This window comes from Amblyomma americanum, chromosome 11 (genome assembly GCF_052857255.1).
Source record: "Amblyomma americanum isolate KBUSLIRL-KWMA chromosome 11, ASM5285725v1, whole genome shotgun sequence".
NCBI classification, from domain to species: Eukaryota; Metazoa; Arthropoda; class Arachnida; order Ixodida; family Ixodidae; genus Amblyomma; species Amblyomma americanum.
This window is the reverse complement of record NC_135507.1, coordinates 54570841-55147556: the sequence shown is the minus strand read 5'-3', so window position 1 is coordinate 55147556 and position 576716 is coordinate 54570841. Positions and strand designations below refer to the sequence as shown.

Below are 576716 nucleotides of genomic sequence, written 5' to 3'. Positions count from 1 at the left end.
TGCATAACTGACTTGTCTCCAGTCGCACTCATGTGATCTTCACCTGTATTTATGTGTCTTTCTGTGAAGTAAGAACATAGTTGATGTTTAGCGCTTGTCCTAGGTACTTCTCTGTGTCCTCGTCTATAGCGCTAGTCTTTTCTAATTAATAACGTACAGCCAACTAGCCCAGCTTTTGGCCTTGATTCCATGCTATCATAGCTTGTGCCATACCACCAAGCAGTTATGTTCGGGTTGACATAGTGAGGCATTGAAGTTGATTGTCGATGTGGTGCCTACTGTCTCGAATCAAATATCAAAGCTCAATGGAGAAGGTCAAACGTCAAGGTCAGATACGTAATGATCATAGCCATGTGATCGCGTGGTCGTACTATCATAGCTTAGGCTATCATACCACCATACTATCATACCACCACGTACTATCATACCACCAAGCTGTTAAGTTTGGTTAGACCTTGTGAGGTAGTGAAGGTCACTGTCTCATCCACATCAAAATTTTAAGTTGTACCCCGAGGAGTCGAGCTCTTGCTCTAATATATTCGGTTATTAATGATTGTTTGTTCATTCGGTGTTTTTCCTGTTAGCATACATGAACAGCCACGTGCGTGAACACAATGATGCCAGAGAAATTTAAAGGCCTCGCTCTTCACCGAAAAATATTTACAGCCCTCAAGCCGCACATATTTCACTGTTAGCATTAGATACGTTTAGCATACCGTGTACGATGACATGTACCGTGTTAACGGTGCAGTTACTGGAGTACCAGGAGCCCGCGCGTCGTCAAAGCGCATGTGCAGATTTGCTTCAAGGGCACCGGATGGCACCAGTTAACCCAGCAGTTGCTCGTGGCATGCAGCATCGGGACCATACAGCGCGGAGCGCTACATGAAAATTGAAAATTGACATATGGTGAAAGGAAATGGTGCAGTGTCTGCCTCACATATTAGCTGTCACCTGATCTGCGCCGCAAAGGAAGGGATAAAGGAGAGAGTGAAAGAAGAAAGGAAGGAAGAGGTGCCGTAGTGGACGGCTACGGAATAATTTAGACCACCTGGGGATCTTTAACATGCACTGACATCGCACAGTACACGGGTGCTTTTTGCGTTACGCCTCCATCTGAAATGCGGCCGCCGAAGTTGGGTTCGGAACCGGGTAGTCCGATGGATGCATGAATACGGCTGAACCCTTTAAATCGGCGGTGGCTCAAGCCGCCTAGCCTTGTCTTGTGAAATTTTACTCCTGTCTTGCTTTTAGCCACCAATCATATAACCTTCGCTTTGTTATTTCTACCCTCTTGAAATCTACTTTCACTTCACTATCCTTAAACCCCAAAGCCTTGGGTAATCAGCCCCGCTGCTTTTCACTGTAGGGTGAAGCCCTTTACAGAAAAGTATCAAGTGTTCAGCCGTTTTCTCCTCCTCTCCGCACGCAATGCACAACGTGTCTATCTCGTGGTACCTGACTCTATATGTCTTAGTCCGCGAAACTTCAGTCCTGGCCTCAAACAACAAAGAGCTTCCCCTACAATTATCATAGATATTTTCTTTGGCAATTTCCTGTTTAAAGGTCCGGTATGTTCCCAGTGCCGATTTCGTCAGCATCCCTGTTTTCAACAGAGCTCTCTCTGTTTCTGTAACCTTTTTCTTAACCGATAATTGCTGATTTGCAACCTTAGTGCTGTACAGATATTTGCTTGACAATTTTCTAGTTCGCTTTCTCCATTTCGTGTCAACATTCTTTATATACAGGTATCTGAAATCTTTCCTAGCCCACTGCTTTTTCCCCCAGTTTTCTCAATCGTTCCTCAAATGCTATCTCACTGCTAGCCTCTCTGCTCTCGAAAGATGCCCATCCCATATCACCCTGTACCCCCTGATTTGGTGTATTGCCTTGTGCTCCCAAAGCTAACCACCCTACTCCCCGTTGTTTAATTTCTAACCTTGCTTGAACATCTGGCCTCATACACAGGACCGCATTACCGAAAGTCAGGCTAGGAACCATCACCCTTTTCCAGATCCCTCATACCACTTCATATCTATTGTAATTTCCACAGTGCCCTATTTTCCATGACAGCTGCATTCCTACTAGCTTTATCCATTACATATTTTTCATGCTCAGTCAGATACTCAGCACTGTTATTTATCCACACCCCAAGATACTTGCACCCATCCACTACCTCTAGCATGAACTCCTGCATTCTATGCTCGCCGCCCTCTTCATTAAATATCATGACTGCAGATTTTTCCTTACTATACTTGAAATCTAATCTATCTCCCTCTGTACCGCATATGTCTATCAACTTCTGCAAGTCTTCCTTGTTGTCAGCCATTAGCACTGTATCATGCGCGCATATTAGTCCCAGTAATAACTGTTTAATCCATTCCCCTTGCTTGAAAAAAGAAAGGTTGATGCCTAGTCCGCTCCCCACTAGCTTGGTCTCCAACCCTTGCAGGTACAACATGAACAACAGAGGGGGCAGAGGACATCCTTGCCTAAGCCCCCGCTGTATCTCTACAGGCCCTGATACATTTTTTTATATTTTATGAGCACTCTGTTACCTTTATATATATATATATCTTTTAAAAGAATAATTACTCCATCTTCCACATCCAATGTGCCCAGTATGTCCCACAAATACTCCTGAATAACGTTGCCATAGGCTCCCCTAATATCCACAAATGCTAGCCATAGGGGCCTGTGTTCCTTTTCAGCAATCTCTATACACTGCGTCAATGAAAATAGAATGTCCTCCAACCTCCTTTGTTTTCGGAACCCATTTTGTAGTTCCCCTAGTACCCCCTCGTTCTCCACCCAAGCCTGAAGTCTATCCTTGATAATCTGCATCACCACCCTGTAAGCCACAGATGTCACTGTTATGGGACGATAGTTACTTACGTCTGCTTTGTCCCCCTTTCCCTTATATATCATGGTTATTCTACTTAATCGCCATTCATCGGGGACTTTCTCACCCACTATCATTTTGTTCACTCCCTGTATTAATGTTTGCTTGGATTTTGGTCCTAGCTTCTTAAACAACATAATTGGGATACCATCTGGTCCTGTTGATGTGTCACTAGGCACCTTCTTCTCAGCCCTTTCCCAGTCTCCTTGCTCAAGTGAAGCTATTGCTGTAACCTGTCTATCCTTCTTCGATAAATTATGTACCACATTCCATTCTGCAAATTTTTCTGTCATCTTCGTTCCTATATGTTTTATTGATTCATCCCCTTCTAGTTGAATACCCTCATCTGTAACAATAAACCTTTGTTCTAGCCTAGTCTTATTACTCATTGCATTTAGATGTTTCCAGAATTTTCGGGCTGCTTTTCTATCCTTTTTATTTACTTTTGACATCCCTTGAGCACCCTTTATTCTAATTTTCTCATTAATCAAATAGGATGCGTCCCTTCTACACTTTATGAAGATATCCCATTTTCGTTCTACTTCGGGTTTTGGTTTCCCCCTCTTCTTGGAATATCTGTGTCCCCTGGACGCTTCCTGACGTTTCTCTATTGCCCTCTTTACCTCCTCATCCGACCAACTCTTGGGTTTGCGTCTTTTCCTTTTTAGCTTTTCTCGCACCTTATCAAGCTCTAGCTCCAGTAATCGAGTTAATTTGGTATAAGTCCATTGTGTTTCACTATCCTCAAAAATTACTTTCTCGATTTGTTTGGCTGCTGCTCCCAATTGCTTTTCTGAGTAAAAATTCCCCTCTGATTGTTCATCTCGCTTCAGTCCTACATTGCTTTTTCTTCTGAAGCTCAACTTGATACGCTTGTGGTCAGTACCTAGACTTCTAAAACCATGTTCATCTATGCTCATTACCCCTAATCTATTATACATCCTCTGTGACATTAGTGCATAATCTATAGTCGAGTGCAGACTCCCTGCCTCCCATGTTATGAGCCCTTCACACTTCTCTGTAATGTTGCATACAACTAAATCATGCCTGTCACACATGTCCTGCCGCATGCTTCCTGTCAAATCTGTGTAGCCATCCAGGTCTTCTATATGTGCATTCATGTCTCCTAATATAATTATCTCGCCCTGTCCTCCTAGCTCATCAATGTCGCTTGCAATATATCCTAACATTTTCCTGTTTTCCTCTTTGGCATTAGCTCCTGTCCACAGGTATACAAAGCGAAGGAGTGTTTGCTCTCCTGCCACTGTTCCTTTTAGCCATTAATGTTCTTTGCATATCAGTTTAACCCTTTGAAAATTCATACTTTTATTAATGAATGCCCCAATTCCACCCCCCCCCCTTCTGCTGCCCTCTGTTCAATTGCAATATTCCTATGCGTAGTTTGGATTACAGGGTGGTTGCTTCATATCTCTAAGATGCATTTCCACTAAACCATATACCATTGATTCCTCCTGCCTTAACTTTTCTTATATTTCCTCCCATTTCAGTCTATTCATGCCAGCTTGCATGTTAATGTGACCTATATCTGAATTGACTTGGCCCTGGCGCTTGCGTCTCTTTCTTCCCCTATGGTTCCATCGTCCCTTTGATCTTAATTCTTCCTTTGCTACACTGGTTCCCTCAGAGCTGTGGGTCCCCCCAAAAAAGCTGTTGCCTGGCGACCTATCCTACTACCCACCCTCTTGCCAGTGGCACCAGCGTAGTGAATGCCATCCTGTGCAAACTGGTGGGGCTAACCTCGTACACTTCCCTGTTGACTTCCATCACCCCGTATCTTTGCCGTCGACTCAATAACCTAATCTCACGGTTTGCCTCAACTACACTCCATTCCGTTTCGCCAGCCTGCCTCTGGACCTCTGGAATTGTGCATATGGTCACATACACACTCTCAGAGGCCTCTATAAGCTTACGCATCCCCACTTCCAACTTCTTCTCGAGATTCTGCCTCCTCCCTTGCAGCACATCATTGAGGCCAGCATGGATAACGACAAGGTGTTCGCCATCCATGCTGCCCCCCACCACCTCCCGGGCTTTGGCCATTGCATCTACCATGCACTTCCCCGACTGAGCCTCCACCTGCACTCGCCTGTCCGCCTTCACTGCCGTCAGGACGCCTCCCTCAACCCTCGCTACGTTCGAGTCCCCGACCACCAGAACCCTCCTGCACCCTAACCGCTCGCTTCCTAATTGCGTTTGTTGGCCTCCAGATCGCTCTAGCTGTCTCTCCTGCCGCCGTACGCTATGGTCGCGAGTCTCCATGCCCGTTGTTTCCTCTTTCACCTCTTTCTCGCTCAAATCTTGCTGCGCTACAGCACTGTAGGACCGACGAGCCTCGTCCCCCACCTGACACTGCTCCGAACCGGGCTGCCCTGCCGGCCGCAACCTGAGCGCTTCTACCTGCTTTTCTAGCTGGGCCCGCTTTTCCCGCTCCTCTTGAAGGTGGCCCAGAATTCGCTCCAACAGGGCGGCATTATCCTCCTCCTTTTTAAGCGACTCGGCGACCTGAGTTTCCAGCTTAATCCGCGCCTCTCGTTCTAACTTCAGGTCTCCACTTAGTTCCTTAAACCTAGCTTCACATTCCCCTTTTAACGTCTGAACGGCGTCCTCAAACCGCTTAGATATCTTGCACGCGAAGCTAGCCTCATCTGCCTCGGCTAAGCTCCTGAACTCAGTCTCATCTAAATAGCACCAACGATCGCACTCCTGGCACTTTCCTAGCTTGCCGACCCATCGTCCGGCCGACAACGCCTTGTAAAAGCCCCCCAAAATTCCTATGCAGAAAGCCCTCGGCACTACGCAACGTAAAAGCCCGCCAAAAATTATTCTCACACACCTCCGCTGGCCTTCCTACCCTTAACTCGGTCAAAAATTACCGCCCGACAGAATGTATACAAGCGCAAATACCAAAAGCTCTTAGCTTCGGACACGAGGTTAGGCCCCACACTTTTACACAGGATGGCATTCACTATGCTGGTGCCACTGGCAAGAGGGTGGGTAGTAGGATAGGTCGCCAGGCAACAGCTTTTTTGGGGGGACCCAGAGCTCTGTAGGAACCAGTGTAGAGAAGGAAGAATTAAGATCAAAGGGACAATGGAACCATAGGGGAAGAAATAGACGCAAGCGTCACGGCCAAATTAATTCAGATATATGTTTCATTAACATGCAAGGTGGCAGGAATAGACTGAAATGGGAGGAAATAGCAGAACAGTTAAGGAAGGAGGAATTAAAGGTATATGGTTTAGTGGAAACGCATCTTAGAGACATGGAGCAACCACCCTGGAACCCAGACTACGCATGGGAATATTGCAATAGAACAGAGGGCAGCAGAAAGGGGGTGGAATTGGGGCATTCATTCATTAAAGCATAAATTTTCAAAGGGTTAAACTGATATGCAAGGAACATTAATGGCTAAAAGGAACAGTGGCAGGAAAGCAAATACTCCTTGGCTTTGTATACCTGTGGACAGGAGGTAATGCCAAAGAGGAAAAAAATAAAATGTTACAATGTATTGAAAGCGATATTGATGAGCTAGGTGGACAGGGCGAGATAATTATATTAAGCGACATGAACGCACATATAGAAGACCTGGATGTGTACACAGATTCGACAGGAAGCATGCTGCAGGACATGTGTGAAAGGCATGATTTGTGGTTAGGGCGCTCGACTACTGATCCGGAGTTCCCGGGTTCGAACCCGACCGCGGCGGCTGCGTTTTTATGGAAGAAAAACGCTAAGGCACCCGTGTGCTGTGCGATGTCAGTGCACGTTAAAGGTCTCCAGGTGGTCGAAATTATTCCGGAGGCCTCCACTACGACCCCTCTTCTTCCTTTCATCTTTCTCTCCCTCCTTTACCCCTCCCTTACGGCGCGGTTCAGGTGTACAACGATATATGAGACAGATACTGCGCCATTTCCTTTCCCCAAAAACCAATTATTAATATTATTATGAGGGACACCGCAGTGGAGGGCTGCGGAATAATTTCTACCACCCAGGGCTCTTTAACGTGCGCTGACATAGCACAGTACACGAGCCTCTAAAATTTCGCCGTTATTGAAATTCGACCACTGCGGCCGTGATTGAATCCACGTCTTTAGGGTCAGCAGCCGAGCGCCATAACCACTACGCCAGAGCTGCGGCTCTTGAATTTCATTTCAGCTAGCTGAATTGCAGTAGCATTTGCGTTTGGACATCACTTCAGTGGCAACTTACTTTTACGAAATACATTCATGAGCAGACTTCTTTAGAGCGCTGGAGCAGTGTCCCGTGGAAGAAATCACAGGGCGCAACTGCTGTGTTAAGCTCAGTGTGCCCTTTCCTTGGTTTTATTTCTGTGCAGCTTTGGTTTAGCACAAAAACTTGCCGTAAAAAGCACTAGCTGCTGTAAAATTTTGATTCATTTGCTGTGCAGAGTGCCACGTACTCGAGCGTCCAGATACATGATTGGTCTCGTTTGTGCGTGAACTCGTAACCATCGAGTCGGATCTCGCCCTCAAAGGCGTGACAGGGCTGCTAGAATAATTTCGACCACCCGGGGTTCTTTAACGTGCACTGACATTGCACAGTACACGGGCCTCGATAATTTCGCTTCCATCGAAATTCGACCGCCGCGGCCGGGACTGAACCCGCGTCTCTCGGATCAGCACCCCAACGGAATAACCACTACGCCGGAGCGGCGGCAGCTTGAATTTTAGTTCAGCTAGCTGAATTGCAGTAGCATTTGCATTTGGAGATCACTTCACTGGCATCGTTCTCGTACGAAGTACATTCATGAGCAGACTTCTTTAGAGCGCTGGAGCGGCGGCCGCGGAAGAAATCACAGGGCGTAAGTGCTGTGTTCAGCGCAATGTGCCCGTTCCATGGTTTTATTTCTGTGCAGCTTTGGTTCAGCAGAAACACTTCCCGTAAAAAGCACTAGCTGCTGTAAAATTTTGAATCATTTGCTTTACAGAGTGCCACGTACTCAAGCGCTCTGATACAAGATTGATCTCGTTTGTGCGTGAACTCGTAACCATCGAGTCTGATCGCGCCCTCGAATACGCGACGAGGCTCATAGACGCGGGCTCTTGTTCCTGCATTCACTTCCCGGTAATCCAATTCTCAGGTGTGAAACGAATGTAGTGCAATTTACAGATCTGGTCTATCTTGCAAACATAACCCTAGCCAGCAAGTGAAATCCACACGCTTCGGCACTTTATTCTTTCTTGCCCGATGGCTCATACTCTCTCAAATGCGCTCGTCTATCGCCGCTCCGGTTTCTTCACCTTGGGGTTTCATTTCACGGAACGAGAAACACGACTGCTCAGAATAAACAGACAAAATGTGAAAAATTTAAATCGAAATATAAACCGCAAAACAACACTGCCAACGGATGAAGCACCGCGTTAGCTGAGTGTAAAAAACAGTCCTCGACTAAACCTGTTTACCCGTGTTCGAGTCCGACCGGGGCGGCTGTATTTCGACGGAGACGAAACGCCAAGGCACCTGTGTTCTGTGCGAAGTCAGTGCACGTTAAAGATCTCCAAGTGGTCGAAATTATTCCGGAGCCCTCCACTACGGCACCTCTTTCTTCCTTTCTTCTTTCACGCCCTCCTTTATCCCTTCGCTTACGGCGTGGTTCAGGCGTCCGCGGAGATGAGACAGATACTCCGCCATTTCCTTTGACCAACGACCAGTTTACAATTTATAATTATTTTGCTTTGCTGTGTCAGTGCATGTTCAAGATCACCAAGTGGTCGAAATTATTTCGGGCCCTCCTCTACGGCACCTCTTTCTTCCTTACTTCTTTCACTCCCACCTTCCTCCCTTCTCTTAATGACACCATTCGGGTGTGCACCGAGATATGTGATATAGATACTGCGTCTCTTCCTTTTCTCAGAAGCAATTTTCAATTACCGCCTTTCCAACGACGGCTACTGTCGTTGGGGTGAAAGGCAATCACGTGAAGTAGAAAAAGCAGGCACGTTTTTCTAACCGCTCCACGCGGGGAATAATGCCCCAGAAGGCTCTGAGGCGTCAGCGACTTTCCCAAAGCGGGCATTTCCGCTCTATTCCCAATGCTAGAGCTCGGCGACTTCAGTTTCCCGTCGCTGGCATTGTCTTCCCTGCATAGCCTTTGTTGGCTAGCGGCACCGGAGTGCAGGGCAGCCACTCCGACTTCAGGTTTAAGTGTGTTCGATTTGTCTCCGGTCGGTCTGTAATTCTGGAAGTGAAAGAAAACGAAACAAAACATAGGAAAACGTCATCAGTCAAGCAGCAGCACCAGTCAATAGCTACGAAAGTTTACCTTAGTGTGCGGAAAACTAGTGTATGCTCGACGGACCTGAGCTTAAAAGCGCTAGGCATAGCAGCTCTGACATTAGTGAGGTAGCTAACAGTGAATAAGATAGGAGCCGTAAATTTAAGCGTGTGGTACGTAACTGACTACTACATAAAATTTTAAGGACGATTGAGATACTTCGTAATGAGATATTTCAGTGTTGTTCTGTCTGCTTCAGCGCCGCGAATGGCAGTGTCCTCTCGGCGGCGGCCGCGAGCCTGCGGTGCAAGGTGCCGCCTTGCCTCTACTTTGCCATCGCGAAATCCTATGTATACCTGAGCGGCAGCGATTAGGTTGTGCTTTGGCGGTGCGAACTGCAGAGTCCTCTCTGTGGCGGCGCGCACTTCTGTATTCAGGCGTAGGCGGCGCTTAGCCTCTGCTCGCGCAGCTCGTTGAGCAGCAGTGGCAGACAAAGCATGTCCACCGGTTGCGTCGCTATTCTACAGAAAGACCTGGCTGAGACTATTTCGTATTGTATTGCACAAGCAGACGGTTTGTGCTATGAAGACAGCGCTGCGAGTGGCAGGGCAGACGCGGAGAATCTATCAGATGCGGAACTTTTCACACCATCGCCCGCCAACGGAGAGAAGCGTGGCGCGACTTTGAGGACGCAGCGCTTGGGTGCGCGTGGGCGCGGGACGCCGCACAAAGGCCTCCCCTGTACCCTAGCCTCCTTACCTCCCCTCATGCAATGGGGATGGACGACGGAGCGCACCTCTCTGACGCCATCCATGCGCGAGCGACGGTACTCTCGTTTGCTCGGTTACACCGGCGACGGCGATGCGGCTCAACCGCCGAACGGGAGCTTAAAATTTGGGCTCTAGTAATAATAATAATTTGGCCAAAATGTGACGGCAAGGGCAGAGGCCAAGTGCGCGCTTTTCCCATGACTGGAGGCCATCTGACTCCAGGCATTCTCGTACACCAGGGACAAGTAACAGGGAAAGGAGGGCTAGTCGGTTTTTCGAACTAGAATACATTTTCTTCCTACGTCCCTCTTTTCGTTTTTGCACTTTTATTATCCACACCATATATGTTCGCGGAGGGCGCCGACCTTCCGAGAGCAGGTATCCTAGAGGTGCAGGAATCTGGCCTCCCCACCTCCGAAGCCCGGGGCCTTCACCGCGATCATTGTCGAACACACGGAACTAGTGTTGTTACACGGCGTCGGGTTGGTTCAGCTAAACTGTGGCATACACTGCGGAAATGCCTAGGTGCATAGGATGACACGGTCCTCTGCTAGCAGTCACTTCAATGTCCTTACTTCGCTCCCTCAGCTTCGTAAGCGCGAGTGCCCTTTTACAAATGAGTCACTAAAGACACGGAAAGGGCAGCCACAAATGGCAGGCGCGGGATAAACTAAGTGCCACAGCAGCCTAGCGTACGGAAACAGACGGCAACGTCAGCGACTGCCCCAAATTTTGCTTTTGCATCTAAATTGAAAGCGCTTTCCTGTTGCTCCAGAAAAGTTACGCAGAACTAAGCGGGCTACTTACCGGCTGCATGGCGTTGCTTTCATCAGGACTGGTCTTGCATTTGTTGTCGGTTGCCCCTTTGAGTTGATCCTGAGCTTCTTCATGCGCTCCGTGATGGCGTCCTTCGTCTAACAACTCTCGTATTTCCGCTTTATTCCTGTCCAGCTTTTCATGTTCACCTAATTGGCGCTCTTGGTCTGCGGAACTTGATGCCGCGTCAGTCTGCGTCGGTGCGGTCACGACGCACTTGAGGAGCAGATCCCGGCGGCAACAGTGCACTCTCGTGCTGAGCGTAGTTCAGGGAGCCTGCGGTCGGAGGTCGCGGCTCTTGGGCTGATTTGGATCCTCCCCCTGTCATCACCGAACTCGTGGCTGCCGCGGTTGATGTCCCACTTTTCGGTTTTGGGTTACCAGGTAGAGCTTTATGTAGCCAAGGAGAGCCAGTCCGTTTTGGTGTGTTCGTCGACTTCTCAGATTGCTTCGACTGGACGTCATTACCTTCGATGGCCTGCTCTGGCTTTTCCCTGCGGGCTTGCTTGTTCGATCTCGGGGACTTATGCGGCCTGGCAGACTTCGCTTTCCGCGAAGGCTTTGTAGACTTCGGGGACGCATTGTTGCTTTCCATGACGCTTCGGCGACTGACCACCTTCTTCTTCCTCCTCATATGTGTTTGCTTGTGGCTCCTCCTTTCCGCCACGTGTTTTATCCTTCTTCGTGTATTTTGATACGCGATTTGCTTATTTGCGCATTATATAATAATTCGATGCTGGAGGCACAGAAAAACAGTCAGCCGTTGGCCACACCTAGTGTTCCTCTTCCACTGCTGACTTCAAGGGCAAGGATCAGCGCCTGGTGCTTATCGGGAGGTGCTGTTCGGCAACGGCATTGCTATTTCATCCGACAGGGCAGTCAAAAGCCACGGCGTCGTTGATGCAGCAGTCTCCGTCCTGCAGCTTGGAATCCGTAGCCGCTGTGTGGAGTGCATGCTGACTCTTCTCGTTCAAGTAATCACGTCCGGAAAGAGAAGCTGGTAGAGAGGGCAGGTCTTAAATTATTATTGTGTACATTGCGTCACCATCATCAGTCTGACGACGCCCACAGCAGAGCAAAAGCCTCGAACATATCTCGAATTAACCCTTTCCTTTCCCAGCTGCGGCCACCATATCCCTGAAAGCTTCTTAATCTCATCCGTCCACCTAACTTCCTGCTACCCCCTGCTACACTTGCCTCTTCTTGGAATCCACTCAGATTCCCTTAAGGATCAGCCGTTATCTTGCCTTTGCATTACATTCACTGCCCAAGCCCATTTCTTACTCTTGATTTCGAATAAGATATCATTACAGTGCGTTTGTTCCTTCACCCACTCAGCACTCTTGCTGTCTCTTAACGTTACATCTATCATTTTCCTTTCCAAAGCTCGCTGCCTCGTCCTCAATTTCAATTTGTCTGAATTTGATAGCTTGTTCTGCGATAGCCACGAGTAGCCATTACTGTTATAGAAAACCAATCGAGTACGTTCTCGACAATGAATAGTAGAAAACTGCAGGCATTCTGGTGAGAGATGTACAGCTATATTGATAGGCATACTATATGCTAAAACACTGCGTTCGTAAACAACTCTTCTTTCAAAAAAGTGCTTGTACATAATTTCTGGGTATGCAAAATTCATTGTTATAGCAACAACCGTAACAACGCAACAAAGAAACAGGACCGGATGCAGCTCCTCGGTACGTCGCCATTCTGTTTGCTGTCGGAATTCTGGCCAGGCTAGGAAGTCGTCTCTTCCTGTCTTTTGCTTGCAGTCTCATTATTGATCAATTTGGTGCCGACCCTTTCAGTCCATTTTCTCTCTTGTCAACACGTAACGAATGAACTATAGTCGCAAACGGCTATTTAACATCACATGAGGAATAAGGCGTTGCAGCATGACATACTATCAGGGATCATGCAAATTTTCGTGCACCAAATGAACTAGCCTCATAGAGATCCGTCACTTGTGATTACCGATAGAGGCACGTCGTTTATGGCACAGCTTTCGAACGACGGACGCTTTCGATTTCTGTCACACGAGGCCACTCCATAACAAACTCAGACAAACCCGCCCACACAAAGACTGAAACAGCCATCGCCGACATGACGGAAATGTACTTGGACTCGCATCACAAAAGCTGGTACGAGATTCTGCCATGGGTCACAATATAAAAACTAATTTTTTTGTTGTTAAATATCCCACGTTACTGCACCAAATGATCGATAATCAAAAGTTTATGCCCTTTTCCTCTGCTTCTCTAAAGCTCCCACTCGTTGTTTGTAGCCATATTTCTTACTGTGACAGTCTACTTCGTTTAGTAGCGCGCCAACTACAATGTCCGGACGTGCCAGAGAGCATTGTGATGACCCCCATAATGCGCAGGTCCACACGGGACGGAGAGGCAAAGAGACACCGTATGGCTCAGTTTAAACAAACAGATATATTCAATAATTATACATGATTAAGATTCAGAGGCTGGGGCGTCCGAGCTTACGTGCCGACGACTTCATGGGGGCGATGGAGTGGCTTCGGAGTTGGGCTCGAGCGGTTGCTGGCAGAAGCTGCACGCCATCGGGCTTCGGCGCTGAAGGCCCTCTTGGCGAACGATGTCGTCCTGAGCGTGCTTCTTCCGTACTGCTTGTCGATTTTTATATCCTCTTCTCCCCCCCACTCCCTAGGGTGAGGACGCCCACGCCGGAGGGGAAGGAGGGGGGCTAGGGCTTTCACTTGGGCGCACAAACATACCACCGCACTTATGGTCTCGCCCCCCTCACGTGTTGAGTCCGAGGGAAAGAAGGTTGTCTTCGAGGTAGCGCATAGCGTCGGCTGTGGTAAGGCGCGCTCTGGCCCGCTGACAGCAGTTCCCGCGGGTCACCGGCCTCCGTTCTCCATCCATCAACTGACACTCGCTCCTCAAGGTAGGGCGCGCTCTGGCCCGCTGACAGTTCCCGCGGGTCATCGGCCGGGAAAGTGGTCCGTTGTCCTGGGATGTGCTCGGGAGGCCTCCCCTGGAACCGCCACGGCAATTGGGGAGGATAAAGCCCGTTTCCCCGCGGCGGCGGCGGCGGGTCCGGTTGGGTCCGGTTGGGCTTAAACCCCTTCGTTCTGGTCGTCACTCTCAAAGAGCATGGCTGGGTAATTGGTGATGCCGCTGTCATCTGGGTCTCCGTCTACGCCGCGCCGTCGAACGCGGAACCTCGTAGCATACACAAGGAACGTCACAGCATTCTCGAATTTTTTTTAGCTTTCAAACTTGACATCGGTATTACTGGCTATCTGAGAAGCTTGAAAAGATGTGAGAAAGGGCGGAAAGGAGGTATTTAAAAGTTACCATTTCTTCCTACTGCCATTATTTGAAGACTACGGGAGGGAAGTTCCGGTGGAAAAAATTCTTCTGTCCCGTTTTAGCATTAGCTCTTCGTGGTTTTTGGACGACCGAAATTTGTCCCCCGACTGATTTTGCTTTCCATTCGAGAAAATTTTGAATGCATTCCATTTAATAATTTTGCTCTTGGTGGCCGTAGCTGGTACGACGGTGCACTTTGTAATTGTGCGCTCTTTTTAAATAAGATTTAAAGTATCCTGTTCGCTTTTCTTCGAACTCCACCACTGACCCCAAGTACGGTTTTATTACCACAGACAATTAGTGCAGTATAATGTTATATTGTAAAGCACCATCTGCTACGGATGCAAAATTCATCCGTAGTAGATGACAAAAAGATAAATTGCTGCTGCACAGACGTTCTCTACTCCTCACAACACAAAATATTGTAGCGAGAGCTACACTTGGCTTCCAGTCGAGCGTTTTGCTGCGGTCCGGAGATTCCAGTTATGCGCATGCGCGGCGGCCGGAAGGGAGCAGCAGGTGCGCATCGCGTGACGTTAGAGCTTCGCCGGCGCCGTGTCCGCGCGCGGACTGCGCCGCCAGCGTTGCGCGTCATGTTACGACGAAGAGCGGTTGTGCGCATGCGCGGCAACCAGAGGGGAGCAGCTGGCCGGACTTCCTCGCTGGGGCCGCGCATGACACACATGAATGCAACGTGCTAGCTGTGCGCATAATTGCGCATGCACAGCTGCCTGTATAAAATACGGAGGTGACACGACGGCCGTATCACAGTAGGTTCTCATGGGTGACGCGAAGGAGAGCCCGGCCGCGGTATCGTTAGGAGATCAATTTCTCGCTACGTATACTAGTTGCGCAAGATAGCTGCGTTACATACCTTATTGCGTGTAAACGGCACTGTGTAATAGCAGGAACGAGCAAGAAATTGGCAGAGGTTAAACTCTTCTAAACCTAGCCAGACAGAACGAAAGCTCCACTACACTTGGCTACGCTTAATAAGACGCTTGAGACGCCTTGCAGTCGTTGCAGACGCACAGTCTGCCGAGCTACCATCCATGGCGAAACTGCATGCGAGAGCGGCGCCGCCTCCTAAATCGAACTCCCAGCAGTCACATGCATAATCACATGACCACATCTGGCGAAGCAGATGTCGGTGCACCGTGAGCGGAGCAGCGGCGCGGCGGCTGCGGCGAGTTACGATGTCTGACGTCACAGCCACACCTCCGCCGCTCCTCCTGCTGAAGGAGGAGCGCCGGACAGGCACTACAACACCCGATGACCTTGGCGAAACATTGCGTAGCGGAGCTCTCGCTCCAAAAGGCGGCAAGGAATCAGTCCCCAAGGGGACCACCTCTTCGACAGAACCATCTGTCTTTCCTGATAATAAATGCAAACTAATTAAGGTTAGCCTCATAGCAAATAATCGCGTATTGGGCAGCGGTTAGCCCGACCCGTGCAACTTACGGGAGTAACTCTTCGTCCAAGAAGAACAAGGGCTACAAAAAATTGCTTGCGGAGATTTGAATATTTCGTAGGGAGCCCAGGGCAATCAACTATACCATCACCAGTTTTTTCAGCATTCTATTTATTACAGTGAAATATTGTTCCGTTTACATTTGCTATTTACACAGATTTTAATAAGCGCCATTAAAGACAGCTCAAATAATTAAACCAAAATAGCACTAGAAGCGAGCCATGGCTGAATACAATGCCTAGAAGCAGTGCCACTCTAGTTTAAAGTCTGCGTGCTCGAAGTCTTCTTTGATATGAATAATTATTTGGCAGAAATAGGATTTCGGCAAAACATTAGATTCAGAATTCGGGCCCATGATTCCATTTTCGCATAACATGTGCAACCAAATCACAGAAAGAAAAAAAACACATGAATTCGCTCCTCAAAATATTTCAAAGCAGGCAGGGTCGCTTATTATGGGAAATCAAATTAATTCCCTTCTTCGAGGTCCACTGCTGGACATCACAGAACAGAATTTCACCTTTACAATTAATGAAGCATTGGTACATCACATACGCAACGGTTCAAAAAGAGCAATTACACAAGGTACAAAAATGGATAATTAACATTATTCCTCCCGCTTTTCTCAAGCAATGCGACTCAGCCATCATCGTCATCATCAGCATGACTACACCCACTGCCGGGCAAAGGCCTCTCCCATGTCTTTCCAATTAACCCTGTCCTTTGCCAGCTGCGCCGATCGTATGCCCGCAAACTTATTAATCTCATTCCCAAACCTAACTTCCCGCCACCCCCTGCTACACCTACCTTCTGTTGGAATCCATACCGTTACCTATAAGAACCATCGGTTACCTTCCGTTTGCATTACATGCACTGCCCAAGCCCAGTTCTTCCTCTTGATCTCGATTTTGATGACATTAATCAACCTTTGTTCCCAAAGCCACTGTGCCCGCTCCCAAGCTGCTAGCGCACCGTCGCCATAGACAGCAGCAACGCATAAAGAAGGAAGGAAGGAAGGAAGGCCTCAGACGTTGCTGGCACATACCCACTACGGGGGAGTGGCCAAGACACAGGCGGTTAATTGCTGGATCCAGGAAAGTTCTGACGGCAAAAAGAGTGGTAATAGGATGCAGTCTGATAGATTGGAAGACGGAAGGACGGGGGTCCTGTTAACTTGGACATCGAAGACGGGACAATGGCTTAATGTCCATTATAGTATACAATGCCTGTTATGTTTCAATGTCGTACTGACTGAGAGCGGGAAGAAGAAATTAGAATTGGCGGCGCTGCGTTTTTTGAAGAAAATTTTGCACAGCAGAGCGCACACTCCTGTCGCTTCGTACAAGCAAAGAAGCGCCAGTGGAAAGAACAACAGCGGAGGACACAGGCAAGCCCAGTTGATGAAATGGAATTTGAAAAAGACGCTTCCTCAAATGAGAGAAGCGGCGGCAGAACAGCAGGAAGTGATCTATTGTCTCAGGTTCGGCACAAAAAGGGCACAGTGGGGAAGCCGCCAGGCCAGATCTGTGTAGGTAGAAATTTAGAAGGGGAACCCGGCAACGCAAGCGCGTAAGAGAGACCTCTTGTCTGCGTGAGTGCCAGTCTTTGCTACTCCAAGGATGCAGAAGATGCTGATATTCGGGAGATGATGTAAGAGCCGAAGCAGCAAATTCCTGAAATATAGTGTAGCTGCGAAACATCAGCGCAGCTGTATATGCACACGTTGGCAGGACAGCCACAATTGGGTCGCAGAGAGAGGCTCTTGCTAAGGAATCTGCAACCTCATTTAAGTGAAAACCCATGTGACCTGGTACCCAAAGCAACCTTACCGAATTTAGATGGAGCGGAATCAGGAACTTAAAGAGGCGTAATGCCCGAGACTCAGTGGGTGAGGATAAGGAAGAGCAAATGGACAAAGAGTCTGTCATAACCACGACCAGGGAAACGGTAGTTTCTAATTTTCGTAAGGCCAAGATTACTGCTAATAATTCAGCCAGAAAAATGGGAATGAAGTCAGGAAGACGGAGAGAAAAAGACCAATCCTGTGAAGGCGAAAAAATTCCCACACCTGCCTTCTCGCGATCCTGCGAGGCATCGGTAGCAATAAGAACTTGAGAGGGAATGGACCTTAGGTGGTCCTGCAACAGACGCTGAAGAAGCGGGAACGGCTGAAGGTTTGCATTCGATGGTAAAATGTCATCGAATTCAATCTGGACAGATCATGAGTTGTTATACAATTGGCGGACATCTGTGAAATGAATATTTATGGGATCAAGGAAGGACTGCACGTAACATACTTGCGGGGTATGAAAACGAGACCAGGCAGCACTAAAAAAGGCGGAAAGTTGACTAACAAATATTATACTGGACGCGTGAAGAGGTGAGTGGCATAATTTTAAAATTTTTTGTACTGTTAAAAGGCGAAACCTAGCTAATAACGATGACATTCGCGCCATACGATAAACTAACGTATGTTAGTCGACCATGTGCAAGCTTTTCATCATCCACTGCTAGCTTGCGCCCCCTACGTTGGGTTGTGGGAATGAGGTGCTCGAGGCACGGCTTATGAAGAGTGCGGGTGACGGCGCGTTCGGCGTCGGTGATGCGTCGATGTGTGCGAGCGCGATGAAATGGTCAGTCAACGTGCGTGTTTGACAACTGGCGTGACTGTGAGTGCGACCCTGAGTCCGATTCATCACCATTTAAGTGCAACTTCATTAAATCATTTTCTTCTCATCAACCTGCGTCTCATCCAGTGGCACTGAGTCACTGTGCGTGCATTTTACAGGTGGTAACCTCGTGTCAGCCAGTTTTGCGTTTCTCGAGGCTTAAAAAATAAACGAAATAAAAGGAAGATATCGCTATATGGAGTTTTGTCTTCAAATTAACTCGAAGAGGAAATCGAGTCAAGTTTCAGGGCGATCCTTCTAGGAATGAGCACTTAACATGAGAATAAATGCCACTTAGCAGGCACACTCCGGTCATGAAAAAGACATTTCCAAAACGCAGCAAGACAAAAGCATTAAACACCTTTATGTTGCCCGTACTTACCTGTTAAGCGGAAAACTTGCTTATAATTACGGAATGCCTTGTAATTAGGCGGCGGAAAGCACAGCGGACTATCGAAATAACGTGATAGATGCAACGTTAAGACGCAGGAAGAGAGGATAATTGGCTAGAGAACAAACTTGACTAAATTACAGCGTATTTTAAATCATGCACGAACGTAATTGCAAGCAGATGTGATGTGAAGGCAGACAACCGATGGTCATAAGTGGTATCAATGGATCGTGGGAGGAAGCATGCGCACAAGTGGCAGAAAATCTGATGGGCAGATGAGATTAAGTAGGTTCCGGAGATAAGGTGGCCAAACCTTCAAAGGACACGATTAGTTTGAGAGATATGGGAAAAGCCGATGTCCTTAACTGGGATTAGTCAGGCTTATTTACAAGAATGTGATGAAAAGAGATAATATAGAGAACGTGGCCTCAAATGGGACTCTAAGAGAAGCCTGTGCCATTCAAAATAACTGCAGAGGTTAGAAGGCCTGTTGTAATGCATTCCGTGTCACTGCACGAAATAATTGTGACGCTTTAAAAATGCAACAGCTTAAAAATGACGTCAGCAACACTTCCACACACTTCTAAAAAAATCCGTCTTCGTCGTATGAAGAGTGGCCATCTGCATATGTGAACTGTGAAGTGACGAAGTAGTTTTGGAATATCTTGCAGATTGGTTGGACATAACCATGAATTACTCCATAGTGACTTTAGCGTAAGTCTGCGATAACTGCACGAAACAACGTTCACTGTTGCCATGCATCGAAAAAATGACGAATCATAAATTGGCATGTTTCGGCAATATCGAATATAGAACACAACATCCCAGCGGAGACGGAAACACGAGACAAAAGCTGATTAAATCTCCAGATCTATATTTTTGATTTGTGCAGTATATAAGTATCTTTATAATGTAAAGACGCAAAGACCAGCGACAAAACAACAGAAAATGGTCTATGGTTTTGTGCTCACCACAGAATACGCAGACGGGATTAAGCGCCAATCCAGACCTGCGCAAATAAAAATTTAAGGGTGGGTTCCGGTGGCGGTGTCTTGATAGAGATTCCTCAAGCTGTTGTGAATGGCAGGATTGCCTGCTCCACGAATACTTCAGGTGCAGGCAATCATCTGATCTTAAAAGGGATCCAGTTGTCATTCTTAACAAATTCTGTCCTTGAAACCTCGCTGCTGTGATGTATGCTGTAGCCGGAACGATAGGTAGCACGGGCCATTCAGGGACGCCTTTTGAGGCACTCCGCAACATCATTAGCAATCACACCGCTATGGCCTGGTACCCGTATCATGTGAACAAGGCTCAAATGCGGAGGCAGTAATGACAGGGATGTGCTGAGTGTTGGCGAATCTACAGCCGAAGCAAGGGACGAACACAAAGAAAGAGAGTCTCTAATGACAGCCACTGAAAAAAAAAAAGCTGGCTCTAGTTTTCGAACAGCAAGCACCACCGCCAGAAACACCGCTTGGAAAATTGGGGTGTAGTCAGGAAGCCGCACAGAAAAAAAAACAATCTAGAAACGGGCAATATATTACCTCTCCTGCTTTTTCGTCACATTGTGAGGCGTCAATAGCTATCGCTAATCTAATCGGTACCCTTTCTAAAAGGTCTAATAAAAGTTTTAAAATGGGGGTGGTAAATGCTTAGCGCTTTTCGGGAAAATGTCATCAAAATAATTTCTACAGAGGACCCAGTGTTTTTTGTCGGACGGATGTTATACAACAGAACGTTTTTAAAGGATCAAGCAAATTTTGTACCATAACTACCTGCGGGATATGAAATATAGGCCAGTGGACTCCAAAAAAGGAATTCGGCTGGCAACAAAAAACAGACAAGGAGTGGTGTAAATCTGATTCATATATCCTTAGGTACGTCTGAGAAGTTACGAATTTAAATCTAGATAAGAAAGAACGAATACTGGCTTCAAGATAAAGCACGTCATTGGCCACAAATTTGGGGAGGCCAAGGCACAACCGAAGCGCCTACCCCTCCAAAAGAACGATCGGGCGAATTTTGTCAGCAGCCGTACCAGAAAACAGCACATATCCAAATTCTAAAATTGGTCGGACATACAAAACATATATAAGCAAAAGTGCATCTCTCTGCATTCCAGACCCGGGATTACTTAATCCACGCAACATGCCCACAGCACGAGCCCCGTTCGCTGCAACGTGGTCAATGTGAGAGCGCCATGTGAGGCTGCATCATATATAACACCAAGATATTTTAATGGCTTAACTTGAGGAATATTTTCTCGCTGGAAAATGAGAGACAGATTAACAGGATCTTTCATTTGAAAAAAAGTACAGCGCACTTGTTTAGATTTAAGGTGAGACGTAAGTCACACAACCAACTTTCAAGCAAATTCCGGTACGATTGCAGGCGCACATAGAGAGATTGAATGTCAGCGCCAGGAGTGGAAAATGCAATGCCGTTCGCATACACGTACGTGCGATTGTGTTGATGGCTGGGAATAGTGCTCATTAGAATATTAAAGAGTACAGGCGTCAGGACTGCCCCTTGTGAAATTCCTCCAGATTGTTTATATCTTCTAGAATTGACACCATTTAGTATCCAAAAATGTCTGTTTTCAAGGAACGCTGATATCCAAGCAAGTAATTCGGAAACTGCAGAGTATGTTATCTTTGCAATAATATATAGTGTTCTACGCCGTCATAAACTTTGGCTACCGCTAATGTCAAAAACGCAGCATGCATTTGTTGGTGCCGCGCAAGAAGAATACAACTCTCAAGATCTGTGTGTGCATTCCATATGGAACATTTTTGACAGAAAACAATTTGCCAGGGAATAAGGGTATTATTGCGGTCCACAAACTCCGAGACATGTAAGCGTATGACCCTTTCAAATAACTTAACACACAATTGGTGTCAATGAAATGGGTCTAATATCATCTAGAATATAGCCACCACCACTGTTTTTAGGTAAAGGGATCACTTTGGCGATTTTCCACTCTGGAGGAATCCATGCATGTTTGGTGAAAATCTAACCAGCTGAAATGAGGAGGTAGGGGACTCCTCAAAAGAGGACCCTTAACATTTGTGATGTTACCGTATCAGGGCCTGGAGAAGCACATGGTAGCCTCAACACTGTCGGGGATAGCTGGGGAAGGGTGATAGAGGGGACATGAGTATCTGGTCCACTGATGCCACAAACGCGGAGCGCAAAGAAAGTACAGACGACAAACGCTGCTATATTTCTTTGACAATTGTCTCAACTATTTCTATTTCTTCTTGCGGGGTAAAAACAGATGAAGGTAGGGTTTCTGAAACCGGAATGTTTTTCCGCGATCTTAAGAATCCAAAAACTGCGCGACGATTTCCTGATTTTGTTAGGAAATAAAAATGCTCGGATTCGTAATTTTCTGTTGCTTGTGAAATTTTGCGTTTAAAAGTAGCCGCAATTAACTTATAAATATGCCATTTTTTTTAGCAGTGATTGTGTAGGAACTTCTTCCTTGCAGCCTTTCTGCGTCTGTAATCCCGGGAGCAATCTGCATTCCACCATCTAGCTGAAGTGCTCCCTCTTCACGTACGTACCAAAACATCGGACCTCTTTCTGCATTCCTCAATGGCCAAGCATATGCCTTTTGCTGTATGCCCTTTAGTTGAATGAACCGCTGAAGCAAGAGTGGAGCGCAAAGTTGACTGAAACTCGGCATTGTTTATATATATATATATATATATATATATATATATATATATATATATATATATATATATATATATATATATATATATATATATATATATATATATATATATATATATATATATATATTCAAAGTTGAATATTGAAGTTGAAGTTTTGAGTCGACGTTTCGGACGCAGCCTGTCCTTTCTCAAGACTGTGTGTGTGTGTGTGTGTGTGTGTGTGTGTGTGTGTGTGTGTGTGTGTGTGTGTGTGTGTGTGTGTGTGTGTGTGTGTGTGTGTGTGTGTGTGTGTGTGTGTGTGTGTGTGTGTGTGTGTGTGTGTGTGTGTGTGTGTGTGTGTGTGTGTGTGTGTGTGTGTGTGTGTGTGTGTGTGTGTGTGTGTGTGTGTGTGTGTGTGTGTGTGTGTGTGTGTGTGTGTGTGTGTGTGTGTGTGTGTGTGTGTGTGTGTGTGTGTGTGTGTGTGTGTGTGTGTGTGTGTGTGTGTGTGTGTGTGTGTGTGTGTGTGTGTGTGTGTGTGTGTGTGTGTGTGTGTGTGTGTGTGTGTGTGTGTGTGTGTGTGTGTGTGTGTGTGTGTGTGTGTGTGTGTGTGTGTGTGTGTGTGTGTGTGTGTGTGTGTGTGTGTGTGTGTGTGTGTGTGTGTGTGTGTGTGTGTGTGTGTGTGTGTGTGTGTGTGTGTGTGTGTGTGTGTGTGTGTGTGTGTGTGTGTGTGTGTGTGCGTGCGTGCGTGCGTGCGTGCGTGCGTGCGTGCGTGCGTGCGTGTGTGTGTGTGTGTGTGTGTGTGTGTGTGTGTGTGTGTGTGTGTGTGTGTGTGTGTGTGTGTGTGTGTGTGTGTGCGTGTGTGCGTGCGTGCGTGCGTGCGTGCGTGCGTGTGTGTGTGTGTGTGTGTGTGTGTGTGTGTGTGTGTGTGTGTGTGTGTGTTATATTGATCAAGACTAAGTGAGCGCCAAACTGAACTTCGCCAGCTTCGTCTTCCGCCTGATTTGTCTCCTTCGTCGGTACTTGCCGCTGGGACATCAAAACCCAATTTTCTTTCTTACAATATATGTGTGCGTGTGTTTTTCTGTGTGTATGTGAGTTTTATAATTATATACAGTTATAAGTATAAAATATATTTAATATTTATGTCGGAATATCTCCGTTCCCACTTTTTACAAAAAGAGAGTGACGTTGTCGGCGTCCCAGAAAATATGTCTGGTGATCATTCGAATACAAGTGTAGAGTGAACTATGAGCGACCTGATGTACAGTTCCCGATACGTCTCAGCTAAGCTTTTGCGCTTGGTATCCATGATATGATAAGCGACGATTGAATACTTGCTTAATATTTAACCAGTCCTCGCCCTTGATGTCCCTTTGGTTGTCATTGCACTTGACAGCGAGAGATCTGCTGGTGGTGCTGGTGGAAAATATTTATGGGCAGATACATTTACAGAAGGTTGTGCATGTGCTGAACTAGAGTTGGCCAGCCCTTTTAAGTACTAGGTGGAGACCCCTAGTTCGGTACCCCAGGGGCGTCAGGCGCTGCCCGGGCTCGCCCGACCAAGGCCCGTTGGGCCTGCTGGTCAGAGCAGCCGAGCAGGGTCCCCTACCAGTCCTCCCTTGTTGCGTTGGGGCGAGGGGGGATAGCAGGATAGGAGCGGCAGGCCCACACCATGCGGTGGATGCCCAAAGACTTCTTCGCACAGTGCGGGCAGCTAACCGAGAAAGAAGGGTACAAGTATCTGAAAGCTACCGGGCAAAGAAAAGTATTATTATACAGGTGGAGGAGGAGCTGCTCCTCCGCCTTTGAGAGATCTTTATACGGGCGGAGACAAAGACCGTGACCAGATTGATAAAGTAAAACAACGTATTTGAACGAGTAAACTGGAGTGAATTCGAGTACCTGATCGTGGAGGTCGGAGGGGACAGCCCAGTAAGAGAGCCCGCGGACGGCGGCGTCAGCTGCCTCATTTACCTGAAGGCCCATGTGAGCAGGAGCCCAAACGATATTCCAGTGATCGGGGTCCCCCGTGTAGACGCTGTTTTGGAGTAGGCGGTAGGCTAGGTACGACACCCAGACCTGCTTGACGTGCCTACAGGCTCTTCGCGAGTAGGAAATAATTGTTTTGGAAGAGGGATGAGATGCGGCCAACGCAATGGCGACCTCCCCCGCTTGTGTTATGTTACGAGCTGAGAAAGTAAGGCCGCTCATTGTTTTGGATTGGCGGACGACTGCGGCCGTGTACCATCACTCATGGGGTGAGGGGGTAAGAGGCATCCACATCGAATACGCCGCGTTTCTATCCATATTGGCAGGCCAGGGCTTCCGTCCGCGCCAGGCTCAGGTCAATATGGTCCTTACAGTTCATGTTCGCGGGAAGAGGGCGCCCATAGAGGGCACATCTCCACAAGGATGGAATACGTACGCGCTCTTCCATGAGAGCGGTGTGTTGGATATGAATTCGGGCAGGGAGGCGGCGACCCAACGATGTCTTCGAGAGACGTATATTGGTTGGACAAGTGAGCATACCGGAACTCCCGAAATATGTTCATGCCCTGCAAAAGGTGAGCTGGTTGTAGGTGTTCGTGGGGTGGTCCAGAGCCCTCTTAATATTTTTCGGAGGATGACATCGAGTGTTAGTACGGAGTCCAATATAGAATTCGGCTGGTTACAAATGCATGCGCTAGCCGCAAGGGGTCCTTGCATCGTAACCCCACCCGCTTGTTAGAAACGCTGTGGACCATGCGGACCGCATGGTCTGCATGGTCCACACAGCTGGTAACTTTATGTAGTTTGGCTAATGTTGTTTCTGATCGTCTGTGTCGATGTATAAATAACACAGTGCCCTGATTTCGATATGTTTAGGGATTAGACCTGTTTCAAGAGACATTTCAGTTTTGGTTGGGCACTTAAGGGAGTGGCGTATGTGCACAAGTTCTGATTTTTGGGGAGAGCATTCGAGGCCGCAGCGGCATACATAATGGTCCGATATGGCCGCCGCCTCCTGCACGTTGGCTTCAATGTCTCCGAGGGAGCCCTGCTTGGCACACAGGTTGATGTCATCGGCATACAGGGCATGCTGCACACTGGCGACTGCGCTCAGCTAGGGCGGTAGGTATATCATAGCCACATAGAATAACAGGGAAGAGAGCACTGCGCCCCGCGGCCTGTGGTGAATCCGACGGCTCCTAAATGAAAAAGACCATGTTCTTTATCCTGGATTCCAATGTAAGGCTGTCTATCGGTCAGAAATTGTAGCATGTATTGAAATTGGTTTTTTTGGGGAAGGAAATTGGCACAGGATCGGTCTAACATATCGGCGGAGACCTGAACCGCGCCGTGAGCGAAGAGATAAAGGAGATACTGAAATAAGAACAGAAGAAAGAGGTGCCGTAGTGGAGGGCTCCAGACAAATTTCAGGCCAGATATATTTCAGGCCAACCTCTCTGCCTTAAAATCAATAAATTCTCTCTTTCTCGACCACCTAGGGATCCTTAACATCCACTGACATCGCACAGCACTCAGGCGCCTATGCGTTTAGCCTCCACCTGAATGCTGCCGCCGTGGTCGGGTTCGAACCCGGGGAACTGCGGATCAGAAGCGTACCTTGAAGCAAGAAGTGGTTTCAGGTTACATTGTTCACAAATACCTATTTCGAGGCGCTTTCTGCCCACTAGTGTGAAATCTCAGCGAGTAGATAATTTTGTCTGCTAGTTTGGTGCATGTAGAAAAAAATTCTTACGTTTTTGTAATTTAGCATCCTGTATGTCCCAAACAGGATGCTTTTTTAAAACTAACGAACAGACTAAGTGTACCCAAATATGGGTGCAGATTATGAGATCCATGGGCAATGACGCATATCCGTAAATTAGAAAGGGCACATGCAAGATCATGCTTTGTTCTCAGTAACTGAGCGAAGTATTTATTCTGTAACTGCAAAAGACAGTCTCAGCTGTGAAAAACGAAGAAAATTCATTCTTTTGAAATCATTCTACAATCTGTTTTATTTTAAAACAGGTTCACAACACCGTCGACGAATGCTGATTCCCGAATTCATTTCGTCAGGTCTGGATCACATAAACAAGCTCAAAGATACATAGCTTAAAACAGATCTATTTTTTAAAGCAAGATTTATTGCCCCAGTGCATCATTGATGGGCGAAGGTTTATGAAAGATGTAGTAATGATTAAATTAAAGGAAAAAAGGCTAGCTGATTTGATGAAGTCCAGTAGAGAGCGATGATATGGTCCCTGCGCCCAGGCAATATAAGAAGTAGGGTTGCTTGGTGAAAGACCCGCTACCTACAGGTGCCGGATCTTTGTAGGCTTGTGAGCTGGGTTGTGTCACAGTAAGTGATGAATGTCGACTTCAGTCGCCTCGTGTTTATATATCGAACACCCAGGCATGGAAAGATATCTCGGTACTGAGACCACTTCCGAATGACGCCAGGTGTGAGGGCAAACCCGACCTGGATCCTCCTAACGACAACAGATCCATTGGAAATGATATTTTCACCCAACTATCAGGGAATGGAATTGCCTTGATTGTGGTGTTGCATTTGTATCGAATGATTCATTTGACAGCTAAGGCGAAATGATATTCTTGCCATTTTCCGATTGTTCTGTAAACCACCTGCGCTTTGTTTTTGTTTTGGATTACCTCTATCCCCCCCCCTCCTTCTAGATTAAAGCGGTACTGGCGTCTTAGGCAACGCTGAATGGTGGGCCCGTGGGTTTGACGTGTATTATTTTGTATGACGTATATTACTTTCGGTATGACTCTTGTGAAGTTTAACAAACGTTTTTATATCGAAGAGAATGGGATTTGTATAGGAGCTAGTATAGCGCCGGTGCTTTGTAATAATTTCCTCGCTAAGTTTCACCGTTCGCTTTTAAGAGTTTTAAACAACGCTTGTGTTGTGCGAAATGTAAGATATAGGAATGATTTTCAGTGCTTTTCAATGGCTGACCTAACGACTCCTACCGACTGGTAGTAGAACACATCATGAGTGCCTTTAGGCAGTGTTCACTCCATTTAAAATTCACTCGCGAACTAGCCACCCGAAACTCCATTCGTTTTTTGACTTGCTACTAACCTTCTCAGGAGAAAGCCATGTGTACGCACGTAGAACTGAAACAGGACTCTTGCCGTACGACTCTCACCTCTCTAAGTTACTCAAGCGAGGTATTGGTAACGCTTTTTACAAACGCTGTAAAAATACGTTGCTGCCACACTGTCTCAGCTAGTGTCATGACGCAGGCCAATTGCCTTTCTGGTGCGGGCTTCCCAACAGAAATCGTGAGAGGAGTGGCCGAGTCTGTGTTGAAGGGATTGAAGGGCAGGGCCAATAAAGATAAGAATGCTACTGCGGAAGGAAGGAAGAGTGTTCAGGTGGTGCTGTATCTGCTCAAAGTGGCGCACAATGTAACAAAAAGTCGCTGAGCTCCAAGGCGTTAACGCGGTTTTTGTAGCGAAGGCTACACTGGCCACGAACTCGCAGGTTCGCCGTCCCACCTTGGTCGCACTGCACCACGTGACCAACCACGTGACTGGTCACGCAGCCAACCGCGTGAAGAACCGCGTGACCAGCAACGGCGCTCGCAACTGCTTCGCAGTAAGTGACTGATCAGGTGACCGACCCCGTGGTCTGTGGCGGGAGGCACTGAAATCCACGCACACTTACTGAGAAAAAAAAGCCCTGTGTCGGGGCTGATAATCGAACCAGGGCCTTTGGCGTTTGAGGAAAGACGCTTACATTCTGCCACGACGGCTCTTTTTTTCTTAAATGCATGGAAATAGTGCCGAAAAGAAAAGTCTAAGAATGCTTACGCTACAAAACACCAGGCGACGGGTGTGAATGCCAGGGTTTCATATATATAGTAACTCTTCCGATCCAGGTGTCGCCACGCTTTCGCTACGTTTGTCCTGGCCTAACACAGCTAGGTCATAATCAGTTTTTTCTGCCCCTGTCCAGCTTTCAGGTCTCTGCGCACGAATATAGCCTAATGATAATAAGAATCACTGCAACTACAAGCATAGAAAAAATGTTTGCTAGGTACAAAAAAAAGTCATATACAAGATCCCGCTGACGTGTGGAAAGTCTTATACAGGACAAACTGGTGATTGTAGCAATGAAAGGCTGCGCAAGTACCGAACAAAAATTGGTAGCGGTGAAGATGGCAATCTTGATATGCATTATAGCAGATGTCCAGTGAAGTGTTCTACTCGTTTAAATCATGTAACCACTTTGGACCAAGCAGAAACAAGAAAGGCACGTGAACTTTTCCAGGCCTATTTGATAGATTAACATGGTGATGCTTGCGTTAGTTTCCCGTCGATTTGGCTGAAAACGAAAGAGATTGACTTCTTGAGTAATTAAACGAAACGTAGGATGTGTGTTTTCGCTTGGCGGATGCGTGACGGTTACTCTACGTAATGTGCACAATAAAGATGTAAGTCGTTAGTCCAGCCTTGTCTTGTGTAGGTTCTCCTATAGTCCCTCTGCTTTTTTCGGGAGGTAAAAAATATTCCATTCGCCGTTGCCGCTTCCCCACAAAGACCTCGACCGAGTGCAAGCCACCCTGCTGCGCAGATAGCAGATGCACTCAATTCCTAGCCACTCCAGGCTGTCACTAATCACCAACGGGGAGTACGACCCCACATGCCAAAATTGAAACCACGGAGAACTCGCAACTGAGCTAGGCGCACATCCTCTGGAGATGCGAAAATAACCGGGCACTGAGGGCCGTCCTGCCAGCTCCATCTGCAGAAACCTGAGGCCAGCTCCTCACCCAGCCAGACGAGATCAGTCAACCTGCACACATTCCGTGGGCCCAGGACACTTCCCCCCCCTCCCACCGCCTGGGGGCCACACAGGATCCGCCTGCCCTAATTCCTGGTACCTGTGGCAATTAAACTTTACTCTTTCCACTTCTCGCCATCTCCATGGCTCTCCAATTTTTTCTGCCGCGATGCCAACGACAAGGTGTGAAGTAATGGGTCGTATAAAGTTTTCGCCTTGAAATAAAGTGCATGAATACAAGCACATGGCTATATTAGTGATCATAAACTTGCTTTCTAGCCACGACATGCACCACTTCTGTTCGAGGTGATGGTGATGGTATTGGGTTTTTTTATTTAAAAAATAGTAAAAAGGAAGGAAAAGATTTTTGGTAGCCCCGGCATCTGCCATCGATACTGAAGCAGTTGAGCTGGTCGCTCGTTTCTTGTCCCTCCATCATGGAAACTTCAGAGTCCTGTCGACATAGTAGGGGAAATTATCTTGTACGACCCGAAGTTGCGGCGAAAACGTTTTCACTCACTCCACGGTGGCGAATGGGTGTCCAAACATAGACTCGGTGTAGCTGGCTTGTATTCTGCGTGGCATCGACGTCGATTGTGGTGTCAATCGTCGGTGCGCTACTCGTCTTGAATGCCTAACTGGGCATGACGCCGAGATTCTTCTGCGCATTGCGCACTTCAAACAGGACGGTGTAAAAATGAAATAAAGTGTCATCTAGCGCATGAAAAGGAGTGAACTAGAGGCCAGCTTACTTACTTTCTACTCTTATGAAGTAGTATTTGCTGTTTCGACTGCAGATATATGACGTCAACGTTGTCCTCATCGGTCACGTCCTGCAACACTGCGTTGAGCGTTGTCATGGCCTCCCTGCCTAGTACGAGGTGAATGGGTTTCAGGGGCTTGCTTCCTTAACGGCTATTTATAGGCGAAGTCAACATACAGCAAGACTACTTCCGATGGTCTGTGTTCGGTGTCAGCGTAGATCGAGTATATATACTTACATGCAGTTCATATCCACTTTACCACATTCACGGTGCCATTTCGATGCGTACGGCAAGTGAGAGGTACAGTGCGATGTCAGTGCGCGTTAAAGATCCCCAGGTGGTCGAAATTAGTCCGGAGCCCTCCACTAATTCTCCTCTTTCTTCCCTTTTTCTTTCACTCCCTCCCTTAACCCTTCCCATACGGCGCTGTTCACGCCACCACCGATGTGTGAGACAGATACTGTGCCAGTTAATTTCCCCAAAACCAAGTTTCATTTTGAAATACATTCGGCAACTTTCGACCGACAGACAATGTTACATTCGAATCCAGAGTAACGAACATGGTCCTTTTCATTTAGGAGCCAGGGGTACGGCACAGGGCAAGGTGCTCTGATCCGTGTTATTCAATCTGGCTATTGTGCACCTAACGGCCCAGCTGAGCGCAGTCGCCAGTGTGCAGCATGCTCTGTATGCCGATGATATCTCCCTGTGGGCCACGCAGGGCTCCCTCGGAGACAATGAAGCCAACCTGCAGGAGGCGGCGGCCATAGAGGACCGTTGTGCTGGCCGCCGCGGCCTCCAATGCTCTCCCTAAATGTCTGAATTTTTGCACTTATGCCCCTCACCAAAGTTCCCAGCCAAAACTGCATTGTCTCTTGGGACTGGTCCCATCCCTGGAAATATCGAACACGGGGTACTGGGCTCATTATACATAAACACAGACAATCAGAAACGACATTGGCCAAACTTCATAACCCGTCGCGGTGGCTCAGTGGTTAGTGCGCTCGACTACTGATCCGGCGTTCCCGGGTTCGAACCCGACCGCGGCGGCTGCGTTTTTATGGAGGAAAAACGCTAAGGCGCCCGTGTGCTGTGCGATGTCAGCGCACGTTAAAGATCGCCAGGTGGTCGAAATTATTCCGGAGCCCTCCACTACGGCACCTCTTTCTTCCTTTCTTCTTTCACTCCCCCCTTTATCCCTTCCCTTACGGAATCCTCAACCGACCGCACGGGCACTTCAACACTATAGAGCCATATTTGCAAGGTGAGCATAAGTGATTCCAAGTTTCGAAAGACTTCACAAAAATAAACAACTTTATGGAAACAGTCTTGTTAGCCATAGCTACATACGCTTAATAAATACAAAAAGAAATAAATGTGGATTAGCTCACCTAATCCCGGATACACAAAGCGGAAGATGACGGCGTTCACTGTATTCATTGGCGTTGACGTTAATGCACATAACCCACGTTAATGCACATAACGTGGGTGTGTCAGAAAAAACAAGGATATAGCTGCAATAAACAAAAACCCGAGTGCGGAACAGTGGGAGGGGATGCTCTCCAGCGAGGACCCGGCCGTCCAGCGCGGATTGGTGCGGAGAGCCTACCTGGCGGCATACCTCAGTGGAGCCCTGGACCAGGGGCCCCAAACCTGTTAAGACGGGCTGCAATAACTCATCGGAAGATGAAGAAGACAGCCCACGACCGCTAATAACATATTTATTATCAAATATAAATAAAGTTTTTCCTCCTCCTCCTCTAGATGACGATGGCTTTGAGCAAAGGAAGGGCGCATAACTGGCTCCCTGGATATGCGGACGCCTCTTTCGTGCTTTGTTACATGTGGCCGTGGTGAGAGCGAGATGTGGTGTGAATGCATTAGTGCCGACAGCGCTGTGGCTGATATGCGGCACTGCAGCAATAGCTTGGCCGCAGCGTTCATTTGGTGATCAATCCCTCACGATCAATCATTAACTGCATGCCACTTCATAGGGTGGCAGGGAGGGCGCTCTACCTACCCAGCGTGCGGAACGCACTCAAAGAACGCTTTTGCAGTTGGACACCAACTCCACGCCATGTACATGAAAGCGAGATAGAGGTTTCCACTAACCAACGGAGCTGGTTGTGCGCCTTTCCTTTCCTGAAAATGAAGGGCCGCCGGCCCACTTGATTTGTTTTGGTTCTTGAGGAAGGAAAATTGGCACAGTAACCGTCTCACATATCTAGGTGGACACACGAACCGCGCCGTAAAGAAAGGGATAAAGAGGGAGGGAGGGAAAGAAGAAAGAGAGAACTGAAAATTGAAAGTTGGATTTTGAGGAAAGGCGCGGCGCTGCGCTGCGGCGGAACACCTGTGGCTCGGTGCTACTAGTGGCGCATGCGCACTAGTGACTAGGGATCGAGAGAGAGAGACAGAGAGAAATATGCGTGATCGCAAGTTCGCGGCTAGTAAGGCTCTTGCTTTAAAAGGGAAGTCTATTGAACTGCCAGACCAGCAATCAATGTGTACAAAAAAGGGTACATGGGAGCACATAACACACCTGTCCGCGACATCTACTTAGAAAACCAACTGATGGCGGACATCAGTACGAGATGATAAGCACGGGTTTAGGCACAAACAATAGCTGAATCATAAGTTCGGACGAGGAAACCGCAAATAGAGCCGGTGTTTACTTGATTACCACTGCTAGCTAATGCATTCAGCGCACAAAAAAATTGGTAGTCCAGAAAGAGGCTTCTCCTCAACAAATTCAACGTATAAGTGGAACCCTTGCTTGCTTTCAACGCTGACTGTGTACTGGCGGCGTTGCATCGAAGTTTTAATCAATGTCAAATTAGAATCTCAGATTCAGGCGAAACAGCCATGTGCTGTACAATGAAAATTGGCTTTTGAAAAATAGGCTGTTTGAAGAAAGGACACGATGCAGTAATTTCCTCACCTCGGTGGACACCCCAATCGCACCGTATGGGAAAGGAGGCTAATGGTTGTAAACAGTTGCCGTAGTGGGGTGCTCCGGAATAATTTAGACCACCTGTGGGTTTTTAACGTGAACTGACAACGCACAGCACACGACCGCCTTTCGAGATTCGGCTCCATCGAAACGCTGCGTCAGCCGACTGGATTGATCCCGCGTACTCTGACGCTGCACTAGAGTGCCCTTATCAATGAGGGACCGAAGCTTCGTGGACTTGACTGCAAAATTCATCGTCACCCTAGCCTCATTATCAGTGTAAACCATTGTGTCTCCCTCTGACATCCTCACATTAACTTTTAGTTGTTTAGATATGTCGATTGATGTTTGATATCATTTGAATTAAGGAGTAATACATTTATAGCGAAAATCCCCAACCGATACGTGAGTGAAATAATCCTAAGCTTATCATGCGAAGGTTGCATTCATTAATTGAAACCTGCATTCTTAGAAATCGGTGAAACTGAACGCTTACAATGCTTGTAGTGAAGCTAGGTGGTTCACCACGACCGAAAAGAAACTTTATTTATTGGCAAATTTTGCTGCCGAGCACAAGACGCGTGTTTCATGGCAAATTCACTGGTTGAGTGACTGTATTCAGCTGTTAGGAGTGTTACTCCGCTGAGGCTGACAGTTAGGCGAATCTAGAAATTACAGTGAAGACAATGCACCTCTTTCACTCAGAAATCAGTCTGATCTTGCCACGATATTAATGGGATAAGAATAATATGGATTTTTGTTGCCGCAATTTTAGCCGAGTGAAAGCACTGAACAAAAGGCAGACAAAGGAAATAAAGATGCACACGGCGCAATGAAATCTTCGTGAACACTCCGAGCGGTAACTTCTCACGGACGTCAGGCGTTAGTTGCGCGGGCAGCTTTCGAGCAGCTGCCGAAAGTGTCCGATCTTTAGCACAGCGTTTAATGTGGGCAAACGTTCAATTATTCCAGACGAGAATCATTTTATTTTTAACCAGGTTGTGGTTCTACTCAACTGAAGGATTAAACATGCCGAATCGTAAAACAATACCGACTACCACGAGGGTACGAACACCAATCAGTCCGTTATAATGCTCTGGGTTTTGGCGCTGACAGTAATCATCATCAGTGTTTCTTTTTGTCCAAAAATTCATTGCAACGCCTCCTGTGCATTAAGTAGCGCGAAATTAGCGCTGAGCGCTGAAAATAACATACAGGGAATAAAAGACTTCATGATGATTTATTGTACCACAGATAATGCCATAAGCTGAACAAAAGAATTTCTCGATACCAGAGTAGCACAGCTTGCATCAGAAAACTTTCCACGATCATGCAAGGTGTTCATTAAGGTAATCGTTGAAAAGTTTGAGGAATCACACACTTTCGTTGACCAAAGAAGGTGGCTGGCCTTACATACGGCGAAGCTTGTGCTATTCAGGAAAACTCCAGAAGTTAGAACGCCGTCGGCAGCTCTTCCACGCTCTTCTCAAGAAATTCATATCCAGCGAAGAAGTGGCTATCTGCATATGTGTACTGCGAACTGACGAAATAGTTTTGGAATGTCTAGCCGATTGGTTTAACACAACCATGAATTAAACCACAGGGACATTAGCGTAAGCCTGCGATAACTGTTTCGAAACAACGTTCACTCTTGCAATGGAACCGAAACAACGACGAATCGTAACTCGGCATGATTCGGCAATATCGAATATAGAACACAACATTCCAGCGGAGACGCAAACACGAGAGAAAAGTTGGTTAACGCTGCAGATGTACAGTTTTAATATATGCAGTATATAATATGAGTATCTATATAGCGTAAAGATACAAATGAAGCAAGAAATGTGGACGGGAACAATCTTTGTTAGCACAGTGCAGCTCAGTAGTCATGGTTCGTGAGCGTCAAACTGTACTTTGTCAGCTTCGTCTTCCGGCTGCTTTGTCTCCTTCGTCAGTACTGGCCACAGGGGCATCAAAGTCCAATTCTCTGTCTTAATTACAATACCACCGGGGTGAACAGGCGCCATCCTGCCGGCCTAAGGGCACGAGATGATAGCGGGGTCGTGGTATGGTTTCGGGCGGTCGAAGTGGACAATTTCACGGCCGCGGCGTCGATGATCAGGCGAAGGCGTAAGCTCTCGAGGAGATAATTAACTGGAGATGTCTGCTGAACTACGCGATGGGGGCCTTGGTATTTGCTCAGTAGTTTTGTAGACTGGACCGAGCTGGAGGAGGGCACAAATAGAGAAACCAAGGATTCAGGAAGGTAAGCCGGCGGCAGAGAGGTTGATGAGGCGCGTGTACTTTTCTGTCGGTGCTGGCGAAGTCTCTGACGCTGCTGACGGTGCTGGAGAGGCGGTGCTGGCGGTGTGGCGAAGTGTGGCGAAGCTGTCGAAGTTCAGTTTGGCACTCACGAACGCTTGACTGCTGAGCTGCGCTGTGCTAACAGAGACTGTGGCCTTCCACATTTCTTGTTTGATTTGTGCCTTTACCCTTGTATAGGGCCGGGGTGGAGGCTGGTGAGTCAGTGACACTGTAGGGGTGGCCGGCGGCTGAAGGAAGACGGTGCCAGAGGTTGCATAAGCAGCAACAACCGGTTGACGTTGTGGGCGCGCGGTTCATCGATGCGCCACTGCCCCGCGATACATTAGTGGTGCGGGAGAGTCCCAATCTAGGGCCTCAATCTACTCTGTCCCTGCGATGGCAGGTGCTTCCAACTGCGGGCCTTGCGCGTCCCTGGTTGCTCTTTCCGAGCGATCAATCATTAATTTTAACTGCCTCCTACCACGTTGGGCAGCTTGATCATTTGCCGGTGGGCAGGTTGCGATGACGCCGCAAGGTCACGTTACCTAGGTGGCCCACCTGCCTCCTAGGTTTCTCTCTGAATACCACCTGCCTTATCCATTCCCGTCATTCTTCGCTCATAACGCCGGTGCGGGCAACGCCAACACCGGATTTTCAGGGGAACGGGCCTTTAACCCTATCGCGTTATTAAGCGGCATAACGCGCCCACGTATAGCGCAAATGAGAAAAAAGCCAGCAAATGGAATTCTCCAATTAGCAGAGAACCAGCTTCCTACGGGTGCCAAGGAGACAGAGGAAGCTGACAAGCTGGAAAAACAGTAACTAAATACGACCACGATGCCGGTAAGACGTCTAGCCCTTATAAAAAAATTTTTAGACTTTCTATAGACTTCTGTTTGTAAAATCAATAAATTCTCTACAGACAAACCCAGAACATTTTCTACGCAATACAAATCCTATATACAATCTATAGATTTATGGCCATGCACATTTACCAAACTTTTCTATAGACAGTCTAAAGACTGAATAGACATAAAATATATATAGGCACGGCACGAGTTCGCTGCGGCACAAAGTTCGATGAGGAGATGATCTATTTCGTGGACGTCTAAGAGGTGGGAGATAGTAGTGAGCGCACGGCGTACAAGAAATGCAACCCTAGGGCGTGCAGGAGAAAAGGGGTCGATGGGCACGTAGCTGGGTAGGGTGAGAGGATTGGAGGGCTCTTGCAGCGCGAGCACGTCGGGGCCGTCTGCCCGAGCTAGGAACTGGTGAAGCAACCCCCGCTTGGAACCATAGCCTCGACATTTCCACTGCCAGATGGTTAGGCTAGTGCGTGGTCTCGCCATCACTGAAGCTTTCGTTTGCATTGTAGGAGTTGGAGACGGTGCGGAGCCGGGCTTTCTTTTTAGGCCACACGGCAGCACAGGCTGTCGCGTGGCGAGACTCTTGCTCCAAAATCACTCGTCAATTTGGCGAGCAAATTCGTCTAGACGGGTAGTGAGGTTGGCGAATTGATTTGCGAAGGCCTGAATGGCCGTCTCCACAGCGGCTGAATTCTCGCCTCCATGAGTTGTTCTAAATTGGGAGGCAGGGCTGGCGTTCCCTCGGTCGGGGTTGGTGTGGTCAGGGAGGTAGTCGGTGTTGCGGCCCGCTTCTTGGCCAGCTGTTCGCGAGTAGGGAGAGGTGGCAGTGCAAGAGTGGGGGTAGGAGCGTCCGGGGCCGCTGTTGCCGGGGTAGGGGTTTGGGCCTGCTGGTGGGCATGCAGCTGTGCCTGGGGGCGGAGGTTGGTGGTTTGGAGGGAGGCGAGTTGCTCGCGGACACGCAGCAGCTCTTTATAGAGGGGGTTGGCGAAACCTTGGGAAACTACGCCTACCCAGCTCACCTCATTGGTGCAGCGACCGGGTGCCTGGGTAGGTGGTCTCGGTGGGACTGGAGGTGGTGGTGGCCCGGTTCCAGTCCAGGAGCGGGATCGGGCCTTGGGCTTGTGAGGGGTGGACGGCTGTTTTGGTGCGACAGGCTGCAGCACCGGAAAGGACTTCAATGTGAGCTGCGGGGCCTGGGGCTTGCGGGTCGTGGAGCGGCTGCGGTGTTGGGGTGGAGCCTGACTGATGGGAGGCTTGTTCGAAGAGGATGATGATGGACTCTGTCGAGCCCATGCGTCTAAAGTCGTGGATGGGAGGGTTCCGCTCGTGACTGAGAAGATCCTTGATGTCTTCGTATGAGTGGTCAAGAGGGACCCCGTGGACCACGCCGCGGGCGCATTCCTCCGGTACCACTTGGTAGGAGTATATGTCGTAGGCGGTGCCTTTGATCATTATGGACTTGATGTCGAGGTAGCGTAATCTGCGCTGCGGGTCGGGAGTGTTGACGAGGACGAGATGTTGGAGGGTGTTGATGATGACTGTGTCGGGCTTGGCCTCTTGAGGTTCGAGGCGGGCTGCTTGCAGAATGGCATCGCGAAGCACAACGCCGTTCACGGTCGGAAGGTTGAGGCCGCCACGGGGACGGAGGATGATCTTGTGGTCGTCGATGGGGAGCTTGGGGTGGCGTAGGTAAGACAGTTGGGGCGGCCGGGGCCGGCGCCGGAGCCCGGCCGTGGCTTGAGGCAGATTTCGAGTAACGGTGGGAGGGGATTTGCGATTAGAGCTTCGCTTGTCGTGCGCTGATTGCCAGCCGTTAGTAGAGGTAAGTTCCGAGGGTGATATGTCTTCTCCCTCTACTACAATGGGCTCCATGCCGCTGTCGAGACGCCGACGCGCCGGTGGTCCGAGCTGTTTCTCTAGCGGCGTTCGGTATCGGCGGCTGCTGCGCCGCCAGGCTTAGCCTCAGCGCAGCGGGGTGATGAAAAGATATGGACTTGCCTCTTAGTATGTTGGTCCAAATCGGGAAAGGTTGGTATCGGCAAGTTCCTGACGAAAAGTGGAGGCTGATGACACTACTTTAAGACGGCTGGGATGAGTAAATCCGGTCGTAAAAGACAAAGTTTGCGGAGCGCATGTGAGGCGCGTCTGCTCCCCTGGCCTCAAAACGCCGTTCGAGCGCGTTAAGGAGTTTATATCATTTTCTCCGAAGAAATATATTATTTCTTAATCTTAACCTAGTACGCCGCAACGTCCCTTTTTCATTAATCACCTGGTTTCCTAAAATACCTACTTTTAGCAGCATCCAACAAGCGACGGCCACAGCTTCACCAATGAAAACATCGACTAGCTGTTTGTGCACGCGTGCTTTTAAGGTTTGGCTGGCTTACTGGGGTTTAACGTCCCAAAGTGACTCGGGCTATGAGGGACGCTGCAGTGGACTCCGGAAATTTAGACCACCTGGGGCCCTTTTTTTACCAGCCGCGTGCCTCAGTAGTTAGCGCGCTGGCTACTGATCTGGAGTTCCCGGGTTCGAACTCGACCGCGGCGGCTGCGTTTCCATGGAGTCGAAACACTGAGGCGCCCCTTTGCTGTGAGATATCAGCGAACGTTAAAGATACCCAGGTGGGCGAAATTATTATACCGGAGCCTTCCACTACGGCATGCCTTTCTTCCTTTCTTCTTTCACTACCTCCTTTATCACTTCTCTTACAGCACGGTTCAGGTTTCAGACGATATGTGAGGCAGATACTGCGCCATTTTCTTTCCCCAAACACCAAGTTTTCATTTTCAGGGGTTCTTTTACGCGAAATGACATCCCATAGTACACGGGCCTCTAGAATTTTGCCTCCAGCAAGAAGCGGTTTTAGAGAAAATTTTTCGACATGTTCATATTTCGAGGCGCTTTCTGCAATATAGTGTAAAACCTCAACTGGTAGTAGTTGTAAGTGGTTTTGTTAAAATAAAATAAAAGGAAAGAAAAGATCTCTGCTAGCCCCGGCATCTGCCATCGACACTGAAGCACCTGAGCTGGGGCAGTGGAAGTAAAGGATAGCAGGCAGAATGGAGAAATGAAATGAAAAAGGTAAGTGGTCAGGAAGAGAGGATAAGGGGAGAGGTAATATCAACCTCAACGGGAAGATTTATTGTGTCAGCCTTTTTGGTGCATGTAGAAAAAATTCTTACTTTATGGTAATTTCGCATCATGGATATCCCAAACACTATGCCTTTTTAAAACTAGCAAACAGAGTAAGTGTACCCGAATATGGGTGTAGATTATGAGATCCAGGGACAATGACTTATATCTGTATATTAGAAAGGGCGCAGAACAAGGCAGCATGCTTTGTTTCCAATACCTAAACGAAGTATATTATCTGGTGTAATTCGGACAATTGAGCGAGTTGGAACATCGTTTTAAAACTTTCGAAAGCGCTGCTACGGGGGACACCAAGAGAAAGAAAACGAAGGACAAGCGCTACTATCAATTGAAGTTTATTGGAAAAAACACACAGGGTTAAATAGCTCACACAAGGCAGCCAGCAGCGCATGCGCCTACCCCCAAAATGACAAAAGGAATCACTGTTTTGAATTAAGATACCGAATTTCACAATCATGGCAGACAACAGATGGTGTGCTGACGCACATGTCGGAGTTGTTGTGATTATGAAATGCCTCAGATAATTCCCTTCATAGCTGATTGGTATGCCTATAAAGAATTTTGTACTATTGAACAGAGGTACCATGCATTTTTTCCAACGGGTTAGAATTGTTAAGTTCGCAGTCTCTGTAATGCAGGGCCAAATTAGAGGAAGGAGCCACCTTTAAAGACGAATTATGTTGGCGTAGTCGTGTGTTTATACATTTCCCAGTTTGGCCTATATAACTCTTTCCGCATGTGAACGGTAATTCATTTACCACTCCCTCGGCACAAGGTGCAAACAGCAACTCATGTTTTATATAGCACTGTTTTTCTTACTTTTTTTACTTTGTTTTTCTAATCTGGCTCTCCTGTCGACCATAGCACAAATTTTTTTTAAAGTTTTTAGGGAGCTGACAACACTACCCTTACCCCATATCTAGTGCCTACATGTTTTAATCGGTGGGATAATCTGTGAATATACGGAATTGCAGCACACTTTCTTTTCCCGTTACTGGGAGGCTCTGGTGATTCGGGTTTACCGAATGACCTAGAGAGTTTATTGAAGGCTAGTGTAATCACGTCATTAGGTAAACCTGCTGACTTCAGCCTCTGGACCTATTGCTTGAAGCTGTTATCCATAGCGTGAACACACTTCTTAGCAATAGCTGATCCTAAGCACGACACTGCTATGCCACGATTTGCCAGCTTGGAATGCCCTGAGTGGAAACTAAGCAAAGGCTTCTCCGAACGCTACCGAAAGGGCTAACAAACGTGATCCAGTTTTAGTTCCAGTGTGATATCCAAGAACTGTAGTTGATTGTGGTCCGGGGTTTCAAAGGTAAATTTTAAACCATAACTATTGCCGACAAAAAGTTTTTAAGATTTCTTCTACTTGTCTCTTAAAGTCACCGCTTTAAACAAAAATCAAATAATCATCGACATACCGGAAGGCGTGTTTAACAGTGTCACCTAAATTAACCTTTATCGCTCTGTCAACATAGGATAAAAAGATACTTGTTAGCACAGGAGCCACAATGTACACCCCAGTTCTTTGGATGAACAGTTTTCCTTCCCAAGCAATAAAGGTGGATTTTAAATAAAAAGACAGAAGCTCCAAAAAAGACCCAACAGATACCCCACACTTCGAAATGAATGCTTGTTCATCATTACCTTCTAATATACATCTATTAACACACCGGAGGAGCTTGTCATGAGGTAATGAGTAAAATAGGTCCTGTACATCAATGCTAAACATACCGCCCAAGCTTTTGTTATTGTGCTTCAAATATTCCACAACAGCCAAAGAATTGGACACAAGAAATGGGTCTTCAATTGAAAGTGAACATAAGCTACTCTAAAAAAGTTTGAAACAGCATATTGCCAAGTGGCACGTTCAGTAACAATACATCGAAAAGGAATACCGTAACGAGAAGCGTTACAGTTGTTGGGTGAAATGAATTTGGAAAGCTTGCGTCAGTCTGTTTTGAAAGCGGAGGGAAATTTTTTGGAAGCATTTTTTTCAGCAAAAACCCATAAAACCGGTAATCCTTTTCGAAGAGGTCGCCACCGACTGGTAGCCACCCTGGACTCCCCCAGCCCCAACTAATCCCTTCCATTTTGTGGCAGTAAAGTTGTAACCACCACCACCCCCAACCCCCGTCGCGGTGTCTGTCTGTTGTTGTTGCCAGGGAGAAAGGAAAGGAAAGTGCACAGGCCTGCTTACTGGCTCAAGGCGAGCCACAATCGCTACCACGTGAAGATATAGTAGGAGAGTTGAAAGATGGGATAGAAAGACAAGATAGTAAAGACGCGCTAAAGGCAAGGCCGATCCCGTAGGCAGCGCAATACCGGGCCAACCGGTGGCGGAAGTTAAGCAACCCTCAAACTTTCCGCAACATTTCCAAAAATAAGTCCAATTGGACCCGTAACAGATACTCTACGGGGTCCAACACCAACTCTAGGCGGCAAGCGCTGGCCTTTATTCAGCAAGAGCGAGTCACGTGGTTAGTCAAGTAACGCAACTTGCGAGAGCGAGCGGTCAGCGCAGCTGCGGAACGAGCGGTAGCAGTGCGACAAGTCACGTGTTGTTTCCTCTCACCCACACGTGCGGCGAGCCAGAGGTCAAATTCATACGTAATTTGACTTTCATGTTTGCATTCGAGAAGTGGAGCTTCTCGCTCCAAAAAGTTAGGTGTGATTCAAGCCGGCCGAACCTAGTAAGACGAGCGAAAGCTCTCTGAGTCCAAGTGAGGCGAAACTTTATTATTTAGAAAAAATTAAAATATTTCCGATATGAGATGATTAGTTTACTCCAGAATTCCGAATCACGCTTTTATTGATGAAGATATATTTTTCAACACAGACACTGGAACTGTACTACAATGATGGATACTTGGTAAATTTGCTAACTCTTACGTGCGGTAAACCAAAAACCTTTTGATATCGAATTTAAAATGATAGTTCCCGTCACGCGCGGTGGTTTTCCAGCGACAATGCGCAAAATTATTTGTTTTTTTGCAGAGAGAGAGAAAGACAGAAAGGCAGGGAGGTTAACTAGGCAGCGCCCAGTATGCTACCCTACACCTGAGAAGGTGAATGGAGGGAGAGATAGAAAAGGGAGAGAACAAAGGGATATGAATCGCAATGGGGTCAGTGGGGTCGCATCTGAAAATAGCGTCCGGAGAAGAGTGCAGCCGGTCCATCTGAACGGCCACAACACAAAAAAGTGAACACATACACCTCAACCCTTGCAAGAGGAACCTTTGGAGCCTCTTGAACCTACGCCAACAGGCACAAGGTTTTACGCGATAAACATTTAGACTTACTGCGCAAAGCAGCGCTGCCCTACATGTGGGACGTTAGGCATATATGGGCTTCATTTCATTTCATTACCTAAATACCCATGAAGGGGTGAGTACATATATATTGGTGACCACGTATTAGCACGACGAATCATAACTGGTAACATTATTGACAAAGTTGGACAAGCACTTGATGGCTGCGATGCCGTTGGGTAGGTATTTCCAGTCTGCTGCAGTAGGGGAAAAAATGATGCGGCAAAGATAATCCTACCGGGTTAAGCACGCGCCAGAGGTTTTTATATAGCGAATGGCGCGTTACGCGATTTCCTGCAGTTGCGAGACTGCTGTCGGCTCCGCAACTCAGCGTCACGTGATTCGACAGTTGCCGTCGCCTCAACACGCGCAGCTGCGGCAAGGCGTGTATAGTCGCGTGGCATAACGTCCGAGAGAGCATTTTAAGGCGAAAGCCTTTCTTGGCTCATGAGTGGCGTGGACGGAAGTTGCAGACTGAGTGCCGTCGACTCTCAAGAACTCTCTGTCATAAGTTGTGTGGCAAATAAAACAGAAATGTGAAAGTTGATTAAGCAACAGTTCTTAAGCAACCTATATTGTGACGGGCTAGAAGACCGACAGTGCAGTGGCGCAGGCACCTAGGAGTACTCGCGCAAGGCCGTTCGCCATTAAAGTCATCCTGTAACCATCTGCCATCTCATCTCATTCACCCATCTGCATGCCGTCACGTAACTATATGTAATGAAATAAACTGGAAATTAAAAATAAAAGCAAAAGTAAAAATACATAAGAAAGTTAAAAATTTTAAAGTTAAAAAAAAAACAGAAAAACAAGCCAAAAATTACTAAAAATAACAGAAAATAAAAAAAATTAAGAAAGAATGACGACAGGGAAAAGTTTTTGCATTTGCGCTCTTAAGGAGACATTTTTCTTCTGGAGAGTCACGGACGCCCGAACCAACCAGCCACTGCGTCCTTGTTCCGCATCGCATGGGAAAATAGGTTTATGGGGGTTTAACGTCCCAAAGCGACTCAGGCTATGAGAGACGCCGTAGTGAAGGGCTCCGGGAATTTCGACCACCTGTTGTTCTTTAACGTGCACTGACATCGCACAGTATACGGGCCTCTAGAATTTCGCCTCCATCGAAATTCGACCGCCGCACACAGGATCGAACCCGCGTCTTTCAGGCCTGTAGCCAAACGTCATAACCACTCAGCCACCGCGGCGGCATCACGGGAAATAAGCATTGCTCCATTTTGTTTGGGGCAGCTTCCATGAGAGCAATGGCGTGCTATCTTGTGCATGTCAGGATAATACAAGCGGCTTATGTTATTTAGCCATCTGAGACACGACAACCATCCGCGCAGGTATTAGACACGTTTAGCGTACCGCGTACCGGGCTATACCTGTACCGAAACACCGCGAGTCCGCGCGCAGTCAGAGCGCTTGCAGAAATCGCCTTGACGGCGCCTGGTGACGCCAGGTAACGGGCTGCTGTGTGCGCGCCTACCGCCGCATCGGGACCAATCAGCGCGGCCGCACAGGCGAGGCGCGGGCTCCCGAAGATTAACACGGTATGCTAAAGGTGTCCAAAAGTTTGCGAGTTGGAATCTCGCTCGAGCTGCTGGGGAGGCGCCCACCACCCACATTACGCCGCTAGCGCGGACAGGACAAGCTGTCCAGGATTTGTCAGCATAGTTAGCGTTTACTGAAGTGGTTCTTGAAAGGACTGTTTATTGGGCTTACTTTCGCCAACAAATACCCGAACAACTAGGCGGCGAAGTTATATAATTAGTTTATTTTAAAATTGGCTTTTGCGGAAAGGAAATGGCGCAGTATCTGTCTCATATATCGTTGGACACCTGAACCGCGTCTTAAGGAAAGGGATAAAGGAGGAAGTGAAATAAGAAAGGAAGAAAGAGGTGCCGTAGTGGAGGGCCCCGGAATAATTTCGACCACCTGGGGATCTTTAACGTGCCCTGACATCGCACAGCACACGGGCGCTTTAGCGTTTTGCCTCCATAAAGACGCAGCCACCGCGGTCGGGGTCGAACCCGGGAACTCCGGATCAGTAGCCGAGCGCTCTAACCACTGAGCCACCGCGGCGGGGCGGTGAAGTTAGCAAGAAATGTTTTCGGTGGTCCACGGAAGACAGGATCCGCGCTTCTCTCGTCCGCGGTGAATTTAAAGCGGGCAAAGAACCTCCGATTGCGTCCCAAATGTAACTACGCAATCTCGAGCAATGTAGAAGTCTTTGAAAGTGGCTGCGGTCAATCTAGATAAAACTAGCCGCCTTTCGCATCAGAAAATGTTGAAGCCGCATACCACCGGCTTTGTGCAAGAACGAACAAACATTAAGAACCTTCGTGGAATTCCGTCCTTATCAAGAAGAATCGATCCCACGCTAATCAAAGGTGGGCAAAAAAAAATTGCCAGTGGCTTAGCTCGGCTATGTCAGGATATATGTAGCGAGCGGTACATTTCTCTGGATGAGCTTGTTATGGTCACTGTATGTTTGGGTATACACATCTTTTATTCATTTTGCTTGACAGTAGACGAAGACTGTCCGATTACCTGTGAAGTAGCATGCGGCGGTCTCAATTTTGAGTATACAGTATTTCGATTTGGTACAGTCTCTTTGGTATACAAGGTCTATAGTGGTTCCTCATTGCGTAGTCTGGACGTGTGGGTTCGAAGCTAAATTAAAGTTAAACTTTTCTTTCATACACTGAGTAAGAGAGGCATGTTTCGTGTTGAAATCGCTCAATATGACTCACAACTGTGAAACCGTGCCGTAGGCTGGTATACACGTGGCAACCACATCAATCGTCTGCTTCACAGACGTTCCCGGTACCACGCAGATTCCTAGGATGATAATGCCGCTTTCCAGAAGCAGAACACAGCAGGCTTGACCATTATTCGCCGCGTCCGAAGGGAGATTTCTGATGGCGGTTATAACTTGTTTCACGTAAACACAGACTCCAGCGTTCTTATTTGGTTCAAGCCAACTGACAGGAGATAACCTCAGGGTCAGAAGAGTTAATCTTCTCTTGTCAATACCACCGTTTAGCAGCGGCTGGACTTTCCTTCTTAAAACGCATGACAAACGTTACATCGCCGCCTTTTATATGCATGCAATGCTGCGCATGCAACGCGCGCTTCGGGTGAAGAGCGGCGTGCGGCCAGGCGGCGACGAAGAACACAGCGCCGCTGTGGAGTCTCTCTCGTTACCATGGTATCGGCGCATGCGCACAACTGCTCATCCGCGTAAAGTCAGGCTCGGCTACGACGGTGGAGTGGGCGCACGACCGCGGAGACGGTGAAGAGCACGCAGCACCCTGCTCCTCTCCGGTTGCCATGCTAGCGGCGCATGCGCACAACATTCCTCTCCCATGCACCGCGAAATGCTCGGCTGGTAGCCCAGTGTAGCGCTCGCTACAAAAATTCGCCGTGGTTTAGCTCTGGTTAAACCTCGAGTGACGCGATAGCTACAGTCGGCCGAGTGAAACTTGCTCAGTTCAGTTGCAAAGGCAGTCTTTCGCCCCTCCGTTTTGCTGGGCGTTCCTTCTTCATCTCCGTCCCACTTGACACGGCGACTGCGCACAACTGTGGGAGCTTGGTATCGCCGGCGCCGCAGCTCCTCCGCACCACGTGGCTGATCACGTGACGAGCCACATGATCAGCCACAGCGCCGCGTCCCGGCTGCTGCTCCGCACCACGTGATCAACCACGTGACAGCGTGGCGGCGCCGCCACGCTGACGTTTACGAGAATTCGAAAGCATTATATTCCCACGGGTGAAATGTTTTAGAAAGCTCCATCGCTCCCCCAAGCCTGAGTTTTAGAAAGCTCCCCCAAGCCTGAGCCTCCTGTTCGTGCCTCTGCACAACCGCTTCACGTTGTCGCTACTGAGGACCGTGCTCACGACGTTGACGAATTGCCCCCGCTTCATGACCGCTTCTCGCTTGCGACGTTCAAAGTCTCAACCGTTAGAGACTAGCGTTCCGCGCTCTTACCGTAGCGGTGACCGTCGATGTTGCAGCCTGCCTCTGCTGCCTTCGATTTATCGGCTGCCGTACCATGGAGCAGGTAACTTACATTCGTGGGCGCCCTCGTCTTCCTGTCGCCGTAGACGAGGTCGCCTTGTAGGTCGCAGACGTTGACTTTGTCGCCGTTTCATCACACTGCATCGCACACAAACCATCGACAAGGGGGTCTGAAGAGACAGTGACGCGCGCGCAGCCCCGAAATAATAATAATAATAATAATTGGTTTTGGGGGAAAGGAAAATGGCGCAGTATCTGTCTCATATATCGTTGGACACCTGAACCGCGCCGTAAGGGAAGGGATAAAGGAGGGAGTGAAAGAAGAAAGGAATAAGGAGGTGCCGTAGTGGAGGGCTCCGGAATAATTTCGACCACCTGGGGATCTTTAACGTGCACTGACATCGCACAGAACACGGCGCCTTGGCGTTTTTCCTCCATAAAAACGCAGCCGCCGCGGTCGGGTTCGAACCCGGGAACTCCGGATCAGTAGTCGAGCGCCCTAACCACTGAGCCACCGCGGCGGGTCGAAATAATAATAATAATTGGTTTTCGGGAACGGAAATGGCGCAGTATCTGTCTCATATACCCTCGGACACCTGAACCGCGCCGTACGGGAAGGGATAAAGGAGGGAGTGAAAGAAAGGACGAGGTGCCGTAGTGGAGGGCTCCGGAATAATTTCGACCACCTGGGGATCTTTAACGTGCACTGACATCGCACAGCACACGGGCGCCTTAGCGTTTTTCCTCCATAAAAAGCAGCCACGAAATCCTTCGAAAAGAATTATGACTCCTATCGCGTGAGCGCTGGCGCGACTAAGTCATGCAGCAGGTAGTCTGATGATCGCACCTGCTGCCTCCGACGCTCCGTCCCCATCCGCCGTCTGTAGTCCCTATTTCGACTGCGACGCCTTCTCCGGTAATGTTTCCTCGCTGCGAAGCTGCTCCAGTCGCTTCCCTCTCCACTTCTTGCCAGGTGCACTGCATAGCCGCCTCGTTGTGCAACCGCTACCCAAGAAACTGTTCTCTAGGCGACACGACACGCGCCTTCAGAACAATGCCCGAGAACTGGATGATTTATATCGTGCCGACGAACACTAAAAATTCGTGGACGCGGCAAGCTGCAACAACCAACGTGGTCCGAGCAACAACGCCGCGATCTACCCTTATCTGCGACGCCATGGTGCGCACCCTCACCCCCGCCGCAACAGAAGAGACAGCGATAGCGCTGGCCATCGCTTACCGCCGTACGCGCATAGCCCTCAGTGGCTCAATACGAGCAACCCTTGGATCTTGGTATGGAGAACTAGTAAGCAGCAATAAGAAAATAAATGAAATACCTTTACGCCTGTCAACTGCCATGAAATATGACCGGTGTCAGCCGCTCTTGATCTGCGATGACATCACGGCGCTGACTAACAACGCGTTACCCATTAAAGAAATACCCTTAATGGTGCCGTTCGGAGGAAAACCCGGCATCGGCGCGTCTGCGAAATTCCGATTTGCGAACCCGACCGCGGCGGCTGCGTTTTTATGGAGGAAAAACGCTAAGGCGCCCGTGTGCTGTGCGATGTCAGTGCACGTTAAAGATCCCCATGTGGTCGAAATTATTCCGGAGCCCTCCACTACGGCACCCCTTTCTTCCTTTCCTCTTTCACTCGCTCCCCTATCCCTTCCCTTACGGCGCGGTTCAGGTGTCCAACGATATATGAGACAGATACTGCGCCATTTCCTTTCCCCAAAAACCAAATATTATTATTATATATATGAGACAGATACTGCGCCATTTCCTTTCCCCAAAAAGCCAATTATTATTATTATAGGTGTAGTGACGTAGAAAAGCACGCTCGCTGCAAGGAAAAAAATTGCTGCGGCTTAGCTCAGCTATCCCTAGCTATGCAAGCGAAAGCAAGGATTACACGTGAGGTCCCTTCCTAAGGCTTTCGTTGCCGAAGCACAGTCTGACAGACAGACCACGTGGGTTGTTGTGCATCCCGCACTGCGAGAACCCTCTTCCAGCGGCTCGCCAGTCTCCGCCTCGGCTGCTAACTAGGCTCGTCGCTGTCTTCATTCGGCATCTTTCGCTCGCCGTCGAGCAAGGCGAAGCTCCCGCCCTCCTTTGCCTTCAGCTGGCCGTGTAGCGCGTTTACGCTCGCTGTCGATTGCTAAATCTCTCGCACGGTTGGCAATGTCGACCGGCTGATCAGACTCGGCCCGACGTCTGCGAGTACGCACTCTCGAGGACGTCGGCTCCGGGTGACTTGCTTCGTCCATAGGGAGACACTGGATAGGCAGCGCGAAGCCGCCGCGATGACGGCGGAGAGCGCCACTGAAGCTTCTGCGAGCCACGTCAGGCGTCACGAGGTTACTTACGCACCTCCGCTCCTCCTGTTCAAGGTCATTCGTGCAGACGCAGCGAAATCGGCGCCGCTAGGGTAGTAAAGCTTTTGCTCCAAAAGGTTCTCAAGCAGAAGTGAACTGGAGACCCTTCGGCCGGGAGCCAGGCGTCTACTTCACAAATTAGGATGTTCGTTCAGGAGGATAAACAGAGGATTTCTAAAAGCAGGTCGCACAGCAGTGTCCGCAAAAGACATTAAAGGAAAACTTAGTTTTAAGGGCGAAATCAGCGTCACGGATTATTATGTGCGATGACGTGTAATACAAAGGGATGTGATGTCACGTGAAAAGCGTGCCTATATCTGCGTAATGGTGCCCCAAGGAGTCGCCAACCGATTGCACGGACAGTTCATAAAAATAAAGAAGTTTATCAATAGAGGCTGGCTACTCATAGCTAGATACGCTTATTAAATACAAAAAGGGAAGTTTATTTGACTGCCAGATGAACAATCAATGTGTACAAAAAAGGGCACATGGAGGCACACAATATATCTGGCCGAGAGAATTAGTTACAAAACCAACATGGTGGCGAACATCAAGACGAGCTTTTAGGCTCGTGTTTATGCACAAACAAACAAACAAGAACCGCACCTCCTCGTGACAGCAAATGGAGCCGGTGCTTACTTGATTAGGTGCGGCTAGCTAATGCATTCAGCGCACAAAAAATGAGTGGTCCAGTAAGAGGCTTCTGCTCAACAAATTCAACCTGTAAGTGAAACCATTGCTTGCTTTCAATGCTGATTGTGCACAGGCAGCGTTGCATCGAAGTTTTAATCAATGTCGAATTAGGTTCTGATATTCAGGCGAAGCGGAGATGATATTCTTACTCATTTTCTTTTACCCTGTTGACGACGCAAAGCAAAAAAAAAAACAGCCGCGTGCTTTACAATGGAAATTGACCGTTGCAAAAACAGCATTTTCCCGGGTTCGAACCCGACCGCGGCGGCTGCGTTTTTATGGAGGAAAAACGCTAAGGCGCCCGTGTGCTGTGAGATTGTCAGTGCACGTTAAAGATCCCCAGGTGGTCGAAATTATGCCGGAGCCCTCCACTACGGCACCTATCCTTCCTTTCTTCTTTCACTCCCTCCTTTATCCCTTCCCTTACGGCGCGGTTCAGGTGTCGAAAGATATATGAGACAGATACTGCGCCATTTCATTTCCCCAAAAAACCAATTATTATTATTATCACCTCGATTGACCTCCGCCGCGGTGGCTCAGTGGTTAGGGCGCTCGACTACTGATCCGGAGTTCCCGGGTTCGAAGCCGACCGCGGCGGCTGCGTTTTTATGGAAGAAAAACGCTAAAGCGCCTGTGTGCTGTGCGACGTCAGTGCACGTTAAAGATCCCCAGGTGGTCGAAATTATTCCGGAGCCCTCCACTACGGCGCCTCTTCTTCCTTTCTTATTTCACTCCCTCCTTTATCCCTTCCTTTACGGCGCGGTTCAGGTGTCTAACAATATATGAGACAGATACTTGCGCCATTTCCTTTCCCCCAAAACCAATTATTATTATTACCTCGATTGACCGGCCGCGGTGGCTCAGTGGTTAGGCGCTCGGCTACTGATCCGGAGTTCCCGAAGGCGCCCGCGTGCTGTCCGATGTCGGTGCACGTTAAAGATCCCCAGATAGTCAAATTATTCCAGAGCCCTCCACTACGGCAAATCTTTGTTCCTTTCTACTTTCACTCCCTTCTTTATCCCTTCCCTTACGGCGCGGTTCAGGTGTCCAACGATATATGAGACAGATACTGTGCCATTTCCTTTCCCCCCAATAAAAACATTTATATATACACTTCGATTGAGGAGAAAAGCTAACTTCCTCTCTCCTTTATCCCTTCCCTTACGGCGCGGTTCAGGTATCCAACAATATATGAGACAGATAATGTGCCATTTCCTTTCCCCAAAAACAAACCAACTAACCAAAACGCTAAGGCGCCCGTGTGTTGTGTTTGTTGCTGCCAGGAAGAAAAGAAAGGAAAGGAAAGTGCACAGGCCTGCTCACTGGCTCAAGCCGAGCCACAATCGGTACCACGTGCAGATAGAAGGAGAGTTGAAAGATGAGATAGAAAGACAGGATAGTAAAGACGCGCTAAAGACAAGGCCGATCCCGGAGGTAGTGCAATACCGGGCCAACCGATGGCGGAAGTGAAGCATCCTTCAAACTCTCCGCCACATTTCCAAAAATATGTCCAACTTGGACCCGTAACAGATACTCCACGGGTCCGGACACTCTGTTACACAATCTGTGTTGTGCAATATCAGTGCGCGTTAAATATCCCAAGGTGCTCGAAATTATTCCGGAGCCCTCCACTACGGCACATCCTTCTTCCTTTCTTCTTTCACTCCTCCTTTATCCCTTCTCTTAGGGTGCGGTTCAGGTGTCCAACGATATATCAGACAGACAACGCGTCATTTCCTTTCCCCCAAACCAATTATTATTATTATTATTATGAAAAATAGGCTGTTTGATGAAAGGAAACGGTGCAGTAATGTTCTCATATCAGTGAACACCCCAACCGCACCGTAAAGGAAAGGAGAAAAGTGGTAGGGTAAGAAGAAATAACGAGTTTCCGTAGTGAGGACTCCGGAATAATTTAGACCACCAGTGGACCTTTAACGTGCACTGCCTTCGCACAGCAAACGAGCGCCTTTCGAGTTTCGGCTCCATCGAAACGCTGGCTGAGCCGACCGGATTGATCCCGGGTACTCTGGCGCAGCAGTCGAGTGCCCTTGTCACTGAGCAGCGTCGTGGACTTGATGGACTGCAAAATTCTTCGTCACCTTCGCCTCATATTCACAATGTAAAACATTGTCTCGCCTCTGACATCCTCATATTAACTTTTAGTGGTTTAGACATGTGCATTGCTGCTTAATACGATTAGAATTAAGGAGGAATAGACTTACAGGGAAAATCGTGAACCCATACATGAGTGAAATAATCCTGAGCTTATCAAGCGAAGGTGCCATTTATTCATTGAAACCTTCATTCTTGCAAATCAGTGAACCTCAACGTCAACAATGCACGTAGCGAAGCTAGATGGTTCTCCAGGAATGAAAAGAAGATTTTTTTTCATGGAAACATTTGCTGCCGAGCACAAGACGCGAGATGCCATCTGCCCCTGCCTGGCTTGTGTTCGTTCAACAAAAATAGTTCGAATCTTATTTCTTTGAGCATGTCAAATTCACTGGTTGTGTGGCTGTATTCAGCTGTTTGGACTGTTACTCAGGTGAGACTGGCAGTTCGGCGATTATGGAAATTACAGTGCAAGACAATGCACCTCTTTCACTTCGAAATTAGTCTGATATTTCCACGTCAGGAATGCGAAAAGAAAAAAAATGCGTTTTTGTTTCCGGACTTCAGCCTAGCAAAAGCACTCAGCAAAGGACAGACAAAAGAAACAAAGATGCACACGGCACACGAATTAAAATTTTCGTGAACATTCCGTACGATATCTTCTCATGGACATCCGGCGTGAGTGGCGCGGGCAGCTTTCGAGGAGCTGCCGAAAGTGTACCATCATTAGCCGAGCGTTTAAGTATGCGCTTATGTTCAATTATTCCACATATGAATAAAATTATTTTAACCGGGTTGTGGTTCTATTTAGCTGAAGGATTAAACGATGCCGAATTGTAAAAACAATTCCGACTACCACGAGGGTGTGAACACCATTCCGCACGCAATAATGCTCTGTGTTTTGGCGCTGGCAGTCATCATCATCAGTGTTTCTTTTTGTCCAAAAGTTCACTGCAACGCCTCCTGTGCATTAAGGAGCGCGAAATTAGCGCTGAGTGCTGAAAATACCCTACAGGTAATAAAATAGTTCAAGATAGGTTTCCTGTAGCACACTTAGCGGCATAAGCAGAGCAAACGAATTTCTCGATACCAGAGTAGCAGAGCTTGCATCAGCAAACATACCATGATTATCAAGGTAGTCACTAAAGTAATTGTTGAAAAGTTTGAGGAATCTCAGACTTTCGTTGACCAAAAAGGTGGCTGGCCTTCATAACGGCGACTGGCTGCGTCCCATGTTCACACCTTGAACCATGTGATAAAGATATACGAAAAATATAAGAAACCCCGATATTGTCCTGCGTATAGTAGGAGAAAACGTTTCACTTATTTGAATCCACAGCAATCCCGTTGGCATTGCCTTTTCAGTGTTTAGGAGGTAAATACGTAAAATTGCTGAAAAAAATTGGAGGGCACTTAAGCTTCGCCGTTAAGAGTGGAACGCGACAGCATGTTGCAGCACTGCCAGGGAGTCTACAGAACGCCATCGCTCGTTCCGCGCGACTCCTTGCCTGTTAGACAAATCGCTCTGCGACGTATACACTGAGACCGACGCGCGGAGCGGGAAACCACGTAGAAGCGCTGCCAGGCACCTTGCCGAAAGGAGCGGGACTCAGGTTGCAGTCGTAGTTGGTCGGCGCATCGTTCTCGACTAACCCGATGCCACGAACGCCAGCATAGCTTCCGCGCCAAACGAACGGGCAGCAAGCCGCAAGCTTCGTGGTGAACGCGCTTCGGATGTGCGCTGCGTTGTTCGCCGCTCACCGCGTGATTCCTGCGTACCCGCACGGCCCCACTGCGCCCGAACGAGACGAGCGGGAGGTGCTGCCGTCGCGCGCTATCTGTTGGGGCAGTGGCGTACATTGGGGGGAGGAGGATTTTTCGCTCACGGCCAACGCTGCCAACGCCGACACCGGCTTTTCTGCGACACGAGCTCCTTAACCATGTCGCGTTAAAATACAACTATAACGGCCTTATATGTACAGTACTCACGGATTGAAATAGGACATTCGGAGCGCGTGGCCGTCGCTTCATGGAGCGCCGCCCGTAGATGCTCATGGAACCAAGGTGGTGCATTGTGGTATGGCGCGAGGGGGAGAACATCTACAAAGCAGAATTGTTCCTTCCAGTCGCCAACGAGCCGGCTTGCGGTTTACCACATGCCTGCGTGGCACTGCAAGGCTTGCGCTTCGAATGTCCTATTTCAATCCGTGAGTACTGTACATTATACATCCCTAATTAAAGGGAAGTGGATCTAGACCTGCACTCCGTCCCTTTGCCTCTTCAGTATTTTCCCTGATTTATTACATTATAATGAAGCCACTCTTTCTTTTTTGGTGACGGTGATGGAAGTGGATGCTGTTGGACTTTAGTCCGGTGGGTCAGCCTGTGCCACTCAGAGGAAACGTCTTGACCTCCCGAATGACGCAAGCAGCCAGGCCACCGTGGTCTACTCGGCCACCAGTGATCACTGTTCGGCTGACGGCGGCTTTATCAGAGTCGTAATCAAGACGGCCAAACAGAGACTGCGCAAAGGTGCGAACTCCTCGTCGTCGATTACGTCCACCAGCACTACGGAGCGAGGAGCATCGGTACATGCTGTCCTATTTGTGCCAGAGACTCCCACCGACAATGTCAACCACATCAACAGGCAAACCACGTCTGCGTTCCTGGAGGCTGGCGTCCCGGGAGCAATTGAAGATGTGAGGGTGAACCGTGTTAGGAATGTTGTCTTTATTGATGTCATGGACCGGAACGCGCTTGAAAGTTTGAGACACATCAGAATGCTCGGCGGCATCGGCGTTCGTACCCGTGTCCTTCTGGACAGCGGCACTACTGCAGGCGCGACGTTGACGTAGACATTCCCGAACTTTGACCTGCCCATTTTGGCCCAACCTGCTACTGATGGTGTTGCCATAATTCAAGCTCAGCGTCTCGGGAGGACAAAGTGCATCATGTTGATCTTCCAAAGGGACTGCATTCCAACGTACATGAAGGTTGGACACTTTCGGCATGTAGTTAGGCCTTTCGTCCCGAAAACTCCAGTGCCGGAAATGCATGAAGATTGGACACGTGAGTAGTGTGTGCAATTTCCCCATCGTGTGTCCACGGTGTACTCAGCCACACAGCGGCGATGCTTGGCAGGCAACAGTCCTTAGGTGTGCCAATTGCCGCGGCCCTCATGACGCGCCTCTAAAGATTTTCCTCGCCTTAAAAGGAAACGGGCGATACTCAAACATATGACAAGAGGCAACTATACGCGCAGAAAAGCTGCCGCTAAGGTGCGACGACGTCTTCGCCCTCGTCACTGGCCTTTTAAAAAGTTTATTGAGCATTAGACAGGATCAGCCGAGAATTTCCGCAACTTGTCCTCCCCCTCCGCATAATATTTTAAGGGACGGGAGCCATATGACTGGCGAGGCAGAGACGGTTGTCGCCGGCGGACCTTGGCCATCCCTGCCTGAGCTACACACACCCGCCGTGACCAATCAGGCACTACGCACCCAGAGTACTGAGCCTATTGCTAATGAAGCACAAAGCCCAACTCCGGTGCAAAACCAGGACTGGGAAGTGATTTGTCCATCGCTCCCGAAGCACTGCACACCCTCAATGATAGAACAGTCACCGCGCACTCAGTGTGTTGAGTCTACTGCTGGTCGGGAAGTAGCTCAGAAAGCGACCAATGTCGCAGACGAGCAAGTAATTGCAATGCTGAAGCCGATCGTGAATGTCATGCGAGTGCTGCTTTTCAGATTGCACATGTTAGCTGCACAGAAGGCACTGCATATTGCTGGATTGGTTGAATCCAGTGCCTGCAGCTCTGCAATGGCTGGCACAGCGCATCCTTCAGCCTCATCGTTCCGAGAAGTACGATGCTTACGTTGTCATCAACATTATCAGCCGCAACAGCAAGCAGCCTCTCTGCACACTGGAACGTCTGCGCTGCCTGTTTGCGTCGTGTTAATGATGGAGGACTGAAGATGCGTTCTACTCAGGTCTCCGCGCTCGGCTGGCCTCAAGATGTGCAGGCTACAGCTGCAGAGACCTGTGACATTCAGTGCGTTGGTCACTGCCGTGCTAGATGTAGACAACATTGCTCTACTTCTTAATCTTTTACGCCCCCCTCCTCATCCCTCTCCACCACTGCAGGTTAGCCAGCCGGAACATTATCCTGGTTAACCGCCCTGGCTTTCCTCTCCCACTTTCTCTCTCTCGCAAGTAAAGAAAGTGATAAATGAAATCCAAGTCAGAAAAGACGTCTGTCCAAGACAACAGTGTTTATTCAGTATAATTTACCGCACGTTGAAGTTATGTATTCAGGACCGTGGACTCAGAACAGTTAGCGGTAAAAGCTGATCGGTAATACCCGCCGCGGTGGCTCAGTGGTCAGGGCGGTCGGCTACTGATCCGGAGTTCCCGGGTTCGAACCCGACCATGGCGGCTGCGTTTTTATGGAGGTAAAACGCTAATGCGCGCGTGTGCTGCGCGTTGTCACTGCACGTTAAAGATCCCCAAGTGGTCGAAATTATTCCGGAGCCCTCCACTACGGCACCTTTCTTCCTTTCTTCTTTCACTCCCTCCTTTATGCCTTTCCTTACGGCGCGATTGAAGCGTCCAACGATATATGAGACAGATACTGCGCCATTTCCTTTCAACAAAAACCAATTATTATTATTAAAATATTGAACGGCCAGCGTGAACTCCTCTGTGTTCCGTGTTTCAATGCGCATCTTTGAACGGGTCATTCCGACCCGCGTCAAAAGTTAAATTGAAGGTAATTGTTGTATCGTAGTAATGATAATTAACAATGAAACAGTACACGTAGCATACGGTCTAGCCGATCTGTATTCTCATCCTTCGTCGTCTTCTCTCCCCCCATGCGCGCGAGTGCGTGCAGCGCACTTGCCACACTACATCTTTATCACATTTCAGCCGCACTTAAGAAAAAACAAAATGTCTAGCGGATGTCATAGTCTTTGAACCATGCGGGCCGCTTCTTTTTGCGAGTTCTTCGGCGAAGCGGCGCAGGAGGTGAAGCCGCAGTTGCAGCTGTGGATTTACTACACGAGGGTTGAGGAGCGGCTGCCGATTCCGGAGCGGGCGGAACGGCTGGCATCATATGGATTGAAGGCGCGTCCGAAGAAGGACCCTGGACCACGGTTCCGGAATGTGGACTGGGCGGCGGCATTCGGTTGCCGTCGATAGGCGGCAAAATATCAGCGAAAAGGGCCGCTGGAGCTGAGGAGGACAGTTGCTGCTGAACTACTTCTGGGCGAACCGCAGAAAACTTGGACGAGTGCCACACTCGCCCATCATCCAGCAGATAAGATGCAGGTCCACGCTGCTCCACAACCTTCCGAGGCTCCGAAAACCGAGCTGACAGTTTGCCTCGCACATTTGGTTTGCGGACACGCACGTGCTGACCAATCTGAAAGTCACGACACTGGGCGCCACTCCGCTGGTCCGCATAAAGCTTGTATTGCGCTTGCTTCTCGTCAAGCCTCTGCCGCAAAAGCTTAAGCGCTTTTGTCGGATCCATTGAGAAGGACTGATCCGGCAGTCCTACGACGTTAAGTCTTGTGCGGGGCAACCGGCCATGAAGTAGGACAGCTGGTGCAATTCCTGTCGTGGCATGGGGCGTACAGCGGTAGACACCGAGGTAGTCCACAATCGCTGTACCTAGGTCGCGTCGCTCGCACAGAGCAAGCTGAATGTAGGACTTAAGCACTCGATTGAATCGTTCAACGAGTCCATTAGCTTGGGGATGGTACACTGAAGAGTAGCAATGGCGTATCCCCCGTTCGCGGAGGAAAGTTTGCATGGCCATCGATGAAAATTGAGGTCCGTGGTCAGAGACAATCTCTTGAGGGTAACCCTCATGAGCGAAGAGGCCAAGCAGGAATTCTTGAACGGTTTGAGTTGTGATGGCATCAGCGAAGACAACTTCTGGCCACTTACTGTAATAATCCATGAGAGTAATCGCGAAGCGGCAGCCACTGGGAGATTGGTCGAAAGGCCCCACGATATCAATGGCAACCTTATCCCAAGGTTTCTCTGGGAAGGCGACAGGTTGCAGAGGAGCTGCCACCGGACGAGCCGATTTGTCACAGGACTGGCACACGACGCATGTCCGTACCATTTCTTCGACGTGCTCGTCCATTCGCGGCCACCAGTAGAGCTCTCGCAGTCGACTTTTCGTGCGGCTGATCCCGGTGTGTGACTCCTGCGCGATGTCCATGAGGCGTCATCGCAAACTTTCGGGAACGACGAGCCTGTCCCCTCGGTACAAGACGCCTTGCACGACGGACAGCTCCGAGCGCAGGAGATAGTATGGCCTAAGGTTCTCCGGTAGGGATTTCTTGTCCGGCCATGTCGCTGATGTAAACTGAATGGCTTGAGCAACTGCCGCGTCGCTGATGGTTGCCTCTTGAAGCTCTTGTAGAGTCACTGCTGGCGATAGCAGGCAGACGAAGTCGTCGTCACTGGCGTCGAACTCACTGGGCTCACTGCACGATGTGGTCGGTAACGGAAGGCGAGACAGAGCATCCGCAACAGAGTTGTCATTGCCTTTGCGGTACTCTACAGTGTAGTTGTAGCACGACAGGCGAGCCGACCAACGTGAAATTAGCAACGGCCGATGGCCCGTTCCTTTCGTCGACAGCAAAATGACAAGTGCACTGTGGTCGGTGCGTAGAACAAAAGGCCGGCCCCACAAATATACCTGCCACCGTTCGCACGCCCAAACGCAAGCTAGGGCCTCACGTTCACCAACAGAGTACTTTCTTTCTTGGGGTGTCAAGGTACGGGAGGCAAACGCAACAGTTTGCAGGGAATGGCCGTTGTCTTGCTGAAGCACTGCCCCAAGGCCATATCCGGAAGCGTCAGTCGTTACCACCACGGGAAGGGCAGGATCAAAAAAATGCAACACGTCACATGACGTCAACATGGACTTCAGTAGTTTGAAGCTTGAATCCGCAGCAGCAGTCCAAGTGAAGGCGGAGTCGCTGCCTCGAAGTAGGGCGCGCATAGGCTCAACGACGTCGGAGTAATGCGAGATAAACTTGGAGTAGAAACCCGCAAGTCCAAGGAGGGAGCGAAGCTCGCTGATGTTAGATGGAGTCGGAGCCTTCGTAATCGCCTCGATGGCAGAAGAAAACGGAAACAGCCCTTCACCGCTGACAACATGCCCCAAGAAAGTGAGCTTCGGAACATCGAAGACACATTTGTGGTTGAGCTTGAGTCCGGCTTGGGACAGGCGCCCGAGAACAGCACGAAGGTTGGTCAGGTGCTCCTGTCGGGAGGTGCCATGGACTATGATGTCGTCGATGTAGAAGAGGACACCTTTGCACCCTTTTAAAATTAAGTGCATCATCTTCTGAAAAGCAGAAGGCGCCGAAGCAAGGCCGAAACACCCTCGTTTGAAGCGGAAGAGGCCATCATGGGTAATGAATGTGGTCAATTCCCGACTCTCAGGGCTAAGTGGTACTTGATGGTAAGCCGAGGCAAGGTCCAACTTCGAAAAACGCTGTGACCCGGCCAAGCTATGTAGAAGTTCTTCCGTTTGAGGCAAAAGAAAACTGTCGACCACAATAGCCTTGTTCGGCTCACGCAAATCGACGCACGTTCGGATGGAGCCATCTTTTTTCCGAGCCACGACTATGGGTGAAATCCACTTGGAAGCGTCGACCCGTTCAATGATGTCTTGAGCTTCAAGCTTCTGGAGTTCCTCGGACACCTGCTGACGAATGGCAAACGGCAGCCGTCGGAGCTTGCAAGCAACAGGAGAAACGGAATCCTGCACTCTGACTTTGTGCACGTAGCCACGAGCAACTCCGAGTTCCTTGGAGAAGAGATGTTCGAAGTGTGGACGTAGCTCAGGAGGTAACAGAGGTGTATCAGGTGTCATGGAAAGACATGCCAACGATGCACCTTTGATCTTCATTTGTAGAGCGGCAATGGAATCCAGGCCCAGCAGCGTTGTGCCTCCCGAGACAACGTACAACAGGATGCAGGCGGTACGGTCGTGGAACTTTGCTGTGGCAACAAAACACCCTTGGACTATAATCCGAGACTTAGAATAGTCCAATAGTTGAACTGCAGTTGATTTAAGTGGGAAACATTTAGCGAAGAATCGGTGGTATAGATCTTCAGAAATAATTGACACAGATGAGCCGGTGTCAATCAGGAAGCAGATGAACTTGCCTTCAATCAGGACTGAGGCGAAAATTCCGTTTTTTTGACTATCAACATTGAGAATAGACGCACTGCTGGAGCCATCCGGCATCGACGATGTGTCAGCAGTATCTGCAACTTGCTGAACTTGAACAGGACGGTCGGACGACTTGCAGAGAGAGTCGAAATGGCACACCTTGCCGCACCGACGACACTTGCGGTTGCGGGCTCGGCATGCAGGGTTGTTCGCTAGGTGAGTTGTAGAACCGCAGCGGTAGCACATGCGCTCTGGTATTGCAGCAGCAGGTTGTGATGGTTGACTATGGCACTTGCAGCAATGGGCCTGAGGTGGTGTTTGTCTCGATCCGCGCTCGCATCTCACACGATGTACTGGGGCGTCCTCCTCAGCCAATTCCCTGGCTTCCCGGGAAGCTTGCTCACACTGTCGAGCAAGGAGCATGGCGCGCGACAGAGTCAAGGAGGAGCCTTCCATGAGTAGGCACTCACGCAGATGGCAACTCGAGGTCTTCTCCACCAGCTGGTCCCTGATCATATCGTCCGCCATGGTCCCAAACCCGCAGTCGCCGACAAGGCTGCGAAGGACAGCGACGTACTCATCGGTTGTCTCTCCTGGAGCCTGAACTCGACGGCGAAAACGATGACGTGCGGCGATTACATTCACGGACGATTTGTAATGCTCCGACAGGATGGATATCGCCGCATCAAATTCGTCAAGGCGGGGCGCTTCGTCACCGGAGTGCGAAGCCACAGCTGTAGGCGCTGGAGTGGACGACGGCGGCGCCAATGTATAAAAAATGCGCTGACCTTCCAGTCCGAGGCAATTCAGCAGGATGGCCTTCCGTCTGTCCGCGCCCACAGTAGAGGCACCAGAGGCCAGCATGTAATTCCGGAACGCCAGCTCCCATTGCTCCCATGGAAGGGCAGGACGACCAGGAGTCGGCAGGAAGGGTGGTGGTGGCTGAAGCCCAGAAAAGCTCATGACGGATGGTGAGCAGGCCACGTGAAGGTCCCGAATCAAAACAGCATCCTCGTCGCCAAAATATGTTGTATCGTAGTAATGATAATTAGCAATGAAACAGTACACGTAGCATACGGTCGAGCCGATCTGTATTCTCCTCCTTCGTCGTCTTCTCTCCCCCCATGCGCGCGAGTGCGTGGAGCGCACTTGCCACACTTCATCTTTATCACAGTAATGACATCTTCCGTCCTAAGATAGTTTGCTTCAAGCCAGGCTTGTCGGCTCAAGACACCTCCTGCTCCATCGAGAAGTGCTCCCCAAGGTCAAGAGCAGACCTTGCGGACAGAGGTCAAGAACATCTCATCCTGTTCTTACATTCAAATGGCGCCCTCGACAGCTCGCACGACGCGATCCCTCAAGACATAGGTGACCTTAACAGCGGCGTGCGTTCCTAGCTACCCGCACTGTCATGATAGGCATTGGTCAAACCCGCACCGACATCAAAGATACGGCACCGAAAGGCGCACCGCAAATAGAAAATCGATGGAGGCGAAACGCAAAGGCGCCGTGCGGTGTGGGTTGTCAGGTGGTAGAAATTATTCCGGAGCCCTTCACTACAGCACCCCTTGCTTTCTTTATTCTCTCAGTCTCCTCTTTATGGCTTCCCTTAGGGCGCGGTTCAGGTTACCGCCGAGATGTGATACAGATACTGCGCCAATCCCTTTCCAACATACTGCGCTGTTATTTTTTCAGGACATGAAAGTGCGCAATATAACTTGCTTACTTCTACTGGATACTCCATTTCCCTTCCAGAAAACGAGTCTTCATAACGAACACGTTACCCGCCTTGGTGGCTCAGTGGTTAGTGCACTCGGCTACTGATGCAGAGTACCCGGGTTCGAACCCGACCGCGGAGGCAGCGTTTCGAGGGAGGCGAAACACAAAGGCGCCCGTGTGCTGTGCGATGTCATTGCACGTTAAAGATCCCCTGCTGGTCGCAATTATTCCGTAAACGTCCACTACGGCACCTCTTCCTTTCTTCAGTCCTTCCTTTACCCGTATCCTTAAAGGGACTATGCGATAAATTAATTCAGATTACGTAAAGCAGACGAGAGATAGGCATTTCAATCAATCAATCAATCATGTTTATTTAACATCATGACGATGTTGGGTGCGCCGACAAAAAGCCATTGGGAAGGCTTGACGAGGCCGACGCACCCCACAAGGGCATTGCAGTGGTACACAACATGTTAGCACTTCGAGGGATAAAAAAAAGGAAATGAACAAAAGTAACATATTTGGCATTAGCTGTACATCAATTCGGACTCCTTATTTAGTTGATGTGGGAGAGTGTAGCTCAACATTTGATAACCATAATTTGTTCGCATCCTAGGCACATACCATTTGGGTGTCGCACGTGTAGTGTACTTTCGCTCATTGCATTGTAATCTTGACAGATTTAGCATATTGCAATTATTGTGATTAATACCGGTTTTATACCGTTGTAGAAGTAAAACATCGTACAGCTGTGGCAAACGGATGATTCGAAGTTCATTGAAAAACGGTTCGGTGTGTTCTAGTCGAGGAGCATTCATAATATTTCGAACAGCTTTCTTTTGAAGAAGATACAAGCGGTTAATATTTGTAAAAGACGTGGTACCCCACACCAAAAAACAATATTTTATAACAGAGGAAAAAAGTGCACTATACAACATTTTCTTGATACTCTTCGGCATGAAATATCTCAGTCGACACAAAATACCGACAACCTTTGACAGCTTGTTCATCACCATGTCAACGTGATCATTCCAACTCAAATGCTCATTAAAAATAACACCTAAACTTTTGACCGCAGGGACCGTTTCGATGAGCGACTTACCGATCCTCAAACAGAGTGGTGGCATATTAGTCAACTTGTTACGAGGCCGGAAAAGCACGGCCTTCGTTTTTGCAGTGTTTATGTTTAATAAATTATTTTGAGACCATTCTTGGAGTGACTGTAAGCATTTTGTGGCTTGTTTCTCAAGATCTGGCAGCTGTGCAGCTCTAAAGAATAAAGTGGTGTCATCAGCATAAATCACAAAGGTTGGAAGATTACTAATACAGACAATGTCATTAACATAAAGAAGAAACAGCAATGGTCCCAAGATGCTACCTTGCGGGACACCAGAAACGATGTGTCTAATATCAGATAAATCATTGTTTATTTTTACTTAGTAAAAAAGACGTCGATTGCTGTCGCTGCTTGTAATCGTGTGGGGACATTTATAACGTTAATGAAGCCATTGCATTCCAATATCGACTCAACCTCTAACTCATTAACTGATTGTGATAGAAAATCTATGTTAATGTCACCCCCTAAAACAAGGTTAAGGTTGTTCTCTGTGACCCATTGGAGGTATTCATCAAGGAAGCAGGCAAAATTCGAGAAGTTGCTTTTTGGAGGTCGGTAATATACAGAAAAGACGTTTCTACCACTTTGTAAGGAGAGTATTTCATAGTCATCATGGGTTAACGTGAAATCGACAAGAAGGCGGCATATAAATTTGTTTTCTATCGCTATCATCACGCCCCCACCTCGTTTATCAATACGATTTTGCACCTATGTAGTGTAGTTCGGCAAATGTAAGGCTTCACCGCTATCTTGGTACCAAGTTTCAGTAACCATTATTATGTTGAAGTGGAATTAAAGTGCAGAAAGGAAAGATTCGAACTCGTCACCTTTGTTGCGCAGGAAATGTGCGTTGACGTGAAAAAAAGACATGCGGCTCTTTTTCTGAGCAGACGCAGTGTTTACAGCAGATGGCAGGAAGAACTGAGACTTTGGTTTAAAAGGGGGGGGGGGGGGCGGCAGGTCCATCAGGGGTGCGAAAAGTGCATTTCTGAGCAAGGGCCTAGCCCCTAAAGCAGTGTATCAAGTGTACTTTCCTTTGAAATGACTATCGCTGATGCGCCATCAGATTTCCTTACCAGTATTTTTCCATTTGTGTGCCAGACATATTTGAAGTCCTGTTGTTTTGCCCATTCCTTCGTTTTTATTCAGCAGTTCGCGGCTCCTTTTGGTCAGGTTCTCAAGCACATGCACTTTGCTACCTTGATTTGCTATCTTATTCCTGTTTGCCCACCACAGGTCCCGGGTTTTTTGTCTTGTGAACCGGCAAATAATAGTTGTAATCTTATCTGATTTCGAGGGCAGCCGATGTATAGTGTCCACGTCATCACAGGTTAGTTCTGGGAGCTCAGTCATAGCAGCGATGGCATTAATTTTTTCCATTAAGTCTTCTTTCTCAGATTGAGGTATTCCATGAAACTGTAGGTTTGCTCGTCTATTCCGCCATTCCAACTCGTCAAGCTGAGTTACCACGGATTCAGTAGGTTCTATTCCTTCTAGTTTCTCAACTCTCTTTCTGATTTCCGTGATATCTTGCTCGTTTTTTTGTACACGGTTAACTAAACCAGTCAGTTGATCAGACATAAATTGCACAGCTGTTTCCGTATCGTCAACGGTACGTTTCAGCGGCAATAACACTTCAAGTTTTTTGTCAATGGCTTGCAGCATATGCCACATGTTCTGTATGTTTGGCTCTTCTGCAGCTTTCACAGGCGCATGCGTGCTGGATTTTAGTCCTCTGCATTTAGGACACCTCCAGGTTTTCCGATAGCCTTTTTTAGATTTCAGTGTCGCTTCAGACACACCTGCACACCTGCACATCACTCGTCACCCCAACGCTAGAACGTTTTAACTGGCATCAATAACAACGAAGATATAGACGATTGAAAATTCCGCACCTCCTCTCCCCCCTCAACTCGTTCACGCGGGGCACCAGAAAAAAATAAAGAAAACAGTTTGGGACTGGGCCCCGCCCATGAATACGTCATCAGATGACGTTCGTTTTGCGACTTCCGGTTGTCACTCCTAGCACCCCAGCAGCAGCGTCGGCTGCGTGGCGGCATCTCTCCGCTCTCTCTTCGCCTTCCTGGATTGCGGCGCGGGTCGGGTTTCTTTGCTTGTCGTCTGTAGTTAGCAGCAATGGACCCGGACCTTTAGGCACGACTGCTAGCTCTTACGGCCGCGATGGGCACCGAGCCCTATGCGTGCACACGAAGAGCCGTGTGAGTGGCTTCAGAGCTCCCGACAGAAGGAGGCGGCAGAGGAAAATTGAAACCATTTGCGCGAAGGCAATGCCGTCGCTCGCGCTTGCCCGAGGGGGTCGCGCGGAGGCACGAGCAGATGATTTTCATGGCTACTGGAAGTGTGCCCTTGACGTCGTGGCTGACGTGGATCCAGCGAATGACAGTGAGTGGCCTGCTGACGTCATGGGTATAGTGATGTCTATTTTCAGAACTTTAGTTTCAAAATCGGTCACTACGAGCACAGCCATCGGCCCATGAACTTAAAAAAAAACACGGTTCTAAAGAATTCATAAATTTCCGGCTCAGTTCCGAAGACTCATACTCGGCGTGAATGCTTACTAGCATCATTTATAAGCATTTAAAGGAATTTTTTACAAGCGACTTTTTATTCATTGCATAGTCCCTTTAATGCGCGGTTCGGGTGTCTGTCGAGATGTGAGACAGATACTGCGCCACATTCATTCCCCAAAATCCAATCTTTAATTCCATGCGGAACACGAGGCCCACTACGGTGGCTCAATGGTTAAGCCTCTCGTCTACTGAGCCAGAGTCCCCGGGTTCGAACCCGACCGCGGCGGCCGCGCGTTTCGATGGAGGCGAAACGCTGGGGCGCCCGAGTGCTGTGCTATGTCAGTGCATGGTAGAGATCCCCGGGTGGTCGAAATTATTCCCGAGACCTCCACTACGGCACCTCTGTTTTTTAAAGGTGATAGCGTTAAGCGCCCCGTGTTGCAGAAAAGCCGATGTCGTCGTTGTCGGCGGCGTTGGCGGCGAACGAAAAATTCGAGAAGCATTATTAAATAAAACCGGGCAGGAAATAGGCCAAGTTGGGGAATCGAGCCACGACCTCCGCAGTGCGAGATGAGCACGCTAACCACTCCGCCACGGCAGCTCGATGGTGTATAATTAACAGAAGCGCTTCTAGTGAATGCGGTGTTTTTTCTTTCCCTTACGGCGTGGTCCGGGTGTCCAGTGAGAAATGTGACACAGGCGTCATTTTCTTTCCTTAAAACCAAATTTAATTTAATCTTCCTTCTCTTAACGCCTGGTTCGGGTGTCCACCGAGATATCTGAGACACGCGTCCTTTCCTAAATCATCTAACGGGCCACGCGTCGCGCCGAAAGGGCGATGGCGTTCCGTGGACCCCTTGGCAACTGTGCAACATGATGTCGCGTCTCACTCTTAAAGACGGCGCATAAGCAACCTCCATTTTTTGTTCTTGCACTCCTTCCTTTGCTCCTTCCCCTACGGCGTTATGCGAGTGTCCACCGAGATATGTCGACAGTTACTGCGTCACTTCGTTTCCGGAAAACCAAGGTTCATTCCTTTAAAATACGAGCGGAAATGATACTACATGAACTGACATCGCACAGAAAACCCTTTTGAAGTGAAAAGCTTGCCCGCCGCGGTGGCTCAGTGGTTAGGGCGCTTGACTACCGATCCGGAGTTCCCGGGTTCGAACCCGACCGCGGCGGCTGCGTTTTTATGGAGGAAAAACGCTAAGGCACCCGTGTGCTGTGCGATGTCAGTGCACGTTAAAGATCCCCAGGTGGTCGAAATGATTCCGGAGCTCTCCACTACGGCACCTATTTCTTCCTTTCTTCTTTCACTCCCTCTCTTATCCTTCGCATACGGCGCGGTTCAGGTGTCCAACGATATATGAGACAGATACTGCGCCATTTCCTTTCCCCCAAAACCAATTATTAATTACTAAGCGAAAAGCTTCACTACACTAGTCAACACCGCGCTTCGCGTGAGCCGGCGTATGTCGGAGCACGTGTGACGTCACGCACGGCGCAGGTGGCCGGCGCCGACTCCGTCGCCTGACCTTCGCCGCTGCCGCGCGTGACGTCACGCGCGGCGCAGGCGGCCACTGCCGCGCACTTTGCGTCATCGTTTGACGGTCGCCGCAAGCGCGTGTTTATTGCGGAGGCCGACTATACAACTGCTTGCCAGAGAATAGGCGTGCGCATTCAACATGGAAGGAGAAGAGAGTGATACTACCGATACAGAAGTGCTACCAAGGGAGTTGGCTGAAAATGAGTGAAGAAATAAAAGGCATAAAGTTCAACGAGCGTCCGAGACACTCGAACAACAAGAAGAACATCTCGCTAAACGACGCAGCAAAGCCGAGTCTGAGACGCCAAAAGTACGCCCGGCGCGTCTCGCTAAATGGCGTGAAAAGGAAGCTGAACAGCGACGTTCGGCCATGCCAGCTGAGAGTAGCCAAGATGGTGAAAGTTCGGGAATTTCGGAGCAGCTGGGAAGGAAGAATGAAAAGGCCAGAGCCAAACGAGCTTGTAAAGCACCCGAGCAACGAGAGGAGCGTCTCGCTAAACGACGACGACAAGATGCTCACCTTTTCGCTTCGAGATATCCAGATATTCAGCAACCATATTTCAAAGAAACAACGAAAGTAATCATTATTCTTTTCAATTCTTATTTACTTTCTACAGCTTGATGAACATTTCGCTGCAACGACTGTAGCGGAGCGTCATCGATGACTGCAGGCATGCTTTCCAAAAAACATCTTTAGGCGAACTTACTAAACGTTTCTGCTTAACGATTTCTTTTCTTGGCGACCGAATACAATAACATGGTGTGCCTTGGCAGTTGTGCATCGGCTTGGTTTGCGGTGTGTGTGTTTTACCAGAGTCTATCATTTTAAGCACTCTGTTCCTCGATGGCTGGGGAAGTATCGCATTGATGATGATGGCGGCGGCGTCCGTCAAGGTTGTTTGCTCTCCCCCTTTTGTTTGTCTCGGCATTAGAGCCTTTCCTCGTGGCAGTCAATCACCGCTCTTTCATTAGAGGTCTGGCGTTGCAAGGCAGTGAGGCAGTATGTGTCACTGCTTATGACGATGACATCACATTCTACTTAGCTGACGAACCCAGCCTGCTCGAAGCTTTAAACGTTTTTCTTGAGAACGCCTCCTTGTCGGTGGCTGCTCTTAATTATTCGAAGTGCCATTACTTTTTTTTGTGGGATCTCCTAAGAGACGCATAACACGTGCGATACTTTTGCAGTGGCGTGCGCAGATGCGCATCTTAGGCGTGACCTGACTGTGCTGGAATATGGGATGGTACGTGGTCTTCGGGCGTAGAGGGCATTACAGCTTGTGTGCGGACGGCGCTGACATTCCACCTGTCTCTTCTTGAGAGGCGCTACCTGGTTCAGTCGGTCGGGATGGATGCCTTCTGGTACATTTGCCACATTGCTAAACCACCCCTGCGCGTCATAAGATGGGCGCAGACTAGTTTTTTCCTATTTTTTTTGGCCAGGCGGAACCGAGCTTGCGGCTCATGCTGTTCTTGAACAACCATGGGAGAGGCGGTTTTGCCTTTCCAAATTTGTCCATCACGCCTTCGTTGTTAGCTTTGAATAATAATAATAATAATTGGTTTTGGGGGGAAAGGAAATGGCGCAGTATCTGTCTCATGTATCGTTGGACACCTAAACCGCGCCGTAAGGGAAGGGATAAAGGAGGGAGTGAAAGCAGAAAGGAAGGAAGAGGTGCCGTAGTGGAGGGCTCCGGAATATTTCGACCACCTGGGGATCTTTAACGTGCACTGACATCGCACAGCACACGGGCGCCTTAGCGTTTTTCCTCCATTGAAAAAAAAAAGCTTTGAAGTGCATTTTGCGTATTCTGCTGTATACCCGCCGCGGTGGCTCAGTGGTTAGGGCGCTCAACTACTTATCCGGAGCTCCCGGGTTCGAACCTTACCGCGGCGGCTGTGTTTTTATGGAGGAAAAACGCTAAGGCGCCCGTGTGCTGTGCGATGTCAGCTCACCTTAAAGATCCCCAGGTGGTCGAAATTATTCAGGAGCCCTCCACTACGGCACCTATCTCTTCCTTTCTTCTTTCACTCCCTCCTTTATCCCTTCCCTTACGGCGCCGTTCAGGTGTCCAACGATATATGAGACAGATACTGCGCCATTTCCTTTCCCCAAAAACCAATTATTATTTTATTATATCCTGCTGTGGGACGCGTCTCCATCGCGAATCCAAGCGCGGTACATACTGCGCCATTTCCTTTCCCCCAATACCAATTATTATTACTATTACATTTTGGGCCGCCCCCCTTAGCGCTTTTTGAATCCCTCGGCCACTGTTAGTCATGGACCTCAATCAGAGCAGCGTACCGCCTTCTATGCAACGCCAGTGGCCTTTTTTAGACATATAAGCGCAATAGCACCTGATGTCAAAATCGTTGCAAACCGTGTGGTACGGACATTATGGTCTCGCTCTTGTTGCCTGTTGTGCCGGCTGCTCGCCGCTCACCGATGCGCCGCGTTCAATGGGCGCCCATAGCGTCGACGCCTCTCCCAGACCATCTATGCGACTTTGCTTGGAAACTTGGTTGGGCAGTGCTGCCTACTTGTGATCGGCTGGGGCGGTGGGGTGTTTTAGGCTCCAGTACCTGCCCGAATATCCTGCTTCCGGAATCTAATCGCCAAGCTACAGTCACCTGCGTGGTAGCGCGTGTCTTTTGGCGCGCGGTTCATGCAGGATTCCGTGGGCAGGGCATTTCGAGCTTCGTGTCCTTCGGAAGCTTCCCCAGCGGCCGTTTTGCTCGCTTGTTTATTGTTGCGGTGGCTTTCGACACCGCCCTGTGTGGCCAACAATTGGCTGTCTTCGAAGGGAGCTGATCAGTTTATTGTCAGTTGTGTTCTTTTTCTTGAGAGAAAAAGAGTTCTTCTGGCAGTGGTCGTGTCCATTCACTTCGGTTAACAACGATTGTCTTGTTCCGGTCTTTAGACCAAACTGGCGCTAAGGTCTCCTTTTTTTCCGCATCAGGTTATTGCTGTTTCAGTCTTCTGTGAATAGGTGTGCTATCCCGTCTTAAATCGCTCACAAGCAGTTCCTATTACTTGCTCAAAGCTGCTTATGGTATCTCTTGAATTGGCTCGCGTTACATGCTTAGCGTCATGGCTACTTGTGAATATCAATGTATCCGGTAACCTTGGCATGCGTACATAAGAAAATAAAATATTTTCCAATCATGAAGTTTTATTCTTTAATTGCATCGCGTTGCGTAGTGTCATGTCTATTTGTGAATGTCAGTGTATCCGGTAACCTTGGCATATGTACATATGTACATAATTTTTTTGCAATCAGGGTTTTATTCTTAGTGCCATACAGTTGTCTCTGCAGTATTTTCTATTGTGAGTTGCCTGTGCTCTCGAATCCTTTTAAGAGGAAATAATTTGATGGGTCATGGTCACTTCCGTCCGTCCATTACGCTCTTCAACTAGATAAGATAAAAAACCCTTGTGCACGATGGTATTCTAACCATACTCCTTCCGTTCCGCAGCCGAGCGTGCTAACGACTACGCTACTTCTTGCCAACGCATATGTAGATCTTGCCTAGGACGTTTCCGGGAAGGCGTGTAATCAGAGGAATGCCTCCTAAACGCTCTCCAGTGTCTGCAGCATTTTAGATTAACAAACAATTGTGTACTTCATCAACATCTTCACCACACATCAGCGACAGGAGCAGGAACACCACGCTAAACGCTTTCGCCTCACCTACACTGTAGGTCAACAAAGTGACCTCCTGAATTTTCATTTTAATCCGCTGTCCTAGAGTGATGATGGTGGTGGTGGAAACATTTATTGCCAAATACCGAGGGGCGTAAACCCTCTAACATGGCACGAGGCAAACCTTCGGGGGCTGTCCTTACAGGACAAAGAGCAGCCCTTGGAGGGCTATGCGCTTCAGGGCGTCGGTAATTATCCGGCGCTGGTCAGCAGCAGCGGAGCTGGCCAGGAGAGTCTCCCAGTATGGCTCCGCCGTGGTGGGGGATGGAGGGTGTGGGAAGGCAGGACATGTGAGGAAGACATGAATGAAGTCTCCCGGTTTCCCGCATAGCTTACAAGAAGAAAGGAAGTGATCAGGGTAGCAGGCACGAAGGATAATAAGGTAGAGAGCAGTTCGCGTCTAGAGTCGGCGCCAGTGGGAGGCCTGGGTCAAGGTTAGGGAGGGAGCCGTCGGTGCGTAAACGCGCCAGGTATCTCGGTAGTAGGCAAGAATATCTTTGAACGTCAGCAGACGCTCTCGGGATGGCGGAAGAGGTCCAACTCCGGCACGGAAAGTGAGACCTCGGGCGAAGGAGTGGACCTCCTCTGCGGGGGCCTGGCTCTGCGGGGGTTCAGATAAGAGTTACGGGGTGGGTGGGGTGCCAGAAGCGTAGAAGCCGAGGCGCGGTGCGGGATATCAGGCCCTTGGCGAAATTGTATGGGGCGGATTTTGAGTCGGAGATAATTTTGGTGGCAGAGGTGGAGGCAAGAGCGAGTGCGATGGCCGCTTCCTCTGCAATTTCCGATGAGTCTGTGGTGACGGATCCTGATGTGATTAGTCGGGCCCGAGAATTAACGACGGCGAGAACCATGCGGGAGCCCGACGAGTACGTAGCAGGCTACCTCGGGACTGTTGCCGTAGAGCTTGTGCAGGGCTTTGGCGCGGGCTGTCCTGCGTTCTCCGTCGTGCTCGGGGTGAATGTTCTTAGGGACTGGAAGGATGATGAGATGGGAGCCCAGGTCTGGAGGGAGGGGAACCCCCTCGGTAGGATGGGTGATCGGGGTGATGCCTAGCTGAGAGAGTAGAGTGCGGCCTGCCGCGGTACTCGACAGGCGATTCAGCTGTGCTGTTAGGGTGGCTTCTGCCAGCTCCTCAAACGTGTTGTGGGTACCGACGTTGAGGAGCCGGGTAGTAGAGATGCTGGGGTGTAGGCGGAGGGCAACCTTCGTGCAGCTCCTGAAGAGCGCGTTGATGCGGTCCCGCTCCTTCCGCTTTAGGGGAAGGTAGGGGAATGAGTACGCCGTGCGGCTCGTGATGTAAGCTTGGGTGAGGCGGAGAGTGTTCCGCTCTCGCAGACCCCCGCTCCTGTTCGCCACGCGCCGAATGAGACGGGTGGCTTGTTGGGCTTGGGTCTGGAGACTTTGGATGGCGTTGCCATGTGCGCCGTGGGCGTGAAGGACGAGGCCCAGGATGCGAACCTTGGAGACCAGGGGAAAGGGGTGGTTTCCTAGAGTGAGTGAGATGGGAGGGTTGGCGGGGTCGTGCGGCCTGGGGCGGTAGAAGAAGAGTTCTGATTTAAACGAGGAGCAGGCTAGGCCGCGCGCGCGAGCTTATGAGTCGATGATGTTGAGGGCCGACTGTAGGTTGTGTTCCATGTCGGCATCACTGCCTCGATTAGCCCAGATAGTGATGTCGTTCGCATAGAGGCTGAAATGTATGTCGGGTATTTGGGCGAGTTGGTGGGGGAGTTGGAGAAGGGCTATATTAAAGAGGATAGGAGACAGTACAGCACCCTGAGGGGTTCCCCCTGCTCCCAGTGAGACACCGGACAGCCGGTGGTCACCCATGGTGAGTGTGGCTGTTCGTTCGGAGAGGCAATCGCGGACCTTATTGTACATCCGCGGGCCTACGCCTAGGGCGTGGAGGCCCTCTAGGATGCCTGCGTGGTTAACGTTATCGAAAGCTTTTGTTAGGTCGACGCCGAGGACAGCCTTGGTGTCGCCGGCGGGGGACACAAGGATGTGGTGCTTGAGCTGTAGAAAGACGTCCTGGGTGGACAAGCTCGGGCGGAAACCAAACATGCACGAAGGCATAAGGCTGTTGTTCTCCAAATCACGGCTGAGCCAGGTCTGGAGAACGCGCTCCATGAGCTTGTCCACACACGACGTAAGAGAGATGGGACGAAGGTTAGCGGGGAGAAGTGGTTTGCCGGATTTGGGAATAAGAACTACTTTGGCGTCTTTCCACTGAGGTGGGAGGGCGCCGAGCAGCCAGCATTCGTTGAAGTAGTCGGTTAGGGCTTTGACGGAGGGGGAATCGAGGTTGCGGAGTGCCTTGTTGTGCACTCCGTCGGGGCCAGGAGCTGAGGACGCGTTGAGACGCTGAAGTTGTGCCCTCACTTTCGTCTCGGTGATCGGTTGGTCGAGAAGGTCGTTGGGGAGCCTGTGTAGTCTGGATGGTCTGCGGAGGGATATGCCGAGAAGTAGAGATCACGAAGCTCCTCGAGCAGTTCCTGCGGGGAGCCCTCGGATGTGTGTGTGAGCTTTATGAGGTTGTGTTTCTGGTGTGTCTTGGACTGAGTCGAATCAATGAGATGGCGGAATAGGTTCTAGGTCTGGGGCAGGCTCATGTTGCCGTCCAGCTAGTTACAGAGAGATTCCCAATTTTGGCGAGACAGAGTTGAAGCACGCGTCTCAATCTCCTTGTTGAGCCGGGCCAGTCGGCGTCTGAGTGTTCAATTCCAGCGCTGACGCCGTCACCTCCGTTCGAGACCCGCCTTGGCCTCCCTTAGGTGCAGGAGATGGGTATCCATCGCGTCTGCAGGGCAGTCCTCTGGGAGTTGCAACTCACGGCGCGGACCTCACGCTGGAGTTGGTCGCACGAAGTGGCTATGTCTGAGATGGTGTGTAGAGTGCGGGCTGCTGGGGAGGTGGGGAACGAGTCCCACTTCTAATGGTAGCATCAGGAGAGGGTCTATGTGTTGGGCCTGCTTGTAGGAGAATCTCGATAACGTAGTGATCACTACCCAAATTCTCCTGGGTGTTACACCACGCAGCGTGAGGGAGGCGGTGGGTGAAGGTGAGGTCAGCAGTAGTGTCTGCGCAGACGCCGTTCCCGATGCGAGTTGGGGTGGTGGGGTTTGTGAGAAGAGAGAAGCCGGCCTGCTGAGCTGCGAGCCATACACTGCGCCCCTTGGGGGTGCCGGCAGTGTAGCCCCAGGCCGTATGCAGGGCGTTGAAGTCCCCTACAATCAGAAGGGGCATTTGTGTGCGACTCGCTTAGCAAGCATGAATAGTCGGTCGAAATCGTGCCGCAGTCGTGCCGCAATCATGCCTGTGAATAACAGCATCCAGTTTTAGACGTGTTGCTTCTTTTTAAGGACGACCATGTTTGCTGGTATTACAACGTAAGGTCTATAAAGAGTTTGCTACCATTTGACAGCGCGCACTCTAAGCTAGTAAAAAGAATGATAGTAACGTAACAAGCGCACATCAGGCGGCGTTCACCAAGAGCTGTGTGCATATGGCAAAATCAGGCTTTGAGAACCAGCTGCAGCAGCGCCTCTACTCTGCCGGGCACACGCCTTCATTAGTAGCTAATATATGTGAGGCGATGGTTAAGAAGTTCAAAGTGAGGAGGCAGGTTATGAAGGAGCGAGAGAAAAAACGCATTGCAATCGTACCGTACCTTCACAAGATGTCCCAGAACGTAAGAAAGATAGCAGGACGGTATAATGTCCTGGTCGTCTTTTCCGCACCGTGCAAGCTTTCGAAGATATGTGTCTAGAACATCAAGGAAAGACAGGCGACCTGCAGTACGAGACACGGGCAACGGTACACACACTGCCGGACTGGGGTAGTCTGTCAGATACACCTGACGTGCGGTAGTGTGTACCTAGGCCAGACGTGAAGATGCGTTAACGTCAGGGCCAGCGAGCACTTCCTCAACGTAGATAGCGGGTCTGGAACTAATTTAGCTGACCACAGCAACCAGCATCGCCACAAGTGTAAGCCTATATTAAAGAACACAAGGTTGTTAGCAACATCAAAAAACAAAACAGAAAGGGAGGTCATTGAGGCCTACTTTATTGCTAAGGCAGGGGACAGTTGCGTAAGCCCGCCCTCAATTTCACTACACGAGAAAGAAATGCGCTTCCTTGACCATGCCTAAAGTTTCCTGATTTTGCATGTTCGCCTGCCGCTTCCCGTTTGCTCATGAAGTTTTCTTATGTTAGCCTCTGCGCATTCTTCTCCTCAGGTTTTTGGTGCGGCTCATTAGTGGTAATTGTCCAAACTGTGTTTTACATGTAGCCTGTTTTTACCTCTTACCTTCTTGGCGTTGACAAGATTTTTTGCTCCATTTTAGGTTGTATTCGTTTGTTTTTAGTTGTTTGTGGCATCCGTAGGGTTGCATGACGTTTTACCTGATTTCAGATTTCTGACTCTGCTTTTGCTTCACTTGCTTGGGCCCTCTTAGGCTCGCTCCTTGTTGCTGTTAAAGTGTTCTTGACGCCGCCCTTTGGTCGCGATGTTGTTTGGCACGTGTATTTTTCTTGGGTTTTGCTGGTTAAACTGCTTTTCGATATGTTCACTTTAAAAAGTTTCACCCCTTTTTCATTTTTTGTGGCTTTTTTTCCTTCTGGTTCATGCATGTGTTAGCCGGACCTTGATGACTGTGGATTAGGCTGTAATCTTTGGCCCCCTGACTGTCACGTGTTGTTTTGGCATTGGTATTGTGCTGGGTGTTCCTCGACAATAAAGAGTTGTTAGTCAGCGCTCGCCCTGTCATCAGTGTTTTTTCTTCTCGTGTCCCCGTCTGTTTCCGCGCTGATCTTTTTCGAATCATGTCGCACCAACTCGCCCAAACGGCAAATTGGATTGTCCAATAGCGAAGTTGTCTAAAACTTGTCAATTAGCCTCACTCCTATTCGTCGGTCGTGGCCGGCGGCCATATTGCTTTTTTTGCGCCATGGCTGGCTGCAGATTACGTCACCGATGTTGCAGAAGTTATAACGTTGCACTCCTAATTATGCAGGCGCTAATTGACAGTATTCTGTGACAGCCTCGAGGCGGTCAGTTTGACCGTAGCATTTTTGACAGAAAATGGAGGTGGTGTACGCGGCGATGCGAGTCAGGCGGCTGCGCCGGCGCGAGCAACGGCGAAGGAGAGCGCATGAACACGCGTTTGACTACGTCTGACTTGCCGGACAAGCTGTTTCGACACCTTTTTCGACTGGAGAAGCAGACTGCGGATTGGCTGCGAGCGCGCGAGGTTTGCCTGCGAGCGCGCTGTCGGTGCAGCGGCAGGTGCTGCGTGCACAACGGTTCTTTGCTACTGGAGGCTGTCAAGCTGCCGTTGGTAACGAGGCGCATGTCGGCATCGCACAGCCGACGGTGAGCAAATGAGAGCGCCAGATGTTGGATCCAATGTGCGAAGTTAGTGCGCAGAAGGGGTGGGTTCCGGCGGTCACCTCTGTGCCACAGCTACAAATAAATAACACACGATTATGCTGGCAAAGCACTTTATTTTTCCTCAGCAATTCGCACTTCGTGCGCACCTTCTGTTTCGCAAGGGAAAGGAAACAGACAAGCACTCGTCACATACTGCAACGCCTCACCATTTGACATTTTTGTCATCGATCGATAGAGCCGAACAAAATAGACTTCAACATGTCTTCGCCGATTTCGTGCCAGGGGGTTCTTGCAAGTTCATTCGGTAGGCACGTAGCCTTCACTGCATTCGTTCAAATGTTTCTGTGCATTTAGGTCAACCGCACAGTAGCTTCGTTTCAGACGCCAGGTAAAAAACAATAACACGGCGTGGAATCGGCTGATTTCGTGCAAAGCGGCTTGACGTTTTACTGCCGTAAGCGCATCCCCGCGGCAGCAAATGTTGCCCACCAGCACATTTAATAGCGCAACACCGAACGCCGTTTGTTGTGCTTAATATTTTCGAACTTTAAACGCAATGTTCTGGAAAAATAAAATATTAATGGTCGTAATTTCCATAGCCCTTCACTACTGCGTCCCTCATAGCCTGAGTTGCTTTGGGACGTTAAATCCCCACAAATCAAATCAAAATATTACTTATTTTGATCGCTGCGCATGTCTTGTCTTTTTACAAGAATTTAGCAGACGGTTTATCGCTGTGCAAATAAATGCCTTACGGACGCCGCCCTGCTATAATTGGCTGATTCCTCGTTGCACCGAGCGGTGACGTCCAATCGGTTCGTCATTTTGACGTCCCTGTCAATAACTTTTGAGAAAATTCGTAACAGGGCCGTACTACGGCCCTAGGATAACGAACTTGGTCCTTATCATTCATACTGTGCGTCGTCAGTGCACGTTAAAGAACCCCAGGTGGTCGAAATTTCCGGAGTCCTTCACTACGGCGTCCACTCATAGCCTGAGTCGATTTGGGACGTTAAACCCCCATAAACCACACCAAACCAAACCTCTTCATTGCGGAGACAGGGGTACACCACAGGGCGCGGTGCTCCCTCCCCTGTTATTCAGTCTGGCTATGATGCACCTTCCAGCCCAGCTGGGTGCTGTCGTCAGTGTGCAGCATGCTCTGTATGCCGATGACATCGCCCTGTGGGCCACGCAGGGCTCCCGCGGAGACACTGAGGCCAACCTGCAGCAGGCGGCGACCATAGCGGACCGTTATGCTTGCCACTGCGGCCTCCAATGTTGTCCCCAAAAGCCTTAATTTGTGCACTTACGCCCATCACCAAAGTGTCCAGCCAAAATAACTTTGCCTTTTGACACACGTCCGGTCCTTGAAAATACCGAAGTCGGAGTACTGGCCTCTTTATACATCAACACAGACAGTCAGAAATGACATTGGCCAAACTCGGTAACGTGTGGGACCAGGTGGGCCGCATAGTCCGCCGGGTTTCTAACAAGCGCGGGGGTTGCGATGCAAGGACGCCTTGCGGCTGGCGCATGCCCTTGTAACCAGTCGGATTCCATATTCGGCTCCGTACCTGCAATCGAAGTCATCCTGCGCAAAATTATTATGTGCGCTCTCGACCTTCCCGCGAAAACCTCCATCCAGCGCTTCCTGGAGCTGGGCATGGTGAACACATTTCGGGAGCTCTGGGAAGCTCATTTGACCAACCAATTCACACGTGTCTCGAAGAAATCGTCGGGTCGCCGCCTCCTTCCCCGACTACACATTCAACGCACCACTCTCATGGAATAGCGCTTACGTATTCCATCCCAGTGCAGATGCGCCCTCCAAGCACGCCCTCTTCCCGCGAACATGAACTCTTAGGATTATAAAGGCCGGCGCTTGGGGCGGGCGGAAACCCCGGCCCGCCAATATGGATCGAAACCCAGCGTATTCTACGTGGAAGCCTTGAGAGTGGGTGGGGCCAGTGCGAAAAAGATTCGTCGTCTGAATGCAGCAATCGTAAACTTGCTTGAAAATAGCCGTTTTTTTTACCATTACACAGTATTGTCCTTGTGTGATTTATCCGCAGTTATTCGAAAGCGAACGTAAAGTTGTAGTATAATCGTTATATTCTACAACTACTACAAGATATTGTTGTTGTTGTTGTTGTTGTTGTTGTTGTTGTTGTTGTTGTTGTTGTTGTTGTTGTTGTTGTTGTTGTTGTTGTTGTTGTTGTTGTTGTTGTTGTTGTTGTTGTTGTTGTTGTTGTTGTTGTTGTTGTTGTTGTTGTTGTTGTTGTTGTTGTTGTTGTTGTTGTTGTTGTTGTTGTTGTTGACCTCACACAATGGCACATACCCACAAGGGGGATTGGCCATAACCAGGCGGTGACTATTTAAATGACCAGTTTCATGTGGCAAACATGGGATGACCTACCAAAATTTGGATCGCACAGTTTCCGTAGCCGATGTGGTTGCAGGAGGTTAGGAGGGTCATACAAACTAAAATTTAGGCAAAGAAGGGGTAGGGATTACTATAAGTGGTTGTAAAAACCGAAAAACAGAAGCTGATAATGGGATGGGCAGGACGAAAGCTCATGATGGTAGACGTTTTGATTCTAGGAGATAATTTTGAACGGCAGAGCCAACATTCCCATTGGTATCGCCAAGCATAGAAGCGCCAAGAGACAGAACAACCGCAGAAGACAGGCGCAAACTGAGATTCTGTATTGGAACTTCTAATAGTCGCCTCCTAATCGATGAGTAGCGACGGCAAAAAAAAAGAAATTGCTCTATTGTTTCCGGCTCCGCACAATACGGACACAATGGGGAGATCGCCAGACCAGGCCTGAAGAGGTAAAAATTTAGTTGCGGCACCCGGCAACGAAGCCTAGTGAAGGAAACTTCAAGATTGCGCGATCGCCAGACTGAGCTTCTCCAAGGGAACAGTAGGGGCTGGAAGTCGTCCAAGGAAGTAAGCGCTGATGCGCCCAATTCGTTCGTTACAGTGTACCGTCGAAAGCGTGCCGCCGTGATGTAAGCAGTTGTTGGAAGAGGGTCAACAATCGGTCCACTCAGGGCTGCCTTCGCTAAAGCATCAGCTGATTCATTTAATAGAAGACCCCTGTGCCCAGGAACCCAAAGAAATCGAATTGATGTGATGTGTGGAGGGATCAGGAATTTTAGTATCCGAAAGAGCTGCGATTCAGTGGACGCCGAGAGGGAAGTGCATAAAGATAACGAGTCCGTAATTATTATTACTGCTGATAAAGAAATTGGTACCTTGCGCAGAGCGAGAACCACTGCTAGAAACTCAGCCAGATAGATAGGAGTGAAATCTTGGAGACGGAGAGAAAAAGACCAGTCAAGGGACTGGGAGTAAATACCTACACCTACCTTTTCTGCACACACCGAGCCATCGGTCGCAATTGCAACATGTGAACTGAAGGTCGACAAATAACCCTGCAACATACCATTTAACCATGAGAAAGGCAGTAATTTTGCATTACATGTATAAATGTCATCGTAGATGATAGACATAGTTGCGGGGATGGACCGCACCGGAACAATTTCAGGTATTCGCACGTTGAGTGGGCCCAGCAAAGATTCAACGAAACAGATTTGGGGAGTTTGAAGGCGAGACCATCCGACACCCAAGAACTCCGCTCGCTGCCCTAGGAAGATCAACTCGGATGCATGCTGCTCCGAGTCGCAAAACTTTAAAAACGTTTGTACTGTCAAAAGACGAAACCTTGCAGTAAGAGACGGCACCCGCGCTTCCATATACAAAACATTGTTTGCCACGTATTTAGGGAGACCCAAACACAGGCGCAGAGCTTCTCGCTCTAAGAGCAGAAGTGGGCGCAGTTTGTATGCAGCTGCTCCAGAAAACAAAACGCAACCGAATTCCAAGATTGGCCGGATATACATTTTGTAAATCAGCAGAAGGGCATGTCTGCGTATACCGCAGCGAGGGCTACTCATCCTTCGCAGAAGGCCTACAGCCCGAATCCCTTTCGCAGCAACCTGATCTATATGTGACCGCCAAGAGAGAGAGGAGTCATAAGTTACCCCGAGACACTTTAGGGAACATACCTGAGGAATGACATGCTGACGATAAGACAATGAAATGTGTACCTGTTGAGTAACCGGAAAAGGTAACAAAGCGCACTTGTTTACATTAAGACTTAAGTGTAATTCAGATAACCATCGGTCAAGGGAATTTAAATATGACTGTAAAACCATATACACAGAATGTAAATCACTCGCAGCAGCAAAGAAAGCTATATCGTTAGGCGGCGACGTAGAAGACTGAATCAAGATAAAAGTTGGAAATTTGAAATAATTTAAATAAATATGAATTACCAGAAAGAGAATCAAGCATTTTTCGGCATGCGACAGAATGTTTTATACAGCTAACAACGTAACCGATCAGTTGCACTTATTTAATCATGAAGGTAGCAGCAAACACGGCTTAACGGGAATCCCTTTGCGCTCGCACCGAACGAGAGAAGAACTGGAAGAGACAGAGGGAGTCCTGACCTCGATAGAGGGACCTCCAAATGCTGTTTTCTCTGAACTGCGAACCGCCGGCAAGAGAGGAGAAAATGATGTATTGTTTCAACTTGCCCACATGATACACAAAGGTTTGTCACAGCGAACCCGCAACTCCATAAGTACAAATTTAAGTGAGGGATTCTGCATCGCAGGAGCGTCATTGACATCTCACAGTGCGTTGACTAACACCACTGGACATTCCATGGGTACTTTAAAAGGAGGAAATCCGCGGAATTGAGCAACGAATCACTCAAGCTAGCTGAAATATGTTGGAACCGCTGGAACCGTAAAGTTTCCAACGGAATGACGAGAGCGACGGGATTGATTGCAGGAGAGCCGAAAGCTGACCTTGCTAATAAATCAGCCACCTCGTTAAAATAGACACCTGAATGCCTGGTTAACCAGACAAGCCGATCTAACGCATTCTGCGCGGAACAAAAAAAAAAAACCAAACGAACGATTCAATACAGATTTTCCGGAAATTTGGAGAGAGACTACAACTGAAAGAAAGTCTGCAAGAAAAAGAACCCTTGCTACATGCCTGGGAATTTAGAGAGGAGCGAAACCAATAGCCAAAAACACTGCAGAGAATATAGGAGCATAATCAGGAATACGGAACGGAACAGCTCCAAGCGAGATCCTGCGAATACATCGCAATCGCCGCCTTCTCACAGCTGCCGTAGTCATCCGTGGAGAGAACAGTATGATGAGGAAACTCCTGTAGGTGTTCAGAAAGAAGACCATTTAGGATATTTGCGGTCATATGTTTCGCATGGGACGGGAAAATATGGTCGTAATAGAAGACGCGTTGTCAGCCTGCGTATCAGCAACTCGTTGCAGCTTTCATCGCCTTCCATCGTTCTCAAGTGCTTCGGCCTTCGCTTGTTTAATACAAAATCAAAATAGTGTTTTCTTTCTTTTTCGCAGCTTTGGACGCTTGGTCGCTTCTGCAAGGCTCCGCCAGGAGTATGTATTTGCGGCGTCATACGATAAGGGCTAATTGGTTTGAACATAGAAGGTTGTGGCCAAGTACTACACCAGGGTGGCTAAATCCTGCTCTGGTGAGAGAGTGCGTTGTCGGTTCGGGTCACCGAAATCAGGCCGCACTCCAGGCCTGGTTATGCAATTCCATCGACACGCGGATTTTTTTTTAAACCCGGTGGAGAATTGCACGGCACCAGGATTTCATCCCCGGTCCTCTTGCACGCCAGGCGGATGTTCTACCTCTACGCCATCGCTGCATGCCATCGCTGCATGCAGCGGGCAGAGTGGATGAGGGAACAAAAACGGATTAATGACATCCTAGTAGAAATCAAGAGAAAGAAATGGGCTTGGGCAGGGCATGTAATGCGAAGGCAAGATAACCGCTGGTCCTTAAGGGTAACGGAGTGGATTCCAAGGGAAAGTAAGCGTAGCAGGGGGCGGCAGAAGGTTAGGTGGGCGGATGAGATTAAGAAGTTTGCAGGCAAATGGTGGATGCAGCTTGCAAAGAATAGGGTTAATTGGAGAGACATGGGAGAGGCCTTTGCCCTGCAGTGGGTGTAGTAAGGCTGATGATGACGATAAGGGCCGCATGCCCAGATACCTACATCGGGCATAACGCCCTGTCGCGGGCCGCAGTCTCCCTGCAGCCGACCTTGTTCATCCATGGCACGCTTGAGAGCAGCACAGTAACTGAGTGCATGCTTCCTGTTTCGTGGTATTTTTCATATTTCGCAGGCTTAATTTATAACGCAAAAATTAGGACCACGTGAGACATATTGTATAGGAAACAATTTTTGAGAGGTTTCGGAAGGCGCTCTACAACTTTGCGTGTCACACTTCGGATCAGTAGCCATTACTAAAAAACGTTGATGAATTAAAGAAAGCTAATGAATAAATTCAGAGGAAAATAATAAATAGCCTGAGTAACTCTTGGCTAGTGCCAACGTTATTCATTCGGTTTCATTCGCGTCCGAAGTTTCTTTCATTTCTGAAACCTTGGCTCAAATTACGTTGGACAATCTGTATTTTCGATATTGCCAAAACATGCCGATTTATAGTTCATTTTTTCGGCACATGGCAACAATGAACGTTGTTCCGTACACTTATCACAGGCGTACGCTAATGTCCTTTTGGTTTAATTCATGGATATGTCAAACCAATGGGCAAGATATTCGAAAACTATTTAGTTACTTCGCAGTTCCGCTATGCAGATGGCCACTTGTCGTTCGCCGAAGACGGATTTACCGACGTCATTTCGACGCTGTTGTGTTTTTAAAACGTCGCAATTATTGCGTGTTGGCACACAGAATGCATTAGAACAGGCGCTCCAGCTTCTGCAGATTTCCTGAATTGTACAATCTCCTGACACGTCGCGGTGGCTCAGTGGTTAGGGCACTTGGCTACTTATCCGGAGTTCTCGGGTTCGAAACCGACCGCGGCGGCAGCGTTTCGATGGAGGCGAAACGCTAAGGCGCCCGTGTGCTGTGCGATGTGAGTGCACGTTAAGGATTCCCAGGTGGTCGAAATTATTCCGGAGCCCTCCACTACGCCACCTCTTTGTTCAATTCTTTTTTCACTTCTTCCTTTATCCTTTTTCTTACGGCGCGGTTCAGGTGTCTGCCAATATGCGAGACAGATACTGCGCCATTTTTTTTCCCCAGAAAACAAAAAAAGCTCCTCTTGGAGTCCCAGATCAGGCCGCGTGCGTTATATTAATCCCACTTAAGTGGAATGGGTTCTCCCTTATCCCTCAAACTAATCCTATAAATTGACAAGTTTGTCCATCTTATCCCCGGAAACTGATTGTCATCTGTCCATCTGCTCATCTGATTTTCTGCCGATCCCTGTTTCGGTTGCTTCCTCCTGCGATCCATTGCCTCCATTACTCTATTCATCGTTGTCCATTATGACCATCGGTTATCTGCCGCCACATCATATGTGCTTGGAAATACATATTTTCTTTATTTAAAAACGGTGCCATTTAGCCGAGTTCTCTGGCCAATTCTCCTACCTTCCTGGACCTTAAAGGTGCATCTATCATGTTGATTTACATGGCCCGCTTTGCTGTCTACAACTTGATTACAAGGCTTTTCGTAACTATAAGCAAGGTTTCCGCTTCATAGGTAAGTACGGGCAAGATAAAAGTGTTTGACGCTTTCGTCGTGACGAATACTGAAAATGAGCTCGGCTGCTGGCTCGAACGACGTGGGGTCGATCTCGGCTTTGGCGGTCGAATTTCAATGGAGGCGGAATTCTAGAGGCCCGTGTGCTCTGCGATGTCAGTGCATGTTAAAGAACCCCAGGTGGTCGAAATTTACGGATAAATTCATTACGGCGTCCCTCGTAGGCGGAGTCGCTTTGGGACGTTCAACCTTCGTTATCCATAAACATTAAACCGTAACTTGTATACTCTAGGCAAAACTGCGCTTGCGATTTTTGTTCACTTGGATGAAAAATGAATCCCCTACAGTTATCGCAGGCATACGCTAAAGTCCTTTTGGTTTATTTCATGCTTGCGTCAATCCTTATCTGTAATATATTCCAAAACTATTTCGGCACGTCGCAGTTCGCATTTGCTGATAGCCACTAGTTCGCTAGACAGGGATTTCTTGAGAAGAGCATGGAAGGATGACCGACGCAATTTTGTTGCCCACGGTATTCGAACTTCTGAAGTTTTCCTGAATTTCAAAAGCTACGGTATTAGGAAAGCCAGCCGCCTTCTTTGGTCGAAGAAAGTGTAAGATTCCTCAAACTTTTAAACGATTATCTTTGTAAATACCTTGCATGATCATGGTAAGTTTGCTGATGGAAGCTGTGCTACTCTGGTATCGAGAAATTCTTTTGTTCAGCTTATCCCTCTATCTGTGGTATAGGAAACCGATCTTGAGATCTCTTATTATCTGTAGTGTATTTTCAGCGTTCAGCGCTGATTTCGCGCTCCTTAATGCACAGGAGGCGTTGCAGTGAACTTTTCAGCAAAAAGAAACACGGATGATGATGACTGCCAGCATCAAAACCCAGAGCCTCATTACGGACGGAATGGTACTCGTACCCTCGTAGTGGTCGGAATTTTTTCCTATTCGGCATGGTTTAATCCTTCAATTGAGGAGAACCACAAGCCAGTTGCATATAATTTGATTCACATGAGGAATAATTTGAACAATTGCCCATACTGCAACGCTCGGCTACTGATCGGACACTTTCGGCAGCTCCACGAATGCTGCCCGCGCCACTCACGCTGGACGTCCATGAGAAGTTATCGCTCGGCATGTTCACAAAAATTTTATTTCCTGTCGCGTGTGCATGGTTATCTTCTTTCTCTGCCCTTTGTTCAGTGAATTTGCTCGTCTAAAAGTCGGCCAGCAAAAACGCAATTTTTTCTTATTACTTTTCTAATGTGGCAAGATCAGACATTTCTGAAGCCTCACCTGAGGAACTCTCCGAAAAGCTGAATACAGTCACTAAACAAGTGAATTTGACATGCTTAAAGAGTTTAAGATCCGAGCTATATTTGTTGGATTGAACACAAAACACGGAGGGGCAGATGACATCTCGTACTTTGTGCTCGGCAGTGAAATTTGCCAGTAAAGAAATTTTCTTTGCATTCCTGGTGAACCACCCAACCTCGCTACATGCCTCGAAAACATTTTACGTTCACCGATTTGCAAGAATGCAGGTTTCAATGATTCAATGCAACCTTCGCATGATAAGCTCAGGATTTTTTCACTCACGTATATAATTATAATTATAATTGGTTTTGGGGTTAAGGAAATGGCGCAGTACCTGTCTCATATATCGTTGGACACCTGAACCGCGCCGTAAGGGAAGGGTAAAGTAGGGAGTGAAAGAAATAAGGAAGAGAGAAGTGCCGTAGTGGAGGGCTCCGGATTAATTTCGACCACCTGGGGATCTTTAACGTGCACTGACATCGCACAGCACACGGGCGCCTTAGCGTTTTTCCTCCATAAAAACGCAGCCGCCGCGGTCGGGTTCGAACCCGGGAACTCCGGATCAGTAGTCGAGTGCCCTAACCACTGAGCCACCGCGGCGGGGCTCACTCACGTAGCGGTTGTGGAATTTCGCTATAAGCCTATTACTCCTTAAATCAAACGGTATTAAGCTGAAATACACATGTCTAAATTGATCCGGAGTTCCCGGGTTCCAACCCGACCGCGGCGGCTGCGTATTCATGGAGGAAAAACGCTAAGGCGCCCGTGTGCTGTGTGATGTCAGGGCATGTTAAAAATCCCCAGGTGGTCAAAACTTTTCCGGAAGCCTCACTACTGCAGCTCTTTCTTCCTTTCTTTCATTGCCTCCTTTACCCCTTGCCTTATGGCGCGGCTCAGGTGTCCAACGATATATGACACAGATACTGCGCCCTTTCCTTTCCCCAAAACCCAATGATTAATAAACAACTGGAAGTTAATGTGAGCATGTTACAGGCAGACCCTATGTTTTACATTGTGAACATGAGGCGAGGGTGACGAAGAATTTTGCAGTCCATCAAGTCCACGAAGCTTTGGCCCCTCAGTGATAGGGGCTCTCGACTGCTGCTCCAGTGTACCCGGGATCAATCCAGTGGGCTGAGGCAGCGTTTCGATGGAGCCGAAACTCGAAACGCGGTCGTGCGTTCTGCGATGTCAGTGCACGTTAAAGACCCACACGTTGTCTAAATTATTCCGGAGCCCTCTACTACGGCAACTATAAATTCTTCTTTCACTACCACTTTCCTTACCCTCCGCGGGGGCTCAGTGGCTAAAGCGCTCGGCTACTGGTCCGGAGTTCCCGGGTTCGAACCCGACCGCGGTGACCGCGTTTTTATAAAATAATAATAATAATAATTGGTCACTTAGAAGAGTTTCGGCTGTCACCTGCCAGTGAAAGGGAAGTGAACCCCGAGAGAAAGTGAGGTCGGGTGTCGTGGGGCGTTGTGAGGCAATGCCCGCTCGACTAGGAGAGCCAGGAGTATTAAGAAGGGTGAGGTGGCGTTCCTGGGCCAGACAATGTAGGAGGCGGCCGGGTTTGAGGGTTTGTGGGTAGCGGGGAAAACACGCTGCGGTTGCTGGGCATGAGGGACGCTTTGAAAGAAATCAATAGCACAGCGAGCGTTCCAAATGAAATCAGGAGTATCATTGAGATCAGTCCGATTCCAAAAAAACATGCATCCAGATATACATAAGGCGAGAAGAAAGGCAAGATCTGAATTCCATGAAAGAAGCTTCGCTGGGGCAAAAGACGTATTATATGTTGACGCAACAACATACAAACACCGATATGGCTCGGTAGCCAGCGTGGTGGATCACCAGCTCAGGGAAATCAACTGCGCTTCGATAAAAACCAACAACATACTCGAGGCTGAGGAAGCAGCAATTGCACTCGCCATCACCCAGCATAGTGACGAGCCCCATGCACACATCATTACAGACTCGCAAGAGGCGTGCAGAAGATACAGCAGTGGACGCATATCCACTGCAGCCATTCACATACTCAAGGCGGGACAATCACTTTTACGAGATGCTTCATCACGTGGACACCAGGCCATGAGGCTGTCAAAGGGAACCAATGTGCGCACGCCAATGCCCGAGCATACGCCAACCGGGAGGCGCGCACCGAAGGGGAACTGGACGCAGTCACTAGACGGTACGGAGCCATCTTAGAACACCAACGAGCCCTCCGCAGGACCTATCCGCCTCGCCACAAAGACCTTAGTAAACAGCAGTCGGTTGCCTGGAGACAACTACAGACTAATACACACCCCAATCTGAGTTTACTCATCAAAATCTATCCATCCACTTATGAAAACAAATGCCCGCTATGCGGTGAACACGCAACGCTTTACCACGTTACATGGGCCTGTCAGAAAATGCAGGCAGCGCCGATAAACAACACACCTACACCGGAGCAGTGGGAGGCTGCACTGTCCAGCTCGAAGCCTGTAGAGCAGCTCAAGCAGATCGACAGGGCTCGCAAGACTGCAAAGGCCGCTGGGGCCCTGGACTGAGGGCTCCACCTACGCTCCGAGAAATAACCCTTATACAATAAAGTTTTTCATTCATTCTGTAACTCACCTCCTGCGGCGCGTGGTCACTCGACGCTCAGGTCTCCACGAGGCTCACGCGTGCCGCGTTGCCCACGCGCTGGCCCTCAACAAGGTCTTGTACTTTGCACCCTACGCTTCCTTCACTCAGACTCAACTTAACGCTGTCGAGACTGCCCTTGTGGGCATCTACAAGGAAGCTCTCAACCTCCCTATCACTACCTCTACCACTAAGCTCTTTGCCACAGGCCTCTTCCATCCTCTTCGTTCTCTTCTCAGTCTCCATCGTGACTCGCAGCTTGCCCGGCTTTCCCTTACCCGTCAGGGTCAGTGGTTATTGACTCAAGCGGGTATCTCGCCCATTCCAATCTCCCCGTTTACCTCTCCTATTCCCACCCCCGCTCCCAATCTTCGTATCCTTCCCCTCCCGACCAACATGTCCCCCGTCCTGCACGCCGGACGTCGTCATGCGGCCGCACAGCACCATTCCCCTCTCTTTGATACCCAGGGTGTAGCTTACACGGATGCCTCCTTCGTGGCTCCTCGAGGTTCCTGCGGCTACGCCCTGTACCATCCACACCTCCCTGCTCCTGAAACCCACACCAGCGGGCCGTATCTACACCCTCCAGACGCACTGTCCCTCGAGGTCCTCGCCATTGCGCATGCCCTCCAGTTATTTGCCCTCCTTCCCTCTCTCCAAGAGTACACAGTCTATTCAGACTCACAAGCCGCTATACACCACATACAGAAACGCACCCTGACCCCTTCTCTCCAACAGGAGGTCGAACGAGCGGTCTCCGCACTGCAGCCTTCCATTGTTTTCCTCCGCTGGGTCCCTGGGCATTCAGGGATTGACGGCAATGAGCTGGCCCATCAGCTCGCCCGCGACACACTTTTCCGGGCACCGTTGATCCCCTGGCCCAAGCCCTCGGAGGACGGTGGGAGACTCACCCTTCGCCGCACGATAAAAGAGGTCTACCTTGAGCTCCGCCTCGACAAACGCCTTTACCATCCCTCTCATCCATCACTCACGGTGCCGGAGCCTCGCCTTCTTCGGCACATTCAGATGAATGCAGTTATCACCCCGTCCCGCCTCTTCCTCTATCGCTATCGTTCGGACCCTTCCTGTCCCAACTGCCCCTGTATCTATGCGGACCTGGCCCATTGCCTCTTCTATTGCCCGGCTGCTCAGCAGTCAGGTTCCTTCCCACCACCCTTTCTATCCATCACCACCTGGCTCGACTGGCTTGGCGCTGAAGGGGAAGAAGAACAGCGGCTTCTGGTCGCCCAAGCGGTCGACATGCTCGGCCTATAAATTATGGTCGAATAAAAGTCTTTTACTACTACTACTACTACTAATAATAATAATAATATTAATAATAGTCATTTTTGGGGGGAAAGGAAATGTCGCAGAATCTGTCTCCTATATCGTTGGGCACCTGAACCGCGCATTATGGGAAGGGACAAACGAGGGAGTGAAAGAAGAAATAAAGAAAGAGGTGCCCGTAGTGGAGAGCACAGGAATAATTTCGACCACCTGGGGATCTTTAACGTGCACTGACATCGCACAGCACACGGGCGCCTTAGCGTTTTGCCTCCATAAAAACGCAGCCGCCGCGGTCGGGTTCGAGCCCGGGAACTCCGGATCAGTAGTCGAGCGCCCTAACCAGTGAGCCACCGCGGCGGGGCCAAACGTGTTTTCTATGCGATGTCAGTGCATGCACATTTCCTCTCGTGTTTCAAGAAAACATGAAGCTTGGTTTTGAGGACCCCGCCGCGGTGGCTCAGTGGTTAGGGCGCTCGACTACTGATCCGGAGTTCCCGGGTTCGAACCCGACCGCGGCGGCTGCGTTTTTATGGAGGAAAAACGCTAAGGCGCCCGTGTGCTGTGCGATGTCAGTGCACGTTAAAGATCCCCAGGTGGTCGAAATTATTCCGGAGCCCTCCACTACGGCACCTATTCTTCCTTTCTTCTTTCACTCCATCCTATATCCCTTCCCTTACGGCGCGGTTCAGGTGTCCAAAGATATATGAGACAGATACTGCGCCATTTCCTTTCCCCCAAAAACCAATTATTATTATTATTATTGGTTTTGAGGAAAGGAGGTGGGGCAGTAACTGTCTCGCATATCTCGGTGTACACCCGAACAACGCCTTAAAGGAAGGAATAAAGGAATGGATTAAGGAAGAAAAAAAATGAGGTGCCGTAGTGGAGGTCTCCGCAAAAATTCGCGTTTCACCTCCTCCGAAATGCGGCCGCCACGGTCGGGTTCGAACACGCATACTTCGGATCAGTAGCCGAGCGCTCTAGCCACTGAGCCACCGCTTCGGATTTTTCCTCAAAAACCAATTTTCAATCTTACGTGCAGAGAAAAAAGTTGAAATATGCGTGAGGAAAGATTAAAAGAGTAGGCGCGCATCGCTTCTGCCGACGCTACAAGGTTGGCTGTAAATTCGTCGTCCGGGTACGGTCTCCCCTAAACCCTTCCCCTTCCCGAGATGCATGGGAGGCAGCCCTGCTCAACTGGTCGGGGCTGTAGTCTCAAAGAACTCCAGTCCGACGGGAGCGAATACCGGCCTCGTCCAAGTAGGGTTCCGGACTGAGGACTCCACCTATACAAAGAGCCATATTTTGCCTCTAAGCTTTCTTTCCATTCAATGAAATGTTTCCATCTCCACCACCTCCCCGACGTCCGTGTACATCTTGCTGTCTCGTGCTGACTGACGAATCTGTGGCCACGCTTTAGCGACTTTCCCGCAGGAATCCCCACGCGCGCAGCTTCGCTGCCCTTACCAAGCCATCACCGAGACAGCCACATGTGGCGAGCAACAGTTCGGTCATGCGCAGTTGCGCTGCCTGCACGCACACCTAGAGAACGCACTAAAAAATTGGCTGTGGTTTAGCTCTGGTGAACCCTAGTTCAATTGCGCAAGCTTCGTTTCCTCGGCACGTCGTCTACGCAGCGTCTTATTCCGACGCTCTTGAGATCTCAAACCGGTCTCTTCCGCAGTTGAAGAGTCACTCCGGGACGTGGCACGACTTCTAGCCGCATCTTTGTTACGACGCTTCTCGAGTCTTGCGGCGCGTTCTTCTAAAATCTCTTGAGCGCGTTGTCTCTTCCTCGCTTCGTTCTGTCGTTGTTGCGTCTCTTTCGCGCTCTTATTAACGACTACAATACACTGCTACTACTTCTGTTGCTAATAGAAAGAAAGGAAAGTGCACGGGCCTGCCTACTGGCTCAAGCCGAGTTGACTCTTCGCGGCCTCTGCCGCCAGATGGATGGCTTTCTTCTGGGTCGCGGGGTCCGCGCATTGCAGAAGGGTTTCCCAGGCTTCTCTACTATCTATTCCTTCCCTCACCCCTGGGGAGTGTACACACTGCCAAATTATATAGTCGAGGGTCCCCCTCTCTCCATATTTTTTTACATTTATCTTCTATGTCCTCGTTTTGTAGGACGTGTGACGCCCATACCGGGTTTATGAAATTTCCGGCCTGTGGCCTTCTCCAGGTTACTGCCTCTCTGTTCCCGAGCATCTTGTCCGGAGGAGGGACAGATATTCTCTGCAGTCTGTAATTCTCTATGACTCCCGTGTATGTTTGTAGTCTCTCGTCGAGTTCCTTGCAATCTGGCGGTTCCGCTTCTGCTCGGAGGTAGAGGTCTCGAGCTAGAAGGTGCGCCGCTTCATTGCCTGGTACTGACGTATGAGCTGGTGCCCATATTTAGGCTAATTTTTCTATGCATCTTTTTTACCGTTACAATCCGCACCGCTTCTGATGCGACTCTACCTCTTCCATAATTGTAGATGGCTGTTTTGCTGTCACTTATTATATAGTTTGCCTGTGTTCCCACGCAAGCAAGCGCTATTGCTACCTCTTCTGCTACTTCCGAATTGCGGCTGCGTATCGTTGCTGCTGATATTGCTGTACCCTTGCCATCTACCACTGAGGCTACAGCTGCTCCCAGTCTACCGCTCTTCGCATCCGTGTATGCTACCGTCTCCTTATTCATTTCGTTGAAGCGTCGCATGAGGGCTTCGGCTCTCTTTTCTCTCCTCTCACTGTTGAAGGTGGGGTGCATGTTTCTCGGAAGTGGGTCTATTCTGAGATGTTCCCTGACCTCCTTCGGGATGTCTTCTTTTTGCTGCATCCCTCTGTCTGCCTGCAATCCTACCAGCCTAAAATGGATCTGCCTGTATATGTCTGGCTGTCTTTCCTGCTGAGCTGTTCTGACCGCCTCGGCCGTTTCCTTCCACGTGTTGTGTATCCCCATAGCTAGGAGTCTTTCCGCTGAGGTGCTTATGGGTATTCCTAACGCTCGTTTGTAGCACCTCCTAATTACTGAGTCCAACTTATCTCTTTCTGGGGCCCGGATGTTAAGGTATGGTGTAGCGTAGCTGAGTCGACTGATTATGTATGCTTGCACCAATTTTATTAGACTCCTTTCTTTGAGTCCTCTCCCTTTGAGCGCTATTCTTCTGAATATTCCAGTTACTTGCGCTGCATATCCTTCCAATTTCTTTATTGTTTCATCATTGTATCCATTTTCCTGAATAAAAAGGCCTAAAATTCTTATCTTGTCAACCCTAGGCACCGGTTTGCCTCCTACCATAATGCTAAGATTGCTATCCCTTTTTAATCTTAATGATTTCGGGTTGTATATTAAGAGTGCTGACTTCTCTGGCGAGCAGGCTAGCCCACGTAATCTGCAGCCGCCCATGACGCAAAAAAGCAAAATGGCCGCCGGCCACGACCGACCAATAGGAGGGAGGCTTATTGACACCTTTTTCACAATTTTCCTAATTGATAGATGCGTAATCCGGCCCGTGGTGGTGCGAGCGGTGACGGCAGCGGCGTCGACAGCGGCGCCATCTGTTGGAGCGCGGCTGCAGCGTTGCTAGGCAACGGCAGCTCAAGGTCGTTGGGGGGCCACGGCATACGGCTGAAGTGCTACCACGCGACGAGCCGAGCTGACTGGCGTAGTGTTGCTTTCGCAACCAAAAAAATAGGGGGGGGGGGACTGGAGCACTACAGAAAACTGAAAATTGGAGTACCAATGCACCCGCCGCGGTGGCTCAGTGATTAGGGCGCTGGGCTACTGATCCGGAGTTCCCGGGTTCGAACCCGACCGCGGCGGCGGCGTTTTTGTTGAGGGAAAACGCTAAGGCGCCCGTGTGCTGTGCGATGTCAGTGAACGTTAAATATCCTCAGGTGGCTAAAATTATTCCGGAACCCACCACTACGGCACCTCTTTCTTCTTTCACTCCCTCCTTTATACATTCCCTTACGGCACGGTTCAGTTGTCCGTGCGTCGTCAGGGCGCATGCGAAGATCGCTTCGGGGGCGCCAGATGGCGCCACGCACCCGGCAGGCGCGTGCGCGCCTTCCGCCGCATCGGGACCAATCAGCGTGGTCACACTGGTGATGGGCGGGCTCGTGATCATCAACACGGTACGCTACAGGTTTCATATAGTCTGCGACTTTGACTGTCGCTTGGCCCGCTGCGGAGACGCCGAGTACGAAAGACGGGATTTGCCCGTCTCTCGGCCGCGGGGAATTTAAAGTTGGCAAAGAAACTCTGATTGAGCCTGGAAGGTAACTGCGCAATCTCGAGCAATGTAAAATTCTTTGAACGTGGCTGCGGTCATTCTAGATGAAACCAGCCGCGTCTCGCGTCAGAATTTACCAAAAACCACTTACCAGCGGCTTTGAGCCAGAAAGAGTAAACAGTAAGAACCGTTGCGGTATTGTGTCCTATTCAAGAATGCATCACATGCTTATGAACGAAAGAGGTGGAAAAAAATTCGCCAGAGCCACTTGATTCTTCTTACGTGTATGAATTAGAAAGCTATATAGTCCCACTGGTTAAATGTTTTTTTTTTCTGAACCTCCTGTTCGTGTCTCTGCAGCGTTGGTTCCGCCAACGCTATAACTGCGGATCGTTTTCACGACGTTGCCGGATTGCCTCCGCTTCGCTGTTCCCGCTACTTGACGTTGGCCGCACGCTTCTGTTGCTTCATGTCCGCTCCTGGGTTGCGCAGTTCAACTTTTGAACCGTTCGAAACTAGCTTTCCGCGCTTGTACCGTGGGGGGTATCGTCTGTGGTGCACCCGGCCTCTGCAGCAGCCGCGCAGCATTTCTCGGCTACCGGGCCTTGGAGCCGGTAACGTAGCTTCGTGGGCGTCCTAGCCTTCCTGTTTACGTAGACACGGTCGCCTCGCAGGGCACAGACGTTGACGTCGTCGCCGTACCATCACACTGCATCACACACACACACACACCATCAACGCGGGAGTCCGAAGAGACAGTGACGCGTGCTCAGCCACGAAACCCTTCGCAAAGACACTTATGACTCCTATCGCGTGAGCGCTGGCGGGACTAAGACATGCAGCAAGTGGTCTGATGCTGGCATCTGCTGCCTCCGACGCAACGCCCATTTCCGGTACTTTTCCACTCGACGCATGCTGTGCGCTAAGTATTCCTCTTCCGACGCGACCTGCAGTCCCATTTCCCTGTAGTGCTCAACCCTTTCGACTCCGACGCCCTCTCCTGTAATGTTTCCTCGCTACGAAGCTACTCGAGTCTCTTCCCCTCTCCACTTTTCGCCATGTGTACTACATAGCCGCCTCGTTGTCAAACTGCTACCAAGAACATGCTCCCTGGCCGACAAGACGCGCGCACTCAACACATTGCCCGAGCAATGGATGATTTCTGACGTGCCGTCGAACACGCAACACACGTGGACGCGGCAAGGCAAGATGCAACAACCTACGTGGTCCGTGCAAACACGCCGCAATCTACCCTTATCTCCTCCGCCAAGGTGCGCGCCCTCTCCCCCACCTCAACAGAACATACAGCGATAGCGCTGGCCATCGCTGACCGCCGTACGCGCACAGCCCTCAGTGACTCAATACGAGCAATCCTAAATTACTCGGCAGGCTGCATCTGCATTCCTGCCGAACGCATCCTGCGCGGCTGTAATGCCGAAAGCAAAATTAACCCAATCTATGTATCCGCCCACGCGGGCAACTCCGCAAATGAAGGGGCCGAGCGACTTGCCCGGGGATTAAAAATCCGTGCATTTAGCCACACGGATCCAGGCGCCCTCACTGAAGCCCTCAACTTTTGCGGCATCAACAATTTTCCTAAAGAGACGAGACGCCATTTCCCGCCTCGACCGAGCACAGACCATCCTGTGGCGCAGCTTGGAGACGCACTCAAATCTTAGACACTCAAGGCTATCGCTAGGCACCGATCTTGAATACGAGCCCGCATGCCCAAAGTGCAACCACGGATAGCCCGCCACCCAGTCGCACATCTTTTGGGGATGGAAAAATAGCCTGCCACCTTGGGCCCTCCTGCCAGCATCCTCTGCGAAAAGCTGTTACCAACTTTTCACCCAGCCAGACAATGCCACTTAACTGGCACTCATTTCTTAGGCCCAGGACGTCGCCTCCACTGGGGGTCACACAGGACCACCCTGCCCTAATTCCCGACACCTGTGGCAACTTAAGTTGTCTCTCACTCTCTCCTCTCTCCATTCCTTGCCATCTCCATGGCTTTCCGAATTTTATTGCCGCAATGCACACTACAGGATTTGAAGTAATGGGACATATAAAGTTTTCGCCTTGAAATAGAGTGCATGAATAGAAACACATGGCTATATTAGCAGTCATAAAATGGCTTTTTACCCAAGATATGAGCCACTTCTCTTCGGGGTCGACAAGCTCGTATCTTGTCACTCCACCATGGACAACTTCGGAGTTCTGTCGACATAGTAGGCGAAAATATCTTGCATGACCCGAAGTAGCGGCGAAATCTTTTTCCCTCAGTCCACAGTGGTGAATGGGTGTCCAAGCACAGACTCGGTGTTATAGCTCGCTTGTATTCTGTGTGGTGTCGACGTCGATTGTGGTGTCAATCGTCGGTGCGCTACTCGTCTTGAAGGTGCAGCCGGGCATGACGTCGAGATTCTTCTGCGCACTGCTCACTCTAAACAGAAAGGCGGAAAAATGTAGTAAGCTGTCCTCAATCACACTTCCTTTATAAATTAGAGTGCGCTAGATTACAGATGAGTACTTTTTTTGCCTCCATATGGGCGAATTTGTGTTTAGAGTGGAGTGCAGGGCCTGGATTCCGAGTTTGTGACACAAAAAAAATGCGTCGTATTCAACCGCAGCGGCTACACCTGATTGGTCGTAACGCCGGAATCGGATGTGGTAGTTCCGATGCAGCGAAAACAGTCGATAAAATCGGATGGTGACGTCAGACACATAGCGTACGCTCCTCTAGCAGCAGATTCCCAAGGAGAGCCAACATGGCGGCGCACTCTGAAGCGGAGCCTGTCGCTTCGAAGTGAACTCGTCGGTGTTACTGCGTTTTTCGGCACGTGAACTGGCTATATATATAAACTGGGTACTGGTCTTTCGCTTCACCTTATCTTGCCTATAATAAATTGGATGGGCGATAAATTTGGGCTGCTTTTTATTTCGCTGGGCAATTCGGTAGCTGCTAGGTCTAACGAGCACCGGTTTGTTGTAGAAATTGTTCTCTTCATTCAAATCGGATGGTGCCACAATCACCGGTGTTATCACGTCTGAGTTTGTTGAATGATGTAACATAAAGCGTGATGACCAGCAAATTACTGGCGTTTACTGCGCGCAGACCTGCATGTCCTATTCTAGAGCTCTCTATAAGCTGGTGAAGCGTCCTGCATCATGATCGTGTATAATGTCTGCCAGCGTGAAACAGTTCACGAGCACGGATGGTCAGCCCCCAGCGACGCGCTGCCACGCCGACGTGTTTGACGTGCCAGCGGCGATTTTTCGGCGTCCTTTGCGGTTCTCGATAGCCGCGGTGGTGTGGCTCTGCATTGAGCTCGCGAGTTAGCTTGCAGGTGAGATTGCAGGCGTCAGAGTGGGCATCCCTGCGCTCCGTACTATGGCTAACTTATGAAAACTTCGTAAGCGAAGTCTCCCAACTCATCTATAAAGAGAAACACGGCAAGACGATTATTAGCTCAAACATTTTATATATTGGCGGCAGATAAAATAAACACCAACCAGTGGAATCTCATTGTTCCTGCAGTGCGTGCATAAAAGGAATGACACAAATTAATTACCGTCTGCACAACCATCCGATAACAGCGCCAGCTTACGTTGAGCGATGTTGCAGACGGCAATTCATCACGGCGTCTTGCTTCAGCAGGGCACGGAGCGCGCATAGTGCAGCCAGTGAGTGGACACAAATTTTCCTCTCCGTTCGCTTTTACGCTCAAGATAAATATAAAACACAGTTTAATGCGAACAAGCTAGGTGCCTTTAAATTACCATCGGCAATCGACGGCTCTAGCCGGCGCCTTCTGCCACTGGAAAGCCATGCGTATTGCGTACACTAGTTCCTTTTTTATGTACACCTCCGGCCTTTACAGTACAGAAAGTAGTATCTGAACTATTGTTTTTATTTGTTGAAGTCCAATGGGCAAATATAGCACCTTCGATATTACCCCTTTACAGTGGAATCCGATGGGCAATAGCGGCGCGGGACGTTTCTCTGCGGACAATATAACACAGTGACATCCTGCCGCCGCTCAAGGTCTCAACCGAACCGGCATCCGCCTCCGGCGTTTCCACCAATCAGGTGCGGCCGCTTCGGCAGATTATGACGCTTTTTATTATGATACAAACTCTAAATACGGCCCCAGGTAGGCGACGACGTCGAGGTTGTCCCCGTCGGTGACGTCATGCAACATTACGTCAAGCGTTGTCATCATGGCCTCCCTGCTGTGTACGAGGTGATATATATGGTTCCACAGGGTTGCATCCTTAACTGTGGTTTGTAGCCGGAGGCAAAATAGGGAAACATCCCATCCGATGGTCTGCGTTCCGTGTCAACGTAGATGAAGTGTACTTACATGCAGTTCTTCCATTGCACCCCCGTCAGGGTGCCATTGCGATGTCTACGGCGAGTGAGAGGTAGAGCCGTCTAATTGTGTTTTATAGAGTCAGCGTAAGTCATCTCACAAGAGTGGACTGTAAACGGAGCAGCTCGATACTACTAGTAAGCAGCAAAACGGAAAGTAATTAAAGAAATTTACGCCTGTCAACCGCCCTGAAATATGACCGATGTCAATCGTTGATCTGAGGAGACATCAAGCCGCTGGCTAGCATCCCTTACCTATATTCCATGACATCATCCTTCATCACCGCAACTCCCACCTATCCCTCCCTCCCCCTCACAAGTCCCTATCTAATCTAAAACAGAGCAACTGGCGCCATTTACAAGCGGCCACACTTTCCTCTCTCCGGCCCGCCTTGCCCTTATTTAGCCCGGTGCTTTTCATCGGAGTGCACGCTCTGCAGCCACCCCCGAGCAGACTATGCTCACAGTCTTTATTCTTGTCCGACACTTTCGGCCCCCGCCTCCTGGCACCTAAACAGTCCGCAGCTGTGGGAGGCTGCTTTGGCCAACTCGGAGCCGTATATTCAACTACGGCTTACGACCTCGGCAGCGGAATCCGCCTTTTTCACGACGCGACTGCGCATGCGCCTATCCCTTGGCAGCGGTGTCGCGAAACATATTGGAAGGGTCGCGCGCTCCACTCGAGACCGGCCGTGGAAGTGGTAACAAACCGGCTTCCTACGCAGGGTGCGTTGCTGCAGCCGTCGGGCGTTCAGCGCGACGTATTTCGCGATACCTACGAAATGTGTTGCATACGGCTGCAATGCCCAATATGTAAAGAGATATAACTTGCGAGTATGTTTTTGCTGGCTAGTTGGTGCCTAAGCATTCTGGGTTTTTTGCGCAAAAGACACGACACAAAAGAAACGAGGTAGACAGGACAAGCACTTACTAACAACTGAGGTGTTTATTGATGGAACATTTGCTTAAATACAGCAGCTGCTCTTATCAAACAAGAAGAGGGAAAGAAGAGCCTTCGCATACATATATATCAGATCAGCACAGATCCCATCATCGCACGCGAGAAGGCATGTGTCGAGCTCTAATTCTGCGCAAGATAACTGATTTCTTTTTTTGAGAGCACAATTGAAGGATTGCTGACACACGAGTTACCCGATTTTCCTATCTCATTAGCCTCAATTATCTCTCTTCCAAGTTGTGTCTTGCACCGGCGCAGTACTGACGTTTTTTCGAGCGCGGGAGTGCAGTTGCGGCTATTCCGAATATGGTCAATCATTTTGCTACCTGACCTGTTCTTGACATCTCTTGCGTGCTCCCTCAGCCTTTCATTAAGGCACCTGCCAGTTTGGCCAATGTACTGCTTACCACAGGCAAGTGGTATCGAGTACACAACGCTCTTTTTACAGGCCACGAATCCCTGCTGGTGCCGCTTCGAACAAGCGACGGCCGCATCCTCCGCATTCACTCTCTTGCAAATCCTGGAGAGTTTTTCAGGAGCGTTAAAAACCACTCTAACACCAGCCCTAGCACCGATCTTCTTAATATTATGCGAAATTCCGTGAATGTACGGAATAACCGCCAATTTCGTCCGATCAATTTGATCGGGTATGCTGGCTGGTTTCTTCAGCAGGTTCTCGGCAGTTGATGCCAGCAAGGCCGGCTGGCAGCCTGCGCTCGAAAGGCGCTGCAACTGGATGTCAAAGCTGCGTCCTACCAAATGCAGGCAGGACTTGCTCAGTGCGTTGGAAAGGCACGATTTCACAATGCCTCGTTTTACGGCTTTGGAGTGTGCCGAGCTGAAGGGAAGCAGGGGCTTGTTGCCTCTGGGTTCAAAGGCCCAACATACGTGTTCACTTGAAAAATGAAGCCCTATATCTAAAAACCTGATGAAATTAGCTTCCGGTAACTCGTGCGTCAATTCTAATGGTGCTAGGCACTCTGAAAACGTCGTTAGATGCTTATGTACACTAGCAGAAAAAGATTCTTTGTCACAATCCACGAACACAATGAAATCATCAACAAATCTAAAAAGCTTTAAAGCGCTTAGTGTCGCGAAAGCAGTCATGCAGCACCTTGTCACGTGTCGCTAAAAAGATGTCACTAAGACATGGTGCTAGGCAGGATCCAATGCATATTCCTTGTTTCTGAATGAATGTCATATCTTTCCACTGCGCATACGTGGAAGTCAGGTACATTGTTAACAGTTCGATGAAGTTGTCAACCGATAAACCTGCATTAATCTGGAAGGCTGTTGCACCATGGCTGTCAATACAATCGCGGACATTTTTTTAAGAGACAATCGTGAGGTATGGAATAATACAAGTCCTTTATATCTACTGACAGGGCTGACATGCGTTTGCTGTTATTTGATTTTAAAAACTGAATTATTTCGTCCGAATTTTTTACCCTAAAGGGATCGTTAATTTCTAAAACACTCAACTTCTCCTGCAAGAACCTGGCTACGGCTTGCTGCCAGGACCCCTTTTCGGAAACAATCACTCGGAAAGGGAATCCATCTTTGTGTGTCTTGCCACTGAAGAACATGTTTAAGGATAACTTCTCAGCTTTCTCTACAGAGTGCAGTAGCCCATCCAGCTTTAACGTCTCGATAAACTTCATTGCCTTTGTCTTAACTTTCGCGAGTGAAAGCTTTGTACACTCTTTGAAATTTGTAGTGATCGCTTCTGAAGCCTTCTGAAGATACATCGTTTTTTCCAGGACACAGAAGCCTCCCTCCTTATCGGCCGGTACGATATTCAAGGCATTATCCTTCAGGTACCTAATGGTCTTTTCAACAGGTAGGGTCCTAGTCGACGACCTCTGACGTTGGAGGAAGTCAACGCCTTCGGAGACACACCTCTCGGCTTCAGCCCCTGAACGTCGCGAGACTTGCCTGACCATTTCCAGTAGTTCAGCTGGAGACTTCCGAGGTTCGGTGGCGAACTTTGGTCCGAGGCTAAGAGCAGCTGCTGTATTTAAGCAAATGTTCCATCAATAAACACCTGAGTTGTTAGTAAGCGCTTGTCCTGTCTACCTCGTTTCTTTTGTGTCGTGTCTTTTGCGTAAAAAAAACCCCAGAATGTAAAGAGAAGCAAACTCGGATTTTTTCGCTTTCCGAGCGCTTCCCGGGACAGCCTTCGACGCGAAGCGTGGATAAAAGCAGTTCGCCGGCTCGACGATCGTGGCCGCCCTTGGGCACCGTCAAGCACGTCAAGACTGTGCGGGAATCACTTTTTTGACAGGTACGGACGAGGTACTGCGGTTAAATGCGTGTGCAGTCTATCACAAAAGGTTTTTTCATGGCCAGGAAGGCCTAGAATGTCACCGTGGCATTTAGACTTCGTTCCGACGCTTTCTGCTTTCTCAAGCAAGAAGGCCGAATGGGCAAGTGCTGTGAGCCGCTTTCAACGCGCGATGGAGCGGGCAACGAAAAAGTAGCTACGAGAGCATTCACGCATGGTGCTAAAATTTTGTCATAATCTCCTGCGGAAATTTCCTTGTTTATGCCACTACACCCTGGCCAATCCCCCCGTGTGGGTATGTGCCATGTATTAAGAGGCAGAAGAAGAAGAAGGTGCGTTATGCGTGCGTTCGAATCATATCCATGATGAAGACCTCTGCGTGGTATCGCCGGAATGGATCAATGTGCGCCTCTCGCGCTCGTCTTTATGGACGCGCATGCTTGTTTAACCTATGCAGCGGTGTGCTGTGGGAAAATACAGTGAAATGCTAGCATAGTTGCTTTGTTGCGAGTACGCTTGTGCTTTTATAGCTCGTGTAGCTATTCTGCAGCGCTTGTACACAACGATTGCTTGTGAAAACTGTTGGCCCTAGTCGTTTTCAGTACTACGTCGTGCACGATGTAGTATCCACCTTTCATGAATGGCAGGCATATACAGCGGAAAACGCCTACCTTACTGATCGGGGATATTTCATTGAACATTATGTTCCGAATGTAGCCTTCATCTCTGAAGCGGCGGCCCTTGCTCAGCTGGTGTTCGCATCGCATGCCGGATGACCGCAGATACTGAAGAATTTGCTCTTCGGTGGGCACTGCAGCCTGCCTCGTACTTCGCACCCAGCCATCAGTCAATCCTAGAAGTCTTCCAGGTGCCAGGTGCTGCCCCGGACACGCCGTCGTCGACAGATTCCAACAAAACGGGCTCCGGAGCGGCACTCAGTCCGGCCGGGCTGGGCGCGCAGTACCCTACCTGTGAGCTTACATCGTTGTACGCGAGGTGGCAGCACAGGAAAATGAAAAAGGCGGATTCTCCGCCAAGCATGACATGGAGGCACGAGCGGCCGCCGTAGGGCCACCCAGGCAACGGCAGCATTATTTCTATTTTTTTTCGCCTTCGCTAACTAAAGTTGTTCACCTTCACCAACACCAAGTAAAGCAAAAGCGATAATGGTCCCGTTCCGAGGAAAACCCCGCATCGGCGCGTTCTGGGATATCCAGATTCATGTAGTGGGCGTAGTGACGTAGAAAAGCAGGTTTGCTGCAAAAGAAAAAATTGGCTGCGGCTTAGCTCAGCGAACCCTAGTTATGCAAGGGAAAGCAAGGATTACACGTGAAGTAGCTTCCTAAGGTTTTCGTGGCCGAAGCACAGTCTGACAGAACGACGGACCACGTGGGTCGTCGTGCATTCCGCACTGCGAGAACTCGCTTCCAGCGGCTCGCCAGTCTCCGCCTCGGCTGCTAACAAGGCTCGTCGCTGCTGTCTTCATTCGGCATCTTTCGCTCGCCGTCGAGCCAGGCGGAGGTCCAGCCCTCCTTTGCCTTCGGCTGGCCGTTTAGCGCGTTTACGCTCGCTATCGATTGCTAAATCCCTGGCACGGTTGGCTATGTCGACCGGCTGATCAGAACCGGCCCGACGCAAGGGAGTACGCACTCTCGAGGACGTCGGCTCCGGCTGACTCGCTTCGCCCATAGCGAAACACTGGACAGGCAGCGCACAGCCGCTGCGACTGCAGCTGCTGCGAGTCACGTGATGCGTCAACTGGTTACTTACGCAACTCCGCTCCTCCTGTTCAAGGTCATTCGCGCAGACGCAGCGAAACTGGTGCCGCTAGGCTAGTACAGCGTTTGCTTCAAAAGGTTGTCAAGCGGAAGTGAACCGAAGTTCCTTCGATCGGAGCCGGGCACTCACTTCACAAATGAGGATCTTCGCTCAGGGGGATAAACAGAGGATTTGTACAAGTAGGTCGCACAGCAGTGTGCGCAAAAGACATTAAAGGAAACCTTGGTTTTAAGGGCTACTAAACAGCGTCTCTGTTTATTATGTGCTATGACGTGTAATGCAGCAGGATGTGATGTCACGTGAAAAGCGTGCCGGCATCTGCGCAATTGTGCGGCAAGCAATGCCCAACCGACCGCACAGACACTTCAAAACTATCGTGCCATATTTGCAAGGTGACCATAAGTGATTCAAAGTTTCGAAAGACTTCATAAAAATAAATAATTTTATGGAAACAGGCTTAACGTTAGCCATAGCTACATGCGCTTAATAACCACAAAGGCTATTAAATGTGGATTAGCTCAGCTAATCCAGGATATACAAAGCGGAAGATGACGGCGTTCACAGTGTTTATTGGCGTTGACGTTAACAATGTTCTAGACGACGATGGCTTTGAGCAAAGGAAGGGCGCATAACTGGCTCCCTTGATACGCGGACGCCTCATTCGTGCTTTGATACATGTGGCGGTGGTGAGAGAGAGATGTGGCCTGAATGCATTAGCGCTGACAGCTTTGTGGCCGACATGCGGCACTGCAGCGTTCATTTGGTGTTCAATCCCTCGCGATCAATCATTAACTGTATGCCACCTCCCAGGGTGGCAGGGAGGGCGCGCTCCCTATCCACTGTGCGAAACGCAGTCAAAGCAGACTTTTGCAGTTGGACACCAACGCCACCTACATAAAAACGAGATTGAGTTCTCCACTGAATGCCCCGACGCGGTGGCTCAGTGGTTAGGGCGCTCGACTACTGATCCGGAGTTCCCGGGTTCGAACCCGACTGCGGCGGCTGCGTTTTTATGGAGGAAAAACGCTAAGGCGCCCGTGTGCTGTGCGATGTCAGTGCACGTTAAAGATCCCCAGGTGGTCGAAATTATTCCGGAGCCCTCCACTACGACACCTCCTTCTTCCTTTCCTCTTTCACTCCCTCCCTTATCCTTTCCCTTACGGCGCGGATCAGGTGTCCAACGATATATGAGACAGATACAGCGCCATTTCCTTTCCCCAAAAAACCAATTATTATTATTCTCCACTGACCCACGGGCCGGTTGTGCACCTTTTTTTTCGCGAAAATGAACGGCCTATGCAAAGTTGACAACGCCAATGAACTCTATGAACGCCGTCGGCTTAGTTGTTTTTTTTGTTTTTTTTTTGTTTAGGAAAGGAAATGGCACAGTAACCGTCTCACATATCTAGGTGAACACCCGAACCACGCCGTAAAGGAAGGGATAAAGAGGGAGGGAAAGAAGAAAGAAAGAACCGAAAATTGAAAGCTGGATTTTGAGGAAAGGCGCGGCGCTGCGCAGCGGCGGAACACCAGTGGCTCGGTGCTACTAGTGGCGCATGCGCAGTAGTGACTAGGGAGAGAGAGAGCGAGAGAGAAATATCCGCGGCGAAGCAGGCGTTGTGTAGTCACCTGCCTCCTCGGAGCACCACCGCGGCGAAATCGCAGGTTCGCGGCCAGTAAAGCTTTCGCTTTAAAAGGGAGGTTTAACCGCCAGACCAGAAATCAATGTGTACAAAAAAAGGTACATGGGAGCGCATAATACATCTGGCCGAGACATCAATACGAGGTATTAAGCTCGTGATTATGCACAAATAATTGCCAATACTGGAACGAGGAAACGCACCGCAAAACGAGCCGGTGCTTCCTCGATTACTACCGCTAGCTAATGCATGCAGCGCACAAAAAATTAGCGTTTAAGTTCGAGGCTTATCCTCACCAAATTCAACGCATAAGTGGAACCCTTGCTTGCTTTCAACGCTGATTGTGTACTGGCGCCGTTGCATCGAAGTTTTAATCAATGTCAATTAGAATCTCAGATTTAGGCGAAGCGGAGACAATATTTTTACTCCTCATTTTGCTTTACCCTCTCGGCGAACAGCAAAAAAAAAAACAGCCGTGTGCTGTACAATGAAAATTGTCTTATCAAAGTCGGACTCCAAACAGACAGGGGAGCTAGACAGAGGGAGGATATCGACATGGAAATTAGGAGCAATCTCAGGATTCCCCCCTTACCAAGAACATGCACTCAGCAATAACAAGGACAAAAGCGGGCAGAGGTGATAGAACGCATCTACGGCGACAAGCCTCAGGCGGAGGTCGCCTACGTAGACGCAGCGGGCGATAGACGTAGTCAGTACACGACCGTCGCAGTAGTGAACGGAGCGGGTAGCCCCATCACGGTCGTAACTATCCTAGGGACAAATACCGAGACGGCGGAGGAGGTCGCAATAGCACTAGCTTACGTCGGTTGTAAAGCTAAATACGTCATAAGCGACAGAAAAGCTGCAGTCCAAAATTTTAATAGAGGGAGAGTCTCTCCCTTCACCGCCAAAATTTTAAGACAAGCGACAATGAATAGAACAATCAATATAATCCGGTCCCCCGCGCACGAATCTGTCCGTGGCAACGAGGCGCCCCACGAGGTAGCTCGAGATCTCTACCACCGAGCTGCACAAGACGGGCCACCGTTCGCAGATCACGGGAGAGAAGCCAGACTAATCTCCTGTCAGGAAGTTACAGAATATTATAGACAACATCGCAAGTATTTTCCCCCACCTAGCAAAGCACTCAACAATCAACAGGCGGTGGCGTGGAGGCGTCTACAAACAGATGTCTACCTACACCCAATTCTAAGCAAACATATCATTCCAGAAATAGAGGACGATAAATGCAAGAAGTGCGGGGTGAGAAGGACCCTCGACCACCTAATATGGGAGTGTAGCCAATCCTCAGGCAGGGCAAGGAACATTAATGGTAGAGAAGCCTGGGAGACCTTTCTCCGGAGCACGGACCCTGAGCTCCAGCTCACCGCCGTCCGACTGGCTGAAGAGGCCGCCGGGATACAAGAGATCCTGGCCAGCATCTGACGCGACTACCCCATGCGGCCGGATCTCTCCTGATCCTTCTCCCTCAACTGAGAGTATGGGACAGGGGAGGTCTGGATGAGGTGGGCTCATTCTGTTGGACAATAAAGGTTTTTTCACTCACTCACCCTTTGAAAAATACGCTGTTTGAGGAAAGGAAACCATGCGGTAATTTCCTCCTCTTGGTGGACACCCCAACGCACCGTATGGGAAGGGAGGCTAATGGTTGTGAAACAAGAAATAAAGGGTTGTCATAGTGTAGGGCTCCGGAATAGTTTAGCCCACCCGTGGGTCTTTAACGTACATTGACATCGCACAGCACACGAGCGCCTGTCGTGATTCGGCTCCATCGAAACGCGCCTCAGCCGACTGGATTGATCCCGCGTACTCTGACGCATCACTCGAGTGCCCTTATCAATGAGAGGCCGAAGCTTCGTGGACTTGACTGCAAAATTCTTCGTCACCCTCGCCTCATATTCACAGTGTAAAAGATTGTGTCTGCCTTTGACATCCTCGCATTAACTTTCAGTTGTTTAGACATGTGGATTGCTGTTTAATACCATTTGAATTAAGGAGCAATATACTTATAGCAAAAATCCTCAACCGATAAGTGAGTGAAATAATCCTTAGCTTATCACGCGAAGGTTGCATTCATTCATTAAAACCTGCATTCTTGCAAATCGGTGAAACTGAACGCCTACAATGCATTTAGTGAAGCTAGGTGGTTCACCACGAATGAAAAGAAAGTTTCGTTAATCGAAAATTTTGCTGCCGAGCACAAGACGTGAGTTGCATGGCAAATTCACTGGTTGAGTGACTGTATTCAGCTGTTAGGAGTGTTACTCCGCTGAGGCTGGCAGTTAGGCGATTCTAGAAATTACAGTGAAGACAACGCACCTCTTTCACTCAGAAATCAGTCTGATCTTGCCACGATATTAATGCGATAAGAAAATATGCGTTTCGGTTGCTGCACTTTTAGCCTGCCAAAAGCACTGAACAAAAGGCAGACAAAGGAAATAAAGATGCACACGCCACAGGGAATGAAATCTTCGTGAACATACCGAGCGATAACTTCTCACGGACGTCAGGCGTGAGTGGCGCGGTCAGCTTTCGAGGAGCTGCCGAAAGTGTCCGATCATTAGCGGAGCGTTCAAGTGTGGGCAGATGTTCAAATTGTTCCACATGTTAATCAAATTATTTTTAACCGGGTTGTGGTTCTACTCAACTGAAGCATTAAACCATGCCGAACCGTAAAGCAGTTCCGCATGCCACGAGGGTACGAACCCCATTCCGTCCGTAACGATGCTCTGGGTTTTGGCGTTGGACTCGCCGCGGTGGCTCAGTGGTTAGGGCGCTCGACTACTGATCCGGAGTTCCCGGGTTCGAACCCGAACGCGGAGGCTGCGTTTTTATGGAGGAAAAACGCTAAGGCGCCCGTGTACTGTTCGATGTCAGTGCACGTTAAAGATCCCCAGGTGGTCGAAATTATTCCGGAGCCATCCACTACGGCACCTCTTTCTTTCTTCTTTCACTCCCTCCTTTATTCCTTCCCTTACGACGCGGTTCAGGTGTCCAACGATATATGAGACAGATACTGCGCCATTTCCTTTCTCAGAAAAAACAATTATTATTTATTATTGGCGCTGGCAGTCATCATCATTAGTGTTTCTTTTTGTTCAAAAATGCACTGCAACGCCTCCTGTGCATTAAGGAGCGCGAAATTAGCGCTGAGCGCTGAAGATACCCTACCGGGAATAAAAGACTTCATGATGATTTCTCATACCACACATAATGCGATAAGCTGAACAAAAGAATTTCTCGACACCAGAGTAGTACAGCTTGCATCAGCAAACATACCATGTTCATGCAAGGTGTTCATTAAGGTAATCGTCGTAAACTTTGACGAATCTCACACTTTCGTTAACCAAAGAAGGTGGCTGGCCTTCCAAACGGCGAAGCTTGGGCTGTTCAAGAAAATTCTAGAAGTTAGAAGTTCAACGCTCTTCTAAAGAAGTTGATATCCAGCGAAGAAGTGGCTACCTGCATAAGTGAACTGCGAAGTGACGAAATGGTTATGGAATATATTACCGATTGGTTTGACACAACCATCAATTACCCCAAAGGTACTTTAGCGTAAGCCTGCGTTAAATGTACGATACAACGTTCGCTGTTGCAATGCATCGAAAAAACAACGAATCGTAATTCGGCATGATTCGGCAATATCGAATATAGAACACTACATTCCAGCGGAGACGGAAACACGAGTCAAAAGTTGGTTAACGCTCCAGATGTACACTTTTAATATATGCAGTATATAATATTAGTATCTATATTGTGTAAAGATGCAAATCAAACAAGAAATGTGGACGGCAACAATATTTGTTAGGACATCGCAGCTCAGTAGTCTAGCGTCCTTGAGCGCCAAACTGTACTTCGTCACTTTCGTCTTCCGTCTGCTTTCTCTCTTTCGTGGCGCTGGCCACTGGGGAATCAAGGTACCATTTTCTGTCTTAGTTACAATAAAACCGGGGTTAAAAGGCGCCAACCTGGTGGCTTAAAGGCACGAGATGACAGCGGGGTCGTAGTAGGGCTTCAGGCGGCCGAAGTGGACAATTATCACGGCCGCGGCGGCGATGATCAGACGATGGCGTGAGGGGCTCGACGAGATAATTAACTGGAGATGTCTGTTGAACTTCGCGATGAGGGCCCTGGTATTTGCTCAGCAGTTTTGTAGACTGACCCGGGCTGGAGGAGGGCACCCAAAGCCAAACCAAGGATTCAGGAAGGTAAGCCGGCGGCAGACAGATATAGAAGTGGCACGGGCACTTCTCTGGCGGTGCTGGCGAAGTTTCTGGCGGTGCTCACGGTGCTGTCGAGGCAGTGCTGGCGGTGTGGAGAAGTGTGGCGAAGCTGTCGAAGTTTAGTTTGGAACTCACGAACGCTTGACTACTGAGCTGCGCAACGCTAACAAAGAATGTGGCCGTCCACATTTCTTGTTTTATTTGCGCCTCTGCACTTGTGGAGGGGCGGGGTAGAGGCTGGTGAGTCAGTGGCAGTGTAGGGGTAGCCGGCGGCTGAGGGGAGACGGTGCCAGGTGTTGCATAAGCAGGAGCAACCGGTTCAGGTTGTGGCCGCGCTGTTCAGCGATGCGCCACTGCCCTGCGATGACAGTTGCTTCCAACTGCGGGCCTTGCGCGACCATGGTTGCTCTTTCCGAACGATCAATCATTAATTTGAACTGCTACCTGCCTCCTAGGTTTCTCTCTGAAGACCACCTGCCTTAGCTATTCCCGTCGTTCTTCGCTCACAACGCCGGATTTTCAGTGGAACGGGCCTTTAACACTGTCGCGTTATTAAGCGGCAGAACGCGCCCACGTAATACGCAAATGGGATAAAGCCAGCAAATAGAATTCTCCAATTAGCAGGGAACCGGCTTCCTACTGGAGCCAAGGAGACCGAGGAAGCTGCCAAGCTGGAAAAACAGGATATAAATAGGATCAAGGTGCCGGCAGGACGTCCAGCCCTTATAAAAAAAATTTTAGACGGTATAAAGACTTCTGAATATAAAGTCTATAGATTCTCTACAGACAAACCCCGGAGAACATTGTCTAGGCAATACAAATCCTATATACAATCTATAGATTTATGGACATACACATTTAGTAGACTTTTTCTATAGACGTCTAAAGAATTCGAATAGACATAAAATATCTAAGGAAGACAATATGTATATATAGAGAGTCTACAAGAAGTCTATAGACTGTCTATAGACCATTTTTGTAACGAAGCAGCGAAATCCAGCAAGCAAATCTGCCTTGGCTGAAAGGCTCTGACAGCCCGCGACCAGCGTCAACTAAGCGCAGTCCTGGAATGTGCTATGGCCTTCATTATGTCGTTTCAAGCTCACCCCTATTCTGTGGGGCGCGTGCGCGCGTGCGCAGAGCACGTTAAAGATTCCCAGGTGGACGAAATTATTATACCGGAGCCCTCCAATACGACACCCCTTTCATCTTTCACTCCCTCCTTTATCCATTCTCTTACAGCACGGTTCAGATGTCCATCGATATATGAGACAGATACTGCACCATTTCCTTTCCCCAAAAATCAAAGCAGGGGTTCTTTAACGTGCAATGATATCCCACATTACGCGGGCCTCAAGAATTTTGCCTCCAGCAAGAAGCGGTATAGAGAAAATTTTTCAACATGTTCATATTTCGAGGCGCTTTCTGCAATATAGTGTAAAACCTCAAATGGTAGTAGTTGTAAGTGGTTTTGTTAAAATAAAATAAAAGGAAGGAAAAGACCTTTGCTAGCCCCAGCATCTGCCATCGACTCTGAACCACCTGAGCTGGGGCAGCGGAAGTAAAGGATAGCAGGCAGAATGGAGAAACGAAATGAAAGAGGTGAGTAGGCAGGAAGAGAGGATAAGTGGAGAGGTAATATCAACCTGAACGAGAAGATCTATTTTTTCAGCCTATTTGGTGCATGTTGAAAAAATTCTTACTTTCTGGTAATTTCGCATCATGGATGTCCCAAACACGATGAATTTTTAAAACTAGCAAACAGAGTAAGAACACACGAATATGGGTGCAGATTATGAGATACAGGGAGAATAATTTAGATATGGATATTAGAAATGGCGCAGAACAAGGCAGCATGCTTTGTTTCCAATATCTACGAAGTATATTATCTGGAGTAACACGGACAATTGAGCGAGTTGGTACATCATTTTAAAACTTTCGAAAGCGCTGCTACAGGGGACACCAAGAGAAAGAACACGAAGGACAAGCGCTACTATCAATTGAAGTTTATTGGAAAAAACACACAGGGTTAAATAGCTCACACAAGGCAGCCAGCAGCGCATGCGCCTACCCCCAGAATGACAAAACGAATCACTGTGTTGAATTAAGATACCGAATTTCACAATCATGGATGACAACAGATGGTGTGCTGACGCACATGTCGGAGTTGTGATTATGAAATGCCTCAGATAATTCCCTTCATAGCTGATTGGTATGCCTATAAATAATTTTTGTACTATTGAACAGAGGTACACATGCATTTTTTTCCAACGGGTTAGAATTGTTAAGTTCGCAGTCTCTGTAATGCAGGGCCAAATTAGAGGAAGGAGCCACCTTTAAAGAAGAATTATGTTGGCGTAGTCGTGTGTTTATACATTTACCAGTTTGGCCTATATAACTCTTTCCGCATGTGAACGGTAATTCATTTACCACCCCCTCGGCACAAGGTGCAAACAGCAACTCATTTTTTATATAGCACTGTTTTTCTTACTTTTTTTTACTTTGTTTTTCTAATCTGGCTCTCCTGTCGACCATAGCACAAATTTTTTTTAAAGTTTTTGGGGAGCTAACAACACAACCCTTACCCCATATCTAGTGCCTACATGTTTTAATCGGTGGGATAATCTGTGAATATACTAAATTGCAGCACACTTTCTTTTCCCGTTACTGGGAGGCTCTGGTGATTTGGGTTTACCGAATGACCTAGGGAGTTTATTGAAGGCTAGTGTAATCACGTCATTAGGTAAACCTGCTGACTTCAGCCTCTGGACCTGTTGCTTGAAGCTGTTATCCATAGCGTGAACACACTTCTTAGCAATAGCTGATCCTAAGCCCGACACTGCTATGCCACAATTTGCCAGCTTGGAATGCCCTGAGTGGAAACTAAGCAAAGGGTTCTCCGAACGCTACCGAAAGGGCTAACAAACGTGATCCAGTTTTAGTTCCAGTGTGATATCCAAGAACTGTAGTTGATTGTGGCCCGGGGTTTCAAAGGTAAATTTTAAACCATAACTATTGCCGACAAAAGTTTTTAAGATTTCTTCTACTTGTCTCTTAAAGTCACCGCTTTAAACAAAAATCAAATAATCATCGACATACCGGAAGGCGTGTTTAACAGTGTCACCTAAATTAACCTTTATCGCTCTGTCAACATAGGATAAAAAGATACTTGTTAGCACAGGAGCCACAATGTACACCCCAGTTCTTTGGATGAACAGTTTTCCTTCCCAAGCAATAAAGGTGGATTTTAAATAAAAAGACAGAAGCTCCAAAAAAGACCCAACAGATACCCCACACTTCGAAATGAATGCTTGTTCATCATTACCTTCTAATATAAATCTATTAACACACCGGAGGAGCTTGTCATGAGGTAATGAGTAAAATAGGTCCTGTACATCAATGCTAAACATACCGCCCAAGCTTTTGTTATTGTGCTTCAAATATTCCACAACAGCCAAAGAATTGGACACAAGAAATGGGTCTTCAATTGAAAGTGAACATAAGCTACTCTAAAAAAGTTTGAAACAGCATATTGCCAAGTGGCACGTTCAGTAACAATACATCGAAAAGGAATACCGTAACGAGAAGCGTTACAGTTGTTGGGTGAAATGAATTTGGAAAGCTTGCGTCAGTCTGTTTTGAAAGCGGAGGGAAATTTTTTGGAAGCATTTTTTTCAGCAAAAACCCATAAAACCGGTAATCCTTTTCGAAGAGGTCGCCACCGACTGGTAGCCACCCTGGACTCCCCCAGCCCCAACTAATCCCTTCCATTTTCTCGCAGTAAAGTTGTAACCACCACCACCCCCAACCCCCGTCGCGGTGTCTGTCTGTTGTTGTTGCCAGGGAGAAAGGAAAAGAAAGTGCACAGGCCTGCTTACTGGCTCAAGGCGAGCCACAATCGCTACCACGTGAAGATATAGTAGGAGAGTTGAAAGATGGGATAGAAAGACAAGATAGTAAAGACGCGCTAAAGGCAAGGCCGATCCCGTAGGCAGTGCAATACCGGGCCAACCGGTGGCGGAAGTTAAGCAACGCTCAAACTTTCCGCCACATTTCCAAAAATAAGTCCAATTGGACCCGTAACAGATACTCTACGGGGTCCAACACCAACTCTAGGCGGCAAGCGCTGGCCTTTATTCAGCAAGAGCGAGTCACGTGGTTAGTCAAGTAACGCAACTTGCGAGAGCGAGCGGTCAGCGCAGCTGCGGAACGAGCGGTAGCAGTGCGACAAGTCACGTGTTGTTTCCTCTCACCCACACGTGCGGCGAGCCAGAGGTCAAATTCATACGTAATTTGACTTTCATGTTTGCATTCGAGAAGTGGAGCTTCTCGCTCCAAAAAGTTAGGTGTGATTCAAGCCGGCCGAACCTAGTAAGACGAGCGAAAGCTCTCTGAGTCCAAGTGAGGCGAAACTTTAATATTTAGAAAAAATTAAAATATTTCCGATATGAGATGATTAGTTTACTCCAGAATTCCGAATCACGCTTTTATTGATGAAGATATATTTTTCAACACAGACACTGGAACTGTACTACAATGATGGATACTTGGTAAATTTGCTAACTGTTACGTGCGGTAAACCAAAAAACTTTTGATATCGAATTTAAAATGATAGTTCCCGTCACGCGCGGTGGTTTTCCAGCGACAATGCGCAAAATTATTTGTTTTTTTGCAGAGAGAGAGAAAGACAGAAAGGCAGGGAGGTTAACTAGGCAGCGCCCAGTATGCTACCCTACACCTGAGAAGGTGAACGGAGGGAGAGATAGAAAAGGGAGAGAACAAAGGGATATGAATCGCAATGGGGTCAGTGGGGTCGCATCTGAAAATAGCGTCCGGAGAAGAGTGCAGCCGGTCCATCTGAACAGCCACAACACAAAAAAGTGAACACATACACCTCAACCCTTGCAAGAGGAACCTTTGGAGCCTCTTGAACCTACGCCAACAGGCACAAGGTTTTACGCGATAAACATTTAGACTTACTGCGCAAAGCAGCGCTGCCCTACATGTGGGACGTTAGGCATATATGGGCTTCATTTCATTTCATTTTATTACCTAAATACCCATGAAGGGGTGAGTACATATATATTGGTGACCACGTATTAGCACGACGAATCATAACTGGTAACATTATTGACAAAGTTGGACGAGCACTTGATGGCTGCGATGCCGTTGGGAGGTATTTCCAGTCTGGTGCAGTAGGGGAAAAAATGATGCGGCAAAGATAATCCTACGAGGTTAAGCACGCGCCAGAGGTTTTTATTTAGCGAATGGCGCGTCACGCGATTTCCTGCAGTTGCGAGACTGCTGTCGGCTCCGCAACTCAGCGTCACGTGATTCGACAGTTGCCGTCGCCTCAACGCGCGCAGCTGCGGCAAGGCGTGTATAGTCGGGTGGCATGATGTCCGAGAGAGCATTTTAAGGCGTAAGCCTTTCTTGGCTCATGAGTGGCGTGGACGGAAGTTGCAGACTGAGTGCCGTCGACTCTCAAGAACTCTCTGTCATAAGTTGTGTGGCAAATAAAACAGAAATGTGAAAGTTGATTAAGCAACAGTTCTTAAGCAACCTATATTGTGACGGGCTAGAAGACCAACAGTGCAGTGGCGCGGGCACCTAGGAGTTCTCGCGCAAGGCCGTTCGCCATTAAAATCATCCTGTAACCATCTGCCATCTCATCCCATTCACCCATCTGCATGCCGTCACGTAACTATATGTAATGAAATAAACTGGAAATTAAAAATAAAAGCAAAAGTAAAAATACATAAGAAAGTTAAAAATTTAAAAGTAAAAAAAAAACAGAAAAACAAGCCGAAAATTACTAAAAATAACAGAAAATGAAAAATTAAGAAAGAATGACGACAGGGAAAAGTTTTTGCATTTGCGCTCTTAAGGAGACATTTTTCTTCTGGAGAGTCACGGACGCCTGAACCAACCAGCCACTGCGTCCTTGTTCCGCATCGCATGGGAAAATAGGTTTATGGGGGTTTAACGTCACAAAGCGACTCAGGCTATGAGAGACGCCGTAGTGAAGGGCTCCGGGAATTTCGACCACCTGTTGTTCTTTAACGTGCACTGACATCGCACAGTATACGGGCCTCTAGAATTTCGCCTCCATCGAAATTCGACCGCCGCGGCCAGGATCGAACCCGCGTCTTTCAGGCCAGCAGCCAAACGTCATAACCACTCAGCCACCGCGGCGGCATCACGGGAAATAAGCATTGCTCCATTTTGTTTGGGGCAGCTTCCATGAGAGCAATGGCGTGCTATCTTGTGCATGTCAGGATAATACAAGCGGCTTATGTTATTTAGCCATCTGAGACACGACAACCATCCGCGCAGGTATTAGACACCTTTAGCGTACCGCGTACCGGGCTATACCTGTACCGAAACACCGCGAGTCCGCGCGCAGTCAGAGCGCTTGCAGAAATCGCCTTGACGGCGCCTGGTGACGCCAGGTAACGGGCTGCTGTGTGCGCGCCTACCGCCGCATCGGGACCAATCAGCGCGGCCGCACAGGCGAGGCGCGGGCTCCCAAACATTAACACGGTATGCTAAAGGTGTCCAAAAGTTTGCGAGTTCGACTCTCGCTCGAGCTGCTGGGGAGGCGCCCACCACCCACATTACGCCGCTAGCGCGGACAGGACAAGCTGTCCAGGATTTGTCAGCATAGTTGGCGTTTACTGAAGTGGTTCTTGAAAGGACTGTTTATTGGGCTTACTTTCGCCAACAAATACCCGAACAACTAGGCGGCGAAGTTATATAATTAGTTTATTTTAAAATTGGCTTTTGCGGAAAGGAAATGGCGCAGTATCTGTCTCATATATCGTTGGACACCTGAACCGCGTCTTAAGGGAAGGGATAAAGGAGGAAGTGAAATAAGAAAGGAGGAAAGAGGTGCCGTAGTGGAGGGCTCCGGAATAATTTCGACCACCTGGGGATCTTTAACGTGCCCTGACATCGCACAGCACACGGGCGTTTTAGCGTTTTGCCTCCATAAAGACGCAGCCGCCGCGCTCGGGTTCGAACCCGGGAACTCCGGATCAGTAGCCGAGCGCTCTAACCACTGAGCCACCGCGGCGGGGCGGTGAAGTTAGCAAGAAATGTTTTCGGTGGTCCACGGAAGACAGGATCCGCGCTTCTCTCGTCCGCGGTGAATTTAAAGCGGGCAAAGAACCTCCGATTGAGTCCCAAAGGTAACTACGCAATCTCGAGCAATGTAGAAGTCTTTGAAAGTGGCTGCGGTCAATCTAGATAAAACTAGCCGCCTTTCGCATCAGAAAATGTTGAAGCCGCATACCACCGGCTTTGTGCAAGAACGAACAAACATTAAGAACCTTCGCGGAATTGCGTCCTTATCAAGAAGAATCGATCCCACGCTAATCAAAGGTGGGCAAAAAGAAAATTGCCAGTGGCTTAGCTCGGCTATGTCAGGATATATGTAGCGAGCGGTACATTTCTCTGGATGAGCTTGTTATGGTCACTGTATGTTTGGGTATACACATTTTTTATTCATTTTGCTTGACAGTAGACGAAGACTGTCCGATTACCTGTGAAGTAGCATGCAGCGGTCTCAATTTTGAGTATACAGTATTTCGATTTGGTACAGTCTCTTTGGTATACAAGGTCTATAGTGGTTCCTCATTGCGTAGTCTGGACGTGTGGGTTCGAAGCTAAATTAAAGTCAAACTTTTCTTTCATACACTGAGTAAGAGAGGCATGTTTCGTGTTGAAATCACTCAATATGACTCACAACAGTGAAACCGTGCCGTAGGCTGGTATACACGTGGCAACCACATCAATCGTCTGCTTCACAGTCGTTCCCGGTACCACGCAGATTCCTAGGATGATAATGCCGCTTTCCAGAAGCAGAACACAGCAGGCTGCACCATTATTCGCCGCGTCCGAAGGGAGATTTCTGACGGCGGTTATAAATTGTTTCACGTAAACACAGACTCCAGCGTTCTTATTTGGTTCAAGCCAACTGACAGGCGATAGCCTCAGGGTCAGAAGAGTTAATTTTCTCTTGTCAATACCGCCGTTTAGCAGCGGCTGGACTTTCCTTCTTAAAACGCATGACAAACGTTACATCGCCGCCTTTTATATGCATGCAATGCTGCGCATGCAACGCGCGCTTCGGGGGAAGAGCGGCGTGCGGCCAGGCGGCGACGAAGAACACAGCGCCGCTGTGGAGTCTCTCTCGTTACCATGGTATCGGCGCATGCGCACAACAGCTCATCCGCGTAAAGTCAGGCTCGGCTACGACGGTGGAGTGGGCGCACGACCGCGGAGACGGTGAAGAGCACGCAGCACCCTGCTCCTCTCCGGTTGCCATGCTAGCGGCGCATGCGCACAACATTCCTCTCCCATGCACCGCGAAATGCTCGGCTGGTAGCCCAATGTAGCGCTCGCTACAAAAATTCGCCGTGATTTAGCTCTGGTTAAACCTCGAGTGACGCGATAGCTACAGTCGGCCGAGTGAAACTTGCTCAGTTCAGTTGCAAAGGCAGTCTTTCGGCCATCCGTTTTGCTGGGCGTTCCTTCTTCATCTCCGTCCCACTTGACACGGCGACTGCGCACAACTGTGGGAGCTTGGTATCGCCGGCGCCGCAGCTCCTCCGCACCACGTGGCTGATCACGTGACGAGCCACATGATCAGCCACAGCGCCGCGTCCCGGCTGCTGCTCCGCACCCCGTGATCAACCACGTGACAGCGTGGCGGCGCCGCCACGCTGACGTTTACGAGAATTCGAAAGCATTATAGTCCCACGGGTGAAATGTTTTAGAAAGCTCCATCGCTCCCCCAAGCCTGAGTTTTAGAAAGCTCCCCCAAGCCTGAGCCTCCTGTTCGTGCCTCTGCACAACCGCTTCACGTTGTCGCTACTGAGGACCGTGCTCACGACGTTGACGAATTGCCCCCGCTTCATGACCGCTTCTCGCTTGCGACGTTCAAAGTCTCAACCGTTAGAGACTAGCGTTCCGCGCTCTTACCGTAGCGGTGACCGTCGATGTTGCAGCCTGCCTCTGCTGCCTTCGATTTATCGGCTGCCGTACCATGGAGCAGGTAACTTACATTCGTGGGCGCCCTCGTCTTCCTGTCGCCGTAGACGAGGTCGCCTTGTAGGTCGCAGACGTTGACTTTGTCGCCGTTCCATCACACTGCATCGCACACAAACCATCGACAAGGGGGTCTGAAGAGACAGTGACGCGCGCGCAGCCTCGAAATAATAATAATAATAATATTAATAATAATTGGTTTTGGGGGAAAGGAAAATGGCGCAGTATCTGTCTCATATATCGTTGGACACCTGAACCGCGCCGTAAGGGAAGGGATAAAGGAGGGAGTGAAAGAAGAAAGGAAGAAGGAGGTGCCGTAGTGGAGGGCTCCGGAATAATTTCGACCACCTGGGGATCTTTAACGTGCACTGACATCGCACAGAACACGGCGCCTTGGCGTTTTTCCTCCATAAAAACGCAGCCGCCGCGGTCGGGTTCGAACCCGGGAACTCCGGATCAGTAGTCGAGCGCCCTAACCACTGAGCCACCGCGGCGGGTCGAAATAATAATAATAATTGGTTTTCGGGGAAAGGAAATGGCGCAGTATCTGTCTCATATATCCTCGGACACCTGAACCGCGCCGTACGGGAAGGGATAAAGGAGGGAGTGAAAGAAAGGAAGAGGTGCCGTAGTGGAGGGCTCCGGAATAATTTCGACCACCTGGGGATCTTTAACGTGCACTGACATCGCACAGCACACCGGCGCCTTAGCGTTTTTCCTCCATAAAAACGCAGCCACGAAATCCTTCGAAAAGAATTATGACTCCTATCGCGTGAGCGCTGGCGCGACTAAGTCATGCAGCAGGTAGTCTGATGATCGCACCTGCTGCCTCCGACGCTCCGTCCCCATCCGCCGTCTGTAGTCCCTATTTCGACTGCGACGCCTTCTCCGGTAATGTTTCCTCGCTGCGAAGCTGCTCCAGTCGCTTCCCTCTCCACTTCTTGCCAGGTGCACTGCATAGCCGCCTCGTTGTGCAACCGCTACCCAAGAACCTGTTGTCTAGGCGACACGACACGCGCCTTCAGAACAATGCCCGAGAACTGGATGATTTATATCGTGCCGACGAACACTAAAAATTCGTGGACGCGGCAAGCTGTAACAACCAACGTGGTCCGAGCAACAACGCCGCGATCTACCCTTATCTGCGACGCCATGGTGCGCACCCTCACCCCCGCCGCAACAGAAGAGACAGCGATAGCGCTGGCCATCGCTTACCGCCGTACGCGCATAGCCCTCAGTGGCTCAATACGAGCAACCCTTGGATCTTGGTATGGAGAACTAGTAAGCAGCAATAAGGAAATAAATGAAATACCTTTACGCCTGTCAACTGCCACGAAATATGACCGGTGTCAGCCGCTCTTGATCTGCGAAGACATCACGGCGCTGACTAACAACGCGTTACCCATTAAAGAAATACCCTTAATGGTGCCGTTCGGAGGAAAACCCGGCATCGGCGCGTCTGCGAAATTCCGATTTGCGAACCCGACCGCGGCGGCTGCGTTTTTATGGAGGAAAAACGCTAAGGCGCCCGTGTGCTGTGCGATGTCAGTGCACGTTAAAGATCCCCATGTGGTCGAAATTATTCCTGAGCCCTCCACTACGGCACCCCCTTCTTCCTTTCCTCTTTCACTCGCTCCCCTATCCCTTCCCTTACGGCGCGGTTCAGGTCTCCGACGATATATGAGACAGATACTGCGCCATTTCCTTTCCCCAAAAACCAATTATTATTATTATATATATGAGACAGATACTGCGCCATTTCCTTTCCCCAAAAAACCAATTATTATTATTATAGGTGTAGTGACGTAGAAAAGCACTCTCGCTGCAAGGCTGGTTGGTTGGTTGTGAAACTTTATTTCCAGCGGATATAGAGGAGCGACACGAAGTCGCCCCCCGCTTAAACGGCGGCCGCTATCCCTTGGGCAGCGGCGGCGTCTTCAGCCAGCTGGAGGAGCTTGATCTGTATCCCCGGGTCGGGGCTGAGCAATAGAGCCTCCCAATGAGCAGAGTCGGTAATGAAGTCACTCGCGGGTAGGGACTGCGGGCAGTTCCAGATCATATGATTTAGATCGGCTTTCGCATCACAATTTTTGCATTTGTTTGAGTAGAGTCCTTCCGAATAGAAGCTACACAATTGGGGATTTGGATAGGTGTTAGTTTGAAGTTTACGCCAGGCTTTGGCCTGTGCTTGGAGAGCGTTTTATCTGCTGGGGGGAATCTGAGTCTTGCAAGCCTGTAGTGCTGCAGGATTTCTCTGTAAGAAAACAGCCTGTCCTTGCCAGAGTATAGGGCGGGTTGGCTGCACGACCCAGCTCGGCGGGACAGTTCTCGAGCTAGGTTATGAGCCGCCTCATTACCAGCAAGGGAAGCATGAGCAGGCGTCCAGATTAGGCGAATGCGCCGCGTGGGCTGATAATTTAGCAGAATCCGTGCTGCTTGTGGGGAGATTCTTCCAAACGTGTAGTTACGTATTGCCAATTTTGAGTCGCTGACAATGGTTTCTGCCGAGGATCCCACAATGGCTAGAGCAATGGCTGTTTCTTCTCCAACATGTGTGTGCTGAGTGCGTATAGTGCCCCCAGTTATGAGTGTACCACGTTCCGTGGTGACCACAGCTACCATCTTGTCAGCCGAAGAATCTGCCGCATCTACATATACCACAGAGGTATCATTAAGAAAGCGTTTGCCTAATGATTTGGCTCTCTCTGTACGACGTTCAGCGTGGAAATCTGGGTGCATGTTCCGAGGTAGTGGAGGAATGACCAGAAGCTGGCGTATATGCTTGGGAAGGTCAGTTGTGGGTCCGCCTTGTCGTTCGTATGTTATGCCTAGTGTGGACAGAATGTGTCTGCCAGTTGGTGTGGCCGATAGTCGTTCGTACTGCGAGACGGTTACCGCTTCAATAATCTCGCTTAGGGTGTTATGAAGACCGAGACCTAACACTTTCTCAGTCGCTGTGTGCATGGGTAGCCCAACTGCCTGTTTGACGCATTTTCTGATTATGGCCTCCACTTTTTCTTTTTCAGCTGACTTGAGATGTAGGTAAGGGCATACGTAAGCTGTGCGGCTTATCACAAAGGCTTGTACTAAACGGAGAGTATTGCTTTCCTTCAAGCCCGAGTGGCGGTTACTAATGCGGCGAAGGAGTCGCATAATTTGCTGCGAGGTTCCCTGTAGCTTCCGAATTACGTCACCATTGAAGCCGTGTTCTTGTAGAATTAGGCCCAAGATTTTAATTTTCGGCACTCGAGGAATGGGGACTCCGCGAATACTGATTTCGATGGCCGGTGGGGTTTGCGCAAGGGATCTGATGTTGCGGAATATGAGAAATTCAGATTTGGCTGGAGAGCACCGCAGCCCCCTAGGGTCTACATAGTTCCCCACGATATCTATTGCATGCTGTAGTCTCTCCTCGATTTCGGCATCATTGCCCTCGGCGGTCCACAAGGTGATATCGTCAGCATAGAGGCTGTGGTGGAGTTGCGGAACCTGCGCTAATAGGTGTGGAAGTTTCAACATTGCAACGTTGAAGAGAAATGGTGATAGGACCGATCCCTGCGGGGTGCCCTTGTTGCCGAGGGGAAAGTCATGCGAGTGGAGACCTCCTACTTGAAAATGCGCCTTTCTACCTGAAAGAAAGTCGCGGATATAGTTGAAGGTGCGGGCTCCCACCCCGAGTTCATGTAGGTTCTCCAAGATAGCATCATGTCTGACATTGTCAAAGGCCTTTTCCAGGTCAAGTCCAAGAATTATTCTGGTGTCCCGCGTTTTTGCCTCAATAATCTGATGCTTGAGTTGAAGCATTACATCCTGCGTAGAAAGTTTTGGTCGAAATCCAATCATGGTTGGAGGGTACAGCTCGTTCTCCTCCATAAACCGGTTGAGGCGGGTATGAACTACGTGCTCCATGAGCTTACCTACACAAGACGTGAGCGAAATCGGCCTGAGGTTCTCAAGGCTGAGTGCCTTCCCTGGCTTTGGGATGAGAATGATCTCTGCCGTTTTCCATATTTGTGGGATGGAGCCCTCCGACCAACATTTCTGCATATACTTAGTTAGTGATTGTAGCGACACTTCATCCAGGTTGCGGAGGATCTTGTTGGATACTGCATCGGGGCCAGTGGCGGATTTGCAGTTTAGCCTGGCAATCTCTGCCCTAACCTCATCGACAGTAATGGGGGAGTCGAGCTGCGTGTTTTCCGGACCGGCATAATCTGGGAAGGCTTGGATAGGAGCATTGCCAATATATCTATCTTTAAGTTCAAGGAAAAGGTCCTCAGGTGGGCCTGCATACTCATGCACAAGTTTCTGCAGGTTCTGCCTCTGGGTGGTTCTGCTACCTGTAGGGTCAAGTAGATGACGGAGCAAGTGCCAAGTCTTAGAGACTCCCATATTGCGATCCATTTGGTTGCATATGTCATCCCAGTTTTGTTGAGTAAGTTTAGCTGCATGATCCTCGATCTCCTTGTTTAGCCTAGCTATTCTTCTGCGCAGATTGCGGTTCCACCGCTGTCGTTTGAGTCGGTTCTCGAGCCCACTCTTTGCCTCCCATAGGTGAAGAAGCCGGCTGTCCGCAATCTCCAGGTGGTCAGCCTGGTCTAACGTACGGGTGACTGCTTTGGCATCTTGACAAAGATCCTGTGCCCAGATATCTATGTCTAGTATATCGGGGGTATCAGCTTCTCGGGCGGCTCTTTTAGCGCGGAACGCGTCCCAATCGACAAGGGTGGGGGCTCGAGCGCTACGACGTTTGGGGCCAGTTGAGGTCACTATTTCCAATATGTAGTGATCGCTGCCGAAATTTTGTTGAGTGTTTATCCATGTTGGAGTGCCCGAATTTTTAGCAAAAGTCAGATCGGGAGACGTATCCCTGGAAACACTGTTACCGCAGCGGGTGGGGACTAGTGGATCTGTAAGAAGAGTCAACCCACACTGTTGTGCGGTGAGCCACAGTTTTCTACCTTTAATGTCCTCCTGTGCGTAACCCCAAGCCGGGTGTTGGGCATTAAAGTCTCCCGTGAAAATGACGGGGTGATTGCCTGCGAGCTTCAGGGTCGCCTGAAAAAGCGGGCCGAAGCTTGCTTTCCGTAACTTTGGGCTGCTATAGACATTCAGCACAAACAGACTGTGGTCGGGTTTCCTAGGCGGAATTAATTCGACTAGCACGTGTGTGACATTTGTGACTGGGGTATCGTGCTGTACTACCGCAATATTTCGTTTGACAAGAGTCGTGACCCCAAGCGTTCCACCCCCCGATGAAAAGGATTGATGCCCAGCTAGCTTGCTATTATTTTGTGTCTCTTGTAGTGCGATTAAGTCCGGTCCGTCTCTATTGTTGAGGAATTGTTGGAGTACAGCTCGTTTGCGGCTAAATCCTCGGCAGTTCCACTGCCAGATGGTGTAATTGGGTTGTGGCGCCATGTTGTTGCTAGTCGGATACCGCTTCAGAAGAAGCGGGTTTGCGAATTTTGTGAGGAAGGAGCCTGCTCTCTGCCTCCTGCTGCCAGCTGCCTAAGTTAATTAATTCCTGCCGGTGTCTGCATAATTCTTCCATGATGGAAGTCATTGTAAGCTGCACTTGAATGAGGGTGCTGTTAGTCTGCGTTTGCGCTTCTTCAATTTTGTGAATGGTGTCGGCTAGTGTTTGGCCTTCAGACAGAGAATCGCCTGCTTTTCGCTTAGGCGGAGGTGCCCGCGTTGATTCAGCATGCATGTCCGCTCCGGCGGAGGTAGAGGGGGTAGGTTTATTGGCGCCATCGGTAGTAGGCGGTGACCCAGCCTGCATTTGTTGCTGTTTTAGAGCGGCATTTTCTTTCTTTAGGTCCTCGACCTCACGAAGTAATTTCCCTACCAGCACTTTCAGGTCTGCTAGCTCAGAGGGGTTGGAGTTAGATTTCTGGGAGGCTTTATCTGCCCAGCCTACCTTTTGCGTGCCGACGGCGTCCTGGTTCAAACCGGGGTTCCGCGGCTGGTGTGAAGGAATCCTGGATTTGGAGGCGGACCGGCCTCTCGGTTCCAGTCGTGGAAAGGAGCTGGATCGATGTCTATAATTTGTTCGTCCCCTGCTTTTGGAGCGGCTGCGTCGCTCTTTAGACTGCGGCGACTCTTGGCTATGCTGGGTCAGATGTTGGCGTTCCTGTTCCCAGCGGCGTTTGCTGACAATGTATGGAGTGCGGTAGATTTCGCGGCATTTGTTGCTGCCCAGTTCATGGCCCTTACCGCACAAGGCACACTCAGGCTCGCAGCTATGTGTCTCAGAAGGATTGGCCACGCCGCATCCGCGGCAGCGAGCGTTTTTCGGGTCCGGGCAAACGTCTCCGCGATGTCCGAGTTGTCCGCACAAAGAACACACTTCGTATTTTTTTTTGTAGAGGCAGCAGCGAATCATGCCACCACCGAAGCTGATCCAACGGGGAACTCGCTCACCGTTGAAGAGAATGAGGACCGTCTGCGACTGCGCACCCATGCGCCGGACTCCACATATTGGAGGATTCCTTGGATGCTGAAGGTTCGCAAGGATGTCAGCGTCCGATAGATGTTTCGGAACGCCTTGGATCACTCCTTTACCACTGCCATCCGGCGTGGCGACATACGAGGTGATGGCGATCTTGTTCGCGCCGTAGATGAGCTCCTTGATGTTTAAGTAGCGTTCCACTCGTACCGTGGAATGGGTGGCCACCAGTATGGTGTGTTGCTTGAAGTTGAGTAGCATGCAGTCTTCAGATGATTCTGCCAAGGTGAGGCCCGCGGCGTCCCGGATGAGTTGAAAGATGCCGAGTTGGCCACAGCTCTCGAGTATACGGAGGCCGCCCGATGGCCGGAATATCACCTTGGTTAGGCCCTTGGGTAGGCGAGGTAGGTTCGACGCCACCGATTGTCGAGCAAGTCGTCGGCCAAGCTTTTTCGCAGAGGAGTCGGCAGAGTGCCGCATGCTGCCCTGTCCCTGGGCGCGATCGGTTCCATTGTGTGCCGCGGGGTTATTCCTTTGGCGTTCGTGACCGGAGCGTTTAGATTCACCGACGGTGAACCAACCATATTGGTGCGAAACTTCTTCGGGGCTAATGTCAGCCCCCTCCACGGTGACTTCCATGTCCAGTGTTGGAGGAAGTTCCCACTCAGATAATGCGGCACAGCCCCTTCAGAGCGGGGTCGCTAGGCCTGGCGTGGGCCTAGCGGGCCGTGCGTACCGGCGAGAGCCGAAACGCAGAAAAGTCCGCAGAAACAGGCAAAAAGGGACTTGCCGATGCGTCCGACGGCGTTATCCGAGCTTCGAAGACGAAATCCAGGCAAGAGCGGTGTTGACCGTCGCTGAATTCAGCGGTGGGCATGGGTGAAGCGAGGAGCGTTCGCGCGAGCGTCCGATCCACGCCACGTCCGAGCCGGTTCTCCCGCTGCAAGGAAAAAAATTGCTGCGGCTTAGCTCAGCTATCCCTAGCTATGCAAGCGAAAGCAAGGATTACACGTGAGGTCCCTTCCTAAGGCTTTCGTTGCCGAAGCACAGTCTGACAGACAGACCACGTGGGTTGTTGTGCATCCCGCACTGCGAGAACTCTCTTCCAGCGGCTCGCCAGTCTCCGCCTCGGCTGCTAACTAGGCTCGTCGCTGTCTTCATTCGGCATCTTTCGCTCGCCGTCGAGCAAGGCGAAGCTCCCGCCCTCCTTTGCCTTCAGCTGGCCGTGTAGCGCGTTTACGCTCGCTGTCGATTGCTAAATCCCTCGCACGGTTGGCAATGTCGACCGGCTGATCAGACTCGGCCCGACGTCTGCGAGTACGCACTCTCGAGGACGTCGGCTCCGGGTGACTTGCTTCGTCCATAGGGAGACACTGGATAGGCAGCGCGAAGCCTCCGCGATGACGGCGGAGCGCGCCACTGAAGCTTCTGCGAGCCACGTCAGGCGTCACGGGGTTACTTACGCACCTCCGCTCCTCCTGTTCAAGGTCATTCGTGCAGACGCAGCGAAATCGGCGCCACTAGGGTAGTAAAGTTTTTGCTCCAAAAGGTTCTCAAGCAGAAGTGAACTGGAGACCCTTCGGCCAGGAGCCAGGCGTCTACTTCACAAATGAGGATGTTCGTTCAGGAGGATAAACAGAGGATTTGTAAAAGCAGGTCGCACAGCAGTGTCCGCAAAAGACATTAAAGGAAAACTTAGTTTTAAGGGCGAAATCAGCGTCACGGATTATTATGTGCGATGACGTGTAATACAAAGGGATGTGATGTCACGTGAAAAGCGTGCCTATATCTGCGTAATGGTGCCCCAAGGTGTCGCCAACCGATTGCACGGACAGTTCATAAAAATAAAGAAGTTTAGCAATAGAGGCTGGCTACTCATAGCTACATACGCTTATTAAATACAAAAAGGGAAGTTTATTTGACTGCCAGATGAACAATCAATGTGTACAAAAAAGGGCACATGGAGGCACACATATCTCTCCGAGAGAATTCATTACAAAACCAACATGGTGGCGAACATCAAGACGAGCTTTTAGACTCGTGATTATGCACAAAAAAAACAAGAACCGCATCTCCTCGTGACAGCAAATGGAGCCGGTGCTTACTTGATTAGGTGCGGCTAGCTAATGCATTCAGCGCACAAAAAATGAGTGGTCCAGTAAGAGGCTTCTGCTCAACAAATTCAACCTGTAAGTGAAACCATTGCTTGCTTTCAATGCTGATTGTGCACAGGCAGCGTTGCATCGAAGTTTTAATCAATGTCGAATTAGATTCTGATATTCAGGCGAAGCGGAGATGATATTCTTACTCATTTTCTTTTACCCTGTTGACGACGCAAAGCAAAAAAAAAAAACAGCCACGTGCTTTACAATGGAAATTGACCGTTGCAAAAACAGCATTTTCCCGGGTTCGAATCCGACCGCGGCGGCTGCGTTTTTATGGAGGAAAAACGCTAAGGCGCCCGTGTGCTGTGCGATGTCAGTGCACGTTAAAGATCCCCAGGTGGTCTAAATTATTCCGGAGCCCTCCACTACGGCACCTCTCTCTTCCTTTCTCCTTTCACTCCCTCCTTTATCCCTTCCCTTACGGCGCGGTTCAGGTGTCCAACGATATGAGACAGATATTGCGCCATTTCCTTTCCCTAAAAACCAATTATTATTAAAAACAGCATCTGCACCTCGATTGGCCCCGCCGCGGTGGCTCAGTGGTTAGGGCGCTCGACTACTGTGCCGGAGTTCCCGGGTTCGAACCCGACCGCGGCGGCTGCGTTTTTATGGAGGAAAAACGCTAAGGCGCCCGTGTGCTGTGAGATTGTCAGTGCACGTTAAAGATCCCCAGGTGGTCGAAATTATGCCGGAGCCCTCCACTACGGCAACTATTCTTCCTTTCTTCTTTCACTCCCTCCTTTATCCCTTCCCTTACGGCGCGGTTCAGGTGTCCAAAGATATATGAGACAGATACTGCGCCATTTCATTTCCCCAAAAAACCAATTATTATTATTATCACCTCGATTGACCTCCGCCGCGGTGGCTCAGTGGTTAGGGCGCTCGACTACTGATCCGGAGTTCCCGGGTTCGAAGCCGACCGCGGCGGCTGCGTTTTTATGGAAGAAAAACGCTAAGGCGCCCGTGTGCTGTGCGACGTCAGTGCACGTTAAAGATCCCCAGGTGGTCGAAATTATTCCGGAGCCCTCCACTACGGCGCCTCTTCTACCTTTCTTCTTTCACTCCCTCCTTTATCCCTTCCTTTACGGCGCGGTTCAGGTGTCTAACAATATATGAGACAGATACTTGCGCCATTTCCTTTCCCCCAAAACCAATTATTATTATTACCTCGATTGACCGGCCGCGGTGGCTCAGTGGTTAGGCGCTCGGCTACTGATCCGGAGTTCCCGAGTTCGAACTCGACAGCGGCGGCTGCGTTTTTGTAGAGGTAAAAGGCTAAGGCGCCCGTGTGCTGTCCGATGTCAGTGCACGTTAAAGATCCCCAGATGGTCAAATTATTCCAGAGCCCTCCACTACGGCAAATCTTTGTTCCTTTCTACTTTCACTCCCTTCTTTATCCCTTCCCTCACGGCGCGGTTCAGGTGTCCAACGATATATGAGACAGATACTGTGCCATTTCCTTTCCCCCCAATAAAAACATTTATATATACACTTCGATTGAGGATAAAAGCTAACTTCCTCTCTCCTTTATCCCTTCCCTTACGGCGCGGTTCAGGTGTCCAACAATATATGAGACAGATAATGTGCCATTTCCTTTCCCCAAAAACAAACTAACTAACCAAAACGCTAAGGCGCCCGTGTGTTGTGTTTGTTGCTGCCAGGAAGAAAAGAAAGGAAAGAGCACAGGCCTGCTCACTGGCTCAAGCCGAGCCACAATCGCTACCACGTGCAGATAGAAGGAGAGTTGAAAGATGGGATAGAAAGACAGGATAGTAAAGACGCGCTAAAGACAAGGCCGATCCCGGAGGTAGTGCAATACCGGGCCAACCGATGGCGGGAGTGAAACATCCTTCAAACTCTCCGCCACATTTCCAAACATAAGTCCAACTTGGACCCGTAACAGATACTCCACGGGTCCGGACACTCTGTTACACAATCTGTGTTGTGCAATATCAGTGCGCGTTAAATATCCCAAGGTGGTCGAAATTATTCCGGAGCCCTCCACTACGGCACATCCTTCTTCCTTTCTTCTTTCACTCCTCCTTTATCCCTTCTCTTAGGGTGCGGTTCAGGTGTCCAACGATATATCAGACAGACAACGCGTCATTTCCTTTCCCCCCAAACCAATTATTATTATTATTATTATTATATTATTATTATTATTATTATTAATATTATTATTATTATTATTATTATTATTATTATTATTATTATTATTATTATTATTATTATTATTATTATTATTATTATTATTATTATTATTATTATTATTATTATTATTATTATTATGAAAAATAGGCTGTTTGATGAAAGGAAACGGTGCAGTAATGTTCTCATATCAGTGAACACCCCAACCGCACCGTAAAGGAAAGGAGAAAAGTGGTAGGGTAAGAAGAAATAACGAGTTTCCGTAGTGAGGACTCCGGAATAATTTAGACCACCAGTGGATCTTTAACGTGCACTGCCTTCGCACAGCAAACGAGCGCCTTTCGAGTTTCGGCTCCATCGAAACGCTGGCTGAGCCGACCGGATTGATCCCGGGTACTCTGGCGCAGCAGTCGAGTGCCCTTGTCACTGAGCAGCGTCGTGGACTTGATGGACTGCAAAATTCTTCGTCACCTTCGCCTCATATTCACAATGTAAAACATTGTCTCGCCTCTGACATCCTCATATTAACTTTTAGTGGTTTAGACATTGCATTGCTGCTTAATACGATTAGAATTAAGGAGGATTAGACTTACAGGGAAAATCGTGAACCCATACATGAGTGAAATAATCCTGAGCTTATCAAGCGAAGGTGCCATTTATTCATTGAAACCTTCATTCTTGCAAATCAGTGAACCTCAACGTCAACAATGCACGTAGCGAAGCTAGATGGTTCTCCAGGAATGAAAAGAAGATTTTTTTTCATGGAAAAATTTGCTGCCGAGCACAAGACGCGAGATGCCATCTGCCCCTGCCTGGCTTGTGTTCGTTCAACAAAAATAGTTCGAATCTTATTTCTTTGAGCATGTCAAATTCACTGGTTGTGTGACTGTATTCAGCTGTTTGGACTGTTACTCAGGTGAGACTGGCAGTTCGGCGATTATGGAAATTACAGTGCAAGACAATGCACCTCTTTCACTTCGAAATTAGTCTGATCTTTCCACGTCAGGAATGCGAAAAGAAAAAAAAATGCGTTTTTGTTTCCGGACTTCAGCCTAGCAAAAGCACTGAGCAAAGGACAGACAAAAGAAACAAAGATGCACACGGCACACGAATTAAAATTTTCATGAACATTCCGTACGATATCTTCTCATGGACATCCGGCGTGAGTGGCGCGGGCAGCTTTCGAGGAGCTGCCGAAAGTGTACCATCATTAGCCGAGCGTTTAAGTATGCGCTTATGTTCAATTATTCTACATATGAATAAAATTATTTTAACCGGGTTGTGGTTCTATTTAGCTGAAGGATTAAACGATGCCGAATTGTAAAAACAATTCCGACTACCACGAGGGTGTGAACACCATTCCGCACGCAATAATGCTCTGTGTTTTGGCGCTGGCAGTCATCATCATCAGTGTTTCTTTTTGTCCAAAAGTTCACTGCAACGCCTCCTGTGCATTAAGGAGCGCGAAATTAGCGCTGAGTGCTGAAAATACCCTACAGGTAATAAAATAGTTCAAGATAGGTTTCCTCTACCACACTTAGCGGCATAAGCAGAGCAAACGAATTTCTCGATACCAGAGTAGCAGAACTTGCATCAGCAAACATACCATGATTATCAAGGTAGTCACTAAAGTAATTGTTGAAAAGTTTGAGGAATCTCAGACTTTCGTTGACCAAAAAGGTGGCTGGCCTTCATAACGGCGACTGGCTGCGTCCCATGTTCACACCTTGAACCATGTGATAAAGATATACGAAAAATATAAGAAACCCCGATATTGTCCTGCGTATAGTAGGAGAAAACGTTTCACTTATTTGAATCCACAGCAATCCCGTTGGCATTGCCTTTTCAGTGTTTAGGAGGTAAATACGTAAAATTGCTGAAAAAAATTGGAGGGCACTTAAGCTTCGCCGTTAAGAGTGGAACGCGACAGCATGTTGCAGCACTGCCAGGGAGTCTACAGAACGCCATCGCTCGTTCCGCGCGACTCCTTGCCTGTTAGACAAATCGCTCTGCGACATATACATTGAGACCGACGCGCGGAGCGGGAAACCACGTAGAAGCGCTGCCAGGCACCTTGCCGAAAGGAGCGGGACTCAAGTTGCAGTCGTAGTTGGTCGGCGCATCGTTCTCGACAAACCCGATGCCACGAACGCCAGCATACCTTCCGCGCCAAACGAACGGGCAGCAAGCCGCAAGCTTCGTGGTGAACGCGCTTCGGATGTGCGCTGCGTTGTTCGCCGCTCACCGCGTGATTCCTGCGTACCCGCACGGCCCCACTGCGCCCGAACGAGACGAGCGGGAATGAATGAATGAAAAACTTTATTGTATTAGGGTTATTTTTCGCAGCGTAGGTGGAGCCCTCAGTCCAGGGCCCCAGCGGCCTTTGCAGTCTTGCGAGCCCTGTCGATCAGCTTGAGCTGCTCTTCAGGCTTCGAGCTGGACAGCGCAGCCTCCCACTGCTCCGGTGTAGGTGTGTTGTTTATCGGCGCTGCCTGCATTTTCTGACAGGCCCATGTAACGTGGTAAAGCGTTGCGTGTTCACCGCATAGCGGGCATTTGTTTTCATAAGTGGATGGATAGATTTTGCTGAGTAAACTCAGATTGGGGTATGTATTAGTCGGTAGTTGTCTCCAGGCAACCGACTGCTGTTTACTAAGGTCTTTGTGGGGAGGCGGGTAGGTCCTCCGGAGGGCTCGTTGGTGTTCTAAGATGGCTCCATACCGTCTAGTGACTGCGTCCAGTTCCCCTTCGGTGCGCGCCTCCCGGTTGGCGTATGCTCGGGCATTGGCGTCCGCACATTGGTTCCCTTTGACAGCCTCATGGCCTGGTGTCCACGTGATGAAGCATCTCGTAAAAGTGATTGTCCTCGCCTTGAGTATGTGAATGGCTGCAGTGGATATGCGTCCACTGCTGTATCTTCTGCACGCCTCTTGCGAGTCTGTAATGATGTGGGCATGGGGCTCGTCACTCTGCTGGGTGATGGCGAGTGCAATTGCTGCTTCCTCAGCCTCGAGTATGTTGTTGGTTTTTATCGAAGCGCAGTTGATTTCCCTGAGCTGGTGATCCAACACGCTGGCTACCGAGCCATATCGGTGTCTGTATGTTGTTGCGTCAACATATAATACGTCTTTTGACCCGGCGAAGCTTCTTTCATGGAATTCAGATCTTGCCTTTCTTCTCGCCTTATGTATATCTGGATGCATGTTTTTTGGAATCGGACTGATCTCAATGATCCTCCTGATTTCATTTGGAACGCTCGCTGTGCTATTGATTTCTTTCAAAGCGTCCCTCATGCCCAGCAACCGCAGCGTGTTTCTGCCTGTTGCGGACAGCATCAGTCTTGTTTTCTGCGCGATAAGGTGGGCCTCGATATGTTCTTGTACTGTGTTGTTTATGCCCAGTTTAAGGAATTTCTCCGTCGAAGTGCTGACCGGCAGTCCGAGAGCACATTTGTATGCTTTTCTAAGAATTGCCTCCAACTGCTCCTTTTCTTGCTCGAGCGGTGTTTGGTAGGGGACGCCGTATAAGATCCTACTTACCACGAGGGCCTGTACTAGCCTACATGTGTCTTCCTCCTTCATACCTCTTCTTCTGTTGGAAATTCTTGCAATCATCCTGGTGATCTGTGCTGTGGTATTTGCTAGCTGTCTGATCGTGTGATCAATACGACGGTTGCTTTGGACCCACATGCCGAGGTACCTAACTTTCGATACTTCTGGAACCTTCGTTGCCCCTATGTAGATATCTATGGAGTTTTGCAGGTCATACCCTTTTCTGTAGACTCTGAGCACCTCGGATTTTTCAGGGGAGCATGCAAGTCCACAGTGTCGGGCGTATGCGTTGACCGTGTCTGCCGCTCGCTGAAGAAGCTCTTGTTTTTCGCCTAAGGATCCCCTTGTCACCCAGATTGTGATATCATCTGCGTAGATGGCATGTCTGATTCCTTCAATTTCTTCGAGCGCCCTTGCTAAACCAATCATTGCAATATTAAAAAGCATAGGTGATAGCACAGAGCCTTGTGGTGTTCCTTTTTCTGGGGTGTTGAAGGTGTCAGTCCTGATGCCTCCTATTCCAATGGTAGCGGTTCGGTTAGTCAGAAAGGCTGTCACATAGTTGAATATTCTCTGGCCACAACCCGGTTTGCTGAGCCCCTCCAGCACAGCCCTGTGACTGACGTTGTCGAAGGCCGCTTGAAGATCGAGAGCGAGCAGGATGTTTTCTCCATATTTTGGAACGGAAGTAAGCACCTCCTCCTTGATCTGCAGGAGAACGTCCTGTGTCGATAGGTATTTTCGAAATCCAAACATAGTGTGCGGCATGAGTTTGTTGTCCTCAAGGTGGGTCTGCAACCTGTGATGCACAACTCTCTCGTAAACTTTTCCCAAGCATGATGTTAAGGAAATGGGTCTAAGATTGTCCAGGTTTGGAGTCTTTCCGGACTTCGGAATCATTACTATTTCCGCATGTCTCCAGTCGTCCGTCCGGGAGGGTCCCCTGTTCCCAGTGTTTATTGATGAACTCCGTGAATCTTTTGATTGAATTGTCATCCAGATTCCTTATCATGGCATTGGTGATGCCATCCCTCCCTGGTGTTGTGTTCTTTGTGGCGGACATCACAGCGTGTCTGACTTCTTCTATGGTAAGGGGTTCGTCCAGAGCGGGATTCGTTTCGCCCGTGTATGCCAAGCTGCTGTCGGCGTATGTTGCATTGCTGATGTAACGCTGCTTGATGTACTGTAGCATTTCCTCGTCAGTGCCTTGGAACTGGTGCGCGATCCTTTGGGTCGTCTTACGGGTTTCGGATTTTGTGGTGGTTGAGTCTATGAGAGCCCTTAGCAAGGCCCATGTCTTGGCCCAACCTAGAGTCCCCTGAAGTTCGTTGCACTTTTGGTTCCAGTCGCGCCTCGAGAGCTCCGTCGCATATTCTTCAGCTTGTCTGGTGACCTCAGCGATCTTACGCTTGAGCCGCCTATTATGCTTTTGCCTTTTCCACCTTTTTAGTAGGCCCCGTCTGGCGTCCCAAAGGTGTAAGAGATGTTTGTCCACCTCGGGTGTGTTGGTAGTGAGGGCGACCTTTCGGGTTAGTTTTCGCCAGTCTGTCTTGATTCTTGCGACCCAGCCTTCTATGTCGGTGATCTCAGCGTCTTCATGCTGTGCCCTGGATTTCCTATAGGCTTCCCAGTTTGTCAGTCTAGCCTGGCCATGTTGTCGCCTGATCGGGAGGGTTTCTATATGGATGCGCAGGATGCAGTGGTCACTGCCTAGAGTTTCGCCGTCGTTTTCCCATCTTGCGTGCCTTACCCCTTTGACAAATGATAAGTCTGGGCACGAATCTCGGTTGATGCTGTTCCCCACTCGCGTGGGTTGGGTGTGGTCAGTGATGAGGGTGAGCCTTCTACGATCAGCTTCCCTGGCTAGATCCCTGCCTTTCTGGGTTTCCCGAACGTAGCCCCAACTTTTATGCCAGGCATTAAAGTCCCCCAGAATAACGATACCGTTCTTGCCTGCTGCTTCTTCTGCTTTGCCTAGCAGGTAGCTGAAATTGGCTTTCCTCTGGCTTGGCGGGCTGTACACGTTAAGTAGGAAGGTGCTTTCTTGGCTTCTCTTTTGGGTAATGATTTCTATAAGGACGTGGTCAATGTCCGTTCCGTCAATGTCGTGTCTGATTGCGGTGACTGCTTTTGCAACCAGCGTGGCGACCTTGCTTTGCCCCTGCCCCTCGTAGATGGAGTACCCCGCGAGAGTGAGTGAGCAGCCGGTTTCCTGTAGGGCGATTATGTCTGGCGGAGAGGTGCAATTTGTGATGTGTTGTTTAAGAAGACCCTGCTTTCGGCGGATCCCACGGCAGTTCCACTGCCATATTTCAAGGGTTTCCAACTTGACCGAGCGTTTACGGTTGCTCGCCATACTGGGATGGCCTGTTATAGGGTTTTCCTCTGGATTTCATGGCTGTGAATTGTACTAGACGCTCTCTATCCCTGCGCGTCTCGTCTTGGATGTTTGAGATGAGGTTGCTAAGATTTGCCAGTGCATTGTTAAAAGCAACCATGGCAGTTGTAAATTCCTGGCGCCCTATAGTTGTCGCCTGAGCTTCGTCTGTTTGCGGGTTAGTGCTGTTCTGCCTTGTTCTTTGGGCCTTTAGTTCGTCTATCAGATCGTTTAGTTTCTGTCTCAGCTCGGCGTTTTCTGCCCTGAGCGTCTGAATTATTTGTCTTAGCTCTTGAACGTCCTCGTTAGCTTCCCCATTAGCGGTGTTACCTATCACTGTTTTCTGTGTGTTTGTGTTTTTTGGAGCAGTGGGAGAGGTGGGGAAAAGATGCTCTTTCCAGCTCACCCTGGTTGCTTCCTCCTTTTTTGGTGGGGTCTTCTTCTGCTCCTGCTTCGTTTTGGTTTCTGGATCCTCCCGGGTCCTGGACGCCGATCTCGACTTTGATCCTGATCTCGATGCCGATCTGGACTTGGATCTCGAACTGGAGTCCTCGCTGAACCAGCGTTTCCGGGCCCGGCCGCGTCCGCCGTTGTCTCCGCCGCCTGGTTCCTCTTTTTTTCTCGTCCGTGGTCTCGGTTTCCTGAGGCGTTCCTTGCACTCCTTTGCCCCCGTAGGATGCGCTTCCGTGCATAGCACACACCTGGGCTCGCAGGAGTGTCCGTCCTCGATCACTGGCTCGGTGCATTTAGAGCAGACAACAACGTCAGGTGTCGGGCATACGTCCGCCCTATGTCCGGAATTTAAGCATGTATAACACACTTGCCGCGATGATCGATAGAGGTAGCAACGTATCTCGCCGCCGTAGTAATAGACGTAGCGCGGAACGATCTTTCCCTCGAAGGTAATGACCGCGCTTTGGGATTTGCCAAGCATTCTTGCATAAAGTATTTTGACTCCTTGGGTACGTACCCGGAGATGCGATAGTAGTTCAGTTGGCGTGGTCCCGGCGTCCACTCCATGAATGACACCTTTGCACGAATTGTCCGGCGCGGCCACGTAAGCTGTCACTGCATAGTTCTTTGCAGCAAAGCGTAGTCTTGAAATACACTGCACAGCACTGGCAGTCTCCATGCTTGGCGTGCTGAGTATAGCGATGTTGGATCCGTTGTGCAGCCGTATAAGGAAGCTGCCTTCGTTGCAGATGTCTGGTTTTCCGCATGCTTTGGTTATAGCCCGGGCCATCTGATGCGTGCTCAGTTCGCTGATCTTGAGTCCATTCTTCGGTCTAAGGATGACTTTGAAGTCGTTTTTTGGCAAAGGAGGTAGCTTCTCTCGCCGAACGGGATTCCACTTGAGTTTGGGTTGGCTCAGCGCTGAATTGTCCGCCGCGTCTGTCCCGGCCTCTGGAACGGCAATCAGTCTCGAGTTCTGGTATTTGGCAGTGAACCATCCCCCGTTGTCGATTGTTCTCTTCTGCGAGAGGTCCGTAGCGTTGTCGGTAGCGTGGTCGGTAGCGTTGTCGGTAGCGTTGTTGGTAGCGTTGTCGTCGCTGTGAAGATTCTCTTCGAGCGGTGTCGTGGCTCCAGCCGACGCCGCCGCGTCAGCGTCCGCCATCCTCACGGGTGCGGCGTGAGCTGTAGCAGCGTTCCTTCAGGCCGACGGCCCGACGCCGCCTAGGCTTAGCGCGGCGTTCGCTGCCTTGGATTTTCCGACGGGCGGAAAATGGCGAAATCTGGACTCACGGATGTAAATCGGGTATCCACGGATTCCGCTTGATCAGTAGAAAGCGATGGAGTACTCCATTTTCTACTGCGTTGATGTTTGCCGGGTGTAAGCGGGAGGTGCTGCCGTCGCGCGCTATCTGTTGGGGCAGTGGCGTACATTGGGGGGAGGAGGATTTTTCGCTCACGGCCAACGCTGCCAACGCCGACACCGGCTTTTCTGCGACACGAGCTCCTTAACCATGTCGCGTTAAAATACAACTATAACGGCCTTATATGTACATTATACATCCCTAATTAAAGGGAAGTGGATCTAGACATGAACTCCGTCCCTTTGCCTCTTCAGTATTTTCCCTGATTTATTACATTATAATGAAGCCACTCTTTCTTTTTTGGTGACGGTGATGGGAGTGGATGCTGTTGGACTTTAGTCCGGTGGGTCAGCCGGTGCCACTCAGAGGAAACGTCTTGACCTCCCGAATGACGCAAGCAGCCAGGCCACCGTGGTCTACTCGGCCACCAGTGATCACTGTTCGGCTGACGGCGGCTTTATCAGAGTCGTAATCAAGACGGCCAAACAGAGACTGCGCAAAGGTGCGAACTCCTCGTCGTCGATTACGTCCACCAGCACTACGGAGCGAGGAGCATCGGTACATGCTGTCCTATTTGTGCCAGAGACTCCCACCGACAATGTCAACCACATCAACAGGCAAGCCACGTCTGCGTTCCTGGAGGCTGGCGTCCCGGGAGCAATTGAAGATGTGAGGGTGAACCGTGTTAGGAATGTTGTCTTTATTGATGTCATGGACCGGAACGCGCTTGAAAGTTTGAGACACATCAGAATGCTCGGCGGCATCGGCGTTCGTACCCGTGTCCTTCTAGACAGCGGCACTACTGCAGGCGCGACGTTGACGTAGACATTCCCGAACTTTGACCTGCCCATTTTGGCCGAACCTGCTACTGATGGTGTTGCCATAATTCAAGCTCAGCGTCTCGGGAGGACAAAGTGCATCATGTTGATCTTCCAAAGGGACTGCATTCCAACGTACATGAAGGTTGGACACTTTCGGCATGTAGTTAGGCCTTTCGTCCCGAAAACTCCAGTGCCGGAAATGCATGAAGATTGGACACGTGAGTAGTGTGTGCAACTTCCCCATCGTGTGTCCACGGTGTACTCAGCCACACAGCGGCGATGCTTGGCAGGCAACAGTCCTTAGGTGTGCCAATTGCCGCGGCCCTCATGACGCCGCCTCTAAAGATTTTCCTCGCCTTAAAAGGGAACGGGCGATACTCAAACATATGACAAGAGGCAACTATACGCGCAGAAAAGCTGCCGCTAAGGTGCGACGACGTCTTCGCCCTCGTCACTGGCCTTTTAAAAAGTTTATTGAGCATTAGACAGGATCAGCCGAGAATTTCCGCAACTTGTCCTCCCCCTCCGCATAATATTTTAAGGGACGGGAGCCATATGACTGGCGAGGCAGAGACGGTTGTCGCCGGCGGACCTTGGCCATCCCTGCCTGAGCTACACACACCCGCCGTGACCAATCAGGCACTACGCACCCAGAGTACTGAGCCTATTGCTAATGAAGCACAAAGCCCAACTCCGGTCCAAAACCAGGACTGGGAAGTGATTTGTCCATCGCTCCCGAAGCACTGCACACCCTCAATGATAGAACAGTCACCGCGCACCCAGTGTGTTGAGTCTACTGCTGGTCGGGAAGTAGCTCAGAAAGCGACCCATGTCGCAGACGAGCAAGTAATTGCAATGCTGAAGCCGATCGTGAATGTCATGCGAGTGCTTCTTTTCAGATTGCACATGTTAGCTGCACAGAAGGCACTGCATATTGCTGGATTGATTGAATCCAGTGCCTGCAGCTCTGCAATGGCTGGCACAGCGCATCCTTCAGCCTCATCGTTCCGAGAAGTACGATGCTTGCGTTGTCATCAACATTATCAGCCGCAACAGCAAGCAGCCTCTCTGCACACTGGAACGTCTGCGCTGCCTGTTTGCGTCGTGTTAATGATGGAGGACTGAAGATGAGTTCTACTCAGGTCTCCGCGCTCGGCTGGCCTCAAGATGTGCAGGCTACAGCTGCAGCGACCTGTGACATTCAGTGCGTTTGCCACTGCCGTGCTAGATGCAGACATCATTGCTCTACTTCTTAATCTTTTACACCCCCCCCCTCCTCATCCCTCTCCACCGCTGCAGGTTAGCCAGCCGGAACATTATCCTGGTTAACCGCCCTGGCTTTCCTCTCCCACTTTCTCTCTCTCGCAAGTAAAGAAAGTGATAAATGAAATCCAAGTCAGAAAAGACGTCAGTCCAAGACAACAGTGTTTATTCAGTATAATTTACCGCACGTTGAAGTTATGTATTCAGGACCATGGACTCAGAACAGTTAGCGGTAAAAGCTGATCGGTAATACCCGCCGCGGTGGCTCAGTGGTCAGGGCGGTCGGCTACTGATCCGGAGTTCCCGGGTTCGAACCCGACCATGGCGGCTGCGTTTTTATGGAGGTAAAACGCTAATGCGCGCGTGTGCTGCGCGTTGTCGCTGCACGTTAAAGATCCCTAAGTGGTCGAAATTATTCCGGAGCCCTCCACTACGGCACCTTTCTTCCTTTCTTCTTTCACTCCCTCCTTTATCCCTTTCCTTACGGCGCGATTGAAGCGTCCAACGATATATGAGACAGATACTGCGCCATTTCCTTTCCACAAAAACCAATTATTATTAAAATATTGAACGGCCAGCGTGAACTCCTCTGTGTTCCGTGTTTCAATGCGCATCTTTGAACGGGTCATTCCGACCCGCGTCAAAAGTTAAATTGAAGGTAATTGTTGTATCGTAGTAATGATAATTAGCAATGAAACAGTACACGTAGCATACGGTCGAGCCGATCTGTATTCTCCTCCTTCGTCGTCTTCTCTCCCCCCATGCGCGCGAGTGCGTGCAGCGCACTTGCCACACTACATCTTTATCACATTTCCGCCGCACTTAAAAAAAAAACAAAATGTCTAGCGGATGTCATAGTCTTTGAACCATGCGGGCCGCTTCTTTTTGCGAGTTCTTCGGCGAAGACAAGACAGACATTGACAGCCAAATTAGGAGCACTTTCTTGGTTAAACCAGTGCCCAGAAACATGGACCCGAAGAACCACGAAGGAAGACGGGCGGCGAGATCATTGGAGTTGGACAGGTTCCTAAAGAAGAAACAGATGGTTCTGTATGTTGACGCGTCCAAGTACAGAACGAAGGAAAACGCTAGGGCGGTAGCAGTAGTGAACGCCAATGGGAAGATAATTACTGGTGCATCAGTGCGCACAAGGACAACTCAAGCAGCGGAAGAGATCGCCATAGCTCTAGCCCTGACTGAAGCCCATCGGCAGGGACTGAGTTACTGGATAGCGACGGATTCTCAGGCTGCAGCGAGGGCATACAGAGATGGCAGGATCGGCCAAAAATCCGCGAGGATTCTCTTCGCACAAAAACAACACAGACATGGATCAAACAACACACACATTCAACACACCATCATTTGGGTCCCTGACACTGGGGTTGAGGGAAGTCTCATGGCAGACACCGTTGTCCGAGGGTTCACGAACCGGAGGGCGGGTTTGCCGGTCGAACCCTTCAGCACGCCAGAATCGTACGGGGAGGCAATGAAGGCGTTGTTGGGAGCGCGCAAGAAGTACTCGGCTCCGGCGGATATCCTCAACAGAGAGCAGGCCACCACGCTCAGAAGACTACAAACAGACACCTACCCAAGCAGAGCCATGTATCATAAAATGTGGCCGAACAGATATGCGAAAGAGTGCGTGTGGTGTGGGGGCTACGCCACAACGTACCACGCCACCTGGGGCTGTGAAAAAAGCCCTTTACTACCAAAGATAAATAGCCCTAGTCTAGAGCAGTGGGAGGCCCTCCTGGCTGACTCCGACCCGAGCACACAGCTTATGCTGGTGACGAGGGCCAAGGCAGCGGCGGAGGCCAACGGGATCCTGGACTAGGGAATACCGACCACTGCAGCTCCACTTCTATCTATCCCCAACACCCTACTCCCTTACTCTTCCTTCTGTGAAAATAAATGTTTTTACTACTACTACTTCGGCGAAGCGGCGCAGGAGGTGAAGCCTCAGTTGCCGCTGTGGATTTACTACACGAGGGTTGAGGAGCGGCTGCCGATTCCGGAGCGGGCGGAACGGCTGGCATCATATGGATTGAAGGCGCGTCCGAAGAAGGACCCTGGACCACGGTTCCGGACTGTGGACTGGGCGGCGGCATTCGGTTGCCGTCGATAGGCGGCAAAATATCAGCGAAAAGGGCCGCTGGAGCTGAGGAGGACAGTTGCTGCTGAACTACTTCTGGGCGAACCGCAGAAAACTTGGACGAGTGCCGCACTCGCCCATCATCCAGCAGATAAGATGCAGGTCCACGCTGCTCCACAACCTTCCGAGGCTCCGAAAACCGAGCTGACAGTTTGCCTCGCACATTTGGTTTGCGGACACGCACGTACTGGCCAATCTGAAAGTCACGACACTGGGCGCCACTCCGCTGGTCCGCATAAAGCTTGTATTGTGCTTGCTTCTCGTCAAGCCTCTGCCGCAAAAGCTTAAGCGCTTTTGTCGGATCCATTGAGAAGGACTAATCCGGCAGTCCTACGACGTTAAGTCTTGTGCGGGGCAACCGGCCATGAAGTAGGACAGCTCGTGCAATTCCTGTCATGGCATGGGGCGTACAGCGGTAGACACCGAGGTAGTCCACAATCGCTGTACCTAGGTCGCGTCGCTCGCACAGATCAAGCTGAATGTAGGATTTAAGCACTCGATTGAGTCGTTCAACGAGTCCATTAGCTTGGGGATGGTACACTGAAGAGTAGCAATGGCGTATCCCCCGTTCGCGGAGGAAAGTTTGCATGGCCATCGATGAAAATTGAGGTCCGTGGTCAGAGACAATCTCTTGAGGGTTACCCTCACGAGCGAAGAGGCCAAGCAGGAATTCTTGAACGGTTTGAGTTGTGATGGCATCAGTGAAGACAACTTCTGGCAACTTACTGTAATAATTCATGAGAGTAATCGCGAAGCGGCAGCCACTAGGAGCTTGGTCGAAAGGCCCCACGATATCAATGGCAACCTTATCCCAAGGTTTCTCTGGGAAGGCGACAGGTTGCAGAGGAGCTGCCACCGGACGAGCCGATTTGTCACAGGACTGGCACACGACGCATGTCCGTACCATTTCTTCGACGTGCTCGTCCATTCGCGGCCACCAGTAGAGCTCTCGCAGTCGACTTTTCGTGCGGCTGATCCCGGTGTGTGACTCGTGCGCGATGTCGATGAGGCGTCGTCGCAAACTTTCGGGAACGACGAGCCTGTCCCCTCGGTACAAGACGCCTTGCACGACGGACAGCTCCGAGCGCAGGAGATAGTATGGCCTAAGGTTCTCCGGTAGGGATTTCTTGTGCGGCCATGTCGCTGATGTAAACTGAATGGCTTGAGCAACTGCCGCGTCGCTGATGGTTGCCTCTTGAAGCTCTTGTAGAGTCACTGCTGGCGATAGCAGGCAGACGAAGTCGTCGTCACTGGCGTCGAACTCACTGGGCTCACTGCACGATGTGGTCGGTAAGGGAAGGCGAGACAGAGCATCCGCAACAGAGCTGTCATTGCCTTTGCGGTACTCTACAGTGTAGTTGTAGCACAACAGGCGAGCCGACCAACGTGAAATTCGCAACGGCCGATGGCCCGTTCCTTTCGTCGACAGCAAAATGACAAGTGCACTGTGGTCGGTGCGTAGAACAAAAGGCCGGCCCCACAAATATACGTGCCACCGTTCGCACGCCCAAACGCAAGCTAGGGCCTCACGTTCACCAACAGAGTACTTTCTTTCTTGGGGTGTCAAGATACGGGAGGCAAACGCAACAGTTTGCAGGGAATGGCCGTTGTCTTGCTGAAGCACTGCCCCAAGGCCATATCCGGAAGCGTCAGTCGTTACCACCACGGGAAGGGCAGGATCAAAAAAATGCAACACGTCACATGACGTCAACATGGACTTCAGTAGTTTGAAGCTTGAATCCGCAGCAGCAGTCCAAGTGAAGGCGGAGTCGCTGCCTCGAAGTAGGGCGCGCATAGGCTCAACGACGTCGGAGTAATGCGAGATAAACTTGGAGTAGAAACCCGCAAGTCCAAGGAGGGAGCGAAGCTCGCTGATGTTAGATGGAGTCGGAGCCTTCGTAATCGCCTCGATGGCAGAAGAAAACGGAAACAGCCCTTCACCGCTGACAACATGCCCCAAGAAAGTGAGCTTCGGAACATCGAAGACACATTTGTGGTTGAGCTTGAGTCCGGCTTGGGACAGGCGCCCGAGAACAGCACGAAGGTTGATCAGGTGCTCCTGTCGGGAGGTGCCATGGACTATGATGTCGTCGATGTAGAAGAGGACACCTTTGCACCCTTTGAAAATTAAGTGCATCATCTTCTGAAAAGCCGAAGGCGCCGAAGCAAGGCCGAAACACACTCGTTTGAAGCGGAAGAGGCCATCATGTGTAATGAATGTGGTCAATTCCCGACTCTCAGGGCTAAGTGGTACTTGATGGTAAGCCGAGGCAAGGTCCAACTTCGAAAAACGCTGTGACCCGGCCAAGCTATGTAGAAGTTCTTCCGTTTGAATCAAAGGAAAACTGTCGACCACAATAGCCTTGTTCGGCTCACGCAAATCGACGCACATTCGGATGGAGCCATCTTTTTCCGAGCCACGACTATGGGTGAAATCCACTTGGAAGCGTCGACCCGTTCAATGATGTCTTGAGCTTCAAGCTTCTGGAGTTCCTCGGACACCTGCTGACGAATGGCAAACGGCAGCCGTCGGAGCTTGCAAGCAACAGGAGAAACGGAATCCTGCACTCTGACTTTGTGCACGTAGCCACGAGCAACTCCGAGTTCCTTGGAGAAGAGATGTTCGAAGTGTGGACGTAGCTCAGGAGGTAACAGAAGTGTATCAGGTGTCATGGAAAGACATTCCAACGATGCACCTTTGATCTTCATTTGTAGAGCGGCAATGGAATCCAGGCCCAGCAGCGTTGTGCCTCCCGAGACAACGTACAACAGGATGCAGGCGGTACGGTCGTGGAACTTTGCTGTGGCAACAAAACACCCTTGGACTATAATCCGAGACTTAGAATAGTCCAATAGTTGAACTGCAGTTGATTTAAGTGGGAAACATTTAGCGAAGAATCGGTGGTATAGATCTTCAGAAATAATTGACACAGATGAGCCGGTGTCAATCAGGAAGCGGATGAACTTAAACAGGACGGTCGGACGACTTGCAGAGAGAGTCGAAATGGCACACCTTGCCGCACCGACGACACTTGCGGTTGCGGGCTCGGCATGCAGGGTTGTTCGCTAGGTGAGTTGTAGAACCGCAGCGGTAGCACATGCGCTCTGGTATTGCAGCAGCAGGTTGTGATGGTTGACTTTGGCACTTGCAGCAATGGGCCTGAGGTGGTGTTTGTCTCGATCCGCGCTCGCATCTCACACGATGCACTGGAGCGTCCTCCTCAGCCAATTCCCTGGCTTCCCGGGAAGCTTGCTCACACTGTCGAGCAAGGAGCATGGCGCGCGACAAAGTCAAGGAGGAGCCTTCCATGAGTAGGCGCTCACGCAGATGGCAACTCGAGGTCTTCTCCACCAGCTGGTCCCTGATCATATCGTCCGCCATGGTCCCAAACCCGCAGTCGCCGACAAGGCTGCGAAGGACAGCGACGTACTCATCGGTTGTCTCTCCTGGAGCCTGAACTCGACGGCGAAAACGATGACGTGCGGCGATTACATTCACGGACGATTTGTAATGCTCCGACAGGATGGATATCGCCGCATCAAATTCGTCAAGGCGGGGCGCTTCGTCACCGGAGTGCGAAGCCGCAGCTGTAGGCGCTGGAGTGGACGACGGCGGCGCCAATGTATAAAAAATGCGCTGACCTTCCAGTCCGAGGCAATTCAGCAGGATGGCCTTCCGTCTGTCCGCGCCCACAGTAGAGGCACCAGAGGCCAGCATGTAATTCCGGAACGCCAGCTCCCATTGCTCCCATGGAAGGGCAGGACGACCAGGAGCCGGCAGGAAGGGTGCTGGTGGCTGAAGCCCAGAAAAGCTCATGACGGATGGTGAGCAGGCCACGTGAAGGTCCCGAATCAAAACAGCATCCCCGTCGCCAAAATATGTTGTATCGTAGTAATGATAATTAGCAATGAAACAGTACACGTAGCATACGGTCGAGCCGATCTGTATTCTCCTCCTTCGTCGTCTTCTCTCCCCCCATGCGCGCGAGTGCGTGCAGCGCACTTGCCACACTTCATCTTTATCACAGTAATGACATCTTCCGTCCTAAGATAGTTTGCTTCAAGCCAGGCCTGTCGGCTCAAGACACCTCCTGCTCCATCGAGAAGTGCTCCCCAAGGTCAAGAGCAGACCTTGCGGACAGAGGTCAAGAACATCTCATCCTGTTCTTACATTCAAATGGCGCCCTCGACAGCTCGCACGACGCGATCCCTCAAGACATAGGTGACCTTAACAGCGGCGTGCGTTCCTCGCTACCCGCACTGTCATGATAGGCATTGGTCAAACCCGCACCGACATCAAAGATACGGCACCGAAAGGCGCACCGCAAATAGAAAATCGATGGAGGCGAAACGCAAAGGCGCCGTGCGGTGTGGGTTGTCAGGTGGTAGAAATTATTCCGGAGCCCTTCACTACAGCACCCCTTGCTTTCTTTATTCTCTCAGTCTCCTCTTTATGGCTTCCCTTAGGGCGCGGTTCAGGTTACCGCCGAGATGTGATACAGATACTGCGCCAATCCCTTTCCAACTTACTGCGCTGTTATTTTTTCAGGACATGAAAGTGCGCAATATAACTTGCTTACTTCTACTGGATACTCCATTTCCCTTCCAGAAAACGAGTCTTCATAACGAACACGTTACCCGCCTTGGTGGCTCAGTGGTTAGTGCACTCGGCTACTGATGCAGAGTACCCGGGTTCGAACCCGACCGCGGAGGCAGCGTTTCGAGGGAGGCGAAACACAAAGGCGCCCGTGTGCTGTGCGATGTCATTGCACGTTAAAGATCCCGTGCTGGTCGAATTATTCCGGAGACGTCCACTACGGCACCTCTTCCTTTCTTCAGTCCTTCCTTTACCCGTATCCTTAAAGGGACTATGCGATAAATTAATTCAGATTACGTAAAGCAGACGAGAGATAGGCATTTCAATCAATCAATCAATCAATCAATCAATCATGTTTATTTAACATCATGACGATGTTGGGTGCGCCGACAAAAAGCCATTGGGAAGGCTTGACGAGGCCGACGCACCCCACAAGGGCATTGCAGTGGTACACAACATGTTAGCACTTCGAGGGATAAAAAAAAAGGAAATGAACAAAAGTAACATATTTGGCACTAGCTGTACATCAATTCGGACTCCTTATTTAGTTGATGTGGGAGAGTGTAGCTCAACATTTGATAACCATAATTTGTTCGCATCCTAGGCACATACCATTTGGGTGTCGCACGTGTAGTGTACTTTCGCTCATTGCATTGTAATCTTGACAGATTTAGCATATTGCAATTATTGTGATTAATACCGGTTTTATACCGTTGTAGAAGTAAAACATCGTACAGCTGTGGCAAACGGATGATTCGAAGTTCATTGAAAAACGGTTCGGTGTGTTCTAGTCGAGGAGCATTCATAATATTTCGAACAGCTTTCTTTTGAAGAAGATACAAGCGGTTAATATTTGTAAAAGACGTGGTACCCCACACCAAAAAACAATATTTTATAACAGAGGAAAAAAGTGCACTATACAACATTTTCTTGATACTCTTCGGCATGAAATATCTCAGTCGACACAAAATACCGACAACCTTTGACAGCTTGTTCATCACCATGTCAACGTGATCATTCCAACTCAAATGCTCATTAAAAATAACACCTAAACTTTTGACCGCAGGGACCGTTTCGATGAGCGACTTACCGATCCTCAAACAGAGTGGTGGCATATTAGTCAACTTGTTACGAGGCCGGAAAAGCACGGCCTTCGTTTTTGCAGTGTTTATGTTTAATAAATTATTTTGAGACCATTCTTGGAGTGACTGTAAGCATTTTGTGGCTTGTTTCTCAAGATCTGGCAGCTGTGCAGCTCTAAAGAATAAAGTGGTGTCATCAGCATAAATCACAAAGGTTGGAAGATTACTAATACAGACAATGTCATTAACATAAAAAAGAAACAGCAATGGTCCCAAGATGCTACCTTGCGGGACACCAGAAACGATGTGTCTAATATCAGATAAATCATTGTTTATTTTTACTTAGTAAAAAAGACGTCGATTGCTGTCGCTGCTTGTAATCGTGTGGGGACATTTATAACGTTAATGAAGCCATTGCATTCCAATATCGACTCAACCTCTAACTCATTAACTGATTGTGATAGAAAATCTATGTTAATGTCACCCCCTAAAACAAGGTTAAGGTTGTTCTCTGTGACCCATTGGAGGTATTCATCAAGGAAGCAGGCAAAATTCGAGAAGTTGCTTTTTGGAGGTGGGTAATATACAGAAAAGACGTTTCTACCACTTTGTAAGGAGAGTATTTCATAGTCATCATGGGTTAACGTGAAATCGACAAGAAGGCGGCATATAAATTTGTTTTCTATCGCTATCATCACGCCCCCACCTCGTTTATCAATACGATTTTGCACCTATGTAGTGTAGTTCGGCAAATGTAAGGCTTCACCGCTATCTTGGTACCAAGTTTCAGTAACCATTATTATGTTGAAGTGGAATTAAAGTGCAGAAAGGAAAGATTCGAACTCGTCACCTTTGTTGCGCAGGAAATGTGCGTTGACATGAAAAAAAAGACATGCGGCTCTTTTTCTGAGCAGACGCAGTGTTTACAGCAGATGGCAGGAAGAACTGAGACTTTGGTTTAAAAGGGGGGGGGGGGGCGGCAGGTCCATCAGGGGTGCGAAAAGTGCATTTCTGAGCAAGGGCCTAGCCCCTAAAGCAGTGTATCAAGTGTACTTTCCTTTGAAATGACTATCGCTGATGCGCCATCAGATTTCCTTACCAGTATTTTTCCATTTGTGTGCCAGACATATTTGAAGTCCTGTTGTTTTGCCCATTCCTTCGTTTTTATTCAGCAGTTCGCGGCTCCTTTTGGTCAGGTTCTCAAGCACATGCACTTTGCTACCTTGATTTGCTATCTTATTCCTGTTTGCCCACCACAGGTCCCGGGTTTTTTGTCTTGTGAACCGGCAAATAATAGTTGTAATCTTATCTGATTTCGAGGGCAGCCGATGTATAGTGTCCACGTTATCACAGGTTAGTTCTGGGAGCTCAGTCATAGCAGCGATGGCATTAATTTTTTCCATTAAGTCTTCTTTCTCAGATTGAGGTATTCCATGAAACTGTAGGTTTGCTCGCCTATTCCGCCATTCCAACTCGTCAAGCTGAGTTACCACGGATTCAGTAGGTTCTATTCCTTCTAGTTTCTCAACTCTCTTTCTGATTTCCGTGATATCTTGCTCGTTTTTTTGTACACGGTTAACTAAACCAGTCAGTTGATCAGACATAAATTGCACAGCTGTTTCCGTATCGTCAACGGTACGTTTCAGCGGCAATAACACTTCAAGTTTTTTGTCAATGGCTTGCAGCATATGCCACATGTTCTGTATGTTTGGCTCTTCTGCAGCTTTCACAGGCGCATGCGTGCTGGATTTTAGTCCTCTGCATTTAGGACACCTCCAGGTTTTCCGATAGCCTTTTTTAGATTTCAGTGTCGCTTCAGACACACCTGCACACCTGCACATCACTCGTCACCCCAACGCTAGAACGTTTTAACTGGCATCAATAACAACGAAGATATAGACGATTGAAAATTCCGCACCTCCTCTCCCCCCTCAACTCGTTCACGCGGGGCACCAGAAAAAAATAAAGAAAACAGTTTGGGACTGGGCCCCGCCCATGAATACGTCATCAGATGACGTTCGTTTTGCGACTTCCGGTTGTCACTCCTAGCACCCCAGCAGCAGCGTCGGCTGCGTGGCGGCATCTCTCCGCTCTCTCTTCGCCTTCCTGGATTGCGGCGCGGGTCGGGTTTCTTTGCTTGTCGTCTGTAGTTAGCAGCAATGGACCCGGACCTTTAGGCACGACTGCTAGCTCTTACGGCCGCGATGGGCACCGAGCCCTATGCGTGCACACGAAGAGCCGTGTGAGTGGCTTCAGAGCTCCCGACAGAAGGAGGCGGCAGAGGAAAATTGAAACCATTTGCGCGAAGGCAATGCCGTCGCTCGCGCTTGCCCGAGGGGGTCGCGCGGAGGCACGAGCAGATGATTTTCATGGCTACTGGAAGTGTGCCCTTGACGTCGTGGCTGACGTGGATCCAGCGAATGACAGTGAGTGGCCTGCTGACGTCATGGGTATAGTGATGTCTATTTTCAGAACTTTAGTTTCAAAATCGGTCACTACGAGCACAGCCATCGGCCCATGAACTTAAAAAAAAACACGGTTCTAAAGAATTCATAAATTTCCGGCTCAGTTCCGAAGACTCATACTCGGCGTGAATGCTTACTAGCAGCATTTATAAGCATTTAAAGGAATTTTTTACAAGCGACTTTTTATTCATTGCATAGTCCCTTTAATGCGCGGTTCGGGTGTCTGTCGAGATGTGAGACAGATACTGCGCCACATTCATTCCCCAAAATCCAATCTTTAATTCCATGCGGAACACGAGGCCCACTACGGTGGCTCAATGGTTAAGCCTCTCGTCTACTGAGCCAGAGTCCCTGGGTTCGAACCCGACCGCGGCGGCCGCGCGTTTCGATGGAGGCGAAACGCTGGGGCGCCCGAGTGCTGTGCTATGTCAGTGCATGGTAGAGATCCCCGGGTGGTCGAAATTATTCCCGAGACCTCCACTACGGCACCTCTGTTTTTTAAAGGTGATAGCGTTAAGCGCCCCGTGTTGCAGAAAAGCCGATGTCGTCGTTGTCGGCGGCGTTGGCGGCGAAAGAAAAATTCGAGAAGCATTATTAAATAAAACCGGGCAGGAAATAGGCCAAGTTGGGGAATCGAGCCACGGCCTCCGCAGTGCGAGATGAGCACGCTAACCACTCCGCCACGGCAGCTCGATGGTGTATAATTAACAGAAGCGCTTCTAGTGAATGCGGTGTTTTTTCTTTCCCTTACGGCGTGGTCCGGGTGTCCAGTGAGAAATGTGACACAGGCGTCATTTTCTTTCCTTAAAACCAAATTTAATTTAATCTTCCTTCTCTTAACGCCTGGTTCGGGTGTCCACCGAGATATCTGAGACACGCGTCCTTTCCTAAATCATCCAACGGGCCACGCGTCGCGCCGAAAGGGCGATGGCGTTCCGTGGACCCCTTGGCAACTGTGCAACATGTTGTCGCGTCTCACTCTTAAAGACGGCGCATAAGCGACCTCCATTTTTTGTTCTTGCACTCCTTCCTTTGCTCCTTCCCCTACGGCGTTATGCGAGTGTCCACCGAGATATGTCGACAGTTACTGCGTCACTTCGTTTCCGGAAAACCAAGGTTCATTCTTTTAAAATACGAGCGGAAATGATACTACATGAACTGACATCGCACAGAAAACCCTTTTGAAGTGAAAAGCTTGCCCGCCGCGGTGGCTCAGTGGTTAGGGCGCTTGACTATCGATCCGGAGTTCCCGGGTTCGAACCCGACCGCGGCAGCTGCGTTTTTATGGAGGAAAAACGCTAAGGCACCCGTGTGCTGTGCGATGTCAGTGCACGTTAAAGATCCCCAGGTGGTCGAAATGATTCCGGAGCTCTCCACTACGGCACCTATTTCTTCCTTTCTTCTTTCACTCCCTCTCTTATCCTTCGCATACGGCGCGGTTCAGGTGTCCAACGATATATGAGACAGATACTGCGCCATTTCCTTTCCCCCAAAACCAATTATTAATTACTAAGCGAAAAGCTTCACTACACTAGTCAACACCGCGCTTCGCGTGAGCCGGCGTATGTCGGAGCACGTGTGACGTCACGCACGGCGCAGGTGGCCGGCGCCGACTCCGTCGCCTGACCTTCGCCGCTGCCGCGCGTGACGTCACGCGCGGCGCAGGCGGCCACTGCCGCGCACTTTGCGTCATCGTTTGACGGTCGCCGCAAGCGCCTGTTTATTGCGGAGGCCGACTATACAACTGCTTGCCAGAGAATAGGCGTGCGCATTCAACATGGAAGGAGAAGAGAGTGATACTACCGATACAGAAGTGCTACCAAGGGAGTTGGCTGAAAATGAGTGAAGAAATAAAAGGCATAAAGTTCAACGAGCGTCCGAGACACTCGAACAACAAGAAGAACCTCTCGCTAAACGACGCAGCAAAGCCGAGTCTGAGACGCCAAAAGTACGCCCGGCGCGTCTCGCTAAATGGCGTGAAAAGGAAGCTGAACAGCGACGTTCGGCCATGCCAGCTGAGAGTAGCCAAGATGGTGAAAGTTCGGGAATTTCGGAGCAGCTGGGAAGGAAGAATGAAAAGGCCAGAGCCAAACGAGCTTGTAAAGCACCCGAGCAACGAGAGGAGCGTCTCGCTAAACGACGACGACAAGATGCTCACCTTTTCGCTTCGAGATATCCAGATATTCAGCAACCATATTTCAAAGAAACAACGAAAGTAATCATTATTCTTTTCAATTCTTATTTACTTTCTACAGCTTGATGAACATTTCGCTGCAACGACTGTAGCGGAGCGTCATCGATGACTGCAGGCATGCTTTCCAAAAAACATCTTTAGGCGAACTTACTAAACGTTTCTGCTTAACGATTTCTTTTTTTGGCGACCGAATACAATAACATGGTGTGCCTTGGCAGTTGTGCATCGGCTTGGTTTGCGGTGTGTGTGTTTTACCAGAGTCTATCATTTTAAGCACTCTGTTCCTCGATGGCTGGGGAAGTATCGCATTGATGATGGCGGCGGCGTCCGTCAAGGTTGTTTGCTCTCCCCCTTTTGTTTGTCTCGGCATTAGAGCCTTTCCTCGTGGCAGTCAATCACCGCTCTTTCATTAGAGGTCTGGCGTTGCAAGGCAGTGAGGCAGTATGTGTCACTGCTTATGACGATGACATCACATTCTACTTAGCTGACGAACCCAGCCTGCTCGAAGCTTTAAACGTTTTTCTTGAGAACGCCTCCTTGTCGGTGGCTGCTCTTAATTATTCGAAGTGCCACTACTTTTTTTTGTGGGATCTCCTAAGAGACGCATAACACGTGCGATACTTTTGCAGTGGCGTGCGCAGATGCGCATCTTAGGCGTGACCTACGACTGTGCTGGAATATGGGATGGCACGTGGTCTTCGGGCGTAGAGGGCATTACAGCTTGTGTGCGGACGGCGCTGACATTCCACCTGTCTCTGCTTGAGAGGCGCTACCTGGTTCAGTCGGTCGGGATGGATGCCTTCTGGTACATTTGCCACACTGCTAAACCACCCCTGCGCGTCTTAAGATGGGCGCAGACTAGTTTTTCCTATTTTTTTTGGCCAGGCGGAACCGAGCTTGTGGCTCATGCTGTTCTTGAACAACCATGGGAGAGAGGCGGTTTTGCCTTTCCAAATTTGTCCATCACGCCTTCGTTGTTAGCTTTGAATAATAATAATAATAATTGGTTTTGGGGGAAAGGAAATGGCGCAGTATCTGTCTCATGTATCGTTGGACACCTGAACCGCGCCGTAAGGGAAGGGATAAAGGAGGGAGTGAAAGCAGAAAGGAAGGAAGAGGTGCCGTAGTGGAGGGCTCCGGAATATTTCGACCACCTGGGGATCTTTAACGTGCACTGACATCGCACAGCACACGGGCGCCTTAGCGTTTTTCCTCCATTGAAAAAAAAAAGCTTTGAAGTGCATTTTGCGTATTCTGCTGTATACCCGCCGCGGTGGCTCAGTGGTTAGGGCGCTCAACTACTTATCCGGAGCTCCCGGGTTCGAACCTTACCGCGGCGGCTGTGTTTTTATGGAGGAAAAACGCTAAGGCGCCCGTGTGCTGTGCGATGTCAGCTCACCTTAAAGATCCCCAGGTGGTCGAAATTATTCAGGAGCCCTCCACTACGGCACCTCTCTCTTCCTTTCTTCTTTCACTCCCTCCTTTATCCCTTCCCTTACGGCGCCGTTCAGGTGTCCAACGATATATGAGACAGATACTGCGCCATTTCCTTTCCCCAAAAACCAATTATTATTTTATTATATCCTGCTGTGGGACGCGTCTCCATCGCGAATCCAAGCGCGGTACATACTGCGCCATTTCCTTTCCCCCAATACCAATTATTATTACTATTACATTTTGGGCCGCCCCCCTTAGCGCTTTTTGAATCCCTCGGCCACTGTTAGTCATGGACCTCAATCAGAGCAGCGTACCGCCTTCTATGCAACGCTAGTGGCCTTTTTTAGACATATAAGCGCAATAGCACCTGATGTCAAAATCGTTGCAAACCGTGTGGTACGGACATTATGGTCTCGCTCTTGTTGCCTGTTGTGCCGGCTGCTCGCCACTCACCGATGCGCCGCGTTCAATGGGCGCCCATAGCGTCGACGCCTCTCCCAGACCATCTATGCGACTTTGCTTGGAAACTTGGTTGGGCAGTGCTGCCTACTTGTGATCGGCTGGGGCGGTGGGGTGTTTTAGGCTCCAGTACCTGCCCGAATATCCTGCTTCCGGAATCTAATCGCCAAGCTACAGTCACCTGCGTGGTAGCGCGTGTCTTTTGGCGCGCGGTTCATGCAGGATTCCGTGGGCAGGGCATTTCGAGCTTCGTGTCCTTCGGAAGCTTCCCCAGCGGCCGTTTTGCTCGCTTGTTTATTGTTGCGGTGGCTTTCGACACCGCCCTGTGTGGCCAAGAATTGGCTGTCTTCGAAGGGAGCTGATCAGTTTATTGTCAGTTGTGTTCTTTTTCTTGAGAGAAAAAGAGTTCTTCTGGCAGTGGTCGTGTCCATTCACTTCGGTTAACAACGATTGTCTTGTTCCGGTCTTTAGACCAAACTGGCGCTAAGGTCTCCTTTTTTTCCGCATCAGGTTATTGCTGTTTCAGTCTTCTGTGAATAGGTGTGCTATCCCGTCTTAAATCGCTCACAAGCAGTTCCTATTACTTGCTCAAAGCTGCTTATGGTATCTCTTGAATTGGCTCGCGTTACATGCTTAGCGTCATGTCTACTTGTGAATATCAATGTATCCGGTAACCTTGGCATGCGTACATAAGAAAATAAAATATTTTCCAATCATGAAGTTTTATTCTTTAATTGCATCGCGTTGCGTAGTGTCATGTCTATTTGTGAATGTCAGTGTATCCGGTAACCTTGGCATATGTACATATGTACATAATTTTTTTGCAATCAGGGTTTTATTCTTAGTGCCATACAGTTGTCTCTGCAGTATTTTCTGTGTGAGTTGCCTGTGCTCTCGAATCCTTTTAAGAGGAAATAATTTGATGGGTCATGGTCACTTCCGTCCGTCCATTACGCTCTTCAACTAGATAAGATAAAAAACCCTTGTGCACGATGGTATTCTAACCATTCTCCTTCCGTTCCGCAGCCGAGCGTGCTAACGACTACGCTACTTCTTGCCAACGCATATGTAGATCTTGCCTAGGACGCTGGAGAGTGTTTCCGGGAAGGCGTGGAATCAGAGGAATGCCTCCTAAACGCTCTCCAGTGTCTGCAGCATTTTAGATTAACAAACAATTGTGTACTTCATCAACATCTTCACCACACATCAGCGACAGGAGCAGGAACACCACGCTAAACGCTTTCGCCTCACCTGCACTGTTGGTCAACAAAGTGACCTCCTGAATTTTCATTTTAATCCGCTGTCCTAGAGTGATGATGGTTGTGGTGGAAACATTTATTGCCAAATACCGAGGGGCGTAAACCCTCTAACATGGCACGAGGCAAACCTTCGGGGGCTGTCCTTACAGGACAAAGAACAGCCCTTGGAGGGCTATGCGCTTCAGGGCGTCGGTAATTATCCGGCGCTGGTCAGCAGCAGCGGAGCTGGCCAGGAGAGTCTCCCAGTATGGCTCCGCCGTGGTGGGGGATGGAGGGTGTGGGAAGGCAGGACATGTGAGGAAGACATGAATGAAGTCTCCCGGTTTCCCGCATAGCTTACAAGAAGAAAGGAAGTGATCAGGGTAGCAGGCACGAAGGATAATAAGGTAGAGAGCAGTTCGCGTCTAGAGTCGGCGCCAGTGGGAGGCCTGGGTCAAGGTTAGGGAGGGAGCCGTCGGTGCGTAAACGCGCCAGGTATCTCGGTAGTAGGCAAGAATATCTTTGAACGTCAGCAGACGCTCTCGGGATGGCGGAAGAGGTCCAACTCCGGCACGGAAAGTGAGACCTCGGGCGAAGGAGTGGACCTCCTCTGCGGGGGCCTGGCTCTGCGGGGGTTCAGATAAGAGTTACGGGGTGGGTGGGGTGCCAGAAGCATAGAAGCCGAGGCGCGGTGCGGGATATCAGGCCCTTGGCGAAATTGTATGGGGCGGATTTTGAGTCGGAGATAATTTTGGTGGCAGAGGTGGAGGCAAGAGCGAGTGCGATGGCCGCTTCCTCTGCAATTTCCGATGAGTCTGTGGTGACGGATCCTGATGTGATTAGTCGGGCCCGAGAATTAACGACGGCGAGAACCATGCGGGAGCCCGACGAGTACGTAGTAGGCTACCTCGGGACTGTTGCCGTAGAGCTTGTGCAGGGCTTTGGCGCGGGCTGTCCTGCGTTCTCCGTCGTGCTCGGGGTGAATGTTCTTAGGGACTGGAAGGATGATGAGATGGGAGCCCAGGTCTGGAGGGAGGGGAACCCCCTCGGTAGGATGGGTGATCGGGGTGATGCCTAGCTGAGAGAGTAGAGTGCGGCCTGCCGCGGTACTCGACAGGCGATTCAGCTGTGCTGTTAGGGTGGCTTCTGCCAGCTCCTCAAACGTGTTGTGGGTACCGACGTTGAGGAGCCGGGCAGTAGAGATGCTGGGGTGTAGGCGGAGGGCAACCTTCGTGCAGCTCCTGAAGAGCGCGTTGATGCGGTCCCGCTCCTTCCGCTTTAGGGGAAGGTAGGGGAATGAGTACGCCGTGCGGCTCGTGATGTAAGCTTGGGTGAGGCGGAGAGTGTTCCGCTCTCGCAGACCCCCGCTCCTGTTCGCCACGCGCCGAATGAGACGGGTGGCTTGTTGGGCTTGGGTCTGGAGACTTTGGATGGCGTTGCCATGTGCGCCGTGGGCGTGCAGGACGAGGCCCAGGATGCGAACCTTGGAGACCAGGGGAAAGGGGTGGTTTCCTAGAGTGAGTGAGATGGGAGGGTTGGCGGGGTCGTGCGGCCTGGGGCGGTAGAAGAAGAGTTCTGATTTAAACGAGGAGCAGGCTAGGCCGCGCGCGCGAGCTTATGAGTCGATGATGTTGAGGGCCGACTGTAGGTTGTGTTCCATGTCGGCATCACTGCCTCGATTAGCCCAGATAGTGATGTCGTCCGCATAGAGGCTGAAATGTATGTCGGGTATTTGGGCGAGTTGGTGGGGGAGTTGGAGAAGGGCTATATTAAAGAGGATAGGAGACAGTACAGCACCCTGAGGGGTTCCCCCTGCTCCCAGTGAGACACCGGACAGCCGGTGGTCACCCATGGTGAGTGTGGCTGTTCGTTCGGAGAGGCAATCGCGGACCTTATTGTACATCCGCGGGCCTACGCCTAGGGCGTGGAGGCCCTCTAGGATGCCTGCGTGGTTAACGTTATCGAAAGCTTTTGTTAGGTCGACGCCGAGGACAGCCTTGGTGTCGCCGGCGGGGGACTCAAGGATGTGGTGCTTGAGCTGTAGAAAGACGTCCTGGGTGGACAAGCTCGGGCGGAAACCAAACATGCACGAAGGCATAAGGCTGTTGTTCTCCAAATCACGGCTGAGCCAGGTCTGGAGAACGCGCTCCATGAGCTTGTCCACACACGACGTAAGAGAGATGGGACGAAGGTTAGCGGGGAGAAGTGGTTTGCCGGATTTGGGAATAAGAACTACTTTGGCGTCTTTCCACTGAGGTGGGAGGGCGCCGAGCAGCCAGCATTCGTTGAAGTAGTCGGTTAGGGCTTTGACGGAGGGGGAATCGAGGTTGCGGAGTGCCTTGTTGTGCACTCCGTCGGGGCCAGGAGCTGAGGACGCGTTGAGACGCTGAAGTTGTGCCCTCACTTTCGTCTCGGTGATCGGTTGGTCGAGAAGGTCGTTGGGGAGCCTGTGTAGTCTGGATGGTCTGCGGAGGGATATGCCGAGAAGTAGAGATCACGAAGCTCCTCGAGCAGTTCCTGCGGGGAGCCCTCGGATGTGTGTGTGAGCTTTATGAGGTTGTGTTTCTGGTGTGTCTTGGACTGAGTCGAATCAATGAGATGGCGGAATAGGTTCTAGGTCTGGGGCAGGCTCATGTTGCCGTCCAGCTAGTTACAGAGAGATTCCCAATTTTGGCGAGACAGAGTTGAAGCACGCGTCTCAATCTCCTTGTTGAGCCGGGCCAGTCGGCGTCTGAGTGTTCAATTCCAGCGCTGACGCCGTCACCTCCGTTCGAGACCCGCCTTGGCCTCCCTTAGGTGCAGGAGATGGGTATCCATCGCGTCTGCAGGGCAGTCCTCTGGGAGTTGCAACTCACGGCGCGGACCTCACGCTGGAGTTGGTCGCACGAAGTGGCTATGTCTGAGATGGTGTGTAGAGTGCGGGCTGCTGGGGAGGTGGGGAACGAGTCCCACTTCTGATGGTAGCATCAGGAGAAGGTCTATGTGTTGGGCCTGCTTGTAGGAGAATCTCGATAACGTAGTGATCACTACCCAAATTCTCCTGGGTGTTACACCACGCAGCGTGAGGGAGGCGGTGGGTGAAGGTGAGGTCAGCAGTAGTGTCTGCGCCGACGCCGTTCCCGATGCGAGTTGGGGTGGTGGGGTTTGTGAGAAGAGAGAAGCCGGCCTGCTGAGCTGCGAGCCATACACTGCGCCCCTTGGGGGTGCCGGCAGTGTAGCCCCAGGCCGTATGCAGGGCGTTGAAGTCCCCTACAATCAGAAGGGGCATTTGTGTGCGACTCGCTTAGCAAGCATGAATAGTCGGTCGAAGTCGTGCCGCAGTCGTGCCGCAATCATGCCTGTGAATAACAGCATCCAGTTTTAGACGTGTTGCTTCTTTTTAAGGACGACCATGTTTGCTGGTATTACAACGTAAGGTCTATAAAGAGTTTGCTACCATTTGACAGCGCGCACTCTAAGCTAGTAAAAAGAATGATAGTAACGTAACAAGCGCACTTCAGGCGGCGTTCACCAAGAGCTGTGTGCATATGGCAAAATCAGGCTTTGAGAACCAGCTGCAGCAGCGCCTCTACTCTGCCGGGCACACGCCTTCATTAGTAGCTAATATATGTGAGGCGATGGTTAAGAAGTTCAAAGTGAGGAGGCAGGTTATGAAGGAGCGAGAGAAAAAACGCATTGCAATCATACCGTACCTTCACAAGATGTCCCAGAACGTAAGAAAGATAGCAGGACGGTATAATGTCCTGGTCGTCTTTTCCGCACCGTGCAAGCTTTCGAAGATATGTGTCTAGAACATCAAGGAAAGACAGGCGACCTGCAGTACGAGACACGGGCAACGGTACACACACTGCCGGACTGGGGTAGTCTGTCAGATACACCTGACGTGCGGTAGTGTGTACCTAGGCCAGACGTGAAGATGCGTTAACGTCAGGGCCAGGGAGCACTTCCTCAACGTAGATAGCGGGTCTGGAACTAATTTAGCTGACCACAGCAACCAGCATCGCCACAAGTGTAAGCCTATATTAAAGAACACAAGGTTGTTAGCAACATCAAAAAACAAAACAGAAAGGGAGGTCATTGAGGCCTACTTTATTGCTAAGGCAGGGGACAGTTGCGTAAGCCCGCCCTCAATTTCACTACACGAGAAAGAAATGCGCTTCCTTGACCATGCCTAAAGTTTCCTGATTTTGCATGTTCGCCTGCCGCTTCCCGTTTGCTCATGAAGTTTTCCTATGTTAGCCTCTGCGCATTCTTCTCCTCAGGTTTTTGGTGCGGCTCATTAGTGGTAATTGTCCAAACTGTGTTTTACATGTAGCCTGTTTTTACCTCTTACCTTCTTGGCGTTGACAAGATTTTTTGCTCCATTTTAGGTTGTATTCGTTTGTTTTTAGTTGTTTGTGGCATCCGTAGGGTTGCATGACGTTTTACCTGATTTCAGATTTCTGACTCTGCTTTTGCTTCACTTGCTTGGGCCCTCTTAGGCTCGCTCCTTGTTGCTGTTAAAGTGTTCTTGACGCCGCCCTTTGGTCGCGATGTTGTTTGGCACGTGTATTTTTCTTGGGTTTTGCTGGTTAAACTGCTTTTCGATATGTTCACTTTAAAAAGTTTCACCCCTTTTTCATTTTTTGTGGCTTTTTTTCCTTCTGGTTCATGCATGTGTTAGCCGGACCTTGATGACTGTGGATTAGGCTGTAATCTTTGGCCCCCTGACTGTCACGTGTTGTTTTGGCATTGGTATTGTGCTGGGTGTTCCTCGACAATAAAGAGTTGTTAGTCAGCGCTCGCCCTGTCATCAGTGTTTTTTCTTCTCGTGTCCCCGTCTGTTTCCGCGCTGATCTTTTTCGAATCATGTCGCACCAACTCGCCCAAACGGCAAATTGGATTGTCCAATAGCGAAGTTGTCTAAAACTTGTCAATTAGCCTCACTCCTATTCGTCGGTCGTGGCCGGCGGCCATATTGCTTTTTTTGCGCCATGGCTGGCTGCAGATTACGTCACCGATGTTGCAGAAGTTATAACGTTGCACTCCTAATTATGCAGGCGCTAATTGACAGTATTCTGTGACAGCCTCGAGGCGGTCAGTTTGACCGTAGCATTTTTGACAGAAAATGGAGGTGGTGTACGCGGCGATGCGAGTCAGGCGGCTGCGCCGGCGCGAGCAACGGCGAAGGAGAGCGCATGAACACGCGTTTGACTACGTCTGACTTGCCGGACAAGCTGTTTCGACACCTTTTTCGACTGGAGAAGCAGACTGCGGATTGGCTGCGAGCGCGCGAGGTTTGCCTGCGAGCGCGCTGTCGGTGCAGCGGCAGGTGCTGCGTGCACAACGGTTCTTTGCTACTGGAGGCTGTCAAGCTGCCGTTGGTAACGAGGCGCATGTCGGCATCGCACAGCCGACGGTGAGCAAATGAGAGCGCCAGATGTTGGATCCAATGTGCGAAGTTAGTGCGCAGAAGGGGTGGGTTCCGGCGGTCACCTCTGTGCCACAGCTACAAATAAATAACACACGATTATGCTGGCAAAGCACTTTATTTTTCCGCAGCAATTCGCACTTCGTGCGCACCTTCTGTTTCGCAAGGGAAAGGAAACAGACAAGCACTCGTCACATACTGCAACGCCTCACCTTTTGACATTTTTGTCATCGATCGATAGAGCCGAACAAAATAGACTTCAACATGTCTTCGCCGATTTCGTGCCAGGGGGTTCTTGCAAGTTCATTCGGTAGGCACGTAGCCTTCACTGCATTCGTTCAAATGTTTCTGTGCATTTAGGTCAACCGCACAGTAGCTTCGTTTCAGACGCCAGGTAAAAAACAATAACACGGCGTGGAATCGGCTGATTTCGTGCAAAGCGGCTTGACGTTTTACTGCCGTAAGCGCATCCCCGCGGCAGCAAATGTTGCCCACCAGCACATTTAATAGCGCAACACCGAACGCCGTTTGTTGTGCTTAATATTTTCGAACTTTAAACGCAATGTTCTGGAAAAATAAAATATTAATGGTCGTAATTTCCATAGCCCTTCACTACGGCGTCCCTCATGGCCTGAGTTGGTTTGGGACGTTAAATCCCCACAAATCAAATCAAAATATTACTTATTTTGATCGCTGCGCATGTCTTGTCTTTTTACAAGAATTTAGCAGACGGTTTATCGCTGTGCAAATAAATGCCTTACGGACGCCGCCCTGCTATAATTGGCTGATTCCTCGTTGCACCGAGCGGTGACGTCCCATCGTTTCGTCATTTTGACGTCACTGTCAATAAGTTTTGAGAAAATTCGTAACAGAGCCGTGCTACGGCCCCAGGATAACGAACTTGGTCCTTATCATTCATACTGTGCGTCGTCAGTGCACGTTAAAGAACCCCAGGTGGTCGAAATTTCCGGAGTCCTTCACTACGGCGTCCACTCATAGCCTGAGTCGATTTGGGACGTTAAACCCCCATAAACCACACCAAACCAAACCTCTTCATTGCGGAGACAGGGGTACACCACAGGGCGCGGTGCTCCCTCCCCTGTTATTCAGTCTGGCTATGATGCACCTTCCAGCCCAGCTGGGTGCTGTCGTCAGTGTGCAGCATGCTCTGTATGCCGATGACATCGCCCTGTGGGCCACGCAGGGCTCCCGCGGAGACACTGAGGCCAACCTGCAGCAGGCGGAGACCATAGCGGACCGTTATGCTTGCCACTGCGGCCTCCAATGTTGTCCCCAAAAGCCTTAATTTGTGCACTTACGCCCCTCACCAAAGTGTCCAGCCAAAATAACTTTGCCTTTTGACACACGTCCGGTCCTTGAAAATACCGAAGTCGGAGTACTGGCCTCTTTATACATCAACACAGACAGTCAGAAATGACATCGGCCAAACTCGGTAACGTGTGGGACCAGGTGGGCCGCATAGTCCGCCGGGTTTCTAACAAGCGCGGGGGTTGCGATGCAAGGACGCCTTGCGGCTGGCGCATGCCCTTGTAACCAGTCGGATTCCATATTCGGCTCCGTACCTGCAATCGAAGTCATCCTGCGCAAAATTATTATGTGCGCTCTCGACCTTCCCGCGAAAACCTCCATCCAGCGCTTCCTGGAGCTGGGCATGGTGAACACATTTCGGGAGCTCTGGGAAGCTCATTTGACCAACCAATTCACACGTGTCTCGAAGAAATCGTCGGGTCGCCGCCTCCTTCCCCGACTACACATTCAACGCACCACTCTCATGGAATAGCGCTTACGTATTCCATCCCAGTGCAGATGCGCCCTCCAAGCACGCCCTCTTCCCGCGAACATGAACTCTTAGGATTATAAAGGCCGGCGCTTGGGGCGGGCGGAAACCCCGGCCCGCCAATATGGATCGAAACCCAGCGTATTCTACGTGGAAGCCTTGAGAGTGGGTGGGGCCAGTGCGAAAAAGAGTCGTCGTCTGAATGCGGCAATCGTAAACTTGCTTGAAAATAGCCGTTTTTTTTTACCATTACACAGTATTGTCCTTGTGTGATTTATCCGCAGTTATTCGAAAGCGAACGTAAAGTTGTAGTATAATCGTTATATTCTAAAACTACTACAAGATATTGTTGTTGTTGTTGTTGTTGTTGACCTCACACAATGGCACATACCCACAAGGGGGATTGGCCATAACCAGGCGGTGACTATTTAAATGACCAGTTTCATGTGGCAAACATGGGATGACCTACCAAAATTTGGATCGCACAGTTTCCGTAGCCGATGTGGTTGCAGGAGGTTAGGAGGGTCATACAAACTAAAATTTAGGCAAAGAAGGGGTAGGGATTACTATAAGTGGTTGTAAAAACCGAAAAACAGAAGCTGATAATGGGATGGGCAGGACGAAAGCTCATGATGGTAGACGTTTTGATTCTAGGAGATAATTTTGAACGGCAGAGCCAACATTCCCATTGGTATCGCCAAGCATAGAAGCGCCAAGAGACAGAACAACCGCAGAAGACAGGCGCAAACTGAGATTCTGTATTGGAACTTCTAATAGTCGCCTCCTAATCGATGAGTAGCGACGGCAAAAAAAAAGAAATTGCTCTATTGTTTCCGGCTCCGCACAATACGGACACAATGGGGAGATCGCCAGACCAGGCCTGAAGAGGTAAAAATTTAGTTGCGGCACCCGGCAACGAAGCCTAGTGAAGGAAACTTCAAGATTGCGCGATCGCCAGACTGAGCTTCTCCAAGGGAACAGTAGGGGCTGGAAGTCGTCCAAGGAAGTAAGCGCTGATGCGCCCAATTCGTTCGTTACAGTGTACCGTCGAAAGCGTGCCGCCGTGATGTAAGCAGTTGTTGGAAGCGGGTCAACAATCGGTCCACTCAGGGCTGCCTTCGCTAAAGCATCAGCTGATTCATTTAATAGAAGACCCCTGTGCCCAGGAACCCAAAGAAATCGAATTGATGTGATGTGTGGAGGGATCAGGAATTTTAGTATCCGAAAGAGCTGCGATTCAGTGGACGCCGAGAGGGAAGTGCATAAAGATAACGAGTCCGTAATTATTATTACTGCTGATAAAGAAATTGGTACCTTGCGCAGAGCGAGAACCACTGCTAGAAACTCAGCCAGATAGATAGGAGTGAAATCTTGGAGACGGAGAGAAAAAGACCAGTCAAGGGACTGGGAGTAAATACCTACACCTACCTTTTCTGCACACACCGAGCCATCGGTCGCAATTGCAACATGTGAACTGAAGGTCGACAAATAACCCTGCAACATACCATTTAACCATGAGAAAGGCAGTAATTTTGCATTACATGTATAAATGTCATCGTAGATGATAGACATAGTTGCGGGGATGGACCGCACCGGAACAATTTCAGGTATTCGCACGTTGAGTGGGCCCAGCAAAGATTCAACGAAACAGATTTGGGGAGCTTGAAGGCGAGACCATCCGACACCCAAGAACTCCGCTCGCTGCCCTAGGAAGATCAACTCGGATGCATGCTGCTCCGAGTCGCAAAACTTTAAAAACGTTTGTACTGTCAAAAGACGAAACCTTGCAGTAAGAGACGGCACCCGCGCTTCCATATACAAAACATTGTTTGCCACGTATTTAGGGAGACCCAAACACAGGCGCAGAGCTTCTCGCTCTAAGAGCAGAAGTGGGCGCAGTTTGTATGCAGCTGCTCCAGAAAACAAAACGCAACCGAATTCCAAGATTGGCCGGATATACATTTTGTAAATCAGCAGAAGGGCATGTCTGCGTATACCGCAGCGAGGGCTACTCATCCTTCGCAGAAGGCCTACAGCCCGAATCCCTTTCGCAGCAACCTGATCTATATGTGACCGCCAAGAGAGAGAGGAGTCATAAGTTACCCCGAGATACTTTAGGGAACATACCTGAGGAATGACATGCTGACGATAAGACAATGAAATGTGTACCTGTTGAGTAACCGGAAAAGGTAACAAAGCGCACTTGTTTACATTAAGACTTAAGTGTAATTCAGATAACCATCGGTCAAGGGAATTTAAATATGACTGTAAAACCATATACACAGAATGTAAATCACTCGAAGCAGCAAAGAAAGCTATATCGTTAGGCGGCGACGTAGAAGACTGAATCAAGATAAAAGTTGGAAATTTGAAATAATTTAAATAAATATGAATTACCAGAAAGTGAATCAAGCATTTTTCGGCATGCGACAGAATGTTTTATACAGCTAACAACGTAACCGATCAGTTGCACTTATGTAATCATGAAGGTAGCAGCAAACACGGCTTAACGGGAATCCCTTTGCGCTCGCACCGAACGAGAGAAGAACTGGAAGAGACAGAGGGAGTCCTGACCTCGATAGAGGGACCTCCAAATGCTGTTTTCTCTGAACTGCGAACCGCCGGCAAGAGAGGAGAAAATGATGTATTGTTTCAACTTGCCCACATGATACACAAAGGTTTGTCACAGCGAACCCGCAACTCCATAAGTACAAATTTAAGTGAGGGATTCTGCATCGCAGGAGCGTCATTGACATCTCACAGTGCGTTGACTAACACCACTGGACATTCCATGGGTACTTTAAAAGGAGGAAATCCGCGGAATTGAGCAACGAATCACTCAAGCTAGCTGAAATATGTTGGAACCGCTGGAACCGTAAAGTTTCCAACGGAATGACGAGAGCGACGGGATTGATTGCAGGAGAGCCGAAAGCTGACCTTGCTAATAAATCAGCCACCTCGTTAAAATAGACACCTGAATGCCTGGTTAACCAGACAAGCCGATCTAACGCATTCTGCGCGGAACAAAAAAAAAACCAAACGAACGATTCAATACAGATTTTCCGGAAATTTGGAGAGAGACTACAACTGAAAGAAAGTCTGCAAGAAAAAGAACCCTTGCTACATGCCTGGGAATTTAGAGAGGAGCGAAACCAATAGCCAAAAACACTGCAGAGAATATAGGAGCAAAATCAGGAATACGGAACGGAACAGCTCCAAGCGAGATCCTGCGAATACATCGCAATCGCCGCCTTCTCACAGCTGCCGTAGTCATCCGTGGAGAGAACAGTATGATGAGGAAACTCCTGTAGGTGTTCAGAAAGAAGACCATTTAGGATATTTGCGGTCATATGTTTCGCATGGGACGGGAAAATATGGTCGTAATAGAAGACGCGTTGTCAGCCTGCGTATCAGCAACTCGTTGCAGCTTTCATCGCCTTCCATCGTTCTCAAGTGCTTCGGCCTTCGCTTGTTTAATACAAAATCAAAATAGTGTTTTCTTTCTTTTTCGCAGCTTTGGACGCTTGGTCGCTTCTGCAAGGCTCCGCCAGGAGTATGTATTTGCGGCGTCATACGATAAGGGCTAATTGGTTTGAACATAGAAGGTTGTGGCCAAGTACTACACCAGGGTGGCTAAATCCTGCTCTGGTGAGAGAGTGCGTTGTCGGTTCGGGTCACCGAAATCAGGCCGCACTCCAGGCCTGGTTATGCAATTCCATCGACACGCGGATTTTTTTTTAAACCCGGTGGAGAATTGCGCGGCACCAGGATTTCATCCCCGGTCCTCTTGCACGCCAGGCGGATGTTCTACCTCTACGCCATCGCTGCATGCCATCGCTGCATGCAGCGGGCAGAGTGGATGAGGGAACAAAAACGGATTAATGACATCCTAGTAAAATCAAGAGAAAGGAATGGGCTTGGGCAGGGCATGTAATGCGAAGGCAAGATAACCGCTGGTCCTTAAGGGTAACGGAGTGGATTCCAAGGGAAAGTAAGCGTAGCAGGGGGCGGCAGAAGGTTAGGCGGGCGGATGAGATTAAGAAGTTTGCAGGCAAATGGTGGATGCAGCTTGCAAAGAATAGGGTTAATTGGAGAGACATGGGAGAGGCCTTTGCCCTGCAGTGGGTGTAGTAAGGCTGATGATGACGATAAGGGCCGCATGCCCAGATACCTACATCGGGCATAACGCCCTGTCGCGGGCCGCAGTCTCCCTGCAGCCGACCTTGTTCATCCATGGCTCGCTTGAGAGCAGCACAGTAACTGAGTGCATGCTTCCTGTTTCGTGGTATTTTTCATATTTCGCAGGCTTAATTTATAACGCAAAAATTAGGACCACGTGAGACATATTGTATAGGAAACAATTTTTGAGAGGTTTCGGAAGGCGCTCTACAAATTTGCGTGTCACACTTCGGATCAGTAGCCATTACTAAAAAACGTTGATGAATTAAAGAAAGCTAATGAATAAATTCAGAGGAAAATAATAAATAGCCTGAGTAACTCTTGGCTAGTGCCAACGTTATTCATTCGGTTTCATTCGCGTCCGAAGTTTCTTTCATTTCTGAAACCTTGGCTCAAATTACGTTGGACAACCTGTATTTTCGATATTGCCAAAAGATGCCGATTTATAGTTCATTTTTTCGGCACATGGCAACAATGAACGTTGTTCCGTACACTTATCACAGGCGTACGCTAATGTCCTTTTGGTTTAATTCATGGATATGTCAAACCAATGGGCAAGATATTCGAAAACTATTTAGTTACTTCGCAGTTCCGCTATGCAGATGGCCACTTGTCGTTCGCCGAAGACGGATTTACCGACGTCATTTCGACGCTGTTGTGTTTTTAAAACGTCGCAATTATTGCGTGTTGGCACACAGAATGCATTAGAACAGGCGCTCCAGCTTCTGCAGATTTCCTGAATTGTACAATCTCCTGACACGTCGCGGTGGCTCAGTGGTTAGGGCGCTTGGCTACTTATCCGGAGTTCTCGGGTTCGAAACCGACCGCGGCGGCAGCGTTTCGATGGAGGCGAAACGCTAAGGCGCCCGTGTGCTGTGCGATGTGAGTGCACGTTAAGGATTCCCAGGTGGTCGAAATTATTCCGGAGCCCTCCACTACGCCACCTCTTTGTTCAATTCTTTTTTCACTTCTTCCTTTATCCTTTTTCTTACGGCGCGGTTCAGGTGTCTGCCAATATGCGAGACAGATACTGCGCCATTTTTTTTTCCCCAGAAAACAAAAAAAGCTCCTCTTGGAGTCCCAGATCAGGCCGCGTGCGTTATATTAATCCCACTTAAGTGGAATGGGTTCTCCCTTATCCCTCAAACTAATCCTATAAATTGACAAGTTTGTCCATCTTATCCCCGGAAACTGATTGTCATCTGTCCATCTGCTCATCTGATTTTCTGCCGATCCCTGTTTCGGTTGCTTCCTCCAGCGATCCATTGCCTCCATTACTCTATTCATCGTTGTCCATTATGACCATCGGTTATCTGCCGCCACATCATATGTGCTTGGAAATACATATTTTCTTTATTTAAAAACGGTGCCATTTAGCCGAGTTCTCTGGCCAATTCTCCTACCTTCCTGGACCTTAAAGGTGCATCTATCATGTTGATTTACATGGCCCGCTTTGCTGTCTACAACTTGATTACAAGGCTTTTCGTACCTATAAGCAAGGTTTCCGCTTCATAGGTAAGTACGGGCAAGATAAAAGTGTTTGACGCTTTCGTCGTGACGAATACTGAAAATGAGCTCGGCTGCTGGCTCGAACGACGTGGGGTCGATCTCGGCTTTGGCGGTCGAATTTCAATGGAGGCGGAATTCTAGAGGCCCGTGTGCTCTGCGATGTCAGTGCATGTTAAAGAACCCCAGGTGGTCGAAATTTACGGATAAATTCATTACGGCGTCCCTCGTAGGCGGAGTCGCTTTGGGACGTTCAACCTTCGTTATCCATAAACATTAAACCGTAACTTGTATACTCTAGGCAAAACTGCGCTCGCGATTTTTGTTCACTTGGATGAAAAATGAATCCCCTACAGTTATCGCAGGCATACGCTAAAGTCCTTTTGGTTTATTTCATGCTTGTGTCAATCCTTATCTGTAATATATTCCAAAACTATTTCGGCACGTCGCAGTTCGCATTTGCTGATAGCCACTAGTTCGCTAGACAGGGATTTCTTGAGAAGAGCATGGAAGGATGACCGACGCAATTTTGTTGCCCACGGTATTCGAACTTCTGAAGTTTTCCTGAATTTCAAAAGCTACGGTATTAGGAAAGCCAGCCGCCTTCTTTGGTCGAAGAAAGTGTAAGATTCCTCAAACTTTTAAACGATTATCTTTGTAAATACCTTGCATGATCATGGTAAGTTTGCTGATGGAAGCTGTGCTACTCTGGTATCGAGAAATTCTTTTGTTCAGCTTATCCCTCTATCTGTGGTATAGGAAACCGATCTTGAGATCTCTTATTATCTGTAGTGTATTTTCAGCGTTCAGCGCTGATTTCGCGCTCCTTAATGCACAGGAGGCGTCGCAGTGAACTTTTCAGCAAAAAGAAACACGGATGATGATGACTGCCAGCATCAAAACCCAGAGCCTCATTACGGACGGAATAGTACTCGTACCCTCGTAGTAGTCGGAATTTTTTCCTATTCGGCATGGTTTAATCCTTCAATTGAGGAGAACCACAAGCCAGTTGCATATAATTTGATTCACATGAGGAATAATTTGAACAATTGCCCATACTGCAACGCTCGGCTACTGATCGGACACTTTCGGCAGCTCCACGAATGCTGCCCGCGCCACTCACGCTGGACGTCCATGAGAAGTTATCGCTCGGCATGTTCACGAAAATTTTATTTCCTGTCGCGTGTGCATGGTTATCTTCTTTCTCTGCCCTTTGTTCAGTGAATTTGCTCGTCTAAAAGTCGGCCAGCAAAAACGCAATTTTTTCTTATTACTTTTCTAATGTGGCAAGATCAGACATTTCTGAAGCCTCACCTGAGGAACTCTCCGAAAAGCTGAATACAGTCACTAAACAAGTGAATTTGACATGCTTAAAGAGTTTAAGATCCGAGCTATATTTGTTGGATTGAACACAAAACACGGAGGGGCAGATGACATCTCGTACCTTGTGCTCGGCAGTGAAATTTGCCAGTAAAGAAATTTTCTTTGCATTCCTGGTGAACCACCCAACCTCGCTACATGCCTCGAAAACATTTTACGTTCACCGATTTGCAAGAATGCAGGTTTCAATGATTCAATGCAACCTTCGCATGATAAGCTCAGGATTTTTTCACTCACGTATATAATTATAATTATAATTGGTTTTGGGGTTAAGGAAATGGCGCAGTACCTGTCTCATATATCGTTGGACACCTGAACCGCGCCGTAAGGGAAGGGTAAAGTAGGGAGTGAAAGAAATAAGGAAGAGAGAAGTGCCGTAGTGGAGGGCTCCGGATTAATTTCGACCACCTGGGGATCTTTAACGTGCACTGACATCGCACAGCACACGGGCGCCTTAGCGTTTTTCCTCCATAAAAACGCAGCCGCCGCGGTCGGGTTCGAACCCGGGAACTCCGGATCAGTAGTCGAGTGCCCTAACCACTGAGCCACCGCGGCGGGGCTCACTCACGTAGCGGTTGTGGAATTTCGCTATAAGCCTATTACTCCTTAAATCAAACGGTATTAAGCTGAAATACACATGTCTAAATTGATCCGGAGTTCCCGGGTTCCAACCCGACCGCGGCGGCTGCGTATTCATGGAGGAAAAACGCTAAGGCGCCCGTGTGCTGTGTGATGTCAGGGCATGTTAAAAATCCCCAGGTGGTCAAAACTTTTCCGGAAGCCTCCACTACTGCAGCTCTTTCTTCCTTTCTTTCATTGCCTCCTTTACCCCTTGCCTTATGGCGCGGCTCAGGTGTCCAACGATATATGACACAGATACTGCGCCCTTTCCTTTCCCCAAAAGCCAATGATTAATAAACAACTGAAAGTTAATGTGAGCATGTCACAGGCAGACCCTATGTTTTACATTGTGAACATGAGGCGAGGGTGACGAAGAATTTTGCAGTCCATCAAGTCCACGAAGCTTTGGCCCCTCAGTGATAGGGGCTCTCGACTGCTGCTCCAGTGTACCCGGGATCAATCCAGTGGGCTGAGGCAGCGTTTCGATGGAGCCGAAACTCGAAACGCGGTCGTGCGTTCTGCGATGTCAGTGCACGTTAAAGACCCACACGTTGTCTAAATTATTCCGGAGCCCTCTACTACGGCAACTATAAATTCTTCTTTCACTACCACTTTCCTTACCCTCCGCGGGGGCTCAGTGGCTAAAGCGCTCGGCTACTGGTCCGGAGTTCCCGGGTTCGAACCCGACCGCGGTGACCGCGTTTTGATAAAATAATAATAATAATAATTGGTCACTTAGAAGAGTTTCGGCTGTCACCTGCCAGTGAAAGGGAAGTGAACCCCGAGAGAAAGTGAGGTCGGGTGTCGTGGGGCGTTGTGAGGCAATGCCCGCTCGACTAGGAGAGCCAGGAGTATTAAGAAGGGTGAGGTGGCGTTCCTGGGCCAGACAATGCAGGAGGCGGCCGGGTTTGAGGGTTTGTGGGTAGCGGGGAAAACACGCTGCGGTTGCTGGGCATGAGGGACGCTTTGAAAGAAATCAATAGCACAGCGAGCGTTCCAAATGAAATCAGGAGTATCATTGAGATCAGTCCGATTCCAAAAAACATGCATCCAGATATACATAAGGCGAGAAGAAAGGCAAGATCTGAATTCCACGAAAGAAGCTTCGCTGGGGCAAAAGACGTATTATATGTTGACGCAACAACATACAGACACCGATATGGCTCGGTAGCCAGCGTGGTGGATCACCAGCTCAGGGAAATCAACTGCGCTTCGATAAAAACCAACAACATACTCGAGGCTGAGGAAGCAGCAATTGCACTCGCCATCACCCAGCATAGTGACGAGCCCCATGCACACATCATTACAGACTCGCAAGAGGCGTGCAGAAGATACAGCAGTGGACGCATATCCACTGCAGCCATTCACATACTCAAGGCGGGACAATCACTTTTACGAGATGCTTCATCACGTGGACACCAGGCCATGAGGCTGTCAAAGGGAACCAATGTGCGCACGCCAATGCCCGAGCATACGCCAACCGGTAGGCGCGCACCGAAGGGGAACTGGACGCAGTCACTAGACGGTACGGAGCCATCTTAGAACACCAACGAGCCCTCCGCAGGACCTATCCGCCTCGCCACAAAGACCTTAGTAAACAGCAGTCGGTTGCCTGGAGACAACTACAGACTAATACACACCCCAATCTGAGTTTACTCATCAAAATCTATCCATCCACTTATGAAAACAAATGCCCGCTATGCGGTGAACACGCAACGCTTTACCACGTTACATGGGCCTGTCAGAAAATGCAGGCAGCGCCGATAAACAACACACCTACACCGGAGCAGTGCGAGGCTGCGCTGTCCAGCTCGAAGCCTGAAGAGCAGCTCAAGCAGATCGACAGGGCTCGCAAGACTGCAAAGGCCGCTGGGGCCCTGGACTAAGGGCTCCACCTACGCTCCGAGAAATAACCCTTATACAATAAAGTTTTTCATTCATTCTGTAACTCACCTCCTGCGGCGCGTGGTCACTCGACGCTCAGGTCTCCACGAGGCTCACGCGTGCCGCGTTGCCCACGCGCTGGCCCTCAACAAGGTCTTGTACTTTGCACCCTACGCTTCCTTCACTCAGACTCAACTTAACGCTGTCGAGACTGCCCTTGTGGGCCTCTACAAGGAAGCTCTCAACCTCCCTATCACTACCTCTACCACTAAGCTCTTTGCCACAGGCCTCTTCCATCCTCTTCGTTCTCTTCTCAGTCTCCATCGTGACTCGCAGCTTGCCCGGCTTTCCCTTACCCGTCAGGGTCAGTGGTTATTGACTCAAGCGGGTATCTCGCCCATTCCAATCTCCCCGTTTACCTCTCCTATTCCCACCCCCGCTCCCAATCTTCGTATCCTTCCCCTCCCGACCAACATGTCCCCCGTCCTGCACGCCGGACGTCGTCATGCGGCCGCACAGCACCATTCCCCTCTCTTTGATACCCAGGGTGTAGCTTACACGGATGCCTCCTTCGTGGCTCCTCGAGGTTCCTGCGGCTACGCCCTGTACCATCCACACCTCCCTGCTCCTGAAACCCACACCAGCGGGCCGTATCTACACCCTCCAGACGCACTGTCCCTCGAGGTCCTCGCCATTGCGCATGCCCTCAAGTCATTTGCCCTCCTTCCCTCTCTCCAAGAGTACACAGTCTATTCAGACTCACAAGCCGCTATACACCACATACAGAAACGCACCCTGACCCCTTCTCTCCAACAGGAGGTCGAACGAGCGGTCTCCGCACTGCAGCCTTCCATTGTTTTCCTCCGCTGGGTCTCTGGGCATTCAGGGATTGACGGCAATGAGCTGGCCCATCAGCTCGCCCGCGACACACTTTTCCGGGCACCGTTGATCCCCTGGCCCAAGCCCTCGGAGGACGGTGGGAGACTCACCCTTCGCCGCACGATAAAAGAGGTCTACCTTGAGCTCCGCCTCGACAAACGCCTTTACCATCCCTCTCATCCATCACTCACGGTGCCGGAGCCTCGCCTTCTTCGGCACATTCAGATGAATGCAGTTATCACCCCGTCCCGCCTCTTCCTCTATCGCTATCGTTCGGACCCTTCCTGTCCCAACTGCCCCTGTATCTATGCGGACCTGGCCCATTGCCTCTTCTATTGCCCGGCTGCTCAGCAGTCAGGTTCCTTCCCACCACCCTTTCTATCCATCACCACCTGGCTCGACTGGCTTGGCGCTGAAGGGGAAGAAGAACAGCGGCTTCTGGTCGCCCAAGCGGTCGACATGCTCGGCCTATAAATTATGGTCGAATAAAAGTCTTTTACTACTACTACTACTACTACTACTAATAATAATAATAATAATAATAATAATAATAATAATAATAGTAGTAATTTTTTGGGGGAAAGGAAATGTCGCAGTATCTGTCTCCTATATCGTTGGACACCTGAACCGCGCATTATGGGAAGGGACAAACGAGGGAGTGACAGAAGAAATAAAGAAAGAGGTGCCCGTAGTGGAGAGCACAGGAATAATTTCGACCACCTGGGGATCTTTAACGTGCACTGACATCGCACAGCACACGGGCGCCTTAGCGTTTTGCCTCCATAAAAACGCAGCCGCCGCGGTCGGGTTCGAGCCCGGGAACTCCGGATCAGTAGTCGAGCGCCCTAACCAGTGAGCCACCGCGGCGGGGCCAAACGTGTTTTCTATGCGATGTCAGTGCATGCACATTTCCTCTCGTGTTTCAAGAAAACATGAAGCTTGGTTTTGAGGACCCCGCCGCGGTGGCTCAGTGGTTAGGGCGCTCGACTACTGATCCGGAGTTCCCGGGTTCGAACCCGACCGCGGCGGCTGCGTTTTTATGGAGGAAAAACGCTAAGGCGCCCGTGTGCTGTGCGATGTCAGTGCACGTTAAAGATCCCCAGGTGGTCGAAATTATTCCGGAGCCCTCCACTACGGCACCTATTCTTCCTTTCTTCTTTCACTCCATCCTATATCCCTTCCCTTACGGCGCGGTTCAGGTGTCCAAAGATATATGAGACAGATACTGCGCCATTTCCTTTCCCCAAAAAACCAATTATTATTATTATTATTGGTTTTGAGGAAAGGAGGTGGGGCAGTAACTGTCTCGCATATCTCGGTGTACACCCGGACAACGCCGTAAAGGAAGGAATAAAGGAATGGATTAAGGAAGAAAGAAAATGAGGTGCCGTAGTGGAGGTCTCCGCAAAAATTCGCGTTTCACCTCCTCCGAAATGCGGCCGCCACGGTCGGGTTCGAACACGCATACTTCGGATCAGTAGCCGAGCGCTCTAGCCACTGAGCCACCGCTTCGGATTTTTCCTCAAAAACCAATTTTCAATCTTACGTGCAGAGAAAAAAGTTGAAATATGCGTGAGGAAAGATTAAAAGAGAAGGCGCGCATCGCTTCTGCCGACGCTACAAGGTTGGCTGTAAATTCGTCGTCCGGGTACGGTCTCCCCTAAACCCTTCCCCTTCCCGAGATGCATGGGAGGCAGCCCTGCTCAACTGGTCGGGGCTGTAGTCTCAAAGAGCTCCAGTCCGACGGGAGCGAATACCGGCCTCGTCCAAGTAGGGTTCCGGACTGAGGACTCCACCTATACAAAGAGCCATATTTTGCCTCTAAGCTTTCTTTCCATTCAATGAAATGTTTCCATCTCCACCACCTCCCCGACGTCCGTGTACATCTTGCTGTCTCGTGCTGACTGACGAATCTGTGGCCACGCTTTAGCGACTTTCCCGCAGGAATCCCCACGCGCGCAGCTTCGCTGCCCTTACCAAGCCATCACCGAGACAGCCACATGTGGCGAGCAACAGTTCGGTCATGCGCAGTTGCGCTGCCTGCACGCACACCTAGAGAACGCACTAAAAAATTGGCTGTGGTTTAGCTCTGGTGAACCCTAGTTCAATTGCGCAAGCTTCGTTTCCTCGGCACGTCGTCTACGCAGCGTCTTATTCCGACGCTCTTGAGATCTCAAACCGGTCTCTTCCGCAGTTGAAGAGTCACTCCGGGACGTGGCACGACTTCTAGCCGCATCTTTGTTACGACGCTTCTCGAGTCTTGCGGCGCGTTCTTCTAAAATCTCTTGAGCGCGTTGTCTCTTCCTCGCTTCGTTCTGTCGTTGTTGCGTCTCTTTCGCGCTCTTATTAACGACTACAATACACTGCTACTACTTCTGTTGCTAATAGAAAGAAAGGAAAGTGCACGGGCCTGCCTACTGGCTCAAGCCGAGTTGACTCTTCGCGGCCTCTGCCGCCAGATGGATGGCTTTCTTCTGGGTCGCGGGGTCCGCGCATTGCAGAAGGGTTTCCCAGGCTTCTCTACTATCTATTCCTTCCCTCACCCCTGGGGAGTGTACACACTGCCAAATTATATAGTCGAGGGTCCCCCTCTCTCCATATTTTTTTACATTTATCTTCTATGTCCTCGTTTTGTAGGACGTGTGACGCCCATACCGGGTTTATGAAATTTCCGGCCTGTGGCCTTCTCCAGGTTACTGCCTCTCTGTTCCCGAGCACCTTGTCCGGAGGAGGGACAGATATTCTCTGCAGTCTGTAATTCTCTATGACTCCTGTGTATGTTTGTAGTCTCTCGTCGAGTTCCTTGCAATCTGGCGGTTCCGCTTCTGCTCGGAGGTAGAGGTCTCGAGCTAGAAGGTGCGCCGCTTCATTGCCTGGTACTGACGTATGAGCTGGTGCCCATATTTAGGCTAATTTTTCTATGCATCTTTTTTACCGTTACAATCCGCACCGCTTCTGATGCGACTCTACCTCTTCCATAATTGTAGATGGCTGTTTTGCTGTCACTTATTATATAGTTTGCCTGTGTTCCCACGCAAGCAAGCGCTATTGCTACCTCTTCTGCTACTTCCGAATTGCGGCTGCGTATCGTTGCTGCTGATATTGCTGTACCCTTGCCATCTACCACTGAGGCTACAGCTGCTCCCAGTCTACCGCTCTTCGCATCCGTGTATGCTACCGTCTCCTTATTCATTTCGTTGAAGCGTCGCATGAGGGCTTCGGCTCTCTTTTCTCTCCTCTCACTGTTGAAGGTGGGGTGCATGTTTCTCGGAAGTGGGTCTATTCTGAGATGTTCCCTGACCTCCTTCGGGATGTCTTCTTTTTGCTGCATCCCTCTGTCTGCCTGCAATCCTACCAGCCTAAAATGGATCTGCCTGTATATGTCTGGCTGTCTTTCCTGCTGAGCTGTTCTGACCGCCTCGGCCGTTTCCTTCCACGTGTTGTGTATCCCCATAGCTAGGAGACTTTCCGCTGAGGTGCTTATGGGTGTTCCTAACGCTCGTTTGTAGCACCTCCTAATTACTGAGTCCAACTTATCTCTTTCTGGGGCCCGGATGTTAAGGTATGGTGTAGCGTAGCTGAGTCGACTGATTATGTATGTTTGCACCAATTTTATTAGACTCCTTTCTTTGAGTCCTCTCCCTTTGAGCGCTATTCTTCTGAATATTCCAGTTACTTGCGCTGCATATCCTTCCAATTTCTTTATTGTTTCATCATTGTATCCATTTTCCTGAATAAAAAGGCCTAAAAGTCTTATCTTGTCAACCCTAGGCACCGGTTTGCCTCCTACCATAATGCTAAGATTGCTATCCCTTTTTAATCTTAATGATTTCGGGTTGTATATTAAGAGTTCTGACTTCTCTGGCGAGCAGGCTAGCCCACGTAATCTGCAGCCGCCCATGACGCAAAAAAGCAAAATGGCCGCCGGCCACGACCGACCAATAGGAGGGAGGCTTATTGACACCTTTTTCACAATTTTCCTAATTGATAGATGCGTAATCCGGCCCGTGGTGGTGCGAGCGGTGACGGCAGCGGCGTCGACAGCGGCGCCAGCGGCGTCGACAGCGGCGCCATCTGTTGGAGCGCGGCTGCAGCGTTGCTAGGCAACGGCAGCTCAAGGTCGTTGGGGGGCCACGGCATACGGCTGAAGTGCTACCACGCGACGAGCCGAGCTGACTGGCGTAGTGTTGCTTTCGCAACCAAAAAAATAGGGGGGGGGGGGACTGGAGCACTACAGAAAACTGAAAATTGGAGTACGAATGCACCCGCCGCGGTGGCTCAGTGATTAGGGCGCTGGGCTACTGATCCGGAGTTCCCGGGTTCGAACCCGACCGCGGCGGCGGCGTTTTTGTTGAGGGAAAACGCTAAGGCGCCCGTGTGCTGTGCGATGTCAGTGAACGTTAAATATCCTCAGGTGGCTAAAATTATTCCGGAACCCACCACTACGGCACCTCTTTCTTCTTTCACTCCCTCCTTTATACATTCCCTTACGGCACGGTTCAGTTGTCCGTGCGTCGTCAGGGCGCATGCGAAGATCGCTTCGGGGGCGCCAGATGGCGCCACGCACCCGGCAGGCGCGTGCGCGCCTTCCGCCGCATCGGGACCAATCAGCGTGGTCACACTGGTGATGGGCGGGCTCGTGATCATCAACACGGTACGCTACAGGTTTCATATAGTCTGCGACTTTGACTGTCGCTTGGCCCGCTGCGGAAACGCCGAGTACGAAAGACGGGATTTGCCCGTCTCTCGGCCGCGGGGAATTTAAAGTTGGCAAAGAAACTCTGATTGAGCCTGGAAGGTAACTGCGCAATCTCGAGCAATGTAAAATTCTTTGAACGTGGCTGCGGTCATTCTAGATGAAACCAGCCGCGTCTCGCGTCAGAATTTACCAAAAACCACTTACCAGCGGCTTTGAGCCAGAAAGAGTAAACAGTAAGAACCGTTGCGGTATTGTGTCCTATTCAAGAATGCATCACATGCTTATGAACGAAAGAGGTGGAAAAAAATTCGCCAGAGCCACTTGATTCTTCTTACGTGTATGAATTAGAAAGCTATATAGTCCCACTGGTTAAATGTTTTTTTTTTTCTGAACCTCCTGTTCGTGTCTCTGCAGCGTTGGTTCCGCTTCACGCTATAACTGCGGATCGTTTTCACGACGTTGCCGGATTGCCTCCGCTTCGCTGTTCCCGCTACTTGACGTTGGCCGCACGCTTCTGTTGCTTCATGTCCGCTCCTGGGTTGCGCAGTTCAACTTTTGAACCGTTCGAAACTAGCTTTCCGCGCTTGTACCGTGGGGGGTATCGTCTGTGGTGCACCCGGCCTCTGCAGCAGCCGCGCAGCATTTCTCGGCTACCGGGCCTTGGAGCCGGTAACGCAGCTTCGTGGGCGCCCTAGTCTTCCTGTTGACGTAGACACGGTCGCCTCGCAGGGCACAGACGTTGACGTCGTCGCCGTACCATCACACTGCATCACACACACACACACACCATCAACACGGGAGTCCGAAGAGACAGTGACGCGTGCTCAGCCACGAAACCCTTCGCAAAGACACTTATGACTCCTATCGCGTGAGCGCTGGCGGGACTAAGACATGCAGCAAGTGGTCTGATGCTGGCATCTGCTGCCTCCGACGCAACGCCCATTTCCGGTACTTTTCCACTCGACGCATGCTGTGCGCTAAGTATTCCTCTTCCGACGCGACCTGCAGTCCCATTTCCCTGTAGTGCTCAACCCTTTCGACTCCGACGCCCTCTCCTGTAATGTTTCCTCGCTACGAAGCTACTCGAGTCTCTTCCCCTCTCCACTTTTCGCCATGTGTACTACATAGCCGCCTCGTTGTCAAACTGCTACCAAGAACATGCTCCCTGGCCGACAAGACGCGCGCACTCAACACATTGCCCGAGCAATGGATGATTTCTGACGTGCCGTCGAACACGCAACACACGTGGACGCGGCAAGGCAAGATGCAACAACCTACGTGGTCCGTGCAAACACGCCGCAATCTACCCTTATCTCCTCCGCCAAGGTGCGCGCCCTCTCCCCCACCTCAACAGAACATACAGCGATAGCGCTGGCCATCGCTGACCGCCGTACGCGCACAGCCCTCAGTGACTCAATACGAGCAATCCTAAATTACTCGGCAGGCTGCATCTGCATTCCTGCCGAACGCATCCTGCGCGGCTGTAATGCCGAAAGCAAAATTAACCCAATCTATGTATCCGCCCACGCGGGCAACTCCGCAAATGAAGGGGCCGAGCGACTTGCCCGGGGATTAAAAATCCGTGCATTTAGCCACACGGATCCAGGCGCCCTCACTGAAGCCCTCAACTTTTGCGGCATCAACAATTTTCCTAAAGAGACGAGACGCCATTTCCCGCCTCGACCGAGCACAGACCATCCTGTGGCGCAGCTTGGAGACGCACTCAAATCTTAGACACTCAAGGCTATCGCTAGGCACCGATCTTGAATATGAGCCCGCATGCCCAAAGTGCAACCACGGATAGCCCGCCACCCAGTCGCACATCTTTTGGGGATGGAAAAATAGCCTGCCACCTTGGGCCCTCCTGCCAGCATCCTCTGCGAAAAGCTGTTACCAACTTTTCACCCAGCCAGACAATGCCACTTAACTGGCACTCATTTCTTAGGCCCAGGACGTCGCCTCCACTGGGGGTCACCCAGGACCACCCTGCCCTAATTCCCGACACCTGTGGCAACTTAAGTTGTCTCTCACTCTCTCCTCTCTCCATTCCTTGCCATCTCCATGGCTTTCCGAATTTTATTGCCGCAATGCACACTACAGGATTTGAAGTAATGGGACATATAAAGTTTTCGCCTTGAAATAAAGTGCATGAATAGAACCACATGGCTATATTAGCAGTCATAAAATGGCTTTTTACCCAAGATATGAGCCACTTCTCTTCGGGGTCGACAAGCTCGTATCTTGTCACTCCACCATGGACAACTTCGGAGTTCTGTCGACATAGTAGGCGAAAATATCTTGCATGACCCGAAGTAGCGGCGAAATCTTTTTCCCTCAGTCCACAGTGGTGAATGGGTGTCCAAGCACAGACTCGGTGTTATAGCTCGCTTATATTCTGTGTGGTGTCGACGTCGATTGTGGTGTCAATCGTCGGTGCGCTACTCGTCTTGAAGGTGCAGCCGGGCATGACGTCGAGATTCTTCTGCGCACTGCTCACTCTAAACAGAAAGGCGGAAAAATGTAGTAAGCTGTCCTCAATCACACTTCCTTTATAAATTAGAGTGCGCTAGATTACAGATGAGTACTTTTTTTGCCTCCATATGGGCGAATTTGTGTTTAGAGTGGAGTGCAGGGCCTGGATTCCGAGTTTGTGACACAAAAAAAATGCGTCGTATTCAACCGCAGCGGCTACACCTGATTGGTCGTAACGCCGGAATCGGATGTGGTAGTTCCGATGCAGCGAAAACAGTCGATAAAATCGGATGGTGACGTCAGACACATAGCGTACGTTCCTCTAGCAGCAGATTCCCAAGGAGAGCCAACATGGCGGCGCACTCTGAAGCGGAGCCTGTCGCTTCGAAGTGAACTCGTCGGTGTTACTGCGTTTTTCGGCACGTGAACTGGCTATATATATAAACTGGGTACTGGTCTTTCGCTTCACCTTATCTTGCCTATAATAAATTGGATGGGCGATAAATTTGGGCTGCTTTTTATTTCGCTGGGCAATTCGGTAGCTGCTAGGTCTAACGAGCACCGGTTTGTTGTAGAAATTGTTCTCTTCATTCAAATCGGATGGTGCCACAATCACCGGTGTTATCACGTCTGAGTTTGTTGAATGATGTAACATAAAGCGTGATGACCAGCAAATTACTGGCGTTTACTGCGCGCAGACCTGCATGTCCTATTCTAGAGCTCTCTATAAGCTGGTGAAGCGTCCTGCATCATGATCGTGTATAATGTCTGCCAGCGTGAAACAGTTCACGAGCACGGATGGTCAGCCCCCAGCGACGCGCTGCAACGCCGACGTGTTTGACGTGCCAGCGGCGATTTTTCGGCGTCCTTTGCGGTTCTCGATAGCCGCGGTGGTGTGGCTCTGCATTGAGCTCGCGAGTTAGCTTGCAGGTGAGATTGCAGGCGTCAGAGTGGGCATCCCTGCGTTCCGTACTATGGCTAACTTATGAAAACTTCGTAAGCGATGTCTCCCAACTCATCTATAAAGAGAAACACGGTAAGACGATTATTAGCTCAAACATTTTATATATTGGCGGCAGATAAAATAAACACCAACCAGTGGAATCTCATTGTTCCTGCAGTGCGTGCATAAAAGGAATGACACAAATTAATTACCGTCTGCACAACCATCCGATAACAGCGCCAGCTTACGTTGAGCGATGTTGCAGACGGCAATTCATCACGGCGTCTTGCTTCAGCAGGGCACGGAGCGCGCATAGTGCAGCCAGTGAGTGGACACAAATTTTCCTCTCCGTTCGCTTTTACGCTCAAGATAAATATAAAACACAGTTTAATGCGAACAAGCTAGGTGCCTTTAAATTACCATCGGCAATCGACGGCTCTAGCCGGCGCCTTCTGCCACTGGAAAGCCATGCGTATTGCGTACACTAGTTCCTTTTTTATGTACACCTCCGGCCTTTACAGTACAGAAAGTAGTATCTGAACTATTGTTTTTATTTGTTGAAGTCCAATGGGCAAATATAGCACCTTCGATATTACCCCTTTACAGTGGAATCCGATGGGCAATAGCGGCGCGGGACGTTTCTCTGCGGACAATATAACACAGTGACATCCTGCCGCCGCTCAAGGTCTCAACCGAACCGGCATCCGCCTCCGGCGTTTCCACCAATCAGGTGCGGCCGCTTCGGCAGATTATGACGCTTTTTATTATGATACAAACTCTAAATACGGCCCCAGGTAGGCGACGACGTCGAGGTTGTCCCCGTCGGTGACGTCATGCAACATTACGTCAAGCGTTGTCATCATGGCCTCCCTGCTGTGTACGAGGTGATATATATGGTTTCACAGGGTTGCATCCTTAACTGTGGTTTGTAGCCGGAGGCAAAAGAGGGAAACATCCCATCCGATGGTCTGCGTTCCGTGTCAACGTAGATGAAGTGTACTTACATGCAGTTCTTCCATTGCACCCCCGTCAGGGTGCCATTGCGATGTCTACGGCGAGTGAGAGGTAGAGCCGTCTAATTGTGTTTTATAGAGTCAGCGTAAGTCATCTCACAAGAGTGGACTGTAAACGGAGCAGCTCGATACTACTAGTAAGCAGCAAAACGGAAAGTAATTAAAGAAATTTACGCCTGTCAACTGCCCTGAAATATGACCGATGTCAATCGTTGATCTGAGGAGACATCAAGCCGCTGGCTAGCATCCCTTACCTATATTCCATGACATCATCCTTCATCACCGCAACTCCCACCTATCCCTCCCTCCCCCTCACAAGTCCCTATCTAAGCTAAAACAGAGCAACTGGCGCCATTTACAAGCGGCCACACTTTCCTCTCTCCGGCCCGCCTTGCCCTTATTTAGCCCGGTGCTTTTCATCGGAGTGCACGCTCTGCAGCCACCCCCGAGCAGACTATGCTCACAGTCTTTATTCTTGTCCGACACTTTCGGCCCCCGCCTCCTGGCACCTAAACAGTCCGCAGCTGTGGGAGGCTGCTTTGGCCAACTCGGAGCCGTATATTCAACTACGGCTTACGACCTCGGCAGCGGAATCCGCCTTTTTCACGACGCGACTGCGCATGCGCCTATCCCTTGGCGGCGGTGTCGCGAAACATATTGGAAGGGTCGCGCGCTCCACTCGAGACCGGCCGTGGAAGTGGTAACAAACCGGCTTCCTACGCAGGGTGCGTTGCTGCAGCCGTCGGGCGTTCAGCGCGACGTATTTCGCGATACCTACGAAATGTGTTGCATACGGCTGCAATGCCCAATATGTAAAGAGATATAACTTGCGAGTATGTTTTTGCTGGCTAGTTGGTGCCTAAGCATTCTGGGTTTTTTGCGCAAAAGACACGACACAAAAGAAACGAGGTAGACAGGACAAGCACTTACTAACAACTGAGGTGTTTATTGATGGAACATTTGCTTAAATACAGCAGCTGCTCTTATCAAACAAGAAGAGGGAAAGAAGAGCCTTCGCATACATATATATCAGATCAGCACAGATCCCATCATCGCACGCGAGAAGGCATGTGTCGAGCTCTAATTCTGCGCAAGATAACTGATTTCTTTTTTTGGGAGCACAATTGAAGGATTGCTGACACACGAGTTACCCGATTTTCCTATCTCATTAGCCTCAATTATCTCTCTTCCAAGTTGTGTCTTGCACCGGCGCAGTACTGACGTTTTTTCGAGCGCGGGAGTGCAGTTGCGGCTATTCCGAATATGGTCAATCATTTTGCTACCTGACCTGTTCTTGACATCTCTTGCGTGCTCCCTCAGCCTTTCATTAAGGCACCTGCCAGTTTGGCCAATGTACTGCTTACCACAGGCAAGTGGTATCGAGTACACAACGCTCTTTTTACAGGCCACGAATCCCTGCTGGTGCCGCTTCGAACAAGCGACGGCCGCATCCTCCGCATTCACTCTCTTGCAAATCCTGGAGAGTTTTTCAGGAGCGTTAAAAACCACTCTAACACCAGCCCTAGCACCGATCTTCTTAATATTATGCGAAATTCCGTGAATGTACGGAATAACCGCCAATTTCGTCCGATCAATTTGATCGGGTATGCTGGCTGGTTTCTTCAGCAGGTTCTCGGCAGTTGATGCCAGCAAGGCCGGCTGGCAGCCTGCGCTCGAAAGGCGCTGCAACTGGATGTCAAAGCTGCGTCCTACCAAATGCAGGCAGGACTTGCTCAGTGCGTTGGAAAGGCACGATTTCACAATGCCTCGTTTTACGGCTTTGGAGTGTGCCGAGCTGAAGGGAAGCAGGGGCTTGTTGCCTCTGGGTTCAAAGGCCCAACATACGTGTTCACTTGAAAAATGAAGCCCTATATCTAAAAACCTGATGAAATTAGCTTCCGGTAACTCGTGCGTCAATTCTAATGGTGCTAGGCACTCTGAAAACGTCGTTAGATGCTTATGTACACTAGCAGAAAAAGATTCTTTGTCACAATCCACGAACACAATGAAATCATCAACAAATCTAAAAAGCTTTAAAGCGCTTAGTGTCGCGAAAGCAGTCATGCAGCACCTTGTCACGTGTCGCTAAAAAGATGTCACTAAGACATGGTGCTAGGCAGGATCCAATGCATATTCCTTGTTTCTGAATGAATGTCATATCTTTCCACTGCGCATACGTGGAAGTCAGGTACATTGTTAACAGTTCGATGAAGTTGTCAACCGATAAACCTGCATTAATCTGGAAGGCTGTTGCACCATGGCTGTCAATACAATCGCGGACATTTTTTTAAGAGACAATCGTGAGGTATGGAATAATACAAGTCCTTTATATCTACTGACAGGGCTGACATGCGTTTGCTGTTATTTGATTTTAAAAACTGAATTATTTCGTCCGAATTTTTTACCCTAAAGGGATCGTTAATTTCTAAAACACTCAACTTCTCCTGCAAGAACCTGGCTACGGCTTGCTGCCAGGACCCCTTTTCGGAAACAATCACTCGGAAAGGGAATGCATCTTTGTGTGTCTTGCCACTGAAGAACATGTTTAAGGATAACTTCTCAGCTTTCTCTACAGAGTGCAGTAGCCCATCCAGCTTTAACGTCTCGATAAACTTCATTGCCTTTGTCTTAACTTTCGCGAGTGAAAGCTTTGTACACTCTTTGAAATTTGTAGTGATCGCTTCTGAAGCCTTCTGAAGATACATCGTTTTTTCCAGGACACAGAAGCCTCCCTCCTTATCGGCCGGTACGATATTCAAGGCATTATCCTTCAGGTACCTAATGGTCTTTTCAACAGGTAGGGTCCTAGTCGACGACCTCTGACGTTGGAGGAAGTCAACGCCTTCGGAGACACACCTCTCGGCTTCAGCCCCTGAACGTCGCGAGACTTGCCTGACCATTTCCAGTAGTTCAGCTGGAGACTTCCGAGGTTCGGTGGCGAACTTTGGTCCGAGGCTAAGAGCAGCTGCTGTATTTAAGCAAATGTTCCATCAATAAACACCTGAGTTGTTAGTAAGCGCTTGTCCTGTCTACCTCGTTTCTTTTGTGTCGTGTCTTTTGCGCAAAAAAAAACCCAGAATGTAAAGAGAAGCAAACTCGGATTTTTTCGCTTTCCGAGCGCTTCCCGGGACAGCCTTCGACGCGAAGCGTGGATAAAAGCAGTTCGCCGGCTCGACGATCGTGGCCGCCCTTGGGCACCGTCAAGCACGTCAAGACTGTGCGGGAATCACTTTTTTGACAGGTACGGACGAGGTACTGCGGTTAAATGCGTGTGCAGTCTATCACAAAAGGTTTTTTCATGGCCAGGAAGGCCTAGAATGTCACCGTGGCATTTAGACTTCGTTCCGACGCTTTCTGCTTTCTCAAGCAAGAAGGCCGAATGGGCAAGTGCTGTGAGCCGCTTTCAACGCGCGATGGAGCGGGCAACGAAAAAGTAGCTACGAGAGCATTCACGCATGGTGCTAAAATTTTGTCATAATCTCCTGCGGAAATTTCCTTGTTTATGCCACTACACCCTGGCCAATCCCCCCGTGTGGGTATGTGCCATGTATTAAGAGGCAGAAGAAGAAGAAGGTGCGTTATGCGTGCGTTCGAATCATATCCATGATGAAGACCTCTGCGTGGTATCGCCGGAATGGATCAATGTGCGCCTCTCGCGCTCGTCTTTATGGACGCGCATGCTTGTTTAACCTATGCAGCGGTGTGCTGTGGGAAAATACAGTGAAATGCTAGCATAGTTGCTTTGTTGCGAGTACGCTTGTGCTTTTATAGCTCGTGTAGCTATTCTGCAGCGCTTGTACACAACGATTGCTTGTGAAAACTGTTGGCCCTAGTCGTTTTCAGTACTACGTCGTGCACGATGTAGTATCCACCTTTCATGAATGGCAGGCATATACAGCGGAAAACGCCTACCTTACTGATCGGGGATATTTCATTGAACATTATGTTCCGAATGTAGCCTTCATCTCTGAAGCGGCGGCCCTTGCTCAGCTGGTGTTCGCATCGCATGCCGGATGACCGCAGATACTGAAGAATTTGCTCTTCGGTGGGCACTGCAGCCTGCCTCGTACTTCGCACCCAGCCATCAGTCAATCCTAGAAGTCCTCCAGGTGCCAGGTGCTGCCCCGGACACGCCGTCGTCGACAGATTCCAACAAAACGTGCTCCGGAGCGGCACTCAGTCCGGCCGGGCTGGGCGCGCAGTACCCTACCTGTGAGCTTACATCGTTGTACGCGAGGTGGCAGCACAAGAAAATGAAAAAGGCGGATTCTCCGCCAAGCATGACATGGAGGCACGAGCGGCCGCCGTAGGGCCACCCAGGCAACGGCAGCATTATTTCTATTTTTTTTCGCCTTCGCTAACTAAAGTTGTTCACCTTCACCAACACCAAGTAAAGCAAAAGCGATAATGGTCCCGTTCCGAGGAAAACCCCGCATCGGCGCGTTCTGGGATATCCAGATTCATGTAGTGGGCGTAGTGACGTAGAAAAGCAGGTTTGCTGCAAAAGAAAAAATTGGCTGCGGCTTAGCTCAGCGAACCCTAGTTATGCAAGGGAAAGCAAGGATTACACGTGAAGTAGCTTCCTAAGGTTTTCGTGGCCGAAGCACAGTCTGACAGAACGACGGACCACGTGGGTCGTCGTGCATTCCGCACTGCGAGAACTCGCTTCCAGCGGCTCGCCAGTCTCCGCCTCGGCTGCTAACAAGGCTCGTCGCTGCTGTCTTCATTCGGCATCTTTCGCTCGCCGTCGAGCCAGGCGGAGGTCCAGCCCTCCTTTGCCTTCGGCTGGCCGTTTAGCGCGTTTACGCTCGCTATCGATTGCTAAATCCCTGGCACGGTTGGCTATGTCGACCGGCTGATCAGACTCGGCCCGACGCCAGGGAGTACGCACTCTCGAGGACGTCGGCTCCGGCTGACTCGCTTCGCCCATAGCGAAACACTGGACAGGCAGCGCACAGCCGCTGCGACTGCAGCTGCTGCGAGTCACTTGATGCGTCAACTGGTTACTTACGCAACTCCGCTCCTCCTGTTCAAGGTCATTCGCGCAGACGCAGCGAAACTGGTGCCGCTAGGCTAGTACAGCGTTTGCTTCAAAAGGTTGTCAAGCGGAAGTGAACCGAAGTTCCTTCGATCGGAGCCGGGCACTCACTTCACAAATGAGGATCTTCGCTCAGGGGGATAAACAGAGGATTTGTACAAGTAGGTCGCACAGCAGTGTGCGCAAAAGACATTAAAGGAAACCTTGGTTTTAAGGGCTACTAAACAGCGTCTCTGTTATGTGCTATGACGTGTAATGCAGCAGGATGTGATGTCACGTGAAAAGCGTGCCGGCATCTGCGCAATTGTGCGGCAAGCAATGCCCAACCGACCGCACAGACACTTCAAAACTATCGTGCCATATTTGCAAGGTGACCATAAGTGATTCAAAGTTTCGAAAGACTTCATAAAAATAAATAATTTTATGGAAACAGGCTTAACGTTAGCCATAGCTACATGCGCTTAATAACCACAAAGGCTATTAAATGTGGATTAGCTCAGCTAATCCAGGATATACAAAGCGGAAGATGACGGCGTTCACAGTGTTTATTGGCGTTGACGTTAACAATGTTCTAGACGACGATGGCTTTGAGCAAAGGAAGGGCGCATAACTGGCTCCCTTGATACGCGGACGCCTCATTCGTGCTTTGATACATGTGGCGGTGGTGAGAGAGAGATGTGGCCTGAATGCATTAGCGCTGACAGCTTTGTGGCCGACATGCGGCACTGCAGCGTTCATTTGGTGTTCAATCCCTCGCGATCAATCATTAACTGTATGCCACCTCCCAGGGTGGCAGGGAGGGCGCGCTCCCTATCCACTGTGCGGAACGCAGTCAAAGCAGACTTTTGCAGTTGGACACCAACGCCACCTACATAAAAACGAGATTGAGTTCTCCACTGAATGCCCCGACGCGGTGGCTCAGTGGTTAGGGCGCTCGACTACTGATCCGGAGTTCCCGGGTTCGAACCCGACTGCGGCGGCTGCGTTTTTATGGAGGAAAAACGCTAAGGCGCCCGTGTGCTGTGCGATGTCAGTGCACGTTAAAGATCCCCAGGTGGTCGAAATTATTCCGGAGCCCTCCACTACGACACCTCCTTCTTCCTTTCCTCTTTCACTCCCTCCCTTATCCTTTCCCTTACGGCGCGGATCAGGTGTCCAACGATATATGAGACAGATACAGCGCCATTTCCTTTCCCCAAAAAACCAATTATTATTATTCTCCACTGACCCACGGGCCGGTTGTGCACCTTTTTTTTCGCGAAAATGAACGGCCTATGCAAAGTTGACAACGCCAATGAACTCTATGAACGCCGTCGGCTTAGTTGTTTTTTTTGTTTTTTTTTTGTTTAGGAAAGGAAATGGCACAGTAACCGTCTCACATATCTAGGTGAACACCCGAACCACGCCGTAAAGGAAGGGATAAAGAGGGAGGGAAAGAAGAAAGAAAGAACTGAAAATTGAAAGCTGGATTTTGAGGAAAGGCGCGGCGCTGCGCAGCGGCGGAACACCAGTGGCTCGGTGCTACTAGTGGCGCATGCGCAGTAGTGACTAGGGAGAGAGAGAGCGAGAGAGAAATATCCGCGGCGAAGCAGGCGTTGTGTAGTCACCTGCCTCCTCGGAGCACCACCGCGGCGAAATCGCAGGTTCGCGGCCAGTAAAGCTTTCGCTTTAAAAGGAAGGTTTAACCGCCAGACCAGAAATCAGTGTACAAAAAAAGGTACATGGGAGCGCATAATACATCTGGCCGAGACATCAATACGAGGTATTAAGCTCGTGATTATGCACAAATAATAGCCAATACTGGAACGAGGAAACGCACCGCAAAACGAGCCGGTGCTTCCTCGATTACTACCGCTAGCTAATGCATGCAGCGCACAAAAAATTAGCGTTTAAGTTCGAGGCTTATCCTCACCAAATTCAACGCATAAGTGGAACCCTTGCTTGCTTTCAACGCTGATTGTGTACTGGCGCCGTTGCATCGAAGTTTTAATCAATGTCAATTAGAATCTCAGATTTAGGCGAAGCGGAGACAATATTTTTACTCCTCATTTTGCTTTACCCTCTCGGCGAACAGCAAAAAAAAAAAACAGCCGTGTGCTGTACAATGAAAATTGTCTTATCAAAGTCGGACTCCAAACAGACAGGGGAGCTAGACAGAGGGAGGATATCGACATGGAAATTAGGAGCAATCTCAGGATTCCCCCCTTACCAAGAACATGCACTCAGCAATAACAAGGACAAAAGCGGGCAGAGGTGATAGAACGCATCTACGGCGACAAGCCTCAGGCGGAGGTCGCCTACGTAGACGCAGCGGGCGATAGACGTAGTCAGTACACGACCGTCGCAGTAGTGAACGGAGCGGGTAGCCCCATCACGGTCGTAACTATCCTAGGGACAAATACCGAGACGGCGGAGGAGGTCGCAATAGCACTAGCTTACGTCGGTTGTAAAGCTAAATACGTCATAAGCGACAGAAAAGCTGCAGTCCAAAATTTTAATAGAGGGAGAGTCTCTCCCTTCACCGCCAAAATTTTAAGACAAGCGACATTGAATAGAACAATCAATATAATCCGGTCCCCCGCGCACGAATCTGTCCGTGGCAACGAGGCGCCCCACGAGGTAGCTCGAGATCTCTACCACCGAGCTGCACAAGACGGGCCACCGTTCGCAGATCACGGGAGAGAAGCCAGACTAATCTCCTGTCAGGAAGTTACAGGATATTATAGACAGCATCGCAAGTATTTTCCCCCACCTAGCAAAGCACTCAACAATCAACAGGCGGTGGCGTGGAGGCGTCTACAAACAGATGTCTACCTACACCCAATTCTAAGCAAACATATCATTCCAGAAATAGAGGACGATAAATGCAAGAAGTGCGGGGTGAGAAGGACCCTCGACCACCTAATATGGGAGTGTAGCCAATCCTCAGGCAGGGCAAGGAACATTAATGGTAGAGAAGCCTGGGAGACCTTTCTCCGGAGCACGGACCCTGAGCTCCAGCTCACCGCCGTCCGACTGGCTGAAGAGGCCGCCGGGATACAAGAGATCCTGGCCAGCATCTGACGCGACTACCCCATGCGGCCGGATCTCTCCTGATCCTTCTCCCTCAACTGAGAGTATGGGACAGGGGAGGTCTGGATGAGGTGGGCTCATTCTGTTGGACAATAAAGGTTTTTTCACTCACTCACCCTTTGAAAAATACGCTGTTTGAGGAAAGGAAACCATGCGGTAATTTCCTCCTCTTGGTGGACACCCCAACGCACCGTATGGGAAGGGAGGCTAATGGTTGTGAAACAAGAAATAAAGGGTTGCCATAGTGTAGGGCTCCGGAATAGTTTAGCCCACCCGTGGGTCTTTAACGTACATTGACATCGCACAGCACACGAGCGCCTGTCGTGATTCGGCTCCATCGAAACGCGCCTCAGCCGACTGGATTGATCCCGCGTACTCTGACGCATCACTCGAGTGCCCTTATCAATGAGAGGCCGAAGCTTCGTGGACTTGACTGCAAAATTCTTCGTCACCCTCGCCTCATATTCACAGTGTAAAAGATTGTGTCTGCCTTTGACATCCTCGCATTAACTTTCAGTTGTTTAGACATGTGGATTGCTGTTTAATACCATTTGAATTAAGGAGCAATATACTTATAGCAAAAATCCTCAACCGATAAGTGAGTGAAATAATCCTTAGCTTATCACGCGAAGGTTGCATTCATTCATTAAAACCTGCATTCTTGCAAATCGGTGAAACTGAACGCCTACAATGCATTTAGTGAAGCTAGGTGGTTCACCACGAATGAAAAGAAAGTTTCGTTAATCGAAAATTTTGCTGCCGAGCACAAGACGTGAGTTGCATGGCAAATTCACTGGTTGAGTGACTGTATTCAGCTGTTAGGAGTGTTACTCCGCTGAGGCTGGCAGTTAGGCGATTCTAGAAATTACAGTGAAGACAACGCACCTCTTTCACTCAGAAATCAGTCTGATCTTGCCACGATATTAATGCGATAAGAAAATATGCGTTTCGGTTGCTGCACTTTTAGCCTGCCAAAAGCACTGAACAAAAGGCAGACAAAGGAAATAAAGATGCACACGCCACAGGGAATGAAATCTTCGTGAACATACCGAGCGATAACTTCTCACGGACGTCAGGCGTGAGTGGCGCGGTCAGCTTTCGAGGAGCTGCCGAAAGTGTCCGATCATTAGCGGAGCGTTCAAGTGTGGGCAAATGTTCAAATTGTTCCACATGTTAATCAAATTATTTTTAACCGGGTTGTGGTTCTACTCAACTGAAGCATTAAACCATGCCGAACCGTAAAGCAGTTCCGCATGCCACGAGGGTACGAACCCCATTCCGTCCGTAACGATGCTCTGGGTTTTGGCGTTGGACTCGCCGCGGTGGCTCAGTGGTTAGGGCGCTCGACTACTGATCCGGAGTTCCCGGGTTCGAACCCGAACGCGGAGGCTGCGTTTTTATGGAGGAAAAACGCTAAGGCGCCCGTGTACTGTTCGATGTCAGTGCACGTTAAAGATCCCCAGGTGGTCGAAATTATTCCGGAGCCATCCACTACGGCACCTCTTTCTTTCTTCTTTCACTCCCTCCTTTATTCCTTCCCTTACGACGCGGTTCAGGTGTCCAACGATATATGAGACAGATACTGCGCCATTTCCTTTCTCAGAAAAAACAATTATTATTTATTATTGGCGCTGGCAGTCATCATCATTAGTGTTTCTTTTTGTTCAAAAATGCACTGCAACGCCTCCTGTGCATTAAGGAGCGCGAAATTAGCGCTGAGCGCTGAAGATACCCTACCGGGAATAAAAGACTTCATGATGATTTCTCATACCACACATAATGCGATAAGCTGAACAAAAGAATTTCTCGACACCAGAGTAGTACAGCTTGCATCAGCAAACATACCATGTTCATGCAAGGTGTTCATTAAGGTAATCGTCGTAAACTTTGACGAATCTCACACTTTCGTTAACCAAAGAAGGTGGCTGGCCTTCCAAACGGCGAAGCTTGGGCTGTTCAAGAAAACTCTAGAAGTTAGAAGTTCAACGCTCTTCTAAAGAAGTTGATATCCAGCGAAGAAGTGGCTACCTGCATAAGTGAACTGCGAAGTGACGAAATGGTTATGGAATATATTACCGATTGGTTTGACACAACCATCAATTACCCCAAAGGTACTTTAGCGTAAGCCTGCGTTAAATGTACGATACAACGTTCGCTGTTGCAATGCATCGAAAAAACAACGAATCGTAATTCGGCATGATTCGGCAATATCGAATATAGAACACTACATTCCAGCGGAGACGGAAACACGAGTCAAAAGTTGGTTAACGCTCCAGATGTACACTTTTAATATATGCAGTATATAATATTAGTATCTATATTGTGTAAAGATGCAAATCAAACAAGAAATGTGGACGGCAACAATATTTGTTAGGACATCGCAGCTCAGTAGTCTAGCGTTCTTGAGCGCCAAACTGTACTTCGTCACTTTCGTCTTCCGTCTGCTTTCTCTCTTTCGTGGCGCTGGCCACTGGGGAATCAAGGTACCATTTTCTGTCTTAGTTACAATAAAACCGGGGTTAAAAGGCGCCAACCTGGTGGCTTAAAGGCACGAGATGACAGCGGGGTCGTAGTAGGGCTTCAGGCGGCCGAAGTGGACAATTATCACGGCCGCGGCGGCGATGATCAGACGATGGCGTGAGGGGCTCGACGAGATAATTAACTGGAGATGTCTGTTAAACTTCGCGATGAGGGCCCTGGTATTTTCTCAGCAGTTTTGTAGACTGGCCCGGGCTGGAGGAGGGCACCCAAAGCCAAACCAAGGATTCAGGAAGGTAAGCCGGCGGCAGACAGATATAGAAGTGGCACGGGCACTTCTCTGACGGTGCTGGCGAAGTTTCTGGCGGTGCTCACGGTGCTGTCGAGGCAGTGCTGGCGGTGTGGCGAAGTGTGGCGAAGCTGTCGAAGTTTAGTTTGGAACTCACGAACGCTTGACTACTGAGCTGCGCAACGCTAACAGAGAATGTGGCCGTCCACATTTCTTGTTTTATTTGCGCCTCTGCACTTGTGGAGGGGCGGGGTAGAGGCTGGTGAGTCAGTGGCAGTGTAGGGGTAGCCGGCGGCTGAGGGGAGACGGTGCCAGGTGTTGCATAAGCAGGAGCAACCGGTTCAGGTTGTGGCCGCGCTGTTCAGCGATGCGCCACTGCCCTGCGATGGCAGTTGCTTCCAAGTGCGGGCCTTGCGCGACCATGGTTGCTCTTTCCGAACGATCAATCATTAATTTGAACTGCTACCTGCCTCCTAGGTTTCTCTCTGAAGACCACCTGCCTTAGCTATTCCCGTCGTTCTTCGCTCACAACGCCGGATTTTCAGTGGAACAGGCCTTTAACACTGTCGCGTTATTAAGCGCCAGAACGCGCCCACGTAAAGCGCAAATGGGATAAAGCCAGCAAATAGAATTCTCCAATTAGCAGGGAACCGGCTTCCTACGGGAGCCAAGGAGACCGAGGAAGCTGCCAAGCTGGAAAAACAGGAACTAAATAGGACCAAGGTGCTGGCAGGACGTCCAGCCCTTACAAAAATTTTGTTAGACTTTCTATTGACTTCTGTCTATAAAGCCAATAAATTCTCTACAGACAAACCCAGGAGAACATTTTCTGGCCAATGCAAATCCTATATACAATCTATAGATTTATGGCCATACACATTTAGCAAACCTTTTTTATATAGACAGTCAAAAGACTTCGAATAGGCATAAAATATCTATACGAAGGCTATATATATATATATATATATATATATATATATATATGTGTGTGTGTGTGTGTGTGTGTGTGTGTGTGTGTGTGTGTGTGTGTGTGTGTGTGTGTGTGTGTGTGTGTGTGTGTGTGTGTGTGTGTGTGTGTGTGTGTGTGTGTGTGTGTGTGTGTGTGTGTGTGTGTGTGTGTGTGTGTGTGTGTGTGTGTGTGTGTGTGTGTGTGTGTGTGTGTGTGTGTGTGTGTGTGTGTGTGTGTGTGTGTGTGTGTGTGTGTGTGTGTGTGTGTGTGTGTGTGTGTGTGTGTGTGTGTGTGTGTGTGTGTGTGTGTGTGTGTGTGTGTGTGTGTGTGTGTGTGTGTGTGGCCATAAATCTATAGATTGTATATAGGATTTGTATTGGCTAGAAATTGTTCTCATATATATATAGCCTTCGTATAGATATTTTATGCCTATTCAATGTCTTTTGACTGTCTATATAAAAAAGGTTTGCTTGGCCATAAATCTATAGATTGTATATAGGATTTGTATTGGCTAGAAAATGTTCTCCTGGGTTTGCCTGGGTATATATATATATATATATATGTATATATATATATATATATATATATATATATATATATATATATTCTATAAGTATTCTAAACATAGTCTATAGACCATTTTTATAAGGAAGCAGTGAAATCCAGCAAGCAAATGTGCCTTGGCTGGAAGGCTCTGACAGCCTGCGACCAGCGTCAACTAAGTGCAGTCCTGGAATATGCTATGCCCTTCATTATTTCGTTTCAAGCTCATCACTATTCTGTGGGGCGATATAATCCGCCATTTCTCGATGTGCTAAGCGGAGCGCGTTAAGGAGTTTATGTCATTTTCTCCGAAGAAATATTTTATTTCATAAACCTAACCTAGTACGCCGCAACGTCCATTTTTCATTAACCACCTGGTTACCTAAACTACCTACCTTTAGCAGCATCCAACTAGCGACTTCTACAACTTTGGGCTTGGCAGCACGGGCGCGATGACATCGCCTCACCGTACGCCGTTGTTGCTTGCGCAGCTACTGGTGCTCGCCTACTGTTCCTGCGGAGCAGACAACCGGACTATCGGAGACGGACCTGTGTACGGTGCTTACCTGCTGGGCGATGTGGCTGGACCGTGGCGATACCACCCTGATGCCTTGGCTCCGACGCTTGGTTTATCCGCCCACCGGTTTCTTCCTCAGCGATGCCCGTCTACCTCTGTTGCAGCATCACCCTGCCTACCGCGCACCCTCAGATCATGGCCATGCACTTTCGGTTTATCGTCTCTACGTCACCAGCCCTACATAAATCATTTGGGCTGTCGAAGTGATCGGCCGTGCGCCTGGCGCGCTCCGTCGACAACGGGGGCTGCATCTCACTCAAGGACCTGAGTGTGGGCGAAACTGGCTGGGATCAACGACGGAAGAAGCAAAGACAGTAGACCGAACGCTACAGCGCAAGGTGGGCCGTACTTTTTACGATACCGAGCCAGCGAGGCGTCAGGAGAGGCGAGGAGAGCTAGGCCTAACGAGGCCTAGCGGCAAGGACAAAGAGGGCTAGGCCTACGGCCACGCCTAAGCGACCTCGTACATCATGGAGGTGGTAGAGGGGAGAGAATTGGATCCCGAAGCACTGAAGATTCCGGGACAGTGGTTCAGAGCGAAGAGAAATGGGAAAGCAATCCCAGAAGAAGCGGAGACAGGGAGCCACGTGGACGGCTCGAAAGGCGGAGGTAGAGCGACGGAGAGACGCGAGGGAAGAAAACGTGGAGAGACAACAAATGAGGATTCCGAAAGGATTTGACAAGATCATTCTGAGGCCCCAAGGAGGACTCGAAAGGCTGATGAAATATGGGGGAGCCTTCCTGGCTGATGGAATCAGCAAAATGGCGGGCAACGAAGATGGAGGAGCGGGAGACGTAATCACGTTCAACACGAAGCACCAGTCTATACTCGTGACAACGGGAGATGCGTCGAGAAGAAACAAGTACGCGTCGCTCACCGAACTCATAGTGGGCGACGTAAAGACGACGGTAAGCGCCTACGTGGCAGCGCCGGAAAACTGCGGAAAAGGGGTGATATATGATGCACCGATCTAAAGAGACTCGAGTACTTTGGAAACAAGAACCCACCCGTATTGGTAGTGAGAAGACTTGGGAAAGAAACAAAGGCAGTACTAATTCTTTTCGAGAGCAACAAGGTCCCGTGGCAAGTGTACCTATCGCCCGCACCATCCAAATGCGTACTATACAAGAAACGCTTTGAAGTATGCTACGCATGCGGCAGGATGGGCCATAGGCAGGACGTATGCCCGGACCCAGACAACAAAAAGTGCAGAAACTGTGGGGAAGAAAACCCACAAGGAAGTCATCAGTGCAAGACAAAGTGCCAGCTCTGTGGAAAGGAGCACCCATTGGGAGACAGGAAGTGCAAGAAGATGTACAGAACACCGTACGAAGTAAAGAAGAAGATATGGCAGAAGAAACAAGAAGCACAGGCCCCAAACACCACGAGCAGGCGAGATGAAGGAGCGTCGCAGGGACGACAGCATCTCGAGACTGGGGAAAACAAGAGCAAAGACCAGGCAGCACCCGGGGCCAAAGCGACGCCGAAAGGGACAAGAAGATCGAGATCCAGGGACCCAAAGAATCCCTGGGGCAGGAGACAGAGCAGAAGCAGGACCCCGACCAAAGAACCCAAACAAGTAAGCTTTGTAGAAGGGTCTTCCCAGGCTAAAGAGGATAAAGATAAAAAAATAGAACAGTTAAAAAAGAAAGTGAGTGAGCTCCAAGGGTTAATAAGTAACCTTACGAAAGCAATAAAGTAAAAAGAGAAGGCAGCGCCCCCTCTCCCTCGCATGCTACCTATACAGCCCGTGCAGGCAGCACAACAAAGAGCCCCCTCGACACCTAACCGGCAGGAAACGGTAGAGGACAAAATGGAAAAGGCAAAAACAGTCAGGAGACCCCCGCTTAAGCGAAAGGGGGACAACGAAACAGATATATGGGTAGAGGTAAAGAAGGAATGTGAAGAAAATAGGAATGCCATAAAGGCCATACAAACAGAAAAGAGAGACTTCATGGCACAGATCATGGCAGCACTCAACCAGACTCAAGAGAACATGAATCAGAGATTTGAGAGCATGACGGCAGAATTACAGCCACAAAGAGCTGAATTGCAAACGCAGAGAACTGAGCTGGTTGCCCTAGGGGAACGACAGAAAAACTTGGAGGACGCTTTTACCCAAATTCAACATGGCCAGAAACGCACGCAATAAGTCCATTATTTGGCAATGGAATTGCCGAGGATTCCAACGCAAGCGAGCGTTATTGCAAAATTACGTGGATACATTAGAAGAGAAGCTGCTAGCGATAGCGATACAAGAGACCGGGAAACCAGCATCCCTGCCAGGATATCAGGCATTCCATGGCGACAGGGGAGAGAAATCGAGAGTAACCACTCTAGTAAAGAGAAATATAGCGACGATCGAACATGAGATTCAATCCAGGGACATAGAAGGAGTCTTGGCAGGAATGCTCACGGGTAGGAAAGAAGAGCCTAGCCTCTTCCTACTTAACATCTAATCAAGTCCCAAACAAAAAAAGTAAGATTCAAGGGCCATATTCAGGAAAGCCCTGAAAGCAGCAGGAAGAAACCCCCTCTTCATAGTAGGAGATATACACGCAGTGCATGAGGAGTGTGGATACAATAGAAAAGATAGTAAAGGAAGACAGCTTTGGGAGGATATACAAGAACTGAGTCTGACAATACACACTGATCCAGGAACCCCGACGAGGAAAGGGAACAGTGTCACTGCAGACACCACACCTGACCTAACAATGTCGAAGAACACCAAGGCGGTGTCCTGGGAAAATACGGGGAAAGACCTAGGTAGTGACCCCTATATAATAGCTACAACAACGACCAAAAGTATCAAGGAAAAACGGCTGAAGCAACCAAAAGTTACAGAATGGGACAAATTCAGGAAGCGAAGGGAAGAGTCCGCCGCTACTACAAACACGGACCTAGAAGAGTGGACAAATACACTTAAAAGACATGCCACTGAAGCGACGGCAACTCTAGAAGGTTAAGAAGCTCCGTTAGTGGCAGATAGTAAACTTCTGCCCATGTGGGAGGCAAAAAGAGGCTTAGAGAACCGACTTAAAAAACAGATGGAATAGGACCCTGAAGAGACGAATAGCTACGCTAAACCGAGAGATCGAAAAGTACGCAATACAGTTGTGCGAACAAAACTGGTGCAGTAAATGCGATGACATGGAGAAGGGAATGAGCCTAGTGAAAACCTGGAACATCCTGAGACACCTGCTAGACCCAACACAGTCAAAGTCACAGACGAACAATATATTTGCCAAAACACGGCACAAATATGAGGGAACAGATGATCGCTGCGTGGAGGAAATCAAACATACATAGGCAACATAGCACGCACTAACCTGCCAGATTATGAGAGACCGGGCAATGAAGAACTGAACACGCCCATAACGGAGGCGGAAGTGAGAGCGGAGATAATCAAGCTCAAAACTAAATCGGCTCCAGGCCCGGATGGAATAACCAACAAAATGCTAAGAAACCTCGATGATGAGTCGATCACTGCTATATCTAAATACATGCAGCAGGTGTGGGAAAAGGGGAAGCTACCAAAACAATGGAAAGAAGCAAGCATCATTCTTATTCCCAAACCTGGAAAGCCCTTAAAATTGGAGAACCTCAGACCAATCTCCCTCACCTCATGTGTAGGAAAGTTGATGGAGCATGTAATCCAAACGAGGCTAACCAGATACATGGAGGACAAGAAATTATGGCCAAACGAGCTGGTCGGATTTAGGCCAGGCCTAAGTACTCAAGACGTTATGTTGAGATTACAACATGACATCATAGACTCTCGGACTAAGGACACAAAGGCAATCTTGGGATTAGATCTTAAGAAAGCTTTCGAGAATGTAAAACATGAGGCGGTCCTATCGGAACTTCAGGAGTTCGGTGTAGGCGGCAAGATATACAACTACATTAAAGACTTCCTGTCTAATAGGACAGCCAAAATAAGATACCAGGACCTGGAGTCAGAATAAATAGAGCTAGGCAACAGAGGTACACCACAGGGATCGGTCATATCCCCGCTCCTCTTCAACCTAGCCATGAGAGGCCTCCAGCGAAACTGGGAGGAATCGAGAACTTACATTTTAGCATGTATGCGGACGACATAAAGGTTTGGATAAACAAAGGCAGCGATGCAGAGATAGAAAACAAACTCCAAACTGCGGCAGACATAGTAGTGGAGTACGCGGCAGAAAGGGGGCTAGCCTGCTCGCCAGAGAAGTCAGAACTCTTAATATACAACGTGAAATATTTAAGATTAAAAAGGGATAGCAATCTTAGCATTATGGTAGGAGGCAAACCGGTGCCTAGGGTTGACAAGATAAGAATTTTAGGCCTTTTTATTCAGGAAAATGGGTACAGTGATGAAACAATAAAGAAACTGGAAGGATATGCAGCGCAAGTAACTGGAATATTCAGAAGAATAGCGCTCAAAGGGAGAGACTCAAAGAAAGGAGCCTAATAAAATTGGTGCAAGCATACATAATCAGTCGACTAAGCTACGCTACACCATACCTTAACATCCGGACCCCAGAAAGAGATAATTTGGACTCAATAACTAGGAGGTGCTACAAACGACCGTTAGGAATACCCATAAGCACCTGAACGGAAAGACTGCTAGCTATGGGGATACACCACACGTGGAAGGAAACGGCCGAGGTGGTCAGAACAGCTCAGCAGGAAAGACTTAGCCAGACATATACAGGCAGAGCCATTTTAGGCATGGTAGGATTGCAGGCAGACAGAGGCATGCAGCAAAAACAAGACATCCCAAAGGAGGTCAGGGAACATCTCAGAATATACCCACTTCCGAGAAACATGCACCCCACCTTCAACAGTGAGAGGAGGGAAAAGAGAGCCGAAGCCCTCATGCGACGCTTCAACGAAATGAATAAGGAGACGCTAGCATACACGGATGCGAAGAGCGGTAGACTGGGAGCAGCTGCAGCCTCAGTGGTGGATGGCAAGGGTACAGCAATATCAGCAGCTACGATACGCAGCCGCAATTCGGAAGTAGCAGAAGAGGTAGCAATACCGCTTGCTTGCATGGGAACAGAGGCAAAATATATAATAAGTGACAGTAAAACTGCCATCTACAATTATGGAAGAGGTATAGTCGCATCAGAAGCGGTGCGGATTGTAACGGGGAAAAAGATGCATAGAAAAATTAGCCTAAATATGGGCACCAGCTCATACGTCAGTACCAGGCAATGAAGCGGCGCACCTTCTAGCTCGAGATCTCTACATTCGAGCAGAAGCGGAACCGCCAGATTGCAAGGAACTCGACGAGAGACTACAAACATACACAGAAATCATAGAGAATTACAGACTGCAGAGAATAACTGTCCCTCCTCCGGACAAGGAGCTCGGGAACAGAGAGGCAGTAACCTGGAGAAGGCTACAGGCCGGAAATTTCATAAACCCGGTATGGGCGTCACACGTCCTACAAGACGAGGACATAGAAGATAAATGTAAAAAAATGTGGAGAGAGGGGGACCCTCGACCATATAATTTGGCAGTGTGTACACTCCCCAGGGGTGAGGGAAGGAATAGATAGTAGAGAAGCCTGCGAAACCCTTCTGCAAAGCACGGAGTCCGCGACCCAGAAGAAAGCCATCCATCGGGCGGCAGAGGCTGCGAAGATCCATCAACTCTTTGCCTGCATCTAGTCGCGGAGGCCCTGGCCTCTGCCCCTAGGCCTGCGCGCCAGGGGTAGGGAGTAGAGGGCCTCCATTTCTGATGGAAATAAAAGTTTTTGGAACTGGAACTGGATAAATCACCGTGACATCATCACGGCCTTCAGTGGGCTTGGCAGCACGGGCGCGATGACATCGCCTCATCGTACGCCGTTGCTTGCGCAGCTACTGGCCCTGGTCTACTGTTCCCGCGGAGCAGACAACCGGACTACCGGAGACGGACCTGTGCTCGGTGCTTACCTGCTGGACGATGTGGCTGGACCGTGGCGATACCACCCTGATGCCTTGGCTCCGACGCTTGGTTTATCCGCCCACCGGTTTATTCCTCAGCGATGCCCGGCTCCCTCTGTTGCAGCATCCTCCTGCCTACCTCGCACCCTCAGATCATGGCCATGCACTTCCGGTTTATCGTCTCTACGTCAACAGCCCTACATAAATCACCGCGACATCGTCAGGGCCTTCAGTGGGCTTCGCAGCACGGGCCCGATGACATCGCCTCACCGTACGCCGTTGTTGTTTGCGCAGGTAACCAACTGTTGGACTTTATTAACTGAGCGCACGCGCTACCGCGGTCTTTTTGTGCTGCCAAGCCCACATGCAGCTTTTCATTTCATTTCATTTATTTGTCCCTTAAAGGCCCGAAGGCATTACATAAGGGGGGGGGGGGTGTACATACAGGTTGGAGGGTAGTAGCAGAGAACACAAAAGAAAGAAAGGGGGAAAAATACACGGGGTACCAAAAAAGTGTACAATAATATACAAACTAAAAGCAAGAAATAAACATACAAAAAGAAAACAAGGAACAGTTGGCACTTCGGTGTCGCAGTATAAATATGCTTATGAGAAGTGATTAGCCAGTTTCTCGCGGAAAAGGCGGCGATCGGAGCATGTTATTACGTTGTTGGGAAGGCCATTCCAGAGCACTATGGCGTCGGGAAAAAATGAACTGCTCATTGCGGAGGTGCGGGTTTTAATGCGTGCGATTGGGTTACCGTGGCTTAGGCGGGATGACGTACGTGGGGGTGGCTGCAGCAACAAATGTCTTGGTGAGCGATAAAAGAAAGAGTTAAAGAGGCATAGACGGGAAATAACACGGCGAGTTGCTAGTGTTTGAAGGCCGAGGGATCGTTTCAGTAATGTTACGCTGGTATTTCTTGAGTACTGCGATGTAATAAAACGGGCGGCGCGATTTTGAATGGCTTCAAGGTCTGAGATGAGATACGATTGTGATGGATGCCAGACAGATGACGCGTACTCCAATTTAGGACGTACGAATGTTATGTATGCCAACTTTTTTACTTCAGGTGATGCAGATTTTAGATTGCGCCGGAGAAAACCAAGTGTGCGTGATGCTTTGGAACAGATGGTCTGAATGTGTGTTGTCCATGACAGCGATGATGTGATGTGTACTCCTAGGTATTTATAAGATGATGTTCACGTGACGGCGACCGATTTTATGTTGTAAGTGCTATCAATAACTGTGTTTTTGCGAGAGAATGATATGGATTGGCATTTATTTAGATTAAGAGGCATGTGCCATTTGTCACACCACGCTGAGATAGTGGTTAGATCCTGTTGAAGAGCGGCAATGGCGCTACCAGCGCCGTGGATGGGGCTGTAAATTACGCAGTCATCTGCGAATAAACGTAGCGTTGATTTTATGTTGATCGGTAGGTCATTGATGTAGATGAGGAATAAAAGAGGTGATAAGCCTGCACCTTGAGGTACGCCGGATGTTACGTCGAAAAAAGCTGAGCGACAGTTATTAACACAGGTGAACTGCTTACGTCCTTTAAGGAACTGCTCTAGCCAGGAGAGCAAAGTTTGTGGAATGCCGAGCGATGACAACTTAAAAAGAAGAAGATTATGGGAAACACGATCAAATGCTTTTGAAAAGTCGAGAAAGATAGCGTCGATCTGGACAAGGTTATCTAAGTATTGTAGAATGTCGTGCGTGAATTCGGCGAGCTGGGTCTCACATGACAGCTGCTTCCGGAAGCCGTGTTGATTCGGATAGAAAAAGTTCATTGATTCTAGGTGGGTCATAAGATTGGAAAAAATAATGTGCTCAAGTAGTTTAGACAGTATACTAGTGAGGGAAATGGGACGATAGTTGTTAGGGCACGTGCGGTCATCCGCTTTAAATATGGGTGTAATTTGAGCTTTTTTCCAATCGCCAGGGACAACCCCGGTATCTAAGGATTGCGTACAAATTAGATGCAGTACCTGGCTAGACAATGAAATGGTATTTTTTAGTAGCTTACTGTTAATTTGATCGCAGCCGGCAGATGTAGATATTTTCAGTGAGGCAATAAGCTTTGATACACCATCAGGGTTAATTTCGATTTTAGGCATTTCTGAGAGTGAGATTTCTGGAATGTGTTCATTAGCAGTAACGTTAGCAGCGGAAAAAACTGACGTAAAGTAATTGTTGAGCGCGGTCGCACAGTCATCGCTTTTGATTGGTTCTCCATCAGCATCTAGGAGTTGTACATGGCGATCTTGTGGTTTATTAGATAGCATGCGCCAGAATTTGTTGGGGTTAGAGTGAAGGATTGATAGTAAATCTTGAGAGTAAAACTTATCTTTAGCACTTGTCAGTTCTGTGGTATACTGTTGGGCGCACAAGCGATATTTTTCCCATGCTAAGTGACTATTTTGAAGTTTTGCTGTTCGATACAGGCGCTTCTTTTTGCCAAGGAGAGACTTGAGGCGTTTGTTAAACCATTGATTCTTGGTATCTGAATTAATAAGTAGTGTTGGAACGTGCTTACTTTCCAAATGTAGTAGGGTGTCTTTGTACAAATTCCAGTTCGAGTTAGGTGTGCGATTTAGATAGGTGCAACGAAAGTTGTCGAAAAATTTTTCAAGATCATTGTTCATAGCATCAAAATCAGCCCTTTTATAGTCTTTTATCAGTTTGCTGGTTGGTGATTTCTTCTTTAAAGGTAGCGTCATAGAGATGTGAACAAGGTTGTGGTCGCTTAATCCAGGAAGGACAGTAATAGAATTTACGTCGTCCGGGTGACTTGTGAGCAAAAGATCTAGGATGTTGTCTCCTCTCGTTGGACTTGTTATCACTTGCTGAAGGTTAAAGTCAAAGGTTAGTTCTAGAAAAAGTTTCTGTTCGTTTGCAGGTGTCGAACATAGTGTCGAGAGCAATGACCAGTTAATTTGTGGATAATTGAAATCTCGAAACCGAAATATGGGTTCTTTCGGATACTCATTCCTCATAATCGTTAATTCATGGCGTAGGGAATCGGGGAATGATACGTGACTGTCTGGGGGTCTATAGCAGACACCGAACACTAGCTTTCCGGAGGCGTTGTGAAGGCATACCCAGATTATTTCTAGGATATTATCATGCCGGATAATCGAGGACTGCAGAGTGTTACGAACGGCTATTTGAACTCCTCCCCCTTTTCGGTTAGTGCGATCTTTGCGGTATGTGGTGAAATGGAAGTCTGAAGGGAACAATTCGTGGTCTTCTATCTCTGGGTGCAGCCAAGTTTTTGTGAGTATGACCATATCGGCGTCTGTGACTTCAATGAAACTGTGAACCTGATGGCGTTTAGGTAGACTACTCCGTATATTAGTAAAAGCGATGTTGATGAGTGCGGGTGAATGACGATTGCTTGGCGGAATCGGTTCATGCAGTTCAGTAGAGTGTCACTTGGCTTGCTCTCAGGCCTGCTGTGTATTGTCCTGTGCTCCATTTATCTTTGCCGCGGGCTTGGTGTTCGTATCTGTTTCTGTTATGGTATCAGAGGCATGATCGTAGGTGTAATATTTCTCGCCAACGATAAGTTTATCGTATCGAAGCTTAAAGCTACACCCTCGGGGCTTAATGAATTGAACCAATTTGGAGCGAGCGAGTCGAGTGGCGAATTCGAAGTCTTCTCGAATAACGTAAGGTGTTTCTTTCAATTTACGACCACATGCAAGCACGCTTTCTTTTGCCTTGTAGTGATTCATTTTGACTATTATTGGTCGCTTTTTTTCCGTTGAGAATTGACCAATGCGGTGGGCGCGTTCTATTGCGCTTGGTTCTAGATTCAAATCTAGTTTTTCTTTGCACAGCGCAATAACTTTTTCCTCCGATTCAGTCCACGATTCTTGGTCGCTATCATCTAAGCCGAAAAAGAGCAGGTTGTTTCGGCGCATTCTGTTCTTCGCGTCTATGTTGGCGGCCTTTAGTTCAGCGATGTCCTGCCTAATCTGGCTAGTCTCTACCTGTTTTGATGGTGATACTATTTTACGCTCGTCTAATTCGAGCACTGCTACTTGGTTTGAAAGTGCAGTTAGTTGTGTTTCATGGCTGATTTGGGTTGTTTTCAATTGATCAAGGTCGGCACGCATGGCTGCATGGTGTTCTTCTAGCCGCTTGAGAGCATCTAAAACATCGGAAAGGTTGGTTGGTCCGGGGCCAGGATTAAGTTCAACATCTCCCGAAAGCAGCAGCATTAGCTCAGATAGCAAATCAAAGGCAAGTATGTCACATAACACACGCAGCGCAGTGCGCCATTTCAGGTCGTAGGGGCACGACACCGCGAAAAGACAACGATCGCTACTACGAGTCTCCTTAGCGTAGTCTAGGTAGCTAACCTGGAAGGCCAATACCGGGGTGAACATCGTGCAAGAGTCGGTGTCGTGCCCCGCCGAGCTGACGTTGTGCCGCAGATTAAGTACTGTTGCCTCACGCCATGTGATTGATGACGTAGTCGATGGCGGTGGTTTCCAGGCGAAGGCGTCGAGCGGCGCCAAATATGGGCGGTCAGGTCCGGTTGATACAGCAGATGACTGTTCAGGCATCCACGGAGCCGAAGAATCCGGGAAGTGCAGTGTAGGTGATGGGCAGGGGTCCAGGCCACGGCGCGTACCAGCAGAGAGCCAGTACGACAGCACCTGGAAGGCCAATACCGGGGTTAACATCGTGCAAGAGTCGGTGTCGTGCCCCGCCGAGCTGACGTTGTGCCGCAGATTAAATACTGTTGCCTCAGGCCATGTGATTGATGACGTAGTCGATGGCGGTGGTTTCCAGGCGAAGGCGTCGAGCGGCGCCAAATATGGGCGGTCAGGTCCGGTTGATACAGCAGATGACTGTTCAGGCATCCACGGAGCCGAAGAATCCGGGAAGTGCAGTGTAGGTGATGGGCAGGGGTCCAGGCCACGGCGCGTACCAGCAGAGAGCCAGTACGACAGCACCTGGAAGGCCAATACCGAGGTGAACATCGTGCAAGAGTCGGTGTCGTGCCCCCGGTGTCGGTGTCGTGTCATTCTTTGTGACTGTGGACATGTAATACAGGCGCTTCTGAGACTGTCCGGGGATGTCGAGCAAAACGCGGGTCCCATTACTCGTGCCGCTGCTGGCGATGAGCTATCTGCTTTGTTAGAAGCTCTGGACGAACTAAAGAATGGACAGGCAACGTTATTAGATGAAGTTAAAAATATCTGGGAAAAGCAGAGTGAAAACGATAAAATGCTGCAAGATATCAAAGAAAGAATAACTAATATTGAAGAAGAGCGCCAATCACTTACGACAATCAAGGCAGATATAAAAAGTGTTCAGACGCTCGCAGAGGCAAACGCTTGTCAGCATGAACATTTAACTGTTCGAGCAGACGATGCCGAAGATAGGGCGCGGAGAAACAACCTGGTGTTTTACGGGGTGGACGATGAGTGCGACGAAAGTTGGGCGAGCTCTGAGGAAAAGGTGATCGCCCTTCCAAGGAACACTTGAAATTATGCATTGAAGTGAGGGACATAGAGCGTGCCCATAGGCTTGTGTCTTTTTCTCCTAACAAAACTAGACCAATTCTAGTGAAGTTTGTCCATTTTAAGGACAAAGAAAAACTGCTGACCACTAGCAGCGCAAACAAGGACTCTAAAATTAGTGTTGCCCAAGACCTTTCTCCAGCCACTCGTTTAGCCCGGAAAGCCCTGATTGAATTTCAAAAGAAACAAAGCTTTCGCAGCACTCTTCGCCACAACAGACTAGAAGTAGGAAATGACACATACGTTTATGATCCGGTCAGCAAACAGGTTGTTCTTCGTGCAACATAGCAATTGGCGCGTGCCAACCAGGAATGTACAAAGAAATCCCTCTCTTTCCTTTCTACTAATATTAGGAGCGTGCTACCGAAACGCGACATCCTTGGTAACATTATCGATTCTTCAGATTGTAATGTCATCGCGTTAACCGAGACATGGCTGAATTCATCTATAGATAATTCAGAGATTTTTCCTTCTCACCCAGACTTCCCAGTTTTTCGTGCCGACCGCAGCAACAGACGCTGCGGTGGTGTTCTCATCGCTACTCATCCTGTTTTGAATTGCCACAGAGTATCCATTCATACTTCTTTAGAAACCGTGTTCGTATGCTGTCGAACTGCGCACCCTCATATCATCCTAGGCGCACCCCATCGCCCGTCTGATTCCGACAGCTCATTCGTGCCCCAGTTCCATGACACACTTAACTCTTTAAGATCTCTGTATCCACGTGCCCCTATTGTAATGTTTGGTGATTTTAAATTTCCTGATATTACTTGGTCTAACCTTGCACTCTCCCTCTCGAAAAATAATACAGAAAGCAATTTTGTCAACACATGCCTAACATTTTCACTATCCCAGATGGTTGAATCAGCAACTAGGCATACCCATCATTCAGCTAACATCCTGGATCTTGTGCTTACATCCCACCCCGATAGAATTCCTTCGCTGTCATACCTAGGTGAAATTAGCGATCATAAAGTAATCCATGGCACATTCTTAATCAGAATGAACCGCGCAGCCAAAAGCAACAAAAAACTTACTTTGTATGAAAAGGGTAATTATCGAGATTTCAACGAAGAACTTACCAGGTTTTGGGAATTCTTATCAGTTGATTTCTGGACGCTATCTGTCGAGCAAAACTGGTTAATGTTCAAGTCTAAAATGCAGGAACTAATCATTACCTATATTCCAACCATAAGCATTAGAAAGCGTAGTTCCTCCCGTTGGTTTAATCCTGCACTCAAGCGTCTTAAAAACAAGAAGAATCGCCAATTCCGTACAGCCAAATTTACCAAGAGTCCAGCGGAATGACAGAAATACCGCACCACGTCCAAATTATATAATTCGGAAGTTACCAAATCTAAACGTTCCTTTTATGAAACCACCCTGCCTAACTTACTTCGAACAAACCCAAAACAATTTTTGAAAGCAATTAATCCCAAAGATAAAGACAGATCAGTTTCATTAATGGATCAAACAGGACAGCCTGTCCCCAGTGACGAGGTAGCGGAAATACTCAATCTAACCTTTTCTTCTATTTTTACAAGAGAACCAGATGATAAACTCCCGTATGTTTCCTCGTGTAACCATCCCATAATGCGAGATATCACATTTTCGCCCCAAGTAATCTTGAAACTAATCGAAACTTTAAAATTGACTTCATCAGCTGGCGTCGACGGAATCAATGCCATAGTTCTCAAAAGCACCAAGGAAATCACCAGTGTTATTTTGTCCCACATTTTTCAGCAGTCATTGTCATCCAGCATCGTCCCTCATGATTGGAAGGTGGGTAAGATTGTTCCAGTTCCAAAGCCAGGTTCTACTAACTACCTGCCTATATCTCTAACCAGCGTCTCTTACAAAATTATGGAACACGTTATTTACTCGCAAATCACAAATTTGCTTACATCTGTTAAGTTTCGCCCTAACCAGCACGGATTTCAAAAAGGACTTTCATGTGACACTCAACTTGCCTTATTCCTTCACGACATAAGTACTAATGTAGACCTTAACATACCTGTTGACGCTCTCTTCATCGACTTCGAGAAGGCTTTCGACAGTCCCTCACACACGCCTACTACTAAAGCTTTCACAACTAAATCTTGACCCGCTCGTCTTCAACTGGATACAGGCTTTCCTCACTAATCGTCAGCAGTTTGTTGAAGCCAACAACAAATCTTCTTCACTCTCTGACGTACTCTCTGGTGTGCCGCAAGGTACAGTTCTTGGCCCTCTCCTTTTCTTAATTTACATCAATGACTTGCCTAATAATATCTCATCAAACATCCGCTTATTCGCCGACGATTGTGTTATTTACCGTTCTATTATATGTGCAGCAGATAATAATGTTCTTCAATGTGATCTACTAAGGCTGGAGGAGTGGTCTCGTAGATGGCTGATCGTCTTAAACTCTAACAAAACTGCGCTTGTTTCCTTTCACAGACGACAAAATTACCCTACCCCAAATTATCTTCTGAACGGTTCTAGTGTTTTACCCTGCAACTGCATTAAGTATCTTGGTGTTGACATCTCGGGTACCCTAAGCTGGGCAACCCATATAACGCGGATAATTAGCAATGTTAACAATACTCTCGGCTACCTACGTCGTAATTTACGTCTAGCTTCACCAGCAGTTAAATTGCTAGCTTATAAAACATCAGCCATCTGGGACCCTGCTCAACTTAACCTAACCCACTGTGTTGAACTTACGCAAAATCACGCCGTTAGATTCATCTACTCAAACTACTTATACTCCACCAGTGTTACCTCCGTGAAAAATAATGCATGCCTACCTAACCTCAAGCAACGCCGTATTGTTGCAAGGCTATGCTTGTATCACAAAATATATCATAACTTTACTCACAACTGTCCTATCCAACATGCTCATCGTTCTTCAGCCCGCACAAGCCACCACAAGGCCGTTTACCCACCTCCTGCTCGCACCGTGACCCATCTTCATTCCTTCTTCATACAAACAGCGCGTGACTGGAACAGTCTTCCCACCAGTACCATCCTTCTTACAAACCCGGACCATTTCAAGAAAGCCATCGAAACTATGTTCTGTTAACACCAGGTTGTTAGCCCACCCCTCATGTAAAGCCCTCAAGGGCCCTTGAGGTATCTATAATAAATAATAAATAAAAAAAGAAAATATCAACTAGCTGTTTGCGCATGCGTGCTTTTAAGGTTTGGTTGGCTTACCGGGGATTAACGTCCCAAAGTGACTCGGGCTATGAGGGACGCCGCAGTGGACACCGGAAATTTAGACCACTTGGGGCTCTTCTTTTACCCGCCGCGGAGGCTCAGTGGTTAGGGCGCTCGGCTACTGATCCGGAGTACCGGGGTTCGAACCCGACCGCGGTGGCTGCGTTTCCATGGATGCGAAACACTATAAGGCACCCGTGTGCTGTGCGATGTCAGTGCACGTTAAAGATTCCCAGGTGGACGATATTATTATACTGGAGCCCTCCACTATGACACTTCTTTCTTCCTTTCTTCTTTCACTCCCTCCTTTATCCCTTCTTTTACAGAACACTTCAGGTGTCAGCCGATATGTGAGACAGATACTGCGCCATTTCCTTTCCCCAAAACCTAATTTTCATTTTCCAGGGATTCTTTAAAGTGCAATGACGTCCCGCAGTACGCGGGCCTCTAGAATTTCGCCTCCAGCAAGAAGCGGGTTTAGAGAACATTTTTCGACATGCTCATATTTTTAGGCGCTTTCTGTAATATAGTGTAAAACCTCAGCTAGTAGTAGTAGTAAGTGGTTTGATTAAAATAAAGTTTGAGCCCGACCGCGGCTGCTGCGCTTTTATGGAGGGAAAACGCTAAGGCGCCCGTGTGCTGTGCGAGGTCAGTGCATGTTAAAGATCCCAAGGTGGTGTAAATAATTCCGGAGCCCACCACTGCGGCACCTCTTACTTTTTTCTTTCACTCCCTCCTTTATCCCTTCCCTTACGGCGCGGTTCACGTGTCCAACGATGTATGAGACAAATACTGCGCCCCATTTTCCATCCCCAAAAACCAATTATTATATATAATTTTTTTTCGCCGCCATCGAAACACAAAACCTCCGGTTCCGAAGGGGGCGAAACGCAAAGGCGGCCGTGTGCTGTGTTATTTCAGTGCACTTTATACAGGTGCCTTGTGCCTATCGCCTCCGTCGCAAGTGGACGCCATGGCTTCTGCCACAGAGTGGTACAGTATCTGTTACGGGTCCAGCTGGACTTATTTTTGGAAATGTGCGGAAAGTTTGAAGGATGCTTCATTTCCGCCACCGGTTGGCCCAGTATTGCATTACCTCCGGGATCGGCCTTGTCTTTAGCGTGTCTGTACTATTCTATCGCCTCTTTCAACTCTGCTATATCTGCACGTGGTAGCGATTGTGTATCGGCTAGAGCCAGTGAGCAGGGCTGTGCACTTTCCTTTTCTTCCTGGCAACAACAGACAGACCACAGAGTTGCCTATGCTAATGCATGCAGCGCACATTTGTCACTACGGCCACTGAGCTTAAAGCGCAACTGAGGTGTCCACTGTCACGGGGGCTAATAATAATAATAATAATTGGTTTTTGGTGGAAAGGAAATGGCGCAGTATCTGTCTCATATATCGTTGGACACCTGAACCGCGCCGTAAGGGAAGGGATAAAGGAGGGAGTGAAAGAAGAGAGGAACAAATAGGTCCGTAGTGGAGGGCTCCGGAATAATTTCGACCACCTGGGGATCTTTAACGTGCACTGACATCGCACAGCACACGGGCTAGTTATGCGCCTTTCCTTCGCTTTCGAAGCTCCCGAAAAATTGTGAAAATTGGCGTTTATCGCTTCTGCTACTTCACGCGTTTCTGCTGGGTTTAAGGTCATATGAAACAGACGCCGAACAAGCTACGGAAGGGAGTAGTAAAGCTTTCGCTTTAAAATTGGAGACGTGAGGTCAACCTCAACGTTCAGCGTGCCGTGTTCACTCTCGGCGAAGCCCCCACGTCAAACGCAGCCTGGTACATCGTACGAGGCCACGCACGCCTACGCATTTCGCGTGAGGTTTGCCTTCTCTTTCTCGTTGAAAAAACCAACTAGCCCGCCTTTCCTTGTCACTTACCACATTAGACAACGGCAGCAAAGTTGGATGCACCGCGAAACACATCCCCGGCAAAGTTAATAATTAATAATAATTGGTTTTGGGGAAAGGAAATGGCGCAGTATCTGTCTCATATATCGTTGGACACCTGAACCGCGCCGTAAGGTACTGATCCCGGGCCTATTATTTATTCATTTATTCATACTGTTAACCCTCAATTCAGGGCCACGAGAGTGAGGGGATACAAATGGTTCGATCAAAACACTAATACATATGAAGACTTGAATCCTGGTACCTGATTTATAATCTACAGCGGGTCCTTCGACCTAAGATATTAAACTTATTTTTGGAGTATGGCGGAGTGCTTGGCTTGAACCACTCTGGCACGGGTCGGCCCGGTATTGCACTGCCTCCGGGATCAGAGCGGGGCATATTAGCGCGGCGCGTCTTTTCTTTCACTGTTTGCTCTCCTAATCTTTCCTTTCCTTCCTATCCTATCCTATCCTACTTTCAGCAAGCGGCAGCGAGCGTGGCTCGCCTTGAGCCAGTAGGCAGGCCCGTGCTCTTTCCTTTTCCTTCTTCACCTCAGAAACATCAATCAGTCAGTCGCCGTAAGGGAAGAGATAAAGGATGGAGTAAAAGAAGAAAGGAAGAAAGAGGTGCCGTAGTACAGGGCTCCGGTATAATTTCGACCACCTGGGGACATCTCTAATTTTGTATCCTACATTGGAATCTGTTATTTATTTATTTATTCATACTGTTTACCCTTATTTCAGGACCACGAGAGTGAGGGAATACAAATGATTCGAACAAAACGCTAATACATATCGAAACTTCAAACTCAAGAAATAACGACGAACATTTCTAGTTAAAGTAACCCTAATGCAACATTATAATGCTCTTACGCTCGAACTAATTACCCAGATATGAAAAAGAAATGCACGCATATATTAGAATACGGCGCACAGAGAACAACAGGGTAGCGTTGATTAAAATAGTTGTCAAAGCTTGCTTAAAAGGCTGTTATAGGCTTCTACGTGCAACATCAGTAGGCGGTTGATTCCACAGCTGTATCACATCAGGACAAAAGCAACAGCGGAAGATGCTAGTGCGTGCGAAGCAAGGACGTATTGTGAGATCGTGGTTTAATCTGGCGCAGAGTTCAGCCAGAGGATGCAAGTGCATGTTCCGATTTATCTATTTCCTCAAGCAGTATTTGGTACATTACTTTAACTATTGTTTGATGAATATTATCTGAGAGCATGTTTTACAAAACATTTGTAAAGCTATTTCCGGTGCTCCTCTCAAACCGCTTTTCGGTCCGTAAACCCCATGCAAAGCGCCGAGTTAGGTGGTGGTAGTGGTTTTATTAAAAATAATAGCAAAAAGGAAGGAAAAGATTTTTGCTAGGCCCGACATCTGCCATCGATACTGAAGCACCTGAGCTGAGGCAGCGGAAATAAAGGATAGCAGGCAGAATGGAGAAATGAAATGAAACAGGTGAGGGGACAGGAAGAGAGGACAGTTGGAGAAGTAATATGTACAAACTATTTACACAATAAGAATTGTGTCCAGGTTGTGCGCGTGATTAGTTCATTTTAGAGGAATTAAATCACACAGGCGCACAGCACTGTGTTGGTTACAACTGGAGTGGGGCATCCAGTTATTAATCGTTCAAGGTAGAACTCGCGGAGCGTTCGGTCACTGAGTGTAACTACCTGACGGAGAACAGACGGGACGTCAAGACCGTGGGTTCGAGGAATGCACAGAGGCTCGCCAAAGTTCGTTCACGAATGCGCGCACTGCCCTGCGGCCGAGTTTGATGGCAGCGGATTTAACACGCTGAATACATTTTTTTTTATAAAGAGATTTCGCTTTCTCTCTTTCCCTTCGCATATCTCGACTTATGACACGGGAATCATTCTCGCATGTGGCCATAAAGTGCATAAGAAGAAAGAAGTGTCACGCGCTAAGCCACAATCATCATTACACAGCGTCCTTCCGTTTATGGTCTTAGCAGCTGAAAGCGCTGAGGAACGCCATCGGTCGCCATTGTTTCGGGGCTACCTGGGCTGAACAGTGGGAAGCCTAATCCCCACGGCGATACCTCCCGGCATCTGGCACACACCAGGAAGGGATGAAGCAAGACTTGGACGTCCTGTCGGAGGGTGAACTGAGCCCGTGAGTTCCCGAAGGGAAAACGTCATGGACGTAGGATAGGTCTCAAGAGCTACTATGGGGGCTAGTTGGTATTTCATCGTAAGGGAACGCCGTGTGTGTTTGCGTGTGTCCTTTCCATGCCAGTTAGCGCTTTCTAAGCCTTACGCAGTATACGTGTTTCCCATGGCACATCATGCAAAACAATATTTAATTTCCTTAGGTCAAGGAGGAAGAGGAGGAAAACTTGAGTGGAGACCTCGGTCCAGGGCTCCACGTGCGGCCGCGATCCCGCAGGCCCGCTAGAGCAGCTGTCTCAGGATTTGCGGGTTCGTGCTGGTCAGAGCAGTCTTGAAAAGAAGGGCTCTCAGTCCATAGCCCCGTTGGCATCCGCTATATTTTCGGCATGCTCGATGAGCCGGCACTGGTGGGTCGGCTCCGTGTTGGACAGGGCATCTTCCCAAGAGGAGCGATGGGGAGGGTTATGAGTGATGTCACGCAGGCCCAAAAGGAATGGTAGAGTGTTGGTCATGTTCTTCACAGCTCGGGAATTTGTCCGGGTAGAAGGTAGGGAAAACAAGCCTCTGCGATAGAGTTTAAGATGCGTGTGCAATAGCTTTGTTCTAGGAGATGGACACAGAATCTTCGCAGAAAATATTGTGAAGAATCATTGAAAATAATTTTCTGCTCATAGTGACAAGTTTTTTAGTGTCAGGAATATAACATGGGTAGGAAATAAGACAGGAGTGGAGGGCGCCGTACTCGGGGGACTCAATATGTGGTAAGGTTGTGCAGCCGACGCCTTGCTATGTCTCCAGTGGAAACTGCGCTTTGACCTCCTTTCCAAAAGCAGTGTTGTGAAGGCGAACCTTAGGCATTTTTCCTGCGCCATAAAAGAGAGGAAAAACTTGCCTGCATGGTGATATTGTTTCTGCAGCACCTTCAAGGTTATTCCTTGTTATCCGGGATTCTTTTGTCATAGTAGTGCTAAGTTTAGTCTGAATTCTAGATGGCCTAGTTGCTGACAAAGCTGTTATCTAGAGTTTTTGGTTTTCTCGGTGTATTTTGCCACTGTGTAAATCTTAAAAACATGAATTATATGGTGTGTTTGCACGTTTCGAATAGTGTACTTTTTGTTCATACCCATATCTGCTCACAACAATCTCCAAATTAAGGCGCTGTATAGGTACTGAAAAGGGTGTATTTAAACAAGAGGTCATGACTAGCAGTCTGCAAGGATAAGCATAAAACAGCTGTATTTTTCCATTCCACTCCTAAGACGCAGAAACTTCGAGGGGAAAATAAAAGCTTATATTTAAATTTAGGACAGCGCAATGAGCTATGCGAAGGAGAATGGTTGCTATAACGTTAAGAGACAGGGAGAGCGCAGAATAGGTATGGGAAGATACAGGGGTTCGTGTCAAGGTAAGACAAGGGCAGCAAAGTGAGAGTGGTAGAGAATAAGGTGGGCGTACGAGACTCAGAAGCTTACGGAGCCAGAGCAGCGATACCTGGCACAGCACATGGTAATTGGAGATATATGTAGGAGACGCCAAATGTAGGAAAAGCCTAATTGATGAATTTGGGCTGGAGATGATGATGTGGGGACTGTAATAATGATATATTGGTTTTGGGGTAAAGGATATTACACAGTATCTGTCTTACATACGGGTAGACACCTGAACCTCGCTGCAAGGGAAGGGATAAAGGATGGAGTGAAAGACGAAATAAAGAATAAGGTGCCGCCGTGGAGGGCTCCGGAATAATTTCGACCACCTGGTGATCTTTAACGTGCACTGACAACGCACAGCACACGGGCGCCTTTGCGTTTCGCCTCAATCGAAATGCGAAAGTAAGGGCAGGGAGCCGGTTTGAGTGCAGCATGTTCCATTAGTGTTGTAATCGTCGTCGTGGCCATGAAGGCGTTCTTCCATGAACACATTTTCTTTCCACCGTCTGTGCACTGAAGCTTCTCGGGAGAAATCCTGAGCGGGGACCAGAAGCCCAAGCACCGACAGCCGAACGACGTGCTACCCCTGAGCCTGGCGCTCAACCAGGCTGTCGCCCTGGTGTTCCTCGGAGCGCTCGCCTCTCTTGGTGCCTGGCTGTTCGCTGAGCCTGACGTCATCGGTGCGCCTCCGCGCAAATGCCCAGCCTGCGAGGCGAGCTTCTCCTATGACGCTTCGTTCAGGGCTACGATAATATTCGTTATTTGAAACAAAAGCTGCACGCGAGATGATGCAGACACTTAACGTAACTGGGACGAGCGTAGACTGTCAACACGAGATTTCTGGAACAGCGCTGCCTTCCTACCGTCAAAGATAGGTAGCACTGTGGGTCTCGTCTTCCCTTCGTCTGTCGTCTGCCAGCGCTACAATGTTCAGACTGTCCTTTGGGCTAGTTGGTGAACGATCACGATGGCGAAAAGCGTGAAAAGGTCGAAACACAAAGACAAGAGGGAAGACACCACAAGAAGACACCACAAGCACTTGTTGTGCCTTCCCTCTTCGTGTTTAGACCTTTTTGCGACCAATGGCGCGCATTGGCAGTAAATGCTCGCGACCGTCTATAGCGCCAACACAATCATCTCGTCCTGCAGAGAAATTTCAACTCCTTATAGAATAAATGAAACGAAATCCTGGGGACACACTTGTCCGGACTGTGTTCGGATATCCTGGAGGCTTCAAGGATGTCCCGTGCCGTTTGGTCTTTTGCATAGCAGACGAACTTTGTCAACCCTACAAGCGGTAAGCAATCGCTGTCGCAATATTCGCAGCGTTCTGGTCGACGTTTCTCGAAATTCGATTCCAACGACTTCTCATGTTCTCGTTGACCTGGTTATTGCAAGGTTCCGTCTCGCCTACATAAACCAGAAGGCAGGTAAACGGAAGCCTGGGACACTACGCCCGTTTTGCATAACACATGCATACTCTTGTGGTTGGTGCCAGGTTCGACGTTTCTACTTTTATCTTTATTTGTTAAGACACGCAAATGAGACAACTTGCAGGGTGCGGTTTGCCTCTTCTATGATTAACGTTTCCTGTGCAATTATGCGTCTATCCCCATCGCACGTTTCTTGAGTGTTGGTTAATTTGGGTGGCAGAAAGTGAGGTAGGCGGTTGGTATTAAGAAGTTCGCGGGGATAGGGTGGCCGCAGTTGGAACAGGACAGGGTTATTTGGAGAGATACGGGAAATGCCTTTGTCCTGCAGTGGGCGTAGTCAGGCCGACGACGAATTTGAGGTCATGGTTAGAGTCCTTTGTCCTGCTGTTGGTGCGGCTGAGACGGTGATAGCCTCCGCATGCCAGTACCTGGGTTAATAATTCGACATTCTTAGAAGCCTCACTGGGGAAAAAAATGTGTCGTTGGTCAGAGAATTCGCCGATTGGCTGGAACGACGTGACGTGACCACGTCGGATAATTTCCATTCTCCCGAGTGCGTGGTAACTTCATCTGACCGGACATGACATCGCCAGATCGGAAATGACATCATCTTCGGTGGAAGCATCAGCAACCTCTAATGCTATCGCACTGTCGACAAATATTGTGAACTCTGAACAAGAGTATGCCTATTTGGGGAGTAAAATGGGAGTAAGCTCCCTTTTATAAAAAGGGAGTGTGCTAGAGGACACCATACTCCCCCTTTACTTCTTTCTTTGCAGAGTGTGTAGACGGCAGTGCGCTAAAGGACAACATGCCCGGTTTTTACTCTTTTCTGTTTAGGTGTCCCCATGAATCTTTTGGACTTCCGTCGATTTCTCAGTCATATGGGTCGTCTCATCGAAACGCAGGAGGCCGAGGCGTTCCTCGACAGGGTGTCCGAGCCGCGGGTGTCGCCGTGCGACGACTTCTACAAGCACGTGTGCGGCCGATGGGGTGCCGCGCCGTCCTTCGAAGCGGCGCTGACGGCCGAGGGGCACCGTGCCCTGCGCGACGCCCTCACCTCCTACCCACGGGGCTTCACAAGGGCCTACGCGACGTTCGAGAAGCCGGCCGCTTACTACCGCTCCTGCTACATGGTAAGCTATAGTTCGGTTTAGGGTGTTTCACGTCCCAAAGCGGCTCAGGCTATGAGAGACGCCGTAGTGAAAGGCTCCGGAAATTTCGACCACCTGTGGTTCTTTAACGTGCACTGACATCGCACAGTACACGGGCCTGTGGAATTTCACCTCCATCGAAATTCGACGACAGTGGACGGGATCGAACCCGCGTCTTCAGAGTCCGCAGTCGAGAGCCGTAACCACTGAGCCACCGCGGCGGCCCCATGGTAAGCTACAGATAGCTTTCACGTCAGGTCACGGGCGCCACCTTTCGGCACTGCGGCTAGCTTCCACAGTGTACGCGGGAACCGGTTGGGAACGGCAGGTTTACAAAACGGTGAGGCTTTCGCTGCGCTGTACTGATCCAGAGATGGTGGACGCTATGACTTGGGTGAAGACTACGTTTAGGCCTTGCGGTGATGCCACTGTAGCTGGCGTAACGCTCGAGTCACATCTACTGGCTTGAATTTGTGGCCGTTCCGTTAGAACTTTTTTTATTGAAGGCGAAGGGAAGTTCGAAAAAAGCGTGATTGATTGCGCGTGGTGTCACAGGTGCCCTGACAGTGGTTCCATAGTTAGGTAGTTCTGTGGTGGTTCCACAGTTCCACATGCTTAGGTGCCACAGTTAACACCCAAACAGATGACACTTTACGAATTTGATAAGCGCGAAATTTTCAAGCATGTATTTAAGGGAGGGGAGGAACCAATATTTAAAAGGAGCCAGAACTCACGCTAGAAGTTGCCAAATGTAACCGCGCCATATCTATATATATATATATATATATATATATATATATATATATATATATATATATATAATCTTGGCGCCAAATTTGTAGCCAAACAGTACAGAAGCGATATTATGAATACAGTTGTTATTAAAGAACGAGACAAAAAAGTTGCCGAATAAACTCAAGAAAGAAAGCAAAGAGCACAAAATTTTCGCCAATTTGCTGGGTGTTCAAGCCACGTGTACATTGAAAATTAATTATTAATTGATCAGTGCACGTAGATGGTGATCTTGGGAGGATTGTTTAGTGACATTTTCGACAGCAGTTCAGTCGGAGGTTGAAGCTGTTTTGCATTCAAGCTGTTGACGAAACCCTACTCGTGCAATTGCCATTAGCCAGTCTAGTTTCTTTTTGTAGCGCATCTTCTTTACTCACACTAACAGAACACGCACTCAGCATCAACTTTAGAAACTGTTTGGCAATTTGCAATGTTTCTTGCATAACATGTGGAAAAGGCCATTCGCCGGAAGTGTCTTTGAACGATGCCGAAGATGCATGATAAAATCGAACATTATGCGTGATAAAGCGCACGCTAATTGTTGGCAGCTGCCTTCTTACTCCATCTCGATGGAGGAGCATCCAAAATATGAAGCTGCACCTACAGCACGCCTTCACGGTTCTTCGCGCATTGTATGTCACCAGGATTGATGGCGTGCTGCCTCTGAAGTGCACACGAGGCATTTAGAAGCGGCTGCAGTAGCTGTATCGCCATTTACCTCAAACACTGGACGCATCACTCTCAAACGGCTTCTTGGTCTAGTGAAATTTTATTTATTTATTATTTATTTACAAATACTGCGGTGTCAACGAGACCAAGCAGGTGGGCATGTCGTACATTTTCTCCCGATTGACATCAATTATAAATAAGCTCTTGCGTTTAACATGTGAAAGAACAATACATGGGAAGAGAACAAAAGTGAACAAGGACGCATTTCATTTATGTAGAATGATTTTTACGTAATCTCACAGAAATGAACTTGCATACGCTACTCCTTAGAATAATTATAACCTGATAAAATTACAGAAAAAACGTCACAGAATGTCACGACGCAAAATACAGCAGCAGCGCCTGGTCAAAATTATCCGTGGAAAAAATTTAAGAGGGGAGGCCGTTCCACTGACTATCTGTACGAGAAAAAAACGAATACTTATAGAAGTAAGTACTTGCATGTAAAGGCAGCAAATTGTGAGCGTGAAGGTGCCTTGACACCCGTAGCAGGTAACGTTGAATGTACGGCCGTCCCTTAAATTCTAGCGTCTTGTTATACATCGTGAAAAGAAATTTAAGTCGTGCTACAGTTCTTTGCAATTCTAAGATAGTATATGATAGTCAGCTGTGAGTTGTGACGGGCAATAAGAAGGCCTGATCTTAATGAAAATGAACCTCACTGCTCGCCTCTGAACCATTTCAAGTTTTTGTTTATGCTTTAGATGAAAGGGATCCCATACTATGGCTGCATACTCTAATTTCGGCAATACGTAAGTTCTGTAGGCTAGCATTTTCAAATAAGAAGGTGCTGTTTTCAGCTTATGGCGCAGAAAGCCGAGTTTTCGAGAAGTGGATCCGCAAATGTAATAAATGTGTTTGCATCAAGAAAGGGTGTTTGTAAATGTTACGCCCAGGTAATTGTATTCTGTGACTTCCTTTATTTGAGTATTATTGATGAAATATTAAAATAAAATTGCCTGTTTTTGTTTGTGACGCGAAGTAAGACCGTTTTTTCAGTGTTTAGGGTCATAGACCAAGCCGTGAAGCATTCATTAAGTGTGGCTAAACTATTGTGCAAGTGAAGTTTATCGTCACGGCCTGTAACCTTTTTAAAGAGCAGACAATCGTCCGCGCACAACCTGATGTTAACATGAGGATGACCGGCACTAGTTATATCACTAACACAGATTAAGAAAATAATTGGTCCCAGTACGCTTCCTTGAGGCACCCCTGACGAAACCGGTAACACATTGGGAGCATGACCATTGACATCCACGAAGTGAGTGCGGTTCGAAAGGTACGCTTTTATCAAGTTTATGATGAATGCAGGAAGACCAAAATTAGTAAGTTTTTCAAGAATTTTCCCGTGAGGAACGCGATCAAGGCTTTGCTAAAATCAAGGAACATAAGATAAACCTGCACAGAAGAATCAAGTGTTAGAGCGATTTCGTGAACAGTTGTTGAAAGTTGGGTACATGTCGACAAACACCCCCGAAATCCATGCTGAAATTGAGAGAATAAGTTGTTAGCTTCAAGAAAATTTGTTATGTAGTGAGCGATGATGTGTTCTAGTGTTTTGCAGCTCGTAGATGTCAGTGAAATTGGGCGGTATTTTTCCACAAGCTGGCGGTCACCTTTTTTGTGGACTGCTATGACACGGGCCACACGCCAATCGTGAAGTAAAGTTGTCGTGCTAATAGATAAAGAAATGATAGCTGTTAAAATGTGTGCAATTGGCTCGGCGTAACGATGATGGAAGGAATTCGGTATGCCATCTGGGCCTTCAGAAGATTTTTGTTTAATTTTGGCAATAATGAATATACGGCCTCAGAAGATATGAAGTCTGACACGTGGTAGCAAGAAGACGAAGCCTCTGTGACACTATCAACCTGGTTGAGTACAGAATGAAAATATTCATTATGTGGGAAATTTCCTATGTATCAGCAATCACATTATCGTGCTGCCTTATTTCTTGCAAATGTGTGCCCCTATTTCCAAGGTACCACCAAAATTTGTCAGGGCTAGTTTTTATGTAGTTCGGCAAGGTACTGAAAAAATATTTCTCTCAGGCTAGCAATAATGCGTCACAAAGCTGGGTTTGCAGTTGGCGAATATCTACGAAGTTTCTGTTCTTCCTCTTTTTTACGCGTTTTGCCTACGCTTGAAATGTATATTTTTTTCTGTCAACCCATGGGTTTGTTCGCTGTGCTTTAATGCATTTGGTCGGAACAAAGGCACCGATGCAGTATTTACAGCAAGTTACAAACGCCTGCCATAGTGAAGCAATGGCAGTTTTTGGTAAGTTGTCAACCAGCTTCCATAGTTCATCAAGGACGGATTGATCATTAACATGATTGAAGTGTTTAATAGTTTTACAACCTGTAATGTATTTTGTCATGCAGTTATCAAGGCTGCAACTGAAGAGCACAAGCTTGTGGTCCTATATTCTCACCTCCACGCAAACCTCGAACTCTGTAATATTCTTGCTAGAAAATACAAGATCCAATATTGAGCCCGTGTCACCATTATCGCGCGTGTTTTCAAGTATGATTTGCTTTAAGTCGCATGTATGCATTATGTCGAAAACAGGGCTATCAACAAGCTCTATTTTAGGCCTATGTAGCCAGTCCACTGCAGGTAGGTTAAAATCACCCGCCATAATAATTTGCCGGTTTTGCAGCGCAAGCATGTAGTCACGTAGTGAGATGAAGAACTCGGGAGGGGATGGCGGTGGCCCATAAATTGCACATATCACAACCACGTGCCCTCAACAGTTAATATTAATAAATAGTCTTTCAGGGTTATCAATCTGAGGAAGTATTTCGGAGGTAATCGTGCTTTTTAAAGTGATAGCAATACCACCGCCCCATGATCCACGATCCCGGCGAAATATCTTATGCGATGGCGATACCAGTATTTTGTCACTAAAACCATCGTTCAGCCACGATTCTGACAATTGTAATGTGTGGGTAGTACTTCAAGAGAAGGAATTCAAGCTGTTCAGCCTTATTTACTTTACTTCCAGCATTGAAATTTAGAACTCTCAGAGTTTTAGGAACGACGCAGGTGTTGCGTCATTCTTAATCACAAGTTTGGCGTTCGCGGCCGATGACAATTCGTTGATTGAGATTATCGTCCCAAGCATAGAAGCAGCCATCAATTTTTAGTTTATCATTGATAAGAAAAGCACGTTTCCCGCGGTCGATATCTGGTTTAGCAGTTTCCCATAGAAGTTTACGCTATCTCAGTTTCTTTGCTGTAGTCATTCTGAATAGATATACCGCTACCTTTTAGCTTACGTACGTTGCGAAAAACAGCCTCTTTTTCTAAATAGTCCTGAAAATGTACAATAACAGGCCATTTTCCTGGCTGTCTTCCAAGACGGTGAATACGTGCGACAGACCTGCAGGACTGTTGCAGTTTTTGCAAAAATATGTCACTGATAACAGCTTTACGCAACGCGTCATCATCATCCTCATCTTGTTCTTTGACACCGAAGACAACTAAGCTTGATCGGTCTTCGAGATCAGTCAGTATTTGTACTGTTTGCTAACTTTCTGATTTAAGGCTATAACTTTGTCATCTAATGTTTGGATTTGGGAGGTTTTCAGCCAATTTCTAGCAGCAACTTGTCAGTTAGATCCCGTCGAGTGTTAACAGTGGTAACAGCTGGTTCATTTGATGTAAGACGCTCCCGAATACTAGCTAGCTCAGTTAATATGTTTGCCTGCCCCATATGAAGGTTAGCAAACATCTCTTCAAATGTGGGTCCAGGATGTTCTTCGATTTCACCACAAACAAGTAATTTACACATACACAAACAATCGTAAGCAATTGGCATGCATACCTTTGGGCACGGCAGAACCAACAATGTAACATCATTACTGCGGATAGTAGAGACAGGCAAACTGACCTGGGGAAGCAACACAATTTGTTTGGTGAGCGACATGATCCCTCTGGTTTCGCCGTGCCCACTGGCGAAGAACTGTTGTGGACGGTCTTTTATAGGGCATCCCGATGTGGTAGCTGATTTCACGTGCGCATCGTAGCGAACTTTGTGGTCGGCAGGTGGCAGAAGGGGAGGAAAATGGGGCGGTAGTCTTCCACGTCACGCACGAAGAGCACTGTCGATGAGCTCGCTTTGTACGATGAAGCGACGCTTGCCAGCAGCAAAACCTGGGGAAGCAACAGAAATTGTTTCGTGAGCGACATGATCCCTCTAGTTACGCCGTGCCCACTGGAGAAGAACTGTTGTGGACGGTCTTTTATAGGGCATCCCGATGCGGTGGCTGATCTCACGTGCGCATCGTAGCGTACTTTATGGTCGCGCGATGGCAGAAGGCGAGGAAAAGGGGGCGGTTGTCTTCCACGTCACGCAAGAAGAGCACTATCGATGAGCTTGCTTTGTACGATGAAGCGACACTTGGAAGGAGCAAAATCAGGGCAAGAAACACAAATTGTTTGGTGAGCGACATGCTCCCTCTGGTTACGCCGTGCCCACTGGAGAAGAACTGTTGTGGACGGTCTTTTATAGGGCATCCCGATGCGGTGGCTGATTTCACGTGCGCATCGTAGCGCACCTTCTTGTCGGCAGGTGGCAGAAGGCGAGAAAAAGGGGGCGGTAGTCTTTCACGTCACGCATGAAGAGCGCTGTCGATGAGCTTGCTTTGTACGATGAAGCGACGGTAGCAGGCAGCAAAACCTGGTGAAGCAACACAAATTGTTTGGTGAGCAACATGGTACCTCTGGTTACGGCGTGCCCACTGGAGAAGAACTGTTGTGGACGGTCTTTTATAGGGCATCCGATGCGGTGGCTGATCTCACGTGCGCACTGTAGCGTACTTTATGGTCGGGAGATGGCAGAAGGCGAGGAAAAGGGGGCGGTTGTCTTCCACATCACGCAAGAAGAGCACTATCGATGAGCTTGCTTTGTACGATGAAGCGACGCTTGCAAGGAGCAAAATCGGGGCAAGAAACACAAATTGTTTGGTGAGCGACATGATCCCTCTGGTTACTCCGTGCCCATTAATCTTTCTCAAGATGTCGCCTTCTTATGCGTCGCGCTGCGCAGGCGTGTAAGCTCCCTAACTCCCTAGGATCCCTAATCGCCCCATTCTCGACTGTGGTGATGGTGCGATTAAAAAATGTGGCCAGTAAAAGTGCCGAAATAGAAGGGAAGAGTAGCCAGAAAGAAACCAGCAAGCCAAACTAAACATTTCATTTCTAGGCAGGGTTTTAATTCGCCAATTTTTTGGCGTGCCCCTCCCAACGAAGCCACATTTACTTCCCTTTTTCCTGAGAATAAAGCTTAAAAGATGCATGGCACACATGAGACACATGGCTACACGGAACTCACCGTGCTTGGAGTGGGTCTGCTCTGAACAGCGCCTTATATATTTTCGAGTGTTACACTGAAGTCCCCTTTGCAGAGGCAATGTAATGCTTAGGCTCCCCACATGCTGCTGCATGCACAATGCTCGAACAATTAAAGTTTCGCCGTTTTCCTTGTGTCTAGATGACGGAGCGCTTGTTGAGTGACACAGGGGGCTCGCATTTTTATGACCTTTCAAAACTATTTAAACACCGAGTTCTACTCCACGGAACATTCAAGATTCAATAGGACTAACACTATCGGATTTTAGTAGCGGTTTAACGTGGTTAAACCGTAGATGTGCAAAATCAGGTATTCATTCTCCAAAAGGAGGGGATACTTAAGCTCTGCCTTGAGGGTATGGTGCGATATCTCTTGCGTATATACAGAATTGGTAATCATCTACCTGGCGTTCATAGATAACGGCGAGCCTTCCTGCCACTATCAGCGCTTTTAAACAGCGCTTCAGCGATGCGCCACTGCTCTGGCAGGTCGCTGTTCCTAGCACAGCCACCATTGGTTTATGGCTTATGGGGGTTTAACATCCCAAAGCGACTAAGGCTATGAGAGACGCCGTAGTGAAGGGCTCCGGGAATTTCGACCACCGGTTGTTCTTTCACGTCCACTGACATCGCACAGTACACGGGCCTCTAGCATTTCGCCTAAATCGAAAAGCGACCGCCGCTTCCGGGATCGAATCCACGACTGTCGGGCCAGCAGCCGAGCGCCGTAACCACTCAGCCACAGCGGCGGCGCTAAGCCACCATAGTGATTGTGTGACCAATGTTTCTCTTCCCGAACAACTTCACGCGCAGCTGGCGTGACGCTCCTCCCAACTTACCCAAGCTTGTGTAGTAACTCCTCTTTCTAGGCAACAGCACAAGATCAAACGAACGGGCAGATGCCCACAAAAGTTTTCGGAACACAGAAATTAGGAATAACGTCAATTTCCTGGATGACTATAAGCGCAGCCAGGCAATGAGGAATGCGTTGTGCAGTTCACGCTGCGAACATCAATGCACACCCTTAAATTCATGGCTGCATATTCATAGGCTGCCCAGTAATTATGCTTAATTGTAATTTTCGTGTTCTGAAAAATTTTGCGCCTACCTATTCGTACGTACGGTGACACGATTCTTGGCTTCTGTGAGGATTTGAGTGCTTTCTGGCTAATACTATGCGGAACATTCTTCTGGTCCACACAGAACTTACTATTTTTGCAAACTATAAGGCAGCACTGCGCCCTATACGTGTTGTTCTGAGCCTACTGGTTTCATGCCACTCTCGCGGCATTTGCAAACCGAACGCGTTCGCAGTGCAACTCCTCACGCTGTGAAACTCTCTCGCTCGCAGGACATGGAGAGTCGCCACGACATTGCCTATTTCGTCGAGCGCTTCTCGGAGACCACCGGCCTCCGCTGGGACACGCTCATCGCCAAGAGGAGCCCCCACGAACTGGTCGACGTGCTGGTCGCCATGAGCGCACGATTCGCCGTCTCAGTGGCCATCAGGGTGGTCACGCTCGAGCTCAAGTACAGCTTCGTCGTGTCTCCGCTCGAAGACGACAAGCTGATCAACCCGTCGAGGCTGACCACGCTTCTTGAGACGGTCGTCGTCCTGGTGAACCGCTCTCTGGAGGGAGATCCACAAGGAATCACGAACCGAACGCAGGAACTCCACCGGAAGGTCCTAGAAGCATACAGCAGCCGCGACCGCAACGAGTCCAGGCTCCTCGGTGACGCCAAGACTGCCCTGCCCCACCTCGGTCTCGGCGACACTGAGAGCTGGCTGCAAACCGTGGAAAGACACACTCGCTTGAACGTCACCAATGACTCAACGGTGGCCTTGGACGCTCCCAAGCTGCTGAAGACAAGCCTGCAGCTGTTCGCCCTCGCTGACGACACGGCCCGCTCGGTGTACCTGCTCGCGCACGTCGTGAATGCTGTCTCAGCCGTGTACGACCTCAACGTGAAGGTAGACGGCCGGCCGGATGTCGCGAGTGAGACGTGTCTGCTGCGGCTCAGCGCCAAGGAACTGTCCGCTGCTCGGCGCTCCTTCGAAATATCTACGCTGGCTCCGCAGCGCACCGTCATCGCGATCAAGGAGATGATGACCCTGGTCACGCTTCAGCTCGTCAAGCGGGTGTCTCTCAACCGGTGTGTCGAGACCTCGGCGTGGATTCTGCTTAGCCAGAGCCTGCGCTCGTGCTCTTAAAAGAGCGTCTTCTCGGGACCGTACCTCAACATGAGCCGTCTGGAGAGCGCCTACAAAGCGTTTCCAGCCATGCCTAACCTCTACCAGGAGAGAATGTGGCACGCGCACTTTCTGGTGCCTGAAGAACTGCTCGACACTTGCGTGGATGGCAAGCTGCTCGCCGACGTGAGCCAGGAGATGTGCCTGTCCCCCTACGTCCTGCTCCCGCCCATGGTGTACGGGGAGGCGGACAAGTTTTTCAACTACGCCTCCCTGGGCTTCTTCAAGGCCACCAGAATAGTGCGCACCTTCCTCTCGCCCAAGACGTGGACCGAAGAGGAAGAGCGCGCCGTCACTTCGCTATTGGAGACGGCGACCGAGTGCCACAAGAAGGCGGGTGACGCCAAGCACGCGTCGGACGTGGTGGATGCCCTGAGCTTCGCCTTGGGGCTCCGCGCCACCCTAGAAGCGTACCGCACTTGGTCGACATCGGCGCTAAAGTCGGGGGAGAAGACCTCCATGCTCCGGACGTTCTTCCGAAGGGCCTGTCTCACGGTCCGCTCACAGTCGCCGTCGGGACACCGACTACACGGGGGCAGCTACGGACGCTTCAGCGCCAGACAGGCGTGCAACGTCGTCGTCAGGAGCATGCCCGAATTCTTCGTCGCGTTCCAGTGCAGGATCGTCCTCAATATGAGCAGGAACGGCATCTGCACGTTATTTTAGTTTTAGTCAGATATTCTTCCGCACACGTGCCGTCTAGGTTCGCTTTGAGAAAAGTTACGTGGAAATAATCGGCCATATTTAGTTGAAAGCGTACCGTGTAAAATATATACCCCGAGTACATTCTCACTAACATCTAAATTACAATAATCTTCGCGTGAAAAGGAGTATTCAAAAACCGATACAAACTGGCTCTGTGGGCGTCCAATGCTATTTGCTACACCGTCCGTCGCCAATGTGACCAGGGCTCTGTGGTGAACTACGAACCAGCGGTCCTGCGTTTCATAGGTTTCGTTAAGCCGGAGAAAGGTAACCTCCGAACAGACTGGCTTATAGACGAGTTTTCGAACGCTCATGCTTTTGTTTTCTGTCTGCGTGCTTGAATTCTGCTGCTTTGTTTAACGAATGCGGGACTGTCGACGGATTCATAAAATACGCCGGCACTTGCGAGCGATCAACTGGATAAAATGCGGTCATTTAAACACGTTAGTTGCAAATGCAACAGATGATGCTATCATTCGGCGAGGATAACACGCAACTCTTGTCTTTCAGCAACTAATATCTGTCGATTGGAGTTCAGCGTCCGTCCTGTCTACTGTCTATTTTTCCGTGTTTTTTTATGCGCTGTGTAACTTTACTTTTAAGTTGATTTAAGATGTCTTTGAACTGGCAGCAGAAAACATTGTATGACTACGATTTCGACCGAGAAATGAATTCGATAATAGAATTCGGTTATTACCTGACATAAAACTGCCGAATTCTAACAATACGGAATAACCTGGAGCAGGAAAAGCAGATGTCATATCAGCGATGATATCTTTCGTCATCTGGAACGTATATGGCTGACCCACCGTAATGGCTGTCATCTCGGAGGCAAAATTTCGCGTGATATTGTGGAATATTCTACCTGTGCAAACCATTATAAGACCGGTTTCAAAGAGACGTATAGTCACTGTTAAATGGGTCTAGAGAAATACCACCAAGGATGCAAGGCCACAAAGTTGCAGGCTTGATTAGGCGAACGGCTGAGCGTCGGCTTCCTCGCCTAGCGGGGAGGTTACTGACGGACTGAAGATCAATTAATGCGACATTTTCTGTTAAGAAATCTATGCCAAGGTTGACGTCGTGGGAACACTGGTCGAGTACTGTGAATGTTGCCAGGGAGGTTTCTTGTCGAACCGTTACCTTGGACCTGCTTGTGCAAGTCGGAGTGATCACGTAACCTCCGTCAGCAGAAATCTGCGGGCTCGTACAAGGCGTAGTTCCCATTTTCGAGTTGTGGCGAATAGCCCACTTAGAACAGAGTACTCGGCACCGGCGTCTGTAGCCGTTACAACGGTCATGCCTGAGTTGCTTGGGCAGATCAGGCCCATACAGCGAGGGAGACTCAAAAGGTACTCATACGGCTGCTACTTGGCGATTGCCTAGCCGGTTTGTTATTCGAAATTAATCTGGAGCCGTCCACTACGACACTTCTTTCTTCCTTCATTCTCTCTGTTCCTCTATCTCTCCCCTCACGGCGCGATTCAGGTGTCCGTCAAGATGTGACAGATACTGCGCCATTTCCTTCTCCCAAATAACTCTTCAAGCGAAAGCTTTACTGGCCGCGAACTTGCGATTGCGCCGTGGCTGTGTTTCCAGGAGGCACGTGACGTAAAAACGCGCGCCTCGCCGCGGATATTTCGCTCTCTCTCTCTCTCCCTATGTCCCGGGTTCGAACCCGACCGCGGCGGCTGCGTTTTTATGGAGGCAAAACGCTAAGGCACCCATGTGCTGTGCGATATCAGTGCACGTTACAGAACCCCAAGTGGTCGACATTAATCCGGAGCCCTCCACTACGGCACCTCTTCCTTTCTTATTTCAGTCCCTCCTATATCCCTTCCCTTACGGCGCGGTTCAGGTGTCCGCCGATATATGAGACATGTACTGCGCCATCTCCTTTCCCCCAAAACCAATTATAATTATCTCGCTCCCTAGACACTACTAGTCATACGCCACAAGTAGAACCGAGCCACAGGTGTTCCGCCGCTGCGCAGCGCCGCGCCTTTCCTCAAAATCTAACTTTCAATTTTCAGTTTTTTCTTTCTTCTTTCCCTCCCTCCTTTATCCATTCCTTTAATGCGCGGTTCGGGTGTCCACCGAGATATGTGATACGGTTACTCTGCCATTTCCTTTCACCAAAAACCAAACAAATCAAGTGAGCCGACGGCGTTAGTTCATTGGCGTTGACAACTTCGCAAAGGCCGTTTATTTTCGCGAAAGCAAAGGCGCACAACCGGCTCCATGGGTCAGTGGAGACCTCAATCTCGCTTTCCTGTACGTAGCGTTGGTGTCCAACTGCAAAAGCCAGCTTTGACTGTTTTCTGCACACTGGATAGGCAGCGCGCCGTCCCTGTCACCCTGGGAGGTGGCATGCAGTTGATGGTTGATCGCGAGAGATAGATTACCAAATGAACGCTGCGGCCCAGCTATTGATGCAGTGCCGCATGTCAGCCACAACGCTGTGAGCGCTAATGCATTCAGGACACATCTCTCTCTCACCACCGCCACATGTATCAAAGCACGAATGAGGTGTCCGTATTTCCAGGGAGCCAGTTATGCGCCCTTGTTTTGCTCAGAGCCATCGCTGTCTAGAGCCTTGTCAACGCCAATGAACAGAGGGAACGCCGACATCTTTCGCTTTGTATATCCTGGATTAGCTGAGCTACTCTGCATTAATTTTTTCTGGTTGCAGTGGAACAGCCACTCCCTAAATGTTGCCGCTTCTGGTTTTGCCTACGAGGTCTAGGCCACCTTCGCTTCAGACCGCCGTGTATAAGAAAGTACGCGGGAAAGGCGACCGGGAATAGTTATATGCTAACGGATGCGGCAGCTGACCGCGCAGCGCTCGTGGCGCGTTGGGACAAAATCCTAGCGGAGCCATTCGCCGGTAAAGGCAGTTGTGGTACTCGCGAACAGCCCCTCAGCAATGGCAGCACAGAGGCCGATGATCGGCAGTGTGCCAGACACCGCTTTTGAATGGGCCGGCACGACAAACGGCTGCGGCGTATGCCATTGAAAATTTAAAATTGCTTTTGAAGAATGTAAATGACGCTGCAACGTTCTCATATTTTGGTGGACACCCAAACCGCGCCTTAAGGAAAGCTATAGAGGAGGGATAAAGAGAAGAAAGTAATAAAGAGGTCCGTAGTGGAGGGCTCCGGAATTATTTCGACCACCTGGGGATCATTAACGAGCACTGGCATCGCACAGCACACGGGCACCTTTTGCATTTCATCTTCATCAAAACGCGGCCGCCGTGGTGGTTCAAACCCGGATTCTCCGGCTCTGTAGACGAGCGCCCTATCCAGTAAGTCGCCGCGGCGGGTATACCATGGCCTGTGGCGATTTCGGTTGGAGAAGTTCGGGTTGCGTGAGCACCTGCTGCAGATCTTTACGAATAAAGTACGACAAGGATGAAAACTGCGGCGGCTGTGTCACAGAAAAGAGCTCCTCGCGTGCTACAGCCCATAAGACAACGAAGATTTTGCTCTTTATGCTCCTCGTCAGATAACGGAATTTCAGTGCGAAATCACTAGTTCACGACGTCAAACTGGCTGAACGGTATTGTGTGAAGCTTGACCTTCTGCAAACCTTAAATAAATGAAATAAACATTGCTCCACTGCGATTCGATCTCTCGAGAGCGCGAAAAGATCGGTGCAGCTGGTGCAGTGCACGAAAGCACTGTGCTATCACCGCAGCCGATCACGCCTAAAGAAAAAGTTGAGGTGCGATCACACACACATGTGATCAACACAAACACACGCGCACACACGCACGCACGCAGGCATGTCCGTACGCACACACACGCGCGCGCGCACGCATGGACGCGTGCACGCACACACGCACACGCACGCAAACACAGAGACAGAGTGAGAGAGAGCCTTGCAGCACAGTCTCGCTCTGAGCATTGCACATCATAATCTTCCTCAATACTATTGTCAAACTAATGTTGCGGTAGTGACAGATGTGCGCGGCATGCGATAGCGTGGACAGTGTTGTAGCAGGAACACGGCACATGGAGCATGCGGGTTGGCGTAGACATTGCTGCGTAAACGCGGTATTTTATAAATGGTAAATTGGCACGATGGTGAAAAAGCTCAAGACGCGCATAACTGGCTCCATAGGTCAGTGGACACCTCAATCGTGCTTTCAGGTACGTGACGGTGGGGCCCACCTGCAAAGAACCATGCTTTCCCACAATGTTTCGTACTTAGCAATACTAAACCACCAATGTACCAGTAATTTGTTGTCTAAATTTGCAGCATTGTTTAAATTCAGCTATCACGCACTTTTATTTCCCAAAAATCCGGCTTCCACAGCTTTGTTTCCTGCCAGGCGGCACACCGTGGAACCAAGCTGGCCGTAGGGTGCCTCAAGGCACCCAAACTGACGACTGGGGCATCAGAATGACCTCACCGACTGTGCGGCAATGCGCCAGACTTCTTGGAACCCAGTCGCAATAGGTCTGCGACGACAGCGACGCGAATTGGTGTCGCAAAACGGCTCATATACACTGCGCTGCGTTGACAATCGCGCTATGTGAAGCGGGGTTTAGGTATCGAAAAGGAAAATTTGTTTTTTAGGAAAGGAAATGACGCCGTAACTGTCGCACCTATCACGGTGGGCACCTGAACCGCACCGTAAGGGAAGGGATAAAAGAGGGAGACCGAAGAAAGGTAGAGGTGCCTTAGTTAAGGTCTCCTGGATAATTTCGACCACCTGGGTATCTTTAACGCATGGGAGTCTTTCTCGTTTCGCCTCCCTGGAGAATGGGAGTTTTTACCTAGAATACCGACCCGGCATGAAAAATAGGCATTGCAGCTAACACAAGCGGTCATGCATCTTGGTGTTCCAAATTTTGGTACGAACAAATGAAAACTTCAGCGTGGGTAAGTTTTACGCAGCTTTTGAACACTTCACTTTTCTATCTCATTAAGCACCAGAGCTACAAGTATCATGCAATACCGTAACACTACACAACACGAAACGAGGAACACAGCCACGTAATGTTTGCATAGACAGCATGTGTTCAAGCGGGAAACTTAGTTTTTATTGAACACACTGCAAATTATATCCAAAAGAATCTGTCCAAATCACCAGAAGTGCACAAAAGTAAATTCAACCTAGGCAACTGCTACATATGTATGATATCCCAAATAAAAAAATAGCATTATGCAAGAAGCACTTCACTGACAACTTCACTGACAGGAAGCCCAACATCTCGATACCATTTAAACAACCTTCAATGCTTTGACTGAAAAAGTGGAAGCTACACACCTGACCTCCCAAGCTACACACCGCATCCGATATAACACAAACTCGGTAACTGCCAAGCTTGTTGAAACATCGGAAAAATATGGAAAGTTGCGCTATACATCGTTCAATGAAATAATGCACACCTTGTATAAATCACATAACTGCACTTTTGGCATATCCCAATTCCAGTTAACACCCTTCTTTCTGAAGCAATTAGCATTTTAAGCTCTTTATAATTTGAGAATTTTAGTTCGCATACAATGCGTGCGACTCAGGTTGGTTGCTTAGTTTCTAATTTTGATAATTTATGCTCAGAAAAGGCCCCTAAGCCAAGAATTTAAAGATCCCTATGCTACATTGTAGAGCTTCCATTGCCATCTGCCTGCTCGTACTGACATACATAGTCCTTTTCAGGCATGAGCGTTGAAACCCATATCGTAAACTATGATGTTAAGGTAAGAGATCGGGGAAATGTCATAACATTCGACATATAGAAAGCTGGAAAGCATTCGGGGGGGCTTTCCTGAGCATACTATACTGAAATTATCGACTATCCTAGCCAGACCAGTACTACTGTTTTTCATAAATGTTTGCAGTCGCAATTCAAATCAAAATATCTAAAGAGAACATAAATCTATGCCGGATAATAATTCCATGCCCAGATGCTACATGGAAAAAACTTAATTTCAGACCCTTACACTGCTTGGTGTAGCACCATTCTTCCGTTTTGAAGACCTAGCTTCCCCTGCCCTCTGCCTATTTACTCTCACACAAGAAGTTAACCCCTCTTGAGCGCATGAGTGCCACAAATGGTCCCTTCAACTATGAGACCCACCAAAGCAGCAAGCAGAGGAATGGGGTTGGTCATCAACTTCTCATGTAGGAACCTCGTAGGCTTCAGGGGGCTTTTTTACCAAATGGTAACGGCACAACTTCCCCGACCAAATCAGTTTCAGCGACGTTTATGTGACAACATTTACATACTATAAGTTTCAATACAAATTTAAAGCAAACCATCATGTAAGCACAACAGAACCAAAAAGATTGTTTCAATAACTTTTAAAACCAGACCATAGAACAACATTTACGCACAAAAAGTTTCAGTACAAAATCAAAGCAAACCAACTTGTCAAGACAACACAAAAACAAAAAAGCTCCTTGCACAACTTTTGAAAGCAAACTAACCAACTGACTACATTTACACACAAAAACTTTCAATACAAATTCAAAGCAAACCAATATGTAATGACCACACAACAAACAAAAAGTTGCTTCAAGAACTTTTGAAAGTAAAGCAAGTGACAGCATTTACATGCAAAAATTCATGGTGGGTGAACAGTGCAACAGAGGCGGGACAAAGACACAAAAGGGCAAAGGCACAAAGGCCCTCCCTGCTTCTGCCGGCGCTTGGTTCATGAACAGCCATGGCAACATGCGGTGGTCGATCACACTCCTTAGATGCTGTGCGCAGGAGTGCAGAAGAAAGCAGAGGGCGCAAGCCTCCCTTCCCACATTCCTCACACCAGCGAACGTCGGCAAACCACGAACGCCAGCAGTTTAGAGGTAATACAGGGTAGAGGAGAGGCGCGGGTTGTGCTCTGCGTGCATCGATTGACCGGCGAGGAAGGCCAGCTTGTGGGCGTACTGGCACGGGGCCGGCACGCGGATGGTGCCCGGCCAGTTGAAATACAGGTGGGTCAGTTTATAGGCCAGGCGCTGCATGTGGTCCGGCTTGAGGCCCGTCGTGTCGTAGATGACGTTGTAAAGGGTCGGGGCCACGGTGCCCTGGCGCACACTCTGCGACACCAGGAAGAAGTCGTACCGCTCGGGGCGCGTCACCTCGCTGTCGACCACGGTGCCCGGCAGCGGGTTGGTCATCATGTGCTCACGGCCCGGCAGGAAGAAACGCGTGGAGATGTGCTTGGTCACCACCACGAAGGCCAGCTTGTGCTGCACGCCCGGGAAGAGCTCTTGCAGCGAGGCCACGATCTGATTGATCTCCCACTCCTTCACCTGCGCTGCAAATACCCGAGACACGCTTCAGTCGCGCCCGCTGCCGCCACCAGCATCACCTGCCAATGCATTTCTGCTGCCAGCAGAGGACACTGGAAGTTACCAGAAAGTGACTGGACGATTGGTGGCTCAAAAGCAGAGAGGTGACATAAGGTTAAATGAGCAGGACTGAAAACGGAGGTTTGTGAGACCAATTTATAACACAGGTAAAAAAGATTATGATATCACTGCAGCACCTGCATTGGAGGAATTCGTAAGCATTGACACCTCCTCGCCCCTCTTTGCCTCAATTAAGTTCCATCATTGCCCATTTTGATTCTATTAACTTGGTTCCACGCTTAGTTTCCAAATCTGGCGCCATGCTTCGCTCCGTCTTCACTTCCGGTTTTTTCAGATTTCGCGGCACGCATTAGCTCCGTCCATTTGCTGTGTTTTCGAATTTCGCACCACTTTCGGTACATTTTTGGCTCTAATAAATTACCCCACGTGCACCTCATTATTTCCCCTGCGAGATTTTTTGATGCTGAACATTGTCACGATGACAAGATCGTAATGACACGAAGCCGTGAAAAATGCCATGCAATTTTTACCCTTTAATGAAAAAAACCGAGACAGAGCACACTCCGCATGCTCTACCCAGGGCTCCAGGTAGCGGCATATAGTAACCAGGAGCTTCACCAGGAGCTTCCACCCAAGCCCCAGTGGCAGCCATGTATGTGTAGATTTATGAAACGTGGTGGAATCCCGCGCGTGTCTAATCTGCTTATCGCCACTTGCTCGGGTTTCCAACATCAAATTTACATGTTTAACATCAAACAGCATCCGTCATCTCATGTGGAAACCAAAAAAAAATTATGGTCAAACTTTCGATAACCGCACTGTATTGCCGCGAGCCTGGTCCCGAGCAAGACGTGCATGCCTGTCACATGCTTTCTTGCCATGATGACATCCTCATGGAAAATTGACCGCCCACGCAGATGCCATCTGCAAAGTTTCCAATATCTGCAACTTTTCTCATGCTATTCGGAACTCCCGGGAATCAAATCATTGCGCACGTACATGGCAGATGCTCAGAGCCCAACCTCTTGATTCCTAATCCTACTCTATTTGTCCGAAATTCACCCTGCCTTGCTACAAAAAGTCACCGTTCTTGAAAAAAATCTAAGTTTACTGTGGAACAAAAGCTTTCTGTAATCACTGCAACGCATCGGCAAAACGTTAAGCGTGGTCCACTACAGCACTTTCCTGCTCGATCACACTTCCAACACAGAGGCCGAATCATCTCCAGTGGACACGAAATATGAAAATACCCGCGTAGTCTGAAATGTAAATGCAAGTTAAAGAACAGCTTGTAAATATTAATTAACCACCGGTGGTCTAAATTATCTCCGGGCCCTTCACTACACCATATCTCGCAGCTCTCATGCAGCTTTTTTACGCTCAGTGCCAAACGTTTTTAGGGGATTGAGTACACATCTCGTTCGGTCGAAAAGCCGCCGTCGTATTCGGCCCCTAAATAATTGGGGATGCGAAAAACAAATCTTACGTTGCCAAGCGTTTTCCGCACAATGTTCCGGATTGTCTCTTATGATTCAACGTTTCGCGCAGCATAAACGTACTAAGTTCGAGCCTAGCTCGCGGCAGGAATTCTACCCGGCGTTTTATAATCGGCGCTGCGTAAAAAATCCTATCATGCCAATTTGCGGTTCTAGTGATCGACGATTTACTGATGTGGGATAGGCGATGAGGAGTATATGAAATAACTGAGTTTAATTGAAGAATTGGTATATTAAAGAAAAGAATAAAATGTAAGAAGCGGTGTTCAAATTATATCAAATTTCTCAGAATGATAAGCCAATGCTTGACGATGCTAATTAACACAATTTAGGGTGTGTGACTGATCAATTATTTAACTGAAACAACTGAAAAAAAATGAAAAATGCGTTCAAAGGTGTCAAACTGCTGAGAATGGAAAGCCTAACCCACTCCGCTATCGCGTGATACCATTAATGCGAAGCTTAAGTGTCCTCTCCAATTTCTTTTAATGTGGTAGCATTAAATAAATCATGAAGGCGAAAAACTCGCCAGCAGTGTCTACGTGAAGCATCCACCTTAAAGGGACTTCGCTCTCTCCACCCTCCACCTGTCAACTGTCCTGCAGAGGACAGGAGCAAGACGTGGGTCGATGGATGAGGAGCAGACCCCCGCTCAGAATATATAGCCTCCCAAAGAACGAAGTGTGCGAAATTGAAGCTTCCTGGATCCATTCCTTCTCGCACAGCTCAGGAAGAACGACATGGTTCTCAAAGGCTGCGTTTGAAACGGCCACCTTCCAATGCAGAGCTATCCCTTACCAAAATTTCTTTACACAGTCAATAGACTGACCATTTACTTCTGTCTATAATGTCTATAGACTGTTTATGAACAAATGCTATAGACTGTCCACAGACTTTTGTCTATAATGTCTATAGACTGTTAATGAACAAATGCTAGAGAAAAGTCTGTAGGCAATACTAATCCTATAGGCAGCCTATACACATTCTATAATTTTATGGCCATACACTTTTCCATGACTTTTATCTTCAGACAGACTATAGACTATGAATAGACAAAAAGAAATATCTATATGAAGGCAATAGAGACTATAACAAGTTTATAGGTTATCTATAGACCATTTTGTAAAGGCCTGATATCGCATAACCACTCCCGCACTGCGCCGGTAGTAGTAAGAGGACTCGCCGCAATCTCAGATTTTGCATAGAAAACAACTAGAGTAGACTGGGTAGTGGGAGACAATTGACTCAGAACTGGAATAGAAATATAATTAGAATAAAATGAAAAATGAAATATACGGGTGAGGCAAAGAAGAATGCTGTCATATTTCTTCTGCATCAATCCAACTGATCGCTCTAAAATGTTTTTTCTTCCCTGCTATGAAACACGCTATAGCAAAAACGTTTATCAATAACTTGCAGTTTGACGGGGCCAAAATGACAAAGTCTGTCTCGCCAGGACGTTTTAGCACCCGCAAAATGCTTGCCGAGATGCAATGAATCCTCGAGCTCATGTATTTATTACCAGTTGTGACGAACGCCACAAAACAGGTCAATCATGTTATTGTTTAGAAAGATGGTTAGACATATTCTTTCTGCGACCTTCAAAGGCCGGTCCAGGCGGGAGAGATAAGATGATGCGACGCCTGCACCATCCAAGCCACGCAGTTTTCGAAGCCATACGGTGCCATATATCAGGCAATAATCACGTCTTCGAAATTCGATTTTCTAGAAGCCGCAAGGAGAATGTGGGTGCGCTTCTCAACCAGTAAATGTTGGAAACTCTTAATAACTGACATCCCCTGCAGAGAACTTCTGCAGACAGTAATAGTTCTCGATGCATTTCTACTGAAAGTCGACAGAAACTCTTGGAATTTTTTTAGGGGATGGCATTAGAATCGGCCAGCTACGTATCTCTCATTGAGACTATCTGAACAACCACAATAGTTATGTTGCAAGCGAAAACAATTTAGCTAAGCAGCTTGCCTGTAACCCTGATTCGATTGTATTTGATGTTTATGGTTTGCGGATTACATGGGTTTAACGGCACAAAGCGACTTAGGCTATGAGGCACGCCGTACTGAAGGGCTCCGGAAATTTTGGATGTTCGCCACCACTATAGTTACAGCGCAAAATACCTGCACTACGAACTTGCATTACACTCCACATGCACCTACATTATTTGATTTTATTTACCTAATGCTGCAGAGCTCGAGTGGTCCAGGAAGGATGGGAAAAAAACTAGAAAGAATGAACATTCGTGAAGCCAAGAAATAACAATACAGTTCAATGGCCAGAGTACAAATACTGAAGTGAACATTTAAGCTCCGCCTTAACGATATGACGCGACAACAAAAAAGGTTGATTACTATATATGCAGAAGGTCGTTCTCTACATTCATAGAACCATGGGACTCCTCATACCTCTCCTGGCGCGGTGGTTCAGCGGTTAAGCAATGAGAAACGTGCCTGCGCCCTTGTGCGCCCCAGGTTTCTCTTTTTGAGCGACCAATGATTAACTGCCATCTGCGATAGGGCGTAGCTTGCTCCCTATCCGGTAGGCAGGTTGCGACGACGACGAAAGGCCACGTGACCTAGATGGCCCACCTGCCTCCTGGGTTGCTCTGTGGGCGCCACCTGCCAAAGTCATGCTCGTGAATTTACTTACGTTTGTCAAGGACGCGTACGTATGCAATGAAGATAAAATTGACCAATAAAGTTGCCAGGTGACCTCGCTACATTACAGCAAAAGTAGGTGCGTAGCGCCTGAATAGATACCTATATTTTCGACTCGTTATATATGTGCTAGTATAGCGGCACCATTTGCATAAATTCTAGGGGCCACCAGCAAGTAGCAGAATGTTCAAAGTGGTGCCAAATGACCCGACATGTTCCGAAGGACAAAACTGCTAATTGAGATGAATCCCAAAATATGTGCCAGATTCGCACCGATGATCTTCCCGCCCCAAACCGTACATTACGAGGATGTTCAGGTGGCCATTGCGGCCGAACCGCCTGTCGGAGGGCGTTCCGGTTGGTGTCAAACGATTCGTCCTGTTGTGCTGCACACGTTTAGAAGATTCATTATCTGATTTATCGAGGAAATATACCGGATATAGCAAACTTGGCTGTAAATTGCAATAGTAGCGCAAAATCCATGAGGTAGACCACCAGAAATGCTCACCTGGGGGATCTGTCCGTCGGACACCCCGTCGCGGAAGAAGATGATGCGGTCGGGTGAAGCGCCGTCATTGCACTGCGAGTACTTGCGCAGCGCGTCACGCAGCAGCGAGGCAAGCGAGTAGCCCAGCCCCTCGTGGGTGTCGTGGAAGGAGACGCGCGAGTACCACCGCGTCAGGCTCTTGTTTATGCTGGCCACGAAGGCGCCCGCCGAGCGATGGGGTGAGCTCGAGTCGCGGTAGGTGTCGTAGCCGATCACCATGGTGCTGACCAGAGGGATCTCCAGGCACCAGGCCTCGCCGCCCAGCTTGCAGTTCAGCTGCACCGCCACCTTGGTGGCCACCGAGCGGATGTTCTTGCGGTTGCCGATGGTGCGGGCGAGGATCACCTGGAAAGTGTAGCGAAAACAATGAGGGCCATCGGTACCATTGTGCACTGTACTGCATTAGCCATGGCTTTGCTTTCTTCAGTCCACTTGCCCCATCTGTCCCACTCTACTTGCCTCATCTGAACCCACATCTCCTTGCTACGTTAACACTTACATACACGTCGACCAACTTTCACACCCAGACAGCCCTCGCATCGCTCTTGGCGTAACTGTTTAGAGTGCAGCGAAAAGAGGCAACAGCTAATCTTGACAGTAATATAGATTACAGCACGACCAACTAGACAGTGATGCTCCTAGCCAGAGAATTGCTCGGTGCTCACCACGTCAAATGAAGTGATTATTCTCTTTACGCACAGCGTTCCCGCCAGTTACGACTAATGGGAGCCTCCATTTATACAAATGAAACCAACCTAAGAACTGAAATGAGGTGAATATAAATTATTTGAGTCTTGAAAAGCAAACCACATCAACGCGCACCACACCTTTCCTATTTTGCACACAAAGGGCGAAGCGAACTCTCATTCCAACTGATTACATTTGCGTTTCAAGGAAGCTGGACTCGGCGCTCTATAATAATGATAATAATAAATCTTGTTGGCATCAAATACAATTTAAAGGAAGCCAGAGGTCTGCAGAAAAAGCTGTAATGAGGATAGCTTGTTGAAGCCGCAGGCCCCCTGTACAATGGTCATCTTACAGCACCGCAAAAACAGACTCCGGAGAAGTCTTGAAAAGTAAATCCAGAGTTATTACTGGATCTCGCTACCCGCTTCGGGCGACAAAGAACAATAGCCTCGGCCGACCTGCGTGTGGAGGCCGAGGTCGACGCAAGCCTCCTTCTTGATCAGGTCGTAGCGGTCCTTCCGGTTGTTGGGAAGCACGATCACAGCCAGCTGAATATTGCCCGCTCTGGCTAGCTGGCGCAGGGCTTCCACGAAGCCGCTGGGCCGGTCGTCGTCCAGCAGCACCAGGCGTGGTTGCCCGATCTTGACGCCCATGGGCGGGCACACGGACATCAGGATGCGCACGAACTCCGTTACGTTGGCCTCCTCGCGCCGGTGGCAGAGGACGATCCAGGACTCGACGGCGACGGCCACGTGCAGCGGCCGGTCGCGCGTCTCGCGCGAGAAGTCGGCCGTGGCCGCGCTGTAACGGTACGCGTTGCTGCCCTGCATCACCTTCTCGGGCGGCAGCACACGGGCGTCGATTCTGACGAGCGAGTCGTCGAACCGGATCCCCCAGCTGTCCATATCGTTGCGGATAGCGTCGTTGCTGTTGATGCGGTCCATGAATTCGAGCAGGTTCCGCACCCGTTTGGAAGGCTCCACGCGGGTGTGCTGAGCCAGGTCCCGCATCACGGACACGTTGGCGCGCATCTGCGAGGCAATTAAGGGCCCGTTAGACAGCAACTGTGGTTTGCGGTCTATGGCCACCCGAAAGCAACTCAGGCTATGAGGGAAGCCGTAGTGGAGGGCCTTCGGATAATTTCAACATCCTGGAATTCTTTAACGTGCACTGACAATGCCCGGTACGGGAGCCTCTATAAATTCGCCTCCATCGAAATGCGACAGCTCCGGCAGGGATCGAGCCCGTGTCTTTCATGTCAGCAGGCGAGAACCATAACCACTCAGCCACCGCGGTGGCGGACAGCGACACTTATCTGGGTAGCTCCAATGGTTCAGAGTCCGCCAAAGATTTTCGGTCGGGTCCCAGAAGGCCCGTATACCCATTATATGCTAAACCACTTTTAAAAATGGCGCAAACTAGACTTTGTACGAGCACATGTGCCCTTAGCGACCACAACACAGCGCGGGGTCCGTAATCTTCAAGTTCTCACAAACTGCATACATTCATGTAGGCATGGCTTAAACTGGGCACGCTTTATGGTTCAACAAGGAACGGTAAAAGATGCTGACGCCTTCCCGTCCCCAAGCCCGTTGCTCCAAAAAAGTTTATAGCGCATTCAAATCAATTGGAACACAAACCTTATGAAGAAGAAGCACAAACCCCCATTTTTGCTTTCCAAGCTTTCAATTTTAAATTCAGGTTTTTAGCACATACTAAGTCCTATGCATTTTGCGGTACCAGTTTTGTAATGCAGTAAAACCTCGTCAAGCCAGTTCAAGGCGTACTCGCATGAGCAAAACGTGCGCTTAGGAAGTTGCAGCACGAAATGCCCCGCCTCCGCTTCCATTCGGCCTCATATCTTGATGCCCGCTCACGGCGTAGTGGCTTATCGCGAACGTTTCATTTAACGCGTACTAATCGCGTAAAAGGTGGAATGTATATCTCGTAGCACACCCAGGAGTACGCCGCGCATCGTAACGAAGCAAGCTTCACGGATAATACGTTGATGCAGATACAGCGTAGCACGCTTGAAGCTGCTGACACGCTCGGAGAGTGATCACTTATGTGACCTAACAAAACACCTCTCCTTCGCCCGTGGGGTGGGAGGAAAGGGAGCGAAGCTCGGAATGCTTACCAACGTCGAAGATAACGCCTGCGAAGTACTCGTGAAAGTTTACACCGGAAAGGTACTCCAGAAACTGTCGCCTTTTGCATGCATAGAGACAGACAGTCCATTTGAGGCGTCACCATAGCGTTGTCCGATAGGGACACTGTTGCCTCTGTCACTGTCGAAACGCCATAGAGAAAAACTTAAGATGGGCTTCGCCTGTTCAACCAAAAGAGCCGACGCCTAGCGGTGAAATCAGCCGCGTCTAGTGGGGAAATTTAGAGCCGACTGAAACGCCCTGGAAGCTGCGCAAGTATAGCCTTCAGGCATATAATAGAATAACGAATTTATGTGGTCATGCGCGAATAAAAATGATAGAGAATTTTCACCTAAATTGTTTAAATGTGGGGAAGCAGAACTGCATAAACCCTAGATATTGAAATGCAACCGCATGAAAAGACACGGCACGGCATGAGCTGTTGCTCACGTGATTCCGGCCCTGACGGCTGTAGCGCGCTGTGAGCGGGGCTTGCGAAGCGCGCAGGCGACGCGTTATGGGTGAGAGTATTGGCCAAGCGGTGGCGCTAGGATTGTAAACGATGGCGGCACCGTCGACAGTGATGGCACAAAGCCACAAACAGCGCAAAACCTTGCTCCAGGATAACCCATCATGATAGTGTTTTCGAACTAATACGGTACAGTACGGTACTTGGGGTTTAACGTCCCACAGCAACACAAGCCATGAGGGAGGCCGTTATAGAGGGCGCGAAGTAATTTACATCACCTGGTGTTCTAACGGCGTGCGTGTGTTCCGTCCTTGGTGCCATGACCCTATTATTGATGCAGTACTAAGTTCAATACCATAGTAATATGACGTAACATGAAAAAATACGTCAGGTGTTGCCACGCGGCCGTCACGCCCGCGTTTCGGGCTGGAACCAATCGGTGCGGACCGAAGTGAACCTGCCCGTTCCGTGAACACCTTCGGAATACAGCCTCAAGTATCCACGCCACGAAGTAAAATATCAATTGTAAATTGAGGGTGTTTAAGCTCCGCATTATTGTCGACCACTTGGTTTTCTTTAACGCCCGCTCACATCGCACAGTACCTGGGCACCTTCGGTATTCCGCCCCCATCGAAGCGCGCAGCCATGAGTCCAGGTCTTAAGGCTCAGTAGCCGAGCGCTCTTACCACAGGGCCACCGCGGAGGGTGGAGTAGCATTGCATTCACAGCAGACGCGCTCTGCTCAAAACAGTACGACTGGTACTTCAGTAGAGTAGACCAGCGCATTCGATAGATGACGTCACGAATGACGCAGTGGCAGATGGTAATGCACTGCGACAGCCATGCTCCCGTTGTCTCGAGCGCTCTCCTGCCTCTGATCCTGTAAGCAACAGGTGGCACTTATTCTATATAAGCTGACTACGCAGAGCTACCCTGACCAGCTTAACCACTTAATCGGCGAAAGCTGTTATTCCATTCGTTTAGCTCTGCATTTGGCCCTGGAATCTTCTTTGTCAATCATAAGCGATAACCTATAGTCAAATATAAGACAAGAAAAAAGCGCTTTTCCCCCGTCACAGGACCGCCTTGCGACCACTGGCATCAGCCGGTGGTTCTCACGACCTTGTTAGCGTGACAATGCAAGGAGTCGCAGATGAAAAAGGGATAGTTTCCTCACTGCACTGTGGCGCTGCTCACTCTATTGTCATGAGAATCGCCCGACGCCGTTGGCTGGAAGGATGTCCTTTGACGGGGAGAAGCCGCTTCGTTCTTGAGGTGTATCCGACTGTAGCCGTGGTCATGAGAATAAGCGAATTCTTATCTAGCCACCTATCACCTCCCACCTTCTCTACCATCCCTCTAGTACTTGCCCAGTCCCTCTCCGCTTTATGCTGAAAGCTGGATTTCCCTATTTGCACACTGCAACCTGTCAACTGTGGCAAGCAGGTAACAAGTGACTTGAATTAAATTAAGCTCCTAAGGCTGACGCTGTTGTATATCACGCGGTAGAATGCAGGGCTTTATGACCAAACTACATCTATAGCAGCTGCCGCTTTAACAGCTGACGCTGACAAAGAAAAAAACGAGTGACAAACAGCCATATAGGCATTCTTGCACTAGAGTTCCTGGCACTATGGCTTGCTGATTAGAAGTGCCATGAGGTCTTCCACATGACAAATTGACAAACGTTTCCGTTTGCCGCACATTAAAAGAGAACACAGCTGCAACTGTTACGGTGTTCAACTTAACACACTTTCCCCTTACTGCACCGCGCCGTCACTGCAGAGCCTTATGCGTCGTGCCGCGGTACCTCATCCTCTACCACCACTCTGCGTTGTATTTTCAAGTTGTTTTTCCACGCTCGCCGAGCAGCGCATCAATGGCCTGATCCCTCCCCGCCTCCTCCTTAAACCCCCGGCCAAGTCGCGAACACAGGAGTTATACCCATTGTAAACAGCGGCAGCCGTAGAAAAGGTCAAACAGCACTACATTCAAACCGACTGCCCACCTCGTCAGTGAGTCCCGTCAGGACACACAGCTCCGGCACCAGGTAGATGCTCTGCGTGCGGCCGGCGCGCAGGTCCTTTTCCTTGGGACGGACCACCAGCAGCGGCTGGCGCATGTCGCGGATGCACCTCTCGTACTGGTCCTGCACATGGCATCGCCCAAGGACAGACGGGGTCAGTCGTACCAGCAGCAATACTGCTAAGCACACCAACCCTCAAATACGCTGGGCTTTGCAACACAAGCATAACTGTTTGAGGAAACTGAATGAGCTGCATGCCAGATAGGTAGCGGTTTGTCACAGAAAGACGACATCAAAGGACGGAAAACGCGATTCAGTCAGAGGCGGCTGAGCCAGATGGAGAGACAAACATGGAAAAATTCGGGTACCACTTCGGAATGGACCCTCCTGGCATAATATATTGGAAGAAGTTTCTGATGTGATGGCGACGACGCCACCAGTTAATTGACCACTTTGCACAGAACCTATAACATGCCACTAGTAGCAACACGTACCCGGTAGTAGTCGGCGTACGTCTTGGACCCCTCCTTGGTTTCAAACGTGCAGGCCGGGTTCTTGTCCCAGTCAATGTCGTCCACCCTGTAGGTCTTGTTGTTATAGGGCGTCATGACAATGCAGCCGGCCACCCGTTTCACGCACTCGTTCTTGTAGTTCGGGACGTGCTGGATCTGAGACATGAGGTCGAAGACGCTGTCGCGACGCAGCACCTTATGCAGCGTGTCCGTGACCAACAGGACGCCCGCATCGTGCTGACCAATGGCCGTGACGAGCCCCTGCCACAGCTCGAGTGCGTGCTGCGGAATGCTCGCCACGGCGCGCTTGTCGAAGAAGTACCTGTTGATCTGCACAAAGTCCAGGCGCTCCAGGTTGCGGCGCATCTGCGTGTTGAAGAGGCGCAGCAGCTCCGGGTTAAACGGGGCCAGTTCCTGGACCCACTTGAAGCGGACGCAGATGATCTTGCCGTCGGTGCGCCGCTGCGGGAACACCTCGGTGATGTCCTGGTTCAGCCGCTTGGGCGACTTCAAGTCAGACATGCCATCGAACACGAGGCACTTGTCGAACATGTCCATATAGTCCACGAGCAGGGCGCGCCGCATGCGACTAGACTCCACCGTCGGCGTGAACTCCACATGGTACTGGTGTATGCAGCACTGGGGCATGGAAAGCAGCCGGAAGTAGTTGGCCACAACCTTGATGGGGCTGCCCGAAGTGCCCCTCTTGTTGTCGATGTGCGCAGGTAGCGTCTCGACGACGGCGAACCCGTCGCGGCGACGCCGGGTTTCTTGGCGGCCGCAGTCGCCACTGTCGCCAGGTGTAACGGCCGGTGCGAACTGGAACTGCTGCAAGCAGACATACAGAGAGACGGAAGGAGACAGCTTTGCACACAAAGCCGCCGCTCACAATAAGGATATACTTAAATTTACACGAATGCGCAAAGTCTGCTTAAGAGCACAATTACGAAACCCTAACCCATGTCCTCTGTTCTTCCCTCCATTTTTCACCCGCCGCGGTGGCTGAGCGGTTAGGGCGCTCGATTATCGAGCAGGAGTACTCTGGTTCGATCCGTCGTGTGCGGTCGCGTTTCGGTGAAGGCGAAACGCAAAAGGCGCCTCTGTGCTGTGCAATGTCGGTGCAGGTTAATGATACCGAGGTCGTAGAAATTATTCTGGAGATCTCCACATGGCACCTCTTACTTCCTTTCTTCTTTCACCCCCTTTATCACTTCCCTTACAGCGCGGTTCTTGTGTGCGCCAAGATATGTGAGACAGTTACTTCGTCATTTCCTTTCCCCAAAAACCAGCTTTGCCTCTATATTTCAGTATTTTTATTCTTCGTCGTCACTTTTGTTAACTTTTACTATTTCGTTTTTGTAATTTGTTTCTTTTTGTTTTATTTCTCTTTTTATTTTAACGTTTTTGTTTTCTTTTATTTCATTGCATATGCGTTATTTGCTTGTGAACTGTTGCTTACCTTTTTTTTATTTATTAACCACACAACTTGTGATTGACAGTTCGTTCTAAAGATTTCCGCACACAACTTCCGTCCACGGCACTCATGAGCGAAGATAGGCTTACGCCTTAACTCATACCCATCTTAAGGTGATCAACGAGGTGATCTTGAATACTGCAACAACCCGTACAACCGTTACATCAGATACGCGCTGGTGTAAAAACTCCTGCTCTTTTTCACTGCTGCAAACAGGTCCAAGCAATATAGCTGCCAACCACATCGAACTAAGGCTCTAAAACAATAAAAGTGCCTACAGTGTGGGCATCGCATATTAAAAGCTCAGAACCACTTTCTCCCGATGCTTAACCTCTGCACCCAACCTTCACGAAGAAGAGTCGCAATCCTGCACACCGTGGTGCTAACAGATCGGAGGGGACTACACCCTTTCAATACGAGGTGCTCTGTCCGACAGCGGAGACCGAGTTAATATACAGGCGGTCTATGGTCACCGAATTCACCTTCGATGAACGCTGGTCCGTACCCTTGCGACCGACACCCATTATGACGCGGAAAACCCACAAAACTCAACCTACCTCACTCCACAGCACTCCGGTCGGACCACACCTCAAGTGATCGCTTGCCCCATCCGCACCTGGACACAGATCGGAAGGGGCACCGACACTCGTCCTGCCTCATACGGCAGCTTGGGTCCTCAGTCATACGGCAACTTGGGCCAGACTATAACGATTTCCAGTGCAAATTACCTCACCGCATCCCCCTTCCCGATCACACCGGACACCTGCGCCGCGGAGCAACCGGACAGCAGCTGAGGTCTCACCATCCAATCCCACATTCATTCATTGAAAAGCTCACCTTGTTCTAGTGCGGGCTGCCCAAGTCACCACCTGCTCAGCCAAGTATCATCCTAGCCAGGCACCATCCTGGCCTTTCCCCTGGCTTTGTACCACCCAAGCTAACTTCATCCAACAACCCTTCATCAAGTAATTGTCTCGAACAGCAGTGAGCTGCCTTTAAGGGGTGTTTGGCATCATACGAAGAACAAATCTCCTGCATAACGCAAAGCATAACCAGCCTGAAATCAATGGTCGCGAACATTCTCAAAGTCGTAAATCCTCTCGTCTCCCGCATTTTCAGGATACGATCTATATTTTTTGAGGACACAGGCAAGATTGAGATAGGGCGGCGATTGTTTATGTAATCACGCCGGCCTCCTTTATGTATAACTATGACTTTAGCTATCTTCATGCTATCAGAGAATTAAATCTTCCTTACCAAGCAACAACTCACACGGCTCGCTTCTGCCTAAACAATTTACACGAAGCTTCTCTCCATCTCCCCAGTCAACATCAGACTACACGACACCGGTCTCTTCTACCTCTTACCTGCCTTCCTGGCGTTCACCGGAACCGACAGATTGCATGATTATCCGGCGCCTTCCAAGGGACCCCTGGCTACTTCGTCATTTCAGCCTTTCCCCATTCGATCTCTCTCTTCACGTTACCAATACCCACGCCTCATCTAACCTAGTATTTGCCCCCTCCCCCATCGCATGACATCAAGGCTAGACGAAGACAGGCAGCTCGTACGCGCGACACATCACACAACTCCGTGCCGCAACCAGATGGTGGCGTACAATGAGGCGGTGGTCTCATATTCACACGGACTGGGCACTGCAACGTACGCGATGTGTACAGCCCCACATGCTCTCGTGTGACATATACACTTCCAGCCCAAACGGTCAATATCCTAATGCTTCCACCCTGGAAACTATCCCAGCTGGGCACATCATCATCTCCTTCACTCAATTACCCCAGCATCAGTATACACAATATACACTGACAACAAGGATATGCTACTCTTTCTCTTCGAAGCGCACAATCTCGGCGGGCCTATACGCGACCTCAGTGAAGCCTTCCGTACCCCATACACGGTGACAGTGAGGTAGATTTCTGGCCATGCTTGGACCGCAGGAAAGGAGGTGATACTATGAACAGTATCGAAGTCTCTTCATTTTGCCCGCGAAAACAGACGGCAAAGGCGACACCTGCGCTCCACGGCCACCATCTTAGCGTATAAAAGCTCTGTTTCCAGTTGAAGCAGCTTCTCGTCTTTAGATTAATGCACTAAGACGTTTAATGTATACGGGCGAACTTCGGCAAGTTGTCTTTTGTGTCACCACTGTGAAATGCCAGACTGAGGGCCAACTGGGGAGTTATCTTCATTTCATTATATAGAGTTAATGAATTTGAGAGCAACATGCATATGCGCATAGTTACAGAGTAACACTCAAGTTCTCGTGTAGCACTACGACGCGAATCCCAGGTAACGGGCCTTTAACAGATGATGTTATGAATTGAAATGCCCCCGATTGCATATTCTTCCGCTCTATCCATACTTTGCACATTCCGCGTTCACCCTCCTCTGCCTACTGTAGCAACTCTTCGGACGGTTTCCGTGGCAGCCATCTTTCAGTTGCGAAATTCTACTACTACGACCCAAAACCCAGGGGTGCCGCCGCGGTGGCTCAGTGGTTATGGAGCTCGGCTGCTGACCCGAAAGACGCGGGTTGGATCCCGTCCGCCGTGGTCGAATTTCCATGGAGGCGAAATTCTAGAGGTCCGCGTACTTTGCGATGTCAGTGCATGTTAGAACCCGAGGTGGTCAAACTTTCCGGAGCCCTTCACTACTCTCATAGCCTCAGTCGCTTTGGGATGCTAAACCCCATGGACCTAGGCCTAAAATATAGGCAACGGCCCTTTAATAGCTGTCGCTGTAAACAAGAGATCTCACCTGCGGCAACACAGCTGAAGGCGCCATCGCCGCCATCTGCTGGTGGTGCGCCCCGTGTCCGATGGCCACCCTGTCGATGGAGAACGACAGGCCCTCCACGCTGTCGAGGGCGGGCATCGACGGCGCCACTGAAGGCGCCGGCAAGGACACCGTCGCAGGCCTCAAAACACCAGGCGTCCTTGGCAAAGCCGCTGGCGGCGCCATGGCAGCAGGAAATTGAGGCACCGTAGGTGCCGCCTGTGCTCCGGGCAATATGACCACGGACCGTGCCCTGCCGCGCGAACGACCGCGAGCGCGACCGAGGGGCGGAGGTGCTTGACCGCCGCTGTTTTTGTCCATCTGGCTCTACAACGAGCCGCTGAGCTACAGCGATTGCTGCTCGTTGCGGTGGTGTTGAAGACAAGACCCGTCCAGGGCGAGACGGCTTAGGTCTATGTGCTCGCCTCGTTGACTCGAAAGCGGGAATGGTGCGCAGGAGAAGGCCTGCGGAGACGAACAAAGACACGATCGTCTTTTAAAATGCACGCAGGACAAAAGGAGCATATATGGGGAGGCAACTGCATGGCACCCGTACACGAGCGCTGACGTTCAGAACACGTGTTTTTTTTTACCTTCAAGGGATAACACAATCTGCACCTCAGCCGCCGCGGAGGCACTGTGGTTATGGCGCTCGGCTAATGACGCGAATGACGCGGGTTCGATCCCGGCCTCGGTGGTCAAATTTTCATGCAGGCGAAATTCTAGAGGCCCATGTACTGGGCGAAGTCATTATACGTTAAAGAACACCAAGTGGTCGAAATTAACGGAGCCCTCCACTACGGCGCTCCTCATAGCCTGAGTCGCTTTGGGACATTAAACCCCATAAATCAAACCAAACCAAAACAACTTTACCTCAAAAGGCATGATATTCCGTTCGATGCAGTGAGACAGGACACAGCAGCAGAGAGACAACAGCAGCGAAGCGCACTCACGTGACATCGTGCTTCAAATGGTGACATTAACGGCTCAAGAGCGCTACCTGGGCGTCCAACCGGTTCGCCATAAGGCCGACCGAAATATGACTTTCCGTGTGCGCTTTAGCTGATTTTAATTGAAAAGAGTATTATTTAGGCACTACCTGCACGTTGCATTCAGGATAGTTTGGGTAGAGGTACAACGCATCCAAGGCGTTGGCTGCGGCGTTTAATTCCTTCCCTAACGAGCATACCTCAACTGCTAAGTCACACACTAAGGTCCACAACAGCTTGGTACTACTGGAACGCTGCGCATCAATGGTCTGACAGTCGGCCCTCGCTCTATACTAAAGATTTTTGTTCCACCAGCCAAAACATATAGGCATCCAGGCAATCACTGAAATGCACTGCGAGGCTAATCGTATCGGCGGATATCCTTCCTGCGAAATAATTACGACGTGATGGACTGCGCATTTACACGTGTCTAGTTCAACGGCTCCTCCTCGTTTCCACCATGAGATGTGGCTCTGAACAGCGCACCGATAGCTCAAGTACGCGACGGCGTTGCTGCGCAGGTACTCCTTTTCGCCTCACATGAAACACGCCCGGGATCCACGAGCGCTGCACGCGGCTCGCAGCTACGTACAGCGTCCGAGAGGCGTTTCAAGCGCGTGGCAGCGTCTGACGACAAATCTGCACGAAACACAAGGCTCGGGGTGCACGCATTCGGTGACCACGTGACCGCGTAACGGAGTAGCGGGTAACTCGGCAGGAGAGCCGTCTTTGAGTGAAAGAACGCCAGCGACAGAGGACCGACCACGTCTGTTTTAACGAGGTAGACGCATTAAGTTAACGTAGCATAGAAAATGAAAGCATTGGCCAAATAAATTTAACAAGGCGGCACAATTAAATTGGAGGACGCTTAAGCTTCGCCTTTAAGAAAGGAACTCGACAGTGTGTTGCAGATCTGCCAGGGAGTCCACGGAACGCCTTCGCCCGTCCAGCGCAAAGCCTTGCCCATGAAACAAATGGCCCTGAATCTCTAGCAGGCCTCTGAAGAAAGCCCGTCCGCCGCCGAAAGATGTCCGAATGGGCTGCGGAGACGCTGCCCCTAATTGGGCATTGCGCGTCTCTGTTGCGATTTTAGGGGAAAGGAAAGGCGCAGTAACAACCTCACATATAAGTGGACACCTCAGCCACGCCGTCAGGGAAAGGCGGAAGTATGGAGTGAAAGACAAAGGATGTATTGGAGGTCTGCGTCCTCGCTTGCGTCGCATTCGTTCAACACAAGGGCACACGGACAGCAGCTACATCACAGGTGCTCGCGCGGTGCGCGCACCACGACATTGCAATGGTTGGCACACGCACAAAACAGGACACACGCAGGCCCGGCCACCGCCGCCTACCCGTCTGCAAAGACCGAAGACGTCGCGATGTGTTGCAGCCACGCTGCCGCGCGCAGGGGCGGAACCGTCATGTTATCACCGGGCTCAGCGTCTGGACCAGTTGACGTCTTCAATGATTTCGTTTGCTGGTTCCTTAAATTGAAATCCACAACCACTATACGATGTCAGTCCACGTTATTAACTCTACATCGGCGAAATTACCGAAGCCCTCTTCTACGGCATCTCTCATAGCCTGAATCGCTTTGGAACGCCTAACTCCATCAACCCAAACTCATAGCCCAACTAAAGCCCCTTGATAATTTGATCAAGGAGCTTTAAACCCAACACGGCCATTATGCCACCTATCATGCCTCAGTGCAAGCTATTTGCATTTACTTCATCTCTTTAACATAGATGACGCTGCGTTCAAACAGCTCACGTGAGTAAATTGAAATGCATTATAAAGCAAAACGCGATTTTTATGGGGTCCCGTTTAAAAATTTGCACACTCATAATTATTCATGAGCGCATCAGTACAGAGAGACTTCACGAAGTAAGAGACCACAACGCATTCACTAAGTACACCTTCTATTCAGTTCGAATCAACGAGCGTTCTTAACGCGTTTGCCCGTACTCACCTCGCAATCTGAGCCATTGGTTCCATTCCCACTGTCTAAGCAATTTTTTTATGGCGAAAGCCTGTATAGGCTTATGACTCGCCAGCGGGGATGTAAGCAGAAACGTGTCACACTATATCTGTCAAACTAAAGACGTCAGCATACTAAAACCGAATAAAGAGCAAAGAAAACCCTTAGAAATAAATGAAAAAATAAAAAATAAGAAATAAAAGGAAAATGACAAGCAAAGAAATAAAAATAAACAGAAATTGAAATGACAAATAGAAAACAAATACAAGGCCTACTGGAGTCGTGGAAAAAAAAACCCGAGTTCTGTTCGATGCGTTCGCATTATCTGCGCGTAAGCAGAATTAAGTGCCCTCAGAAATTTTTATTTGTACATTCTCGTGTTTCGTGTAACAACGCCAACTGCCCACAACGCCGACTTTTCTCCGAAACGACCTCCTTAAAGCCATCGCGTTAAAATCCGAACGGAACGGCACAACCAGCCAAGGGCATGCAGCGTTCGAGGAGGATATAGCGCGCGCAGTACTCGAACGCAACAATGCCAAACCGCATCTGGATCCAGGGGTTTAGGCAACGCACAACAAAACTTTCGGCCATAAAACAACCAAGATCACACATAGCAAAAAAAGTGGCGAAAACCTTATGAATTTCATGAAAGGCTAAACTGACTCGCAGTTCCCTTCGCTCGCGGCAGTCGGTGGAGCTCGTCGTCCAAAATGGCACGAAATTAAGCAACGTATTCCAAAATGAAAATCGCAATTTTTGTCTCAAACGCCAGCTACCAGCGCGTTTTTATTCACAGCTGTTCACGGCTTTTTTTCCCAACGCCTGCGAATGCCGGCGCGTCACTCGAACGCTAGTCTTAAGACCACGTAACTCTAAGCACAACGCTCACTTAATTCAGCTTTAACTTGCACAGCTTAGGTTCCCGCGTTACTATTTTTTTATGAACTGCCCTCACCGACCTTTTTTTTTTTACAAGCGTCCGTCCTAGTAACTTTTCCCAGCTGATACACCCCAGAAAGCCATTATACGTAAGCGGCAAAATGCACATCTCGGTTACTGCATCGTGACAATAAGCAGAAAGCGAGGTTTAAAAAATAACTCGATAACGCAGAGATGAAATGCGACGTTTAAGCAAGCAAGCCCAAAGCAGCCTTTGGCCTCCGTGCACTCTTCGAACGCTCAGTCTTAGCAGGTCTGAAAGCATTCTCCATCAAGATCAACAAAAATTCCGGCTCTTGGGAAATATTATCAAACTGCAAAATGCATTTCCGCAATAATTAGAGGCCATCCCCCTCTTTTAAAACGTCCATTAGTGACCCACTTTCTCGTGCTATTGCTTTTGCGAGGTCAGGCCTAAACGCATGCTACAACGCGCCCGGTAAATTGCAAGCCCGTATCGCCCGTATAAATCGTTTGAAAAATCTTCCGACGCGCTGAATCAATCTGTATTTACTAATACATCGCGACTGAGAAAAAATCGAGATCCAAATTGCGAAGGAGCATGATAAATACTTGGTACACCTCTCGTGAAACGCGCCGTCAGGCCTAACGACATATCTCGATCTCAAATCATTAGGTAAAAAAAAAACTGGTTGCCAAATTCCTGAACACACCACGAACTTAAAAATCTCGTTCAGAGAGATCTGAAATAAATACACGGGAAAATAATGCGAAGCAGCAAATAACAATACTCACTTAGCTTTATGTGTCCCCGGGACCTGTGCCGACGAACAACCGGCTGCCGCACCAGTGAACTCCAGTTGCGTCTTCTCGCTCTCTGCTCCCTTCACGGACTGGCTTAATACGTGGGCGAGTGTCACGTGATCATGCTCGCGTGCTGTTGGCGCGCCTAAAACAAACAAAAATGACGCGGCTGACATGCGTCCTGTGTTGTTCGCACGGACGCGCGCCGTGACGCTGGTTTGGTTTGCTATAAAAATGACATTTTAGACGAAAATTACGAATATTTCACGGCCAGCGGGTAGCTTGATGCCGCCACTCGGTGGAGGCACCATTTTTTAAACGAAAACTCCCCCCCCCCCCCCCCCCGCACGCAGTAGCTCCTTCGCCATGTGCGAAAGTTTGAACTTGAACCGAGGAGAAACCACCTAAGAAACGACATGACGACAATCAGCCGCCGCCGAAACCGAGCGCTGCATTCTCTTTCTATAGACCGTCGGCGTTCATTGTGCTCTTTGACGTTGGCGCTGACAGCGTTCTAGGGTCCGATTAATTTGGGGGAAGGAAGGGTGCATAACTGGCTCCCTTGCTCAGTGGACGCCACCATCGTGCTTTGAGGTACGTGGCGGTGGTGAGTGTGATCTGCGCTGCATGCATTAGCACCGACCACGCTATGGCAGACACGCGCACTGCAGCAATAGGGCGCAGCGTTCATTGGGTCCAACCTCTCGCAATCCAGCACTAATGCAACTGCCACCTGCCAGTGTGGCAGGGTTTGCGCGCTGCCTATGCATTGTGCGGAACGCACTCAACGTTACAAACACCCGAGACGCGTCTTGCCCGTTGCTCCACAGAAAATTTGAAATTAAAAATTTGTTTTGAGGAACGGAAATGGTGCAGTAATGGTCTCACATAAGTAGGTGGACACCCGAATCGCGCCATAAGGAAGAGAGATATAAAGGAGGGAGAGAAAGAAGAAAACGAGAAAGAAGTGCCGTAGTGAAGGTCTCCCACAAAATGAAAATTAAACTTGGTTTTGAGGAAAGGAAATGCCGGGTTTGAATCCGACCGTGGCGGCTGCGTTTTCATGGAGGAAAAACGCTAAGGCGCCCATGTGCTGTGCGATTTCAGTGCACGTTAAAGATCCCCAGGTGGTCGAAAATTATTCCTGAGCCCTCCACTACGGCACCTCTTCAGTCCCTCCTTCTTTATTCTTTCTCTTACGGCGTGGTTCAGGTGTCCGCTAAGACGTGATACAGATACTGCCCCATTTCCTCCCTCCCCCTCATAAAAAAAACAATCGCATATTTCGAGGCAGCGCACTGGCTTGCTGCCTCGGAGGTACAGCGAGAGGTCGTCGGCATTGCGGGAAAGCGAGCACACCCCTCTGTCCAGAGCCGTCATACACGAGGAGCTCCAGGACCATCTCCTCGTGTACACCGACCGCTCACTGGCCCGCGACAGCTGCTCCCTTGCAGCGGCGGCTACCATCCCCGCTCTGCGACTGCACAGCCAACAACACGCAACCTTCCTGGGCTCCTCCACCACGGCGGCGTTTGATAGGGATCCGACTCGGGCTGGACCTGCTGCTCACCCTCGGACCTCAGCCGCCGAGCAGTGGTCTGCTGTGCGACTCCCGCGCCGCCCTCAGCCGCCTGCAATCTAACGGCCCGCGGTACCACACAAGTGCGGGAAATTCGCTCGCGCAGAGAGGATGTGCCATGCGTGCACAGTTGGTGCCCGGTCACTGCGGCATCGCCGGCAACGGAGAAGCTGACGACCTCGTGACCGCTGCACACCAACTACCTGCCAGCGATCTGCCCCTTGCGCTGGAGGATGTGCGTGCGGCCATCCACGACCATCTCCGAAAGCAGCACCCCGACCCACGCATCGCGGGAGGTGAGCGCATCGGCAGTATCACCGGCTGTCGCGCAATCACATGGTCACAACGTGCAATGATCCTCCGCGCGCGCTTTGGCTGCGTGTGACCCGGGGAACGACGGGAGCGCCGCGGAATCGCGACGAGTGATGTGTGTGACGGATGCGGAGCAATGGAAACACTAGAACACCTGGTCCTTCACTGTGCCGCGCTCGCCGATGCTCGTCGCGATATGCTCGCGGCCTATAGGGCGCTGGTCATACTACCTGACTCCATAAAGACGCTATTGTGGCCGCAGGACAGTGGCGCGCACTCGTGGGCGAACTTCGGTGAGCTTTCTGTGCATTCCTCGAACACACGGGCTTGACGTCCCCGTCTGTTCTCCGTCAGGTAGTTACACGCAGTAACCGAAGCTCCGCGAGTTCTACCTTGAACGATTAATAACTGGATGCCACACTCCAGTTGTAGCCAACACGGTGCTGTGCGCGTGTTTTGATTCCTCTAAAATGAACTAATCACGCGCACAACGTGGACACATTTCTTATTGTGTAAATAGTTTGTACATATTACTTATAGGGGCAGCTTATGCGCGTTGTGTTTTAAGGGCACTCGGACAACCAAGGCTATCAATTGCGAAACGCAAGCTTAAATGTTATCCTTTAGTGGGCAAGAAATAAACAAGGTTTTAGATCGAATAGCTTGGTTAACGGTTTACTTGTTTAGGAGACTGAAAATACAAAAACATTCCCCCCAAGATAATCATTTCTTTAGAAAAACTGGGATAACAATTTTTGTGTTTGTTGTATACTTGCTTAAATTTTTCCCTACTTCTTCAGAGAACCGGCTCGGACGTGGCGTGGATCGGACGCTCGCGCGAACGCTCCTCGCTTCACCAATGCCCACCGCTGAATTCAGCGACGGTCAACACCGCTCTTGCCTGGATTTCGTCTTCGAAGCTCGGATAAGGCCGTCGGACGCATCGGCAAGTCCCTTTTTGCCTGTTTCTGCGGCCTTTTCTGCGTTTCGGCTCTCGCCGGTACGCACGGCCCGCAAGGCCCACGCCAGGCCTAGCGACCCCGCTCTGACGGGGCTGTGCCGCATTATCTGAGTGGGATCTTCCTCCAACATTGGACATGGAAGTCACCGTGGAGGGGACTGACATTAGCCCCGAAGAAGTTTCGCACCAATATGGTTGGTTCACCGTCGGTTAATCGAAACGGTCCGGTCACGAATGCCAAACGAATAACCCCGCGGCACACAATGGAACCGATCGCGCCCAGGGACAGGGCAGCATGCGGCACTCTGCCGACTCCTCTGCGAAAAAGCTTGGCCGACGACTTGCTCGACAATCGGTGGCGTCGAACCTACCTCGCCTACCCAAGGGCCTAACCAAGGTGATATTCCGGCCATCGGGCGGCCTCCGTATACTCGAGAGCTGTGGCCAACTCGGCATCTTTCAACTCATCCGGGATGCCGCGGGCCTCACTTTGGCGGAATCATCTGAAGACTGCATGCTACTCAACTTCAAGCAACACACCATACTGGTGGCCACCCATTCCGCGGTACGATTGGAACGCTACTTAAACATCAAGGAGCTCATCTACGGCGAGAACAAGATCGCCATCACCTCGTATGTCGCCACGCCGGATGGCAGTGGTAAAGGAGTGATCCAAGGCGTTCCGAAACATCTATCGGACGCTGACATCCTTGCGAACCTTCAGCATCCAAGGAATCCTCCAATATGTGAAGTCCGGCGCATGGGTGCGCAGTCGCAGACGGTCCTCATTCTCTTCAACGGTGAGCGAGTTCCCCGTTGGATCAGCTTCGGTGGTGGCATGATTCGCTGCTGCTTCTACAAAAAAAAATACGAAGTGTGTTCTTTGTGCGGAAAACTCGGACATCGCAGAGACGTTTGCCCCGGACCCGAAAAACGCTCGCTGCCGCGGATGCGGCGTGGCCAATCCTCCTGAGACACATAGATGCGAGCCTGAGTGTACCTTGCGCGGTAAGGGCCATGAACTGGGCAGCAACAAATGCCGCGAAATCCACCGCACTCCATACATTGTCAGCAAACGCCGCTGGGAACAGGAACGCCAACATCTGACCCAGCATAGCCAAGAGTCGCCGCAGTCTAAAGAGCGACGCAGCCGCTCCAAAAGCAGGGGACGAGCAAATTATAGACATCGATCCGGCTCCTTTCCACGACTGGAACCGAGAGGCCGGTCCGCCTCCAAATCCAGGACTCCTTCACACCAGCCACGGAACCCCGGTTTGAACGAAGACGCCCAGAAATCTAACTCCAACCCCTCTGAGCTAGCAGACCTGAAAGTGCTGGTAGGGAAATTACTTCGTGAGGTCGAGGGACCTAAAGAAAGGAAATGCCGCTCTAAAACAGCAACAAATGCAGGCTGGGTCACCGCCTACGACCGATGGCGCCAATAACCCTACCCCCTCTACCTCCGCCGGAGCAGACATGCATGCTGAATCAACGCGGGCACCCCCGCCTAAGCGAAAAGCAGGCGATTCCCTGTCCGAAGGCCAAACACTAGCCGACACCATTCACAAAATTGAAGAAGCGCAAACGCAGACTAACAGCACCCTCATTCAAGTGCAGCTTACAATGACTTCCATCATGGAAGAATTGTGCAGACACCGGCAGGAATTAATTAACTTAGGCAGCTGGCAGCAGGAAGCAGAGAGCAGGCTCCTTCCTCACAAAATTCGCAAACCCGCTTCTTCTGAAGCGGTATCCGACTAGCAACAACATGGCGCCAGAACCCAATTACACCATCTGGCAGTGGAACTGCGGAGGATTTAGCCGCAAATGAGCTGTACTCCAACAATTCCTCAACAATAGGGACGGACTGGATTTAATCGCACTACAAGAGACACAAACTAATAGCAAGCTAGCTCGGTATCAATCCTTTTCATCGGGGGGGTGGAACGCTTGGAGTCACGACTCTTGTCAAACGAAATATTACGGTAGTACAGCACGATACCCCAGTCACAAATGTCACACACGTGCTAGTCGAATTAATTCCGCCTAGGAAACCCGACCACAGTCTGTTTGTGCTGAATGTCTATAGCAGCCCAAAGTTACGGAAAGCAAGCTTCGGCCCGCTTTTTCAGGCGACCCTGAAGCTCGCAGGAAATCACTCCGTCATTTTCACGGGAGACTTTAATGCCCAACACCCGGCTTGGGGTTACGCACAGGAGGACATTAAAGGCAGAAAACTGTGGCTCACCGCACAACAGTGTGGGTTGACTCTTCTTACAGATCCACTAGTCCCCACCCGCTGCGGTAACAGTGTTTCCAGGGATACGTCTCCCGATCTGACTTTTGCTAAAAATTCGGGCACTCCAACATGGATAAACACTCAACAAAATTTCGGCAGCGATCACTACATATTGGAAATAGTGACCTCAACTGGCCGCAAACGTCGTAGCGCAATCGCCCTTGTCGATTGGGACACGTTCCGCGCTAAAAGAGCCGCCCGAGAAGCTGATACCCCCGAAATACTAGACATAGATATCTGGGCACAGGATCTTTGTCAAGATGCCAAAGCAGTCACCCATACGTTAGACCAGGCTGACCACCAGGAGATTGCGGACAGCCGGCTTCTTCACCTATGGGAGGCAAAGAGAGGACTCGAGAACCGACTCAAACGACAGCGGTGGAACCGCAATCTGCGCAGAAGAATAGCTAGGCTAAACAAGGAGATCGAGGATCATGCAGCAAAACTTACTCAACAAAACTGGGATGACATATGCAACCAAATGGATCGCAATATGGGAGTCTCTAAGACTTGGCACTTGCTTCGTCATCTACTTTACCCTACAGGTAGCATAACCACCCAGAGGCAGAACCTGCAGAAGCTTGTGCATGAGTATGCAGGCCCACCAGAGGACCTTTTCTTTGAACTTAAAGATAGATATATTGGCAATGCTCCTATCCAAGCCTTCCCAGATTATGCTGGTCCCGAAAACACGCAGCTCGACTCCCCCATTACTGTGGATGAGGTTAGGGCAGAGATTGCCAGGCTAAACTGCAAATCCGCCACTGGCCCAGATGCAGTATCCAACAAGATCCTCCGCAACCTGGATGAAGTGTCGCTACAATCACTAACTGAGCATATGCAGAAATGCTGGTCGGAGGGCTCCATCCCGCAAATATGGAAAACGGCAGAGATCATTCTCATCCCAAAGCCAGGGAAGGCACTCAGCCTTGAGAACCTCAGGCCGATTTCGCTCACGTCTTGTGTAGGTAAGCTCATGGAGCACGTAGTTCATACCCGCCTCAACCGGTTTATGGAGGAGAACGAGCTGTACCCTCCAACCATGATTGGATTTCGACCAAAACTTTCTACGTAGGATGTAATGCTTCAGCTCAAACATCAGATTATTGAGGCGAAAACGCGGGACACCAGAATAATTCTTGGACTTGACCTGGAAAAGGCCTTTGACAATGTCAGACATGATGCGATCTTGGAGAACCTTCATGAACTCGGGGTGGGAGCCCGCACCTTCAACTATATCCGCGACTTTCTCTCAGGTAGAAAGGCGCATTTTCAAGTAGGAGGTCTCCACTCGCATGACTTCTCCCTCGGCAACAAGGGCACCCCGCAGGGATCGGCCCTATCACCATTTCTCTTCAACGTTGCAATGTTGAAACTTCCACACAAATTAGCGCAGGTTCCGCAACTCCACCACAGCCTCTATGCTGACGATATCACCTTGTGGACCGACGAGGGCAATGATGCCGAAATCGAGGAGAGACTACAGCATGCAATAGATATCGTGGGGAACTATGTAGACCCTAGCGGGCTGCGGTGCTCTCCAGCCAAATCCGAATTTCTCATATTCCACAACATCAGATCCCTTGCGCAAACCCCACCGGCCATCGAACTCAGTATTCGCGGAGTCCCCATTCCTCGAGTGCCCAAAATTAAAATCTTGGGCCTAATTCTACAAGAACACGGCTTCAATGGTGACGTAATTCGGGAGCTTCAGGGAACCTCGCAGCAAATTATGCGACTCATTCGCCGCATTAGTAACCGCCACTCGGGCTTGAAGGAAAGCAATACTCTCCGTTTAGTACAAGCCTTTGTGATAAGCCGCATAGCTTACGTATGCCGTTACCTACATCTCAAGTCAGCTGAAAAAGAAAAAGTGGAGGCCATAATCAGAAAATGCGTCAAACAGGCAGTTGGGCTACCCATGCACACAGCGACTGAGAAAGTGTTAGGTCTCGGTCTTCATAACACCCTAAGCGAGATTATTGAAGCGGTAAACGTCTCGCAGTACGAACGACTATCGGCCACACCAACTGGCAGACACATTCTCTCCATACTAGGCATAACATACGAATGACAAGGCTGACCCACAACTGACCTTCCCAAACATATACGCCAGCTTCTGGTCATTCCTCCACTACCTCGGAACATGCATTCAGATTTCCACGCTAAACGTCGTACAGAGAGAGCCAAATCATTAGGCAAACGCTTTCTTAATGATACCTCTGTGGTATATGTAGATGCGGCAGATTCTTCGGCGGACAAGATGGTAGCTGTGGTCACCACGGAACGTGGTACACTCATAACTGGGGGCACTATACGCACTCAGCACACACATGTTGGAGAAGAAACAGCCATTGCTCTAGCCATTGTGGGATCCTCGGCAGAAACCATTGTCAGCGACTCAAAATTGGCTATACGTAACTACACGTTTGGAAGAATCTCCCCACAAGCAGCACGGATTCTGCTAAATTATCAACCCACGCGGCGCATTCGCCTAATCTGGACGCCTGCTCATGCTTCCCTTGCTGGTAATGAGGCGGCTCTTAACCTTGCTCGAGAACTGTCCCGCCGAGCTGGGTCGTGCAGCCCACCCGCACTATACTCTGGCAAGGACACGTTGTTTTCTTAAAGAGAAATCCTGCAGCACTACAGGCTTTCAAGACTCAGATTCCCCCCAGCAGATAAAACGCTCTCCAAGCAACAGGCCAAAGCCTGGCGTAAACTTCAAACTAACAGCTATCACATTGCGCCATTTCCTTTTCCCCAAAAAACAATTTATTTTTCCATTTGGCTTTCTGAAATTATCCGCAGGGTTCGTGCGTCGTTTGGAACCGGATTTGTTTCCATATCTCCGTATACAACGATCAATACTAGAGTTGTAACTAGCAACGAAGCTATATTAAATATTTGCTATCTTGCATGAGCGCCTTTAATGTCGTTTGGAAGACGCCTGTGTGCTGTGCGATGTCAATGCACGTTAAAGATCCCCGGGTGGTCGAAATTATTCCGGAGGCCACAACTACAGCACCTCTTGCTTCCTTTCTTCTTTCACTCCCTCCTGTACCCCTTTCTTTACGGCGCGGTTCAGGTGTCCGAGGAAATATGAAGCAGACACTGCGCCATTTCCTTTTCCAAAAAACCAATTATACAGGAAAGCAAGATCTTTAACGAATAAAAAAATGCCTACTACTTTGTGAGTGTCAGTACGGCTATTAGGTTTTTTCGTGCTTCAGCTTCGTGCTGTTCCCCTCTCTAAATCATCTGTGGTGATTTTATCGCCCACCATAGTGCGTGGGGCAGTGCGCGCCACTTCGCGCGTGGAGACGACCTGCACGACGCAGCAACGCAGCTAGGACTCACCCCCTTGAATACCGGCGAGCCCACCTTTCGACGACGCGGAACAACCGGCTCCTACATCGACGTTGCCTTCGCATCCAGAGGCATCGAGGCGACATGGCGCCTATCACCATCTCGCTGGGGCACGGATCATTACTCCATTCTAATCGAACCCACTGCATTGGAGGCGCGCCCCAAACGTGCCTACTCTATTACCATCCGGAGTGTGTTCATGCGGGCGGTCGAGGAGGCGGCGGCCACAGGCGCAGATTTGTTTTCAAGTCTAGTCCGAAGCGCTCTCGCAACCACCCAACGAGCAGAGGTAAGGGCGGGGCAGCCCACACCTGATATGAAGCTGCTCAATCTGCGCGACAAGAGAGATCGCGCAGAGCGACGGGTGCGACGGACTGACAGAGCCGTCGACTGGACTGTCTACAACCGCCTGGACGCGGAGGCTGTTTGACACACTGCGGCGCATCACCGAACCACAGGCAAACCGTCAACCGCTGGCCGCCCGCGCAATCTCCGGCGGGCTCAGCTTTGAAGAGTTGGCAGAGCGGTTTGCTGACCGGTTCGAGCCGCCCAGCCCCGAAAACGCAGCTAACATAGCTGCTCCTGAGAGCCCCAGAAACGACGCCTGTCCCTCGCCCGTCGCCTCGGAAGGTCCATGTGATACACCGTTCACCGCGGTGGAACTGAACAATGCGCAGCAGCGCTGCCGCCGCCGCTCGGCGGCCGGACCGGACGGGGTGACAAACCAGATGCTGCGAAACCTGGATGCGCAGCAACGACAGATCCTAGATCACCCTGGTGTGGGAACGCGGGGAGCTACCGGAGGATTGGCGAACCGCGGTCGTTTGTCCCATCCGAAAGGCAGGGCGCCCACCTACTGAGCTGAGCGGATACCGGCCAGTGGAATTAACATCGGCGGCAGGTAAGCTCATGGAGCATATGGCGTTGCAGCGTCTGAACGAGTGGGCTGCGGAGGCTGATTTGTTTGACGAGCGGCAGACGGGTTTCCGTGGAATGCGGAGCACGGCTGATTCTATATCGGACGTTGTTACAGCGCTGCAGCATGCCAGGGCGGCAGGCCAGATTGCGCTGCTGCTACTACTGGACGTCCCGGGCGCTTTTGACAACGTTCACCGAGCACCAATTCTCGCGGTGCTTGAGGCGGCCGGTATGAGCGGGCGCCTTTTGCGACACGTTCATGGCTTCCTGAGCGGGCGCACCATGCGCGTACGAGTAGGGGGTAAGCTCTCCAAGCCTCGCCCGGTGGACATGGGCGTGCCGCAGGGCTCTGTCATATCACCATTTCTATTTAATGAGGCCATGTCGGTGGTGCCGGCCTCCCTCCCCACGAGCGGCCGACACCATGTGTACATGTCCATATATGCAGACGACATAGCTCTGTGGTGCCGGGGACCACCGGCCGAGGCGCTCAGCGTGCAGGAGTGCCTTCAAGTAGCTCTGACCACAATCTATGCCAGCTTGCACGGCCTTGGTCTGTCGCTGAGCGCGGACACATCGGTGGCCATAGCCTGCGTTTCGCGCTAGCGCACGCACCTTGCGCCACTGTCACTGCACGGACTCCGATTCCTTGGTGTAAATCGGTGCGGTACCTTGGCCTGGACATCGACTGGCGCCTTTCCTTCCACCTCGCGCGACCAAGGCCTGCCTGCAGGTTACGAGGATCACCGCCGCCGTGCACAAGCTCACCGCTCAAGGCCAGGGCATCTCCCAGCAAGCCGCACGGCGGCTATACAATTCTGCAGCTTTGGGGGCGGTGTTCTATGCGCTGCCGCTCGTCACGGTGCGCAAGCCGTGCTGGAAGAAACGCGAGCTCCAGCACCGCAAGTCCCTGCTCGTGTGCCTAGGCCTGCCCAAAAACTCGCAGTGCGCCGTAACGTTGGCCGAGGCAGGAGCGTGGCCACTTGAGCTCCAAGCAGCGCGCAGGGCACTGAATCACATCGACCGGCTTCACCGCGCACCGGACGGCGGCTCGCTCCTGCAGCGTATGCGCTCGCACCCGCGCTCACGAGTGGGCGCGGCGCTCCTCGAGTATGAGCAATTTATTCAAGGCCCACCTCACTATATGGCTCCAGCGCGCCCTGGCCTGGTGCCTCGGAGGTACAGCGAGATCGTCAGCATAGCGGGAAAGCGGAGCACACCCCTCTGTGCTGTAGAGCAGCTGGCCAGAGCCGTCATACACGAGGAGCTCCAGGACCATCTCCTCGTGTACACCGACGCCTCAGTGGCCCGCGACTGCTGCTCCCTTGCAGCGGCGGCTACCATCCCCGCCCTGCAACTCCACAGCCAGCAACACGCAACCTTCCTGGGCTCCTTCACCACGGCGGCGTTGATGGGTATCCGGCTCGGGCTGGACCTGCTGTTCACCCTCGATCCTCCACCGCCCAGGAGTGTCCTGCGGTGCGACTCCCGCGCCGCCGTCAGCCGCCTGCAATCTAACGGCCGCGGTACCCGTCTAGTGCGGGAAATTCGCTCGCGCACCGAGCGCCTTGCACTGAGAGGACGCGCCGTGCGTGCACAGTAGGTGTCCGGTCACTGCGGCGTCGCCGGCAACGAAGAAGCTGACGACCTCGCGACCGCTGCACATCAACTACCTGCCAGCGATCTGCCCCTTTCGCTGGAGGACGTGCGTGCAGCCATCCACGGCCATCTCCGAAAGCAGCACCCTGACCCACGCATCGCAGGAGGTGAGCGCATCAACAGCATCACCGGCTGTCGCGCACGTACGCGGTCGCAACGTGTAATGATTCTCCGCGCGCGCATTGGCTGCGTGTGGCCCGGGGAACGACGGGTGCGTCACGGAATCGCGACGAGTGATGTGTGTGACGGATGCGGTGCAGTGGAAACACTAGAACACCTGCTCCTTCACTGTGCCGCGTTCGCCGATGCCTGTCGCGATATGCTCGCGGCCTATAGGGCGCAGGGCATACTACCAGACTACATCAAGACGCTATTGTGGCCGCAGGGCAGTGCGCACACTTGTGAGCGAACTTTGTGAGCTTCTGTGCATTCCTCGAACACACGAGGTTGACGTCCCGTCTGGTCTCCGCCAGGTAGTTTACACGCAGTGACCGAACGCTCCGCGAGTTCTACCTTTAACGATTAATAACTGGACGCCCCACTCCAGTTGCAGCCAACACAGTGCTGTGCGCGTGTGATTTAATTCCTCTAAAATGAACTTATCACGCGCACAACGTGGACACATTTCTTATTGGGAAAATAGTTTGTACATAATACTTTTCCCCCTATCCTCTCTTCCTGTCCCCTCACCTCTTTCATTTCATTTCTCCACTCTGCCTGCTATCCTTTATTTCCGCTGCCCCAGCTCAGGTGCTTCAGTATCGATGGCAGATGCCGGGGCTACCAAAAATCTTTTCCTTCCTTTTTACTATTACTTTAATAAAAAAAACCACCACCACCACCGCTGTAGGGTTCAAACCCAAGATTCCAGATCAGTAGCCGAGCGCCCTAACCACTGAGCCACCGCGGCGAGTAACGTGTGGACCTTAGCAAAGCACGAGCAACGATGCTAAGAAGGATTCAGACTCGATCCATTCTAAGCCCCCAAAGTATGTTATTACGAAAGGGGAGTATAACCCCGCATGCCTAAATTGCCAGGAATAGGCAACCCAAGCTCATATATTATGGGGATATGAAGTTAAGCGTCCACCTCGTATGCTCCTAGCAGCTCCCTCCGAAGAGGGCTGGAATTAACTGCTCCTGAAGCAGGAGAAGACAACACAGGAAGTGCTTGTTCACGGGGCCTTGGAGGTCACCCCAGTACGGGGTCACACTGAGGTACTGTCGCCCACGATCTACAAATCCTTGCCAATAAAGTTGTTTCTCTCTCTCTCTACTCTTGCTGAAGTCTTGAAGATATAAAGATGAACCACAGCTTTACCGTATCTAACCATGCTTACAAGAGCTTTCGCTCTGTGTATCCCTGCTAAGACGAATTAGCCACAGCCACTTCTTTTTTAAAGCGAAAGCTTTCCTACTCTCCTCCATAGCTTCTTCGCAGTGTGCGCGAGCTTGACCTCGAACTGTTGAGAAACCACGTGACAGCTATGACGTCAGTCGGCCACCGCCGCAACCGAGCGCTCGCCGTCGACGTTTGTTGTGTTACTGGCGCTGGCTGAGGAAATGTGCGAGGCTAAACTCACGGCACAATATGTCAGACTAACTGGCAGCAAAACGGGCAGATCCATCCTTAGGAAACTGGGCTACCAAAACCAAGGATCACTAGAGGGGATAACCACCATCCCCAAAGAGATTGCGAACAAGTTAAGAATACCCCATCCCAAGAAACATGCACCCCATACACAACGAGGAACGCAGGAGAAGCAGAGTCCAAAGACTCCAAAGCTCCCTCCTCCAAAAACAAGGGGTTGTGTACACCGATGCGGCAGAGTACCCAGAAGGCCACTACGCTGCAGTAGTAGTGAGCGACAAAGGCGAGCTAATCTCAGGCTGTAGCGTAAGACACTCTTCACCAGAGGAGGCAGAGATGGCGGCGATTGCCCTGGCAATCACAAACCCATCAACTAGAATTATCATCACCGATTCTAAAACTGCAATCAAAGCCTATGACAACCGTCAAGTGTCCAAAGAGGCCGGCAAAATTCTGCAAGCAGGCAAGGAGAACATACCTAACGACCTAGTTAGCATAATATGGGCACCCGCCCATAGTGGACTCACAGGGAACGAGATCACCAACGAGGTCGCCCGAGCACTCACACACCGGGCCCCAGCGCAGGCAGAATACTCCCTGTCCAAAAAGCGATACCTAATCACTTACAGTGAAATTCTAGAACACTACAGAATGGGGAGGAGAACCCTGCCTCCCACCATACATCTCTCACAAAGAAGGAAGAAGTAATCTGGCGAAAACTGCAGACGGGTACTTTTCCAAACCCGTATGTCCTACACAAATGGCATCCTGAGGTGCACTCTTCAATTTGCAAAAACTGTGAAGACATAGCGACCCTAAATCACATGCTATGGGCTTGCCCAGCGCTAAATGGTCGACATGTAAACAGAGTCATGGGAATCCTCCCTCCATAGCCAGGTAGAACAAGTACAGCGACAAGTCATCGGTCATGCCCAGGCCGCCGCCGGAAGTCAACTGATTCCGGCTGACGTCTAGGGGGGAGGCAGACGGTGAAAGGGGAGCTGCGTCTCACCCATCACCCATACTCTCTGACGGGTGCAAATAAAGTGCTTTCTCTCTCTCTCTGGCGCTGGCTTTGACAACGTTCTAGACTCCAATGCTTTTCAGGAAAGGAAGGGCGCATAAGTGTCTCCCTGGGTCAGCGGACGTCTCAGTCACGCTTTCAGGTACGTGGCGGTTGTGACAGAGGGAGAGATGTGGGCTGCATGCATAGCGCTGACAACGTTGTGGCAGACACGCGGAAATTGATTTTTAGGGAAAGGAAATGTCGCAGTATTTGTCTCACATATCGGCGGACACCTGAACCGCGCCGTAAGGGAATGGATATAGGAGGGAGTGAAAGAAGAAAGGTAAAAAGAGGTGCCGTAGTGGAGGCCTCTGGAATACTTTCGAACACCTCGGATCTTCAACGTGCACTGACATCGCACAGCACACGGGCGCCTTAGGGTTTCGGCCTCCATAGAAAAGCAGCAGCCGTGGTCGGGTTGGAAACCGGGAACTCCGGATCCGTAGCAGAGTGCCCTAACCACTGTCCAACCGCGGCTGGTAAGACACGCACCACTGTAGCAATAACCCGCAGCGTTCATTGGGTGAAGAACCGCTCGCGATCAACCTTTAACTGCCACCGGCCATGGTGGGCGCGCTGCTTATGCAGTGTGCGGAAAACACTCAACGTTACAGCCGCAAAGCCGCGTCTACTTGCCCGATCCACAACAGCTTTCGCTCTCTAACCAGGTTCAACAGTAGTTAAACCGCAGCCATTTAAAAAACTTTACTTCTACAGGATAAATTTTGTGCAAGCAGCCGACGCAAATTGTTAGGGGCATGTACAGATTCTCCTGCAGCGAAATGTATAACAAACCTTTATTTTTCTTCGCATAGCTTTAACCTTCATTTAAGACCGTGTCACATATGATCAGAGCAATGAAAATTGCTTTTGACGAACGCAAATGGTGCAGCAACTAACATAACTCGGTGGACAATTGAACCGCGCCGTAAGGGAAGGGATAAACAAGGAAAAAAAAGAAAGGAAGAAAGAGGAAGCTTAAAATTGGATTTTGAGGAAAGGCTCGGCGCGGCGCAGCGGCGGAACGCCTTTGGCTTCGTGCAACTTAGTGGCGCATACGCTTACCCGAAATGCGCCGCTCTTAAGCCTAGCGTCTGCTGCCGTGGTGGTTCAGTGGTAGGCTGCTCGGCTACTGATCCGGAGTACCTGGGTTCGAACCCGACTGCGGAGGCCACGTTTCGATGGAGGCGATGCGCAAAGACGCCCGTGTGCTGTGAGATGTCAGTGCAGGTTAAAGATGCCCAGGTAGTTGCAATTTTTCCCAGAGCACTCCACTACGGCACCTCTTTCTTACATTCTTCTCCCAGTCCCTCCTGTTTCCCTTCACTTACGGCGCGGTTCGGGTGTCCTCCGAATTGTGAGAAAGATACTGCGCCATTTCCTTTCCCTAAAAACCAATTTTCTTACACTGCCTTCTTGCTTTAATCATAGTAGTATACCTTATTTTCGTGCACTTTAAGTGCGGATGATGACTAACAGTTTTATACGTTACATTGAGAACGTTACCTGTGACAAAAGATGCCTTTTTTTTTACATGCCTATACATATAACTAGTATACACTGCCGCACTTAAAGCACTTTGTGTGCTGGCGAGACAGGCATTCGGTAGTGGAGGGAGCGGTAAGCGGTTCCTTGAGCAGTCTTCCTGGTACTGCTGTTATTAGTAAGGCTGTTAAGCTGACAGCTTTCGCCGATTCGGAATTTCGATTAGTACTGCAGGGCGTCTGGCACTGCCCTAAAGTTGGCTAAGAGCAAGTACCTTGTAATAGTGCGCGTTACAGCTGTCATCTACGCATCACGGACAGTGCGAACATTCGCATCCTTGGTGCCGAGTGCAATTCATACATAATTTTTTTTTTTTGGGGGGGGGGGGCGGAAAGGAAATGGCGCAGTATATAAACAGTATGTAAACTGATGGTTGGGAAATGGAAATGGCGAAATATCTGTCAAGGAAGAAAGAAGTGCCTCCGCGCGGCGGGATGGCGCCACTCCAAACATGGGTGTACTGGAAGACCTCACTACGCTCTATGGACACGGCAAGAAAAAAGATCGTTGCCAGCCACGCTGCCAGTGTCATGGACCTTTTAGGCATGAACGTTTGTGTGCTGGAGTTGTGCGGGGACCCTGAATCCTGGGAGGCCGGAATCCCTTTGCACAATAATATTTGTCTCCCTCTCTCGTAGTGAAGGTCTCCGGAATAATTTCCACCACCTGGGGATCTTTAACGTGTACTGACATTGCACAGCACACGGGCACCTTTGCGTTTCGCCTCCATCGAAACGCGGCCACACCTTCTCCCTCCCACACCGCACACGGGACCTCATCACCATTCACCCCCTCCCCAAGAACATGCATCCCGAGAATCACGCGGCTCGTCGTGCTGCTCGGGCTGCAGCCCTACACAAACACTATGGCGCACAGCCGGAGAGCGTCTACGTCGACGCAGCCTCTTACACCTCCTCTTCCGCCTTTGTCCTGGCGGTAGTGTCCAATTCGTACACCCCTATTACGGCAGGCACTGTCATTGCCTCCACTCCTGCGGAAGCGGAGGAGGCAGCTGTAGCCTTAGCCATCGCTACTACATCGGCGACCCACGTTTTCAGCGACTCAAAGACCACGGTCCGTAACTTTGCGAAAGGCCGCATATCCGAACCCGCTTTCCGGCTTCTAAGCCGGTCTCCCGCCCCTACTCGACCTATTCAGCTTCTCTGGGTCCCGGCCCACGCCGGCCACCCAGGTAACGAGGCGGCTCATTCTTTAGCTCGAGGTTTCGTCAGCCGAGCAGGAGCCGCCGACGCCTCGGGAGACGCTCGAGATCGAATGGTCGCGTATCACGAGATCACTCTACACTACCGCGAGCACCGGTTAACGTATCCCCTCCGCACAAGTCTCTCACTAAATTGCAGCAGGTGACGTGGCGACAGCTACAATCCCGCACCTTCCTCTCCCCTGCCCAGTTAGCCCTGGTTCACCCGGGACTGTTCACGCCAGTACGCACCCTCTGCGGCGCTCCAAAAGCGGATTTTGCACACATTCTTTATTCTTGCTCTGAGCTCCTTCCACCAGCCGATTGGCAACTCACAGACCTCGAGCGATGGAAGGCTGCGGTGTCCAGTTCTGAGCCGGCTGCCCAACGGCAGCTAGTGGACTGGGCTTTGGAAGTCGTTGAGAAGCATCACCCTCCGGCCACGACACGCATCCAAGAGCAATCCCATAACTAGGATGTAACAAATAAGGCTTGCTCTACTTTATAAAGTTTTTCACCACCACCACCGCGGTCGGGTTCGAACCCGGGTACTCCTGATCAGTAGCCGACAACTACAAGGGCCTTAATTGCGGGCAGCCCTAGTAGAGGCATGCGCAGGTTTTTCCCGACGTACACTGACTGCTCGCAGCGACTGTCTTTCCATCCGATTTCGGCCTGAAACTTTCCGCGCGTGCCAATGCTTGCATCACTTGGTCCTCTCAGGTTTTCTGCTTTGTCAAGATAATGCAGTATTCCTGGGAAAGTTTGCCCCACGACCGTGACTTCTGCTCCAGTATCAACTTTCATTTTCACTTCATGGTCATTTATCTGTATCGTCACGAAGAGCGCAAACGCCCTGTTTTGTTGCCGTGTCACTGAGCCGAGGAATTGGCCTTCGTTATCAGGTTCCATTACCCCGTCGAGTTTTCTTTCTCGGCTCTCAATGCGACAAGCCTTTTTGAAATGCCAAAACTTCTGGCAGTAAAAGCATTTTTTGCTGTTTCTCTGGCCAACTAGTTCCCGGGTGCGTTTAACCTGCTCAATACGTGCAACTTTTTGGAGAAGCGTGCTTCGGGCGACACGCAGCTGTAACATTTCCTTCTCTTTTCTGTTTTCTTGCTCTTCTCCATCACTGCTGGCACGTATGCTTTGGCACTCGTTCCTTCACGCCCTATCAAGTCTGCTTGCTGCCGCTTTACTGTTTCGCTTGTTCTGCCTTTCGCTAGTGCGGTGGTCAGTGTTAGCTTGGGATCCATTTGAAGCTCTTCCGACAGTGCTTCGTCCAGAAGGTTAACTACAAAGCGAACCCTAATTAAACGATTCTTCATGATACTCAATTTGCATCGTTCTGCTAACTTGTGGAGCTCGGTTGCAAACTCGTGTACAGTTTCCCCTGGCTGTTAAAGATATTGACTAAAACTGGAGCTCCCATGAACGGTATTCTTTGTGTGCACGAAATAGGCTTCAAACTGAGGGTTTATGATCTTGAAGGACTTCAGGTTTTCGTCTCTGACAGCTAGGCGACCGAAGAACTTCTCTTGCCTTCCGGCCTATCGTGTAAAGAAGGTTCCTTACTTGAATTTCTTCGGTTTCCTCGCGGAGGCCGGATGCGAAGCTGTAGTCCTAGAATTCCTCGATCCAAGAGGGCCAGTCTTCGGCGCTGTGGAAATCAAATGGCTGCGGAGGCTTTATCCCCACCATTGTGATTTGATGCTCGCTGCTGCCGGTACTTCCGTTAAGACTTGCACCGCATGGAAGCTGCTGCTCCGCCCCGCCGGTCTGCATATGCCTCTGACGGTCTATCTCGGGAGCGAGCCGCCCACTTCTGACACCATGTCCGACACGCATCGTTGGGCGGTCGTAAAGAACTGCCTTTTCGTTTAATACATGATCATTTTTGTGAAAGACCTGTTTGTTGTTTTACATGGTGGGAATTATGTGTGCTTTGTTGATTAGTTCTAGTACTGTTTTCCTTGAAGTATTATGTGTTTGTTGTAATGCTCCTTTATTATTTCTTTATGTAATGTTCTTTTAGTGCTGTATTTGTAGTTACTGCAATTGAATTCTCTACGTTCGATCTCTGTATTTTTTTTTGTTCTGAAAAAATGCAGTTTCCGAACAAAGAAAGGGTACAGGGACCTAGTCAGGTACACAGTACCTTTTGTCCCTGATCCTTTAGCTTTCTGTACGCAGAAAGGTAAGAACAAATGAAATGAAATGCTTAATATATACAGAAGCGCTGGTCACACGACTTCTGTGATAACGCTAATGTCAGAGCGAAAGAAGCGTGCTCATTCTTATGGACAGGCTGACGTCACAACGATCAGAAAGTGATACCGAGGGATCGCTAACGCATACTTTCGTTTTTTTTGTGCGCTAGCTCTTATAGTGGCCATTCCCAACATTTAGACGTTGTGTGTTTGTCTGTCTGAAGCCGATTTTTGTGGCATTCTGATCACGTGCCCACGAGGCCTTGTGCAACCTGCTCACCGTGTCGGGAACAAGGAGCCCATTTAATCGTGCGATTCTGCTTGGAAAGAGCAACCTGGGTCGCAACCAAACGCAAGCAACCCAAGTCACATGAAAACACCTGCCATAGCACCTGCCCTGCGCCACTGTGCCACTGGTCACCTGCCCACCGGGTGGCTTACGTGTCAAGGTGTAGCCGGTGGCAACCAGGCGAGAACCTGGAGTGCTAATCAGGCGGCACCGCCCCTAAGCGCAGAGAGCTAAGCGGAATGAGCAGCAGCGGTTAGGAGGAGAACTTGATTCGAATGATGCTTGTATACACTAGCTAAACGGAAGAAGTTGGGGTAGTAATTAGGTGGTAACCTGTCACCACCTAGTAGGTGGTCGCTGCAACCTACAATTGACGTCATGCTAGCCCACGTATCCGCATTTGGCCCAATTACCCAAATCGACTCACATTATTTTTATTCATGACATACCACTCGAACAATTCCTATGTACGACAGCCTTTATTTCGGTATAAAACCTTGGTTTTATCGGAGAGCGGGACGTACAACCTAGGGAACACGCGATGAAAGGCCGATTCTAAAAATATTCTCTTAAACCAATGTTAATAGAGAGCCTTGCGTGACCGACAGAAAGGCACCGGCACGAGAAAGGAAATTCGTACACGACAGCGCACAGTGTCCAGATATTCGCATGGAGCACAGCGTACGTCTGGACAATTAGCTTCGGCGCGTGGCTTGACCCTGGCGCTCCCTTCGTCACCGAAAATAAGGTTCGCAGCCCGTTGAACGATGCCACGCTGCAGGGTGCACCCGGCAGGTGGCTCTACGCTGTGTCGCGACAGACTTCCCAAGGTAATCAAAGTTTCCCTCTCACGTGGTAGCGTATACAGCGCCTTCGGCCGAAAAGCTGTTGGCGTGGTAGAGTAGTCGACCGGGTGTCGGAAATAATCGGGGGGCTGCGTAACGAAAATCGTATCACGGTAATTTGTGGTTCTAGCGATTGATGATTGTCTAGTGGGTGATAGGTGATGGCGAATTAATGATATTGTAACCAATCGATTAATTAAAGAAATAAAATAATTGAACAAGGGGGTTCAAAGCTGCCGGAATGCTAAAAATGAAAACGCAATGCTTGATGATGCTAAATAAGAAAATGTACAGACTTTAACTAATCAATGAATTAATGAAAACAATCGGAAAAAAATGAAAAAATGCGTTCAAAGGTGCCAAACTGTTCATAATGGAAAGCCAATGTGATGCTAAGTATCGGTGTATATCGTCGTCCTAAAAAAGGAATCTTGAAAAAACAAGTTCTGAAGAGTTGCATCAGCATCATATGGCGCACCAAACAGCGCAAACTATAGCGTCAACTCATGAGCGCAGCATGGGAGTCCTCCTTCGTTTTTTCTAATCTCTTCGCTGCATGTGGGTCACCGGGTGTGAGCTATACTTTACCGGCACTGGTTCCATATGCAGTTCACTGCCCGTTCCCGCAGCATTGTACGATGGCTCAAGTATTCTGACACAGTGTTTGGTGTGCTCGAAAATATCGAGCTCCCGTTGTGTAGTTTCACAGGCCAAACGAGCGGAAAACGAAAGCGAAGGCTGCTGTCGCGATCGGGTTCGAACCCGACCGCGGAGGCTGCGTGTTGACGGAGGCGAAACGCTAAGGCGCCCGTGTGCTGTGCGATGTCAGTGCACGTTAAAGATCCCCATAGTGGTCGACATTATTCTGGAGCCCTCCACCACGGCACCTTTCTTCCTTTCTTGTTTCACTCCCTTCTTTAACCCTTCCCTTACGGCGCGGTTCAGGTGTCCGCCGATATGAGACAGATACTGCGCCATTTCCTTTCCCCCCCAAGAAAACCAAAAAAAACCAATTATCCTTCACTCCCTCCCTTAGCCTTTCCCTTACGGCGCGGTTCAGGTGCCCGCCGATATGTGACAGATACTGCGCCATTTACTTTCCCCAAAAACCAATTATTATTATTATTAGTTCCAACTAAGATGAACAAGTAAAACCATAATGGTCGATGTCTGTCGCGATCGAATGCCCTGTACCACCACTATGGCTCAAATAAACACTTTACGTGCACATTGCAGGCCCCTACCACTTCAGGGGGAATGGTACACGGCTGCAGTCACACACGACAGAAAACAGGTAGACGGCCTCTCGTTCAGAGCGCCCAGCTCAACGCATGCGGAGGAGGTAGCGATCGCCCTCGCAGCCTTCCATGAAATGAAAATTAAAATGGCTCTTGGGGAAAGGAAATGGCGCAGTATGTCTCACATATTGGCTGACACCTGAATCGCGCAGCAAGGGAAGGGATAAAGGAGGGAAAGAAAGAAGGAAGAAAGAGATGCCGTAGTGGAAGGCTCCGGAATAATTTCGACTACCTGGGACCTTTAACGTGCACTTACATCGCACAACACACGGGCGCCTTAGCGTTTCGCCTCTATCGAAGCGCAACCGCCACGGTCGGGTTCGAACCCGGGAACTGCGGATCAGTAGCCGAGCGCGCTAACCACTGAGCCACCGCCGACTCTAAATTCATCCTCACAGTCTCCCATGGAGCCTGCCGCAACTTTGAGCTCGGTTGGAACGCTCCCCTTGCTCACCAAATCCTTCGCCACCGTACTCGCGACTGCGATCATCGCTCAATCATATGGGCCCCCGGCCACCAATGCATGCCAGAAAACGAAGTCGCCCATGAGGCAGTCCGCGGACTCACCGGGCACCAGGCATTCCTTGGGAGGACTTTAACCCAGATCACAGCCCTCTTCTTTCAATATTACTGAGCACTATCTTTGCCGCACACTGGCGCGACCCGGCTCCTATGAAGGGAAATCCTTCTCTCCCCCTCATCGCCCCTTCCCCTAGCCGAGAGGACTGGGAGGCGGCCCTGCTGGGCTGCCGGGAACTACCGCCCCAACAGGCCCTGGTTAGGCGGACTAGTCAGGACCAACGGGATCCCGGAATGCGGACTATTGTAAGTGGCGAGACCCACTAGAGGCCTCTCCCCGAGCACGTCTCTGTAAATATAGTAAAAAAATTGGCAGTGGCTTAACTTGGCTAACCCTGGAATTCAGCGAAAAGCAAGCCCGTTTAATAATCATCTGAGGCTCGCCCATGGCAGCTCCCCTGCATGCTCGCGACAGCCGTTCTATATATATATAACTACACGAACACGTGGCTATGACGTGATATCACATGGGCTTACGACAGCCTTATCGGATGTTATCACGTGGCTCCACATCAGCCTATCCGATGTTCTTAAGGTCAAAAGGATAACCAAAAGGTCACCCAATGTGAAGGGTCAAAGATGAACTCAAGGTCAGAGGTCAACTGAAGGTTATGGGTCATGGGCAGACATCAAGGATTCGACCCCATAAATGTGCCACATATGGTCATACACGGCTAACGTGGCTGGGCTGAAGGTCGTTCAAGGTCATTCTCCGGCCTACTGCTTTACCTGGCGTAGTGAAGCTTTTCGCTTCAATAAACGCTTTCACCACCACCACCACCGAAACGCGGCCGGTGAAACTGGGAGTCGGAACGCTGAAAATGCGTAATGAGCCCGAGACTACTCTGCAGAAACAAATTCCTTAGACACAGAAGCGTTACATACGCGGAGTACATGTGCTACGACGCACCGATATGCTGTAGGCAAACTTGCGGAGCGTCTCGATGTCGTCTCTCGATTTGACGGACTGGTCCCTGATCTTGCGGAAGGCCACCGCTGCCAGGGCCCGTTCGCCGGTGCACGCGACCACTCCTGGCCGCCGGAGCTTGTGCGTCGCCACGACCACGTACTGCAATTTTGGCAGCACAATCGACAAGTTGTAAGCTTCTATGAATTCGGGCAGCGGCGGCACCGTGAACATTATCTTGTACTGCTTCACTGATGAAAGAAAGTCGATCAGTGATTGGCTCCTTTGGAGCGAGTTTCCGTGTCCGACGCATGTGTCTCCCGGCCTGTTCCAGTCGAGATTAATGCCCTGCGATAGGGGAGACAACAGAACAGATGGCAGTGGGCTCACGCTGAAAGCGGTGGACAATCAGTTGCTATCATCCTATCAGTTTATATGCGGTATAATTGAAAGTCCCGATATTAGACAGTTCAAGTATCACGTACAGGGTCGGTCAAAAGTTCCCAGGCCACAGGGTCTGCTTTTGAGCAGTACAGTAAGCCAGTTGCGACACCCCTGCAGCTCAAAATCTGTACAGGATAGAGGTAGTGTCGGTACAACATCTCATAACCTTGACAGCTTTCGTCATCATTTAATTTTGTGAACCAATACATCAAATCTTTATTGGACCCACAGCCAGCTCGGCTAGTGAAAGGTCCAAATACAAGATATTCCCTGCCAGGATATACCGGCGAAAACCAAACCCTGTAGCCTGCGATTTTTTGACCAACCCTGCACGTAGAAGCTTCGCGTACGTAGCGCTCTTACGTATGACCATTGCGCATGCGCAGAATGCAAAGTGACTGCGTAAGTCTCACGCACGTACGTGAGATATGGATTTTTACCTTGCGGTCACGGGGCAAGCTCACTGCTACACCGTGGTTGCGGTATTTGCGTTGCTTCCGTACGTAGCCTTGACATCATGGCGGCGCCCCACCCGCCCGCTTCATAGTGATTATAACAGCTTCGTCGATAATTCCTTGACTCGATTTCGGCATTTTAACTGTTGTCTTCGCAATCAATTTGCCCATTCTTACGCACGCATAAAGCTTCAAGCGACGAATGGCTTTTGTTCTTCCAGACAGAAAGAAAATTCTCAGCTGTGAAGCCTGACGAAGTACCGTTTGTAGTCGTCATAGCAATGCTCCGACGCAGTTCGACAAACTTGGTTTTGACTCGTCTTGTATTAGACTGCCTACAGCAGTGCCTGTATCGTTTAGTGTATATTACTAGGAACACGCGGCGTGCGTTGCGTATGTATAACTGTAAAGGTTTGAAATGACATGCGTGTAGCCTACGTAGAAAATTAAAAATCGGTTTTGGGGGATCGCCCCACCGCGGTGGCTCAGTGGTTAGGGCGCTCGACTACAGATCCGGAGTTCCCGGGTTCGAACCCGACCGCGGCGGCTGCGCTTTTATGGAGGAAAAACGCTAAGGCGCCCGTGTGCTGTGCGTTATCAGTGCGAGTTAAAGATCCCCAGGTGGTCGAAATTATTCCGGAGCCCTCCACTACGGCACCTATTTCTTCTTTCACTCCCTCCTTTATCCCTTCTCCTACAGTGCAGTTCAGCTGACAGATACTGCGCCATTTCCTTTCCCCAAAAACCAATTAATATTATCATTATTGGGGGATGGAAATGGCGGGGTATCTGCCTCACATCTCGGCGGACACCTGAACCGCGCGGAATGGAGTGGATAAAAAAAGGACTGAGAGAAGAAAGACAGAAAGAAAGGAAGAAAGAAAGAAAGAAACCAAAGAAAGGAAGAAAGACGTCCCGCAGTGGAGGGCTCCGGAATAATTTCGGCCACCTGGGGATCTTTAACGTGCACTGACATCGCACACCACACGGGCGCCTTTTGCGTTTCGCCTCAATCGAAACGCGACCGCCATGGACGGGTTCAAACCCGGGTACTCTGGCTTAGTGGACGGGCGCCCTAACCACTGAGCCACCGCGGCGGGTCCATTGCAAGGCGCACATCTATGACTAGCATTTAAGTTACGATTAGCTAAGGCATCATTCATTGACAGGCTTCAGGCACTCCTGAGGGTTTCAAACAGCCCATGTATTGTGAAGGCTTTAAAAGTTAACAATTACAGGGTGTGTCACCTGATATGTTCTGAAATTGAAAAAAAAATAAGTGCCTTGCTTTAAAAGAGCACTTTTTTAAACATAGCATTTTTTAGCTTTTTAAACATAGCTACAGGCAAAATGTGGTAAGTAGTAGGCTGGTTGACTAATATTGAGTAATTAGCCATATCAGTGTTTAGAATTTCGAACACGCAGTTACAATCGGCACTGTGGCCCAACAAATTCTGGTTATACCGTGCCAAAATACATGCACTTTCGAAAAAGCTTTGCAGGCAAAGCAGCTCTTCCAGCGCACGTAACTCATGGAAACATCCAAAAATTTGTTGGGCCACAGTGCGAAGGGTAACTGCGTTTTCGGATTTCTGAAAACTGATATGGATATTGCGGTGGGCTATACGTCTCTCGATAATTAAGGAGGCTGACAGCAATATCATAAGTACTCAATATTAGTTAACCAACCTACTAATAAACAAGTCTTAGATGTATTCTGATGCGCTACATCGATGACAATACTAGGGCGGAAAAGCCGCTCTTGTAACTCAAAAAGCGTACGTTTAGAACTTGCAGAATCAGAAAAGATACGGTATATCGCTTGTCACAGATTGGTTGGTTTTTGAAGAAAGGAAATAGCAGCATCTGTCTCATATATCGTTGGACACCTGAACCGCGCAGTGAGGGAAGGGATAAAGGAGGGAGTGAAAGGAGAAAGAAAGAGGTGCCGTATTGCAGGGCTCCGGAATGATTTCGACCAAGTGGAGATCTGTAACGTGCACTAACATCGCACGGTACACGGGCGCCTTTTGCGTTTCGCCTCCATCGAAGCCTGGCCACCGCGGTCGGGTTCCAACCCGGGTACTTTGAATCAGAAGCCGAGCGCCTTAACCACTGAGCCACCGCGGCAGGTGCCGTGCTATTACTCCTTAGTCTAACTACTGACAGCCGTGAGGTAGGATTGTCAAAAATTTCGTAGCAACCAGTTGGTGATTGACAAGAAGGTTGGGCGTTGTGCAGAACAGATATAGCGGTCAGCCGATGTCACATGCGCCCGGCTAACGCGAACATAGCTGGACTCCAAAACAACGGTGCAAAGTGGCCGCCGATTTCATCAGCTGTCGAGGGGTGCCCACCGCAAAACTGCACGCCACTTGTCTGAACACCTTGAGTACCAGGAAGAAGTTCAATGGATGTATGCAACATGTTCGCCTCCAATGCTTCAGCGATTCCCGTGCTGTCATTCCGCGATCCGCCGACGGTCAGGTAGACGGGAATGCTCTGATTGCGGTGGCGGCGTCTGGCTGAGTACACGAGCTCCTCGAGGGCATCTTTGGCTCGATTCCTATCCAGTTTGTACTCAGCGCGGTTTCCGTGTGAAATGCCCACAGAGTAGTAGACCATCGCTGTGCAGTAACGATTGGGGATGGCCTTAAGGCTGTAGTGGAAGCCGTTGCTGGATTGTCGACTGAAGATGTACCTGCGGCAGCAAGAAGTGAAAACGCGTGTCATATAGATCGAGCCCATAGACCGCGATCATTACTGCAAGAAGGTCGTAGTGAAACACGAATTTATGCCTGCGTTTACACACATTTCAAGATTTACCAGAGAAGCGAGCGAAAATTGTAGGTGGCGACGAGGCTTATGGCTGCATTAGTGCGCTGGCACTTACAGTGGCCAATCTTTCACCAGGTCACCACCCTGAGGGCAGGTGTATATATATATATATATATATATATATATATATATATATATATATATATATATATATATATATATATATATATATATATATATAAATATATATACATAAGTAAACTGACACACGCTTAAAAATGTAAGAAGGGTTTAGTGACGCTTCGACTGGGGACCAGCCTTCTTCAGAGTCGACTCGTCCGCAAACCATTGTTATGCTTTAAAGCGTGTGTGAGTCTAATGTATAAGTGTATAACTTCTGGTTCATAGTGCCTTCCTTTCCTCACAACAATATATATAAATATATATATATATATATATTGTTGTGAGGAAATATATATATATATATATATATGTGTGTGTGTGTGTGTGTGTGTGTGTGTGTGTGTGTGTGTGTGTGTGTGTGTGTGTGTGTGTGTGTGTGTGTGTGTGTGTGTGTGTGTGTGTGTGTGTGTGTGTGTGTGTGTGTGTGTGTGTGTGTGTGTGTGTGTGTGTGTGTGTGTGTGTAAAGAGCACGGGACGCGATATTCGGAGGTCGTGGGTTCGGATCCCACCGGCGGCATTGTTGTTTTTCTGCTGCTTTATAAGTAATTTTCTTTAAGCGATAGATTAATCGAAGTAATATTATCCCACAGATCAGCACTACACATTAAAAAAAATTAAACATTCCCCTTTGCATCTTGGTTTCGGTAACTGTTGGCTTCCTTCATGTATTTGTCAAACGAGCCCCTCATTTCCCTTAACTTGTCTGCTAATAGCTTAACGAGGGTCTCGGTTCTGGCAGTCTTGATGCCATAGGTAGCATAAGAGGGCTCTCGCGCAGTGTCCGCCCTCGCCGTTAGATGACGTTCCACGTCACATTCGCAGTAATACAGGACGTGCCACGTCCGCCGCTATGGACGAGTGTGTCGCTGGTGAACACTCTCAAGGTTCGCTTGCACGCAATAAACATAAATACCCACGAGAGCAGCAGATTGGACGGCCGTCGAAGTAGCTCAGTTGGTAGGAGCACCGGACGCGATATTCGGAGGTCGTGGGTTCGGATCCCATCGGCGGCATGGTTGTTTTTCTCTGCTGCTTTATAAGTAATTTTCTTTCAGCGATAGATGATTCGAAGTAATATTGTCCCACTGATCATCCCTACACATTGAAAAAAGAATTCAACATTCCCCTTTGCACCTTGGTTTCGGTGACTGTTGGCTCCCTTTATAAGTTTGTCAAACGAGCCCCTCATTTCCTTATATATATATATATATATATATATATATATATATATATATATATATATATATATATATATATATATATATAATATATATATATGAACCAGAAGTTATACACTTATACAGTAGACTCGCACACGCTTAATAACATAACAAAAGGTTTACGGACGTTTCAACTCTGAAGAAGGCTGGTCCCCAGTCGAAACTTCACTAAACCCTTCTTACATTTTTAAGCGTGTGTCAGTTTACTAGGCAAAGGAAATGAAGGGCTCGTTTTTGATAAACATTTGAAGGAAGCCAACAGTCACTTAAACCGAGGTGCATAGGGGAATGTTTCTATTTATTTAGCTTCTCGTGTTGATCAATGGGAGAAAAATACTTCAATTAATCAGGTTCTTAAAGAAAATTGCTTACAAAGCAGGAGAAAAAACAACCATGCTGCCGGTGGGATCCGAACCCACCACCTCCGAATATCGCGTCCGGTGCTCTACCTACTGAGCTACGGCAACGGCCATCTAATCTGGTGCTCTCGTGGGTATTTATATTTTGCGTGTAAGCGAACCATGAGATTGTTTAACGGCGCCACCCTTGTCCATAGCCGCGTCCTGCACAGGACATGGCGAACGAAATACGTTACTCCCACACTGCCTCAGGTGTGCCTCAAGTTCATTTTGCACAGTGATCCCGGGTAGCTTTCTGCTGTGCTGCTGCCGGTTTGTTTTCATCTTGATGGCTACCTAGCGACTTTAGGAGGCTGCGCTAGAACAGAAGATGCTTCCGCAAGCCTAGTGCGAGCCTCTGCATGCTTACTAGGCAATCCCGTAAAGTGCGATACCAAATCCAGGCCGCTGTAACCGACTTAAATCCAAGCAGCATTGCTGCGTAATGTCAGCTGCGTAATGTCAGGGCACAAAAAAGAATCTCAGGCAGTCAAAATAATCAGGATTCCTCTACTAAGGATTCTCTCGCGGCCTACCCACAGGTGCTGGACGTTAAATCCCATGCACTTCTCCATGATCAAGGTAAAGGCGCTGGTGTGGGCGGCCTGTCCACAACACGTGCTCTTCTTTTTTATAATTTGCCACTCCCTTGGTATCGCCCGAAGAGCGGTAGGTCGTCTAGGTTAGCCTGGCACCGCCAGTCTTGCACAAGAGCATTTACTGATCATATGACCATTTCATTTATGGATAATAATTGGTCACTGGTATCGTCCATCAAATTACAGCATATGCGGAGAAGCGATAGGACATGCACCATCATACAAATACCTAAGGATCAGCCGAACACAGGATCTAATTTGGACGCCCACATTATGAATATAACAGCATATATATATACCTACCTGAAATGCAACATACGGCTTACCGCAGCCTTTTACCTCACGGCAACCTGAACATGCATCAGCTGTTGGGGACTCCATTAAGTGAATCTTAACAAAGCCCTAGAATCCATCCAGAATCGCGCGCCGCATTTCTTATATTCGTAATTATGTTTTTAAAGCGATGTTTATTGCCTGGGGGAGTAAAAGGGTAGGTAATGATAGATGACGAGGATGCTTAAATAAATAAAAAGGTTCGCTGATGTAATGAAGTCGAGGGGTGAACGATGATGTGGTATATGAATCAGGATTGTTCGACGAGAGACACAGTGCTGTCGGGTGCCAAAATCTCGTCGGCTTCAGCACCGGGAAAACCCACAGCAGGGGGTGAATATCGGCCTCAGTATTTCTGTTCTTGCAGACTGGACACCCGGGGCGGGGTTATAAACATTGAAATTGCGGCCACTTTCGTGTCACAGCGGGAGTTAGGGCAACCCCGACCGGGATCTTCCGAAGCGAAATCTGTATACTAGTAAGATGGCGAGGGAGGGTTACCGCACATGGAGGGATTAGAGCACGTAAGCGGCGCCAGAGGTGTTCTTTTCTTGCTAAAACGAGGGCGGTGTCATCCAGAGCGAGGACTCGAGGCAAAGACATGGTCAAGGCGGGTTGCAGAATCTGCACGGCTTTGTGAGCACAGGGCGTCACGTGGGAACCACTCAATTAGGATTCGCTGCGGGATGCGTGCTGCTAGACGATGGACGTTATTGCAAGTTTCTGGGGTGCAACTGACACGTCGTAGTAGGCACGTGGTGTGAAGGGCGTCGGTGCGAATGACAATGCGGGCTGTAGGTAGCACGGGAATGGCGGCCACAGGGCAAAGTGCCTCTTTTACCGCAAGCATCTCCGCACGGGAGGAGGAAGGATATTCTGGGAGGCGAAACCTGGACGTTCTGTTCAGGGCAGGCTTGCAAGGGCTGTAAACTGCAGTTGTTTCGCAGGCCTGGTTGCTCGCGTCAATGTACATAACGATGGAGCCATGCGGCAGATTGGCGTCTTGCTCTGTAATTCGGTCGTGAAACGACGACGCCGCGGGGATACCGCCGACGTATATCGTTGGTTTTTTTGTCGCTTAGCTCCAAAAAACGGCAGGGAGAGAGAACTGAGAATGAAGTGCGTTGAAGCATATGGCCTCAGCGCACCCCTTGTGTGTGTAAGGTTAGACTTAAGCTGCCGAGCATCGCGTCGTCGTTGCACCAGCTCATCTAACGGATTCAGCTGCGCCTGTTCTCGCAGCACCACGATCGGGGTGATGCGGGGAAGGCAAGTGATTGTCCTCATTGCCTCGATTAACAGCTTCAAGGCGATCCCATTGAGCCCTAGTCGAATGCTGGAATCGGGCTTGGTAAACAAGGCGCGATTGCACAACCTCTCGCACCAACTGCCAGCAGTTGGCCACCGCAGAGGTGGCGGAGTGGTTGAGCATCCGCCTCGCATGCGGGAGGTGCGGGTTTCGATACCCAGTTGCGCCGGGTACCCGCCGGTAATACAATGGGTACAAGCTTTCACCTGGTGTGGTGCTCGGCTTCTTTAGGGTGAAATGCTTGGGAAATGGGTCTTTGACCCCACCTTGAGCAGTCGAAAATACCATGTGCCATAGCGCTCCTTGGCCACAGATGCCCTTGCGCCATAAAAATCCATCAGCAACTGTCCTGCAACATGAAAGCGGGCGCCGCCTGTTTTAGTAGCACACAAATGCCTGAATCGATTACTTTTTAGCTCGAGAAAGCCAAGCAGACCCTGTTCCTAATTCTTGTATTGTCAAGCCCAATATTTTTACGGTCGAACTTTCTTGAAGAAGGGTTCAGGGAAGGTGGAGACAAATTAGTGTCGTAGAATGTTTACGGAACCGCCAGCGGTTGGCGACTAACTCGTACGCAGTTTTTCACACTGAGAACTGAAGACGAATTGAAGAAGCATAAGTCAACGTAATATTCTCACGGTGTTGGTGACAAGACAGGGACCCGGCAAGAGAGGGCTCGGCAGCACGTCCTTCGGTGGGAGAGACGGCGAACTTCAACGTCTTTCAATCCGCGCGCCACCAGGTCCGAGCGCCGTCGCCTAGACTGAAGTAGAGGTTCCCGAGCTGGGCGGCGTCATCCCACTGGTTAAAAGCGGAAACTCGCTCGTAGTGCTGCAACCAGTTTTCCACGTCCTCAACGATGTCGACGTGGAGGGACTTCGTGATGCGGGGGTTCTGGAGCGTGAAGTAGGGTGTGGACGCGCCAAGCATTGGGGTGGTCGCGGCAGGCATCGAGGCGGCGCCAAAGTTGTTCCGAGGACATACCCGATGTGTCAGGCTCAGGTGGTAAGCCTCGAATCCGGCGGTGAGCACGGTGGACGGGCGTCTTGACGGGTATAGGACTGGAGCGCCGGCTAACCGTTGGGGTACTGGACACGAGATCGATCTCACCTCCACCAGAATATCTATGACTTATTGTAGGGCGGCGGCTTGAGTCGGCAGGTCGCGGTCAGTACTCCACACCGTGATATTCAGATTATTCATACCGCTCTAGCTTTGCATCATTAAACTATCAAGTTAACCTCCCTTGCCTTGAATCTCGCTGCATGATAACCAGACTTTGCCTTTGTCATAAGTTCTACCATTCAGCCCTGAGCACTTCCGTCATCTCCCCAGTCCACCGTGATTCACGCCGTATTAACCACCTGAAATTTATGCATCCACCTCTGCCCATCTCAAGACATTCTTAAACCAGACTGCCAGAGAATGGAACAGCTTGCCAACGGAAGCTGTGCCATACAGTGCCCACGATTGGTTCGAGACACCACTACAGGAACTAATTGCTTAATGCTGATGTAGGCCTACCCCTCATGTGATTCCCTTGAGGCACAAATAAAATAGAGCACAATTATACTCCGAAGACTAATTGAAACACTAGCGATAATTCGCGCAGGAAAACAGGTGAAAGGCCAATGAACCAGGGTCGTTTACTCACATGGCATCCACAACACAGATAACCGGCCTGTACTGGGGCTTAAATGTGCTGGTGGTGGTAGTGGAGGGCTCGGGCGGCATCGTTAAACTTGCATCGCTGGGTGCAATCTCGGCATAAGTGCATGCAGAAAAGTGGCGCGCTGCCATGGTAGTAGCATGAGCACTCCCCGCGATATATCAGTGTGACACGCGGTGCACAGTTGCGCAGTTGGAATTATAATAGAATCAGATTTGGAATAGACTAGAAGGAGGAATGGAACTGAAGAGAATAGAACGAAGCCATCGCATTTCGTCGCTTTTAATTAAATTCTCCGTCCCTAAACGGCGCTTTAGGGATTTTAAAAAGTTATTTTCTTACATACTCCTCATAATGCTCGTTTCGTAACCAACAGGGCCTTTTAAAGCTTGCATGTTTAGTGGCATACATACGACTATTCTTTGGTCACGCCTGATCTAAGGAGGTCGAGAAGCTGCAACATTTTGGTGTGACGTACCTTGAGGCCGCTCTTGGCCGGAACGGCCTTCTGGCGGCCCACCCTGGGACCAGAAGTTCCCGCCTCGCTCTGAGGGACATCTAGAGGGGCAGGAGCAGTCCCACGCTGCAAGCAAAGGTGAACTGTTATCTTTAGGACAGCGGAAGATCGCGGCAACATTGCTTTTGTCTCAGTCTTATCAGCGTACTCAAGGTAAACACAAATCCAGCCAGAAAAAAAAATAGCGAACAGAATGAGATGCTTAGAAAACATGCCTCCACCCATGAAATTCGTTTTCTTCTTGGAGTAGCGGTTTCAGGAACCTGAGCATAATTTGCCGGAATTTAGCGTGATTCAGATTTTCATAGCTTTCAACATGGCGTGTACAGTGAAGAATCGCATGGAAAACCGTTACCCTAGGTGACGCTCAATATAGAGGAAAAATCAGTGGGTTATTCGCACCAGCCGCCTAGAACTGGGCGCGTTGCTAGGTACCAATCTAAAGGAGCATCAATTTCTGAAGAATTTCGAGATGAGAGGGGAAGCAGATATCATATTCCCACGGGCCTCATATCGTCCACCACACACAGTAAGTGGCCGATTGTGCAGAAAAAAATGCCGAAACTATACTGCCACTGTTTTCACTTCCAAGGCAGTGCAGGAACCGAAACAGAGGCCAACGGTTAGTGAAGAATGAGTGGTAGACACATACCAGAATGTTTAGCCATCCACCAATAAGTTGCGGCTCTGGTTTCTCGTCGGCAGCTTCTTCGTCGCCTTCGCCCTTGGGTGTAGCCGGGGATGCATCTGAGTGCTTCGGAAGTGATGCGGGAGAGCTGCCTTTCTTTCCTTGTGAAGAACCTTTTCCAGCCGCGCTAGGTTTCGGTTTTGCGCCTGATGGACTCTTTTTAGGGCGTTCTTCCCTTTCGCTATACTTGCTGACCTTGCCGGCGGCATTAGCGGGGCTATCGGACGCCGGGGATTCCTTGTCTTCGTCTTGTCTCGGCCGTGCTTTTTTTCCGGCAACCACTGAAGCAGCAGCCGGCACGCCACGGTCCGAGCGGATGCTGTTCTGGCTCTTGTCCCTTTCGAGTCCCCGTTTCTTCTGGCCGACAGGGGCACCGCGGCCGGACTTGTACGAGGCAGACTAAGCCAGGTTTCGTCGTGCAACAGGCTCCCCGTCGACATCCGCGTTGGACTGCCTCCGCGACATGTCCGGCTCATCTGGGCCGGGTGAGGCAGCGTTCTCAGGCCTTGAAGGGCTCGGCGATGGTGGAGTCCGGTCACGGCCCGTGCGTTCCACGCTGCCGGCTTCGCTGCCGGACCGCGAGTGCTCCCGTTCCTCCTTTCGGTAGTAGCTGCGCGCCTTCGATGGGGCCTTCGGACGTTCAAGGCGGCTTGCCTCGACGCTGTCATCTTCCTGTCGACCATGCCTCTCCATGACCTCCGGGGATGGTCCTGAGGAGATGGACCTCGCCTCTTCGCTGAGTAGTAGTCCTAACAGAAATTTCTGGGCGAGTGCGGATGCAGCGACCAGTCTCTCGGTAGGAAGGAAGGAAGGAAGGCCTCAGACGTTGCTGGCACATACCCACTACGGGGGAGTGGCCAAGACACAGGCGGTTAATTACTGGATACAGGAAATTTTTGACGGGAAAAGCAGTGGAAATAGTATGTAGTCTGATAGATTGGAAGAGGGAAGGAAAGGGGTCCAGTTAACTTGGAGATCGAAGACGGGACAATTGCTTAATGTGCATAATAGTACACAATGCCTGTAATGTTGCAATGTCTTACTGACAGAGATCAGGAAAAAGAAATTAGAATGGGAGTCGCTGCGTTTCTTGAAGAAAATTTTGCACAGCAGAGCGCACACTCCTGTCGCTTCGTCCAAGCAAAGAAGCGCCAATGGAAAGAACAACCGCGGAAGACACAGGCAAGCCCAGTTGATGAAATGGAATTTGCAAAAGACGCTTCCTCAAATGAGAAAAGCGGCGGCAGAACAGCAGGAAGTGATCCATTGTCTCAGGTTCGGCACAAAAAGGGCACAGTGGGGAAGCTGCCAGGCCAGATCTGTGAAGGTAGAAATTTAGAAGGGGAACCCGGCAACGCAAGCGCGTGAAAGAGACCTCTAGTCTGCGGGAGCGCCAGTCTTTGCTACTCCAAGGATGCAGAAGATGCTGATATTCGGGAGACGATGTAAGAGCCGAGGCAGCAAATTCCTGAAATATTGTGTAGCTGCGAAACCTCACCGCAGCTGTATATGCACACGATGGTAGGACAGCAACAATTGGGCCGCTGAGAGAGGCTCTTGCTAAGGAATCTGCAACCTCATTTAAGTGAAAGCCCATGTGACCTGGTACCCAAAGCAACCTTACCGAATTTAGATGCAGCGGAATCAGGAACTTAAAGAGGCGTAATGGCCGAGAGTCAGTGGGCGAGAATAAGGAAGAGCAAATGGACAGAGAGTCTGTCATAACCACGACCTGGGAAACGGTAGATTCTAATTTTCGTAAGGCTAAGATTACTGCTAATAATTCAGCCAGAAAAATTGGAGTGAAGTCAGGAATACGGAGAGAAAAAGACCAATCCAGTGAAGGTGAAAAAATTCCCACACCTGCCTTTTCGCGATCCTGCGAGGCATCGGTAGCAATAAGAACATGAGAGGGAAAGGACCTTAGGTGGTCCTGCAATAGACCCTGAAGAAGCGGGAAGGGCTGCAGCTTTGCATTCGATGGGAAAATGTCATCGAATTCAATCTGGACAGATGAGGAGTTGTTATATATTTGGCGGACATCAGTGAAATGGATATTTATGCGATCAAGGAGGGACTGCACGTAACATATCTGCGGGGTATGAAATCGAGACCAGGCAGCACTAAAAAAGGCGGAAGGTTGACTAAGAAATATTATACTGGAAGCGTGAAGAGGGGAGTCGCACAATTTTAAAAATGTTTGAACTGTTAAAAGGCGAAACCTAGCTGATAACGAAGGCATTCGCGCCTCAAGGTGCAGAACAGCATTGGCGACATATTTTGGAAGCCCCAGACAAAGGCGCAACGCCTCACGCTCCAAAAGCACAAGAGGGCGAAGTTTATAGGCAGGAGCTCCTGAGAATAAAACACACCCGAACTCCAAAATTGGGCGGACGTACATTTTATAAATCATCAGAAGCGTATGCCTTCTCATGCCTGACGTAGCACTACAAAGCCTGCGCAGGATGCCAATGGCCCGAACTCCTTTTGCAGAAACTTGCTCAATGTGTGGCCGCCAGGAGAGAGTAGAGTCGTATATTACACCGAGATACTTCACCGTCTGAACTTGAGGTATTATGTTATTTCTATAGACCAGGCAGATGTTTACAGGAACAGAAACTGGAAATACTAACAATGCGCATTTCTTCACATTAAGGGACAGATGAATTCTTCCTAGCCAGTTGTCAAGAACATTGAGGTAATTTTGCAGGGTTCGATAAAGAGTGTGAATGCCACCTGCTGATGCAAAAAATGCAATATCGTCGGCGTACACATAAGTTTCCACATTTGAATGCCTGAATTGAGCATAGAAAAATGTCAAAAAGACCAGGTGAGAGAACCGATTCTTGCGGTACGCCTCTTGTCTGTTGAAATCTCCTTGAGGAACCACTATTTTTGGGCGGAAATAAAATTCTCTATTTTCCATGAAAGCAGAAATCCAGGCTACAAAATTGCTCGGGAAGTTGAGTTCCTGTAATCTGAGTAACAGAGTCGAGTGCTCCACGATGTCGTATGCTTTACTGATATCCAAGGTGACAAGCGCAGCAAACTGTTTTCTATTGCGAGCTAATTTAATACGACTCTCAAGATCAGTATGAGCACACCAAATTGAACAACCCGGCCTGAAACCAATTTGACATGGATTCAATACAGCATTTTCTGAAATGAATGACATGACACGGCCGAGAAGGACCCTTTCCACCAATTTCACTAGGTTCGATGTTAACGAAATAGGGCGTATATTGTCTAAAGTTAAGCCCTCCCCTTGCTTTTTAAGCAATGGAACTATTTCAGCAAGACGCCACTCATGCGGTATCCAAGGACCTTTAATAGAATGGTTAATTAGAGCCAACAGGTCTGCAGGAGATTCATTGAACAAAATTTTGATCATAGATGAAGTGACCTTATCGGGGCCAGGAGCCGCTGGGGATAAGCGCAGAACAATTTGCGACAGCTCAGGCATAGAGACCTCAGTGAAATCACTTGAGGTGCATGTGAATATAGTAGGAGAAGGTAAAGCAGATGTAGAGCGAAGCTCTAGGCCACACGCAATATCTTCTAAGGCCTTTGAGATGTCAGCAGGGGACTGAACGAGGGATTCAATGTTGGCAGTCGGAGGAATCACCTTGTTGCGCCTCATGAAACTAAACAAGGCTCGTTTACTACCCGATTGGGAAAGGAAATCATAATGATTTGTATTATACTCCTCCTTTGCACGGGCGACAGTGCGCTTAAATGTTGCTGCAACATACTTATAATCCAGCCAATTTTTTGGGCATTGATTGATGAGAAGTTTCTTCCAAGCTGCTTTCCGTCGTCTATATGCACGCGTGCACTCAGAATTCCACCAACTGTTCGCGATTGCACCCTTTGTTCTCTTAACCAAAAATTCAGACTTTTGCCTTGCATGGTCCAGTACTGAACATAGATGTGCAGCCTTGCTTTCGGCACTTATCTGAGCGCGAGTGTCTGAAGTGATTTTGAGGGCTGATTTTAGAGTGTCTTTAAAGCAATTGTAATTTATTAACGTGCGCTGATGTCGCTCAGGAAGAGTTAATTTACACGCAAACTTGAAACTAATCGGTAGATGATCACTGTTTGTTGCACAGTCAACAGGCGCCCAAGACATAACGGAGACTCCTGGGGAGGAAAAAGTTAAATCCAGGGCAGAGCGGCATTGACTGCGAACAAACGTAGGCAATCCGGAATTGTTGCAGATCAAGTTGTTGCCAGAAGCCCAATCAAATAGCCTAGAACCAAAGCTGTCTGTTTTAAACCCCCAAGTCACATGGTGCGAATTGAAGTCGCCAAGTAATAGAACCTGAGATCGGCTACTAGACATGAGTGAGTCAAGGGGGCGAGTGGCACGCACACCAGACGGGAAATATGCATTAGCTACCGTAAAGGGCTGTTGACCTGGGACACTGAGGTCAACCGCAAGGATTTCACATTCATTGTCCGCATATTGAAAAGAAATGCATGCCCTGTGGCAAAACTTTTTAGATATGAGCAATAACAACCCTCCCCCTCGTGATGACCGGTCAAGCCGGAACGGATGGTAATCCTTGAGATGATAATTGAAATTTGGAGTTAGCCATGTTTCCTGTAAAGCAACTAAATCTGGTAGAAGCTGATTGCATGGGCAGTTTAAATCTATTGAAGCTGAGAATATTGATCGACAATTCCACTGGAGGACACTTAAGAACCCTATCTTGGCGGAAGTGCCGCAGCCGCGACTGCCTTTTCTAGAATACTGGTCTTAGCGTTTTCACTTGCGTTACTTTTCTTTGTCTTTGACTGGGGGCAAGATGGACCTGCAATATTCAGAGGAGACCCACTTCGTTTCTGGGCGCGGAGATCACACTCCATATCAATACAATCCATAGAGGATGCGTCCATAACTCTATTCGAAGGAGAGGGCTGAGAGGTCTTTTGTTGCTCACATTGTTTTTGGCCCTGTGGAGCGGAATCGATTACTACAGAAGGAGGGGTAGCTTCCGAAGCCAAAGAAGACAAGAGCGGAGTGGGGGACGCCTGCAGAAGATTGGTCATCTGAGCAGCTATGACCTGCGAAATGCACGTGGACACGGTTTCCATAATGCGATCCATTGCATTTGCCACAGCTTTCTCAACTGCCGCTGTAATAGCCTGGGACAAACTAGAATCCATTATAGGTGGGCATTTGGCGGCCACACTAGAGTAGGCAGAGGCTCTCTCCTTGACTGCGGCAAAAGCCTCTCTCCGCGTGCATCTGCGCTTGTCTATAAGCTCGAGCACCTGAACTTCTTGTGCTCGGGCAGGACAGTCAGGCGAATCAGCAGGATGAGCACCGCTACACAAACAACACTTCTCTTGCTGTTCAGGACATTCCTCTCTGCAATGACGTTCCCCACAGGCACAGCAGCGTAAGGCCGATTTGCAGGCTTTGCCGCTGTGGCCAAATCGCCAGCAGTTTTGACATTGAAGGGGCCGAGAGTTAAAGGCATCAACTCGAAAAACCAATGGCCACACCTTAATCTCTGAAGGGCAAAATAATCCTGCAAATGTGGCAATGACGGACTCCGTAGGAATTTTTACTCCGTCAACCAGCCTGCTGCATCGATGGACAGCAATCACTCCCGCAGGCGAGAGGCTCTCAAGCGTTTCCGCAGGGCTCAATCGAGAGTCGACCCCTCGGACCAAGCCCTTGGAACATGCGAGATGAGGCGGAATGAATGCGCTCACCGGGTGGCTGGCGAAGGTCGTGCACTTTAGAAGATCTTCAATACAGTCTTTATCCGACGACCGGCACAAAACACCACCCCTGCCGAACTGCCGGACATCGGTAATGTGCATAAAGTGCTTCGATGTGGACTGAAGGGCCGCCTGCACTGCCTCCGGGTTGTTCAGTCGGATAGCGCCTCCATCGGAAGGCACTAATGCGACTGGAATGCTTGAAACACCGCTGCGGAAAAAGAGATCAAGTGGGAGCTGGTCTTTAGGAAGAGATGCCGACCAAGGGGAAAACCCCTGGCCAGGAGAAGAAGTCGACATTAAGCTCTCGTCCCGCACCCAATCACCCCAGAACAGGAGCAAACAGGCACAGACAAAAAGAAGGAGAAATTTAGCAAGCTAACGCAACACCGCCAGGTACTTAGCCACTGCCCCGCAGCCTGGGTAGCTGAGCCACGTCAACAGAACAGCAGTCAGGAACGCCAGAGAGATTCCCCCTGAGCTCGTCGCTGCAGAGAGACAGCCTTCGGGCAACCCCTTCGGTAGAACGCCTTCTTCTGCGTGACGCTCGGACAAATTCTGGCTCTTCATCTTCTTCGTCCGATGTGGATGATTGGCACGCGATAATAAACGTGTCCATGACCCTCTTGGACTGCAGAATGCGGCGACTAAATCTTTATTTAGGTCGATCGGGGTTATCTATGACCAAGCTTTGTGAGTCTTGTGGCGAAATTCAGTCCATACATGACTTTTTTCCTCTTATGCCGGCGATTTGCTTCTCTCCGTAGAATTTAGTTGCAGATCCTCCTCGCTCGACTAGAGCTTCCTCTGTCTAATCCGATTCTCGTCTCTTCGGGGCAAGCACCAAGGGATATGCCCTGAAATCGATGTGCGACTATATTTACAACTTTGGGATTCGTCATACGAATTTGGGATGACGCCGCCCAGCTCAGGAACGTCTGCTTCAGCCTAGACGACGGTGCTCGGACATGGTTTGAAAACCGCGAAGAGCAGTTGTCCTCCTGGAGTGAGTTCCGGCGTCGTCTGCTAGAAACTTACGGCAGCTCGGATCGTCGCGAACGGGCAGAATGCGCTCTGCAATCTCGCGTTCAGCTCCCAAATGAGAACGTTTCAGCGTATGTAGAGGACATGGCGCGCCTTTTCAGGCGCACGGACCCTGCAATGTCCGAGGACAAACAGCTGCGCCATCTCATACGTGGCGTCAAAGAGCAGCTTTCTGCTGACCTTTTCCGCATCCCTTCGGAGATTGTCGCCGACTCTTCCACTATTGAAAGGGTTCTTCAGCAAAGAGCATCCGCGTACGATCGACCCGTGTCCGCCGCCTCCGTTTCCGGTGAGTTCCAATTCCACGGAACCGACGCCTCCTAGCTACGCGATCTCATCCGTTCTATTGTGCACGACGAACTCCGCCAGCTATACGGAGCACCTGCCACGGCTCCCTGCTCCATAGCGACATTTGTCCTCAAAGAGGTGCAGCAAGCGCTCCGGCCGTCCTTACCTGCCGATGAGCCTCAACCAACCCCTCCTCCTTTCTCGCCTGACCGTCGTCTCTCCAAAGCCGAAGCCTTGCGGTGCCCCACTCTGGCTTCGGCGTCCTTCGTTCCGGCTCTTGCTGAAGTATGGGGGACGCCTGCACCCGTGCTGCAGTACGTGGAAGCTCCCCGACCGTCCGCGCGCAAAACCGACGTGTGGCGCACACACGACCGACGCCCACTATGCTTTCACTGTGGCGAACCGGGTCACGTACCTGTATCGGCACTGCCCCTACAGCCGTCTGATCCTCGAAGGGTTTCCCACCGATTCTCCTCGAACCCGCTATGGCCAACGACCCCGGGCCGTCGCGGATTTCCTTGAAGATCAACGTTGGCCTGTGTCGTCGGCAGCAGGCTCGATCCCCATCGCCCAGGGTCGTCCTTCACCATCTACCGCGAGTTATTCCCGGGCGGCACAGGGCCGGTCGCCCAGCGCACGGCGGGAAAACTGCGGCCAGCGACCTTAGAGGGTGCGCTCGCTGGACATCGCTGTGCGGCGGACCCCCCATCGACGCCTCGACGGTTCCTAAGTCCGCGGTCACCGTTCACTCCGGCACGTCGACACTCCCTCGACATAACGACGTTTCGACGGTAACGAAGTCCACAGTCTCCGATCGCTGTGACACCTCGACGCTGACACATGAGGGCGCATCGACGATTACAACGCCCGTGCTAACTGATCCCTCTGACGCACTGACGCCATTACATCGCACATGCAACGCCGACGATTACCGGTGGCAAAGCCTGCAGACAACGACGCTTGTGCCCGATCATCGCCTCCGGAGCCTACAACTCGCAAGCGGCTATCCTTAGACATACCAGTGATACTCTATGGCCGTCACGTTGGAGCCTTATTAGATACTGGCGCTGATTATTCGATTCTAAGCAGCCAGCTCGCCGCCATTCTCAAAAAGGTTCTCATGCCATGGGCTGGCACACACGTTCGCACGGCGGGTGGTCATCTGATTGCACCTCTCGGCATGTGCACCGCCCGAGTTCAAATCCGGGGGTCCACATTTGAGGTCAGCTCTCTTATTCTGAATAACTTCGCGCGGCCTTATCTTAGGCGTGAATATGGGGCGATTATTGATCTTCGCGATTACAAGGTCACGTTTTCAACTGATAATGCTGTAGCCCTCAGCAATGCGCCGCGACCAAGCCAGATGCTTCTTGTTTCTACGGACACTGTCACCCTGCCGCCTCGAACCAGCGCCTTCATTACTGCCGAGTGCGAATGCCTTCAGGACGGTGATGCCATCGCTGAAACCAACCTTTCATTACTGCTGACGCAAGGCGTGTGCGTGGCCCCCAGTCTGATCCATCTTAACAGTGGCCAGTCAGAGGTACTTGCTACCAATTTTACGCACGAGCATCGACATCTTTTTCGCGGCACTGCCGTAGGCTTTGTCGAACGCATCTCCGATGTTTCCGAGTGGTTCTCCTCAGAACCAGTGCAGCCTCTCGTCTCCCTCAAGAGCCTCGACGTCAACTCCGCGCTGTCAACCAGACAACGGGAAGAGCTGTGTGTACTGATGCTTGAATTCAGAGAGTGTTTCACCTCCTCATCGAAAGTGCGCCAAACTACCATAACCAAGCACCGCATCGTGACGTTAGATGACGTACACCCAATCCGTCAACACCCCTATCGCGTATATCGTCGACAGAGCGCGAAGTTTGTATGTTTGTGTTCTCTTTATTGTGCACAGTGCCATTTCTGTAGGAGGTACAGACCCCGTCAAGCCGAATTTATTTGGCTTTTTGTCTGTACTCCCGTCAACTGTACATGTATAGATGCAAATAAACTTGAATTGAATTGAAAAAAAGTCATGAAGTCGCAAGTTCAGGAGATGCTCGAAGATTACGCGTTATCCAGCCTTCCAATAGCCCATGGGCCACGACGGTTGTCCTCGTTAAAAAAAAAAAGACGGCACGCTGCGTTTTTGCATCAATTACCGGAAGCTGAACGCTGTCACGAAGAAGGACGTTTACCCATTGCTGCCACGTATTGACGACTCTCTCGACCGCCTTCGACGCGCTCGGTATTTTTCGTCCATCGAACTTTTAAATGAAGTGGCTAATGGCATATTGATGTCGATGGACGGGGCCGTCAGAAGACGGCCTTTTTCACTCCCAACGGCCTTTATGAGTTTAAAGTTCTACCTTTCGTCTTTGCTCTGCAGCTACCATATTTCAGCGGATGATGGACACTGTCCTCGCCAGTCTTAAATGGCAGTGTTGCATAGTCTATCTCGACGACGTGGTGGCTTTCGCCGAATCGTTTAGTCAACATTTTGAACGCCTGAGGACGGTCCTCGGAGCCCTTCTTTCAGCTAACCTGACAATGAAGCCCTCGAAAAATGCCACTTCGGTTACCAGGAGTTGAAATTTCTCGGCCATGTCGGTAGCACCACCGGCCGGAAGCCCGACCCCGACAAGCTTGCAGCGGTTCCGGAATTTCCACCGCCACGTGACAAGAAAGCTGTTCGCCGCTATCTAGGGCTCTGCAGTTACTATCGGCGTTTTATCGAAAATTTCGCTGACCTCGCAGAACTGCTGACTCGCCTCACCAGGGACGCCACACCTTTTGTTTTGTCCCATCAGCAAGGCGTGGCTATCGCCGAGCTCCGCCTGCATCTTCAAGCGCCGCCCGTTCTTGGCCATTGTGACTGAAATACACACCGACGCCAGCAACAACGGCTTAAGCGCGTATCTCGTGCAACGCCAGGATGGCGTTGAACTAGTCATCGCTTATGCAAGCCGCGCTCTGTCGCGCGCAGAGATTAACTATTCCACGACAGAAAAAGAATGTCTCGCCATTATTTCGGCCGCTGCGAAATTTCGCCCCTATCTTTACGGTAACCCTTTCAGAGTGGTCACTGACCACCACTCCCTGTGTTGGTTTACCAACCTGCGTAACCCGTCTGGACGCCTGGCGCGATAGAGCCTTTGCCTATAGGAGCTTGACCTCACCATCATCTGTAAGTCCGGACATAGGCATGAAGACACTGACACCCTCTCGCGTGCGCCTGTCGAACTCGCAACCCCCGACACGGACGACGACATCAGTTTCCTTGCGGCTATCCATTCTTCTGATTTGTCAACCCAGCAGCGCGCCGATCCAGTGTTACGACCCCTCATCGATTATCTGTAGGTCGGCCAGCCACCGTTCCTAAATGTTTTTCTCGACACCTGTCGTCGTTTTCCATGAAACGAGGTGTGCTCTATAAGGACCCCGGTTCCAGTTCGCCAGCTTACCTCCTCGTTGTGCCGACAGCACTTCAAGATGAAATACTTTCTGCGTGTCACGGCGAACCAACCTCTGGCCGTAGAAGAACGGCAGATTGGGCGAGTTGGAAATGTTCCATATTGTATCGTGTATTCGATACCCTGTGCGGACTGCCCATCTGTGTATATCGGCGAGTCGGGTGACTTTGAACGAAGAATACGGGATCACCAGAGTGACGTCAGAAACCGGCGCGCAGGTAAAAATGCGCTTGCCGAGCACTCGGTTTCCGCCGCACACAACATAGACTGGGCCGAGGCACGTGTGATTGCAAAAGAAAGGGACAGCAAGTCACGGCTCTATCTGGAATCTCTGGTTATTCAGACAGCGCACACGCTCAATCGAAATGACAGGAACTTGCCCCCAATCTACGCCAGGTGTCTGGGGTCGCTCATGCGCCGTGAATAAATAAAAGACGAAGCTACGTTATGCCTCATTGTGAACAAGGCTCCCGTGGGGGAGCCGAAACGTCATCCCATCTTTTCTTTTGGTCGGCGCCTTCTTCTTTCGTCATGTACCATCCCCACCAGACGGGTTTCCGTCAGACTCTAGACTTCAATATTAAAGCAGCGCTAAGCAACAAGGACGACGATCCTGCCGTTCTTCTACAGTTCATTTCTTGTACGTGGGCCTCTTTTATGTGTCAGAACGTAGACCTGTCAAACCCAGTAGTACTCTCACCGATCACCGCCGTGTGTATCTGTCGGGATCGGACTGCTTCTTGGCACTGCCGTCATGACACCTGTCCCCAGGATCTTCAATCACTTTGCGGTTGGATACTTCCATCCGTGGGCCACACGAAGAGAATGTGCAAAATGCTAAAAAGCGAATGGTGGCGTCAGGCGAGATTCTTCAAGGACATGCTGCGGACAAGATGTGGCGGCGGAAACCATCGCCTTAACCAACGAGTCTTTCGCGAATGGTGTAAGACTACAGACCAGCTCACCGAATTCCTGTGGAACAAGGTACGCCCATCTCTTCCAAAGTCCAAGAGACATCCTGTCCCAGAAGGAAAGCTTCTAGTCTTGGATGACATCGATGTCTATCCGAAGCAACTGAGGACTTTACGTCTAGGACCCAAGTTTTGCCTAGAACCATGTATGAAAACTGGAAAAGTTGGCATTGGCCCGTGATGTTTTCTTCAAAGCCACAACTGAAGTTCGACCAAGATGTGAGCCTGACTGCGTTGACGCGGTTGCTAACAGCGGTATTTCGAAAGGGCAGCAAAATCAGTTTCGATCCCTAGTCAACTATTTGTCTGAAAATCACCTGCGTGTTGTACAGACGGATAAAGGATTTTTTGTTCTGCTGTCTGAGGAGCAGTTCGCCAAAAAAGCCAGTGATGCACTTCAAAAGAATTTCAGAAGTGTTAAAAGAATTCCTGCACGATCTAAGGGGAACGCAGTCGCTTTACTGGAGAGTCTCAGTCTAGAACATTTAGCGAAAAAGGTTAAAGAAGCTGAGCTTTCAGTGCTTGAAATGTTTTTTTGCGGCAAAAACCCACAAACACGATATTCCGTTTAGAGCAATAGTTTCTGAGCGCAACACTTGGCAGTTAGTTGTATCTACTTACCTGTGCAGACATCTCTCTGCACTTAATGTAGTGGATCCTTTCATGGTTCCCAACTCGGAAACTTGCAAGGTTCCTCAGGGATGAAAATCCCGGCCCTTGCTCTGGCTTCAGCGTAGACGTGGTTGATTTGTAATATTCACTTCCACATATCCAACTCATGAAGTACGTCCAGCTATGTATTACTGAAGACAACGATGAATGCCTCTTCCAGAATTCCTGTGGTATTCCAACCGCGTCCTTTCTAGAACTGTTGTCATTCTACCTCAATAACACGTATATTATGTGGGAAGGCAAAGTACTTATGCAAAAGTCGGGTGCCTGCATAGGTGCGAGGGTGCCCCTATCCTGAGCAATATCTTTCTGAGCCGCGTTGATAGACAAGTGTCGAATGAATTGTCAGGAACAGTCATTCGCATTTTCCGTTACGTGGATGATTTCCTGGTGTTTGGAAGGCCCCTAGATCTTGAATATGTGTCACGAGTTCTTGATGTTTTTACGCAAAATGGCCCGGGACTGACGTTTACGCATGAAGTCCCCCAGCAAAATGGCTTGCAATTTCTTGAGTTAAAACTGACTTTTGAACCAGACCATGTGTGTTGGCAATATTCCCCCCGAAGCGAGAAGCCCCTACTGAACTATAAGTCGTTCCACTCAAAACTGGTAAAAGCTGGAATTGTTACTAGTTGTTTAAGTATGGCAGTAAATAAATCTTGTATTCATCAAATGAGCAGCAGTCTCCTAGCCCAAGTACGCAAGTGCAGGGAAGCAGGATACCCGGACTCGGTTACTGTGCCAAGTGCTGATAAAGTATTAAAAGCGGTGAAGTCATCTGAGTGCACCTCAGATGTGCGTGCACTCAGATGTGCAGTCTTGTCAAAATGAAAGGAAGAGGTTGACCGTCATGCCATATGTTCACAAACTGTCGCACCGGTTTAAAATAGTGGGGGCTAAGTACGAAGTTAATGTTCTTTTTTCAGCCCCTAATAAACTAAGTAAATTAGGGGCCGCAGTACAAAGAAAAATCGAAAGACATATAAAGAGGAAAGTGTGCAACATCAATCATGTCAATCAATATGTCCAGTGCAGGACTGGCATTGTCTACCAGATCCCATTGTCATGCGGTTCTACGTACATAGGTCAGTCCGGCCGATGTATTAATGTACGCCTCATGGAACACGCCAATTCCTTGGGAAAAAAGGAGACTAACCTAGCCAAGCATTACTTCACGTGTAAAGGCACACCGTATTTTGTAGACACGGAAGCGTTGTTTGTGCACAATGATCGGCGCACAAGAAAGATAGCAGAGGCCTTCCATATCATAAGAAAGACAAGCTGTTGCGTCAGCACACCTTCAGTATCGGTAACCTCCAAGGAAATGAGCCTATTGCACAGGGGACAGCATATCGGCGATAACTGCACGAGCCTTTGATGCAGTGTGTTTTTATTTGCATTTTTAAATGAGTACATCTGTGTTTGACCATGCGCATGTGCGTAGTTCTTGTGTATGTATAAATTGACCTGCTTACTTCAAATAAAATTTAGTTGTAAGATCAGCACCTTTGAGTGTGTTCCCTTTTTTCTTCGTGCTTGTTGCTTAACGCTGCTTTAATGTTATGGAACCTCTGGCCATTTGGGATACTCTCGCACACTTTCCAGAATACGCCAGCTGCTCTACTGGTCCAAACTTGCCACTGTTAAACGCTTTGTGCAGAGCTGTCGGCAATGTCAGCGCCGTAAGGACCCGGCCACCAAGCCTCCGGGGCTCCTCCAAATATTGCACCACCACGTGCCCCTTTCGATCAGGTCGGCATGGACCTTCTCGGCCCTTTACCTTTGTCCTCGGGTGGCAACCGGTACATCATCATTCCTACTGACTACCTCACTCGATATGCCAAGGCCAAAGCCTTACCTCGTGGCACAGCGTCCGAGGTAGCGGATTTCTTCATGAATCAGATCGTACTTCGGTATGGCGCCCCGACCTACGTCATTACCGACAGAGGGACCGCCTTTACTTTCCAGATGATGGCCGAAATTTTCAACTCAGCGGCCCACCGTAAAACTACTGCTTACTACCCACAGGCAAACGGGCAGAAAGAGCGGCTTAATAAGACCATGGCGGATATGCTTGCGATGTACGTCAATGTCCAACACAGGACTTGGGACATGATCATACCGTACGTGACATTCGCCTACAACACAGCAGTTAGAACGCGACCCGTTTCGCGCCGTTCTGCCTCCTCTACGGCAGGGAAGTTCAGACGATGCTCGACGCAATGCTCCCTTGCGCAACCGATGACGAATTTTCTTCTGACGCTGAGCAGTTTGCCCAAGAAGCTGAGTAGACTCGTCAGCTAGCACGAATTCACATCGCACAGCAACAAGATAGACTCGCGCCGATACAACCTCCGGCACAGGCAAGTCTTCTACAATCCCGGCGACCATGTTTAGGTACGAATACCTGTTCGACGGCGAGGCTTGTCCGAAAAACTCGTTTATCGCCATTTTTATCCTTGTAAATTCCTGCGGCATGTCAGCGATGCTAATTATGTGTGTTGTGTTGGGTTTTACGGCACATAGGCAGCTAAGGCCATCATGCGCCAAGCTCAAAGTATAGAATTGGTTTTCTGTAGAGTGTTTAGGAATACGAAACATCATCGATGGTGTAGATAGCCAAAAAATATTGCACTGCCTCGTAATAACAGAGGAGAAAAAATTACGAAATGGCTAATGGTAAAAGCGTTAAAGAAGGTCAGGCAGCCTTAGCGGCTATCTTTTGCTCGACAAGGGTCCTGAGGCTCCCTACCAATCAAATAAAAAGCCTCAACCTACTTCTCACGAATGAGAAAGTGGTGAGGTGTATCATGCAATAAAGCGAACCAGTGGTTCAAAAATTAGTTTTTCAAGTACGCCTGCTCCTTTTAAAAAGCTAAAAACGGAATGTATGTTAAGAATGGCATTATCATCTCAGAGCAATGTTGGGTGGAAAGGAATGCATTCATGATAAAATTGATTTCAAAACAAAGAGACGCCGACCAGTAAAACGAAAAAATTGTATGACGTTTCGGCGCCCAGAACGGGGGCCTTGTTCACAATGGAAACACACCAAGAGGGTTCGTCTTTTTAAAAGCTATAGTAATCGCCGTAAAGATCGCGCGTAAATCGGGTTAAGATTGCCCTCGTTACGATTAAGCGTGTGAGCCGTTGTCTGTATCACCAGGGACTCGAGATGAAGCCGTGATGTTGTCAGTTTCTCTTTTTCGATGATTCTTGCTTTTTCCCAATCTATTCTGTGATTTGCCGTCACCGCGTGCTCTGCCAAGGCGTTATTGCGGGTATCTTCTTTCTGCACATCACGAGCATGTTGCTGTAGGCGCTTCTTGTAACTTCCGGTTTCGCCGATGTAAACACCGTTGCAATCTGCACAAGGGATGGCGTAGACAACTCCTGGGAACTTCTCTTTTGGCAACTGATCTTTGACGTTCATCAGTTGTTGTCGCATTTTCTTGACAGGGACATGGGCAACTTGCACGTCATACTCTCGTAATACACGGGCGAGGCACTCACTTGTTTTCGGCACATAAGGAATAGCCGCACGTTTTTTGGGCGGAAGAGGGGCGTCCGGATGACGAGGCCGTGACAGCCGTCGTTCTGTGGACCTGATGAAATGGCTTGGGTAACCACAGCTAGTGAGATCTTTTCGTACCCTTGACGCGTCCGCAGCGGCGTCAGTGGTGTTTGTGCATATCTTCTTGGCCCGCTGCATTAAACTGCTCACAACGGCTCTTTTTTGGGCGGCAGGATGGACGGAACTGAAATGTAGGTAGCGGCCTGTATGTGTAGCCTTTCTATACACGCTAAACGACAACTTTTGGCCTTTCCTTGAGACGAGGACGTCCAGAAAAGGCAGACTGCCGTCCACCTCTTCTTCCAACGTAAACTGAATGGCGTCTTCCTGGCTGTTCAGGTGTGTCAGAAACCCGCTCCCCTCTGCACAGCCTCTCCAAATTCTTGCACCGTGTTCTTTCCCCGCTTGTTGGCCATGGGACTTGCCACGTTCGCAACTCATACGACTTTGTTGAGAAGACCCGCAACACCCTGATCGAAGACAGTGAATTGATGGTGTCTTTCGACGTGAAGTCCCTGTTCACGAGTGTACCGACTGACCTTGCTGTCGACGTATGCACCGCTGCGCTCAATAGCGATGCCTCTCTACCGGAAAGATCGCCAATAGAAGCACGGGACCTGCGCCGGCTGCTTGCTTTCTGCCTGAGCAATACCTACTTTGTTTTTAGGGGAAACTACTACAAGCAAGTCCATGGGACCCCCATGGGTGCTTCTGTTTCGGTGACGGCCGCTAACCTCACCATGGAGTCATTGGAGCGACGCGCGTTAACCTCCTTTCACCCTGCCCCCAAGGTCTTCTTCCGTTACATCGACGACTGCTTTTGCATTCTGCACAAGGACGCGGTGAGCCAGTTTCTGACACACCTGAACAGCCAGGAAGACGCCATTCAGTTTACGTTGGAAGAAGAGGTGGACGGCAGTCTGCCTTTTCTGGACGTCCTCGTCTCAAGGAAAGGCCAAAAGTTGTCGTTTAGCGTGTATAGAAAGGCTACACATACAGGCCGCTACCTACATTTCAGTTCCGTCCATCCTGCCGCCCAAAAAAGAGCCGTTGTGAGCAGTTTAATGCAGCGGGCCAAGAAGATATGCACAAACACCACTGACGCCGCTGCGGACGCGTCAAGGGTACGAAAAGATCTCACTAGCTGTGGTTACCCAAGCCATTTCATCAGGTCCACAGAACGACGGCTGTCACGGCCTCGTCATCCGGACGCCCCTCTTCCGCCCAAAAAACGTGCGGCTATTCCTTATGTGCCGAAAACAAGTGAGTGCCTCGCCCGTGTATTACGAGAGTATGACGTGCAAGTTGCCCATGTCCCTGTCAAGAAAATGCGACAACAACTGATGAACGTCAAAGATCAGTTGCCAAAAGAGAAGTTCCCAGGAGTTGTCTACGCCATCCCTTGTGCAGATTGCAACGGTGTTTACATCGGCGAAACCGGAAGTTACAAGAAGCGCCTACAGCAACATGCTCGTGATGTGCAGAAAGAAGATACCCGCAATAACGCCTTGGCAGAGCACGCGGTGACGGCAAATCACAGAATAGATTGGGAAAAAGCAAGAATCATCGAAAAAGAGAAACTGACAACATCACGGCTTCATCTCGAGTCCCTGGTGATACAGACAACGGCTCACACGCTTAATCGTAACGAGGGCAATCTTAACCCGATTTACGCGCGATCTTTACGGCGATTACTATAGCTTTTAAAAAGACGAACCCTCTTGGTGTGTTTCCATTGTGAACAAGGCCCCCGTTCTGGGCGCCGAAACGTCATACAATTTTTTCGTTTTACTGGTCGGCGTCTCTTTGTTTTGAAATGTATCCCCCCGGCCAGACGGGATTCCGTCACACTCTCGACTTCATCAACCTTCGCCAGGCCCATGGCCAAGGAATCATCACCAAGATTCGTCAGTATGTTGGCCTCAACTGCCGTATTGCCTCATTCAAGGCTCACCTGAATTTTACTCTAACATGCAAAGCCCGCGCCTTGGTTCCCCGCTCCTTGCGTCTCAACAGACCGGTGTCGACGCCTTTTGGGCTCAGTGTGGTTGGCAAAGCGGAACATCAGCTCCTGCAAGTAAGAATCTTGGACTGCAAAGGAAAAATCCGCGCACTGGAGAACGAAGCGTTTTTTGCTCGTCGTCGTCTAGAACACCAATCTCCTAATGAGTTCACCAGCATTCAGTTGCACGCAAATCAGAAGATGGAACGTCAACGCCAGAAAGGTGAGCGTGCTCATGACAATAAGTTAGGCAGGCTCCTATCCGAGCACCAGAGAGGGCAGACGATGATTTCAAAACCCGCTGTGCATAACCTTTCATCGTATAAGCCCAACCGAGCTGAAGAGGCTGTTCTGAATTTGGGGTTGAATTTCAGCCTAGGAGCTGCACCGAATAGGAAGAAGTTGGTATGCGCTGTGGAAAATGCGATCAGCCAAGTTGAAAACACTCGCCGCGAAGAGGCCCGCACACGGGTGGTGGGCGTTCTCAACGCCATTCATCGCGGGCCTTCCCGTTCTGCTTTGTCTCGCGAGGAACAATCCGCTATGAAGAGCCTCCGTGACAACAAAGATATTGTAATTTTGCCAGCAGACAAAGGCAACGCGACAGTCCTTTTGGACAAGTCTGACTATGACCGCAAGATACTGTCTCTCCTGGAAGACGGTGACACGTACGTCCGCCTCAAGAAGGACCCTACACTCAAGTTGGAGAGGGAACTACAGAAGCTTCTCGCCGACGTATTTCAGTTCGTCCCGCCGAGCCAAAAACCGCTCTACTACAAGTTACTATGCCACAATGGTTCCGCGCCAGCGTTTTATGGCTTGCCAAAGATACATAAACCAGGAGTTTCAATGCGACCTATCGTGGATTTTACCCGCTCCCCTCTGCACAGCCTCTCCAAATTCTTGCACCGTGTTCTTTCCCCGCTTGTTGGCCATGGGACTTGCCACGTTCGCAACTCATACGACTTTGTTGAGAAGACCCGCAACACCCTGATCGAAGACAGTGAATTGATGGTGTCTTTCGACGTGAAGTCCCTGTTCACGAGTGTACCGACTGACCTTGCTGTCGACGTATGCACCGCTGCGCTCAATAGCGATGCCTCTCTACCGGAAAGATCGCCAATAGAAGCACGGGACCTGCGCCGGCTGCTTGCTTTCTGCCTGAGCAATACCTACTTTGTTTTTAGGGGAAACTACTACAAGCAAGTCCATGGGACCCCCATGGGTGCTTCTGTTTCGGTGACGGCCGCTAACCTCACCATGGAGTCATTGGAGCGACGCGCGTTAACCTCCTTTCACCCTGCCCCCAAGGTCTTCTTCCGTTACATCGACGACTGCTTTTGCATTCTGCACAAGGACGCGGTGAGCCAGTTTCTGACACACCTGAACAGCCAGGAAGACGCCATTCAGTTTACGTTGGAAGAAGAGGTGGACGGCAGTCTGCCTTTTCTGGACGTCCTCGTCTCAAGGAAAGGCCAAAAGTTGTCGTTTAGCGTGTATAGAAAGGCTACACATACAGGCCGCTACCTACATTTCAGTTCCGTCCATCCTGCCGCCCAAAAAAGAGCCGTTGTGAGCAGTTTAATGCAGCGGGCCAAGAAGATATGCACAAACACCACTGACGCCGCTGCGGACGCGTCAAGGGTACGAAAAGATCTCACTAGCTGTGGTTACCCAAGCCATTTCATCAGGTCCACAGAACGACGGCTGTCACGGCCTCGTCATCCGGACGCCCCTCTTCCGCCCAAAAAACGTGCGGCTATTCCTTATGTGCCGAAAACAAGTGAGTGCCTCGCCCGTGTATTACGAGAGTATGACGTGCAAGTTGCCCATGTCCCTGTCAAGAAAATGCGACAACAACTGATGAACGTCAAAGATCAGTTGCCAAAAGAGAAGTTCCCAGGAGTTGTCTACGCCATCCCTTGTGCAGATTGCAACGGTGTTTACATCGGCGAAACCGGAAGTTACAAGAAGCGCCTACAGCAACATGCTCGTGATGTGCAGAAAGAAGATACCCGCAATAACGCCTTGGCAGAGCACGCGGTGACGGCAAATCACAGAATAGATTGGGAAAAAGCAAGAATCATCGAAAAAGAGAAACTGACAACATCACGGCTTCATCTCGAGTCCCTGGTGATACAGACAACGGCTCACACGCTTAATCGTAACGAGGGCAATCTTAACCCGATTTACGCGCGATCTTTACGGCGATTACTATAGCTTTTAAAAAGACGAACCCTCTTGGTGTGTTTCCATTGTGAACAAGGCCCCCGTTCTGGGCGCCGAAACGTCATACAATTTTTTCGTTTTACTGGTCGGCGTCTCTTTGTTTTGAAATGTATCCCCCCGGCCAGACGGGATTCCGTCACACTCTCGACTTCATGATAAAATTGAGTGATGTACTTTTTAATTAATTTTCCAAGTTTCACACATGAGAATTATCTTGTTTAGTTAGCAGGAAGTTGTGCGTAAGGTGCGTGTGACCTGTTCGGGGACGGCATAAAATCACTTCGTTAAAACGTTCCTGGTGCACACATGACTTAAACCCGTGGTGTCGCCACTAAACAACGCCTGCATGTAGCAGACGCCCCCCTGTGGGGTAGCGACGTTAATTACGAATAACTACCAGACGCGGCACTTCCAGAGCAGAGAAGGTCCTTAAATGAAGGTCAAATTCCGAGAGACTGTGGGACTGCTAGAGTGAAACCGCTTCATAAAAGTGGAGACAAGCGATTGATCAAGAACTACCGCCATTTCACTCACATCGGCTGCTTGTAAACTACTTGAACACATAATCCACAATCACATATCAAACTTTCTCGAAGCTAATAATTTTTTACTAAGTGTCAGCATGGATTCAGGAGGGGTTACTCAACTTGTACACAGCTAGTCGAAACTATACATGATTTTGCCTCGTCAATTAACAATGGAACGGTGATTGATGCCGTATTTATAGACTTCTCGAAAGCTTTTGATAAGGTTACTCACGAAAAGTTACTTTATAAATTATACACAGTACTTCATAATGAACAACTAGTAAAATGGATTTCAGCCCACCTTTCAAACAGAGAACAATTCGTTGTTTTTAATGATCATTCTTCTGACAGGCTTACAGTTGACTCTGGCGTCCCTCAGGGCTCTGTTCATGGGCTTCTGTCGTTTTTAATATATGTTAATAATATTGTCGCTAACATTCTTGTGAAAATTACTTTACGCTGATGATTGTGTTATTTACACAGAAGTAAGAAATGTCTCCAGTCAGCTATTACTTAATGATGCGTTGCAAACAGTTTTCGCATGGTGTGAAGCATGGCAAATGTCCATTAACTTTGGAAAAAGCTGTACTAATGAGAATCACTCACAAAAAGAAAGTCTTACCCTTCGATTATTCTATTAACGGCATGACACTAACAGAAGTAACAGAATATAAATATCTAGGGCCCTGGGTCACTAACACTCTTAGCTGGAATAAACATATTGACTTCATAACGTGTAACGCTTTTCGCAAATAGTTTTTTTTTTGAGACGGGCATTGCGGTTGTCTACCCCACCTGTTCGCCTACTTGCTTACAAATGTATTGTTCTGCCTACCTTAGATTATGCTGCTATCGTATGGGACCCATTGAATCAAACTAACATGAATAAAATAGAGAAGGTTCAAAAGAGGGCGGCAGGCTACATATATAACAAATACCGACGTACATCAGTAACACATCTTTTAATCCAAGCTGGCCTTCCGACAATAACTGAGCGAAATCGTTGTGCACGACTTAAATTTATGTATAAATTAATCAAAAGACACTACAGAACAGAACTCACCGATTGGCTTGATTTTTCGTCCGGATATGCGACGCGACAACAACCACACCAGCTAACTTTAACTCCATTTTCGCGTTCGAAATAACTGCTTTAAATACTCATTCCTTTTACAAACTATTTCCGATTGGAATAACCTCACTAACAATGAAGTACTGGTCACTGACATTGTTCTCGCAACATATCACCTAGTTTTATTCCATTTGCTATTTCACTGTTCTGTTGCATATGTTTAATTGTTGTATTCGCAATGGTGCAGAAGAGCTTCAACTTGCACTGTTATTTTTGTTTACCTTTGTCTGTTTTGTTAAACTGCCTAGTCTGTATCCCCCATCCTGCTAAAATCCCAACTACGGGTTCGAACCAGACCGCGGCGGCTGCGTTTTTATGGAGGAAAAATGCTAAGGCGCCCGTGTGCTGTGCGATGTCAGCGCACGTTAAAGATTCCCAGGTGGTCGAAATTATTCCGGAGCCCTCCACTACGGCACCTCTCACTTCCCTTCTTCTTTCACTCCGTCCTTTCTCCCTACCCTTACGGCGCGGTTCAGGTGTCCAGCGATATATGATACAGATACTGCGCCATTTGCTTTCCCCAAAAACCAATTATTATTATTATTACTATTGCAATATCAACAAATAAAATAATAAGACTTCAACTACCCCATCCAGAGATCGTCTATGTTATATGCATGAAGCCGTATTTGGCGCGGTGAGCCCCCCCCCCCCCCTTCGGCAAAAAAAAATAGAACCTTTCTTGTGTGCTTGTGTTCGCGCGGTCTTCGTGCATTCTTTTTTTAAGATGGGAGGAATGCCAGGTAGCGCTGAGGCAAAAAGACGACGCTTATGGAGCTCGCATTGAAGGACGTTGAATTTCGCCGTTTCCCCTCCTGACGGACGAGCTGCCAAACTGCCTGTTTTGTCACCAACACCATAACAATATTCAGACGCAAACAGACGATGACAAAAGAAAAGCCAATGGACACTAGCGCCCTGATTCAACTAGTTTCTAGTGATTACCTGTTGGAATGCTTGTGACGCTCAATTCGAGCCGGCTGCAGTGTTACACCGCGGCATTAATTCTTTGCCATCGTACTCTCAAAAATGGCGGCCATCCTGCTCCTCTCTTTCGTGCGATGAGCTGCGAAGCAAAATGAAATGTGACCTGCAGGCCATAGAGTTTCTGAAAATAACCGATAAGCAAAAGAGGCATCGCTATCTTGGCGAGTTGCCTGAAGAGGACGCAATGAACCGCGGCAATGGCAGGAATTGGACACCTCGTGTTTGGCTTTGCCAGTGTTGGTGCAAAAACGTGGATTGTACGGCGGAATCGGAGCTTAGTGGCAATCCTGTTCACCCCGTGCAGATCAAATTCTTTTAATAGCGGCTTTTACGGCGAAACAGATGTTAATGGCCTATTTGCTGATACACCCTCGACCTGCGGCAGCGGTGTCCAGACCAGATTACGTGACCACTCCGATGCACCTGATAGTGATGACGTCATGATTCTAAGAACCTAACGTGACCATGCCCCCGCATAGGAACGGCTAATAATAATCTTTATTAATGCGCTAGTATTGACTGCAAGCAAACATAACGACCGCCGTCTGTCCCAGGGTGTTTAGAAACTCCATGACAATATGTGAGTCTTCGTCAAAAAGAATCTGTGAAGGAGAAAATAAATATTTGTGAAAGAAAATCATTGGACACATGGTATTTTGTGAAAATAGAAACATAAAATATTTACATCTTTTTCGCTGCATATACGCAAAGCTAATAGAAACATGAAAGGGAATGTTGCATAGGAGAACAAATCCTGTCGTTACTTCTGCACTGAAGATGAAAGCGTTTCATGTAAGCCTTATCCGTCCAGAGAAAAAATACGTTTGAAGCAATCATCAGATGAAAGCGGAGGATGTGCTTCTTTCCTTATTGAAGATATATCTGTATTACACTACAAAAATATGATGCTCAGTACTTCACCGCTATATTTAGAGGTCGGTAGGTCATCGCTGATTATCAAAAACCTGTGCGTAAGGCGCGACAGGCCTGTTTGAAGCCTATACACAGCGCAACCTCATTGACTGGCTTGCTTCAAGTGAGCTAGAGTTACATTGTTCTCTGGCTTTATAAGGTGCCCTTTCAGTTTACACAAGAGAGTGTAAGTAGAAGTAATTTTCCCTCTTCTCGAGAGCTCACCCGCCAAGTCAATTCCTGCTAAGCCCACATGACTGGGCACCTTCAGACCCTTCAGACAATGGCGTTGACAACCACGTGACTTTCACCCAGCTTTTCTACCAGCTCTCGCCACTGAAACGGCCTTTCCTGCCTTTTTATAGTGTGCTAGCACTTACAGTGGCCATTCCGGGGTTGTAGGTCTCTCTGAAGGCGGTTTTGTGGCGGGCTGCTCAGCTGCCCACCGCGTAGTGGACAATCTGCGCAGGTATGTATGTATATATACATACACACTTAGCAACGTGCACACCGTGACAGACGGCCCCTCATTTAATCATGAGAGGGTGCTCGGGAAGAGCAACCTGGATCGCAACCAAACCCAAACAACCCAAGTCCCACCGACGGCAGCACCTACCATAGAAGGCCGGTGGAGCATGGCTTGATCGTTGCACCACTGTTCCAGGAGTGGTGGGAAGACTCCCGGGGATCTATGAATGGAGAGAACGCCCAATTCCGCATATATGGACACTAACACATTATCGAACTGCTAGCGCACCTAATTCACATTTGGCCTAACTACGCAAATCGATCATCATTTTTTTTTGTTCCACCTTGAGTGAGGCCATTTTATTGAGTACCAGAAGAACGAACACGGAAGAAGAAACCGTAGAAAGAGCAATACACCGCTTCCACATAGACTACATGAAACATACAGAAAATGCCGGAATGTGTAATTATGGCTACGGAGCGAATTGCTAATAGCTGTAATTTGAGCAAGTTGTAACGCAAAGCACTTTCTACCAATTTCCTAATTAAAAATAAAAATAAAAAAGGCAGCGTGAAGGACGCGACAGCACTATCGCCGAGGTTTTTTTCAGGTTCGCATTACAGAGCGAGACCGGTGTTTTCGCGTGCATTCTGCAGCAGGCGTTGTTTCCGGAGCCGGCACCTCGGGCGGAAGTTTTTCTCATCAATCACATAGTGTGACGCACGGCACCACTCCCAGCGAAAATGTCATCGATACTGTCCTGAAGAAATGGGCAAAGGTTACGCTCTCAGTCAAGGAAATTGTGGCGGAAAAGTTATCTAGTGCGGCAAATTTCAGTTTCATTTGTGCCTGATAGGAGGATAAAGTACATCACTCAAATAAGTACTTCCGTGCAAGGTTGATGCATGGAGCCATCCACCATGCGCAGAAAATCAACAGAGCGCTTTCGTACGAATCAGTAAGTGTTTAGCACTGTAGTTTTGAAGAAATGCTGGAAATAAAAATATCTGGCAGGTACAGAGGTAGGAACGCAGAAGTAACAGATTAACTAGAAATCATGAAAGCAAAACGCCGTCGGCGCAAAGAGTTAATCAAAAGGCGCACTGAAATGTTCAGGCCCCTTGTTTGAGCATTAGGTCTCGATACCGTCGAGACTGGGCAGAGTTGTCCGGGACTGCATGAGAACTTTCTGAATGTCTTAGATATATTTCTTTTATCTCGGTAGCTGGATCAACACTGCAGAGCATTGGAACGTTGTGCCCCTGTTAAATATAATCACTATTCTTCGGGCTCTTACCAGCTACGTAGCTTCCGATAGGATGAAGGAAGGAATGAACAGTTATTGAGAGAGAAAAAGGTAGTTGAAGTAAAGCAGGTGAAGTCTTCAGTGCAGGGCCCCAGTTGCTCTGGCTGAGGCCGTGGAAATGGCGATCAACGCCTACTGGTCTTAAAAGGTGGCGTAGGTGAGCCGCACCTCCCACTGCTCTAAGGCCGCTTTGGGCGGCTTTGGGTGGTGTGGTTTACGGGATCATTCCCATGTGACATGCAGAAATGCAGAGGTGGCGCCGCACCATGGGTATGCATTCATATACCAGGAGTTACAGGGAAGACTAATTTTCAAAAACAGGCTTTTTGGGCTAAAAATGTGGCTTTTGCGGCATATAGTATTACCAGTGTTGGTGGACGCCGTGCTCAACCCCTCCTCTCCTCAGCAGTGTTCTTGTTAGGCATGGGCCCTGCTCCCCTCCCCGGCAAAAACATTTCTGGCTACGTGCCTGGTCGGGAGCTTTTCTAATGGTAAGGTTTTTACAGTGTGGTTTGATGAGCTAGCAAGTTGTTTTATTGCGTTTAAACTCTAATCTCATGCCACCTTGTGGTTACCATTTCAGCTTACTTCCAATGAGAACCAGGTACTCATGGATTATCATTCGCTCGCACATAAATAGGACTGATGCTATCCAAGTTCAGCTGTTAACTGTAGAGTTTATTATGCACCTTTAAAAACCGCTCGCTCGCTCTTCTTTTCCAGAATGAAAATGATAGGAACCATCATCCAACAACCAATGGCGAATTATGGTAGTGGGACATTATAGTATAGCGGATAATGAATAGTGGGATAGTGGCCATAGAGGGTGGTGGTGGGCATGATAGGTGGTCGAATGGTGGAATTCGGGGTGATGGATTTGCAGCCAAGTTGGTTAGTTGTTCGATAAGGGCTGCGTGATCGCGCTACATTGTACATGCAGTGGTAGGGCAAAGTCAAATTATAGCGCAGCTGTCCGAGGGAAGCAACAATGGTTAAACGGTTAGGAAACCGCCAGCACGTAAACATCCGAGCGGATCCACGTGTGACAAGTTCAGATCGGTGAACAGATTAGGGCTTCTATTTTGTCGCACTATGATCCGTTCAGCATAAATAGGTATTCTAGACTGGGCTCGCACTGTTCAGTGTAAAACTGTTCAGAGTCATGCAGCGTATACTACAGCTCACATTCGTGGTGTCCCTACATGGGCTCATCATGGCGAGTGACACTTGGAATTTCTACCAGGTACCGTGGAAGCGACCCGTATAATTGCTCTTGTGTGTACGATTGTCATTAGCAGCTAGATAACTGTAGAAAGCACAACAAGCCTGTAAGCATTTCTAAGGCCCCGCTGTAACCAAATTTAGTCAGGTTTAAAGCGAGCTGAGCTTAAATTTCGTTGCCTCACAGCATAGCATTTAGATTTGAAATGTATTGCAGCGCTGGGATGTTGCGATGATCCCTGTAAAGGAGAGACTTGTAGATATGATTAGGATTGAAATAAAGAGCTATATTCGCGGTAATTCGTTTTTTTCATGAGGCTCTTAGGAGGTTATGAATTAGAAAGAGCTGGGCGCGGGAGTTAATTGCGCAACTTCATCAACGTTACTTTTGATGGTGATATCGCCAGTGAGAATAACTCCCGGTATTAATTGTAGCGCGCGATTGGGCAGGTAACGGGCAAGCTACTACGGCAGAGAGAGAATTTTGAGAGAAAAGTGCGGATATCACCCTAAGGATTACTGCCTGCCCTACAACCCAGGACTTAAGAAGGAAAGAGGAAAAGGGGATTGTGATGGGTGATAGTGTGGCTATAAAAAGTACGCGAATATCTAGAAGCACATCAGGAGGGCGCGCAGCCAGAACAGCTTAAAAACCAATGCGAAGAAAACAACTTTCCTTTGGCAGTCTGAGAACAACACCGCAGTGGCTGCAATTAAGAACCGCTGTGGTCGCAAGAATCATTGCACAGACGCAGCAGGATCGGTTCCCTCACTTCAGTTGCGTAGTCTAAAGTAAGGATCATGTAATGGGAGATATTGTAATATGCAGCAGAATAGATGCGCTGGTCTCCATCCTTCGCATTGGTTGTCAAGGCACCCTATTAAAAATGTGTGCAGGTTTGAATAGGAGACAAATAGGATTATGGCACATTTCGTTTAAGATTATAGGATGAAGCTTCCAAAGCAATTCAGCCTTTGAGTGACTCCTTAGTGGAGGGCTCCGTATAACTACCATTACCCGTGGTTAATTACCGTGCACTTACATCACACAGTGCATGCAAGTCGTGGGTTCGAACCCGCCCACTACGGTAGCACTTCGATGGAGGAAAAATGTGAAAATTCCGTGTACTGTGCATTGTTAGTGCCCGTTAAGAACCCCAGGTGGTCGAAATTATCCGGAGCCCTCCACTACGGCGTCAATCATAGACTGAGCCGCTTTGGGACGTCAATTCTATAAAGCCAAACCAAATGTGCCATAATCTTATTTCCTGACCCGTTCAAACCTATATACATTTTTCAGTAGGGCAATTATGAGAGTGTATGTGTTACGTGGCTCAAGTCACCTTCTACGACATCCAGTGTGCGCAGCGCCGATAACTGGAAAATGAAGGGAGAGTCCTTTTTTCCTACCTTGGCTCTGTGCTTGCTGCAGATAATGAGAATGATAATTATACAATTAGGATCTTTGCACTGCACCAGCCCGAATGTGCAACGGCACAAATTATTAGAGCAAAAATCGCTGGACTTTGTTTTTGATTGCAAAAGGAAGCTTGTGTAACTTCGCCAAGAGACCTGCACTGGCTGGTCGCATTTTACGACACAATGCTGAGCGATGTCTGAACCCGATGCACTGAGTGCAGTGCTTCAAGGCAGTAAGCGGTACCTCGATCAGTAGATCTTGTTAACAAAGGTCCACCCATATTCTTTTAGGAGGCCACTTTGCTACAAAACGATTCCCAACGGAATTCAGTGCATGCGCGTCTTTTCGCTCAAACTAGCAAATTCATTTCAGTTTCACCAATGCCCTCCAAACACAAAAGCGGCGATCTTGCATTGCTGGGTTATCAGCCGTTCAGTCCATCCTCTTAAAGGCGCCATTCTGTCACCCCTTCCTGCAGGCGACATGGTCGAGGCCCATCCTGATGTATGAGTGCTATCGCACGGGGGTCACGGCCGAGCCGGAGAACACTGTAAACTTCACCATCCTGTGGGACTGCACTGGGTCTCTGGGCAACTGGTGCCTTCTCCGCACATGGACTGCTCAGATCGGCCAGCCCAACAGTTACCAACAGTGGGTGCCCACAAAAACTGCACTTTGCAAAGCCAGTTCAGGCTCGCGCAAAGAAGCGTTTTCAGCTCTGATACGAAATGGATCAGGCAAGAATGGGTCGCTGCGCCCTGTCTGCTGCCCACAATCTCTAGACCACAATCGGTGTTGATCTCGAATGAGGCAGCATAGCTGTGCTTGTGAAAGCGATTGCTTCATTTGTTCACTCAGAAGCGTAACCTATATTTAGCGACTCACTTCAAAAGGTTCATTTAGCGCTTAAATAAAAAAAACCATAACAGGTTGGAGCCCTTGGAGGCTGCCGCCAGAATTCATTGTTCTGCTTCAAGAAAATAACCGCCGAGATGAGATACTCACTGACAGCAGGCCCAAAACTTCACTTATACACTTGTTTGTTGGCACATATGATATTTTCCTACCACTACAGGAAGATGAGTGCTTATTTTTTTTTCCATAGCGATGACTGTTCTGGCAGCCGAAAGTCGGGCAGCGGAAAAGCCTGACTAGCCCATGACTGTAGTGATACTCTGAATCGCTTCTGACGAAGGACCATGTGTTTGAACCTGACGCTGGTTAGAGCGTACGAGTCTTGAGTCGAACTCTTCACTGGGGAGTGAAACACGTACCACCTTTGCAGGCTGAGTTGTTCGAAACTGGGTTTGCCCCCGAAGGGGCGCAGCAGGGTTTGCGGAGCCTCCTCCAAGCACACACCCCTGAAGAAGCCGGGCGCCGGGCCGGGGGTGGCTTGTACTCATTTTTACCGGTGGGTGTCCGGTAGTGGGTTTCGAACCAACCACCTCCCGCAGCCGAGGCGGACGCCCAGACCACTCCAAGTGGCAGCTTACTGCGTGGCCTTGTAGAATGATGGCCATTGCGACCACTGCAGCCTAATTCCATCCAAGTGGCAGCTTACTGCCTAGGCTTGTAGAACCAGGCTTCAAGTTTAAGCTGCGGTGCTCACCAGACATTTCACTTCCACTTTCTAAAATACACCAAGCCAGGGGCCCTTTCCGTTTTTTAGCGCTTTCGGTGCAGTATGCGTGCTCATGTAAATGGTGTCGGCCGCTTCTTGAAGTGTGAAAATAAATTGTTAGGGAATGGCGGGTAAAGACTCTTTCCGTGCCAACCATAAAATATTTTACTACGTAGAATAAGTGCGTTCTGGCACCGAGCTTCTGGCGTTGTGATTTTTTTATACTGCACTGCAAAACAGCCCAAGTCGGATCGCATAACGCAATGCGCTGTTCACTGCTTTGGATATTTGTTTGCCAAAAAAGAGGGGGCGACTTTATAATGGTCAGTCAGATGATGAATACAAACAACTCATAACGAAGGTAAGTGCGCAGCATCGAGTGGACAATATCGCTCATTAGTGCAGATTATAAGGTGGTAATTTAATGACAAAACGCTTGGCAGCTTTATAGAAGATGACTGACAGTTTTGACAAAACTACAATTATTCTTCCCTACCAGATGAGTCAGACATGTGTCCTCAGAGTGACGTGATTCATCTCTGGGAAGCCAACCCTCGAACTATCATAAATTGGAGCAGTTCTCATAAAGACATTGTGACAGAAACAGAAATCAAAAGATTTGAAGAGCTCGCTCGAAGCGACGGGAACGTCTAACGACATTTCCATAACCGCCCCATTATTCATCTTCCGATAACCTTCGCTCCCAGCGTGGTGGGCTTGGCTAGTCTCGGACCAGCTGGCCTTGGCGACAATACCGCAAAATTGCCTCTAAACTCGGTGCTGCGTCGGAAAAAAATATTTCTCGTTGGTTCATGCTCTGCTATTATTTTTGTCATTTTCGTTGCTTTTCTGACCATTTAAATATGACCAATGCGCGCTAGAGGAACGTATCAGTTGCGGCACAGGCTCCTCGAGCACCAAAAGCGACCTTTTTACCCAGCACAAAATGAGCATGTGTCACCAATGTGCACTTGTCGCGTGCATTCCCAGACATCCTTTGAGGTGGGGGAATAGCGGTCCCGGTCTCAGAGGAGATGCCCTCGACTCAACGTAGCAAGCTCAATCACAAACCAGCCACCAAGTGACAAGGGGGGGGGGAGGGGGTTGTCGTTTGGTGCCCAGCTTTCGCCTCGTACAAGCCAGAGAATGGGTCGGAGACAAAGGTTCACAAACCAAACAAACTTTATACAGCAAAGAGACGACACAAAGCAATTTCTAGTCACTCGTAAGAACACATACAATGTGAACCACGAAACAATTCCACGCATACAAAGTAGCACCACAGAAGGATTAAAATACGAGATCTTGCACCTAAAATGCACTAATACACAAGAAAGGTAAACAAAACAGAACACAGTTTGTTCACCAGGCACTGCGACAGTCCCACGACCAGAGGATCAGGATGCGGTCCCGGTCTCAGAGGAGATGTCCTCGGCTCAACGTGGCAAGCTCACCCACAAACCAGCCACCAAGTGACAAAGGGAGAGGGGGGAGTCGTTTGGTGCCCAGCTTTCGCCTTGTGCAAGCCAGAGAATAGGTCGGAGACAAAGGTTCACACAAAAAATTCATACAGCAAAGAGACGATACAGAGCAATTTCTAGTCACTCGTAAGAACATGTACAATGTGAACCACGAAATAATTCCACGCATACAAAGTAACACCACAGGGAGATTAGAATACAAGAGAGATCTTGCACCGAAGTGCACTAATACACGAGAGAGATGTAAACAAAACGGAACACAACTTGTAAACCCGGCACTGCGACAGTCCCATAACGAGAGGATCACGATGAGCCGTCCCGCAGACTGACACGCGCTTCCTCGCAGGTCCGTGGCTAGGCGACAGCGGTGTTCCCCAGTAGTCGGGCGCGCTTCTCCAAAGATTGACCAACGACACTGACAGCGCTCAACATCCTATCGTTTGTTCGCTCCAAGGCAGGCGCCAAATGTGCACCGAATTCTCTACCACCGTGTCTTACGCATGCTTCAACTCGTTCCCCGCTGTGAACTCATTCACGCATTAAAGTCCCTCTAAAAATTGAACGCAGGTCCGAGTTTTAAGCTACAAGTACAGGGCTGGTGGCTTGGAGAATGCGCAACCTCTGACCACATTGTCTACATGAAAAATATGGGGGACCAGCACAACCTTTTCTTCTTTTCTCTGCGAATGTTTCTCAACCGTTGCACTCTCCTTTCTCTTCACAGGAACAGCAATCTGCAATTCCGATACGATGAGGCGAGTGATTCTGTCGTGGTCGCCTCAAATGGTAAGCTTGCCCTCCCTCTTTCCTCCATCGCCCTAGAAAGCCGCTGCGATGACTTACTGGTTATGATGCTCGGCTATTAGCCCGAAAGATGCGGGTTTGATCCCAGGCGCGGCGGTATCATTTCAATGGAGGCAAAATGCTAGAGGCCCGTGTACTGTGCGATATGAGCACACGTCAAAGAACCCCAGGTAGTTACAGATATCCGGAGCCCTCCACTACGATGCCCCTCAAAGCCTCAGTCGCATTGGGAGGTTAAAACCCATAACCTTATCTCTGTAACAATAACAATGTATTGGTAGTAAGCCGTCGACCAGCGCACGCTCCAGGCCTTGCGGCATTGCAATGGTTTTAGGAGTACGTTAATTAGTAACCCTGCAGCGTCCCAAAAACCAATATTTACAGTGTTCATACTGTCCCTCATAAACCTCCCGTGGAAGTTCACTACTTTTATCCGCTGTTTTTAACGCCTGGGCATTACAGGGCTTTAAATGCTAGGCGCTGCTCGAATATGGTGAGAGGCACCAAGTAACAGTGAGAGCTCACTGCGTGAAGATTTAATAGCCCTTATTTCTAAGCCATTTTCCAAGCGAACGAAGGTGCGCAGATACCGCTACATGTAGGAGCAGCTGCTGTGCTAACTGCCCGCACATGCACCATATAAGAACATTTAGACGATCCTTTGTAGATTGTTTGAATGCTTTAGCAGTGAAATGTTCGTTATATAAGAGATACAACACATAGCTTCTTTATATCCAAGGTCAACACACTAAGTTTGTTATATCCAAGGCCAGACACGAAAGTTCGTTATATAGCAGGTGGCCTACTAAGGTTTGTTATATCGGAGGTTACGACGCAAAAGGTCGTTAGTATATATTAAATTTGTTCGTAGTTTGGCAAGCAATTTCCACCTGGCACTGACTACTGATAGGCAGAGGTCGCCTTTTGAGGTTGCACTGATCCATTTAATGCTAACGCATTATCAGCATGGGTTGCGTAGGTTAGGAAGGTCACCTTGAACAGGAGACTCGCTGCCAGCAGCTCCAGCAACCAGAAGAAAATGACTGCACCAGATTGCTAAATAACACCCTTTACAACACAAGCACATCCCATGTGAGTCCGTACAACGCTGATGTACTGCCCGTCAGCTAGTTATTCAACATGAGCAGCTGGGCAATGGTTTCCTGGACTACGCCAGCGCATCGGCAGCCGCCGAACCACGAGGTTAAACACCATCAATAGCACGGGACAAAGTGACCGGATATGGCGGCGTCTATACTCAGGTGCTGTAAAGCGTCTATATTTTGCACGTGCAAATAGTTCGTATAAAGTAGGAGAGAAAGAAGGCAGGAAATATATTCAAGCAATTCCCGCTTGGCTACCCTGCACAACGAGAAGAGGATAAAGGGGCAGAGAGATATAAAGTTCAATCCAATTACTCCTTAACCATGAGTGTGTTTGTATAAGCAATGCACCCTAGCCAATCCCCCGCCGTGGGTATGTCCCATTAAGCATGAAGTCATCACTTCGCAGTGGTGTGCAACGTATCCGTGTTGCTCTTTGGTCTTAACAACAAAGGGGGCCCAAAATAAGTCGGTACAGTGAAGCTTAAACCTGCGTTGTTGCCCACCATAAAATTTTAAAATTCAAGCATGTAGAGCACAGGCACATCATCTGAGAAATACATGGTTTAAGAATCTCACGGAAGCTGACCAACCTTACTTGACAGAAGGCAGCCAAAGATGTTCCGCTTGTGGGATAAAGAGGATCATGAATGCAAACACATGTCGTTTTCTTCCAGACTACAGCGAGAGCATCGAGTTTGCAGCCAGTGTCATCAACGAAATGGCTTACTACATGGCGATAAGTAAGTGACATTCATATAACATTTTTAGTCATAAGCAGGTGCACAAGTGGACCAGTGGAATTGTGACAGACTGGTACACGTTTATATGAACTTGTGCTTTTCTCAGTAAGACCTTGCGTCAACGCATGCCAGACTGCATCACAAGGCTTCACTCAAAAAATTCAAATGGCAAGTTAAAGGAAACTAACTGGTATCAGCCGCTTAGTGGTCAGAACCAGGGTGCCAACGTTGGGTTCGTGACCGTTCGAAGCCGTGTTTCCACCGCCTAAGCGAAACTAGAAGTTGCGCGGTTCATGAGAACCCCCAAATCAACCCATTCCGGCGATAATGTTGCCCAGGAAGACCTGTTCCCATTAGAGCATTACACATAGTCAAGCCTAGTTTCTTTGCAAAAGGAACTCTGCTGTCAACGATAGCTAAGTATAATGTAATAAGTTTGACAAGTACTCTTTGAGCGATACCGGAAAGTAGACGTGTGAAATACAACACGGCTTGCGAAAATATACCCAAATTAGTGCGACCTTGCTATATATGACTAGAACACACGCACAAGTTCATATAAGCTTGCAATGTAGACGAGAGTAATAAATTATTCCCGCGATTTCAGTTTACCGAGGCGCACTATCTTCTTTTTAAGAAGGTTAAACTACACAAGCGATAACTAAGTAAAACTGTAGGATAACAGAGTTGGAAGTGGACAGAAAATAATATCGAGATGGCTTTAGCACACCGCTTATCCCGTGATATCTGATGACAAACAATTACAGCAATGAAAGGGAAATGCCATCGGAGGCGGAAGGGAGTCGGGTTAAGAGATGTGACACGCAAATCTGATGGAACGGGGTGGCAGTGCCTAGCGCAATGGGAGGCCAATGGAGTTAAATGCAGATCCGAGGGAGAGGCGTTACCCGACATCCTCAAATATGCTTGTCAATTTTTGTTAGCGGGGCGCTTTGAGGACAGCGCCCTGAAGCTAGTTGAAAGGGATGATAATGATGCGTCTGCAGTCTTGTGCTTTCTGGTTTGGCGCATAGCTGTTACAATGGCGGTCGCTTTGCAATTATTAGTCCCCAATTCTTGACCTGTGAAGGACGGAGGGAAGTGCGAGGGGTGGTTTCACCTTTTGTAAAAAGCATTGTGGGTGCTTTGCAGCTGTTACCAGCGAGCAGGACCGTAAGGTGGCCAAGCTGTACGACGAGGAGTCCGGATGCGGGAACGCAGCAGAGCTTTTGCACCTATTGGACATCGAGGGAAAGAGCAACTTCGTGTTTTCACGAGCAGTGGTCGAACCTACCCGCACTTGCCAGCGATCCATGATGTGCGCCTAAGTTCATCAGAGTTCGAGAAAATAAAGATCTCTCACTTTGCCTCTATAACATTAAATTTCTACCTCCATGAGTATGAGGGCCGTTAGGGGGCAGACGAAGCTGACGCGCCCTGCAAGTGTTCCCGTTATACAGCATGCCAGGGCCGCAAGAACTGAACTGAAGAACCTCAAACTCGTGGAGGAAGGAAAACTCAGGAGGCCTTCGTTATCCAAGCTGCACGCCAAAACGTGTGCAGGAAGTCACGCGCTTGCGCGGCGCGAAGCTAGTTTGTTCCAAGTACGATTCACGAGTCGCAAAGACGCGGGTCCAGCACGTTATCAACGTTTGCCCAGCCGAACCTATGCAGCCAAAGCCTTTCGGCGAGCCGCGTTATTCCGGATGGAATGACGAAAAACCTTTTCCCACTGCTTCCTCGGTTGTTGCACCCGTAAGCACAAGAGAAGTTCGGCATGGCCGCAGCGCGTTGGAAACAGGGAAATGCCTACTGCTACACCTCCTGCTCAATCCAACCATTCCCACCCCAAGTCCTACACCTTACATGATTTCTCTGCGCACGCAGAATCACATATACCAGAAGACCCTACCGCGCAATATGGGCGCTAGCCTCCATCATGGTAGGCGGCAGGCTCGAGCGAGCTATTTACCAAAACATGCAGCAACCTCTCCGATATCCTTGATGTCGACGCGGCAAAAAATTCTAAGGTAGGATTTTTCACGGTAATCGTAGCCTATGAAGACGGCACAGTGGGGGCCGCCGCCAGTATCCAACCTAATTCGCCTGCAGAGGCCGAAGAAGCCGCCATCGCACTTGCACTGGTCCACTCCACGATTGACAAAAACCGAAAATTGCAGATTCCCAGGCCGATTACCGACACTACCTAAAGGGCGTGGCGACGCCGGCCACACACATTCTTGACACAGAAACCTCTCTCAACCAAACGGTTACTCTGTCGCCGATTCTTGGACATGCCTCGATCTCCAGTAATGAGTACGTTCATGTGCTGGTCCGAGAACTATCCTCCAGGACCCCGGATGATCAGGCACCCAAACCCGCGTAAGAGGCCACTCGGTCCTTTCTACATGTCAAATCACCACGTTTACAAACTCAGCCATACGACACTGCCACCACCCCACAGTACCTTGTCACCCTTATCCCGCACATGGCGACAATTACAAACGGGCTTCTTTATTTCACCTTGGCGTCACTCATAGTTTCACCCCATCTTCCCCCCTCATTGAACACCTGTTGCGTGCCCAAATCCACTTTTACACTACCTTTGGGAATGTCTTTCCCGACAGGCTGTACCGCCATCCCCAAACCCACTCATTCTTCGACGCACATTTCACGATCCATTCATCTGCTCTGCATAAAGTACCCATGACCTGTGCGTATTAAACTGGATTCGTGGCCGCGCTCAGGATCCACAATACAATCAAGCGAATGCTATCATTCACCTTGACACGAGACTACCCGCCACTTTCCCTTCTTCCCGCAGATCTGTTCCTGTAACATGTTTCCTTTTCACAAGTTCTGCGCCAGCAAACGCGCTCTAATCCCTCGATGTTCGCACCATCTGCCTCGCATTCTTACTCGGCAGGAGGAGGGCCGTACGCCGTATTCGGGCAGGGGTGGCTCTGACCACATTGGTGTATCATCGGTGGCGTGAAAAAGACCTCACTATGGCGCTGCAACAGATATTTGTGAATTGCAACACTTGTAGACATGCCCACAGTGGCTGCTTTTAGAAAATGCATCAGTGAGATGGGCCTGCCGTGGAGCCGCGAATGTGATTATGAGAAGTGGACAATAGACAATCGCTACACCGGCAACCTCTGCGAATATCTACCTGCGACTTCACTCCTTCTTTTAGCTTTGTATCTAGTGCATTGCATTCGACTTTTCGCAACTTATGCCTCACGGCGCATTTCTCGAAAAACTGAGCTTTTATTGCGCTGCAGGGCCTAGTGCTAACTTCATTGACCGGCGCCACACAGCGCAAATTCTGGCTTGCGACGAGAGCGCAAAGCTAAGGGCGCTACAGGGGTATATGAATCCAACCCACCCATATTTGGTACTTCCAAAATTTCGGTGATGCTTTGGACTTTGCGGGGGTGTGCCAATTTCCAAACTTGGGGATCCAACTGCAACTGTGGGCAAGTTGTACACAGAACGATGGCTAGGTTGCTACCTGCAATGGTGGGCAGGTTCTCATGACATCACAGTCACGCAGACTGTCTCCACCGATTACGGTAGCCCATCAGAGCAGGTTGTGATGACGTTACAAAGTCACGTGAGCTCTCTCGACTAATCGGGAGAGATCTTTACGAAGAAACCGGGAACTGCATGATAACCTAAATGCTTGTCCCATAACGAGTTTCGCGCAGTACGCAGCAAGCTTAAAATAATAATTGGTTTTGAGGGGAAAGGAAATGGCGCAGTATCTGTCTCATATATCGTTGGACACCTGAACCGCGCCGTAAGGGAAGGGTTAAGGATGGAGTGAAAGAAGAAAGGAAGAGGGAGGTGCCGTAGTGGAGGGCTCCGGAATAATTTCGACCACCTGGGGATCTTTAACGTGCACTGACATCGCACAGCACACGGGCGCCTTAGCGTTTTTCCTCCATAAAAACGCAGCCGCCGCGGTCGGGTTCCTGCGTTTTTATGGAGGAAAAACCCTAAGGCGCCCGTGTGCTGTGCGATGTCAGTGCACGTTAAAGATCCCCAGGTGGTCGAAATTATTCCGGAGCCCTCCACTACGGCACCTCCCAACTTGTGTTTTCTGCTCTGAAAAGAGCCTTCATTCCTAAGTGCCGGGAACGGAAGTCTGTGCTCTCTGCCTCCCTTTCCACGCGGCATTGAAAATTTCTGACAGGTGGCACCAAGAAAGAAAACTTAGGATAACGTGCTCACTAGCACACACTATACTTCGATCGAGGAAGTCGCCCCAGGAGCTGTTGCAAACACTTTTCAATCGTCGAGGATTTTACTCGGAGGCAACTTCGTACGGTATATTTTCCAACGTCACGCCATTGCACATTGGGCTAATTTAGTTATTTTTCAGGCATGAAGATGGAGCCAGTGGCACGAAAGCATTTCAAAGAGAAATTTGGCGCACACGTAGAGGTAATCCACATCTAACCTGCTTGACTTAAAAATTTGTGCTGACACAATGCGTGCAGTCTTGTTGCTCATAGATGGTACAAAGCCACTGCATATTTCTACCTCTTCTGTTGCATACAGTCTAGTCTGATGTGACTGTATTTCAGAAAGGGACTTAATTTTTCCAGACTGGAATTTTTCTCCACAGAGCGCAGCCATGGCTTTGCGGAAGCCCTGATGGGCTTTTTTAAACTTCAAGTGGTGCTTTCCTACTCGAAGTGAAGTGCCCATTCTCAAGGAGAGAAGACTTAATTATTGACGCAGAGCACCAGCTTACATTTGTGCCGTACATCAAGTACACCAATGGGAGACTGACCCTACTTCCTAGCCACCGATACTACACCCAGGTGAACTACTGATGTAGATCTGCAACATCAACGAATGCTTTTTCTTGTTTATTCAGCAAGACAAAGCGTCACTCTCATTGCAGAGAGGGACAGCCATTAGAGACTTAGCTGAGCGGGCCAGCGGAGGGGAGCGGACGAGAGAGGGCGCCAGTGCGCATGTGCAGAACGCTCAGGTGGCCAGCGGGTTTGCGGCGCTGCGCGCTCGTCTGGTCCACGACCGGCTTTATTACCAAGATAAAGCCGGTCGTGGTCTGGTCTTTCCAGCGGAGATCGCCCAGCGAGTGTAAGCAAGTGAGCGTCGTCGAGCACTAACATGGCGGCCTCCAGTGCGAACCTTGGTGCGTCGGCTTCCTCGAGCGCGGACGCGGCGCAAGCACGCCTGCAAGCAAGGAAGCCGCGCAAATGTTTTAATGCGCAAGACGATCTTTGCCTTTTGCGGGAAGTGGCTGCGACAAGGCCATTCGGGGACGAGCTCAAGTGGGTGAGCGTCCTCGCGAGCGTTAACCGGGCGGTAGGCCGAGAGCTAACGCTTCGCGGGATAAAGGATCGAGTAGATCTTCTCATCAGCTACTGGAGGCGGCAGGATGCGAAGAATCTGAAAAAGTGAGTGTTTTGTTTGTTCGCTCTGCAGCTCTGGCGCACATGTTTATGTGACGTGCATTTTCTGGCCTATTCAGATCGGGGACCGAAGAGCAGTAGACGGAAAAAGCAAATTCTCCAAGACCTTTCGGACTACGTGCAGGCTGTGCAGTACGAGCCGAGGATTACCCCAAGAAGTGCGGGCTGCGCAGTGCGTAAAAAGCCAGCAACGGCTTATGACGCAAGGACGAGTAGGGCAGCACAGCAACCAAATGGTGCGAGTCACTTGGAGGAGGAAGTTGCTGGCGACTGCTCCTATTCGGCCGCGCCAGCTTCGCAAATTTGCATAGCTGGTGAGAAAGATTGTAAGTTTTTGTAATGCCTGCATCTGAGTTCGCATTCTCGTGTTTTCCATTTCTACCGGATAACTCTAAAGCCGCATGCACGGCCCGTAAGCCTTTGTACTGGGCTTTCTACAAGTAGCACGTGTGTGCATACATAAAACACTCGAGTTTTGATGTCGTCTGTGTTCTAGCTTGTTTTCTCTTTCTGTGAGCCTCTCGGGAGTGGTGGGGGGAGGGTTCACCGCATGACTGCACAGGTGTATCCCAGGCTGCTGTGTGCCCACTCTTTGCGGACTGAATCAAATGATACTGGAGCTGACAGTTGCATGCCAGTGTGCTGAGCTTTTTATTGCACCTAGTGACCAGTGAAGAATCTCTTAGCGCAACTTGTATCCAGAGTTTCCAAAATCTAGCACAACAGAGAGAACAAAGTAGGTTAGAGAAGGAACTGGGGCATCATGAGCTGATTTCAGTCGAACTGCTTGGCCCATACGAAATGTTAGAGCTGAAATGGGACAAAAATTCATGGTCGGTTAAAAATCCTTGTAGCAGCCTCCATTGCTGGCCAGGCCAAACTTCACAAGGAGCGCTTGTAAAATCTAGTTAGACACCTTATTTCTACGGCCCGTTTTAGTGACCGAGACCTAGCTGAATACTCTTTCGACGGTGGAGTTTCATAAGTGAATGACAACAAAGAGTGCCAGCTCAGACATCAGTGGGAACGTCAGCTCGCCGGCAACATTTTTTACATTTCTGACGCTTACCCAGAAATAATTTTGAACCCGGTAGGCTATGCCATATCGTTGAATTTCATTTATAGCTGGCAAACTGACTCTATTGCATACATTGAATTTGTAGTTGTAAAAGCACTGAGTGAGTGCCGGATAAAATTTGCTGAGTACTTTGTTTTTTGGTTCAGGAAGGCGCAGGTCACTCTGAAGCTTTAGGCTAGCAGGTAACCTCTTTAGTGCACTTTTAATGCACACAAAAATAATGTTGTGGTGCCTATCCAACAGAAAATGTTTGTTAGAGAAGCTGAGAGAAGACGTTTCGAGGCTGTTAAGAAAAGAATTGCCATGCACTGAAATGTAATATCTATCTGCTGCTCCTATTTCGCTTTGTTGTCCTCCATAGGTGCAGGTAATAAAATTCTTGCCATTAACTTTTTAACAAAAGAGATGAATTTCTCCTTTAGCCTGACAGGGGCCAGGGCCTCGCATTGAAGGAGCTTGTTCATTCGCTCAAATTTACTAATGTGGAACAAAAAGTCAATTTTGCTCATCAGTGTACATTCCGCTTAATATGCACTCTTGCTGCCTTGCAGCATTTTATACTTTTCATTGCTTCAGAGCGGGCTTTCAGTGCAGCACACTGATTCATGATTCAATGCAAGGCAGGTGCAATGCTGATCCATCGTGTTATACAGAGGCTGGTAGGTGTCTGTGCAACAAGATGGCAATCACAAGATGTGCCACCATCACCTCGGGGTGTGTCCCGAATGATAATGAGGGACATTTCCCCCTTCTCTTGCCCTTTTGGAGAATGTGTTATCCATTTGAACGAACGTTTTGCACACATAAATTCTTGCCTTAGAATAGCAGGCAAGGCAGTCAGTGTGGAGGTAGCCTGATGATCACCATTGATTGCCTGATGACAGACTAGCTCTAGGGAATGATACACTTTAGAAGCACGCATGTTCTACCTTCATTTTTGTCTACAGGCTGTTGGGCTGCCCACGCAGGACACTTGCCCAGTCTATCCTGAGGTCCACACAAAATTTCGTGTCATTTGCAATCAGCTAACAGGGCTCCAACGGAGAAAACAGCCTCTCCGCAGATGCCTCGAACACTGGCACAAAGTAGAGAAAGGATATACAAAAACATTCACAATATTTATTACAGAACAAATCATATTGACATGGGCGCAGCAAAAAAATGTAATCCAAAACTAGCCACATAGACAAATGGAAACTTTCAATGCCAACTCGGACGAACAGTAGCCCAATCTGGCAACCCTCCTTGTATGATTTTGCCTCCTTCTTTTCTCATTTATTATAAACAGGAACTCCTTCAGCGCAGATGTTCCTCAGAGTTTATGATGAGAAGCTTGTGCTGGAACCGTCTGCAGCTACCAGTGACACTGAGTGGGACCACACAGAGCAGACGGATGGTGGCCAGCAGCAGCAGCAGAGCCAAGTCATTTCAGGGCAACAGCGTCCTCCCTGAGCACCTCCGTCTGTCGACCAGCGCCAGCCTGCAGCTAGGCAACAGATTCTGCCGGCCATGGCTAAAGGCAAGTCTTTTAGAAATGTGTATTTACCACATGTTTATTTACACACAAAGCGGAATGATGTTCAGGAGAGCATTATAAGTGTACATGGGTAAATGTTGACATGAGTAGGGTTTGGGCAGCTTTGTCCGTTGATTTGTGGAAGCAGAACTAGAGCCGTCTTCATTTAACCTTACAGTACAAAATTATCGTTCATGTCTATATGGAAACTATGAGTATGTATTGACACTCATTCCTGACACCTTTAAAACATATTTATAAAAACCACAAATATTAACAGTAAGAACCTCGCCTGAGTAGGAAGACAGAATGCAGAAATCAAAACACATTTTGCCATGGCGCAGCAGTTCATGACCCAAGTGTTTTTTTATCACATGAATGCTTAACAGAATTGGAAACATTCCCATCTCTTTCATGAATAGATCTAGAAATGTCGAATAAATGCACAGGAACAAAGTTTGTTTATCAAGGTACGTCAGGCACGAAAACACTAACCTAAAAGGTAGGTGTCACACAAATACATGTTTGCAAACGATAGAATACTTAATCAGTTGAATATGAACTTTTATCACAGGAGCTTTATCACAGGATCTATGCTTGTCCTACGGCATTATAATACTACACAGCAGCCGTACAGTGCATGAACTCAATTGAACTGACAGCCGAAATTGCCTTGTTTGTCTACCTTTGCAGGAATTCGAGGACTACAAAGCATGGGCCTCCAGCTTCTGACAATGAGGGAGACTCATGAATATGAACTTCGAAACAAGGAGCTGGAAATTTAAAGGAGGAAAGTGGAGAACAAGGAGCGCCGCCTTGCTTTAGACGAACACAAGCTGGAGCTCGAAGAAAAAAAACTCCAATTGGAAGCATCCTCCTGGGAAGCAAACCAACAGAAATTCATTGAGCATCTACAAAAAATGTTTGATGATCAGAACAAAAAACTGCTCAGTATACTGAATGCACAACAGCGACAACATCTTGAAGTAACACGGTAGATTGGGCCAGTTGGTTGCTATTCATAATGCAGACAAATTCGCAGCATAAATAAGACGCACACGGAAGACAAGGAACACACAAGACAGGACTGTGCTGCAGCTGCAGACAGGACTGTGCAGCACAGTCCTGTCTTGTGTGTTCCTTGTCTTCTGTGTGCGTCTTATTTATGCTGCGAATTTGTCTGCATTATCGATAATATAACCAAATAATTGTCATTTTGATTCATCATTACCCTTTTACAATCATGAAATAAACTCTTCGCTTTCGTAGCTGCGTGGTTTTATGAAGCACTATCGAGGGGCAAGGTAAACCTCTACAGGTGGTGGCTCAAGGCAAAAATACTGAGAAACTTGGGCGCTGTACAAGCAGGTATGGCAGTTCGTAAGAAGTGCACTTGCTTTGTATATGCGTGGCAGGTTCTGTAGGTAAAGCTTCTGATTTTTTTTGAAGTCTACAAAGGCAAAAATTCCCGCAGTTTTACCGAAGCCCCATTCCACTGCCTGCCTCACACTGCTCATAGCTTTGTTGAATGCTTGCTGCTGAGGCGTCAAGGAAACGCCGCCATAAGGCTTCAGCAGAAGGGCCCTGAAATGTTCAGTAAATGATGAGGCAAAAGTTGTGCTTCTTTTGCGGTAGACATTGGCACTGCTAGATGTACTGTCGGCTTCACAGTTTCCATCTGACTGGTAGGCAGAAGTAATGAAGTTCCCCAGGCAGCAAGTTGAGTGTTCCACTCACTGCATCATTTTCCAGCGGCGTTTGCTCTCCTTTCAGCTGTGGAACTTCGGGTGGCATGACAAGTTCTACTCTTGAGTCGACAACGCATGCAGCTCGGTACTGCGTTCTGTATCGGCAGTCATCCAGAGTATGACCTCTCCTCTTACAACCTTGACACACAACCTGTGTTTTCTGGGCAGCGCGCTACTAGTCCGACAGTCAGCTGCACGGTGTCCCACCTTGCCGCAGAGAAAACACCTTACTGGAGCCTTGGACGCACCACCAAGCCGCATCTGTCTCTAGGACCTTTTGGGTTTCCTCCTTTGCCTTACTCAAATTTCTTAGCCCTTGAGCCTCGAGGAATTGGTCTGCAGTGTCGGCGAACTCTTCTATTGAACACAACTTTCTTTCCTTCAGGAATAGCGCCAGCTTTGAGCTGCAACACGCTAAAAATTGCTCTGTGACCAGCTTGTCATGCACCACTTCAAAACTCTTTTCAGTGTTTGACATATCAAGCCACCTGTCAAAATAGTTGGTCAGCCTGCAGGAAAACTGCTTCGCTTTTTCCGAATCCTCAGGTTTCGCGGTGCGAAATCTCTCACGAAAACCCTCTGCAGTAAGCCTGAATCTCTGGAGGAGTGCTTTTTTGACTTTCTCATAGTCCATGAAATCAGCAGCGGGCATCCTTCCAAACACATTCAGCGCCTCTCCAACTAAACACGTGCTTAATGCCGTGGCCCATTCACTGCGCTCCCAGCCTTGCCCCAAAGCTATCCACTCGAATCGTTGCAGATATGCATCCAAATCATCTCTCTTGTCATCAAAAGGAGCCATCAGCTTCCTTGGGCAAACTGGCTGGTCTAGGAGATTCTGTACCCGCTAAGGAACGCTGATCATTGTCCGTGATCTACTCATATCCTCCCGCGACATGCGCCTGTTTCCACAAAATAAACTCCTTCTCCCGTTCTATCCTTCTTTTCTCCTGTTCTTCTGCCTCGCGAGCTCTTTTCTCTTCTCACTTTTCCGCCTCGCGAGCTCTTCTCTCTGCCTCGCGAGCTCTTTTCTCTTCTCGCTCTTCTGCCTCACAAGCTGTTTTCGCCTCGCGTTCTGCTTCACAAGCGTCTGCGCGTGCTTGCGCCCTTTCCTCTTTCTGCCTCTTTCCCTCCTCGTCATACAGACGCATCGCCTCTTCTTTGCTTAACCCCAGCTTGAGCGCCAGTTCTAACGTTTTTGCCAAATCCATACTTTCTGCCGTCGAGAGATCGGAAAAATCCGAGACAAAGCAAAAAAGAAAAAGGAAATGTATCCTGGCAGGCTCGCCACTTATCTTTGTCACGGATCTCTCCGCAGAACACTCGGACTGAAAAGAATGGACTAGGCGACGGGTGTACCCACACAAACGCACATTTAATACATCCTACGTGGCACCCACACTAGAACACAAATCTAACAAAACTTACACAAAACACAGAGACTATAAATACACACGACTTGGGCACACTGCTACTAGCGTCTACTAGTGTTCTACTATTAGCGGTCGGCGTTCGTGCTCACGGTTGGTTCGGTGTGGCTGCGGCGTTATATGGATCCAGTAGGCGGCGTCGAGGCGGCGTTCACCGCGCTTGGGCTGGCGTCGCTGGCTGTGTCGTACAAGCTCCCGGTCCAAGCGCCCGTGGAGGTGATGCTGGTGTTGGCGTTGGGGGCACCACCCGGATGGGTGGAAACAGCGCTGGAGATACCCCTGGCCGTAGCAGGTGGTAGCGTCCTCTGTTGACTCTCCGGAACGGGCGCAGGCATGGCAGGAAGTCCACGATGCGAAGTCGTAGAACGCGAGCTCACCGGAGCAGTAGCCGGCGTCGGTCTCTTCCAGCCAGTGTCCCTGACCCGCCGGAGCCTCCGCTTCTCTGCTGTTCCCCCCTGTGCCTCGCTCTCGCTCGCCCCTTTTATAGCCTCGGTGTTAGTCCACGTAAGCCTTGTCGTCGTCTTATTTTCTCCACCAATCATCTTTCTCCACCTCGCCGAATGCTTCTCCACCAATCATCTCTCTCCACCTCAACGAATGCTTCTTCTTCCTCTTTATTCTTCGGTTAATTCGCGTCGTCTTCTTCACACCTTTTTCCTTTAAAATTTAATTTAGGCTCCATAATATATGTGACAGGGGCTCACCCCTCTTCTGTGCCCTTCGGCTTACTTTTCAGAGTGTTCTTTGGTCCTTAATTTTGCACCATGGTTCTCTGCATTTCGTACACACGAGTGTGGCCTCTACCTTTATCAATGACCTGTCCACTCTGCTCGCATCAAGCGCACCCATGAGCACCACTGAATTGGTGCATGTTCATTACCATGCAGCGGGCTACGGTGTCCACACTACACGGCCCAGGGTAGACATGACACACCTTGTCCACTCCAGCCGGAGTCGTCCAAGGCACACCGTCTGAAGAAAACCTATTGTTTGTCTGCGCAAACGGCGCAAGAAAGCTGTTCTTATTTGGTTTTTTACTGCAAAACTAGACCAAGAACCAACAATTTGCAAGCCCTTAATTCATATGGCAGCTCATTTATCTGGAGTAGAAATGGCCACACAGTGTCCTGATGATTCAAACAATGGCACACCATCAGTATTCAAAGTAATAGGCACATCGTCATCAGTTACTGGCAAACTGCTGCAAGCAGCACTTTAGGTGATGTCACCCACATCGTAACGAGGACCTGTGCGATTCTGTGAAAGCTTGCCACTTAATAGCAGCTCTCTGACCAGCGAATGTCAAGAGTAATTAAAATGAGCCTGACGCCAGAAGGTCGGCATATTTGTATGCTGAAGAACATTTGTGGCACTTAAAATTTTCTGTTGCGCACGGAAGTACAGTCAGGTGCTTGGAGCAGTTGCTGCAACAGATGTGTCGTGCACTTGCCCTTTGAAGAGGTGAAATGTTTGAAAAAAAAGATACTTTGTTTTAGGAAAAATTGTACTTTCCGGCATGTGTACATCAAGAGCTTTGAGGAGGCTGTCTGTGGCTTCTTTTGATGCATGGTGTCTCAATATGTGGGCTAGAGGTAGAGTGGCTCTTCCTGAAAAAAGTTAGGATAACATGTGAAAAATGAATATCCTTTAGTCACATGGTGCACTGCAGCAATAATTTGAATATTCTTGATGTTACAACATACTGAAATGACAAAGCATCTAACTTTTCAACAATGACCTCAGCTTAGTACCAGGTGATTAAAAAGATCCAATATGGTCCAATCTTGTCCCACAGACAAATTTTCTGATGTGGAGTAGTATGTGACAGGTACATACTATTTTTGAGCATAATCACTGCACTTTTCCAAAAACTTGTTCCCACAATGTACCAGGGCATTGACACCGTTAAAGAATTCTGCATGAAGCCACTAAAGCCACGCTTGATGGCTTGCTGAATTTTTGTACTGCCAGTACTGCTTTTTTTTATGTAGGATAGTTTTCCAGATTCAGTATCCCATATGTAATTTGCTGCGCTGCTTTCAGAACAGAAATAAATTTTAAGTTAGCTGTGCGGGCTATGAGTAATAACGATTAACACTAATGTTAGTCCTTTCTTCCAAGGACTTTCTTTTTTAGTTTTCATGCTTTCCCAGCTTTCAGGTGTTGTAAATAATTTTTGGGTGCTTCAGCGAACGTGATCACAATGTAAATATAATTTTCCTTGCAAAGCTATATCTTTTGCAGCTAGCGCACTAAACATACAAACTGCTTTTGCTACGAGATAGTCTTGCCATGAAAGGAGGCAAACCTATTTTTCTATCGAATGGACCACAACCGCTCGCAGGTTTCGGACAAGGTAACATCCATACTTGGCAGCACGGTACTGCTGTTAGCGCGTTCCTTAGAGGCGACACGATCATGCATGACAATTTCCGACCGTCCATCCCTGCCAGCGCCGCCGCAATTTACGCGGCATCTCAATAGTATTCGCTGCCACAGAAACGTTCATCATTTTGCGCCATGCCCTGTTATTTTCCAAATGTGCGGGCATTTCAGGATTTCTTCCCATTAGCATACGCTGCATGTCTAGAAATGAATACAGCGGCGACGCTCTTGATCGGTTTTGAGGTGCAACTAACTAGCGTTAAAAAAAGCCCAGCAAAGTGGGAAGAAGCCTTTCGAGATATAATCTTGCTCCGTTCTTCTATTGCGTGCAGTGACCACGGCACCAAAGGAGACAAAGGCAACCTGTCGCAGCTTAATGCACACATATCCTATCAAAGGCGCCTCTGATGTGTACAATTCTCCAGAACGGCACATTTATAAAAGTGTCATTTTTACAATTTCTACTACATACTTCAACGTGATATTCTTATGCGAGACAGATAAAACCCTGCTGGCCTCACAAAAAAGCAAACAAATGACACGCGAGGCTTACTTGTAGAATTCAAGCGCAACAAAAACAGCACGCAGAATAGAATGATCTCTACTTGCAACTGAACTACCGCGAGGCTTACCATTTCGTTTGTTTCTACAGCATCCTCAGTCTTTCGGTTGCAACCATCGTCGTCGCTCGATGAAGAGCTGTCTGAGATGCCACCCAGACTTTCCTCTGCAGTGTGCAAGTGCTGACTGTCCAACATCACGGCCAAGTCGTCACTTTCACTAGATTCTGCTGTGACGGAAGGAGACAGCAAACTTCTATCGCCACTTCTGCTGAACAGTGGAGCCAACAGCGAGTCACTGTCCGATTCGCTGGAATTGCGTCCTATTTCGCAGGCAGAAAGCTTGACCACATCATCCCGAAATTTATACCTGTCTCGTACGAGTCGGCACCTCACATGAGGCATCAAAAAGGTGCTGCTTGTACCTTTTCCTCTTAGGCATTTCTAAGCATACGTAGAAAAAGAAACGGCTGATTCACAAGAACACACATGTAATTACAGCGAGCAAAGCAAAGCGCTAATAGCATGGGAGTGGAAGAAGTCCAGAAAGTGGAGTGCACAGCTGATGGTAAAAATGAAAGGGGAAGTAGCATTGGGGTAGGATAATATATATGTTATAGGGAGGGTGATAGAATGAGAACCCGTTTTTAATTAGCACAAGTAGAGTCACTCGATAAACTTGTATAGTGCTTGTCAATGCCACAGGTACTACCCCAGCCGCAAGAGGCAGCATGTTTGTTTCTACTGACATTGTTGCTGCCATTACCTTTACTCGTTTTCACGATTAGTCATCTAGCAGTTAGCATTTAGTAGATTTTTACACTACGTGCTATGCAAAAACTTGCTGCTGCCCGCAGAGGTGCATCAAGCAGACGACACCAAGCATGTAAAAACTTTCCTGTTATTGTGAATCTGTGCTTTTAATTGTTGCCACCCCTTATGTAACACCCCTCTTTTGGGGCCTTTAAGGTAATAAAATGAAATGAGGTACCCGCAAGCCAGTGATGCATTCTTAAGGTCAGTCGAATTCAACTCCCCCCCCAACAAAAAAACCTGTGAGGTTGCCTGCTACGTGAGTTCGTAGTGCTTTGTGCCCATCTAATGCATTAAGTTGCATAGAGTCAACTTGAGTGCATTCAATACATACATTTCGTTATATTAGCCGTGTTTCTCACCACCTCCACGTTAATGCCCATGGGCCACTGTACAACAATGTAATGACAAACAGCTACTAGAAGCAGCAATAGCAACAATCAAATGTAGCCTCAATACAGAGCAATCTAAGCTGAGATTCAATTAGACTTCCTGTTAAAAGGAAACTGTTTCGAGCAGGCAAGTAGCAAACTCATGGTGCAAGAGTGCTATGGTGCTGTATCGAAACTAAACGCAATTGTGCAGTGTGCCAGCGGACACTTTAGCGGACACGTTAATTTATTCTTCCCAAAAACTCAAAAATGGAAATAAAATATTAAAAAAAACAAATAAATTACATAGCTTGAAATCAAATGTAAAAGCTGAGGTGTTCGTCTTACGAGAAATCGCAAGCACGTATCATAGCCAAAGCCTGTTAACACGTGTCTATGGTTGGGGCGGCAAGTGTGCAGGTTGTGCGATTGCTCCACTCCGCTTTGATTGTCGTCCCACCATGTCGCATATACGCCCCGTGTACCGCCTATAGAGGCGCCACTGAAAGCTGCCTAGCGGCCGTTTTCGGCCCATCTTCCGGGAGTCCGGTTAAGCGCCTGCCGTTGCCACTGCCAGAATGGCTGAAGTTCGTAGCTGCGATTTCCCAGTTGTTCGGGTCCCCGACGAATATTTCTGTGGAGACAGCGAGAGAAAGGGCCGGGCTTTGTACAAGAGCGGGCATGTCCACGACGTCGCAACCGTCTGGGACAACCTAGTCTGCGTACGTGCCAAGTGCGTGGCGCAGACGAGCGTCACGAAGCCCAGCAACGAAGTGGAGCTCGTGGTGAGTAGCCGCTTTGTCGATAAAGTAATCACTTCAACAGAGCCTCTATTTTTTTTTAAACACACCTCTTGCACTGCACGTGTGTGGTGAGCACATGCGAGTCGCACGTTTTAAATCGACCCAGCGCACATGCTCATGTACATGTATCCGGTCCTCAAAACATTGCTTCACTGATGCACTGATATGCGCTGGCGACCGGGATACATGAATGGCAGTAGACTAGCGCGCTGTCACAATTAATCTAACTCCCACCATTTCTTTTAAAAGCAAGAATGGGAGGTGCTGCGCATACGCAGGTGTATTTGTGTCGGCTGCACTGCCGTGCATGCATAACACTGACTGCTAATTCTTGCTGCATCGAGATATAAAGATCAGCACAGCGCGCTCCGTTTACTGGCGTCCGCGCCTGTACGAGAATTGCCATTGCAGCGCCCAGTTCACGAGTCTACCGCCCAAGTAGACACTCTCCTCGTCTCTTTTACCTTTTCCGGCACAGATCTCACATAATTACCTTTCTGTAACGAGGAGACGTGTACAGAGCACGGTCGTTAAATGTTTTTCAGCGTTTCTTGCATTCACTACAGCACATCATAATACAGATATTAAATACCTACATGCCACACGGGTCCAATTGTGTAAAAAAGAGTTATTTCCTCTTGATACTAGATTCACACATTAAAAAAAAATTATTGGACCATTGTGGTTATGCAAGGAACATTTAATTGCAGCATACACCATCTGCATGCCTGCAAGCTTTAGTGCATTGTTCGTGTTCCACAAAATTAGTTACTGCTGAAAGTAAACTTGCTTTCTGAAATAACAGAGCCTTAATTATGTTTAAAATCACACTTCAGCTGATTGCACAAAGAATTTTTCTCATCAATTTTACCTGATGATTCTTGCATACCGGCAGCTTGTGATGAAAAATAGAGTAATACACATTTTTAAACTTCAGTTCTTTATTATTTTCTTGGAAGGCATCAGTTCCAGACTTCACTGGAAGATGGCAATTGCTCCTGTAAGGCAGGACCAGGTGGACGATGCAAGCATGTTGCTGCTTTAGTGCAGTACATAAACAAAGAAAATGCGTCACGTACAAGTGGACCAAGAGAATGGGGGAAGCCTTTAATACGGTCACTGGGGACGTATAAAAAGGGAGCTTGCTTGGACGGTTTTCTTGGGAAGACAGTTGAAGACATTGAACTAATGACACCAGCAGTACCGCCGCTTCAAGATGCAACTGCTGTAGCCGCATTACTTGATGAACTGTGGGACCATAACTGCTCACTCGTTACAGCCATCAAGCATGAGCTATCTGTGAAAATCGATAAATAACCAGTGGAAGAAACAATTGTGTATGGGCCACCAGTGGTGCAAGGCACCTTGCGAAAGTCCAGTCTCTACCGCTGCCTGGCAACCAATGAAAACAACGACGAAGATACGAGTTACTACATGGCCAATATTGTACAAACTGCTGAGCAAATAGTAGAAACTGAAAGAAAAACACGAGGGTCAGAAAGAGACTTTCTGCAATGGAAAAAAATGCGGGCATGCCGTATTTCAGCCAGCAGTCGGCCGCACAACATACTGAAATCAAGAAAGGAGCGCCATGTACCGGCCGAGTTCTTGTCCGAACGGTCATTTTGGTCATTAGCTACAGCGTATGGGAATGCCATTGAAGAAGAAGCCATAGAGTCATTTTCGAGAGAAATAGAAGCAGAAGTCCACAAGTGTGGGCTTGTGATTATGCTGGAGCAGCCTTGGCTGTGCTGCACACCAGGGCCGCGATTACGGATCGCTCTCAAAAACTGTCTCAATTTTGAGATCGTGACGTCAAAATGACGACACCGAGTGATGCCGACTGCCGAATCGGCCAATGCGGAGCAAGGTTGCGGTGGCTAGTAGGAGGGCTCCGCCCCGAAACCCCTATTCGCACGACAAGGGACCGTAGACTAATGTTTTGCTGTAAAGACGCAGTGAATAAAAACGAGTAATGTTTTATTTTGCTAAGAAACTGTATTTCAAACTCAACAGCACCAAGCAAAAGAAGCAGTGTTTTCATTTTTGCAATTAAGTTTGCTGTTCAGTCACTTTTTTGCCGCGAAGGTGTGCTGTCAGCGGTAAAGCGTGAACATGTTAGTCTGAAAATGAACAAAAACACAATGAAGAAAACAATGTTTTATTTTGGTAGTAAACTGTGTTGTAAAGTTAATAACACGAAGGAAAATAAGAAGCGTTCTCATTTTTTCAAATAATTTTGCTGTAATGTAACTTCTTCTGCCATATCGCGTGAACATGGAGGCCTGCAAGAAAACAGCTGATTCCACGGCTAGTTCCCGATTTTTTGCGTGTCGTCTAAAATCAAGGTACTTTGCGGATGTCTGAAGTGCGCAGAAAAATCTGATTGAAGGCAGTGAATGCTATGGGCCTGCGGAGATCAACTTACAAGGAGCGCTGGGCTGGAAAATTGACGAAGACAATATATTGTGGTAAGTGTGTATTTGCTTATTATCGATGACAACAATGGCCCAAAGATGCCCTTCGGTTGACAAATGGGATGTGTAGTTCCGTTTTTTGTTTGCTAAATACAAGACGACGGGGAAGTGTGACATATGGGGCGAAATAAAGTTGTATGGCTGCGTGATCGTCAGTTCATTGTGTGTAGACGTGTAAGTAAGGAACGATCAAGGACAAGAAAAACGATTAGGCGCACTCTACCACCCGTCTTGCTCGTCCTTGCTCCTTCGTAACCTTGTATAAGTTGTTGCAATAGAGCGCACGTCAATGCTCTGCTGTGTGAACCCAAGTTATATATAGTGCATGTCTGCGTGAACCCAAGCTGTACATTCCCAATTATTCCCTATTTCATTCCCCGACCGATACCAAGAAATCGCTGGCGGAATTGGCATGATAGACCGTTATCATTTGAAACGGCCATCATGTCTGTGAAGACGAGCACGCGTGTCTCAAAAGAACAATACTTGATAATGGTGGAGTTCATGGAGCAGCACCCGGCGCTCGCCCACGCCGCCGCACCCCTTTCCGGGGGCTACACGGCGGCTCGCAGGCGCGAGCTGTGGCAGGAGCTTGCGGCCCTGCTGAACGCCGCGGGTCCCGTTGCCAAAAGTGTGCTCCGCTGGCGCCACACGTGGCAAGTGCGGTGCACCCACTGCAAGAAGCAGGAGGCACAGTTTTTGGCAGTGGGAAGGTGAGCGTGTCAACAACGGTCTGTCGAATGGCAGTTGAATATGTATCTCCGCATCCTGTCGCAGGGGCACTGGAGGCAGCAGGCTGCCGGGGCTGGCAGGCCGCGTGTGTAAGCTGCGGTCGCCGGGCCTCGTGCAAGGCGTCGCAGCTCCTATGTTTTCTTCCTCCAGCCAGGTATGTGGTAAGCCGCGGTGATGTTACTAATAATTAAGGGGAAATGATAGGGGAGGCTAATGAAGAATAATGAATGTCAACCTCGGGGCCATGTACTGTGAGCAATGCACACACAGAATGAACTTCGAGACACTCGTGCATGAACGTGGGGCGCTGTGCCTCTTGCAGAACCAGCCCCATGTGTCCGTGGGGGAGATGCCACGGACAAGCGGCCTGCAGCAGGCAGAGGCGCGCTCTCCATCTGGTAAGTGAATGTTTAGTCATTTGATATGTACACATAACAACTTGTGCACATTGTTGACCTCGTAGTGGTTTTTCTTTTAGTTAGGGAGGGATGCGAATGCTGAGCTAACAAATGCAACCTCGAGTTATGTACGTTGTACTATCTTGCCATCTTGGTACTGCTATGTTTCTTCTTTTGTCTCAGTACCCAGTAACCGTGTGTTTTGCACCAATACACGCTCTGCTGAAACTGTCCACTAAGCAGTGCTGTCTTGTGGAATGAATTCACATAGATGGCACCCCCCCGGAAGAAGAGGAGCTGGAGGAGGAGGAGGGCGCACCTTGTGACACAGCCTGTGAGTTGATGTTCCAATATCAGGCTGCACATTATCCATTTCGCAAGCTACCTAACATTAATACCATTTGCAGGAGCAGACTATCAGTATCACTTTAGAATACCCACACAAGTTTGGTTTGGTTTATGGGGCTTTACCGTCCCAAAGCGACTCCAGCTATGAGAGACGCCGTAGTGAAGGGCTCCAGGAATTTCGACCGCCTGGAGTTCGTGCACTGACATCGCACCGTACACGGGCCTCTAGAATTTCGCCTCCATCGAAATTCAACCGCCGCGTGTTTCGGGCCAGCAGCCGAGCGCCATAACCACTCAGCCACCGTGGCGGCCACCCACAGAAGTGTCTTTCATATGCACCACTGGTACCTTGTGCAAGCTTTTTTCCTCTTACAACAGAAACTGTGGTGTCTGCGACGGTTACACAAATGTGCACATTGAAACAACACTGTTTTTGTCATACCGCTGATTATGAATGCTTTTATGTACTGCTCCCCAGTATGCATGTCAACAGCCCTCCGAGATATTGCACCAAACAGTCAGGTTATTGCACATCGTGCTCCACTATATGACAAGTGTACATTCAGTCACTTTCTCCTTTTGACAGCTACACAGGAGCAGCCAGGTGTGGTGGTGGGCCGTCCGTCTCAGCAGCAGCGGAGCACGCGGGCGGAGGAGGTCCACCAGCTGCTAGCAGAGACGCGGCGCACCAACGACCCCCTCAAAGCCCGCAGTGTTGAGGACATCACATTTCATGCACGCCTCCTGGAGGTATGTGCAGACAACACCCACCACATTTAGTGAAGGAGAAGCAGCTGCATGCAACATGTTGTATCTACATTCACAGTTTGAAACCTATGCCTGACCTCTAGAGACATTTCAGTAGGTCATCTTTATGTGAAACGAGCCCTCCATGTCTGTGAAGTGTGCAAATGAAGCTCCTTTTATGTGCAGGAAGAGAGCCAAACATCAGCAGCAGTGCGCAGCCTCACGGCAGCAGTGACACAATTGACTGCTGCCGTCACAGAAACCGGGGCCCATATGATGTGCACTGCTGATGCGGCAAGGGCCGATACAGTGCGCCTCACCGAGCAAATGGTACTTGCGGTGGCCTTGATTGTGCGTATCTTAAACAATCAGGTACAGCCACCGCAGTAACTTGTTCGGTGGGGCTTTTCTTTTCTTTTTTACCTGTTTTTTCCGTTTTTTGCCTTCTGCAAGGTGCAGAATATTTTTTTATTTCCCTGCCAGGTGCAGGAAGATTATGTATGAATGTTTTTTTTTCCTTTTGTACTTTTTAACTTGCGTGAAGTGTATAGGCTGTGCAATATTTGTTGTCCACTTTGGTTTCGTGTTTCAATGTGGAAGCACTGCTAGTCCCATTACGAGAAAACTTGATGGCATGTATGAGCACTCGCAGACGGTATAGAAAATCCCAGTCATGTCAGGATAAATTTGCCGTCATCACGTGGTCGCATGGCGCACACGGCAAGCCGAGGGCCGCCTTTACTAACGGTCATATACATGACGTTCGCCTTATACACCCTACACTGGCTGAGTTGAATATGGCGCAACTTTTCTCTGCTACATTCGTGTCAAAATTGCAACTAACCATTTCTTGTGCAGTGTTCCAGGTGGTGTCATACGCACGTGCTTTCACATTCCTGCACATAACCAGTCTGAAGTGCGTGTCACTTTTGGTTGTGGGAAGGAGGGAATGTTATAGCATGTGATCGCGATGAGCACGTGCTATAGCGCGCTATCAGCCGCGGGAAGCGTCGCCACGGTTTGGAGTGCGTGACGTCACCTTATGCTATATATATGTGTTCTGTGGCCGTGAATAAACGGCTTTTTGTTCCCAGGATGCCAGCGTGATAACTTACTTCAGATATTAATGCAAGTGCATTAGAGGGATCACGGCGAGAAAACAAGGTGGGGCGCCATGCCAACGACAGTGATACATGGCCACGATGCATGACCATGGTGCATGGAAAGGAGTAAAGCGCAAGAATGACAGAAGCAGTCAAAACAAAAAGTGTTGCTGAAAAGACAAGACAGTTTTCAACATCATCCAAGCAGGTTTGAAGACATTGGTGGCTTTTTCAGGGCTTCTGTCAAGACAGGACAAGAACTAAATCAGCGTGGAAAATGTAAACTAGAAAAGGATTGAGTGCCACTGATGAAATCTAGGGACACAGTTTCAAGACTATTTTCAACACTAAGGAAGTAAGCAAGGAACGAGCACAATGGAAAGGCTAAATAAAAAATAATTCATTGGAAACGTTGACCCCTCGGAGAAATGAGATCTTTTTACCAGAAGTTGCATACTTCATCTTCAGCATGGAATCAGCATTATTTTTCTGGTTGCTTCACTTCATCAAAGAAATCATACATTAGCCACTTTTTTTTTATAAATCAACAAAACAACTAATAGATTATCAAACATATACCACAGCCACTGTATTTACAGTCTAAAGCACTGCACACGCAAGTGCGCTTTCCTACAACTGGATGACTGGCACCACAAATCACTGCCAATGAGCTCATAAGATAGAAAAAAAAGGGGTGAGGTGTTTTCATTCAATTACTTGAATGTATGAGGCATAAAGAGTGGGCTTTTCGTAAAAGCAGTTTGACAAACTGTTTCCCTTCAGCTCTCACTGTGCACATACTGCAGATAAAGTATTTGTACACATAAACTCATAGTGTGAAATGCAGAGCACCAAAGAAATGCTTCAAGATGTTCAGGCTTCCGCCTAGAACCTCCGAGGAGAGCGGTCGCGTTTCTCCGCGCTCCCGCTGAAACTTCTTCCAATCTCGGTGGCAATCGCATCCCAGCGTCCGGCCTGAGCGTCCGGCGCGCGCGCCGTTTCCTGGATTACAAACGCGCTGCGCCAACAACTCCTCTTCCTGTGTCCGCGCTCGCTCGCGGTCGCGCCCCCGTGAACACACCACCATGGAGGTGCAGGTGCAAGGAGAGATTCTTCACTCCCGTGACTACGACCCAAGGGACTGGACTCACATCCTTAGTGTGCCTGCCCGCTCCAGGGACCGCTGTACATCAACAAGCCAGGAAACCGCAGCGTCTGCAAGCGGTGCCGCCATCTCACCTACTGCAGGTTCTGACAAGTCGCACCTGCAAGCAACGCGCGCAGCTGCGCAGCGTTCGCGGCAGCAGCCGCCGCTCCCGGCTGCTGACTACAAGATCACCTTCAGGTCTCGAGGCGGGCTGCAGCTGAACCTGCTTCCGCCCCGATTACTACGGGAAACCATCCTCCAAGCGGCGTCCCAGCTTCAAGAACCAACGCGTACCCAAATCAGGGTTCACCCAGTGAAAAACACGTGCACAGTAAACACGCCCCTACAAGCTGACGCACTCGCGCTGGTTCGCATAACCCAAATCCAACACCAAGCAAAGGACTTCGCAGTTTTAGCTTATATAGCGCCACCGGACGGAGCGGTACGCGGAGTAATCTCCAATGCATACTGGAATGAGACACCGACAGCTCTTCACCAGGACCTCATCACCGGCAACCCGGAAGCGCCCATCGTGGACGCCCGCCAAACGGGGGCCACGCGGTCCATTCTAGTCACCTTTCGTGCTGGACCTGTGCCACGCGCCATTCTATATGGAGGAGCCCTCCACAGGTGTACACCGTACCGAGGGCATATAGACGCCTGCACGAACTGCCGCGTCCCAGGCCACCGGGCAGATGTGTGTGTCCCCCCCAAGATCTCATAAATGTCCCCGCTGCGGGAAATCCCATCCCAAAGAAGATGCGCCATCATGTACCCCCAGCTGCATTTTTTGTGGGGGCCCACATATGACCGGAACTGGGAACTGCAAAGCACGGGGCCGTAAACTAGCGTCCCCGAGGAACGCTCTCTCTCCTCCGTCTAAATCGCGGCTGTTTCGCCGTGATCAACAAAGCACAACCAATGGACGCAGCTCGACGGCTTCCCGGTCAAGTTCCAGAAACCGACAGAACAGCAGCAAAAACGCCTCACGTCTCACTTGGGCAGACCGCGTTTCCGGCAACATCACCCGTCATCCCCCGCCACCCCAGTCCTCCAAAGAAGATTCGAGAGACCAGGAACTCCGGGCCTTGCGCAACGAAGTAAGCCGTCTCTCCTCCCTTTTAAGCAGCCCCACCCCTTCTCTGCCTACTCAATCCACACCCCCTCTCGTTAACCCGACATCCCCATCCACAGACACTTTGAGCACCCCTCCTGCAAAGAAGCAGTGCACCTCAGATGCCACACCGCCTCCCATACCCCTAGAAATAGACGCTAAATTCGCTGCACTGGATGCCAAATTTGACCACAAACTAAACGAGCTAGACGTCCGCCTTGAGGCCAGATTCAATCAACTTGCCGCCACCGTCACCGAAAAACTTGAGCAGCACATGGACGCTATGCTAACCAAGATGATGGAGCTCATGGAACATGACCTTAACCCATCGCTTCACCCAAATTCAGACCACCTCCACTCCTCCCCCTACCTCCGCAAGCACAAACCCCCTCTGCACATACCAATTGACACCTGTCTCACTCCCCTCCTCAACCCCTCGACTCTCCAATATGGCGGGGCGGAACACTAATTCTCTCCATATTTTAACTGGGAACTGCCGCGGGTTCCGGGCCAAGCGCGCACCTCTGCAACTTCTCCTTCCCACCCTCACGCCCACTCCCCATATACTGCTTCTCCAGGAGACTGCACACCGGGCAACACTCCCCAGCTAAACATCTACGCACTCAGACACCACTAGAAAAACCCAGAGCGTCCACACCCATCCACCGCAGCCTCACCTATAAAACTCATCACATCACGTCTGAGACACCCTGCGTGATCACTGAACTTATACATAACACATACACTTCCTTCAATCTTTATAGCAAATATATACCCCCCCCCATCCCAGCCGATGGCCTCGTTAGAATCACTTCTGCGAGAGCTACACCACCTAGCAGGGAAACATCCTCTATTAATTGGTGGGGACTTCAATAGTCAGCATACTGACTGGGGATACACAACCACAACACATCGAGGTCGCAGGCTGTGGCTGCTCCTGCAGAAACTCCAGCTCACTGTTCACAACACGTTTCAGATGCCCACGCGGATCGGCAACAGTGTCAGCATGGACACCAGTCCGGACCTGACGCTGAGCCGCTACATCCGCGGTGTTATCTGGAACAGAACTCAACATACATTGAGCAGTGATCATTACATTATACAAATCGCTGTCCCGTACAAACCACCCCGTCACTCCTATACAACACATAAACTGGTTAACTGAGATGCACTTCGCGCTGCACGCACCGCCCACCCAGACACTCCTATCACAGAGATCGACGCCTGGGTGCAATCACTCAAGCATGACGTTCACATATCCTCCCCTGCGCGGCCTAGAAGACCTCAAAGACCTGGGAGGACTGGGAGACCATGCTGCGCTCAGAGGACCCGGCCGTGCAGACAATCGCCACCGGCAGGGCTGCGAGTGTTATGGACCTTAGGGACATAAACACTTGAGTGCAGTGGGGTCGTGCGGAGACCCAGGGGCGTGCCCCGACTTCCTCTCCAACAATAAAGTTTTTCTCTCTCTCTCAAGATGTTCTGAATGCTTATGACAGCCTGAAACGGTGAGTGCTCAAGCAACTCCAAGTAACAAAGCAATCACACTTCAAGCTGAAACAAAGGAGTGCTCGATGAATTTAAATCCCTACTCTGCATAGCATCACACGAGTGATGTCTAGTTTTTGAGCACCTGAGAGAAGTTTGGCAACCATGGCAGCTGCATGCACTCTTTCTGGCTGCCCATTAGTTCACAAGTGTCCAAAATGTGGCACATACGTGTTCTAGCTTGAACTGGACAACCCTGTACATATTGTCCGCCTGACTGTGCAATCCACCTGCACGAAACATGCCAAAGTATCTCTTGTATTTAAAATTAAAATCTGTAAATGTTACAAAACAGTCACACTATAAGTTCAGTCGGGGAATTAAAAGAAAGTAATGATTGTTAGTTTCCATGGTCACTCGGAAAGTAAATGAAAACAGGATTCTCAACAGGGTGAACCAAAACCTGGATTTTTAAAAATATACATATTGCATTTTGACAAAAAATCTGCTTATTACCAAAAATGGTTTGGTTTAAGGGTTTAACGTCCCAAAGCGACTCCGGCTATGAGAGACGCAGTAGTGAAGGGCTCCGGAAATTTAGACCACCTGAGTTTCTTTAACGTGCAATGACATCACACAGCACACTGGCTTCTAGAATTTCACCTCCATCGAAATTCGACCACCATGGCAGGGATCGAACCCACGTCTTTCGAGCCAGCAGCCAAGCGCCATAACCACCGAGCCACCGTGGAGGCTATTACCAAAAATGTAGCTATGGCTGCACTCCAGAGATCTTGCTGAGACATATATACTTGCATTGCAAGGCTTACCTACTTTTAATGGTATTTTTTTAAATGCCTATATCAGTTCTGCAACCTAAGTATAAATGGAAGTTGAGTGCTCAGTGTGCTCTCACAAAGTCAGGTTTCTAGATTTGTGTAGTAATAGGATCACTGAGCAGCCAAAGTTTTTCGTGTCTCAATCAGCTCACTGTTCCCAACAGTCAAACAAATCCCAAGTTTATCGATGTTTTTCAATAGATGTTCCAAAATTTTGACAAAGAAATGTATCCTGCAATGCGTACCTTTTACTAAACATACATCCTGGGTGCAACTATTTTGATAGAGATACATGAAGAAAGATCATAAGAAAAAGAACCACTGATTTCCTGCAGTAAAAAATGGTTTTGTGCATTCATGGTAATAACCAGCCCTCAAAAAAATATACTTGCACTGTAATGTCATCTCAGTCTATTTTGTACATGGTGAACATGACAGCTTGCACATTACCACATTTCTCTTTAGCTTTAATGATTAGGCTGTGTAAGTTTGTAAGCACACCGCACATATCAATTATTTTTGAGACGTGAGGAAGCAAATCAGCAGACTTTTCTGACAATATCCTGAAAAGTTTCATATGTTGAATACATCTTTCAACGTGTATTCTTGCACTTGCCACTTTGTATGAGGTAAAAATTTCCTCACGAGTAAAAGGCTGGTTTGGTCATGCAAAAGTAGGCATCTGAAATAGCAGCCTCGTTCCACAAGTGCACTTCTGATCTGAGGAAAGCCCTTGTCAGCAAGCACAAGATCTCCTGGGCTAAGCAAGTGCAAAATGCCAGAATCAGTTATGAATGAATCGGTGGCACGGCCACCATAAGGCCTTGATAAGAAGCTGATAATTCCGCTAGGTGTTATTCCTACAAGAAATTTGAGTGTATGTGCCTTTATAATTAGAAAACAACAGCACTTTCTCATGCACAGTGTTTGGTGCTAAGCAGAAAACCTCAGTGCAATCTAAACTGACTCGACATTTTGCATACTCAGGCTTGAACCATTCAGGCATCATGAGCTCAATGGTTGATCGTGAGGGCCAGTAGATAAGACAGCGCATTTTGGCATGTAAAAGATTCAATATCAGAAAAAAATGTGAACAAGTTGTCCTATGCATACCAAAAAAGACCGGTAAAGCCAAATAGGAAAGGTTGAGCTTTAGCTTCACGAGAAAGAGGAGTTTGTTTGATGCATTTACAACTTCCTCTTCCCCACTGACATTAAGCGTCTGGTATCGAGGCCTGGTATCGAAATACCTATAAAAGCACCTTAGCCAACTAGACATAGAAGACCCTTTTCATGTGAGCAACTAAAAGGATGTGATTGAATTTTCGGGTGAGCAAGGTGGTGCTTCAGGAGGTTGGATGGTTGGTTTCTGGGGAAAGGAAATGGCACAGTATCTGTCTCGCATATCGGCCCCCAGCACCTGAACCGCCGTAAGGAAAGAGATAGAGGAGGGAGTGAAAGGAAGAAAGGGGTGTTGTAGTGGAGGGCTCTGGAATAATTTCGACCACCTGGGGATATTTAACGTGCACTGACATCGCACATCACACGGGCGCCTTAGCGTTTTGCCTCTATAAAAAATCCAGCCGCCGCGGTCGGGTTCGAACCCGGGAACTCCAGATCAGTAGCTGAGCGCAATAACCACTGAGCCACCGCGGCAGGGCGCCTTGAAAACTTTTCGTTTCAATATCACAAAAAGCGAAGGCGGTTACTGGTTTGGCTGTATCTTTCGGATGTTTTTTGTTTTAAAATTGTATGAGTCATATGTGCTGTAGGAGTGTAGATTTATCAAGCTTCCCAGGGGCAGCTTTTTTCTAGAATCCCTCCATCTGTATCTGTGAGATGGGAAATGAACACTGTATACATGAGCATGTGCTGAAGCACCTGTCACTGTGATTTCATGGTTATGCCATCTGGCTGCTGAGTCCAAGGCTGCAGGATCAAACGCTGGCTGCAACGGCCGCATTTCGGTAAAAACGAAACGGAAAAGATGTTTGTGATAGCTGATCTGTTATTAGTTCAAGTACATGCTATAATGACGCAGGACTGCCTTCATAGGTGCTATGTAAGCAGAGGCATCCTTCAATAAAGGTCCGGTTTTTTTTCCGCCCTGGATCCTTGCGTTCTCTCCCCAGCCACAACAAAATGAACTGGTGTCGAGACTGGGATGATGTTACGATTCGGAAGCAAGCACCGGCACAGTGGCTGCAACAGAGCAGATGACCGGGCCATGAAGAGAAGGGAGGCGTTTCCGAATGGAAATTCCAGTACCTTCGTAATATTTCAGAAGGATCTCCCAGTTTAACCGAAGAATCAAGATCGTCAGGTCATATTTCAGGAAGTTTGAAAATTTGGTCGCACCTAACAAGGTTCCGGAGACAGTTATTCTTGAATGCAGCAGGCAGTTCAGTGTATTCGTTGTTCGCTGAGCATTACAAGTTTAATGAGAGCACGCGCAGCAGGAAGAAAAATTTGTCACCAACTTTATGATGGAACTTAAACATCAAGTTCAAGGCATTCCTGAATGATGTCTTGAGGGGTCTGCTTTTGGCAGGATTGTGCAAAGAGGAGACTCAAAGACTTGCTTGACCCTTCGAAAAGCGTGCAAGACTGCACTAGGAAAAGAGCCAAGGAGCTACATTCTCAAACAGAATTCTTGATCAATGTAAATGTGTTCTAGAAAAGGCGGAAACTAAAGCCATTCGGCCAGAAAGCATAAAAGTGCACAAAAGATGGCCGACGTTTACTGCCGTGAAAAAGGTCACAATTCAAACTGCTGGTACCTTAGCGCTAAGTGCCGCGTACGGTCGATGTGCTGCAGGTTATCAAATCATGGCTTCGACACGCAAAAGAGCATATTGAAAGACAAGCAAGAATGCAGTAAATGACAGGCAAGAGCATCTTTTTGTCTGTGCATGCACTGATAGTAGTTGTATGTTCATTAAAAACAATCAAGAGAAGCATAATAAGCAAAGAGTGGTGGCATCAGCATATGGGTGCTGCCTTAAGAAGGTGGTTTCAGCTAACAGCAAAGGCTTCCTGTTTCACCAAAGCTTAGAGCTTTAAAACTGGGGTGGAGATTTTACTCATCGTATGGGCTTAGAAAGTTGTTTTATGATGTTCTTTTCATGAAAGAACTACTGATAGCTTCTCTCATCAGCAGCAGCAGGTTTTGTCCACTGCCCTGGCCACCACTTAAACTCGGTGTTGCTGCTGCATTTATACTGTCTTGTGATCACTGCTTAACATACACGCATCCAAAGCTACATTCAGGCACTTTTTTATATATCTGATATGTTTTCAAAGATATTTAACTGCGTAAGTTTTCTCTTCGCATTTAGTTTACTATGCCGGGTAGTGCTGCAATTGCAGCACCTTGAACGCTGCTGGCTTCAAATGTATCAGATTGCCAATTTCGCTTCTACAGTAAAAGCTCGTTAATTCGAATTCCACGGGGCCACCAGGCCAGTTCGAATTAACCAAAATTCGAACCAATGAATGTGAGCAAAAATGGACGCGTTTGATGCCCAGAGGGCACGAAAAACATTTATTTAGCAAAACAATCTGTTATCTTCTGCTTCTTCTCTCCGAGGGCTACCGTAGTCACTCGGTCTTCTAGCGCGCGAATGTGACGCAGGGAGTCTTCTTCCCCCTCTTCAAAGCTGAAGAAAAGGCACGCGACATTCAGCGCTCCCATAACTTCTACCGCGGACGGACGCACGGGCTCTTGCTCCTCGTCGTCGTCGTCTCATCAGCATTGAATATATCTTGTGCCGAGTAGCTTTCTAAGTACTGCTGCAGAGCACCGCTTCGCCACGTGGCACAAGTTTCTGCGTCCACTTCTTTGGCTTCTCCGGACAACACCCGGAAGACAAGATTATGTCTGTCTTGAAAGCAGTGAAACCATCCTTCGGAGGCGACAAAATCTTCCACATTCATGCGCAGGGCGAAATCGGACGCCTTCGCCATGAAAATTGGGCCGCTCAGTGGAATGTCTGCACTTCTCATTTCCTTCACCCACGTAATCACTGCGGTCTCAATTTACGGATACTTGGCTAATCGGAGCCTTTTTCTGTTGCTGGCGAAATCTTCGGCTTCGTAGGCATCCTCGATGGCCTTCCTATTTCGGACGTAGGTCGACAACGTGCTTGGTGGAATCCCGTGCTTTTTCGCGATTTCCACTTTGCTGGCCTTCCGTTCGTACACCTCGCGTAAAATCGCCACTTTCTTCTTCACCGTCTTGGCGAAGTATTTCCCACACGAACACATCTCGCGGGCACAAGCTCACAGCAACCGGCGTGCAAAACGAGGGCTAAAACACTAAAACGTCGTTCCTCGAAGCAGTCGCGGCAGGAAAGACTGGTTAGTACTTGTTCCAGCACCCCGATGGTTGTGCCATCTATCGTTCTGCCGTGAAAGCTTCCAACGATGGTTTTCAACAGCGGCGCTTGGCAGCGCGCAGTTCGAATTATGGGTGGCGGCTCCAATTTTTGAGTGAATTAACGAGCTGTTACGCACATAGACTTCTATGCACTGCGGACCGGACCACGATGACTATTTCGAATTATCCAAAATTTCGAATTAACGAGTTGTGAATTAACGAGCTTTCACTGTAAGGCCTTTTAAGGCAACAGCGTTTTTTTTTTTCGCCGCGTTGCGAGAGCGTGCGGACGCGTTTCGCATGAGCTCCGAGGATTCCGGCTACCACCCGCGGAATAGCCCTCGACTGGCTGCTGAAACCTTTACTAACACCTTCAGGACCTCGTCCGGACCACGAGGACGACCGGTGTTTGCGTGCAAGTGCTCGTGTGCCTATTTTTCGGCGCATTTTGCGTCGACCACGTTTTTTCCCCTGCTAGGCCTAATAGGCCTAGCACGAGTAAGGCCGCCTGGCGGTAACCACTCCCGACGACCTCGGCTCCCCGGAGGGAGCTGACATGCCTGCAACATGGAAGTCACCGTCGAGGGTGAACCGATCACAGAACATGATTTGAACGACGGAACATGGACCTCCATGGCACTCAAGAACCAGCAACGATTCCGCCGGAGCGGCGTCGACAAAGAAGACGGACGCTCGGCATCGGGCCGAGCCGCCCTCGGGACGCCCGGCGTTGGGGACGAGGCCGCCGCCATTACTGGCGCCCAAGGCTACGCGAAGAAAGGCAAGCCCCTTGACTCTACCCATAGGAAGCCTAGGCCTCCCCATAGAAGAAGACCCCCGATCCCGAGGCTACCGGCAGAGCATTACAAAATTGTAATCAGACCGCAGTCTCCCCCTGACCTTCCCACCCATGGCGGAGCGCTACTGCTCGAAGCGTTTCGTCAAGCCGCCAAGATTACCGACCACAACACCCTTACCGAAGATATTCTTCAGAAACACCCAATAAACCACACCTTCACGATAAGCACGCCCAACGAGAAACGTGCGAACGCTTACCTCAACCTGCAAGCGTTCGTCATGGGGGAAAAGCAGTACCCCATCAAAGCTTACGCGCCTTCCCCGGATCTCTCGGTAAAAGGCCTCATCCACGAGTATTGTGGCGAAACGGACGCGCAGCTAGCAGCTTGTTCATAACTACAACACCTACAACCCCGACTGGACTATCCTATCGGCAAGACGGTATGGGAGAACAAATCATATAATCATTACGGTAGCCGGAACGGAGCTCCCCCAACTACTCCGATACCCCAGCACAAGACATAAAGTGGTCCTCTTTCTCAACCGAGTAGAGGCCTGCTTTAACTGCCGCAAGACAGGGCACCGACAAGACGTCTGCCCATAAACAAAACGAACCCGCTGCGTCAGGTGCGGAGAAGAGCACCCCCCACCACATGAGGGACAGCCACCAACCTGCGTCCACGTTTGCATCGTCTGCACAGGGGCGCACAGAACCGGGAGCACCAGCTGCAAGTTCAAATTCGTCACGCAGCAAGCCACCCAGAAACCCGACCTGGCCAGGAACGCCGACCAAAACGCCGGGCAGAGCGACACCTTTGGACGCCAATCGAGGGACAGAACCCGACAAAAAGAGACGCTGACCCTAGGCGACGAGAGGAAGGAGTCCTTCCCGCCGCTGCCACAAAGTAGAAGCAAGTCTGCTACACGACGCAGCCAGTCGCAAGACCTTCGACAGGACCTACCATCGTCCAGCCGGAAGCGGGACCCCAAGAACCCCTGGACAAAGCAAGAAGAAAAGGCTCTCAAGTGGCAGGAAGATCCGGAGAAGCAGGCACTTCGCAATCAGGTGAGGGAACAAGCCATTTTAATAGAACGCATGCGGTCTCAGATCAGTGAGCTAGGCAGTAAACTCGCGAAACCTGAAGCAGCAATTGAAGACTGCACTGCAGTGGGTGCGCCAGCACGAGCAGCAAACTGGTAATAAGTTTACGAACTTTTTTTTATAGAACAATCGGACTGTGCACTGAGGTGGTTATCAGTTTTGTCCACCTCAGAATATCTCGATGGCAACCGTGAATAGGCGCAATTTTTTTTGGCGCAACAGCATTTAAAGACTGCGCTCAACTGGGTAGATCAAATGCGCGATGCTTTGATCAGGTCCCTTGTAACACGCAGCATTACCCGTGTCAGTTGTCACCCGCGCTGTGAGAACATGCACTGCTAACCACAACAAATGTGGTTTCGGCGCGTCAATCGCCGGCGCCTTAAATATGCGTGATGCTTCGACAAGGCGTGAAAGAGGGCGGTGTGTCAGACTGTCGCGCGTGCAATGTTTTAGCAGAATGTGCAGCTAGAAAAAAAAAGGCAGTAAGCATGTTAACTTCAGACAGAAGCATGGTTGCTACCATTTCGTATTTTGTTATGTTACCGTTTCCTATTCAAATGCTTACTCTGCATGCGGACAGGCAGTGATGTATACAGATAGCAACTTGATTGCGTTTTATTTGCCTTGTTCTGCACGTATATGCACAGTAGCATTGTGCGTACTCGCATAACATAGCTCATGTGAAAAAACAGCATAATAAATACACTTTTAGCAAGAACAGAAGGGAAAATTTATTTTGCGCAAAAGCAAGACCATCAAGCATTCAGCGCCAAATATGGCAGTAAGAAAACAGATTAATGTTTGTATCTGCAATGAATGCAAGAGAAACATGAAGCATCTGATAATTCACAGAAAATCAATATTTGCAACTTTGATATGGCAGGCACATGACACAGACAATCAATTACATGGCGCACTGAGTATACTGACAAGAGTACATCTTGAATTAATCTTGAATTACTTTTCGTGACAGTGTTTCAGCTGCATACAAAGTAATGCATTCTTTATAAAGATGCATTCATGTGCATGGTCTATACTGAATCTCACTACAGTATTTTGTGATGCAAAAAGATATTACAGCAACTAAGCACAGCTTTTTTTGGTGGAAAAGGAGTGATGACTGTCTCAATGAATGTTTGCAGGTGCCGGCCAGAATGAGCATGAGATTCCAGCCCTGCTGGAAGCCGTCGGGGATATCCTCGGGCCTCAATATCCCATGCTTGTGGACCTGTCAGGTGGCATAGACCTAAGCGAGTGAGAATTCCTTGTTTATTTCAAGCAGCAGTGAACATGGGTGTATTGTTATAATCGAGCAATCACTGTAGTGCACAAAATTCCAGCACTCATGATCGAAGTTTTCGCAGTTTGCTCGCAAAGAACACTAGGTGGACAAAACATTAGAGGTCCCACATGCTTCCATGTGATGCCTTACGAAACCCCAAGAAGAACACTTGCAAGCTAAGTCTTTGAAAAGTACACAGCCACTACTTCTGTAAATTAGTGGCGCAAACAAGTTGAGATCTCAACAATATTGCCATGCCCTTGTAGAAGTGATGTCCGGATGCTGATTATGCTAGGCTCCAGTAGAGGTGACACTACAGTGCAGCTAGCAGACTCCATTTCACAACCTCTAGCTTCGCAGTGAACAGGAGCAAAATCAGCACTGGGAGGATGGTTTACTTGGCTCAGCCGCAGCTGCAGTGCCTCAGGCACTTGTGAGAAAGGGTGTACATCACACTATGTACATACTAATGGTTTCAAAGCTTGATATTTCGAATGGAATTCAAACTTTTGGATAATTTGAACCGTACTACTGCTTGACCCTTCCTGGATTTCTGCCATGTTTGTTTACAACAAAAGGTAATTGCTGTTGCATTCTGGAAAGAGAAACAGAAGGCATCTCTGTGTGGTTTTTTATTTAACAAGCTTTTACTTCACATTAGTTATGTTTTATAAAAAAGCTGCAGTTCCTTCGTCTTGCTGTCACAGAAATCAGTAGACAAAGCGTTTTGTTCGACTAGTTGGTTCATGGCAGAGAATGACAAAGAGTGCAACAGCGATCGGCAAACAAGAAGTGGAAAGATGAGGAAACTGCTCTTTCCTGACTGCTATTGCACTGTTTACCATTCCCTGCTCAGTAAACAGACAGGCAGCTTTCTCTAATGACAGAAATATACTGACGGCTTAGTCAGCTAGAATTCATATCAGTGAATGTCACCACTAAGAAAGCTTGTCTTATCTGCACAGGGGCACCACAGGCGACCAGCAGGTGCTGTCATGTGATGCAGCTGTGCCAGGGCCATCTGGACAGCAGACCACAAACACCGACTCCACAGAGTACTACACTGATTATGTGACATACCTTCCTGATGCCGTCGACGAGCGCACATTTTATGCTGCTGAGGTACCAGAAGAAGACCTAGGCACTGTCATCGCACCTGCTGATGTGCTAGGAAGCCTTATGGTGCCGAGTTTAAAAGGAAGTCTTGTGCCACTTTTATTCAGGACACATGGCATGGGTGCACCTAAAATATAATTCTCTTATGTGCATGTGGTATTATGTGCCTTCTTTTAATGTTTTTTGTGCAGCGTGTTTGCTATAACATGGCAAGACATAGTATGTTTTGTTGCATATTATGCACCCACCCTAGCAGATAAAAAATCTGTATGTAGCACTCAAAAACATTCTTCCTTAAGTTTAATCTAATTTCACTGAATGTTCCAGTTCAAAATTAAGAATTTTATTATGTTCCTCACATATGTCTTCCTGCAAGGCGAGCACTTATCAGTTACCCTATTTTTCAGGCATCCTTCATGACAGTGGCCTCCACGGAAAGCTTGTGGATTTGGTGCAAGGCTCCACCTTCACGATTTATGACGATCGCGCCTATCCATTATGCCCTCTCCTCATGCGGCCATATGCCGGCACCACACTAAGAGGCGAGATACATGGAACGTTTTCACGGCAGCAAGTCCGCGCTTTTCACCTGACGGCGCACACTCAACGCCTGGCGCCAAAAAAATGTGCCCGCCGCAGTCTATCCGGACAAGCCAGATTTTTTACATGCAGCGTCCGACGGCCGCAGGAAGTGGCCAGCAGGAGCAGCCAATCGGTGCTCAGAATGCCTCCGCCACTTCCGTCTTCTCGCCTGCGCGGTCTCTTGTGTTCCATGGTGTGCTTGTGTTCTTGTGCTTCGCGTAAGTGCTATCAACCTGAATCGAAATGGCCATGTCGTCCAAGGCAGCTCGTGTCAAATATAATGACAAATTGATCAGCGAAGTTCGAAAGCATCCCATATTGTGGGACTCTTCGAGGACTGACTACAAGGACCAGCGAAAAAAAGCCTTGGCGTGGGCCGAAGTCATCACCGAACTAGGATGCGACCCAGAAGGTGTGTTTACATTGCTATGAATTTTTCAATGCTCGTTATGCTCGCTAGAAACGAATTTCGTGCTGGCAGTGGTCGGAAACCGAGCTCGCCGCCGAGCACAGAGATAACCGATGACTATAGTCGTCATGCACAAAATTTGCTCACACAGCGAACCAATGACGACTATACTCGTCCTATTGCATCTAGTTGTGATTTTTGACACCAGATGGCCACACTTGTCCACATTTTTCCTTTTGTGTGTTGTCTGTCGTATTCCTGCCCTCGACGGCAGCGCGCGAAACATGGCTGTCCCTGTGACGCACGTCAATGAAAGCTCGCACAAAAGAAAGTATTTTGATGACTCCTCATCACATAAGAGTTCAGTAGAGTTGTGCTCAGAAACAGAAAGTGAAGTGTTGTCATCTGAGGACTCTGACGACGACGATTCTGTGGATGGACTGGAGGACCTTGTGGCTGCCCATGAGTGGCGCCCCATAGATTTGTCAAATCCGCCTGCTGCACCGCCACGTTTCCCGTTCTCTCAAACGCCTGGATTAACCGAAGTTCCACCTGACCCTGAAGATATAGTGGCGTGGTTTGAACTTTTTTTTTTGATGAGGAAATTTTCGACATAATTGTGACTGAAACAAACCGGCATGCCAGAAAGTTATTTTAGTCCAACTAAAATTCACCATGGAGGGAGGTCGACAAGAAAGAGATGAGAATGTTTCTGGCTCTTGTAATTTTGAAAGGCCACAGATTCATCTGTACTGGTCGAAGGAGGAAATTCCGAGTACGCCAATATTTGGAGAGGTAATGAGCCGAAACCACTCATGCTCATGCGTTGTTTGCACTTTGTGAACAATGAAGAGGAGATAGATGAGACAACCCATCCAAATCCAAAGGCACGAAGGCTATGGCCAGTACTTTAGAAGCTGAATGACAAGTTTCTCTCTCAATATGTACTCGAACAAGATGTTTCTGCCGACAAAAGCATCTCGCTCTTCAAAGGTAGACTTGGGTGGAAGCAATACATGACTCTGAAATGAGCCAGGTTCGGGCTGAAATTTTTCTTCCTAAGTGAGTCTAGCCCTGGTTACAATTGTAATATGATACTCTACACGGGCAAAGGCTCACTGCCGCAAGGCAATGCAATGGCGATGGGAACCAAGGTTGTCATGTCATTGATGGAGCAGTTTCTAAACATGGGCTATAGCGTGACTGGACAATTACTACAACTCTCCAGAGTTGGTAGATTCGTTGATCAAGCGAAGAACATGTTTTCGGCACAGCCCGGCCCATGCGGAAGGGTATGCCTCCATTCAGGAAACAGCAAGCCCAAAAAGGTGAAATAGTTGCTTACCAGCGCAGTGTCTTGCCATTGCATGCAAAGACAAGAAGACAGTGATTTTCCTGAGTACTGTCCATGCTGCAACAACGGAGTAGGTTGTGAACAAAAGGAATGAAGTTGAAGCCAACAATCGCATTCGATTACAACAACACCATGAGGTGGTGTGGACAAATGCGATCAGAACTTATCGTATTACCCTGCCACCAGAAATGGCCAAAAGGTGTACAAGAAAATCTTTTGGCACCTCATGGACATGGCAATTTTCAATGTTTCTCTTCTATACCAGAAGTCTGGAGAAAAAGACATGCATCTTGATTTTCGTGTCAAACTTGTGGAAGAACTACTCAGGAAAGACCTGGATGAAGAGAGGAGGCCAAAGCAAGGAAAATGCTCAAGAAGCGACTTGCTGAGGTTGCAAGGAAGACATTTCCCCGCAAGAATCCCCACCACAGAAAAGAAAGCAACACCAACGCGGAGATGTGTAGTGTGCTACCATTCAGCAGCAAAGAAGCAGCAAAGGTGCTTCAGAGAAGAAAAGGAAATTCAATACTGGTGCGAACAGTGTGCAGTTGGCCTATTAGGCTATAAAAACATAAAAGAAACGGAGGGTAGGATGGAAAACACACTACTTTTTTCGCCAGACACTGAAAGCTAGCACCCTACCGAGGAATATGGACCCGAATCTGCACGCGGCCAGAAGACAAGCGCGAGCAGAATACATAGAAAAACACCTGGCCACTAAAACAATTTGGTATACACGGATGCAGCCCTATACCTGTGGGACCACAACACCAAAGAACATAGAGGTGCGGCAGTGACCGTGGATCACATAGGAGCTGATAAGCAGCGCAACCCTAAGGAGCTGCACGGCAACAGAGGGGGAAGAAGCAGCTGTAGCTCTAGCAGCGGCCAAGGGTTACCGTAGAAACAGATCCTTGATAATACTCACAGACTCCAAAGAAGCATGCAGACACTACACAGCAGGTAGAATCAACAAAGGGGCGCTAAGAATCCTCCTCGAGGCAGGGCCTCCGATCGAAAAGATACAGCATACGATTTTCTGGGTGCCGGGTCACACCGGAATAGAGGGTAACCAGAGGGCCGACAGTCTAACTCGCGAGCTTATATACCGAGCGGGACAGTCAATGGACCCGGATACCACTATATCACATCACATGGAAATGCAGAAATAACTTCTCTTTCCACAAAGAAGAAAAACCCAGTGCGGGAGGGCCTGCTCACCAGCGGCGTGCTGACAGTCCAAAAAGGATTGGTGCAGCACGCTCTCAAAGTGGCGAGGCTCAGCGGTGCTCTGGAATAGGGGCGCCGACCACTCAGGACGACGGAGACTTCAGTAAAACATGAAAACCTCTGTTAGCCACTGAAAGCTGTAAATAGAGCAATAAAGTTTTTCCATTCCATTCCCGTTATTCGTGACATCGGCAAAAAGCCTTGAGATGTGTGGAGTTGTTAGAGAAGCTTTTGACAGGCATATTTTATATTTCGAATAATCGATATATTGAACTATTTCGCGATCCCTATCGAGTTCGATATATCCGGGATCGACTGTATAAGGTATAAAAGCAAAGTATTTGCATCTTCTGGTTGTCCGAGAAGCGAAAAATGCTATGCAAATCACAGGAAATGTTGAGACAATGCATTCCAAAGGGAGTGTTATGTCCCTTTGACTACACCTATTATGTGCACTGGCCTGGCTTGCTGCCCAAACTTTGTGCCTGTAATGTATTCTGAACTATACTGTTCTATAGTGTCTTTATGCAGGATGCAGAGAAGCCATCGACATTGTGGTGCACTGTAACGGATGTGTAGAACAAGCGGATGACTACTTCCTCTATGTGGAAAAGCAGCAGCTTTTCTGCATAATTGATGGCATTCAAGGACTTGCTGCCATTACGGCCACATATTGGTTGTTTAACCTTAGATATCCAAGGGCACCGCAGAGCTTGTTCTGTGTGGTAAAACATTTATTTTTTAATGCAAATGTCTCGCCCAAGGCAGTTTCCCAGATTTATTTCAAGCTTCAAGCCCGATTTCATCATGGAAATGAAAGATTTGGTTTGGTTTATGGGGGTTCCAACGTCCCAAAGCGACTCAGGCTATGAGAGATGCTGTAGTGAAGGGCTCCGGGAATTTCGACCAGCTGGGGATCTTTAACGTGCACTGACATCGCACAGTACACGGGCCTCTAGAATTTCGCCTCCATCGAAATTCGACCGCCGCGGCCGGGATCTAACCCGCGTCTTTCGGGCCAGCAGCCGAGCGCCATAACCACTCAGCCACCGCGACGGCTGTAAATGAAAGCTACAATAAATGATTTACCAAAGTGACAGCGGTGCTTGATGCGCGTTCGATAGTTGTCGGACACGATAAACTGATGAAGTTTTGTGGCGTTCTTGGCCTACAAAAGCCACTTCAACACAAGACATTCCATAGAAAAGCAAAGAAAATACACTTCGCCGCCACAAAAGCAGCCGCCAACAATCTTGCAGAAGCAAGACGAATAACTGCACTGGAAACTGCTCAGACTGAAGGTGCTGTCATGTTTGATGGGGCCTGGTAGAAGTGTTGGCACCGACCAACTATTACCAAGACTGTAGCAGCCAGAAAACACTTGGTGATGAAGAGGAAGAAGTATGGAAGGCCTTCCATACTCCTGCGTGCAAAAAAAAAATGTTGAGCGCACATTGCACGCTATGGAAACAGAAGCAGCACTACACATCTACAGCAGGACACCCCAATACTGCGGTAAGGACATACTGCTTCAGAAAGGACGCTGTATGGATACTGCGGTAAGAATTTGGTAGCCTCGGCAGTTACAGTGTGCCAGGCTCCTTTCTTTTTCTTTATCGCGATCCGTTCTCGCACGCAAACCGAGATGCATCAGGACATTTTGATATGTCTCTCCGAGGCAAGGCTGCACTGCCATTAATTTCCAAAGTGTTCATGGGGTCCTTTTTGGTGTGGGTGTCATGAGTTACAATCAGTGGGCAAGAAAAGTTTTTAATTTAACTTTCTAACCAATAGATGCACCTTTTCCTGCCCGACAAACATCGACATAGCTAGAAAAAGGCATAAGGTCAATTTTTGCTTATAACTAAATTGTAGGAAATTGCCCTCAGCATCCCTTTGACAACAAAGTTACAGGCCTCAATGTAAAATGTATTGAACATCCCATGGATTTGCTAATAATGGCTATTCATGCTTGTATTGTGAGATCTTCAGCCTTGTTCTGGATTTCTGATGTGCTTCACCAAATCTTTGCCTGTGTGTTGCCTTCTCTGAAATGATGTGTTAGATATTGGTATACATGGTTCACCCTGTGGTACAGTGGAGACCACTTATAGCGTAACCGCTTTTAGAGCGGAACCGGTTATAACGCGGGTTTTTCTGACCACCGGTATTCCTGCCATAGAACTCAATATATAGGCAGACCGCTTAATACGCGGGCGCGAAAACCAGAATACCGGTTAAAGCGCGGTTTTTGGCAGGCGAAGGGTGCAGCCCGCGCGGCAGACACACCGCGGGACGCGCGCGACGAAAAGAGAAGAGCGAGAGAGAGGGAGAAGAGCAGGCGGACCCGGCGGCCTCGAAGAGTCCGAAGGAAGGGGAGGCGCGTACGTCATGCTGGCAGCGCCCAATCCGGGCGTGCGCTGAACAGAGTGCGGGGTAGAAGCAGTCGCGCTGCTGTCGTTTTTTTTTTTTTTCCAACAGTTTCTTTGTTGCGTTCAGTGCGTGCTTGTCGTGCTCTCTGCTTCTGCTGCAATGTCGTCGGCGTCTTCAAGCGTCGTGAAGAAGCGGAAAGCATTACCGCTTGAAACGAAGGAATGCGTTATCAAGGACATTGAGAGCGGGCTGAAGAAGGCAGCGGTGGCTGCAAAGTACGGCATATCGGACACAACTGTGTCGACGATCTTTAAAAATCGGGACAAGGTGCGGCAGCAACTGCGGCAAGATTCTAGTTCGCTGTCGCGGAAGAGAATTTGTGCATCGAAGTACGAGGACGTGGACGCAGCGCTCTTCAGATGGTTTAAAGAAGTTAGGGCTCAGAGCATACCGGTAAGTGGCCCGATGCTCCAGCAAAAAGCTAGGTGCCTGGGTGCTCTTTTAGGCCACAATGACTTCAACCCCCTTAACGGATGGATACAGCGCTTCAAGGACCGCCATGGCATCAGCTGCAAAGCTGTGTGCGGTGAAAGCGGAGAGGTGAACGACGAGATCATCGCAGTCTGGCTCCGCTTAAATTTAGGAACCATTCTCTAGACGTATACGTACAGAGACATTTATAATGCCGACGAAGCAGGCTTATTTTATAACCTGCTGCCCAACCGTACTCTCGCGCTGAAAGGCGAACCCTGCTCGGGCCGCAAGTCTTCAAAGGAGCGTGTGACTGTTTTGTTTTGCGCTAATATGGACGGCACCGATAAGCATCGCCTGTTCGTCATTGGCAAATCGGCGAGGCCGCGTTGTTTCAAAAAGCGTGAGTACCTGCCAGTAACGTATAAAGCGAACAAGAAAGCGTGGATGACGCAAGAGCTTTTTACGAGCTGGCTTTGCAAATTTGATGAGGATATGGTGGCAGAGAAGGGGCGGGTTGTGCTCATCCTTGATAACTGCACAGCTCATAACATCCAGCCCAGGTTGACTGCTGTCAATTTGAAATTTTTGCCAGCGAATACTACCGCCAAAAGTCAGCCCCTTGACCAGGGCGTCATCGCCACTGTTAAGGCACTCTACAAGAAAAGAATTTGTGAGAGAGTTCTGCTGAACATGCAGCAGCAGCAGCCCCTTAAGGTGCATTTAAGGGGTGCAATTGACATGATTGTTGCTTCATGGTGGCAAGTGAAAGCTCAAACAGTAAGCAAGTGCTTTCGGAAGGCTGGCTTCGTACGTAACGCCGAAGTTGGAGCTGATGAGGAGAGCGACGTCGTCGATGAGGCAGTCAGCACTGACGACGTGTGGTCCGGCCTCGTTGAGGGAAACATCGTTTCCGCAACAGACACTTTCGAAGACTACGTCAGTGCGAATGAAAATGAGCTGGTTGTCTGCGAGGAAGCGAGCACGGATGATGCGATTGTCGCAGCGGTGCGCAGTGGCGTGGAGCTTGCGACCGATGATGAATCGGACGGGGAGGACGATGTCGACCCAATGCCAGATGTGCCATGCAAGGACGCGCTCGAATACCTGAGCAAAGTGAAAATGTACTGCGCAAAAAACAGTTTGAGCGACAAAGCGCTTCAGTATTTAAGTCTTGTTGAGGACGAAATCGTTCGAACTGGAGTTAAAAAACACCGCCAGACGAAAATCACGGCATTCTTCCGCTCGTAATGCACTTTCGATGCAAACACTCTTGATGCTCAGTTGCAATTGTTTTGTGTGTGTGTGCGTGTGAAATGTGCAATAAATTGTGTTTTAAAGGTAGGTAGCCCGTTTGGCATGCCTGAGAGCTTAAAAACACGATGTTTTGGTTATAACGCGGTACCGCTTATAGCGCGGATATTCGGAACTCCCACAACTTACGTTATAAGCGGTCTATTCTGTATTAGTCTACAACCACTACATAATTTATTATTCAATTTCTTCTTGAAGCTGTTTCGTTTCATCAGCCGAACGACGGCTGTGACGTATATTTGATGTAGCTCAGAGCAGACGACGCTTTTGGGAACATTGTACAGGAGACTGCTTGGCTAATGATACCTAGAGTAGCACAGCGCATGCGCGTGCATGCTCAACTGTTCGTGTATGTGTGTGTACGTGTTTTTGTGTCGGCCCTTTTTTTTTGCGTGCAGAATGTCCATCTCGATGACATTTCGGACTTCAGCACGACACCGTTGGCATCCGCTTCGGACACTTCCCAGCACGCCAAGAAACGACCCGCAGTTCCACAGTTCGTCTTCACCGAAGAAGAACACCACGTGTTTAGAAACATTATGTTGAAGCATCGTGGCGACAGAGAACAAGAGAACGGACAATACCTCGAAAAAGGCAAAGGACGAAGCCTGGGCTCAGCTTTGCGAAGAATACAATACCTTGGCCGGCACATGCACTGTGTGTGTAGCACAATTACGAAAACTGTGGGACAATATGAAGTACCGCTGGAAGAAGTCTGAAGAAACGAGGGAAATCTTTCAGACAGGTGAGCGAAACAGTTTTACATTCAAAAACTGTCCCATACATTTTTTACTGCATGTTTGCACGTTTCATCTTCAGGCATCATCTTGATCCTAATAATTTGGCATTATTTCTTATTAATGCGAAAAAATTATATGGTTACGTCGCGTCAGCAAAACGTGTCCGCAAATTCCGTCCGCACGATTATTTCGTTCTGTGGAGATAAATGTGCAAAGTAGATCTTGAAATGGGGAAAGTTTCGTTGAATTGCAATTAGTTAAATAAAAATAATGAAAATTAATGCTGTTTGAAGCAGGTTTTGTCTGACCGATTCGATAAAAAAATGATGTAAATGCACGAAAAGGCTTACTTAGTACAAAAACCTGAAATTTAAAAAATGAAAAACAAGTAATAACCAACAAAAAGAAAAATTAAATGAAATAAAAACAATTTCAAACAAAAAAATTAAAAATGAACGGAGGCATAGACGAAAGGGACAGGCTTTCGCATTTTCGCCCTTAAGCAGACGTAAGTGCAATTTTCTAATATTTCTTATTGTGAAAAACCTTCTCCGCACTACTTTTGAGCAAAACATTACTGGTGTGTGCTGTTCTGGTTAGCTATTTTGTTTGTTTTTCTTTTCAAGCATTGCGTGCTGCACACAGAATGCACTTCATCTCAGTGTGTTACACTGCACAGATGGTGCTGTAGGTGGCCAATGAGTCCGGCAACGGAACTGGTTGGCGCAGTCGCTGATCATATGGCGACAAGACTGACAAATCCATTAGACAGCGACGGAGCCCATGTCAGCGAGGCAGTGCTGTCCCTGCCACCTGCTGCACTATTGGAGGCCATGGTGAACGGCAACGAAACAAGCCGAGGTGACTTTTCCAGTAAATAAGGCTGCCCTCTTTAAATACTAGTTACAACTGTCACGGTTACTTTTCCTCGTATATCGAGTCCAGAACCTGGGCCTGGGCTGAGAAAGACGTCGTGGAGGGCTATGGATCAATTTCAACTGCAAGGGATTCTTTAGTGCCTGCTTACATGCCGCAGTGCACGGGCGTTTTACACATCTCGCACCTATCGATATGCGGCCGCAGCATTCCGGATTCAGTCCGCAACTGGTGCTCGGCGATCGTGCGGCACTGCAGTAGACGTTAGTTATTTCCTGCTCACTGTATGTCCATGTGCTCAAGCAAGCGGGGCCACATATTTATTAGTACTTCTTGGCGGGCTCGTACTGGGTCCATTTTTCATCACGTCACATATATGTTCAGAAGTTTGTTTTTAGATGTCTACACTATTTGTGACCTATTCGTGACCATGTAAAGGATTTGTTTTTGGTTCTCTGTTATGGTCTGAATAGCCTCTGTTTATGGTCTTATTTGTTCGTTGCATGTCATATCACAGTAGTTTGTATGTAAGCATAAGAGCCCACCAATTTTGTCACTGCATTGCGGAGTTCTCATGAAGGCATTGTATGTGTATGCATGTTTTTGCAGGTGAAGTTCCTGCACCCGTCTCAAGGCAGGCAGCACCGTCACCATGGCTGAACAGCCGACCAATAAATGACGATGCACTTCCTGTTCAGGAAGAGTGCCTCACTGCAGGCAGACCAACAGTGGTCGTGCCAACAGTGGTCAAGCTTGTCTGAAGATACCGAACAAAACCAAAACTGCACGCACGAGGGCAGGTGGCCCCCGTGTTGCTGCGGTTGAGCATACGCTGGCTCCTGAAGTAGCCCCCGGAATCAAGGCTATTGAGCCGAGGAGTGGTTAATGCAAGGAAGAGTTGCATCAACTGGACGTACAACTCCGCAGGAGCCAGATGGCCGAGCAGCGGCTAAAAACAAAATGCAGCGCAACCTGCTTTCTCTTGATATTGAGATCAGGAAACGGCAGTTGGAAGCAATGAAGCGCTAAATGGAGATATAAAATTTAGTTGTACATATTTGTCTCGGAACACTTCTGTGTATAATTACCAACACTGTCGTCATTTTGATGCAGTCGCACAGTATATGCTCATTCCTCCAGTTTGTAGAAAACAATGTTCTTTATTTAACACACTGCACATGTATAAACAGCACAAGGAAATATAACATGGAAACGATCAAGGAGTAAAAAAAGGAGGTAGCCTAAAAGCGGCCAAAAGGAAATCCGTCGTTGGCAGAAATTGGAAAGCGCCATAGTCGTTCACAAGGAAACTGACCAAATACCAGTTGTGAAGGGTGTCACGCCAGGAGACACGTTCTCTTCACTACTATTCACCACGTGCTTCCACGATATTTTCAGAGAACTGGAGAGGAAACAACTGTGGATGAAATTTAATGGCGAATGCCTTAATAATCTGAGATTTTCTAAGCATGATCGAAGACAAGCAAAGGAAGAAGAACGGTGGGTGTAAAAAATGAATAATGAGATACAGTTAAACCTCGATGTAACGAACTTCAGTGTAACGAAATCCTCGATGTAACGAAGTATTTCAGTTTCTATAACTTCGCTCCCATAGAACACAATGTATTTTCAACCTCTGTATAACGAAGTAGTTCTGGCGCACTTTCAACGTAACGAAATTTTGTTGCTGGCTCGAGATGAACCAAAATAATTTAATAAAAGTATACTGCGAAGTTTAGTGGTTGAAAAGTGTGCGCGCACTAACCTGCGCCCCTAAAAACGGCCACGGCGCAGCTGTACATGGCTGGCAATCGCGATGATGACAAGGTGCCGTTTGCCGCGCCATCTGGGGTAGCACGGGTGACACTGCCGAACGTTGTGTCGAGTAAGTCCGCTAGAAGACACTAGCATCGACACATTCAGTCGCGCAGTTTTCTCGCCCACGCAGTCTAGGCCTTGCCACCGAAGCGTGCACGGCAAGTTTTCTGACGGTTTTGTGCTGCTGAAGTGTACGCGTCGATGTGTCTCGCGCTGTGTTTTTGTGCGCGCGCCTGACATCTCGGAAAGAATGAGTGGGAAACGCAAAGTCCTAGCTCTTGAAGAAAAGGCGAATGTGCTCAAAGCCGTGGAAAATGGTGAAAAGAAGAAGGATGTCGCCGTCCGGTTCGGCATACCGCAGAGCACCCTTTCGACGATTTTGAAAGCGAAAGACTCTATCCTCGAATCCCTGAAGAACGGAACAAACGCTCAACGAAAAAGGTTGAAGGTTCCCACTTTCGAAGATGTGGATAAGGCGGTCTTTGCATGGTTTGTGTCGGTTAGGGAACAGAACATTCCCATATGCGGCGCATTACTGCAAGAAAAGGCGAGGAATTTTGCCTGTCTGTTCGGCCACGACGATTTTCAGGCCAGCAGCGGGTGGCTGCACCGCTTCAAAGCCCGTCATGCTATCGTGGGCAAAATCTTAAGTGGTGAATCAACATCAGCTGACACGACAGGATTGGCTTCTTGGGTCGACACAGAAGTGCCGAAGATCTTGGCGCACTATGATCCAGCCGACGTCTACAACGCCGACGAAATGGCGTTGTTCTATCAGATGCTGCCGTGTCGTACGTTGGCATTAAAAGGTGAAAAGTGTCACGGTGGGAAACATAGCAAACTGCGCATCTCGGTCTTGCTTTGTGCCAACATGGATGGCAGCGACAAGCGTGTGCCGCTCGTGATAGGGCGCAGCAAGAAGCCGCGGTGCTTCAGCAATTCGCGCCAGCTGGAAATACAGTACGCATCCAACAAAAAGCATGGATGACGCGTGATATTTTCCGTGGCTGGCTGCAAGCCTTCAACGCGGACATGAAAACCGCTGGACGCAAAGTGTGCGTCATCTTGGATAACTGCTCCGCACACCACATTGAAGATTTAGAACTGTCGCAAGTTGAGGTGAAGTTTCTGCCGCCGAACTGCACGTCACTAATTCAGCCCCTAGACCAGGGCATAATAAACACCGTAAAGTGTGCATATCGCCGGCGGCTAATATACAAGCTGCTGCTTGACCTCCAACTAGAACGCCCCACTAAAGTGGACTTGTTTCAGGCCCTTGAGATGTTGTCCACGCCCTGGAACTCCACCTCAAAGGAGATTTTTGAGAATTGCTTCCGCAAAGCGGGCTTCAAGACAGCTGAAGCAGCTAGTTCTGAAGCGGACTTGCCCGCGCTGGAAGAAGAGGCGCTTGATGAAAGGTGGCAGCGTCTTCGCAGCGACGGTGCCATCCCGGAAGGAGTCGAGCTGGATGACTATCTTTTTGGAGACTCCTGTGTCCTCGCGACGGAGGAGGTGACGGTGGAAACGATCGTGAACGACGTGTTGGGAAACTCTCAAGACGACAGCGAAGGCGAAGCCGACGATGAGTGCGACATCCCAACCACTCGCGAAGTGGCCGACGCGATCGACGTGCTTAGGCGGTTTGCTAGCGCAGAAGACCAAGATGCCATCCAGTCACTCTGGGCCTACGAACGACGTGTGACGCCTTTGTTGATGAAGAAAAAAGCGCAGAAAAAGAGAACAGTCTATTTTCACCATTAATAAAGCGTTTTGCCGTGCGTGCACCGCACTCACAACACGTTTTGGAAGTTCCTTTGCATGCTGGGAGGCGAATTTCGCCGTAACGAAATTTCAATTTAACGAAGTAAAGTGCCGATTTTTCCGACTTCGTTATATCGAGGTTTAACTGTATCCGGGATCGACTGTATAAGGTATAAAAGCAAAGTATTTGCATCTTGTGGTTGTCCGAGAAGCGAAAAATGCTATGCAAATCAGAGGAAATGTTGAGACAATGCATTCCAAAGGGAGTGTTATGTCCCTTTGATTACACCTATTATGTGCACTGGCCTGGCTTGCTGCCCAAACTATGTGCCTGTAATGTATTCTGAACTATACTGTTCTATAGTGTCTTTATGCAGGATGCAGAGAAGCCATCGACATTGTGATGCACTGTAACGGATGTGTAGAACAAGCGGATGACTACTTCCTCTATGTGGAAAAGCAGCAGCTTTTCTGCATAATTGATGGCATTCAAGGACTTGCTGCCATTACGGCCACACATTGGTTGTTTAACCTTAGCTATCCAAGGGCACCGCAGAGCTTGTTCTGTGTGGTAGAACATTTATTTTTTAATGCAAATGTCTCGCCCAAGGCAGTTTCCCAGATTTATTTCAAGCTTCAAGCCCGATTTCATCATGGAAATGAAAGATTTGGTTTGGTTTATGGGGGTTCCAACGTCCCAAAGCGACTCAGGCTATGAGAGATGCTGTAGTGAAGGGCTCCGGGAATTTCGACCAGCTGGGGATCTTTAACGTGCACTGACATCGCACAGTACACGGGCCTCTAGAATTTCGCCTCCATCGAAATTCGACTGCCGCGGCCGGGATCGAACCCGCGTCTTTCGGGCCAGCAGCCGAGCGCCATAACCACTCAGCCACCGCGACGGCTGTAAATGAAAGCTACAATAAATGATTTACCAAAGTGACAGCGGTGCTTGATGCGCGTTCGATAGTTGTCGGACACGATAAACTGATGAAGTTTTGTGGCGTTCTTGGCCTACAAAAGCCACTTCAACACAAGTCATTCCATAGAAAAGCAAAGAAAATACACTTCGCCGCCACAAAAGCAGCCGCCAACAATCTTGCAGAAGCAAGACGAATAACTGCACTGGAAACTGCTCAGACTGAAGGTGCTGTCATGTTTGATGGGGCCTGGTAGAAGTGTTGGCACCGACCAACTATTACCAAGACTGTAGCAGCCAGAAAACACTTGGTGATGAAGAGGAAGAAGTATGGAAGGCCTTCCATACTCCTGCGTGCAAAAAAAAATGTTGAGCGCACATTGCATGCTATGGAAACAGAAGCAGCACTACACATCTACAGCAGGACACCCCAATACTGCGGTAAGGACATACTGCTTCTGAAAGGACGCTGTGTGGATACTGCGGTAAGAATTTGGTAGCCTCGGCAGTTACAGTGTGCCAGGCTCCTTTCTTTTTCTTTATCGTGATCCGTTCTCGCACGCAAACCGAGATGCATCAGGACATTTTGATATGTCTCTCCGAAGCAAGGCTGCACTGCCATTAATTTCCAAAGTGTTCATTGGGTCCTTTTTGGTGTGGGTGTCATGAGTTACAATCAGTGGGCAAGAAAAGTTTTTAATTTAACTTTCTGACCAATAGATGCATCTTTTCCTGCCCGACAAACATCGACATAGCTAGAAAAAGGCATAAGGTCAATTTTTGCTTATAACTAAATTGTAGGAAGTTGCCCTCAGCATCCCTTTGACAACAAAGTTACAGGCCTCAATGTAAAATGTATTGAACATCCCATGGATTTGCTAATAATGGCTATTCATGCTTGTATTGTGAGATCTTCAGCATTGTTCTGGATTTCTGATGTGCTTCACCAAATCTTTGCCTGTGTGTTGCCTTCTCTGAAATGATGTGTTAGACATTGGTATACATGGTTCACCCTGTGGTATTAGTCTACATCATCATCATCATCATCATCATCAGCCTTACTACACCCACTACAGGGCAAAGGCCTCTCCCATGTCTCTCCAATTAACCCTATCCTTTGCCAGCTGCATACACCTTTTGCCTGCAAACTTCTTAATCTCATCCGCCCATCTAACCTTCTGCCGCCCCCTGCTACGCTTACTTTCTCTTGGAACCCACTCCGTTACCCTTAAAGACCAGCGGTTATCTTGCCTTCGCATCACATGCCCTGCCCAAGCCCATTTCTTTCTCTTGATTTCAACTAGGATGTCATTAACCCGTGTTTGTTCCCTCACCCATTCTGCCCGCTTCCGATCTCTTAACGTTACACCTATCATTTTTCTTTCCATGGCTCGCTGCGTTGTCCTTAACTTAAGCTGAACTCTTTTCGTTAGCCTCCACGTTTCTGCCCCGTAGGTGAGTACCGGTAAGATTATGCTGTTGTACACTTTCCTCTTGAGGGAAATTGGTAAACTGCCACTCATGATCTGCGAGAATTTGCCATATGCGCTCCACCCCATTCTTATCCTTCTAGTTATCTCCCTCTCATGATCCGGATCAGCTGTCACTACCTGCCCTAAGTAGACGTATTCCGGCACAATTTCTAGGCTCTCGCTGCCAATTGTGAACTGTTGTTCCCTTGCTAGACTGTTGAACATTACCTTGGTTTTCTGCATGTTAATTTTTAGACCCATCGATCTGCTCTGCCTGTCTAACTCGTTGATCATGATTTGCAGTTCACCTCCTGAGTGACTCAGCAAGGCAATGTCATCAGCAAATCTCAGATTATTTAGGTATGCTCCATTTATTCTTATTCCCAACTGTTCCCAATTCAGGCCTCGAAATACCTCCTGCAAACATGCGGTGAACAGCATTGGCGAGATCGTGTCTCCTTGCCTGACGCCCTTCCTTATTGGAATTTTATTGCTGACTTTATGGAGGACTATAGTAGCTGTGCAGTTGCTATATATATCTTCCAGTATTTTGACATAAGGCTCTTCTACCCCCTCATTACGCAATGCCTGTATGACTGCTGAGGTTTCCACTGAGTCGAATGCTTTCTCGTAATCAATGAAAGCTATATATAGAGGTTGGTTATATTCTGCGCATTTCTCTATCACCTGATTGATAGTGTGAATATGATCTATTGTGGAATATCCTTTACGAAAGCCTGCCTGATCATTTGGTTGATTAAAGTCTAACGTTGCCTTGACTCTATTAGCGATTACCTTAGTAAATACTTTGTAGGCAACGGATAGTAAGCTGATCGGCCTGTAATTTTTCAAGTCCTTGGCGTCTCCCTTCTTATGAATTAAGATAATGTTTGCATTCTTCCAAGCTTCTGGTACAGTCGAGGTCATAAGGCATTGCGTATACAGGGTGGCTAGTTTTTCTAGCACGACGTCCCCTCCATCCTTCAACAGATCTGCTGTTACCTGATCCTCCCCAGCTGCTTTTCCCCTTTTCGTTGCTTCTAAGGCTTTCTTTACTTCATCTTTCGTTACTGGCGGGATGACGCATTGCTGTGCACTGCTGTCTTTCTCATTGGCGCTCTGATTACATTGGCTACTGTACAGCTCTGTGTAGAACTCTTCGGCTACGTTAACTATCTTATCCATATTGCTAATGACATTGCCCTGCTTGTCTCTTAACCCATTCGCTTCCAAAGCCGGCGATCCGCCGGCCGTTTCGGGCAAGGCCAAACTGCAATAAGCCGGCGGTTCGCCGGCCGCTCCGAAAAAGAGCGTTTTTAAAAGGCCCAGATAGATGGCGCTTCTTTCTACACTGTTAGTACGTTGTTTCGTCTTTTTAACACCAGATGGACATAGTTGTCCAGTATTTCTGAGTTTTGGTTGTTTGAAAAAAAAAAGAAGTTGGCGTCTCCTCTCTTTCTGTTGTCGTTTGCTGCGTGTCGAGCATGGCGTCGAGAAGGAAGAAAGCTCTCACGTGTGAGGAAATTCTCGAGCTGGTGTTCCAAAGTGATGATGAAAGTGACTGTGATGACGATCCAGAAGCTACCTCGGACCACGATAGTGGCGACGATGAGAGTGACGGTGAGAACAGCAGTGGTTGTGAAAGCGATGTGTGTGTACCTGAAGGCACTCCGCTCTCCTGCCCACCACCTTCCAAAAAGCCAAGAAATGAAGATTGCCAGTGGGAGGAAAAAGACCGTTCAGATAAGGTCTCCAAACTGCCTTTTACCGGTAGTCCTGGAGTCAAACGAGGGATCCAGCTCAAAGTAGGTGAGAGTCCTACTGCTTTGGGATTGTTCAACGCACTCCTTGGAGACGATTTTTGGGAGATAATTGCAAGGCACAGCAACGCTTATGCAAGGCAGAAACAGGCTTCTAAGCCAGACCCCACGTGGCATGAAACGACACCAGGAGAGATAAAAGTTTATTTCGCGCTGTGTGTGCTAATGAGCCAGGTACGAAAGAGCAGCATCCAGGCATATTGGTCACAAAGAAGTGTGATCTGCACACCATTTTTTGCGACAGTGATGCCCAGGCAACGTTTCTGGGCGCTCTCCCGATATTTACATCTCTGTGACAGCAACCTTGCAGCAACTGATGACAAGCTGGGGAAGCTACGACCAGTACTGGACTATATCATCAAGTCTATAGGAAGTGCCTACTCTCCAGAAGGTCTCGCTGTGGACGAGAGTTTGATGAAATTTCGTGGTCGTCTCGCATACGTGCAATTCAACCCATCAAAACGAGCCCGTTTTGGTGTAAAGTTTTACAAGCTGTGCGAATCTGCTAGTGGCTACTGCCTGAACTTCTCTGTCTACACAGGAAAATGTGAGCAAACTACCGCTACCATTGGAATGTTGTGTAGCGAGGCCGTCGTCATCAACCTTGTCGGCGATCGTCTCACAGACGGTCACACAATCTATGTGGACAATTGGTATTCTTCACCACTCCTTTTCCTTCACATAAACCAAGCAGGATCAAACGCTGTGGGTACTGTTAGGGTGCACCGTAAGAACATGCCCAAGGAGCTAAAAAAGATGAAGCTAAAAAAAGGCGAGTGCAAGGCCTTCTTCTCGCACGGCATCATGGCTTTGACATGGCAGGACAAGAAGCCTGTCAATATGCTCTCTACGTGTCACAACACAGCCAGTGTGACTGACACCGGCAAGAAAAATCGCCAGAGTGGCCTGCCTGTTTTGAAGCCCCAGGTTGTGCAGGACTACAACCGTGGAATGGGAGGTGTGGATCGAGAAGATCAACAGCTCGCATCCTTTCCTATAATGCGAAGGTACGCAAAAGGATACAAAAAGATATTTTTTTACATCATGGATATCGCTGTTTACAACAGCTACATCCTATCGGCCAAGATCACAGGAAAGCGAGTGAGCTATACAGACTGGAAAGTCGACCTGGCGGAACAGCTCATCGAAGAGACTGTGCTACCGGGATACCGGCGACGAGGCAAATTGCCTGTTGGTGATTCACCGATGCGGTTAGAAGCTTGTGAGTGGGCTCACTTCCCTCGTCAAATCCCACCGAACGCAATCAAGCAAAATCCATCCAGGCAATGTCACGTCTGTAAAGCACACGGGAAGAAGAGCGAGAGCCGGTGGGAGTGCGAGAAATGTGGAGTGGCACTTCACATGCCCGTCTGCTTCAAGACCTTCCACACTCGCAAGGTACTCTGAGTGCAGTGCTTGCGGAAAACATTCCTGAACGAAATAAAACAAAAAATGTTCACGTGGGAGGCAATAGCCAGAGTTATGGAGGTTTCTTTACGATGCCATACACGGCAGTCTGTGGCGCCAAAAGTTGCGCGGAACAGGTCGCGGGAACGGCCGTCGAAGCCGCGGAAGCGAATGGGTTAATGCATACATCTGGTTTTTACCTATGCCTAGTTCCCTCTTCACTGTTTTTAGGCTACCTCCGTTCTTTATAGCATGCTCGATTCTCTCCATATTAAACTTCCTTATGTCGGCTACCTTGCGCTTATTTATTAACTTTGATAGCTCCGTTAGTTCTATTCTATCGGTAGTGTTAGATGCCTTCATGTTTTGGCGCTTCTTAATCAGATCTTTCGTCACCTGAGATAGCTTCCCGGTATCTTTTTGAACTGTCCTACCGCCTACTTCTACTGCGCACTCCGTAATTATTGATGTCAGGTTATCGTGCATTGAATGAACATCAAGATCATCTTCCTCAGTTAAAGCCGAGTATCTGTTTTGCAGCGCTATCCTAAACTCCTGTGCTTTCCCTCTTACGGCTGACTCGTTAATGGTCTTCTTCTTCGCTAGCTTCTTCCGTTCCCTCTTCAAGTTCCCTTCGCACGTTCGGGTCCTGTTGCAACCCCAGCTTTAGCGACTATGGACTAGTGTGCGCGACGCTTTTGGGAGAGCTGCTCGCTGGCCACCGGTGCATTTACAACGTGCACTTAAGCTACTCGGGCCAAATGTTCGGGCTCAAGCCGGGCGCGCTCGCCAACTTGATCCCCAACGGCGCTATAGAGCACTTTCATATGGACGGAGCGCGGATGTCGAGTGGCGAGGCGCATGGCCTTATCAGAGCCATGGTGCGTGGCCAGCCGGCCAGCATAGAGATCTCCAACGTAAAGCTGCGCCCCTGCATAGCGACGATGCTTTCGAATTGCGTCGAGTCGACCGTGACGCTGAGGGAACTGTCCCTCGTTGAGGTCGGCCTCAAAGTGGATGACGTCATGACGCTGTTCAAGACGCTCGAGTCGAGCAAGACGGTGGAATGTTTCAAGCTGGAGGGCAATGCGGTGGGCGTACGAGGAGCGCAGCAGCTTGCGAGTGTTCTTAAAAGAACAAGACGCTGAGGTCGGCAACTGTACAGAAGGCGCAACTCGAGGCCGAAGGGGCGATAGCCATAGTGTCTGCACTCGCGGAGAACACCACACTGACAGTGTTGCGGATTGCGAGCAACTACATCGGAGACGATGCAGCGATGGCGTAGAGGTAGAACATCCGCCTCGCGTGCAAGAGGACCGGGGTTCAAATCCTGGTGCCGCGCAATTCTCCACCGGGTTTAAAAAAAAAAAAGAAAAATCCGCGTGTCGATGGAATTGCATAACCAGGCCTGGAGTGCGGCCTTATCTCGGTGACCAGAACCGACAACGCACTCTCTCACCAGAGCAGGATTTGGCCACCCTAGGGTAGTACTTGGCCACAACCTTCTATGATCAAACCAATTAACCCTCGGCCCTCAGTCCCCAGCGGCTGCAGAGCAACTGACCACGGCGGCGGTCAGACCTGTGACGCAGCGGAGGGTGCTAAGAATCTCTGGCTCCGGACAGGCCGCCATTGGAATCTGAACCTGGCAACGCTTAGAGCTAGAACTTTAGCTAGTGAGGCTAGCCTAGCAGTGCTGTTCGAGGAACTAACGGGAATTAAATGGGATGTGATAGGGCTTAGCGAAGTTAGGAGGACAGGTGAGGCGTATACAGTACTAAAGGACGGACACATACTGTGCTATCGCGGGCTAAAGGATAGACGAGAACTAGGTGTGGGTTTCCTCATTAATAAGGATATAGCTGGCAACGTAGAGGAGTTCTACAGTATTAACGAGAGGGTAGCAGCAATAGTAATTAGGCTGAATAGGAGGTACAAGCTGAAAGTGGTGCAGGCCTACGCACCCACATCCAGCCATAATGACCAGACCGTTGAAAGCTTCTATGAGGACGTAGAATCAGCAATGAATAGAGTAAAAAAATTAGTCTACAACTACTACATAATTTATTATTGAATTTCTTCTTGAAGCTGTTTCGTTTCATCAGCCGAACGACGGCTGTGACGTATATTTGATGTAGCTCAGAGCAGACAACGCTTTTGGGAACATTGTACAGGAGACTGCTTGGCTAATGATACCTAGAGTAGCACAGCGCATGCGCGTGCATGTTCAACTGTTCGTGTATGTGTGTGCACGTGTTTTTGTGCCGGCCCTTTTTTTTTGCGTGCAGAATGTCCATCTCGATGACATTTCGGACTTCAGCACGACACCGTTGGCATCCGCTTCGGACACTTCCCAGCACGCCAAGAAACGACCCGCAGTTCCACAGTTCGTCTTCACCGAAGAGGAACACCACGTGTTTAGAAACATTATGTTGAAGCATCGTGGCGACAGAGAACAAGAGAACGGACAATACCTCGAAAAAGGCAAAGGACGAAGCCTGCGCTCAGCTTTGCGAAGAATACAATACCTTGGCCGGCACATCCACTGTGTGTGTAGCACAATTACGAAAACTGTGGGACAATATGAAGTACCGCTGGAAGAAGTCTGAAGAAACGAGGGAAATCTTTCAGACAGGTGAGCGAAACAGTTTTACATTCAAAAACTGTCCCATACATTTTACTGCATGTTTGCACGTTTCATCTTCAGGCATCATCTTGATCCTAACAATTTGGCATTATTTCTTATTAATGCGAAAAAATTATATGGTTACGTCGCGTCAGCAAAACGTGTCCGCAAATTCCGTCCGCACGATTATTTCGTTTTGTGGAGATAAATGTGCAAAAAAGTTTGAGTTAGGCATGAGCGAGTAGATCTTGAAATGGGGAAAGTTTCGTTGAATTGCAATTAGTTAAATTGAAATAATGAAAATTAATGCTGTTTGAAGCAGGTTTTGTGTGACCGATACAATAAAAAATGATGTAAATGCACGAAAAGGCTTACTTAGTACAAAAACCTGAAATTTAAAAAATGAAAAACAAGTAATAACCAACAAAAAGAAAAATTAAATGAAATAAAAACAATTTCAAACAAAAAAATTAGAAATGAACGGAGGCATAGACGAAAGAGACAGGCTTTCGCATTTTCGCCCTTAAGCAGACGTAAGTGCAATTTTCTAATTTTTCTTATTGTGAAAAACCTTCTCCGCACTACTTTTGAGCAAAACATTACTGGTGTGTGCTGTTCTGGTTAGCTATTTTGTTTGTTTTTCTTTTCAAGCATTGCGTGCTGCACACAGAATGCACTTCATCTCAGTGTGTTACACTGCACAGATGGTGCTGTAGGTGGCCAATGAGTCCGGCAACGGAACTGGTTGGCGCAGTCGCTGACCATATGGCGACAAGAATGACAAATCCATTAGACAGCGACGGAGCCCATGTCAGCGAGGCAGTGCTGTCCCTGCCACCTGCTGCACTATTGGAGGCCATGGTGAACGGCAACGAAACAAGCCGAGGTGACTTTTCCAGTAAATAAAGCTGCCCTCTTTAAATACTAGTTACAACTGTCACGGTTACTTTTCCTCGTGTATCGAGTCCAGAACCTGGGCCTGGGCTGAGAAAGACGTCGTGGAGGGCTATGGATCAATTTCAACTGCAAGGGATTCTTTAGCGCCCGCTTGCATGCCGCAGTGCACGGGCGTTTACACATCTCGCACCTATCGATATGTGGCCGCAGCATTCCGGATTCAGTCCGCAACTGGTGCTCGGCGATCGTGCGGCACTGCAGTAGACGTTAGTTATTTCCTGCTCACTGTATGTCCATGTGCTCAAGCAAGCGGGGCCACATATTTATTAGTACTTCTTGGCGGGCTCGTACTGGGTCCATTTTTCATCACGTCACATATATGTTCAGAAGTTTGTTTTTAGATGTCTACACAATTTGTGACCTATTCGTGACCATGTAAAGGATTTGTTTTTAGTTCTCTGTTATGGTCTGAATAGCCGCTGTTAATGGTCTTATTTGTTTGTTGCATGTCATATCACAGTAGTTTGTATGTAAGCATAAGAGCCCACCAATTTTGTCACTGCATTGCAGAGTTCTCATGAAGGCATTGTATGTGTATGCATGTTTTTACAGGTGAAGTTCCTGCACCCGTCTCAAGGCAGCCAGCACCGTCACCATGGCTGAACAGCCGACCAATAAATGACGGTGCACTTCCTGTTCAGGAAGAGTGCCTCACTGCAGGCAGACCAACAGTGGTCGTGCCAACAGTGGTCAAGCTTGTCTGAAGATACCGAACAAAACCAAAACTGCACGCACGAGGGCAGGTGGCCCCCGTGTTGCTGCGGTTGAGCATACGCTGGCTCCTGAAGTAGCCCCCGGAATCAAGGCTATTGAGCCGAGGAGTGGTGCAAGGAAGAGTTGCATCAACTGGACGTACAACTCCGCAGGAGCCAGATGGCCGAGCAGCGGCTAAAAACAAAATGCAGCGCAAGCTGCTTTCTCTTGATATTGAGATCAGGAAACGGCAGTTGGAAGCAATGAAGCGCTAAATGGAGATATAAAATTTAGTTGTACATATTTGTCTCGGAACACTTCTGTGTATAATTACCAACACTGTCGTCATTTTGATGCAGTCGCACAGTATATCCCCTTCAGCGGCGGCGTGTACAATTGTACACACCAACTTTTGAGGCGCGCCACGCGCAGCGTATTACTTCAACCGGCTTGAAACGCGGTGTGCACATTTGTACACGCTTCCCGAGTGGACAACTAGCGCCATCTGGTTTCAGTACGATGAAGTTGAAGTGCAAACAACTCATCAAGATGGACGCCGGCACGTTTTATGGATCTGCTCGTGAGTGCATTGGAACTTTTTTTTGTTATCGCATAGCAAAAATCTCTATCAAGATAAAATTTCGATCAGCTTATATATAAAGTTCAGTTCTTATGCTGACACGCAGTTTTTGCGGTTTGTGCTAGAGACTGAGCTACGCCACGTTAGGAAAGATGTGTGTGTACAATCGTATACATGGCGCCTCAGGGATGCTTCATCACATAATCTTTTTTCATCTCTGCTTTAAGTCTTCCACTTTTCGTTGTGTACTAAACACTCATTTCGTGTATTTTAGGTCTTCGAGAACATTCTCTTGGCCGACAAAAAGCATCAACTTCGTCGGCTCAAGCGCTTTTGGCGAGAATAGCGGACAGAGATGTGTCGGATGGTGATTTCTCCGATGATGAAGTTGAAGAATGTGCCGGAATTGTGGTGAGTATTTTTTAGCTACTTATGCTTAACTGAAATTTAGTTAGCCGAAACTTTTAGTTCGCATAGTTCAATGTTACCTGTATTTCTCTTGTCATTCGCTGTATGAGCAGTTTTCCAAGTTAAAAAAAAATTAAAACAATCCTAATCGTTGCTGATATTTATTTTTTTTTCATATTAGACTTCAAGTGAAGAGCCTGTGGCGGCACACCATAGCGTCAGCAGCAGTGACGAGGATGAGAAAGAGAATGTTACGCGACTTCCGCCCAAAAGAAAGAAAACGCAGGTGAAGTGGATTAGGAAAGACTTCTCGGCGCAGAACACTGCATGCTCCTTTGTCCCCAGAGGCGGATCGGCTCCCTTAGAGCCGCTTGAGTACTTTGGCAAGTACTTTACAGAAACGGTTTTTGTTGATCTGGCTCATTACACCAACATGTATGCTCTACAGAGAGACGGAGCTGAGCTGAATGCCACACCAGAGGAGATCAGTTTTTTTTGGCATTATGATGCGCATGGCACTCCTCAAATTTCCTCGAGTGCGCATGTATTGGCAAGAGGACACAAAAATACCCACCATTGCTGAAGCAATGACCTGCAAGCGATTCTTCAAGCTTCGAGCAGCGCTACAAGTGACTGACTCAAATGCTCCAAGGGAATCTACTAATAACAAGTTTTGGAAAGTGACCCCAATTCTTGATGCAGTGAGAAGTCGATGCCTGAATTTGGAACCGCTCGAAGAGGCCAGCATTGATGAGCAGATGGTGCCTTTTACAGGGAGGGTCCCTGCAAAACAATTCGTAAAAAACAAGCCCAATCCTGAAGGCATCAAAGTGTTCGTACGCTGCAGTTCAGATGGCATGGCTCACGATTTCGAGTTCTACCAAGGTAAAGGCACTGGTGCGAGCACAGACCATTCATACTTGGGCCTTGGCGGATCTGTGGTAATGCGTCTAGTAGAGCACCTTCCTCGCGGCCAGAACATCAGATGTTTTATGGATAATTACTTTTCGTCAATGCCACTGTTTCGAGAGCTCAAATTGCTGGGTATTTTGGCCTCTGGCACGATCAGGTCGAACAGGCTTCTTGGCTGCGAGCTGAAAAGTGACAAGGAATTGAAGAAGGAAGGGCGTGGAAGTCACGATTTCAGCATTACAGAAGAAGAGGACGTAGTCATAGTGCGGTGGCATGACAATGGTCCCGTTAACATGGCCTCCACACTTGTAGGACTGGGTAATCTCACAAAGGTAAAACGATGGAGTGAATCAGCAAAAGAACATGTCGACATAGACTGCCCGCAAGTAATCGCTGAATACAACAAATTTATGGGTGGTGTCGACAAGCTCGATTTCTTGATGTCCTTGTATCCACTCTACACAAGGACAAAAAAGTGGCCAGTAAGGGTCATTTCTCACTTCATTTCATTTGCTGTTTGCAACAGCTGGATCGAGTACATCCGCAATGCGAATGAAGAGACACTCCCCAGAAAAGAAATGAAGGATGTGATGGCATTCCAATCGGATATTGCGAGGAGCTTGATTGCAAGCAACAAGAGTGCACCACCCAGGCGGGGGAGACCAAGCACCTCCACTCCAAAGCCCGTTCGGCAGTCACACGGCGGTACGCCCATGCCAACGAACACAACGAGATTCGACGGTACCAACCACTGGCCAATGCACACGACTGCTAACTTTCCACAAAGGTGCCGAAACACAGGCTGTGCTTCCAAATCACGCATTTGTTGTCGCAAGTGCGGAGTTTTTCTTTGCCTCAGCTCAGCAAAAGATTGCTACGACGAATTCCACCACAAAAACTGAGGTGGGATCGGAGCACTCAAGTGGAGAGGCTTGAGAAAAGCACTCTAAAATACTTGTTAACGGTTTAGTACACACGAAAATCACGGTTTCTACAAGAACCGGTAGTTGGCCTATTTTTCGGTCTTGAGGCGCCATGTGCACAATTGTACACAGCAAGAAAAATTTTTGTATGTAAAATAAACAAATTTTTAATCTTAACACTCGTTTTGGGTGATTTCTTAGACTATTTATAAAGGATTTAAAATTTTGCGGTTGTTTTTTCTTAATTCGCGCCTGAAAGGGATATGCTCATTCCTCCAGTTTGTAGAAAACAATGTTCTTTATTTAACACACTGCACATGTATAAACAGCACAAGGAAATATAACATGGAAAGGATCAAGGAGTAAAAAAAGGAGGTAGCCTAAAAGCGGCCAAAAGGAAATCCGTCGTTGGCAGAAATTGGAAAGCGCCATAGTCGTTCACAAGGAAACTGACCAAATACCAGTTGTGAAGGGTGTCACACCGGGAGACACGTTCTCTTCACTACTATTCACCACGTGCTTCCACGATATTTTCAGAGAACTGGAGAGGAAACAACTGAGGATGAAATTTAATGGCGAATGCCTTAATAATCTGAGATTTTCTAAGCATGATCGAAGACAAGCAAAGGAAGAAGAACGGTGGGTGTAAAAAATGAATAATGAGATATTCAGTAATGTTAACACTCGGAACAAAACAGCCTACGAGAGACAGTTCAGCATTGAAAGTTGTAAGGTAAATGCATCTATTTAGAGCATGGTAACCACAGATCCACACCACATGTGGAAACTAACTAGAAGAATAAGAATGATGGTGCAGCGCATTTGGCAGGCACTCTCCAGCCATGAATGGCAGTTTACTAGTATTCCTCAACAGCCATATCTTGTGGGGCAAAGCCTATAACCTATAGGGCTGATATAGTGCAGCGAACTATGAAAAAGAAATGATAGATGTAGCGGTTAAAGTGCAGAATGAATGAGAATAAATGCGAGTTATACCCCTGTCACACGGGACGTTGAATGTCATTCGCAGCGAATGACATTCACAACGAATGTCATTGCCTGCTGGCGTTCCCGTTCTACACGGGTACACAAAATGGCATTTGCAAATGATGGCGATGTCCATCGGCTAACTGCTATGACAGCAGAACGTTACAAATCATGCTTTTCATACACATATTTTATGTTTATTGCTAGTATCACACTGTTACACATTAATATACTCTTTAAAAATTTTTCGCAACGCCTTGCGGCAGCAATAGTCAACAAGCAATCCACTGAAATATCCAAAGCAAGACAGGCTCAAAGCCGCTCACGATCCCTCCCGTACATGCCGCCCGCGCTGCCGGCACTATGGAGGGCTGCGAAATTGGTGCCGAATTCTTGACAGTCGCTGATGAGCAACAGTGCAAGCGAACATTGCTTGTTCTAGAGCTGTTACGAATGAAGCGCCGAAACCGGTTGCAGCGGCTGAAGCTTGCGATTCAAGAACGCGCCAAGAGGACGAGAGATTTGGAGCTGCGTCTGCTGGCCAATACGTTCACGTCGGCCGCTGTTTGGGCTTCCACCTCATCAGGCATTATCCGTGAGCGATGGGCCTTCCCAAGAAACGACACACTACGTAACCTGGGTGAATGTCATTTCAAGCAAGCGTTCCGCGTGAGTCCTGCCACATTCAGGTATCTGGTGGAATCGTTTCAGTGCGTTTTGCAGCGGGAAGTGACGAACATGCGGAAACCAATTTCCTTGGAGAAACGCGTAGCCGTTGGCTTGTACCACCTGTGTTCCAGCGCCGAGGACCGGACAGTAGCACACCTGTTTGGCATCGGCCGCTCTACTGTGAACATTGTCGACAGGGAATTCTGCCGAGCAGTCGTTGACGTTCTCAAAGGCGCCTGGGTGCACATGCCGAGAGAGGCGGAGGTGGCCGAGCACATGCGCGAGTGTTACGCTGTCACTGGTTTCCCGCAGGCCATCGGCGCACTAGACGGCTGCCACTTTGCCATTTCACCGCCCAAGAAAGACGCAGCTGATTACTATAACTACAAGGGATGGTAGGTATTTTTTATGTTGCTCTTAAATTTTGAATAGCAGTTCAGGGCAAAGACAAAAGAGCAGATGGCCGAAAACAGCGCTGTTCTTTATTGCACAAATCATCAAGTAGAACTTAATGAAAGCAGCTGCCATAGAATTAACTTTATTTTTAAAAAATGCTGATAGTGTGGCATATGCAGCTTGTCCATTAAAATGCACGGTGTTTTATCGGGCATTTCGTTTTCTCTGTACGTGCCAAGTGGCACACGAGAACTTTCGTTTTTTTTTTCTTGCACAATGAATAGCATGCAAGATCTAGCATCTGTGCCCGATATTTCTTCCTTCACGCTAGTGCAGCAGGTATTTTCAAGAATTCTTGTGTGCCCAATTTTAACTGTCAGCTGGCAGTTGAAAATTATGCTCACAAAAAAGTCAACTTGCAAAGCATCTTTAACCAGTGTTTTTTTTTAGGCAGCAAAATGACCTATGAAACCTGTATAAATGGAAATTTTTCTGTGTATAATTCATTGGTATTTTTAAGCTCATGTTGACAGGATGCTTATATTTTGCAATTCACTTCAGACAGTTTCTGCACCGTGCTGGTAACCTTTTTTTACATGCAGGTACAGCATCATACTGCTATCAGTCGTTGACCACCACTACCGTTTCCTGTACCTGAACGTGGGGAGCCCGGGCAGGTGCCATGACGCCCATGTCTACGGCCGGTCACGGTTGAAGAAACGTGTGGAGAGTGACCGTTTCAAGTCGCCTGTGTCAGTGATTGAAGGAACTCCAGTAGCACAGATCATACTCTGTGACCAGGCATTTCCACTGACGCCGCATTTACTCAAGCCATATGCTAATGCCCCAAACGGTTCCAAGCAGGCAATTTTTAACTATAACCTGTCAAGGTCAAGGCGAATTGTGGAGAATGCGTTTGGTCGTGTGAAGGCCCGCTTCAGGTTTATCATGAAGAGAATGGAATGTAAACTGCTGAATGCAAAACAGGCCATTAGGGCGTCCTGCACGCTGCACAACATCTGCGAAGCCTTTCGAGATAATGTGGAGGAGCAGTGGGTGCAGGACGTGCACAACTATAATGCATTGTACGAGCAGCCCTCACACAACACTGATGCTTGCACTGCTGAAGGCCAAGATGTAAGGGCCGCACTTGCCGAATACTTCTGGAAACTGGCCCAATCCTCCCACTGATACACATGCAGCTCAAGAAAACACTTTTATTTTTCTAAGTATTTAAGAAGCGCTTCAGTCAAGCGTTTTTCTGTGGCAGCTGATTCACGGAGAATATCCAGCTCCATTCTGCGTAGCTCCATTTCTTCTTTCCGGCTTTCTTTGATGTCGGAGCACAACTGCCGGTTCGTGTTTACTAGCTCCGCCAGCAGACTCTTTTGGGTGGCATGCCGGCTTGGCTTTGCGGCTCGGCGACTTGCTGCCACTAGTTGGGCCCTGCTGCTGTCTGTCCTCTGTGTCTGCTGTTTGCGATGAAGATGACGAGGGCAGTGCAGCAGACTCGAACAGCACGTCGTGTGCTGGTGCCGGAGGTGTCCTACCAGCAGTGGCATCTGTTTCAAATTCTTCATCACCTGATAGTGCTGTGGTGCCATTTTGCATGCTATCAATTATCTGAAAAAGCAAAAAATATACTGCATGTAAACATATTTGTGCTTCCAACGATACGTACGCAGCTCAAGCAAACACTTAATTTTTCTAAGTACCTGAGAAATAATTACCTGTTGCATGCAGCCTTCACAATCTGAACAGGCGTATTAAACCAATTCCTATATTGAATATTCTACGCTACTTTAGCATTTTGTGGTGAGTGTGACATTTCTCATGTGAAATTTTCATTCATGTGTACATCTTTACTCATTCGCAAGCGGCGCTGTGAGTAATGAATAAATATGCCAAGTTTCCATGTGTCATGCCATAGAGGATCAATGCGTCTGCTTCCTGATAAGTTACAGAAAACAGAAGAGGTCTTCCTCACGCTGGGTTCACAGCTAGGAGCCCTACATTGAGCTACAGAAGCGCACTTACCATCTCAACAGTGGCACCATCGCCACCAATTGTCTCGTCTACTAGGCTGCTGTCGTTGACAGGCAAGCAGCCAAGAAATTTGGAAATATCTTTGTAGAAGCGCCACGTGATGGCACCTTGACCCGTTGTTTTTCGGCTCAGCAACCTGCAAGAAACGTATTACTTTGTTGCAATGGTGTTTGTAAGCTGCAGAGGACTCTACATGACTGCTGCTAGGAAAACAATCACCTCTTCTCAACATGCAGTCACTGTTGATCTGCCGAGCAATGTATTGCATGTATGTTACTTTCAATGCTTACACTATTACTACTGCTTCCACTAGGACCAGTGCCGAAGTAAATATTTCGGCAGCTCAATGCTTCTGCGCAAAATGAATTTATGTGCCCATCTTTTATGCACCAGGCAGTCGCCACAGGGAATGGTTTAGAAAAGGTTTGGCATCCGAGATTCAAGGTAAAAGTCAAGATGCCTTGCAAAAAGAACTAAAAAATTAGACTGAAGTTGTGCGATAAATATTACGCACAAATGCATTAAGCATTTGCAAACCTGCCTTCAGCAAACGCAGATATCACTACATCGTAGCGGCGTATGTTCAGTCACGACTAAAGGCATGAATATCGAATGGTGACACATTACTTTTAATTAGCGCCGACTCAACGGCGAAACACAATAGCACGACTGTTTTTCGTACTGTTTTAAAACGTGGCGCTCTAGCACAAGCTGCTCAATACCCTCAGAGGTTCGGCACGCGAAAAATATCGATCGACGATGCAGGTGTGCAGCCTCGCATCTGATAACAGCACTCCTGCGGTGAATGAGCAGCGCACTGTAAGGCAAAACAAAATGAAGGGTGCCACTTACCGGTACCTGTTTCCAAGGTTTTCAATCTTGGATTTTATCTCTTTCACAGTCTTCTGAATACCCTGTGCACACAGGCACTCCGCAATAGAAATATATACGCGCATGTTGCGTTTCGCGCGGCGCAAATCGCTCAGGTGGTCTTGCCACACTTTAATTAGTGCCCGCGTTTCGTCGTCAGTCCAACACGCCTTCTGCTGGGCTGGCGAAGCTACAGAGTTGTTTTCCATTGCGAGCACTGAAGGGAAATGGAGTGAAGACCACGCTACTCAGGCAAGATGGAGGACGGTTTGTAAACAAGCGCGGCCGTCTCTACAGTAACTGGCGGCGACTGGGAACAAGAGTGTATACTTCGTCTCACAAGATGTTTGCAGCACTACGGAAGGTAGAGCTCTCTCGTCCAATCAGGGCTGCAGAAACGCAGAAAATAGTCCCTCGAATATTTGAGGAGTGTATGACTATTAATCAAAACAATAAGCATTGCAACTAAAAACATGATTTGGACAGGTATATTTAAATGGTAGGGAGTGTTTCAATCACTGGTGAAATTACCAGACAAAGCCCGTACGGACACAGCTCTGCGGAGGCCTGCTGCGAGGTAGTGATGCGTCGCCACTTTCCAACATGGCGTCGGACGAGTCTGTTGTGTCTCCTGTGTGCTCTACACCGACAGTGCGCTGTTTCCCCAAGCAGGCGAAGCAGGTGGCTTTAAATGTTCTTGAAGCGCTTCGCGTCGAGTGCGGGGGCAGTTGGAGTACAAATGCGCTCATCAAGAGGACGGCAAAGCTCACGCAGGTGAGCGAGCGAACGCTTTACAAGTGGACAACGGAGACGTTGAACGCGGGCCGAGTGTTGTCACCGAAGAAGCGTGCTGGCGGAAGAGGCCGCGAGCGGACGAAGAAGCTGGACGATTTTGACCTGAGCGTGTTGCGAAGGGTGGTACACACCTTTTTCCAGAGAGGGGAAATTCCAACTATCGCGAAGGTGGTTGCGCATTTCGAAGAGGACGAAACGCTACCGACCGTGTCCGCAGCGACAATGCAGAGGATGTTGAAGAAACTTGGCTTCCGATATAAGAAGCGCTCTCGGAATGCGATGTTAATCGAAGCGACGCACATTGTGCAGTGTCGCCGCCGGTACCTGCGCCAGATAGCGGAGCTGCGACGCCGGGGTAGGCCTATTTTCTTCACCGACGAAACGTGGGTTAACGCCGGCCACACGCGAAGTCGAGTGTGGACTGACTGCACCATCCAATCTGCACACCAAGCGCATCGATCCGGACTGTCGACTGGTCTACAAAACCCCAGTGGCAAAGGTGGCAGGCTTATTGTGACGCATTGCGGTAGTGAGCAAGGTTTTGTCGAAGGCGCAGCGGAAGTTTTCCGAGCGAAGAAAAACTCGGGCGATTACCACGAGGAAATGAACGGGGAACACTACGAAAACTGGTTCTCCAGGAGACTTCTCCCACTACTACCACCCGGCAGCGTTATAGTGATGGACAACGCGCCATATCATTCTGTGAAGCAGGATAAAGTGCCGCGGATGAGTAGCCTCAAAAAGGACATACAGGCTTGGCTGTCCGGAAAAGGTGTCGCGTGGAGCAGCGGCATGGTGAAGGCCGAGCTCATGCAGCTTGTCAGCAATGTGAACACAGGTGGGGAGCAATACCGTGTCGACTGCATTGCTAAAGCTGCTGGCCATCTCGTTGTGCGCCTGCCACCGTACCACTGCCAACTGAACCCGATAGAGCTTTTCTGGAGCGACGTCAAGGGTTTCGTGGCCAGCCAAAACAAGACGTTTAAGCTCCAAGACGTCGAGCCTCTGGTTTGGCAAGGCATCACGCAAGTGACTGTTGAGAAATGGAAGAATTACGTGCAGCATATTATCAGTGAGGAAGATGTGATGAGAAAACTGGACCACATCATCGACGATGTTGTTGACCAGGGACCGGCCATTGTTGTCAACCTGGAGGACGACACAACCAGCAGTGCTGAATTCAGTTGTTATGAGGACGATGAGATGATCGAACCCGTTTAACGTGCGTTGCCTCTCGCGCAGCACATGGGCTTGTTTTGCATTTCGCCACCATCGACACTTGGCTGCCTCGGCACGCTGGAGTAAATAAATTTACATGCACATGACACGATTACTGAAATTTACTGCGACGCGACAACAGAGGAACTGATGAGAACAGTACCCTGGCTGTCTCACATATATCGGTGGACACCCGAACCGCGCAGTAAAGGAAGGGATAAAGGAGGGAGGGAAAGAAGAAAGACAATATCTCGGTGGACACCCGAACCGCATCGTAAAGGAAGAGACAAAGGAGGGAAAGAAGCGAGAGAAAACTGAAAATTGAAAGTTGGATTTTGAGGAAAGGCGCGCTGCGCCATGGAACACCTGTGGCTCGGTGCTACTATAAATAGAGGTAGAAAGAAGCCACCTGGACATCAGGAACACACTAATGTAGTGCGCGCCATCCTGATTGGACGAGAGAGCTGTACCTTTCGTAGTGCTGCAAACATCTTGTGAGACGGAGTATAATTGCGCAAATCGCTTGAAATACCTTATTTTACATCAAAAAAATGATTCAAAAGTTCATTGCAGCAATTAAAATAAAGTTTTCTTTGAATACGTTTTGTTATCACTAACCAGTTTTGTAATTTTTCGCCAAGCCGCTGTCGTCGAGATTACACAGGTCGCGCGTGCATGAGTTCGGGAAACTCATTCAATGGGCGAATGTCGTTAGCTGTGAATGTCATTGACTGTGCCCGTGTAGCAGCGAAAAAAACGCCATTCAAACGTAATGTCATTCGCTGCGAATGACATTCAACGTCCCGTGTGACAGGGGTATTAGTGACATCCTAGCTGGAATCAAGAAGAAATGGGCAAGGCATGTAATGTGAATTCAAGATAAATGCTGGGCTATCGGTAACAGAATGGATCCCAAAAGAAGGCAAGCATAGCAGAAGGCGACAGAAAGTATGGTGGGCTGATGAGATTAGGAATTCTGCAAGAACAAGGTGGCCGCAGCTGGCACACACACAACACAACTTTGTGCTGCCGCGACTGCGGCAGCACAAAGGCCGCGGTGTGATGAGACAGCAATTGGTGCCGCGACCGCGGCAGCACGGAGGCCGCAGTGCAGCGGAGCAACCCGCTGGCGGGCTGCAAGCGCCTGCCCCCCATCACCAGCTTTCGGGGGCCGCGCCCGCACCTCGCCCCACGGATCAGGCAGCCGGGCACCGAGGACCCGCTTTGGCCGGGACAGCCTGACACCGGTGTCGGTCCGTCGCATCAGGCCGGCGATGCGCCACCTCGCTCCTACGGGAGCCGACAGCTGCGTACTGTTCGGAGTGCGGCGACTTGGTCGTCAGCCGGCGCACGCACGTCGCGTCCAGCTACCACCGGCAGCACCTGGAGGGGAGCAACCTTGACGCCGAGGTGGTGCGGGCCCGGATGGCTTGGGACCCTGTGTTCGCGACCAGTGTGCTTGGGGTGGAGATCGCCCCGAGCCCTGGTCGCACAACCCGGGCCAGGGACCGAGCCTCCTGGCGCGACGCCATCCCCAGAAGACGACGAGATCGGGGACATGGTAATGGATATTAATCTGCTGGGGGACTTATAAGCGGCAAATAAAGGTAACGACTTTAATGAGATCATTGCAGTCTACCGTCCGCTGAACTCAGGGGGCGTTCGGTCTTTAGGGACGAGGAGTGTGGGAGTTTCGGAGTGCCGCACCCTTCCCTGGCCGGCAAGGTGCACCGTGGAGACGTAGGAAAGCGGACGCTTTCCTCCTTCCCCACGGGCGAGTAGCCAGAAGGTCTGCTCGAGAACGCTGCGCCGCCTCCTTCCTCAAAAACCGGTCGCAAGCGCGCACTGCCAGGCGTCGCCACAGCGGTTGCTGATTGGCCGAATGTGACAACAGGCAAGTGCGCCGAGATCGGCGGGTACCGGTCGTGGCTGGACGAAGAGAGACTTCAGCGAGCCGCGACAGCGAGAGGACGTCAGGTAATTACCTCCCTTCTTCGGTCTTTGTTGTCGCCATCTTGCCCCGTCAGCCGCACGACCAAGCCAGACGGCAAGGGTCGCAGGTCAAGCATCCAGCAGCCAGCGACATTGGGAGAACCCAATACACGTTTGACCCCGGGCAAAGCGCCCTGTTTCGTGTTGTGTTTATTTCGCATTTCCGCTGCGCCGTTGTGAGAACGGCCGCGCGTGGTGCGCGATACCGGGAGCTCGGAGTTCACGGCCTAGACCTCAAAGGAGGCTCGACGGCCTAGTAAGAACCCCACACACTATACAACACCAGATTCGGATTATTCCAGTATTCCATGCTCAGTTCTTCCTTCTTGCCTTTTGATGGCTGTTTCGCCTTTTGCACTAAAGGCTGTCAAGCACTGCAGTTTATTTTTATACAAGAAGAATTTTCGCTAGACTGAAAGATATAAATATAGCCCGTATTAAAATTTCTTTCAAAGATATGAAAAAAGGGCGGGTGAAGCAAAATCACAGAATGTTATGACTTCGTCCCAACGGCGTCCACAAAGTAGAGGTAAGAGACAACGCGTGGAAGTGTACGATGACTTCAGAAAGACTTGCGTGCACCGCTTTTTTTTTTGCCACAATGAGATCCTGACTGTGAAGAGGATTTCTGCCGATTTCAACCCTAGCTTCAGTCCACTGATCTCATGGACCGACTACTCCACAACATAAGGTCTAGGAGTGACAGGATGGGCTAGTCACCAATACTTCGCAGCAAAGGTACCTCCTGCATGACAAGAAGAAGAATGGCCAAAAATCTTCTACCTGGATGAAACATGGATGATCACAGGACACAATCTCAAAATGTGTGAATGGACACTACTGTTGCTTTCTAACGCAACGCCTACATGCATGGTCTGATGATGGAGCAGCTGTCACAGAACAGCCAGCAGCTGATCTTGATGCACATCGCCAGCAAGGATACCTTCAGTGATGGCTGCTTCGCCTTTCATGCTAAAAACCCCTCCACAAAGCACCTACAAGTGCAGTCATGCGATGATGCACAGTAGCGTATGTCAACTTCACGAAGTTAGCATTCTAGTCTTGATGGTGCACTGCTTCTTTTGGTGCAGTGAGGCCCTGACTGAAGAAAACTGCCACTGATCTCAAGGCTAGAGGTGATGTTACAATCAGTTCATAGTGATTACATAGTGAGTAAAAAAATTACCTTATTTTTCCTTCATGTGTTTCTCTGTGCAGGCTTTCCAGGGTTAACCACGTTGGCAGGGACGTAAGCATACATTCCCGAAACTGTGTCCTTCGTAAGTCGTGTAAAACAGAGCAAGGAACACATAGACCCTGCAGTCAGTTTTATCATCGGGTGTGGAGGCAGATGTAGCAATTGCTGTCAATGTAGAGGTGAGCATGGCTGCGGTGCCATCCGCCAAGCGCAAGCGCCCGAGTGCGTTTCCCCTGCAGGCGGTAACAACACAGCCATTGCCACCCAAGAAAACAGTCACCATAGCCAAACTTCTGCCACGGCAGAACATGCTCATTGCATTTCAACAGTTGCCAACGTGACGTTTGCCACTGTAGAAGTGGCTAACAATGCAAGTGGCTACATGATGTTGGTCTCTTTACATTGCATCTATTTGCTGTGCTTCTCAGCAGTACTTCCATGCCTTCTAGGAGTGGCAGCTGTCGTTACTTCTTTAGCTCTAATGAAGGTGAAGCGTGGTTCTGTTTCTCACAACCATACCAACAGCATTTCGAGGTTTGTTTCACAATTTTAGATTAGATGCTTTAAGGGGGGACGTGGCATTCGGGATCAACTTTCCTATTTCTTCATGGATTCTGATAAAAATTGGCAGGTTTACTGGTAATGTTTCTGTGATATCACCATAAAAATTTCAAACTGATATCTCAACAATGTTCTTATTTAAAAAATTTTCCTCCTTTTCATCTTGTACCATGCTTGAGCGACTTACAAAATAAGATAGAAGACTTCCTCAAAGTGTGTTGCATTCCAAAATGAATGGATGAGGTCGTGACATTAAGATTTTTTTATTTACAATGTAAAAGTTTTTAGTTTTGATATTTTATGAGCAGACATTACAATGGGCACCTAAACAGTGAACAACTAGTCGAATCAGTAAGTCAGCAAACGGGATGCCGGAAAAGCAAGAATGTCACGACCTGAAACATTTCTCAAGGAATGCAGCGAAAAAAATCGTATCAAAATAGCCCCTGCGGTCGCAAAGAAATCAGCGAAACAATCAGAGCAAATGACAAAAAAAAACAGTTTTGAGAAAATGGCTTCCGAAGTTGCACCTTGTATTTCACTCATCAAAAGGCACCGGGGTTGTAGTCTTTTGTGTCCTTTTTAACACGGGGCTTCTTGGATGCCTTGCCTCGAGATTGAAGTGCTTTCGCTGCCTTTCTTTTCCGCAAGGCGTCCTTTTTCGCTGCTCTGCGAAGAGCATGTTGGCCAGTTTGCAGCCCAAGTGTCGAACAGTACTCTGTGTAAGCACGGCGGGTCCCTGCATCGAACTTGCAAACCGCTTCGTTGAGAGCTGTCTCTGTTGCAGTCAAAGATGCGTTTTTATCTTTTGGCAGCAGCGACCAAATTACTGAATGAAGGCTTTCAGCCGCATTCTGCGTTTTTTCCCCAGACAACGGGTCAGGAGCTGGACATCCGATAGCCGCCGGTAAACAGGCAACAATGCATCTGTGACATGCCTTGCAAGCTGGTACAGTCAAATCCCGTTACAACGAACACCATATTAACGAACATTTCAGATTAACGAACTTTTAAGAAATCCCACGCCGACTGCTTATAGTTTCAAATGTAAAAATATTTCACTACTATGAATTTCAGAATAACGAACATTTCAGAATAACGATCGTTATTTAATTTCCATGTCATCTTAACAACACCTCAGTACTACGAACTCATATCCCAAAATGCGAGGATTCTTAGATTTCAGTGTATCCGTCACGGCAGCCGGAGCTCCAAGCTAGCAGACGACGCAGCGCGAAGAGCAGGCGCCTTGCAACTTGCTTCCCGCAAAAACCTGAGATGGCGCGGGAGGAGAAACATGCGGGCGGAGACTTTTTTTTTTCCTTCTCCGTTGCAGTATGCATCACGTTTTTCTTGCTTGTTTTTTCAGTTGTTCGCATGCTGTCACCCGTGTCAGGCCTGTCCATCTTGTTTTTCTTCTGGTTTTTATTGTGTTCGAAGTGCGTGCCGGCGATCGCGTTGCCATGAGCTCAACAACTCCAACCACGCGGAAGAAGCGAAAGCAGTTTTCTTTGAGTGAGAAAGTAGGCATTCTTCGCGAGATAGAAGACGGGAAGAAGCAATCCGTCGTGGCTAAAGAACGTGGAGTGGCGCGGTCGACGATCGCCACGATTCTCAAAGATAAAGAGAAAATCTTTAGGCACCAGCAAGAATCTCAGCTTACCCCATCAAGGAAGCGACTGCGGCTTGGCGATTTCCAGAATATTGACGCAGCAGTGCTGACTTGGTTTAAAGACGTGAGAGCACAGAATGTGCCCGTGTCAGGCCCAATGCTGCAGGAGAAGGCGCGGCAGTTCGCTGCAATTCTTGAGGTTACCGGCTTCGAAGCGTCTTCTGGCTGGCTCCACCGTTTTCGCCAACGAAACGGCGTAACCTGGCAGTCTGTGTCTAGCGAGGAGAAGGCAGCAGATGAAGCAGCAGCAGCCACGTGGAGGGAGGAAAGCTTCCACGAAATGGTCAAGTCTTACGCAGCAGCTAATGTTTTTAATGCAGACAAGACTGCCTGCTTTTATCAGCTGCTCCCGGACAAGACAATGCATTTTAAAGGAGAACAGTGCAGAGGCGGCAATAAGTCGAAGCTTCGCGTCACCGTGCTGTATTGCTGCAATGCAGATGGCACTGAAAAGTTGAAGCCTCTGGTGATCGGGAGGTTTTCGAAGCCGCGCTGCATGAAAAATGTAGTGTCGCTGCCGTGCCATTATAGGGCCAATCAGCGTGCCTGGATGACCCGCGAGCTCTTTTCTGAGTGGCTGCTGACGGTAAACGAGAAGATGAGGAAGGAGGGGAGGCACATTTTGATGATTGTCGACAATTGCTCGGCGCACATTGTCAACATACGGCTCACGAATGTGCGTCTCGAGTATCTGCCACCGAACTGCACGTCAGTACTTCAGCCACTGGACCAAGGAATAATAAGGAGCGTGAAGTCGCACTTCCGGAAGCGCCTTGTTCAGCAGCTGCTCATCAACCTGCGCCTGCAGCGCTCGACAGCCATCAACGTCCTACAGGCTGCGGAAATGCTGACAGGCGCATGGTGGAGCGTCACGTCCACCACCATCCAAAACTGCACGAAGAAGGCCGGCCTGACGATCACAGATGGCCAACCACAAACCGATGAACCGGCAGCGGAGGACAGTTCGAGCGAGCTTTGGAGCGAGGTGGCCGAGCAGCTAGCCGTCGATCCTTCAGTCACATTTGACGACTATGTCCAGTGTGACGAGGCGACGTGGACCTCAGCGGAGCTTACCACTGGTGACATACTGCAGAGCGTCCAGGGCACGGCGACTCAAGATGAGGAATGCAGCGACGACATGGACGATGACGTTACGGCAGCACCCGAAGACCGCGACGAGTCCGTGTCGGCCACAGATGCGTTGGACTGCTTGCGAAAACTCCGCATATTTATAGCCAAAAGCGGCACAGCGACCGAAGGCGTGCATAAGAATGCGGACGGTCTGGAATCATTCGTTCTGCAGAGTCTCTGCTGCACCCGTCAGAAGACGATCACGGACTATTTCAAATAAATGTGCCTTGTCCGACGATCACGTGTGCATTGTGTGAGAAACGAGTTCAAGGAGGTACCGTTTCAAAGGTAGGACGTTTGCGTTACTGTAATGCTATTGTTATGGCTAATTTTTGGGCTTTCACTATAACGACCTTTCAGAATAACGAACGTTTTCCCGCGGTCCCCTGAAGTTCGTTGTAACGGGGTTTGACTGTACTTGTGGGAGGGCAGAGGTTTGCCCTCTGCTTTTGCAGCCTGGTGTTGGCACCAACTCTGTGGTCCTTGGGGGCAAAGCTCGTGACATGGGCGTTCATCGGTAGATGTTACGTAATAAAAAGTTGCCATCACAGCTTTCTGCATGTCCTCAACGTTGTCGTGATCGTGCAGGGCCTTGCCATAATAATTTGTTACATTCTTAATTAAAGCCTGAGTGAGGCCACCTTTCCCACCAATAGGCCGACCTTTTTCGCCTGGTGCTCGTGGACGGCGTCGCGTGAAGTGCCAAGAGGACCCGCGACATGCGCGGTGCCTTCATCACTTGATGTTTCCGACACAAAACGCGGCTCCAGGTGCGCCTGAATGGTGCGCCCGGTGCTCGTGGACGGCGTGGCGTCGTCGCGTGAAGTGCCAAGAGAACCCGCGACACGCGCGGTGCCTTCATCGCTTGATGCTTCCAGCGATGCAGAGCGCGAAGTAGAAGGTTCAGAAGAGCCCCCGTGCTCGCTCACGATGTTTCGTCCGCGTGTGAAGTGCTCGGCAGCGGCTCTGGAGCGGTGCCACCAACAGTCGTAGCCGCGCACGAAGTACTCGCCTGCGAGCCCGTAACTTCGTCAGTGCGCTGCACATCAGAAGTAATTGAAGCAGACGACTTCTTCTTCTTCACCATCGGCGATTTTCGCTTACGGGTGCCATAGGCACGCGCCGTCTTGTACTTCAGAGGTCGCCGACCCATGACCGCCAGTGAAAGCCGCTTCCGAAACTATGCTCCGCGCGTACTGACGAACATGCCGGCCGCGTAATCCGTATTCGAAACTAAGCTCTGCGCAAGAGACAGTCACGGCGAGCCGAGGTTCTCTGCTAAAAAAAAGCCTCAAATGACTAAAACCCATCGTACACGACGAGCAGCGGAGCCGCAGAGTCGAGAGGCACGCGTTAGCAGACGACGCACCCGCCAAGGAGACCAACTGCGCAGCGCGCTGCTGTCACGTGACGTGCGGAGCCAATCTGAAATCACCGCGCGACCGTGAAACTTTTGCTTTTTATACGTTTGTTTCCGCTCTGAGGAGACCGCTGAAGCGGGAAATTTGAAGTCGGAGGAACGCGCTTTCCATAGAAACCAAGATGGCCGCGCTACGTTGGGCGGTTGCAGAGAGATCGGGCTTGAAAAGCGGCGTTTTTTCGCTACTTGGAAGAAATTTTCCGCCACCCTTGATCATCAAAACAATGATTTGGCGCACTTCTTGATGGTTTTCGACGATGAAAATTTGTAATCACACAAAATATCACTTGTAAAAGCAGAAAATAAATATTTAAAAAAATCGTTTTTTTGACCATTTTCCGCGAGTTGAAAGCCGCGTCCCCCCTTAAGTGTTCTTAATAGCGAACGGGGCCAGCAAACAAGGAGATGAGGCACACAGGGCAGGTGGCGCTGGTGTGTACAAGGAGGCAAGTGGGTGCAGGGGAGGGGGGGGGGGAGTTCGTACCCACAAGGTGTGATAAGCCCATTGTAGAGCTAAAGGACTGACTGTCATCACTGGTTTCAAGAGGGTTCAAGTAGTAAATCACATCGTGCAGCCCTATTTGTCAAGCGTATCAGCGGTTAGAGCGCCACTTCCTCTCAGGAATGGCACACTCACTGTCTTATAACGTGATGTGTGCGCACTATGGCTGGCCCATTGTACTGTCCTCATTGACGGTGGTGGACCCACTGCTGGCCACGTGAAAGCAGCGCTTTGCAGAAACGCTAGACTCGGTCAACACAAGCACTGTAGCTGTCCCTAAAATGTCCAGACTTCCCCGTAACGTGGGGCAATGCACTTAATGGGACAGGCAGACTTCGACTTTGCCGAGATGCATGGGCACGTGCGTTGACATACCTTTTCTCGCGACAGTAATGCAGCACGCTTGACGATGCCTGGTCCCCGGGTCAGCGACGAATGCCACGCTGAGGCAAGGCCGGCTCGTTAAGGCATTAAGTGAGAGGTGACAACAATTGGTTTCGGAAGGTGTGACGAAACACCTCATTGCCCAAGATCGTTGACTGGCTGTAGGTGCCAAGCAGCATAGTCAACGCTACCGGTCGGTGAGGCGAAGTTGGCACGTGTGTCGTAGAGTATGTCCAGCAAGAACCAACAGCGAAGGGTAGAAAGGCTGTTCGACGGACCGCAATTCAACCAGCAACACTGAGGCAAGAATCAAAAATGAGCCCCAGGCCTGGACCAATGATGAAGCCGAAATACGACAATTTGTGCTGCGACAATTGGTCGCAGTAACATGCGGTGAAGGTCTTTGCCTAAAAAACTGCAAGACAGACGATCCAGAGGAGCCACGAATGTGAGATCAGACAGAGCTTTAAGAGCCATGTCCTCCCCATCATGGACGTGTGCTTATCAAGTAGCGCGTGGAACACATGGAAACTGGCCATGAGGAGAAACAACCCAAACGGGGTATTTGGATGTATTTTTGTTAGCCCATTGATGCTGCGCTGAGCCTTTCTTTTCCTCGCTAAACCCATGGATTTGTGAGGGTGTTTTCGGTTTCTGATTATCTCTGCGTGTGAACATTTTTGTTTCACCTCCATAAACGTAATGCCTCTGTTTTCCTCGAACTTGCATCACCTGCTTGGTGAAACCATGGCTCAAGGAGACTCTTTAACCAGAAAACGTGGCCTTTAGCTTCCTCCGTGAAAAAATGCCACAAAGACCCCAAAGGAACGAATCTGTAGTCAGCAAGATGCTTATTTATTAACCCACACATGCCGATCTTCGAAATTACACCCTTGCTGAAGGCCTTCTCAGAGTATTGCTGGCTTATAATCTTTGTTGGGACATTTGTACGTTTTTTCTTCTCTAGAGCTTTAGCTAGGCACGTGCTGCGTGCACACCTTGATGGATACCTTGGTTGCATACCTTGACGTTTTCATGAGTATATACCATATCTACACCAAACGGTAGCACGACAAAATCCAGATGGCATTCCTAGCTATTATAGCTATTTCCATATGATGGCCGCCCTGGGACCGGCTAAACTGGCTCGCATGTAACTAAAGACTATAGTGAGTTCCTGCTGCCATCTGTGCGAGATTGCTCGTATGTAAGGCAGTTGTCCATGCCAGTGATCCCATACAGCCAGCTTTACTGTACCCTACGATACACCTGGGGCCATATTACGGAGCTGTCAAATAGCAATGTTGTCAAAAACGTGTCATATAGCCTCACTCCTATTGGTCGGTCGTGGCCGGCGGCCATTTTGCTTTTTTGCATCATGGGTGGCTGCAGATCACGTGAGTGATCTGGCATAAGTGGTGACGCTGTACACCTAATTATGCAGGCGCAAATTGGCAGTTTTTTGTGACATCCTCGAAGCGGTCAATTTGACCGTTGCGTTTTTGACAGAAAATGGAAGCGGTGTACGCGGCCATACAACTGAGGCGGCTGCGCTGGCGCGAGCTACGGCGAAGGAGTGCGCACGAAGGCGCATTTTGACTTGCCAGACAAGCTGTTTTGACGCCTTTTTCGACTGGAGAAGCAGACTGTGGAGTGGCTGTGCGACGAAGTCGCCGATGAACTGGGAGGTGCACGTGCTAGCACGTTGTCGGTGCGGCAGCAGGTGCTATGTGCACTGCGGTTATTTGCCACGGGCGGCTTTCAACCTGCCGCTGGTAGCGAGGCGAACTTCGGCATCACACAACCAATGGTAAGCAAATGCGTACAGCAGGTGTTGGAGGCAAACTGCAAAGTTAGCGCGCAGAAGGGGTGGGTTCTCACAGTCATCTGTGTGCCACAGCTACATATAAATAAGACATGCTTATGCTGACAAAGCACATTATTTTTTGCAGAAAATCGCACTTCGTGGTCGTCTTTTGTTTCCCAAGGGAAAAGAAACAGACAACCACACATCACATACTGCAACACTTCAACTTTTGGCATTTTTGTCATTGACCGAAAGAGCCAAACAACACAGACTTCAACAAGTTGTCTTCGTCGATTTCGTACCAAGCGCTTCTTGCAAGTTCACTCGGTAGGCACGTAGCCTTCGCTGCATTCGTTTAAATTTTTCTGCGGATTTAAGTCAACTGCACAGCAGCTTGGTTTCAGATTTCAACAATAACACGGCGTGGGATCAGCTGCTTTCGTGCAAAGCGGCTTGACATTATACCAGTGTCAGCGCTTCCCTGCGGCAGCAAAAGTTACCCACCAGCAAACTTAATTGCACAACTTCATACAGATTCAGTTTTCCTTAACATTTTCCAATTTTAAACACAATGTTTTGGCAAAATAAAATATTAGTAATTTTGACCGCTGCTTATTTCTTATTTCTTTATACAGAAACTTAACAGACGGTCCCTAACCCTGAAAATAAATGCTCTCGAAGCACCACCCTGCTGTAATTGGCTGATTCCTCATTGCGTCAAGCGGTGACGACAAATGTGATCCAGCGTACGTGCTGCAGGAGGTTGATAGCATGCAGGTTACTGACGGAGTTCTCCCATGTCAGCTGCTCAAAAATGATAAAATGGAGCGAAGGCTTCCATCATATACGGTGCAAAGGTGCCGTGAGCGAAAATGAGATGTGGTGCGTCGCCTGTAAGTATTTGAGAAGGCTTCTAATTAATCAACGGTGCCGGGAAAAGAAGCGAAATGTCAGTTATGATTATGGAAAGAAGTTGAGGTCAAGAACAGAAGCAGTGAGACATCTCAGAGCCAAAGTAAAAAGCTTGGATCGAACCATCGCTCAAATGAAGCAAGAGAAAGAGGATATTAAAGAAAGTACTGTGCTATAAGGATCTAAAAGCTACCACAGAAACAAAGAGTTGCAATCATGCAGTGTTTTGAGGCTGGAAGCTGAAAATCTGTCAAAGGGATGCGCTATAATCCAGAGTAGATGTTAGAATGCATTACAATGCACATGAAAAGTCCACGTCTCTACGAACATGTGCGAAAACAAAAACAGTTGTGCTACCTAGCCACATTGTCTCAAGAAGTATATGAAGAAATATGAAAGCAGATTTGGATTCAATGCAGCAGTACTTTCTGGCATATCAAGAAAAACGCAAGAGATGACTGAATTTGAGTGCCATGGTGGCCTCATTGTCGACGAGTTGAAGCTTGCAGAAACCCGAGGCAGCGGCTGTCGTTGTGCCAGTGGCTCCCATCCACGTATGAAAGCGGGGTAATAGACTTTCACCATTTTGTCACCAGGATGCGCGAAAAGAGCGACTACCTCGTCGCAAATAGGGAATGCCGACCAAACTCCGCTAACCTTCGAAATGCCCCGAAACACGTTGAAGGGCGCTCGGAGTATCCCCGTGAAGACATCAGGTGCAGAAAAGCAGCGATGCACTGTCATGCTTGCTGTGACGGCCAACGGGTATCCCCGACCAGGTAGTGGCCAAGAGTTTTAAGAACACTGGCATATCCAACGCTCTGGATGGAACGGAAAACGACTTTCTTTGAGACCACGAAGATGCCCCCAGTGATGACATTGCCGTTTACGACAACGAATCTGCAGCAACAACAGTAAGGATTCGGACTCGGAATAAATTTTAGAATAAGAAAAAATAAAAGGGCAATGTGTAGTTCATGTGATGCCAGTGCAATGTGTGCGTTTATTTCAAAGGTAAGCCTTACTTAACTTCTATTTTTGGTTATGATCGTGATAGCTATTGTAAGAAGTCTGACCTGCAACTTGTTTGCATTTTAGATCCTCAAAAAATTTTTTGTGGAAACTTTACTCCGTGTAATGATCGCACCCTAAAATTTGTGTCAATTTTTTTAGAAAAAAAAGGGTGACCATTATGCGAGTAAACACAGTATTCACCGGCTACGTATTGGACTATGGCGTCATAAGCAATTTTTGCTTAGGTTGTGAACTCGGTCCGAAACCTGACGCAGAGGAATACGAAGACTGGGAAGAAAAGCACCGGGCAGATGCCAGAAAAACACCGACTGCAAATCGGGTCAAATGGAGGTTGAGGCAGGCCTCATTTTAATTCAGAGATCTATTGAGCGCCACAACCTCCACTACATGACTGTCCTCTGCAATGGGGACAGTCGCACGTTTGATGCCATAAACCAGGTGCAAGTTTATGGGTTTATCCCAGTCGAGAAAGAAGAGCGCGTCAACCACGTAAAAAAAAAATGGGAACAGCTCTTCGCAATCTCGTTCAGAAGCACAGAACCGAAGATGGTCGAAACTAAGAAGGTAAAGGCCGACTAACGAGTGATTTGAATTCAAAATTGAGTATGTATTACGGTCGTGCTCTCAAGTCGCATGAAGGCGACGTAAACAACATGAAAAGGGCAGTCATGGCCTTGTATCACCATGTGACATCTACGGATAATCACTCTGACCACTCGTTGTGCCCAACTGGCAGGGATTCACGGTGCCGGCACAATGCCGCTATTGCAAAAGGAGACCCAGCACCTATTTCTGTGTTCCTATGTCAACTTTTTTTTTTTTGGATGGGGCGTTCAGGACGGGAGCAGTCGCATACCGCGTCGGCTCCGTGACAGATCGCAATCAATTGCGATACACCAACTTTTCCCCCTGCAAGCCTGGTATCATCGTCTCCAGGAACCTCAGCGGCACCCGTCTACACCACGTTTGTTAAGGTGGGGCCAATTTTTGACCACTTTTCGGTCATTTGAAGCTTTCATCACGCCGCGGTGGTGCTAAGCCTAACGGCGCCGAGGCCTGCGATGGCCCCGGTCGGGGATCCCTCGGCTCTGGCGGCTCCAAATCAAGTCACCGGATACGACTGACCCGCAGTCCTTGCAGATCGTAACAATGGATACCCATCAATCCGAGGATACGACTCAAGGCGAGGATCCTCTACCAACCGAGGACAATTACCTCCAAGATATGGTCCGCGTCTGGCGCGGAAAGAAGAACGCGGCGGCGGCATCGAGGGACGCTGGTGCTGGTGCCACCCAGCAACAGGCGCCGGCTAGCTCTGCGCATATGCAGGGCGGGAGTACGCTGAACGCAGCCTCAAAGAGCTCCAAGCAACTCCGGTGGCAGCCGCAGAACACGCCGCGCATTGAAAAAGATGACATCGTCGTGGTGCTGAAACCAAGAAACACGGTCGACCTCGAGGCAACTTTTGGTCCTGGACGAGCCGGCGCTGCAGTCCGCAGCATCCTCGGGGACAACGCAAATGCTGGACTTGAGGTGTGCCCCGTTTGGGACCAAAACGTCCTTGTATGTGCACTGAAATCTGTCGACGCCGCGGAGAAGCTACTCCGGGATATTGTGCTGCTGGTAGGGGAACGCGCGCTACCGTTCCGGGGACACCCTACACTCTCCGGTGCGTTCTGTCGAGGTGTCGTGACTGTTTTGCCAGACGAAACGTCTGAAAGCGTTAAACGAAAACTCAGTGCGGAACAAAATGTGGTGTCTGTGCGCAAGCTAGTGGGAACCCCGGTTGCGGTGATCACCTTCGCGGGGACCAAGGTGCCACGGACGGTGTTGTACAGCTACGAACGGCTCCCTGTTCGCCTGTACAAGAAAACAGTGCCAGCATGCCACCGCTGTGGCACAGTGGGCCATCGGGCCGATGCGTGCCCGCGACCGCAGCCGGGCCGCTGCAAACGCTGCGGAGTCCAGGTTCCCGATGCCACTCCTGACGGCCCGGCAGAACTTGACTGTGTTCCGAGCTGCCTCATCTGCGGAGGCAGCCACCCTACCGGAGCTCCTGGCTGTGCCGGGCGGTTCCGGAAAGCCATCAAACCGAGCTCCCCATCCGGATCCAAACCAAAGACAAAGACGGGGCCCAAGCAGGCTCCTCCGCCCAAGGCCAAGAAAGCGCCAGCTGATCAGGAAACCAAGGCCAAACCCGGCACATCGAAACCTGTCAAGTCCGCGACCCAGGCGGTGCCCCCGGTCCTCAACGCCAGGGACTTCCCGCCCTTGGCACCCGTCCAACCACAGGTGAGCAGTTGGAGTAGGGCAGTCTCCGGGCCCCCTACCCGTCCCTCCCCTACCGAAACCGCCCTACAGCAGCAGGTAGATGAGCTCAGGCGCCAGAACCAAATTCTAGCGTGCAAAATTCAAGAATTAGAGGCCAAACAGGCCGGGTCATCCGAACCAATGCAAGAAGCTGAGCCAGATGACGAGGATGACGGACCATCCATAACATCTTGCCTCACTAGCGTCTCGCGGCAGTGCGGAGACACGGTAGTTGGATCTGCTGGTCGCGTCGCCGGCCTAGAGGCACTGCAGCGCCAAACCGAGCAACTGGAGGAGCAAGTGGTGGCCCTCCCGCATCAAATCATGTCAGCAGTCCGCGAGTCTTTCCAGGACATGTTCAAGGCAGCTTTAACGCAAGCAATTCCCGACCTTATGGCCCAGGTCACTGACTCGGTCCTTAAAGCCGTGCAGCCCTGGGTCAGCACCCAAATTAAGAATGCCACTAGCTGCGAATCCCCTCACCTCAAACGTAAGACAGCTTCCCGCCAGGCAGCGGAGGAACATGGTTCAGGCTCTGCAGCTGGTGGGTCGGTGCGGCCAATCACTGGGGTTGCGCTGGCTGCCGGCCAGAGCTAGTCCGCTTGCCCGTAAATAAATAGAACAAAATGGCTAGCAGATCTAATAGGAATGATAAAAACCTTGAAAAATTCTAGATCATCCAATGGACCTGCAGGGGTTTCAGAGCTTGGAAAAAACGGCCACACCTCCAGCTCCACCTGCAGTCCCTAGGAGACATGCCGGCACTCATTGCCCTGCAGGAGCCCGGCATAGACGCTAAATTATCGGGCTACAGCACCTTTCCGGGGGGCGCCTCTACGTGCATCTTGGTGAATAAAGCTTACACCGTGGTTCAGGTCGACTTAGACTTGAGTACCGAGCAAGAATATACAATGGTCCGGGTACTGCCTCTCACACGCCGCGACCCGTCAATACATATCCTCAACATATACTGCCCTCCGCATAAGCCGCGCGAACTTTTAATGAAATCTTCCTTCGCGCGATAAAAATGGCAGCCAAAGAGCCTCTAGTGATCGTTGGAGACTTCAATGCTCCCAGCCTTCATTGGGGCTACCACTTCGAACAGGCAAGAGGACGTAAGCTGGCGGAGCTCATCTCCACCCTCAGCCTCACGTTGCTTACGGACCCGGCGTATCCCACCCAAGTGGGGAATTCGGTAACCCGCGACACGTGTCCCGACCTTTCTCTCGTTAAAAATGCTAGAGCGGCTGCTTGGGAGAACTTGGGCGATTCTCTAGGCAGCGATCATCTCCTTCTCCGGATTACACTCATGGCGAAGGCAGCGCGCAAAAAATGGGGTCAGGCCAAGCTGACCGATTGGCACAAATTCCGAAATCACACTATCCCTCCCGTACTATTTTCCGGCGGCTACGCGGAGTGGGCTAACCACATATATACAACATTCAGAAACAACATGTCACAACACTACAAACCACCGAAGAGATCCCCACAGTGGACACCCACCTCCTGCATTTGTGGGAGGCGCGCCGGAGCTTAACTAAACGGTGGAAAAAGCATAAAACTAATCGCAAATTACGTGACCGCATAGCCAAACTCACAGAGCAGGCTGCAGCGTATGCTGCCGAACTCTCAGATTCAAATTGGATAGCACGCTGCGACGCCGCAGCTCATCAAATGAGCTCGAAGGGGACGTGGCGTCTCTTTCGCAGTCTAATCGACCCCTCCCAAAGGAGAGGGGAGACGCAAAAGCAGCTCCGGCGGGCTCTGCAAGGGTATCAAGGTACGACGGCGGAACTTGCGGACACTCTGTGCGACAGATATCTCTGTCGTACGGAGGACCCGCCTCGGCCTGAGTACATGTACTCTGGCAGGCATAATGAAACACTTGATGCCCCTTTTAAGTTGCACGACCTTAATGCGGCCTTAGCAAAAATGCGCCGGCGTACGGCTCCGGGACGGGATCACATAACAGTGAACCTGTTGGCGAACCTACCGGACCCAGCCTACCTCCATTTATTAGAATACATCAACCAGATCTGGGACGGGCGTCCACTCCCTCCCGAGTGGAAAACGTCACTTGTGACGTTTATCCCTAAAACAGGTAAGGCTGTGAATACGGACAACCTGAGGCCCATATCACTGACCTCATGTGCGGGCAAGCTTATGGAGACGATGGTTCGGGATCGCCTCTCTCCATACCTGGAGAGTAAGGGCGTCTTTGCAGTCACCCTGTTCGGGTTTCGCCCCCACATGTCTGCACAGGATGTCCTTCTCCAGCTGCACAGGGATGTAATACGACCCATAACTATGCAACACAACGACAAAGCCATCCTCGCCCTTGACCTGAAAGGGGCTTTCGACAATGTTAAACACGGAAGCATCCTGGCCAACTTGAGTTCTACCGATTGTGGGGCTAGGGCCTACGCGTATGTAAGAGATTTCTTGACTAATCGCCAGGCCTTCCTTCGGATTGAGGGCGAGGAATACGGCCCTTACATGATGGGAACACAGGGTACCCCTCAGGGAGCGGTGTTATCACCGCTCCTGTTCAACATAGCTATGATGCGCCTCCCAAGCCAACTGGCCCGGGTGGAAGGCATTCAACACGCGTTATATGCAGATGACATTACAATTTGGACCACTGAGGGTAGCCTTGGGAACATGGAGGCCCGTCTTCAGCAGGCCGCTTCCATAGTCGATGCGTATGCTATGGACTGTGGACTCCAATGTGCTCCAGCGAAATCAGAGCTTCTGCATGTCAGAGCGAAGCCAAAGGATAGGACAGCAATTCACATCTCTCTGTCAGGAGGTCCTATTAGAGAGGTGGAGGAGCTCCGTATTCTGGGCCTTTTCATTCACCACAGACTCAGACCGGACTGCACCATTGTGAACCTCGAGTAGGCGAACAGGTAGGGCGTATGATCCGCCGCGTTTCCAACAAGCGGGGCGGTCTGCTGGGCAGGGACGCGCTTCGGCTCGTCTATGCCTTAGCCGGATCCTCTACGCCGTGCCATATCTCCGCACTACTAAGCAAGACGAGGCGCGAATAGACGCCATCATCAGCAAGGCAACTAAGCGAGCCCTGGATCTCCCGGTGGCTACCTCTAATGCCAAACTGAAGGCATTGGGGGTGCTAAACTCCTACCAGGAGCTGCAGGAGGCCCACCTCGTGAACCAATACACGCGGCTCATGCAGACGGCCCCTGGGCGCCGCCTGCTAAACCGCTTACACATCCAACACGACTGCACTCCAGAGGAGACGGAGCGTATCCCGGTACTGTGGCGCCATATGCTCTGGGTCTCCCCGCTCCCCCGTAACATGGACACCGACATGCACGAAAACAGACGACAAGCGCGGGCTCGGGCTCTTGAGAGACAACACGGCTCCCGACCCGGTGTATATTATGTAGACGTAGCAGGACCGTCGCCCACGGGATTTTACACGGCCGCTGTTGTTCACCAGGAAATGCACGTCGATGGAATCTCTTTTCGAGCCCCGAATTCAATGCGAGCCGAGGAAGTAGCGATAGCGCTCGCTGCCGCCCACGCCAATTCGAGAATCATCATTACGGACTCCCGAAAAGCATGTGATCATTACTTGGCTGGGGAGATCTCCCCCTTAGCTACTTGCATTCTACGACGGACTGCCACTGATCCAACACCGAAAAGAATCATTTGGGCTCCTGGCCATCAGGGCGTACGAGGTAATGAGGCCGCTGACGCTGATGCTTATTTACCGGGCTCCTCATCCCAGCTCTTCTGGCTCGGAGACTAACCAGCCGCTGCTGCGATTCAGGGAAATAATAACGCATTATAGCGACAACCACCGCCTTTTCCCGGCCCCTGCTAAGGGGCTGAGTAAGACGGAGGAGCGAACTTTAAGGCGCCTGCAGACAGGTACTCTGCTCTGTCCTGCAATCTTAAAGCATTACGATCCTAACACGGATGGGCGATGCCCGCACTGTGGGGAGACCTGTGATATCTTCCACATGGTGTGGGCATGTACTCAAAATCCCCCCCTCCCCCCTTCCCCTACCCCTTCCAGAGTGGCACGGGAGACTGCCCTCCTCAACTGCTCCTCGCTTGAGTCCCAAAGGGCTCTGGTGACACGGGCGAGAGACGGGGCATTGTCATGCGATGTCCCGGACTAGGGACGCCGACCATGCAGCGGGGCCCCTCTGTGGCTCCCAAACTCTATTGCAGCAATTAAATGTTTTCACCACCACCACCATGTCAACTGTTCTGTATTATACAGTAAAAGCTCGTTAATTCGAACTTCAGTAATTCGAATTTCGGGATAATTCGAACCGTACTACTTGGTCCGGCCTAGCTCCATAGAAGTCCATGTATAAAAAAGCCCGTTAATTCAAACGTGAGTTGGTTCTGCCACGGTTAATTCGAACTACGCGCCGCCGCGCCTGGGCGGCGTGCCGCCTGGCACATGGCCAGAGCAGGCCTTGTCGCGAGGCTGCAGCGGCTGAGTTGCCTCCAAAATGGGGGAGAGAAGGTAAAAGCGGGTAAAACCGGTGCCAGCACCCGGCGCATAGGCTGGAGGGCAAGGGGTGGCAGCTGTGGCAACAGCTACGCGCCCTCTCTCTACCTCCGAGAACTGCGGTTTCCGGTTTTGAGCCGCCGATCGCAGAGGCCTAAGAATCTTGTCGTATAGCTGCAGTTGTTAACCGATGGATGGCGCAACCAGCACAAAAAATACAGCGAATCCAGTACATCGCAGCTCCGCTAGCACTCGACTGTAGCTGCCGTTATTAACCGATGGATGGCGCAACCAGCACAAAAAATACAGCGAATCCAGTACATCGCAGCTCCGCTAGCACTCGAGAATTGAACGAATAGGAGGAGCCTTCGTCAACGTCTTTGTCCTGAACTCGCGGTGGTCTCGGCCGCTTTCGGCAGCCTCGAGTTTTCTGGTTTTCGGCGCGCTTACGACCTTTGTTGTGCGGATCGCTTGAAAAGTTAGGCCTCGGTGGTGTGCTTCGCCGTGCTGACGTGCGGTTTCAGAATGGCGTGCACCCGCGGTAAATACCGCGCCAAAACACTGAAGGATAAATGCGACATCTTACGGGAAGTGGACGCCGGAGTCTTGTCGAAACAAGAAATCGCCAAGAAGCATGGAATACCGAAGAGCACGCTGTCCACTTACATAAAAAATAAGAGGGCGATTGAAGACGCCTTAGAGGCAGAAGTTGCCAGCGAAAGGAAGAGGATGCGGCTGGCAAAGTACCCCGACCTCGAAAAAGCGCTTCTCCACTGGATTAAGGAGATGCGTGCTCAGGACATACCGCTGAGTGGCCCCGTCATATTGGCGAAGGCAGCGGACTGACTTCGCCCTGCGGCTGGGCTACGACGACTTCGCAGCTTCAGATGGGTGGCTGCACCGCTTCCGTGAAAGGTACGACCTTGTGTTTCGTGCGGTGTCAGGGGAGATGAAGGCTGTTAACTTGGAAACATGTGAAAGTTGGCGCTCCGAGGTCCTACAAGGCTACCAACGGAAGTACTCTCCGCAGGACATTTTTAATGCTGATGAGATGATGAGACAGGCTTATTTTTCAAGTTACTGCCCGCCAAAACGATCACGTACAAAGATGACAAGTGTACGGGGGCTAAACGAAGAAAAAGAGCGAGTAACGGTGATGGTTGCGGCAAATATGACCGGAAGTGAAAAGCTACCGCTGTTCGTGGTAGGAAAGTCGAGCAATCCTCGCTGCTTCAAGAACATCAGGTCCCTCCCAACAGACTACGCGGCAAACAGGAAGGCTTGGATGACTGGAGAGCTGTTTAAGCAGTGGCTCATGAAGGTAGACAAGAAGTTCGAGCGCTGTGGCCGCAAAATCCTTCTTCTTGTCGATAACTGCTCTGCGCACAAGATTGAAGTTCAAACGAATGCCGTTGAGTTGGCCTTTCTTCCAGCCAACACAACGGCAGTGCTGCAGCCCATGGACCAGGGCATTATAAAAAATTTGAAGACATTTTATTGGCGCCACATACTAGAAAGAATTATTCTATACCAGAATTATGAAGTGACGCTCTTGAGTGCACTGCATATGCTTGTGCGTGCTTGGGAACAAGTGACAGGGGCTACAATAGCCAATTGCTATCGCCACTGTGGCTTCACCACGCAAGGCGAGCACGTGGACGAGCCACCTGCGCACGGAGACTGCGTCACTAGCGTCACCGCTCCCATGTCGGACGTTCTGAAAGACGTTTCCTTTGCCGACTACGTAGACGTGGATGCGAGCGCAGTTGTCTGTGGTGTGACCACAGACGAGGACATCATTTCCCAAGTTAAAAACATAGAGCCTGTCGCTGCCACTGACGACGACGAGGAAGACGACGAGGCACCGGTGCGGCCCTCCGCTGCGGAAGTCATGGCCGGACTTAATGCCGCCCGCCTGTTCTTCAGTTTTGAAGAAAGCGAAGAGGAAGCCTTCCGCAACATTCGCTCTTTAGAGCAAAAAGTGCTTGCTGTTGCCTTCAAAGAAAAAAAGCAGACCACAATTACGGATTTTTTCAAACATTAAATTGAACTGGCGCCATGCCCTGCTGCTTCCTGGTCGCGGTGTCCTGTTTTTCTTCATTGCTTTCGTTAGTTCGAACTTCGTTTAATTCGAACTGAGATGGCGTCCCCTTGCAGTTCGAATTAACGAGCTTTTACTGTATTGAGGTGTTTCAAATTTTTACTGATCATGTATAGTGCCTTATTTCCTTGTTTTTGTTTGTCCCCTTTTAAATTTGATCTTGATGTTTTGCCGCCCTCCTTACACAATGCCCTACAGGCCTGTAAGGTATTTCAAATAAATAAATAAATAAATAAACATAGCTACAATTTACCACAGGATGTAGCTCGTGCACTGCTGCCAGTTTATGAGCGGCTTTCTGAAACAAAACTGCTGGAAAGGTGTTTCCATGGGAAAACACAAAACTCTAATGAGAGTTTTCATTCTGTCCTCTGGAATCTGGTGCCAAAAGAGCGTCACTCCTCACTGTTTGCCGTTGAAGCAGCTGTCGCTGAGGTGGTGCTTCGCTTCAATACAGAGAGCCAGAATGCAGCTGCCACGACACCAGGAGAGCTAAAAACAATTATGCCAAGAACAGGCCTCAAGAGGGCTACGGAGAAAGATGTTCGTCGAAGTCGCAAATGTGACAAGAAACAAGAAAGTTCAAATGCGTTGAAGAAGAGTGTGAAACGAAAGCACCGGGACTCTATGCACCCAGATTATGCTCCTGGGGTATACTGATTGTATTTTTCTAGCACCACCTATGCTCATCCCCACAGACAAGAACAACAGAAGAAAATAGGATAAAAGAAGAGCTCACAAGGGTACCCCAGCCAAATCCTGAACATTGAGCAACGCTGTTCTCCAGACCCTCCCACAGCACTGAAGGAAGAACGAAAGAGGGGCTGTCATTCTGTACGCAGTTGGTGTAAGCGAAACGCCGGCAAAAACCTTTAATGACTACAAAGTTCAGATATGCCACGTTTCTACTATCAAACTCAGGCAAAAACACCACACACGATATCGCCTGGGATTCTACCCCAATCATTGCCATCGAGAAAGCGTTATCATCACACATACCCCTGGAGTCAATCCACATCCAATAAACCTAGCACGTGCTGAAATCGGATATGTGGGCCCTTGCCTGAAGCATTTGCACATTCATTACAGCGATCATCGCCGAAGTCAACGTTGTCACAGATCTTGAAAAACAAAGCCACCATTCAAGGTGCTGTCAAGAATGAAACCTTCAAACCAAATGCGGATGAGGACAACACTGTATGAAGCACTAGAAAAGGCTCTTTTTCTGTGGTGTAAGTGGATGCTGCTTGCCAATTCTCCGCAACGTTCAAACCATTCTTGGTATGGCGATGCGCACACGACGAGACGAACACAGGAAAGAGTAGGACAACCATTCTCAGCCTTTTAGCAACCTTTGGGGAGAGGCTCAAAGAAACAAGGATCATGCCTGTGGGCATAGCTGTCCAGAAGTCAAGCTCTGCAAATGCTGTAGAGACAACGGTGGTTGACTTCAAGGCCTTGGGGATCTATCCACAACACCGCCAGCTCTGTGCACGTGCAAGCTTTAAGCCCTTTGTCGAGAGTGGCACGGCTCAGTCCCCGAGACCGATAACACAGGCTGCCCAGCTTGCCCCCGGGAAGGATAACCGATACAATGCCAAATGGGAGGCAGCTGTAAAAATAACCTCTAGTTCCATTCCAGACATTGGCACCATTTCCCGGGTCATGAAAACTCATTCCGCTTCCAATTGCAGAGGCATTCTTTCCCGGCTGGCAAACTGTGCCATGATAGTGGGCGGAAGAGAGCAGAGGAGGTTCACCCCACCACTGTGTTCCTCTCTCACCTAGCTCTCCAAGGAAGTGGATGAAGAAGGGCGAAAAAACGTCGTGTTTGACCCAGAAAAAGCAAAAATGCTTGACTTCTCAGGAAGAGGAATGTTCGACTTCTACAAGAGGCTGCAGAATTCAGGGCATCAATCCACCTTGAACATAAATAATCCTCATTTGTCTCAGCAAATCCTGTTTCATGCAATGTTCGGGACTTATGTGGAAGACTTTGGAGTGTTGAGCTTTATGACAGGGCACAACGACAGGAACGAGAGGAAGGACTTCAACGAACTTGCTGCTCTATTGGACACCCAGCCAACGACCTTCAGCCCGCTGCCAGTAAAGAAGTACTACTCCAAACTCTCCAGTGCAACCCTCATGAAAGATGCTGCAACCATAACCCAAGCAACAAACGCCTGCCCCATCTTTGCAGGGATGCGCATGAGGAAGTTTACCAGCGAAGTGAAGGCTTTCATCAAGAGTGGAGAAGGGGTCACAAGTGGAGTGACGGATGTGAAGAGTGCTGAAGCAGCTCTGACAGTGTACCAAAATCATTTAGTTGCAGTGACGAAGCAGAAGGGCTTTTCAGCGGGAACTGCAACTTGGCAAGACCTTTCAGGAGTAAGCTGGGATGCTGATGGTCCTGTACTTTCGGGGAGCCCTAAAGAAACTGGGCATATCTTCTGGTCCGCCTAGAAGCCGGCCATGCTTGACGAAGGTCACATGGAGTGGTATTTCCATCCAAGATTAAGGCTGTGCGTTTCATTTTTCAAAGAGACGTTTGCTGCAACTGTCAACAAAGGCGGCTGCAGGAAATTTTGCACTGCTACGGGCCGTGAAACATCTTCAACACTGACGAAATGGACCTATTTTTATGAGGCATTTTCCATCAAAAACTCTCGCCTACAAAGGAGAAGCCTGCACACGTGGAAAACGCAGTGAGGGGCACATTACTGCGCCAGTGTGCACAAACACAGCAGGAAATGGAAAGTTGAAGCTGCTGGTTGCAAGGAAGTCGAAACCGCCTTGCTGCTTCAAGGGAGTTCGAGACATTCCTGTGACGTGCTGTGCTAATGGAAGAGCAAGAATGACAATGGTACCTATTGAAAACTGGCTGAGAAGGGAGACGCAAGGTCTAACTAGAATCCAATACAACAGCTAACCAATAAGGTCTAACCAATACAACAGCTGTCACCCAGCCAATGGGTCAAGGCGTAATACAGAATGTCAAGGTTCACCAATGCCTCTTTACAAAACACTGCTTTGCGCACATAGTGGGGAGAGCCACAGGAGAGATTTGTTGTCAGATATCCAGATCCTGGCCCACTCCTGGGAACAAGTGCAGGCGAGTACAGAGTCGATCACACTTGTCTAGAGCACTCGGGTGGTGCGCTGCGGAGCAAATGAGGTTAAATCTTTTCGCAGCTGTTTTGCTAGCGGTAAGGCGCTGGTGCCTGTGCGATTCACATGTCTATTCTGCTGCTCTCCAGCGCAACCATTATATGTGAAAGTCAATGCCTGCTTTAGAATTCCGCTTTATTTCCCCCGGATGGCACCTCTCGAGCACTCTAGACAAGTGTGACCGACTCTGTACAGTGAAGAGATGCTTCCACCATGTGGGATATAAAGCATAAGAATTAACACTCCATTAAAGGCAAGCTCTGCAGATGCTGAAGCTAACGCCATATTCAGTCAAGTAGTGCCATCTGCCCCTTTGACGCAACAGGTCACTGAGGCAGTGGATGAAAATGTGAGCACCTGTTGCGAGCGAGGAAAGTCTCAAGAAACACTGACTACCGAAGCAGAAGCTGCGGTTTATTTGTCCTCCATCAATGACCCTGTGCCTAGTGAAATGCCAGTCAGCGCAGCTGAAGATGCAGTTGTACTTCTGAAACACTGATTAGAGCTTGAAGGGTGTGCAGAATTTCTACCAAGCCTGTCAAACATGCACACTAACATTGTGAAAAAGCAGTTCAAGAATGGTAGAGGGAATCTGAAACTGTATTCGAGGCTGGCTATAAAATGCTTGCAATGTGCAGAGTGCAGGCCACTGAACATTCATGAAAAGTAAAGGACCTCATAAGCGAGCTGATAATTTACAAGACATATTTTTAAATTCTTGTTCTCACGCCTCGCGGTGGCCTGCAGTGCTGAGCTGACATAATGTAGCGCATGTTACATCAGCAGCGGTGGTCTATCATTACTTTGCCATGCCAAAGTCACACACCGATTCAGCAAAATAGATATTTTACATTCTTGAATTTTCGGGAAAGATTTCTCATTTAAGCAAGGAATGTATTGTTGACTTGCATGTTTACGTGGTGTTAGTGTGTGGGTACTCAGTAATTCCACTCTATTAAGCATGTCTAAGTACTCAGCTTTCAGATAAATGCACCTGCCTTTCTTTAAGGAGGGGTCCAGCGGCACCCTCTCTCTCTCCGGCGAGACATGTGACAGGGTGTGTTCCTATGTGAAGTGGTGTGTGTGTGTGTGTGTGTACGACAGCGCAAATTAGGCCACGCCCAACCTGGCGAAGACCTCTTCGAACCTGGGGAATCCTAGGGACCGGACACTTTTAAAACCGGACGACGAGTGCCGTGACCCAGGAATCCTCGATCATCATCAGGTCTTCTTAGATCCTCCGACCCTCTTCCATCACCCTCCAATGGGTTCCTAAATCTTGTAATAATGTAAATAAACCCTCTGTACAGTTTCCTTCATAACCAAGTCCGACAACGTTATTCGTAGAAGGGACCTGCGGCGCTGAGAGTAAGCTCACTCAAGGGCCCCTCAATCTCTAAAGGCGGAACCGCATGGCGCGTTTTCCGCGAGCGAAAAACGCGACGCGCGGTGGACGCCCGCGTTGCCGTCAACGCGCGAGCACCCGCACGAAAAAAGGGGAGCGGCGCCTTCGCGGCGTGTTTTCCGGGTTGCCAGACAACGTAACTCCCAACGACATGAATTGTCCCTGCTACCGCATATGTAATATGCCCTTAAACTTACACAACACTGCAATAGAAATAATCTTAGTGTAATTACACAACGACATTTTTTTTCGAAGTATATTTATCAAGCTTAATTTCAAGCAGGAAGAGTGTGTGCGAAACTGCGACTATGTACTTTCTGCATGCCAAGAGGCCGCTCCTTGTTTACAACTCGACATAGAAAATGGAGAGTCGGGCGCTTACTGTATACAGAGCAGAAGAGGCGGTCACGTATATCCCACAGGACGCGACGCCTCTCCACTTCCGTGATAAGGGCCTCGTTGAAGACTGCTTTCTCCATTTTCGATGAACACGATGCGCGCACGAAACAGTAGCACGTGTTTTTCACGTGCGCGCCGGTTCTGCAGAGCGAAAAAAAAATGCGCCGAAGAGGTTCCGTCGAGATGCGCAGAGAGTAGGGCCATCTAGTGGCAAAACCAAAAGCCAAAAATGCCACGTGACCAAATACCACGTGACTTACTTGAAATCTGATTGGCGGACGCGCCCCGGACGCGCCGCGCGAGGCGTTTTTTTCTACTCCGAGCAGCAGCACGCGGCGGCGCGATTTCGTGCTGGGCACGCGTCAAAACGACGTGCGCGTCCCAGTATCCGCGCGTCAATCGCGCCTGAATCGCGCCATGCGGTTCCGCCTTAACACTGTCCAGTTGCTACTGATTCTCATGTCATGCCATCACAGGTGCTCGCATGGACAATAGCTCGACAGAAGAGGCACAGTCTGTTCTTCCTTTGTTATGACGCTGCTTCATGGCACCTTCACACAATGTACAGCACTACACAAAGCGCTGCCGATGAATTGACATAGCATTAAAAAAACATTTTCAGCAGTGCTATTCTTGGTGCCCGGCTAGTAAATATGAGTGATTGTGAAGGGAAAAAGAAGGTACAGGTGGTACGTATGAGAACACATGCGCTCGAATTGCCAATTTAGAGAAAATAGATGCACAATGCGAATGGCCGCTTCCTGAAATCTGATTGGCTGTAGCAATGTCACGTGTAACACGTGATACGCACACATTTTGGAGTGATGTCAAATTGACGTTTCATCACTTTTACGATGTGCCGCCATTGCTAAAAATGGCTTCAATTCGCCGCCATAATTTCGCCCATCCAAAGGTACCCGAATTATGCAAATGAGTGAATGCAACGCTGATTTATACGACGTTAGGTCGCCGCAGTTTGACATGTATTTTTTTCGAAGCGAAAACTAAACTTATAAAAGTTCCCGCTCTCTTTTAGGCATGGAGTCGCAGAGCAGCCGTTATCACGATCATCGTGACGCCTTCGATATGCTTGACGAAATGTTCCGTGGACATTACCGACTCACGAAGGATTTGGTGATGTGTCTATGCGACGAACTGCGCGAACGCCTGAACACGGTCCAGCGAGTGCAGCGGCCACCTCGACAGTTTCCGAAATGGATGTTTCGGGTAGTTTCAGCTTGCAACGGGAATGCACAAGAGTGGACGTGCACTTCTTGTCAAGCTAAGAGCGCGAAGTTCTGACACAGCGAGCAGTGGAGAGTACGGCTGAGTTGGCATCAGTTTCGGCAACGGCGCGAAAAACGGAACTTCTCGCAACAACGCCTAGTGCACTAGGCGTTTCGTAGACAGCGTTCACGATTCTTGACCTCGATGCAGTGAACAGTTTACTGCATTTTACTGCGTGCTGGATGTGTCGCGGGACCATGAAAATCACGAAGGACAATGCCATGTATGGACTAGCTGCAAAGCTAAAAATGAAATGCATCAACTGCGGTGAAATTAGTGCTGAATAGAGCTCGCCTCGGGTCACAGGGCAGTTGGAGGAAAATTGCAAGCCTTTCGATATAAATTTGCTCGCGGCGCGGGCTGTTCAAAGCACCGGACAAGCAGCTCTAAACGACCTTTTCGCAAATCTGGGAGTGTCGCGTAGAGGCCTTCATAAAAAGACCTATCAGGACTACCTTTGTATATATAGTTATTCTTTGTATTTGTTAACTACTGTGTGCCAATAATCTGTATTGTGTTGTTTTCATGCCCTCCCCCCCCCCCCCCCCCTATGTAATGCACACTTGGGCCTTTAGGGTATTTAAATAAATAAAATAAATAAATAAATAAACAGAAACTGAACCTGGCAGCAACACGAGCGTGCAGCAAGAGCCTGAATGAGTGTGCCAAAAGAGTGGAGGACCTCTACAAAGAACTGAACTTTGGAAATCCAGGGAACATTGCTGTAAGCTTCGATGGAACCTGGCACATGCGAGGGCACTCGTCTCACATTGGAGTTGCTGCAGTCATCAAACTTTTTTCTGGATATGTGCTGGATTATTTTGTTTTGTCCAATCTCTGCCTGGGATGTGAATGTGCAGAAGGAACTGACCGCCAGGAGTATCCTCAATGGAAGGAAAAACATGAGTGCCAAAAAAACACATCAAGCAAGGCAGGCCAAATGGAGACTGAGGCAGCGATCATTCTGTTTCAAAGGTCATTTTCTCGCCACGGCCTGAGGTACACCACAATGCTGTCCGATGGTGACAGCAGGTCGTACCTCGCTGTACAAGAGGCCCAAGTGTATGGGTTCATTTGAGTTGAGAAAGAGGACTGTGTAAATCACGTCCAAAAACGAATGGGCACAGCACTTAGAAAACTCGTTTCAAAAAAGTCCGATGAGCGTATTGGTGGCAAGGGTCGGCTCACTGGAGACCTCATTTCAAAGCTCACCAACTACTATGCATGGGCACTGAAGTCAAATACAGCAAAACCTCGTTAATTCGAAATCACTTAATTAGAACTTCCGGTTAATTCGAACTGACGGCCAGGTCCCGGCAAAGCCCTGTGTATTTCAGTGGGCCAAAACTCCCGATAATTCAAATATGCCGGTATCCACGCCGGTTAATTCGAACTAGGCGCTGATGGCTGGCATTGCTCCTGCAATTGGATGTGCTTGTGCTTGGTGTGTTTGGTAGGTCTTGTTGTGAAGACCCCTGTGGGATATTCCCATGGTTGAAAAAAAAGTCATTCAGTGCTGTTTGGCCATTCCCTGTAGTTAGCGCAGCCCGGGCAGCAAGAATATTTACCTGGAAGGGATTGCAATTTGCACTTCCAGGTAGACGCTGAGAACTCCACTTGCGCACGACATTGCCGCAAACAGAACACTCCAAGCACAACTGTACAGCAACACCGTATTCACGAATGCTTTTCTGGATGAACATGTCGCCACCGCACTGGCGGCACACGGTTTTTTCGAGCAGCCGGTTGATTGCTGACAGATCGACGATCGTGTACGTTGCCGCTGCCGTCGCCGCCGGGCCTGTGTCGCCTCTCTCAGTGCGAAGAGCCTGCAGCTTGCGCTCGGTCGCAGATATAAGGTCTCCTCGATTTGGCTGCACTTTCGGCACTAGTTCAAGAGTGCTGCACTCTGGCGCTCGATTTGGCGAGTGCATCGCGCGCCACCTGCACTGCCGCACTTCATTTGACATCGTGCAAGCCTTTTCGTACACGTGTTCTCTGCACGTTTGCACTTGCTCCGCTGTCAGTTCTGTTCAGTTCACGAGATCACGAGGTGCGGCAATCCAACTGTTGCAGACGACATGAAGTTGGTTCTGCAAAACGAGGAAAGGGACGTGTTCCCCGTCGTCGATGAAAACGGCGTTCATGCGGCCGGGGAGCAAGGAGGATTGCTGTATGAGACGGAAGGTGAGTGTCGCCATTTGAGCACATGTGACGGTAATAGCAATACACGTGTGTGGTAACTTTCGCGGGTACGCAGTTCGCACTTCTGTTCATACCGCCGTGGCTTGCTGATCCTAGTTTTTTTTTTTCTTTGCCGCTTATTTTTTGTAGATGGCATCCACGTCAGCGTTGTTTTTGCCAACGAGGCCGGCGGAGCTGGAAGTGCCGAGCTGCCCGGCAGCCAAAGGGCTACGGAACCCGCAGCCGACATACCAAACAGTAGAGATAGAGGCTCGGTTTCGGCAGCCGACGATTCACAGCTGGCGCTGCCAGGCCCTAGTACGAGCTCCGAAGCCCAGCCCGATGCTCAAAGAGAATTTTGGCCGAGGCCTAAGGCGCTGTTTCTCATCGCCAAGTACAAAGCGCTCACCGAGTTGGGGAGCAAGAAAGGTGGCTTCAGGTAAGTCGTGCATTACTAGTAAACAAAGTTCTATTTATCTAGTAAAAGTAACATGCCTTAATCTGTTTGGCTTCTTGCATGCACATGCATTACTCCAACATTATATACAGAACAAAGAAGCTGATGTGGACGAAGCTGGCAGGCATAATAAAAGCAGAGTTCGGCGGAAACCTGACAGTGGTTCAGGTGGAGAATAAGTGGAAATCACTAGAGCGCCGATATAAAAAAAACAAAGTAAAAAACAACTCGTTGGGCCACTCTCGAGTGTCGTGCGACTACGAGAAGTAAGTAAAATAAGTTTGATTTCGTGTCTGTTTCCAAACTGCTTTAAAAGCTGCTTAAATTTTTCAGCGAGCTAGCGGACGTACTCGAAAAACAGCACCACATAACACCAACGGTGCTGCTGACACAGGGAAGAGCCCTGACTTCCCAGCCATCCCCAGAACAAGAAGACACCGCCTCTGGGTAAGTTGTTTTTATTTGTGATGACATGACGGGAAGTCATTTTCATGCATTTTACAGGGAAGAAATTGAACCCAGCAGCGAGCCCCGAGCAGAGCCACAGCTTGGGCCAACAAAGAAAAGGCGTCGCAGGGACACGCCTGTGGAAGTCCTTTTGAAGGTTATTGCAGATGCGGAGGCTGCCAGGCAAGCCCGGCACGACGCAAGAATGGCCCTGCTGAAGGAATTGATATGTGTCACACGCACAAATAAAGAGTAGCCATTCAGAACTTGTCGGGGAAATGTTTCTTTAAGCAAACAAGGATGTCCTTCTAGCACTGATGCTGAGCAATCATTTGCCTTCGGCTCTCTGAGCACGCTGGTGAGGTGATTCCGATATCTTCATCGTTGTTACCTACATCGTCAATGTGAGGGTTGTCTGCAAGCTCGGCCATAAAATCTCTTTCAGCATTACACAAATTGTGAAGCACACAGGCGCCCAGTACAATTTTGCAGCACTGGAGAATGCTCTTGGCATCAATCAGATACAGCCGCCTGAAGCGCTGTTTAACAAGGCCGAACGTATTCTCTATAGCCACTCGTTGCTGGCTATGGTACTTGTTAAACTTCTTTTTCCACGAAGGAAAGCTTGATCCATTGTCCCTGTAGGGTGTCAATAACCACGGTAGAAGCGGGTACGCCGAGTCACCCAGTATGTAATCGTCCCCGCATTTACTGGTGGCTTCCGCGAAGAAGGAACTCTCCTTCAGCACGCGGGCATCGTGCGCAGAGCCGGGAAATCCGATGAACACATCCAGGAACTTGTTCTGGTGATTGCAGATCCCCTGCAGTATTATCGACGACCACTTCTTCCTATTGATATAGGAAGCAGTGGAGTCTTCAGGCTAGGCAATCTCGACATGGCTGCCATCAATGCAGGCAACAGTATTCCGGGGACCTTTCCCACCACTCTTAGAGAGAAAGCGTGCCTTGCTGCGGGCCAGCTCTGCATCGTCTGGCCAAGCGATCACTTCGTCGCTGATGTCCATGAGAAAGTCCAGCATCCTCCGAAGGCACAACACAACAGAAGTCTCGGTCACGTCAAATCGGTCGGCCACAGAATTCATGCTGCTTTGATTCCCGATATAGCTAAGGGCAATCAAAATTGTCTCTTCGGCAGAAATTTTCCGCCGTCCGCTCACAGCCTTCGGATACAAGGAAGAGCGCCTGAAGCGCTCGCACACGAGGTCACAAGTCTCTCAAGACAACCTAAAGAGCTTTTTAAACTCAAAGTCGAAGTATCTGGACGTCACATTTTGGAAGTAGCCACTGACGCAGTTGCGGTCTGCACGTAGTAACTTGCATGCTGCAAGGGCAAACGCAGCTTCCAGCTCGGCGTCGAACTTGTCATCGCTCTCGTCGTCCTCTACAATTTCCATCGCTAACAGAACAATGTCGGCCACGTTTTTCCGCGATTCACACAAGACGCGCACTTCACTCTCGTCGTCTTCGACTATTTCCATGTCTAACTGAACAACGTCAGCCATGTTCGTCCACGATTCACTCACTAAAATCACTAGTTAATTCACTGATTTAATCGGGAAGTTGAAGGGCCGATGGGTACAAGCAAAAACCAACAGCGCACGGCTAGCACGGCAAGAGCGGCAGACGACAAGGCTTGCACTTGTGCACTCGATTCGGCCGCGCCACGAAGAGCGCTAGTGTCGCGCTGCACTGGCACCGCAAGAGCTGGCGCTGCACTGGCACGGCACTTTTGTAAACTAGTGCAAGAAGTGCAGCCAAATCGAGGATGTCCATAGAAGAGAGCTCTGAAATTCGGGCGTCAGCTCATTCTTGTAGTCGCTCCAAGTCTTGGGGGCTCATAAACGTCGTGTCGACGCGCGTTCGTTGCTGGCGGCCACCCGTGTCATCGGAATCGGCCGCGGAGACGCCCGTCGGGACACTTTCAACTGTCTCGCTTCGATCACCTGCTTAGAGAGAGCACGGACGACCTTCCACTGCATCCTTATGCTTGTTAGAAGGCTTTTTACGCCTTTTACCGAACTTGTACGCACTGCAGAACTTTCGGCACGGTGGAGACATAGTTCGCTTCCGAAATCAGGCTGAGAGCTTTTCAAAATGGCATCGCGTCCGTCGGCAGCGCGGACCCTAACAAAATGGCGCGGGCCAATGAACTGCGCCGGTTTTGACACGTGACGGGCAATGACCAATGGCACAGCAAGATTCCATCTTTCCTTTTTCTTCTTTTCATGGCTAACAAAGCGACGCTGCACGTGCAGCTCCGATGGAGAGAAAGAGGAAGAGATGCTCTTTCAAACGAAACCAAGACGCCGGCTTTCCGGCGCGTCATTTGAAAATGGTGCGCGGCACGAAATGAGCATTTTTGAGGTTCTTTCGCGAGACTTTCGGTCAGAATACTCCCGTTATTTGCCTTTTTCTGAAAAACTATAGGTTTCTCCGCTTTGAAACTTCACCCACATATAGAGAATGCCCTCACGGTCACGAATAATCCAAAATTAAAAAACTGATTTTTTTCGCAATTTTTCGGCCGCAAGGACCCGTGTCCCCACTTAATTCGAACAATTTTCCGGTCCCCCTCGAGTTCGAATTAACGAGGTTTTACTGTATAGGAGACATTGACAGGATGCAGAGGGCAGTCGTGGCAACGTATCATCATGAAACATCAAATGATGAGAAGCATAAGCACACCCTCTGCCCAAGTGGTGCTGAATCCTGGTGCAAGCACAATGCAGCCATAGCCAGAAATGAGCTCCCACCCAAACACAGGTACAGTCTGCCTCAAAATTTGTGCCAGGCATTGCTTCCAGTGTACGAGCGCCCTGCTGACAAAAGCCTTTTGCAGCGATGCCAACGTGGCAAGACTCGGAACTCTAATGAGGCCTCCCTCATCTGGAACCTCGCACCGAAAGACAAGAATGAGTCCCTTTTTGCAGTGCAGAATGCTGTAGCAGAAGCTGTCATGCATTTTAACCATGGCACACAGCATGCCAGCTCTAGCACACTGAGAGAGCTGCAGTTGGAACCAAGTGGCAACGGTAGTTCTAGAGCAGCCGAGAAAGATAGGTTTTGTGCTGTGAAGTCCGAGAAAAAGCGTGCTGTCTCGGCAGATTTCCAGACTTCCGTAAAGAAAAGGCAGCGTGGAAAACCTGATGAAGACTATTACTATTGCCCTGGGGCTTTCGAAGCCTTCACATGCTTAATCCTCCTCAATAAATCCTCTCGTCTCATCGTAATTAGTTTTTTCCGTTTTTCTCAAAAACAAAATTTTGGTACAGTCGAACCTCGTTATAACGAATACTGATATAGCGAATTATCGGTTATAGCGAACTAATTACGAATTTTGGTTGGTCATGCTTCATTTCAGTGACATTTATTCTTTTATAACGAAACCGAAAACGCAAGATCCGCCGCGATATCGGCTGTAACGAAGGAATATTTGGTTTACACGAGGCTCAGAACTTGAAAGTAGCATAAAAAAAAAACAAAATGAAAATCGAAGGCCAATACACAGCTGAATTTTTTTTTTATCGTTTGAAAAAGTTTTGCCGTCTGGCACAAAAATCGCGTTTGGATGGTCGCGCCACCTGTGAACAGAGCACGAAAACTCTGAAAGCTCATGACATGACAGAGGGCCGAAAGGCGGCGCCACTTGTCCAGCGGTAAAGAAAGGCAAGCGCAGCAACATTGGCAACTTTGAGGCCGGCGTTCTGACATCAGCACAGCGGCCAGTCTTGTTGTTGCAGCGCTCGAAATGGCATCGAAGAGGAAAGCGATCTCGCTCCAGACAAAGCTGCAGATACTGAGAGCTGTGGACAGTGGCCGCAAGAAAAAGGATATTGCTTCGGAATTCGGCGTTCCTCCAAGTACGTTATCCACCATTTTGGCCACTAGAAAGAAGATTGAGGGCAACACCGAGGACGCCATAAAAGCCGACCGTAAACGAGTTAGGCCTTGCCATCACCCGGACGTGGAAGCGGCTTTGCTTTCTTGGTTTAAAGATGTGAGGGCGCGAAATTTGCCGGTGTCGGGAGCACTTCTTCAACGGAAGGCCCACAGCCTGGCCTGCGTACTGGGGCATGACGATTTCTGTGCAAGCAGCGGTTGGCTGCAACGTTTCAAAGATAGGCACGAGATCGCGTGCCACACTTTGTCTGGCGAAGGGTCCGCTGTCGACATGGAGACATGTCAAACGTGGCTGGAGAATTTTCGTCCTCTGCTCCAGGAGTACGACGAGTGCGACGTATACAACGTCGACGAAACCGGCGTGTTTTTCAAGTTGTTGCCAGAGCGGTCACTGGCGATGAAGAACGAGACCTGCCATGGGGGCAAGAAAAACAAAGACCGGGTGACTGTCGTCGTTGCTGTGAACATGGACGGCTCCGACAAAAGACGGCTCGCCGTCATCGGCAAGTCGGCACATCCGAGGTGCCTGAAAGGCGTCCGGAATTTGCAGGTTCAATACACGTCGAACAAAAAAGCGTGGATGACGACCAAGCTTTTCGAGGACTGGCTGAGAGCGTTCGACCAGGACATGGAGAGGCAGCACAGGAAGGTCCTGTTGCTTTTGGACAACTGTTCGGCGCATAAAGTTTCGATCGTGCTGAAGGCAGTTCGCTTGCAGTTTTTGCCACCGAACGCAACTTCTGCTTTGCAGGCTTTAGACAAAGGCATTATTCGTTCGCTTAAGTGCAATTATAGGAAGCGTTTGGTGACGCAACTGGTGTTTGACATCGATCGACATAGATCGACAACAATAAACATCAAGACGACACTCGAAATGTTGTACGGGTCGTGGAATGAGGTGAGGCAGTCGACAATAAGGAACTGTTTCGCGGATGCCGGTTTTGTTCTGCCTGCCGACGAAGAAGAAGTGTAGCCCGAAGACCAGGCAGAGCTGGACAGAACTTGGGATCGGCTGGCAGTCCCAGGCGTCGAATTCGACGATTTCGTTTCGGCCGATGAGAACATGGCCGTGGCGCCCGAGCTGACGGATCAAGAAATTGTGGATCGCGTTTTGTTGCCCGAGGATGACAGCAGCAGCGACAGCGGTGAGAGTGAACGGGATGAACCAACGATGAGCAGTGCGGATGCCGCGGACATGGCCAGGAGGCTGAAAGGATATTTGGAAAAACTCCCGACGACGAAAACTGCTGACGTAGAAAAGGCCCTCTTGAGCATGGACAATGTAGAAAACTTCATTCTGCGCAGCGCTGTGAAAAGCCACCAGACGAAGATAACATCTTTCTTCAAATGAACGAATGCAAACCTGTTTGGCTGATCCTGGGCTGGCGTTGCATATGTCTCCTCGCCCAACGCCGCCGCTCCTCCTCTTCTCGCCCAACGCCCCCTCTCCTCCTCCTCCTCTTCTCTCAAAGCTGCTTTGGCAGCTTTTTTTTTTCAACGGTCCCTCTCGGGGCCACCAATCGCGCTTCGGCAGAGCACGCAGGCGCGATGGTTCCCGCTGTGTCTCACTCGAGTTCCTCTCTCTACACCAAGTCGCCTATGCGCAGACACATGGTGCAGTCGTTTCGCGCCACGCACTTTCACGTGCGCGGCGACGTAAGAACAGTCGTGTCAACCTTCCCATATTCCGGCCTATTTTGATTGAATGCCACAAGGAGACAGGTAAGGATTACCACGTTTGTAGTGGGTTCAAAGCCAAGTATATAATGCATTTTAGTGTCTAGAATATTTGCGCGAGCCAAATTACGAATTTGTCACAGCCGATATTTATGTCTACTGTTACAACGAATATCGGATATAACGAACTGATTTACGGTCCCGATGCTACTTCGTTATAACGAGGTTCGACTGTACACTCAAATTTTTTGGGAGGTGGGGCTTTACATCCACTCAATAGATTTTCATCATTCTTAACTTCTTTGAGTCCTATATGTGCTAGGTTTGCAATAACAGCACAGTGCAACTAATATTTGACTTGGAACATTTTAAAATTTTATAGCTATTGCACAAAGGCAGCTTTCAGTTATTGACTGGAAAATTTGAACTTCCACAACTTTGTACAAAGTGAACACAAAATGATGAAACAAGTCTCATTGCAAACCTTAGGCTTCCAGGGACATGCTTACATAAGTTTTAACTATTGCTGTGAAGCAGTTCTTTTTCTATTGTTTTCATAACAACCAGACACAATAATTAATATGAAATCTTATCTATCCACCAGAGAGTAAATCTGACTGCATATTTGAAATCAGCATGCAAAACTACATAATTCTGGAAAGTCTCAGATTGGTAGCTCTAAAAGTAAAAATTTTTTGCTCAAGACCAGGCTCCCCCCTTAAAAATTACGGAACATCAAATTAGTACAGTGCCAAAATAAAAATAGACAAAACCGATGTTACATGTAAAAAAAAAATCTTCAGAATAAATCACTAGGAAGGAAAACCAAAATGACATGACAATACCGTAGACCACTGCAAAAAATACAGCAGTATCCACTGAAATCACAGGATTTACATAACAGGTGGTAAATCGTGTATACAACGTCGTAAGACCTCTAATTGGTGTATCGCAGCATCTTTTTTATTTAATATTTAGTTTTTGCCCAGCTAACACTTGGAGGTAGCCTGTTAAAGTAAAAGGGAATGTAATAATCTCTTACTCACTTTCCAGATCTTGTACACCATCGGGGAATACAAAAAGGTTCCTTCGGTCGAAGAGACCGTGTGGGTCACTGAACCAAAAATGTTTCAGGACAATCGTTTCCATCAAAAGGCGATCAATATCAGGTAGCGAAAATACCTTAAAGACATCTGAATTGCAATGAAGGCCTAAATCATAGCCGAAATTTTTTAACAAAGATTGCAGGTGAGAGTTGATCCTGTACTTGCAACTAACTGCGCAGTGACCATAAATCGTTACGCCATAACGCAGCATGCTATAACCAAGAGCGTTTACAATAACTTTGCATACTGAAAGCGGCATGGAGTACCTGATGTTGTAAAGCACACAGGAGACGGTTGGTTCGGAGCTTTTTACAGACGTGGGATAAGTGATCATTCCATGAAAGAGCACTGTCAAAGTATACTCCTAGGTACTTCACTGTAGTTGTATAGCTCAGGGGAACACATTGACATTGAGAGCAATCAGATCCATGCAAGAACAGCTGATGGTTTAAATCTACCTTCTTCATCGGGCTGTGAAAGAACCAGCCCATAGCAATAGTTGCTGCAGTTTGAAGGGAAGAAACTGAGTCAGAGTAGTTCGGCTACTGGGATGCGAGGACAGTATCGCCAGCGTACTGATACAGGCCTACAGGCAGAGCGTTTGAAAGGTCATTTACGTAGACGTTAGGGGGAGACACGGGGGTTTGCGCCTGAAAAATGACACAAAAAAATCGACTTCTCAAAGTATTTTTTTTCCAAATCTAGACGTTCTCAAGAACCCATACATAAAATATTACAGCTCTCTATGAAGTATTTATCGACTTATTGCTCTTCAAAGTCATCTGTGTGGCAGTTTTTCTCGCGAGAACAACTCAAAAAATGGTCAAATTCAAATGCGTACCGCGCAAGAACCGTGCGACAGAGCGCAACCATTTTGGTCTTGTTTGAAACGCGAAGCTCTCAGCTATCAGTTTTCGGTAGAAAACAGTCTGTGCATCTGGCGACAGCGGCGCAACAAGACAGTAAAAAATAAAAAATACTCGAACCGCATTGGCGTTTTCGTGTCACGTGTCCTGAATCGCGCCTCCCTATTGGATGTTGAGAAATCGTAAGCTAAAAAGATACAAGAAAACAGCATCGCGTCCGCCATTTTGGATAGAGCTTTTTCGAACGCGCTACAATGGCTGGTGGTAAAAGGAAGTTCCGTACTGCCCATGCATTTGGAAAAAAGAAAAAAACGACCGCAATCACGGCCGCCATGGTCACAGTCACGCGAAATGTCGCCAGATGCACCAACATCGGAGACCGCCGACACTACGAGCCCTGCCGCGGCGGCGTTGGAAGATGCTGCAACAACCGAAGGAGCCAGGAAAGCCGTCCGTGTAGACACACCGTTTCTGACCGACACCGATAGAACGGAGCTAGAGCGTCGCGCGACGGAGGCACGGCATGAACTTTCGTCAGTTTCAGCCACTCGGTGAAAGCGATCTCTCTTGGGAGCAACGATCGACGATGCGCCCACTTCGGGAACACCGTTCACGGTGCTAGCCCTAACATCCGTGAATGAGCTGCTCGAGTGTGTGAAGTGCCAAGTGTGCGGCGGTTCCGTGAACATTGCAAAAGGTGAGCAGGAATTTAGGATTGCTGTGAAGCACTCGTTCAATTGTGAAGTTGCAGGCAGGTAAAAACTACTTGGAGCTCGCCCAGAGTAGGCACGAACGCAACCTGGAAGCCCTTCAAAGTCAACATTCTCGCCGCGCGTGCGGCTGCAAGCACCGGAAACGGGCAGGCCGCACTGAACGACATTTTCGCCACACTCAACATTTCCCAGCGGGGTATGCACTGCAAAACATACCAAGGTTACTTGAAGGACAAGCTGAACCCTGCTGCTCTAAACGCTGCTGCACAAGTGATGAGTGACTGCGCTGGTGCAGTGAAGCTTGCCCACCAGAACCTAAACTTCGATCAGCCAGAAAACATAGCTGTCGTTCCATGGAACGTGGCTCACACGGGGCCATTCATCGTGTATGTGCGTTGGAACAGTAATAGAACTCTTCACGGGCTGTGTTCTCGATCTTGTTGTTTTGTCTAATTTCTGCCTGGGATGCCATTGTGGTCCGAAGGAAGACGATCCCGAATTTGAAGCATGGCAAGCGGAACACATATGCCAGAAGAACATATCGAGCAAGCCAGGTGAAATGGAAATTGAAGCAGCCAGGATTCTTTTCAGCCGCTCACTTGAAAAGCATGGGCTGCGCTATGTCACCATGCTCTGTGATGGCGACAGCCACGCCTTCAATAGTCTACAAGAGGCGAAGGTATACGGATATGTGCAGATATGGAAAGAAGACTGCACCAACCATGTCCGCAAGAGAATGGGGACAGCACTTCATAACCTAGCGCATAAAAAAAAAGGAGAAAATGGACCAAGCCTCAGCGGTAAAAGGAAAGCTGATTGGTGAGCTCATTACAAAGCTCACCATGTATCATGGATGGGCTTTGAAAACACACTAGGGTGATATCGAGAAGATGCACAATGCTGTGCTTGCCACTAACCACCATGTTACATCAACGGATGCCGAGCCAAACCATGGTCTCTACCCTCAAGGCCAGGAATCCTGATGCAAGTACAACCAGGCTTTGGCAAAGAATGAGCCACCCCCAAAGCATCGCTATAACTTGCCAAAGTACGTCGCAGATGCTCTGAAACCTGTTTTTGTCTGCCTCTCCTATAGGAAGCTGCTTGAGCGCTGCCAACGGGGAAAAATGCAGAACTCAAATCAGAGTCTTCATTCTGTCATTTGGTCCCTGGTGCCCAAGACCAAACACGCCTCTTTGTTTGCAGTGCAGTCAGCTGTTGCCGAAGCAGTAACAAGATTCAATGCCGGTAAGGAGTATGCCACCAAAGCTATTTTGCAGCAGTTGAGCGTAAATCATGGCAGTGCAGCTATTGAAGGGTCAGCTGAGAAGGATCGGCGCCGGCTTGCAACATACGATGCAAAGCATCTACAAGCAGAAAGGTTCCGCAGCGCTATGAAAAAGCGCACAACTGAAAGAGACTCTGACTACATGCCTGGTGCATTCTAGGGATGAACCCTTGCAGATTCATGGCTGTTATTGGCCATAATAAAGTGTTACTGGGTTCTCAAACTTCTTTTCTTAATTTCTCAAAACAGATTTTTTCGCTACACCGACAGCCCTTGCCCATGATATCTTGAGATCTACTGGTCCGATTTGCATGATTTTTGTTGCATTTGAAAGCTTATGAGATGCTTTGTGCAACCATATTAAAACAGATACATATTTCTGTGCATACCGTATTTATTCGAATCTAGGCCGATAGTTTTTTCAAAAAAACGAGATGTAGAACTCTTATGTCGGCTTAGATTGGAGGATTTCGTTTCGAGGTTTCGTATTCGTAAAATACGAATAAATGTAGCACGCAGGTGGCGCCCCCACAAAACGCCAACGAAAGACAGCACTGTAGCCGTTGCTATCCGTAGCCGATACTGATCAAAGCACACATGAGCACTGGCTGCCATTTTGGCCTTGTTCTGTTCTCGTGCGGTGGCGTGAGCACATTCGCAGCAGTGAAGTTTTCGTGCGTAGTTTTTATCACCAACACCATGGCACCAAACAGGCGGTGCCATTATAGTGCCGCCTTCAAGCGGAAAGTTATAGTCGCTGCAGAGCAGTCGTCAAAATCTTCAAGCCGGGCGGGACTTCGGCGTGGATGAGAAGAATGTTTGCCGTTGGAGGGGGCAGCGTAACGAAATTTTTGCTTGCGCGGCAACGAGAACGGCTTTCACGGGCCCCAAGAAAGGCCGCCATCCAGAAGTGGAGGTAGCTCTGGCCGAGTTTGTGGAGACGCAGAGGTCAGCGGCACTTCCAGTGACCACGGAAGTGCTGCAAGCCAAAGCAAGAGAGCTGGCGAGAGAGCGAGGCGTCCCCCGGGAACTGTTCAAAGCCAGCCGGGGCTGGTTGCAGAAGTTCATGAAGCGCTTTGGCTTCAGCCTCCGACGTCGCACGTCCATTTGTCAAAAGCTGCCGGGCGACTTCGAAGAGAAGCTGATCTCATTTCAGCGATTCGTAATAAGGAAGAGGATGGAGCACGGCTATGCCATAGGACAAATGGGAAACGCTGACCAGACGCCGGTATGGTTTGACATGCCAGTGGCGTGCACCGTGAACGAAAAAGGTGCCAAGGAAGTGAAAGTGCGCTCGGCCGGATACGAAAAGCAGCGCATGACTGTAATGCTGGCCTGCACGGCGGATGGCCACAAGCTGCCGGCGTATATAATTTTTAAGAGGAAGACTCTACCAGCTCGGGAAGTGTTTCCAAGAAATGTGATCGTCCGCGCCAACGAAAATGGATGGATGGCGAGCGATATGGTTGAGCAGTGGATCAGAATGGTTTGGCAGCGGCGTCCAGGGGCCCTCTTGGCCTAACGTTCCCTCCTCGTCCTGGACTCTTACCGTGGACACCTCACTGACGGCGTAAAAGCTGCGCTTTCCGAAGCCGGTACCGACGTCGCCATCATACCCGGCGGCATGACAGGCCAGCTGCAGCCTCTTGATGTGTGCCTCAATAAGCCTTTCAAGGATCGGCTGCGCAAGTACTACGTGGACTGGCTTAGTGAAGAGCGGCGCGAGCTTACACCAACAGGCCGAATAAAGCGCGCCTCACTGGGAGTTGTAGCCACTTGGATAGCTGCAGCCTGGGATGACATCCCAGAAAGCTTGGTTGCACGCTCATTCCGCAAGTGCTGCATCTCTAATGCACTTGATGGCAGTGAAGATAGTGCACTGTTCGAGGAGGCCAGCGATAAAGAAGTCAGCGATGATGATGATGACGAATGAGCGGGGGCTGATCCCGGGCTGGCGTTGCATATGTCTCCTCGCCCAACGCCGCCTCTCCTCCTCCTCTTCTCTCAAAGCTCCTTTGGCAGCTTTTTTTTTTCAACGGTCCCTCTCGGGGCCATCAATCACGCTTCGGCAGAGCATGCAGGCACGATGCTTCCCGCTGTGTCTCACTCGAGTTCCTCTCTCTACACCAAGTCGCCTATGCGCAGACACATGGTGCAGTCGTTTCGCGCCACGCACTTTCACGTGCGCGGCAACGTAAGAACAGTCGTGTCGCGTCATAAAAATAATTGTGATAATGAGGTATAAACAGTGTTGTTTTTTCGGCCGGCCTACAATCGAGGTAAGTCTTTTTTTTTCTGTGGCCTTCAACTTTCGGGTCTCGGCTTAGAATCGTGGCCGGCCTAGATTCGAGTAAATACGGTAAGTATAAATTACAATCAATTTACTTGGTTCTAGAAAATTGCATTTTCAGACTGAAATTTCTAAAGGCTGCAACTTTTTTGGTAATTCATTTAAAATTATGCCTGCAGTATGGCTGCGTTCCCTGGTCCTTCTAGAGCATGCACATGTAAAATACAGGCCAGTATTTCCGCTGCAAGTTGCCATTATTTTGGGCAAGGTCGCCCAACATGACACTTGAAATATCTTGACATCTATATAACCTAGGTAAAATCTAATTGCATATTTGTTATAAGCAGAAGAAACTACATCAGGTGTAAAAATTTCAACTTCATAACTTAAGAAATAAGAAAAAAATGGCAAACTGCAGTGTCTCCCCTTAAATAACAGGGGACTAATACAGTGAAATCTCGTTGATACGATTCGGCTAAATACGTTTTTCGGCATAATACGTTTTTTTTTTTTTTCGTTCCCGGCCGATGCCCTATAGAGGTAAATGCATTTTTGTACGGCTAATACGATCGTATTTCCACGTCGGTTTGGATAATACGATCCCGGAAACGTCTTCTGTTTGATGATGACATCAGAACCAGTCCTTTGCAGCCCGAGAAAAGTCTCAGCATAAAAGGTGAGACGTGTCAAGGCGGAAAAAAAAAGCAAAGAAAGAGTCACCGTATTGTTGTGCTGCAACGCTGATGGAACCGAGAAGCTCAGGCCTACTGTCATTGGCAAATACTGGAAGCCACGCTGCTTTTCGCGTAACCGACGCCTTCCTGTCATTTACAAAGCGAATAAGAAGGCATGGATGACCGGAGCCCTTTTCACAGAGTTCCTCACCCTTGTGGATGCCCGGATGCGTGCCACGAACCGTAGAATTCTTCCATTTCTCGACAATTGTGCCGCGCACCCTGTCGATACTTCGTGGCTGCAAAACGTAAAAGTAATTTTCCTGCCGCCCAACTGCACCAGCCACTTGCAGCCCCTAGATGCAGGAATCATTAGAAACGTGAAATTTCACTTTAGGAGCTTGTTGGTCAGACGCTTTTTGGCCAAGATTGATCGGAAAGATGCCAGCTTGAAGGTGGATCTTCTTGATGCCATCCATTTTCTGACGATGTCATGGGATCGCGTCAAACCCGACACCCTCGCCAACTGTTTCAAGAAGTGTGGCTTTTTTTGTGCACCTGGCGATACTGAGGAAAATGGAGATGACGGCGCAGAGATTGACATCCCGGACTGGGGTAACCTCAATGTTGACGCGTCTCCGGAAGAGTTTGTATCGGCGGACGACCAACTGGCGACATGTGAATTGCGCACCGTCCAAGACATCATTGCAGATGTTACCGCTGAAGAGGAGAGCGACGACGATGACAACCAAAACGCCGGAGATTGCAGCAGCGATCGTCGGCCATTAAATACTGACGGTGCACTCGAAGCTTTGGACGGGCTTCGTGGCTTTGTCGCGTCTGCGGAGCTCAGTGAGGAAACTGCTACTCGTTTTTACGAGTTCCAAAAAAGCTTGCTGCAGGACCTTGAAAAGCAAAAAGTGCAGTGCAAAGTGACGGATTATTTTATGTATTATTCGCGATCTTTTGGAGTCCGTTTTGGATAATATGATTTTTGGATAATACGTTTTTATTTTCGGTGCCCGTGAGAATCGTATCAACGAGATTACACTGTAGAAAATTTAGGAACGCCAGCTTTTATTAGCAAAGAAGCGCTGTTTACCCCCTTAATCGAGATGTATTGTGTTCTGTGCTGTAAAGAAATTTCCAAAAGGGAAAGAAACAGTCCACGGAAGCCTGACCTACAGAGTTTACGCAATAACACACTATGACACACGGTGTCAAAAGCCTTGCTGACATCTAGAAACAGTGCACACACTACTTGGTTATGTTCAAAAGATCGATTTAACATGTCAGAAGAGTCCTCCAAAAGCATTTCCATCCCCTTGCCTTGTAGAAAACCATACCGACGCGGTGACAGGATTTTGTGCTCATCTAAAAAACTTGTAAATGTAACCAGCAGATGTTTTTCTAATATTTCAGTCAAACAGGGCAAGACTGAAATAGGACGATAATTTTCATACCTATGATGTGCACCACCTTTGTGAATTTGGGTAATTATAGCCGCTTTCATGTTCGCCGGGATCATGCCACTTGAGATCAGGGTTGCCGTTGGTGGCTACTTTGCGCCAAATTGGCTACTTTTCGACCCCGTCTGGCGATGAAAATTTCACGTTGGCTCCTTGGCTACTTTCTGGCTACTTTGAACTTCTATTTTGGCGCATTCACTAGCCATTTTTTTTGCAATTGCATATACAATAGCAAGCAAGAACAAAGAAGAACAATTATTTTTAAAGCTTTGCTCTCCTCATGGCTGTTCCGGTCGCCTTGACGCGCGCGCGCCATAGCGCGCGCTTCCTGTACGCATATATTCTCTCCGCCGGCGGTGCGCACATAGAGACCAACTAGCAGACGCGGGTGCGCAGACGCACGGACTCTGGGTGATGGGCGCACGTCGAAGCAAAGCCCGTGAGGACGTTGCGCGCCATCTGGAGAAAATAACGCTAATTCTAGCGCACGGCGAAGCAAAGGCCGCAAGGACGCTGCGCTCCATTTGGAGAAAATAACACTAATCTAGAGTACTTTCTCCGTTAGGGTCATGCATCCGAAACCATGCGTTTAGGTGCAGCCGTGTGCACGGCATGACACCAGAGAGGAACGAGCAGTACAGGTGAAATAACACTTGTGTACCCCAAGGCGACAAAGCTTCTGTTTTTGTGCCTTCGGCTTGCCGACACCGGCGTCTACCATGGGAAAAGACGCAAGAGCAAAGCGCACGTTTCGAGAAGAATGGAGAAAGGACAAGAAACTGAGCGGTAAGCAAAACGGAAACTATTCTTTAGGCGTTTAGTCGCATGCCGCTTAGTATCTAATATGCATATTACCATGCGTTACAGGATGGATTTCGTCACGTGACGGCGGAACGACTGCTCACTGCAAGTACTGCAATTGCAACATTCGACCCCACTACAGTGATCTGTTGAAGCACGCAGAAACCAAAAAGCACCGCGAGTGCGCAGTAATCCCAAGTTCGCAACAAAAACTGCCGCAGCTTCTAGCGTCTTCGAGTCGAACGTACTATGAAAAGGCTCGCCGAGAGTTAAGGATCGCCTTGTACACTGCAGTGCACACTTCCATAAATGCTGTCGACGAACTTGGTGAGATTCTGCATTCCGAATTCAATGATTTTGATCTGCACAGAACGAAGTGCACGGCTATAATTACGAATGTTCTCTTCCCGTACTTCACGGAAAACATGGACAAACAACTGAACGGCTCCAGCTATTCTCTAATGGTGGATGAATCAACCGATGTATCCACGACAAAGCAACTTTGCATGGTTGTGCGGTTTCTGAGTTTAGAAGAAAACAGGATTGCAACCACCCTTCTTGATCTCGTAGAGCTGTCTGATGGAACGGCAGAAACGCTTCACGACACGGTATTGAAGACGTTGGACAAGCACGGCCTATCGATCAAGAACTGTCTCGGACTCTGCACCGATGGTGCAAATGCCATGTGCGGCAAACACAATTCTCTGTTCAGTCGTCTTAGTGAGGACAACAAAGACTTGATTCTGATCAAATGCTCTTGCCACAGCCTGGACCTTGTGGCATCCAAGTCGATGGAGGCGATTCCTTCTGCGGTTGAGCACTTAGTGCGAGAAACCTACAACTACTTTGCACACAGCAGCTGCCGGCAAGATGCTTATAAGAGACTGTATGCCAGTATGACAGTGGAAGATGAAAGTGCAAATCCACCGCCCAAGATTCTGTCGCTTTCGCAGACGAGATGGCTTGCTATTGCAGACTCTATAGAAAGAATTTTGGCGCAGTACCAGTCTCTCGAAGAGTTTTTTGAGAAAGCAGAAGATCGCAGCTACAACGTGCGCATTTTACGAGAGATGTATCGAGACAGAAAAAATTATGTTTACCTCGTGTTTCTTGCCTCAGTTCTCCGTAACGTTAGGCAAGTGAACAAAATGTTCCAAACAAACACAACTGACCCACTGGTTGTCTTCCAAGAGCTAGAAAATTTGTATTTGGAAATTCTTAGGCGGATTTTGAATCCATCAGTTTTGAGGCACAACACAACGGCAAGTCTGCTGTCGCTAGACCTGGCAAAAATGAAGTCGATTTTCCTGCAACCAGAGGTAGCAGACCTAGGTGACGTCTTCAGAGAGAAGATTTCACTAGTCCCTATTGAAGACCAACGGGCCGTGAGGGAGCGCTGTTTCCAATTCTTGAGGCAAATGGCGATGGGACTGCAGCAGCGACTTCCAAATGCCTCCTCTGCACTTCGAAGACTGTGTGCCATAAATCCCGATGGCATAGAAAGTGCTAAGAGCCGTGAATGCATAATGAAGCTACCGCTGCATTTTTTTGGATGTTCCTCAATCGAACTGGAGTCTGAAATACGCCAGCTGCAGAGTGTTAGCGGTGCACTTGATCGCGCATCATGTTTGACTTTCTGGCACGCAGCGGCATCGTACAAGGACCCTTGCGGCGAATGCCCTTTTCAACACCTGGCGCAAGGAGCACTGAAAATTTTGACCCTTCCAATTTCTAACGCTGATGCAGAGCGCGTGTTCTCTTGCGTGAACTTGACGAAAACAGAGATCCGTAACAAAATGAAGCTGGACTTGCTCATGGCGATTCTGCGAATCAAATTTGGGCTACGACTTCAAGAAAAAACAGCATCATCGTTTGACGTTCCTGCTGAGTTGTTGAATAGAATGTGCCAAAATTACTCCGGCATGAACACTATCTACTCTAGATAAACTACGCGGACTGAACTTTTATTTATTTGCAACGTACCTGATGCTTGAAGGCCAAGCAAGAGAACCAAATTTCCTTGCTCTTTATTTACTCTGTGTTCTTGTGTTGATTCAAAATGATATTATTTATTGTTCATTAATAAAAGTTGCTTATAATAATGGTACTTTTCTACTTGGCTACAAATTTGGCGCCAAGACCAGGTGGCGTGGCTACTTTTGGCTACTTTTAGCCTCAGTTCTGGCTCTTTTTGAAAAATTCCCAATGGCAACCCTGCTTGAGATAATGCTGTTGAACAGCGGTATCAACACGCCTTTAATTATATCGAACAAGGTTCGCAGATCACCAACTGAAATGCTATCTATTCCCACAGATGTATTGCGCAAAAATAATTGAACATGGCTCAAGAACACAGTGAACACTTGCCATGTCATACGGATGTCAAACTGATACGAGGTCACAAGACAAGGAACAAGACGACATGATGAAATATGATTAAATGGCAGCGGTCCTAGCTGAGAGCTCCGTCTCGCACCACTGCCCTCTTCTTCTCCGCAACAATAAGAAAGCTTTGCAAGTTCATTTTATGAGGCATATGTGTTAGTTTGAGCACAATTTGACTGTTAACAAAAATGTTTGCTTGGAGTATAAAGCAAGGAATACTGTGTACAAGTTAAAGGCACACTGAGGACAAATATAATTTGGGCTGTATCAATAGGGTATGGCATTGTAATCTCAAAAAGACCACTTTCTTTAAGAAATGAGGTGTTATAAAATAGAAAAGGCCAGCAAACGAGATACAGGCTTCGCCATCACCATCACATTTTGCAAGTAAAACATGTTCACCGACACCAATTTTCGGTCCACCAAAGTAATGTTGGCAGACAAGTATATACAGGTAAGCATGAACAAGCAGCCTATAAAAGTGAGGTAAATAAAGGGTCAATAGTTGCTAGCATAAATAAAAAGGAACAAGAAAAGCAACAAACACTTAATATTGTACAAGGGTCATGAACAGACTAAAACATTTTCCATTCACATGCAGGTGATGGCGCCTACCCATTGCAGCCACGGCTCATTACGCCTATCCCCGGGCATCACGCACATGGCGATCCAGCAGTCAGATTCAATAGTGCTCATTCTGCGCTCAGGTCTGTTGTTGAGTGGACAATTGGCGTCCTAAAGAGTCGGTTCAGCTTCTTCAGAGGTACCGAGCACTGCACTATGGACCGGAGGACGCTGCGAAGATTGTTGCAGCCTGTGCAGTGTTGCACAATGTGTGCATTTATGCCCTGCAGCCTTATCTCGACACCTACGACAGTGACGATCCTGATAGGGACAGAGACCAGTGTGAAGAAGAATAGGAAATCCCCGCACTGTACCGGATAGGCAGGAGCAAGCGTGAGCAGCTGCTGCAGGTATTCACTCACAGGCACCACCGGTAGACATCCTGTCTGCTCCATTAGGTGCCTCACCAGCACCAGCCACGTTGTCAGCACCGCCAGCAACGTCCACGTCGTCAGCACCGCCAGCCACATCGCCAGCACCTTCAGCCAAGTCAACAGCACCATAAGGCACGTCACTTACATCTGCCACCAGTTTTTGCAGTGCTGCATACAATGTTTCATGCAGTAGCAAATATGTTGCTGCTTTCAGTTTTGTGTTCATGTGTACAGTGAAAACGCAATTGCAACATTTTTTTCCCCCATGTGTGTGCCATGGCGCAGGTTCCATGACATGGTGCTTTGCTGCATCTGTACGCCTCCCGAACATTTTTTTTCCCTTGGCATTTTTTCCTGAAACAGGAAATCCGTGCTTCTTGCTCTACATCAGTATCAACTAGATGTGATCTGAACACAGTGCTGAAGTGATTGTCAGCATGTTGCTGACAAAATACATGCCGAAGAAACACATTCCTTCGATTCGTCGTGGTGACAGGGTCGACCCTCGGACAAAATGCACTTTCTCCGAATTAGTAGCCAGAGGAATGCAGACTCCCACGAGAGCTTTCCGCACCTGGACATGCCAGAGAGACCACGCCGACTCCCCCCCCCACTTCGAAGGGAGAGGAGAAGACATGTGACCGAAGGGAGAAAAAAGGACAGACGGGACAGACAGCTAGGGGAATCGACACCGAGTGGACGCATCTGCAACAGCTCAGTTCGCACAGGCGCGATCTTCATTGAAAGCGTGGACTGAGATTTTTCTAAATTTCCTTACAGCGACCTCAATAAATTAGTTTTCCAATATCCAGAGTGCCAGCTAACATGACGCAGTTGACAGGATCTCAGTCAAACGCAATCTCTGAACACGCAACGGCCGCACAGCGAACCCCGTCGACGGACTCCGACTCAACGATCGTCTACTCGCCGCTGTCCTCGGTAGACCGCAATCTCCTGGGCACCGTTACGAAGAAACAGCTTGTGGACGAACTGAAATGCCGTGAACTACCGTGCTCCAGAGGAAAGGACGAGCTGATCTCACGAATCCTCGAAGACAACATTCGTCAACGAGCCTCCGACGAGATGGACCCGCCAACGATAAGCCAGGCTGCCAACGAAGACGGCAGGCAGGCGTACCTGGAGGCGCTGTCCACAGTCAAGGAGCTCCGTGCCGAGGTAAAGATCGTCCGAGCGCAGCTCGCTCAGGCTACCACGTCCATCGCACCTGGAGTGCACGGCAACGTCAGCCCAGTTGTCCCAACGCCGATGGAAAACGTCACGAGTTCCGGACGAAGCCCCATGCAATTTTCAGCTACTGCTGACGAAACGATAGCTGGAACAACGGATGGCTCGCCAACGGCAAGTGACAGTCGCGCACGCTACGACTCGGGGCTGAACGAGAGTGCCCACATACCGCCGCCTTGCGCCGCCAGTGATGGGACACCGAGCATGGCAGCAATCCTGGGAATGATCGCCACCACGCATGCGCAGCTAGCCACTGCGTTGACGAGGAACCCCGCAGCCACGGCACCGGTGCAGGTTCACTCAACGAGCGACACGTCATCCGCCATACCGCTTTATGACGGAACTCCGAGGCAGAGTGTGCACGGCTGGATCTCCCAGGTTGAACGCATCGCAGCACTGGCGCACTGGATGGAGTCGTTAACGCTGGCCAGCGCAGCGACATGTCTAACAGGAGCCGCAAAGAACTGGAACAGCTCCTATGGAACGAGGTGCGACACCTGGCCCGAGTGGAAAGAAGCCCTCACCTCCTGTTTCAAACGAAAGCTCTCGATGCAAGATTTTCTTGACCTCCAGGCCAAACGACGCCTTGAAGCCTCCGAGTCGATCGTGGAGTACATGTACTCAAAGAACGCAGTACTTGACAAGGCGCCGTACCCACTGGCTACAGAGGAAAGGATCTCCCTCATCCTGAGTGGTATAGACGACGACACCTGGGCGAATCCACTTGCGGCGCAGTGTTGCACCATGGTGACATAGCTGATCGACCGTGCAGCTCAACTTGACTCGCGACGCCGCATAATAACCCTGGACACCCGCGACACCAAGGATGAACTTTCGACGAGATGAGGCCAAGCTAGGCGGGTCAACGAGACGGTCAACGCTCATCAGAACAACAGAGGGCACGAGTACTCACGACCTTTGCAGCAAAGATACGGCACAGCACGGGCGTGCTTCAACTGCGGCGACACTGGCCACCTGTCCCGCGAGTGCAGCCAGCCAAAGACCGCAGCCACCATCAGGGCGGAGCAACGACGATTCGGCAGCGGCAACAACGCCAACAGAGATGGGCCACCCATCAGGCAAGCGAATTGCTTTCTGCACTCTACCGGCGGCCCGCTGCCAATCGTTACCGGCCACGTAAATAACGGACCACTCAAGATCTGTATCGACAGTGGAGCCAACGTGTCAATATTAAGCAAAGATGCCCTGAGCCCAGACATTCGCATGCACTCCCGATTGCCTTCGGAGGAAATTCAGGTCTTGGAACCGCTGCATAAGACCCACGCGCGCGGCAAAGCTGCATGTTGAAGTTGGAGCGACGAAAGTGTGCCTTCAAGACGTCGTCGTAACGCCGCTACCAAAATCAATCGATCTTATTCTCGGATCGGATTGGCGCCGCGCTGCCAACATCGACGTGACTTTTCACCCGACTAACGACGCGACTCTCGAGCAAGTCACCAGTATCGTCAACGCACCATCGAGCTCGCGGGGGAAGACTTCAAACTCAACAAAACATACGGGAGAGGCTTTAGTGGCTTCGTTTTGCCGTCAGGCTAATGATCCTGCTCCCGATGACAGCGGCTTTGTGCAGTTGAGTGCGAAGGATCTTTGCCCCGATGACAACTTCACGACACTTGTAGAAGACGCGGTGTCGAAAATGACTTTATCCTTGATGAGTTGGCGTCATCTTACCGAAACGCTTGCACCTGAGGACAGGCGCAACATTTGGGAGGGTCGTGTCAGCATGTTGCTGACGAAATACATGCCGAAGATACACATTCCTTCGATTCGTCGCGGTGACAGCGTCGACCCTCGGACAAAACGCACTTCCAGAGGAATGCAGACTCCCACGAGAGCTCACCGCACCTGGACATGCCAGAGAGACCCCGCCGACTCCCCCCGCCCCCCCGCTTCGAAGGAAGAGAAGACACGTGACCGAAGGGAGAAAAAAGGACAGACGGGACAGACAGCTAGGGGAATCGACACCGAGTGGACGCATCAGCAACAGCTCAGTTCGTACAGGCGCGATCTTCATCAAAAGCGTGGACTGAGATCTTTCTAAATTTTCTTACAGCGACCTCAACAAATTAGTTTTCCAATATCCATTGAGTGCCAGCTAACATGATGCTGAAGGAATTGCAGTACACGGTGTACTTCTTTAAACTAGTGGGGGTTGATGGCATGCGAGGTTTCCAGCAACTGGGGTTCTACACTGACATTGTAGACTGACATAGCACAGCACGTTTAGCATTGGCCTCCACAAAAATGTGGCCGCAGCTTCAATCTGCAACCTAGTGATGCTCAGCAGCTGGAACAACAGAGGCTACTTCCAAGCTGCAAGCTCTACGTGTGGATTGTGCAGTGATGTGTGGTGGTGCAGTGTTGTGAAAAAATCGGCTTTGTGCATACTGTATCTGTGTGCCATGTGCACCATTTCAGTTGCCATTGAAGAATGGACAATGCATGATATGCACCTTGGTCTTGTGCTCTTTATGTGAAAAGTGGCACTACTCAGTGCAGTGTGAGAGTGTGTATGCAGCATGCCAAGAGAAGAACCATCACTTTAAGCACCTAGCCATGAAAGAATATCGATTCTTTCCCTTCAGTCTCAAGCTTCACTGTCATGGTGGAGTTACAAGTTTTCTCATTCGGGACAAAACCCACTGGTGAGCACTGTATTAGTGCTATTTTGCCATTGGCAGTTCAGCGGGCCATGAGTTGTGCGGTCACAATTTGTAATGCTGAATTCTTTTGATTGCCTTAATCGCATTAACATTTCATGTTTTGTGCACAGTTTTGTGCATCGTGGGTGACTTCTTTTCTTTGCTGCCTTGGCATGGATTGAGCGCAACTTCCACTTCATTGAATTGATTGGTGAGAGTGCACACGCGGCCTGCAAAGATAACGTAATATGCAAAGATAACGTAATAGGCCTATGAGGAAGGCTATGAGGCCGCCTGTGCACAGGTGGCAGTGCTTGGGGGGTGGTGGCTGGTGATGTTGAGGTGCTGGTGTGGGCCTCTGCATGAGTGTTATTGCAGTGTGCTGTGAACATGTTTCTGAAATACTGGAGTAATTACTCATTACCGTTCACCTAAGTGCAGCCTTATGGTTACAAAGGAAAGCCACACAGTTCATTACAAAATTATTGTGCTCTGGGTATTGAACCTGGGACCACCCCCTGTCCAGTGCAGTTGGTGTGCTAAGCAAACCAGGATATCTAACAGATGGTATGCAGAGAGCAAATCGATCAGCAACTCGAAGTGGGAATTGTGCACGTTCAATTAGTTTAGGAGACACTTTGTACTGAATGCCTATGAGCTGAAATGTGGACATTTCACATGCAGCGAATTTATGGCATGTATACTGTTATTTTCAATCTTTCACTTTACTTCATTGTGTTCCATCTTTAGGACACATACTTAACTGTTTAGCTCCGGTACTGCTCGCTGAAGTGTGTCTACCAAGCACATCGCAACTTGGCCACTAATTCATAATGGTAATGCTGTGGTGGCAAAAGCACAATTGTCGTCCTGAAGGAGCCATATTCCTTCAGAGTAAATCCGCTGCTACGAGGAACAACTGGTGCAGCGATTATTATTTGCTGGAACAACGGTTTAATTCGATGCGTCACCTTGCTTTCAAGTACCAACTAAATGAGGCATGCAACGCTGCTGTGAAGTGGTGTATGTCACAAACCTGGATTCATGTAATCATGCTCGTCGGGTGCAGCCATTGTTGCTGGTGCTGGCCTGGCTGCCTGGAAGTGCAGGAGATGAATTACATTACCTCATGCATCATGTTTCAGTTGCAGCACGTTGCCTACTGAGGCTTTCAGCAGTTTGTTGCCATGTCAATTTGTGCAGGAATCCTTTGACATTGAAGGTACAATTTTTTTTTGTAAACCTGTGTGCAGCGCTGTTTATACGGCATGCTAATAAAGTTTCGTTGCTTCTTGTGAGCAGAGCAGCGGCAGCGTCACGAAGAACGCTTCACGCAGTTACCGCTAAACTACCTTCACTATTCTTGCGAATATTAGCACCACGTTGAGAACCAATGCCAGAGCCATATATTCCTACGCTGGCCAACGCATATGTATGCACTGATACGCTGAGACCGCAACGCATTGCACTGTTTCGCTCAGTGGCTGTAATACGGGACGCGTACGCACCTACGCGCCGCAAATGCTCGGCTTCAGGCACGCTTTAGGGCATCAGTGTTTTTTGAACTTGGCGCCAAGTAGCAGACAACAGTATGTATCGTTTTCATATTTTTTTCCTTCTTTTCCAATTTCGTCACCCCATTTTGCGTTGACGCATCTTGGCACCACACCGATGTATGCGTCTCGGGTACGCCCCGCCATGGGCGGATCGGCGAATATCGAGAATAGACCTCCAGGTTAGCAAAGGCAGCTCCACATCCATTATCTTCATCACATGGCCATAGACAAAATCCGAGGAGAGACAGTCATGACAACAAGTCATTGGACCTGTTTCCGGTGTCTTACCAAGACCTTTTTTGATGCGAAAGCATTAGATGGCTTTGTCCCAACTTTCAGGTCAGTAAAACTTTCTCCGCACGATTAAGTCGTTCTGTGAAGATAAACGTGCAAAATTTTGTTTGTGTTAGTGTGTGACGAGATCTCGCTGTGGGGAAAATTTGGTCAATGTGCCGCAATTAATTCATTAAATGTAAAAATTACATTTCAACGAGACAGAAGCCATGGACGTCGACATAGCTTCTCCGCACGATTGTGTCGTTCTATAAAGATATATATGTAAAATTTTGATTGTGTTAGTGCGTGATGAGATATTGCTGTGGGAAAAATTTGGTTGATGAATTGCAATTAGCTAATTAAGCACAAAAATTACACTTTGACGTCCCAATAGCTCCATGTTTATGTCCCGTGTTTCATGTCAGAAAAACTTTCTCCGCACGATTACATCGTTCTGTGAAAATAAATTTGCAATAGTTTGATTGTGTGAGACAGTGCGTAATGAGATCTTGCTGTGGAAAACGTTTGGTTGATGAATTGTAATTACTTAATTATTTACACTTTAACAACACAATAGCCACGGGCGTCGACATAGCACCTGGAAGTCAAAACAGCCACGGACGTTAACATAGCATCTGGATGTCACAAGCAAAATAAATAAAGTAAAAAAGCTGCAATAAAAGAATAAATTAAGAATAACTAATAAAAAATTTAAAAATAAATATATATATATAGTTCCCGTACTGGTGTCGTGGAAAAAAAAAACGCGTTCTAGAAAGTTCCATGCTTTCACACTCGTCCGCATAAGCAGACTGAAGTGCCCTGGTAATTTTTGAAAGGCAAACAGTGAGAACGCACATGGAAAGTGGCAAGGAGAAACGCTTTCAACTGCAGAAAGGACAGTGGCAACACAGCCACTCAACACGCAACAAGAAACTGAAGAACCGCAGCAGACATATAAGAGTCTATGTGAAGCTCGGTCCTCTTTCACAATTTCTCAAAGGAGATAGCGGAACCCTTTCCAGTCACCACATCGTCAACCACTCATCATCAGTGGCTCATCTGAAACAATGGTCAAGCATCATCCTTCAACGGTGTATGGTGCAGTGCAGTCACCAGGGACATCTCTAACCCAGGGTTCAGTGAAAATTCCTGTGCAGTGTGGTTCTCATGAAACTATAGATGTCCCAGAGTCTTCGACTGCAAGTCAGGTACCAAGATCCAGGAGAGCACGACCTCTGCCAAGACAGCGTCAGCCACGCCGTCAACAATCCCCAGAACACGACGTCATCCCCACTGGCTAACAGATTATGTTCTACAAGTGTGTTATGGTGTGAGGAAACTGAGTACAGTGCTAAGTGGTGTTTCGTTGCCTTTGACATTTGGGTGTCCTTGTCTGCAGGGTTCAGTCCTTGTGCAATGAAACTGTCCTTTATTTTACTTGAAGAACTTTGTTGTTTTTGAATGGTCCATATTGCATAAAATGTATGAACGAAATGGCTAATTATTGTTTTGCATACACTGGGAGTAGTCACATCAAAGACAACAAAAGATGAACTAAACTTTTTGTGTATGTGTGTATTGATGTTTAGAGGTATATGTGGCCATTCCTTTTTCGCATACTAACTATGGTGCAAGAACACAAAAATTTTGAACTACAGTCATGTTTCAGGAGACGGAACCTGGAAACAAGTGTTCTACAGAGTTCCACGGATTTTTAAGGAAAATCCTTCCCTGTCATCAGATTGTGCTGTTTGATGCGTGCTGTTCACATAAAAGACTACTGTTAACAGCTGAGACAATAAGCATAAATATAGTAGCCAAACAGTAATTCCCAAGTATGTGATGTTAGTCATAAGATAACCCCAAAAGGTTATACTGATACTATAGAACGTGACAGCTATACAGCTCTGCATACACACCAACACCTGAGGGTCCTCCCCAAACATCATATCAAATAATAATCACATTACCTCTATGTCATGTATCCCAATTGCATTCAGCTATCTATATCAGCATCAGGTATGCACCAAGCAGAGGCACTCTCGAAATCAAACAATAAAAGGAGGGAGTGGGAGTATGGAAGTGAAGGACAACATTTTTACTGTCAGTGAACTATGCTTCTCTTGGCACTCGCCACTCTAGGCAAGTGTTTTGTGTCACATGTGTGCAGTTTTTTCTTTATATATATGGTATTTCTGTCGTGTGTAATGTCTCTCTGTGGTATGGATTCTTTAGCGGTATGTAAATGTCACGCAGAGAGTTACACCTTTAGTTTACTGATCTCCTATGAACAGTGCTCTCCCCAAGAGAGGGAATGTTATAGCTTCCTGCTGGCGACGCTATGAATTCTGGCTATGAATAGAAGGTGTCCCTCAGCGTGAAATCTGAAGAATAACAGCCAGGGAACGCCAGCGAGGTTCGCCAGAGCCTTTCAGCAGTGGTCTCCAGAGGAATGGCGGGAATTGATTTTCTCGGGTGAGTGCACATTCTGCACGCGCTGGGACCAGCAGCAATATGTGTGGCGTCCGCTCGGCGGCAGGTATGACCTGTCATTCTTACACCTAACGAAAAATGTGGGTAAAGTTGCAGTAACTTATAAGTGCTAAACAAATGAAGAATGGTTATATCTGCACGTCAGTGGCTGGGTATAAAAACCCAGCCCGCAATAAAGCGTTCATTCTTGTTGAGTCATGCCAGACTGATGTCAGTGTGTCTCAGCTTGGGTGCGACATAGCATAATCCACATTTTTGTTTTCACAACATTTAACGCATTAAGTATCTGAAAAGAAAAGTAGCATTTGGAAGAACACAGCTGCCATGGCAGTACTCACAGAAGGCAGTCGCTCGCTTGCCGCTATGTTCTTCCCGCCAAATGCGGTCGCACCATGGAGGAAAGTCTCTCGCAGATGCACACAGATTAAATGCGCAAAGACGTAAACTGAGGCACCTTTACGACACTGCACCAAAACCAAGGTCGTGACACGACCGAAACATACGCAGTAGCACGTGGGGCAAACAAACACCGCGGACCACCTTAGTCTTACTTCGGATGGATGGAGGATGAATACGGCTGAACCCTTTAAATCGGGCTGTGGCTAAAGCCACCTAGCCATGTCTTGTGAAATTTTACTCCTGTCTTGCTTTTAGCCACCAATTGTATAACCTTCGCTTGGTTACTTCTACCCGCTTAAAATCTACTTTCCCTTCACTGTCCTTAAACCCCAATGCCTTGGGTAAATCAGCCCCACTGCTTTCCACTGTAGGGTGAAGCCCTTTACAGAAAAGTATCAAGTGCTCAGCCGTTTCCTCCTCCTTTCTGCACGCAATGCACAACGTGTCTATCTCGTGGTACCTGACTCAATATGTCTTAGTCTGCAAAACTCCAGTCCTGACCTCAAATAACAAAGAGCTTCCCCTACAATTATCACAGATATTTTCTTTGGCAATTTCCTGTTTAAAGGTCCGGTATGTTCCCAGTGCCGATTTCGTCAGCATCCCTGTTTTCCACAGAGCTCTCCCTGTTTCTTAACCTTTTTCTTAACCGATAGTTGCTGATTTGCCCCCTTACTGCTGTCCAGATATTTGCTTGCCAATTTTCTAGTTCGCTTTCTCCATTTCGTGTCAACATTCTTTATATACAGGTATCTGAAAACTTTCCTAGCCCACTGCTTTCACCCATTTTTCTCAATCGTTCCTCAAATGCTACCTTACTGCTAGCCTCTCTGCTATCGAAAGACGCCCATCCCATATCACCCTGTACCCCCTGATTTGGTGTATTGCCATGTGCTCCTAAACCTAGCCTCCCTACTCCCCGTTGTTTAATTTCTAACCTTGCTTGAACATCTGGTCTCATGCACAGGACCGCATTACCGAGTCAGGCTAGGGACCATCGCCCCTTTCCAGATCCCTCTTACCACCTCATACCTATTGTAATTCCCCAGTGCCCTATTTTTCATGACAGCTGCATTCCTACTAGCTTTATTCATTACATATTTTTCATGCTCTATCAGACACTGAGCGCTTATTTATCCATACCCCAAGATACTTGTACTCATCCACTACCTCTAGCATGAACTCCTGTATTCTATGCTCGCCGCCCTCTTCATTAAATATCATGACTGCAGATTTTTCCTTACTATACTTGAAACCTAATCTATCTCCCTCTGTACTGCATATGTCTAACAACTTCTGCAGGTCTTCCTTGTTGTCAGCCATTATCACTATATCGTCCGCGTATATTAGTCCCGGCAATGACTGTTTGTTTAATCCATTCCCCTTGCTTGAAAAAAGAAAGGTAGAAGCCTAGTCCGCTCCCCTCTAGCTTGGTCTCCAGCCCTCGCAGGTACAACATGAACATCAAAGGGGACAGAGGACATCCTTGCCTAAGCCCCCGCTGTAACTCTACAGGCCCTGATACATTTTTTTCCCATTTTATGAGCACTCTGTTACCTTTATATATATCTTTTAAAACATTAATTACTCCATCTTCCACATCCAATGTGCCCAGTATGTCCCACAAATACTCCTGAGTAACGTTGTCATAGGCTCCCCTAATATCCAGAAATGCTAGCCATAGGGGCCTGTGTTCCTTTTCAGCAATCTCTATACACTGTGTCAATGAAAATAGATTGTCCTCCAACCTCCTTTGTTCCGGAACCCATTCTGTAGTTCCCCTAGCACCCCCTCGTTCTCCACCCAAGCCTCAAGTCTATCCTTTATAATCTGCATCACCACCCTCCAAGCCACAGATGTCACTGTTATGGGACGATTGTTACTTATGTCTGCTTTGTCCCCCTTTCCCTCATATATCATGTTCATTCTACTTAATTACCATTCATCGGGGACTTTGTCATCCACTATCATTTTGTTCACTACCTGTATTAATGTTTGCTTGGATTTTGGTCCTAGCTTCTTTATCAACATAATCGGGATACCATCTGGTCCTGTTGATGTGCCACTAGGAACCTTCTTCTCTGCCCTTTCCCACTCTCCTTGCTCAAGTGGAGCTATTGCTGTAACCGGTCTATGCTCCTTCGATACGTTATGTACAACATTCCTTTCTGTAAATTTTTCTGTCATCTTTGTTCCTATGTGTTATATTGGTTCATCCCCTTCTAGTTGAATACCCTCATTTGTAAATAAACCTTTGTTCTAGCCTAGTCTTATTACTCATTGCATTTAGATGTTTCCAGAATTTTTGGGCTGCTTTTCTATCCTTTTTATTTACTTTTGACATCCATTGGGCACCCTTTCTTCTAATTTTCTCATTAATCAAATAGGATGCTTCCCTTGTACACTTAATGCAGGTACCCCATTTTCTGTCTACTTCAAATTTTGGCTCCCCCCTCTTCTTGGAATATGTGTTCCCTGGACGCTTCCTGACGTTTCTCTATCGCCCTCTTGACCTCCTCATCCCACCAACTCTTGGGTTTGCGTCTTTTCCCTTTTAGCTTTACTCGCACCTTAGCTAGCTCTAGCTCCAGTAATCGAGTTAATTTGGTATAAGTCCATTCTGTTTCACTATCCCCAAAAATTACTTTCTCGGTTTGTTTGGCTGCTGCTTCCGATTGCTTTTCTGAGTAAAAATTCCCCCCTGATTGTTCATCTCACTTCAGTCCTACATTGCTTTTTCTTCTGAAGCTCAACTTGATGCACTTGTGGTCACTACCTAGACTTCTGGAGCCATGTTCATCTATGCTCATTACCCCTAATCTATTATATATCCTCTGTGACATTAGTGCATAATCTATCGTCGAGTACAGACTCCCCGCCTCCCTTGTTATGAGCCCTTCACGCTTCTCGGTACTGTTGCATACAACTAAATCATGCCTGTCACATGTGTCCTGCAGCATGCTTCCTGTCGAATCCGTGTACCCATCCAGGTCTTCTATATGTGCATTCATGTCGCCTAATATAATTATCTCTTCCTGTCCTCCTAGCTCATCAATGTCGCTTGCAATACATTCTAACATATTCCTGTTTTCCTCTTTGGCATTAGCCCCTGTCCACAGGTATACAAAGCCAAGGAGTGTTTGCTCCCCTGCCACTTTTCCTTTTAGCCATAAATGTTCCTTGCATCCCAGTATAACCCTTAGAAAATTCATACTTTTATGAATGAATGCCCCAATTCCACCCCCCTTTCTGTTGCCCTCTGTTCTTTTGCAATATTCGGATGCGTAGTTTGGGTTGCAGGGTGGTTGCTCCATGTCTCTAAGATGCGTTTCCACTAAACCATATACCATTAATTCCTCCTGCCCTAACTGTTCTTCTATTTCCTCCCATTTCAGTCTTTTCCTGCCACCTTGCATGCTAATGAAACCTATACCTGAATTAACTTGGCCCTGGCACTTGCGTCTATTTCTTCCCCTATGGTTCCATCGTCCCTTTGATCTTAATTCTTCCTAATCTACACTGGTTCCCTTAGAGCTCTGGGTCCCCGCAAAAAAGCTGTTTCCTGGCGACCTATCCTACTACCCACCCTCTTGCCAGTGGCACCACCATAGTGAATGCCATCCTGTGTAAAAGGGTGGGGCCTGACCTTGTACACTACCCTGTTGACTTCCATCACCCTGTATCTTTGTCGTCAACTCAATAACCTAATTACACGGTTAGCCTCAATGACCCTCCTTTCCGTTTCGCCAGCCTGCCTCTGGACCTCTGGGATTGTGCATATGGTCACATGCACACTCAGAGGCCTTTCTAAGCCTACACATCCCCACTTCCAACTGCTTCTCGAGATTCTGGCTCCTCCCCTGCAGCACATCATTGAGACCAGCATGGATAACGACAAGGTGTTCGCCATCCATGCTGCCCCCCCCCCCCCCCCCCCTCCACCTACCGGGCTTTGTGCATTGCATCCACCATGCACTTCCCCGACTGAGCCTCCACCTGCACCCGCCTGTCCGCCTTCACTGCCGTCTTGAACGCCTCCCTCAACCCTCGCTACGTTCGAGTCCCCGACCACCAGAACCCTCCTGCGCCCTAACTGTTCGCTTCCTAACTGCGACTGTTGGCCTCCGGATCGCTCTAGCTGTCTCTCCTGCCGCCGTACGCTATTGTCGCGAGTCTCCATGGACGTTTTTACCTCTTTCACCTCTTTCTCACTCAAAGCTTGTTGCGCTACAGCACTGTAGGATCGACGAACCTCGTCCCCCACCTGACACTGCTCCGCACCGGGGTGCCTTGCCGGCCGCGACCTGAGCGCTTCTACCTGCTTTTCTAGCTGGGTCCGCTTTTCCCGCTCCTCCTTCATCTCGCCCACAATTCGCTCCAACAGGGCGGCATTATCCTCCTTTTTTTTAAGCGACTCGGCGACCTGAGTTTCCAGCTTAATCCGTGCCTCTCGTTCTAGCTTCAGGTCCCCACTGAGTTCATTAAACCTAGCTTCCCATTCCCCTTTCAACGTCTGAGCGGAGTCCTCAAACCGCATGCATATCTTGCACGCGAAGCTAGCCTCATCTGCCTCGGCTAAGCTCCTGAACTCAGTCTCATCTAAACAGCACCAACGGGCGCACTCCTGGCACTGCACAAACTCCCCGTCCACCTTAACTTTCCTAGCTTGCCGACCCATCGTCCGGCCGACAACGCCTTGTAAAAGCCCGCCAAAATTCCTATGCAGAAAGCCTTCGCCACTACGCAACATAAAAGCCATTCTCACACACCTCTGCTGGCCTTCCTACCTTTACCTCGGTCTAAAACTACCGCCCGACAGCATGTATACAAGCGCAAATACCAAAAGCACTTGCATCGGACGTAGTCGCTGGAGCTCCCAGAAAAGCGTCCACCACCGACGGCCATCGCGAACCATAACCATCGCTATTGCCTCGCCAACGCCTCCTTTATAAAACTTTATAAAACTTTAAACTTTGTAAAACTTTAATTTTTATAAAACTTTTTAGTTTTATAAAGAAGGCTCTGGCCTCGCGCTCGTGGAATCGTGGTTACAACAAAGAAAAAGAAAAAGCGAGAGTAGTGGTCTCGATGGCGATTAGGCCTACCTTGATTAGGCAGCCAGCAGCGACAGAGAACCATAGAACGCAAATCTTAGGTAGATTTCGGTTTCGTCCTGCGCTGCGTTTCCACTTAAGCCAAGTTTTTTTTTTTTTTTGCAGTTTTCCATTATTCGCTCAGCCAGCTTTAGCAACGCTACTGTGACGAAGAATTTAGTCTTCGAGAGTGGACTTACGGTGGCTAAATGAGTAGTGGACCTCTGAATCCTGGCCGAAGTCTCGCTTCCATATTTTAAATCATATTCAGAGAATTTATATTGCCAGATACATTTCCTTCTATGTATGGTCACAACCATAGGGGTGTTTGAGTATTTGAAATTTCGAATACGAATAAGTTTGATACTTGGTTCATATTCGACACGAGAAACTGATATTTGATAATTTCCTAATCACAAATTCTCGAATATGCCAGCGACTGAATACCGCGCAGACTTTTACAAAATCGACCGCGGTGAAACCACAATGTCTGCGAAAATTACCCAAATGCAAGTTTAAAGAGAGAAAAGCGCAAGTTAAACAGTACAGAGCATAGCCACCTCTAGAGGAGGTTATGCATGCAGAGGTATCCTTTTCGATTTTTCTCCGCGGTTTATCGCGTGGACCATTCATATTCGGACGCTTCTTGGACGTCAGGCGAAATTTCGCTATGGCTTTCCCACATGCGACGCACAGTTGGCACAGTGACGATGTGACGACGCACGATGAGAACAAGATGGCCGACCATCCACTTCCATACAAACGCAACTCGAAAGCGCGTTTTTTTTTTTTTTTTGATCCTTCAGTAATGCGTTACAAAGCCCACACCCATGGCATTCGTCATGTCTCCTCCACAACTGTCCTAGCGTTAGCTCCACCACCTCGTTTTGGCCAAATATGATACGCGGGAAATTCTGCTCTCGAAATGCTGCACCAAGTTGTTTGGTTTATGGAGGTTTAATATAATAATAGTTGGTTTTGGGGGAAAGGAAATGGCGCAGTATCTGTCTCATATAGCGTTGGACCCCTGAACCGCGCCGTAAGGGAAGGGGTAGAGGAGGGAGTGAAAGAAGAAAGAGGTGCCGTAGTGGAGGGCTCCGGAATGATCACGTAACTACACGTTCCACCAACACAAAACCCCGAGTGCGGAGCAGTGGGAGAGCCGGCTCACCAGCTGCGAGCTCGCCGCCCAAAGGGCAACGGTGCAGCACACAAGCGAAGCAGCGCGACTCAGTGGAGCCCTGGACTAGGAGCCCAACCCTGCTTTGAAGGGCAAGAGTCTGCAGCAATAAAAACGAAGACCGAACGCTAAGCCCTTAATGGACCAAATAAAGTTTTTCTCCCTCTCTCGACCACCTGGGGATCTTTAACGTGCACTGACATCGCACAGCACATGGGCGCCTTAGCGTTTTGCCTCCATAAAAACTCAGCCGCCGCGGTCGGGTTCGAACCCGGGTACTCCGGATCAGTAGCCGAACGCCTAACCACTGAGCCACCGCGGCGGGTCAGGTTTGACGTCCTAAAGCGACTCGGGCTATGAGGGACGCCGGAGGTACCACATCAGCGTAAGTGGTGGCGCAAAAATCCCGCCCGCGCACCTAGCTTAATGTTCGTAGTGGCAAGCGCGACGACGATCAGAGGACCGCGACGCTTAGCTTCGACAGAGTCCTCCAGTGCTATTTGATTTCAGAGCTTCGCCGCTCAGAAGCGCTTTTTCTGGTCACCCGAACCCAGCTGCGCGCCTCTTTCGGACGACGACTTGCACGTCGCTTGTTATTTATCTTTTCGAAAACACTCTCCGTTCGTCCCTTACTTACGTCCGCATTCGCTTGCACGCCGAAATAGCGCGCTGATTACTATCTTTTCGGTGTTAGTACGGTGCAGCCTCCTCATAACGTTTCACCATATTTTCGTATTTCCGGCACCTTGTCAAGCATGGAATACTTTTAGCTACCGTTGACGGCGCACCGCAGGCGACCTGGGCGCTAGGTCTGAGGGTGAACAAGGAGGCGAACCTAAGATGTGTTCAAGAAACAGCTCTAACTTCAAGGTGAGAACTGAATAAGTGAGACACAGCTACGAAACAAACCAAAGCGCTAGTTTATTACATTCAGATCTACCAGTACAACATTTACCCTAAGCAAGTTCTTTGAACACCTGTACATGCAATTTTCTAAAGAAAAGCAAGAACTTGGTAAAGGCATACTGCAGAACAAATTGCTTAAAGCCTACAAAATGGGAAACAACAGACCGAGCCAAAGGGTTTCACTGCGATGCCCCATTTCCACAGCGTCGGGCATGATGCACATACAGGTCCGGGTGCGAAGGCATCAGGTGGGCGCTGGTGGCGCCAGAAAATGCGGCTGAGAAACACTTGGCCCTCAGTGGGTCTCAGTGAGCGCCGGTGTGTCTGAGGAACAACGCGGCTTGCACTTGTCTAAAGGCAGTGCCAAAGATCCCTGTAACAGACTACTAATCTCCTGCAAGAAAGTCCCGCCATGGCCACAAGAGGGCGACAGTCATGTTTCCCATTCATCAGCGCTACACATTTGGCTGGCAATGGTCTGATACAGTACAACATTGATATGGCGGCAATGAAAGATGTGTGCGTTGACAGCGCTGACTGTGTTGTCACCGAGTGGGATCACATATGATGACACGGGCTAGTAGACCAACCGAAGGAAGCAGACAAAGCGGAGCTGAGAAGTGACGATGAGAGAGCGCAGAAAAGAAAACAACAATGCACCGGGTGAGGACGGCACTCCTCTCACCCCAACATGTCATAGATGAACATGGTGAAGGACAGGAACCGAATGTTCTTCTGCAGACACGCCGGCCAAAGGAAGACAGAGGGAACGCACACTACAGGGCTCACCAACGAGCCCAGCACAGCAGGGCCAGCCTGTGTGCCGAAGGTTCGCTGTGCGTCACCCTGGGCTGTGCTGGAGAACACACTGACTGAGAAGAGGAGGGTGCCTGCACAGCTGACTCCGGCAGCAGTCACTCAACATCTGGACAAGTCAACAACTGGCCACGACCACAGCTATAACAGTGACAGCTTCTGCAATGACCGCAAGAGAGCTCAGTACCACTTGCTTTAGAGCACCCAATCATCCCCCACCAAATATCTGCCAGCAAATGATTTTTGACAGGCAGATGATTCTTCAGTTCAAAAGAAGGCAGTGGGTGGGAATCCACAAGTTTCACAATGTGTAGGCTCAAGCATAATGAAGACTGCAATTAAGCTGTTGAGTATGGCTGCACCACATGCAGGTCTTTGCACATATTGAGTTACATCTAAACACCATTGCACTGGTCTCCTCTCTAAGCAATACAGGCAACCTAAAAGCACATACCTGATTAAAATGGCAGGGAGATCAATGCGTCAGCTAAGGGCAGAGGAACAGATAAGCAACCGTTATCTGTGGCACACTTCAAGGGTGACACTCTTCTGTTGCCCCCCATTAAAGCATTGCCTCAGTGCAGATTTTAGCGGTCCCCTTGAGCCCAACTGTGAGAGCTTGTCTGCAACAATTGGACCATCTGTCGCGAGGAATGCAGAGTCAGCTGAGGCAACCTCGCATCTGGTGGCTTCAGTTCCATGAAATAGTGTCGCGTTTACAGAGTGGTGCACCAATCACATGTGCTGAGCTTGTAGAAAGGCTCAGCTTCAAAAAGCTGCACCTTCGCTTGCAACGCCTATGCATGCGCCAGGCACCACGGCCTGATGGATGATTGTGGTGCTATGGAAGGCTCTGCCGGTTGTGTGATCACATCAGGGTAAGTGTGTGATCAGCGTCATCCGATTCTCGCAGCGCCCATTGCTCCGGCGAGCCTCTCTTCATCCTCGGGCGATGCCCCCCACGGAGGCGAGGGCCACATTGATGCTCCCCGCTCCATTGTGGGGGGCAGATGCGGTCGTGGCGACGGCGTCGACAGCGGCACCGGCGGCGGCGGACCGCGGACGCCACCACGTGCACCTGGTGGCGCCACAGGGCATGATGGTGTCACAACGCGCTGCCGCACCGACGAGCCTCCCCAGCAGTCGCCATCGGGCGCCTGGTATGGCAGTCCCGTGGTTGGGTCATAATAGCCTGGCGTGTACGGAGGCGGGGGCTCTTCTGCAGAGAAGAGAGAACCCACTGTGGCGCAAGTGCTGCACAGCACCACGTAAGGCACATCAGCCACTCCAATTAGGGTCATTCCATGCCAAACGCCCCAGGTGTTGCGCTCGACCATCTCGAATTTATTAAAAAAAATCATGGAAACTTATCCTAAAGTGTGTAATCAAAGCCTGAGCTAATTTTGCCAAAAAAAAAAATTATTTGTGAGGTGAGGGCAGTGAATATTTAGAAAAGGCAAGAAACAGGCACTGCTCAATAATTAATAAAAAATTCAAATTTATAAAAAACGCTTCACAATTTATTTCATTGACATTTGCACAGATTCTGGGTTTCGATATAATTCGGAGCATGCAGCTTTAAGGCGCGCTCACACTGGCGGGAAGCTTCCCGCGCCGGCACAGCGTCAGCGTCGACGCTGCCTCGCAGCTCCTCGGAATGACGCTCACACTACGCGCGTTTTCTCGCTGCGGTTGTCTTGGAATGTGGAGAGAGGAGGCGCTGAGGGAGGACCCGAACGAGCAGAAAGAGAAGGGGATAGTCACGTGACACTAGAGAAGACTGGAAAGCGCACCCTGCTAGCTCCCCTCCCGTCGCCCTGGCAAAGCAGCCGCCGAGTGCCCCGGCCGGCCGGACGCGCGCAGCCTCCGCCGACGGGGTCACTGAACTGGGACCGACGTCACGGTTCACGGTCGGCGCCCATTGGCTGTCCTTAATCACCGGCACGGGAAAAATAGGTACCGAACCCATCGCTCCGCGGGACGGGAGAGCAGGCTGTCCGCGGGAGAAAAACCGGCTTGGGCGGGAAGCGGCACGCGGGAAACGCCCGGCGTTGCGCGTTTTCCCGCTAATGTGAGCGCCCCTTTACAGGGCATAAACATTAAAAAAAACCAAAAAAAAGTGTGAAAAAGTACCATTTTTGTCATTTTTTTTTGTTATAAATATTAATTTGCTCTTGGGAACTCTGACATAGCCGTTTAGTTTCTTTAGATGTCCAGTACATACAACAAATGTTACAGGTGATGAAACTGCGTACATCAAGGTAAAAAAAATACTAAAGTTGAAAAAAGTGTTACCCTGAGGTGGTCCTAGTAATAATACAAATAGCTGGTTACGTATAACAGTTTATTGCGTTTCATTTCTGAAATTTTTATCGAGGTAATTTTTGTTTAAAGTGAGAAAAGAATTTTCGAAGTTGAGCTCTCGTGCTGCAAGTTGCGTTGTCTCTTTAAGTTAATGCCTCTGCACCGCAGAACACGGCACCTGGCATGGCACGACACTTATGGCCAGATAACAACTTCAGTTTGCCGTCGTTTGCCGTCACGCATATTTAGGGCTGAAGCCAAAGAAGACATCGCGTGACATTCAGTGGATGGTATGCAATAAATGAGATCGTTTTCGCTTTCGAAGTTTGAACAGACAAGATTTGGTGAGGGACAGCCAAGAGAAGAAAAGCAAGGGTATTCAGCGTGCTGTCTCGCATGGACCACGAGGAGGGCTGACCAGCTGGAATGGCAGGCGCATCACAAGTGCTTTATTTATATCCAAATAAGATTGTGGAGAGCACGCACCTCGGAGCGCACATGAAGGTGCGAAGTGCACACCGCTGCGGCGAGTAACGCGAGACGCACTGGCGGTGAACGCGGCCCGCTTGCGCGCAGGTGTCTTGCTCGCATGAAGGTGCTTCACGAGCATAGTGGCTCGTCTACAGTTGTCGCTGGAGTATTAAGGCAGAAACTGCACTGATTAAATCAAATACAACCAAGACATCACATCAGAAACAACTGGGCATGAGCCTCTGATGGCCACTAAGGTCAGGTACCACGTGGTGGTGCTGCGTCGCGGACTGTTTCAACACAGGATCGTTCTGGTCATTTCCAGATCGGCGTCTCACAAGCTCTTATGCTGGTGCTTACGTCTGTCATGGCGCTGGCAAGAATGACTACCTGCGACAGAACTACACCACGCATTACACCACAACAGAACTACACTACGCATTAACTTAAGAGACGACGCAAGTAGTAGCACGAGAGCTCAACGTCAAAAATTCTTTTCACACTTTAAACAAAAGTTACCCCGATAAAAATTTCAGAAATGAATGGCAATAAACTGTTTTAAGTAACCCGCTGTTTTATGCATTTTTACATAGGGTGAAATTAACGAGTGTTTTTGGCTCAAAATGCACTTTTTTCAACTTTAGTATTTTTTTCTTCCTCGATGTACGCAGTTTCATCACTTGTAACATTTGTTACAAGTACTAGACGTCTAGAGAACCAAAACGGTTATTTCAGAATTTCCGAGAGCACGTTCATATTTAAAACAAAAATGACAAAAATGATACATTTTCATACTTAAAATTTTTTTAAGATATTTATGCCGTATAAAGCTGCATGCTCCAAATTATATCGAAGGCCAGGATCTGTGCAAATGTCAATGAAAAAATTGTGAAGTGTTTTCTAAAAATTGCAATTTTTTATTAATTATTGAGCAGTGCTTGGTTTCTTGCCTTTTCTAAATATTCAAACTGCCCTCACCTCACGAATAAAATTTTTTCGGCAAAAATATTTCAGCCTCTGATTACGCACATTAGGATAGTTTCCATGAATTTTTTTGAACAAATTGGAGATGGTCGAGCTCAATGTCTGGGACATTTGGCGTGGAATAACCCATTACCGAGTCATGCACTACTTTCAGCCAGCACACTTAGTCTACATTAACTCCATGCAATACAGCAACCGACTACTGAGTGCTTAAGACAAGGTTCAGCAAAATACAAGAATTAGAACTACTACCGGGGGCTCTTAAGTCTGCTTATATGCTATGAATGCGGAAGCATTGTGCACTGCCGCTGTTTCTCTTGGTGCGTTTGCGGTTCGTGCATTTGTGCAACTTAGGTTGCGTTGTCCACCAAACTGCACATCATTCAGAGCTCCATGGGTTAATGCCCATATATGCAGAATTGGTCATTCTCTACTTAAAGGAACTATGCAATGAATAAAAAGTCGCTTGTAAATGTTTTCAATGCTTAGATATGATGCTAAGAAGCATTCACACCAAGTATGGGTCTTCGGAACTGAGCCGGCAATTTATTATCAATTTTTAAAAAATTCGCGGGCCGATTGGTGTGCTCGTAGTGACCGATTTTGAAACTAAAATCGTGAAAAAAGACGTCACTCTACCCATGACGTCACCAGGCCACCACACGCTCTTATTCGCTGGAGCCACGGCAGCCACGACGTCACGGGCACACTTCCGGAAGCCATGAAAATCGTCTGCTCGTACCGCCGCGCGACCCTCTCGGGCAAGCGCAAGCGAGGGCATTGCCTTCGCGAAAATGGTTTCAATTTTCCTCTGCCGCCTCCTTCTGTCGGGAGTTTCGGAGCCACTCGCAGTGGCTCGCCGAGTCGCTGCTGTCGTCGCTGGCATTCAGCCAGTACGGCGTGAACGCATAGGGCTCGATGCCCATCGCGGCCGTAAGAGCGAGCAGTCGCACCTCGAGGTCCGGGTCCATTACTGCTAACTACACCAGACGACAAGCAAAGAAACCCGACGCGCGCCGCAATCACGCCGCCGACGCTGCTGCTGGGGTGCTAGGAGGGACAGCCGGAAGTTAGCTGTTTTCTTTATTTTTGTCCGGTGCCCCGCGTGTACGAGTTGAGGGGGAGAGGAGGAGCGTAATTTTTAATCGTCTATATCTTCGGTGTTATTGATGCTAGCTTAAAAGACTCTTGCGTTGGGGTGACGAGTGATGAAATGCCTATCTCTCGTCTGCTTTACGTAATCTCAATTAATTTATTGCATAGTCCCTTTAGCATTCATAGAGTCCTCATACCACTGCCAGTGGCAGCGGTTCCTGTCATAGCCACCCGCAGCGATTGTGCTACCCATGTTGCTCGTTCTGAGCAACTTCTCGTGCAGCTGGCTCGACGCTCCTCCAAATTTACCTGAACCTCCTCCAATTGGCTGCAGCTTACCCGGCGTTCCTCCAAACTTGCTCAAGTTACTATCCGAGCTTCCTCCCATTGGCTGCAGCTTGCACAGTGCTTCTCCAAATTTAATTGAGCTTACCCATGTTACTACCGTGTAACGGTAAGCTCTGGTAAGTGTCCACACTTTCTGTTGACACTTTCTGTTGACACCTTCTGTTAACACTTTCTATTAATGCCACGTGTGAGCCAAGTCATGCTTACGCATTCAAAATATGGATGCACAGGGTCATTTTATGACTCAAGGATGCATTTTGCGGAACAAACTGAAGACGGCAGCATTTTTGATTTGGATGCCCATACACCAGCACCCACCATGTTCTGAGGAGGTGCGGCAGTGTATGCGTTCAACAGAGGGTGCACTGAGGCATGACTCACCAACAGAGGGGCAGTGTGGGATGAGGCGGTACTGGTAGCAGTGGTACTGCTCAACGCGGTCCTTAGCCCTCTGCACTGCCTGCTTCATAGCACCAGAACCTACAACATGCAATGACCAATATTGCTGAAAAAAAAAACAAAAACACCAGAAGGCGACAGCCAGCAGCTAGGACTGGTGCAAAGCCACCAAAGCACACCCTCTACCACCTTCTAAATGTCTCTTTTGCACTTGCTGAATTAATTTTCTTAACGCAGCATTGTGCTACCCACAAAGTGCCCCTACTTGCACAGCCAGCAAGGCCCGTAGTCAGACTTTCAGTTCAAGGCATGTGCCTGCGATTTCCTTCCACCCCAGTAAATAGCATAGGTCTTCAATTCAACCAAAAAGCATAACACGGCAAGCAAAGCAGGATGCTCGACTGTGGGCTGCCTGGAGAAGCCAATTACTGCAGTATTTACCCAACAGTAATACAGGCATGATTGCAATGCAAGGATATACTTTGTGGGTATGAAACAAGGGACAAAAAAAAAACGCATGAATGAAAAAAAGATAGTCACTTTTGCAGGTGCAAAACAAGAGAAAAAAGCGCACAAATGTAATGAGAGGAATGAGGCCGCAGCATACGGAAAGTTGGCTTGTTTTAGATTTATGGGATTTAACGCCTCAAAGCAACTCTGGAGTATGAATGATACTCCATGTTTTCCACTAAGTTTACAATCTAGCGTGCTATTATTGGTTATCAGAACCTATGTGCCAGGCAGGCACATTTAATGCCTCAAAGCAACTACGGAGTATGACTCCATGTTTTCCACTAAGTTTACAATCTAGCGCGCTATTATTGGTTATCAGAACCTATGTGCCAGGCAGGCACGTAGCAAGGATTTCTCTTCGTGAGGGGACCCCCAAGACATTTTCTTGTGTCAAAGGGGGACAGGGCGAGAAGCGAGCAGGTGCTGGCTGGTGCAAACTCAGCAAGAGCATTCCTGAAAGAAGTGGGAAGTAGTGGACTTGATTTTGGGGGCCCACCTTGGATGCATTTCCTGGTGCCAGCATAGAGCCCTATTCAAAGCCCACACAGAGCTATCTTGGCCATTAGATTTCTTTGAGTGGCGTTTCTACTGACCTGAAACTGGCTGTCTACGCAGAACGCTTGTTTAGCAGAAGCCCATTACAATAGCGGCACCGAGAATATTGCACAGCAGAAGAAAAGTGCACATCAAGGAATCATTTCAAGTTTATGGAGCAAGTTACACAGGGCGTTTGTGTCCCTGACTTGTGAAACAAAAGCAGTGAAATGCACCGCAGTCCTTAAATCCTGATCACACCATCCAAGCATAAAGCTCATCCAAAAGCTGCTCCCCTGCTCGTCTTAGATGCGTCTCACAGTACAATACATACCTCGATGGGGTGCATTTAGCAGGCAGGACTGTCCAGTACAAAAAGGCCATATTCAAGAATGAAATAAAAGGAACAGAGGGAGAGAGAGAGAGAAATGACTGTACCAGTGTACTTGAAGTCATGCAGAGCTGAGTGGAGTGGCACATCAGGCATGTGGGCCGCAATCTCGCGCTGGGCCTCAAACAGTAGGGCCCCTCGGTTGGCCAGGGCCAGGTATGCATCGCTGAGCTGCAGCAGCCCCTGCTTCAGTCGGATCAGCTTCACCGCCTCGTGCTCCTGGACTTTCTCCAGCGCTGCAACGGCAGTGGACGAGGAATCAGCGTCAGGCTCAGCATATTTCATCCAGCATATTTCAAAGAGCACTGCTGAGAAAGGCAGCTACCCGACACTAATCATATACCATACAATCTTGATATGATCGCCGCTGATACAAATTTCAGGAAAGTACATTCTTATAATTTCCTGACCACACTGTAATGTGAAGAATGCGAAGAATTTCAGGCGTTCCAAGCGCTCTCTCGCGCCACAAGGGATGATACGAAGACAGGAGCTGTCACTGCACCCTTGCGCACTAAGCGCTAACCTCACACCACCGATGAACAATCGCCAGTCAAGTGGCACACACCACAATCGGTGAGCAGTGACATGGGGCTGAAAATAAATTTTGTCAACTGCAAAACAGATCTGCGCGAATGCATTTCTGTGTTACAGCATGCACATTTTGTTTGCTTTTGAATGGTACAAGTTTCAGGTGATACAAATTTTTTTCATGACCACGTGGAATTCGTACCATCAAGATTCTACTGTAAAAGACAAGAAGAACGTCCTCACCATTCATCACAGATATCAGAATTCCTCAACTCTTCAACTACAATGCACACGTGTGCCTCAAAACTCAGCCACCCGTACTATACTCCCACAATCACACTTCATAACTATGCCATTTGAGAACTGATAAGTAGATGAAAGATTTCGCAGGCTCGGTTTCGTGGAAAGTCTGTGTACAGCACAACATTCTAACCTCATGCACTTTCATCATGACAAACATCAAAGCATTTACCGTGAATGTGTTTCTGGAACCTTATCTAATGGACGAGAGGCAAAATGAGGGCATCCAACTACAACTGGGCGTAATGAAACAGAAAAAAGTCCGAAATTTTTTGTTACATGCAGGCTTTCGTTACATCCAGTTTTCGCGTCAAGATTGCGGAAATAAAACCCAAAATGAAAAATAAGTGTAGATGAAATGGCCTGGCAAAACATGTTCACAGTAAACTCTCTTAACTCGAAGTCGCAAATATGCAGACATTTCAAGACCGCATTGATAACTTGAGCGCGGCGGCAGCAGCCGCCATGGTCCCCACTGCGGACCACACGACGCAACCATGCGTGGTGTGGGGAGAGTGGGGGAGTCGGAAGCAACCGCCTCTATCCGCATGCTCAACTCCTGTAAAAAAAAAAAAAAAAAACAGTATCTTGGTCTGGATGTCCGCTGCAGGCCTCGGAAATAAGACTCTTCACCTCGTGTAGCCGACACTCTCTGTACCCCGCCATGGGTAGGAAACTATGGCTAGTTTCGGTTTCCACTACTTCAGCGCACCTGGTGTCTGGAAGAGAACTGATGCCTAAAACTGAATGATTCCTGCACACATACTTGGTAACAGAAGACAGTGCCTTTCCCCCAGCCAATCCAAGCTGCTCAGTCAGCACAATAGGCAGCAGCAGTGGCCAAATTGTCTGAGGCGCTGGGATACAAAGTTGCCCTATTTTCGCTGACGGTGGTTTGAACCCCACTCAAAAGTGAAGTTTTTTCTGCTAGATACCGTTGGCATGACGATGGTTCAATGCTCTAGTTGGCTTCCCCTCTGCCACTATGGGAAAAATTGGTGCTGACATGTGTATATGCTGGACACCAAAGCATATGAAAGTTTCCTACACCTGTTCCCACTCCCGCCAAGCGTCTGCTGTCAGCACCTGCATCATGCGAGCAACTGAGAGGCGGTGATGGGTGTGCACTGCTCGTCCCATGTGGTGTTCTTTGTCATGTGCTATCATTTTGTGTTGCTTCTGAACATGGACTATTCTAGTGCCACATGGTGTGAGGCTACAAAAGTTAAATCAGCGGAGACTGCGCGTTTTCCACCGAGAAGCACCAATCACACTGGTGCACGGTGCGTTATGTCAACTGCGTTCGGTCGATTCAATCGTAACTGTTCCTCTCATGGTGGTTTGTGTTTTATTTTCATGAAACTTTTGCACGATTTTAAGTAATGCAGCACAAGTTACAGGACAGTCGGCGTGGCGAGATCATTATGTCAAGGTTGACTGTCACAACACCTTCATTACATGGAATTCGCAAATACACACACTTCAGTGGGGGCAGCGTTGGGGAATTGAGAAACTTCGTAATATCAAGAAATTCGTTACATGGAAGTTTGTTACATCCAGAGCGGCTCCACTTCAGGGTCAAGGTGAAACAAGTTTCTTAGAAACGCCAATGAATATTTTCAAAAACAAAAAGAAAGTAAAGGAGGAAAAACCCTCTGTACTCTAAGCACCACATTATTAGCAGTGGAGAAAAGCACATGGTGATGTTTGAAAAGCAAGAGATGTTTTTTTTTTCACATGCTGAAGCAGTCACAGCAGGCTTTTGTAGAGCCTTAGCAAACTTCCTGCCATATACCCCATTTTCTTAGCAGAAAAATTCCCACGGAAAAAGTATTTGTCCGAGCAAACATGCTCCTGGAATTACCTTAAGGGCAGCCATTTAACAGCCATCGAGCACACGCAAAAAGTTGGTATGCACCCAACCGAACAGCCAACTCACTTTCAAACTGCGCCAGGTCCTTCGCACGCTCCGCCTGAGCCAGCTTCAGCTCCAGGTTGCTAATTTCTTCCACGGTGGCTTTCTGCACAACAGTAAAATGAATACTGGTCACATTTAGAGTGCCAAACCACACACTCCACCAGTCATCTTCAAGAAGTAGCCCGAACACACACTTAACACAAGACCTTAGAGCAGTGCGCACTTCCAGATTCCCTTTCACTTGCAAGGGCCAGCAAGAAATAAGATTATGAAGGGCAGGCCAAGTGCATTCAAGAGAAAGTTTCAATGTGAGAAAGAAGCTAGACAACAAAAGCGAGGAAAACAGATCACATAGCAATGAGTCTTCATTCGTGCTCTTCTGAGGCAGCATTAAACACACATGATGATCCCGGTGACTGTGCCTACAACTTTCCTAGAAAATCCATACTTTGTTCCTCTTGCCCTTATCTTCCAACTCAACCTGGGCTCTACACTAATAACAAAGCAGCTGCAATGGACATAGACAGAGAAGCCTGCGTCCTGTGTTTGAGCACCGGAATCCCCTCTGTCTACATCCAACAACTCAATCCAACGGCGCAGCTCTATTTTAATGAAAAAAAAGACCAATCAGCCCAAAATTCAATCTGCGCTCAGCTTCATACTGTTTCTCCCAGAATAGCTCAGCACCGCTGCTGCCCTGCCGTTCACAGACACGGCGAGACAAGTGGCGAGAGATGTGGAAGTGCTAGCACACCTTGGCGGCCCGTTTGAGCTCCTTTTTGATCCGCAGCTCCTTCTGTTCGCAGGCAGCCAGGGCATTGCGGGCGTGGTCCACCTGCTTCTCTCCCTCCAGGATCAGCTCAAACTGGTGCCGGAAAGTCTTCAGGTGCTCTGCGCCACGCAAAACAGCGGTCCCTGTAAGCTCAGGCTCCTCAGCAAACGTACAAGGCTGCACTCGCTTTGCACACAACATTTGGGCAGCCAACATTAATTCATCCCTAAATAAGGTGACATAAGCCCTTGTAAGCCTCTTTACGTTCAGTTTCGGTAAACAACCACCACCCTTTATTTTTACCTGCGCAAACTAAATGACAGACCTTAGATGTCCATTTTGTTGTTCTTTTTAAACTGCTTTTCAAAAGTTCTCTTCCTGACGGCTATCCAAGCTGATGAATGCCCTTTTCAATTAGAGATTCCAATTTTCCAACTAGTACACTGATCAGACACATCTGCTTATAGGTGCCTTCAGGAATAACCTCATCTGCAATCGGTCAACAAATCAATCGCTTAAAAGAAGCCACGATACTGTGCTGTGCCAGAGATTATATCTACACCCAAGCGGCCTGTCGTCTTCAAACAAAGATATCTGCGCATGTACAGGTGCTGACAAAAGTTTTTGGAAAACGAGGATTACAACAAAGTTTAAAAGGAGAAAACATTGAATTTTAATCCCTCAATTTTTTTTCAGCTTAACGAAAGTAAAGGTTCTTGTCTAAGGTGCTCTATTCCGCAACAGTTTTGCTAGAAATGCTGTAGCCGATTTTTACCGAGAATTTTTCGATCAGTGAGTGTGCCTGTTTGTATGTAGGCTGATGCTGCACACCATGATCAGCAAAAGCGACTGCATGTTGGCAGAAGTGATGTACCAAAAAATAATGCAATCTCATCCCTCAGAGAGGAACTAGACATTTTTAACACAGAACACCATCCATTTCAGTTTCTACAACAAAGCTATTACGGCACAGTAATGTACACCTTGTCGCCGAAAGTTTTAGTAGACCGTGGTTGCAGCTTCATCCAAAAAATGCAAAGCAGAGTTGCCACCTAGTGACAAAAAAGCACACCTTCTGCAATGCGAAGGATGCATTGCTTTTCATCGAAGGGTGCACTGAGGTGAGCATAAACTTTAATAAAACATGAGGAACACCTCTGCAAGAAAAAAACACTGTGCGTCTAAAGAAAAAACTGACATTTTACCAAGATGTGCTCACGTGGTGCACTATACACTGATAATGGCAGGGTTTCACTGCTAGATGGCACTTTATGCAATGTTTAATGCCAAATTAGAATTACAAACTCTCATTTACTTGATACTGCAGTGCTCAATTCTCACTTTACGAAGCACCACCTTTTCATTTCCACCACAAACTCGTGGTGCATTTTGGTCACTGGTCGGTCTCTTCAATACTCCATTTCATACATAGCAGGCAACGCTTCCAAAGCTAGCACGCCTGTTCGCGCAGGCTAAGTCCGCACCCAAAAAATAGTTCGCCCTACGAGCAAAGTGAACACAAGCATATTTCGTTTAATCAGATGTTAAGTGTCGTAAATGGCAATCTCTTACACTTCGTTTTACTTCTTGCCACATTTTTATTTTCCAACTCATCGAGACTTTGAGAGGTACGAATGAATTTGGCGGCCTGATACGTGGCTGGCAGCGCGAATCGCCTTTAGTCCATCCACGCCTAAAAAGTAGTTCACACTCAGTGAAAATTATAGCAAGAGGGTCCGAGTACTGAGCGCCTCACAGCTTCAACCATAATTTTCAGTACTACCGCTTCGTTTTATAGCACTCTTTGTTTTCGTTCGAACACTCACCGATGGTTCGGGAAGGACGAAGGATACGTGGCGGAGTAATATGGTTTTGCAGACGCACTACTTCTGCACCATTCGCAGCGTTGCCTGCTATGTATGAAATGGAGTATAGGCCGGCTAAACTGAAGGATATGCTTAGCGCTTCTCCGCACGACCTGCACAGTGCACCTTTCATAGTCTGGCTGTGCCTCTAGGCAGCGAAAAATTCACATTTTTCATGATTTTGGTGTTCCGAGAACACTTGTGGGCACCTGGACATATCACCTCAGTTGTGTTCAGTTAGGTGCCATGTCTTTCGTACGTTTTATTTTCAAATTCTCGTACCCACCATGCTAAGGTTTTAGAAACATTTCCATGATCAGGATACGAATAAATAAATTAAAAGCATATCAGACTCCCAGCACGACAAACTTAGCTAAGAAAATTCCTATGCATGACGAATAATGCGAGGTTGATGCTTATCTTAAACCACAGCAGTGATGCCCTCCATCTATTGCGACTCGTCACACTTAGTGCAATAAGTGCTCTTATTGCAGTGATCTCACTGCAAAGCCATTTCAGTCATTTTTTTTTTCACGTAACAGAGACTACCAAACAGCTGGCATGCTCAGATCTCTTTCTTTAGGGGGCACTTCTAATAACACAGATAAGTATAAGGCCCATCAAGTAAAGCTCACCTTAGAGGGAATCTCCTAAACACCATTTCCTTTTCCTCAATTACTCAAGAGTAGACACACTGTTAAAAACTGGAAGAGACAATTAAGCTCTGCCTTAAGGCTATGATGCAATAGCATTAATGGGTTAAAGTCCATATATGCGAAGCTGGCGATTCTCTACTTAACATTAATAGATCGTAGCAAGTCCTCATAAAGAGATGCACCACTGCTATGCAATGGCAGGTGCTGCCACCGAAGGGGATTGTGTGACCCAGGTTTCTCTTCCCGAGTAGCCTCCCATGACCAATCATTAATTTAACTGCCATCTGCCACAGTGGACAGGTTGTGATGATGTCACAAGGTCACGTGACCTATGTGGTCCGCCTAGGTTGCTTCTCTAGGGATTTTTCGTGGATTTTTCTTTCACGGCCGCCAACGCCGGCTTTTCTGTGACATAAGACCTTTAACGCTATCACGCTACAATCAAGTACATGCAGCACTAAGCCACACGCGAGCACAGCCATTCCAAAGAGCACTTTCATACAAAATACACTGCTGAAGCTTTTGTATCTTGGACAGAGCAAATGCCAGAGCACCACTTTGTTGCTGGAGCACATGATATGCAATAAGTAACAACGAATATCCCCTCACCCACAAAGTCCTTCTGGATGTCCGTCCAGAGGGCATTCAGCTCCGCCAGCTGAGCCATCACGTCCTGCAAAGTGCAACGAAAAATGCACACACACTTCCTGCGCCATTCGCTAGGCTGCTGGGACACGACCAGCAAACCGTGCGCCAACAAGTCACCCTTAACTTCAACCCGTATTCTACCACACAGTTAAGCCCTAAAGTAAAAAGATAATGTCAGAGCAGTTACTTGGTATAGGCCCAGGAAGACATTCACACTCTTTTCAGTTCCATTTATCATCTATAAACGGTGTGGTCACTCGCTAAAGAGATTGGCCATGGACAATTTATGCGCACAGCAGCAAGCAAGGGCTCCAGCCCACTGGAGACTAAAATCTTGTTTGGCAACAGCAGATCTTACCCCAACAAATGCCTGCATAACATGGTGCTGAAAAAGCACCACTGGTTGGCAGGCAGGACTGTGCACCCCTCACAGCAGAAATAAACAGACATGTTGCAATGCAACAAATGCCCCTCGGCTACAAGGGCAGTACAGAAAATAGCAACTTCAGAAGATGATACCACTTAATTTTCTGCGCTACATCAGGGCTTTGCAAACTCTGCCCCGAGTCCCTAAACCCCTGAACACGTTTCCCTCTTCCCTATCTTTTCTGCACTTCTTTACTGCAGAGAGTGAGCATGTTGTAACTGTTTGCAGATAACTCCACTGCTACAGCCAGACATGGGCTGTAGTGAACATGGGCATTCCTTCAGGGGACATGCCTCAGTGCACCCATCTTTTCATGCAAGTTTACCCGGAAGGGGTGAGGACAAAATTGTTTAACTGGCGTGACTATCTTACATGCAAGGAAGGCACAACAACCTTGCTTTTGACCCCGTAAAATGCAATTTCCATGCAGCCACAATCACTTCGCAGTGGCAGACACCCTTACTGCACCATTTTCCTAGCATTAACACAGAAGCATTTAGCAAGAAAGTGTTTGCAACTTCCGAGACAGAGAAATGAAATCAGAAAATAGGCCAAGACCATGATGTATTTCAGAAAAATGTGATCAGGGTTGCTCTCACCTGGATAATCCTGTTCTCATCGGCCTGAGCCCACAGCACCATGTCCTGAGCCACTGCAAACATCAAAGCTAGTCAGCCATGGTTTCTCCATCAAGGACCACTTTAGTCAGGCTATATTACATTGACACAGGGAGCTGATTGTGACTAAGCTCACCTGAGCATTTCCCTGCCAAACCAGTACTGACACCTGTACAAGGACATGCAAGCATCAACAGAAAGACAGAAGGCAACTCTGTACGGAAGCAACCTGTGCTTGTGGCAAGAGGCAACTGTCAAGGTGAAAAGGATCTGATATTCAAGAAAGCAGTGCAAAGACAAGACATAACGACAAAGTGACAAAAGGTTCATTATGTGTAGTCTCTGCACTGTATTTCTAACATTATTTTGCCTCACTTATCGTTACTCTAAACTGTCTACCGCACTAATACTTTTTCCACCATCAAATTCATAGCACCTCTGCATTTACAGAGTCGCTCAGTATGAAAGGGGACACGCGAGCACGTGGCCGTCTCATTTTGTGAAATGCTGCTGTCGAAAGCCAGAGAGAATGTGTAGCAACAGGTGCGAAAAGAGCAGCTGGCATAACTTACTACACATGCTGCCAATTCTTGTCGGATTTCAGCAGTAGCGTTTTGCGGAAAGTGGCAGCCACATGCTCGCATGTGTTCCCTTGAAAGGGCACTGTAGAAGGGCACTTGTAGACCCTGTAGAAGGGCACTTCCAATAGATACCACTGCCACGGAGCAAATTTCACATTACCAAAGATCGTAACTTTTTGTTTAAGTCCCTTCGGCCATCTGCTATATTTAACGTACACCAAAATCCCAGTATACGGCCACTTGTGAACACTGAACACTGAGCTTCATTGACCACAAATTCTGGTGGGTCACCTGGGCTAAAATTTGTAAAAACTGAAGTCAGTTTGACGAGGCCTAGGTAACCCTTGCAAGACAGCGCAAACGAGACCTCTGAATAAAAAGTAAACATGAAAATGCATTCCAAATGCGCACTTCGCCTCCAAAGAAATGTGGCTGCCGTGGCCAGATTTGAACCCACAAGCTCATGCCTCGCTGGCAGGGTGCCACAGCCGCAGAGCCCCCATGGCAAGTGACAATGACACAGATGTCATCATGCAACTGTTGTGTTAATAAAACTACATTAACTTTGATGAATGCCACGTGTTAGAAATGACAAAATAGACCACATTACAGGGGTTTAGTTAGCTAAGCACAGAGAACGCCACTCTCACCTCCGAGTGGCAACTAACTTGAAACAAAAATTTGGGGCTATGCAAATGTCTTTGTGCAATGAAAATTAATTACTTTAATCATATAATTTTCGTTTCTTGCCTTAAGCGTCATCAGTCCACTATGCAAATCCTGCTAGACTTGCATAATGTGAGTGTCGCTGTCACTTAGATACAAATTTCACTCAGCATGATCCCAGCTGCCTCAGTATGCACTTTCATTGTAGGCACACAGAGTCGGGGCACAAAGACTGCAAAAGCTCCATGCAGTCAGACTCTGAACACTTGTTCACTTCGAGATATACGATTAGATGAGCCGACAAAGAACGCACCCACACTTGACACTTATATGCTTCCAGAGTATTCGGAGAGTAAAAGCAGATAGAGTCGAGACCAAACAGTGTGGATGAAGAAAAACGCAATCAGTGACCAGAGCCCCCCTTTCAACTTTCAAAAGAAGGCAGGCCCATGTGATATCTGGACAACAATGCAAGCCCTTTACACGAGCACAAAAGCAGCTCTAGATAATGCTCAGACATGGCAACCATGTTTGCCCTTTCTCACAAAGCAATAACAAAATAACAAAACAAATATAACCGCTGCTATCACTCTCCTATCAGAGTGGCTGCTCGGACAACAATGTTCCTGCTATTGCACAGAAAGTCTGCGGGCTGAGTCACTGTGGTTTCAGGCACCATAGCAAACCAGGAGCAACCGTGAGTCACAGGTGTGTCACCCACAGCTAAACGCAACAGCACCAGCTTTTGTGCCGATTGATTCCTAGTACTCATCATCCTCAACAAAAGACTGGGCCAGCAACCTCTCTCTGCCAACAAGTATAAACACTCAGCAGGATTGCAGCAAAAGTCGATATTTTAGTTAAACACTTAGCGGATCACAGAAGTTATAAAACTCATAATGGTGTATGGCTCTTCTGGCACTTCCAACAACAAATTTTCTGCTGTGCCAAGCAAATGGGTGGCCTCAAAAATTAACTGTCAATCCTCTAAGTGCGTGTCCCTGGCTTTTAACTGAATGAATTAAAGGCAGTTACAGTGCACGCAACTACTCTCATCTGGAAAGCCTCCCAACAATTGATGTAGCCGCTATTGCCGTGAAATGACAGCACGAGGAGCTCCACTTCAGTGCACACAGACTGTCGAAACAAAGAACACTGTTCACCGATGCGTTGCAACCGGAACCAGCGCCCGACGACATGGCAGACTATGTTTCACAAGAACGGGCACTAATTCAAAGCACTTCAACTCTCTCTTCTGCCCTTAATTAAGGAGGAAAGCTAAGCAAGTAGCACTATTCTTGACTGCACAATATGTTTATTATTTCAGCCTGCCAGTAAAAAGCTCTGAATAGAGATGCATGCCCCATAGAAACCCTAGCTTGCTGCCACAATAAGAAAGAAAGCATGTTTTCATGCCAAGTTGACTGCTGGACCGAGTGACAATAATGAACGTACAAATCCCTTGAAGTACCAAAAAGGGGCAACGACAATTTCTGCAGACCAAAGAGCGTAGCAGTGTGCTAAGCCGTTGATTTTCTGTTCCCACTTCTATATCCCGGCACACTATCTCATAAGCTTCGCTATTTTCTATGCCATGGGAATCAAAGATGGCAGCCAAACCGACAGGAGGTTAGCACAGGGATATCCATTTACACTTGGTTTGAAATACGAGGGCGCAAAACCACGCTGTGCTGAGTTAGGTCACACTATGCTTCAAATGGGTCAAGAAACAAACGCTAGTTGTACACATTCCAATTGAAAATGACGAGAAAAAACTGGCCTGGGCAGAATATGCAGTACACCGAAATTCGACTGGTGTACAATTAGAGTGATATTAGTGGATACCAAAGAAAGGGCTACATAGTCGCGGGTGGCAGAGAATGATCAGGATTGATGCAGTTAAGGAACGCAGATATATTAGGTAGCTGAACCTGGTACAAGAAAGGGGTACAGATCACCAGGAGAAGCCTTCATCTTGTAGTGGAAACAGCTTAACTAGTGATGACAACTCTCCACATAATTTTCAGGAGTGCAAAGCAGGCACAAGCAAAGAGATTGGATCATTAAGCACATCTCACGCTAGAGCAAGTGACACCGCATCCATCACATCCCACAGATTTGTTCCATTAGAGCAAAGAGAAATGGTCTTCCAAGAAGGTAATGCACACTGCATTTAGAACAACAAGCACAGGACCTGTTCAAGATCTCCCGAAAATAGCCCTGTTTCAAGCGATAGGCTAGACCTTTGGCAACTATGCAGATTGCTCTAAGGGCACTTGAATGTTCATACACAGAGCAGTGGCTGATTCTGTTAGTGACAACGCAAGTGGATTGCTCAGCCAAGAACTTGAAGAAAGTGTGTATCCCACACATCACCCTTTAAGTGGCATACATCACAGTAAGAGAACAGCCACCTCTAGTGGAAGCTTCAGCAAGACGTGTAGTGGTGCTCCAATGAACAGCGCTGAACAATAGTTTCCAGTGGCAGACTGACCTGCGTTCTGTGCCGTCAGGAAGGATTTCATGGCAAGCCTGACGTCCCTGAGCTCCGAGATAACCAGGTTCAAGTCAGCGTGGCCTCCATTGAGAGCCTTCAGCCGGGCACCACTCCTGCAGCCAGAACGATGGCACGTGACTCACTGCACTCGGGACGATATCATGCACTTCGTTTTTCATTGTAGCAGTTGTCGTGAACCATATTCATAAGGCACAAAAGAACTGTTTTGCCGTGCACTGCATCCCACTAAATGCTAGCTTAAACTTTACTAAAAACTTGTAACCCCATCGCTACATACTACAAGTTCGCAGATGCCACCACAACACAAGGTCACCCAGAATTTCCGACCATCACAAACACCATTTATTGAGGATCTCAAATGCATCTAAAATAATTCTACTTTTTTTTTTCTTTTGTTTCTTGGTTGGCTTTTGTGGCACACAAGTCGATAAGGCCCTCATGCACCAGAAACAGGGTTAGAAATGTCTGTTGTTCTAAAGGACTGAAGGTTTTTAAATTTAAAATGTTAAAAATTATTCAGAACATTTCCTTATTATAGGAAACTAAAGACATGTGAAGTATCAACAAAGAACTGTGACATGAAGTGCACTGAAATGGTTTTTTTTTGCTGGTTTCTCATGTTTTGCACATGAAAAAGGAATGTGGTTTACTCTAAGCTCATTTCCGCATGTTTCGCACAGAGATTTGTTCCGATTTGCAAGTATGAAGCTGTATGCAAAGTATGCGTGTCCAATGCAGAGGACGGCATAAAATCGCTCTGACAAAACGTCCTCGGTGTCGGCATGACATTGATTCTAAAATTTTCGCAGTGCATTTTTGCATTTGAATGATACGTAAGCCATAATAAACATGAATCATCACGTGAAATTTGCTTATGCTCAGTACCTCACTTACAATTGAATTTCTTCTACCACTCACTCTGCCCACAATCCCTAATCAGCTCTTACAAGAGGACGTCAACATTACCAGAATGCCTGTCAACAGCTGCACAATTTATTTGTTTAGTATGAGTGCTTTACTTTCTTTGCACCAAGTTTTTGACTTGCTCATATGTTGCACTTTGATCACGTAAGGCATACAGAAACTGCAACATAATAGCCCTTTGGTCGAATGTTTAGAGGAATCCCCTAAGGTGGAGTAGATTTGTACATAATAATGGAGTAATTACTCATTGGCATTCACTCAAGCGCAGCCACATGGCTAAAACATGATTTGCAGTCACAAGGCTGCACTTCGGTGGATGCCAATGACTAATACACTACATTATAAATATACTCCACCCTGGGGAGGATTCCCCTAAACATCTGACCAACACTGTTTCCACTTCGAGTAATTGATGAAGTTGCTCTCGCCGTGCCACAAGCTTACCGTCCCGGTTAGCTCAGTTGGTAGAGTGACTGCTCTGGTGAAGCGGTGGTCCCGGGTTCGAACCCTAGACAAGAGGCAATTTTCTTTAACTGTAAAGTTTCTGAGAAAGCTGTACAGTTTTCCTTTGTAGCCGTATGGTTGCACTTGGGTGGATGCCAATAAATAATTACTCTCTTATTATGATAGCACTTTGTTCACTTGCTCCTATCCCGGTTTCTTCAGCAGTTTAGCATGAGTTTGAACGAATTAAAATGGCAATACAGCAGCTATATAGCAATTTTAGAATGCCTCACGTGATCTCAGCCCCACTTGTGGCATTGCGAACCATCGCCTGGCAACTGAACCCAAAACTACAGGCAAAAAAAAATTTAAATACAAATTATTTCTTGATCCCTGACAAATTCCATGTGGTGATCCATATTTACTCATGTCGTACGCATCATTCCAGAGCAAAAAACAATCGGAAAAATTTGATGTCTCCACTCCTCTAAAAGGTTCCTTATCTTGCTTCAGCTACAGCCCCGAGTGCTGCCTGCCCAAGAAGTACAACAAATAATAAACACACGAGAGAGCAAGAAGCAAGAATGCCCGCTGCTGGCCCCTTTCCAAGAAGGGCACGACCCTTGCTGCTGCGTGCCAGCCACTGCCTACTCAGTTACTTAATAGGAGACAGGGTCTGCACAAAAACATTAAGAAGCAAAATACTTAAAACTGTTTTCAGCAGTTACGCCAGCCTGAAGAGCAAGTTCGAAACATGTCCTCAGACCTCACATGAATATTCTAAGGTAATACCAGATGGTTTCACTGTTATGGTTAACACTAGTTGTCAGTGCTAGTAGGAATAATGGAATGTAACAAATGCACCGAGAAACCAGCAGTAATCATGGTTTTCAACTCGCTCTCACACAGCTGCATGGCAACTTACAAGGTAGTGGTGCATCACGAGCATGCTATGCAAGGTGCGATAGCTGATTCGGTTTAAAAGCCAGAAAGGTGGCATGCTTTTTTTTCAACCGCAAAGCCCGAATAGTGCTCCTCTCACAGCTGCTAAGCCCTGCACAAACCGCTGTCACTCTCCTTTCCACGACAGAATTAATCCTCTACAACCTTGAGAAACACACCACATGCCTCGGCCAGCAACTGCAGGCTGCTCACAGTGGCAGGGCAAGTCTCCAAATAACAAGCATCTCTCTAGATGCTTCTCGGGCAGGGCCTCTCTCATTCACCATCATCCAATCGGAGCATCCAAGTCTCGAAACCGCTCTGAACTGGTTCCTTCCTACCTCGTGTAGCACACGACGGCGAGGAAAAAGACATTCTAAAATATGTGCACGCACAACCCTGTTTATGCGCGTAGATTTAAAAAAAAAAAGTTAATGAGGATCCGTGCGCATAAGTCTGCTACATCGCCGACTTGGGTCGCGCCGTGAGCTGCCTTGGCTATGGCCCGAAGCAAAGCTGTTACAGCGGCACCGTCCCACCTTTCCTTTGACAACGCTACATCCTCCACGCGGGTCGCGGTGGTACCACAGCTGGTTGCGCCATCTGTTGTATGATAAAATGTCGGGTCTCCGTGAGGGAGAGAGGGGGAGGGAGGGGGCACTTGTGGAGTCGCGCTAGCATCACCCAACCGCGCAACGGCCGATAAGGTCGAGCACCAATGGGCTACTGAGCGCGACACAAACACAGGGCAAGCTTCTGGCAATGTAGGCGGGGGTCGCTGTGTTTGCACGCCTGTTCTTGAGAATCGCTTTCGCGCACCATTAACACAACCTTAACGATTGATACACGTATGAAGATATCCACAGCCGCATCCAAGGCGCACGCGTATTTCATGGCTCGGTGGGTTTGCCTCCGCGATTAGTCACGTTATGCAACTATGTAGATTTACGCATCTGGATTTCCACACGCGGTGCGCCTAGTTGACATAGTTTAAGCTGGAACACAGCTCGAGTGAATGGGAAAACGAGTTCGCGATGAGCGGTCCGCATTTCGAGCTCTCGCCTGGCGGCCTGCTTTTCAGCAACAGACGCCAAAGTACGATGATGCGCGCCCATGGTACGGCCTCGCGTTTCGGGCTTCCCAGCAAGCCTTCCAGCCGCTCGCGAGCGAAGCACGGAAACGAAATTGTGCCAATTTGCTTCGGCACCAAGGACACCTCACTGAGCGCTTTCCACAGAGACGCAGTTTATTTTTCCGCCGACGACGACTCGGCGCCACGCACGCGAGTCGTCGAGCAACTCGACCGAATCGGCACCCCAGGCGCGCGTAAAAGCGCTTATTCACGGCCGGTATTCGAACGCACGACATGCGTAAAGCAGTAAAGAGCCAGGATACCTCCGAGAAAGTGTCCGGGGATGATAATCCAACAATCGTGCGGGTAAACTCACCGCCGAATAGCCCGGCTGGCCCGATCCATGGCGAGGCAGGAATCGAGGAAAACAGGTCGCCTCGACACTTGCGCACGCACACACACGCACGCAAGCGTTGGAAACAAAGGCTCTCAAGTGAGCCGCATCTCCCCACTGGCAGCGGCGTAGGAGTGACAGAAAAAGCCTTCAAGGTCGACCGCGCCTGGCGCAATCCTGGTTCTGGTATGCTTTGCGGGCGATGCGACCAGCTGAGGACGGTAGGCCTAGCATCGATCACGCCGATGCAGGCGGCCGATCAGATTCGTGCACGCGGCCACAGTTCACGGCTAAAACGTAACTCCACGCACTGCCATCGACGCCACCCGCGTGCACAATCACGGCGGCAAGCCAAACTGTTTCGCGCCGACGAAGATAACCGCTGTGACTCAACGCGCACCGCTTGAACCTCGGACTGCTGGCAGCAGCAGCTGACAGCGGAGGCGAGGGCATCGAGGGGGCGAGGGGCAACGGTATTCGCAGATTCGCATTGCTCAACGGCCACCGTTTATAGTGCACAATCCGAAGCCGATCCAACAAAGGATCAATGCCTTCTTTACAACGATGCCTGCCGCTACAATTTCTAAACAGAAACGTAGTTCCTTTCAAATCCGGCACATAACGACAAAAGTGGCGCTGCCAGCTTTGGTAATTTAGAGTTCGCTAGCAGGGCAGAGATAACTTCAACGACGCCGCCATAATGAATCACACGGGATCGGGGATCACCTGCGCCTTTTAGCGTTTCGCGTTTTTATGGAGGCAAAACGCTAAGGCGCCAGTGTGCTGTGCGATGTCAGTGCACGCTAAAGATCCCCAGGTGGTCGAAATTATTCCGGAGCCCTCTACCAGCGCCTCCTCTATTTTTACAATGCCTGCCGAGTACGGCCGATCCGACCGTCCAAAGCCCTTTCATATCCTCCTTTCCTGCTCTCTCCCGTCGGTTAGGCTTCGCGCCTGCTCTACGCATGTGAGGGCGAGTTTCATAGTGGCGCCTGACGACGGACAACGGACGAAGACAATTTTTTTAAACGTTCTTTCTTCGTGAGGCGGCGCTCTGCATCCTTCATAGTAAGCAGGCTGCCGTTCATGGCGCTGCTCACCGCGAAGCCGCTGCAGGCGCTGGTTTTAAAATGAGCCACAGAGAGTGCGATGCAGTGGCGTTGGGATTGTAACGAAAGGCTGTGGAAACTTGCTCGAATCATGTTTGTTTTTTAGCTACAACGCTGAAACATTCCGGGAGATGTCAGTGCGCGTTAAAGAACCCCAGGTGGTCGAAATTCCGGGAGCCCTTCACTACGGCGTCCCTCATAGCCTGAGTCGCTTTCGGACGTTAAACCCCCATAAACCAAACCATTCCGAGAGAGGTACTGAAACTGCTTGGCAGAAATATGAAATCAGAGGGTAAAGGTGGTTAGTAATACGTTTCAATCTATTGATTCGCGATTCAATCATGATGAGTAAGGAAAACGGAAGAATAAAATAACGAAGGAATGGTATATCTTCCTGAGAAGGCATTTTTCGAAACTGCCAAGTAGCAGTACCTTTCAAGACGTAGCTCTACTTTTTGCAGGCTAAGCTGTCATCGTTACGACAACTAAAGATTTTTCTCTGTGCGTGGTAGACTGCAGCTACGATTGTTTTAAGAAGCGAAAACAACTCCAGTCGCAAATTCACGGCGCCGCAGCTGATGCCGAAGCATTTCGGACGTTCTGCCTGGTTTTGATTATAACCAGGCGCTAATAAAACGATGCAAAACTAAAGAAAAAGCGCTTGAAGGAAAGGAAGCAGATAAAATCGAAATCAAGTCCGCTTGAGCACGTCTTCAGGCGCAGTCACCGTAAAGGCCTAACCACAAGGCAGCGTTTCTTCGGCGCAGCATCAGCGTTGATTTTACCGTTGTTGTCGCTTCCGGCCGCAGGAGAGGGCGATCAAACACACGAGGGCGTACGAACTGGTTGTCCAGACGGACGTAAAGTGTGTTTTGTGTTTTGTTTCTTTCACTTGTTCCGCTCGCGCACGAGATGCTTTGTCCTCCTCCAGCGTACAAATGTGGTTGCGCTACAAAGCCTATTTCTATGTCTGTAAATAAGTGTCAATACAAGCAAATACACAAATTCTAGAAATTTGTATGGCTATAAACATAGAGTTATAATGCATATAGCTGCAGACACATGCAAAATATTGTATATGCTATTGCTGTAAAGAGTTGTAAATATGTGTAAATAAATGTACGTGAACGTCCCCTTCTGTTCTACAAACGAGCTTAAAATTTTCCACATTTCGCACAAAACTGAAAGCAGCTGCTGTGCGTGCCGTAATTAACTGGTGTCATTTTAGTGCTGTTGGGAGCACACCTCGTCAGCATCGCGGACCATACCATTTATCCGCGCAAGGCAATTTTTGTGAATCATGGTGCCACGAAACGAACAAACGTAACAAATTACAACGCTCTGTTCGTCTGGCTAGGAACATCATCCTCAAGTGATAGGCGGAGCGAACGCTTGGCCCACCTCTGCAAACGGCGAGAGATAACGCCAGCGCAGCGCGACCGTTGGCAAGCATGACGCAAGCAGTCCAACCATCTTGGTAGCGCGGCAACTGAAGTGAGGCGTACCGGCAGCTCCCATTGCGAAGTGGGCGATACAGCTGGCATTGTAAAAATAGAGGAGGCGCTGCCTCCCCTACAGCACCTCTTTCTTCTTTTCTTCTTTCACTCCCTCCTTTACCCCTTCCCTTACGGTGCGGTTCAGGTGTCCAACGATATACGAGACAGATACTGCGCCATTTCCTTTCCCGAAAATACCAATTATTATTATTATTATTATTATTATTATTATTATTATTATTATTATTATTATTGCGCCGCTAGCGTTCGTAAGGGCACCGTTCATGCTCTCTGCGCGCTTCAGAGTGCTTTGACTTGAATAGTCTCTTTCATCAGTATCGCACTGCGCATTTTCCTACTCATAATAGCCATTTTTAGTAACCGAGGGTTGAAGACGTAATTGTACCACTTAATTTTTAAGCCCCGAGGGGGTCGAGGTTGAACATACAGTGTGCCGTCCGTTGGTTTGAAAAACGCGCTACTATTTTAAAGATCTGTTGCCCAGCAGATGCTTCCGCTCCGTGCGAGTGGAAGAAATTGGTTTCATTTTTGTAGCGGGAGCTACACTAGGCTGGTGGTGGTGGTAGTGTTTTTTTTTTATTAAAATAATAGTGAAAAGGAAAAGATTTTTTGCTAGCCTCGGCATATGCCATCGATACTGAAGCACCTGAGCTGGGGCAGCGGAAATAAAGGATAGCAGGCAGAATGGAGAACTGAAATGAAAGAGGTGAGGGGACAGGAAGAGAGGATAGGGGGAGATGTATCTACCAGTCGAGCATTTCGCGGTACACGCGAGAGGAAAGTTGTGCGCATGCGCCGTTACCATGACAACTGGGGAGGAGGAGTGGGTGCGCCGCGCGCTTCGTCGCGCCGTCGCCGCTCTTTCTTCCGGAGTCCCTCTTTTATCCCTTCCCTTATGGCGCGGTTCAGGTGTCCGCCGATATGTGAGACAGACACTGCGCCATCTCCATTCCCCAAAAACCAATTTAACCTTACGGCCGCGGTCCGCAGTGTCGGTCTTCACGGCAGGCGTGCATTGATCACACCTACCGTTCCGATGAACACATCAAAGTGCACCGGCGTTTCATGAAACTTTGGTTTTGGGGCAAAGGAAATGGCGCAGTATCAGTCTCATATATCGGCGGACACCTGAACCGCGCCGCAAGGGAAGGGATAAAGGAGGGAATGAAAGAAGAAAGGTGCCGCAGTTGAGGGCTCCGGAATAATTTCGACCACCTGGGGATCTTTAACGTGCACTGACATCGCACAGCACACGGGCGTCTTAGCGTTTTTCCTCCATAAAAACGCAGCCGCCGCAGTTGGTTCCGTTTTGTTGCGCTCGCAAAGACTGATGTCTGTCTGTTTTTTAAACTTCCAAAATGTAACTGCGATTTACTCGCCTGTTTATTGCTCACAGGGGTGCAGTTGCATCTGTTTACAGGTTGATGATGGTATATAGAAACGATGCCGCCGTATACCAACTTGAGAAAACGAAGCAGCACGAAGAAATGGGGATGAAATAGACGCACATACGAGAGGACGAATGCTGCACTTCCAGCTGATTTTTATTGAGAATACCGAAGCTTAAGTACAGCGCTACTATCGCCTCGTGGCAATCAACCGCAATGATTCAAAAACGCCATTATCAATAAGAGACAAGGAAGCGGTGCTGACACACTGACCACCTGCTTTTCTGATGTGATATGCTACAAAAATCTCTCTTTCCATGCGATCTCTTCCACGCCCAAGAATTTTAGCTTTCCGAAATATGGGTTTACACTTACAATCCCGGCAGTGGATAGCAATATGACCAGTCTTCCCTCCTTTCACCAGATTATAATGCTCCCTAGCTCTCTCATTAAAACAGCGTCCCGTTTCACCAACGTACACTCTATTGCAAGTGAGCGGAATGCTGTACACTACCTTAGTAGTGCAGCGGGTGAAAACAAGTTGGTGGTTTATAGTGCAAATCGGCCTTTTCTTACTAATCATCATTGGGCAAACTTTTGCTAGCTTGCTTGGGGCGGAGAAGAGCACGTTAACACCGTATCTGCTTCCAACTTTCTTAAGATTATGAGAAACTCTGTGAAGATATGGAATTACTTGAGTTGGCAGCCTCTGGTCTTGCTTATCCGTCTTTTTGATGCACTTTTTCTTTTGTAGCAGCGTCCCTGCAACAGCTGACAATAAATCCGGAGGAAAGCCGGACATGGTTTTTCCTCCTTCCGGCAAGGAGGAAAAACCAGACGGCACCTAGCAAGGTCGACGTCGTGGGTGACGTGGAGCTCTCGGATGAAGTTCGCGGAATCCTTGAGAAACGTCCAAAATTCTGCTTTGAGCCGATTGCCGGAAAGCCGGAACTACTGGCTATGGTGCGACATATAGCCGGAAGAGCCAAGGAGCGAGACAAAGACAAAGCCATTTCTGATGGAGCTCAATCCGTGGCAAACAAAGCGAGTCGAACTTCAAAGCGCTTTCCTCAACAGAAAAAGGTTGTCGGCTACCTAAAACGACACGGCTTAATGATAGTACAGTCCGACAAAGAGGGTGGTTTTGTTGTGCTTCCCAAAGGAACGTACGAACAGAAAGCTATTCAAGCAATCGAGAAAAATTTCAAGAAGACCAAATTTAAGAAGAGAATACAGAAGGCTACAGCGCTCGAGTTGCTGCAGGATCGTTACCTGGAATCACTTGCGAGTAGTGTCAAAAATTCTGATATTTGCACACTGGAAGCATTCTTCTCATGCAAAACGCTAAAGCCCGATTTCCCGTTTAGGGCTATAGCTTCAGAAAAAGGTAGCTGGCAGTCAGCTATAGGAAAGTACCTCCAGGAGCAGCTGGCGACATTGACGATTGAAGACCCCTTTCTTGTTAGAAGCTCTCACAAGTTAGCCGAAGAACTGAAGCAAGGGCTCAGCATGATTTAACCAGCCGCCTTCGGGTTCTCCATTGACATAGAAGATCTGTACTACTCTATACCGCACAAAGAACTGTTTAAGGCGGTTAGATCGGTAATTGAGGATTCGGGAGAAGTGCCTTTTCAAAACAGGGCGGGTGTGAACATCGACCGTTTCTTAGCCCTTTTAGAGTTTTATCTACAGTCAACTGCCATTAATTTTAACAACCGGTTTTACACACAAAAAGCAGGAATGTGCATCCGGTCGTGTGTAGCTCCCGTTCTTTCTGACATTTTTCTTTTTTGCACTGACAAAAGATTGCATAGCTTACTACCTAACCAACGCATTTTTAGATATGTTGACGATTATTTGGTGATAATGGACAAGCCGCATGTTTTATCTATTGACGAAGTTGTTGCTGATGTTATCGCATCGTTCAAAACGGTTGAAAAAGGCTTAAAGTTTACCTTTGAACTCCCTAGCGGAAACTGTATACAGTTCCTTGACCTGATAATTCATTTCTTAGACGGGCATATATGCTGGACGTACAATCCTAGGTCACAAAAGGCACTCCTCTCTTACAGTAGTGCTCATTCAAAAATAATCAAAAGAACAATAGCTATGAATTTCCTCAATTCCGTTTTGGAAAAGTCATGTCCGCATCAATTGTTTGAAAGTGTCCAAATGCAAATTGAGCGATTGCGCATGTCCGGCTTTCCTCCAGATTTATTGTCAGCTGTTGCAGGGACGCTGCTACAAAAGAAAAAGTGCATCAAAAAGACGTATAAGCAAGACCAGAGGCTGCCAACTCAAGTAATCCCATATCTTCACAGAGTTTCTCATAATCTTAAGAAAGTTGGAAGCAGATACGGTGTTAACGTGCTCTTCTCCGCCCCAAGCAAGCTATTAAAAGTTTGTCCAATGATGATTAGTAAGAAAAGGCCGATTTGCACTATAAACCACCAACTTGTTTTCACCCGTTGCACTACTAAGGTAGCGTACAGCATTCCGCTCACTTGCAATAGAGTGTACATTGGTCAAACGGGACGCTGTTTCAATGAGAGAGCTAGGGAGCATTATAATCTGGGGAAAGAAGGGAAGAGTGGTCATCTTGCTACCCACTGCCGGGATTGTAAGTGTAAACCCATATTTCGGAAAGCTAAAATTCTTGGGCGTGGAAGAGATCGGATGGAAAGAGAGATTATTGAAGCATATCACATCAGAAAAGCAGGTGGTCAGTGTGTCAGCACCGCTTCCTTGTCTCTTATTGATAATGAAATGGCGTTTTTGAATCATTGCGGTTGATTGCCACGAGGCGATAGTAGCGCTGTACTTAAGCTTTGGTATTCTCAATAAAAATCAACTGGAAGTGCAGCATTCGTCCTCTCGTATGTGCGTCTATTTCATCCCCGTTTCTTCGTGCTGCTTCGTTTCCTCAAGATGGATCATTACCAACTAGCCCAAACTTCGGTGCTTTTGCGTAAACCAACGTTGCCACTTCACCTACGCTCATGTGCAGACTCTTGCTCCCTTCGTGAAACCCATTTCTGCATACATTTTTCATTGTACTTATTATATTCAGTCCCATCTGTACTCATTAATAAACGATCTATATAAACCTACACAAAAAAGGGCGAATTTGAGGTCATTAAATAACCGCAGTAAATCTTTCCTTAAAATTTCAAATCCGAATTTAAACTAACCGACTTTCGAAAGTCATTCTTTGTGAAAAAGAATCGACCAGAAAATATTTCGTTTAAAAAAATGCAATTTTTAACGATTCCTGTGCGTGCGATTCCTATTTTGCCAGCAAAATTGGGTGATGATGGGTTAGGCTTTTGGAAAAATAATTGCGGCCTAAAAGATGAGCTTCATTACTTTTACTGCTCCGAGTCCCGGGGGAAGCGAAAACAACGCAGGCCTTTACGCATTGACCTGGAGTACATTGCCATACAACAGCCCATCAATAATGGCTCGGTGGACATGACATGCTCGTCAGTCATGCGGTGGAACACTCTCAAACAATTAGAACCACCAGCGTGTCATTCGCAGCCGCTGTGCCTCGAACAACGCAAACTTAGCTGCTTGCACCGAGCAACTGCGACCACTCCGACCACCCGCCGTGATTCAAAATGGCGTCGCAGCGAGAGAGAGGCGGCGTGGAGGCGGTATAGTGCCTAGGAGTATACCAGTACATTTCCAGCCACTATAGAGGCGATCAAAGGATGGCACCATGGAGGGAAAAAAACTGAGGGGGGAGCATCCGGCGAGGGACTTGAAGCCTAGTCGTAAAAAGTAAAAATGCATTAAATAGAAGAGAGTCGGTCCCCACCGGGACCAAGCCACGTACGTGATAGCGTGAGGCGATATCTAGCGCCGCTGGGCGCGCGCATGCGCGGACTAGCGCGGCAGACAGACTGCAGATCAACCTCATTGCTGCAGACGGCCGCGCAGACGCGCGCACTAAAACATTGCAACACCAAAATACTAAGGACTGACTGGGAGAGGGAAAAAACGAGCGCTTGGATTGCATAGGCTGGCCGCTTGGCGTCGCGCTCCCTCGTAGGTTGAGGCACCACCCTGAACGGCGGCGCTGGCATCGAGGCACCCTATGGTGGCGATGCATACTAGAGCTATGCATACTAGCGTCCTAGCCCCCAAGCGCCGCTGTTGAAGAAACGAAACCAACAAAAAGCCGTTGTAACCGAGTAACTCTACCTGCCCTACTAGCCCCACTAACGTTCATAACTTCCACATCTACCGTCCGCATAGAGTTTCTTACTATTAACTCTATGACTTTCGGGTACGGGTCGACTTCTACTTCTCGCGTTTTCATCGCTACTCTTGCTAACTCTGATATTTAATTTTTGGTTCAAAACAGATATAGACCGTCTGATGAGAAAGCAAGAATACAACTCGAGCCACTCTGCTTGGCGTCAGCTCCCCAGCTAGCACCGATCATTAAAATAATGTTATAAATTTGTTATGCAATTTTTACGTTACTTGTTACATGGAATTGAAAGGTTAGAAATGTACAAATAACGATGTGTGTTGTATCATAAGCATTAGTTTAACGCTCAAAGTAAACATTGTGCTAATCCTGGGTTCTAAACGTTTTATGATGTTAATAATTAGCAAACAATATGTTCTATATTACGAATTAAATTAAAATCGAACAAGCCAGTGATCTAATATTGTGTTCTATATGTTATTGTAATATTTAGATGATAACTATAAAACAAGATTGAAAATATATTGTGAGCATTGTGTACACGAAATATCCTGAGAACGTCCTCATCACGAACAGGACATTCTGAGTACCTTTTCAGTGCATCATGGCTAAATGTCCTCGAAGATGTTCTCAGTTCCTACTTTGCTGGAAGACTCAAAAATGAGAATTCATACAGTCCCTACACATAAGTGAAATGCCTTACAATCCTATCCCAGGACAATATTGCGGGATTGAACTGAGATGAAACCAGCTTGGTCTCTCGCCCTGGTCTCTCATTACTTAAAAACTCCAGGTTTATTAAAAGATATGTGTCCACAGTAGTGATATAATGAAGGCAACCGCTATCACCATCACCAAACGTCCTGAGGACGTCCTCAAACGGTCGGAACGTCCGCATCACGAGTAGGTCATTCTGAGTCTTCGAAAGTCTTACAATCGTTTCATCGCAGGACAATAATGTGGCATTTAACTCAAATCAACCAAGCTTAATATCCTGCACTCGGCTCACTCGGATCGGCTCACACGGCTCGGCTCACTCGGCTGTAGGTTTATTAGAAGATATATATGTAGAACAATGATGTAATTAAGGAAACTATTATGGCCCCAAAATTATACGCCTTGGAAGATCTTAGGTCTTGTGATATGTCTGTCTTTTTGCGTCACAAAACCTGGATTCCCTGAAACAGGCTTGCTGAAGCCGCAGCCACCGACATAATAGAATCCGCACTTTTGTCCGTCCTGCAGTGTCATGGAAGCCTGATGCTCTATCATGGCACACAGGGCACCATGTGGGATTCATCAATGCTGTGCAGCTTGTACCCGCCCAATGTATGGGGGGGGGGGGGGGGGATGATGTAAACAGAGCCATTCGTTTTCGAGTAAAACTCGATTTTACCCGATTCTTGCGCTCCGAAAACGTTTCTTACAAATCAGGTTAAACCGGATTTCTCCCCGAAAATGCCCCTTCTAGAGTACCCACAAAGTCGAGGAAACGAGGGGCTCGTTATAATATACGTTTACACAGGATCGTTCACCTAAGAGCGTACAGAACTTTTAAAAATAGGCTTTTTGAGTTAGAAGAACGTTTTTTTTTCGGCATAGCACACTCAGTGGTGCAGTACATCAAAATACAGCTAAGATGTGCTAACTAGCAGGCAGGTTAACTAATATTTAATAGTTAACTTTTTAACTATTACCGTTAGGCTCCATAATTACGGAGAGGCGTGTGACCCACCGTAACAAACAACGACATCAGTTTTTATAATTTTGAAAACGCGGTTACCTTCGGCGCTGTGGTCCAATAAATTTGGGCTACATCGTAACAAAATACACGCGCTTTCGAAAAGCTTGAAGGCACACTAACCTCTCCGGTAAATGCAACTGGTCGAAATGACCAAAGTTTTGGATCGCCACGTGTTCGTTAAAGATCCCCATGGGTGGTCGAAATTATTCCGGAGCCCTCCAATACGACACCGGACGTCATTCTTCGTCCGTTCTTTCACTCCTTTATCCCTTCGTTACGGCGCGGTTCGGGTGTTAAGCGAGACATGTGGGGCAGTTACAGCGCCATTTCCTTTCCTCAAAACCAATTTTCTAGACATTTGTCGTCTCCAAAGCCCTTCCTATACGGTGAACCACAGAAAGGAAAGAATAATTGGGTTGCACACAGGGAGGAAAGGAGGGGAGTGACCTCCATAATTAATAGGCATGGAAGAGCGAAGGGGCTCATATTTGGTCGAATATTCTTCCCAGCTAACCAGAAGACACGAGCAGCCGCTATCATTAACTTTGCCCCTTACGAAGAGACCTATGCACAGCAATGGCGATAACATTCCTTGTCCTGCGACATGTTATTCCCCACGAAAGGTAAAGAAGGAAGGGCGGGGGTGGATTAATAGGGAGTCCAGTCCTTTTGTGTTGGCATTCAGAAGGTGTAAATGCTTTACCACAAGTGACGCCAATTCCAGTCTGGTGATCCCTTCGGCCAATGGGTGAATTTTAAGACAGACGACACAGTGATGCCCCACCTATGAGGTTTCTAACGCTTATAATAATAATCATCATCAGCCTGACTACGGCTGCTGCAGGGCAAAGGCGTCTCCAGCACCTCCACAATTCACCCTCTCCTGTGCCATCGGCGGCCACCCGATACCCGCAAGCTTCTTAATCTCATCCGCCGAACTTTCCGCCGCCCTCTGCTAGGCTTGCCTTCTCTTTGAGTCCAGTCCGTTACCCTTAATGTCCATCAGAAAACGGGCAATACGTGCGACTAATCACAAGCCTGAATAATAATAACGTGCGTGCTAAACATCTTAACGTTCTGTATATATTCTTTCTCGGAAGCTTTTTGAAAACTACCAAGCTTGGACGCACCACAAGCGGCGTAGTCAAAACTGCCTTCACGACGATCATCATCATTATAAACATAGGCTGCGCGACAAGCGAAGAAGAGGTTGGGACCGAGCGCGAGGAAAACGTACAGTGCTCAGAAAACGTGCCAAGAGGAAAAAGCAGTCTCACAGCAGCATCAAAGTCTCCACCATGGGTGAGCCCGCTAAATTTATTATCCTACGTTTTCCGCCTCGCTTTAAATTAGCAGCTGCGTGCGTTGAGCAGCAAGAGCAGAGCGTACGATGCGCCGGCAGAAATAGGCCAGCGTCACGAAGCCTCATCGGTGTCGCGAAGCCTAGGTGGCCTACCCGTGATGAATCAGCCCACTCGCAGACTCGACCGGATACGCGCATTAGTCGTTTTGCCCCAATCATCCTAAGCGCTTTTACTATATATCGGTGTATCAGAGTGAACATTCGGCGCACATATGTTTTTTTTATACAGTCTGAGTAGCCGGCACAACACGCCCGCGGATGAAATTGAGGTAAGGTTAACGATAAGCTTTCTGCACTCACATCAATACTAAGCCTGCCTCACTTGCGTGGAGGGCGTACAGCTTTTCTCAAAAGTATGCAGGACACGATATTTGTTTCTTAAACCACCCCTGGACACTTTTTTCGAAAATGGTACCAAAATTGCCGATTAGTGCCAGTGGTGTCATCTGTCGACGAACAAAAAAATGATTTGGACGTTCCCTACTCGCCTCGAACTGGGCACAGAGTGGCACAAAACACACGACAGTCTAGATTCGTCTTGAACCAGAAACGACAGTCGGTTTATGACGAACCTAGCTTGTCCAAGTAACTTCCATGTAGCTTGCCCATGTAACTTCTTGGGATAGTCTTCGCAAGGATGGTCGCCTCGCCTCAATAACTCCTGCCTCAGCACTTTCGATATTTATGCTTGTCTTAACTCAGAACAGTTTCTTCCACTGTGAACGAAGACCAACCAAATCCTGACTTCCACCTCCTTAATCTCTGGGCAAGGCGCAAACAGCTGGGCGTGTACATCACTCAGCATTCTTCAGACCAGTATGCACGAACGGAACTTCATAGAGTCACCGCTAAAGCCCGTCGGTATTCTAAACGCCTTCTGCACAAGCGCTCGACAGAGTGGTGTTCTCAACTCAGTACTCCTGTCGGCAATCGCCACTTATGGCGCGTATTTCATTCCATGGAACGCAAGCCATCCGTCAAAGACTATGCCGAGAGTATTCGTCTTGCCCTTCGTCTTTCTCCAGATGAATTTGCTTCGCAAGCTGCCCTTCAGTTTTTTCCGAATTATGACTGTTCACCTGCACCTGTTCCGGTCAGTTACAAACATAAGCCAGAGGATAAGATAACATGCCCGTTCACCATGGCTGAGCTTATAGCTGCAATTGAAGACATCCGCCCTAACACTGCACCTGGTCATGACGGTGTACCTTATGCCCTTTTCCGGAATCTGGATGGTGAAGCATTGACTTCACTTCTCAGAATTTTTAACGAAATCTGGATATCCAGTGAGATGCCACCAGATTGGAAACAATCAGTGGTAGTTCCAATACCAAAGCCTGGAAAATCACCTACAACTCTTGTGGCCCTACGACCGATTTCTCTTACCCCAACTATTTGCAAGTTGTATGAAAAACTGCTTGCCACTCGACCCTCCTGGTGGCTCGACCATCATCAGAAATATTCGTCTTTCCATATTGGTTTCCGACCAGGATACGGAGCTGAAGTTGGTCTTGACCACTATGCCAACGACGTGATACGTCGTTCACCTTACAGCCGTCTCGTTCGCACAGTCCTGGCAACAGATATCACGAATGCATACGACAACATTCTTCACGAAGCCATTCTCAATACTATGTCATCACTTGGCATGCCCTTGCAGATACGTAGAGCAATTCATGCTTTTCTCTCACAAAGGACATTTGCTATCCGCGTTAATGGCAAACCTACAGGCCGCTTCTTTTCTTATCGCGGAGCACCGCAGGGCTCAGTTTTAGCCCCAGTTCTATTTAACATCGCATTCATTCCTCTGAGTCTTTCCACCCTTCCTAATGTTCAAGTTCTGGCATATGCCGACGATATCACTCTCTGGTCCACAAATCGCTCAGCTCAGGTGCAGCAAGACTCTCTGCAAAATGCCCTGAATCTTCTACACAACTTTCTTGCCAACACTGGCCTCTCCTTCAACCTCTCCAAATCCTGTTACGTTCACGTGGGCAATAAAGCTGGCCGCCGTATTTTCAAAGCCACTCCGTTCGTGCTCACTATTGACAACGCACCTCTTCCTGAAGTGGAACATATCAATGTATTGGGCCTGCATGTTCATTCTTCAGGCAAAGGCACGGCTTGGTTATCAGCTATGCGCAAGAGTGCTATAAACACACTTGGCCTCATCCGCAGAATAGCCAATCGCTCTGGAGGTGCCCGCTCCGATACAGCTCGTCAACTTGTTCGTGCTGTCTTTCAACCTCGGCTTCTATACCAGGCTCAGTTTCACCAACTTACGAAACGACAGTGGTCTACACTCGAAGCACTCAACCACGAAGCCATGCGAGTCATTACTGGTCTACCCCGAGCAACTCCTACTTGTCTGCTGCAGGGGTATGCGCAGCTCAACACACTGGAAGATTTAATTACCCAGCGACAAACCAACAGAGCACGGAAAGTTTCTCTTCGTCCAATGTTCGAGCCTCAACTACCTCTATGGGACTACTGTCACATTACATCAAACAAGCCAGCTTGTCATAAGAAGTCGGAGTTCTCCTCTCCGCCATTACCATCAACTTTTTCTACCCAACATGATGGCTGCATCCTGTACACAGATTTCGTCATAACCTCAACGGGGGGATCAACTGTTTTGATAAGCCCGACACACCCTCAACTTACAGCCGCCAGACCTACTGTACTGAAAATTCATCACCTCTTCCCTTGGAGCTCCAAGCGATCTTAAATGCCATAGCAGCTTTACCTGACAACCCTCCTTATAAGCAGGTACACCTATTCACTCATTCCCAAGAAGCTCTCAAGCACCTAAAGAAAGTGCGTGGTACCCTTCGGGTTTCCCAGGACATACATGCTGCTTGCAAATCTTACCCAGTCCCTATACTCATACACTAGCTTCAAGCACGCACAGATGTCGATAGCATCGCATCTGACATGTCATCTCGTCTAGCGGACGTACCGCAAACACCTCCTGCCTCTTTGCCACCAGATCCACTTCTGACACATTTAACATCTTCAGCCTCCCTCAGGCGCCGTACACGTGCTCTTATTCCCCCGTGTACACACCCTCTTCCTCCCAACTTATCACGGATGGAGGAGGTCTCTCTGAGGCGGCTGCGTGTCGGAGTGGCCGTTACGCCTGCAGTTCGCCACCAGTGGCAAAGTGAGAAGATTCCTGCGCCAGAAAAATGCCCTCACTGCGACACACCCGCTTCTGACACCACTGTTCACCACCTATTGTGGACTTGCCCAGGAACTTCGCTGGTGCGCGCTCGCGTTCTGCAAGAGGCAGGCCTGTCCTCAAACAATGACTCCAATTTCACCTTGTGGATAACTAAAAACATTTATGCCCGAGGTTTATGTGACTTTTTACATCTTACTGGACTCCATGCCTTTTTGTAACGTATTAACGTAATAACGTACATTAATGGCATCACCTTTTATGCCGTGCGGCACATTTAGCGTCCTAGATAATAATTGTCCAAGTCCGCCAGGGGCCAGGGTGAGATTAGTCGCATCGCCAGAATCTCAAGAGCTTAAGAAGTATTGTTACCAACCCTCCCGAGTTGCACTTTTCCATTCCACAGTTCCTTTAGGAGGACCATCGTATTTGTATATTGCCCTTGTAGCAAAGCTGGATGGCTTGTGTTTTTGCACAAAGGTTATACATTGCACAGACGCCTTTTCCCGGTCAGTAATTGCCTCTGCATTTATATTACTCTATCTGCCGCTCTTCAGTTTTGAGACATCTATTTGTCAGTTTGTGTGCAATGCATCATACAGGCTTGTTGCAGTCTACTAGATTAAGAAGAAAAGTTTTGTGGTCGTGCAGCTTGGTTATCTATTGTGGCGTCCACAGAAGTTCTCCACACACTTAATGCAACACGTTAAGCATGCGCACTCTAAACACAAATGAGCCTATACTGAAGTAAAATGGCAGTAAGCTGTCCTCTACCGCAGTGTATGTATTCCGTATTTTCAGTCATGGCAATTTACCCCTGAGCTTTGGCAGCATACCCTGCACCTAGAAGGGAAAGCACTAGAGCTTAGCTTACTCCCATTTTACTCCCCATACAGGCTAATTCGTGTTTAGAGTTGAGCTAGAGGACAGCTTACCCCTTTTTACTCCCCGTACAGGCTAGTTCGTGTTTAGAGAGTCGAGTTAGAGGTCAGCTTACTCCATTTTTACTCCCCATACAGGCTAATTCGTGTTTAGAGTGTAGAGATAGAGGACAGCTTATTCCTTTTTTACTCCCCATACAGGCTAATTCATGTTTAGAGTGTATTGCTAGAGGACAGCTTACCCCTTTTTACTCCCCGTACAGGCTAGTTCGTGTTTAGAGTGTCGAGTTAGAGGTCAGCTTACTCCATTTTTACTCCCCATACAGGCTAATTCGTGTTTAGAGTGTAGAGATAGAGAAGAGCTTATTCCTTTTTTACTCCCCATACAGGCTAATTCATGTTTAGAGTGTATTGCTAGAGGACAGCTTACTCCCTTTTTCTCCCCATACAGGCTAATTTATCAATAGAGTGTAGAGTTAGATGTCAACTTACTCCATTCTTACTCCCCATAGAGACTTCTTCGTGTTTAGAGTGCAAAGCTAGAGGACATCTTTCTCCTTTTTTACTCCTCCTGTAGGCTAATTCGTGTTTAGAGTAAAAATAGAGTACAGCTTACTCCCTCTTTACTCCCCATGCAGGCTAATTCGTGTTTAGAGTGCAGAGCTAGATGACAGCTTACTTCATTTTTACTCCCCATAGAGGCTAATTCAGCAATAGAGTGTAGAGCTAGAGGTCAACTTACTCCCTTTTACTCCCCATAGAGACTTCTTCGTGTTTAGTGTGCAGAGCTAAATGACATCTTACTCCCTTTTTACTCCCCCTATAGGCTAATTCGGGCTTAGATTATAGCTAGAGGACAGCTTACTCCATTTTTACTCCCCATGCAGGCTAATTCGTGTTTAGAGTGTAGAGCTAGAGGACAGCTTACACCCCTTTTTACTCCCCATGCAGGCTAATTCGTGTTTAGAGTGCAGAGCTAGATGACAGCTTACTTCATTTTTACTCCCCATAGAGGCTAATTCATCAATAGAGTGTAGAGCTAGAGGTCAACTTACTCCCTTTTACTCCCCATAGCGACTACTTCGTGTTTAGAGTGCAGAGCTAAAGGACATCTTACTCCCTTTTTACTCCCCCTATAGGCTAATTCGTGCTTAGATTATAGCTAGAGGACAGCTTACTCCATTTTTACTCCCCATGCAGGCTAATTCGTGTTTAGAGTGTAGAGCTAGAGGACAGCTTACACCCCTTTTTACTCCCCATGCAGGCTAATTCGTGTTTAGAGTGCAGAGCTAGATGACAGCTTACTTCATTTTTACTCCCCATAGAGGCTAATTCATCAATAGAGTGTAGAGCTCGAGGTCAACTTACTCCCTTTTACTCTCCATAGAGACTACTTCGTGTTTAGAGTGCAGAGCTAAATGACATCTTACTCCCTTTTTACTCCCCCTATAGGCTAATTCGTGCTTAGAGTATAGCTAGAGGACAGCTTACTCCATTTTTACTCCCCATGCAGGCTAATTCGTGTTTAGAGAGTACAGCTAGAGTACAGCTTACTCCGTTTTTGCTCGCCATGCAGGCTAATTAGTGTTTAAAGTGTATAGCTAGAGGACAGCTTACTCCCTTTTACTCCCCACACAGGCTAATTCGTGTTTAGAGTGTATAGCTAGAGGACAACTTACTCCCTTTTACTCCCCACACAGGCTAATTCGTGTTTAGAGTGTATAGCTAGAGGACAACTTACTCCCTTTTACTCGCCATACAGGCGAATTCGTGTTTAGAGTGTAGAGCTAGAGGACAGCTTACTCCCTTTTACTCCCCAGATTGCACCGACGAACTGAATGGTGTGTGCTCTGCATTTCCCAGCATTAGCTAGTGCAACTCGCACACTACGGCCCTCAATGCAATGTCAGGCTGCGCTTGTAGGGAGCGAGGAAATTCCCCTTTCGTGGCTTCCATGTTGCCGAAATTTCAGAGGGCACCTGCGCTATAGCGGCACGGCTAAGCAAGCATCTTCGGATGGATACTTTTGGCACTGCTGATGTTAAAATATCCGCTAACGATTTGTTCATTTTACTGCGATAGCATAGCTGCACTCAACGGGTTGTGCAAAAAGGCACAACTACTCTACTAGACTGGTGCACATATGTGCGGTAATTTGTTATACAAGAGCTTCTGTCCAAAAAGCAACACTTATTTTGCAAAACAAATATTCTATTTAGGCGAAAAGAAAAATCTAAGGAACAAAATTAAACAAAGCCGAATAAGCCATTTCAGTGGTTGCTGAGAAAAAGTGGGAAGTATATACGTGGAACGTATATGACTTACCTTGTATATGGCCTTCCATCAACCACTCCAAGCTTTGTTTCTTGCCAGGAACAAGTGAATTATACGTCGTAATTTGTGGTCCGTCTCGAAATGTTGGTCATCGGCGTTGAAAAAGCCACACAGGCGGGCAGTGCACTTTCAGGTCACTGTTCTGGAATACAAAAACATCTTTCCTGCATTCTTGTAGCTTTAGTGTCCGCAGTTTAGCGAATACTTCCTGTATGCGTGCGCCGAAATGACTCATTCTAAACAGAAGCATTACATTTAATGCTTAAAAAAGTTTGATAAATTATATCTCCTGAAATTCGTTGAACCAAAGCTCTTCCTCGTTGCATACTTTCAAGTTTCGGCTAGGGATTTCACGACAATTTGTTCACCTCAAAAATTTGTTAAACTGACGCCCCTTTGAGTGGTATTTTACTGCACCTAGGCTCATAAAAGTAGACAGCTTAGTGCTCATTTCAGTTGATTGAACTTTTACTTAGCGAACATTCTTAAAGTCCTCCAAAGTTAGTTAAAATGGTATTTCACTTTACCATTTTTATACAAAACTCTCATGCTGCACTGTTAGGAATTCGAATGAAAATTTATTGCGAAAGTGCGATTTCCAGCATGTATAGATGGCGGGAGTATACAAGAGTGTACAACAGCTGTATCTTACTGGTACTCACCAACGGGGCAGAAACGGGGAGGCTAACGAAAAGTGTTCAGCTTAAGTTAAGGACAACGCAGCGAGCTATATATATATATATATATATATATATATATATATATATATATATATATATATATATATATATATATATATATATATATATATGGAAAGAAAAATGATATGTGCAACGTTAAAAGACCGGAAGCTGGCAGAGTGGGTGAGGGAACAAACGCGGGTTAATGGCATCCTTGTCGAAATCAACAGGAAGAAATGGGTTTCAGCGGGGCATGTAATGCGAAGGCAAGATAGCCGCTGGCCCTTAAGGGTAACGGAGTGATTCCAAGAGAATGCAAGCGTAGCAGGGGGCGGCAGAAAGTTAGGTGGGCGGATGAGATTAAGAAGTTTGCGGGGATACTGTGGCCGCAGCTGGCAAAGGACAGGGTTCATTGGAGAGACATACTGCAGTGGGCATAGTCAGGCTGATGGCGATGTGGCGGGAAACCTCTGACAGCGTAATGGAAAGTTTAGTGTTATTGAATGCAGTAGATAGAGATCACGAGTAAAAATATAATCATTACATTATCCCGGCCCTGGATCCTATATCCTCTTTTCTTGCCACTTCATTTTCTTTCTCTTCTCTTCCCCAGATGAGCAATCAATGATGTCGGGTTTTGGACAGTCGCGTAAGTACGACGGGAACCCGCATTTACTGCACCCACGTCGAACAAACCGATGTGTTCTTGCCGCCTCAGCAGATCAGATTCCGCAAAGATATGTCCTCACACCAGACCTTTTGATTCTTGTCAACCGTACCCTCCAAAACCTTAAAGCGGTTAGAAACAGGCAATATAGCAACCAAAGCCGTACGCAAGGCCTAGATCTCTTTAGCATACAGTGTACCGTGTTACCATCCCCAGAGTACCGAGATCCCGCCCACCGCTGCAGAGCACGCGCTGATTGGTCCCGATGCTGCAGGCGCGCGCTCAACTGCCGGGTACCTGGCGCCATCTGACGCCGTCAGGGCGTTTTGTGCATGCGCATTGGCATCACGCGGGCTCCCGGTACTCCGGCAATGGTAACAGTAACCCGGTACACTTTATGCTAAGGTGTCTTTGTCGCGCAGGGCCCGTTGCTTGAGGCAGTCACCTCTGCAGACCACGGCCCTAACATCTCATATAGCCTTCCTTCGCCACCGCAAAGAGCGCTTCCGCATCTCTTACTCTGTGTCAGACCGCATCACACTTATGCAAAGCACGCCACAGGTGTCTATCTTACCCCCCATATTTAAAATGGGCATGACACCCCTATCCCTCTTCGAGCACACCTCCGCAGAAGACCTTGAACGCTGGTGCGGTCATGCAGCGGGCGGTGAACGAGACCAAATACTTCAGTCCTACTCGAGCACAGTATTCGAATATTTCGTTCTAGTATGCCTGGCACCAGCAATAGACAAATCGAAACTCCTCCTGCGCACCAAATACCGGAAGGAGCACAACCACCTAGATGAGGGTAGCTGATTGGGTAAGTTGGTTCGTCATTATGAAGGTTACAGCGCTCGGGAACATGGACAACACGAAGGAGACACCAGTCTTCATAATGAGCAACCACCTAGTTCACCTTCACATGGCCCTTTCATCTAGGGTACTTGGCGCATACTTTGCAGTGATCCTTTCTGTGTGTACGCGTTTGTTTGCGCTGAATTTTTCTAAAATTAACGCTGAAATGAAACGAGTTGGAACAGAACCGTTGCGTTATGGAACATATGCAGACTCTTCTCTATTTCGGCTGCTTCATTTTTCTTGCTTTCTTCCTTCTTCAGCTGATCAATCAGGGATGACTGTTGGGATGTCGCGTAAGTAAAGCGAGTTGCCGCACTTCCCTGAGTATCGCGTCATATGACGCCCGACCGCAATGGAAGACCCTGTCGAGCAAAACAAATTGTTGTAAATCTCTGGATATTGCACGAAACAAGTCGGACCTGCAGTGCGGATGTACAGCCCAGTGGGCGCAGAATCTCCCTTGGACGTCCTGTGGACGTCCTAAACGTCCGCAGGACGTCCAAGGGAGTTTCAGCGCCCACTGGGAGTCTGGCCAGAATGAAACGCGACCCCGCATACGCCGTACTTTCCTACTTCGGAGCGAGATATTCTTTTGCGACCGCCTTATGAAAATTAACGCGATAGCGTCCAAGGCCAGAAAATCCGGTGTCGGCGTCGTCGGCATTGTGAGCGAAAAATCACGAGCTAGCACGACTCTGGCAGGTGGTGCCCAGAGAGCAACCTAGTATGCAGGTCGGCCACCTAGGTAACGTCACCTTGCGGTGTCATCACAACCTGCCCTCCGGATAGCGAGAAAACTGCCCACCGTGGCAAGTGGCAGTTAATGATTCGTCGCTCGGAAAGAGTAACCTGGGCAGCACAGGCCCACCGCCGGGAGCACCTGCCTTCGCAGGCAGTGGCGCATCGCTTAACCACTGCGCCAGGAGGGTCATGAGGACTCACAGAGATCTACGAATGTTAAGTAGATAATGACCTTCTGCATATATCTATTATAAAATTTCTTGAGACAATCTATAGAGCGCCCATACCCTTTTGTCTATTATGTATATAGACTTTCTGTTGACAAATCCTATACAGCACTCTAGGAAATACGAATCTTTTAGACAGTCTATATGCAATCTATAGATCTAAGGCCATAATCTTTTAGTAGACTTTTTCTCCATACACAGTCTATGACTACCTATATGCAAAAAGAAATTTTAGGCAGTATAGTCTATAAGAAGTCTAAAGTCTATGGAACATTTTTGTAAGGGCATGGAATTAACCCACTGTGTCCCCTCCAATTTTTTTACATTGGTAGTCTCTTTACCAAGAAACATGGATCTCGATATTTGTACGCTGCAGCTGACAGCTAGTACACTGACAAAATATTTTGTTTGTTCACAGACATTGTTCGCGTTACGTTTTGGCCTGACTGTAAATTGCAGAACGCTTCGTGAAGGAGGTACTCAGCGGAAACTCGCATCTAGTTAACGCTGATCTGTCAAGTCATTATAAGGAGGAGAGCTGTTGCTGAGATTTTGTAGCGCAGTTATGGGCTGAAAGGTGAGTAGTTAGCGTCTGAACGAGCTAGATGCAGTCAGCGCGAAATTAACTGCGGGCACCAGTCCTGTGATTACAGACGTCCGCGCTGTGTGCATCAACAAAGTATGCAAGCAATTACCACTCTGGTTATGCAATTTTAGCGACAGCGACTGCGGTGTGGAATGACAGTGAAAGTATAGAATGGTTAGTACGTCTAGGTACGCGTGTAGGATGTGTGTTGCGCTTCGGCCGTTACGTTTGCATTAGAGCCACGGGTAAGCTCTACAGTGAATGCTTGGGGGCGGAGGGTCATGAGCAACGTTGTTAGCGAATCGCATTCTGACAAGTCAGCGTGGCGCGTTGCCATGCTGTCATGCGTGACGTCATTCCATTTTGGCTAATCAGTGTGACGCGTTTCACCTGGCATGTCATGCCAACGACGCCACAGAAACGAGAAACATGGCCTTAACAGTGGTCGCTGTAAAATAAATCATATGCGTATATTGTTAATGAGCACAGTAAATTTATAGCACGCTCATTTCCAAATTGAAAAAGGCAATGGGATGGAGGAGGGATAGCATATAGGTCTTTTCTAGAAAGACCTCCTTGGGCGCCGCCCTATTTTTTGCTGGACTGTTATGTGCATCCGTGGCCGAACAGTGTAAAAGGTAGCGCATTTTTTTGCAATCATTCGCAACAATCAAAAGAACAGGTGTTTTGCCATCTCTGTCTATATGCCACTATAAAAGTATAGAATGCCCCCAACTATTCTGGCAAAAAAAGAGGCAAGACGGGCAGCAGACGTTGCATCCGTGGCCGAACAGTGTAAAAGGTAGCGCATTTTTTTGCAACCATTCGCAACAATCAAAAGAACAGGTGTTTTGCCATCTCTGTCTATATGCCACTATAAAAGTATAGAATGCCCCCAACTATTCTGGCAAAAAAAGAGGCAAGACGGGCAGCAGACGTCGTGCTCAGTTACTAAACCTCCTTCAATGTCAACCGTCATTCGATCGCACGCTTCCCTTTTTGAAGCTGCGCTGCAGTATGACGGGGCACACACTTCTTACCGCTGCATTTGTTCTGTGCTGCTGGTGCTGTTGTTCTCTGGTACGTAACCTGTAAGCATATTTGAAAGCAGTCGGCAAGCCTTCAAAAACAGTTAATATTTGAATTTGGGTCCTAAGAGCATGTAACTACGCCGATAAAATGTCATTACGCTGTGTGTTTAACGTATCATCTGTGTCGTTTCGTTTTTTTCATTTTTCAGAGATGTCGACTATAAGCGGTGAGATATACCTATTTCTGGTTGCGCATAACATTGACCTTGCCGTGCGTTCACGAACGACTTTGGTGGCCATGAGTTTGGAGATTATGATTGCCAGTCAGAAGATAAAGAATGCGCTGTGCAATCATGATTTCCTTTCCGTATGACCTGCTTTACGAGAAATGCGCCTGGTTAAGGTTGATGAAAAAAAAAACTCCTGTGCGCTTCGTTATTAACCAGTGGCGTTACGATTCGCTGCGATAAATGCGCTCTAGTCTCAATGGCCACTGTGAGTCCGCAAGCTTCCAGCGGTGCCCAGTCATGCTGTCCTTTAACGCAAGATGGCGACGCAATCCAGCCTTTTTTATTCCCTGTTTGCGCTTCGCACACATTTCATTACTCCCATCTGAAAACACTTGAGATCGCGATCTATCAAGTGGCGTCCGGATGCCGATCATCGTCATTACAGCGTCAGTACGGTAACGTCCTATGCAGGACAAAGGCCTTTTTCACGTGTCTCGAATGACACAGGCGCGGCACTCAGCCCAAGCACCCTCATTACACCTCCCCGACCCTTCCTTTTTTACTCCGTTCAAACTCCTCCAGTCCCAACTGCTTTGCTACGTACGCCAGTCCAGAGCCCAGTTCTTTGTCCTATCCCCGTTTTCATTCATACATTCATCCTCCTACAGGAGTGTTTTGCTGGTTGCGTCTGCATTGCCTCAGGACCACTTCCCTTGAGTCAGCCAGACCCAAGATCTGCTGAGCGTATCACCTGGAATACTTCTGGCTCTCAGAGTCAAGTGCTGCTCAAAACTCAACGCAGCCTTTCATTCCTCAGCTGGGAAAACGGCAGTCACAGCTGAAATTTAAAACAGCATTAGATATTAAATTATACAGCACCTCTAGGTTCTACGTCATCGTTTGACGCTGGTTATAGCCGTGGTCGCCACCATGGAGCTATATTTTGCCGCTCATGGACTTGGCTACACGCGCCTGATGCCTGGCACAGTGCGCAGATCTCGAGCGGTACCCAAGAACTGACCGTGTGCAGGCTTCCGCTGAGATATCTATGGGTGTCCTTGCTGCACACTGGACATCCGCTCGCCACGATGGCTCAACAAGTGGCACCAATCTTTTCCAAGCTGAACTTTCCTCATGAATGAGACGATGATTACAACTATAGCAACATCTGTCAGTCACCAATGGCGAACAACGTGTAATTGATTGAGCATGCTTTCACTTGTATAATTGTGACTGAATCACACAGAGCGGTGAGATGCTATGCGAACTTGCCTACTGTGGTATCCTATTCTCCCTAGTTGCTGAAAATAATGGGTTCCTAATGGCTCTTGCACCCACACCGACTAGTTTCGGCGGCCATGAAAAATCACTTGGGAGTACGGTCGTCAAAGGAATTACCGCGCGGTACCGGCTTACGATCCATGGGTGCTTTCTTCTCGTAAAACTGTTTTGCAGCAGTAAAGAATTCATGGTAATTTTTTCCCCTCATCAGGCACAGAAGGGTAAGTACTATTGCGTTTTCTTTTTATGGCTGACAGAAATGCCTCTTGAATGATCGCAAGGCTGTGTTGAGAACTGGCACCCCTAGAGTGATTTCGAGCCCATAAATGCCACCGCGCTTGCTTGAATTAACATTGCCACCTTCCTTCGGTTTTAGTTTGAACGTTCCGACGTAACTGCGCTTTGTAATGAAACCCTCGCAACAACTTCACCGGCAGGTCGGGCCTCACTGATATTTAAAAAAAATGATTTGCATGTGTTTTTTATCCGATGGAGCTGCGGTTTATTTCCAGAATTTTCAATCATATCATTAGACTTATACTCTAATGGCAGCGCCTAATCACAGCGTTAACTCTTCAGAAAGCACAAAATTTCACGATATTTTATCTGCTTATATTTTTCTAATATCGTTCTGATCCTGAAAATATATTGTTTCATTGGTTTCGGGCTGCTATTAAGGCACAAAAAAAATTTTAGAGAAGATTTTTCTGAATACATTCTATAGCTATAAGATAAGTTCTGGAACGCGCAGTATTTAATACACACACCGCAACATATATCAGTAATGCGCGGAGACCGATGGACGAGCTTATCTTGCCCTTGGAAGTGGAAGTAAAAAATCATCGGGCTCTGCAAATATGACTCATATCAGGCGATATTAGTAGAAAGTGGCACAATGTGTACAGCTCGGGCCTGGGAGTTAAATGATAAAATGGCCTATTTGGCACGTTTAGTGGTTGCCGTGGAAGCGTAATTATGCGGCAGCTGACGTCCATTCCTTTACAAAAACTTTAGACAGTCCAAAGACTGTCCACAGACTTCTGTCTATAAAGTCTATAGACTCTCTATAGACAAACCTTAGAGAATAGTCTATAGGCAATACAAATCCCATAGACAGTCTATAGACGATCTATAGATTTATGGCCATACACGCTTAGCAGACTTTTGTCTATATACTACGAAAAGACAAAAAAAAACAAAAAGAAATATTTATAGGGAGGAAAAAATGTATAAAAAGTCTATAGACTGTTTACAGACCATGGCTGTAAGGGACGCTAAACAATGGCACCACTGGCTCACTACTAAATTACAGAAATGAAATATAATGTCTTGCGTTGCTCGGTACCGCTATCTGAGCAACCCTACACGCGACTCAGAATGAACTTGAACAATCAGGTCTCCACTTTCCTCTCTGGCAGTATACCACGCTAAACTTATCTCGACCCTGCTCCGAGCCTTGACAGTTCCTTGTTAGGCTATACCTTAGCTTTTCCTTGGATGAACGCCCAAACTTCGTGGAGCACCATCATCCCGGTTATTTAATTGCTATAACCGTGGAGAATTCATTCCATCAAATTTCTCAGTTAAATTGAACGCTAATGCAACAGTGCAGCAGAGGAGCTTTACTGTGCCGCCGACAGCAGTCATCTGTATTCAGACAAACTATTCAAGATATCGTTTGGTACTTGAACCGCGCCGTAACGGAAGCAATAAAGGAGGGAGTGAAAGAAGAAAAGAAGAAAGAGGTGCCGTAGTGGAGGGCTCCGGAATAATTTCGACCACCTGGGGATCTTTAACGTGCGCTGACATCGCACAGCACACGGGCGCCTTAGCGTTTTGCCTCCATAAAAACGCAGCCACCGCGGTCGGGTTCGAGTTCCCGGCTTCGAACCCGACCGCGGTGGCGGCGTTTTTATGGAGGCAAAACGCTGAGGCGCCCGTGTGCTGTGCGATGTCAGCGCACGTTAAAGATCCCCAGGTGGTCGAAATTATTCCGGAGCCCTCCACTACGGCACCTCTTTCTTCCTTTCTTCTTTCACTCCCTCCTTTATTCCTTCCGTTACGGTGCGGTTCAGGTGTCCAACGATATATGAGACAGATACTGAGCCATTTCCTTTCCCCCAAAACCAATTATTATTATTAAGCTAGAGTTATCTCCCAAAAGACATCGACGCTTCCATGGATGCCTGCAGGATGTGCAAAAGTGTTTCAATGCCCATTGGGGTAACAATTCCCCATAATAAGCAAAAGTAAACAACATCTTGCGTTAATTTGACGTCTTCCCCAGAGGAAGGTTCCTTCTTTGCAGTCTGCATCTTCGGCGTACAGGCAGTATTAAGGATGGCTCCCTTGTCACTCTATAACAAGTTAGTTATGCAGGCAGCAGCCCCTTCGCAAAATTTACGATTGAAACATGGCTTCCAGCTTGAAACCTCCATGAAAGTACAGCAAAAAAGCTTTGGTGAAGTCTTCAGCAGCTGCTTTTTGACTGCAAGCACCCGTCTGCTTCACCGCTGCTTCACATGCCATTAGTTATGATTTCTCCCATTGGCGGCACTGTTCAAGCGCTTTAGGTAGTTTTCCTATATGTGCTCCCTGTGGGAGATATACAGGAGCACCAGCTTTAGGAAACGCTGACTCCACTAACTGAACGTGCCGTTGCTACATGCAATACTACAAGGAAACGAAACGGCACATTCGTATCTACGAGGGTGCGATGAAGTAGGCTGCCACAGAGATCTCGAGGTCCTGTATACGGTTGAAGAATAGTCTAGGCGTGGTCTACTTTAAAAAAAAAATGGAAAGGAAAGTAAGAAGAGATTAGGAGAATTTTCGGTGGGGAGTGAAAGATTAGTTTAACTGAAAAGAGAATTAAATTACATCGACGGATTAAAAGGACGCATCGCGAATCATTTGCAAGGTTACAGGTATCTTTACCTCGATGTAAAGTAGATGTACTGCTAATTATCTGTTGGAGGCGTGCAACAGCGTCATGGCGTCTTCCAACGCCGTCGGTTAAGAGTTGATTAAAAACATGGAAGCAGTTTTACTGTTGGTATACAGCAAATGATTAAACAACTTAGGAAGCTTTCTTTTATGTGCGTTTTAAGGATAATTTCCCAGTGCTAACCGCAGAAAGCCCACAAATTCTTGTTACTTATAATGCGTTTCAAGTTCCACCTGCCAACCTACACTATAGAGTGTCGCACGAAAGTTACGGGGCCATTCTCGTTATTTCTCGTTCGTCTGCTCGCCCGCAGGACCACCGGATCTCCTGAGAACGAAGGAATGAAAGCGTCCATGATACTGATCTGGCTTGTCCTGTCCATGCTGCTCGCCGGACTGATCTACTTCGTCCTTTTCTCGGGACCATTTGACAGTGAGTGCAACCGCACTTTAAAGGGCTACTGAAAAGGTTTTAGAATTTGATGAGCTTAAAAGGGCCGAATCTGTGAAACATACGGCTGAGAAGCATACCCCGTTGCTCGCGGTAACATTTCGCAAATGGGGTACGTATGCCCGAAATAGGGAAATGCGCCTAATAGCGCTATCGCACTAAAACTCGTGACGTCCTTACCTAAAAGTACTCCGTGATCTCCGTTTTGAGGTAAATGGTGGCGTAGCATAGCCTCTGAGATTCGTGCCAAAAATCGGTGTCGACGCATGCCTTGTAGTAGCGAAATCAGCCGGTGGTGGCGACACCTGTATTTCGTCCTTTGGTCCTTGCTAGCATATAAAAGCTTCCCCTTACAAAAATGCTCTATACACAGTCTATAGACTTCTTATAGACTCTATTGCCTTCCTATTGATATTCCTTTTTTTCTCTTCATAGTCTATAGACTGTCTATAAAAAAAGTTTACTAAACATGTATGGCCATAAATCTTTGCATTGTGTATAGACTTTCTATAGGATTTGCATTTCCTATAGACTGTTACCTAGTGTTTGTCTATAGAGACTCTACAGACTTTATAGAAAGAAGTCTTGGAGAGCTTATGGACTGTAAAGAAATTTTTGTAAGGGTCGTTTTGGTGACAATGGTCTCTCAGTGATTTGAGCGCGGTTCACCTTTGAAACATTCCAACTTGAATGTGTCTGGATTGTCTCTTTAAGACACAGGAAGAGACCAGAATAGATTAGTCAGCAAACGAGATTTAATGACATCTTAATTGAAATCAACAAAAGAAGCGGTTTTGGGCAGATAATAAAATGCGGAGAAGATGTGACCGATGGTCCGTCAGGCTAACGGAATGGATTCTAAGAAAAAGAAAGCGTAGCAAGAGACGGCGGACAGTCGGATGAGCAGACAAGATTAGGAAGTTTGCTGGGATCGGTTGGCCGCTGCTGGCACAAGACAGGGTTAATTGGAGAGATATCGGAGAGGCCATTGTGTTGTGATTTTTTTAGAGTGGAGAGAACAACGCGAAAGCAAAAATATCCGGTCAGCTCTTAAGTGCAGTCTAGGCGGCCAGGAGGCCGCGTTACCCTAGCATCGAAGCATTACAGCGGATGCTTCGATGCCATTGTTAACGTTAAATGTGGAGGCTATTGCGACTAGTCCGCGTGCCTTCGAGAATGTTTCTGGCTTGGTTTTATTCCCGAAGAAGCAGAGGTGAGCGGTTCCGGGAAAATTTAGAGACTGGCGAAAAGTGTGTGCATGCTGGGCATATATGACGAGACCTATCGCAAGTTACCGGTGCTTTACTTAAACTGATGATTTCCATTGTCCGTAGGTTTGTCACACAACATGACTGAGGATGAGAGCTCGGTGAGAGTTCTTTACGTCATCGTAAACTGCGAGGATGTCAAGAACTCTTTGTAAGCGGATCTCTGAGGCTGGAGCATTGCGCCATTAATTTCAATGCAGTGATCACAGAGTCCGTAAATGTTACGTCGCTATTATCAACGTCGCGAGTATGAATCTAGTTGCAGGGGAAGAAAAAACCAGCTTTCAAGTCCAATTTCTCAATAACAAATATGCCTCGCGCATTCGAACAACCATAAAAAATAGCCACAAAAAAAAACTTTTGCTAAGAAAAAATTACGAACTTATATCCAGTGTCTCCTTAGACCTTTAATGCATTTTCCACGCGGTGATTGCTTAATTTTTTGGGGGGCACTTAATATGAATACGTATTTTTTTTGCTATTAAGTTCACCATACATACATGTTTTCGTCCATTCCCCCTTTCCACTGCTTTAATGCCATTAAGGCGATGCAAGTGTTAAATAAATAAATAAATAAATAAATAAATAAATAAGGAGATGTAAGATACAAATGATAAACATCTGAAAAACATGTAGTATGCATAATCAATTTATCTAAACTTCTTATTAAAGTGAAGTGCGCAAAGTACATCAGTCTCTGTCATTACTTTAGAAACAGCCCTTTCCAAAACATGGATCAAAGCGAGACCAGACTGCCAGCCGCCAGGGAGATAAGTCGATCATCACGAAACTTAACCCCAGTGGCACAGCAGCCTAAGAAAATTTTCAGTGGATGGAAAAGTTTTGTTTCCTCCTGCTGCGTTTAATTTTTCGTCTGAATGTGCGCATTTTTATTTCAGTTACGCAGCAATTATATTTCTCTCAATGAGCTGTCCAATTTTTCACTTTTTTACCCTGTTGGGACAGTATATATAGGGACGAAATAATGGATGTTGATGACGTATACCTGACGTCTTCGTGGTCCGGGAATTACTCACAGATCCCTTCAATAGATAGGGAAAAAAAATTTGTGCATTAAATTCATGACTTCTTCACAATTATGTGTGAGAAGTACATTTATTCCTGTCTTCATACAAGTTATCCTCTGCGTGTAATCCCTAACAGTTATCTTCAACTTTAGTAGAAAAGTAGCTAAAAAAATTGGCGGTGGTTTTGCTGTGGTTAAACCTGGAGTGACACGATGGCTACAGCTGGCCGAGTGGAACTTGCTCAGTTGAATTGCAAAGTCAGTCTTTCGCCGCTCCGTTTCGCTGGGTGTTCCTTAGTCTTCGTCCCACTTGACACGGCGCATGCGCACAGCTGTTGCAGCTTGGTTTCGCCGGCGCGCCGCACCGCCGGCAGCAGCAGCGGCTCCGCACTACGTGGCTGGTCACGTGACCAACCACGTGGCGGTGGCGGCGCCGCCACGCTGAAGGCTCGAAATGCTACCGTAATGTAGTTATCACTAAAAAATGAGAAGAGACACTTAACCTCCGCTCCGAAGGTTTGATGCGATATCGTTAATTAGTTAAAGTACATGTATGCTGAATTCGTCACTCTCGACTTTGCGTTCATAGGTCCCTGGGAGTCCTAATGCCACCGCTGGCACAGTGATGCAGCAGTTAAGCGATGCGCCACGGCCCTGCGATGTCAGGTGCTCCCACTGAATTTCCCGAGCAACCTCTCGCGACCAGTGACCACCTGCCATGGTGGTCAGTTTCCTTACAATCCGGTGATCAGGTTATGGTGACGCCACAAGGTCACGTGACCTAGGTGGCCCGCCTTAGTTGGTCCTCCGAGGATTTATCTTTTGCAATGCCAATGATCTACGCCGAATTTTCTATAGAATGGGAGCCGTAATGCTTGCGCGTTAAAATTCGTCTTTTTGCGTGGTTGTTCCATTACTTATTGGAAGGACTTGTATCGTGGTCTGTATCTATCGGGAACAAAAGTCTTCTCGATGCTCGGAAAGAGATTTATGCACACTGGTGCCATGTTTGGGACCGATCACATCATTTCACTATTACAGATAACAGAACGCGAGTCTGACTTTTACGTCCCCAGATGTACTTCCGATCTGGTTACTAATAATAGGGCATCGCCCTTATTTGCTGCTCACGCATCCTACAGACTTTTGTCCCCGACTGTACATAGTCTCTAGCTCCTCGCTTTCGCGCGCGTGAGGCATTGCCAAGGTAGAGCCCAAAGTGAGGGCGGCCGCGATGTCCTACTGCACCCTTCTAAAAAGAGTTTATTGACTGTCTATAGACTTTTGCAAACTGTATTGCCTTCCAGAGATGCATCATTTTGTGAGTTCATAGTCTATAGACTATGGCCGAAAGTCGTGGTCTAGTGGTTTGGGCGTCCGCTTCGGCTGCGGGAGGTGGTTGATTCGAAACCCACCGCCAGACACCCACCGGTAAAAATGAGTACAAGCCACCCCCGGCCCGGCGCCCGGCTTCTTCAGGGGTGTCTGTGTTTGGAATAGGCTTCGCAAACCCCGCTGCGCCCATTCGGGGGCAACCCTGTTTCGAACAACTCAGCCTGCAAAGGTGGTAACCAGCGCCGACATCAGCGTTCAAAGCGTAACCAGCGCTGACATCAGCGTTCAAACACTAAGGTCCTTCGTCAGAAGCGATTCAGAGGATCACTGCTTTTTAGCTGTCCGACCTTGTGAGACGAGTCTGCTAAATGTGCATGGCCATAATCTTATATAGTTTTTATTTATTGTCTATAAGATATGTTCTCTCTATAGATTTCATAGACAAACGTCTATGGGCAGTCTATAGAGTGGGTAAAGAAACTTTTTTATGGGATACCGCCAAACGTGTTGCACTCATTTCGTTTTCAGCGGAGCCAACCGAACAAGAAGCCGGAAGCGGCGGCGGCGGCAGCGGCGGTGGCGGTGGCGGCGGCGACCACTCCAGCGACTCTCAGTCGGAGAAGTATCGTCCTCCCCCGGCTCCTCCCATAAGTAAGTAAAGGGGAAAAGCAGCGTTAACGAGAAGCTACGCTAGACTGATTGATTACCCTACCCTGTACTCTAGCAGTCATTTTTCTATCTTGTTTGCACACAAGGTGTCTGCGCTGGTGAGAAATTTGCAAATGAAGAACCTGGTTTCCTGTGCTATTTGTGTACCCCTGTCACACCAGAAGATGTAATGTCTTTCCAAAGACGGTAGCATCTTATCAATTCTATTATTTTACTCATTTTATAAATGTTTCATTTTGTATTACTGCAGCGGAATTTCGTGCTATTTGTTTGTTCATGCTCGAAGCCGCCTGCACGAGGCTTTATCACTTTGCGACAGCAGCAGTTTCATCAGAATGTTGTCCATTTTTGTTTCTGATAAGCTGTGCGCTAAAAAGGCATTCACAGGAAAAAGAGGGTAGAGACGACAGCAAAGACAGAAAATTTTTGTCCTGGCATGTTCTATTTTATCACTTCGAAATAGCTGTAAAAGAGCCAAATGAACCATGGCCTTCACACCCCTATCTGGTTCCCCGTAGATCCCAAAGAACATACCACGGACCTCCATGGGATAGAGAAACCCTGGCCAAAGTGATGTGTATGGGACGTGCCAAGATGATTTCGGGACCTGCCAGGGATATCCGCATCCTGTCAAGATATCACACGGATGTCATTTGGACGTCCGTGTTGTCACTGGGAAGCGTGCAAAATGTCACTGCCGGTCTCGGTCACGCTATATTTAAACCTGACAAAGAACCTTCGAGATAAGGCGCCAAAAACCAACTACAAAAATCTCGAGCAATGTAGAAGCACGCCCAGTGTGGAGCGCGCGCGTCCGTTTGCGCCCTGTGCAAAGTGCTGTTCGCCCGTGCCGACCGCTGTCTCGGTCGGTGGCGCTATTAGCGATGGCGATGCCCGACATAGAGTTTGATATAGCTAGAGAGAAAGCTGGCGGCCATACGCTTCATCCACCACTGGAAGACGCACGAATGCCGGGAAGGCGAGGTTTCTTACTTGGCTTGCCTATTCTAGGGCATAAAACGGGGATTCAGCCGGAAAAATACCACTCTTCTCGATGGAAATCTCGACGAAATGGTGTGAAATCTTCCATATCGACCTAACACCGAGCTTTCACGGGGAAAACGCAGTGTTGAAATAACTTAATCTGAGCACAGAGGAGAGCATCGCGTCGCAACTATTAATTTCGATGTACAGTCGTCCACAGACTTGTCTAGAGCGCTCGCACTACGTGCCGTCTGTGCTCGACAGCGCGCAGAGTGACGTCTAGCGGCAGTGCGAGATGGGGGGGGGGGGGGGAAATGCGGAAAGAACGTTAGTCACACTTGTGGTCCGAGTTGATGTGCTGTACGACCTGTGTGCTGCGAATGACCCTTTTGCGTTGATTTTATTGCGAAAACACTCATGCGCTCGCCAACACCGACCATGAATCTTGTCTCGATCTTTCTTGTGCCATTGCCTAGCAACGACGACTCCACGTGAAGTTGGAAAGAAATCAAGTAAATATCCTAGGGGTGCCGACTAAAGCCCTTCTGATCGTGTCGACCAATAGCGAAATGGACGTCCATTTCGCTTCACGTGCGAAATTTTAAGGCGAAAGCCTTTAATGGCTCATAAAAGTCACACACAACTGTGGAACCGCGCCCTATGCTTGTACACATGTGGCAACCACATCGATATTCTGCTTGACATATGTTCCCGGTGCCACGTAGACTCCCTGCCGCTCTACAGAAGCCGAACACAGCACGCTTCACCACTATTCACCGTGATCGAAGGGAGAACCTGACAGCGGTGATACCTTGTTTCACGTACACACAGACTCCAGCGTTCTTATTCGGTTCAAGCCAACTGCCAGGCGAGAACCTCAGAATCGGAAGAGTTATATCCAGTGTCTCTTTAGCCCTTTAATGCATTTTTCAACTCGTTGAGTGCTTAATTTAGGCACTTAATATGTGTACGTATATTTTTGCTATTAAATTCATCATACATACAAGTCTTCTTCCATTCCCCCTTTCCACTATATATTATATTCTCTTCTCTATACCGCCGTTTAGCAGCGGCTGGACTCCTTCTCTGCATGCATGTCAAACATTGTGATACAGACGCCCACTATACATCTCCACCTTTTATACGCAATCCTGCGCATGCGACGCGGGGTTCGGGTGATAGAGCAGCGTGCGGCGAGGCGGTGACGAAGAACACGGTGCAGCTGTGGGTTCTCTCTCGCTACCATGGTATCAGCGCATGCGCACAACTGCTCATCCGCGTGACGTCACGCTCGACTTTGAGGTGGAGCGGGCGCGCGGCCGCGGCGACGGTGAAGCGCACGCCGCACCTTGCTCCTCTCCGGTTGTCTTGGTAACGGCGCATGCGCACAACTGGCCTCTCCCATGTACCCGCGAAATGCTGGACTGGTGGCCCGGTGTAGCTTCTGCTACAAAAAAATTTGTGCACGATTAGATTCGAACCAGCGTCCTTTCGTTCCGTAGCCGAGCCTGCCAACGACTACGCTACTTCCTGCTAACGAATGTGTATAGTTCTCCTTGTCTAGGACGCTGAAGAGTTTGCGGAAAGCCGTCGAATCAGAGGAATGACCCTAAAGCACCCTCTAGTGTCTCCAGTATTTAAGACTGACCAACAATTGTGTACTTAACGTCTTAACCACACATCAGTGACGCAAGCAGCAACACCGTGCTAAAGGCTTTCGCCTCACCGCACTTTAGGTGAACAGAGTGCCACCCCTGAATTTTGCACATACGGTGCGACTCCCGTTAGAGGTCAAATCCAAGAGCCAGATGACCTTCAGGCTCAATATGAGAGGAGTAGAGTTGTTCCTATAAAACGCGATGAAAGCGCTCGCTATGCTCCCGCGACACATCTCAAATGCGACTGACCACTGCTACGACTCACCGGCGTCTCTTAAAGCGTGTCTTGGCAATCAGCGCGCAGAGCGGCAGCGTCTCGAACGACACTCGGCGTCCATCACCATGGCAACCGTTATCATTGCTCAGCCCGTAAAACGGATTCGCGCGCTCCATGCTGGCTGTGGCAGCAGTAGTTGTGTGTGGCTGCGATCATTCGAGATAAAGCTGATCGCATCTCGCATGTCAAAATGACATCCCGACGGTTTTGAGCATAAAGAAAGGAACATTACAAACCTTCCGATACTTTAAAACAACAACAAAAAACGCAAAAGACTCAGTACTTAGGCCAGGAGACGACACAGGCGTGGTCACGTAGCTGGTCACAAAGGCCAGTCTTCAGCCTTTGTAACGTAAAAATAAACTACTACAGGTCATTCCTGTGATACTGCGGCCAACTTAAATTTATAGGTTCCTTCGTGAAAACGATGTGCTACTCCCAAAATCCGTCCCGAAGCTTCCTGCTTACTATCTGCACCTGCCCGCAAGCGGCAGTCCATCTTTTCTTCTTTTTATCCCCTCCGCCTTTGGTCTGCGCAATGTATTCAGCGACAGTTCGTGATACGAGTGTCATCGTCATTTTGTATGTTACACACGGTTCGTTACGCCGGTTACTCAGTGGGTTCAATCTTTTTTTCTCTCGCAAACGGTAGGCCCGACACCTGCGACAAGCACTGTGACATATACGACCAGCACGGAGACATCTTCGACGACTACGGTGGCATCGACCAGTACGGTGACAACTCCGATGACTATGGCGACACCTCCCTTGAACACTACATGTAAGTGGTTTGGTTATCCCGCCGCGAATATACTGTGAACGACACTACTGTCCCGTGAAGAAATGCTGCTTTCAGCTATTTCCGGCATATTAACGCGATAGCGTTATAGGCCACGTTCACCAGAAAATCCGGTGTCCGCAATGTCGATGTCGGCGTGGAGTGAAAAATCGCGGGCATAGCTCTTGCAGGTGGTCCACAGAGAGCAACCTAGGATGGATGGAAAACTTTATTGGGTCCTGCAAGTAGTGATAAGTAACCACTAAGCGGGCCGCTCCCACGTCGGGACCGGAAGACCGAGGCTCACGGCCACGTCGTGAGCCTGCTGGACAGCCCAGAATTGTTCATCCAGTTCCGGGCTGCGAAGTGCAGCCTCCCACTTGGACGCGTCCTTGATCGCCGAGTCTTCAATTCTTGCGCAAGACCAGATCATGTGTTCGAGCGTGGCTAAATCACCACAATCCTGGCAATAAGGCTCCGTATACGTCTCAGGATAAAACATGTTCAACCTCCGTGGGCAAGGATAAGAACCAGTCTGTAGTAGGCTAGGAGGTAGGTATAAAACAGCATGCGTCAAAACAGCACACACAAAACAGCACACACAAAACAGCACAGCTACAAAACAGCGCAGGAAAAATGCAGCACAGCAACAGAGCGGCACAGGAAAATAACAGCATGGCGACAGAACAGCACGCGTCAAAATAGCACACCGGAAAAACAGCACAGCACAAAACAGCACAGCGAAAAAACAGCACGGCGACAGAAGGGCATGGGGAAAAAGCACAACGACAAACAGCACGTCGGAGTATGGTGCAGCGCTGCTGGTGAGGTGAACTATCATAGCCGTAACCGCCAACGGCAAATCACAACACATGGTGCAGCGGCCTCCGGAGTTAGCGAGTGCTCGTTTCACAAAATGGATGAGGAGCACGGTAGGGCAATAATCGCGCTCTCAAATATTGGCTTTTTTGTGGCGTGTAATGGAATGAATAACGCTGAAGAAGTTGTTCTGGAAGCATCGATTCTGCGCGTTGACCTTCTTGGTGCTGAATTCTGGCAAGTAGGCCCGACGCAGGCCTCTGGGTGTACCAGAAGTTCTCATTCTTCAAAACTTTCGCTGTCGTCATTTGAATCTTCAGCAATTTTGTTTGGAGCGAACTACAGGGCCTTCATACACTCAAAATACCCAGTATGCGATGCTTACTTTTAAAGAAAGCAGGACTGCACGAGCCGACATTTTCAGGTTGTTCGGTGTTTAACCAGGACGCTGCCCACTGGTTGTATGAGGCTGACCGGCGGTTACTTTACTTCGCAAAGTGGGCTACACTGCTGACCGGAAAATTAACGCATCAGCGCGCATTTGTTGAGTGTAATTTTAACTGAGGCCCTTTTATTCACTTCGAAGAGAATTGTCTCAAAAATCAATTTTCGCCACATTTTACCAAAGCTGCTCTTTTCACTTGGAATCCAATCTTATCAACACATCAATTTTTGCCAAATTTGGCTCTTTTACTGAGGAACAATAAGAAATACGTAACACACACCTAACCTAGCACGGGTGGGGATCTACTGAAGTAGAGTTGTAGAATGAATGCAGGGAATTTTGTATCTTAGGATGTTTATTGCCAAATCGGGCTCGAAGATTGGGAGCGTACAGCAGAAAAAATGACAAGAATATCGAATTGGTAATATGCTATGGTTTGCTTTATTATAAAAAGGAAGGAAAGCTGGTCATAATTATACCGATGGGATGGCTCCAGCTATGATAGTAGTAGTATAAGACATTTATTCAACCAAGAGTTACAGGCTGAGCATATTTCTGATAGATACTCGTAAAAAGGGCTTCCTTTCGGTGCATTTAAAAACTACCAATAGAAAAAGAGCCGACCGAACTATAATACTGACCTGGGGCATTACTGACATCATCGTATAAACTACTATAGAAACACAACTACTTCTTAACATAATGCCGTGTTTTGTTTAAGTGGTAGCTACGACGTTGAATATCCTTTCACCGAATGTGTGCGAACTTCTCTAAACACATTATCAGCAAGCAATATACAGTCAGCGTCATGAAACACCGCGGCGACAGCAAGTGCACTAAGATAAACTACCCAGGGCATTTCGCCGCAGAGCGGATGCCCGGGCCATTTTTATCGGTTTCCCAGATTCTTCTTACATATAATACAGAACGAAACTAGATCATTGAAGCTAAGCAAGCAAGGACTACTTAACCCCTACTTCTGCCAAATGCACCATTCACGCAATGCTGTTACCCAGCAATGCCCAAAGTTGCCCCGTGTGACAACTTTAGCACCACAAATAAATAAATAAGCAACGCTGTTACTCAATGAATGAGCCTTCCTGTTTCTTAATGAACCAGCGAAACGAGCACTCGCTAATTCCAAAGATAGCTGCCGCATGTGTTGTGATATACCGTTCGCGGTAATTTTTCTATGATAGTTCACCCCTCCAGCAGCTGCACCATACTCCGATGTGCTGTTTTGTCATCGTGCTGTTTTTCCCCGCGCTCTTCAGTCATCATGCTCTTTTTCGGTTTGCTGTTTTGTCGCTGTGCCATTTTGTCTGGTGTGCTGTTTTAGGCGTGCTGTTTTACCCCTGTGCTGTTTTTCTCAAGTGCTGTTTTGCCGCCATGCTGTTATTTCCCTGTGCCGTTCTGTCGCTGTGCCTTTTTTCCCTGTGCGGTTTTGTGTGCGCTGTTTTGACACATGCTGTTTTATCGCGTGCTGTTCTTTCGTGTCCCCAATAGCTGGTTTCCCTAAAATTTTTATGTATGCAGAAGATACCACTATCAACTTCTCTTCACATAATCTGCTGATACTAGTGTAAATAACGACTTTGCACACCTTTCAAACTGGTTAGGGAGAAATAGGTAACGATTAAATGCCTCGAAAACCACATGACATATTTCGCCCTGCCAACAAACCTCATTTATTTATTCAATGTACCTCAAAGGCTTCTAAGGGATAGCATTGAGTAAGGGGCACATTGACAGAAAAAGCAGAAAAAATTAGCTTATGACACAACACGTGACAATAAGAACAGCATGAAGAAAGGAAAGAAAAGCTATGAAGGAGAAAAACATTGAAGGCCAGCACATAGTAAAGGCATGAGGAAACACGAACGCCAATATGAAAATGTGCATTCAGAGGGCATACAATTTTTCTAGTTCGTTTCGGAATGACACTCAGCTACAGAAGCGATAGTGCCAGGAAGACTATTCTATAGTGAAATGACGCGTGGAAGTGCCGATGAATTGAATGTCAGCGTCTTGTTTATTACGTAATCGCGATGATTTGCGTGAAGCACCTTCAATGGGAAAGAGACATCGTCTCGAGATAGCTCATACCATTCTGGCTAAAAAAAAAATATTTCTCCGAAAATGAACCCACTTTCTAAACATTTTTGGGCCCACTATGCAAAACAGCTTTACTATACTAAATACTTTACCAAAATTATGCACTGCTTTGAATATTTTTCAAAATACAGGATTTAAGAACACCTCCCCTATTTAAACAGCACGGTATGCCAAGGGCGGACCAGTTATATTAGTTAAATGTATTGCAAGTAATGCACTAGAAGAATTTTTAATAAAATAATGACTGAAAATGCTGAATACTTATAACGAAACAAAAATCCTAATACCAAAAATAAGAAGAAATAAGCGAAGAATGACATAATAAATAAAAGGGAAACTAAAATTTGCATGCATATCAGACGCATTTAAACGCCACGTTAGGAAGGTGTTGTCACCTAGACTGATACACATTTGCAATTGAACATTGTTTTTCAAGTTTTCCTCTTCTTTTCTGTGGAAAAAGCGTCACGAACACAAAATGCAATACACAGATTACTTTGTCCCTGTTATTGTTTTTATTGAAGCTATTTTATTACGTAAGTTTTTCTCAATGTGTTAGTGATAGTAATTTTCTACCTGCGAATAGTACTGTACAACATTTGCTTTAGTTGATATGTTATTGTAACTTTAAGATATTGTTACACAATGAATCTATTCTTGTGTGTGCTATTGTACAAGATGTTTAGTAATACATCCACATAATACTATGACAGTCAGATGTAGCGTTTCCTTTTCGCCTGTTCCTTCTCAATACTCTTTCATGTGTGTGTGTGTGTGTGTGTGTGTGTGTGTGTGTGTGTGCGTATGCGTGTGTGTGTGTGTGTGTGTTTGTGTTTGTTTGTTTGTTTGTTTGTTTGTTTGTGTGTGTGTGTGTGTGTGTGTGTGTGTGTGTGTGTGTGTGTGTGTGTGTGTGTGTGTGTGTGTGTGTGTGTGTGTGTGTGTGTGTGTGTGTGTGTGTGTGTGTGTGTGTGTGTGTGTGTGTGTGTGTGTGTGTGTGTGTGTGTGTGTGTGTGTGTGTGTGTGTGTGTGTGTGTGTGTGTGTGTGTGTGTGTGTGTGTGTGTGTGTGTGTGTGTGTGTGTGTGTGTGTGTGTGTGTGTGTGTGTGTGTGTGTGTGTGTGTGTGTGTGTGTGTGTGTGTGTGTGTGTGTGTGTGTGTGTGTGTGTGTGTGTGTGTGTGTGTGTGTGTGTGTGTGTGTGTGTGTGTGTGTGTGTGTGTGTGTGTGTGTGTGTGTGTGTGTGTGTGTGTGTGTGTGTGTGTGTGTGTGTGTGTGTGTGTGTGTGTGTGTGTGTGTGTGTGTGTGTGTGTGTGTGTGTGTGTGTGTGTGTGTGTGTGTGTGTGTGTGTGTGTGTGTGTGTGTGTGTGTGTGTGTGTGTGTGTGTGTGTGTGTGTGTGTGTGTGTGTGTGTGTGTGTGTGTGTGTGTGTGTGTGTGTGTGTGTGTGTGTGTGTGTGTGTGTGTGTGTGTGTGTGTGTGTGTGTGTGTGTGTGTGTGTGTGTGTGTGTGTACACTCATATTTTCTAGCGCTTAGTGAACACAAGGGACAGGAACACAAATACACAGGACGTACGCTAGTCTTCAACTGTCGTTTAATCGAAAAAACATCCGATATAAGACATCTCAAATGCTGAGATTCACACACGCGCAGTAGCAACGCCACGTTTCAAGAACAACAATTCTTTTTTTGATAGATAAACAGATGGGGTGCTGACACATTTTGAACCTTCTTTATCAATGCACATAGCTTCGAAAATTTCCCGTTCCGATTGCGTTTTAGTGTTCCTAGAATGCTTGTTTCATGCAAGATTGGTGTGCAGGGTACAGGGTCAGGGTCGCCAGGGTACCGTTCGATGAGACAGCGTTTGCAGTGCACCGCGAGATTCCCCCCCGCCGATATGGATTCTGTTGCCAAGCGGTGCTCTCTCAGCCTTTCATTAACGCATCTTCCTGATTGCCCGATATATGCTTTGCCACAAGTGAGCGGGATTTTATAGACAACACCCATTTTGCATGGTACGAACTTCCTTTGGTGGTTCTTAGTGCACATTGGCTTCCTTGCCTCGCTGTTCACGAGTGGGCACAAGCGCACTAGTTTCTTTGGGGCAGTCAAAACAAGATCGACGCCACACTTTTTCGCCACCTTTTTTAGACGGTGCGACATGTTGTGAACATACGGCATAGCCACAAGCTGAGTCCGCCGCTGGGGATCGTCACGGTTATGTTGCTTCCCAGTTCTCACTTCCTTCAGCAGCTTTTCCACAACAGATGTCAGAGTTTCCTCTGGAAACCCGGCGTTCTCTAGGCGAAGCTTTTGCAGTCTCACACTTTCTGTGATGCAATGCTCGCACGACTTGTTGAGAGCAGCGCGGAAGGCATTCATGGCAATACCCCTTTTTACAAGTTTAGAGTGCGCCGATTGATAACTGAAAATTTCTTTTTTTGTTCTCGGCTGATACATCCAGCAAACACGTGCCTTTTCAAACCTAATGCATATATCAAGGAACTGCAGCCTCTCGTCGTTTGGAATTTCGGTTGTAAAGGCTAGACCCAGGCTACAGGAATTAAAAACATCAAGCACATTTTTCACCACATCGTTCGGTTTGTGAGACTGTGTTAGATTCATTACTACAAGGTAGTCATCAACATATCTAAAAATGCGTTTAACTTTGTCAGTGTTAATCCGCGCGACAATGCGTTGGTCAATGTATGCTAAAAAGAAAGAACTAAGAACGGGGGCGATGCAGGACCCGATGCAAATGCCATCCTTTTGTACATAATCTGCACCTTCATGCTTTATGACAGTCGATGACAGGTAAAATGAAACAAGGTACAAAAAGCTTTCAATTGACATGCCAGTAGAATTCTGAAATGACAAAGGGTTTCCACTTTCAATACAGTCGCGCAACGCAATCAAGATTTCCCCCTGCGGCATCGAGTAAAAAAGCTCTTTTACATCTACTGAAAAGGCAAAATTAACGTGCCTAGAATCTTCGTGGTTCTTAAAATAGTCCACTACTTCATTAGAATTACTAACCAGAAACGGGTCCTCAATTTTCAAGAGACTTAATTTCTCTTGCAAGAATCTAGAGAGGACGCCTTGCCATGACCCTTTCTCTGTTACAATTGTCCTCAGTGGCACATCCGCCTTATGTGTTTTCGCGGAGAAGAAAACGCTTAATCCCACTTCCTTACTGGCACCTATCTTTTTGCCTAAATTATCCAGTCCCTTCTCTTTACATAACCTTAATGCCTGTTTTTTCGCTTTCTGGCTGGACACCATCGGAGCTACAAAGTTCTTACTTAATGCCATTTTTACCTTTTCATTGTACACAGTGTTTGACATGACCACAAATCCTCCCTCCTTATCCGCTACTAAAAGCTTCAGATTGTTAGTTCTTAGAAACTGAATAGCATATTTGATGGGTTCACTCACACTTTTCTGAGTTCCTTTTTGCCTCATAAGGCAATCGAGGCCTTCGGAAATGCACCATCCCTTGTCATCGTCCTGTGCTTTGCTGGGAATCCTTCTCACTACTGACAGTTGCTCGACAGAAGTCATCTTGGGCTCCGTGCAGAACTTGGGACCGTAGTTTAGGACCTTTTCCACTTCCTTGGGTACCGACGTACCGAGGCACAACACTTGCCCTTGCTGGCATCCCTTCTTTTGTTGGCGTCTCTTCCATTCACACAGTTGTGATACCCATTTTCCCCAAAGGTACACCGTCTTAGTAGATGCTTCACGGTTCCACGATTTGAATACATCTTCTCTTACCCCGGGGTATAAATCCTTTGTTGTCGCTTGCAATCGTAGTATACCCTGCAGGTGACGTACTTGCCTCCACAGTTCCCCTCGCATGATCTTCATAATCCTAACAGCATGTCTTGTAGAAGCAGTTGCCGGGTTGAAGAAGGAAGAAACCTCCGGAAGGATAATCCGATTCTTAAGCGCAAACGAGCACATTCTTGCGCGGCACGTTGCTACGGCGATGTAGTGGTGATCACAGCTGAAAAATTCTGAAGTAGGAGAGGATGAAAGAAAGGGCCCATTGTACTAGAAATGATATTTAGTAAGGCAGAAACTTGGGCTAGTTGGATATTGTTTGAACTCATATTTTCTAGCGCTTAGTGAACACAAGGGACAAGAACACAAATACACAGGACGTGTGTGTGCGTGTGCGTGTGCGTGTGTGTGTGTGTGAATATTTATTATGTCGACATTTCCACCAGAAGCTGGCCTATACCTGACGGAGGCCAGCTTCTGGTCGGAACGTCGACGTAATAAAATGTTTATCAAAGAAGCGTAGTTCAACCTTTTACTTACGCTATCAGCACTAGAGTAAGTTTGTAAAGTATATATATATATATATATATATATATATATATATATATATATATATATATATATATATATATATATATATATATATATATATATGGGTGTCTCAGCTAAAGCTAACCAAGCTATTAAAACATGGAATGTCCTAGCCGCATATATATATATATATATATATATATATATATATATATATATATATATAGCGAAAAGAGAAATCTTGGCACGGTCAGTAGTAGTAAAAACGTTGACCAACGTTTCAAACGTCAAAAAATCGTTTAAACACTGGTCTACGTTCTCACTACATATATATATATATATATTCAGTAGGGGTTTCAATGCGCCAGTTTACAAGTGTAAGTAGAGTATTACGACAAACGCGGCTGTTCGTTTTAAAGGTTTATTGTGCCAACAGTTTCGGGAATGGTATTCCCCTCATCAGGGCAGACGAAGGGATTACCATTCCCGAAACTGTTGGCACAATAAATGTTTAAAACGAACAATCGCGTTTGTCGTAATACTGAAAGATAAACGTATTTGGTTGCTAGAGGTAAAATGCAAAGTTCAGAAACTCTTCATATAGCCATAGATTTATTTTGAATCGATGTTTCGGACAGAGCCTGTCCTTCCTTAAGACTCAAGTCTTGAGAAAGGACAGGCTCTGTCCGAAACGTCGACTCAAAAATAAATATCTGTCTAAATGAAGCGTTTATCAACTTTGCACACACACACACACACACACACACACACACACACACACACACACACACACACACACGCACGCACACACGCACACGCACACGCGCACACACACACACACACACATATATATATATATATATATATATATATATATATATATATATATATATATATATATATATATAATACCCTCTTTTGGCTCTCGCCACTTCATCATCGAATCACCGACTTCCGTGCGCAGGGGTGAGGTTGGTCTGCACCTTCGGCATGTCCGGCGTGGACATAAGCATGGTTCCCCCGGACGGCCTTTGTGACTACATCTTCTACACGGACGTACACTACAACGTTGAGCAACAGAAGATAATGCCCACCCACGGCTACATGGCCTTCGATGTGCTTAAAGAGGCTGCCAACTCCTACACATCGACCACAATGGGCACCTCCATGGAACTTGGGTAAGCGAACACTGTTCAGCAGTTTTCACTGACGATGACGACGATATGATGTTAAAGGTGCAAAGGTAGCATGGCCCAGCAATGCTGGAGCTAACGTGCTATTAAAGTACACGAGGTGGGGTGACACCGCATTTTCTCAAGCTTTTCGCCCTGCGTGTTTGGTCAACCGAGGAAAACAAAGTAATGCAGAAATAGAAGTGGACGATAGTCTGCACCAATAAGTGTTATAAGAGGCCTAAGACAACAAGAACTGGAGCCAAGAGCAGTTCAAAGCTGTAAATCTGGCGGAAAGGAAATCGTAAAACTAATAGTTAGGACGTACAGAGGTTCGGTCAGCGAAGGCCCCGCACAGGGCTTTTGTTTCAAACAGGGAAATGACTTCGCATTTCGCCCCAAAATGTCGCCCTATTAAAGGCGGAGCACCAGATTGATGAAATGCTGCCATCACATCGTACGAATACGAGGCGGATGCAGAAACCACTATAGGCCACCGCTAATCGTAGACGTTGTGACTCCTCTCTTGTGTTTCACATTACGACTTCGGCTAATTGGTATTGTAATAATCACGCGAATGTTAACAAGTTCCACGCAATGCTGTTTCTTGCTGCTGTGAAGAGCCGGCGTGTAAGAAGCCTGTCGGAGAAGCCGCTGACGAAGAGGTCAGAGCGCCTGGGTAGAAAATTCTTCGATTGCAAGTAGTGAAACCACTGGATGCAAGGGATACGGCCTCAAGGCCTAAGCACAGGAGCAGGGATACGATTCGTTAGGGGGAACCTGAGAAGGAAACTGCGGCCATTTATATCTGGGAGACACGCAAAGTTTGTACTTCACACTCGTTTGTCATCGGCATCGGCATCAGTGAAGTGGAAATGACCAAATTGACTTAATGATTTACAAGTACTGCCCGAAGTCAAGTCTGTACGTGCTTAAGTCCCTTTTATCCTGCTATTATTGGTTACAGTCACGTTTCATTCTGAAGAAAATTCAGAAGAGTCAATGTTTTTTGCACATCCACAGGAGGTGCATGACGTCATGCTTCTATTTTAATGCGACAGCATTATATGGTTATCTCGCGTGAGCAAAAAGTGTCCGCAAATTTTCTCCGCACGTTATGGCGTTCTGTGTAGATAAATGTACAAAAGTTTAATTTTGTTAGGTATTGCTTGAGTAGCTCTTGAAATGGGAAAACGGTGGTTGATGAATTGTAATTACTTAAATTGAATTAATGAAAATAAATGCTGCATTTGTGCGACTGATTGTAAATGCGGGGGAGCGATTGCTTAGCATTAAATAATTTAAAAAATAAAACAAAAATAACAAAAACAAAAATAGTCATAACAAAATTTCAAATAGTAATATCAATATTAAACAAGTCAATAATGAAAAATGCAGGGTGAAAGACAGGAAAAGGAAATGCTCTCGAATTTCCGCTCTTCAGCAGACTTCAGTGCAATCCTGTAATTTTTGTTTCGCTGTACTACAGGCAGTTCTTTAGCGTGGTAGGTAACACCAGTGGAGAGTATTGCGAAAAACGCTGAGCACGTTCCCTATGGAATGCGAGGCAGTCAGAAATTGGATAAGAGAATGGCTCAACCGAATTGCAGGCGCAGTAATAGGGACAAGCTTCTCGCCCAGGCGGGTATAAACGTTCACAGCCGGTACGGCCTCTAACCACGCTCTCACCTCGTCAGCGTAGGTGCTGAAGCGGAGGCCTTTGACGGCTTTGCACACGAGCTATAGGATCGTTATCAGAGAGTTTTAGTTTCACGTATGTACACAGTTCACGTACACAAATGTGAGAAGTCTACGTAGCATACGCGCATGTCGTTTCAAACGATTTGAGTTGCACGTACGCGCCCACTGATCTCCACTAGGTGGCTGGATGCCGCATTCCCGCTTTCTGAAGTGGGCGCAAGTGAAGCCATCGGAAGTTGGGCGGCATGTCCCGGAAGTGCTGGGTCTCCCGTACATTTCAATGCAAAAAGTCGCGTCTTTCGCGCCTTCGTTCTCAGTTATTTGCGTTGTTTTCGTGGAATATCTGCTGTTATATGAAGGGAACAAACAACCTGAATGCGAGAAATGTGAGCATCGTTTGTGGAACCCTGTAATTTCAGAGAACCTGCAGTAAACAGGCATGCAGGTCTCACCATGCCGCGGCAGAGGGGTACGTGCATTAAACACTATTTTCTGATCTGGTTCTTGTCTTACGAGCGTAATTAGGGGAAGTAGTGGAATGACGATGAATCTAGGTCATCTTAAAAACAAATTTTCGTGTTGCAAAGAAAAGGCAATGGAGCGGAAATCCTGAAACTCGAACTGCCGCTGTTTCAGTTTCGGGTTGGTGGCGGACGATGTCTCTTCTCATCGACGGCAGGTGATGTATATCGCTTTAGTGTGTAATTTACCTTCCAAACGTGCTTTTAATCTAACTCAATAGCACAGCCACGTTTCACCTACACAGCACGAGAGAAACGACTGACGAGAAAGACGAATGCAGCAGCGCATGTGACAAGCGCAGTTTGAAGTGAACTGGGCCAAGCATCGCACGAATAACAGCCCATTCAGGCATAATCTGCTGCAGCACGAAACAGTACTTGATACGCTCCGTCGAAAAAGCAGTACCATATACCTTCTGGACGCGCTAATGTGAACCAGCAGAACACCGACGGCACCTCACCAGATTGTGGCCTCGCCCTAGCTCGCTCCGGTTCGGTCTAAACATAATTCGGTAAAATGGTGCACTGCAAAGTCAGCTGCCTAATGAAGGTTTCCACCTATGCTTTCTTAACTTTATCCCTCATTGATTGTATAACTTTGGCTTAGAGCGCGACAACATACATCACAACAAAGAGCTGAGTTGGCGACGCTAGCGCAACGGGACGACACAGAGCTGAGCAGACGAGGTTCCGTACGTACTGTGTGTAGCGACGTTCTGTCGTCTGCTAGTGTCGTCCCATAGCGATGCAATGGACCCTTATTTTTGAAACGTCTTTCCCGAGGACTTTGCTTCTCTCCTCATGCAGTTGGCGGCGCAACAGGTGGGCATTGTCATGAAAAAAGACGGGAAAGTCGAAAAGACAAAATGCTAAGTGGGAAACGAGAACTGAAACTGAAAAACCGTGCTGAGGTCCGATTTCATGCACTGCCAAAGGCTGACTTCCGGGACAAGCTGCCCAACTTCCGGTGGCTTCACTTTCGGGCGCCCGATGCGGCATTCAGCCCCCTAGGGGAGATGAGTGTACGCGACAGACGCCGCGCGTTCTTCCTAGCGCCATCTACTGACAGATGAAGACACTGCTGTAGCCACTCTAGACAAGACGAGTCGAAGCCAAGTCAGTCGACCTGCGTCGGAGCGCTGCTTCGTTAGGCTTAACACCTGAGAAATCGCCCTTATATCTGGAAAACAAAAGGTATTTGTCGCTTGAAACTTTATGCGAGGGTAAGAATGGGCAAATCGAAGGCGTATACAACAGTTTAGAACACGATATCGCGTCGAGGGATTAGCGACGAAGCTGTTATAGCTGTGAAGCGGGCGGGCAGGGCGCCGCCATGTTTGTCAACCCTACGTATTCAAGCAACGCAAAAACCGCAAGGTAAAAATCCTGCGCATGCGCACTGGTCACCCGTAAAAGCTCTACGTACATGAAGCCTCAACGTACGTGAAACTAAAGCTCTCTATTACCAACTATACCTGCCCTATCACACCCAACAATTCTGGATAAAAGCATTTTTAGCGGGAAACCCTTTATGAACGCAGTTTTTTCACTATAACACGTATCACTATATCACAGATATCACTATAACGATCAATATATCCGCAGATCAACCGACGACAGTCTTGAATATTTTTTCTATTGACGTTTTTGCTGTCGTCGAAAGCGTTGCCCATTGGTTTTCTATGGCAGTCTTAACTACTCGATGCGATCGATGGAAACGCTTTAAAAGATAGATTTTTCTCATATGAGAAGAATGGATTATTACCTTCAATACTTTCATAACAGTATCTTACAATTTTCCAATTTTCAAAATTTTTGTCCTGCAATGTTAGGCATGTAACCCACATACTTCGGTGGTTTCCCCAGTGTGCAGTCAGGACGACGTGAGACGTAAGCCCTTTTTGTGGCAGTTGTCTCGAGATTCAAACCTGTTTACTCGCTTGTGTGTTGTAAGCCATCAGCAAATTCCGAAGAGTCATTTTAACAGTGCTGTCTGACCCCGAGGCAGTTATTGTCCCAAAGCCTAAGTAATGATAAAGAATCAGAAAATTGGTTTCTGAGGAAATGAAAGGGCGCAGTATCTGTCTCGCATATCAGGGGACACCTGAACGCGCCATACAGGTAGAGATAAAGGAGGGAGGGAAAGAAGAAAGGAAGAAAGAGGTGCAGTAGTGGAGGGCTCCGGCATAATTTCGACCACCTGGGGATCTTTAACGTTAAGGCGCCCGTGTGCTGTGCGATGTCAGTGCACGTTAAAGACCCCCAGGTGGTCGAAATTATTCCGGAGCCCTCCACTACGGCACCTCTTTCTTCTTTCACTCCCTCCTTTATCCCTTCCCTTACGGCGCGGTTCAGGTGTCCAACGATACATGAGGAAGATACTGCGCCATTTCCTTTCCCAAAAACAATTATTATTATTATTATATTATTATTATTATTATTATTATTATTATTATCTTTAATGTGCACTGACAACCCATAGCACACGGGCGGGGTGCCTTCAACAATGGTAAAGCTCAAAATGGGATCTATGCGAGGGATCGCTAGGCATTCTTTCGAAATCAGTGACACTGTCGTGGGAAATGTCAGGAAGCTCTTACACGTAACGCAAAGGTCCTTCTTTGGAATCGTGCATTCTGACTGGCACGTACGCTGTGTGATGACCCCCATAATGCGCAGGTCCACACGGGACGGAGAGGCAAAGAGACACCGTATGGCTCAGTTTAAACAAACAGGTATATTCAATAATTACACATGATTAAGATTATACATCAGAGGCTGGGGCGTCCGAGCTTACGTGCCGACGACTTCATGGGGGCGATGGAGTGGCTCCGGAGTTGGGCTCGAGCGGTTGCTGGCAGAAGCTGCACGCCGTCGGGCTTCGGCGCTGAAGGCCCTCTTGGCGAACGATGTCGTCCTGAGCGTCCTTCTTCCGTACTGCTTCTCGATTTTTATATCCTCTTCTCCACACTCCCTAGGGTGAGGACGCCCACGCCGGAGGGGACGGAGGGGGGCTAGGGCTTTCACTTGGGCGCACAAACATACCACCGCACTTATTGTCTCGCCCCCCTCACGTGTTGAGTCCGAGGGAAAGAAGGTTGTCTTCGCGGTAGCGCATAGCGTCGGCTGTGGTACGGCGCGCTCTGGCCCGCTGACAGTTCCCGCGGGTCACCGGCCTCCATTCTCCATCCATCAACTGACACTCGCTCCTCAAGGTAAGGCGCGCTCTGGATCGCTGACAGTTCCCTTGTCCTGGAATGTGCCCGGGAGGGCCGCCCCTGGAACCGCCACGCCAATTGGGGAGGATAAAGCCTGTTTCCCCGCGGCGGCGGCGGCGGGTCCCTTCGTTCTGGTCGTCACTCAAAGAGCATGGCTGGGTAATTGATGATGCCGCTGTCATCTGGGTCTCCGTCTACGCCGCGCCGTCGAACGCGGAACCTCGTAGCACACACAAGGAATGTACCTCGTAGCACACACACAAGGAATGTACCTCGTAGCACACACAAGGAATGTACCTCGTAGCACACACAAGGAATGTCACACTCGCTCACCCTCCAGAAGAATGTTCTCCGAACATTTGAGTCCACGCAGCTCCCCTTGTCTTTCTGAATCGCCTCGCACAGTGCGTCCGACAAAACACTTTTCGCTGCACTCAACACCACTGCACAACACCATATGCCTCCGCTGTCATAACTGGCGTCTCCAAGGGCAGCACTGATCTTCTTTTACAGATAAACATGAAACTCAGCACCCAAGCCTCTCCTTTCTAGTCCAAACTGGACGAAATAAATTTACCACAGTTACAAAGGAGCTCCCACTTCTAGCACGATCACGGCACAGACAAAAATATAGATAACGAAAGGAAGTAGGGCAGGTTCTGCATGCGCTCCGCATGCTCTCCTGTGAAGGTGTTACTTAATGACAGAAAGGTTTAACTACCAACTCCGATAACTTAACACATAAGCACATAGCAATGTTATGAGGTGTGGCATTACACAATTCTAACCAGTTCAAAACTCCGCTCTGTTTACGCCATTAGTCCGACTTAGCTTTCCGATTTCGCAGCGGATATCGGCCTTCATGAGTCATACTAAGTAAGTCTGTGACCCTTTGTCTGCTTTGGGACTCGCGAGGGCTCGTGGCAGGAGCCTCTCCTGGCGTTATCTGCGCGGCAACCTCGCGCGCTTCTTCTTCCAGCAATGCATGAAGTAAATCCGGTGGCATTCCGGCCGTCACCTCTGGCGCCTGCCGAACAAATGCAGGAGAGGGCGTTTCTTGCGAACTATCCGCGCGCTCCGCTTCACTTCTGTCCCCATCAAAATCCGCGCTTTCCCTTTCCTCATTTCGTGAATACTGAACCGGTGCCGACTTGAGGCGATTTGCGTGTATCCTTATCAAGCGCCGGTTTACGTCTCGGACTCTGAAGTTTACCGGAGAAAGCTTCTCGACAACCTCGCACGGCCCTCTCCACTTCGTCTGGAACTTACGAGCTAGCCCAATCTGCCTTTGGCAGTTTTCAATGTACACGCTGTCCCCCACATTAAACGGCGCGTCTCTAGCACTGCGATCGTGCACCTCCTTCCTGCGCTTCGCCGCTTTCTTTAAGGCCTCCTTTGCGATGTCCCTCGCCACTTGCAAGCGCGATTCTAGCTCAACCTTATAGTCGTCCAGTGAAGCGTATGGGACACGACGGGGGCCCTCTGGCACTTCACTAGGCTGGTCCGGGTCTCGGCCGTAGAGAAGAAAGAATGGCGATTCGCCCGTGCTCTCGTGTGCTGCGGAATTGTAGGCAAACATTGCATACGGGAGCCACAAGTCCCAGTCCCGCTGGTCGCGCGAAACAAAATGCGACAGGAACCCGGCCACGGTTTGGTTCAGTCGCTCCACCGCGCCGTTGCAAGCCGGATGGTACGGTGTTGTCTGCTTCTTAGCGATCTTAAGCAGCTCGCAAACTCTCCTCATTAGCTGCGACACGAAGTTCGTTCCCCGATCTGTCAAGATTTGCCTCGGGGGTCCATGTCGGAGCACGATCTGTTCGACAAATGCTCTTTCAACCGTGTCTGCCTTCTGATCTGGGAGTGCTACCGCTTCCGCGTATTTTGAAAGGTGATCGACAAATACTAAAATGTACCTGTTTCCGGAAGTGGTCGTGGGCAATGGGCCCATTATGTCCATACCTGTCCGCTCGAAGGGAGCCGAAACCTCAGAGAACGGCTGAATTGGAGCTGGTCTTCGTCCCTTGGGTGTTCTTCTTTCGAGACAGGAATGACACTTCGCACAGTAGTCTCTAACATCCTGTCGCATGCCACTCCAAAAGTACAAACGCTCCACACGCCTGCGTGTCTTCGCTACGCCAAAATGACCGGCGCATGGCGCATCGTGAAACGCGCGAAGAACCCTTTCTGTCCACGACCGAGGTATGACGACTCTCTCCCAAGCGATTTTCTCTGGTCTCCCTTTCCTGGTTGGCCTCGTGCGCCGACACAGGGTGCCGTCTTTGTCAATGAAATAACCTAGCTGTTCGGGGTGAGACGGCGCGCCCTCTAAGCTTTCGATTATTCGCTTCAGGTCAGGATCTTTGCACTGCACTGTGCGTAATTCGGCGGGGTCGACTACGGGGACAAACTCATCTATAGCTGCCACGGCAGCTGTGCGGCTGAGTGCATCAGCATTCAGATGTGTCTTTCCTGACTTGTGCTCAACTTCAAAGCAGTATTCCTGCAGGTGTAGATTCCATCTAGCGAGTCGCGAGCTAGGGTCCCTGACACTCATACCCATTTCAGAGGATGGCAGTCTGTGACTAGCTTGAATTTGCGGCCGTAAAGGTAGCATCTGAAGTGCTTTACTGCCCAGACAACGGCGAGGCACTCCCTTTCCGTAGCTCCGTACTTTTGCTCTGTGGGGCTCAGCTGTCGGCTAGCAAAAGCAACGGAATGTTCTTTGCCCTCGATAACCTGAGATAGCACGGCACCAACTGCGAACTTTGACGCATCTGTGGCCATAACGAAGGGCAAATTAAAATCCGGGTGGCGCAACAGCGGTGCACTCATTAGCTTCCTTTTCAGGGCCCCAAAAGCATTCTCCGCGTTTTCGTCCCAGCGAAAGGTGACATTTTTGGCTGTTAAGGCGGTGAGCGGCTTAGCGAGCTTGGCGAACTCCTCTATGTGCCTTCGGTAGTAACCGATCAGGCCGAGAAACTGCCGGACCTGGCGGACGCTAGTCGGGGATGAAAAATCCGAGACACACCTTAGTTTCTCAGGGTCCGGTCGCACGCCGTCAGCTGAAACAACGTGCCCGAGGTATTTCACCTCGTTTTTGAGGAATTGGCACTTAGAGGGCTTCAGCTTGAGACCCGCTGCTCTTAGTCGCACCAAAACCTGCTCAATATCGCGCAAATGGTTATCAAAACTGTCACTGTATATGATAATGTCATCCATATACACGAAGCACAGCCTCCCCAGAAGACCTGCCAGGATAACATCAGCGGTTCTCTGCCAGACAGCAGGGCTGTTCGCCAGACCCATCGGCATTCTTTTCTATTCATAGTGCCCTGAGGGCGTGTTGAATGCCGTTTTCTCGGCATCTGCCGGATCCATTGCTATCTGCCAGAATCCCGCCGCCATGTCCACTACCGTGAAGTACCTGGCAGAGCCCAGCTGAGAAAGCGTCTCCTGTATATTGGGGATGGGGTATGGATCGATGCGAGTTACGGCATTTAGTTTGCGGTAGTCCACTACCAATCGATACGAGCCATCTGGCTTTTCCACCAATAGTGCTGGTGCTCCCCAGGGTAACTTTGAGTGTTCGACAATGCCGCGATCAATCAGGTCCTGCACCTGCCGCTCTATCTCCTCACGTTGGGAGTAAGGAATCCTGTACGCACGCTGGTAAACGGGCGATGAAGTGCCGGTTTCTATCCTGTGCTTTATAACGCCACAGCAGCCCAAATCCAGGTTGGACGCGGCGAATACCTCCGAGTAGTCGTTCAGCAAACCAGCCAGAGCCTCCCTCTCCCTGGATTTTACGTGAGAAAGATCGAACGACACCTTTGGAGCAGCCGAAGGACTAGCATGCTCTACAGTTGCGAGTACCGTATCGGTGGGCTCACGTTTCTCTATCGCAGAGGTGAAGAAAGCCAATGTTTTGTTCTTGGGAAGGCTCAGTGGCTGCTGGCTACAGTTAACCACCCGTAGGGGCACTCTGTGGGCGTCATTAACTGTCACGAGGCACGCGGCTGCCTTCAGGCCATTGCTGAGAGAGTCGACCGGCTCAAGCACTCCCACGGCGCCGCTCTCTACATCTGAAGGCACAAACGCGTACAAAATGTGCTCCGACCAAGGAAGGACGACCGCCTCATCGATCAGCCTGACGGCAACCCGCAAATATACCTTCTCCAATGATCCCACTGTTTGACGGGTGTCAATATCGGTAACGCGAATCTCAGCCCCTCTCCTGTTCAAAAACGGAACTTTTGATCCGCCCGCATTAACCTCTTCCTCAGAGAATGAGACTACTACCTTCCCTTTTCTCAAAAAATCCTGCCCTAATATACCTGACACTCCGTTTGGCAGAGACACCCTGTCCGAGCATACGTAGCAGGGGTGCTCCAATGCAATTCCGCCGAGAGAGAAGTGTAACCGGTAGAGTCCACTTATGCCAAGAGGATCCCCCGTTATGCCTACAAATTTGGTTGCCATACCACCAGACGCTTCCAACACCTCGCGGTCCCCCTTCCTTCGAAGAGTGTTAAAACTGCTCTCCTTAAGCAATGTCACCTTTGACCCCATTGACAACACCTTTGACAACAATTCCATGCAACAACCATTTAACTTGCAACGCACAACAGGGCATGCCTCGTCGGCCACACAAACTACCACCACCTCATCATCCACTGCTCCCTCCCCACGCTCCTCAGGCTGGGGAGGACTATCTAGTTTTTTGTCTCGGTATCTGGAGCCCCGCTGTAGGCTTGCTTAGGGCGTGTCTCGCCTGCTTCTCTTTGTGGCTCCCCACGGCGCACGTTTTGGCAGAACCTGGCGATGTGTCCGCGACCCTGGCAAGCGAAGCATACGATTTCTTCAAACTCTCGCATACCGCGCCTGTAGCTTTGTGGCGGTCTCCGGTTTCCAGCGAATGGGCGCTGTTGAGCGCGCGCTTCAACCTGGCGTTCTACCTGCTGAGATAGCAGCTGTTCTAAGCGATCTAACCGCTCTGTCAAGAGAGCAACCTCAGGGTTGAGCACCGCTCTCTCTATGACGCGTACTCTCGCTGCGGCTGTCGTTAACGCCTCATTTTGTTCCTCATCCAATGCGGCCTCCACGGCTTGGTCGAAATTGCTCGGCTTGCGCGAGAGCACGAACCGGCGCACGGGGTCTTGCAGACCAGCCACGAACAAAGCGGTCATTTCCTCTTTAAGTATATCCTCCGCGTATTTCTTCTTAAGCTGGTCTCCTTCCTCCTCCCTGCTTAACGTATCGCGCGCTAAGCGCTGAAGCCGCGACGCAAACGTTCGCACGTCCTCCCCTACCATCTGTCCGGCGTCACGGAACCTCTGTACTCGCACGTGACGTGGTTCAGTGTCAAAATGCTCAAACGCGAGCTTCTTAAATTCCGCAAATGATTTTGTGGATTTTACTTTTTCGTCTCGCCATGCAAAATCATGAGCAGCTCCTGCCATCTTACACCTCGCCATTCCCAGCATTTGAGCATCGGACCATCCCCCCATTTTCCCAATCTCTTCTAGCATGGAAAAGAAATCGCAGATTGGAACCCCTGTCTTATCTCCCGTAAACGTCGGAATGACGCTTCCTAATGCCAGCATGCTTGCTCCGAGCGACGGCTGTGGAGTGGGAGCTCCCTCAGATAAAGACATTTTTTTTCCAAGCCCTCCGGTGCCTCAAGCCTCTCAAATGGGGGTAAAAGTCCCACAATCAGTCCCGTGATTCCCTTTTGATTACAATTTTGAAGTCATGAATGTCGCAGCATTCAGAGGACATTTGCTTTTGAGACCCCACTTCTGACACCAGTGTGATGACCCCCATAATGCGCAGGTCCACACGGGACGGAGAGGCAAAGAGACACCGTATGGCTCAGTTTAAACAAACAGGTATATTCAATAATTACACATGATTAAGATTATACATCAGAGGCTGGGGCGTCCGAGCTTACGTGCCGACGACTTCATGGGGGCGATGGAGTGGCTCCGGAGTTGGGCTCGAGCGGTTGCTGGCAGAAGCTGCACGCCGTCGGGCTTCGGCGCTGAAGGCCCTCTTGGCGAACGATGTCGTCCTGAGCGTCCTTCTTCCGTACTGCTTCTCGATTTTTATATCCTCTTCTCCACACTCCCTAGGGTGAGGACGCCCACGCCGGAGGGGAAGGAGGGGGGCTAGGGCTTTCACTTGGGCGCACAAACATACCACCGCACTTATTGTCTCGCCCCCCTCACGTGTTGAGTCCGAGGGAAAGAAGGTTGTCTTCGCGGTAGCGCATAGCGTCGGCTGTGGTACGGCGCGCTCTGGCCCGCTGACAGTTCCCGCGGGTCACCGGCCTCCATTCTCCATCCATCAACTGACACTCGCTCCTCAAGGTAAGGCGCGCTCTGGATCGCTGACAGTTCCCTTGTCCTGGAATGTGCCCGGGAGGGCCGCCCCTGGAACCGCCACGCCAATTGGGGAGGATAAAGCCTGTTTCCCCGCGGCGGCGGCGGCGGGTCCCTTCGTTCTGGTCGTCACTCAAAGAGCATGGCTGGGTAATTGATGATGCCGCTGTCATCTGGGTCTCCGTCTACGCCGCGCCGTCGAACGCGGAACCTCGTAGCACACACAAGGAATGTACCTCGTAGCACACACAAGGAATGTACCTCGTAGCACACACAAGGAATGTCACAGCTGTTTCCTCGCGCTGAGTAAGCACGTCGCAATGAACTGCCTTTCATTTTGGCGGTAAATTCTTCTGCAACTGTCTTTCGCAGCCCCCGCTGTCGCTTCCACGTCCTGGTGGCAGCCACGAAACGCAGTCACACCCCTATCAGTAGTTGCCCAGAACTTTGATAGCCTCAAAAGTGCAACTACCGCATGGAAAAAAAGAACGCTTGTTGTACGGCTGCTTAATCAGCAAAAGGCGAACATGTCGCATCGCTGAACACCACACACGGAGGAGAAGCCGAGAGGTGTGAATGGAGTGTCGTGAACTTCTGGGAGAGCTGAAGGCCAGTCATGAAGCCGGTGAAGAAGCAAAGAGTCATTGTTGTGTTGCAAGAAATTAAACTGGTTCGGTGTGCACGCTGACAAACGGAAATTAAGGTGGTTAAGGTAAATAAGGTGAGGAAGACCTCCAGGTTTTAAGGCGAAAGCCTTTAATGACTCATCGTTTTCCGTCTGTCTGTCTGTCCACGAAATCTGTCAATATGATGATATCAATGGCTTAATTGCTATAACCCATATACTCTTGGCACTTGCTAAGTAATGGGTGATTAGTAATTCGACATTAATCAGTAATTAGCCATTATTTCTGAGTTGACATTAATTAGTAATTCTTTAAATAACTAAGAAACAAAGGAATAAACAATTTAGAAAAAGCATAAAAATAAATAACTAGAAAGCTTGAAAGGAAAATTTAGAAAAATAAAAATTTGCAAAAGTAACAAAATTTAAAATTAAAGAATAAAATAAAAATAACTGAGAATTTTAAAACATATTAATAAACAATTACAAAAATGAAAATAAAAATAAACAAAATCAAATGTTACAAAATAAATTTTAAAAAATCAAAAGCAGCAGCCAAAGTGGGCGCAGAAAGGCTTTTGCCTCGCGCACTTTAGATCGCCAAAGTGCCCCTGAAATTTTGTGTTTTAGCTGGCGTCCTACGTACAACGCAACGCGCCGCAGTGGGAACACATGGGAACAATCAAGGGTATCCCAACCATCTCTACATATAATAGCATAAAGAGCCATCAAATAAGCTTCCTGGATTATTGAAAAACCCCCAGGTCGAGTGTTTTTTTTTAATAACTAGAAATTTCGGCGGCTGGCCTTGTATAGTCATGACAAGGTCGATCTACGTGTGTTCACCTATCGATGTGACCGAATACAACATGAGTGACCATCCACTCTCCATCACCCCAGAAGCAGCGGCACTCACGGAGGGTCCGTTGACCGCCGAGGTGTTGAAGCGTTGCTGGCGTTTACGAAGTGCCAACGAGAAAAAAACTTCGCCCACAATCTCCTCCGTTGGAGTGGAAGTTTCAGGCGGAGACAGGGCGCCTGCGACGAAATTCTGTCCCTGCCATCGTCTCGGGACCGTACCACGGCGAGCGGAGGCCGCCATGGCGTGCGCGAAGAACGCTGGAGACTGGCTACTTGGCTCGAGGCCTAGCTGGAGGTCCCACAGGGTGAAGACATAAATGGGCCTAAAAGGTCCAAAAATTGGCCCACATGGTCGAAAACGGAACCTTTGGGTGCCGGGAGATGTTATCTGTCTAGCAGAAGCAAAAAAAAAAATTATGCGGTCGTGTGGAATTTTTCGGTAATCCGGAAGAAAATTGCCGGAACCGAAATGAGGCGCATCCGCTCGAAGCGCGCGGCGGCCGCGTTCCATAATGACCGGCGCCAGGCGCGGGCGGATGCCCTGCACCGCCACTATGGCTCGAAGAAACACGTCGTCTACGTCGACACTGCAGGCCCCTACCACTCCAGGGGGCAATGGTACACGGCTGCAGTCATACACGAGGGAAAACAGGTGGACGGCCTCTCGTTCAGAGCGCCCAGCTCAACTCATGCGGAGGAGGTAGCGATCGCCCTCGCAGCCTCCCATACCGACTCTAAGTTCATCCTCACAGACTCTCGCGGAGCCTGTCGTAACTTTGAGTTCGGCTGGATCACTCCACTTGCTCACCAAATTCTTCACCACAGTACTCGCGCTCAATCGCATGGGTCCCCGGCCACCAAGGCATGCCAGGTAACGAAGCCGCCCATGAGGCAGCCCGCGCACTCACTCACCGTGCGCCAACGTTCCTTGGGAGGACCTTAACCCAGATCACAGCCCTCTTCTTTCTTTTAAGATATTACTGAGCACTATCGTGCCGAACACCGGCGCTACCCGGTTCCTATGAAGGGACTGGGTAAGCTCGCAAAGGAACTCTCCTTAGGTTCTTTACAAACACCCTGCTGTGCCCGGCGGTTCTCAAGCACTTTGACTCTTCTTTTGGCGGCCGCTGCTCATTCTGTGGGGAGGTGGCCGACACTTTTCACATGGTTTGGGCATGCAGGCAAAATCCTTCTCTTCCCCCCTCACCCATTCCCTTATCCGAGAAGACTGGGAGGCGGCTCTGCTCGGCTGCCAGGAACTATCGGCCAAACAGGCCCTGGTTCGGCGGACTTGCGCAGTGGTCAGGACCAACGGGGACCCGGAATGAGGGACTCCGCCTTGTATTTTAAGGGGCGAGACACACTAGAGGCCTCTCCCCAAGCACCTCTCTGTATATATAGAAATAAATACTTTTCACCACCACCATCACCCGAAATTGTAACACCGACCATTGCGGCTGTTTCCTGCTTCACCTCGCCTCCATCTTTACAGTGATGGATATATGGTAGGCGCCTGCTCATGCCACCGAAGTTAAGAGCGCCACCACGGTTATGCTGGAATACACCCCAGAAGAGCCGGGCATCAGGCCTGGTGAATCTTGCAACCATTAAAGTACGGATGTGTACCCAGCGGCATTGGTGATCTAGCCCAGCATCTCTCGAATGCGAGGCGGATGCCCTAACTATGCCCGCCGCGGTGCATCAGTGGTTAGAGCGCTCGGCTACTGAGCCGGAGAACCCGGGTTCGAACACGACCGCGGCGGCCGCGTTTCGATGGAGGCGAAACGCAAAATGCGCCCGTGTGCTGTGGGAAGTCAGTGCACATTAAAGATCCCCAGGCGGTCAAAGTTATTCCGGAGCCCTCCACCATGGCACCTCTTTGTTTTTATTTGTTCTTTCACTCCCTCTATTATCCCTTCTCTAAAAAGTTCCAGTGTCCACCGAGATATGTGACGGAGACTGGGCCGCGTTGCGAGAGCGTGCAGACGCGTTTCGCATGTGCTCCGAGGATTACGGCTACCACCCGCGGAATAGCCCTCGACCGGCTGCTGAAACCTTTACTAACGCCTTCAGGACCTCGTCCGGATCACGAGGACGACCGGTGTTTGCGTGCAAGTGCTCGTGTGCCTATTTGTCGGCGCATTTTGCGTCGACCACGTTTTTTCCGCCGCTAGGCCTACTAGGCCTAGCACGAGTACGGCCGCCTGGCGGTAACCACTCCTGACGACCTCGGCTCCCCGGAGGGAGCTGACACGCCTGCAACATGGAAGTCACCGTCGAGGGTGAACCGATCACAGAACATGATTTGAACGACGGAACATGGACCTCCGTGGCACTCAAGAACCAGCAACGATTCCGCCGGCGCGGCGTCGACAAAGAAGACGGACGCTCGGCGCCGGGCCGAGCCGCCATCGAGACGCCCGGCGTTGGGGACGAGGCCGCCGTCATTACTGGCGCCCAAGGCTACGCGAAGAAAGGCAAGCCCCTTGACTCTACCCATAGGAAGCCTAGGCCTCCCCATAGAAGAAGAAGACCCCCGATCCCGAGGCTACCGGCAGAGCATTACAAAATTGTAATCAGACCGCAGTCTCCCCTTGACCTTCCCACCCATGGCGGAGCGCTACTGCTCGAAGCGTTTTGTCAAGCCGCCAAGATTACCGACGACAACACCCTTACCGAAGATATTCTTCAGAAACACCCAGTAAACCACACCTTCACGATAAGCACGCCCAACGAGAAACGTGCGCACGCTTACCTCAACCTGCAAGCGTTCGTCATGGGGGAAAAGCAGTACCCCATCAAAGCTTACGCGCCTTCCCCTGATCTCTCGGTAAAAGGCCTCATCCACAACGAGTATTGTGGCGAAACGGACGCGCAGCTTGTTCATAACTACAACACCTACAACCCCGACTGGACTATCCTATCGGCAAGACGGTATGGGAGAACAAATCATATAATCATTATGGTAGCCGGAACGGAGCTCCCCCGACTACTCCGATACCCCGGCACAAGACATAAAGTGGTCCTCTTTCTCAACCGAGTAGAGGCCTGCTTCAACTGCCGCAAGACAGGGCACCGACAAGACGTCTGCCCACAACCAAAACGAACCCGCTGCGTCAGGTGCGGAGAAGAGCACCCCCCACCACATGAGGGACAACCACCAACCTGCGTCCCCGTTTGCATCGTCTGCACGGGGGCGCACAGAACCGGGAGCACCAGCTGCAAATTCAAATTCGTCAAGCAGCAAGCCACCCAGAAACCCGACCTGGCCAGGAACGCCTACCAAAACGCCGGGCAGAGCGACACCTTCGGACGCCAATCGAGGGACAGAACCCGACAAAAAGAGACGCTGACCCTAGGCGACGAGAGGGAGGAGTCCTTCCCGCCGCTGCCACGAAGTAGAAGCAAGGCTGCTACACGACGCAGCCAGTCGCAAGACCTTCGACAGGACCTACCATCGTCCAGCCGGAAGCGGGACCCCAAGAACCCCTGGACAAAGCCAGAAGAAAAGGCTCTCAATTGGCAGGAAGATCCGGAGAAGCAGGCACTTCGCAATCAGGTGAGGGAGCAAGCCATTTTAATAGAACGCATGCAGTCCCAGATCAGTGAGCTAGGCAGTAAACTCGCGAGCCTCACGCAAACCCAACGCCACATTGAAAGCGCGACAACCGCTAATGACAGGTCTCAATCCCTCCCTCCTTCCGAAGGTGCGGGTATGGACATAGAACAACCGAAGGCTCAAAAAAGACAGGCCCCAAAAGACCAGCAAGAGGCCCAGAATCCCAAGAAGCGTATTGAAACAGACGCGGCGTCCCAACCGACGTCAACTTTCGCTGTTAAAGCCAAGCTAGCTCTCCAGCAGAATGAGAGGGTCAACAAACTGGAAGCCCGAGCAGATAGGCTAGACGCGACATGCACAGATATCGCCAAGAACCTAAAACAGACCAGAGAAGAAATGATGGACGCCATCAAGGCATTACAAGCCCAAGTGAGCGCAATAGCGAGCGCCGTTACGCAGCTGACAGTGCCCCAACATGGCAGCTCGTAATCAAGGTATCGTCATCTGGCAATGGAACTGCTGAGATTTTCGAGGCAAAAAATCCAATCTGCAGCTTGATATTCAAAACTTAGAAGTCAAACCGGACATTATTACGATCCAAGAACCGATGGGACCCGTTAGTTTACCAGGGTACAAAACCATATCACAAAAAAAACATACCACACAAAGCAGCAATGACAGCCACGCTAGTGGGTAACCAACTCACGGTCATTCAACATGAATTCGACGATTCTCAAGCAGACTACACGCTCACCGAAATTATTCCCGCCAGAAAGAGGCAGGGGAGCCTATACGTTCTTAACCTATACAGCTCCCCAAAAGATCAATCCAGAGAAATCCCGGCATTACTAGAGTCCACCACGAAATTAGCCAAGAATGGGCAGCTAGTGATTACGGGCGACTTCAACGCGCCACACGTAGAGTGGGGATACCAGAAGTCAAGCAAGAAAGGCAACATCCTCTGGAACAAAATCCAAGGATTAGGACTCTCGCTACTTAACGATCCTAGCACAGCGACCAGAACTGGCAACAGCGTTAGCCGAGACACCACCCCGGACCTCACGCTAGCCAGGAATGTGCAGAACCCCGCCTGGCGAAACACAGGCACGGATCTAAACAGCGACCACTACATCCTGGCCATTACCCTTCGCACCGATATTCGGAAGAAGGGCTGGAAGGTAACGAAATTTACAGATTGGGACAAATTTCGGAAAGAACGGGATCAAACGGCCCCGACTGAAATCGAAGACATCCAAGATTGGGTTAGATCAATATGTAAGGATGTAGAGTCGCACACAAGCAAAATAACAACAGACGCCGCACAACCTAACCTCGATTCAAGATTGGCACACATGTGGGAGGCAAAAAATAGTCTTATGAAGAGGTGGAAGAGACAGCGACTCAACAAAAGGCTACGAAGTCGAATCGCCCAACTCGAAAGAGAAATTGAACAATATGCGATAGAACTTACCCGGCAACAATGGTATCAAACCTGTGACAGCCTGAACGGACAACTGGGTAGTAAGAGGGCGTGGCACCTGCTCCGCCACCTTCTCGACCCCACACAGTCCAAGTCGGCTGCGCAAGTACATCTCGCTAAAGTCATCCATCAACACCCCGGGGAGGAACACTACTTCTTGGACCTCCTCAGGGACAAATACCTAAATACCGCATACGACGGAGAAATGAGCCCACAGTATTCGGGACAACCAAATCCGCAGCTGGACGAGCCGTTCAGTGATGCAGAAGTCTGGGCAGCGCTGGGCCAGCTTAGAACAACCTCAGCGGCAGGACCAGATCTGATTACGAATAAGGTCCTCCGTAACCTGGACCTGAAATCTGTCACTGCAGTCACAGATTACTTCAACGTATGCTGGGAGACAGGAATCATTCCCAGCAGCTGGAAACATGCCCGAGTGACATTTATTCCAAAACCCAACAAGAAACTCAACGTGGACAACCTAAGACCCATTTCCCTCACATCCTGTCTCGGGAAACTCATGGAGCACGTGGTTCTGAACAGACTACGGGACTACACCGAAGACCACAACCTCATGCCACACTTTATGGTGGGCTTCAGAAGAGGACTCTCCACCCAAGACGTCATGCTCCAGCTATCACGTGACATACTCGACCCCTCCATTAAGAACACAAGAGCAATATTGAGCCTCAATCTCAAAAAGGCATTCGACAACGTGTCACACAATACCATTCTGAAACACCTAGCCGACCTCAACCCAGGCAAACGGGCGTACAATTATGTTAAAGCCTTCCTAGAAAATAGAACGGTGGAGATCACCGTTGGACCACTGAAATCCACCCCAATCAGGCTCCGTAGCAGAGGGACACCACAAGGAGCAGTCTTGTCGCCCTTCCTCTTTAATCTGGCTTTAATCAAGCTTCCAGACAGGCTCAGCGCAATTCAAAACATCCATCACACTCTACGCAGACGACATAACTATCTGGACGAACCGCGGCTCCGATGGACAAATTGAAGAAGCTCTCCAAGCAGCGGCTGAAACGGTTGAGTTGGAGGCAAGGAGAGCCGGCCTGGAGTGTTCCCAACCAAAATCAGAACTCCTAATCGTACGGCGGAGCAAGAAACCTGAAGACAGGATCCCCATCAACATTACGATCCAAGGCAAAAACATAGATGAAGTGGAGAACATACGGGTCTTAGGACTCCACATCTCCAACACCTCCCGCAGCACTGTAGCACTGGGGAGACTCGAAAGCTCAGTACACCGGGTGGCGCGCATGATCAGGCGCATCGCCAACAAGAGACGAGGCATGAAGGAGCACGACCTATACAAACTCCTTCAAGCATTCGTCATCAGCAAAATTACATATGCCTTCCCATATCTCCATCTCAAGAAAGGAGAAGAACAAAAGATCGATACCCTAATACGGCATGCATACAAAACGGCGTTGGGCCTTCCTAAATTCACAGCCAACGAGAAACTCCTCGCCCTGGGAGTACACAATACCTTTTCTGAACTTAAGGAAGCCCACCTAACAACACAGACGGCTCGACTCTCCAGCACTGCAGCGGGCAGAATCATCCTGGACAGACTTGGCATCGAAGGGGAGCCTATGGCGGACCATCCAGGCCCCGTTCCTAGCCATATCCGAAAAAAGATAAAAATATTACCTCTACCCAAGAACATGAACCCGCAAACCCAACAGGGTCGGCGGGAAGCAAGAGCCAGAGCTCTGCATCGACGCTTGCAGAGTCTTCCAGACGTCATCTACGTCGATGCAGCCAACTACCAAGACAGCCCCCACAGATTCGCCATCTGTGGGGTATCTCATCCTCAGGACCCGGACCCGGCCACTCCATTCATGGCCGCTACAGTATTTACCAAGAACGCGGAAACCGCGGAAGAAGCTGCAATTGCAGCTGCTATCGCCTTTACGGACGCTACAACCATCGTTAGCGATTCCAAATATGCCATTGCGAACTTTGCCAAAGGCCGCATCTCACTCACGGCCAGAAATATCCTGGAAAATGTTACACATCCCCCCTCCGAGACATTGACCTGGTATGGGTCCCGGCGCACGCCGGAAACCCCGGAAACGAGGCCGCCAACGCACAAGCTCGAGTTAAAGCCGGCCGAGCAGTAGACGGTCCGAACCCGGAGGCAACCGGTGAAGCGCTTACCTCCTATCACGACCACACCACCCATTTTAGACTCGCACGTAGGCAGTTCCCGCCGCCGCACCCCTCCCTTTCAAGGGAGCAGCAGGTGGCGTGGAGAAGACTACAAACCGACTCTTTCCCCAACCCAAATGTGTACTCGCACATATTTATTACAACCTCCAGCCCTAACTGCCGCTTCTGCGATGCAAAAGGTACTTTAGACCACATAATCTGGGACTGTAAAGCACATCCCCCACCCCCAGATCTCATGGCTGCTCCCTCATCTGACGCGTGGCTTTCAGTAAAGGTCAGCGACGACCGAGGCACTCAAGTCAAGGCTGTCGAATGGGCCTGTGCGGTACGAGACCTACATGGTCTGGACCTCACTTACTGACCACGAATCTACACTTTCTTTCAATCAAGTTTTTACTCACTCACTCACTCACCGAGATATGTGAGATAATTACTGCTTCCTTTCCTCAAAAACAATTCTCAGCGCCCTATCACTTTGACACACTAGAGGTTTCTTCGCAAGTTACCAAGCTATCTAGCCAAGTGATATTTTTTTTCAAGAGATGGCACCTAACAGGCAACAGCTTGTCAAGCGCTTTTACTTTTTTTGTTAAAGCTCAGGTCCCCTGACTTGAGAACATATTTTATCTCTGAAGTGAAAGTGGGCTAACTTAAAGCACCTGGATAGTCAAAAAAAGCGACAAGCCCTACGGGAGGACGTATCTAAGGACATTAGGTAAACTGTGCCTATACCATCCACGAAAGACCAAATCCTTTCCTGCTTGCGAAATCGGCAGCAGACGCTCTACGCTGATTCACCCGTGCATTTTGTCCACATTTTCGCAACATCTACGAACCAACTTTTCCGTGGCAGCTCCTTTCCTTCTATCTGAGCAAAAATTGGTAGTGGCTTAACTTGGCTAACCCTGGAATTCAGCGTAAAGCAAGCACGCTTGCTAAGCGTCTGAGGCTCGTCCATGGCAGCTCCGCTACACGCTCGCGACAGCCGTTCTATATACGCCCACACGACCACGTGGCTATGACGTGGTATCACATGGTCTTACGACACCCCCATCGGATGTCTTCACGTGGCTTCACATCGCTCCATCGGATTTTCTTAAGGTCAAATGTCGCCAAAGGTTGCCCAATGTCAAAGGTCCACTAAAGGTCATAGGTAAATGCCAGGGGTCAATGGTTCGACACCATAACTGCACCACATATGGTCATACACGGCTAACGTGGTTGGGCTGAAGGTCGTTCAAAATCATTCGGAGGCGTACGCGGCGACTGTTTTACCTAGCGTAGTGAAGCTTTTTGCTTCCGGAAAGAAATTATTATTATTATTATTATTATTATTATTATTATTTTTATTATTATTATTATTATTATTATTATTATTATTATTATTATTATTATTATTATTATTATTATTATTATCTAGAAACTTCTACCCTAGCTAGCACTTACATTGTTCTTCAGTGGAAACAAATCGAGCAAGGCACCCTGTTCTAGGCATAAATGACTTGATCGCCCTAATCGGCGTCCTTGTGCAGGACCATTGGTGGTATTGTGGCGAATGATTCATCGAAGGTCAAGGCTGCGATGGAGGACCTTTTTCGACAGAAGTTCGTCCACTTCGGCATGCTGAACATCGACAAGACTGACGTAGATTTCAACACCATCAAGACAGGGGACTTGCGGTACCTAAGCGTGAGTTACTGAAGATAAATCTCTCAAGCGGGGATCTAATCTGAGAGTTGTCCTTAAACAAAAATGGCAATTGTGATCAATATTTTCCGAGAAAATACTAACTTAAAAGTGCAGCAGTGCTAACATAAAATTGCAAACTATCCGTGAAATCTGGGGCGAAAAAGTAATTTATGAGATAGTGAGAGCTATAACATGATGTACATTAATTGCTCACAAAATTTGTCGCAATTTGGAGTTTATTAGTGAATGCCGCTTCCACAAAGGTAACAATATTACAAAATTTCATCAGAAAAAAGGCAGTTTACGAGTCAAAGCAGGTTATCAAAACGTGTTAATTATGCATGATATTTTTGATAAAAAAACGCAGTGTTGGGGAGACTGCAGTTTTTCGAAAGAAACCCATGGCAAACGCAATCGTCCGAGGAAAGGGCAGTCAATGGACGAGGGCTACTTTACAAAGGTCCTAATTCTCTAGTGCTCTCGATTTTCTGAGAGAAGGACAATTCATGGGGAGTGCAGCTTATGGAAAAGAACGAGTTGTCTACAATATTTTCTTATAGAAGGGCAGTTTCGTAAAAAGTGTAATTTGTGGAAAGCCGAGAATTTATCTACCAAATTCCCCGAGAGCGCGATGTACGAGTATATGACTGACCCAAAAGAAAGAATATTCACGAAATCTCGAAAAGTGTCTTCTGTCCGGCTAGTCGGTGAATTTCGTCCATTTTGAAACTATGAGAAACAAAGAGGACAGGGGAAGGAGGACATACACACATAGACAGAGCGCAGTGGGAATTTCGCAGAAAATGAAAAATCTACGACTACTGATCCGGAGTTCCCGGGTTCGAACCCGACCGCGGCGGCTGCGTTTTTACGGAAGAAAAACGCTAAGGCGCCCGTGTGCTGTGCGATGTCAGTGCACGTTAAAGATCCCCAGGTGGTCGAAATTATTCCGGAGCCCTCCACTACGGCACCTCCTTCTTCCTTTCTTCTTCCACTGCCTCCGTTATCCCTTCCCTAACGGCGCGGTTCAGGTGTCCAACGATATATGAGACAGATACTGCGCCATTTCCTTTCCTCCAAAAAACCAATTATTATTAAATCTATGAAATTTCTGCAGTGTGCGTTGGGCGGACATGACTGACACAAGAGAGAGAAGTTTCTACGAAACCTTCCCAGAAAAGCGTGGCTAAGTGATGAGTGTTTCTTATACAGGGAGGCTAATTATTAATAGAACTCCCAAAACAACGGCAGTTTTTGAGCTCGTGCGGCCCGTATACAAAGGGGCGAATAGGCCTTGCCGAGCGTTGTTCCCTGCTATGGTGCGTCGTTGGGACCATGGCTGAGCTCGAATGAACTGTGCCAACCTTCGCAGCTGGTTCACGAAGTGTTGAGAGCGAAGACCTCTCCACCGGAATACCACTGCGCCGTAGGAATGGGGGTGACTACGAAACATGAAGCACAAGCGCTGGCGGATGGGCCGTTGGAGGCCATCAGGTGAGCACGCACTTGCTGCAGTGGGGCCCTCTTCTGTTCACACCGTTCAGCCACATTATTAAAAAATGCGGACTTCGACAGACAAACACGCTACATAAAACAACAAAATGTGCGTTTCGTTTTTTAGCTTTTTCTTTCATACAACTAAGAAACTAATACATGATGGAGGGGAGTTACAAACTTTATCATCATCATCACCATCCTGACTACGTCCACTGCAGGGCAAAGGCCTCTCCCATGTCTTTCCAATTAACCCTGTCCTTTGCCAGCTGCGCCCACCCTATGCCTCCAAAAACCCTATGCCGCGAACTTTCTCATCCGCCTACCTAACTTTCTGCCGCCCTCTGCTACACTTGTCTTCTCTTGGAATCCAAAAACGCACCCGACCGCGGCGGCTGCATTTTTATGGAGGAAAAACGCTAAGGCGCTCGTGTGCTGTGCGATGTCAGTGCACGTTAAAGATCCTCAGGTGGTCGAAATTGTTCCGGAGGCCTCCACTACGGCACCTCTTCTTCCTTTCTTCTTTCACTCCCTCCTTTACCCTTTCCTTACGGCGCGGTTCAGGTGTCCAACGATAAATGAGACAGATACTGCGCCATTTCTTTTCCCCTAAAAACCAATTATTATTATTATTATTATTATTATTATTATTATTATTATTATTATTATTATTATTATTATTATTATTATTATTATTATTATTACCCTTAATAACCTGCGGTTATCTTGCCTCTGCACTACATGCCCCGCCCAAGCCCATTCCTTCCTCTTGATTTCGACTAGGATGTCATTAACCCGCGTTTGTTCCCTCGCCCACACTGCCCGCTTCCGGTCTCTTAACGCTTCACCTGTCATTTTTCTTTCCATGCCTCGCTGTGTATTCCTTAACTTAAGCTGAAACCTTAAACTTAAACTGTGACCTTAACTTTAACTTTAAAGGCGCCAAAACTACATACGCACGAGAGAAGAGAACTGGGCAGATCGCCACTCACAACTGGTTATATTAAACCAGTTAAATTAATTTAATTAAATTGACCCAGTTGTATATGGCGCTCTGTCTCGTTCTCTTCTCTCGTGTGCGTGTGTGTGTGTGTGTGTGTGTGTGTGTGTGTGTGTGTGTGTGTGTGTGTGTGTGTGTGTGTGTGTGTGTGTGTGTGTGTGTGTGTGTGTGTGTGTGCGTGTGCGTGCGCGTGCGCGTGCGTGTGCGTGTGCGTGTGCGTGTGCGTGTGCGTGTGTGTGTGTGTGTGTGTGTGTGTGTGTGTGTGTGTGTGTGTGTGTGTGTGTGTGTGTGTGTGTGTGTGTGTGTGTGTGTGTGTGGTTTTGGCGCCTTTAAAGTAAAATTATCAATTACTAACTAGCCCAACAAGAAGTTCTCTTAAGCTTTTTCGTTGGCCTCCACGTTTCCGCCTCATAGGTTAGTACCGGTGAGACATAGCTGTTGTATACTCTTGTGTACACTCGGCGTCTGTACATGCTGAAAATCCCACTTTCGGGCTCGATTTGTCCGCTACGCGCTCTCATGCTTCGTTTAATAAATCTTTCGGCTTCACCTCCTCTAAATACTCATCTTGTAACTTTCTATTTAATTTGAGGCACGCGTGCCAACGTGTGCCCGTTACGCATTTGCGTATTGTTTCAAAGCCCTCGTGGCTTGGCAGAAAAACATAGTGTGCCTGGCAACGTTGAATTGTTTGCCGTGCAGGGACACTGCAACTGATCTCAACGCAGTAGAATGCGCTGTCAATAAATCGTTGCTTGGGCATGCTGACGCCGGGACTCGCGCAATTTCATTTAATACTGTCAGCGCATGCCATGCAACCCCAAATTAGGGTTATCGCGATTAAAGCCTATTCCTCTTCACCCTAACAAAAGTGCTATTTCCCTGTTGTGTAAGTTGTTGTTCACAAGTGTCTCAAGGCTGCTGTCTTCTGTATTTTTTCAACAGGCTCTTCCCGCGTATCAGCATAGTCATCTTGAAGATACATATCGGGAAAGTATACTTCCTCAATGACACGTATCCCGCCCCACCAAACCCTGACTACGACATTCTAACCGAATTCAACTTCATGACGCTGGTGAGTTAGCCTCGATGCATTCGAATTTGCCAGCGTGCTGAAGCGAGAACAGCACTTCTGCCTTTTTCGTCGAAACTTTTCTTTATACAGTCGATAGACTGTCCATAGACATTTGTTATAGTCTGTAGACACTCTATAGACAAATCCTATAGACTACTCTATAGACAATACAAATCCCATTGACAGTTTATAGGCAATATATAAAGTTATGGCCGTGCGCGACATTTGTATATAGAAACTCTGTAGACTACAAAAGGGTTGAAAATTGGGTGACTTGGTACGAATTCATAGTACTGTGGCACCACAACGACAAGGACATAGACGGAGTGACGACAACTTAAGTGCTTACTAACAACTGACAAAATTTATTACAAGCACGTAAGCGCCGTTGTAACCGTGTAACCTAGAAGCATGTAACCGTTGGTCTTTTTTCTATATATTATGTGCTTCTAATAAATTTTGTCAGTTGTTAGTGAGCACTTCTGTTGTCGTCACTCCGTCTACGTCCTTGTTCTTGTGGTGCCACAGCACTGTGAACCCTATAGACTATCAATAAACAAAAGAAGATATATATAGGGAGGCAATCGAGTCTATAAAAAGTCAATATAAAGCTTATAGACAATTATTATAAGAGACGCCGGCAGCTAGCTGGAAATTATGATTTCTGAGGCTGTTCATAACGGTAGAGCTCACGTACGCAGCTATCCTCAACCTCATCAAAGGCAGAAGACGCAAATATTCCCAGCCACATCCTCTGCTAACACAATATGAAGCGACATGTTGGAGACGACTCCAAACAGGAGCATTCCACAACCTTCACATTCTACATAAGATGTATCCGGAGCAGTATAGGGATACATGTCCGTGGTGCGGGGCAACCCCCACGCTGTATCATATCGCATGGGAATGCATACACAATGTAGCTTTCCGAGGTAACAAAGAGCCAAATGGGGAGCAGTGGGAGTGCCGGCTAACCAGCAACCACCTCAATGTCCAAAGAGACCTAGTGAGCCACGCATGCCGGATGGCCAGGGACAGTGGTGCCTTGGACTAGGGGCGCCAACCACGCTCAGCCTGGAAGACAACGGCAATCTTCGGGCAAGCAGCAAGACTCCTTTATTAGAGCAATTAAGTTTATTCACTCACTCACTCATACCCGCGCCGTTATCTGCAAACAAAATCAGTGGAACAGATCCAGCATGAAAAATGCGTAAATAGGGCATCCGAGAGATATATTAAAAGCTAAATAAAAAGCGCATTTCAGCCTTTACGAAGTTAATGAGGACTAAGGTGCACATTTTCGTTGCTCCTTGCAGACTTCTCCACGTGCCAACCTCCTCCAAGTGGCCCCAGGGAATTAGAAGCGCGGTTTCTTAACTGGCAGCTGCAGGTGTCCTGTGCCTGAGTCACTAGTAGGCGCTGTGGCCCAAGCACGCAGCTCCGTGGTCATGCCAGTCAAGAAACTGCGCTTCTAAGCCTGACTATTCCCTGGGGCCACTTGGAGGAGGTTGGCACGTGAAGGAGTCTGCAAGGAGCGAATAAAATGTGCACCTTAGTCCCCATTAACTTCATAAAGGCTCAAATGCGCATTTTTATTTAGCTTTTAATTGATCTCTCGGATGCCCTGTCTATGCATTTTTCATGCTGGATCTGTTTCACTGATTTTGTTTGAAAATAACGGCACGGGTATGAACAGTCTCAGAATTCATAACTTGTGCGCAGTTTTTCTGCCCAGGTGACGTGAAAATCGAGTAACCTTTGCCAATACATTTCCAATATTGGGCCGATTAGATGTGCTGCTGGGGTCGTTTTACTGGTGGCCGCCTCCTATCGACTACAACGAGTAGCCATCCCAATAAACGGTCTCGCGCGTGGTTGATAAGATGAAAAGAACACCGGTAATGGAGACCATGAAATAACAAGATCAGGTGTACGATAAGGTCGCTGATATCATTGTGATGATATCAACGACTATCCTGTCCTATTCTTATAATTTTGTTTGTAATTAACTCATTTCACTCATCCCGCAACAGCATGTCCAGCATTCTTGGACAAAAAATTTTGAATATTCGAATATTGTAAGGTACTGTTATGGAAATATTGACCGTAATTATCCGTTATTCCGGTGCGCAGTTTACACCTGAAGTTTCTCCATCGCTCCCATCGAGTAGTTAAGGCTGCCAAAGAAAACTCATGGGGAACGTTTCTGACGACAGCAAAAGCCTTAATAGCAAAAAAGAATTCCAAGCCACCCAGGGAGTATCTGCTGATATATTGATTGAAACGATATATGAAAAAAAAATACTGCGTTCACGAACTTTTTCTTGTTTAAAAATGATTTTGTCCAGAAATGCTGAGTGTAAGTTGGGGTATGGGGCGGAGGCCTATCTCCTCAGGCTCAGTCTTACTGCCTGCCTGTCCTCTGTCCTGTCACACTTCAGAACACCACCGAGCCGATCCTTTCCAGCCTGAATGACATCACGGCTGGAGGGCGGTTCCTGTTGCTCTCGCTGGCAATGTACGCGCGCGCTTCCCGCATGAGGAACGACTTCAACGGCAGAACCATCCTCCCGGCAAACAGGACCACCTTTTTTGACTATGCGGCGGTAAGTGCAGCTACTTCATCCCCCTTTTTGATGGCTGCTGTCTGCGCCGAGAACGAGACGGTTTCGAAGATGTGCTTATGGTGGCGGTTTCCGCACAACCCGAGGAAAGAGAACAATGGTTACGAGTGCAAAAATTTTATCAAACTTTTTCTGAGTGGTCAGACGTTTTGGAACCCTGCTGGAACAGCCACCGTTGATGTTTTTATAGCCTGCATGGAGCCAGTCAATTCTTTAGACAGTCTATAGACTGTCCATATAATTATTTCGTTAAACTCTATCGACTGTCTATGGACAAATGCTAGAGAATAGTTATAGGCAATACAAATACTATAGGCAGTCTGTAGACAAGCTATATATATTTATGACCATGCACTTTTAGTGGACCTTTGTCTATAGACGGTCTATAGACAATGAAGAGACATATCTATATATTTGTGTGTGTGTGTGTGTGTGTGCGTGTGTGTGTGTGCGTGTGCGTGTGTGTGTTATATAGACGATGAAGATATATATATATATATATATATATAGTGTGACGAAGAAGACGAACTGTGCAGTGGCGCGGGCAGGAGCGCTCGCGCTAGGCTACCGGCCATTAAATCATCTCATTGCCATCGATCATAGCGTCTCTTTTTTTCGGCTGGCCGCCACGTAACATTTGGTGGAGGTGCGGGGTACCATCGACATCCTGGTCCGGGGAGCTTCGGCGTCCTGCGTCAGCCGTGGTCGTCAGCCGTGAGTTCTTGGCGTGCGTCGCTCGGCCGTGCCCCAGACCCGAACCGACCTCGCCGTTGTTCCCCCCGCCCCGTCCCCCGCACCGACCACTCAACACGACGAACTGAACCCGACGCAAGGACCTGACCTATCGACCCCACCGACCCGAGATGGCGCTTACACCTGAAGACACCGATCCCCTGCCCAGGCCGTTTCGGCGCGTCCTGGGAACTCGACCGTCAGCTCTTGGCGACCTGCGGCCCGGAAGCTTCAAGGCCAGGAATCATTCAGCCATCTTATTCATCGTGGCGGCCAGCACCTCACCCCTTTCTCGTTCCTGTCCAACCATCCTCTTAAGCCAGTAACCACTTCGCGCGTCTCTTTGTCACCGATCGCGACGATCGCTCGGTGGCCCCGGGTAGTGTAACGAAGAAGACGAACTGTGCAGTGGCGCGGGCAGGAGCGCTCGCGCTAGGCTACCGGCCATTAAATCATCTCATTGCCATCGATCATAGCGTCTCTTTTTTTCGGCTGGCTGCCACGTAACATTATATATATATATATATATATATATATATATATATATATATATATATATATATATATATATATATATATATATATATATATCAGACAAAGCATATGAAATGAGGGGCTCGTTTGACAAACATATTAAGGAAGCCAACAGTCAACGAAACCAAGGCACATAGGGGAATGTTTCTAATCTGTTTTTTATTATTATTTGTTTATAATTTGTAGTGGAAATTAATCGGTGTTTTTAAAGAAAATTATATAAAGCAGTCGCCTTAAAGTGACCATCAGTTTAACAACTGTGGCCACCGCTAATATGCAACAGGCTAATTTTAGAGACATTGGATTGATGTTTTGTGAGGCAGTACTTGGAAAATTTTTGGGACCGTCCAGTGGGAACTTTGATCACGATAAAGAGATAACGCGCACCACACAAGAACGGTCCATATACATTTTATGTATACTTATGGACTCTTTATAGACTTATAGACTATTATATATATATATATATATAGATATATATATATATATATATATATATATATATATATATATATATATATATATATATATATATATATATATATAGCAGACAAGGTAAAGGAAATGAGGGGCTAGTTTGACAAACGTATTAAGAAAGCCAACAACATAGAAAATGTTTTTAATTTTTTTTTAAATTTGTAGTGCCAATCAATCGGTTTTATAGAAAATTATATAAAGCAGCAGAAAAAACAACCATGCCGCCGGTGTGATCCGAACCCACGACCTCCGAATATCGCGTCCGGTGCTCTTACCAACTGAGCTACGGCGACGGCTGTCCAATCTGCTGATCTTGTGGGTATTTATGTCTTACTTGTAAGCGAACCTTGAGAGTGTTCACCAGCATATATATATATATATATATATATATATATATATATATATATATATATATATATATATATATATATATATATATTAAGGAAGCCAACAGTCACCGAAACCAAGGTGCATAGAAAATGTTTTCAATTTTTTTTAACTTGTAGTGCCAATCAATCGGTTTTAAAGAAAATTACTTATAAAGCAGCAGAAAAAACAGCCATGCCGCCGGTGGGATCCGAACCCACGACCTCCGAATATCGCGTCCGGTGCTCTTACCAACTGAGCTACGGCGACGACTGTCCAATCTGCTGCTTTCATGCGTATATATATATATATATATATATATATATATATATATATATATATATATATATATATATATATATATATATATATATATATATATAGCAGACAAGGTATATATATATATATATAATATATATAATAGTTTATAAGTCTATAAAGAGTCCATAAGTATACATGATGTGTATATGGACCGTTCTTGTGTGGTGCGCGTTATCTCTTTATCGTGATCAAAGTTCCCACTGGACGGTCCCAAAAATTTTCCAAGTACTGCCTCACAAAACATCAATGCAATGTCTCTAAAATTAGCCTGTTGCATATTAGCGGTGGCCACAGTTGTTAAACTGATGGTCATTTTAAGGCGGCAGGATGATCCATACGTCAACTGTTTTGTATTATACTGAAGTGTATCCAATTTTTTACTGATCATGTATAGTGCCTTGTTCCCTTGTCTTTGTTTGTCCCCTTTTAGATTTGTTGTTGATGTTTTGCCGCCCCCCTTACACAATGCCCTACGGGACTGTAAGGTAGTTCAAATAAATAAATAGGATAATCAAAAAGTCGCAGAAAGAGTAAAATTTCCGTCATTAGAAAAGTAGAAACAGTAGTGAGATGCGGTTTCCTTAACTTAGTTACACTTAAGGGTCCCTGTTGGGGCACTGCTAGACATGGGATTTCTTCTAATAATTAATACAGAATTTTACAGCCACATTTGCGGCTGAAAGGTGGCACTGTAGCACCACTGTAGAAACTACTGACATAACAGGAAGGCTGAACAGCCAGGCGGCAAATGTGGTAAATATGACTTTTCTGGCAGTAATAAATTTCGCTATTAAAAAAAAATCCCGCGTTTAATCAGTGTATTCTTGTGCGAACCGAAGCGCGCTGCTCTTGTACTTTTCGATTTATCGAATTTTTATCTTTTTCGTTACTTCTCTTTTTTTATCTGCAAAATTATGGGATCATGCTGTATTTGAAGGTTTGCAGGTTAGTCCATGGAAGCGCGTGGAAAGACGACACAGGAAGAAACGAGTCACACACACACACCAGCACTTTTTGTAATGATAGCTACATTAGGGTAGCATTTCGAGCCTTCAGCGTGGCTGCGCCGCCACGCTGTCACGTGGTTGGTCACGTGGTGTGGAGGAGCTTCCGGCGCCGTGGCTGACCACGTGGTTCGTTACCTAGTTGGTTACGTGACGACCCACGCGGTGCGGAGCAGCTGCTGCTGTCGGCGGCGCTGCGCGCCGGTGAAACCGAGCTGCCACAGCCGTGCGCATGCGCCCTGTCAAGTGGGGCGAAGATGAAGAAGGAACGCCCAACGAAACGGAGCGGTGAAAGACTGACTTTGGAATTCAACTCATCAAGTTACACTCAGCCAGCCGTAGCTATCGCGTCACTCCAGGTTTAACCAGAGCTAAACCACCGCCAATTTTTCTTTCGGTATACACTCTAAACATACGCCTATATGGGAATAAAAAGCAAGTAAGCTGTCCTCTAGCTGCCGCACTCAGTTTTATAGAAACAAGGGGATAGCTTACCTTCTTTTTACTGCTTTTTGCTGAGTGTGCACTACCGACTAGTCAGACACCTTGTTCTTGTGTTCTTTGCTCATCTCTGCTGACCAAAGTGGCAGGTGGCTATTGCTTGTATCAACCATATGTCAGGTGTCGAGTGTGCACAACACTACACCGCCAGGCACTTTTAATGTCAAAGTGATACTTGGCTCATGAGTGACGTCACCGGAAGCTGTGGATGGAAGTTGTGGGCAGAGCGTGTTCGCGCGAACTCAATAAAAATAATGACGGAATGAATGCACAGATGTCTCAAAAAGGTATCTTTGATATATGTACCGAGGCGTACACGCGTAATAATGAGCATCTAAATTACAGATGTACGTTTCCGGTAAATTTTCTTCGGGCTTGGAGTGCATTCGCGGCGCCATCATGCGGCATCCACTGAAACACCACCTCGCAATGTACGGCGCTGGTCCAACAGATGGAGCGCGCCTAGGCGAGATGACTGACGCACATGAGGGAGGAAAAACGCGCAGAAAGAGAAATGCTTTCGCACTACTGCACCCAAGCAGACTTAAGTGCACCCCTGGAATTTTTTTCTTCCCGATGGTGCTTTTAATGCTAACGCATTAAATTGCTAAGTGATTACACTCTGTTGCGTAACGCACTAAACTCACCGGAAGCTCTTCCCGGGCTGCTGTTTATTGTTTGCTGGTTTCTAAGATGTACAGCAAAGTATGCACAATTTGCGGCAACATGGGTTACCGCAGCGATCGCTACTGGTGCATGGTCACGTGCCTGGTGATGGCCACGTGACCATGAATCCATTAGCGTCAACATCCGATCACGAGACTGGTCATGTGACCGTATGCTGACAGCCTACGCTACGAATCTCGAATGCGCGGGGGAGGGCTTCGTATACAAAGTTTATATGCGAAAGAATGCAGTACGACAAAACGCGGAATAACTAAATACTTGATGACAGCAGTGTTCTAAGTAAAAAGAGGGAAAAAAGCGATAGTGAACTGCAGCGTCTCTGTATAGCCATTGCCGAGCGTCAACACGCCAAAATTCGCAATTTTTTTCCTCTTTCCTTCTGCATTCTTTCTTTCTTTGCCTGGTGGCAAAGCGCATTCTGCGTTGAACTTGGGCGCTGTCGCGACAATCTCCAAGGGAGCGCTGTGAAGAAAACACCTGCGGCACGTCTTGCTCGAGGCTATCTCGCATGCGCTACCATGTTCGCTTTCAATGCACCGTCACCATCATAGTCCTCAGCATCAGCTGCATTGCGGTCCACTTGCAGACGAATATGCCTCTACAAGTGCTGTTGAAGTATCCTCGTGCGGTCACAGCCGCGGAATTAGAATAGGCGTACTTCGGACACAGTTTGAAATAGTAGCTACGTTCTACTATTTTAATACTACACCATTCGAAATCCCATGGGACCAAAACGTTTCGTCATTCGTAAAGTTTGCCCATTAGCAGGTAGGAAGTGACGTCACCAGACCACAGCATTAATTCCCATCGGCTTAAGGAAAGCGACGTCACCAAACAGGAAGTGACGTCACTTTCAGTAAAACCAATGGCCGCTAATGCTATCGCATTGCCAACACATAAAGCTACGGTGAAATCGAACGCAAAGACTCAATGGTAAGGTGACGAATGCAAATGAGGAATGTCCAACCAACACTGCTACCGCAGATTGGTCGCCTCACGTCTTAAAATCGCCTGTGAATTTTTGCTTTTGTTTCAGGCATGCACCTGTCGTAACGCCGCCATCTGTCGCTCCAAAATCTACCCCCGGGACAGGGCCACCAAGTCTACTATTCTGCAAATCTGGGGCAACCATACGCTCGTGATGTTCGAAAACTCTACGCAGATAGCAGAAAAGGTGCGTGGTCAGGCCAGAGGGCCGTTTCCTCCTCATCCGCTAGGCATTATGTTGGGTTCGCATTAAAGGCTCAATTAAAGCCAAAAAAATGTCCAGCGTTGACGGCGTGCGAAGCCATTACTGACCGGAGGCAGAGTGAAGAGGGGGAAAGTTGAGAGAGTGAGAGAGCAAGAAGTAGAGGGCAGGAAGAAAGTGAAGAGAGGGTGAGACGACAAGTTGGTGGTCGAGGGGTGGGGAGAGTGGCGGGAGTGGATCACCCCACTCGCCACCGCCAGGGGGAAACACTAATGCTAACCTCCATTATGCTGCACGAGTCGAAGTGATCGTTTTTTTTGTTTTGCTGCCTGGCACGGTCCGTCTTGTTCCCTTCATTTCGCAGAACGAATTGCCGACGTCTTGATGAGGGCGATATTGGAGGGAACCCAGGAACGAATATAAATGTTTCCCCTTGAATCACCCTGTCCTGGTTCAAATGATTAGCCCTTCTCTTGACCAACCAATGTGGCGGTTAGACGCAGTAACTAGCTTGTTCGGACATTAGATACTGAGGATCCTTCTGTATCCCGCCTTCTGTGCAAGGTATTGCCCTAGAGGACAGCTTTCTCCCTATTCACACCGTTCTGTTTGGAGTGTAATAAAGAATTATTCGGCGGCTCTTTTAGGTTATGCTTATTTTTGTCCGCCAGCGAAGGACTTACCGCCGAATTCATAAGCATGTCTCTACGCGAGCTTTTACTCCAAGCTGGGACTGTTCTTTGTTTCAGAATCCAAGCCTCCACTCGAATCACTCCTCGGGTGGAGAAAAAACTCGAGCTTTTACTGCAAGCTGGGACTGTTCTTTGTTTCATAATCCAAACCTCCACTCTAATCACTCCCCGAGTGGAGGAAAAACTCGAGCTTTTACTCCAAGCTGGGACTGTTCTTTGTTTCAGAATCCAAACTTCCATTCGAATCACTCCTCGAGTGGAGGAAAAACTCGAGCTTTTACTCCAAGCTGGGACTGTTCTTAATAATAATAATAATTGGTTTTTTGGGGGAAAGGAAATGGTGCCGTAGTGAAGGGCTCCGGAATAATTTCGACCACCTGGGGTTCTTTGTTTCAGAATCCAAACCTCCACTCGAATCACTCCTCGAGTGGAGGAAAAACTCGAGGTTTTACTCGTGGTACCGGTGAAACTACCTTCATGGGTCCGCCTTAAAGGTATGGGTTAATGCCCATATGCGCAAAACTGGGCATTTTTGAGCAGAATTTTGACGCCTGGGAGTCCTCACACCAGTCATGGCGCAGTAGTGCAGCGCGTACCCAGCAATTCCGGAAAAAAGCATTTCTGAACGGGAAACAGCTTATGAACGCAAAATTTTCATATAATATCACATTTCTGTGCAACAATCAATATATCCGCCGACCACCCGACGGCTGTGTTGAATTTTTTTCCTGTTAGCGTTTTTCTATCATCTATCGTTTGTTTTCTAAGGCAGTCTTAAATGCTCGATGCGATGAATGGAAATGCGTTATAAGAAAGATTTTCTAAGACGTCAGAAGAATGCACTATTACCTTCATTATTTACGTAACAGTATCTTACAATTTTTGAATAATCAATATTTTTGTGTGAGAATGCTTGACATGGATTAAGCAACGAGCCACTGGCCTGCAATGGCATGTGGTGCCGGCGGTGGGACTTGGACGATCCAGGGTGTTCATCCCAGCAACCCCTCGCGACCAATAATTTATTTAATTGCCACCTGCCACTGTGTGCAGGTTGTTATTACTCCACAAGGTCACATGGCCTAGCTGGCCCACCTACGTCCTTTGTTGCTTCTCTGGGTATTTTTCGGGGTTTTTTTCGAGGGGAGGGGGGGGTGACGACGCCTGATTTTCTGCGACACGAGCTCCCTAATACTGTCGCGTTAAAAACGCCCACGTTTTTCGCTAGCTGTAAGGTGAAGAAGTGAGAAGTGTAGTAATGTGCTGCGCTACTTTGTGACCTTGTGACAGCGTCTACTCGGAGTCATGTGGATGCGGATAATTTCGGTTAGGACACACTGCGATGCCGGCCCCAATTTTATCGTCGTGATAATTGGCTACACAGTCCATTGCATGATAAAAGGCCTATCGCAATGACAGTCTGTGTGTAGCTACTTCTGGGTGCACTAAAATATAGTCGTCCTCTCTAGGACATATTCATTTACATTCATTATTGGTTTAAGCCTATTGTGCTTAAGGAACAGGCGGGGGTATATTATCTTTCAATCTTTGTAAGGTAACCCAAAATTGCCGAATGTCGCGAACCAAGTCAGATGTCTGTACAACCAGAGCTCTTATATCATACTGGTAGAGAAGAGGAAGAAAATTCTTTATCCAACATATTACGGAGGGTTTGGTTTATGGGGGTTTAACGTCCCAAAGCAACTCAGGCTATGAGGGACGCCGTAGTGAAGGGCTCCGGAAATTTCGACCACCTGGGGTTCTTTAACGTGCACTGACATCGCGCAGTCGCACAGTACGCGGGCCTCTAGAACTTCGCCTCCATCGAAATTCGACCGCCGCGGCCGGGATCAATCCCGCGTCTTTCGGGTCAGTAGCCGAGCGCCATAACCACTGAACCACCATGGCGGCTTCATATTACGGAGGGTTACGGCTGTGAATCGGTGGAGCCTGTAGTTTAGGAATTCAGTGCTGAAAACAGCTCCTTTCATTTGGTCGACCGGTTGGGTGCTGACCAGCACAGCCTCTCAGGTCTCCGGACGGTACGAGAGCCGGATGGGTTTGGCAGGTCCACATGACGTGATATACAGATATTCATAACAGTGTGGGTATCTATCTGGATGCTGTGTGGGGAAGAATCTGTGCAGGAGGTCGGTGTATGAGTAGGCCTACAATAGAGGCCAGATTATGGCGTCCACTCTGGATAGACATACAGGTACGGGCGTATCCGTATCGTTGCCCGCGGTAATGTTCCGGGATGATGGAGTATTGGTGTGGTAAAGAGTATGGGCCCCGACAAGTGGAAGCGTCTGTGGTGTGTGACATCCGGAGTGTACAGGGTCGGGCGGCAGCGTGAACACGCCTGTTGCATTCCACAGCAGCTTTACTTGCGGCGTGGAGATGATCAAGTTCGTGAGGTGGATAGTTTGGGGTATGAGGCTGTTTCTTGCACTTCCGTGATGTTGGCTAAAGGAAGGCTCGGAGCGGTACGTGATGATGTCGAGGTTGTCGTCAACTACTCTAATGGTCATTGCCGGTCTGTCAAAGTATGAGGTGGCGACTGTCTACTGAGTGTCGTCATGAGAGCCGTATCATTGTACGAGTATCATTGCGGCGCCCTGGGTTTATGTCAGAGTGCATGTTTCATGGTGTAGGGGCCACTTGGGTTAGTTCCCAGATGTGGATGAGGATAGAAGCTGTGCCTTGCCTTGTTGCTGGAGTGGTTATTCGCAGGTATTTGACAGGAGCGTTCTTTCATTTTCAGTAAGATAGTCGTTCATACTGACTTGCTAAGTGAGCTTGTTGTATGCTCTTGGCACGTGCTTCATCCCTAATGGCAGGCAGCCTGCCGGAAGAGGCTCAAGGGGGTTGTCCCGGGACGATTTTGAAGGCTTTTCCAATGAGTGTGTTAATCTATTCGGTATCCTGTTGTGCTAAGATCTGGTATGGGAAGTAATACGTGATTTGACTGCTGACGAGTGCTCGGTTTCATATAAGGCAGCCAGCGTCGAGGTTACACGGTCATTGCTTTCCCGTGCTTTTTGAACAGCACGCTCATGTACCATCCTTCGAAATACAGTAAAGCTACCGCTCCGAGCGACATCGTGGGATTCATCGGAGTTTCTCGTCTTAGCACATTGTCTAGTTAGCTTAAGATGCCAAGCGAGGAACTGCAGGCACTTCGCGGCGTCGACTCTGCTTACTTTCATATTTCGATTTCCCTACTGCACTGTTTCCAAACTCTAGCTACTATTCACACAGATAACACGAACATCTAATAGGTTTAACATTGCACTGTCTTCTCTGGAGGCGTTCGTGCAAGACTGGTCAAAAGCTCTACTTTTCTTTTTTTTCTCTGCATATATTCTTGGCACAGTTTTTGTTTTTTGAATAATAGTTGTTTTTGGGCTTTAAGAGTATTTCTGGCTTTTGGTGTGCCCGTCCTAGCTTGTGCCTTGTGTGTCATGCTGGCGACAACGCCAAAGCCAGAGCGTTACCTACGGGCCCCAGTAATCGCGTTCTCTAACCCTGACTTAACCTCTGCCACTTCCCGCGAGCTACCGGGCATTTCATCTTTCTCCTTAACAAATTTGTGTTAGCTGAGCGCTGCATCCTCACTGCGCACCGTGAACTGACGAGCGGCCTTCACTTTCCACACTGTTCTTCGTGCGCAGGCCCGCCGAAGGATGGCGCTACTGTCCCCCAAGCGCATGACCGGCGTGGCGGCGTACAACGTTGAGATGGACGACACGAATGGAGTGTGCGGAACTGCGTTCAAGCGACTGCAAGGAATCAAAGACAAAGTGTTGCAGTTCCGCATCCCGTAGCGCCAAGCTCTCGTCGCTTCCAAAAGGCACCGAAGAGCGGCGCAGTGCGTCTTCTTCTACAGGGGCTCAACTGCGTGCCACCTGCAAGAAGAGATGCCTCACTGTTGCACGTGCCTAGACGCTTCGCGAGCCTCTCACTATTGTTCCGCTTTGATGATGGGACCCATATTTGGGCGCTGCAGTTTCGCAGGATTCTATAGTTCTTTTTCATTATTTGAATGTGCATGGAAAGAAGGATTTATCTGCACTACACGCCAGCTACAGTGTGCTATAAGAGCATGGTGTTGCGCGTGGCCTGGTTTAGGCATATTGGGCGCTTGTGCGCTTCTCTGGTGTAACTTGCTAACGAAATGGTGGCGCTGCAGTCGCCTTCTCTTGAACGCTCTGCTGTGGTTGCTGTGGCGTTGCTGATTCTTTTTTCTCTGGATGCGGTCAGTAAAGCATACATGTGAAACATCTGGGCCTAAAGCCTTCTCGTCTAGACTTGTGTATGACCACGCAGGCTAGTTTATAAGCTCGGTCAGCACAGAACGGCACAATATTTAGACTACGGAACAGTGGAGCGGATCTGTCAAATGGTTTGCTAATTGTTATAACACGAACGGCTCTTTTCTGTAATTGGAGTGTACCCAAGGTTCAGTACAGTAAGTAATTTGGTGGTGGAAAAGGCAATATTACACAGTTTTTAGCGTGTGAAGTGAAAACTTTCTTGCTTTTAAGAGGAAGCAGGAACTTGTTAGTTTACTGGCACCTTCAGTTGTGCGCAGATTGATATTAAATATTGAGTTCAGAGTTATGCCTACATATTTATGGATCGGCTTTTTCAAGAAAGCTATTAATTTGTAACTGTTAATGAAATGGCGGGATTTTTTGCGGACTAGAACACATGTGCTTACTTTTCAAGTGGTTTATATTGACGCGACAGCAATAAGGAGCTTGTGTCGCAGAAAAGCCGGTGTCGGCGTTATGGGCGCTGTAACAAGAGAACCTCCAAATAAAAAAATCTTCTGAAAATACGGGGAATCAAACCCAGCTCTTCCTGAGGTGTGTCTGTGAACTGATTGTACTACATGAGTAATATCCTGGCAGCGCTGCAACACGCTGTCGCGTTGCACTCTTAAAGGCGAAGCTTTTTGTAGCGATTTTGTAGCGATAGCTACATTACGGTAGCATTTCTAAGCTTCCGCGTGGCGGCGCCGTGGTTCCGCCGCCACGCTGTTACGTGGTTGGTCACGTGGTGCGGAGCAGCTGCCAGCCGCGCGGTGCCGTGGCTGATCACGTGGTGCGGAGCAGCAGCTGCTGCCGGCGGCGCGGCGCGGCGGTGAAGTCGAGCTGCCACAGCTGTGCGTATGCGCCGTGTCAAGTGGGACGAAGATGAAGCGGCGAAAGACTGACTTTGCAATACAACTAAGCAAGTTCTAGTCGGCCAGCTGTAGCTATCGCGTCACTCCTGGTTTAACCAGAGCTAAGCCACAGCCATTTTTTTAAATTTGTTTCTTAAAGACCATTCAGGTGTCATTTATAGGCCCTTATTTGCTTCAATTTCTTTTCAAGTCAGCCGCCGCGGTAGCTGAGTGGTTATGGCGCTCGGCTGCCGGCCCGGAAGATGCGGGTTCGATCCCGGCCACGGCGGTCGAATTTCGATGGAGGCGAAATTCTAGAGGCCCGTGTGCTGTGCGATGTCAGTGCACGTAGAAGAACACCAGGGGGTCTAAATTTCCGGAGCTCTTCACTACGGCGTCCCTCATAGCCTAAGTCGTTTTGGGACGTTAAACCCCCATAAACCAAACCTATTCAAGTCGTGGCTAGAAAAGAGAAGGGCAGTATCATCAGCATACATAGCAGGCCGAGATTCAGATCATGCGGAGGATAATCTATATATGAAAAAAGCAAACGTCCTAGTACTGAGCATTGGGGTACACCAAGAACGATAATTCACATTAGATAGAGTTTTGCCTATTGTTACACATTGCTTGCGGTCACGAAGATAGTTTAACAGAAACTGCTAAGATAGCCCTCTAAACCCTTACCGGTCTACCTTTGACAGCATGATATCATCGTTTACTGAATGCAATGCTTTCCTAATGTCAGTAAAAACGCCAATTGTATATTCTCCATTATTTAAAGCTTTGTTAGTAAAAACACTTAACCGCTGCACCGCGGTGGAAGTACATTGTATTTCTGTAGAAAGTTAAGAAAACGCTGAACTAGCAGCTTCTAGAATAGCTTGTTTAGAACAGAAAGTATTGATATTGGACGGTAATTGTGTGGGTAATTTTTGTTCCCAGCCTTAAAAATGGGGGTAACTTGTTATTTTCAATGTGTCGGGATTTGTAGCCGCATAAAAGAAAGCATTAAATCATTTTGCGCAGTGTCTACTTAGCTACTAATATGTAGTTTTATGATAAAAATTGCCGTTACCATCTGGAAGACGTTGAAGTAACGAGCGTTATCTGTTTGGTAGCTCCATCTATCGCCTATGCGATGTATTGCGACGCGGTTAGGCTACTTTTCCATTCGTCACGGCGAGCGGGCGCCTACCGCCTTTTGAGCTGCCGACTGGTGACGTCCCTGCTGCCATAACTAAATATTAACCTAATTAGGCGATATTTATGTCTAACATGTTCTACTCATCAAACACGTTACGAATATGCCATTAGTTATGGCGTGACGTCATTGGTTAGTTAATTATAAGCAACTTAATTTAAGCCTAACCAAGACTAAATATTAACTTCATTAGTTGATATTGGTTTATAACGTATTGTACTCATCTACGGGATTCCAAATATCTAATTCGTTTTACGATGCCTTATTAATTACTTAGTTATAAGCGATTAACCATAGTGACGTTACTAGTTATTTATGACGTTACACAATCAGTGGTCTCACCAGTCAATCACCAGTTTGATGTACTAATGACGTCACCAACCAATCACCACTTGGGTTGCTATATCGATTTACTATGGGGGCCGCCATCTTGAATTTCTCGGACTTGGAAAATTTCATGCCGAAAGGAGGTGGCAGCACACCCCAAGAAATCGAGAAACGTGATGAGCAAGAGCTAACGCTCTTAAAAATGGGAATCTTACCTTTGCCCTGTGTACTTCCACCAGGTATAGCTTTAACAGTGGAAGTAATTTCATGGTCTACTCATATTGACTACGTGATTAATAACGCTAACCGCAGGTTAGAATACTTCGCAATTTCTCTGCCGCTCCCTCATCCCTTAAACTTCTTCTCTATAAAACAATCATACGTCCTAAACAATGATACGCCGCATCAATATGGGACCCTACGCATGAAAACCTCACATATTCCTTGGAATTAGTCGAAAATAATCCCGCTCGCTTCATTCTTTCAAATTACAACCGTACGGCAAGCATCACAGCCATGAAATCTAACGTCTCACTCCCACCGTTACAATCTCGCCGCAAAATTGGTCGCCTAACACTATTTCACAAGCTATATCATCATGTTGCGCTTCACAACTATTTCGATCATGTCACCCCCCAAATACATTTCACGCCGCATCGATCACCGCCAGAAGGTTGGCATCCCAACATGCCACACCAAATCTTTTCAGTCATATCTTCCCCGCTCATCTGTGGAATGGAACCGCCGTCCCCCCCCCCCCCCCCCGATATTGCAGTCATTGCTGATAATAAAATATTTAATGACACTGTAGCTAATATTGTTTATTCTGAAAAAAGTTGATTGTGGTTTATATCTGCTTCCACTGTATTGTATACATTGTTTCTATACTATTTACGTTTTCTGGATGTTGTTATTTGTTTCATTCTGGAGGAAATTTATTTTGCAGTATCTATTTTCACTGTATTCTATTTCATTGTTGTTTATCCTAATTAACCCACTCCCCTCTGTAATGCCTTTGGCCCTTAGGGTACAATAAATAAATAATTTCATCACCGGGAATGTCATCATAGACGAATATGTGAGGACTAGAAGCAGGCAACTCGGGAGCATCGGATGTACCCAGTTATTTCGAAAGAGGTGGACCTATGTTGCAGGAATATTCATTGAATTCGTCCCCCAAGCTTTCTCGGTAATATGTGATAATTGTTGCGATTTTTATTACTGAATTAACTCATTCCACATTTTTAGTGTGCTCATTCCTTTCAATGAGACCGGCGCGATAACGTTTTTTGCTTCTTCGAAGTTATGCGAGGGTTTTATTTCTGCGTACTTTATATTGCATTCGATAGAAGACGTTATCTTTGAATTTCTTCTGTTTCTTGTTGTACCATTTGCCTTTTATTTGTATAGCGGCCAAAATCTCATGTGTGACCCAAGGACATAATCGATGGGAATAAAAAGTCTTCGATTCAATGGTCGTTTCCGCCACACACAATTTAATGACACTTATCAAGGGGTCAAGCTCTTGCGTTGATACTTGTATGAGTATTTAATTGTAGGCTAAGCATGGATGAAATTAAAAGGTTGTGATTGTTCTTTTCGTTTTTGTTCACTGATATTAATGGAATAAGAAAAAACCCTGGAAAATGATCAGTGATATCAACATCAATAGCGCCTGTGATGACCAGTGCGGTATCGAAGATACATAATATATTGCCACTAATCTTTGTACTGTTCGCTCATTCTTCAAACGAGCCAACACGCGGCTTTATCGCTTTGCTTGCGATGCAAGATACGACCAGATTTATATCGATTAATAGCATCCAGGTGGAGCCGATTCTAGGTTGTTCCATATTTTGTAGAATATTCTTCCCAGCTAACCAAAAAACACGAGCAGCCGCTACCATGAACTTTGCCCCCTTACGAAGAGACTTGTGCACAGCAATCGCGACAACATTCCTTTTCCTGCTGCATGTTGTCCACGAAGGGTAAAGAAGAAGGGGGGGAGCCCTTTGTGTTGGCAATCAAAAGGTTTAGATACCTTTTCCACAAGCGACGTCACTTCCAGTCTGGCGATCCCTTCGGCCAATGGGCGAATTTTCAGACCGACGACACAGTGTGGCCCCATGAAGCTTCTAATGTTTATAATAATCATCATCATCAGCCAGACTACGCCCGCTGTAGGGCAAAGGCCTCTCCGGTAACTACACAATTCACTCTGTCTTGTGCCATCTGCGGCCACCGGATTCCGGCAAACTTGTTAATCTAATCCGCCCTACTTTCCGCCGCCCTCTGCTACGCTTGCCCTCTCTTGGAGTCCAGTCCGTTACCCTTTACGTCCATTGGATAACGGGCAAGATGTGCGACTAATCACAAGCCTGAATAATAATAACGTGCGTGCTACACATCTTAACGTTCGGTACGTGTTCTTCGTCGGAAGATTTTTGAAAACAGCCATGCTTGGACGAACCACAAGCGGCGTTGTCAAAACTGTCTTCACGACGATCATCATCAATAAAAACATAGGCTGCGCGGCAAGCAAAGAAGAGGAGAAGAAGAAGAAGAAGAAAGAAGAGGTTTTATTTTTCCCAATTTTTTTTTTATCTTGATTCAGTCTTCTGACGTTTCCTTCCCCGCGCAAATGCTTCATTGGCATTCTACCCTATACCTTGGCCAATCCCCCCACGTGGGTATGTGCCATATTACTTGAGGAGAAGAAGAAGAAGAAGAAGAAGAAGAAGAAGGTTGGGACCGAGCACGAGGAAAACGTGCAGTTCTCAGAAAGCGCGCCCAGAGGAAAAAGCAGTCTCGCAGCAGCATTAAAGTCTCCACCATGGGTGAGCCCGTTAAACTCAATATCCTACGTTTTACGCCTCGCTTTAAAGTACAGCAGCATGTGTTGAGCAGCAAGAGAAGCGCGTACGACGCGCCGGCAGAAATAGGCCAGCGTCACGAAGCCTGATCGATGTCGCGAAGCCTAGGTGTCCTACGCGCGATGAATCGGCCCACTCGCAGACTCGACCGCATACGCACCCCAATCATCCTAGGCGATTGTACTCAATATCGGTGTATCAGAGTGAATATTCGGCGCACATATGTTTTTTTTTTAAGTCTGAGTGTTCGAGAGAGCACGCCGGCGGAAGAACTTGAGGTAGGGTTAACGATCAGATTTCTGCACTCACGTCAACGCTAAGCCTGCCTCAACTGCGTGGAGGGCGAACAGCTTTTCTCAAAAGTATGCAGGACACGATATTTGTTTCCTAAACCCCCACGGACATTTTTTTTTCGAAAATGGTACCAAAATGGCCGTTTAGTGCCAGTGGTGTCATCTGTCGACGAACAAAAAAAATGATTTGTACGTGCCCTACTCGCCTCGAACTGGGCACCGAGTGGCACAAAACAAACGACAGTCTAGATTCGTCGTGAACCAGAAACGACGGTCGGTTTATGACGAACCTAGCTTGTCCAAGTCCGCCAGGGTGAGATTAGTTGCATCGCCAGAACCCCTAATCTCAAGAGCTTAAGATGTATTGTTACCAAACATACCGAGTGGAACTTTTCCATTCCACAGTTCCTTTAGGAGGACCGTCGCAATTGTACATTGCCCTTGTAGCAAAGCTGGATGAATTGTGTTTTTCCAGAAATGTTATACGCTGCACAGATGCCTTTCCCAGGCAGCAATTGCCTCGGCATTTATATTACCCTATCTGCCGCTCCTCAGTTTTCAGACATTGAATTGTCAGTTTGTGTCCAATGCAACATACCGACTTGTTCCATTTTACTAGATTAAGAAAACTTTTCTGGTCCTGCAGCTTGCTTATCTATTGTGGCGCCCACAGAACTTCTCCGCACACTTCATGCAACACGTTAAGCATGCGCACTCTAAACACGAATGAGCCTATACTGAAGTAAAATGAGATTAAGCTGTCCTCTACCACAGCGTATGTATTCCGTATTTTCAGTTATGGCAATCTACCCCTGAGCTCGGGCAGCATACCCTGCCCCTAGAAGGGAGAGTGCTAGAGAACAGCTTACTCCCTCTTTACTCCCTATACAGGCTAACTTGTGTTTAGGGTGTAGAGCTAGAGGACAGCTTACTCCTTTTTTACTCCCCGTGCAGGCTAATTCGGGTTTAGAGTGTAGAGCTATATGACAGCTTGCTACGTTTTTGCTCCCCGCACAGGCTAACTCGTGTTTATAGCGTAGAGCTAGAGGACAGCTTACTCCTTTTTTACTCCCCGTGCAGGCTAATTCGGGTTTAGAGTGTAGAGCTATATGACAGCTTGCTCCGTTTTTGCTCCCCGCACAGGCTAACTCGTGTTTATAGCGTAGAGCTAGAGGACAGCTTACTCCTTTTTTACTCCCCGTGCAGGCTAATTCGGGTTTAGAGTGTAGAGCTATATGACAGCTTGCTCCGTTTTTGCTCCCCGCACAGGCTAACTCGTGTTTATAGCGTAGAGCTAGAGGACAGCTTACTCCTTTTTTACTCCCCGTGCAGGCTAATTCGGGTTTAGAGTGTAGAGCTATATGACAGCTTGCTCCGTTTTTGCTCCCCGCACAGGCTAACTCGTGTTTATAGCGTAGAGCTAGAGGACAGCTTACTCCTTTTTTACTCCCCGTGCAGGCTAATTCGGGTTTAGAGTGTAGAGCTATATGACAGCTTGCTCCGTTTTTGCTCCCCGCACAGGCTAACTCGTGTTTATAGCGTAGAGCTAGAGGACAGCTTACTCCTTTTTTACTCCCCGTGCAGGCTAATTCGGGTTTAGAGTGTAGAGCTATATGACAGCTTGCTCCGTTTTTGCTCCCCGCACAGGCTAACTCGTGTTTATAGCGTAGAGCTAGAGGACAGCTTACTCCATTTTTACTCCCCGTGCAGGCTAATTCGGGTTTAGAGTGTAGAGCTATATGACAGCTTGCTCCGTTTTTGCTCCCCGCACAGGCTAACTCGTGTTTATAGTGTAGAGCTAGAGGACAGCTTACTCCTTTTTTACTCCCCGTGCAGGCTAATTCGGGTTTAGAGTGTAGAGCTATATGACAGCTTGCTCCGTTTTTGCTCCCCGCACAGGCTAACTCGTGTTTATAGCGTAGAGCTAGAGGACAGCTTACTCCTTTTTTACTCCCCGTGCAGGCTAATTCGGGTTTAGAGTGTAGAGCTATATGACAGCTTGCTCCGTTTTTGCTCCCCGCACAGGCTAACTCGTGTTTATAGCGTAGAGCTAGAGGACAGCTTACTCCATTTTTACTCCCCGTGCAGGCTAATTCGGGTTTAGAGTGTAGAGCTATATGACAGCTTGCTCCGTTTTTGCTCCCCGCACAGGCTAACTCGTGTTTATAGCGTAGAGCTAGAGGGCAGCTTACTCCATTTTTACTCCCCGTGCAGGCTAATTCGGGTTTAGAGTGTAGAGCTATATGACAGCTTGCTCCGTTTTTGCTCCCCGCACAGGCTAACTCGTGTTTATAGCGTAGAGCTAGAGGGCAGCTTACTCCATTTTTACTCCCCGTGCAGGCTAATTCGGGTTTAGAGTGTAGAGCTATATGACAGCTTGCTCCGTTTTTGCTCCCCGCACAGGCTAACTCGTGTTTATAGCGTAGAGCTAGAGGACAGCTTACTCCTTTTTTACTCCCCGTGCAGGCTAATTCGGGTTTAGAGTGTAGAGCTATATGACAGCTTGCTCCGTTTTTGCTCCCCGCACAGGCTAACTCGTGTTTATAGCGTAGAGCTAGAGGGCAGCTTACTCCATTTTTACTCCCCGTGCAGGCTAATTCGGGTTTAGAGTGTAGAGCTATATGACAGCTTGCTCCGTTTTTGCTCCCCGCACAGGCTAACTCGTGTTTATAGCGTAGAGCTAGAGGACAGCTTACTCCTTTTTTACTCCCCGTGCAGGCTAATTCGGGTTTAGAGTGTAGAGCTATATGACAGCTTGCTCCGTTTTTGCTCCCCGCACAGGCTAACTCGTGTTTATAGCGTAGAGCTAGAGGACAGCTTACTCCTTTTTTACTCCCCGTGCAGGCTAATTCGGGTTTAGAGTGTAGAGCTATATGACAGCTTGCTCCGTTTTTGCTCCCCGCACAGGCTAACTCGTGTTTATAGCGTAGAGCTAGAGGACAGCTTACTCCTTTTTTACTCCCCGTGCAGGCTAATTCGGGTTTAGAGTGTAGAGCTATATGACAGCTTGCTCCGTTTTTGCTCCCCGCACAGGCTAACTCGTGTTTATAGCGTAGAGCTAGAGGACAGCTTACTCCATTTTTACTCCCCGTGCAGGCTAATTCGGGTTTAGAGTGTAGAGCTATATGACAGCTTGCTCCGTTTTTGCTCCCCGCACAGGCTAACTCGTGTTTATAGCGTAGAGCTAGAGGGCAGCTTACTCCATTTTTACTCCCCGTGCAGGCTAATTCGGGTTTAGAGTGTAGAGCTATATGACAGCTTGCTCCGTTTTTGCTCCCCGCACAGGCTAACTCGTGTTTATAGCGTAGAGCTAGAGGGCAGCTTACTCCATTTTTACTCCCCGTGCAGGCTAATTCGGGTTTAGAGTGTAGAGCTATATGACAGCTTGCTCCGTTTTTGCTCCCCGCACAGGCTAACTCGTGTTTATAGTGTAGAGCTAGAGGACAGCTTACTCCTTTTTTACTCCCCGTGCAGGCTAATTCGGGTTTAGAGTGTAGAGCTATATGACAGCTTGCTCCGTTTTTGCTCCCCGCACAGGCTAACTCGTGTTTATAGCGTAGAGCTAGAGGACAGCTTACTCCATTTTTACTCCCCGTGCAGGCTAATTCGGGTTTAGAGTGTAGAGCTATATGACAGCTTGCTCCGTTTTTGCTCCCCGCACAGGCTAACTCGTGTTTATAGCGTAGAGCTAGAGGGCAGCTTACTCCTTTTTTACTCCCCGTGCAGGCTAATTCGGGTTTAGAGTGTAGAGCTATATGACAGCTTGCTCCGTTTTTGCTCCCCGCACAGGCTAACTCGTGTTTATAGCGTAGAGCTAGAGGACAGCTTACTCCATTTTTACTCCCCGTGCAGGCTAATTCGGGTTTAGAGTGTAGAGCTATATGACAGCTTGCTCCGTTTTTGCTCCCCGCACAGGCTAACTCGTGTTTATAGCGTAGAGCTAGAGGACAGCTTACTCCTTTTTTACTCCCCGTGCAGGCTAATTCGGGTTTAGAGTGTAGAGCTATATGACAGCTTGCTCCGTTTTTGCTCCCCGCACAGGCTAACTCGTGTTTATAGCGTAGAGCTAGAGGACAGCTTACTCCTTTTTTACTCCCCGTGCAGGCTAATTCGGGTTTAGAGTGTAGAGCTATATGACAGCTTGCTCCGTTTTTGCTCCCCGCACAGGCTAACTCGTGTTTATAGCGTAGAGCTAGAGGACAGCTTACTCCATTTTTACTCCCCGTGCAGGCTAATTCGGGTTTAGAGTGTAGAGCTATATGACAGCTTGCTCCGTTTTTGCTCCCCGCACAGGCTAACTCGTGTTTATAGCGTAGAGCTAGAGGGCAGCTTACTCCATTTTTACTCCCCGTGCAGGCTAATTCGGGTTTAGAGTGTAGAGCTATATGACAGCTTGCTCCGTTTTTGCTCCCCGCACAGGCTAACTCGTGTTTATAGCGTAGAGCTAGAGGGCAGCTTACTCCATTTTTACTCCCCGTGCAGGCTAATTCGGGTTTAGAGTGTAGAGCTATATGACAGCTTGCTCCGTTTTTGCTCCCCGCACAGGCTAACTCGTGTTTATAGTGTAGAGCTAGAGGACAGCTTACTCCTTTTTTACTCCCCGTGCAGGCTAATTCGGGTTTAGAGTGTAGAGCTATATGACAGCTTGCTCCGTTTTTGCTCCCCGCACAGGCTAACTCGTGTTTATAGCGTAGAGCTAGAGGACAGCTTACTCCATTTTTACTCCCCGTGCAGGCTAATTCGGGTTTAGAGTGTAGAGCTATATGACAGCTTGCTCCGTTTTTGCTCCCCGCACAGGCTAACTCGTGTTTATAGCGTAGAGCTAGAGGGCAGCTTACTCCATTTTTACTCCCCGTGCAGGCTAATTCGGGTGTAGAGTGTAGAGCTATATGACAGCTTGCTCCGTTTTTGCTCCCCGCACAGGCTAACTCGTGTTTATAGCGTAGAGCTAGAGGGCAGCTTACTCCATTTTTACTCCCCGTGCAGGCTAATTCGGGTTTAGAGTGTAGAGCTATATGACAGCTTGCTCCGTTTTTGCTCCCCGCACAGGCTAACTCGTGTTTATAGCGTAGAGCTAGAGGACAGCTTACTCCTTTTTTACTCCCCGTGCAGGCTAATTCGGGTTTAGAGTGTAGAGCTATATGACAGCTTGCTCCGTTTTTGCTCCCCGCACAGGCTAACTCGTGTTTATAGCGTAGAGCTAGAGGGCAGCTTACTCCATTTTTACTCCCCGTGCAGGCTAATTCGGGTTTAGAGTGTAGAGCTATATGACAGCTTGCTCCGTTTTTGCTCCCCGCACAGGCTAACTCGTGTTTATAGCGTAGAGCTAGAGGACAGCTTACTCCTTTTTTACTCCCCGTGCAGGCTAATTCGGGTTTAGAGTGTAGAGCTATATGACAGCTTGCTCCGTTTTTGCTCCCCGCACAGGCTAACTCGTGTTTATAGCGTAGAGCTAGAGGGCAGCTTACTCCATTTTTACTCCCCGTGCAGGCTAATTCGGGTTTAGAGTGTAGAGCTATATGACAGCTTGCTCCGTTTTTGCTCCCCGCACAGGCTAACTCGTGTTTATAGCGTAGAGCTAGAGGACAGCTTACTCCTTTTTTACTCCCCGTGCAGGCTAATTCGGGTTTAGAGTGTAGAGCTATATGACAGCTTGCTCCGTTTTTGCTCCCCGCACAGGCTAACTCGTGTTTATAGCGTAGAGCTAGAGGACAGCTTACTCCTTTTTTACTCCCCGTGCAGGCTAATTCGGGTTTAGAGTGTAGAGCTATATGACAGCTTGCTCCGTTTTTGCTCCCCGCACAGGCTAACTCGTGTTTATAGCGTAGAGCTAGAGGACAGCTTACTCCTTTCTTACTCCCCGTGCAGGCTAATTCGGGTTTAGAGTGTAGAGCTATATGACAGCTTGCTCCGTTTTTGCTCCCCGCACAGGCTAACTCGTGTTTATAGCGTAGAGCTAGAGGGCAGCTTACTCCATTTTTACTCCCCGTGCAGGCTAATTCGGGTTTAGAGTGTAGAGCTATATGACAGCTTGCTCCGTTTTTGCTCCCCGCACAGGCTAACTCGTGTTTATAGCGTAGAGCTAGAGGACAGCTTACTCCATTTTTACTCCCCGTGCAGGCTAATTCGGGTTTAGAGTGTAGAGCTATATGACAGCTTGCTCCGTTTTTGCTCCCCGCACAGGCTAACTCGTGTTTATAGCGTAGAGCTAGAGGACAGCTTACTCCATTTTTACTCCCCGTGCAGGCTAATTCGGGTTTAGAGTGTAGAGCTATATGACAGCTTGCTCCGTTTTTGCTCCCCGCACAGGCTAACTCGTGTTTATAGCGTAGAGCTAGAGGACAGCTTACTCCTTTTTTACTCCCCGTGCAGGCTAATTCGGGTTTAGAGTGTAGAGCTATATGACAGCTTGCTCCGTTTTTGCTCCCCGCACAGGCTAACTCGTGTTTATAGCGTAGAGCTAGAGGACAGCTTACTCCATTTTTACTCCCCGTGCAGGCTAATTCGGGTTTAGAGTGTAGAGCTATATGACAGCTTGCTCCGTTTTTGCTCCCCGCACAGGCTAACTCGTGTTTATAGCGTAGAGCTAGAGGACAGCTTACTCCATTTTTACTCCCCGTGCAGGCTAATTCGGGTTTAGAGTGTAGAGCTATATGACAGCTTGCTCCGTTTTTGCTCCCCGCACAGGCTAACTCGTGTTTATAGTGTAGAGCTAGAGGACAGCTTACTCCTTTTTTACTCCCCGTGCAGGCTAATTCGGGTTTAGAGTGTAGAGCTATATGACAGCTTGCTCCGTTTTTGCTCCCCGCACAGGCTAACTCGTGTTTATAGCGTAGAGCTAGAGGACAGCTTACTCCATTTTTACTCCCCGTGCAGGCTAATTCGGGTTTAGAGTGTAGAGCTATATGACAGCTTGCTCCGTTTTTGCTCCCCGCACAGGCTAACTCGTGTTTATAGCGTAGAGCTAGAGGACAGCTTACTCCATTTTTACTCCCCGTGCAGGCTAATTCGGGTTTAGAGTGTAGAGCTATATGACAGCTTGCTCCGTTTTTGCTCCCCGCACAGGCTAACTCGTGTTTATAGCGTAGAGCTAGAGGACAGCTTACTCCTTTTTTACTCCCCGTGCAGGCTAATTCGGGTTTAGAGTGTAGAGCTATATGACAGCTTGCTCCGTTTTTGCTCCCCGCACAGGCTAACTCGTGTTTATAGCGTAGAGCTAGAGGACAGCTTACTCCATTTTTACTCCCCGTGCAGGCTAATTCGGGTTTAGAGTGTAGAGCTATATGACAGCTTGCTCCGTTTTTGCTCCCCGCACAGGCTAACTCGTGTTTATAGCGTAGAGCTAGAGGACAGCTTACTCCATTTTTACTCCCCGTGCAGGCTAATTCGGGTTTAGAGTGTAGAGCTATATGACAGCTTGCTCCGTTTTTGCTCCCCGCACAGGCTAACTCGTGTTTATAGTGTAGAGCTAGAGGACAGCTTACTCCTTTTTTACTCCCCGTGCAGGCTAATTCGGGTTTAGAGTGTAGAGCTATATGACAGCTTGCTCCGTTTTTGCTCCCCGCACAGGCTAACTCGTGTTTATAGTGTAGAGCTAGAGGACAGCTTACTCCTTTTTTACTCCCCGTGCAGGCTAAGTCGTGTTTAGAGTGTAGAGCTATATGACAGCTTGCTCCGTTTTTGCTCCCCGCACAGGCTAACTCGTGTTTAGAGTGTAGAGCTAGAGGACAGCTTACTCCTTTTTTACTCCCCGCACAGGCTATCTCGTGTTTAGAGTGCAGAGCTACAGGACAGCTTACTCTCTTTTTACTCCCCACACAGGCTAATTCGCGTTTAGAGCGTAGACCTAGAGGACAGCTTACTCCCTCTTTACTCCCCGCACAGGCTAACTCGTGTTTAGAGTGCATAATTGAGGACAGCTTACTCCCTTTTTACTCCCCACGCAGGCTAATTCTTGTTTAGAGTGCACCGACGAACTGAATAGTGTGTGCTCTGCATTTCCCGGCGCCAGCTAGTGCCACTTGCACCCTACCACCTTCAATGTCAGGCTGTGCTTATAGGGAGCAAGGAGATTCACCTGCGTGGCTGCCATGTTGCCGAAATTTCACATGGCACCTGCGCAATAGCCGCACTGCTAAGCAAGCATCTTCGGATGGACACTTTTGGCACTGCCGGTGATCAAATATCCGCTAACGATTTTTTGTTTTTACTGCGAAAGCATAGCTGCACTCCACGGGTTATGCAAATAGACACAACTACTCTGCTAGACCGGTGCACATATGTGCAGTAATTTGTTATGAAAGCGCTTCTGTCCCAAAAATCAATATTTATTCTGCAAAACAAAAGTTCTATATACGCAAAAATTAGACAAAAAGAATTGAGGGACAATAGTAAACAAATTCGATTGAGCTCTTTCAGTGGTTGCTGAGAAAAAGTGGGAAGTATATACGTGGAACGTGTATCACTTACCTTGTATATGGCCTTCCATCGACCACTCCCAACTTTGTTTCTTGCCAGGACCAAGTGAATTTTACATCGTAATTTGTGGTCCGTCACTAAATGTTGGTCATCGCCGTTGCACAAGCCGCACAGGGAGGCAGAACACTTCCTGGTCACTGTTCTGGAATACCAAGGCATCTTCTCGGCATTCTTGTCCCTGCAGTGTCCGCAGTTTAGCCGAACAAACTTTCTGTACGTCCGCTGACATGACTCATTGTAACCAGAAGCATTACTTTTATTGCTTCAAAAAAGTTGGGTAAATTATATCTGTGCTGATATTTGTTGAACGAAAGCTTTTTCTCGTTGTATACTTTCAAGTTTCGGATCGGAATTTCGCGAAAATTCGTTTGCCTCTAAAATTTGTTGAACTGGCGCCTCCTTGAGTGGTAAGTATTTTACTATATACCTCAGCTCATAAAAGAGGACAGCTGAGTGCTCATTTCAGTTGATTGAACTTTTACTTTGCAAACATTCTTCATGTCCGCCAAACTTAAAGTGGAATTTCACTTTAACACTTTTATACGAAACTTCTATGCTGCGTTGTTAGGAATTCGAATAAAAATACAATGCGAAAGTACAATTATAAGCATATTTGGATAGAGCGAGTATACAACAGCTGTATCTTACCGGTGCTCACCTACGCGGCAGAAACGTGGAGGCTAACGGAAAGGGTTCAGCTTAAGGACAACACAGCGAGCCATCGAAAGAAATGTGATAGGTGTAGCGCTAAGAGACCGGAAGCTAGCACAGTGCGTGAGGAAACGAACGCTTTTTAGTGACATCCCGTTCCAAATAAAAGGGAAGAAATGGGCTTGGGCAGGGCATGTTATGCGAAGGCAGGGTAAGCGCTGGTCCTTAAGGGTAACGGAGTGGAGTCCAAGAGAAGGCAAGCGTAGCACGGGCTGCAGCAAGTGAGTATGAGGGGATACGTTGGCTGCAGCTGGTAAAGGTAATGGTTAATAGGAGGGACATACTGCAGTGGGCGTAGTCAGGCTGATGGCGATTTGGCGGGAAACTTCTGAGTGCACGTAATAAAATATGAGTGTACTTGAATGCAGTAGGTCGAAAACACGAGTACAAAAATAATCATTACATTATCCCGGTCCTGGATTCTATATCCCCTGGTCTTGCCTCTTCATTTTTTCTCTCTTCTCTTCCCCAGCTGAGCAATCAATGATGTCGGGTATTGAAGAGTCGCGTAAGTACAACGGGAAGGCGCATTCACCGCACCCACGTCGAACAAACGGATATGTTTTTGCCGCCTCAGCAGATCATATTCCGCAGATATGTCCGCGCACCAGACCTCTTTATTCTTCTCAACCACACACTCCAAACCCTCAAAGCGGTTCGAACTAAGCACTAGAGCAACCATATACGTACGCAAGGCTTATATACCTTTAGCATACAGTGTACCGTGCTACCGTTACCGTTACCGGAGTGCCGGGAGACCGCACGCCATCAGAGGGCATGCGGAGATCGCCTTGAAGGCGCCATATGACGCCACGTATTCGGCATCTGCGCGCGCGCCTGCTGCATCGGGACCAATCAGCGTATGTGGACTGGTGGTGAGCGGTAATGGTACTCCGGTAACGGTAACGGTAACCCGGTACACTCTATGCTAAGGTGTCTATCGTCACGCAGGGCCGGTTGCTTGAAGCAGTCAGCTCTGCAGACCGCGGCCCTAACATGTCATATAGCCTTCCTATTAAACAGCGTGCGCTAATAGGACGTACACAGGAAACTTGGAGACAGAGGAATGAAGCGCAACTTCCCACTTTAATGACAGGAAAGGATGCCAGACGCTCTTTTATATCTGCTGGGGTGAGGGTGTGCGAAATGCATGACAGAGGCAAACAACTTCAAACAGCGGCAAACAAAAAAACAAAAACACGTGGCGTAACAAAGCTCACCATGCAGACCGAAAAGCTGAATGTAACAACAGGTGACCAAAGAGTGATAACGGTTGATATGAAGTCACCTGTTGTTACATTCAGCTTTTCGGTCTGCATGGTGAGCTTTGTTACGCCACGTGTTTTTTTTTTCCGCTGTTTGCCTCTGTCATTCATTTCGCACGCCCTCACCCCAGCAGATTTTTATAAAGAGTGTCTGGCATCCTTTCCTGTCATTTAAGTTGGAAGTCGCGCTTCTTTCCTCTGTCTCCAAGTTTCCTGTGTACGTCCTGTTAGCGCACGCTGTTTAATAGAGATGTACCAACTAGCCCGTCAGAAAGTTCTACTATACCCTTCCTTCGCCGACGCGAAGGGCGCTTCCGCATCTCCGACTCTGTATCAGACCACATCACCCTTATGCAAAGCACGCCACATGTGTCTATCATACCCCCCCCCCCCCCACATATTTAATATGGGCATGACACCTCTATCCCGCTTCAAGCACACCTTCTGCGCGGATGACCTTAAACTCTGGTGCAGTCATGCAGCGGGCGGCGAACGAGAGCAAATACTTCAGTCCTGCTGGAACACAGTATTCGAATACTTCGTTCTAGTATGCCTGGCACCAGCAGTAGACAAATAAAAACTCCTCCTCTGCGCCAAATACCGGAACGAGCACAACCACCTCGATGAGGGTAGCTGATTGGGCAAGTTGGTTCTTCATTATGAAGATTGCAGCGCCCAATCAATCAATGATGACTGCTGGGATGTGGCGTAAGTAAAGCGAATTCCCGCACTTACTTCCCTGACTGAGTATCGCGTCATATGACACCCGACCGCAGCGAGCAAACTGTCGAGCAAAACAAATTGTTGTAAATTTCTGGGTACTGCACGAAGCAATCGGACTTGTAAGCATATCTGAAAGCAGTCGGAAAGCCTTAAAAAAGGAGGTAATAGAAACACGTAACGACTCTGATAAAGTGTTAGTGCGCTGTGTGTTTAACCTATCATCCGTGTTGTTTCATTTTTTCAGAGGTTTCAAGTATGAGCGGTGAGATATGCCTATTTCTGGTTCCGCATTACATTGACCTTGCCGTGCGTTCACGAACGACTTTTGCGGCCATGAGATTACGATTACCAATCAGAAGATGGAGAATGTGCTGCGCAGTCATGATGTACGTTTCGTATGGCGTGCTTTACAAGAAATGGGCCTGGTTAAGGTTGATGCAAAGAAAACTCCTCTTGCCCATGTGCGCTTCGTTATTAACCAGTGGCGTTAAGATTCGCTGCGATAAATTCGCTCTAGTCTCATTGGCCCCTGTGAGTCCGCAAGCTTCCAGCGGTGCCCAGTCATGCTGTCCTTTAGCGCAAGATGACGACGCAATCCAGCCTTTTTTATTCCCTGCTTGCGCCTCGCACACATTGCATTAAAGCACCTGAGATCTGGATCTACCATTACGCACATCCGGAAGCACCTGAGATCTGTATCTACCGAGTGGCGTCCGGTTCCCAAACATCGCCATTACAGCGTCAGTAAGGTAACGTCCAAAGCAGGACAGAAACCTTTTCCACGTGACTCGAATCACGCAGGCTCGGCACCGAGCAACCTCATTACACCTCCTCGACCCTTCCTTTTCTACTGAGTTCTGAGTCATCAACTGCGTTGCTCGCTGTATAAGCCATTCTAGAGCGCTGGTCTTTGTCTTATGCTGTCCCCTCCTTTCACCTGCTTCTATTCACGTTCCAACTGGAATGATTTTGCACCACCGGTGCTCGAGGACCAGCTCCCCTTGGACACCCAAGATCTGCTGAATGCTTCATCTGCGCT

At 48.6% G+C, this 576716-nt stretch overlaps 6 protein-coding genes, 1 long non-coding RNA gene, 1 other non-coding gene and 3 pseudogenes across 11 annotated transcripts; 6 read left to right on the top strand and 5 right to left on the bottom strand.

Moving 5' to 3' along the window:
• Positions 1-50952: 50952 nt before the first annotated feature.
• Positions 50953-51157, bottom strand: LOC144111704 (U2 spliceosomal RNA; annotated as a pseudogene).
• Positions 51158-149397: 98240 nt separating this feature from the next.
• Positions 149398-149469, top strand: TRNAD-AUC (transfer RNA aspartic acid (anticodon AUC)). The gene has a single exon. It is a non-coding gene; the product is annotated as a tRNA-Asp (tRNA).
• Positions 149470-230903: 81434 nt separating this feature from the next.
• LOC144110342 (piwi-like protein 1) lies at positions 230904-252774 on the bottom strand. Its single transcript, XM_077643193.1, has 7 exons — positions 252637-252774; positions 247954-248436; positions 243687-244532; positions 243175-243315; positions 239009-239581; positions 237822-238205; positions 230904-233085 (listed from the first exon to the last, which is right to left on the bottom strand). Exons 2-7 carry the CDS (start codon positions 248290-248292, stop codon positions 232630-232632), a joined length of 2739 nt encoding a protein of 912 aa, XP_077499319.1. The 5' UTR covers positions 248293-248436; positions 252637-252774; the 3' UTR covers positions 230904-232629.
• A 25783-nt stretch (positions 252775-278557) lies between these two features.
• LOC144111257 (uncharacterized) lies at positions 278558-446885 on the bottom strand. Of its 3 annotated transcripts, none has more exons than XM_077644486.1 (4): positions 445051-446885; positions 441421-441481; positions 436465-436581; positions 278558-278873 (listed from the first exon to the last, which is right to left on the bottom strand). In XM_077644486.1, the coding sequence occupies exons 2-4, from the start codon at positions 441455-441457 to the stop codon at positions 278656-278658; spliced, it is 372 nt and encodes a 123-aa protein (XP_077500612.1). In that variant the 5' UTR covers positions 441458-441481; positions 445051-446885; the 3' UTR covers positions 278558-278655. The 3 variants fall into 3 exon arrangements, with proteins under 3 accessions (XP_077500612.1, XP_077500613.1, XP_077500614.1); XM_077644487.1 differs by lacking the exon at positions 278558-278873 and adding an exon at positions 324837-324999; XM_077644488.1 differs by lacking the exons at positions 278558-278873; positions 445051-446885 and adding an exon at positions 390615-390692 and having other exon boundaries at positions 441421-442847.
• Positions 381794-383686, top strand: LOC144110802 (uncharacterized). Its single transcript, XM_077643894.1, has 2 exons — positions 381794-382494; positions 383098-383686. Exons 1-2 carry the CDS (start codon positions 381794-381796, stop codon positions 383684-383686), a joined length of 1290 nt encoding a protein of 429 aa, XP_077500020.1.
• LOC144111256 (uncharacterized) lies at positions 383708-386107 on the bottom strand. The gene is made up of 3 exons (XM_077644485.1): positions 385394-386107; positions 384533-384677; positions 383708-384118 (listed from the first exon to the last, which is right to left on the bottom strand). The coding sequence occupies exons 1-3, from the start codon at positions 385618-385620 to the stop codon at positions 383771-383773; spliced, it is 720 nt and encodes a 239-aa protein (XP_077500611.1). The 5' UTR covers positions 385621-386107; the 3' UTR covers positions 383708-383770.
• On the top strand, positions 401100-404173 carry LOC144111255 (uncharacterized; annotated as a pseudogene).
• LOC144110329 (uncharacterized) lies at positions 425269-428212 on the top strand (annotated as a pseudogene).
• Positions 446886-452281: 5396 nt separating the features above from the next.
• Positions 452282-475864, bottom strand: LOC144111006 (uncharacterized). Of its 2 annotated transcripts, none has more exons than XM_077644091.1 (9): positions 475403-475864; positions 471621-471736; positions 467862-467914; positions 466797-466860; positions 463649-463785; positions 462916-462997; positions 460193-460381; positions 458690-458788; positions 452282-454360 (listed from the first exon to the last, which is right to left on the bottom strand). In XM_077644091.1, exons 1-9 carry the CDS (start codon positions 475429-475431, stop codon positions 454212-454214), a joined length of 918 nt encoding a protein of 305 aa, XP_077500217.1. In that variant the 5' UTR covers positions 475432-475864; the 3' UTR covers positions 452282-454211. The 2 variants fall into 2 exon arrangements, with proteins under 2 accessions (XP_077500217.1, XP_077500216.1); XM_077644090.1 differs by having other exon boundaries at positions 452282-454325.
• Positions 475865-486613: 10749 nt separating this feature from the next.
• On the top strand, positions 486614-498174 carry LOC144110383 (uncharacterized). Its single transcript, XR_013309821.1, has 4 exons — positions 486614-486699; positions 494450-494485; positions 495622-495654; positions 498156-498174. It is a non-coding gene; the product is annotated as an uncharacterized LOC144110383 (long non-coding RNA).
• A 4548-nt stretch (positions 498175-502722) lies between these two features.
• LOC144110413 (uncharacterized) lies at positions 502723-558713 on the top strand. Its single transcript, XM_077643291.1, has 10 exons — positions 502723-502836; positions 507013-507135; positions 510725-510853; positions 519503-519716; positions 541781-541937; positions 543310-543431; positions 545377-545506; positions 547948-548112; positions 553789-553926; positions 558308-558713. The coding sequence occupies exons 1-10, from the start codon at positions 502746-502748 to the stop codon at positions 558458-558460; spliced, it is 1422 nt and encodes a 473-aa protein (XP_077499417.1). The 5' UTR covers positions 502723-502745; the 3' UTR covers positions 558461-558713.
• Positions 558714-576716: the final 18003 nt, after the last annotated feature.

Coding starts and splice junctions, on each gene's coding strand:
- LOC144110342 (XM_077643193.1), bottom strand. CDS start 248,292: ATGGACAAAAACAGCGGCGGTCAAGCACCTCCGCCCCTCGGTCGCGCT. Junction 239,582..243,174: donor TGACGGGACTCACTGACGAG/GTGGGCAGTCGG, acceptor ATTGCCTCGCAG/ATGCGCGCCAACGTGTCCGT. Junction 233,086..237,821: donor CCGACGGACAGATCCCCCAG/GTGAGCATTTCT, acceptor TTTGCAGCGCAG/GTGAAGGAGTGGGAGATCAA.
- LOC144110802 (XM_077643894.1), top strand. CDS start 381,794: ATGGAGGGCTGCGAAATTGGTGCCGAATTCTTGACAGTCGCTGATGAG. Junction 382,495..383,097: donor TACTATAACTACAAGGGATG/GTAGGTATTTTT, acceptor TTTTACATGCAG/GTACAGCATCATACTGCTAT.
- LOC144111256 (XM_077644485.1), bottom strand. CDS start 385,620: ATGGAAAACAACTCTGTAGCTTCGCCAGCCCAGCAGAAGGCGTGTTGG. Junction 384,678..385,393: donor AACCTTGGAAACAGGTACCG/GTAAGTGGCACC, acceptor CGTTTCTTGCAG/GTTGCTGAGCCGAAAAACAA. Junction 384,119..384,532: donor ATGGTGCCACTGTTGAGATG/GTAAGTGCGCTT, acceptor TTGCTTTTTCAG/ATAATTGATAGCATGCAAAA.
- LOC144111257 (XM_077644486.1), bottom strand. CDS start 441,457: ATGGCTGCACCCGACGAGCATGATTACATGAATCCAG. Junction 436,582..441,420: donor GCATGATTACATGAATCCAG/GTTTGTGACATA, acceptor ACTTGGCTGAAG/GTGCTGGCGATGTGGCTGGC. Junction 278,874..436,464: donor GATGTCTACCGGTGGTGCCT/GTGAGTGAATAC, acceptor TTGCTGCCGCAG/GTACATCTTCAGTCGACAAT.
- LOC144111006 (XM_077644090.1), bottom strand. CDS start 475,431: ATGGATCGGGCCAGCCGGGCTATTCGGCG. Junction 458,789..460,192: donor GCATGACTTCAAGTACACTG/GTACAGTCATTT, acceptor TGCATGTTGTAG/GTTCTGGTGCTATGAAGCAG. Junction 454,326..458,689: donor CCCACACTGCCCCTCTGTTG/GTGAGTCATGCC, acceptor TCTTCTCTGCAG/AAGAGCCCCCGCCTCCGTAC.
- LOC144110413 (XM_077643291.1), top strand. CDS start 502,746: ATGAAAGCGTCCATGATACTGATCTGGCTTGTCCTGTCCATGCTGCTC. Junction 510,854..519,502: donor ACCTCCCTTGAACACTACAT/GTAAGTGGTTTG, acceptor TTCCGTGCGCAG/GGGTGAGGTTGGTCTGCACC. Junction 543,432..545,376: donor GGGCCGTTGGAGGCCATCAG/GTGAGCACGCAC, acceptor TTTTTTCAACAG/GCTCTTCCCGCGTATCAGCA.